This window comes from Lissotriton vulgaris, chromosome 3_1, assembly GCF_964263255.1.
Source record: "Lissotriton vulgaris chromosome 3_1, aLisVul1.2, whole genome shotgun sequence".
In the NCBI taxonomy this organism is placed as follows: domain Eukaryota; kingdom Metazoa; phylum Chordata; class Amphibia; order Caudata; family Salamandridae; genus Lissotriton; species Lissotriton vulgaris.
The window spans coordinates 27,213,048-27,789,763 of record NC_141689.1 but is presented as its reverse complement, the minus strand read 5'-3'; the positions used below and the strand labels follow the sequence as shown (position 1 = coordinate 27,789,763).

General features: G+C 44.9%; 1 protein-coding gene across 1 annotated transcript; it reads left to right on the top strand.

Annotated features, from left to right (window-relative positions):
- Positions 1 to 175,719: 175,719 nt before the first annotated feature.
- Positions 175,720 to 420,477, top strand: LOC147725852 (extracellular calcium-sensing receptor-like). The gene is made up of 3 exons (XM_086963375.1): positions 175,720 to 175,973; positions 358,827 to 359,118; positions 419,569 to 420,477. Exons 1-3 carry the CDS (start codon positions 175,720 to 175,722, stop codon positions 420,475 to 420,477), a joined length of 1,455 nt encoding a protein of 484 aa, XP_086819501.1.
- The last annotated feature ends 156,239 nt before the right edge of the window (positions 420,478 to 576,716 follow it).

Below are 576,716 nucleotides of genomic sequence, written 5' to 3'. Positions count from 1 at the left end.
CTAGCCGCTTTCAAACATGCCACCCGCAAACACCACCAACTAATCCGAACTGCCAAGAAATCAGCACTCAAAGACCTACTAGACAACAACGCTCGCAACAGCAAGGAACTTTTCAACATCATCAAAGAATTCACCAACCCCACCGCCAGCTCAAACGACATCACCCCCTCCCAAGTCCTCTGCAACTCCCTTGCCTCATTCTTCCATGACAAAATCGCCAACATTCATAACAGCTTTGACAACCAACCCGTAAACCAGTCCACCCCACTCACCTCCGAACCTGTACCTCCTCCAAACAACGTTGTCGAATGGAACCCAATCACCACAGAAGACACCATTCACCTGATGAACTCCATCCACTCGGGATCCCCTACAGACCCTTGCCCCCATCACAGCTTCAACAAAGCAAACTCCGTTATCGCACCCCATCTCCGAGACGTTATCAACTGCTCCTTCAACTCCGCCACATTCCCAGAAAGCTGGAAACACGCCGAACTCAGAGCCCTTCTGAAGAAACCTACAGCTGACCCATCCGAACTCAAAAACTTCCGCCCCATCTCGCTCCTCCCATTCCCTGCCAAAGTCATTGAGAAAGCCGTCAACAATCAACTCGCTGCCTTCCTCGAAACCAACAAATTACTCGACTCCTCACAGTCTGGCTTCCGAGCCAAACACAGCACCGAGACCACCCTCATCACAGCAACAGACGACATCCGAACTCTACTGGATAACGGGGACACAGTCGCCCTCATCCTCCTTGACCTTTCTGCAGCCTTCGACACAGTCTGCCATAGCACCCTGATACAATGCCTCAGAAACTTCAGAATTCAAGGAAAAGCATTGGACTGGATCATCTCGTTCCTCGCTGGAAGAACTCAGAGAGTCCGCCTCCCCCTTTCAAGTCAGAGGCCTCCGAAGTCACCTGCGGCGTCCCGCAAGGATCATCACTCAGCCCCACCCTCTTCAACGTCTACATGAGCCCCCTCGCAACCATCGCACGGAAACACAACCTCAACATCATCTCCTACGCTGATGACACTCAGCTGATCCTCTCACTCACCAAAGACCCAATCACCGCCAAAACCAACCTACATGAAGGGATGAAAGAAGTAGCCGAGTGGATGAAGCACAGCCGTCTGAAACTAAACTCAGACAAAACGGAAGTCCTCATCTTAGGTGCATCCCCTTCCGCCTGGGATGATTCTTGGTGGCCAACGGCCCTAGGAACAGCCCCCACACCGACAGACCACGTACGGAACCTGGGCATCATCCTGGACTCCTCACTCTCGATGACCAGACAAGTCAACGCCGTCTCATCATCATGCTTCAACATCCTGCGTATGCTCAAAAAAAGATTTTGCTGGATCCCCACCGAAACAAGAAAAACGGTCACCCACGCACTGATAACTAGCCGTCTGGACTACGGAAACACCCTTTACGCCGGTACCACCGCAAAACTGCAGAAAAAACTTCAACGCATCCAAAATGCTTCAGCCAGACTCATACTAGACATCCCTCGCAAAGACCACATCTCCGGTCACCTGAAAGACCTGCACTGGCTCCCTGTCAACAAAAGGATTACGTTCCGTCTCCTCACCCACGCACACAAAGCCCTCTACGAACTCGGACCGGAATGCCTCAACACGCGCCTTTCCTTCTACACCCCCACTCGCCAGCTGCGTTCGTCTAACCAAGCCCTTACCGCCGTCCCGCGCATCCACAAACCACCATGGGAGGAAGATCCTTCTCCTACTTAGCGGCCAAAACCTGGAACTCCCTCCCCACCCACCTCCGCCTCACTCAAAACCACCTAGCCTTCAGAAAACAGCTTAAAACCTGGTTATTCGATAAGTAACCCCCCCCCCCCCTTCCTCAAGCGCCTTGAGACCCTCTGGGTATGTAGTGCGCTATATAAATTCTGACTTGACTTGACTTGACTTATTTGCTGTGAAGCGCTCTTATACCCCCAGGTCCAGCTAGCGCTATACAAAACTTCAATAACCTCACAAGAATCCCTATCAGTCAGGAACCCGCCTCAACCACCAGCACGCCCACACTCAAATGTATTCTCCTAAATTGCAGATTGGCTGCCCGACATGCAGCAGATATAGCTGATCTCATCCTCACACATGAACCAGACTTGTTATTGCTTACTGAAACTTGGCTAAAAGAATCACCACTACATCGCGACCATGACAGCAATAGTTGACGAGGTAGCACCTCTACAACTAAAAAGAGTCTCTCTGAAAGACTCCAAACCCTGGTATAATGGTTTACTCAATGATGAGAGACGCTCCCTCAGAACTGCAGAACAGATCTGGAGGTCATCACAGTCTTCCAACCACCTTATGATCCTTAGATCAAAGAGAAATGCATATTTACGCAAGATCAAACGCACCAAAGCTTATTACTTTAGCCTCCAAATAGACCAGGCAAGAAACCGTCCAAAAAAACTCTTTGAGTTGATCAAATCTCAATCTAAGGAGGCACCTCAGTGCCCACAAGACTCTGAATGCTCGAAGCAAAATTGTGAAGAATTCTCCACCTTCTTCTCCCTCAAGACCAACACCATCAAGAAAGACCTCCTAAAGGACCTAACATTATACGCGAGAACGAATACACTAACTTCTCCTTCTCCAATGACCATGCCAGGTCAACCCCTATCAAAATATAATCCTAACAATAATGCAAGCTGGTCAGCTTTTTCCCCCCATCACTGACTTCATCAGCCCACATGCCCTCGCCTCCGAGAACTACATTCTACTGGGAGACCTCAACTTCCACCTGGAAAAGAAAAACGACAGCAACACCACCACCCTTCTGGACATCCTGGCCAATCTTGGTCTCAAACAACTTGTTGACACCCCCACCCATATAGCCGGACATACGCTCAACCCAATCTTCTCATCCAGCAAGTACATCTCCTTCGATCACACCACAGCTCTCCATTGGACGAACCACAGCTGCGTTCACTTCAGTTACAAAACTACCTCGACCCACAACCCCCCACAACCTTTTCCACGAAGAAACTGGAATAAAATCACCACCGACCAACTCCTCACATCGCTCAACCAAAACCCCCCCACCCTCTCATCGAACCCAAACGAAGCTGCCACCAAACTCAAACAATAGATTACTCACAGCGCTGACGAATTAGCACCTCTGAAAAACCACCAAACCAAATAGGGTAGTAAAAAGGCCCCTTGGTTCAACGACGACCTTAAAAAGTCCAAGAAACTTTGCCGTACTCTCGAGAAAACATGGAGAAAAAACCCAACCACTGACAACCTGGCCTCCTTCAAAGCATCCACCCGCAAATACCACCAATTAATCCGATCCACCAAGAAAGCAGCATTAAAGGATTGACTCGACAACAATGCCCCTAACAGCAAGGAACTTTTCAACATCGTAAAAGAATTTACCAACTCCACCGCAGCCTCAAACGACATTACACCCTCCCAAGACCTCTGCGATTCGCTATCCTCTTTCTTCTACAACAAAATCGCCGACATACATAACAGCTTTGAGAACATTTCCAAAGAACAGTCCACTCCACCCGCCTCCGAACCTAAACCGCCCCCTAGCAACCTGAGCACCTGGAACCCAATCCCCACTGATGACACCATCCGCCTAATGAACTCTGTTAAAAAGAGGTCCAGACACTGGATGAGGAGTAGTTTAAGTTTAATAGTGAAAACATCACCAACAGCTCTCCAAGACACAGCTCACTCCTCCAGGCTCCAAGGCTCCAGTGCTCATGGAATGACCAGGAGTAGAACCAAATGAACTTGTAAATGAATGTACCTATGTCATAACATAAGAGGAAAGAAACAAGCATATGTACATTACAACACATCCCCTTTACTAAAGAAAAAGGAGAAACAAGAAAGAACAAAAGTAAAAACAAAACTAATCATTGAAGCATGAAGAACACACCTGAAAAGGAAACAAGAAGTTACAGCAAACTAAACATAGTCTCTGAAACGAGTATGTGCTTGATGAGCTCTCTGAGGAAACCTTCTAAAAGGGACAACTCCATCAGCACCAGAAGGGGCGGAGGAAGAGGGAGAATCCACATGGGAAGAAGAAGAAGAAACCCCAGGGGAGAACTTACCAAGCCTAGACATGCTCCATTTACAGCCATTTTGCAAGGTAACAACATTGTTGTGGATCTTGGTAATCCTGAAAGGACCCATAAACTCAGAAGCACCTTTTTTTTAAAATCTTGGTTTTTTAACAAGGACCCAATCTCCCACACTCCACAACATAGGTTTGGTAGAATTCTTCAAATCATAACGCTCTCTGTATCTTTGTTGGTGAGAGAGAATCCTATCCCCCACACTTCCCCTATCCAAAGGAAGAAAAGATTTGAGAGGAAGCCAAGGGGGGTTCAATTTAGAAGAGGCTTGCCTACCTCGTAGTAGGAAAAATGGGGAAGACTTTGAAATGTAATTGATGGTGGTGCGATGTGCCCACCAAGTATCACACAAAACATCCTTAAGGGAACATTTCATTTCGATAGCTCTCTGCACACACCCTTTAACAACACGATTCATTCGTTCAGCAAGACCATTGGCTTGAGGCGCATAGAGTGCGGTTCTAAGATGGCATATACCATGGTCGTTTAAAAAAAACTCCATATCAGTGGAAATAAACTGAACACCATTATCTGTAATGATGCATTTGGGAATTCCTTCAGAAGCAAATTCATCACGTAAGAAATCAATAACCACCCTAGAAGTGACAGTGGCTACACACTTAGTGGAAACCCATTTTGACATATAGTCCACAAGAAGAATAACAAATCTTTCAGAATGAGTAAGTAGATCAAAAGGTCCCATGATGTCCAAACCCAGTTTGGACCAAGGTTGGTTAGGAACAGACACAGGAGAAAGAGGTGCCTTACTCACAACCTTGGACTTATCATTAGTGGCACACTGATAACAATCTTTAACCACTAGTTCGACATCACTGTCCATATTGGGCCACCAATTCCTTTCTCTAAGGCGAGCTTTGGTAAAACTCCTGCCCATGTGTCCATCATGGGCAAGATTGATGAGTTTTGAACGCATCACGGAAGGGGGGATCAGTCTCTCACCACGCATAACAATGTCATCAACAATGGTAAGTTCATGTTTAATTGACCAAAAAGGCAAAAGGTCACAACTGATGTCTCTGCTGTTAGCGGGCCAACCTTTAACCACAAAATCCTTGACCAAGGGTAAAACTAAGTCATTAGATTGAGCAAGAACCCAATCATCCAGAGAAGCAGCACTCTCGCAAACCCAAGACACCTTGACAGTACCTAAATCTAAATGTTCATCCAGATTCTGCAAGGGTAAACGTGAGAGACAATCAGCAATCTTATTTAGTGATCCAGGAACATATTGTACAATGAAGTTAAACTCTTCTAACCCCTCACTCCAACGTTTAAGTCTGGGAGTTAATCTTTCACTCTCCATACAAGAGAATACTTGGATTAAGGGTTTGTGGTCAGATTTCACAATAAAAGGAATGCCCCACAAATAAAACTTAAAGTGTTTGATAGCCCAAACCACAGCAAGAGCCTCTCTTTCTATACAAGAATAATGTTGTTCAGCCTTTTTTAGTGCCCTGGAGGCAAATGCCACAACTCTTTCACCACCATTGTCCACTTGAGAAAGAACTGCCCCCAATCCGGAAAGACATGCATCAGTTGAAAGGATGGTCTTTTTCTTAGTATCAAAGTGACCCAAGCTAGGTAACTGACTGATGGTCTTTTTTACAACCAGAAATGCACCATTGCAATCATCACTCCACTCAAAATGGACACCTTTTTTGAGAAGATTCCTAATAGGTTCAACAATAGAGGCAAAATTCTTAATGAATTTGGAATAAAACTCAGCGAGGCCAAGAAATGACCTGACTTGGTCCTTATCAGAAGGAGTGGGAGCCTCAGCAATACTTTTGGCTAATTCCAATTTGGGTTGTATATCTTCACCAGAAATTACATGACCAAGATAGGTAACGGAAGTTACACCTATCTTGCACTTAGCTTTGTTAACTGTTAGACCTTTGTCAGCCAACCTGAAAAAAACTGCTCTCAAAACCCTTTCATGTTCCATATTGTCTTTGCCAAAAACCAAAATGTCATCTTGGAAAAATATGACATTTGGGACATCACCTACAACCATTTTCATAATTCTCTGAAAGCAAGCAGCAGCGGATGCCAGCCCAAAAGGCATCCTAACAAAACGATAAGCTCCTAGAGGAGTAACAAAGGAGGTGAGATGCTTGGAATCCTCATGAAGTGGAACCTGTTGGTAAGCTGAGGACAAATCAAGAACAGAGAATATTTTAGCCCCTGCAAGCATTGTTATGGACTCAGGAATATTAGGTAGGGGTTGTTGGTCTACCCAAATACATTTATTTAAACCCCTAAGGTCCACACACATGCGAATGTTCTTCCCACCATCCTTGGGGGCCAAAACTACTGGGGCCAACCACTCTGAAGATTCAATTTCTTCAATGATATTCAACTCCATGAGTCTAGAAAGTTCTTGTTTGAGAGGAGCAAGCATCATGTTAGGAACTTTCCTAACTTTAAACACACATGGAACCGCATTCTTCTTTAAAACAATTCGGTGTTGAAAATCTTTCAATAAACCCAAACTGTCTGAAAAAACATGCGGAAATTCATCAAAGAAAATGTTGGAGATAGAGATTTGATCAATAAGCATGACTTGGTCAGTGGGTTTGAGAGCATTAGGATTAAGAATGATTCCCAAATCTCTCTGGTGTCTCCAGCCTAAAAGATTGTCACCTCTGTAGGCAACATACATTTTTCCCACAGTTTCACAACCTTTGAAATGGATTCTCATAACAGTATATCCAGATACCTCAATATGAGAACCATTATAACTAACAGCATTAATATCTGGTTTAAACAAGTCAAGTTTAGGAAAACTTTTGTTCCAATTCTCATTTCCAATTAGGGTAAAGGGAGAACCAGAGTCAGCTAAGACAACAAAATCTTCTCCACCAATAATTACATTACACTCAGGCATGCCAATGGGATCAGCGTCAATATTCCCATCACTTGTAACACTAGAAACAACAAATCTAGGAGAATCTGAGGAAGGCATGGAGCATTCAATAGAGTGTACTTTGGTGGAGGATTTACATACTCTGGCATAATGTCCTTTAATGCCACATTTGATACAAGTGGAAGATTTGGCATAGCAATTGGGAAAGGAAGAAGAATGATTAGGGCTGCCACATCTATAACACTTGATCTTACTACGATCAAAAACAGTATTTGGCTTGGTGTTTTGCATAACTTTACAAATAGTGTCTTCAGAGATTGTCGGTTGAGGGGAATTGAGAGGTTGAGCAACTTGAGGAATACTACTGGAGGCAGAAGAACCATCAGGAGAGATTTTGTGTTCTTTCATCTCCTTAGCCCAACCAGAAGTATTCTCAATACCCTCAACAATGGCTAAGGCTTCTCTGAGGGAGGGATTTTTAGACAAGAGTTTCTCTTGTACTCTGGGGTTATTTGTACACCTGACCAACTGGTCACGAATCAAGGAATCAGTGAGTTCTCCAAACTCGCAAGTACGAGCCAATGTCTTTAGAGAAGCAACATACAAACCAACCTTTTCTTTAGGCTCCTGTACTCTTGCAAAGAACTTATGACGCTCCAAATCCACATTAATTCTAGGACCAAAATAATCCTCTAACATTTTTAAAGACATGTGAAAAACATCTGAAGGAGAGTCACCAGAACCATCATTGATGGGTATTTCATCTATACTCTCATAAATATTACGACCCTCCACACCTAGATTGTGCAGTAATATTGCTTGTTTTCTTACAGCAGAAAATTTTTCACCGCCTATGGCTAAAAGATAAGAATCAAAAAGATTTTTCCATTGTTTCCAAGGGAGAATAGGTTCAACCTTTTCACACAGGAAGGCAGGGGGTTGGGTCATGGAAGAGGAAGAAGCCATAGTGTGGTGAAGCAAAACAGGAAAAGAAAATAAATAAACTGCAAATATAAGTGTGTGTGTACCACAGAAAATACACAGTCAAAAACCCAAAACAATAAAATCAAAACGTAAAACCTGAAAACGCTGATAAATGAGAAGTAAAAGTTGTTGTGGAAATAAAGTAGAGTCGAATTGTGTAGTCAGGTGAAAGTAGTCAGGAGAAAACGCTGATCGTCAGTGAAAGCGCTGATCGTAGGAGGAGATGACGATGCTTGGTTGCTAAGGAGAAAACGCTAATCGTAAGTGAAAGCGCTGATCGTAGGAGGAGATGCCGATGCTTGGTTGCTAAGTAACAAACAAAGCAAAGATGGCGGCACATATGCGCAATGACGTGGCGTCGTGGTGTTCAGACGTCGCGTTCAGACGTTGCGCAAAGGATGCCGGGATATCAGGGAAGGCAGAACTCGATGGCGGAGTTCTATGCCCAACGCGGCTCCACTGCGAATGTCAACACGGCTCCAGCACGTCGATGGCCGAACGAAGAGAGAGAGCGAGGGAGCTCTCGAGGGAATAGCCAGAGCGTGCACAACGGCAGGTAAGACCGTTGGAAGTCAGAGGTAAACAGGGTAATGAATTCAATAGAAAAACGAGCGCAAATTCAGTCTCAAATCCAGGAGTGTTGAATTTCAGCGCAATTTGAGTCCCAAATCCATAAGTGATGAATTTCAGCGCAATTTCAGTCTTAAATCCATAAGTGATGAATTTCAGCGCAATTTCAGTATCAAATCCCCAAATGTTGAATTAAAGAAGTCACAAATCCAAGCAGTTTTAAATCCAAAGAGTCCCAAATCCTGAGAGTTTTAAAGTCACAAAGTCTTAAATCCAGAAGAAGGCAGATAAAACCATAGATCCAAACTATTTTTTTTAAAAAAGACAAATCCAACGAAAATCCAAAAGTGGGTTCAGGGTTGAGTGGTGATGTGGCTTGTCCCTTCCAAGCTGCCAATCGTCGCCAGTGTTAAAAAGAGGTCCAGACACTGGATGAGGAGTAGTTTAAGTTTAATAGTGAAAACATCACCAACAGCTCTCCAAGACACAGCTCACTCCTCCAGGCTCCAAGGCTCCAGTGCTCATGGAATGACCAGGAGTAGAACCAAATGAACTTGTAAAGGAATGTACCTATGTCATAACATAAGAGGAAAGAAACAAGCACATGTACATTACAACAAACTCCATCCATTCAGGCTCGCCAACAGACCCCTGTCCTCACCATATCTTCAACAAAGCAGATTCCATTATCGCACCCCATCTCTGTGATGTCATCAGCTGCTCCTTCAACTCCGCTACCTTCCCAGATAGCTGGAAACACACCGAACTCAGCGCTCTCCTGAGGAAACCCACAGCAGAACCCTCGGAACTCAAGAACTACCGCCCCATTTCCCTCCTCCCATTCCCTGCCAAAGTCATTGAGAAAGCCGTCAATAGCCAGCTCGCCGCCTTCCTTGAATCCAACAACTCTCTCGGCCCATCACAATCCGGCTTCCGAGCCAAACACAGCACCGAAACCACCCTCATTGCAGCGACAGACGACATCCGATCGCTACTGGACAACGGAGAAACGGTTGCCCTCATCCTACTAGACCTATCCACCGCCTTTGACACAGTCTGTCATAGCACCCTCATACAACGCCTCAACGACATCGGAATACAAGGAAAAGCCTTGGACTGGATCATCTCATTCCTTGCCGGGAGAACCCAGAGAGTCCGACTCCCCCCATTCAAATCAGAGGCCACCGAAGTCATCTGCCGAGTACCAAAAGGATCGTCACTCAGTCCCACCCTCTTCAACGTTTACATGAGTCCTCTCGCTTCTATCGCGCGACAACACAACCTCAACATCATCTCCTACGCAGACGACACCCAGCTGATCCTCTCCCTCACCAAAGACCCCAATACCACCAAAACCAATCTTCATGAAGGCATGAAAGAAGTAGCCAAATGGATGAAAAACAGCCGCCTAAAACTTAACTCAGACAAAGCGGAAGTCCTCATCCTAGGGTCATCCCCCTCTGCCTGGGACGACTCATGGTGGCCATCGGCCCTGGGCACAGCACCCATACCCACAGACCACGCACGTAACCTGGGCATCATCCTAGACTCCCCCTCTCGATGACCAGACAAGTCAATGCCGTCTCATCCTCCTGCTTCAACGTACTTCGTATGCTCAAGAAAATCTTCCGTTGGATCCCCACCGAAACAAGAAAGACGGTCACCCACGCACTGGTCACTAGCTGACTGGACTATGGAAACACCCTCTACGCCGGAACCACAGCCAAATTACAGAAAAAACTCCAACGCATACAAAATGCATCAGCCAGACTCATACTAGACATCCCTCGCCAAGCTCACATTACCGGCCACCTGAAAGACCTCCACTGGCTTCCCGTCAACAAGAGAACAACGGTCCGTCTCCTCACCCACGCACACAAAGCCCTCTACAAAATAGGACCTGAATGCCTCAACACGCGACTGTCCTTCTACACACCCACCCGCCAACTAAGATCCTCCAATCAAGCTCTCGCCGCAGTTCCGCGCATTCACAAATCCACCATGGGAGGAAGATCCTTCTCCTACCTGGCGGCTAAGACCTGGAATTCTCTCCCCACCCACCTCCGCCTCACACAGAACCACATTTCATTCAGAAAGGAACTTAAAACCTGGCTATTCGACAAATAATACACCCCCTCCCCCAAGCGCCTTGAGACCCTCTGGGTGGGTAGTGCGCTATACAAATTCCTGAACTTGAACTTGAACCTACTCCGAAATGGCCTTATGCAAAATTATCAATGCTCTGAACCCAGCCAACCACTCCGCCGACCCACTTCCGGCAAACGCAGTCAAAGACCTCACCCCATTGCTTCTACCTCTCTGGTCAAAGATCATAAACAGTTCCCTCCAACAAGGATGCATCCCAGACACCCTCAAAATAGGCCAGGTCTCACCCATTCTAAAGAAGCCTATGGCAGACCCCACGGACCGAAGCAACTATCGCCCAATCTCCAATATCCCCACCCTAGCAAAGTTGCTGGAAAAATGTGTACATCTACAGCTAAGGAAACACATTGACCATTTTGACCTACTCAACCAACACCAATCAGGTTTCCGCGCTGGCATCGGCACAGAATCAGCCATGACACACATCATGGATGATGCGCTGCAAATACTTGACCAAAATGGATCATGCTTACTCATCCTACTTGACCTATCTTCAGCCTTTGATACAGTTAAACACGAGAACCTGTTAGACCTCCTGAAACACAGAATTGGCCTATCTGGGGCAGTGCTAAACTGGTTCACATCATTTCTCCAAAACCGGACACAACAATACAAAATCAAGAATGCCCTATCCAAGCCAGTCCCAGTGACCTTGGGGGTACGGGAAGGATCAGCATTTTCTCCAACACTGTTTAATCTCTTCTTGGAACCTCTAACGGAAATTCTACAAACCTGTAATGTCCAATATCACATGTATGCAGACGATACACAGCTAAACCTCAAAATACACTCATTAGAGGATGTCAAACTACTCAACACAGCTCTCAGTAACTTACAAATGTGGCTGGCAGAAAATTGTCTTAAATTGAATGCACTAAAAACTGAATTTCTTCTAATTGCCCCACCGGCCCAAATCCCGAAATTGCAAGACTGGATCAAACATATTACGGCGTTCAATGTACAACCGATCATTGTGGATTCAGCGAAGTCACTAGGAATAACTTTGGACAGTAACCTCAACATGCAAAAACATATCAGTATTGATACAAAGGGAGCAAACCTTCAGATAAACACATTGCGGAAACTAAAACCCTTCCTTCTACACAATGACTTTAACACAATGACTCTTTCATGCCATCTTTGGCCAAGCCACTAACAGGGTAAAGACACACGTGTTTACATTCTAAATGTGTTTACATCAAATATTCAGGGATAGTGAAGTTTGATTCCATTACCATAATACAGCAGCACCTCACTAACATTATTGCAAATAATCTTTGTGATCCTCTGCCATTTCTCATATCCGAGGTCCGGTTTTGATCTCAAAGAAACAGTTTTTGTGGATGTTGCTTGGTGTTGGAAAAACAAACATTTCTCTGCCAAATATCTGTACTGGACTCCAATACATCACCCACATTAAAAATACATTAAAGGAAAACGGTATGTAAAAAAATCTGTTAAGAATTATTCAAGGCATCAGAGCAAGAACCGTTTGCTCTATCAGGGGGCCACCTAAAAGGATTGGGTGCTGCACCAAGGCCCATTTTGCACCCGCCTTAAAAATTCTGTGTGCATGTGTGTATAAGCCAGGCAGTGCATTAGTCCTCTGAGGGTGATTGGCTTTGCAGGTATGCTAGCCAGCTCTGACATAAAAAACAATAGGTAAGCCATGCAATGTTATCAGCTGCACGCACCTTTGCAACATTTTTCTTTGCTCAAACCCTAAGACTTTGTTACCTCGCCTCGCAATCAGAACCATCCTAGCTGTGTGGATCTTTCTCAGGCATCACTGACCACGTTCTTCACACTGAACACGTCATTTGTGTTTTTTCACTTTCATTCTTTTCATCAAAGGTAGGGGTGGGCGGAAGTTGCGTAATCGCATTACGCAAATCTCCGCGAAATGATAAAAAATCCCAGCAAACACTCAGAAATTCCGCAAACACGCAGAATTGCTTGTTCACAATGCTTTTTTCCTGTTCCCAATCGCTGTTTGCATGCTTGGGGGGAAATATCTTGCAAACACGCATTTTGAGAACGTGAAGAAGCACAAAATTTCACGAAATTGCAGAACGCAGAATTTTGGGCAATTTTGCGTTCTCCGCGGAATGCGAAATTACCCAAATCCTGCAAATTCCGCAAGCTGAACGGAATTTACCACCCAGGCCTATTCAAAGGTGACCATTCACGACTTGCTGGTGTGAAAAAGTTTTGCTGTGGCAGCAAGTAACTAACACAGCACGACATATGTAAATATGCACAACTGCATTGCGGGTGGGGGTACAATGTGGTAGATAATCTATAGGTTATCCCTCACTCATTCCAGCCTGCTCACTGTGGTTGAATTGTGAGACTTCCCCTGGGCTTGGATCAAAATCTACTACTCGCATATCAACCTATAGATAACTGTTTTAGCTGATCACTAGTTCTTTCTACCAAAGAGACTCAAAGTTTGTTTATCATGCAGTCCTCTGACTTCAGATCACTAGAATAAAGCTCTTGCTTGGATTGTGACATTGGGCTCGGACCGCCTTGCAAAGTTGCCATCACACCCTGGGTGCCAAGGCTAGCTTTGCCTTCCTGAGGGCAAAAACAAGCAACACGATTTTCACATATTTTAGACATTTGTGAATTGTATTAATAATATTGCAGCATTGTGTTTCATTCCTACACAGCCATGTTCTTTCAAAGGACAATATTATTAATCCAGCTTTGTGCAATTAAGTTTTGCCTGTGGATTGTCATAGCAAGTCAAAAGCGTGGTTAGCTGAATATCTAAAAAGGCAACCTTGTTTAAAATTTAATAATGCTCATGTGAGCAACTTGTATCCTTTGTCGACTGCCATTCTTCTCTTCGAGCTGTAGAGGATCTGTCATAGTAATTGACAATTGTGTTTCAGTTGTACCCTGGGTGCTAACTACTGCAATATGTGACATGTTGTATGTATGTCGATATGCGGGGAAACAACCATAACACCACAACTTTTACAATGCACTACCATCACAATGCAACCATTACAACGCAGGTACCATTACAAGGCATGCCATTAAGACACATGCCATTACAATGCATGTGCTATTACTATGCATGCCATTACAAGGTAAGTATAGGTAAGTTTTTAATTTTAATAATATTAATTTATTTTAATTTCTTTTAATTTAATAAACTTAAATTTTTTTTTTTATATATTTTTAATTTTAATGTAACTTTTTTGTTTTATAAATTAGTATACTTATAATAATTATAACATTTTAATTACATTTAATATTTTATTTCATTATATTTTAATTTAATTTACTAAATATTAATTTAGAATAGTAATTTTAACCCCTACACTATCCAACACTTACCCTACTATTACACCCTCCTGGATTTAGACTAGTAATTTTAAGCCCTCCACTATCCAACACTTACCCTACTATTACACCCCCCTGGAGTTAGTATAGTAATTTTAACCCCTACACTATCCAACACTTACCCTACTATTACACCCCCCTGGAGTTAGAATAGTAAATTTAACCCCTACACTATCCAACACTTACCCTACTATTACACCCCCTGGAGTTAGAATAGTAATTTTAACCCCTACACTGTCCAACACTTACCCTACTATTACACCCCCAATAAAAATAAAAATAAAAAAATAATAAAAATTAATTAATAATAAAAATTAATAAAATTAATAAAAATTTATTAAAATAAAAGAATAAATAATTTTTGTAATTTAATTAAAATAAAATAATATTAATAAAATTGAATACTTACCTATACTTAGGTTGTAATGGCATGCATTGTAATAGCACCTGTGTTGTAATGGTTGCGTTGTGATGGCATGCGTTGTGAATGTATGCGTTGTAACATTATACATTACGATATGCAGAGTGTAGTATTTGTGGAGGGGCCATTCAACATGGCCCTCAAAAGGTAAACCCTTGAGTGGCTCATGCCACTACTCCCTCTCCCTCAACAATAATGATAAAGATCATTCCTCTCAGGGCCGTCTGCATGTGCTGTTTACGTAGTCCGTCGTTTCTTAATGATGTTGTTATAAAGAATGGTGCAGTGAAATCAAGACAGCAACGTCTTGAGTTTGGTTCCAGTTATTTCCTGTTGTGATGTTGCTCTCAAATAGGCTAACATTGTTTTTTGACAATAGGTGAAGTTGCACTGTGGTAATAAATGCATAATTTGACTTTGTCAGTGCATTCGTCTAAATAACGTGCTATTGGGCCCAATAAGTTTAATCAGCAAGGCATACAAATGTAACAAGATTCCATTCCATGGTATCTAAGATATTCCATCAGTTGGTGGAATAGAAGTAAACCTGCAGATTTGATTAGGAACATTTCAGAATCTACTTGGAGTAGCTTAATCTACTTGGAATAGGTCAATCTCGGGACCTTCCTCCTGCTTTGTGGGTTTGGATTGGTTCTAAGGCAATTCCTATTATCAACACACCTCTAGTGCTTGAAGATACTGCAACTCCTTGGTCACTACTATGTTCTAAGCCAGTGACTGTTCATAGATCTACAGATGTTAGCATGTGCTTTGCTAACGAGTATTGCACAGGCATCAGCTTGACAGGCCACTAAGCGACTGACACCAGCCCAGTCCAGCTGGTTTGTTGGAGGCACCAGTCAGTCATGTGACTGACACACACTGTCGCCCCACCCGGCCTTTCAGGTGATCAACTCGACAAGTGACTGACACTACCACAGCCATGCTAGTCGGCATGACATGTGATTTACTTTTCTCCAGGTCTACTAGCCTTCAGATTTTCTAGTTTAGCATTTACCTCTGAACCACAGCTCTACCTTCCTCAATGTACAGGTACCTACAAGAACCTGGGTCCCAATGGATGTCCACAGCACCCCAGCTTGCCACTGTTTTCAAGTAATACCACCCAAAGGCTCTTCATTGATGTCATAACTACACTTTCACAGTTGCGTTATTAACCTTCCTGCTTTCTCAGATTTGCTTGAAAATGCACCATTTTCTCACTATTTAAAAAACAAAAATTCCCTGGGTGAGAATCCCCCCCCCCCGGGAACATCCTTATAAAGGGCGTGCTTGCTCGCTCTTCACAGGACACTTATCCCGTCCTTTTACACCTCGCCATTTTTAAGTGTCACCATCCGACACTGGAACTGAATCACAATCACAGAGGAATAAATAAGAACAACCTTAAGCACATCACTTTATCAAAAATGGCCTCTCATGATAATAATAAAGTGCATGCTCCTCAACTACAGATCAGCAAATAAACACGCAGCAGAAATCTAAGACCTAATTCTCTCAATTAAGTTCAACATAGTTATCCTCACGGAAACGTGGTTAAACAACTCATCTCATCCTATCATAGATCTACTAGTCTCACCTAGTCACAAGATCATTTGACTAGACAGACCAGAGAAAACGGGTGGAGGAATAGCATGCATCTACCACAATACTCTTTCATTACACCAATTGGAAACAATAGCTGTACCAATTTTTGAATATCTTAACATCAATATCTCTTGCAACAGCAAATCCATTTGTAATTTACATGCCTTCTATCACCCTCCGGGCAATAACACTTCGTTCATCGAACAAATCATGTAACCCTTCACAATAAATGATAATCTTCAAGGACCCCAGATTTTCCTGGGTGATTTTAATTTGCACTGGAATGACCTAAACAAACCCTCAGTGAATTGCCTAAAATCGTTTCTTTTAAACCATGAGTTGTCCCAAATTTGCAACAGACCTACACACAAAAAGGGTGAGACTTTGGACCTTTTCATCTCTAAGTCATCACTATCTCCTTAGAGTTTATTACCCCATGTGATTGGGCAGACTATTATCGCATAACCTTCCTTATCAACTTAAAGGCGATCCCAAAAAATGGCCAATCACAGAAAATTAAACATTGGAAAAGGAATCTTCGTATAATAAACCACAATGAACTAACCACTCTATGCAATAACACCTTGATCCCACATACCAACATGGAGGATGTCAATGACCTCACAGACTACTACAATGCTTCTATACGGGAAGTCATGGACTCCATCGCACCCCTTCAACAGAAAAATATTTCCCCCAAAAAATAAAAGCCATGGTTCAACACAGAAAGACACAATTTAAGTACAGCATAAAGAGCATAGATATACTCTCCATCCATGCAATTGTTAAAGCGCTTAGGATCAATGAGGAACACATACAATAGAAGAATAAGACAAGTGAAAGCTAATTTTATCAGAACTCAGAAATAGGGCCAAAAAATGATTCAAAATAGTCAAACAGCAATCACGCATTACATCAAACCAGTTAGACTACGGATCCAGCACCCTGCCAAATTGCGAAGGACGGGGCACCTTCTTCAAGGATAAAACAACAAAGATAGAGAACGAACTTCAACTAGCAAAGGAACTACTTCCGGCCACCGCAGTCAGCTTTTCATACGCCTCCCAGTTTGTGGAAGGGAAGGAGCCGCCCTGGCCCCCTTCCAAAAACAATGCCACTTGGAACACCTTCTCCCCAATCAGCGAACAGGAAATGCACAATATTCTTTCTTCTTTAAACCCATCTAACCACTTCAGGCACCCTCTACCTCCCATCATATTCAAAGAAATCAAAACCTGTATTTTCCCACTATGGTCAAATACTTTGAACACAACATCAAAGCACTATCCCTGACTGCCTAAAAGTCGGTCAAGAAACACCCACCTTAAAAAGAACTATGGCAGACTGCTCTGTCCCTAACAACTTCCGGCCCATCTCCAATACCCCCACGCTGACTAAGCTCTTAGAAAAATGTGTACAGAACAACATCTCAATTCACATAGAAACCGTTCAACTACTCGATCAACCCCAATAAGGCTCCCGTCAAGATCACAGCACAAAATCTGCTCTTACTCATATTGCAGATGTCATACTAAAAATGCTGGATAATAACAAATCCTGCCTTCTAATAATGCTTGATTTATCTGTTGCCTTTGACACTGTCAAACACGACAACCTACTGAAACTACTGCAAAATAGGATGGGCTTATCAGGGGTCATGTTGCAATGGTTCTCTTCATTCCTCCAAAACAGATCCTTAGGAGTCAAAATTAATCAATCTCGCTCTGAGTCCTACCCGATAACTATTGGTGTTCCTCAAGGATCCTCTCTCACCTCCATTCTCTTTAACCTATTCCTGGAACCACTAGCAAACCTCCTAAAATCTTCTAACATCCACTACCATATGTACGCAGATGACACTCAGCTTTATCTCAAAATTGCCTCTCCAGAGCACATTATATCCCTCAATTCCATCCTACAAAATACACACCTCTAGCTCACAGTTAACCACCTCAAACTCAACGCTGATAAATTTGAATTTCTTCTCATCTCTCCTCCGAACTATAGCCCAATGATTGGTCTATGGTTGAAACAACCCTCAAATGCTCGCCCCACATCATAGACTCTGCCATATCCTTAGGTATTATATTAGACAAACACCTAAATATGCAGGATCACATTAGTACAGTCACCAAAGGAGCGGACTACCAACTGAGCATTCTGAGGAAACTTAAACCCTATTTCCCACAAGAAGACCTAAAACAAGCGGTCCAAGCCCTAGTTTTACCAGACTGATTTATGGTAATGTCACACTATGTGGCCTTTCTAGATACAAACTGGCCCCTCTCAGAGCCTCCCCCAACGCGGCAACCAGATATGTCCTCGGAACTAAAAGAAATGTGCACATCTCACCAACCCGAGGAACCTTAAACTGGCTACCATATGAAGCAAGAATCCAATTGAAAATTGCTTGCAGGACATACAAATGGTTATGCTTTAACACCACCAGTTACCTGGCCCAAAAGCTAGACCAATCAGGGGGCAGCAGATCCTCACAGAGTGCGCTCATCTTGCTTTTGAAACCCCAACAACCCACAAAAAGAAAACTAGCGCTAGAACATTGTCGGCTATCACACGCAAGATATGGAATTCTTTACCACCGGACCTTCGCCTAATTTCCTCTACCTCCGCCTTCAAAAAAGAAGCCAAATCTTATCTACTGACTAAGTTCTAACCCAAGTCAATATATCGGTGCCCTTGAAAAGGTATAGATACCAAACTCTTATGTAGAGTGTACTTCCTAGTACCGGCTTTATTCCAGTCCAATCCCTGTTATACAATTATCACTTTATGATATGTTCAGCTCTCACGCATATATTTGCCTGTTGACAAGACCAATTGTTAATCTTGTTTTCTTCATGTAAAGTGCTCTGATACCCACCAGGGTCATGTTTGCATTATATAAAACTTTATAAATAAATTAATTAAAATAAAATATGATTCAATGCTATCTTTCTAAGTGGGGGCTATTTTTTATTCATTGTTCTATTCCCTCGTTACACCTCCCCACCCATGGTATTTTTGCCACCTATGAACAAAGTGCAGTATGGTTCAATTTGTGACTGCAATGTTGGCTGTGAAATGTGTGTCTGCTTCAGATAATGCAGCATTTACAATGTTTTCAATGCATTGCAAACTGAAAACACAAGGGGGGTCATTAGGATGGTGACGGACTTTGTTTGCCTGCCATCCTATCGGGGAATGTGAACGCCTGCCATAAGGGCAGGGGTCCTGTGGGGGCAATTAGGATGCACCCGACAAAGTGGCGGGCGCATCCTGCATTCCTGTCATTGTGGCGGGTGGAGCACTCAGCACCGCCCGCCACAATGCCAGGAAGGCATGTTGTGCACTTGCATGCACAGCATGACAGGTACGGCGTGGTGCCTGCCATGTTGTGCATGGAAGTGTACCCCCCATGTATACCCCCCACCCCTCGGAGTCCCTGGGGGCCCGCAAAGGGCCCCGGCAAGCATTTACCGCATGCCTTTACGTGGCAGCAATGGCGCCATTGAAAGGCATGTTTCCACCCCCATGATAATATGACTGGCGGTGTCTGACAGACACCGCCACCATATTAAACTCTTTTCGGCCCGGTCAACAAGTTGACCGGGTGGAAAAGCGGCAGACGGTCTTTCAGTCCACCGCGGTCCCCCCGCCATAGTAATATACTGTGGCGGGGGGAAATGGATGGCGGGCGGGGTCGGATCACGGGTGGATCGCCACCGCCATGCGGGCAGGTGGTGATCCGCCTGTGATTCTAATGGGCCCCTAGGTGTGTTGTTTCACTTCGCCCACTCAGTTACTTCTTGGTAATTCACTCTTTTATTTTTCCATAAGTTCCTCTGCCCCAGCCTACCAAATTGGAAAATGCATTCTTGGCACGTGGCACATTTAATTCTTTATGAAGTAATTTAAAAACATGTTTCATGGTTTCCCATAATATCAGATTTATTTTAGATTTTGTTCAGATTTTTCCCTTCCGAATTATACAGTGACGGTAATGATTGCATGTCACATTTGGCATTTGGGATACACAGTGACAAATGTGCCAAATTAAATCAATATAGCCATTTTTGTTCCCTGTAATGCAGTCCATCAGATTAATTTCCTCCAACATCTACTTACACCATACAGGATAATATATTATTATGCTCATTTCATACGTGAGGCGCAGGACGTAGTATCTTATTAATTATTCATCTGCCTCTTTGGAGACAGGGTAGATAAACAAATACATTGGATGAAGAGCAGAGCCACTGGAATTAAACATTGATAATTGTCAACAAAAGCTGTAGACAGTAGAAAACTAGACAATGTCCTGGCTTGCAATAAGGATGACTTCATTACTTCATCATACAATTAGGTAACCGAGTGCACTGTTTTATCACATTTGTGTTGTCTTCAATTTTGGTTGATTTTAGCGTCCGTGCTGGGTCCGTGGTTCGCCCTTCTACCACGTGGAATAGGTAATCAACATGTAACATAGTTTAATATTAAAGAAAACTACTTCTACCTTATCAGACGCGAAGCATCTCTGAACCGCGAGCTTCTTTCTTCCCAAATGACACAAAACAAACAGGGAGCAGTTACCTAATTAAAGCCCCTATCAAATATGACAACTATAAACATACTAAATAAGTGACTAAACTATTTATTTCGTATTATACAATGATTTAAAAATTACTGTTGCATACTAATAAAATACTTAAAATTATATCAGTTTTTTAAATGTATTATCTCTTTTTTACATGATGTAAAATTATAATAATAAATAATATGAATTAATAATATGTGATATAAGTATGAAAATGTATATATAGCAAACAACAATTAATAAAACATTTCATTAATGTTATTTTTTGTTTAAAAAATATCGGAATTGTGAATAAAATAATATTAAATGTAATAATTATTAACATTCATATATAATAAATAATATTAATAATTACAATATATTACGTCTGTATAACAAAATTAAACAATGTTATTTTTATGTGAAATATATTTAGAAATATTTACAGTAAATACCTAACATATTTCTACCAGTTGTAATAATGTTAAAAATGAAAAACAATATTTAGCACTAATTATAAAAAATATACTAATGTACCAAATGTCCTTTACAAAATTGATATGCATCATGCTATATTTGTAACATATATACAATTATGAAATATATAGGGGTCGATTCCGATTCGGGAAACAAAACCGTCTGACGAATCGTATTCGTAGACATATGAGGGGTGGGTGGATATCACTCCCCGCACTGCCCAATACAATGGGGGTTGGTGGATATGACTCAATTCAATTCAAAATATCTTTATTCGATTGTTAGATGCAATCATAAAAGTACAGATAAAAATTTACAATATAAAAAAGATACATATATAAAAATACAGGAATTCATTAAGTTCATAGAAATCAAGCACAAAGGGGAAAAACAATTACAGTTATAAAGTGCAGTTATATTACCATACATTTCCTAATATTCATCACACTTTTTAAATACAAAATTGTTATTGCTACACATAAATGGTTGTCAAGGGTTTGTATATTGATCATCGCCGCACGACACCAACAGAGTCCTACTTCTCTTAAAGATGGCAATAAAACATTTTTCCTCATTACATCATACAATTTACAAAATAGGAAAACATGAATGGTACTCTAGGGTGAGATATTGTCACAAGGGCAAGGAGGTAGATCGTGCGTCCAATTATTAATCATAGGAAAGCTAACCAATCTGTAGAAGATGTCAAATCTAAAGCGCGAGAGTAAAAAGCGCTCATATTTATTAGTTACATATATTAAATAGGGCTGGATCTTAAAAGTTGCTAAAACCAGTTGATGCTGCTGAACAGAAGGTTTTAAGACCTCCGCTGCAGTCCTGTGAGAGTCCAAATGAGCTAGGCACTCCTTCTTCAAACCTTTCCGTGAGATTGCTGAAATATCCATAGGATTCCAAAAACATTCTTCTCTCCCAATATCTTTTAAGAAATTAAAAACATACTTCACTCATGGTATTTTTGTAGCACCCTCCAATTTTAAAATGTCTATCAGGACATCTCTGTTTAAACGTGTTGCTTCTTGTGTCCAGAGTCTGTGCCATAACAGCACTGGCTCTAGTTTAATAAGGTCTGTTATGTAGGAAAGACCTAGTTCTGAGTGATAATTAAAATTAGAGGAGCTTTTGGCGAGTGCCAGAATATATTTTAAAAAAGAATTTTCAGCAATCTGGATAGGCGTGGAGTTTGCAAAACCCCAGACCCCACTACCATAGGTAGCACCAGCTACGCATTTAGCTTTATAGATTTTGATTAATTCTGCAGGGGGTCTAGTCCCTAGTTTATTTGAAAAGATTTTAAGAGCAGCGGTCGATCGAAGAATCTCAAGCTTTTTAACAGAAACAGCTTGGGTCCACGTCTCGTTTTGGGCGAACAGTATCCCAAGGTAAGGAAAATGCTTGGCAACTTCGAGCTTCTGTCCTGCTAAAAAAATAGGCCTCTTAGGTTTACTTTGCCTACCACAATACATAGTGAAAGTCTTTGATGTATTGACTTTCAGGCCCAACTCATTCATAAAGCGGGAAAAGCTGTCAACCACCCGCTGTAAGCCCACTTGAGTACGTGACATAAGTTCAGCATCGTCAGCGTACATAAGTGCTGGTATTGGGCGGCCTCCTACAAATGGGAGATCCAAGCTATCTTTGCACAAGACTTCTTCCAATCCATTTATATACAAGTTAAAAAGGAAAGGGGCCAGGACACAGCCCTACCTGACCCCACTCCTGATTGGAATTTTGTCGGTGCGTTATCCATTTAGGCCAAAGCCAACGCGGGCTGAAGCGTTGCTATAAAAACGTTTGAGATAATAAATAATGTTAGATTCAACCCCAAGTTGTTCTAATATTACCCACAGTTTAGAATGGACCACACAATCAAAAGCGGCCGAGAGATCTACAAAGGCCAAAAACAAGTTACCCTGTTTTGCCCTCGTGTATTTCCAGACCAGCATTAACAAATTCAAACCTTGTTCTACTGTCCCCAGGCCGGAAGGAAAGCCATATTGAAGATCAGACAGAACAGAATTTTCCTCCGCCCACTCCAGGAGCCAGTCCAGGATGACTCTACCCGCTATCTTAGGGAAGGAATCCAGTAGGGAAATAGGCCTATAGCAGGCTGGATCCTGTCTATTTCCCTTCTTATAAATCGGAACTATGACTGATGCCACCCAAGTGGGCAGGAATTCAGCAACGCAGCTAGCGTTAAGCACCTGGACCAGGAGGCTTCTACTCAGAGCCTTTTTAACCTCCTTGAGAGTAAAATACAAGTTTCTACTAGGGGAAAAATCAGAGGTGGGGATCAAAGACCCCACTTGTTCCCCTCCTTCATATACTCTCGAGAAGTGTCTGACCCAGTCTGAGTCACATATTGCTATATCTATTTTTGGACTGCCATCTTCACTAAGACAGGGAGTTCTCACAATTTTCCAAAAGGTTGTGCTATCATTTATTATGGATGCTGAATGAAGAGCCTCCCAAGCTTCAGACCTCAAAGTGTTTTTCCTGTCTTTAATTGCTATTTTATAATCTTACCTAGGTCTGCGGATTGCCTCAGCAGATCAAGGTTTATTGTGCAGCACCTTTTTTAGGGCTGCATAGGCCCTAGTGCATCTGGAATCAAACCAGCCTCTCTCTTTCTTTCGGTTCTTAAACTGCCTGGTGAGGGAGTTTTTAATTTTGTTCGATATTACGGAAAAGGATGCAAGACGAATTTCAGGTGGTGAATCTATCTCTAGACACGTTGTTATTTCTAAAAGGCATTTATCAACCACTGTTTTAATTATCTCTGCCTCATTTATCATAGCCCATTTTAATGAATATCCATTAATGTTACCAATAGCTAAATTAGTGTCCAAGCTGTTACATTCTTTATCATTAATCAGCGTGGATACAGTAGGTAACAGGATAGTCACGCAAAGCGGAAAGTGGTCGCTCAAAACTATATCAGGAACACCAAAAGAATGGATTCTGTTCCCACACTTATTGGAGATAGTGATATAGTCTATGGTTGTGGAGCAACCTCTACCATTGAATGTTGGGGCTAGTGTAGGGGTAGAGATACACATTTCATTTGCAAACCCTAGGTCGAAATTAGCTAACACGATGTAAATTGTTCCCCTAAAACAGTATGTTTAAAATGGAAAAGTCCCTCACCATCATCCCGTGTTACACCACACCTTAGTTGTCCTTAGTTAATTTACACAAATTACAGTTGAAATCCCCCAACATGATTATCATCAATGTGTGCTTAAAACGTTTTTCCTGTACAAACAAGGCTTTAGTCAGTTTCCTTAAGACATGCGTAACATCATCACAGGGAATATTATTATACAGATTGACAATTACAATTGGGATATCACAAGCCAGGCCAAGTACCAAAATTTGAAAATAAATGTCTTTAACAGGTTCAGTAATTTTCTCGAGCTCTAATTTGTTAGACCAATAGACACTCAAGCCACCCCTAGGTCTTCCACAGGGAACAGCTACAGCTGAAGTATAAAAAGTTCTATAGCCATTCAAATGTACTGGTTTAAGGCTCCATGTTTCTTAAAAACAAAGCAAGTCTTGGGATTCAATGAAATCCCTCCAAATTGGGTTTTCAATTTTAGATCTAGTGCCAGCTATATTCCATGATGAAATTTTAAGCACCAATGGACTTATCAGGGGGATAGACGGGTCAGCAGGGGACATAGGGTGAGGTCGATGTTTGAAAAGGGGGCCAATTGGACACCCCCCCGCCCTATGTCCTCATCTGCTGTCAGAACACCCCCCCCCCCGAGCTCCACATCCTCACACATGGCTAAGACTACAGATGGGAATTTCTCCCCAATTGCAATTGCATGTTCACTTATACAGAAATCAGGATGAGAGACTTCATCTAAACCTGGTGCAATCGGGTTAATAGTGTCCGACTGCAGTCAGTCGATATTTTCCAGACCACTAAGAGTTTCATAGTAATTAAATGTTGGAATTCCATATCTTCTGACCCATGGTTCTTCTAAGTTCATGGGCGGGCAGCGGGGGCTGTGCGTCTAATTGGTCGAGGAGGGGAATGGAAGTAACCAAGGGGAAGAATGTTAACAGAGTGTGAATCATAAGTCAACATGGCCACTCTTTCAAACACTGTATTAACCAATTGAAGGGACCAAAATGATAGAACTACACAATCACCCCTCAGCATTTTTATCGATGTGCCTATACATGTTGCTCTTCTAGCCATTTTAAACTCTGAGAAAAGATGATTTTTAAGTCCAACCCTAGATGACAGGAAATAAAGGGATTTATTTCTCAGGGTTGACCAGTTTTCAACAGTATTAGGGGGGAGTGGGGATACATTTGCCAAAACTACAGTATATGGTGTTGCTTCTAGTGGGAGATTTAAGTTGAAGAGGTTCGGCATTACCCCTTCCTCAAATTGATCCTCTGATTGATCCTCTAATCTTCTGTTTTGTTGAGATGGTACATACTAGGACACATTCGGGGCTACCATGGGTGAGTCAACAGACCCATTGTTATTAGTTACAGTATCTCCTCTTAAGCCTTTGTGATTAGGTCGATCAGTAAGCTTTGGGTTAAGATGTTTGGATTTGGCTGGTGTTTTAGTTGGAGCTGGTGTTTTAACAGGTACCGCCACTTTGGCAGGAACTGGCACTTTAGCGGGGGCTAATGAGGTAGTTTTAGAGCATGTGGCACTAAAGTGAGGTAAGGACTTAACCTCACTTGGGGGCGGCTTCTTGTCAAGTTTTCCCTCGATGTTAGTTAGCCTTAATTCTATATTGTTGACTTTAAGAGTAATAGGTTCTAAAAAAGTCATGGAAAGAGTTTCCATTCTCTCCCAGAATGAATCGTCTTTTAAGTCCCTACTAGTAGTTGGTAGAGGGGCAGTTTATATCTGATCATTCTCCTCGCTCCCTCTACTCCCATTTACATTTTCCATAACTTTATTTGGTTTAGATTTAGTGTTCCTTTTACTAGTTTTGCTTGTTTTACTAGATTGTATTTCTCTAGCAGTATGTTTTTTCCTAGATCTAGCCTTCTGTCCTCTAGTTCTCACACAGGGGCTATCACTAATATTTAGAATAGGGATTGGACTTCCCAAAATGTCTTGTCCCTCTTTGCCTGAGACGTTCTCATTTAGAGGAGTGGGATCGCTGATCTGATTGCTGACAGATAGAGAGGGGGTCATGGATAACCTTGCAGTTAGGGGCAATAATTCAATTACATCCGTGGGAGCCCTAGGTGACCTCTCGTCTATTGGTGTGATACTACTTCTTCCAGGCAAAGCAACAAAAGAGGGGGCTAGTATGGAATCCTGGGAGTTAGTAGTTAGCATTGACATATTTGTATTAGCTAAGGGGGGAGGAAGCCAGGTGGCAGAGATAAGTGTCTTTCGGTGCTTTCAATAGCAGAGGCGACCACCCCGATCGTCTGCTGCAGCATTCTGTCTATTGCTGTCAGGGTAGATAATGGGGTATTAGCAACTACTCTTGTTTTCCCATTCAAATGAATGGGAGTATTTGTCCCCATATGTTTTAGCAATACACTTAAATATTTTGGAATGATAGCACAGTGGAATATTCACAATATTAACACACTAAAAATGCATGTAACAATGATTGCATCAAGAATATAAGAATAAGAATAATAAACTTATAGCTATGTAGTATATAAAAGGCAGCAAGGCAATATTTACAAGTACTCAGTCCGCAGGCTGGAACAAGGAAGAAGGGTAGACCAAGAGGGATGGCCTGGCCCAGCCCAGCCTCGGCCCACCCCGGACGGCCACAGACGGCCCGCCCTCTGCTACGCGGGACGAACGCTGGGTGTTTAAGTGCCTCCGGGCGCGGAAGTGCAGCTGGTGGGCGGGACAATCCCGCACGGTGCTCTGGGCGATGTAGTCCCCCTGCACTGCGGCCGCTTAGTTGGTAGGTCAAGGCAGCGGGGGGGACAGGCGAGCGGGGATGCGCTCACGGTGCAGGCACTAGGGTGAACTCCCAGCAGTGCCCAGACATGAGAGGGGTGGGTGGATATGACTCCCAGCAGTGCCCAGACACATGAGGGGTGGGTGGAAATCACTCCCAGCAGTGCCCAGACACAAGAGGGGTGGGTGGATATGACTCCCAGCAGTTCCCAGACATATGAGGGGTGGGTGAATATCACTCCCAGTAGTGCCCAGACACAAGAGAGGTGGGTGGATATGACTCCCAGCACTGCCCAGACATATGAGGGGTGGGTGGATATCACTCACCGCACTGCTCAATACAATGGGGGTTGGTGGATATGACTCCTAGCAGTGGGCAACAATATGGGAGTCGGTGCAAGGCTTAGGGCCAGAAGGATGCAATGGGGAGGACCAGAAGGCTACAAGAGGGAGGGAGAGAAGGCTTCAAGGGAAATGGTAGGAGGGTGTAAGGGGGATGGTGAAGAAGCTAAAACTTTGGCCACCCCCATCACCAATACTGTGTACACACAAGCCCACTTGTACTCATCACATAATGGCCCAGGTACACACCCATGCACCATGCTCAATGTACAGGGAGTGAGAAAGTACTGCCAACAGTACTGCCAACAGCACAAGTCCCTCCTGTGACCAGTGCAACACTAACATCAGGACAACAAGGTCAGATATCTTGCACAGGAGCTCACAACCATGGTCATGGCATGCTCCATGGGGGGGACAGCCACACCATGAGTGAGGCCCAGTTGCAACTCACACTCCAACTACCAGCACGGTCTGTCACACACACTCCTTATATAAACATAGCCAGCTGGGACAGGCAATGTAGTGCCCCACTGTCACAATCATCATGTAACACAACAAATACCGATCTGATAAAGCATTCAAGCAAAACATGCACAGGGCTGATTCACAAGTCACTTGCACTTATACCACGATGCCGTAGCTACACCTTACTGACACAGCAGACTACAAATATTAGTGCAATGGTGCTTGGTATTGACATATTGATGCACCTGGGAGATGTGCCACGTTCTAAAGCCCTGCGCCAGAAGGAGGTGTACTGGTCGTGGTGTGGTCATGGTGTGGTGGGTGGTGGCAGCCTGTCAATGCGCAGCAACACCTTCCAAAAGTGGCTGAGTGAAATCTTAAACATTTCACTCAGTCACTTTTATGCACATGCTGCCTCAAAACCCTGTGCATGCCTGAAGCAGACGTAAGGATTGACACAGCATTGTGAAGATAGGGCCACACAGAGCATTGCTGGATCTGCGTTGCACTAGCAACACAACTCCAGCAATGTGCCACTTTCATGGCACAGATGCGGGACGCCGCTGTACTGTTATCACACTATGGTGATCCACAGTATTAATGTGTTGCATCCATGCTGGCATAAAAGTGGAGCACAATGACTGCCAAATCCCTGCTGATATACCTGGCTGTGCTATTCATTGTAAATAGACCCTCACATTAAAATGAGTCCTGAACACAGATCAATCTGACACCACAAGTGAACTGTGAGAAAAATTCAAAGCATGTGTAACAGTGATAACGACAATGTATATGAAAATTTGATTTTGCATTAAGTGGCATTAACATCGTCTGTCTCTCACACCCACTGGGCAACGTGCGCAATCTACCCCCAACAAGGGGGGGAGATGGATCACAGTCCCAGGCTCCACAGGACCCTGATCCCACCAACAGCGACACCTCTCACCACTGCATGGATGACCCCGACCAACCTGGCACCTCTGCATCCCAAACCTGTGCAGCAGCTGGATCAGAGGCATCTGCGCCAACCACCACACCCATTCCTGCCACATCCCAGCACACAGCTTAGGGCCCTGCCCACAATCCACAACTGAGCCAGTCTGAAAATGAGGGACAAGGTTCGCTGGGCACCCAGGAGGTGGCAGACAACACCACCACTGACAACCCTCAGGGGTCCCGTCGACCGGATATACCCACAACAGCAGGCAAGGCTCGTGTGGGTAGGGGTGGTGGGAGTGGCACAAGGTGGAGGCGAGAACCTGACCAGGAAGTTGCAGGGCCGGGTATAACTGAACTCAGAAACATCATGGAGGAATACCGGCGGGACACCAGGGAGTTCAGCCAGGGAGTGGGGGCCCTCATCGATTTAAAAAACAAGCAGGCCGAGCAACACGCCAGTCAACGACAACACCAAGGACAGATGGAGGCAAGACTGGCTGAGCTCTTGGCGGTGCAGAGGGACATAAGCCATTCACTCTGTAGGATTGCTGACAACATGCAGCACCCTCCCTGTGTCACCAGGCCAGAAACATTGAGGCAAAGACTGCCAACAGGCACAGGGAGGGAGGAGGAGGTGTACTCATCCGACGGAGCGTCCCAGGCATCGTCAAGGGCTGCATATGGGGGTCCCCCAAGAAAGGTGTATGTCCAATCATCACATTTTTGTCTATGCCTTAGTAGTGGAAAGAGAGTATGTTGATTCTCACTGTGTTCTTCAGTACCCAAGTTATTAGCAGCCTCTATATGTCGTAGCGTTTCTTCGTGTGGAAAAACCGGTGTCTAGCTATACTTATTATAGCACGTACTACGACTTAATTTATCGTGAGAATACAAATCTAATATTCTCAATAGCCCTGATGAAGTCTGAGGTTGACACCTTAAAGGACGAAACCTGTGTTGGCTAGGATCAAGTTTGAACATTTCTTGAGATGAATAAATGATGGACATATGAAGATTTCTCTTCTTTTTGCATTGATTTAACAAGAACTCAGGATATATGTGTGTGATTGCCTAAAAAGTAGAGAACCTTTTCCCTGCTGTCTGGTTGATGGTGGATGACCATCACCTTATCCTTGGAGCTCCTGTGATACTATTGTTTGATAAAACTGATTGCTACTCAGCGCAACTTTCACCCAGTCATCTGGTCTCTAGAGGTTAGCATATGTGTTAATTCAGTTCCCCCACTGACCCCCTGCCCACAAAGCAATACAACATCCTTGCAAAGATTCACAATCAACATTTAAACGTCATTTGTAACCCTTACCTTAGATTGGTCTCTAACCGGGATGCGTCGAGACACACGTTCCTCCTGCACATCTTAAGTAAAGGCAACACAGATCCTGTATAACCTTCCAATCATACACCAAACTCTATTTATCAGTTCTGGCGAAGATTTCTGTGAAATTTTCCTGGCAGCAATTGATGCACTTTGTTGAAGATAATAGCCTCCTTCACGAATCACTATCCAGCTACCATCCCACCCATAGTACACAGTTGGCCCTCATAGAAATGGCAGACTCTATATGCTGGGAGGTCGACGGAGGTTCCAAGGCGGGGTTGGTGCTGTCAGACATGTCTACAGCATTTGACACCATAGACCATCCCATTCTTCAGAACCGCATGAAGACCATAGGTGTGTGGTCCTCAGTGCCTAACTATCTGACCGCACACATCAGGTCCGCACCTACACATGCTACTCCACTGTCAATCCACAGAAGTGGGGTATGCCGTCTGAAGTCTAAATGATATTATATTCTGAGGATCTTCAGCTTCTAATCACCTAAAATCCAGTTAGAGCAGCAATTTTTGACCATCTCCAAATTCGGTCCTCGGTGTTGTATGTCACTCTGGGGGTGTACCTCATAAAGCATTGCCAATCATACTCCTGGATTTTTGGTGTGATCTAGTATCCGTCTGTGATGGCAATGTAGAAGTAGTGTACGGGGCTTTTGTACAACCAGGTCACAGTAATGAAGGCGATGTGTGGTGCTGTTGTGTTGATGAGGTGACAGACTACAATGTGGGACTGGTGTAAGTAGCGTATGTGCAGTACGAGGCACATGACCTGCTTTTACAGACATGCACTATTATGTGTGTGTTGGACTTGGCCCTCTTGGCACGGTCATCCCTGAACTTTTTGCCTTCCTCCAATATTCTCTCTGACCTGTTTTTGTTGGTATAATGACTCTGGGCACTTTACCACTGCTGACCAGTGCTAAAGTGCATATGCTGCCCCTGTATAAAAAGTGCATATGTGATTGATTTTCATGATTGGCTTATTTGGTTTACTGTCCGACCCCAGCAAAGTGCACCAGGAGTGCCAGGAGTTGTACATACAAATGCTGCTAGTGGGCCTGCAGCACTTGTTGTGCCACCCACAGAAGCAGCCTTTTAAAATGTGTCAAAGGTCTGCCGTTGCAGAACCTGCGTGCAATCTGGTACTGTCATGCTGGCTGGGCAAGTGCACCCACTTGCCAGCCCCTGAACTTTCCCTTTACTTCATGTGAGTCGCCCCTAAGGTAGGCCCAAGGGCAGGGTGCATTGTAAGCATAAGGTAGGACAAGCCCTGATGTGTGTGGCATGTCCTAATAGAGAATTACAGCCATTTTCGTTTTTCACTATTGTAAGGCTACCTGTTCTCATAGGCCAGAATGGGCTGCTGGAATTATTTCACTCTTTAATCCCAGCAGGCTCAGGGAACATGGTAGAAAGTCAAGTTTAGTATGCCTGAACTCAGAATAATAAAATACTTATTTTAGTAAAGTTTATTTTAATATCCTGTGTTTGCAAATGCCACTATTAGAAAGTTAGCATTTGCTTGCCTGATCATTTCAGCCCGCCTCTGCTAGGATGTGTATCTGCTGTCTGGATTCTGTGAGTGACAAGGCTGGGGGATTCCTAGAGAATGTCTGGGCTACCAGGTGGTAAATAGAGGGATTACACCCAGGATAGGTGGGAGGAGGGCCCATGACTCTGAATAGGGCTGTGCTCTGCCACCACAATGCTGGCTCCAACTCCTGCGGAGCATCTAATGTCTCTGCCCTGCACCCTGAAAGAAACAGCAAGAGTCTCCAAAACAAAGTGCTCCAAAACTGGGCTTAACCAGGCTCAGGCCCCCTGACCTGCAAAGACAAAATAAACTGTGTTTAAAAGTAGGAGCCCTGCTCCTAAACATCAGAACCTGTTTTGACCATGAAGAACCTCTGCCCGACTAGAATGACCAAGAGAAGCTAAAGGAGGAAAGACTGTCCCTGACCTGGGGGACAGGCCTGCAGTTGGTGCCTTGCTGAAAGGAATGAGAGGAAAAGACCAGAAGGGACTTTGCAGAGTTTAACTATCTCCAAGGGCTTGATACTGAGCTAGCCCCCTGAAAAGAGTCCCATGACCAGTGGACTCTATCGTGCCTACCCTGCCAAGTTGCTGGGACTTGTCTGATCTCCTTGTGCCGCTGGAGCGCTGCCTGAAGTGTGCCTCGCTCGCCCCCCTTGCAGCCCGTGCAAAGCTGCTCCCGCCTCAAGCCACGCCGCTCTCCCCCTGAGCCGCGTCCGCTTCGCTGGGCTGCCCACACCCTGCCCCCTCCTCCTTTGAGCCGCACACCTTTGGGTCACCCCAGCTGCTGAAAAAGTCCGGAGTCCCCTTTGGGAGGCGAGAAAAATGTTGCACGCTTGTAGCATACCGGCCACCTCCCGCCCGCTTCGGCCTGCTGAGGAGATCACCCGCTTTGTCCAGCCGCAAGCCGAACGGAAGGTACAGTCCGTACCTCCGAGGCGAAGACCCGCGCCAAGAGAAGAGCCATCAATACTATCTGTACCCACCGCCCGTGCCGCCAAGTGCTTACCAACTCGCAGCGGGCCCACCTGTGGCTTCAACCCGTCCGATACAGTGCGTACCTAAAACCACATCGGACCGCCCGCATCCGCATCTGCGGTACAATCCCCTTCAGCGCGTACTGTAGAAGTACGCCTCATCCAGACGCCTCGCTCCTTGAACGCCTGCGCCCCGGATCGTCTGCCCCCTTCTCCGCAGTCCTGCTCAGTCACCTCGCCCCTATATCATATCTGATATCTGATGTTTGGGAACCATATTATCTAGAGGGAAAGGTCTCTTGAGCAGAGGCTATTCTATACTGACTGTGAGTGCGTGTATAAGCGGCTACGTGTCTGCATGAGATGCGAGGGGGCATGGGCCTACCATGGTAACAGAAGCCATGAATTACTTGCACGGAGACAGTGAGGCCGGGCCCTTTGCTCTGCAGCTGGAAGGATGTTTACTTGAACTAGTAGGCAGGAATGTGTATTTGGAGGAGCGGAGCAGATAATTCGAAGGTTGAATACAGTCTTGGCAGGCAGCAGGCTGAGCTAAGCGCCATGAGCCGCACAGGGAGTAAGGCAGAGGTCACGGGTACAGAGGCAGCCTAGGCCGAGGCATTCAGTGTGAGAAGGCAGGAAAAGGCTCGATGGCAGAATTCAGGGCCTACTTCGCCTGGGCTGAAAAACGTGTAAAGTACACCACAAAAAGACGTTGGTATGGCATACTTAGGAACGGAATATTCAACCCATTCAGGGTGGATCTGAAAGAGGACATGTTAACGTTGGACGCAAATGTATTTGCGTCTTCATAGCTGGCACAAAAGGGAAGTTACATGCACTTTAAGCTTGTACATGGAGACGGTGGGGTACACGTTAGGGAACATTTCTTGACCATAAAATTTATATTTCCTCAGAGGTCCCCTTCGAGCCGACTGCCCGAGAGCACCACAGACCTCGTTGCGGGCCCGCCCTCCTTGGGGCCGCCTCTGCACACCACGGACTCCCGCCCATTCCAGGTACGGTGCGACTCGGACCGCTGGGTCCGCTACGTTAAATTAACACTTGCAAGAGGTACGAACTGAACCAAAGAGGGGTCGCCACCTCGTGCCACCTCGTGCCACCTCGTGCGAAGTGCACCAGACCCCTAACTAAGCATTCCTAAGAAACTTCCACAAACTCTTGGTATCCCAGAATACTGTGGCCTCGTTTTTATATCGTTAATATGGTATTGTGATAACACTGCATAGAAACTTATTTTTATATAAAGTACACGTATTTTCCTAAATACAGCCTTGTATCCATTTGTGGTGAGTCTTTGATATTACTGTATGTGGTCATAAATGCTCAACTGACTTAGCGCCCTGAGGATTAGCCTTGTCTGATCGCGCCACACAACCTAAAGGGTGAGCAGGGGTTATTCTTAAGGAGTAGTTACCTAGCCCTGACTAGAGGAGAGGGTCCCTGTTTGCCACAAGTGCATACCTGTGCCAACCAGAGACCCCCAATTCTAATAGTGTGTTAGTGCGGTGTTGGCAGTATGAGTTGCACACACAGCCTGTGAAGCTATCATGTGTGTGCTTAGGGGTTGCTTAGGGGTGTCCTGATACCAGGTGGATGATTGTCCGGTGTTCACTGGTGTTCACTGTGTGGAGGGTGGCAGGAGCATGAGTCTGTTGTGTAACCTGTGTAATGGAATGACCACAGGGCCTTGCACTGTGCATGTTGCAGGCGCTGACGGTCCTGCCTTTGGTACGGAGGTGGTGCAACAGTGGAACTGACAAGCTGCCGCCTGCCTTAAGAATGGACGGATGGATAGAGGAGCATATTGGAGGCGTTTGTATGTTGCAGGGCACTCGTTGTTGCGGTGTTACTGGGGAGGCAGCATCAGGAATGTGTGAACACATGATGGCAGAAGGTGTGAGACACCATGCAAAACTAGCACACAAAGACAAGGATTTTTGAAAGGCACCATGTTACATGTGTATGGAAAGGAAGGAGTGTCTGGTTACTCATGGGTCACTCCAAGAAAATTGGAGAACAATCACCAAATATGACAGACACAGGATCAGGCACCAAAAGGCCAAGCGGGGCACAGGACAAACAGCGTCAACAGGTGTTGCCTGACCGTTGTGGGTATCAAGCTAAAACAATACATACACAAACATATACGTCAAGCACATTATAGACCATGACCTATTACAAACACCATGCATGTTGACCCAGTACACATAACCACATATGCACAATCATTGTAAAGTATGACATAGATGACACATGCAGACTGGCAAGAGATCTGTGGTGACAGTAATGAGGCACAATGTACAGTTGGGAAAACTTTTTCTACAGAAATGGATCAAGTTGTTTCTGAGGCCATGCTGCTTTAGCCAATGTACATGGCCAGTGGCATTGCTCTGAAGGAAATAACAGTCATGCAATGAGGTTACCTGTAATGCTTGTGAAACAATCTCCACACGACTGCCAGGGACTGTTGGTACATTTGATCCTCAGATTTTTGCGATGCTGAAAGGGGTCCATCTCCAGATAGCCCCTTGGTCTGAGTATACATAACAGACTCAAAAGGGTGATCAGGCGAAGGAAGGAGAGGGTGGGAACAGCAGGGAGGGAGATCTGAAAAAAAAAGGTAAAAAAGCATAACAATTCAACATTTCTTGTCACTGAATCACCTAATACCTCATGACCTATACTGTAACAGTTACACCTGTGTAGTTTAACCACAGCCACTGTATCTAAATTGGGATCACAGGTTTTGAAATGATACTAGATCTGAGGTTTGAACAGGGACACATAAAAGGTAGCAGAGTTTGTCACCTAAATGAAGGGGGTCTACCGCTCACCAGGCTGCGTCAATGCAAGTAGAACCATGCGCTCATCAAGTAAGTCACAGTGTATGAATGAGACTAAAAATACAGTGAATTGAATGTGTAGCAGTGCTACTCACACAAAGTCAAAAATACGTAGTTAACCCTGGGAATCAGTGAGGGTCATGAAGGTAAGTTACACATCACCCGCAAGAGCTGTAATTAGCTCATCCAACGAGGAAGGGAAAACTCGAAACACAAGGAAGCACAGCAATAGCCAGTCATTGGCTCTTCCAACTGTGCCTTACAATGCAACACATGACAAGCAGGTGTGAACAAACTCTACAGAAAGTAATGAGGAACAAAGCCACTAAACGACCCCTACCGTGACCAGGATATGCAGCACGGCACGAGATTCCTTGGATTAACGTCAACCGACGGGTGCAATGGAAGTGTTGACATTTGCCACAGCACTACGTTGGTACGTTATCAGTGCAACATTCCTGGCATCATGGGAATAGAAAGTTAACATCAACTTACCAAGAAGGCTTGCAAAGCAGTGTTCTCCACCGGCACTGATGTAGTGACGTGACAGTGACATTACATACTGGCACAAGTGGCAATGCATCCATACGAACAGACTCACTGGACAGTTGTCAGAACATGTGGGACATACACTGGCCCACACCTTCACAACATGTCATTAGGTAAACCAAACTGTACTGTGCCACAAGATTAATGTGATGAGCCAGACACATCCTGCTGCACACAGTGAGGCTGCAATTCCACACAGAGCCTGTGGTTGTGATGTCACACACAATGTCAACCAGTGACATCCGCAATGTGTCTGGCCCAAGGTTTACGCACATTGATGCATTCACCAGAGTCAACACTCAACAACAGATGACTGTCAAGAAGGGTGACTGTCCGGTCATGAGAATGTTGCAACATGCAATTTCATCCATGTTAATGAGACATGTATGTATGGTTCTAAAACATGCACATAAACAGTTCCCACACATTCCCAAACCATAGAATCCCAAAACAGCCTGTTTTGATATCGTACCCAAACGAACATTTCCACATGTCTGTGCATGGAACGCTGATTCAACAAATGTTGCAATCATCAGGATGAATAGCAGGAGTACTAAGATGACACAAACAGACAACAGGCAGGGCAACCTGGGAATTACAGGCACACAAGGGGACACATTCAAAAGGTTTCCATACAGACATGGTAATGTGAAAAAAACATCACAATGTAGTACACATGTACATTCCAAAATAACTCATTGCGCATAGGCATGTACCATGACATCATCACTTGTGTGACACATCACAACAAACATTAAAGTGACTTTGCATACAGTCAGCTGGACACAAAATATGCAACCCATGCCACTCTATGCCACAAGCTTGCACAATAATTCCCAGTGACTCACCATTAAGAGAAGAAGTTGCGTATGAGCTGACTCCGGATATCATCCTCCTCCTCATCACTTTCATCGTGGCCTAGCCCTTCTTCCTCAATGGGTGGATGTTCCAGCTCCTCAGGATCCAGGATGAGTGGCACGGCCTTCTCAACTGCCATGTTGTGCAGCATGCAGCAAACGATTAACCCCTTGCATGCTGATGACGGAGCAGTTCCGTCATCAGCTACGGGTGAGCTGTGCTGATGACGGAACCGTTCCGTCATGACTCCGCCCGCGCAAGGCGGAGTCAGCATGGGCGGGGAATTCCCGCCGCACGCAAGGGGTTATGATGTTACACACCTTGACCGGGGCATATGGGAGGGATCCGCCGGTCTTATCAAGCCACCGGAATCGGTTCTTCAGGAGTCCAAAAGTTAGCTCAATCACTCGCCTGGTCTGCCCGTGTGCATTATTGTACTGCTGGTCTGCAGCTGTTCTTGGGTTGCGGAGCAGTGTCATGAGCCACGGCATGTTGGGATATCCAGCGTCTCCTACAAATATACATCATGTAAATAACTGGGTAATGAAATGCCGTCAGTGCAAAAAAAAATTAGACATACAGGACAAATAGAATTTACCCACCAACAAAACATGCCCGATCATTGCGCAGCTGTAGCATCATCTGTGGTGCCCTGCTACGCCTCATGATGAATGCATCATGGCAGGATCCTGGAAAACGTGCAAAAACATGGGAAATCAGCATGTTAGCAAGACACACCACCAGGGCATTTATTGAGTAGTAATGTTTCCTGTTGCGGTAGGCCTGCTCCTGAGCCTGTGGTGGCCCCAAAGCCACATATGTTCCATCAATGGACCAAATGACATGTGGTATCCCTCGCAGGGAATATAATTCACCCTTTACATCTGTTAACTCTTCAGGAGTTGGAAATGTGATGAATTCATCAATGTGCTCTAACATGGCAAATAACACATCACGTAGGACACGGCTGAACATAGTTTGGGACATACCCCCCACATCAGCTATGGTAAATTGAAACGTACCTGTAGCAAACTAAATGTAGGGCTGCCATCACCTTTAGGTTTGGTGTCAGCGCAGTCGGATACATGTGTCCCGGTTGGAGATGTGGTTCCAGCCTGTCCGTAAACTTCTGAATCAAATCTCGAGTGAATCTGTAACGTCAGATGCAATCACGTTCCCTCCTGGTCTCCAAGTCTGGAAAAGGCCTTGGTAGAGGCGGTGCCCTGCAGGACATATTTGGGAAGAATGGAGAACAGCTGTCAGCCTACAATGATACCAATGTACATAGCACATGCAACACTGCTACTACACATCAAGTCACTATGGGGTCCGGCATAAGCAATACATTCAGGACATATATGCCAGCTTCCTGGCACTCCAATGAAAACCCAGATACAGCTGTTGTTTGTGAACTGAACATTACATGCACACAAAAGAGCTGCTGGGCTGGTCTGAGTGAGCAGAGCATGATATCACTGGGGTGAAACACGTCCCAGACCTGCATTAGAAGGTTGTCATGCCATACAGACAGCTGACTGCAATGCACAAACCCAGGTCACATGGTATATCTATTGGACATATCAGAAAACTTGCTAAGAAGGCGTGCATGTGACAACGCAACACCACAGCCAATGTCACGATGCACATGGGGATCAATGATGTATGATGCAATCAGACCCAAAAGCCATTGGTAATGTATGGTGTCCGTACATGTTAAACCATTTCAATCACAACACAGACCCATTATAGATGCACCAACAGCAGATGCATTTTACGGAACACAAACAGCAAACTCAATCTTTAACAAGGCACACACATTACATTGTCATATAGGGTCATGATGAGCGTCAAATTGTCAAGTGAGAAAGTGCCACGTCCTGGCATCATGAGACAGTGTTGATGTGCATGACAACATGTGCATGATGATACACATGGGATAAGTGAAAAGGTGATGTGTACCACATAGTGCCACATCACACATGACATGTGTCAACAGGTTATCACACATCGATTGTGCAACAAGATCAGATGCCCTGTGCTATATCAGTGCCTTGCACTCCTAGGGCCTGCTCATGTAAGTATGCAATGACAAGAATTTGATAGACATCCTTGTGTTAACCATACACCTACATCCCTGCCATGTGTGCGCCATGTATCACTATTTTGATGGTGCCATACGTGAGCGTGTGCAACGTTCCGTCCCCCTGCTTTGAATCCAGCGTGTGAAACGCACCGTGTAAAACACACCGTACCCCTGCATTCACATCAGTGTGTGAAATGCACTGTGTAAAACACACCATACACCTGCATTCACATCAGCGTGTAAAATGCACCATGTAAAACGCACCGTACCCCTGCATTCACATCAGCGTGTGAAATGCATCATGTAAAATGCACCATACCCCTGCATTCACATCAGCGTGTGAAACGCACCGTGTAAAACACAACTACCCCTGCATTCACATCAGCATGTGAAACGTACTGTGTAAAATGCACCTACCCCTGCATTCACATCAGCGTGTGAAACGCACCATGTAAAACGCACCGTACCCCTGCATTCACATCAGCGTGTGAAACGCACAGTGTAAAACACACCTACCCCTGCATTCACATCAGCCTGTGAAACGCACTGTGTAAAACGCACCGTACCCCTGCATTCACATCAGAGTGTGAAACGCACCGTGTAAAATGCACCGTACCCCTGCATTCACATCAGCGTGTGAAACGCACTGTAAAACGCACCGTACCCCTGCATTCACATCAGCATGTAAAACGCACCATGTAAAACGCATCGTACCCTGACATAACATGCATGTGTGTGCAGCGTTTCACAATTAACATGGTGCCATACGCGGGCGAACCATACCCCGAAATTACACGCGTGTGTGCGCATCATTTCACGATTAACATGGTGCTATTCGCGGGTGAACCATACCCCGACATTACGTGCGTGTGTGCGCATCCTTTCACGATTAACATGGTGCCATACGTGGGCGATCCGTACCCCAACATTACGTGCGTGTGTGCTCATCGTTTCACGATTAACATGGTGCCATACGCGGGCGAACCGTACCCTGAAATTACGTGCGTGTGTGCGCATCATTTCACGATTAACATGGTGCCATACACGAGCGAACCATACCCCAACATTGATGCGTGTGTGCGCCTCGTTTCACAATTAATAAGGTGGCATACGTGACATGAAAAGCACAATACATGTTGGTGGATCCCAAAAAATACATAGGGGACACCTAGGGGACGAGTAGTAGGGCCAGAATGCAGGCTGGTTGTCATGGATAATGAGATTTGAGTGTGTGCTACAGGTGTCCTGCAAAAGTCAGTTGGGCAAAACTATACAATGTTGCAAAATTGTTGTGGAGCTCAAGCTCAAATTTTGAACCATGCAAATGTGTGTCAGGGCCTTATGTTGAAATTGATTGGATGAAACGTAGAATGCTAAGTAATCTGGCCTATCACTCTGTACTCCTGAGACTGAAAGCCCCTGAGCAGCACTGATTTAAGGCTGCATGTGGCTGCGGGAGGGCACTTGCCTGCACAACATTGGAGTGGACCACACTGCTCCTGTCTCTGCATTCCCTGGACTCTGATTTTGCTTACCATGGAGAGGGCACCAGCAATCAGTGAGGAGGAGTACCAGGCCCTCCTGAATGCCATCCTACCACACTACAGCAAGCTGTATGGGAAACCAGGGGAGCAGGTGAGTGATGACTGCTCTAGCTTTGACTGTGCACCAGTTGTGTGAGTGTCACTACAGCCATTGTGTATTTGTGGAACAGACATGCAATGTGGTTTGGAGTGAGTGCCGGGTGTGTACATTGTGGTGTCTCCCATGCAGAGCATGATGTAGTTAAAGTATGTTCACTCCTCACTTGCATTATGCTAACTGTGATATTCAATGCATACTAAATGACACATTCTGCGGTGCCACACCTTGCAGGTTTTATTGCCATAATTTACTGAGGTGTAACAGTGTTCCCCCCAGTGAGCATCTGAATGTCCTTACTGATGTTTATGGCTTTTGGGGACCTGTGGTGATGTTGTACAAATGCTGTGTTTAAACTCATGGACATTGAAGAGTGTGAGTGTTCCTTGTCACCTGGGCGAGTATGTATATGATGTTTTGCACCACAGCTGCATGGCGTATGCAGCAGCTGTAGCCATCTGATGTGACAAGTATGCAGTGTTGTGTGCCTGACTTGCACAGTTAGCCCAACACCTGTGGCACCTCTTTGTCAAGTGTGAAATGTGCAAAGTTAGGGTTGTATACACTGTTGACACTGACAGGCGAGTGATATGTGCCAGGGTGTGTATGGGTGGTCTACTGAGGGTTTTTAGGTGTAGTGGGATATGTGACAGCATGTCACGTGCTGTCCCACACCCTGCAGTTGCATTTGTTGTACAGTGTGTGCCATGATAAGTGAGTGTGTTGCACCACTTATACCATCTGTTCCCTTTCAAAGGCATGTAGTACATTTGGGTTTGCCCACAGGCCAAAGTCTTGTCAGCATCCTATGCCATGTTCACATCATCAATGTATTGCAAGTGTGTGTCTCTGGGACATGGAGCAGGTGTAGTGATGTCGTTTCACTTTGTCTTCCTGACAGGTAACTTCCTATGAGAAGGGGGAGATCTGGTTGGACGTTGTCAGGGCTGTCAGGTCTGTGGGGGCCCTCACTGGTGGCTGAACAACATCAGGAAGAGGTGGCAGGACATACGGTGCTGTACCCGGTGTATCACCCGGGTCCAGCTGCAGCTGTCACCTCCACGCCGGAATGGTGGAAGCCGTCAACTCACCCCCCACATGTTCCGGGTCCTGGAAGTGGTCTTTCCAGACCTCCATAGGCAGTTGCAGGAGAGACAGCAGCAAGGAGGGGGTAGGTACATGCCTCTTTGTAGTGTTGTGTGTCACATGCTACTTGAGGTGCTCTGAAGCCTGAAAACACTCCCACGGTTGGGGGGTCTGGTCAGACAGACTATTTGTGCATTGTAGTTTCAATTCCCCATTTACAGCTGATGCTCTTTTCCATCCCTTCCCCTCCTCCACATGTGCCCTCTGGTTAGTGTTTTTTTCATTTTGCACATGTTCTTCTAGAGTGCAAGGTAATTCGACTGCACATTGATTAGCGCATCATGTGGGAGGGAGGTCTGTGACATGTGTTGGTACCTTGCCTGTGCCATGACCTGTGCACTGTGTTTGGCCTTCATATTTGTTTCCACTGATGATGAGTCTCAACATAGGAGTGTGAGGTTTAAAATACACACCCTAGCAACAGGCATGACCCATGTTGCGTACTCAGACATGATGTACATCATTTGCAAGATATGCATAGCGACAAGACGGTTAATCATGAGACAGTCAGCAATTTCTAGACCCATGGATCTGTGTGCCCACTACAGTCCCCTGCAACACCCTGGCCTCCTAATCATGTGTGTCATCCAACACTGTGCCCATTCTATGTGGGTTCAGCATTGGTCTGCCTCAGTGGCATTGGTCCCTGGCATAGTTTGTATTTATCATGTGTCAGCTACATGTGCACACTGGCCATGGATACAAGATTTGGCTTGTGCATACTCACACTGGGCAGTGCCTGTGTGCCTATTCACAAGAATCTGTTGCTGATTGTTTGTGACTAATGTGGATTGCCAGCCACACGAGGTGACCTTGGTTTACTTTTAAAAACGTTGCTGCACTGTTTTTGTTAGCCTGATTCAGAGTTTTCACTTCTTGATGCCTGGGTCAACAAAACCGCACCCCCCAAACAGTTACTTAAGAAGGTGAATTGGCTCTGGGTAGATAATAAGCGAATGACTAACCCCAACCATTGTAAATCTGTCGTCCAGTTCTTGCTAGTTAAGGAGTTACCTTATAGGGAACCCTATCTGGACCAAATTCATAACTCTGGAGACAGATCGCTGTATTTTAAGTTTAGGGTGGGTGTGCTCCCTTTAGGACTATTCACTTCCTCTTGGAACCCTCCGCATCAAACGCTCCCTTATTGCCCGTTTTGTGATACAAAGGTCGAATCTGTCGCCCATTTTTTGTTTGAGTGTGGAATTTATGCAGCGCCAAGATCGAAATGGCTGAAGCCCCTGTGTAAGACTTTGGGAACAAGGTCACATGTTGAAGCCCTACGCATATTGCGCTCAGATGCACGCCCGTTTTTTGCATGTTGCATGGCGAAATTCTTAGGTTGGGCTTGGCGCTTAAGAACTTCAAGGTTGTTGCTGCTCCAGTAAGTGTCCCTTGATAAAACTAAATTTCATGCTGGTGTATATATGGAAAAGGTTATTATTATCTGCACACTTGTTTTTAACGCTTTTATCCCTTGAATCTTAAAGCATTATACTGTATATTCTGTATTGTTTTTATTTGATGTTGTACTGCTTTTATGATACGTACTGTATCGAAATAAAGTTATTACTTACTTACTACTTACTATTTATCATGTGTCAGCTACATGTGCACACTGGCCATGGATACAAGATTTGGCTTGTGCATACTCACACTGGGCAGTGCCTGTGTGCCTATTCACAAGAATCTGTTGCTGATTGTTTGTGACTAATGTGGATTGCCAGCCACACGAGGTGACCTTGGTTTACTTTTAAAAACGTTGCTGCACTGTTTTTGTTAGCCTGATTCAGAGTTTTCACTTCTTGAGCTGTATTATTCAATTAACTGAGTGATGGGGGTGTTGTGCAGGAGAGGTGTGATGGGGCTTCCTGTTTGGCCTTGTCAGTTGTGAGCTGTGGATGTGATTTGTGAGGTAGAGTTTTCACCATGCACTTCCCCTGTGATGCTGGACAGTGCTGTCATTGGGGGCTTTACAGGCTATGTTGTTTGCTTACAGAGATGATTGTGCCTCAAAGGTTTTTGCAATATGTATGTAGTTGTGGTTCAACGCTGTTTTGTCTTAGTGTGCACACTACTGTGTTCACATTTTCCATGTGATTAAGGGTGTGTCCACAATGCAGCAATGATTTTGTTATTCACAATTGCTGGCACATTAGCTTAAGAATTGTCCTGATTTGGGACATGATGTGGGCCACTTCACATGACAGCCAGTGTGTGTTATGTGCTAGCAACTGTATGATCTGGTGATAGATGCCCCTGTGAGGAGTGACACATTTGAAGTGATCTCACATTGATGAATGTACTTTGGCACTCCCAACAGTTGTTGAGAGTTGTTTATGTTTGGAATGTGTTCATATGACAAATTGTATAGGTTACACTTGTGTGTCTGTATTATAGTTGTCTCACAAGGTAGTGCACACCAAACAACATTTGCAATGTTTTGGAATAAGCAGGCAGCTTTGGAAGGACTAAGGTAGAGCTCTCCCGCCTAGGGAGAGGACGCCCCTATGCACAACCAAGGGGGGACCAAACGGTCTAGTTCAATTCATCCGATATGTGCAATGAGAGTGTTCACAGCAAGATTGCTTTTATGTATCCGGTTTTAATAGGATATCACGTTTCTGATGTTGTTAATTGTATGATACATTTCAGAATAGATGATCCAACACAACATGCATAATTCCAGGTATGTTGAAAGTCACACAGCCCAATGCATTTCGGGCGGAGCCCGTCGTCAGGGGGTTACTCTATAAACAAAAAACAAAAATGACTCGCTATAATAGCGTGGTGGCAAAGCTACATGGTAATGACAATAAGTGAGACGAAAAATACGCGGTGCAAATAACGTAGTGAAAAATAAAGTGACAAGAATAGGGTATCTGCATTGTATTCTACATGCCAAGCAGCCTAAACTGAATACACCCTGTGAAGAGAGATGGAACTGTGCTCTCGTGAGATAAAAGACTGAAAGCTGACGTGATCGTTTAACAACAAAGCTACACCGGATCGGAAAGCCAAATGCGTATCCCCGTGAATGAACTGCCAAATGTTAAAAGCGCTCAAATGTAACTGCGCAAACCGGCAGAATATTGTACTTACTAGTGTGACATGATCACGTCAGCTTTCAGTCTTTTATCTCACGAGAGCACAGTTCCATCTCTCTTCACAGGGTGTATTCAGTTTAGGCTGCTTGGCATGTAGAATACAATGCAGATACCCTATTCTTGTCACTTTATTTTTCACTACGTTATTTGCACCGCGTATTTTTCGTCTCACTTATTGTCATTACCATGTAGCTTTGCCACCACGCTATTATAGCGAGTCATTTTTGTTTTTTGTTTATAGAGTAACCCCCTGACGACGGGCTCCGCCCGAAATGCATTGGGCTGTGTGACTTTCAACATACCTGGAATTATGCATGTTGTGTTGGATCATCTATTCTGAAATGTATCATACAATTAACAACATCAGAAACGTGATATCCTATTAAAACCGGATACATAAAAGCAATCTTGCTGTGAACACTCTCATTGCACATATCGGATGAATTGAACTAGACCGTTTGGTCCCCCCTTGGTTGTGCATAGGGGCGTCCTCTCCCTAGGCGGGAGAGCTCTACCTTAGTGCTTACCTTTCCAACACTGACTGGCCAGACAGTGTTTCCCCGTTGCACACCACAACCGCTGTAAGCAATCTTCATCTTGGATTACACTAGCTGTGCGAGATCCTATCATTTATACATTTCTCTTCGTCTGTCCACGGACCTCGGCACGCTTTCACGATGAACTTTGAATCGGTCTCTGGTATGACCGACCAAAAAGCTACCACGTTTGCTTATACCACAGATGACGCTGATAAAATTTATGGCATGATACAGGACGATATCACCGCCACTGGCAACACCAGGAGCGTAGAGAGCAACCTCCGCCAGTTACTCTATTTACTAAAAAAACAAAGCAATCAAAAACTCCATGCAAGTACCCTCATCCGGTACCATCGTGTCCAACGGATCCCTCGTGGCCTACGGGTCCCGCTAAAACCACTCCTGTGTAAGAACAATACCAAGTTTGTAGAACGTTGGTATTCCATTTTGAATAAATGCTCCCTTGATCTGATCTTATTGATCGTGGAAGAATTGTCCAAAACCTTAGATGAACTTACCCTAGAAATCACCAGCGTAAGGAAGGAACTAGACGATGCTCTGACCGAAGAAGACTTGAAGAAAATGTTGGAGGACATTAATACACAATTAGACAAACATGTACGTGAGACACAGGAGAGAAAATTGAGAAAGTTCAAGAGAGATACCATTGACTATAAACTCGGCGAGGTATACACCTGGGCTGAGGTGTATGCCCGCCGACGTACCAACAAACCCTACAATCCCTACTCTGCCAATGAAACTTCTTCCTCAGAAGATGATCAAAGAACACGTCTCCCAACGCAAAGATCTGACAATGATGTTCAAACTCCAAGCACCTCCACTGACCCTGCGGTTCCTTTTTTAGAACCAGGCACCAACCTACAAAAAGACCCCGGGGGGGAAAAACCCGCCGAGGAGCGAGAAAAAACTCCACCTCAAAAAAACAAGAAGCCGAAAGGAAGACGTTAACCATCGATGAAAATCTAGTTATCAATATCTCTTCAGTAACCATGTCTAACGAAGAAATCAATATACTACAAAAAGGCCAATCATTCGTTCCTACCACAGGTACCAACACCTTGGAACTGGAAGTGAGCACATTCAAATTGATTCGCAACATCCGATTAAAACACTACTTCCAAAACATCTGTCCTAACACCACTCAGGAAGAAGACATGCTCAGAGGCTTACGACCTCACAGTACCTTTTTGGCTCCCCAAAGCCATAAAATTATTGACGCCTTCGAAAACCTGGTTAAACAAGACATACTGAATCTTCCTTTTTTACAACCAGCCACACGAGGTAACCTTACACGCAAGGAGAAAAACATCTTACAAAAAATCGCGGACAATCCTAACATCATCTGCCACAACGCAGATAAAGGAGGTGCTCTTGTGATCATGGACACCTCCTTTTATGAACAAAAGGTCACTGAACACATTGGAGACACCAACACTTATGGCATACTTCCGGGGGATCCCACCCGTGAATACACCAACGACTTAACTACCATCATCAATCAAGCCTTCGACAACGGAACCATCAATGAAAGAACCAAACGGTATCTCACACCTATCAACCCCAAGCCTCCGACATTGTACATGTTACCCAAACTCCACAAACATCCCACTAATCCGCCTTTCCGACCAATCGTGTCGACGAGAACAAGCATCCATGAGAATGTAGGAAAACTTTTGGACAAATATTTTCAACCATTTGTCTCTACGTCAGCTTCCTTTGTAAAAGACACCACAGATTTTTTACTCAAACTGGAACCCATCATGAATCTTCTCAAAGAATCCGACCTCATCATGTGCACTGTGGACGTCAGCTCCCTATACACTTCAATCCCGCATGACGAAGGGATAGAAGCTGTTGAAAACACGTTGGCTCAATCCGACCTTGACCCGGATCTCAAAGTATTCTTGATGGAACTGACCTTATTCACACTTTATCACAGCTATTTTACCATCTTCGACAAATGGTTCCTACAGCTCAATGGCACGGCCATGGGTAATTCCGCAGCTCCTTGCTACGCTAACATCTTTATGCGAATATTCGAAGAGACCCACATCCTTAACAAACCCAATTGGCAAGAACATGGCCGGTTATATCTCCGGTACATCGATGACATTTTTCTTTTATGGACTGGCACTGTTGAAACTCTGATCACCTTCCTCAACACCTGGAACCAGGTTACACCTAGGATACAATTCACATGGGATTACAGCTCATCCTGCGTCCATTATTTGGACGTGAAGATAACAAGAGAACTGGGTGACTGGTCCACTTCCATCTTCAGAAAACCTACCGACAGAAACTCGACATTACACTACCAGAGCTTCCATCGCACAGGATTAAAAAACAATTTACCCTATGCCCAGATTCTGCGAGTTAAACGCATTGTTTCCAAACCTGAGGAAAGCAAAGTCCAAATCAAGACAGTCTTGGATAGGTTGAGAGCTCGGGGATATCCTACACCGATACTAGACTTGGCCTTACAGAGAAGTGAGAAATGCACCAGAGCCTCGTTGCTACTCCCTAAACAGAAGGTACCTTCTGACCGACTTGTGGTTGTATCCAAGCATTCTAAAGCATCTGCGCAATTTCAGAAAATCATCCGGAAACATTGGCCCATATTAACAATGGAAGCAGACTTTAAGGGCTTATTCGCAGAAACACCCATCTTTGCATTCACCAGGGGCAAGAACTTAAAAGAACTTTTGAACAACACCAATGTTTCCAAGTCCAACATCACATACTCTGGTCTAAAACCCTGTCACAATTGCAGCAATTGCAATAACTGTATCCCAGGAAACCTGATAAACCATCCCATGAAAGGCAATGCCATAAAACTCAGAGTCAACGCCACATGTAACAGCAAGAATGTTATATATGTCCTGAAATGCCCTTGTGGCAAATGCTATGTGGGGCACACGGAACGCAAGATCCGTACGAGGATCTTAGAACATAAGAGCAATATTCGCACGGGGAACCTAAAATCAACAGTAGCCACACATTTCTTGGAAAATAGACATTCAGTAGCCCAACTGAAATACCAGATTCTTGAACAAGTACCCATCACCTTGAATAACAAGAACTCACTTCTGAAAAAGGAAAATTTCTGGATCCGATATTTATCCACGATGGCCCCCTTGGGGCTCAATGACCGCATTGAATTTTTGTGCTATCTTTAATTGTATATTTGTCTTTTTCATGTATACATCATTATTCTTTATTTATTTCACATGTGTCACTTCCCCACACGCGTGTTCTTCATCTATTTTACACTTTTCTGGTTAGCTTGCCCGTTTTAAAATGGCGCCCACACTTTTTCCTTTCGGATCCCTTGTTTATGTTGCTCCACGCGAGTCCTTTCTCTCTGTTTACATGTTGGTTACTTGTACTGGGAACTTTGCACACTGTCTCGTCCACCCTTCGGAACTCCGCTGAGTCCGTTGACGCATGTCACACTAGTAAGTACGATATTCTGCCGGTTTGCGCAGTTACATTTGAGCGCTTTTAACATTTGGCAGTTCATTCACGGGGATACGCATTTGGCTTTCCGATCCGGTGTAGCTTTGTTGTTAAACGATCACGTCAGCTTTCAGTCTTTTATCTCACGAGAGCACAGTTCCATCTCTCTTCACAGGGTGTATTCAGTTTAGGCTGCTTGGCATGTAGAATACAATGCAGATACCCTATTCTTGTCACTTTATTTTTCACTACGTTATTTGCACCGCGTATTTTTCGTCTCACTTATTGTCATTACCATGTAGCTTTGCCACCACGCTATTATAGCGAGTCATTTTTGTTTTTTGTTTATAGAGTAACCCCCTGACGACGGGCTCCGCCCGAAATGCATTGGGCTGTGTGACTTTCAACATACCTGGAATTATGCATGTTGTGTTGGATCATCTATTCTGAAATGTATCATACAATTAACAACATCAGAAACGTGATATCCTATTAAAACCGGATACATAAAAGCAATCTTGCTGTGAACACTCTCATTGCACATATCGGATGAATTGAACTAGACCGTTTGGTCCCCCCTTGGTTGTGCATAGGGGCGTCCTCTCCCTAGGCGGGAGAGCTCTACCTTAGTGCTTACCTTTCCAACACTGACTGGCCAGACAGTGTTTCCCCGTTGCACACCACAACCGCTGTAAGCAATCTTCATCTTGGATTACACTAGCTGTGCGAGATCCTATCATTTATACATTTAGCTTTGGAAGGACGCCAGTTTTAGTGATTAATGGTGTGCCTTGATCTCCATAGACATGTCCCCACAGTGGTCTTGAGTGCTTGAAACTCCTTTGGTGTCAATTGTACAGACTAATGTGTGACAATCCATCTAGACCTCTGTTGGACCATGTATATGGTATATGGTCCACGCCATTTGTTTCTAACAGTGTATCATCTTTAAGTGTGCAAGCTGTTTCAATGAATGTGTCTATGTTGTTTGTGTGCATTTCCTTGTGAGAGATCTTTCATGCAGGCACATACGTGTTATGTTCACAAGATGGCTAATTTGCACATGCAATGCATGTTGAATGTGTGAAGTATGCTGAGTCCCAAGATGCCAAGAATGTGTGACATTAGTTTTCATCAAACAGTACTTCCTGGGCTCTGGGTGTGGTGTCACCTTGGGGAGTGAGGTGTGTTAGTTTGCCCTGAGGGGCAACACAACTGTTTATTTATTTGTGAACTTGAGGTGGCATAACTTCATTGTATAGATGAGCTCTCCTGTAAATAAACATAGGCTCCTCAGTGTGACTCTCACTCAAGTTGTGGCCTGGTCTATTTTATGTATCCTTGTGTCCAAGTGGCATTGTGTCTATACCAACTGTGCAGTACTAGTCTTAAATATGTGCTGAGTTATCTGTCTGTTACTCATGATGCATGCCATGATTTGCAGTGTGCCCAACTGACTTTGTGCTCATGTGTCAGATGTGTACAGGTGACTGATGCATTTTTGTTTTGTCTCCTTACCAACAGCACCATCAACCGACACAGGAGGAGACATGAGCACTGACCTGGAGGATGGACCCAGCCACAGTGCCACCAGGGCTGAGGAGTCGAAGGGAGCCAGTGGCATGGAGGGTGAGGGGAGTCAGGCAGCAGACCTTTGGAAGCCGGCGCTTCTTACCATGCGGATGGCTCAGCTTCTGACTCCCAGGAAGAGGGGGAATACACGGTGACAGCATATTCCATCACTGTGTCTGTCCCCACCTCCTCCAGACCCATCTCAACCCTCTCAGTTACTAGAGTCCCTTCTGTCCGTGCTTCTCCCCATATCTCCTTCGTCCTCGGCACCTCAGCTCCTGCCCCTGTCTCCCCTGCTGCCCTCAGTGCCAAGTCTGTGGACCTACCCCAGCAGATTCATGTTGGTCAGACATCAATGCTGACTGTCCTCCATGGCCACACTCGGATAATGACACAGTTGTTGTCATTCATGGAGGGCATGTCAGCTAACATGTCTGACCAATGTCGGATTCTATCGTCCATGAACTCCTCACTGACAACAGCTGTAGTCCTCCTGCAGCGGTCCGTCCGTCCCCCACTCCTTCAGACCCATCCACAACCCCCTCTCCCATACCTGTCCAAAGAACACACAGACACACAAGATCACGCACACCAACAGAGCCACCCAGCACACCAACACGGAAGTCTACTCACAGATCTCCTGGCACGCAATCTCAGGGGGATGCAGGCACACCCACAGGGAATGGGGTCAGATGGTAGGCACACAGCCACAAAGTCCGCCAGAGTCACAGCCCTCTACCTCTACTTCCATTGTGTCCCCAGGTGCAGGTGGTGGTCTGGCCGAACTGGCAAAAGTGTGCAGCGCTGAATATCTTTCTAGCTTTGGTGCTGCTCAAGCCACTCAGGAGGATTCCTCTCCCTCTGCACCCACAACACCTACCCTTCCTTCTACTGTCCCTGCGGTTCCGGTCACTGACCCAGATGATGCCCCCCATGGGTCCACAACCCTTTAACTCCATCATGTGCAGGGTTGACAACCTCCCCAACGTACCACCAAAAAATACATCATTGTGGAATGGCCATTGGCCTTCTTTGAGCCGGGACTCATTTCTGAAATCATTTTCCTTTTGGAGCTGAATAAAGCATTTTATTTTTCATTCTAAACTAGTGCATTGCAGGTATTGAAGTACTGAGTTTTTAAGAACCCAGCGGTGCCAGGGAACAACACCCAAAGACTTCGAGTCCTTCCTGTTTCAGACTACAGAAACACAGAGTCTTCTAGGTGAAGTCAAGGATCGTATTTATTGGCTGCAGCCAGTAACAGGTATCCTAGAAGTAGAACAGCATGTATGTTCTCAGGAGACTGCTCAAAGTTACAAAGCCAGTCTTCTTCTTTTATACAAAATAATATACTTCAGGCAAACATTCCTTATTTTACAGTTGACCATTCACATATTTTTGCTACAAAGAAAAAGCAGAGTCATGTTGACAAGCCCATATTTTAGTTCGTCCAGCCCACAATCAATTACCCGGCAAGGCCCAGTATTTTTATCAGATATCGACGGACCCCCAATAAAATCGGGCACCTCCTCCTCGTAAAGCGAGTCATAAAGCAAGAAACAGGGACAGGTGTGTGTAAGATTAGGCATAGTTTGTGTGCGAGGAAAGGTTTAAGATATGTTGTGCCTTGATACTAATCTCGCTTGGCCACTGGGAAAGGAACTGGCCGGACAGGTTTGGCTTCAGGCAGCGGAGTCAGCTTGCCCAGGTCACAGAGGAGGCAGCAAAGGTGTACGTGTCCTTCGGACTCGGTTTTGGCTTTAGTCATTTGGCTATGTGAGGGCAATCACAAAATGGATGCCGTTCACAAAATGGAACTCGAGGGTTCGGGACGGAAATGCTGATTTCAGGGTGATTTCGTCACTCGATCATGACGAAAATGCTTATGCGAAGTATTCAAATCATTACCGGTCTGCTGATACCAAAATCGTCATGATTCAACGATGTTTATGACACGGGTCCAGAATTTTCAGTATTACAGCCCCTCCTTTTGCCCTTACATAGGCAATAACCTATACTCATGCTAATCTGAGTCCAGGTCTATATTCATAAAGTCATTGAGATGTTGCTGTAGCATCATCCTATTACTTAGCTCGTTTCTTGATACAGGTTTCCTTACACACGATGTAGCACAGAGGCCACATATTGCAGGAGCACACTGTACACACAGACAGAACAGGAAAAGAATGGCCAAGATCATCCCAATGACTATCAGAATCTTCCATCCCCAGGCGGATACCAGATCCCAGAACCACCCCATCAGTGACCAGTCTCCTTTATCCACGTGGATAGATTCAGAGATTTTATGCAGGTTGGAGATGGCCTGGTATACTTTTTGAGCGTTATCTGGGATGAAAATGCAGCAACTTGATTGGATCACTTTACATACCCCACCTCGGTCTGCAAGTATGACGTCTAATGCGACCCTGTTCTGAAGTGTCATAAGGTGATCCGACTGGAGCTCAGCAGTCAAATTACTAAGGGCACCGGCTGTTTCAATTACAGTGGATTCAACCACCCTTGTCAACTGCCTTATGTTCCTGCTGTTCACCATAGGCCCCCAAAACAGCAGAAAACCCTTTATGAAATCTCCAAATTCTTGTCCGCAGTGTCGTCTTTACTCATGACACCTCTAACTAACCTTGTCTTATGGTAATCTGCAGCGGCCGTGTAAGTGGGAGGCAACAGGAATGAAACAAAACATGTGCCCGAGAAGTCAGGGGGCAACCATGTATAGGCTCTATCATTGCAGATGAAATAGGTGCCCTTAGCGGCTAGGAACGAAGGGGAAGTCTGGGATGCAAAAACATATGTTTCAGCGCAGACACTTCTCCCTAACTGAGCTTTGGGATTCTTGCCATTACCTTGCAGACATAGGTGACCCTGATGGGGTACAATCCAAATCGGGGAGGATCTCTTTGCTTGCTGGTTCTCACTCAAAGCAACTCTATATCCTGTTATGTTCCATCTAGTGTATGCTTGCAACTCATCTCCAGGAATGGTTCTATACGAGTCAATGTCTCTGCTCATATTTGTAATTCCCACTACCAATGCTTTGTTGCTCGAGTTACTTCTTGTGGAACGTGGAGGATATGGTTTGATGGCACATATGAACACTGTTTGAAACGCCCACAAAGAACCATTGTAGCTGAATGGTAAGACCAAGTATGGGATGCCCTTATCTGTCGAATGTGGCATAAGACCACACACCCAACAATTAGTTGTGTTTACTACCAGTTGGTGTTGGTGTAAAAGCTGAATGAATGAGTTATTGGCAAATTCTGATCTTCTAGCGGACTCGTATTCAGGCAGAGGGTGAAAAGAATGTGAGGAAACAGTAGAAGGAGGTATGGGCTGTGTAGTGGGTGCAAATGTCACTTGAAAAGTGAATAAAACATATCCTATTAAAAACGTCATTACACTAAGCAACATAAAAATACATAATATTAAAAATCGTGTTCTTGTCATCAATGTACACATTCTGGTTTTAAAGTTCAATGGTTTGGCAGGTCTCTCCATCTTGAAAAACTCCATCCTCTATAATTGCTGCCCGCGGCGGTAGGGTGTTCTATGCTAAGGAATGCTTCTGTCAGTCCAGGGCAACTCCCTTAGACCAACCAGAACCGTTGACCTAACGTCTTCGGCTGCACCCCAAAGACTTGGGCACCCGCGACCCTAGCAGCGGAACCCAGATGGCGGTTCGAAAAACAAAAATAAGCAAGTTTCTCAGATGAGAGAGCTGCACTTTCAAAAATAGAAGAAAATAATTTTATTTGTCCATAGTCATAGTTCTCGGCCTCAAATTATAACGGGTTCTTCCAGGTGCTGTCTGGTCTTGGAATAAGAGTTCAGGCTCTGTAGTGTTCAATCGAATTGACGGTGGCACAGCTTCTTGCAAAACATTATCGCTTTCCTGTTCAGAAGTTGTTCCTTTTAGACGTGCATCGCTAAAAGGCAGAAAACGAGGCACAGTCTCAGTCTCGGAGTCAGCGATCCCCTCCTGGGTCCACCGGTCGTATGCTAGAGGCAAAGGGACTCTCTTGCAATGTACGCCGTGAACCCAGTGCTTTTTCCCTTCCACCCGAACAGCTGATCTTGTTGAGAGAAGGACTAGATGAGGGCCGGTCCACCGGGGCTGATCATTCTTTGTTCGCTGGAAATTTTTAATCAGTACGTAGGATTCAGGATCGATCGGATGTCCTGGAGTTTCAGAGACCTGAGGCAGGGTGTCGTGGACCTGTTGGTGTAAAACACGCAATTTAGCCGTCAATTCGTACAAATAATCAAGCAGTACAGGGTGTTCTATCTCACTGAATTTGGGTGGCCTTGGCACTCCCCATATGTTGGCCGGACGGCCGAACACGATTTCATAGGGACTAAGTCCCACTCGAGAATGCGCAGTCATTCTCATTGATAGGAGTGCTAAAGGCAGAGCGTCAGGCCATTTAAGACCAGAGCTCGCTTGAATCTTGGCCAGTTTCAGTTTTAGTGTGCCGTTATAGCACTCTACTAGTCCAGCTGATTGGGGGTGATTTGCAGCGTGAAATTTTTGATGGATGCCTAGCCCTTCACATACTTTCTTCATCACTCGACCCACAAATTCACTCCCATTATCACTCCAAACCATTCTCGGCATTCCAAATCTGGGGAAGAATTCTTTGACAAGGGCTTTAGCTGTGGATAAGGCAGTATTGTCCTTTAAGGGATAAGCTTCTACCCATCTTTAAAAGGCACAAACAACAACGAGTACGTATGTCAGATTGTTGCACCTTTCCATGTGGATGAAATCTAGCTGCAAAACCTCGAACGGATACGTTGGAGGCGCGAAATGACCAGCTGGAGTTGGGGTACCCCTGCCAGGATTGTATTTCAGACACACCATGCAATTCTTGACCACATTCTCTGCACACTTAGGAATTCCCGCATTCTGCCATACTGGAGCTAACAACTTACAAATCCCTTTCACACTAATATGAGCCATTCCATGGGCCATTGTCACCACTGCAAGCACATACGCATCGGGTAACAACCATCGCTGATGTTCTGACAATTCGACCCAACAACCATTTGAGTCCAATTTACCCTTACTTTCTCTCCATTCATTCAACTCTTTCTCTGAAGCTTCAGCTTGAATGGACTTCACACTCTCAATCGTATCTTCACACATTCCAACGTCACCAATCCATCTCGCAGGGCCTGCAACATACAATCGACTCATCACATTCCTTGCAGTTTCTTTCGCGACTTCATCCGCAAACTCATTTCCGCGACCAACATCATCTGTAACCTTTTTGTGTGCACTGCATTTCACAATCGCAACTTGCAACGGCAAGGTCAGTGACTCAAGAAGCTCATTTACCAACTGACCATGCTGGATCTTAGCACCATGAGAAGTCAGGAAACCACGTTCACGCCACAAATGTCCAAACCTATGAGCAACACCAAAGGCATACTGACTGTCAGTGTACACATTCACTCGTTTTCCTTTCGCCAACACACACTCTCTTGTCAATGCAATCAGCTCTGCTGCTTGCGCTGAGTTATGTGGGATACGTGCAGTTTCGACAATCGTATGCAAAGTCGTAACAGCATATGCCGCAGTCGTATCACCATTCGGCAACTTGAAACACGAACCATCAACCCATAAAGTACCATCACATTCTGGAAGAGGGGTGTCCTTGAGATCTATCCTCCCTTTCGTTTCTTCCTCAGTTCTGAGAAAACATTCATGTGACTCTTCAACAGTCTCGACTGAAATCGGCAACAACGTGGCTGGATTCAATGTATTGCACCTCTTTATGTGCACATGACTCGCTAGGAGTGTCAACTCGTAACCTGACAACCGGGCACTAGTTAAATGCTGTGTCTTGGTTCTGTTTAACAAAGTGTCCACCGCATGTGGAACCATCACGATCAACATGTTATTCATCACTAACCCAGCAGACTGTTGAATAGAAACAGCTGCTGCCGCTGTGGCTCTCAAACAACTCGGCAACGCCTTAGCTACCGGATCTAAAGTCGACGAAAAATACGCGCATGGACGTTGCTTGTCCCCAAAAGACTGTGTCAGAACTGACAATGCACAACCTTCTTTCTCATGGACATACAATGTAAAGGGCTTACCGTAGTCGGGGATACCCAACACAGGAGCCGAACACAACGCATCACGCAATTCGGAAAAACTCTTTTGACACTCTTCAGACCATGGAATGGGATTCGGTGTATCTTTACAAGTTAATGCCACCAAAGGTTTGGCCAATAAGGAAAAATTCGGTATCCATTGCCTACAATATGATGCAATGCCCAAGAAAGCACGCACTTCTCTCTGTGTCCTTGGCACACTCAATTTTGCAATTGCCTGAATTGTTTCTGGGGTCAGTTTCCTCCCCTCCTTCGTTAAGAGATGACCTAAGTAGGTCACTTCTTGTCGACAATATTGCAACTTCGAGAGAGAGATTTTGTGATGCAAATCAGAAAAATGACGCAACAACGACAAGGTGGCTTCTTTACAAATCTCCTCAGTATTCGTGGCAACTAACAAATCATCGACGTACTGAATAAGGGTAGCGCCATCAGGTAAAACAATCGTATCAAGCTGTGTTTTCAAAGCCTGACTGTATATCGATGGACTTTCACAGTAGCTTTGAGGAGCGCGTTTGAAGCGGAAGCTTTGGCCTCCTAAAGTGAAGAGAACCCTGCTCTCCTCGGCAATCGGGATGCTGAAGAAAGTATTCTTCAAGTCAATCACCGAGAACCAAGTCGCTGAAGCTGGAATCATTGTCAATAGGGCAGTGATATCAGGGACAACTGGAAACTGTGGCACAACAATTTTATTCACCTCTCTAAGATCAATCACAAACCTGGAGTTTTTTGGACAAGGTTGAAGGCCAGATACTATGAAAAATATGTAATTTTAAGACCTTAGTTCCAACGGCAGCAATTAGATTGGAATTTGGCTTGATAAGCTCCTATACTCAAGGCTTATCCAGGGTTCTACGTTGGGGTTATCAGCTAAAACATAGTGACCCTGATTCACTAAGAGGTGTCTTATGCCATGAAATCTTTGAGGTTAATGCAGGTAACTACTCCTTTTACTGTGATTTCTCTTTGGCATTAAAAGTCTTCAGTATACAAGAAGAATCAGTGCTTACCCTTCCATCATTCGGATTCAAGTCTTTCCTAAAAACTCTGAGTGGCAGAATTAGTTTCGATAGAGACATTCAATCCTGTACCTCTAAAGAAAGATTAAAACTAATAATTAGGACAAACTCTCCGAGAATTTTACAAAAATATTTATTTTGGAACTTAGAACACAGCATTCGTTGCTTACTTATTTTAGGTCGCATGAATCTTCTGCCCTTAAATGACCTTACAGTAAACTGGTCTCAAAATCCGAATAATGGGAACATTTGTAATTTGTGTATGCTAAGCAATCAGACTCTGGACCATGTTTTGTTTGTATGCCCAGCATTGGCATTAAGCCGTTATCGTTGGCTCCGTCCGATGTTTTTACAAAACTCTGCTAAAAACGTAGCATCAGCTCGAGATTATCTCGTTTTTCCTAAAAACGAAGCAGTGTGCGTAAAATATTTAAAGGAATTCATGTATATATTTTAACCTTGTAATGATGTTTTCATAAGATTGTGTATAAAATGTAGCACCAACCCGAGATTATCAATTTTGGACAAAAAACGAAGCATGGGACTAAAACTTTTTAATTTCTCTTGCCTTTTTCATTCATTTCAATCTTTATTTCGATCGATTTAGATCATAAAAGAAATACAAGACAATTTTCATGCAAAATACAGAACAAAGTTAAAAGTGATTACAATAAGCCAGTTAAAAACAATTACTATATATTACAATTAAAAATCATCAATACAATTCATCTATCCCAAATCAACCTCATGTTTCATAAAACAGGAGCGGGTATGCCACATCGCAGTTAAAAATGTTGCTGCCGCAAACACAGTTGGGGGTGAAAGATCCGTCTTTAAAATTCTGTAGGCTGGTAGGTAATGGCTGAAGCCTTGATTTTTGAGAAGAGGAACAAGCCAGTATTTCCTAGATCTTTGGTAGGACTTGCAAAAAAATATAATATGCAATTCATCTTCCAAATGGTATGATCAAGATGGGCACTGTTCTCTAGTTGGTGACTGGGCCCAGCAATTTGTGAATGCCCTAGTGGGGAGTGTATTTACATGAATATGGGACCCCCTCTAAATGTACTTTCAAGGTCAGGGAAAGAGAGGAACACAATTATATCACAGAAGAATATTCCCTCATGACCTAAATATTTCTGAAAATTACAACTGTTATACTTTCAACAAAGGTCTACAACACAAGATGACAACATCTACTTTTTCACATTTGTGATTTTTATTTCTTTATAAAAAAAAATCTTTTCCTTATTTTTTGCAATATTTCTCTAAATTCATATTAATCATTTTACAAAAAAAGACATATAGTTCATCATTTACACAGTAAAATACAAATACCATACAGAGAAAAGAAACTAATACAATCTCACATTTCACCTCATGCATGCTCTCTCATACACTCTACATTCATTCTTTATTCTGTGTCTGAGGGGTCACAGGTTGTTGTGTGATCAATTTACGCAAGGTTGGCGCGTTTCGGTGGGATGAGACCATCTTCCTCAGGACCTTTAGCAGAACAGACGATCTTTCCCAAGAAAATTATACACTCTGTATGGATATCCTGGTAACAAATTTGAGACAGATCAGGACTTCAATTATGACTTTGTTTTATCAGCTTGTGTACGGAAGACCGTTCCCAAGTAACTTTTATCAGTTGACGATCTTTTCAGTTATATCGGAGTTGTTGTAAACTGCAAACCTTCCTTGTTATAATATGATGCATCTAAATTTCTTATAGGTTATAGGAGCAGTTCAGCAATAATCCTTAGATGTATCTCAAATGACTTCTCTCTTATCTCAATTTATCAGAGGCATCTCACTGATTTTTAATTTTACAGCTCAGTTTGTCGAAAGACGTAGACGCCACAACACCTCGGCTCGTAATCCCGTAGGCTAGTGGGGAGTGTGCCATAACGCCATTGCATAAATAGTTTTCTAGTAAGGACGACAGTGATGCCATCTAACACATGCTCCAGATGGTACAAATCTTTGGATTTGATGAACATCTCCGTCAGGGACCCCTCCTGTGTGCTCCCCGTTGCGGCCGATAGCTTCAGCTCATAAAAATCCCTCGCAAGGAATTTGCGTGGGATCCTACTACATGCATTACCTGGATCTAGCCAAAGTTCTGGTCTACCTAGGGTTTCACATGATTGTTTGATATACCTCAACCATGGGATTTGTCTTGATTTAGGTAGACGGAGAATCTCTTGGACCTCGGTCCTATAGTTCATAAGTTCAGGCGTGCTCCAGATGCGAAATAGGTCTGAGACCCAGATCGAGTCTCAACGGGAGGAGTGGGGTGCTTACTGGTAATGCCGACATCTGTCTGATAAATTTGTTTTCAGTAATCTGAAGGTTTTGGGCAGAAGTATGACCCCACAATTCCCCTCCATATAAAACTGCCCCTCTTGCCTGCATTTTATAAATTTCAAGAACGGCCCCAAAAGGTTTATAGGTCGACCTGCTTGCCATCCTGCATATGGCACCCATTAACTGGATCAGTTTCATGTTAGCCTTGGTCTTGTGTGTGTCCCATGTCATATCCTGATTAATAGTTACACCCAGGAATTCAAAGGTAAAAACCCTCTCCAGTCTTAATGGGCCTATGGTAGGGTTAGGACGTGTTGAGGGAGGGGGGTTGAGAATCATAAATTTAGTTTTTAAAGCATTGATCTCAAGCCCCCGCTCCACACTAAAAAAGCTGAAAACCCATCCAGAACCCTTTGTATTCCCATGGGGGACTTTGAGAGCAGGAGGGTGTCGTCTGCAAACATAATAGCAGGCACTCTTCTGCCGAACAACTTAGGAGCGTCAATATCGCCCATCCTGGTCAAATGGTCAATTACCCCGTTGACAAAGAGGCAGAACAAGGTTGGTGCGAGCACACAACCCTGTCTCACCCCCCTGTCAACGGGGAACCTTCCAGCAAGTGCCCCATTTCTTCCGCACCTGACATGTGCAAAGTTACCCTGATGTAATCTTATCAGAATAGCTAGGATATCACCCGGAATGCCCAACTCCGCCAATACGGTCCAGAGTCTATCTCTAGGTACTAAGTCGAAGGCGGCTCGCAAGTCCACGAATACCTTGTACAAGCTGCTGCCCTCGATTACCGTAGTCTTCCAAAACAGGAGATTCAGGCGGAAGATCTGGTCCATAGTAGAGACCCCTCTTCTGAATCCCGCCTGGTATGGACTGAGAATGGTGAATTCCTCTATCCAAATTTGGAGGCGATCTAATATCAGCCTACCAAATAATTTCTGGGGTACGTCTATGAGGCTGATGGGCCTGTAATTGGCTGGGAGCAGAGGCGACCCCTTTTTGAAATATGGGGACACTCTCTGCACCCAACCAAGTAAAGGGGACCTCCATACCCCCTAGGACAGCATTGAATATCAGGACCAAGTAGGGGGCCCATATGTCAGGCTCCTGCTTAAATAAGTCACCTGGCAGGCCATCCAATCCTGGCGCTTCGCCTGATGCCAATCCAGTGATTGCTACTCGTACTTCCTTCTCTGTGAAGGGATCCCCCTCCACTGGTACGTTATTAATGATAGGTGGACTATCAATGGTGGCATCATCGATGACCCTATAGAGGGACTGGAAGTGATCTTGCCAGGTCTTGGCTGAGATGTTAGGTTCAATTGCCGAGGCAATCTCCTCTGACCCCGTGTTAATGGTGCGCCACAATTTACGAGAGTTCTTGATAGCCAATAGCGTAGCGAGGTTTTCCCACTTTTCGTGTTCCCATTCGCTTTTGGCATGGGTGATCAGTAGCTTATAAACCCTTCTCCATTGCAGACCTATCTACACCTTCCTTAATTGATGTCAAGAGATCTGTTTTAGCCTGGTGGCAGACCTGGTTATACCAACTGGGGCGGTCATAACGACCACCCCTACTCTTTCCTATGGTGAAAAGAACTTCAGCCGCAGACTCAATAAGGTTCTCATGTGCCAGCCAAAGTTCCTTGTGAGTGTCCTGGGAGGTGGGGCGCTCCATTATAGAACAGACATTTTCAAGAGTGGGAATTAGCCGGGCATAGAGACCACAGACCTTCTCTGGATTAGAGGCTAGCTTCTCCCACCTCACTCGCCGTCTATTATTTGTCAGCGCCAGCCCTGGGACAACCTCGTCTAGCGCTGCCATTCTGTCCACTAGGCCCGGTATTGCATAATCCAACTCTAGCGCGTTATGGTCGCTAACTTCCCTAGGTATCACCTGGAAGTTAGTAATATGCGAACCATAGGGGGAGTTGTACCAAGATGTAGTCCAGTCTGGACTCCCTACCCTCTCTATGATATGTACATTTGGGAGGAATGTCTGAGGTTATGCGTCCATTACAAGCTCGCATACCATACTTCAGAGTTAGGGCAGTGATTTGGAGAGCTAGAGGAGTCCATGCTCTGGGGGGAGGAGCTGCGGAAGGAGGTACCAGCCACGCGGCATCCTCCTCCAGGGATAGTCCATCCAGAAGGCCTTGGAGAGGGTCAAAGTGACAGTTGAAATCACCTCCAACCAAGAACGGTATACCCTTGGGGATATCACTGAGAAAGACTGAGAGTTCCTAGATGGTGTGTGATTCTTGTGTGATGTTTACCGGCCTGGAGTAAACATTTACCACAACCAGTCTACTCGAATTTGGCCACTCCAACAAAACACCAAGGATATCCTCGGAAGCTGAGGGGAGGGGTGTAGCCTCACAGCCCAGGTCGACGGCCACCCAGGTTGTGAGGGCTCCTGAGGGACGACCCTTGCCCCCCCACTTTGCTGGAATCGAGAAATCCGCGAAGCCTGTTCGGGGTGCAGCCCCCCTAACCCACGTTTCCTGGAGCAAGCATATATCTTTGCCCTCAATAAACAAACTCCAATCCGGACAATTGAGTTTGTTCCCCAGACCAGCCACGTTCCAGGACAGTATCTTAAGTGAGGGTAATCTGGGGTTCAGGGAAAGAGCGCTGGATGCAACTATGTCCATTGGACTCAGCTGTGGTGTAACACTATATGCACGTTCCCATGGTTAAACTGTGGATTCATTAACATTTAATAGGGATCCTTCAGTGTTTGAATGGACCACTTTATTATTGTGTTGCTCCTCACAGTGGTCCTTCTCCAAGGGGTTAGCATGGCAGGGAGAGTGGGGACTGGTGTTTCTTTCTTTGCGACCCCTACTTGGGTCTCCCTCCTCCCGCCTCCTACCCTGGTTGTGTCAATCCACCATATCCAGACAGCTGTACCTATTAAATGTTGGAAAGAAATCAGGCTGCTGGAATCTGGGGCGGTAGGAGTCACCTCTATCTCTATCATCCCAACCTCTCCCGCTCATGGGAATGGTGTGCCAGCCCTCCTCCTCGCATGAATTAAACAGTGGTGGGTAAAAGTAGGATAGAGGTAGCGACTGGATGGTTGTCCCCTGATTAGAGTGCGACCAACTGCATATATGGGAGACAGACCTGGGATCCCTAAAATTAATTATAACACAGTCTCCATTGATTGATTTCCTTGTGTTACCCAACCATGGTACTCTCCTGACCATAAGGACCTCACTCGAAATTCCAAGGGGTAAAGGTCTGTTTGTGGTAAGCCAGTTGACGACCTTGTTTTTCAGAGTGAAGACAGATTCTTTAGAATCAGGCTTCAACTCTGGTACAGCGGCCAAAATGACTGTGTACGGGCTCGCCTCTGGTGGGAGGTTCATTGGCCTAGGTTTTTTGATGATTGCATGTGCTCCTTCCATACCAATGGTTTCCTTTTCTAGGCGGCTGGATCTCAAGTTGCAATCAGTCACCTGGGGGGTAGCAATGCGTAGTGTGGGGGGAGTGTTTGTAGCATACAGTCAGTCATCTGTGGTATCTTAGGAACTAGCCCAGCGTCCTTCGGTGGGGGCTTTGGTGTAACCTTCCTATTGCTAGACTCTGCCCCACCTTTGGCTATGTTATTATTAATTTTGGACATATCAGCAATCAGGGCAGTTGTTTTTTCTATCATCACTAGCCTGGTTTCAATTTTTAATAGTAGTGTTTCTAAAGGACTTAATAATGTCTTAAAAAGTGCTTCAATGTTGAAAAGGGTAAGGTCGCTAGCATCTATATTTACACTGAGGGATGGAATTGGCAAACTTGGCATCTGCGGAGATGGTGTGGCAGTGGGTAAGGACATAGGTTTATCTGGTAGAGTGGGTCCTTTTTTACTTGGTCCTAGTCTGCTACCCGCCACTGTACTGTTGTGCTTAGCGATTTTCGCCTTTTGCCCACCAGTATTTTGTGCCACTCTTTTCCTTTTTGGGATAGCACCTTCCCTATCCCCCTGCATAAGGCAGCCTGCACTCTCATTAATGTCATCCGCGTTAGCCATGGTGACAGTGGGAAGGGGGAGGGTCTGCTGCGCTTGGGTCTGGGGTAAGGGTAGAAAACTAAACTCATTGGGAGCACTAATATCATTTTCAATATTATACAAGGTAGAATTGATTGAGTTAGATAAGACTAGTGCCCCATCAACCGCGTTTTCCCCATTGTCTGAAGCAATGCGATCCAGTCTGTTTTCCGGACTCTTTACATGCGCTATGGGCCCCCATAGAAGATCTTCTAACCCATTCTATTTCTTTTAATATGCGCCTTTCAAGTATCGTTATTTCGTCGATCAAAAGAGACCCCGCTTTAGCAAAATAAGTGTCCAAAGTACCTTTTGCTGCTCCCGCGGGCAGCGTGCTCTTACTTCTAGTTTCTCTGGTTGCCTTTTTAGTACTCTTTTCAAACGGGTGGTTTTCCCCTCTGTAGTAGTCTTTAGTTTTATTAATTTGTATTTTGCACATTGATAGGCAGCTATTAACTGATATTTTCTCATAATTAGGGTTAGGTTGCTTTATGCTTCCCACTATGTTCTGTTGTTCATTCTAAAAACTTATATGCAGTGGGATTCAGGAGGTTTTTCTCTTGTGAGCTGGTTGCTACTGAATTGCTTTTTGCACAGGTCTGATTATGCCCATGTTTTATTCTGTCTCTAATTTTAAATTGTTTCTCTAGTTGAAGTGGAACTTTTGTTTTTTATTAAATGAACTGCCAGCTTATATAACGTCCAATACATCATCCTAGGAGTTATAATGTGGTAAATCTTAAGTACTGTAAGATCAGGTTTTCTGATTATATTGTTTGTTTTTTCTTATTGAAATTTAGCTAATCGAAGGCAGGCTCTTGATAATTTTTATGATTGTTTGTGATTATGCTTGTTATGTGTTTCTGTTTTATTTGTAATTCTATGAATGCATTTCATTTGGACCTCTTAGGAGTTCCAAATCTTTAATAAATATATTGAATTGAATTGAATCCTCAAGACCCCCCTCAAATGGATGAGAAACCTCTCCCAAGTACCCCTGGATATCCTGGAAGCTCAGATAAGCTCACTTCTCCCGGACAACGAAGCCCACCTCTCCACCAATGACTTCACTGACCGGTACAATTCCGAGCTTGTGACAAACTAGCTCCACTAAAGCTCAAAAGTAGCAGAGCCATTCCATCCAGAACATGGTTCAACGCTGACCTCATTGCAGAAAGGAGAAACTTAAGAGTTAAAGAAATACAGTAGAGAAACAACCCGACCGCCATCCTTTGTGACCAACTGAAAACAGCCCGTAGGAAGTACAAAAACCACATCAAAAACAAGAAATCCAGCTTCTTCCCCGAGGCACTGGACAAGGGCAAAAACAGGCCGAAGGAGCTCTAGAGCAATATCAGACAACAAACCTCCAAGCCATTATCCTCATCTGTACAGGCGTCCAAAGAACTATGTGACAACTTCGCCCACTTCTTCAACGACGCAAGAATCGAACAATCATTAGACATCAACGAATCACACCCCGAGAAGAGCAGCACAGCTGTACCTCATGCTCTCTCTCCTGGCTCTTCTCTCACCCCCTGGCTTAGCGTTCGCCCCGTTCAAGAAACTGAGATCATCTCGTTGATCTAGACCTCCAATCCATCAGCACATATCTCAGACCCCATTCCTCTTCTACTAATCAAGAAAATGAAACATGCCTTTGCACCTATATAGAGCAAAATCATAAATAGCTCCTTAAAAAATGGAGTGGTCCCTGACTGCCTTAAAATGGGGCAAGTCACCCCACTGTTGAAAAAACCCGGTCTAGACTTGACAGATATGAACAATTTCAGAATTTATTTCTAATTTCCCCTTGCTCTCTAAAACACTTGAACGCTGCATACTTCCTCAACTGACACAGCACCTGGACAATACCAACCTCCTGGACCCCCACCAGTCTGGCTTTAGAAAAGGCTGCAGCACAGAAACCGCAATGCTGAACATCATAGATGATATCCATGGATCACTAGACGCAGACAAATGCTGCCTCCTCATTCTCCTTGACCTCTCTACAGCATTTGATACGGTGGACCACAAACTCCTCATCAAGGCTCTTCAAGAAAGAGCTGGTCTCGGCGAGGTGGTTCTCAAGTGGTTCTCCTCCTTTGTACACAATCGCATGCAAAATTTAAAAATCAAGAACTTCACCTCCGAAACCCAGCAAGTCAACAAAGGCGTCCCCCAAGGATCGGTGCTCTCTCCACAGCTTTTTAACATCTATATGGAACCGCTCTCCAAGCTACTCAGAAAAGTTAACTTTCGCTTCCACCTCTATGCGGATGATACACAGATCTATCTGGAAGCTTCTTCTCTCAATGACATCCATAGACTAAATGATGTCCTGAAAGTTGTTCAAGAATTGCTGACAAACAATCACCTGAAGCTAAATCCAGACAAGACCGGGACATTCCTTATCTCGAACAAGGAGGACAACCCTCTAATCACTCATTGGCTAAAGGCAATCGATGCGCTCAAGTGGAATCTTACTCTAGCAGACTCTGTTAAAACTCTTGGCGTCACCTTAGACCCTAAACTAAACATTACGAAGCACATTAAGAACTCGTCCAAAAGTGCATTCTTTAACCTCAGACTTCTGAACAAAATCAAACCATACATTCCTAACAAGGATCTCAACCTGGCCACTCAATCTCTGGTACTGTCAAGACTGGACTATGGGAACGCAATCCTAACAGGTATTCCTAAATCGCACTTGGCACCGATCAAAACAACATTACATGCGGCAGCCAGAATGATCACCGGCATCAAAAAATCTGATCACATCTCCCTAGCACTTAAAGAACTCAAGTGGCTCCCAGTAGAAATGCGAAGTAACTTCAAAACGGCCTGCTTAACACACAAAGCCATGCAGCAATGTTGGTTTTTTTGTGAAAACTCAGATAAAGCAGAGCGCTCTGCCTAGTGTATACGTGAAGGGGTTTGGGTTTCTAAATGCTAAGTGACAGTGTGGTGCGTTCAGAGCGAGCGGAAAAGCCCTTAACTGCTCAATTATGGAAATCAAAAGACTTTCACAGATACTGAAAACAGCAATGCTCTCACACACAAAAACACAAGGTTTAAAACTGGTAGGCAAGTAATTATCAACACAAAATATATATAGCACAAAAAGGACAGATGCAGATTCTTGGATGTGTATCTCAAGGTGGGTTGTTTAATAGGTCCACAACCGGCCTTATCGGTCCACAACCAGCCGACACGTGTTTCGTCGTGTGGAAATTGGTCACAACGACTCTTCAGGGCTTGTGGCACAGCCTGCACGTAAGCAGGTCTGGAGGAATAAAGAACCAATGTAGACGCGTTTCACTATTTCCTGGATGGTATTCAATCTCGCGGAAAGTAAGTCAAGGTTAAGTAACCCCTAGAACAAGTGTATATGCCTCTGTCAAAGGTGAGCACGCCATGTTGCCGGCTCTTTAAGTATCACGCTTAATACATGTAGGTATTAGGCAGTTACCGGGAAACTTCGGAGGAGGGAGACCACGTATCTGAACGAAACGCCAAGACTGCGAGTTAATTCCTTTTTATATAACGATTGAAGTGGATCCCCTCCCGGTAACTGCCTAATACCTACACATATTAAGCGTGATACTTAAAGAGCCGGCAACACGGCGTGCTCACCTTTGAGAGAGGCATATACACTTGTTCTCTGGGTTACTTAACCTTGACTTACTTTCCGCGAGATTGAATACCATCCAGCAAATACTGAACCGCGTCTTTTGCTGGAAATTTATCTAGCAAGGACGTATGCAAATTCTCCCAATCTTTTGCCAACAAATGTACTTCCAGAGCCGCAGTATTCTCTACATACCTCTTCACTGTATCCATTATCTCTTTGATAATTGTTCCTCTCCATTTAAGTTTCCTTAAGTTATACACTTGCGACTAAGGATGCTGTACTCTCTTTTTGCTGTAGGTTTAGGTGTAATATTATTTCTTGAGGAAAGTGATCGCTCTTCGGCCGTGTTATAATGCGGAAATGATCGACCAAGTGTGCAAGATCCTTGCTGATTATTGTATAGTCTATGGTGGATTGTTTATTTCCACTAGAAAAGGTCATTCCTGCTGCTTCGTATTTCCGTTTAAAGTAACAAATCCCAGAGATGCCAGGTCATTCCATGTTTTTTGGGTTTTACTCTCGTTGCCATTGCCCCCTGTCAAATTACAATTGAAATCACCTGAGACAATCATCTCATAATGTTGATGTGTTACTTGTAAAATTTGTATTATGTTTATCATGTTTGACAGTTTTTTGATTTTCTTTTTCTTTTCGGGATGAATGTATATGTTTAAAACCAGTAACTTCCACCCAACTCCGTTTGAGGGATGTTTGCATTCTAGGTTTATGACTTGTATCCAGTTTTCTCTGCTATCCATTTCTTCTATTTTCCAATCATATTCATCTGTTATGTATATGGACAGACCCCCCCTTGGGGGTCCATACTTAGCAATTTTTTCTGCTATTAAATGAAATTCTTCATATCCTGCTATTTGTCTTGGTGTTACATTCCATGTTTCTTTTAGGATAATTATGTTAAATTTACCCAAAAAGGAGATGGTCTCTTGGCCTTGTTCCATTTCTTTAAATCCATGGACATTCCAGGAGCATATTCTTATTCTCTTCTACTTTTGCTTAAATTTCTTATTGTTTTGCTCCCTACTGTCTTTGGTATTTTCATCAGGATCGATGTAAGTTTAATGTGTGAGGTATCCAGGACCAATCTTGATTTCCCTCAGGCTGATGGTTCGACTGTCTGGGGTTTGTACTGTTTGAACATGGATCCCTACTTATTTGTTGGGTTGTGGTCGTGCTTCTTGCTGCCATTAAAAACAGAAGTTGTCTTTCCATTTGTGTTTATTAATTGATGTGCCACATTGTTTAATAACGGGTATGGGTATTTTATGCGCATTGGGTATGCTAGTGATATACCCCAAGCTTCAATGACTGCTCTTGTAGAGAAAATCAGCTCTGTTATCTCTTTTGATGCCCATGTGAGGATTTGGCTGCTTTTTTTATTGGAAAGGTGGAGGCCATCTACCGCTCCTTTCCCGGCTCTATAGGGTCTCCGGAGAAACAGATACCTGCTTCGAACACTACTCTATCTTTATCCCATCTCCCAGAGCTTTCAATGGAGGAATTTAACAAACTTGTAGTGAAAGTTAAATCAGGTTCTCCTATGGATCCTTTACGACCTGTTCAATTCAGAGAATCTGCTTCCTTTTGCCTCCCTCCTTTATGTGATCTTATTAATCTGTCTTTATCCTCAGGCTCCGGCTCGGGCACCTGGAAACAGGCCCAGGTGATACCCATCTTAAAAAAACCTGCCCTGGACCCACTGAAATTGGAGAATTATCGCCCCATCTCCCTTCTCCCGTAGGTAGCTAAACTGACCGAGGCCCATGTTAATACCATCTTATCTAATCATCTCCATTCTGCCAATATATTAGACCCTTCGCAGAATGGGTTTCGGCCCGGCCACAGTACAGAGACTGCGTTACTCTCAATGGCTGAACATCTACGAATGTTGGTAGATTCTGGTCATACTGCGTCACTGGTTCTTCTTGATCTCAGTTCCGCGTTCGACACGGTCTCCAACGATATTTTATTACAACGATTGGTTGAGGCAGGTGTCGACAACATGGCACTTGAATGGTTTCGATCTTTTCTATCTGGTTGTACCTTCAAGGTTGCCACTCCACCTTTTGAATCTAAACCTTATTTGATTGCTCAGGGAGTTCCGCAGGGATTGGCTCTTAGCCCCACTTTATTCAACCTCTATGTGCAGCCGCTGGCTGCTGTCGCCAAGCGTGGGAACCTGACTATGGTGTCCTACGCTGACGACACGCAGCTGGCGGTTGCAATAAGTGGGGCTTCCGATCTTGAGGCAGCTAAGTTCCGTGAGGGGCTTATCTCAGTGGCCCGTTGGATGACTGATAATTACTTTCAATTGAACGCCAAGAAAACCGAGGTGCTCATTGTTGGAAAACAGAGTCATCTATGGGGCGACAATTGGTGGCCTTCAGGGCTCGGTCCCACTCCCATCCCTGCTACTGAGGTTAAAAATCTAGGGGTTTGGTTCGACTCGAAACTCAGCTTTACCACCCATACTAAAAAAGTTGCTGCTATGTGTTTCGGGACCTTGCGTAAGCTCAGATCCATTTTTAAATTCTTTTAAGCTCCTACTAGACAGCTTATTGTACAAGCTATGATTCTGTCTAAGTTGGACTACGCCAGTTCTCTTTTGCTTGGAGCTAATCAGGCTGAACTCTCTAGACTTCAACGCGTTCAAAACGCTGCCGCCAGGGCTCTGGTAGGCTTACCAAGATTCTGCTCAGCCAAAAAAATTATTCACAAGCTTCACTTGCTTCCTGTTGCTCAGAGAATTAAGTTTAAGTCTCTCTGCCTTTCGTTCAAAATCCTGAAACACTCTTCCCCTCAGATTCTGGAGCATCTCATCCCTTCATATGTTCCATCACAGTCTTTAAGGTCCTCTGGACTCCACCTGGCTATAGTACCGCGTTTCAAGAGGTCTAGGATCGGCGGGCGCTCCTTCAGAGTGCTTGCTGCCAAGCTATGGAACTCCCTTCCTGTTCATATCCGTGCGATTGAAGGACTCTTGGCGTTCAGGAAGGCTGTTAAAACTTTCCTTTTTCCTTTAGATCCCTAGTGTTGTTGTGTTCTGGTTCCTGCTATTGCTTCTGTCCAGTTTTCTGTTCTGTCAGCGCCAGGACGCCCCTTTGCTGGGGCATCTGTGCGCTCTACAAATCCGGCTAACATAACATAACATAACATAACATAACATAACATAACATAACATAACATAACATAACATAACATAACATAGCATAACATAACATAACATGTTGTACTGCTTATTTCCAATTCTGTCTCTTTATTTATTTGGGCAAATTCTACCGCCAAAAGTTCTGCCAATGTTATTTCCCTTAATTTTGGAATCTCTCTAAATAATCGCATTATATTTCCCCTATTCAAAGTATCCATTTTTCCTTTTGTTGGATTTTCTGGCCAGAATATTAATTTACAGTCTTTCTCTGCTGCATCCATTTGTTTTTTCTGATTTAGATTTAATTCAATTCTGTTTTTTCCTTAGCGGATTCCCGTGGGTTATTTTGACTTATAAACTCTAGGATGGGCCTTTCTTTTAAGGGCGGCTTTGATGTTGTGGCTACATCGTCAATTTGCTCTGATTTCTCTTATGTTCTTTGACTTATGATTGACCTGGCGTTATCCTAGTATATATTTTCGAACGGTGCGTTACATGTCCTGCCTTTTTTATCCAAAGTAATTAGTAATTGGGTGTCGGTACTTATAAAACGTTCTGCTTGTGGTTCAAGACTTTTTTCCCTTTTAGACAGGTCTGATATCTTATCATGTGTTCTCCTTGTGGTTGGTTTTACATGGTCCAAATTTATTTATCCGTCTTCGATTCTTAATTCTGGTATATATTCCAGTAATCTTGTTCCTCTTTCGTGTTTTTCTATTACGCGCTTATTTTCTACTTCGTCCTCTGTATTATTTATATTGTTTATTGTTTTTACTCCTACATTCTGTCCTCCGTTTGATTTGTATTGGACAATTTCTGGTGACATCTGTTTGCTTTGCATGGAAGTGCTAGGAAACCCCGTACTATCTGATGTATTTATTTCTTCGTTTTTTGATTCTACTTTTACGGTGTCTTCTGCCCGATCTATAATGCTTTTGTTTCACTTTTGTGTAAATATATCATAAATTTGACTTCTTTCCTGCTTAGTTTTTTTGCTGGCGTTCTTCCTAGCTTTCTGCGCTCGTTTGCGTTGTCTTTTAGTTTTGATTCTCTAATACGCCTGGTGAGGATGAGGTTTTGCTTTTACTATGCCCTTTTCCATCATCATTTGTTTTGTTTGCTTCCAATATATTTATAACGACGTCAGGTTCAGTGACTGGCCTCATGTTTCTTTTGTATTTCTGTCCTTGTTTTTTCACCCTTGTTTTCTCGGGCCAATATTTCTTCTGTTGGTCTTGTCATTTTTGCCACTCATAGGATTTCGGTCAATATTTCCAGTAGGGACACCAGTTTACCTATTATTTTACCACATCCGCAACTTTGATCCAGCGTTTTGTTTTTAGTTTGGATATCTTTATTAATTCCTTTAGTAATTTGGGCTGAGATTTTATCCAATTTAGTGTTTATTCCTGCTATGTGTGTTGCGATTAAATTCATTAGATCTACCAGGACAACTAATTTATCCGATTGAAAGTTTAGAACATCAATTGCTTGCTGTAGACTTCTTATTAGCGATTCACTCAAAGTAGCGGGCTCTATGTTGTTCGGTTGCATAGAGATCCCTGATATAGAGCCAAATCCGCTTGCTGATGAAATTGTGATTGGTGATTATTTTTCCTTGTGGTTGACCTCTTATCTCCTTGTTGTGTTCTTCCCATCGGTTGGGACTGGGTGTGTGCTTAATGGGGGTTAAGACGGCTCCACCGGTAGATTGTAAATCCCCTCCACTTTGCTCCATCGGTCGCAGCTCAGGCAACACGGCGGATCTCTCGCGACCCCCCTGACGGCGGCTCCCGGCTCAGCTGCTCCTTGCTTGTTTCCTCGCTCCTCATTTGAGGCTCGCGGCTCGCGACTCTCACCTCTGCCGCCAACACTAACGCCGCTGCCGACACTGCCGCTGTCGGTGACTGTGTCCTCACATGGGAAGGAGGGCGAAATGTTAGACCGGCTGTGGACCGCAGCTCCCGGCTCTCAAAGGCACCCGACTCCCGGCTCTCGACGGCGGAGCAGCACGCTCCTCTTGTCAGGTTCCGCAAGTGCAGCGCGCCTACCGCACTAGGAGAACTACATTTCCCATGAGCCGGCGGGGTCCCGCAGGAAGCTTAACACGGGTCCCGACGCGCTTCCTGTTGCGCGTTATTCTGGATTCCTTGCTGCCTTCGGCATGAGAGAGGACGCTCTGCACGCCAGCCACATCTTGACTCCTGTGGGCTCTCACTCCCCGTGGGCTCGTGGGGAGATCTACCGCATCCTGTCCAGGCTAGTGACAGATTCAGCGCCCGCCCGCAGGTACTGTTGTTCCTTTTCCCCGGCCGCTTCCGCGGTCAGCTGTTCGTTTTCCTGTCTTCGAGGGGCTCGGAGACATGCTTCATTATCATTGGCAGAACTTTGCACTGTAATTACGGATTTGGTCATTTAGAGGTGGCGGAACACAGTGGCGGTCGAAACCACGTGTTACCGTACACTCGGCAATTTTCATGAAACTGTACTAGCGGGGCGCTGTAGTGAGGAAACTACGCGTCTCCGTTATATACTGCCTATCTCGGTGGAAACAAGGATCAGGGCGTGTAGTGAGGAAACTACAGATTTCCCCTGGTCTTATTTGTACTGGCTTCCAGTGGGTTTATTGTTGACAGAATTCAGTGGTGGTCGCAACTACGTTTTTATGTTTTGCATTTTCCATGTACACACTTTTGAGTTGTTATATAGAGAGCGGAGTGTTGTAGTTTTTGCTTCCTACACACTACCGTATCCTTATTTACTTTGTGGAGGATTATCTTTACTTTCAGTGGATACATTTGGACCCCCCTTGTACATTGAGTCCTCTGACATATTCTGTGGTATGTTGTGAGTGTTGGGTTAAGTGTCTCAGTACGGTGTGTGTGTGTATGTTAAAGCAGGACTGTGTTCATTTACCATATATCTATGTGTTCCTTAGGCCTTCCTCACAGATTATGGCAGAAGGATTGTAGATGTTTTCTAACCAAGGTCGGGTTTTCTTTCAGCCCAGGTACTTATTCATGTGCATGCTTTATTAGTGAGACTATATGAGAGTAGTACTTCATGCTAGTAAGCACTTGACTGAAATCTGTCTTGCCTTCTGTTACAGGCGTCCTTTCCCTGCTGACCCTACCTTTACCCATCCCACATTTTTTATTTTAGTTTGTTATTTTTCTCCCTTGCCTAATGGCTCGAACACCCTGTGTTTATACTTCAGGGTGTTGGTGACATTTGGCGGTGGAACCATTTTTGCACCGGCTGGATCCCGCGGAGTAAACCTGACAGAATAACGCGCCCACGAACGTTGCTCTGCCCGGTCCAGTTGTTGCAAAATGGCCACCATGGATGATGTTCTGCAGGCTTTGCTGTTAGTGCAGCAGGAGCTGGCCTCCTCTAAAGCAGAGGCAGCAGCACTCAGAGAAAAAGTAGATAAGCTATCTAGGAACCCCTTTTCTACATCGGTACCCCAGGTACAAGTAACGGTCCCCCCCCTATTCCTCTAGCTAGTCCAGAGAGGTATTCCGGGGATCCATCCAAGACTCAGGCGTTTATAACGCAAGTCATGTTGCACTTTTCTTGTAAGCCAGCCTCGTTCCCTAACAACCATTCTAGGGTGGCTTTTGCGATTTCGTTCCTGACAGGGGATGCAGCCAATTGGGCTGTACCTTTGGTACGGAATGACGACCCAATGCTCTCAGATTGGGCAACTTTTCGGACTGAATTCGAGAAGGTGTTTGATCGAAGGGCAACCACCTTCAGCGCAGATAGAGAACTCCTGGAACTAAGGCAGGGGCGGTCGGATTTAATAACGTATCTTACCAAATTCAACCGACTGGTGTCTGAAACTTCATGGCCGGAGGAAAAAAGGATGTCCTTATTCTACCAGGGTTTGAGGGATGGTCTTAAAGACGTCATTGCTCAGATAGATCCCCAACCAACCACTTGTGTAGACATGGTAAACTTGACTCTGAGATTGGATGGTAGAATGGCAGACAGAGGAGGGGATAGGAGACGATGGGACAGGGGGCCCCCCCGGTCGGAATGGAGTCCACGTAGGCCTTTGCCTTCTGCAGATGCACAATCTGAACCGATGGAAATCGGTGCAGTTCGGTCCCCACTAACCAGGGAAGAAAAAGAGAGTCGTCGCGTTGCAGGTCTTTGCCTGTACTGCGGCAAAAAGGGACATTATGTAAGGAACTGTCCTTCCAAATCCAGAAACACTGGGTCCTGGTCTCGTAATAAAAGTGTAGCCATAGCAGCGGGCAACGCTCTAGAAGAAGCTGGTGCTCAGGGAGATAGAGACCAGAAGGAACCTCAGCCCCGGAAGGTGCCATCGCTAACGGTGTTAACTCTACGTGAATCCGAATCTCACATACTGCTGCCCATGAGGCTGGAGTGTCAGTTGCAGGTATACAATGTCACGGTTATGATAGACTCGGGGGCCACAGGGAATTTCATTAATAGCGGGCTTGTGACCTCTTTGTCTATAGACAGGGTACCCAGAGACACCCCGGAGGAAGTATTGGCGGTTGATGGGAAACCACTAATTTCTGGCCTCATAACGGAACAAACAGAGAGGGTAACTCTTTCTGTTGCTGTAACTGACGGCAGGCATAGGGAAGAACTGGTGCTTAACATCATCGAAGCCCCTCAATACGAGATAATTCTCGGTATGCTTTGGCTTAGTCATCATAATCCCTCAATCGACTGGAAGGAGAAGTCAATACGTTTCTTGTCTGAGGAATGTAAAAATCATATGGAAGAGGGTGTCGGGTTCTCTCCGTCTGTTCTTCCTTTGGTGGTCGCAACAGCTGCTGAGAAAGATGTGTGTCTACCCCTGGAATATAGGGCTTACAGGGATGTCTTCAGTGAAAGTCAGGCTGAGAATCTCCCTCCTCATAGGCCATATGATTGTAGGATTGATCTAGTGGAGGGAGCCACCATACCATCCTGTAGGGTTTATGCATTGTCCGACCCTGAGACGACTCATCTGAAGGAGTACTTGGACCATTATGTGGATATCGGCTTCATACGCCCATCCAGGTCCCCTGCTGCCTCGCCCCTCTTTTTCATCAAAAAAGCCAACGGAGATTTAAGGGCATGTGTGGATTATCGTATGCTTAATAAAAACACCATCAGAAATCGATACCCACTGCCACTTATCTCTGTTTTGCTGGACCAAGTACGGTATGCCAAGGTTTTTACCAGATTGGACCTAAGGGGGGCGTATCACTTGGTCCGGGTTCGCGAGGGGGACGAATGGAAAACCGCCTTCAAAACGAGATACGGATTGTATGAATACACTGTGATGCCGTTCGGGCTGTGTAACGCCCCAGCGGCATTTCAATACTTTTTGAATGATGTTTTGAAGGATGTGGTGGATATCAGTGCTGTGGTATACATTGACGATATCCTGATTTACTCGGAAAACGTCAAGGACCATACACAACATGTAATTGAGGTACTCCAAAGATTGAGAGAAAACCATTTGTTCTGCAAGTTGAGCAAGTGCGAATTCAGTGTGGACAAGGTTGAGTTCTTAGGAGTCATGCTAAGTCACGAGGGACTGCAAATGTCCGATAGAAAGGTACAGGCGGTACAGGAGTGGTCTACCCCTACCTGTGTGAAGGACGTGCAAAGATTTTTAGGCTTCGCCAATTATTACCGCCGATTTATAGCGCGGTTCTCCCAAGTAGCAGTCCCCTTGACGAGATTGTTGCGTAAAGGTGTGCAGTTCGAGTGGTCACCCGAAGCCACAGCAGCATTCCAGTATCTAAAAGAGGCTTTCACAACGGCTCCCATCCTGGCACATCCTAGACCAGAACATCCGTACGTTGTTGAAGCGGATGCCTCCGACGAAGCTATAGGAGCCGTACTGTCTCAAAGGGACAAGGACACCGGTCAGCTCCACCCCGTGGCGTATCTGTCCAAAAAACTAAGCCCTCCTGAACAGAACTATACTATCTCCGAGAAGGAACTGCTAGCCATTAAACGAGCATTTCAGGAATGGAGGCAATACCTTTGGGGGGCCAGATCCCCTGTCACCGTATATACAGACCATCGCAACCTTCAGTACATGAAGACCGCAAAACACCTCACGCAAAGACAGATGAGGTGGATGCTCTTCTTTGCGGAATACGATTTCACCATTACCTTTAGACCAGGGACAGACAACCTGAAAGCCAATTCCCTATCCCGACGAGACCACCCGGAGGAGAAAGACAAAGGAGACGCTAAAGCGTCAATAGTCAGTCCCGAGAAGGTGATTTGCGTAATACAGGCCAATACCTTTTTGGACCTTGTCCGACAAGCCAAGACTCATGATGCCTGGGTCAGTTGGGCCACATGTGGGGGGAATCGCACTTTGGTGAAGGGGTTGCCTTTTCAAGACAACAGATTGTTTCTTCCCTCTTTAGCATTGCGAAAAAAGGCCTTTATGTGGTGTCATGAGTCCCCATTGGCAGGACATCAGGGGGTGCAAAAAACCATGCGGCTCATGAAACGGCATTTCTGGTGGGACTCAGTTAACACTGATGTCCCTGTATGGATTGGGCAATGTGAGACCTGCGCCAGGGCTAAAAACACAACCGGACAGAAAAAAGGGTTGTTGATGCCGTTACCTTCCCCTAGGAAACCTTGGCAGACAATAAGTCTGGATTTCGTCACAGGACTCCCTCTTGATCAGGGCAAATCGGCGGTGTTGGTGGTCGTTGACAGCCTCACTAAGTTAGGCCACTTTATACCATGTGTCAACTTGCCAACTGCGGGGCAGACGGCTCAATTGTTGCTAACCAATGTCATACGATTACACGGAGTTCCAGAGGTTATAGTGTCTGACAGGGGCCCCCAGTTCATTGCGAGGTTCTGGAAGGCGTGGTGTCAGGCATTGCACATACAGTCTTCCCTCTCGACCAGTTTCCATCCCCAGACGGACGGGCAAACAGAACGGTTAAACCAAACATTGAAAAAATATCTGCTGTGTTTTGCGGAGGAGGCCCAGGAGTCTTGGGTTTCCCTGTTATGGATGTCCGAAATGGCCTATAATAACGCTTGGCACTGTTCTGTGGGGATCTCACCTTTCCATGCTACCTATGGGTTTGATGCACGCATCCTTCCTGTGCACATCCCGGAGGAAGTGTCTCGACAGCCTACGGTCTTAGGACAAGTACGGAAGCTCCGTGTTCTGCACAAGAAGGTCAGGGAGCATCTGGAGAAGGCTAAAGCAGTGTACAAGAAATGGGAGGATAAACATCGTAGGGAGGGCCCCTCGTTCCAGGTTGGTGATAAGGTCTGGTTGTCGACTCGCAACATTCGGTTCAAGTTGCGTAGTGTGTTTCATCCACGATACATTGGGCCTTATACCATTGTGAAACGTATCAACCCTGTTGCTTTCAAATTGAAACTGCCTGGTACTTTGCATATTCATCCTGTGTTCCATTGTCACTTGTTAAAACCGGCTCATTCGGCAAGAAGGATGGCCACGCCTCCGGTGCTTGGAGATGCTGGGGCTGAATACGAGGTGCGGAGTATCAAGGACTCCAAACTGTGCAGAGGCGTCCTTTGGTATCTGGTGTCTTGGAAGGGCTACTCGGTGGAGGATGATTCCTGGGAGCCTGAGGGGAACATTCATGCACCGGCGGCTGTACGTACTTTCCATCGTAGATTCCCCCAGCGCCCTGGTCCTAGGAGGCGCTAGGGGAGGGGGGATGTACTGTCAGGTTCCGCAAGTGCAGCGCGCCTACCGCAATGGGAGAACTACATTTCCCATGAGCCGGCGGGGTCCCGCAGGAAGCTTAACACGGGTCCCGACGCGCTTCCTGTTGCGCGTTATTCTGGATTCCTTGCTGCCTTCGGCGTGAGAGCGGACGCTCTGCACGCCAGCCACATCTTGACTCCTATGGGCTCTCACTCCCCGTGGGCTCGTGGGGAGATCTACCGCATCCTGTCCAGGCTAGTGACAGATTCGGCGCCCGCCCGCAGGTACTGTTGTTCCTTTTCCCCGGCCGCTTCCGCGGTCAGCTGTTCGTTTTCCTGTCTTCGAGGGGCTCGGAGACATGCTTCATTATCATTGGCAGAACTTTGCACTGTAATTACGGATTTGGTCATTTAGAGGTGGCGGAACACAGTGGCGGTCGAAACCACGTGTTACCGTACACTCGGCAATTTTCATGAAACTGTACTAGCGGGGCGCTGTAGTGAGGAAACTACGCGTCTCCGTTATATACTGCATATCTCGGTGGAAACAAGGATCAGGGCGTGTAGTGAGGAAACTACAGATTTCCCCTGGTCTTATTTGTACTGGCTTCCAGTGGGTTTATTGTTGACAGAATTCAGTGGTGGTCGCAACTACGTTTTTCTGTTTTGCATTTTCCATGTACACACTTTTGAGTTGTTATATAGAGAGCGGAGTGTTGTAGTTTTTGCTTCCTACACACTACTGTATCCTTATTTACTTTGTGGTGGATTATCTTTACTTTCAGTGGATACATTTGGACCCCCCTTGTACATTGAGTCCTCTGACATATTCTGTGGTATGTTGTGAGTGTTGGGTTAAGTGTCTCAGTACGGTGTGTGTGTGTATGTTAAAGCAGGACTGTGTTCATTTACCATATATCTATGTGTTCCTTAGGCCTTCCTCACAGATTATGGCAGAAGGATTGTAGATGTTTTCTAACCAAGGTCGGGTTTTCTTTCAGCCCAGGTACTTATTCATGTGCATGCTTTATTAGTGAGACTATATGAGAGTAGTACTTCATGCTAGTAAGCACTTGACTGAAATCTGTCTTGTCTTCTGTTACAGGCGTCCTTTCCCTGCTGACCCTACCTTTACCCATCCCACATTTTTTATTTTAGTTTGTTATTTTTCTCCCTCGCCTAATGGCTCGAACACCCTGTGTTTATACTTCAGGGTGTTGGTGACATTTGGAGGTGGAACCATATTTGCACCGGCTGGATCCCGCGGAGTAAACCTGACACCTCTCTCCGCTTGCCTCGAACTCCTCTCCTCAAGCTCCTCAGGCTCCTCACAGCTTTCTCAACAGCACCACCACAACAAAATCCAACCTAATTTAGGTAGGTGCTGGACACTAAACTTAATTAATGTACTATGCCCACTCCAACCTGTATTTATTTGGGGTAGATGGTGGACACTGAAGTTAATTAATTTACTATTCACACTCCAGTCTGCACACTCCAGTCCTGCACTTTTCTTCTCAATCCACTCACCGCGCCAGGATACCCCGTGGTAACAGAGCGCGCTATAAAAGTTTTAATAAACATAAACATTTAATTGGGGTAGGTGCTGGATAATAGACTTAATTAATTAACTATTCCCACTCCAGTTAGTACTTAAATGGGGTAGGAGCTGGACACTAAACTTAATTATTCTACTTTTCCCATTCCAATCTATATTAAATTGAGGTAGGTGCTGGATACTCAACTTAATTAATTTACTATTCCAACTCCAATCTATATTTAATTAGGGTAGATGCTGGATAATAGACTTAATTATGTAATATTTAATTGGGGTAGGTGCTGGACACTTAAACTAACTTATTTTACTATTTCCACTCCAATCTATATTTATTTGGGGTATGGGCTGGACACTGACCTTAATTAATTTACTATTCCCATTCCAGCCTGTATTTATTTGGAGTAGGTGGTGGAGACTGAAGATGATTAATTTACTATTCCCACTCCGGTCTAGGTTTAATTGGGGTAGGTGCTAGACACTAATCTTAAATAATTTAATATTCCCACTACAATCAGTATTTATTGGGGTAGGTACTGGACACCTAACCTAATTTAATTAATGTACTATTCCCACTCCAGTCTATATTTAATTGGGGTAGGTGGTGGATACTGAACTTAATTAATTTACTATTAAAACTCCAATCTATATTTAATTAGGATAGGTGCTGGACACTAAACTTAATTAAATTACTATTCCCACTCCAGATTGTATTTATTTGGGTTAGTTGCTGGACACTGAAGGGCATTAATTTACGATTCCCACTCCAGTCTATAATTAATTGGGGTAGATGCTAGACACTGATCTTAAAAAATGTACTATTCCCACTCCAGTCAGTATTTAATTGGGGTGGGGTCTGGACACTAAACATAGTTCATTTAATATTCCCCCTCCAGTCAGTATTTAATTGGTGTAGGTGCTGGACACTCAACTTAAATAATTTACTAATCCCACTCCAGTCTTAATTTAATTAGGGTAGGTGCTGGACACTGAATGTATTCTACTATTCCCACTCCATTCTAAAATTAATTGGGATAGGTGGTGGAAACTAAACTTAATTAATTTACTAATCCCACACCAACCTGTATTTTTTGGGGGTAGATGGTGGACACTGAAGTTAATTAATTTACTATTCCCACTCCAGTCAATAGTTAATAGGGGTAGGTGCTGGACAATAAACATAATTAATTTACTATTCCCACTTAAGTCTATATTTAATTGGGGTTGGTGCTGGATACTGAATTTATTTCATTTATTATTCCTACTCCAATTTATATTTATTTGGGGTAGGTGCTGGACACTAAACTTAATTAATTTACTATTCCCACTCCAGCCTGTATTTTTTTGAGGTAGGTGGTGGACACTGAAGTTAATTAATTTACCATTCACACGCCAAACTGTATTTATTTGGGGTAGATGGTGGACACGGAAGTTAATTACTTTACTATTCCCTCTCCAGTCAATAGTTAATAGGAGTAGGTGCTGGACAATACACTTAATTAATGTACTATTCCCACTCCAGTCTATTTTTAATTGGGGTAGGTGCTGGATACTGAACTTAATTAATTTACTATTCCCTCTCTAGCCTGTATTTATTTGATGTAGGTGGAGGACACTGAAGTTAATCAATTTACTTTTCCCACTTCAGTATGTATATATTTGGGGTAGGAGCTGAGAACTAAACATAATGAATTTACTATTCCCACTATATTAACTATTTAATTAACAAATGTTCACACTAGTACATACATTTTATACCATGATATTTTTTATTGTTTTTAACATATTTTATATTTTTATGTTTTAATAAATTTTTTGCATTTATTTTTACATTTCCCTAGAGTTTATTAAAATTGAATATGTTTATACTATACAATAAATCAATGTTTTCAATGGTTTTAATTTATATATATAAACACCCTTATCTCCTATAAATCCAACAATCCACTCATAGGTTTTACTTAGAAATTTGAAAATAATTTACAAATATTGTTTACAATTCATACAAATCAAAAAAAAATATTTTTTAAAAACTACTCACCCTCTTGTCATGGCTGTGTGCAGGGCCACAGGTAAAGCAGCCATGGCGCAGCAGGCACATCTGCAGCAGTACACTAGCAGCTAAGGCAAGTAATAGTGGCAAACCACAGAGGACGCTGGAAAAAATGGAATTAATAAATGCTGGTATGACACCAAATATAGTTTGGAAAGAAGACACAAGGCCAGAGCCCACAAGTTTAAAAAAAATGTGCCAGGCCAGTAGTACAAGAGGCATTGAATATAGTATGAATTAAAGCACCGAAATGCTGTGGGAGGTCAGTATTAAGAAGGGCCTGTACCTCTGTTCTGGTATTGGCTATATTAAGGACAAATGTTTTACTTGCAGATGTGAAACTTCTTTTTGGGATAACAATGCTCTAATTCTGCTCATTTTTATCGAAGTCTACCTTCAAGGTCGGAATGGAAGGCCAGACCGAGTTATCGAGTCTCCCGTGTGGGGGTGGAAACAGTACATTTTTAAAGCAAACCACACGTTGTGAGCTGTCACCATATAAGCGATGCCAGCAAGCATACCACAGCAGTCCTCATTATTCAAAAGCAGATAACTACCGTTTGCAAGTAAAGTGAAAGTTGGTGCAATACTTGGCACTGGAATACCTTTCAGAACACATGCAAGATTCAGGGCCATGCACCTCTATATTTTTGCAAATCAGCGAATGACCTATGGTCGAATCGCATGATTCCCCAGTTAAATAAACTTCTTTATCATCCTGCAAGCATCTGTAAGCGAGTCGTAATGACCACACCTCATGAAGGAAAGCACTGCCCAAGGGTTCATAGCGGCCTAGGGGTTAATGCTTCATGCAGGAGCTAAATTTAAACAAAGGAAATGGTCAGGTTTTTACCCCATGAATGAGCCAGGCAGTAGCTTCAGTTTCGGCCACAGAAAAAGGCAAAGGTTCTAATGTTTCAATATGTAAAAGAGTGTATGTAGCATCTTTCATAGACATAAACCACTGTTTGTCTGTTAAATTAAAAGGCAAAATTAAAGATGTTGCATTCAAATAATCCCAAGGAACTTTCCCCATATTAAGAGTTTGTAACTTCCATGCAAACTACATTACTGAGCGCAACTGATTCTGTCAATGATGCAAAACAGAGACATCCTGTTGCACAATAACAACAGATGAAACAATACTGTCCAATGTGTAAATTCGGGCAGAAAGTGTGTTAATACTATTATCCACAACAGCAAAGACTTTTTCCAAATTAGCCTGGTCTATCGCTTCTAAACTGGAAGTGGCTCCCAGTAGAAATGCAAAGTAACTTCAAAACGGCCTGCTTAACACACAAAGCCATGCAGCAATGTGGGTTTTTTGTGAAAACTCAGATAAAGCAGAGCGCTCTGCCTAGTGTATACATCAAGGGTGTTCTAAATGCTAAGTGACAGTGTGGTGCGTTCAGAGCGAGCGGAAAAGCCCAAAGGTGAGCACGCCGTGTTGCCGGCTCTTTAAGTATCACGCTTAATACGTGTAGGTATTAGGCAGTTACCGGGAAACTTCGGAGGAGGGAGACCACGTATCTGAACGAAACGCCAAGACTGCGAGTTAATTCCTTTTTGACATAACGATTGAAGTGGATCCCCTCCCGGTAACTGCCTAATACCTACACGTATTAAGCGTGATACTTAAAGAGCCGGCAACACGGCATGCTCACCTTTGACAGAGGCATATACACTTGTTCTCTGGGTTACTTAACCTTGACTTACTTTCCGCGAGATTGAATACCATCCAGCAAATACTGAACCGCGTCTACATTGATTCTTTATTCCTCCAGACCTGCTTACGTGCAGGCTGTGCCACAACCTGAAAAGTCGTTGTGACCAATTTCCACACGACGAAACACGTGTCGGCTGGTTGTGGACCGATAAGGCCGGTTGTGGACCTATTAAACAACCCACCTTGAGATACACATCCAAGAATCTGCATCTGTCCTTTCTGTGCTATATATATTTTGTGTTGATAATTACTTGCCTACCAGTTTTAAAGCTTGTGTTTTTGTGTGCGAGAGCATTGCTGTTTTTAACACACAAAGCCCTCCATACCGGTAAACCTGATTACTTTGCAAAAAAACTCAAAAAAGCAGGACAAGCCAGGAATTTGAGAAGCTCTAACTCCCTCCTGCTCATCCTACCTAAAACTAGAAAGAAAAGAACAGCGAACTGCTCCTTCACGGGAAACGCCCCCAACATTTGGAAATCCATCCCCCCGCACATCAGAATCATACTGTCCTTTGCGGAATTCAAAAGTCAACTCAATACATTGTTCCTCATCCATTCCCTTGGATCTGGATAACACGGAACAGACAGCAACCCACCAACTATGCGCCTGCATTGAAACCAAAGAAGTTCTCTTGTAAAATTATGCAGCTCTTACTCTGACACTGGTTGACCGCTAATACCTTCACATATCATGCTTCTGTTGTTTATATGCTATTCTCATACTGTAAAGCGCTCTGCTACCTTTGGGTCTTGACAGCGCTATAGAAAACTTCTTAAATAAATAATTTTTTCTTCCGTCTCCAAGCTTTACTGTGGCCCATGTTTCACTGTATAAAGATGTTATTATGTCTATCAGTGTCTGGGGGAGTCCCCATGCTTCCAATTTCTTCCACAGACGATTGCGTGGCACTCTATCAAAAGCTGATTTCAGGTTGATGCAACATGCCAGTAATCCTGCCTTCTTCTTTTCTGCTTTTTCGATCAAGATCGTCAGTGCTGAGAGGTTTGTGATGGTGCCCATGCCTTGTCTGAAGCCTGTTTGAAATTTTGGGATTATTTTATTTTCCTCCTGTTAGTGGCGTAACATGTAAAAAGCAAAACGTTTTGCCTCTACATCAATGAGGGCAATCAGCCTGTAGTTCCCAGGTTCTGTTCTGCTACCGTTTTTGGAGATTGGATGAAAAAGATTTCCGCTCCAAGACCGTGGCATCTTGTTTTCACAAAACAATTGGTTATTAAGGGGTATGAGATAATTGGGCCAAAATTCGGGGTCTTGTTTGAAAAGGGCTTTGGCAGCCCATTTGGTCCTGCGGCGCCTTCGGCTTTCAGTTTTTCAATCAAAAATGTTGTGTATTTTACTGCTGTCAATGGTATTAGGTCTTCCGATTCCCTGCTGATTAGATCTTCTTTCAGGTCATCTTTTTTAAGAGCGATTGCCTCTCATTCCGGTTCTTTCCTTTTACTTCATCTATACTTGCTTCTTCCCACGTGTGTGGTCCTGTTTGGGTGTTGTACAGTTTGTCAATATATTGCAGCCAAGTTGTTTTGCTTACTCCTACATTCAGTTTAGTTCCTGTTCCCTTAGTTAGTTTGTTGATTAGGCCCCAAAATTCACTGCTGTTCGGTAATTTACTTGCCCACAGAAATTCTTCCCATAGTTTTTCTGTGTGTATCCTTTTTGCATCTCTACACTCTTCCTTGTATTCTTTTCTCATTTTTAGAATCTTGCTATTATCTCTTTCTATTCCCGTTCTATTTGCGACAGCATTTAGTCTGACATCCTTTGCGATGTTTCTTTTTTTTTGATCTCTCAGCTGTATGCTATACCATGGCTCCTTGTTGGCTCTATACGTACATTTGCCTACTGATTTTGCTGGAAATTTATCTAGCAAGGACGTATGCAAATTCTCCCAATCTTTTGCCAACAAATGTACTTCCAGAGTCCCAGTATTCTCTACATACCTCTTCACTGTATCCATTATCTCTTTGATAATTGTTCCTCTCCATTTAAGTTTCCTTAAGTTATACACTTGCGACTTAGGATGCTGTACTCTCTTTTTGCTGTAAGTTTAGGTGTAATACTATTTCTTGAGGAAAGTGATCGCTCTTCGGCCGTGTTATAATGCGGAAATGATCGACCAAGTGTGCAAGATCCTTGCTGATTATTGTATAGTCTATGGTGGATTGTTTATTTTCACTAGAAAAGGTCATTCCTGCTGCTTTGTATTTCCGTTTAAAGTAACAAATCCCAGAGATGCCAGGTCATTCCATGTTTTTTGGGTTTTACTCTTGTTGCCATTGCCCCCTGTCAAATTACAATTGAAATCACCTGAGACAATCATCTCATAATGTTGATGTGTTACTTGTAAAATTTGTATTATGTTTATCATGTTTTACAGTTTTTTTATTTTATTTTTCTTTTCGGGATGAATGTATATGTTTAAAACCAGTAACTTCCACCCAACTCCGTTTGAGGGATGTTTGCATTCTAGGTTTATGACTTGTATCCAGTTTTCTCCGATATCCATTTCCTCTATTTTCCAATCATGTTCATCTGTTATGTATATGGACAGACCCCCCCTTGGGGGTCCATACTTAGCAATTTTTTCTGTTATGTGGTAAATATAATTTACCTATGCTGAATTTCTATGCGGTAAAGTTCAATAAGAATAACTCAATCAAAAAATGAGAGGCAGAGTCCGTGGCATCTGAGTTTATAAGGGTTTTATTCCTTAAAAAGGAATTGGTTCGAACCAGGTATCATGTTCCATCACCACGAAGGTTCAGGAAGGGATAGACAATGCTTTATTAACAGAATACAATATATATAGTAAATGCATTTAATGGTGATGGATACAGAAGGCGTAACAGCTGAGAGAAAAGAGATAAGAACACATGTACGTAACAGAAGGTGTGCACGAGGGCGTACACGGAGGTGTGTGCTAGACAACGTCACATGAAAGTGTCACAGGTGGGTGGATCCATAGAGGAATCCTGCAGTGTCAGCAGAAATATATGGCAGAGATGCGCGCGCAGCAGCATGACGTGTGATTGACGTGGAACTGGAGGGTGAAGGGGACTTGACATTTAGCACCATACGTGGAGACAGAAGTCTGGCGTGTCAGAACAACCTAAACCCAAATCATATCTAATATCTTGTGTTTGAGGAACTGTATTATCTAGAAGGAAAGGTCTCTCGGGCAGAGGCTATTCTATACTGACTGCTAGTGCATGCATATGTGACTACGTGTCTACGTGTAATGCGAGGGGGCCATGGGCCTACCAATGGTAACAGGAGCAATGAATTACTTGCACGGAGACAGAAAGGCCTGGCCCTTTGCTCTGCAGCTGGGGAGATGTTTCCTAAATCACTAGACAGGAATGTATTTTCGAGGAGCGGAGCAGATAACTTAAAGGCAAAATACAGTCTTGGCAGGCAAGCAGGCCGAGCCGGGCACCGCTAGCCGCGCAGGGAGTAGGGTAAGGGTCATGGATGCAGATCCCGGTTGCAGCTTTCAGAGACAGAAGGCAGAAAGGGCTCGATGGCAGGAATCAGGGCCTAACTCGCCAGAGCCAGAAAAACGTGAAAGTGCACCATGTAAAGACGGTGGCACGGCATACTTAGGAACGGAATTATCGACCCATTCATGGTGGATCTGAAAGAGGACATGTTAACGTTGGACGCAAATATATTTGCGTCTTCATAGCGGGTTGTGGAGGGAACATACATGTACTTGAAGCACATACATGGAGCCGTTGGGGTCTACGTTAGGGGACACAATTGACCATAAAAATTCATATTACCTCATTCCCTCCTTGTCCCCTACGGACCCTTCATGATATATCGATCTTCATTAGTCTATCAATTTGTTCATATAACATCATTTGCTCTTCCTTCTTCTGGCGGGATTTTGAACGTGGACTTGAATGGGGAATACATGATGTGGCGCATAAGCCGCAAATCGCTGGCCCACATTGCAGACATAGGCAACAACTGAACACTATGAGAAGGGCTATTCCGAGGAAGGATAGGACTTTCCATCCCCAGGCTGATAACACGCTCCAGAACCAACCGGACCAAGTCCAGGTGCCTGGATTCTGGTGTATCTGACTTGCAATCTTGTGAAGACGGGTTATGGCTCTATATACTGATGGTGCATTTTCTGCCAGGATGACGTCAAGGACAAGACGATTTTGAAGAACAACAATCCGCATAGCAGACTGCTCCTCTGTTAAGTTGTTCATTCACTACTGCTTCGAGGGTTCTGGTTAATTTACGTATCAGTTTACTATTAAAGACAGCACCTAAATAGGGAAAGAAACCTTTATTGAAGTCTGTATACTGCTCCCATGCCGTTTCAGTGTAGTCGACAATCGGGAGATCTCTCTTGGGTCTAATGTGTATCATATAATCAGGAGGGGCTAGGAAAACAGGCGGCAGAAGGAATGCAATGTAACAAGTACCATCCCAATCTAGAGGTAAGCGTATATATGCTGTATGACCACAAATAAAATAGGAATGACGGGAAGCTTTGAATGTAGACTTGCCTTTATCACTGAATTTGATCACAGTAGTACATCTACTATGACCCAGGTGTACTGAACCATTCTTTCTGACACATAATTCACCTTTGACTGGTAATACTGACATTGCGGGCAAGACTGGTTCGGCTTCGGACTGGACATTCAGAATCATGAGGTTAAGTGTAAAGTTACCTAATCCATATACTTCGTTTTCTAGATCAGTCCCTGTCCTTTGGGGAAGACCCTCCTTGTCAGGGAAACATACTTTATGCAGAACTGTGTTCAGATTTCCCCATACCCAATTGCCCTGGTAAACTACGGAATCAGAATCTAAAGATTTCATTAAACTAAACCATGCACCACAGGAACCATTGTGTGTGAACGGATACGGAAAGAGGGGCAGAACTCCCTTGTACTTCTGATAGGGAGGGAGTCGGCCACATATCCAACAATTGGTAGCATTGCTGGTCTGATGGGAATGATGTAACATACTAATGAATGTATTGTTGCGCAGCGCAAGTCGGTAAGATAACTCGTGCGGGGGCAGTTCACTGAAAGTATGCTCGGCAGTGACATTTGAGGAAGAATGTGCACGTTTGAAAATAGGAAAGTACATGTGTAACAGTATACTTGCAGCAATAATCAAAAGACTCAGAAAAAACATAATCAACAATGTCACAATGCAGTGACTACGGAGAGATTTACAATATTCATGTTTCTTGATCTGTTTCTGTCTATCTCTCTCTCTATTGGGGTCTAGCGGGTACATGTCAGAAACTTGTCTAACCGATTCACCTAGGGGAGGACTTAAACAATTAAACTGTCTGACTTGCTAGACCTCAACTTCATGCGAAATTCCTGGGAAGGAGTTTTCTCTACCAGGGGAAGTTTAGTATCAGTCTCTGGAAGGGGGCAGGGCTGGGAGTCTAGTTTCGTAGGCAGTCCATAGTGTCTTTTCACGTGACTCGAGTGGAGCCAGCCCTTGCGGCCCTCCACCTTTACTGCTGTCCTTGTTGTTAATAACACGAGCTTCGGCGCCTGCCAACTGGGCTCCAGCGGACTCCTCCTGTCGAAATTCCGTACAAGGACCAGGTCACCAGGGACGATCTCGTGGGGCTTCACCTCGGTGTTGTCGGGAAAGGCTGCAGCTACCTGTGAACGACATGATTGTAGTGCAGACATCAAGGAGGCAAGGTAATCTGTCAGCATATTACAGTCAACATCTGTGATTTTACGGGGCAGAGGCGTCCCCCACATATTCGGTGGCCTACCAAAGACCACCTCATACGGGGATAGCCCTGTTCTTGAATGTGCTATCATTCTCATGTAAAAGAGTGCAACTGGTAAAGCTACTATCCAGTCAACGCCTTTCTCTCTACATATCTTGGCAAGGCGAATTTTCAGGGTCTGATTATGACGTTCCACGAGACCTGCTGCCTCGGGATGTCAGACACAGTGAAATTTCCATTGATAACCTAGCAGGAGTGATACCTGCTTCATAAGCTCGGACGAGAATGGCTGGCTATTATCTGAGTACACGATACGGGGCAAGCCATACCTGGGGAAGAATTCACGAACCAACTGCTTGGCAGTGGTCGGAGCAGTGTAATCTGGGACTGGATATGCTTCTGTCCAACGGGAGAGTGTACATACAACTACGAGGACATATTTGAATCCTCGACAACGTTCCATCTGGATATAATCCATCTGGAGGACTTCAAAAGGGTGATCGGGAGGATGAAATCCACCTTGCTCTACGGGAATGCTTTAACCTGGGTTGAACTGACGACAGATCATGCAAGTACGCACTTTCTGTTTGTCTGCTGCTCGTAAATGTTTATTGAACCAAAGATTTTGAATACTGTCTAACATGGCTTTTTCTCCTAAATGTGCAGGACTATGTACTGTGTTAATGATAACCTGAACCATAGAGTCGGGGAGAAACCATGTGGCTTTCCCCTTCGTCATCCATCCCTGTTCTGTCTGGATCCCTCCTAGTTCAATCCATTTCTTGATTTCGTCTGGTGTAGCATGTGTCTGTATGTCAATTACATCTAGGGCGGGATCCCTAACTGTCATGCAATGTGTCGGTGTCTGGACTATTGTCTTTGTCAGGTCAGTTGCGTGAGTCTGAGTCTGAGCTGTATGCTTGGCTGTTCGGTCTGCCAGGTCGTTACCCTGTGAAATGGTATCTGTGACTTTCGTATGTGCCTTGCACTTCATGATGGATATCGCTGTAGGCAAATGTATTGCGTCTAACAGAGCTTGAATGAGGGGACCGTGTTGGATCTTGGCTCCGTGAGAGGTCAAGAAACCTCTCTCTCGCCAGAGTACACCGAAGTCGTGTACGACTCCGAATGCATAACGGGAATCTGTGTATATGTTAACTCTCTTGTTCTTTGCTCGAATACAGGCTTGAGTCAGAGCGGTGAGCTCTGCTGCTTGGGCTGACAGAGTGTCAATACAATTTGTTTCTATGACTTCAGTTTCTGTCGTGACTGCATATGCGGCCACTAACTCTCCTGTACTTGTTCTCATACATGAACCATCCACATAAAGTGTCAGGTCTGGATCTGGTAATGCAGTGTCTGTCAAGTCTTGTCTGGGTTTCGTCGTAATGGTAATGACTTCAATACAATCATGTGCCAAAGGGTCTGTCTCACTTAATGGCAGAAGTGTAGCAGGGTTCAATGTATTGCAACGTCTGATTTCTATGTGTGGCTGAAACAATGTCAATTCATAACCTGTCAATCGTGCTATAGTCAAGTGCTGAGTCTGTGTTCGGTTTAAAAGGACTTCCACGGAATGTGGAACTTGTACTGTCAATTGGTGTCCTAACACTATGGAATCACTTTGTCTGATTGCTAGAGCTGTTGCTGCAGCTGATTTCAAGCACGCAGGCAGAGCCTGGGCTACTGGATCTAATGTACTAGAAAAATAAGCACACGGTTTGTGTGAACCTGCTTGATCCTGGGTAAGTACTGACAATGCAGTACCTTCACGTTCTGTGACAAAAAGTGTAAAAGGCTTACTGTAACATGGTGTCGCTAAAACAGGTGCTTGACATAAGGCTTTCTTTAAGTCGTCAAAAGCTTGTGTATGTTCCTGAGTCCAAGGGAGGACAGTCGAAGACGCTGCCTCCTGGGTTGTCAACTGTATGAGTGGTTTTGCTAGAAATGCATACTGAGGGATCCATTGTCTACAGTAAGAAGTGAGGCCTATAAAGGCTCGTACCTCCTTTTGTGTCTTGGGCTGTGACATGTTTATAATTAACTGGATACGGTCAGGCGTTAGCTGTCTCCCCCCTTTGGACAGCAAGTGCCCAAGGTAAACCACTTGCTGAACACAGAATTGCAGCTTCGAAGGAGACACCTTGTGTCCCTTGTCAGCCAAGAAATGCAAAACCGTCAGTGATGCTTGTTCACATTCTGGTTCACTTCGGGCGGTGATCAATAGATCATCGACATACTGCAGTAGGGCAGTGTTGTCAGGCATGTGAATACTGTCAAGTTGTCTTTTCAGTGCTTGGCTATAGATGCTGGGGCTTTCTGTGAATCCTTGAGGTGCGCATGCAAATTTGAAGCTTCGGCCATTTAAACAGAATCCGAAAAGATATTGGCTTTCCGGATCAATTGGGACACTAAAGAAGGCGTTCTTCAGATCAATTACAGTAAAGAACGTTGCCTCTGAATCAATAGCTGTCAATAATGAAGAGATGTCTGGAACCACAGGGTACTGTGGGACAATGCATTTGTTCAATTCTCGTAAATCGATCACTAATCGATAAACTGGAGGTGCATTTGGATCAGTACGTTTAAGAATTGGAATGATAGGGGAATTACATAGATTCGAATCGGTTTCTACAACCACTCATTGTGCAATGAGCTCGTCAATGATTTTCAGTAAAGCCACTACAGCATCTGGGGGTAACTTGTATTGTTGGATTCGTGGTAGTACTACTCCTGGCTTGAGTGTGACACGATATGGAGTGATGTGCATACAACCTACATCGGTGGGGCCTTGTGCCCATAAATGTGCAGGAACATTCTGTAATCTGGAATTAATATCTCTCAACACATAGTGACCCTTAAAGTCACGCAAAAACAATCTTACTCCTTCCGGAGAACAACAAATTACAGCTCCTAGAGCTTTCAGTGTTTTGATACCTAACAAGTTTTCTGGACATGATTTCGTGAGCAATAAATCTGTAGTGCGAGACAACGGACCAACTAAAAGGGGTACTGGTTTCGATACTTCATTTACAATAGGCTTTCCTGAAAATCCAAGGGAAACATTCTGTGAGCCTGAGAGGGGTGCCCCTGGAACCTCGTCGTGACTGATTGTTGTTCTGCTTGCCCCTGTGTCAATCAAAAACGTTCTATCTTTTCCTAATACTTGACTATGTACATAAGGACCCTCTTGATCTACAGGAACCTCAATAAGAGGCAAGCCAACCTCCCTCTCTAGGCTGTTTCATGTGTATCGCTGATAATCGGGATAATCAGTTTGTGCATACTGGTACATCTGCTGAGTTGCATGTTGTGTTGCGGCAATCGGTTGTGGCTGTGGTACCGCTACGGTCAGTACTGTATGTTGTGGAGCATGCATAGGCTGTACATTCTGTGGAACGTGTTGTTGGGCCTGATCCTGTCTAGGTTGACGTGGTCTTTCTTTAGTTTTACCTGTAGATATATTGTGTTTCAAGACTGCACAATCGTTTACGTAGTGACCTGGCTGTTTACAATAGTTGCATATCCCTTTAACAGGAGCTGCTGAATTATTGGACTGTGGCATACCCTTTTTCTGACCGTCAGCTGGAACTGACTGAGCAACTAGCATTTTCATTTTTGTGTCTTTCATACGTCTTTGTTCATGATCATGTTCATCTCTAATTCTGTTCTGGTGGTACTGTAACATTTGTAACATTTGTGAAGGCGTGTTTGCTTGCCATGTGCTCTCGACTTTCAGTACACGATTCTTAACTTGGGGTAGAGAATTCTCGACTAATTTAGATACAAAAAGGTGTGGGTATGACTCGCTACTTGCTTTCAGGCCACTATTAATAATAAAACATTTCTCAAATCGGGAATAAAAATCGCTAGTGTCTTCGTCGGGTTTCTGTTTGCAGGCTGAGATTGCATCCCAGTCCTCCTTTTTAGTTGCTAATAACCTTGGCAATACTTGTACTAACAATCCTGGTAATGCTTTAGTTTTGTCCCCAAGACCCAACCCTGGGGTTCTGCCATTTTCTTCTGTTTCTAATGCAGCCCAATCAATCTTTTTATCTCCCACCTCCCATTCTTTTTCTTTGAGTTTCTCATAAATACCGGCAGGCAATAAAACTTTTAATATTTTCATAATGTCGGGATAGGTATAATCACCCATGAGTAACATGTCTTTTATTTCACGGTGAAAACCTGCATGGTCTTTATCATGACTGGGCACTATTTTCTTCATTTCTAACAATTCCATTTTAGTTATGGGCGTGTATACATACACACGTGTAAGGGTGTTATCATCATTCCTGACTGGATGTACTTCTCGCAAGGGATTTTGTCTGTCTATGTAAAACATTTTTCTTTCTGGGGGTGGAGCTAAAACAAACTGTGGATTCAGGAAGGCACTATATTTGTGTCGATGTTCTAGAATTACTTTAATTAAATTGGTACCCAGGCCTCTCCATTTATTCATGAGTAACTCTATTAGTACATCAGGCAAGGGACCTGGATCAGAATGTTGGCTCTTATACAGAATAAGGAGGTGCTGTATCATGTATATACCAGCTAGTCGCTGTTCGTCTGGGGAAAGATTCAAAAATGTTTGTGCTACTGCGTCATCATTATATTTATCAGAATTGTCAGCCCATTGTACTGCTGACCTGGCTAATTCTTGTTCATCCATGGAATTGAGTACATGGTACCCCATTCGCTCTTGAAGTACTTTATCGGTAGCCTGAAATAGATGTTCAGGAGTCTTCAGATTTGACATAGCAGAGTGGAATGTTTTTGGTATTGGACAGAGGTAATGTTTCTGGTTTTCACACGTTTCTTGTTTACGAATGGGTCTGTCGAAGGGCCTATCAAAAGGATGTGGTCTAGGGAATTTCCCTCTGCCTACATATCCTATCATCTTTTTGTCTGACTGATGCGAAGTTTCTGCTAGATCCTCGGTATCATCCTCCTCCTGCGAGGAAGTCGGACCGTCTGATTCAAGATGTTCTTCAGGGGCTCGCCGGGCATGTATTTCTATTATTTCTTTACGGATCTTTCTAACCATAATATGTACACTGTTCTCCTTCTCATGTTTACCATCCGCGATATTCTGGCTCCATCTATGCAGTCTATCCATTTCACTTTGCGGAAAACCTGCCTGATCTTGTTCTCTTATTAAACAATTAACCATAAATCGCATTATTAAACCTTTGTTATCTACTTTCTGACGTGACATGGCTTCGGCAACACACTCCATTCCTTCTCCTGTTCTAATAAAATAATACAATTTGTCTAGATGTTCTGGCATTCCTGGTAGTAATATCAGATAATCTGTAACACGTCGCAAACGTAGGGACGCTAGCAACATGGGTCCTGTTGTACCGGGCACTGGGTCATATCTACAATCTGTAAGTTCTCTTCTAAGCTGTTCTGCCGGTGCACCCTTAGGTGTCCGAGCCTTTGCTAAATCTCTCATTGTCACTCGGTGTAACGGTGGGGGTGTTTGATAACCTCCGGTAGCACCTCCTGAAGCGGAGGCTTGACCATAACCTGGCTGTAGGGTCAGTACCTGCTGTAACTGAGTTGGGGCCTGAACCGCGCCAGGCCCAAAAGGATTATGCGGATTAATAGGGGGTGCAGGTAAGGGTGGAGGAAGCAGACCGGGAGGGGTTAGCTGTTGCGGACCTGGGGGCTGAAGATCAGGGGGCGGGTTACCGTCAGCAGGTGGCACACGGGCAGGCATACTAGCATATGCGGGAGCTACATCATCCAAGTAGGATGAAATAAAAATGTCTGCTGCGGTCTTGTGATGTAATTTAGTCGGAACCAATGGAGGGGGCAGATTTTTCGGTGTTTCCGGGGTCGCCTTAGGCAGGCCCTCGGCCAGGACTGGATACAATCCTGTCATAATTGCGTTACTCCGTCTATCGTGTTGTTCCATTCTAACTCGTTCCTCTTCTTCTAGTAGTTTTTTTTCTTTGGCTTTTTCAGAATCCTCTCTACTTTTCTCCGCTTTTCTGAGTGCTTTCTCTGTCCGTCTGTGTGATTCTTTACGCCATAGTTCAATGGCATCTTTCTGTGACTGTCTGGCTTTCTTTTTCCATAATGCTTCTTCTACTCTCATGATGCAATCGGCATCCCATGTCCCTGTAACGGGCCATCTCTGGTTCTCTGCTAAATCCTTGGTGTAATCCACCCACAAGTCGAGATATAATACAGCGTCTAAGCCGTGTTTGTGGTACATAAAATATCCGGGAGTGTCCCTGGGTGGGATGGGAACAGCTTCCTTGAGTATCCCTTTTCTAGTTCCTATCTGTTTCAGTTTAGAAAACAGCGGCATTTTGAGCCGTGATACTTGATACTTGATACTTACTCGGATTTGGACACAACTAATACAATAAACACAGTAATGAAAATCAAACAATCACTCATACCACGACATTAAAACACATTAAAACATTTCGGAAAACGAACAATAACTTGATAGCTGAATACTTGATATACTGCTAAACAGTACAGATACACTGCTAAACAGTGCAGACCGGGTCTCTGTACCCAAACCCGTCTTGACCGGACACAAATTAATGCACCCGTCTAGATGCGTCCCCAGCAACGGTACTCACCGGGAAGCACGGAACGGAAGGCCTCGGAAACTCGACACTGGACTGGACCGGACTGGACTCGGCTCGACTCGTGACGTAGGTACTTCGGAACTTCGGAACTGGTGGGCCTCTGAACACCTCGGACCTTGCTCTCTCGGCTGGGCTCTGGTCGGGATCCTCCGCACTCCTCACCGCCTCGTCTGGGTGTCGATCGCAGCCTCAGTCACCTCCGTTGGCCTGAGGGAGATACAGGAAATCCTGCGGGTACGCATAGTTGTCCGTCACGGCTGTGGCAGGGGACCAGGCCTGCAACGCACCGCCGGCGCGTAAGGTGGGGGAGGGGTCCCTATTCGGGCGCCAATTATGTGGTAAATATAATTTACCTATGCTGAATTTCTATGCGGTAAAGTTCAATAAGAATAACTCAATCAAAAAATGAGAGGCAGAGTCCGTGGCATCTGAGTTTATAAGGGTTTTATTCCTTAAAAAGGAATTGGTTCGAACCAGGTATCATGTTCCATCACCACGAAGGTTCAGGAAGGGATAGAAAATGCTTTATTAACAGAATACAATATATATAGTAAATGCATTTATTGGTGATGGATACAGAAGGCGTAACAGCTGAGAGAAAAGAGATAAGAACACATGTACGTAACAGAAGGTGTGCACGAGGGCGTACACGGAGGTGTGTGCTAGACAACGTCACATGAAAGTGTCACAGGTGGGTGGATCCATAGAGGAATCCTGCAGTGTCAGCAGAAATATATGGCAGAGATGCGCGCGCTGCAGCATGACGTGTGATTGACGTGGAACTGGAGGGTGAAGGGGACTTGACATTTAGCACCATACGTGGAGACAGAAGTCTGGCGTGTCAGAACAACCTTAACCCAAATCATATCTAATATCTTGTGTTTGAGGAACTGTATTATCTAGAAGGAAAGGTCTCTCGGGCAGAGGCTATTCTATACTGACTGCTAGTGCATGCATATGTGACTACGTGTCTACGTGTAATGCGAGGGGGCCATGGGCCTACCATGGTACCAGGAGCAATTAATTACTTGCACGGAGAGAGAAAGGCCGGGCCCTTTGCTCTGCAGCTGGGGAGATGTTTTCCTAAATCACTAGACAGGAATGTATTTTCGAGGAGCGGAGCAGATAACTTGAAGGCAAAATACAGTCTTGGAAGGCAAGCAGGCCGAGCCGGGCACCTCTAGCCGCGCAGGGAGTAGGGTAAGGGTCATGGATGCAGATCCAGGTTGCAGCTTTCAGAGACAGAAGGCAGAAAGGGCTCGATGGCAGGAATCAGGGCCTAACTCGCCAGAGCCAGAAAAACGTGAAAGTGCACCATGTAAAGACGGTGGCACGGCATACTTAGGAACGGAATTATCGACCCATTCATGGTGGATCTGAAAGAGGACATGTTAACGTTGGACGCAAATATATTTGCGTCTTCATAGCGGGTTGTGGAGGGAACATACATGAACTTGAAGCACGTACATGGAGCCGTTGGGGTCTACGTTAGGGGACACAATTGACCATAAAAATTCATATTACCTCAGTTATTACATGAAATTCTTCATATCCTGCTATGTGTCTTGGTGTTACTTTCCATGTTTCTTTTAGGATAATTATGTTAAATTTAACCAAAAAGGAGATGGTCTCTTGGTCTTGTTCCATTTCTTTAAATCCATGGACATTCCAGGTGCATATTCTTATTCTCTTCTACTTTTGCTTAAATTTCTTATTGTTTTGCTCCCTACTGTCTTTGGTATTTTCATCAGGATCGATGTAAGTTTAACGTGTGAGGTATCCAGGACCAATCTTGATTTCCCTCAGGCTGATGGTTCGACTGTCTGGGGTGTGTACTGTTTGAACATGGATCCCTAGTTATTTGTTGGGTTGTGGTCGTGCTTCTTGCTGCCATTAAAAACTGAAGTTGTCTTTCCATTTGTGTTTATTAATTGATGTGCCACATTGTTTAATAATGGGTATGGGTATTTTATGCGCATTGGGTATGCTAGTGTTATACCCCAAGCTTCAAAGACTGCTCTTGTAGAGAAAATCAGCGTGGTTATCTCTTTTGATGCCTATGTGCTTCGAAAACTACTTTATCTTTATCCCGTCTCCCAGAGCTTTCAATGGAGGAATTTAACAAACTTGTAGTGAAAGTTAAATCAGGTTCTCCTATGGATCCTTTACGACCTGTTCAATTCAGAGAATCTGCTTCCTTTTGCCACCCTCCTTTATGTGATCTTATTAATCTGTCTTTATCCTCAGGCTCCGGCTCGGGCACCTGGAAACAGGCCCAGGTGATTCCCATCTTAAAAAAAACCTGCCCTGGACCCACTGAAATTGGAGAATTATCGCCTCATCTCCCTTCTCCCGTGGGTAGCTAAACTGACCGAGGCCCATGTTAATACCATCTTATCTAATCATCTCCATTCCGCCAATATATTAGACCCTTCGCAGAATGGGTTTCGGCCCGGCCACAGTACCGAGACTGCGTTACTCTCAATGGCTGAACATCTACGAATGTTGGTAGATTCTGGTCTTACTGCGGCACTGGTTCTTCTTGATCTCAGTTCCGCGTTCGACACGTCTCCCACAATATTTTATTACAACAATTTGTTGAGGCAGGTTTCGACAACATGGCACTTGAATGGTTTCGATCTTTTCTATCTGGTTGTACCTTCAAGGTTGCCACTCCACCTTTTGAATCTAAACCTTATTTGATTGCCCAGGGAGTTCCGCAGGGATTGGCTCTTAGCCCCACTTTATTCAACCTCTATGTGCAGCCGCTGGCTGCTGTCGCCAAGCGTGGGAACCTGACTATGATGTCCTACGCTGACGACACGCAGCTGGCGGTTGCAATAAGTGGAGCTTCCGATCTTGAGGCAGCTAAGTTCCGTGAGGGGCTTATCTCAGTGGCCCGTTGGATGACTGATAATTACTTTCAATTGAACGCCAAGAAAACCGAGGTGCTCATTGTTGGAAAACAGAGTCATCTATGGGGCGACAATTGGTGGCCTTTAGGGCTCGGTCCCACTCCCATCCCTGCTACTGAGGTTAAAAATCTAGGGGTTTGGTTCGACTCGAAACTCAGCTTTACCACCCATACTAAAAAAGTTGCTGCTATGTGTTTTGGGGCCTTGCGTAAGCTCAGATCCATTTTTAAATTCTTTTATGCTCCTATTAGACAGCTTATTGTACAAGCTATGATTCTGTCTAAGTTAGACTACACCAGTTCTCTTTTGCTTGGAGCTAATCAGGCTGAACTCTCTAGACTTCAACGCGTTCAAAACGCTGCCGCCAGGGCTCTGGTAGGCTTACCAAGATTCTGCTCAGCCCAAAAAATTATTCACAAGCTTCACTCGCTTCCTGTTGCTCAGAGAATTAAGTTTAAGTCTCTCTGCCTTTTGTTCAAAATCCTGAAACACTCTTCCCCTCAGATTCTGCGTATCAAGAGGTCTTGGATCGGCGGGCGCTCCTTCAGAGTGCTTGCTGCCAAGCTATGGAACTCCCTTCCTGTTCATATCCGTGCGATTGACGGACTCTTGGCGTTCAGGAAGGCTGTTAAAACTTTCCTTTTTCCTTTAGATCCTTAGTGTTGTTGTGTTCTGGTTCCTGCTATTGCTTCTGTCCAGTTTTCTGTTCTGTCAGCGCCAGGACGCCCCTTTGCTGGGGCATCTGTGCGCTCTACAAATCCGGCTAACATAACATAACATAACATAACATAACATAACATAACATAACATAACAGAACATAACATAACATAACATAACATAACATAACATAACATAACATGTTGTACTGCTTACTTCCAATTCTGTCTCTTTATTTATTTGGGCAAATTCTACCGCCAAAAGTTCTGCCAATGGTATTTCCCTTAATTTTGGAATCTCTCTAAATAATCGCATTATATTTCCCCTATTCAAAGTATCCATTTTTCCTTTTGTTGGATATTCTGGCCAGAATATTAATTTACAGCCTTTCTCTGCTGCATAGATTTAATTCAATTCTGTTTTTTCCTCAATTGCTTGCTGTAGACTTTTTATTAGCGATTCACTCAAAGTAGCGGGCTCTATGTTGTTCGGTTGCATAGAGATCCCTGATATAGAGCCAAATCCGCTTGCTGATGAAATTGTGATTGGTGATTATTTTTCCTTGTGGTTGACCTCTTATCTCCTTGTTGTGTTCTTCCCATCGGTTGGGACTGGGTTTGTGCTTAATGGGGGTTAAGACGGCTCCACCGGTAGATTGTAAATCCCCTCCGCTTTGCTCCATCGGTCGCAGCTCAGGCAACACGGCAGATCTCTCGCGACCCCCCTGACGGCGGCTCCCGGCTCAGCTGCTCCTTGCTTGTTTCCTCGCTCCTAATTTGAGGCTTGCGGCTCGCGACTCTCACCTCTGCCGCCAACGCTGCCGCCGCTGCCGACACTGCCGCTGTCGGTGACTGTGTCCTCACATGGGAAGGAGGGCGAAATGTTAGACCGGCTGTATACCGCAGCTCCCAGTTCTCAGAGGCACCCGACTCCCGGCTCTCGACGGCGGAGCAGCACGCTCCTCTCTCCGCTTGCTTCGAACTCCTCTCCTCAAGCTCCTCAGGCTCCTCACAGCTTTCTCAACAGCACCACCACAACAAAATCCAACCTAATTTAGGTAGGTGCTGGACACTAAACTTGATTAATGTACTATGCCCACTCCAACCTGTATTTATTTGGGGTAGATGGTGGACACTGACGCTAATTAATTTACTATTCACACTCCAGTCTGCGTTTAATTGGGGTAGGTGCTGGATAATAGATTTAATTAATTAACTATTCCCACTCCAGTTTGTATTTAAATGGGGTAGGAGCTGGACACTAAACTTAATGATTCTACTTTTCCCATTCCAATCTATATTAAATTGAGGTAGGTGCTGGATACTGAACTTAATTAATTTACTATTCCAACTCCATCTATATTTAATTAGGGTAGATGCTGGATAATAGACTTAATTATGTAATATTCCCACTCCAGTCTATATTTAATTGGAGTAGGGGATGGCTAGTGAACCTAATTAATCTACTATTCCTACTCCATCTATTTTTAATTGGGGTAGGTGCTGGACACTTAACCTAACTTATTTTACTATTTCCACTACAATCTATATTTATTTGGGGTATGGGCTGGACACTGACCTTAATTAATTTACTATTCCCATTCCAGTCTGTATTTATTTGGAGTAGGTGGTGAAGACTGAAGATGATTAATTTAATATTCCCACTCCGGTCTAGGTTTAATTGGGGTAGGTGCTAGACACTAATCTTAAATAATTTACTATTCCCACTACAATCAGTATTTATTGGGGTAGGTACTGGACACCTAACCTAATTTAATTAATGTACTATTCCCACTCCAGTCTATATTTAATTGGGGTAGGTGGTGGATACTGAACTTAATTAATTTACTATTAAAACTCCAATCTATATTTAATTAGGATAGGTGCTGGACACTAAACTTAATTAAATTACTATTCCCACTCCAGATTGTATTTATTTGGGTTAGTTGCTGGACACTGAAGGGCATTAATTTACGATTCCCACTCCAGTCTATAATTAATTGGGGTAGATGCTAGACACTGATCTTAAAAAATTTACTATTCCCACCCCAGTCAGTATTTAATTGGGGTGGGGTCTGGACACTAAACATAGTTCATTTAATATTCCCCCTCCAGTCAGTATTTAATTGGTGTAGGTGCTGGACACTCAACTTAATTAATTTACTAATCCCACTCCAGTCTTAATTTAATTAGGGTAGGTGCTGGACACTAAATGTATTCTACTATTCCCACTCCATTCTAAAATTAATTGGGATAGGTGGTGGAAACTAAACTTAATTAATTTACTAATCCCACACCAACCTGTATTTTTTGGGGGTAGATGGTGGACACTGAAGTTAATTAATTTACTATTCCCACTCCAGTCTATAGTTAATAGGGGTAGGTGCTGGACAATAAACATAATTAATTTACTATTCAAACTCCAATCTATATTTAATTGGGGTAGGTGCTGCACACTCAACTTAATAAATTTACTATTCCCACTCCAGTCAACAGTCAATAGGGGTAGGTGCTGGATAATAGACTTAATTATTTATTATTTCCACTACAGTCTATATTTAATTGGAGTAGGTGATGGATAGTGAACCTAATTAATCTACTATTCCTACTCCATCTATATTTAATTGGGGTAGGTGCTGGACACTTAACCTAACGTATTTTACTACTTCCACACCAATTTATATTGATTTGGGGTACTATTCCCACTTCAGTATTAATTTAATTAGGGTAGGTGCTGGACAATAAACTTAATTAATCTACTTTTCCCATTCCAATCTATATTTATTTGGGGTAGGTGCTGGACACTGAAGGTCATTAATTTACTATTCCCACTCCAGTCTATATTTAATTGGGGTAGATGCTAGACACTGATCTTAAAAAAATGTACTATTGTAAACAACAGAAGCCTTGGAGACAGTATGCAGGGTAGAGTGAAGTCATGAAGCAGGGGTAAGAGAGGGAGCAGAGGTCTGTGTTTGCAAGAGTTGAGTATAGGTCGCCATCACCGTTGTTTTAAGGAGGAGGTATTTGGGAGCAAATGATGCAAGGCGATCAAAGGAGGAGTGAAGAGTTGATAAGGGGAGAAAGGAGGAGTTTGAAAACAGCTGTGATATCCAGATTAAACCTTTATGCCTCCAGGATTTCCAATAAAAGGGCTTGCCCTGAAATAAAAGGTGTACATTGTGCCAGATAGTGGAGGAGAGGAAATCGGCAAGTGTAGTAGGAGGAGGAGGGCTAGAGGATAAGAGGAGCTTGGTAGTGAATTTATGAATGGGAGTTGAAATCGTAGACGGTTTTCGGGAGAAAGAAATGTATTCAGCAAAGGAAAAAGGGGAGAGGAAAAGGCGCTCAACCTTAACCCACAAGGGACATGGAGAGGCAGGGTCTTGTAGCCAAAAGGAAGCTAAATACGTTAATCAACTTAATTAATTTACTATTCCCACTCCAGCCTGTATTTATTTGGAGTAGGTGGTGGACACTGAAGATAATTAATGTACTATTCCCACTCCAGTCTAGGTTCAATTTGGGTAGGTGCTAGACACTAATCTTGAATAATGTACTATTCCCACTCCAGTCAGTATTTATTGGGGTAGGTGCTGGACACTGAACTTAATTAATGTACTATTAAGGCCGTAGCTTCTCATATCTTGCCCCTACATTCTGGAATTCTCTTCCCTTTTCTCTCAAATCTGTCACATCACTCATCCTGTTCCGCAAGTCCCTTAAAACCTGGCTCTTTTCCCAATCTGGATAAACTCTAAATCTGCCTTTCTCAGTATCCCAATCAGCGCCAGGAAACCTACGGTGATAGTGCGCTTTACAAAAACCTCCTAACATAACATAACATAACATAACATATTCCCACTCCAGTATTAATTTAACTAGGGTAGGTGCTGGACACTAAATTTAATCTACTATTCCCACTCCAATCTATATTTAATTGGGATAGGTGGTGGAAACTAAACTTAATTAATTTACTATTCCCACTCCAGCCTGTATGTTTTTTTAGGTAGGTGGTGGACACTGAAGTTAATTAATTTACCATTCACACGCCAAACTGTATTTATTTGGGGTAGATGGTGGACACTGAAGTTAATTACTTTACTATACCCTCTCCATTCAATAGTTAATAGGAGTAGGTGCTGGACAATACACTTAATTAATGTACTATTCCCACTCCAGTCTATTTTTAATTGGGGTAGGTGCTGGATACTGAACTTAATTAATTTACTATTCCCTCTCTAGCCTGTATTTATTTGATGTAGGTGGAGGACACTGAAGTTAATCAATTTACTTTTCCCACTTCAGTATGTATATATTTGGGGTAAGAGCTGAGAACTAAACATAATGAATTTACTATTCCCACTATATTAACTATTTAATTAACAAATGTTCACACTAGTACATACATTTTATACCATGATATTTTTTATTGTTTTCAACATATTTTATATTTTTATGTTTTAATTAATTTTTTGCATTTATTTTTACATTTCCCTAGAGTTTATTAAAATTGAATATGTTTATACTATACAATAAATCAATGTTTTCAATGGTTTTAATTTATATATATAAACACCCTTATCTCCTATAAATCCAACAATCCACTCATAGGTTTTACTTAGAAATTTGAAAATAATTTGAAATTAATTTACAAATATTGTTTACAATTCATACAAATCAAAAAAAAATGTTTTTTAAAAACTACTCACCCTCTTGTCATGGCTGTGTGCAGGGCCACAGGTAAAACAGCCATGGTGCAGCAGGCACATCTGCAGCAGTACACTAGCAGCTAAGGCAAGTAATAGTGGCAAACCACAGAGGACGCTGGAAAAAATGGAATTAATAAATGCTGGTATGACACCAAAAATAGTTTGGAAAGAAGACACAAGGCCGGAGCCCACAAGTTTAAAAAAATGTGCCAGGCCAGTAGTACAAGAGGCATTGAATATAGTATGAATTAAAGCACCGAAATGCTGTGGGAGGTCAGTATTAAGAAGGGCCTGTACCTCTGATCCGGTATTGGCTATATTAAGGACAAATGTTTTACTTGCAGATGTGAAACTTCTTTTTGGGATAACAATGCTCTAATTCTGCTCATTTTTATCGAAGTCTACCTTCAAGGTCGGAATGGAAGGCCAGACCGAGTTATCGAGTCTCCCGTGTGGGGGTGAAAACAGTACATTTTTAAAGCAAACCACACGTTGTGAGCTGTCACCATATAAGCGATGCCAGCAAGCATACCACAGCAGTCCTCATTATTCAAAAGCAGATAACTACCGTTTGCAAGTAAAGTGAAAGTTGGTGCAATACTTGGCACTGGAATACCTTTCAGAACACATGCAAGATTCAGGGCCATGCACCTCTATATTTTTGCAAATCAGCGAATGACCTATGGTCGAATCGCATGATTCCCCAGTTAAATAAACTTCTTTATCATCCTGCAAGCATCTGTAAGCGAATCGTAATGACCACACCTCATGAAGGAAAGCACTGCCCAAGGGTTCATAGCGGCATAGGGGTTAATGCTTCATGCAGGAGCTAAATTTAAACAAAGGAAATGGTCAGGTTTTTACCCCATGAATGAGCCAGACAGCAGCTTCAGTTTCGGCCACAGAAAAAGGCAAAGGTTCTAATGTTTCAATATGTAACAGAGTGTATGTAGCATCTTTCATAGACATAAACCACTGTTTGTCTGTTAAATTAAAAGGCAAAATTAAAGATGTTGCGTTCAAATAATCCCAAGGAACTTTCCCCATATTAAGAGTTTGTAACTTCCATGCAAACTACATTACTGAGCGCAACTGATTCTGTCAATGATACAAAACAGATACATCCTGTTGCACAATAACAACAACAGATGAAACAATACTGTCCAATGTGTAAATTCGGGCAGAAAGTGTGTTAATACTATTATCCACAACAGCAAAGACTTTTTCCAAATTAGCCTGGTCTATCGCTTCTAAACTGGAAGTGGCTCCCAGTAGAAATGCGAAGTAACTTCAAAACGGCCTGCTTAACACACAAAGCCATGCAGCAATGTGGGTTTTTTGTGAAAACTCAGATAAAGCAGAGCGCTCTGCCTAGTGTATACATCAAGGGTGTTCTAAATGCTAAGTGACAGTGTGGTGCGTTCAGAGCGAGCGGAAAAGCCCAAAAGTGAGCACGCCGTGTTGCTGGCTCTTTAAGTATCACGCTTAATACGTGTAGGTATTAGGCAGTTACCGGGAAACTTCGGAGGAGGGAGACCACGTATCTGAACGAAACGCCAAGACTGCGAGTTAATTCCTTTTTGACATAACGATTGAAGTGGATCCCCTCCCGGTAACTGCCTAATACCTACACGTATTAAGCGTGATACTTAAAGAGCCGGCAACACGGCGTGCTCACCTTTGACAGAGGCATTTACACTTGTTCTCTGGGTTACTTAACCTTGACTTACTTTCCGCGAGATTGAATACCATCCAGCAAATACTGAAGCGCGTCTACATTGATTCTTTATTCCTCCAGACCTCCTTACGTGCAGGCTGTGCCACAAGCCCTGAAGAGTCGTTGTGACCAATTTCCACACGACGAAACACGTGTCGGCTGGTTGTGGACCGATAAGGCCGGTTGTGGACCTATTAAACAACCCACCTTGAGATACACATCCAAGAATCTGCATCTGTCCTTTCTGTGCTATATATATTTTGTGTTGATAATTACTTGCCTACCAGTTTTAAACCTTGTGTTTTTGTGTGCGAGAGCATTGCTGTTTTTAACACACAAAGCCCTCCATACCGGTAAACCCGATTACTTTGCACAAAAAAAAAAAAAGCAGGACAAGCCAGGAATTTGAGAAGCTCTAACTCCATCCTGCTCATCCTACCTAAAACTAGAAAGAAAAGAACAGCGAACTGCTCCTTCACGGGAAACGCCCCCAACATTTGGAAATCCATCCCCCCGCACATCAGAATCATACTGTCCTTTGCGGAATTCAAAAGTCAACTCAATACACTGTTCCTCATCCATTCCCTTGGATCTGGATAACACGGAACAGACAGCAACCCACCAACTATGCGCCTGCATTGAAACCAAAGAAGTTCTCTTGTAAAATTATGCAGCTCTTACTCTGACACTGGTTGACCGCTAATACCTTCACATATCATGCTTCTGTTGTTTTTATGCTATTCTCATACTGTAAAGTGCTCTGCTACCTTTGGGTCTTGACAGCGCTATAGAAAACCTCTTAAATAAATAATTTTTTCTTCCGTCTCCAAGCTTTACTGTGGCCCATGTTTCACTGTATAAAGATGTTATTGTGTCTATCAGTGTCTGGGGGAGTCCCCATGCTTCCAATTTCTTCCACAGACGATCGCGTGGCACTCTATCAAAAGCTGATTTCAGGTTGATGTAACATGCCAGTAATCCTGCCTTCTTCTTTTCTGCTTTTTCGATCAAGATCGTCAGTGCTGAGCGGTTTGTGATGGTGCCCATGCCTTGTCTGAAGCCTGTTTGAAATTTTGGGATTATTTTATTTTCCTCCTGTTAGTGGCGTAACATGTAAAAAGCAAAACGTTTTGCCTCTACATCAATGAGGGCAATCAGCCTGTAGTTCCCAGGTTCTGTTCTGCTACCGTTTTTGGAGATTGGATGAAAAAGATTTCTGCTCCAAGACCGTGGCATCTTGTTTTCACAAAACAATTGGTTATTAAGGGGTGTGAGATAATTGGCCCAAAATTCGGGGTCTTGTTTGAAAAGGGCTTTGGCAGCCCATTTGGTCCTGCGGCGCCTTCAGCTTTCAGTTTTTCAATCAAAAATGTTGTGTATTTTACTGCTGTCAATGGTATTAGGTCTTCCGATTCCCTGCTGATTAGATCTTCTTTCAGTTCATCTTTTTTAAGAGCGATTGCCTCTCATTCCGGTTCTTTTCTTTTTACTTCATCTATACTTGCTTCTTCCCACGTGTGTGACCCTGTTTCAGTGTTGTACAGTTTGTCAATATATTGCAGCCAAGTTGTTTCGCTTACTCCTACATTCAGTTTAGTTCCTGTTCCCTTAGTTAGTTTGTTGATTAGGCCCCAAAATTCACTGCTGTTCGGTAATTTACTTGCCCACAGAAATTCTTCCCATAGTTTTTCTGTGTGTATCCTTTTTGCATCTCTACACTCTTCCTTGTATTCTTTTCTCATTTTTAGAATCTTGCTATTATCTCTTTCTATTCTAGTTCTATTTGCGACAGCATTTAGTCTTGCATCCTTTGCGATGGTTCTTTTTTTGATCTCTCAGCTGTATGCTATACCATGGCTCCTTGTTGGCTCCATACGTACATTTGCCTACTGATTTTGCTGGAAATTTATCTAGCAAGGACGTATGCAAATTCTCCCAATCTTTTGCCAACAAATGTACTTCCAGAGTCCCAGTATTCTCTACATACCTCTTCACTGTATCCATTATCTCTTTTATAATTGTTCCTCTCCATTTAAGTTTCCTTAAGTTATACACTTGCGACTAAGGATGCTGTACTCTCTTTTTGCTGTAGGTTTAGGTGTAATACTATTTCTTGAGGAAAGTGATCGCTCTTCGGCCGTGTTATAATGCGGAAATGATCGACCAAGTGTGCAAGATCCTTGCTGATTATTGTATAGTCTATGGTGGATTGTTTATTTCCACTAGAAAAGGTCATTCCTGCTGCTTCGTATTTCCGTTTAAAGTAACAAATCCCAGAGATTCCAGGTCATTCCATGTTTTTTGGGTTTTGCTCTTGTTGCCATTGCCCCCTGTCAAATTACAATTGAAATCACATGAGACAATCATCTCATAATGTTGATGTGTTACTTGTAAAATTTGTATTATGTTTATCATGTTTGACAGTTTTTTTATTTTCTTTTTCTTTTCGGGATGAATGTATATGTTTAAAACCAGTAACTTCCACCCAACTCCGTTTGAGGGATGTTTGCATTCTAGGTTTATGACTTGTATCCAGTTTTCTCCGATATCCATTTCCTCTATTTTCCAATCATATTCATCTGTTATGTATATGGACAGACCCCCCCTTGGGGGTCCATACTTAGCAATTTTTTCTGTTATTACATGAAATTCTTCATATACTGCTATGTGTCTTGGTGTTACGTTAAATGTTTCTTTTAGGATAATTATGTTAAATTTACCCAAAAAGGAGATGGTCTCTTGGTCTTGTTCCATTTCTTTAATTCCATGGACATTCCAGGAGCATATTCTTATTCTCTTCTACTTTTGCTTAAATTTCTTATTGTTTTGCTCCCTACTGTCTTTGGTATTTTCATCAGGATCGATGTAAGTTTAACGTGTGAGGTATCCAGGACCAAACTTGATTTCCCTCAGGCTGATGGTTTGACTGTCTGGGGTTTGTACTGTTTGAACATGGATCCCTAGTTATTTGTTGGGTTGTGGTCGTGCTTCTTGCTGCCATTAAAAACTGAAGTTGTCTTTCCATTTGTGTTTATTAATTGATGTGCCACATTGTTTAATAACGGGTATGGGTATTTTATGCGCATTGGGTATGCTAGTGTTATACCCCAAGCTTCAAAGACTGCTCTTGTAGAGAAAATCAGCTTGGTTATCTCTTTTGATGCCCATGTGAGGATTTGGCTGCTTTTTTTATTGGAAAGGTGGAGGCCATCTACCGCTCCTTTCCCGGCTCTATAGGGTCTCCGGAGAAACAGATACCTGCTTTGAAAACTACTTTATCTTTATCCCATCTCCCAGAGCTTTCAATGGAGGAATTTAACAAACTTGTAGTGAAAGTTAACTCAGGTTCTCCTATGGATCCTTTACGACCTGTTCAATTCAGAAAATCTGCTTCCCTTTGCCTCCCTCGTTTATGTGATCTTATTAATCTGTCTTTATCCTCAGGCTCCGGCTCGGGCACCTGGAAACAGGCCCAGGTGATTCCCCTCTTAAAAAAACCTGCCCTGGACCCACTGAAATTGGAGAATTATCACCCCATCTCCCTTCTCCCGTGGGTAGCTAAACTGACCGATGCCCATGTTATTACCATCTTATCTAATCATCTCCATTCTGCCAATATATTAGACCCTTCGCAGAATGGGTTTCGGCCCGGCCACAGTACCGAGACTGCGTTACTCTCAATGGCTGAACATCTACGAATGTTGGTAGATTCTGGTCATACTGCGGCACAGGTTCTTCTTGATCTCAGTGCCGCGTTCGACACGGTCTCCCGCGATATTTTATTACAACGATTGGTTGAGGCAGGTGTCGACAACATGGCACTTGAATGGTTTCGATCTTTTCTATCTGGTTGTACCTTCAAGGTTGCCACTCCACCTTTTGAATCTAAACCTTATTCGATTGCCCAGGGAGTTCCGCAGGGATTGGCTCTTAGCCCCACTCTATTCAACCTCTATGTGCAGCCGCTGGCTGCTGTCGCCAAGCGTGGGAACCTGACTATGGTGTCCTACGCTGACGACACGCAGCTGGCCGTTGCAATAAGTGGGGCTTCCGATCTTGAGGCAGCTAAGTTCCGTGAGGGGCTTATCTCAGTGGCCCCTTGGATGACTGATAATTACTTTCAATTGAACGCCAAGAAAACCGAGGTGCTCATTGTTGGAAAACAGAGTCATCTATGGGGCGACAATTGGTGGCCTTCAGGGCTCGGTCCCACTCCCATCCCTGCTACTGAGGTTAAAAATCTAGGGGTTTGGTTCGACTCGAAACTCAGCTTTACCACCCATACTAAAAAAGTTGCTGCTATGTGTTTCGGGACCTTGCGTAAACTCAGATCCATTTTTAAATTCTTTGATGCTCCTACTAGACAGCTTATTGTACAAGCTATCATTCTGTCTAAGTTGGACTACGCCAGTTCTCTTTTGCTTGGAGCTAATCAGGCTGAACTCTCTAGACTTCAACGCGTTCAAAACGAAGCTGCCAGGGCTCCGGTAGGCTTACCAAGATTCTGCTCAGCCAAAAAAATTATTCACAAGCTCCACTCGCTTCCTGTTGCTCAGAGAATTAAGTTTAAGTCTCGCTGCCTTTCGTTCAAAATCCTGAAACACTCTTCCCCTCAGATTCTGGAGGTTTTCATCTCTTCATATGTTCCATCACAGTCTTTGAGAGGTCCTCTGGACTCCACCTGGCTATAGTACCGCATTTCAAGAGGTCTAGGATCGGCGGCCGCTCCTTCAGAGTGCTTGCTGCCAAGCTATGGAACTCCCTTCCTGTTCATATCCGTGCGATTGATGGACTCTTGGCGTTCAGGAAGGCTGATAAATCTTTCCTTTTTCCTTTAGATCCTTAATGTTGTTGTGTTCTGGTTCCTGCTATTGCTTCTGTCCAGTTTTCTGTTCTGTCAGCGCCAGGACGCCCCTTTGCTGGAGCATCTGTGCGCTCTACAAATCCGGCTAACATAACATAACATAACATAACATAACATAACATAACATAACATAACATAACATAACATAACATAACATAACATGTTGTACTGCTTACTTCCAATGCTGTCTCTTTATTCATTTGGGCAAATTCTACCGCCAAAAGTTCTGCCAATGTTATTTCCCTTAATTTTGGAATCTCTCTAAATAATCGCATTATATTTCCCCATTTCAAAGTATCCATTTTTCCTTTTGTTGGATATTCTGGCCAGAATATTAATTTACAGCCTTTCTCTGTTGCATCCATTTGTTTTTTCTGATTTAGATTTAATTCAATTCTGTTTTTTCCTTAGCGGATTCCCGGGGGTTATTTTGACTTATAAACTCTACGATGGGCCTTTCTTTTAAGGGAGGCTTTGATGTTGTGGCTACATCGTCAATCCGCTCTGATTTCTCTTTTGTTCTATGACTTACGATTGACCTGGCGTTATCCTTGTATATATTTTCGAACGGTGCGTTACATGTCCTGCCTTTTTTATCCAAAGTAATTAGTAATTGGGTGTTGATACTTATAAAACGTTCTGCTTGTGGTTCAAGACTTTTTTCCCCTTTTAGACAGGTCTGATATCTTATCATCTGTTCTCCTTGTGTTTGGTTTTAGATGGTCCAAATTTATTTATCCGTCTTGGATTCTTGATTCTGGTATATATTCCAGTAATCTTGTTCCTCTTTCGTGTTTTTCTATTACGCGCTTATTTTCTACTTCGTCCTCTGTATTATTTATATTGTTTATTGTTTTTACTCCTACATTCTGTCCTCCTTTTGATTTGTATTGGACAATTTCTGGTGACATCTGTTTGCTTTGCATGGAAGTGCTAGGAAACCCCGTACTATCTGATGTATTTCTTTCTTGGTTTTTTGATTCTACTTTTACGGTGTCTTCTGCCCGATCTATAATGCTTTTGTTTCACTTTTGTGTAAATATAGCATAAATTTGACTTTTTTCCTGCTTAGTTTTTTTGCTGGCGTTCTTCCTAGCTTTCCGCACTCGTTTGCGTTGTCTTTTAGTTTGATTCTCTAATGCGCCTGGTGAGGATGAGGTTTTGCTTTCACTATGCCCTTTTCCATCATCATTTGTTTTGTTTGCTTCCAATATATTTATAACGTTGTCAGGTTCAGTGACTAGCCTCATGTTTCTTTTGTATTTCTGTCCTTGTTTTTTCACTCTTGTTTTCTCGGGCCAATATTTCTTCTGTTGGTCTTGTCATTTGTGCCACTCATAGGATTTCGGTCAATATTTCCAGTAGGGACACCAGTTTACCTATTATTTTACCACATCCGCAACTTTGATCCAGCGTTTTGTTTTTTGTTTGGATATCTTTATTAATTCCTTTAGTAATTTGGGCTGAGATTTTATCCAATTTAGTGTTTATTCCTGCTATGTGCGTTGCGATTAAATTCATTAGATCTACCGGGACATCTAATTTATCCGATTGAAAGTTTAGAACATAATTTGCTTGCTGTAGACTTCTTATTAGCGATTCTCTCAAAGTAGCGGGCTCTATGTTGTTCGGTTGCATAGAGATCCCTGATATAGAGCCAAATCCGCTTGCTGATGAAATTGTGATTGGTGATTATTTTTCCTTGTGGTTGACCTCTTATCTCCTTGTTGTGTTCTTCCCATCGGTTGGGACTGGGTGTGTGCTTAATGGGGGTTGAGACGGCTCCACCGGTAGATTGTAAATCCCCTCCGCTTTGCTCCATCGGTCGCAGCCCAGGCAACACGGCGGATCTCTCGCGACCCCCCTGACGGCGGCTCCCGGCCCAGCTGCTCCTTGCTTGTTTCTTCGCTCCTCATTTGAGACTCGCGACTCCCGACTCGCGGCTCGCGGCTTGCGACTCTCATCTCTGCCGCCACCGCTGCCGCCGCTGCCGACACTGCCGCTGTCGGTGACTGTGTCCTCACATGGGAAGGGGGGCGAAATGTTAGACTGGCTGCGGCCCGCAGTTCCCGGCTCTCAGAGGCACCCGACTCCCGGCTCTCGACGGCGGAGCAGCACGCTCCTCTCTCCTCTTGCCTCGGACTCCTCTCCTCAAGCTCCTCAGGCTCCTCACAGCTTGCTCAACAGCGCCACCACAACAAAATCCTACCTAATTTAGGTTGGTGCTGGACAGTAAACTTAATTAATTTACTATGCCCACTCCAATCTGTATTTATTTGGGGTAGATGGTGGACACTGAAGTTAATTAATTTACTATTCACACTCCAGTCTGCATTTAATTGGGGTAGGTGCTTGATAATAGACTTAATTAATTAACTATTCCCAAACCAGTTAGTATTTAAATGGGGTAGGAGATGGACATTAAACTTAATTATTCTACTTTTCCCATTCCAATCTATATTAAATTGAGGTAGGTGCTGGATACTGAACTTAATTAATTTACTATTCCAACTCCAATCTATATTTAATTAGGGTAGGTGCTGGATAATAGACTTAATTATGTAATATTCCCACTCCAGTCTATATTTAATTGGAGTAGGGGATGGCTAGTGATCCTAATTAATCTACTATTCCTACTCCATCTATTTTTAATTGGGGTAGGTGCTGGACACTTAACCTAACTTATTTTACTATTTCCACTCCAATCTATATTTATTTGGGGTATGTGCTGGACACTGACCTTAATTAATTTATTATTCCCATTCCAGTAGTAGGTGGTGGACACTGAAGATAATAAATTTACTATTCCCACTCCGGTCTAGGTTTATTTGGGGTAGGTGCTAGACACTAATCTTAAATAATTTACTATTCCCACTCCAGTCAGTATTTATTGGGGTAGGTACTAGACACTGAACTTAATTTAAATAATGTACTATTCCCACTCCAGTCTATATTTAATTGGGGTAGGTGGTTGATACTGAACTTAATTAATTTACTATTAAAACTCCAATCCATATTTAATAAGGATAGGTGCTGGACACTAAACTTAATTAATTTACTATTCCCACTCCAGATTGTATTTATTTGGGTTAGATGCTGGACACTGGAGGTCATTGATTTACTATTCCCACTCCAGTCTATAATTAATTGGGGTAGATGCTAGACACTGATCTTAAAAAATGTACTATTCCCACTCCAGCCAGTATTTAATTGGGGTGGGGTCTGGACACTAAACATAGTTCATTTAATATTCCTCCTCCAGTCAGTATTTAATTGGTGTAGGTGCTGGACACTCAACTTAATTAATTTACTAATCCCACTCCAGTCTTAATTTAATTAGGGTAGGTGCTGGACAGTAAATGTATTCTACTATTCCCACTCCATTCTAAAATTAATTGGGATAGGTGGTGGAAACTAAACTTAATTAATTTACTAATCCCACACCAACCTGTATTTGTTTGGGGTAGATGGTGGACACTGAAGTTAATTAATTTACTATTCCCACTCCAGTCAATAGTTAATAGGGGTAGGTGCTGGAAAATAAACATAATGAATTTACTATTCAAACTCCAATCTATATTTAATTGGGGTAGGTGCTGGAAACTCAACTTAATACATTTACTATTCCCACTCCAGTCAACAGTCAATAGGGGTAGGTGCTGGATAATAGACTTAATTATTTATTATTTCCACTCCAGTCTATATTTAATTGGAGTAGGTGATGGATAGTGAACCTAATTAATCTACTATTCCTACTCCATCTATATTTAATTGGGGTAGGTGCTGGACACTTAACCTAACGTATTTTACTACTTCCACACCAATTTATATTGATTTGGGGTACTATTCCCACTCCAGTATTAATTTAATTAGGGTAGGTGCTGGACACTAAACTTAATCTACTTTTCCCATTCCAATCTATATTTATTTGGGGTAGGTGCTGGACACTGAAGGTCATTAATTTATTATTCCCACTCCAGTCTATAGTTAATTGGGGTAGATGCTAGACACTGATCTTAAAAAAATGTACTATTGTAAATAACAGAAGCCTTGGAGACAGTACGCAGGGTAGAGTGAAGTCATGAAGCAGGGGTAAGAGAGGGAGCAGAGGTCTGTGTTTGCAAGAGTTGAGTATAGGTCGCCATCACCGTTGTTTTAAGGAGGAGGTATTTGGGAGCAAATGATGCAAGTCGATCAAAGGAGGAGTGAAGAGTTGATAAGGGGAGAAAGGAGGAGTTTGAAAACAGCTGTGATATCCAGATTAAACCTTTATGCATCCAGGATTTCCAATAAAAGGGCTTGCCCTGAAATAAAAGGTGTACATTGTGCCAGATAGTGGAGGAGAGTAAATCGGCAATTGCAGTAGGAGGAGGAGGGCTAGAGGATTAGAGGAGCTTGGTAGTGAATTTATGAATGGGAGTTGAAATCGTAGATGGTTTTCGGGAGAAAGAAATGTATTCAGCAAAGGAAAAAGAGGAGAGGAAAAGGCGCTCAACCTTAACCCACAAGGGACAGGGAGAGGTAGGGTCTTGTAGCCAAAAGGAAGCTAAATACGTTAATCAACTTAATTATTTACTATTCCCACTCCAGCCTGTATTTATTTGGAGTAGGTGGTGGACACTGAAGATAATTAATGTACTATTCCCACTCCAGTCTAGGTTCAATTTGGGTAGGTGCTAGACACTAATCTTTAATATTGTACTATTACCACTCCAGTCAGCATTTATTGGGGTAGGTGCTGGACACTGAACTTAATTAATGTACTATTCCCACTCCAGTATTAATTTAATTAGGGTAGGTGCTGGACACTAAACTCAATTAATCTACTTTTCCCATCCTCAGACAGAGTAAAGACCTCCTTGCCTTCAGAAAGGCTTTTAAGACTCACCTTTTCATAAAGGCTTACCCGAAATAACTCTTCAGGCAGACTCACCTCTTGTTATGTTTTTTATCGTACCAGCGCCAAGAAGCCCTCGGGCGTACGCGCGCTCTATAAATTTTTATTAACATAACATAACATAACATTCCAATCTATATTTAATTGAGGCAGTTGCTGGATACTGAACTTAATTAATTTACTATTCCAACTCCAATCTATATTTAATTAGGGTAGGTGCTGGATAATAGTCTTAATTATTTAATATTCCTACTCCAGTCTATATTTAATTGGAGTAGGGGATGGCTAGTGAACCTAATTAATCTACTATTCCTACTCCATCCATTTTTAATTGGGGTAGGTGCTTGCCCCTTAACCTAACTTGTTTTACTATTTCCACTCCAATCTATATTTATTTGGGGTATGTGCTGGACACTAACCTTAATTAATTTACTATTCCCACTCCAGTCAGTATTTATTGGGGTAGGTTCTGGACAATGAACTTAATTAATGTACTATTCCCACTCCAGTCTTAATTTAATTAGGTTAGGTGCTGGACACTAAACTTAATTAATCTACTTTTCCCATTCCAATCTATATTTAATTGGGGTAGGCGCTGGATACTGAACTTAATTAATGTACTATTCCAATTCCAATCTATATTAAGTTAGGGTAGGTGCTGGACACTAAACTTAATTAATTTACTATTCCCACTCCAGATTGTATATATTTGGGTTAGTTGCTAGACACTGAAGGGCATTAATTTACTATTCCCACTCCAGTCTATATTGAATTGGGGTAGATGCTAGACACTGATCTTTAAAAAAGGTACTATTCCCACTCCAGTAAGCATTTAATTGGGGTGGGGTCTGGACACTAAACATAGTTAATTTAATATTTCCCCTCCAGTCAGTATTTGATTGGGGTAGGTGCTGGACACTGAACCTAATTAATTTACTAATCTTACTCCAGTCTTAATTTAACTAGGGTGGGTGCTGGACACTAAATGTAATCTACTTAATCTATTTAATCTACTGTTGTTGTAATTTTTAAAACCTGATTTAAACATGTGGGGGGTGGTACGACCTACCTGATCACTTCTGTTGGGTGAGGTGAGCCTTCCCTGCTCCGTTCCACCGCGGCTGCTGTGCCGTTTGTGTGGAGGGCGGGCGGCCATCTTCCTAGTAGTCCTGCACCCCGGCTGAACCCGTGGCAGTGGTCTAGCTGGGGGAGGGAGGTGCTTCTATAAAAACAACATGCCCTTTCAGACGCACAGCGGTCGTGCGTGGCGGGCGCGCCGTCTGCGCTCCGAAGTGTTGCCAAAGTCGAGCCCGTCTGCGCCCATCCGCGGCAGACTGCGGGCTAGGGCGACAACCCCTGCTCCTGATGGTAAGATCTACTGGGACAGGGAGCAGCTCCTCAGCCTACGTCCGGATACCTCCTATCCATGTAGGCACGGCATGTCTTGTGAGGATGTGGAATGTGCTCATTGTCGGTTTCGTTTCATCACCTTGTTGAAAGATATTGGGGAGCAAGCCACGCTAACATGCAGTCTTCTTAACGTGAGATCACTGCGTAAGCATAGACTCGACATATTCGAGCTGCTCACGGAGAGAAAGTTTGACCTATTGTTCCTCACGGAAACGTGGCTAGACCAGTTCTCCGACTCTGATAATATTGAGGCTATGCCTGAGAACTACTCCATGGTCAGGCAGGACAGGCCAGTGGGGAAGGGAGAGGGAATAGCGATGATTTTTAAGAAGACTCTGGGATGTTTATTGGAGTTCACCCCAGTCGCTGAGAGTGAGGCGGGAGCGTTCACCATACAAGTTAATGGGGGAATGACGATTAAAGGCTTTCTCATATATAGAGCCCCTGGGTCGTGTACTAAGTTCAGGGAGAGTCTGTTAGAGAGTGTAACAGAGGCAGCGCTACGCAGGGACAAATTCCTCCTACTGGGAGATTTGAATTTGCATCTGAATGGCCCAGAGGATAAAGGAGCGGAGGAGTTCTGCAGGGACATTCAAGCCCTTCAGCTTGAACTCAAGCTCTCAAGTCCCACGCATCGTCAAGGACATCTTTTGGACCCGGTCTTTGCTAAATGGGGAGGGGTTGAGGTCTTCACAGTCGAGCCGATCCCCTGGACTGACCACTTTTTGGTGGTATTCTCCATAAATAGCACCAAAGCCATAAAACATAGTCAGGCACCCCTGAATTATTTAAGGAGGAAGTGGGCAAAATTCTCCGTGGAGGATTTTAATGAAGCACTGACAAGGGAAGGCCAGCCAGGAGGTGAGGATATAGAATTGGCGTTTTTTTACTTGAATAGGCGCATTACAGAGGCGCTAGATCAGACCGCTCCACTTTGCCGAACATCCGCGTGCGGCCGCAAGGAAAGATCAGCCCCATGGTTTAGTGGAGAGCTACGGCGGACAAAGGCGGAATGTAAGCGAGCTGAAAGAGCATGGAGGGTGACTTATGACACTCAGGCCAGGGAACTGTTTATAGAAAAAAGGCGGCTTCATCATAGGCTGATTAAAAAGTCGAAGGCGGCCTTTTATGCAGGGCAAATTTTAGGGGCAAAAAATTTGGCTAAAGAGCTCTTCTGCAGTTACAAGTCTTTGACTACTATAGGCTCGTCTGCAGACCCAGAGAGTTGTTCGACGGAAACATGCGATCGCATCGCCGACTACTTCTCCACTAAAGTCGAGAAAATCTACTCGACTTTCCCTAACCCTCCCCCCACAGGGGTTGAGTTTGAGGTAATATCGGAGGGCACAGAGATTTCGGGGCTCCTCACAAGCTTTAGCACTCCCCCTCCTGAAGAGCTAGTCAGGGTATGTCTCTCAGGAAAATCTGGCTCCCCTTTGGACCCGGTGTCCCCTAAACGGTTGGGGGATAGCTTGGAAGTCCTGGAGCCCTATATAAGGCATGTCCTGGATACCTCCTTTAAGTCTGGCATGTTACCCAAGGGGTGGAAACAGGCAGTGGTGCTCCCTCTCCGGAAGAAATCTCACATTGGTTTTGAGGTGTTAGAAAATCTGAGGCCCATCTCACTCCTGCCTTTTCTGTCCAAAGTGGCTGAGAAGGTGGTAAACACCCAAATTATGGAACATGTGGAGGAGGTGGGATTGCTCCACGCCACGCAGTTCGGCTTTAGACCGCGCCACTCCACAGAGTCCGCCCTTCTTATGGCAACAGAACATCTGAGACAGGGTGTAGATGAGGGGCAAACTATGGCCTTGATCCTGCTAGACCTCAGCGCGGCGTTCGACACTGTAGCACATTCCACCTTGCTACAGTGTCTGAACAGAGGTGGCATCGCTAACACTGCGCTGAGGTGGATCCAGGCCTTCCTAACGGGAAGAAGCTTCCAAGTGAGGCAGGGCGACTGCTACTCCAAAGGGGTACTTTTGGGCCAGGGAGTGCCCCAGGGCTCGTCCCTGAGCCCGACCCTTTTTAATTTGTATGTAGCGCCTGTTGCCTCCATTGTGGAGAGTCATGGCCTCCAAATGGTATCCTATGCCGATGATACGCAACTGGTCATCTCCCTGTCGCATGCGCCCTGTCTTGCTGCAGATGGCTTCCAATCGTGCACGAAAGATCTTGCCGATTGGATGGCCATGAATTGTCGGCTTGGTGGCCATCCTGTTTAGGACCGACTCCCACCCCCTGTCAGGAGGCAAAAAACCTGGAGTATGGTTTGACGCGGGTCTTACTTTTGGGCCCCAGATCAACCGTGTGGTTGGCGTGTGTTTTGGGGTCCTGAAAAGGCTGAGGAAAGTCCTTGACCTACTGCAGTTGGAAGCTCGTCAAACCCTGGTACACGCATTGGTGACCGCAAGGCTGGACTATGCAAACCTGCTGTACCTGGGGGCACGGGGGAAAAGTGTTGGTCGCCTTCAAGTGCTGCAAAATGCGGCAGCACGTTTGATCCTCAGGCTGCCCAAAAGGGCGCCCTCGAAGGTGGCCCTGCAGAAGTTACATTGGCTCCCTGTGAAGAGCAGAGTCGAGTACAAGGCCCTTTGCACCTGTCATCGGATCCTGAATGGCAGGGCACCTCGACCACTGCAGAGATTGATTGAAGCCTACGAACCTGCCCGAGCGCTCAGATCTGCGGGTGGGGGACTGCTGAGGATCCCCAAGGTGAAGAAAGCTCGCATGGGAGGCAGATCCTTTAGGTATTTAACGGCATACTACTGGAACAAACTCCCTGTAGACCTACGCTTGGAACCAGTAGAAACGAGGTTTCGAGCTAAATTAAAAACCTACCTCTTTGTCAGATAATGGCCTGCCTGGCAGCTAAATTTCCCTGTTTTCCGCCTCTCTCATTGTCAGCGCGGGGATACGCCGGTGTGCGTAACTCAGCGCTCTATAAATGCCCCTATTATTATTATTATTAATATTATTACTATTCCCACTCCAATCTATATTTAATTGGGATAGGTGGTGGAAACTAAACTTAATTAATTTACTATTCCCACACCAACCTGTATTTATTTGGGGTAGATGGTGGACACTGAAGTTAATTAATTTACTATTCCCACTCCAGTCAATAGTTAATAGGGCTAGGTGCTGGACAATAAACGTAATTAATTTACTATTCCCACTTAAGTCTATATTTAATTGGGGTTGGTGCTGGATACTAAACTTAATTCATGTATTATTCCTACTCCAATTTATATTTATTTGGGGTGATGCTGGACACTAAACTTAATTAATTTACTATTCCCACTCCAGCCTGTATTTTTTTGAGGTAGGTGGTGGACACTGAAGTTAATTAATTTACCATTCACACGCCAAACTGTATTTATTTGGGGTAGATGGTGGACACTGAAGTTAATTAATTTACTATTCTCTCTCCAGTCAATAGTTAATAGGAGTAGGTGCTGGACAATACACTTAATTAATGTACTATTCCCACTCCAGTCTATTTTTAATTGGGGTAGGTGCTGGATACTGAACTTAATTATTTACTATTCCCACTCCAGCCTGTATTTATTTGATGTAGGTGGAGGACACTGAAGTTAATTAATTTACTTTTCCCACTTCAGTATGTATATAATTGGGGTAAGAGCTGAGAACTAAACATAATGAATTTACTATTCCCACTATATTAACTATTTAATTAACAAATGTTCACACTAATACATACATTTTATACCATGATATTTTTTATTGTTTTTAACATATTTTATATTTTTATGTTTTAATTAATTTTTTGCATTTATTTTTACTTTTCCCTAGAGTTTATTACAATTGAATATGTTTATACTATACAATAAATCAATGTTTTCAATTGTTTTAATTTATATATATAAACACCCTTATCTCCTATAAATCCAACAATCCACTTATAGGTTTTACTTAGAATTTTGAAAATAATTTGAAAATAATTTACAAATATTGTTTACAATTCATACAAATCAATTTTTTTTTTTTTTTAAAACTACTCACCCTCTTGTCATGACTGTGTGCAGGGCCACAGGTAAAGCAGCCATGGCGCAGCAGGCACATCTGCAGCAGTACACTAGCAGCTAAGGAAAGTAATAGTGGCAAACCACAGAGGACGCTGGAAAAAATGGAATGAATAAATGCTGGTATGACACCAAAAATAGTTTGGAAAGAAGACACAAGGCCAGAGCCCACAAGTTTAAAAAAATGTGCCAGGCCAGTAGTACAAGAGGCACTGAATATAGTATGAATTAAAGGACCGAAATGCTGTGGGAGGTCAGTATTAAGAAGGGCCTGTACCTCTGATCCGTTATTGGCTACATTAAGGACAAATGTTTTACTTGCAGATGTGAAACTTCTTTTTGGGATAACAATGCTCTAATTCTGCTAATTTTTATTGAAGTCTACCTTCAAGGTCGGAATGGAAGGCCAGACCGAGTTATTGAGTCTCCCGTGTGGGGGTGGAAACAGTACATTTTCACAGGGAGAGTAAATTACCGCCGCCACCGCCGAGAGTCACTTACGGGCAGAGAAAGCATCAGACGTTCCAGCCGCCACCGCCAAGAGTCACGAAGGCATCTCACTCCGCGCCGCCGCTCCGGGGGACTACAACACCCGGCAGGCCTCGCGGCGGCACGTGCAAGGTGACGACAGACGCGCCAGAGAGCGCCACCAGGCCCAATAAAGACAGGAGAATCCCGGCAGAGCGGGGGAGAGTAAATTACCGCCGCCTCCGCCGAGAGTCGCTTACGGGCAGAGAAAGCATCAGACGTTCTAGCCGCCACCGCCAAGAGTCACGAAGGCATCTGACTCCGCGCCGCCGCTCCGGGGGACTACAACACCCGGCAGGCCTCGCGGCGGCGCGTGCAAGGTGACGACAGACGCGCCAGAGAGCGCCACCAGGCCCAATAAAGACAGGAGAATCCCGGCAGAGCGGGGGAGAGTAAATTACCGCCGCCACCGCCGAGAGTCACTTACGGGCACAGAAAGCATCAGACGTTCCAGCCGCCACCGCCAAGAGTCACAAAGGCATCTGACTCCGCGCTGCCGCTCCGGGGGACTACAACACCCGCAGGCCTCGCGGCGGCGCGTGCAAGGTGACGACAGACGTGCCAGAGAGCGCCACCAGGCCCAATACAGACAGGAGAATCCCTGCATCGAAGCCCGGGCAAAGGGCGGGCCCTCTGTGGCCCTCAGGGGACCAAATGAGACGGGACGGGCCACCCCCCTAACGGGTCATTACCCCCAGGATCAAGGTGACTGTGATTTCTTTCCTTTTCCGCTTTATAACTGTCTAGTAACCAATATTTATATCATACTAACTACGGATAATTCTGTTAAAATGACAAAAGTAAGAAAGACTCCTGTGGCCACAAGATCATCCACTAGAAACAAGACCTTACCATCCACACCTTTGCCGACACTAACTGCTATTGACCTAATGTTACAAAAAACCATCAGTGTAGTTGCAGATGCTATCCAAAATACGGAGAGGCATCTCTCATTAACCCCGGATTTGTGTTTTCCTAACTTATCACAGCACACGACTGCAAATACCACCGCAATCAATAATACCATGGACTCCTCATTCAATCAGGAGGAATCTCTCCTAATGCAGTCTTTTACAGGGTTGCCAAGTGGTCAAAAAAGCAGCAAGAAAACTGTTCTACTGTCATCTCCTATAATTGTAAATAGTCTAGAACAAAGCCCGTTGCTTGTTTCCAATTTGGGGGAGATTGTTTGTTCTCCTCAACCCGGAATATCTACTCCAAACTCGCAAGGGGGTACTTGTGTTGAAAGCTCGCTAAATGTAAATGTAATAACTGTCGACAAAACACTATCCCCCAACAAGAGAAAGCGCCAACAAAAGAAACATGCAAAAACCAAATCAATAGTAAGGAAAATTTATAGACCATTAGGTCTTCATAAGCCGTCGGCTAGGGATGTTTGGTTAAATTTTAGGTTGGCTAAAGCATCCAATGCCACACAAAACCCTACCTCTATACCTGCTACTAAGAATACTAGTACACTAAATGATATACAGGCAGATCATACTAAGACTTACTCAGTGCAAACGTGCCAGACTGAAAAAGTTAGTGTAGTGGATAATATAACATCAACTGACCTGGAAGAACTGATTAAATCTTTATTGCAACCCTTGTGTGATAAAATCACTTGCATAGAGCAAACCTTTGTGAAACTTGAAAAACAACAAAGAAAGGACATCTCAAGTATTTTAAAGATCCTTTCCGTGCAAAAACCAAAGGAAAGCTCCATACCACTTAAAAGTAATCTTAAACAAACAAAGACTTTGAAGACACAACCCAATAATATTGCCCCAAGTAGCAGTTCTGTTTCGACACCTTCTTTATCCGTAAACACATCAGTGCAAAACACTATAACACCACTGACACAAGCCAATAACAACACAGATACAGCACAATCCCAGGTTTCCTCACCTGAGAGCCATACTCCCGACATTGATCAGAGTGAATGGGCCGCGGAAGGTACATCCCCTGAGCCTTGCGGTGGTCAAACTGAGCCACAAAGGCCAACAACTACACAAAACGTTGCTCCTGATACACGCCCTAAACAAATACTCACAACAATAAAACCAAAAAAAGCCATCCACATCCACCTTCCACCTGATTCTCATCGGCACACCATGGTAATGATTGGGGTACCACAACTTGAGACAGGTAAAACAGAAAGCTACGGAGAACTGAAAAACAAAGTAAGCCATTGGCTAACTGTCCACAGACCGATTCCCCCAAACATCAGTGGTAAAATAACAAATGTTAGAAGAGTGGATTGGGTGGGAAATAGATTTAAGTCCACCGAGGGCGATTGCGTTGTAGTTAACTTTAAAGATGGGCGCACGGCAAAGTTGATAACGGACTGGAAGGACAGCTCTATTAGCAGCCTGATCCGTACTATGGATCTGAGTTATTTTTACCCCCCGAATAACCATCCTCTAACATCAGTGCATTCTTTCTCCACTGCTGAGCATGCAAGAGTCCCAAATAACTTTAATCAATATTACAGTGGGATAACATCTAGATACCAAGGCCACTATATTGCAGGGGAACAGCGTCAGCAAAGAAGGAACATATCCTGGGAACCCAGAGAGGTTAGATATGAAGGTATCTTTCCAGAGAACTGGGAGGATGCTCAGGGGACGTATTATCATCAGGAACACCCCCAATTTATAGATCCAAAATCCTATTATAATGTACCTATCACTAACAGGTTTGATGCCTTTTATAATCAGAGTGATCTGGAGGGGGTTGACTGACTACAGGCTGGCCCATTCACATTAACACCTGACGATTTTGTAGAACCTAATCACGCACAAGGAGAGGCATACAACCAAGCCATAGTAGCCCCCGCTCTGATGACAAAGCTAGATAACCCCAGTAAGTCATTGCCAACCATGGACCTCCCATCCAACAACAACAAATCTTCTGTCTTGCCTGAGGCCCATAATCCCTCCTTGGCCAACTTAGAACCAGACGTGGCCAGCACTGTGAACCTGGGGGCTACACATACAGAGATACCTAACCCAATGATTGCCCCAATTATCAGAGAAACTCTTATAGAAACAGTACCTGGTGATTGTATGAGCTTAATCTCCTGGAACATAGCCGGCTTGGCCGATAAATTATGTGATCCCGCCTGGTTAATATTTATCAAAAAATACACAATTATATGTCTTCAGGAGACATGGATGGAGGATAAAAATGCCCATATTGAGGGTTTTCAAAGCTTTGTCATACCAGCTGCTGCATCAACTAGGGGCAGAGCAAAGGGGGGCTTGGCCATTTTCATTAATTTAGGTTTGTGTTGTAAAATAAGCATCTGTTATAATGCCAATCGGAACATTCAGATGCTTGAACTAAAGAGTGGCAAAAGTGTTATGACCCTGATTAATTTTTACAATGCTAATAACGGTAATGGTAATTGTAATATTGTGTCCTTAACAGAGATGTTGAGAAAAACTGCATGCACCGTGTCACGGAAGTTGTTGATTGTAGGTGATTTTAATGTACACCCATGTGGCAATCCAGGCTCCACCCCAATGGGTTCTTTCGGATGTAACAATGTAGAAGGTTTCCATTTCGCCCATACTAGGGGAGGCAAGAACTTAAATGATCTAGTGAATGAAAATAATTTAATTGTAGCCATGTCTATGGTTCCTGACACAAAAGTCTATGATGTTTCAACCTTTAAAGGACATGGGCAGGGATCCTTTATAGACCATATATTAGTTTCCATAGATCTTGCAATTTGGGTCTCGAATTTAACCATTCTTTTGAGTAGTCACAGTGATCACAATCCCCTAACTATCAGAATGGGTGGGACTTTATTTAAACAACGAATGCCCCGCAATGACCGGGAAACGTTGAGCTGCATAAATGGCAGACGCCGCATAAAATGGACAATGGTAAAGCAAGATACTTTATACACTAAAATAAATAATGCATGTGAGGAGGAACTGTTAGCTTGTACATCTTCCGACTCACCCCCTGAGAACACCCTGTCTGGGTTTGAGGCGATAGTTTCAAAAATTGGCCCTATGCTAACAGCACCAACTATAGGACAAAGCAAAAATAACTCTAAATGGTTTGACCATAATTGCTCAAAGGCAAGTAGAGATTTGAAGAATGCTTTAAAAATCAAACCCAGAGATTCTGATCAAATAAGAAATCTCCTCTCGATTTATATGAAGGCATTAACTGTTAGGAAAAAGGCAATCAAGGCCAATACCATAGAGTCCCTCCTTGACCCTTCAGTGTTGGGGAACAGTAGTAAGTTCTGGCAAATTAATATCAACAAACCTTTGTTTGATATTCCTAATGATATAGCCCTTGGTACTAACATCTCAGAGGAGGAGTGGGTGACCCACTTTAGTATAATCTTTAAGAGTAATGAGCAACGGGCAGAAAATGTCTTTTTAACCCCATCCGTAAATTTTTTATGCTTTTCAGTTAATGAGGTTGAAAGGGGTATCCAGGGACTAACTAGTAATAAGGCCCCGGGCCCGGATGGTTTACCACCGGACCTTTTCAAGTCTAGTATTTCCTTTTGGGCTCCCGTCCTCACTGCGGTAGTGAATGCAGCAGTGATCTCGGGGTGCCCAAATGCATGGGGGTTATCGACTATAGTCCCTGTTTTTAAAAAGGGCGACCGTAGTAGCCCATTATGTTACAGGCCGATATCTTTGATAAATTCAGTAGCTAAAGTGGTAGGTGGTATAATTTTAAATAGGCTATCTACATGGGCCAAAGAAAACAATATTTTATCACCTATACAATATGGATTCAGACCTGGTCATTCGACAATTACACAGTGTCTGAACCTGTACCTGATTTTAAGTAAATACACCCTGGCCAAACAAGGAACTGCCTATATGGCATTTATGGACTTGTCGTCCGCTTTCGACTGTGTGGACAGAGGCATACTATGGGCTACTCCGATAAAAATGGGCGTAGAGAGGAATCTTGTCAATTTCTTGGCCGATCTGCATTCGGATACAAGAGCCAATGTTCGTTACACCCAAGACCTTAAAGTAACGGGTGAATTTAGAATAAATCGGGGTGTACGACAGGGGTGCATCCTGGCTCCATTCCTCTTCAATCTGTACATCAATGAATTGGAGGAATCTCTTCTAAAGACTGAAGCAGACTACCCCTTTGTAGAGCCCAAAGGGGTTCCTGTGCTGCTTTATGCAGATGATGCTGTACTCATTTCTAGAACAGCAAATGGCCTTCAGAATCTACTAAATTCCTTCTTTAAGTTCATGGAGTCCCGTGGCCTAAGCATTAACAATTCTAAGTCCTACGTCATGAAAATAGGTCAGGGTACACGGAAAACTAACTCTTTCTGCATAAACGGGAAGAAAATCCCCACCACCAATACCTTTTCATACCTTGGAGTCCTCTTAGATTATAAATTATCTTGGGGTCCCGCAGTCACCAAAAAGAAGGGTGAGGCAACACGTGTTAATGCGGCCATTCTTGGCTTTGCGAAAAAAATTGGAAATTGCCCAACGGCCGCTTTGCTCAAACTATACCAGGCAAAAAGTGTTGCTGTTGCCTGCTATGGAAGCGAGCTTTGGGGCTACTGCAAGATAAAGGACCTAGAGGTCACAGAAAATAATGTTCTGAAAAAGATATTGAGGCTGCCAAGGGGCACTGGGAATTTTTCGGTACACGAGGAGTTGGGTGTCCCCTATTTAAGTGACAGAATAGCAGTGAACCCGGTACTGTGCTGGTTGAATTGATGGCTTAATACTGATATTCCTCTCACCCAAGCTTCATTAAAAGAAGCCTTAACACTTGATGGGAGGTTTAAAGTTCCGTGGTTGAAGTATATAAAGGACTGTCTGACGGCAATTGGCCGGCCTGATTTGTTTTTTGCTCCCAACTTGATCACAAAACCTGATGTTATCTTTGTAAAAAATGCTATGTTAACACTAAGATGCACAGACAGAGAAGATGTTGAGCTATAGAAGGACAGTGTTAGGAAACACCTACTTCTCAAAACCTGTCCACAAATGGAACCTTATTTGTCATGGCACATGACTGGCTATGAACGTTTTTTGTTAACAAGGTTCCGCTTTGACCTATTCCATCTCTTACTGGCGGTTCCAAGTGGGGCTCATCGGGGTGAAGTGTTGCCAGCTTGCGGCTGCGACGGGAAGTCTCCTCAAGATCTGGCACACTTTTTATTCATTTGCCCTTATTATACTTTACCACGGAAACTATATCTTAAACCGTGCCTCAAAAAACTGAACTTCGTACAAATCAAACCTGCACTTTACTATCTCCAATTGCTGAATTGTGATTGCACTTTATTTGTCTGTAACTTTTTTAAATCAGCCATCACCTTCAGGAAAAGTATGGATGGATAATTATGCTGCTAATGTTTTAGGCACTTTTTAATTTTTATAATGAAATTATTTATGTTTTTAATGTACATTTAATAATGCTTATGCTCATGGTGCCCGCTGCTCTCTCTTTTCTACCTTATACTGTGTATTGGATCCCTTACCTGTCAAATGAATTATCCGGACTGTTTTTAACTGTTTGTTGATGATATGTACTTTTATGATTGTAATGCTTACAATCGAATAAAGTTATTTGAATTGAAAATTGAATACAGCAAACCACACGTTGTGAGCTGTCACCATATAAGCGATGCCAGCAAGCATACCGCAGCAGTCCTCATTATTCAAAAGCAGATAACTACCGTTTGCAAGTAAAGTGAAAGTTGGGGCAATACTTGGCACTGGAATACCTTTCAGAACACATGCAAGATTTAGGGCCATGCACCTCTATATTTTTGCAAATCAGCGAATGACCTATGGTCGAATCGCATGATTCCCCAGTTAAATAAACTTCTTTATCATCCTGCAAGCATCTGTAAGCGAATCGTAATGACCACATCTCATGAAGGAAAGCACTGCCCAAGGGTTCATAGCGGCCTAGGGGTTAATGCTTCATGCAGGAGCTAAATTTAAACAAAGGAAATGGTCAGGTTTTTACCCCATGAATGAGCCAGACAGCAGCTTCAGTTTCGGCCACAGAAAAAGGCAAAGGTTCTAATGTTTCAATATGTAAAAGAGTGTATGTAGCATCTTTCATAGACATAAACCACTGTTTGTCTGTTAAATTAAAAGGCAAAATTAAAGATGTTGCGTTCAAATAATCCCAAGGAACTTTCCCCATATTAAGAGTTTGTAACATCCATGCAAACTACATTACTGAGCGCAACTGATTCTGTCAATGATACAAAACAGATACATCCTGTTGCACAATAACAACAACAGATGAAACAATACTGTCCAATGTGTAAATGCGGGCAGAAAGTGTGTTAATACTATTATCCACAACAGCAAAGACTTTTTCCAAATTAGCCTGGTCTATCGCCCCTAAACTGGAAGTAGCCTCAATTTGGGACAGCTTCCCTATTTTATTGTAGGTGGCATAAATAAATCGTTTTGATCTAGCACCCACAGGCCCCTTTATAATTCTGCCAAATCAATGTCACCCGATAATAACTACAAATGTTGTTTTACTGACAACAGTTTTGAGTGTTTTAACCAGTTTTAACTTCATTTTCCAACAGAGTAAGTGGTAACCGAATGGGAGTTAGAAAAACGTGGATCAGGCCTATCCTGTGCATAGCCAGGAGCCATGTCATGGAAACGGAGTTGGCAAGCATCTGAACTGGTCTGCCAAACCAACCAACCGGGGGGGGGGGGGTCTAACGCAGAAATATTAAAAGTGTAATTTTGAACCAGGGATTGCTGACCTATTAGTAGCACAAACTGTATTCCTGAAAGCAACTTTCTAAAAGTGGTATTTTCAAACTTGTGATTTAGAAGATGAATTTCATTACCAGAGCAAAGGCACCACATATGAACTGGCTACCTGCTCCTATTTGGAAATTACAGCTTATTAAATATATTACTGTAACTCCATTGGGTGAGGTAGGCTCTGCAGTAGTGAACATACCAATAAAGAGATTGTCACTTTAAGGACATGTTAATCTTAAGATTACATGTCCTACTTTTTAAATACACTGCACCCTGCTCTGTGGGCTGTTTAGGGTCTACCCTAAGGGTGGCTTGTATGTATTAAAAAAAAGGATTTGGGTCTGGCAAAAGGTTTATTTTGCCAGGTTGAACTGGCAGTTTAAAAACTGAACACATCGACTGCAATGTCAGACCTGAGACATGTTTGTTGGGCTGCTAAAGTCGGTTCTACATTCGGTGTTGCAAGTCCACTGGTATCATTGCATGCTTTGATTATGTATAGTATCACCTTACTAGGGATTTATAAGTAAATTAAATATGCCAATTGAGTAGGAGTCAATTTTATACTTCCTTATGGTGTGAATACATGCACTTAAGCACTGGTTAGCAGTGGTAAAGTTTGCAGAGTACTACGCCAGCACAAACTACATCAGCAAAAGAGAGGATGAATGCAACCTTAACAATGACAGGTCTAATACTATCATAAAAAATCTTACACTGGATTATGTCATAAATTCTCAATGTTAAGCCCCAATAAAGTGCAAATTGTCTTGCACACATTTTGATTGGAATACATGAGAGTTATTTTAACCATGTTTGCAGTGCCATATTAATACTGTTTAATAACATATTAACATTATATAACTAATAAAATAACCATTCATAAATGGTTAAACCATGGTTCCAAAATGTGCAACTGATATTATAAATCTGGAGCTATTCCATACCTGTTTGTATGGTTAAGGCGCTTCTAATATCATTGTTTACTGCATGCCGGACTTTACAGGCACTAATTGGTCTAATCTTGATGTAGTGATCAGAGCGTAGTGCGTGACAACCGTCTGCATGATTTGCTCAATATCATTGTGCACATTAGAACAGTGATTACAAAATGATGCTGTCATTCACTCTTTAGAAATGGGGTCTAAAGACTCTGGATTACCAAATAAGTATTTTATTATTTGAAATTGGTTAGTAAGCCATAGTATATCGGTCATACTCTAGCTATACAATCCTTGAGAATTAATCTTAAGAAACTTTCTTTAGGAGTTCAACAGATCTTAAGCAATACCTTCAATGGAGCCACTCTTATAACATACACCAATTATCTCATCTCAAACTCGGTATGACAAATTTACATAGCTGTATCCTCCGGGATCAACAATAGCCAATGAAAAGCTGTTTTCTGCCATGTGAAGGGTTTCGGGGTTGATATAACCCCAGACTACTGCTTCATAATCCCCGACCAGTATACATTTGCTCTTATGTATTTGTATTCATTCCCTAACTGGTTTATGGTGAAAATGTGAGGCAAATGAGAACTCTGCTTTGTTATTCCCTAAAATACTGGTATTTTAAATTAAGTAGTTGCTTCCAATGCTGCATGTTATCAGAAGAGATCTATAGATACAATTAAAATTCTTACCCTTAACAAATAGTATACCCCCACCACATGTGTCCTAGACTTGGTATTTTTTTGGTCCCCGACTATAATAAATGATTTAGAGAGATTTTCCTTTAGGTTTAAGTCGTGAATGAAAGATGTAAACAAGTCCAGCAAAATGTGCGTCTCTGCCAGAATACATGTCTAGCATGTCTTTAGAATGGCAGGTGCGTATTATATTTCATAATAGTTAAAATGCATTGCAATTAAAGCCCCTAAAAGGCATCACAATTATAATCACAGGATTAAGCATGTACAACCAGACAGCCTAGCAAGAATGTCCAGCAACAAAACCCCAATGTTCTCATCATTTCACATGTGATTTCCATTCACCAAAAGTAACACCATTCGTAAATGCACCACTTGTGCAATAACACCTTTCCATCTCTAGAGTATATCACCTCAGTTACAATCCTTGTTTGCACCGGCACACTTCATTGCAATCCTCAGCTACAGCTCCTGTCTGTAGAACAAAAGATCCTATATGAGGTAGGTTTGTAAACAAAGATGAACCCTTGAGGGGGGGTCTCCTTTGAGTCCTCCAGAGACTGAGGGTTGGGACTTTTGATTGGGGGTGTCTTCCAGTGGTGGCTGGTGACATTTGAAAGTGGTGAGGCATAACATTTGTGGGAGAGAGCACCCTGACGAGTGAGCACAGCAAGCGAGCATAAACCTTTAAAGGAGGGTTTGGGGGGGTTCTCCCCAGAGAAATTATGGGGAAAAAAGTTGGTAAATGGTGCATTTTCAAGCAAATTTGATAAGCATGAAGGTTAACATAGCAATTGTGAAAGTGCAGTTATTACATTAATAAAGGGATGTCATATAACATGGTAGCTAATTAGCTAAGCCTGTCTGCTAAATGACTGCCTCAGGAGTCGGTTGACGCGGCTTGTAGGTCAACGCCCCAGTGCCCTAATGGACTCACCGCTAGTGGTTTCTGCGCTGCTCCTGCAGCTTCCCCTGCACTTTTAGAACCAATTAGTGGTAACCACATCTTCTTGGAGCCTCTACACACTTAAAACTGGCAGGTTTTCATGCATGCCTTTCCAGGCCCTGCAAAGCATTATGGGGTGCTCATCTCCATCTCATACATATTAGATTAGCGGCTCTCCCGCTACTCTGGGGAGAGCTGCTAATCTAATATGCAAAGCATTATGGGGTGCTCATCTCCATCTCGTACATATTAGATTAGCGGCTCTCCCGCTGCTCTGGGGAGAGCTGCATACCTACGATGTCAGCCTTGTGTCGCATTAGCACTTCATCTGGGGCCTGGTTCTACCTGGACCCCTTCTGTGCAGCTGAGAAGGAGAACAGCCCAGGGAGCCCAACTCTGGCTACTCTTGCTCCCTGACAGGCCAGCAGCCTCACGTGCTGCTGTGGGAGCTGGAGCTGCCATTCTGGTCTACCTGCTCCTGCGGACAGACACAGAGGCTGCGGCTGGTCAGACGGGGCCTCAAAGGAGTGCAACAGCACTCCCCCCTCCTTCCTCTGGCTATGGGGAGTGCAGCAGCACCCCCTTGCTTGCAACAGACACCAGGGCCTGGAGTTGGGGGTCCCGGGCCCCAGAGAGGTCTTCTCAGGGAGCACAATATCGCTCACCGGCTTCCTCTTCTTCTGCCGGGGTGGTGAGAGCAATGCCGCTCCTCTCCTTTTCTCCGCAGTCACCGGGCACGGAGGATCTTAACCCCAGAGATCTTCACGAGGGGTGCAATGGTGCTCCCCGCCCTCCATTGTCATCGGGGCCAGGGTGAGCTCCAGGCACCGCCGTCCCCAACTTTACTCATGGGGGGTCCAGCCAACACCTGGGGCCCTGTCAGCACCTTTTCAGGGGGATACAATGATGCTCCCCAGCATCTCCATCTTCTAGCGGCAGCACCCAGGACCTGATGTACCTTGGTGGCACATCTAAGACTGGCAATAGACCCACACGCGATTTGTCACCGTTCAGCTCAGAGGTCAAATGTTGCCTCCCTTCTTGAGGGCATATATCGGCCCTCAGTTGGCCGATTTTCATCATCTTGGCCTCTTTCCACCATCTTTTCCAGCCCTCCTAGTCTCCAAGAGGGTGAACTCAGCAGGGAGCTCTCTTCATTGGTTCTCTGTGCCAGCCTTTCACCTGGGTCTCCTTATGGGCCTGCCTTCTCTTGCACAGAGGCCCAGGCTTCTCCTCACTGACCCTGGACACCCTCAAAGGCACAGTCTAGGGTCCTGGAGCAGTCAGGGGGTTCCTCCTTCCAATTGCCCATGCGTTAGACTGCAGCAACAGTCTTCATCAGGAAAACCACACCCAAGAGAGTTTTCCTCTTCCTGTGCAAAGACGTTTAATAGGATTTGGAGGGGGCTGGCAGCAAGGCACTTCTGCACTATACTCCAGTGACATATCAACTCTCTTCCCCTGCTACCTCCTTCCTGCACAGGCCTCTAGAATACTTCAAAATGGCATCGTCCAGTGGTTTAATGCCACATGGTCTCTGATAAGCCATCTTCCCCCTGGCCGCCTTTATCTCCCGGGCCCGGAGCAGTCCAGATGCCTGGCACCGGTGACAGCTGCTGATGGATAACCTGCAGCTTCACCCCCATCTCTCCCTCTGGGAGAGAAGACCTTCATCCTTGGAATGCTTGCTGTGAAGGGATAGGCCTCTGATGCTACAGCTTGAGGAAAAAGGTAATTAATACAGCCTGGCAGAGTCACACCCAGCCAGGCTCTGGTTATGAACTGAGTCAGAGGAATACGACATTTCTAGATGACCCATAAGCAGTGCAGATATGGCTTTGGATTCAGCAGAATACTTCTTTTTACACAAATTGGAGTGTACTTTGGTGCATGTCTGGAGTTTGCAGGCCATAGGGAAGTGAAACTATCCCATGTGGTCCCCATTTTTTATAGGAGAGTAATGGAGTGTTCCTACAGTGAAAACAGTAAAGCATACTGACTTTCCCTTACATGTGTCCCCCTACATGATAAACCCTCTTCCTTGTCACCACAAAACTCTGCATACTTCCTGCCACACCACACTATCTTTACCTGCTCCTGGGCTGCTCACAACAGGAATCTCCCCTGTGCAGCCATTACATGGATGCACATGCTTGTGCACATGTGTCTACATGTAACCAGTCAGGTGCCCCTTATTCTGGCTGCAGGGAGAGACCGGTGCAATCCATAGTGAGTCTGTTTTATCATGAATTCACTGTAGGTGAGTCCCATATTATGAGCCTCTCCCACAGTAAAAGCTCAAAAAGTAGGTGTTTAAAAAGCAAAAAATATGGGTGGCTTAGATGGTCAGAAACACCTTCTAACAGTAGAGCACGGCTAATTACCCGTGAGGGTATCCATGAATTGAGGTCTGCTGCATTAGGAGTTTCAATTGAACAGCCAGGTCTTGAGTTTATTCCTTAACTCTGAAAGAGAGGTTGAGGTCCTAAGGTGAAGTGGGAGATCGTTCCAGGACTTGGCAGCGAGGTAGGAGAAGGAGCGTCCTCCACTGTTGCTTTGGGGGTGTTACCTAGGGAGAGGGAGGTAGAGTGCAGGTGTCTAGAGGGTAGGTCGAAGTTCAATGCTTTTGCAGGTGTATGCTGGGCCCATGATCATGGATGGATTTCTAGACACCTTCTTTAACTGGAAGCCACTGGAGCTTCTTGAGGTGGGGATGATGTGGGTCCATTTGGGGAGATAGAGGGTGACTCTAGCAAAAACATTCTGAATGGTCTGCTTGCTGTCTTGCTCTTCAGGAGGTGATTGGCGATTCTGATGTAAAGTGCATTGCCATAGTCAAGCTGACTTGTTATCAGGGCTTGGGTTATGGTTTGTCTTGAGCTGATGGGGAGCCATTTGAAGATGAAGGGCACGCAAAGGGTGAAGAGGCAGGCAGATGAGAATGCATTATTGTTGTTCTCCATGGTGAGTTGGCTGTCAAGGATGAAGCCAAAGCTGCGAGCATAGTGTGTCAGTATGGGTGAGGATCTTAGCTCAAGGGTCTCCGGGAGCCGTTTCAAGTAGAGGTGTGGATGCCGAAGATCGAAACCTCGGTTTTTCAGGTATTGAGTTTCAGGCAGTTCTTTATTATCTAATCAGAGCTGCTCATCATGCATCTGTTTCTTGATAATGAGAGGATGAGCTTGGTGTCTTCTTCATTGGATATGATTTTCAGTCCATAAGTTCTTACAATGCTGGCCTAGGGGGGGCATATAGGTATTGAAGAGAGTAGCGCTAAGGGGTAAGACTTGCGTGATGTGGCAGATAATGCTCTTGGTGTCTGAGGTCAAAGGAGGCAGCATATACTCTGTATTTTTCAACTGAGAAAGCAAGTGATCCATTTGAGTGTGTATCCTTGGATTCCTATGTGATTAACCCTCTTTACAAGGGTGTGGTGGGATTTGGTGTTGAAAGCTCCAGAGAGTTCCAGTAGAATGAAGGCTGCTGTTTCTTCCTGGTGGACAAGGGTTGTGATGTCATCTGTGGCAGCAATCAGAGTGGTCTGAGTGTTGCGGGTGGTGAGGAATCTGGTATGCGAGGTGTTCATCAGGTTGTTGTTCTCCAGGTACTCGATGAGTTGGAGGTTGATGGCTGTTTCCAAGACTGTGGTGGGAAAACGGGAGCAGAGTAATGGGGAGGTAGTTCTAGAGTTTTTTGGGGTTCGCAAATGGTTTATTGAATGGGAGCACAACCTCTGCGTGCTTCTATTCTTTGGAGAAGGTGGCTATGGTGATGGATGCATTTAGTATGGAGGTTGCTGCAGATCTCCTTGCTTCTGAGATCACAATAGTGGTAGAAGCAGAAGTCTGTGGGTGATCCAGAGTCGACGGAGCTCATGATAACTGAGGTGTCTTCTGTGCTGAGCATGTCCCAGGAGATAACTAGCTGGTCAGGGTTTGTGTCTGTGGGAGTAAAGAGGATGTGGAAGTTGGTGGGTTGGTGGTTAAATTTTTTGTAGATGGCAGAGATCTTGTCCCGGAGTTGTAAAGTTCCTGGGAGGGGTTGTTGGTGTTTTCAGTGGCCGAGGGGTTGGAAAAGTCTCTGACGATGCTGAAGGGCACTTTGCTGCAGTCGAAACTGGCTTTAATTTTCTGGCTGGATTACTATTTTCATGTCTTTTAAGAGTTAGCGGTATTGGTAGACTTGAAGGGAATCAATTCTGGTGTGCCATTTCCTTTCAGTTGCTCATTGAGGTTTTCAGTTCTGTGGTGTACTAGCTGGCGTGCGTTGTGGTGTTCTTGGAACAGGAGGGATTGCTGGGGTGACTCTGTGACTCAGTTGGCAATACAGGACAAGAGTTTCCTGACCGCCTGATCGAAGTTGACTGTGGTGTGAGGGTGGGAGGAGTTAAGGCCGTCGGTCTATTGGTTTTCTGGTACCTTGCTCCAGCTGTGGTGTGTGTGCTGGGTGGCTTAGTGGTGGTGCTGGGGGGGTTCTGAAATGGTGAGGTGGATTATGGTATGATCGGGCTAGGTGAGCTTGGTGACATGACTGTACTTGATTCTGGCACTGGCCATGAAGATGGGGTCCAGCATGTTTCTGGCTATGTGAGTAAGGTTGGTAATGAGTTATGTGAGGCTGATGTTTCTCATACTTTCCAGAAGGATGGTGGTCTTAGTGTCATTGAGGTCATTGAGGTGGACATTGAGGTAGCTGAGGAAGATGTAGTAATGGTGTTGCAGAAACTTGGGTGTGGACCTAGTGGCCTGTAGATGAGGCTGCCTCTGCTGGTGGTTCTGCCATTGGTATTGTGGAAATCAGGTAACCTTCTTAGGAGTCCCACTGATACTTTTAAACCAACAAAGAAGAAATTGGCACAGAAGCTGAAATATAAAAGAGCATCTTTATTAACCTCAAATGAGTGAGACTACGTCACACAGAAGCCTTAGCAACTGAATGAGGCAGTCTAAGGAGTACAGAAAACTGGGGCTTTATATATGCTTAGGGTTACATGGTAAGCATAAATGCAAGGGGCGTCCTGGCTCATGTAAGCATGCAAAATGACTACGTTGGGCATACAAGATCTATCTGCTCAACAAAGTGGGAGGAGAGTTACTTCTCCATACAGCAGCAAAAATAGCCTGACAGTTATACTAGAGAAGCAGGTCCATTCTACTAGCTAGGCCCTTCTGGGCATGTGCGAAAGTGGAAGATGCTGAATATAGTTTGTCTCTAGGCAGATTACAAGGGCAGTTAACAGAAAGGTAGGACAGAGCACATGGCGAGAACATGGCAAACAAAATGGCTGCCAGAAATGCAAAACGGCTTACTCAAAGCGGATAAGATAACTTCTAAATGCAGGATGGCTTCAGCTAAATGCGATCCCATTGCTGTCAATTTACGACAGAAAACTGTTTTAGCATTAGCTGAAGACATTCCGATGATCCAGTAGGAAAATAGAAAATATTTGCACATTAATTTTTCATAAATTTATCAATATCCTAATTTATTGCTGGGTTGGAATTTTCCATTCTAAACATTTCATTAAGCGGGTATAAACAGGAATACAAAGAGAACAAAGCATCAGATCATAATTAACATTCAGATAGCAGGAGAAAGTAATGACCACTATTACAAATAGAATTATCATGTTTCCTAGTCCTAAACAAAAGCAAATCCTAAAATCATCTAGTAAACTTTTTTAGAGCTCCTATGCATTTCACGGACTATTCATTTTAATTTTGAGAATAGCCAACAGCACATATCTAATAAAAACATTCCAATTGACTGTTACATTTTCCTTTTATGAGGGCTAGATCATCAATCATATCTGGGACTAGGAGGACTACATAGGGCCATAAGAATTAGGACGAAGAGCTGCAAAGGGATGCTCCTCTTTAAAAAGGGATGACTGAAGGGAATAACCGTGGGCGCAAAATCAGTTCGTTCGTGGAATTTGCGTATTTTTAGCAATTTCGCGGTCCGTGAATGCCACAAACTTGCCCAAAAATCTGCAAATTCGCAAGCTGGCTGATTTTTTTGCTTGGTCGCACTTGAAAAATACAATATTGCGCGTGCAGCGTTGACTTACCGTGATTCTGTGTTCGCCGAGTTGTCTTTCTCACGGTTTGCGTGTGCTGTGCCATTTTGAATCTTACTGCGTGATCGCGTGAGAGTTTTTCGACCGCGATGACATCATTGCGGGCCACCATCTTGCACAGCCAGAGTTTGACAACGCGAGTACGTCGTAAGGGCCCGCGATCATGCATCCCGATCACGCATCGCGGGAGTAAACAATTGTGAACACGTAGATGCGGCATGCAGCTGACTTCCGGAGGGAGATTTGAACAGCTCGCTTTCCCGAACTTGTAAAAATTGCAATTCTGCACAAGAAATCCACCGCAGGCAGCATAAACCTTCTGAAAATTAGGATTTTTATCAGAATACCTCCTCAGATTGACATTTGGCTGCACTTTTTTGTGCAAGGAGTCCATTTGTGGGCCGGGTGGGAGCAAGGAAGTGTCCAAGAGTCTCTAAATTCCTGTTCCTGTCCAGCAGGCTCCGCCCAGTGCTTTGTCCGTGTCCTGGTCACTTTTGATTTGGATCTGGAGCTGGAAGGATTACTTTTTGGGGCTGCTGCTGGATATTTGTAATTGAGGACTTTTGGGACTTTGGAGTTTGGATGACTTTTGGATTTGAGATTTTACAAGTAAGTTGGTGTTGTTTGTTTGGGGCATTGCAGTTGCTGCTACTACAATTTTAAAACTTTTTCACAACTTTAAAAAATATATATTGTGGGTAGCCACAGTATCCAGTAGGCCCAGGGTTAGTCGTGGGTGCATGATACAACTGTTTCAGTGAGGTTTTTTTTAACTTAAATCTCATTTATGTCATGGAATTTTAGCTCACAGCTATATGTGGATTTTTTTAAAATGTTGGCCAGTAGGCCCAGGGCTAGTGAGTGGTGAATGGGCCAAGTCTTTCTGTGGGGTGTCTTGAATTTAAACATAATTGTGGGCATGGGTGGCATTGGATTGTGGTGATTTGTGTGTGTTTTCGGCTTTTTGGGTGCTGTTGGGGCATGGCCATGTGGGTGGGGGCCATTTCGAGACCTGGTCCAGGCAGGGCCTGGCCATGTGGTGGGGGTCAAGGGGCCATTTTGAAGCCAGGCAGTTTGCTCAGGCCTGCACCCAGTTTGCCTTGCTTACATCCATTGTGCCAAGGGATAGTGAGTGGTGCATGTACCAAGTCTTTCTGTGGGGTGTCTTGAATTTCAACATCATTCAGGGCATGGATGGCATTGGATTGTGGTGATTTTTGTGTGTTTTCGACTTTTTGGGTGCTGTTGGGGCATGGCCATGTGGGTGGGGGCCATTTCGAGACCTGGTCCAGGCAGGGCCTGGCCATGTGGTGGGGGTCAAGGGGCCATTTTGAAGCCAGGCAGTGTGCTCAGGCCTGCACCCAGTTTGCCTTGCTTTCATCCATTATGCCCAGGGGTACTCAGTGGTCCATGGACCAAGTCTTTCTGCGGGGTGTCTTGAATTTTAACATCATTGAGGGCATGGATGGCATTGGATTGTGGTGATTTGTGTGTTTTTCGACTTTGTGGGTGCTGTTGGGGCCTGACCATGTGGGTGGGGGCCATTTTGAGGCCTGGTCCAGGCAGGGCCATGCCATGTGGTGGAGTTCAAGGGGCCATTTTGAAGCCAGGCAGTGTGCTCAGGCCTGCACCCAGTTTGCCTTTCTTTCATCCATTATGCCCAGGGGTTCTCAGTGGTGCATGGACCAAGTCTCTCTGTGGGGTGTCTTGATTTAAACATCATTGAGGGAATGGATGGCATTGGATTGTGGTTATTTGTGTCTGTTTTTTGACTTTGTTGGTGATGTTGGGGCCTGACCATGTGGGGGGGGGGCATTTTGAGGCCTGCTCCACGCAGGGCCGGGCCATGTGGTGGGGGTCAAGGGGTCATTTTGAAACCAGGCAGTTTGCTCAGGCCTACACCCAGTTTGCCTTGATTTCATACATTATGCCAAGGGATAGTGAGTGGTGCATGTACCAAGTCTTTCTGTGGGGTGTCTTGAATTTTAACATCATTGAGGGCATGGATGGCATTGGATTGTGGTGATTTTAAGTGTGTTTTTCGACTTTTTTGGGTGGTGTTGGGGCCTGGCCATGTGGGTGCGGGCCATTTTGAGGCTTGGTCCAGGCAGGGCCTGGCCATGTGGGTGGGGGTCAAGGGGCCATTTTGAAGCCAGGCAGTGTGCTCAGGCCTGCACCCAGTTTGCCTGCCTTGCTTTCATCTATTATGCCCAGGGGTACTCAGTGGTCCTTGGACCAAGTCTTTCTGTGGGGTGTTTTGAATTTAAACATCATTGAGGGCATGGATGGCATTGGATTGTGGTGATTTTTGTATGTTTTTCGACTTTTTGAGGTGTTTAACTGATGTTACTCTGGCTTCCTTTGCTTTTAGGTGCACAAGAGAACCACCAGTGCCAGGAAGAAGTCCTGCAGCGGTGTGTGCAGCACAACCTCACATGATGTCACGTGTGGCCACAAGCAACTCTACAACTCGTGCAACTGCAGCCTGCTGTTCTGACATCTGAAGAAGATGGGCCCAAAGAAAGGTGTCTGTAGCGCCTCTATGAAAAAAGTTGCCAGTGCCACTGCCAGTAAGAAGGAGCAGAAGAAGCAAGTGGCACCACCTATCAAGGAGACTGGTGTGCCCACAAACACCTTTTTTTGAAAAAATAAAATAAAATACGCCTGCAGCAACAGCGGTGTCCTCCAGGGACCAAGCTGGGAGCAGCACCTCCACTTCATTGGGCTCAGTGCCACCATGCCGAATTAGGTCCAAGCCCATGAGTGTTGCAGAGGCATCCACTTTAATTGTTCAATCACCATTGACCAGTGATGTTGGCTCCTCGCAAGAAAGTAGAATCCAATCTACGCCGGGTGTAACTCAGCTGACAAGTGTTCAACAACCACAGCCGCAACGACAACCACAGGTGCAACTAGTACAAGCGCAAGTACATGGGAAAGAAGAGGCGCAAGTACATGCGCAAGGAGAGGTGCAAGTACATGCGCAAGGAGAGGCGCAAGTAGTGGCACAAGTAGAGTCGCAAGTAGAGGCGCAAGTAGAGGTGCAAGGAGAGGCGCAAGGAGAGGCACATCAAGAGGCGCATCGAGAGGCGCAACTAGAGGCGCATGGAGCGTCACAAATGTCCACAATGCTTGTTCCTCCAGAAGTAGGGGCACATCAGGAAATCGAGATTGAAGCAGAGGTATCATCCGAGGACCCATTGTCTACTACAAGTTCTTCTTCAAGCCTCTTTCCTTCTGATGATCTTGATGTTGATTGGAACCCACCAATGCAGTCTGGGAGAGAGGCACACCAGGAGCCGACAAAGGTAGCTAAGTCTAAAAGGAAGGTTCCCACAAGGCTTTCAATTATGGGTGATGATGACGACGAACAATAAGTGATGTATTCTGCTGCTGATGGACAGTCTGATGATGACCCAGTCATCACAGATGTCACTCCAGCCCCAGCGGGCATGCAGCAGACAGACATTTTTACCCTATCCCGAATTGCTGCTGAGCGGGATGTGGGCGGCGTGGCACTGGTACCATCACCAACGCAGTTAACTACTACACCAACACGACCTACAGCTTCCATATTTTCTCACCAGAAGGGCCGGCAGGGACCTCCATCCAGCTCGACCTCCATTACTTCAAGTAGTGGTGCTGTAAGTGCACAACAGAGTCAAATTCAGCCACGCCCATCCTCCACTTCATCTGGCATTGAAAGTAGCACCTCCACCACCAGCAGACATCTCCAGTCCCCAGTTTGGGACTTCTTTAGTGTTAGCAAAAAGGAAAAAAAACATGGTTGTTAGTTTGATTTATAAAAGTGTAGTTAGTCGGGGTAAGCTTGGTACCAACTATGGTACCGGAGGCCAGAGAGGTCATCTCCAAAAACATCACACAATCATTTGGGAGTCACACCTAAGGAAGATCCGGGAATATTAAAGTACAACAAATCCAAATGTATCCATTCATATTGCATCTGATGATGACGAGGGGCTGATCGTGCAGGGGGGAAGTGAAGAAGCGACAGACATTTTTTCTGGTACACCCAGTACCCCTGGCAGCAGCACTGCAGTGATAGCGCCCACACCCTCTACCCCAGCAACAAACTAAGAGTCTGGGAGAGACACCAATGCGAACAAGTACATCAATGAGCCTAACTGGTTTGAAGAAGTCTGTATCATCATCATCACGTAAAACGGTCCTGACCACCATTAGAAGCATGTTTTGGTCGGAGGCGCCATTTGAACGCAACCACCCAACAACACGTCTGTATAACGCTAAGCTGGCTAAAATGCTAGCGCTAGACCTTCTCCCTTTTTCTTTTGTGGAAGTGGTGAGTTTTCTAGAATTTGTGGCAACAGTCTGCCCTAAATGGAAGGTTCCTAGCCGGTCCTATTTTGCCAGAGTTGCTGTTCCAGCACTACATCAAGATGTGCTGGAGGTGATTGGCGCAGCTATTCAGAAGAGTGCTGTTCACACTATCCACTTGACAACAGACATGTGGACCTGTTGCCAACCCCTTGATTACATGTACATCACTGCACACTGGGTCTCTGCACACTGGGACAAGTTAAAAGCAGGTGTTGACACGGACACAGTTTTTCAAGCTACTCGGAAACATGCAACAGAAGCCATGTTTCCCATGGAGAAATCTCATACTGCACCTAACCATTTGGAGGAGTTTGACAGGAAGGTCTATGAATGGCTGCATCCAAGAAATCGCATGATTAGTTATGTTTCCATGGATAATGGCAGTAATATAGTTAAGGCCATGCAGCAAGGTGGTTATTTCAGAGTGCCGTGTTTGGCGCACAGTTTTAACAGTGTTGTGCAAGATTTTTTGAAAAAAGAAATCACAGTCAGCAAGTTACTGAACACCTGCCGAAGAATCTGCACACATTTCAGCCATTCTTTTGAGGCCCGAAAGAAGCTGAGAGGCAGGCAACATGACATAGACTGCCAGTCAAAGGACTCATCCAGGAGGTGGCAACACGTTGGAACTCAACCTTCTACATGCTTGAGCGTCTGTCTAAGCAGTGGGGGGTGTAGGAGAGTAGGGTCTGCAATCCTATGATCACCCAGATTTTTTGCTTTTGTTTCACTGGTTTACGACTTTCTCGGGCTGTGGGCCTGCCAATCAGACCCACAGCCTAGCTGTACTCTCGCTAAATTGATGTGTGTACCTTAGGTGCATTACCCAATTGGAACTGGGCCACCTTGTCAGACCCTGTAACTCAGGGCATCGGTGTACCCAGGGCCTACCAGGGGCTTAAGCAGGTATTATGCCACCCCTGGATGGCCATCTAAATCTGACACAACTGGCTGCGCGACAGCTGGGGCAACATGGCGTACTCGCCCGATTGCTTTAGGTATAGTATCCCTATATCTAACCCTGAAGTGGACACCCGAGTTCCTATCAGTCACTCCTATGGCAGGCCTTGACAATCCTGAAGGCAGAGTGCGTGGAATCGTGTGATTTGGGCTCTGGCACGAGCCGAGCCCGGTTGCAGCTTGCGGAACCAAGACCCAATGGCTGTTCCATGATAACGCGTACCATATCGGTAACTTCAGTATCGCGTTATCAAGAAATGTCGAGTAAGGTGTCATACGGATCGGGATGCTGACCCCTCACCAATGCTGGCGACGAGGTTAGCATTCCACCCTTCTAGAGGGACACGACATGTACGTAACTATGAACCCCGGTTAAAGTTAACTGAAGCCTCAGATCCACAAAATGGATGCTGCCACCACAGACACGAGTCTGACCTCCTGCTGGTGGGAGTCCTTCCAGTAGGGAGAGCTTGGACAAAGGGTTTCCTGTCCGGGGCGGTGTTCGCACCATCCCAGACAGGGTTTTGTGTATCCTGGGTAGGCAGGGCTTTACAAGAAGGTGACTGCGGAGTGGCCCCCCGGTGCTCACTACGCATCTGCCGGTTAGAACCAGTTCCAGGGGCACGCAGCCCCTGACCTGGGGAAAGTCCGGCAGGGGAGAGGGGTGTAACTACCCCCCTTCCTGGTCCCACCCCTAGGGCAGGACCTAGTCATGTACCCACCCCTTTCTTTAGGATAAAGGCCGGAGCGTGGACCCTTCCAAATTAGATCATCTTTGAATCAAGAATACTTTCTACGAAAGGACTTCGAGACTCTTCTTAAGATTTCTCCCTTGTGGCTAAGGAGTAGTCACCCTACGTCTGCAGGCACCATCTAAGAACTCTGCGGTTTGCTGCAAGTCCTGCCTCAGGAATCCGACTGCCCAGCTCGACGAGAACCGGCTTCCCTGGCACCTCTGACCTCTACCCACATCGTCAGCTCATCTGAGATCTGTGGGTGCGACGAGACCTCGAGGGACCGGCCATCATCAAAACCTGCACGCTTTCTTAACCAGCACAACCACCGAAGGAATCCTCTGGTGAGTGCTCTGGGGTCCGAGAAGCCCCGACCCTGAGCAGCTCCAGCACCGAAGTGCAGCCTCCCAGCATCTCCATGATCTGCGTGGGGCCCTTCTGCTTCGCTGTTCAGCCCGTTTTCCGATCACTAGCCGCTGCCTTGTGACTCTTTGACGACGAACGACAACCAGCATTGCTGGTCTGGTTGCTCCAGACTGGCCTTTGCTCCCTTCTGCGAAAGGAGCACCCCGGACCCTCCTGGTCCGATAAAGACACCATTTTAGGCCCACCACGTGGCCCTGAAATTTGCCAAGGCTTGTTGCCCCAATCCTGGGCCCAGCGACGCCGACAGCATCAACCTTCATGGGACAGCTCGCACCTCCATCCTGGTCGCCGACAACGCCTCCTGGTCCGTGAGACTGCAGAGCCTAGCGTCACCCACCTCACCTGGTCGAGGTGACGATCATCCGGTGCCCTCCTGGTACCCTCTGACTACTGGCTAGTAGTACGAACTTGGTCCCCTCTGCTTTCAGGTATCATCGATCTCTGATCCAGGATTGGATCTCTATGAACTATTCACCACTGGTCGCCGGCCAGCAACTCCTTTTCTTCCGGCTCCCGGCTCGTCAGCGAAGACCCCCGACGCCTGTAAGACTTGTACAGCCGCAGCCCTCGTGGCTAGGTAACTTCGGCATTTCGGTGCCTGCATACCCTCCTTACTTAAGGGTCCCGAGTCCCTCGCTTCCGACTTGCCTTATCAGGCCCACCCGAGACCACTAAACTTTCTGTGCCCTCGGGCACTTGTATTGATTGTGCACTTGAAGTATTTTCCTAAGAGTTTTGTTCTGTGCTTAGTACCCTGTCCTCATAAAGAGTCCAGGGCTGTTGTGATTCTAATAAATACACTGTTTATTTTCATAACACTTGTGTGGTGTCCTTTCACTTGGTGTTCAAGGGGTATGTGATGGTATAACAGCTGGCTTAACACGCCCTCCAGAGTTTAGCCCGAAGACTGCTCGTATCCACGCTACTAGGATAGCTGGTCTAAGGTTGACTTACAACCAATCACCATAAGGGTCGTTTGGACCGATGCATAGTGGTCGCTAGAATAGTGAACACTGCATATCGGGCCAACTTCTCACATTGGTGAGCAGCGGTTGGGATTTGAGCTTGCTGTTGTTTTACCACGCGTATCCTAAGAATATCTTGTGAAAGATCGCATATGTACTTCAGGTACATATAACTTAGCTTAGAATACTCTGAGTTCTACTGAACCAGCTGTTGTAGCTCCTCAAGGCCCAGCACACCTTGGCTACAACTCTTAGCAAGGGATCAGTAGGTAAACATATAGTGTAGGTAGGTGCATCACTTACACCACACTAGAAGCAGCATGTCAGACAAAGGAGGAAACTCTGAGTCTCCCCTTGTGTCAGTCGACCCTCCACAGGTCACATCCAGATATGCTGCACTTAGCTTCCAAGAGATGCGACAACTCTGTACATCTCGGAAGTTAAAACAGGGTTCCAACCCTACAACTCCGTTTCTGATTGGTCTCTTGGAGACTTATGATGCTAGGAGGGCGGGTAACACCGACCCTTCTCATCCAGAAGAGAGTATGCCCCCCCTCGAGGGAACCGCAGGTGACCCTGACCTTATCCATCTCTCCGCAGAAGGTGAAGAGGAGGATGAGGAGCCAGAGACATCTGAGGACGAGGCAGACAAAGGTCCAGTCATAGTTAGTCAGCTAACGCAGGACAACTTAAGCCAGCACGAGAATGGTACTAGGAGACCCCTGGGGCCCCTCTCAGGCCAGCTTAACATTGGGAGTGGACGAGTTAGGTCTTTGTCGAGAGGCTCTAACAGATCTGCTCGAACCAATGGCTCTCGAGGCTCTGCTCAAAGAGGGATGACATCCCCTCAGAGGAGAGTGTATGAAGCTAAGGAGCGGGAAGTCAATCTGCGTATCGAAAGGGAAGAACTTGCCCTAGCCAAAGAAAGACTCGCCTTCGCTAGGGAGCAAGAATTGAGTGGGACCCTTCCCACTGGTGTCAGCATTCCCCCACAGGAAAACAGGAGTTTAGACACTAGGCACCTGAGTAAGATAGTGCCCCCCTTTAAGCAAGGGGACGACATCCACAAATGGATTACTGCTATGGAGCGGGCCTGCACTGTACAGTGCGTCCCCCAGAGTCAGTGGGCAGCTATCTTGTGGCTCTCCTTTGAAGGTAAAGGTAGAGATAAACTCCTCACTACTAGAGTCGAGGATTCTAACAATTACCAGGTCCTGAAGAACACACTGATAGATGGGTTCGGCCCAACCACTGAGCAGTACAGGTTGCTGTTCAGGGATACCCAGAAAACTCAGTCTCAGGACTGGTCTGATTTCGTTGATTGTGCCACTAAGGTTTTGGAGGGCTGGTTGCTGGGCAGTAAGGTTACTGATTACACAGGATTGTATAATTTGATCATGCGAGAACAGATTTTAAACAATTGTCAGAACCAGCCAGTTGTTGCATCAGCACCTTGTCGACTCGGATCTGACCTCTCCCCAAGAATTGGGAAAGAAGGCAGACAGATGGGTCAGAACAAGGGTTAAGCAAAACCAGGGCCAGAACCAGGGTGGTCAGAAGAAAGCAGACCAGAAGGGTAAAGATTCGAAAGGGGAGCAAAATGACCAGAAGTCTTCGACAGGTCCCCAACAACCCAAAGAGGGGGGGGTCAGGCTTCCCAGAAAAAGAAGAATCAAGAAGGCCAATCGAAAAGGTGGTGTCAATACTGTAAGAGTAAAACTCACTGGTTTAGTGAGTGCCCCAAGAAAGGAGGGCAGACTCCTGCTACTGCAGCCCCTAAGGCACCTGTGCCCCCTAGTACAGCCAGCAGTAGTATGCGCCTCCCTAGGGACTAGTTGGGTTAACCTTGGGTTCTGAGGGGTGTGACAACCTAGTTGGTACACTCACTCAGGCTGTCCTTGTCTGTACAGGGGATGTGGATATGTCCCCTGACGTCAGTCCCAATACCTTGGGCAAATACCGACAGACACCTTTAATTAATGGAAGAATGGCTCAGGCCTGTAGGGACACTTGTGCCAGTGTCACCATGGTGACGCCTAACTTTGTGGACCCTGGACAGATCATGCCATGTACAGATTTCCTGGTGACCAATGCCAGCAACGTCACTACCAGTCATAGTATGGCGATTGTTGCTTTCTCCTGGGGAGGGGTAAATGGCCAGAAAAAGGTTGTTGTTAGTTCAGACCTCCCAGTGGATTGTTTGTTGGGCAATGATTTGGAGTCATCGCAATGGTCAGAAGTGGAGCACCGGACTCACATGGAAATGTTAGGCTTGCCAGCCCATGTGCTTGCTGTGACTAGGTCACAGGTCAGAAGATGCCCCACTGAACAGGTGCTGGATCCTGGAACAACGGACCAGACACCTCCCAAGAAGAAGAGCAGTCGGGTAAAGGCCTCGCCTTCCCCCTTGCCCAGGTCGAGGATCAAGTCTCAGAGGAGGCTGACCTCCAGGAATTGCGGGAAACTGAACCTAAAGAACTCGAACTTGATCAAGTTGAGTTTCTGGGCTCAGGGGGACCCACACGAGAAGACCTGGGGAAGGACCAGTTAGACTGCCCTTCCCTTGAACCCCTCAGACAGCAGGCTGCTGCTGAGGCTGCTGGGAACGCCACAGGTACCCACAAGGTATACTGGGAGGATGGACTCCTGTACACTGAGGCAATCGACCCCAAGCCTGGCATGATCAGGAGGCTGGTTATCCCCTTGTCTCAGCGTGGTTTCCTTCTTACCTTGGCCCACAAGATTCCCTTAGCAGGACACCTAGGCCAGACGAAGACGTGGGACAGGCTTGTCTCGCACTTTCACTGGCCTCACATGAACGAAGATACCAAGGAGTTTTGTCGCTCCTGTGTCACTTGCCAAGCCAGTGGTAAGTCAGGTGGCACTACAAAGGCCCCCCTTATACCAATGCTTGTGGTGGGGGTGCCCTTTGAACGTGTGGGGATTGACATTGTCGGTCCAATGGAACCCCCAACAGCTTCAGGGCACAAGTTTATACTGGTGGTAGTGGATCATTCCACCAGGTATCCTGAAGCTATTCCCCTTAGGTCCACTACGGCCCCTGTGGTGGCAAGGGCCCTAGTTGGAGTATTCTCCAGGGTGGGCTTTCCTAAGGAGGTCGTCTCTCACAGAGGTGCAAACTTCATGTCGAGCTACTTGACTGCTATGTGGAAGGAATGTGGTGTTAACTACAAGTTCACTACACCCTATCATCCACAATGCAATGGGCTTGTTGAGCGGTTCAACAGGACCCTGAAAGGAATGATTTATGGACTACCTGAAAAGCTCCGGCGTAGATGGGACGTCCTGATTCCCTGCCTTTTGTGCGCTTATAGAGAAGTCCCACAGAAGGGGGTTGGCTACAGCCCTTTTGAACTTTTGTACGGGCATCCTGTAAGAGGACCCCTGTGTTTGGTGAAGGAAGGATGGGAGAGACCTCTCAAAAAGCCTGCAACCAGCATAGTGGACTATGTGCTTGGCCTCCGCTCCCGGATGGCTGAATACATGGAGAAGGCGTCTGAAAACCTTAAGGCTAGCCAAGAACTCCAAAAAGCTTGGCATGACCAAAAGGCTGTCTTGACTGTTTATCAGCCCGGACAAAAGGTGTGGGTGTTGGAGCCAGTGGCCCCAGCAGCACTCAAGGACAAATGGTCCGGGCCCTACACCATCCTGGAGAAGAAGGGAGAGGTCACCTACCTGGTGGACCTTGGAACTCCCCGGAGCCCCCACAGGGTGCTCCATGTCAACAGGCTCAAGGCATATGTCGACAGGAAGGACATGAGTTTGCTCATGGCCATAGATGAGGGACAGGAGGAAGAGAGTGACCCTCTCCCCGACCTGCTCACTCAGAATCCTGACAATGGATCGGTAGATGGTGTTGTCTTTTGTGGCAGCCTCTCCGAACATCAACAGGAGGATTGTAAACAGGTTCTTCAATCCTTCCGGCATATGTTCTCTCTAACACCTAGTCAGACCAATTGGTGTACCCATGAGGTTGACACTGGTGACAGCTTGCCCGTCAAGAGTAAAATCTACAGGCAGCCCGATCACGTTAGAGACTGCATCAAGACTGAAGTGCAGAAAATGTTGGAGTTGGGAGTCATTGAACCCTCGGATAGCCCATGGGCTAGTCCCGTAGTTCTAGTGACGAAACCTCACACCCCGGGCGGTAAGAAAGAGATGAGGTTCTGCGTAGACTACAGGGGTCTCAATGCAGTCACTAAGACTGATGCCCACCCAATACCAAGGGCAGACGAGCTTATAGATAGATTGGCTTCGGCCAACTACTTAAGTACGTTTGACCTGACAGCTGGGTATTGGCAAATCAGGTTAGCTGAGGACGCCAAGCCTAAGACCGCATTTTCTACCCCTGGTGGACATTATCAATTTGTGGTAATGCCCTTTGGTTTGAAAAATGCACCTGCCACCTTCCAACTGTTGGTGAATCACGTTCTCACTGGGCTGGATGACTTCTGTGCGGCGTATCTTGACGATATTGCTGTCTTTAGCTCCACCTGGGAGGATCACCTGGTCCACCTGGGGAAAGTGTTAGAGGCTCTACAAGCAGCAGGTCTCACTATCAAGGCTACCAAGTGCCAGATGGGGCAGACACAGGTTGTATACTTGGGCCACCTTGTCGGTGGAGGCCAAGTTCAACCACTGGAGAGCAAAATACAGTCAATGAGGGACTGGGCTCCTCCAACCACCCAGACTCAGGTTCGAGCTTTCTTGGGCCTGACTGGTTACTACCAAAAGTTTGTCAGAAATTACGGATCGATTGTGACTCCGCTCAATGAACTGACAAGTAAGAAAATGCCAAAAAAGGTTCAGTGGACAGCGAGCTGTCAAAAAGCATTCGATGACCTAAAACAGGCCATGTGCACGGCACCTATCCTCAAGAGTCCAGACTACTCCAAACCATTCATTGTCCAAACAGATGCTTCTGAGTTGGGTGTGGGAGCTGTTCTATCTCAACTGAATTTTGATGATAATGACCAGCCCATTGCTTTTATAAGCAGACGGCTGACCCCCAGAGAGAAAAATTGGTCAGCTATAGAGAGGGAGGCCTTCGCTGTGGTGTGGGCCCTGAAGAAACTGAGGCCATACTTGTTTGGCACTCATTTCAAGATTCAGACCGACCACAAGCCCCTCCTATGGCTAAATCAGATGAAGGGTGAAAACCCCAAACTGCTTAGGTGGTCCATTTCCCTACAGGGGATGGACTTCACAGTGGAGCATAGACCTGGCACTGATCATGGCAATGCAGATGGGCTCTCCAGGTATTTCCACTTAGAACAAACAAGAAGACTCACCTAGTCAAGGTTAGTTTATTGTCCCAACGTTTGGGGGGGGGGGGGGGGTCATGTAGGAGAGTAGGGTCTGCAATCCTATGATCACCCAGATTTTTTGCTTTTGTTTCACTGGTTTACGACTTTCTCGGGCTGTGGGCCTGCCAATCAGACCCACAGCCTAGCTGTTCTCTCGCTAAATTGATGTGTGTACCTTAGGAGCATTACCCAATTGGAACTGGGCCACCTTGTCAGACCCTGTAACTCAGGGCATCGGTGTACCCAAGGCCTACCAGGGGCTGAAGCAGGTATTATGCCACCCCTGGATGGCCATCTAAATCTGACACAACTGGCTGCGCGACAGCTGGGGCAGCGTGGGGTACTCGCCCGATTGCTTTAGGTATAGTATCCCTATATTTAACCCTGAAGTGGACACCCGAGTTCCTATCAGTCACTCCTATGGCAGGCCTTAACAATCCTGAAGGCAGAGTGCGTGGAATCGTGTGAATTGGGCTCTGGCACGAGCCGAGCCCGGTTGCAGCTTGCGGAACCCAGACCCAATGGCTGTTCCATGATAACGCGTACCATATCGGTAACTTCGGTATCGCGTTATCAAGACATGTCGAGTAAGGTGTCATACGAATCGGGATGCTGACCCCTCACCAATGCTGGCGACGAGGTTAGCATTCCACCCTTCTAGAGGGACACGACATGTACGTAACTGTGAACCCCGGTTAAAGTTAACTGAAGCCTCAGCTCCACAAAATGGATGCTGCCACCACAGACACGAGTCTGACCTCCTGCTGCTGGGAGTCCTTCCAGTAGGGAGAGCTTGGACAAAGGGTTTCCTGTCCGGGGCGGTGTTCGCACCATCCCAGACAGGGTTTTGTGTATCCTTGGTAGGCAGGGCTTTACAAGAAGGTGACTGCGGAGTGGCCCCCCGGTGCTCACTACGCATCTGCCGGTTAGAACCAGTTCCAGGGGCGCGCAGCCCCTGACCTGGGGAAAGTCCGGCAGGGGAGAGGGATGTAACTACCCCCCTTCCTTGTCCCACCCCTAGGGCAGGACCTAGTCATGTACCCACCCCTTTCTTTAGGATAAAGGCCGGAGCGGGGACCCTTCCAAATTAGATCATCTTTGAATCAAGAATACTTTCTACGAAAGGACTTCGAGACTCTTCTTAAGATTTCTCCCTTGTGGCTAAGGAGTAGTCACCCTGCGTCCGCAGGCACCATCTAAAAACTCTGCGGTTTGCTGCAAGTCCTTCCTCAGGAATCCGACTGCCCAGCTTGACGAGAACCGGCTTCCCTGGCACCTCTGACCTCTACCCACATCGTCAGCTCAGCTGGGATCTGTGGGTGCGACGAGACCTTCGAGGGACCGGCCATCATCAAAACCTGCACGCTTTCTTAACCAGCACAACCACCGAAGGAATCCTCTGGTGAGTGCTCTGGGGTCCGAGAAGCCCCGACCCTGAGCAGCTCCAGCACCGAAGTGCAGCCTCCCAGCATCTCCACGATCTGCGTGGGGCCCTTCTGCTTCGCTGTTCAGCCCGTTGTCTGATCACTAGCCGCTGGCTTGTGACTCTTTGACGACGAACGACAACCAACGTTGCTGGTCTGGTTGCTCCAGACTGGCCTTTGCTCCCTTCTGCGAAAGGAGCACCCCGGACCCTCCTGGTCCACTCAAGATGCCATTTTAGGCCCACCACGTGGCCCTGAAATTTGCCAAGGCTTGTTGCCCCAATCCTGGGCCCAGCGACGCCGACAGCATCAACCTTCATGGGACAGCTCGCACCTCCATCCTGGTTGCCGACAACGCCTCCTGGTCCGTGAGACTGCAGAGCCTAGCGTCGCCCACCTCACCTGGTCGAGGTGACGATCATCCGGTGCCCTCCTGGTACCCTCTGACTACTGGCTAGTAGTACGAACTTGGTCCCCTCTGCTTTCAGGTATCATCGATCTCTGATCCAGGATTGGATCTCTACGAACTATTCACCACTGGTCACCGGCCAGCAACTCCTTTTCTTCCGGCTCCCGGCTCGTCAGCGAAGACCCCCGACGCCTGTAAGACTTGTACAGCCGCAGCCCTCGTGGCTTCCGATTTGCCTTATCGGGTCCGCCCGAGACCACTAAACTTTCCGTGCCCTCGGGCACTTGTATTGATTGTGCACTTGAAGTATTTTCCTAAGAGTTTTGTTCTGTGCTTAGTACCCTGTCCTCATAAAGAGTCCAGGGCTGTTGTGATTCTAATAAATACACTGTTTATTTTCATAACACTTGTGTGGTGTCCTTTCACTTGGTGTTCAAGGGGTATGTGATTGTATAACAGCTGGCTTAACACGCCCTCTAGAGTTTAGCCCGAAGACTGCTCGTATCCACGCTACTAGGATAGCTGGTCTAAGGTTGACTTACAACCAATCACCATAAGGGTCGTTTGGACCGATGCATAGTGGTCGCTAGAATAGTGAACACTGCATATCGGGCCAACTTCTCACAAGGGGTATTCAATGAGTATGTCTTTGCACTGGGTTCTACTATGAAAGACATGAGGCTAGAGTTGAAGGAATGGAAGCTAGTTGCAAGCCAAACAGACATGCTTCGTCCTTTTGAGGTCTTCAAGCCTGACATCAGCAGGGAGGACTGTTCTCTGGGCAAAGTTATACCATTGTTGAGCATGCTAGAGCACCAACTGAAGGTGGTGCCTTCAACGTTCCGAGATGATGCTGAAAAGCAAGACGCATATCAGTTGGCGGAGAGGTTATTAAGACGCCTAGTTGACAATGAAAGGCTTAACAAAATACATACAGAACAATATTACATTTGTGCCACTATTCTGGATCCAAGGTACAAAAAGGCCGTGGCCAGCAAAGCATTTATTCCTTTTAATGAAGCAGATGTTTCAAAGTATTAACACTGGCTAGCTCTGTCAGCCACTCAGTTCAAAAAAGAGCGGCAGAAAATTGAAGGAGGCGGCAGAAGTACTACTCAATCAGTAATCCATCCGGCGTCAAGTCCCACTTCTGAATCTGTGGCCGAAGGGAGTCACTTTCCCTCACAGCCATTAACGACACTAGCAACTGTATAATCATCCTCACCTGCACCAGGCCCAGCCATAATATTGTCGGAAGTGGATTGGCTAACTCATCAAGGGTGTGCTCGTTCCAGTGATTCAAAGGCCACAGATGGTACGCAAAGTGGAGCAACCCTGGAGAACCTTGAGTCGATGGTGCAGGCCTATCTGGATGACCCAACAGAGGTCTTTGTTAATCAGAACCCATTGCTGTATTCGAATGGGAAAAGGCCTCTATTGCGACTGATCACCAACCTGGCTTTAAATTATTTGTATTGCCCACTCGCAAGCCTGTCTTCTGAACGTGTTTTCAGTGTTGCTGGAGCCATTGTAACTTAAAAAAAGACTCGACTCTTGCCCAAAAATGTAGAGAGGTTAACACTGATCAAGATGAATCAGCACTTCATACCACCCGATTACAAAATACGTGAATGCACGCAGGAAGAAGAGGACACCGACTTAGGTGACAGAAGTTCTTCTCTGTTAGCTGACCTACTCCCGTCTCAATTCACTTTCAGAAGAAGATGCGGACAAAAAGTGGAACAGGTAATGAATAATGAGAAGAAGATGGCATGCAGTGGACAGCAATGGTGGTCTGGCTCTGATGAAAGCAATTGCTGTTTGTTTGTTGTGCATTAAATGAATCATATGTCTTCTGTTAATATTTAATCTTTTACACACTAAATGTAACTCAAGTCTACTCTGCTATTTTTTTACCTTGTTTAATTCAAATTGTACTTCAACTGCAGGGGCCACTACATTGCATTTTCCAATATGCAAAATGTCCTTGGACTTACTGTTTGCCAATATACCATGATGATTGATTAAATATTAAATCTTTTTTCTTGACAGTCACTCACTGGGATGGATGGATCATCAGCGTTGGTTTACGGAAGAACTATGGCCAATTCGTGAGTGGCAAACAGGTAATCCAGTCTACAACAACTACTACAGCAGAACTACATGTCTGTCTAGTTGTGGTCTGGAGTTGTCGAGGCAGTGTAGTGTTGTTATGCCAGGCATAGTCCAGACATCATTTCATGTAAAATTTGGGCTATGTGGCTTGCTTCATACAGTTAGATATGCTTTTTCTGTCTGTGACAAAGAGCCTAGGTATGCTACATCAAGTTGCTTCACTCAAAGGTGCCTGCCTTGACCGTCTGCATGGCCCTGCCGCATGGGCCAAAAATCCGTTCCGCTCGCGAAATTTGTGCATTTTCGGCGGCAAATTCGCAATCCGCGAACCACGCAAAATTGCCGAAAAAATTCGCAAATTCAAGGCCATGCATGCGGCAGGGCCATGCAGAAGGTCAAGGCAGGCACCACTGAGTGAAGCAACCTGATGTAGCATACCTAGGCTCTTTGACACAGACAGACAAAGCATATCTAGGTTAAAGGGCTGTTTTGGGGGTTCAGTGCGGTTTACTAGGGTTTTCTGGGTTTAATTTGGTATGGTTCCCGGAGTCTAGGGCTCAGGGCCCGATGCAGGCTCGTTCATAATGATGTTGGCAAGGTTTTATGGGGGTGTGGCATTTTTTTGTCCAGAATTGGCCGATTTTTGGACTTTTTTGGTGCTTTTTGCAGGCGCATGTGTTTGGATGAAAAGTCGTAAACCTTCCAGTGGATCGTGAGAGTTGGGAATGTCTAGTTTTGATTGTAAAGTGGTTTGAAGAAAATCCATGGTGGAAAAGGGGTGTTTTGGGCCTACTTTCAGAGTGCGTTTTGGCACGATTTTAACTTAGGCCTCTTTGGGGATAGCAGTATTGCATGTTTTTGGGGGCCTGTTTTGGGGTGTTCTAGATTTTTGGGGGTGGGTTGAGGGGACTGGGAGCACTGATGGGAAGGTCTAATTTTGATTGCAATTGGTTTGAAGAAAATCCATGGTGGAAAAGGGGTGTTTTGGGCCTACTTTCAGAGTGCGTTTTGGCACGATTTTAACTTAGGCCTCTTTGGGGATAGCAGTATTGTATGTTTTTTGGGGGCTGTTTGTGGGTGTTCTAAATTTTTGGGAGTGGGTTGAGTGGTCTGGGAGCCCTACTGGGAAGGTCTAATTTTGATTGCAAGTGGTTTGAAGAAAACCATGTTGGAAAAGGGGGGGTTGGGCCTAGTTGCATAGAGCGTTTTGGCACGATTTTAACTTAGGCCTCTATGGGGATAGCAGTATTGCACGTTTTTGGGGGGCTGTTTTGGGGTGTTCTAGATTTTTGGGGGTGGGTTGAGGGGTCTGGGAGCACTGCTCAGAAGGTCTAATTTTGATTGCAATTGGTTTGAAGAAAATCCATGGTGGAAAAGGGGTGTTTTTTAGCAGTATTGCATGTTTTTGGGGGGGCTGTATGGGGTGTTCTCAATTTTTGGGAGTGGGTTGAGGGGCCTGGGAGCACTGCTGGGAAGGTCTAATTTTGATTACAAGTGATTTGAAGAAAATCCATGGTGAAATGGGGGGTTTGGGCCTAGTTGCATAGAGCGTTTTGGCACGATTTTAACTTAGGCCTCTTTGGGGATAGCAGTATTGCATGTTTTTGGGAGGGTAATGTGTGGTGTTCTAGATTTGTGGGAGTGAGTTGAGGGGTCTGGGAGCACTGCTGGCAAGGTCTAATTTTGATTGCAATTGGTTTGAAGAAAATCCATGGTGGTGGTGGAAAATGGGGGTTTGGGCCTAGTTGCAGAGAGCATTTTGGCACGATTTTAACTTAGGCCTCTTTGGGGATAGCAGTATTGCATGTTTTTGGGAGGGTAATGTGTGGTGTTCTAGATTTGTGGGAGTAAGTTGAGGGGTCTGGGAGCACTGCTGGGAAGGTCTAATTTTGATTGCAATTGGTTTGAAGAAAATCCATGGTGGTGGTGGAAAAGGGGGGTTTGGGCCTAGTTGCAGAGAGCATTTTGGCACGATTTTAACTCAGGCCTCTTTGGGGATAGCAGTATTGCATGTTTTTGGGAGGGTAATGTGTGGTGTTCTAGATTTGTGGGAGTGAGTTGAGGGGTCTGGGAGCACTGCTGGGAAGGTCTAATTTTGATTGCAATTGGTTTGAAGAAAATCCATGGTGGAAAAGGGGTGTTTTGGGCCTACTTTCTGAGTGCGTTTTGGCACGATTTTAGCTTAGGCCTCTTTGTAGATAGCAGCATTACATATTTTTGGGGGGCTGTGTGGGGGTGTTCTAGATTTGTTGGGGTGGGTTGTGGGGTCTGGGAGCACTGCTGGGAAGGTCTCATTTTGATTGCAAGTGGTTTGAAGAAAATCCATGGTGGAAAAGGGGTGTTTTTTAGCAGTATTACATGTTTTTTGGGGGCTGTTTGGGGGTGTTCTTGATTTTTGGGAGTGGGTTGAGGGGTCTGGGAGCACTGCTGGAAAGGTCTAATTTCGTTTGCAAGTGGTTTGATGAAAATCCATGGTGGAAAAGGGGGGTTTGGACCTAGTTGCATGGAGCGTTTTGGCATGATTTTAACTTAGTCCTCTTTGGGATAGCAGTATTGCATGTTTTTGGGAGGGTAATGTGGGGTGTTCAAGATTTGTGTGAGTGGGTTGAGGGGTCTGGAAGCACTGCTGGGAAGGTCTAATTATGATTGCAAGTGGTTTGAAGAAAACCTATGGTGGAAAAGGGGGATTTCGGGCCTGCTTTCAGAGTGCGTTTTGGCACGATTTTAACTTAGGCCTCTTTGGGAATAGCAGTATTGCATGTTTTTGGGGGGTTGTTTGCGGGTGTTCTAGATTTTTGGGAGTGGGTTGAGGGGTCTGGGAGCACTGCTGGGAAGGTCTAATTTTGATTGCAAGTGGGTTGAGGAAAATCCTTGGTGGAAAAGGGGGATTTGGGCCTAGTTGCGGAGAGAGTTTTGGCACGATTTTAACTTGGGCCTCTTTGAGGATAGCAGTATTGCATGTTTTTGGGAGTGTAATGTGGGGTGTTCTAGATTTGTGTGAGTGGGTTGAGGGGTCTGGGAGCACTGCTGGGAAGGTCTAATTTTGTGTCCAAACAGCAGTTTGGTCATAGGTTGAGGGGAACGGTGATTTGGCCCTGTTTCTAAGGTGCATTTCGGCCCATAGGCTAACATTGCCGGTAATGCGTTATTGCAGATGTCACTGCAGACAACTCTTCTGGCACTTTACGCAGCTGTAGTGTAGGAAAAGCACTATACATTTACCCAACGAGGTAGCACTTACTGGATTAGCCAGTAGAAAGTACTCCAGTAATAGTTACGCAAATCGCAAAAAAATCAGCGAGTTTCCGGGAAAATCTGCAAATTTGCGTTTTTATTGCGATTTCCCAAAAATGTGCGGACCGCAGATCCGCACAATTCCCCCATACTTTCTAATTACTATCATTGAAAAGGAGACTCAGAGTACGCACTTTCGAAATTATGCTTGTATGTAATACTGTCACCTCTGAAACTGAAAGTGTTATTTTTGCACTAAGCAGCGTACCTTATATTTTTTTCTCCTTGGTGTTTTAATATCACTTCCTGTTTTTCCATCAGCAATTACAAACCGGCTTTTACCCTGTCCGATTGGAAAAACGATTAACTCAGGCTTAGCTTTAGCGATCCGCAATTCCGCATCCCCCAGGCAGGCAGTTGACAGTGTGTCTGGTCACCAAGATTGATTGACGGAGCGTCAGATGGAATGAAGGAGTACCGCGAATAGGAGGAATGGCTGGATGCACGCAACTTCTCAAATTCAACAGGACAACTACAACATACAGTTACAGTATCCTCTTCACTTCTCCTTATCTTTTAAATAATGTAATTGTTGTGAACTTCTATGAGTGTGACTCTGTGCATTTGTTTGCTCTCTGCTCTAAATTCATCTCTCCAGCCATTGTATGCATTTTTGTTTGCTATTTTTAAAACTTAGTGTTGTTTATTCAATCAATCAATTCAATCAATTCAAAAATCTTTATTCGAATTACAGGAATTCATAAAAGCACATATATTAATACACAATTTATTAAACCTTTTGCAACAATAAAACTAGAAGTTTACAATCAAGCAAAAATATTATTTTAGGCATTTTCCATCATCTTACGTGCATGTACAGCATTTTTTTTAAAAAGTGCAAATGCGACAGATTATTTTCTCGTTATTGAGTGTTAGCAGCAACTGATAGGATTGGTCCAAAGTAATAGGTCTATATTTTTTTTAAAGTGGAATTAATAGCCAGGAAGTGCAGATCATTTTGGTTGCTTTGCCCACTACAGGGCAGCTAATTTTGTCTGCACTTGGCTGGTGACCCAGGGGGAAAATTTAGCAGATACCTAATGGAACCAGCCCTTAGTCGAAACAAGAGACTTCTTTCCCAATTTGTTAATGGTAACGTTAGAAACAATGCAAGAGGATATCTGGGTGCCTCTATACTCAGGTACCTAACAACTGTAGTTTTCCCCAATTCAATCCTATGTCTTCTCGATGAATAAAGTGTTTATAGTGCTTCCTTTAATTCAAGTTTCTTCACTGTACTAACGTTGCTTGGGTTAATGAAGATATTATCCATGCCTATTTCGCTCAAGTTGGTATACACATACGAAAGCCATGAGATCTTCATCCCCCTGTCACAGCTTAGACAATCAGTTATTATCTCTCCTGTCAAAGTCGCCAAGTGATTCCTCCAAACTGAGTGCCAAAATAGCACTGGTCGGGCACTAACAAAGTCCGAGACAAATTGTAAATTTAATTCATTGTGTGCCATAAAATTAGATGTAGAAATTGGCACACCTATTAATTTCCTGAAAACCGATTTTCTTTTTGCTGGATAATGGTACTGTTTGTTTATCTTCATTTGTTGTTTGTTCATGCTGTGTTTTTTTTTCCTCTCTCCACAAAACTTTCCCAAAAAACCCCATTCCCATCCGATTTTCAGACCCTAACCCTCTTCCCCCGGGCTGTGTGGTTTTCATTGAGGTGTGACTAAATGACAGCAATAATTCCACACACTTACTGGGGAGGATAAGGTCAGAGCAACAGAAAATCGATTTCAAGGCTGGTGAAGGAATCCGAGGATATATTCTTACTCAGCTTGACACAGACCCATGACTATTTGCAAATCAAATCTGATTTTCATGGGCGCCATCAACTGGATTGATCATGAAGAACATCCTCCTCCTACACGTGGCGAATGATTACGCTGCTGTGTCCTTCACCTTCAATACTATTTCTTGTAGTAGCCAAAGCCAAACTCCACGCAACTAGTAGTTATACTTTGAATACTTTAGCATTTGTAAGGCTCAATTATGGCACTGTTCTTGTGTACTGTGCTATCTATCGTACTGTTCTAATGCTCTGCTCCGCTCAGGCCACTCAAGGTTTCTTTTTCATTTTTTTCATATGCTGCTAATGCCACTGTGTACTACCACTACTACCACCACAACAATGCCATTTCATCAGCCTAAGATTGCCAACCTAATTGCCATTTGCCATGCAGCCAGCCCTGTGCCTAGCCCTATTCTAAAACACGAATCACAAGTAAGATAAGCGTTTGGGGGAGGAAGAATAATGGAGTAGGAGGAGAGAGGAGAGACTGACGGTAGTACTAGTAAAGTAGTAGGACAATTGAATTCACTAACTCTGTGAGTGGCACTTACTTTTGTAAACATTTGGGCGATTACTTAGACAATTTGAATCAAGCAGCCAGTTAAGTTTCAGGAAAACAAACGTACAGTTCCCCACCCCTCGCCTCCCCCGCAAAACAGTAAAAATGAGTCTGCTATGTTTAAGTTGAAAGTAGATAATTATTTTTATCCCTATCAAAAATAAACTATCCCGCAAGACCCGACCCACCCCCCCTCCCTCTCCCCAATGAATGTCCGTGAAATAAAAAAGTCCCCAAAGTCCAAAAAACCCAACTCCCAATTCCCACACCCCCAAAAGCCTTTAAAAAAGGGGCAAGAGACAGTCTCTCCTGCTTTACTTTTTTTTGGCCAGGTGTTCCCGTTGCTCCATGCGTAGGGTTTTGACTCTCTCCATCTCCTGCTCAAGGTTGGACACCCTTAGGGTTAGGCAGTGAATGCGTGCCTTGCACCTGCTGTGGGGGGCAGCTGATTTTTTGGCTGCTTGGCGGTGGCGGGTGGCTGCCGTACCACGGCTCTGTACCGCTGGAGGGTTGCACTGCCTGGCTGACCCAGGGTGCACATTGGAGGATGCAGCTGTTGTGGTGAATGTTGTGGACTGAGACTGCGTGTCCTCCTCCTCCTGGGCCACCAGCCGCCGATATTCTGCGACAATCGCCTCCAGCTTCCTTTGCCGGGCCCGTCTAGCCAGCTCTTTCCGTGTTGGTTTGGAAGGAGCATCTAAATGAAGAAAGAAAAACATACTGTAACCAATGCTCTTTAAGATTAACACAAAATAATGCAGAAGAAAGTTGTGTCACAGTAGCACTAGCAACTTGCAAGCACATTACATAACATTTGTGGCCTGTATCTATCTAACCTCCCACTTCGTCGGCTTCTGCACTAACATTAGTGGGAGTTTCAGGAATCAATTCTACTTGCACTATATCGACTCACTACATTAGACAGTACACCAGTCTTCTCCTTCTTCTTCTTCTCTCTTGTTTATCGAAATTGGTACGTAAACTTCTGTAAGCCGGCATAATGCCATTGCAGTCAACTTGCACCCGAGAAAAACAGACGCAAGCCATGATGACACAGACTTGTCTTACTGTACCACTCTAGTACATGTAGGTGGTGAAGCTCCTACTTTTTTATTACAGGTTGCACTGGCCATACTCTGTTACAAGGGCTACTGCTTAAATAATTTAAATTTCACCCTGCAGTGCCAATGACTACTAGAAAAGGAAAATGAAGATGATAAATAATATGATTTCAATCCCTTCACAGGATATTTGCTTACATATGGGATGCTTTGTTTTTTATTGAGTGAACACTGATAGGCCACACATGAATTACAGTCGAAATAAAATTATTGACAGAGGTAGTGAGTGGCCCCCGTTATGGCAGGATATATGCTGTGCTTGCAAACTACTGTTACTAGTCATGGTAGTATTCAGAAAAATTACAACTTCTTTTCCTCGCCTTTGCTACACTGGAAGAGATGTGCGGGTGCGGTTTTAAATGCTCTTCAAAGTAACACCTATTTCATCCAGTGACCGCCTACTCTGTGTACATACACCTATGCTATCTATGAGTAAGATAGTACCATGATCCAGGCATCCATCCATTCAAAGTAAATGTCAATCATTCTTCTTAATGTCTTAACTGAACAAACCTTAGTTTTTCTCACGGAAAAACAACTTTTTTATTTTATTTTGGAAACCGCCCGCCATGCATCCGTGCTTGACGTGCCAAAGGATATATTGCGCACACATACACTTTTTGTTACACCAACCCAGGCAGTCCTCTTCCCTTTCTTCTTCCACCCATCCTTGCTTCAGCCCATCCTTGCATGGCCTTCAAACGGCCATGCATCATATTCCCAGCCACCTCGGGCAGCGTTCAAAAACACGTATGATTCTTTGCCAGTCATTACTTTTAACTCACTCGTCCTTCCTTACACCCTTCTTTCCCTTTTCGTTCATCCCATCCATCAAGTTCATCTCTGATCTGACTTGGCTTCTCGATTAAACTTTTCACAGCTGAGTTGAGGTCAAATTTAGAGTAGGCCATTGGTTACTCGTCAACTCCCGCCGCTAATGCTATTGCTCATGTGAAGTCAAGGGTGAATGTCATCTACCTGGTTGACAAACACTTACTTCTAAATTTGTAAGTCTTCTTAACAGTAAAGTGTACTTGTACTGTACAACATATACACCCGTGCAGAGAGCACACTCTGCAGTCTGCAATCTAAATAAGGAATATAATAGCTTACCACTGCCAGCCACTACCCTGGCATCCCCAACAGCAGTTCTGGATGGCTGTTCCACCGCCTCCGCCCCAGGAGTGCCCACCTCCGCACTGGCCCCGGCACTGGCCCCGGCAATGGTGGATGGCTGTGCTGATGTTCCGCCTTGAAAATACATTTCATATTCTTAGATGCCATATACACCACTCCCTATTTTATCTAGGAATGAAAAAATGTTATTGGTACTACATAAACAAATTTAAACATTTGTGACTCTCTAGTCTCTAAACTACAAATTTCCATTTTTTTATTTATGCTTAGCCGTAACATGTCTTGCTACACTTTTTGGCACAACTGATGAATGCTTGCTTTTTAACATGCACCATTTTTCTCAAAACAGACAGAAGCTTCCCTTCTAAGAACAAGAGCAAGATCAGATCATCATCACTTGGAGTCATCAACGATTCATCCCCAAAAAGAAGACTTGAAGTTCCAACCAGGTGAGGGCTCTCCCACAATTAATGTGTGAAATCAGCCACTTTTCAGTTTTGAATCCTTCACCGTTTATCTTACATGATGAAGCTGATTTTAAGAAATGTTTTTACTTTAAAAAAAGCTTTAAAACCTACATAGACTTTGTGGTTTTTGGTCATGAGTGAATGAGCCAAAGGGTTTGCAATTTGCAAGCATGAGTCCGTGGTTCAGAGAGGTCGGGACTCTGACTCCATAGTCTTATGTCCTGGGTTGTATAATCACTGGGGATCAATCATCGCTGCATTCCGGAGCTAAATATTGACTCTGACACACTAGCTAGTCAGTAAGGAGATTCGGGGTTAAACTTCTGTTATGACTGAGGAATGTGAAAAGTCTAACTGCGCCTATTTTAATTCATAACCAATGTCCTATTTCTTGTCCATAGTTCTGTTCGTGCAGAATAGTCCCTGCAACAGTAGTAGTATGGATTGTCCTCCTATCCAATCAATAAGTAAACTAGTATCTTATTCTTGGTGGGCATTGACATTTTATTGTTGGGAATTGTCAAAGCATAAACATTTAGAAGACTTCAATAGACATTAGGACAACCAGAGGACAATACTCAGTGTACAGAGATATTGCTGAATAGAATAGGAGTTTTGTCTAACACCTTTTGCCAACTGTGCAAGCTTAGTTAGCTACACAGACAGACTAATAATAGTCTAGTAGTAACACAGGGAGTCATACTAGAGGCAGGAAAAGAATTTAGAAACAGTCTACAAGAAGATCAAAGACGATTTAGGAAAAAATAGAATGAGGAACATTTAGAGAAAATACAGATGCTGTAAAAGATATGGAAGTATACTTAATAATATTAACAGGAAAACTTACTGGGGCAAGCAGAGGAGCCCTCGCCGGACCGATCCTGGCCTTCCTGGTGTTATCCCTGCTCCTCCGGCGCCGCTACCTCCTCCTGTGTCCCCTTGACCCTGGGGGAAGCTGATGTACAACATGAAAGAAAGACACAAACAGGGATGATTGTTCATCAAACATTAAAAAAAACATAACAATAACTAATGATTTTGGGGAAATAGACAACAATGGCACTAAATATATTGACCTATCTGATGCGGTCTACTAGGAGATGGCTGGATTTGTCGACAGTGTGTTACTCACTAAACCAAATACAAAAAGGTTCTACTAGGACTGGCAGGCAGCACTCCGCAGCACGCGAAGTGACAGACACAGTCTGTCATGATCACCACCACTGTTTCTTCTTAGTGGCAGGAGTACAAAGGAAGGACTGGACTTGAGTCCCTAATGTCTAGCATTACGCAGTTCTGTAAAGTACACTGATATATAATCATCACCCAGGACAAATGAACACAAAATTGAAAACAAGTAAGCATAGTCAAGTCAAGTCAAGTCAAAGAATTTATATAGCGCGCTACATACCCAGAGGGTCTCAAGGCGCTTGAGGAGGGGTGGGGAATTACTTGTCAAATATCCACGTTTTAAGTTGCTTTCTGAATGCTAGGTGGTTCTGAGTAAGGCGAAGGTAAGTGGGAAGTCAGTTCCAGGTTTTAGCTGCCAGGTAGGAGAAGGATCTACCTCCCATGGTGGTTTTGTTGATGCGAGGTACAGTGGCAAGGGCTTGGTTGGATGATCGTAGCTGGCGGGGGGGGGGGGAGTAGAAGGACAGTCGTGTGTTGAGGCATTCCGGTCCGATTTCGTAGAGTGCTTTGTGTGCGTGGGTTAGGAGCCGGAAAGTGATTTTCTTATTGACGGGAAGCCAGTAGAGGTTTTTCAGGTGACCAGAGATATGTTCTTTACGCGGGATGTCTAATATGAGCCTGGCTGAGGCGTTTTGGATTCGTTGGAGTTTTTTCTGGAGTTTAGCGGTAGTACCGGCGTAGAGGGTGTTTCCATAGTCCAGTCGGCTCGTGACCAGGGCGTGGGTGACCGTTTTCCTAGTTTCGGTGGGGATCCAACGAAATGTTTTTTTGAGCATGCGAAGGATGTTGAAGCAGGATGAAGAGACGGCGTTGACTTGTCTGTTCATCGAAAGTGAGGAATCCAGGATGACGCCCAAGTTCCGTGCATGGTCTGTCGGGATGGGTGCTTTTCCAAGGGCTTCTGGCCACCAAGAGTCGTCCCATGCAGAGGGGGAGGTACCTAAGATAAGGACTTCTGTTTTATCTGAGTTCTGTTTCAGACGGCTGTGTTTCATCCATTCGGCTACTTCTTTCATTCCTTCGTGTAGGTTAGTTTTGGCGGTGCTGGGGTCATTGGTGAGTGATAGGATCAGTTGAGTGTCATCCGTGTAGGAGATGATGTTGAGGTTGTGTTGGCGTGCGATGGCCGTGAGGGGGCTCATGTATACGTTGAAAAGGGTGGGGCTGAGTGAAGATCCTTGTGGCACGCCGCAGATGACTTCAGTGGCCTCTGACTTGAATGGTGGAAGGCGGACTCTCTGGGTTCTTCCGGTGAGGAACGAGGTGATCCATTCTAGTGCTTTTCCTTGGATTCCAATGTTTCTGAGGCGCTGTAGAAGGGTGCTGTGACAGACTGTGTCGAAGGCTGCGGAGAGGTCGAGGAGGATGAGGGCGACTGTGTCTCCATTGTCCAGTAGAGTTCGAATGTCGTCTGTTGCTGCGATGAGGGCGGTCTCCGTGCTGTGTTTTGCTCGGAAGCCGGACTGTGAGGAGTCGAGGGAATTGTTGGCTTCGAGGAAGGCGGCGAGCTGGTTGTTGACAGCTTTCTCGATGACTTTGGCCGGGAATGGAAGGAGCGAGATGGGACGGTAGTTTTTGAGTTCGGTGGGGTCCGCTGTGGGTTTTTTCAGAAGGGCGCTGAGTTCAGCGTGTTTCCAGCTTTCCGGGAAGGTGGCGGAGTTGAGGGAGCAGTTGATGACGTCTCGGAGGTGCGGTGCTATGATGGAGTCTGCTTTGTTGAAGATGTGGTGAGGGCATGGGTCTGTGGGGGATCCTGAGTGGATGGAGTTCATCAGGCGGATGGTGTCCTCAGTGGAGATTGGGTTCCAGTCATTAAGGATGTTCAAGGGTGGTGAAGGTCCAGCAGATGGTTGGGTGGGTTGGTCTCCGGGTTGGTTGTCGAAGCTGTTGTGGATGTCTGCAATTTTGTTGTGGAAGAATGAGGCTAGGGAGTCGCAGAGGGCTTGAGAGGGGGTGATGTCGTTGGAGTTGGCCGTGGGATTGGTGAATTCCTTGACGATGTTGAAAAGTTCCTTGCTGTTGTGGGCGTTGCTATCTAGTCGGTCCATAAAGGCGGTTTTCTTGGCCTTTCGGATCAGTTGGTGGTGTATGCGGGTGGCGTTTTTGAAGGCGTCCTTGGTGCTGGTGGTTGGGTCTTTTTTCCAGGCCTTCTCTAGAGAGCGGCAGAGTTTCTTGGATTTCTTAAGATCACCGTTGAACCAGGAGGCCTTCTTGCTGCCAAGTTTGATTTGTCGTTTTTTCAGTGGTGCTAGGATGTCGGCGCTGTTGGATAGCCATAGGGTGAGGTTGGTGGCGGCTTGGTCGGGGTTTGAGGATTGGGCTGGGGGGTTTAGAAGAAGCCAGTGAGCAGGCGAGCACCTGCAATCACAGAAGCTTTTGAAATATACTTTACCTGCAATGTAATGGGAAGCATTCTTGCTCTTCGGAAAAAACAAACATTTGCAATATGATAACATAGAGCAGGAGAAAAAAGAGTAGTGATTAAATAGCTACTACTACTCACCAAGCCCAGGGATCTGGACGCCTAGCAGGTCGTGTTCCCTGTCCAGGACGTCGGACCACCTTTGCTTCGCCTGGCTGTAGGTGCGCCGGACCCCAGACTCACAATACATGGCCCAGCACACCTTCCCACATAGCTGGCAACACTCCCGGAGCCCGTACCCTCACCAAACCTGCCGCCTGCCGCAATGGTTTTTGGGAGGTGGCGCAGAACGGAGAAAAACAGTGGGGCCACCTCCACCGCACTGAAAATCTCCTGAGCTATTACTGCTTCCCCCCTTAAGCGCCCGCATGGGAGTCGGGTATGGGGTGCAGGACCCTTCCCCTTGCTCTTCACAGCTCCCTTTGTCATGGTCCTGGACAGTTGGAAAAAAAATAGGAAAGAATAGGGAACAAGTAAAGAAGAGAAAAAAGTTTAAATAAGTAGCTTTAAAGTAACTAAAAGTAGAAAAAAACACAAAATATAGATGTAGAAAAAGAGAGGGATGACAGTAGGAAGTCTGGAACAGGTTTCACTTCTGTCAACACTATCAACCCCTGTGTGTAGCAACTGGCCATAAACAAAGTTATAGGAGGTACATAGCACTTTTGAGGAGGTAACAAAATATGAATACCCAAACCAAAATGTCAAAGGAAACTTTTCTCTGGGAGCCGTGCCATGCTTCTAAATATAGAAATGACTTTTAACTCTTCCGAGCTGTTCTATTCTGTGTGCAAAGTATTCCAGGCAGCTTTCCCTATTCAAGGTCAGGCTGAAAACAGAAAGCTGACCCATTCCCCTGTTTGTCAGTTTAATTACATCTGCTGGATTTTTATACATATTTTCAATTGTAAGCAGTGTGCAATATACTTTTGCAGCAATATAAAGGAGAGCTATTTGTTGTATACCTAAATGTATGCATTTACTGAAGCCAAAGGCACTTTAAAAGCTACACTAAATGAAAAAAATGCTGTTTAAATAGTGCTTTTTACTAAATTTCATCTTTGATATTTGGGGCACTTAAAATTAAATATCCTATAATTGTTTTGCATAATATTCATTAGCAGAATGTTCTTTAGATAACCCAGAAATGAAAAATTAGAAATATAGTTTACTTACCCTTTAAAAATGAGTTTTTTACGCCTGCACAGAGTGATATTTCATATGCAAATGTCCTCATTATGCGGTCAACACAACTTAAATTTAATTTTAATGCTAGGAGGTCACTGTATGAGTATTAAGCGTTATAAATATTAAAGAACGAATTTAAAAGCACTTATTTTTTTAATAAAACCAATAATTTTGCTAATTCCACATAGGAAAAGCAAGCTTCATCCCTTGCCTATCATATTTAGACGCATTCATTCACAAGCCTAAGCACAGAAGCCTAACTTGAAACTTGACAAATTTTTGTGCCACTTTTTTTAAAGGGCAATTATTTAATATCAGAACCAAGAAAATGCTTATAAGAAAAGCTTTAAGAAAGGAAATCCTCACTTGAAATGTTTTCCTGTTATACAAAATAATGAACCTGATTTTTGTAACGTTTTAAAAACAGCAGTCTAAAATGAAGGGTTTCACTGACAAAATCCTGGCTGAGTGAACATTCCTGTATCTCCGTGGCCTACAATCAAAACAACAGCTGCTGCTTAAGCTTTTTTTAGTGTTGAATTGGAAGCACGGTGACTGTCTATTTAAAACTGAGGCCTTTCAATGCCTGTTCTATAATATGCGTTTTAATTCAGCAAAAATGTACTTCAGAAGAAGTGTTTGCCTGTTAATATCTAATACAATGTATCCAAGGAAAATGCTTAATAATTGTTTATTTATTACAAAACACACAATATTGTTTTTGAGGCCTTTTTATTCCTATTGAATGTGAATTCTAATTTTATCTTTTAAGTATTGGCAGTTTGTACATGTGCATAATTGCATACTCTATACATTAAATAGTAACATATAAATATGTTAGCATATCATATAGTTCATTTCTGGATGTTAATTTAATTTGTATTTAATATTAATTAATTGACATTTTGCATACCAGAATGAAGACAACAAGAAAAACCACAAACACACGCATTGAGCTGATTTCAGACATATACAGAAGGGGTCTTACTCAGGACACATAATACAGCGCGCTTAATAGCCATTATTTAATAAATAGCGCAATTTCTATTTACTTACAGAAGTTGCAATGTAAAATCACAAACCACATAGACATGTAAACACACATTTAACCCACTGATCAACACTTAGGACAGAAACAAAAAAACAGCCCACAGACTGTACTTAAACCAAACCATTTGTAAATACTAGTGGTAAGTCATATTTACAAGAAGCGCTTCTCAATAATATTCCAAAAGACTGCAAAAAAAAACCACACCCAACAAACTGTTTTATTTCCAAGAAGCCAAAATACAATCACTTCACTAGCTTTGGCTGGCAGAACACCCAAAAAAATTGCTCTGCATATCTCCATTCATAAAATTGCGCAGAACAAAGGATCCTTGTTTATATTATGTCCATATTTTAATTCCCTGGGGAGACAGCATCACCAAGGAAGAAATATGTTTTATACCTAAACCTACCTAGCTATTCCCTCAAGGGAGCCAGCTAATTTAATTCAGATCTCACTATGGTACCTCCATAAAGCAACACATTCTTCGATGTGTGCTTGAAACACGCATGCCAAAAATATTGCAGAATATGCAAATAGTATACCCAAAGTAGTGCTTAAAGTGCTCTTCGTACGTTGCACCGTTCAAACAAAATCAGACAGAGAAAAATCTCCTCTTTACCTGCCTACACAAATTGCAATTCGCATATCTAACCCATACAAATCTAAAGTTGGCTAACACAAATTCCAAAATTCCAAAGCCACAGTAAGCGTTACTAAACTACCTTGCCAATCCAAGGCATCAAAAGCAACAGCAAGAGCCACAGAACGACTCTTACCAAACAAATGGTTGTCCACATTCTAACTGCCAAGTTCTGAATGACCTAACGGTCGTTTTCTTTTTTAATACTCACGCCAAAAAGGTTCTCAGTCAGGTGTGACATCATGTGGAGGATCAAAATCGGGAAGACCAGAAATATACCGGGCTGCAGAGACAGAGAATCCCCAGAATCTCAGGTCACAGAGGACCTCCTTAGTAGAATCCTGTCTTGACCTCCTCAGTAGATTTCTATGTTCTGACAAGATCACTCCCTCAGATAGCCACTTCTCTAAAGAGGTCCAGTTGGAACGCCATTTTGTTGAAATCAATTAACCTTCTTAGGGGTCCCACTGATCCTTTTAAACCAACAAAGAAGAAGCTGAAATATAAAAGAGCATCTTTATTAACCTCAAATGAGTGAGACTACATCACACAGAAGCCTTAGCAACTGAATGAGGCAGTCTAAGGAGTACAGAAAACTGGGGCTTTATATATGCTTAGGGTTGCATAGTAAGCATAAATGCAAAGGGCAGTCCCGGCTCATGTAAGCATGCAAAATGACTAAGTTGGGCATACAAGATCTACTTGCTCAACAAAGTGGGAGGAGAGTTACTTCTCCATACAGCAGCAAAAATAGCCTGACAGTAATACTAGAGAAGCAGGTGCATTCTACTAGCTAGGCCCTTGTGGGCATGTGCAAAGTGGAAGATGCTGAATATAGTATGTCTCTGTGCAGATTACAAGAGCAGTTAACAGAAAGGTAAGACAGAGCACATGGCAAAAAAAATGGCTACCAAAAATACAAAATGGCTTTCACAAAGCGGATAAGATAACTTCTACATACAGGATGGCTTCAGCTACATGCTAACCCATTGCTGCCAATTTACAACAGTATGGCATTAGAAGTTGAGGTGTTTATTGGTTGTAGTGAGGTTGTCAGTGGTGGTGGTAGAGGGGATGGTTTCCTTGTAGATGATGGTCACACTGACTCTGTGCTTGTTGGAGCAGTCACAGTGTACTGCCTTGTAGCTACTTTAGGTAACTGAGTAATGCCAGGAGCTGAGGTTTGGCTGCGCCAGGTCTCAGTGATATAGTCAACATCGGGGTGAGGGAAGTGATGGTGTCCTAGATCTTGGTAGATTGCTTACAGAGCCACCATGCGATGAGAAGGAGGCCTTGAGTGGCCCTTGGTCATGAAATGTTGGCACTGTGGGCATGTTGGTGGTAGTTAGATGTGTGCGGGTGCTCTGGTGTTGCAGAAGAAGAGGCAGTGCGGGCAGGTGAAAGGTCAAAATATGGCGCGGAGAGAGGTGTTACAGCAGTTGTTGTGATAGAAACTGGGGCATGGGCCAGTCGCTGACCGGCGCACATGTGATTGCTATGGTTGGCCTCCATTTAATAGGTCCTAGATGGAGGGAGGTGCACAGGGAGATCAGAGCAACAAACAATAGGTGTGAAAGGATTAGCAGCAGGAAAAACAAGGAACAGATACAAGTGACTAATAAGAACAGTAGCAGCAGCAGGAGATGACAATATACTAATACAGCAGTACAAAGGCTAAAGCAGTGAAAAAAAGGCTGCAGATTCTAATAAGCAATACAAAAGCTTAAGTTGAGAGATAGCTGTATTTACTAATACAGCAATACAGTGACTAACACTGTGAACAAAAGCTGTGGTATAAGGCGGTGAAAAAAGGCAACAGAAACTGTGATTGCTGGGCTAATATATCCAGACCCGTAGGGGCACAAGTAACAGAATTGGGAGACCTGCAGAACAAGTAGCAGTGGGGAGAGGAAATGAGAGGCTAAAGCAGTAAAAAAAGACAGCGGAAACAGCAATTGCCGGGCTAATGATAAACACAGAGCAGAGCAGCAGGGGCAAGAGTGGCAGAGTCAGGAGACCTAAAGAATGAGAAGCAGTGGGGGGGGGGTGAGTTCAGTGGCCTTCTCAATGCGGTCACCCTGCGGCCTCCATTAAGTAGGTCTTGGGAGGAGGGAAGGGCTCAGGGAGGTGGGAATGATACATCTGAAATGCAATCTTTTTGACATTACTCCACAATCCTGCCTCTAATACATGCACCCTTTCTCCATGGCACAAAGGTGCCTGCATTGTCGCTAGGCTGCAGATTCTGTACCATGCTGGTAGAGGAGAGGAATGAGCTATATCATGAAATGCAGCTAAACACGGCAAGTTGTTTTGCTGCATTGTGTTTTATGAAATCTTTTTAAACCTGTTTGGGACTGAGTCCCTGGTTCAAACTAACCACAGACATCTCCAGAGGCTATTTCTAAGTTACAGGAGAGAAGCTCCTCAACTTTCTTTAGAGGTTTTTAGAAAGTGTCTCTTTTCACCAAAATTTGTTGTGGACTGATGCTGCTTGTTCTTTTAGTGTGTGTGCTTAGACAATGCTAACCTGGTTCCAGTACATTTGCTCTGACCTATAGAACCTTTATAAATTGCCCTATTCCTCATTGACATATTTAACTGAGCTGTAAGGCTATGGTATATGGTATTCTTAAAGGCACGCATTAAATGGAAAGTTAAAAGTCACCCATAGACAAAAGCACTGGGGAAGGGACTTCTTACCACCTGAGCCTTACTTTTGGGTAGGCTCAAAGGCTGTGCATAGGGGGAGAAGGGTTTCATCATCTTGGAGTTATTGAGTGAATATCACTGTGAAATTGTTTGCATTAGGTCACAGAGGAACTGCTGCAAACTGCTGGAAAGGTAAGCAGGGTTACCCTTGGTAACTTTTCTCTACTGGTTTAGGGCATGACCAGGTGTTACCCACACCCATAAGCTAGTACTAGGCATAAATGTGGCATCCCATAACACTGCTGGATGTTACCTGTGGTTTAGGACCTAGGAGGATAGCTATGCCTCCTCTAACTTTTACTGAGTGGAGAACAAAGAAGTGGACTTTAGGCGAGTTGGCTAACCTCTGGTATAAGCCACAGGGCCACAACATGCTGCAAGAGGAATTTCCTGAGGTGCTCAGCTGAACCTTATTAACTTTGTCCTTGCCTTGACTGTGCTGTTGGCCTGGGCTGGAGTGAATATTTACCAACAAATGCTTTTCCTGAGGTCTTGGGACATTTGGTAGTGTCTAAAGGGACTCCTCTTAGCATCCCTGTAAGGACTTCCAGAGGACCTCCTTTCCATGTTGATATGCACCATGCACATTACGCCTTTCTTCGCTATGGGCATGGCAACCCCAATGGTTGATTTCATGTTTAAATGACTGAATTATTTAAATGAATTGTGATGAGGTAAGGCAGGAAGTGAGTTGTGACAAATATAATTTAGCAAACGTGCATGTAGACTGTGATTAATGTAGGTAATTGCGATAGAGAATAGGGGTATCAGAGTATAGAGAGGGTTACTTTGTATATATATATTTGTAATGGTTGTGCCTGTCAGTGTGTTAATGTTTAAAAACATAAAACCTGATTCAACAAAGGTTAATTTGCACTTTAGTGTAAGTTTATGATTGTTTGCTATTCAAAAAGAGTATCTTTATGACAGCAGAACGTCTGCACATAATAGATAGCACAGTCTTATCTTTTTTATGTGCAGAGACTTGGAAGTAGTAAAGATGCTACTCGTAAAATATATTTATAAGTAGCAAACAATCGTAAACTTACACTAAAGTGTAAGTTGCCCTTCATGTATCAGGCCCATAGTCCTTCCATAAATTGGTGATGATGGTTGTACAGTTCCACAATTTCTTTTTTACCCATATGCTCTTTTTTGCAAACCTCAGAGATGTAAACCTTAAGATACAAACATGTTTTTACTCAGTATCCCCTTCAGAATGGAATATTAAAATGGAATAGTCGGCTGTGCTCTTATTCCATCTGGTGCTCTGACATGCAGTCTATCTATAGGTTGAAGTAGAAGTCTGTAATCCTGATGCAATGTTTCATCACATGGAGCTGGTCTTGTCTATAAGAAGAGGGCATGACCTGCCCCATGTGCAGTCTTTCCTGCTGCCCCATTTCACAGACTCTTAGGTGTTGTTTCTGCTGCATGAAGGGAGATGTGTCCAAGAGCAGAAGTGCTGATGCTGTGAAGCCGGACTCGAGGTATGCCAGCAGTGCTCAGCCTGTGTGATTTACTTGTGCTTGTTTACTTGGGCTTGTGTTAGTGATAAGAAGAACTCTGCTTCCATTAGAAGGAAATGAAGAATGTTTTAAAATAGTTTAAATCACGAGGATTCTCATGTTTTATCTGCTGCTGTATTATTCGTGAAACTCACTATGAGACAGAGGCCATGGTCATGATGCCAGAGTTTACTTTTTAGTTCAGGTTTTGAAATGAAGTGCACGTTGACGTGTGACCCTCGGCACATGGTCATCTGAGGGATTAATGGAGCGGGTTGAAAAGAAATATAAGCTCCCTAAATCGGTCAAAATACACACATAGGCTTCAGCAGACCCATCAGAAATTGATGGTGGGGTGAGAAGAGATGGGCTTACTGAGGAATGTAATATTAATTAATTCAAATACACTTACACAATGAATACTTGTTCTTTACTTTTTTCTGTGAGTTTTGTTATTTGCACTGTGTAATATCATGTGTTCTGTATGTATTGGTTTAATTACAGTATTGTTGTGGGTGCTTTCAAGTAAATACACATACATATTTTAATGTTTGCATTTGCTTTTTTTGTTTTGATGTATAAAGAATATATATATATAGAAAGAATTATAGTATATATATTTTTGTATTTTTGATAAATAAACTTTAAGAATCATTGGTCTGGTCTAGGACAATATGTTTTTCATGGACAAAATGAAAAGTATTATAAGAAATTGTTTTGGAGAGGTTTTTTGTTTCTTTTTAACCTTATGAGAAGACATGGGGCCTTGGGCAAGTGTGAGGACAGAGAGAGGCTCACAGAGGGGGGAGGTAAAGAGAGGCTGCACTCACTCGATCCACAGGACAGCCTGGGTCACTCACACGGATCTTGCTGAGTGTCTACTTGTGTTTTACTTCACCATTGGAAGCTGCCCTTAGAACTGTGCAAAGGTTGAGCGACCATCAATATAGGGGGCTTCAGAGAATGTATGTAGGAACAAGGAAAAGTAAGATAGTACAAAGCGATGAGACAAGTTTCCGAGGCACGACCCGGATGATTCTGTGAGTAACAAGTTTTTCACCAGACAGAGTCCAGGACAAGGGTTATTCTTCTAGCGCCTCGAGGCTCTTATCATCAGAGGTACAGCTTGGCTGAAGCCAGAGACAGACAGCTGCACTGTGACCCTTCAGAATCACTGTGTGAGAGTAGGAGCCGTCTCTATGTGATGCTGTATTTTTGTTCATTGAAGGGATCTTGGTGTTTCAGTTTTCAGGGTGAAGCAGAAGAAGAAGGCATCGAGGTACCATCAGAGGTCACAGATCCACGTCAGAGGTCACAGATCCACGTCAGAGGTCACAGATCCACGCACTCTGCAGGTGCATCAGTCTGCTTCTGCTGGGACATCATTCACACCCTTCCCTTCACCACTAGCAGCAATGCAAGTCCCGGATGTGAGCTGCTTTACAAGTCTTCTGTGGCGGAGTTTCCTGCTGCTGTCACTGGTGCCTCAGTGCTCACTGTGGGAGGCGGTGAAGCAAAGATCCGGCTGCGCCCTGAACGGCACTCTTCAGGATAGATACTACAAGGACGGGGACTTCATGCTCGGAGGGATTGTACATGTGTTCATGCGTGATTTCCTAATGGACGAGGCGGATTACACAACGTTCAAGGAACCATGGATGTGTGGACAGTAAGTTTTTATTATTATTATTATTATTATTATCATTATTATTAACAAATTTTGTACCGCGCACGGTTACCCAGGGGCATCCCAGCGCTTATAGAGACCTAGAGCAGGCTGCCTATACAGAACGGAAAAGAGCTAAAAATTATTCTGGAAATAGATACGTTTTCAGATGTTTCCGGAACCTGAGAAAATTTGGTTCAGAGCGTAGTGAGAGTGGGAGGGAGTTCCAGGCGCGGGCTGTATGGATAGAAAAACTCCTGCCACCTGAACGGGCTCTCCTGATTCTCTTTTTTAACCATCACAAAACAAGCCATAATCTGATTCTCTTCCACATTGTACATACATTCATCAGAAGGCCACTCAGCCTTCCCCTTAGACATCAGATTGAGCTCCGTGAGGTGTCTGAGGCTATTAAAGAAAGTCCTGTTGGGTCGACCCATGCCCAGATAAGGTCCCTATAGACTCTATAAGGAAGACATTGAACCCTGGACCCCTTTAATCACCAATGCTCTAAATGCAAGTGTAGACTGACTGCTGCAGCCTAAACCCTTCCATCACACCTGCCAATCAACCCTTCTGAGAGGCAGGGAGCCCTGCTTTTAAACCACTAGGGGGTCTCAGGGAACATGAACAATAGTCCAGAATGGTGGGCTGGTCAGTAATCTCCCCAATCTTCATGATTCACCAACCTTCACTCGTTTAAAAAAATGTCTCAAGCCCAGAACAAAAAGTTAGACCCATCAGATCTCCATTCAGTCAACACAATCTTGATCTGATAAAGAAGGAGTTAAAATATGTTTAAAAGCAGTTTTATTGTCTTTTCCAAATTACTGCACTATGCTGGTGTGATGTGTGCTCTGGCTTTCTTAAGTGGATAAATAATGCCGCCCACAGAACAGACTATTTTATTATACAAAATCACTGTTAGACCATTGAATACTTGGGAGTGTAAGCGAGAGTGTTAGGGGCCAGTACATGGGCCCGCCTTTTCCTACTGTGGGATTCTTACTTCATCCAAGCTTAAAAAAGTATAAGTACTTAGTTGTCACATAATTTTTTTGTTTCAATTTGTTCATTATTTTATGCATAGCAAAAAAAAAACAAATGCAAGCATCATACTACTTTGCACCTCAAGCATTTATCAAACTACCCAACCTCCCATGCAAAACAGTCAAGGGCCAACCAGTGAGCAAACTGTTTCCTAATGCTCTTAGTAAACTAAGCTATCACCCATGTGTGCGATCCGTAAGACGAGTCTGGACCTACTCGCTCTATCGTACTCTCCCTGCTGTGTCTGGAAAGTGAACACTCCAACAGTGACACCTTGTCAAATCCCCTTAAGTGGTCCCCGAGCACCAACAGCCAAAATGTTCTCAAATTTCTGCTGAGAACCCTACCCTTTGTAGACCACCCTTTTTATCAGCTTACAATGTGCCATGAATGCCTTCCAGTCTTAATACTGGGGAATCCTGCCAACCCATTTTTGGGCAATATCTTGTTTTGCCACCATGCATCCTAAAGTAATCAGAATCCTCTGGAATCATGACAGATCTGATGGAGCGCACATGCCCAGCAACTCCAATCGAGGCTGCAGTTTCAGAGATATCCCCTGGGCCTACCCTATTGAAGCCTCCACCCCCTCCCAGAAGACACTTATTTGAGGCAGCTCCATAGTATATACAATCATGTGCCCACCATTCCGCAACCCCCGAAGATTGTCACAGATTTTTGCTGCTCACATTAACAAGTCAGAGAACTGTTTCTTCCACATAAGATTTTGCACTTCATGGAGTCTGGAGATTTGTCTGGAAGCGCAGGTAACCTCACCAGGTTCCATGTAAGAGGAACTAGAGAGATATGAAAGCAGCAGCTGAACAAATGCACTGTATACCCACAATGTTTAGCAGGTAAAGGAGCTGAACATGAACAACCAAACTATTGCTCCACAGTCCATAATATCTGGCAAAGGTATAAAAGATAAGAGTGATGGAGTGTGGTGAGGCTGATGCTCTCATTGCTTGAGAGGTGCTGAAAGATAGTTATTTAGTGCCATGCCCCAATAGTATGTGTGATATCTTTAGATGACTCATCATAAACATATTTCAAAGTAATGAAGCAATATGTCAGTTTATCATAATATAGGTAGTGTTCAGACCAGCGACGTATGAAGATATGAAGAAATGTGATTGAGGTGCATCAAGCTTTCACTAATTAATTGATTTTGTTTGCTTAGTTGTTAAGAAAAAAGACAATTCTCACATTATTTCAAGAAAAATATCATATAGTAAATATTATTTTAATACAAAATCCCAATACACATGTATGCATTGATTTTGGTGTTCAAATAGGGGCTCTGCAATATGTAAATGTCCAGTATTTGTAAAGCGCAACAATTACCTGAAGGTGTCAAGGCACTGGGGGCCGTCGGGAAGATTAAGCAAGCTATTGCCCAGAGTCACATGGTGCTGGGGTGATCTTCTGCCGGCACCAGGGATCCAACCATGAGCCCCCGGGTTCCAGAGTCAGTCGCCCTGGCCACTGCGCCACACCTCTTCAGGTGAGAGATTTCCTGGCAGGTGTGATTTCTTTTTTATAAACCACACCTATCAAAGCATATCTCTGTGGAAAGGGTACGTGTCATTGGCCAGTTTCCTTGTCTGTGAAAAGATGCAGCTTTGTTAGTGGGCTGAAATTATGGGGACAAACACATTATTTGATGGTTGAAGCAACAAAAGCGTCACCTTAGCGTGAAAGTTCTTTCTATAAATATTCCTTTAAGGTTTCATGTTGACCTATTATGAATTGTATTTCATGGTACTGTGGGGATCAAGAAGGATATATGAGGGACATTGGATGTCACAGATGAAGCTCTATCAACATTCTCACATCCTTTTGCAATCGACTCTGAATGCATTATTTATTTATTTCAAACACAATGTTATTGATTTTAAATAACAAAAAACAAAACAGTAAGCTGCCAGACATAGTATATCAGAGACAGGCAAAGATCTATGCACTGTGGTAGAATGCATCAACACGTGACCAGGACATAGCACATCAGCAACAGACAAAGATCTATACATAGTAGCACAGAGTACAGAAAGCAAAAGAGGTACACATCTTTTAAAGTCAAGCAGCTCAAATGCATAACATATTACTAACAAACAACAATAAACAACACCCCCACCTTTAGATACCCCTTACCAAACTGTTCTTTTCAGAGGTCTATAATATCCCTGTCAAGCTGAGATCTACACTGTAGTTTCAAATCCCACCCAAAGCCCCCCGCAATATCAAATACCTCCACCCTCTGAATCCTCCGGCAAAAGCTGGGAGCTGTCAGAAGTATCCGAGGCAACATCCAGAGACCAAAGATTATCTCGTAGTTGTTAACAGGCTCCAGCCACATCAATTGTTGCCCGCACTCTTTTCAATTCATGAAACAATACAGCACTCTTAATCTCTACCCATTTAACCAGCTCATCTCACTTTTTAAGAAGCTGTGGTCCCAAAGATCATCTATTGTGTAATATCATTAACACACCTCCTCCCAGTAACCCACAATAGAGGGGCAGGACGATGCCATATGGAACATTTCTACTCCAAGCTCCCTACATATTGTACATGCTGCAGCAGCAGCCGCATAGAACCAATTGATCCTACCAAGAGTAAGATAAGCACTATGCAAAAAAAGTACAAATGTATCAATTTAAATCTGCCTTCATAAGAGATAGTGGGCATGTGTGCTTCTTCTAATCAGTATCAGTAATCTCTGGCTCTAAATCCATCTCCTATTTAACTTTTAAATCTGTAAGACTAAATAGCATGTTAGCACATATGGATTGATTTAGTGATGTGACTGCTTTTACACAACCCTTCATTGTACAAAGCAGTTGACAGACTTTATATGTTGCTAGTCCAAAGTCTCAAATTTCCCAATGTTAACTAATCATGACTACCATTGCCCAGTGCAACAAAAATTGTCCACCCGGTAATCCAAAACCCTCCACCAAGTCTTCAAATACACGCACCTCTCTGTCCTGATACATATTTCCTATCTGATTTATCCCATAAGAAGTCTAGCCTACAATTCCCCAAAGCGCCTTCGCAGGCCACCATCTTCAAGCGTCTTAATGGCAAATCTTTTGAGTAGGGTTCAGGGATGCAAGTTCACTGTAGACAATGTTGCCAGCAATGCTGTATGACGAGGAGCTCCTGAGAAGCAGCATGTAGTCGCCACTGGGGTACCAAGAGAACCAGCAATCAGTCCCTCAAGTCAGGAGTGTGAACTGATAACACATGTTTCTGGATGGAAACTAAAATGAATCCACTGACTGAACTTTTGAAGCTGTGCCACCAAGTAATATGCCTCAAAATCTGGAACTTGCAACCCATCCTCCACTACTGGCTGCAACTGAGCAAGTGACACCCTACGTCTACCAGTTCATAATAAGTCCATTTCCATGTTCTTCTTTTCCCGCTGCTTGCTCCGCTTGTTTGTTCTCTCTCTCTAGACCTTTGAGGCTCTGACAGCGCCGGGACACTCCTTTAGAGTAGCCGTGCGCTATAGAAGCACCCCAATTAACATAACATAACATAACAGTTCCCCTGATCAGCTCCAATTCATAGCACTCCAACTGCTGATTCAACATTTCCACCCATTAAATATGGATGGTTATGATATATGTTAACTTCCAAATATTTCAGACATGTAGGGATCCAGGAAATTCTGAGTTAGTTCTGGGGAGGAGAGGTATCCACACAGAGACAGAGCGTAAAACAATGGGATTCCTGCCAGTTAATGTGAAGGTGTGAGAAAGCACTAAAGCACTCCAACAAATTAGTTGCAATGGGTATGTCCACTCCAACTTTTCAGACAAATAACAGAATATCAACAGCTGCATAATGAGATTCCCCACAAATCTCTAACCTACAATAAAATCCCCCTGCACAAGCACTGCAGGCCAAAAGATCCATTGCAATGGGAAATCATAAGACACTCCTGTCTAGTTCCACATCCCACCTCCTATGGATCAGATATAGTCAACACATTGAGACCTATGCAGAGAAGTCTGATCCAGTGAATACAGTCAATAAACCCCGGTCCCAAACTCATATGACCCCTTACTCGATATGGGAAGTCCCAACTCAGACTGACAAAGGCCTTCTCTTTATCTATCGCCATAACAGCTGCTGTTCGATTATCCAAGACATCTTCATGGATAAGTGAAAGGAGTCCACGGATATTTAGTACAGTATTATGTACAGAAATACATTTGGTTTGATCTATGTGTACTAAAGTAGGCATGTGGGGTAGGAGATGGGTCACTAGAATTTGACTTAAATTCTTATAATCCATATTAAGTATGATCAATTTTGACAGCATGTGAGGGCGACCTGGTTTCAATAATGAGATGACCAGAGCTTCATGTGTAGTTACAGGAAGATGGCAAGATTTTCGAGCTGCAGAGTAAAGTTCTACTAATTTCTGTGCCAAAGTGTTCTTATATGTGGCAAAGAACTCCACAGTTAGGCCATCAGCTGCATCTGCAGTCTGCATCTTTCTGTAGGAGAATCCGTAAGTGTCCCCGTGTCAAAAAGTCAGAGGTCTGAGGTAGTATCTTTATTAATGGGGAACAGTGTGATGCATAACATTCCCAGAATATAGTACAGATGGTAGTCTGACTACATAAAGATTCGCCAGTGTCTGATTCTAGCTCTAAAATCATAGACCTCCTATTTTTTAGTTTAATGAGCCGCGCTAATAAGATATCTGCTTTTTCTCACTCTGCATGTGCATGAGTCAGATAATTCCTCTTGTCAAAACAATGCAGTCTCTCAACTTGGGCTGCCAATAATTCCTTTGTCTCAAATAATGGGCGCTTAAGGGTTGGATTTCCGGGTCTCCATTGTTCAATTTCTTGCAGGGCCCTTACTTGTTTTTTTACATCACATACTAGTGTATGCTGTACCCCAACCACTTCTGCAATCAGACAACCTCTAATCACAGTTTTAAATGCTTCCCACTCAAATGGGATGAAGAAGATCCTGCGTTTTCTGCATAATACAGACTTATGGCCTTTTCAATGTTTGTTTGGAAGACTGGGTCACCTAATGCCTCAATCCATAATAACCAGTCAGGGATGCAAGGGAACTCACATTCCCAATTTAAAGAGAGTAACAAGGGGGCATATTATCAAGGGGGTTTATCTCCGCTTTTTTGGCTTTAAAAGCCAAGAAAGCGTAGATAAAATTATCTCCCTATTATCTAGCTGTCGCTAACACCAGTTAGCGACAGCTAGTAGGAGATAGCGGCCATCTTGGGTCCCGCTTTGCATGTCAGTGATATTTATCACTAATGGCATGCAAAGTGGGCGTGCCAAGATGTTAGCGACTGGAAACAGTCGCTAACATCGCTATCTCCTATTACCAACTTTTGGAGATATTTGTGCTAAGCGCGAATATCTCCAAAAGCTAACACCTGCCCCTGAGCAGTTCTTAGCCATATTATCCAATGGTAGGTGGATAACATGGCTAAGAGCATTAGTTCGGTAATGCATGAATATCGCTGACTTTTCAGCAATATTTATGCATTTCGGCCAATTTTTATCGCTTAGGAGATATACTTTGATAATAGCAAGGTTCCTAAGCGATAAAAATCGCCGCAGATCGGCGATAAAAATATCGCCGCTAAACCAACATAGCGATAATTATCGCTAGTTGTTGGTAATATGCCCCCAGGTTTTTTGATCTGAAGCTGTTCACACATATTCTAGCCTGTGAACCATTCCAGGAACAGTCTGGGTACATAAAAAGGTGTCAAGTTGAAGATGGAGCTCATGCATGCCTTAGTAGATTTGTCTTGGGCCACAGGGTGAAGTTGCCTCAAAGAATCTTCCAGTTCCCACTTTTGTTACCAACTAGAGAGGATAGATGCCAACTGGGCTATTGGGGAATCTCCAAGGGCTGAGTGACAACGATCAAGTGCAGGGTCTGCAAAACAGTTAGAATTCCCATCCAATAATATCGCCCGAGGCAGGTAAGGTGCCAAAAACCTAGAAAGCTCCTCAAAAAACCCACCCTGTTATATATTAGGAGCATGGATTCCAGCTGTTCATAAGTTATGCCCAGCCAACCTCCTAGTAAAAAACATGTACGTACCTTCTGGGTCTACGATCTCAGTGGTTTTGTGGAAGCGCGCCCTCTGCAAAGGCTGAATAAGTTGTAGCATTCCCCTGACCCCGCCACCTCTTATGGAGAGCCAATCCCTCAGTCCTAGTAAGGTGGGTTTCCTGCAATAGGGCTATATGTTTTCCCCACCTCATAAGATAGGAGTACACTTCATACCTCTTAGGCTTGTAATTGAGACCCCGGATGTTCATTGAGTCAAAGTCATACTTCACAGTGGACGCCATGTGGTGGTACCAAAGGGAGGGATCATTCCAGCTCACATGACATGGGCACTTTTTTGTCAACACTATCCAAGAGCATCAGGCAAGAGTAACACTAGAAAAAACCCAATACAAAAATAATAAACCCAACTATCCATCCCCAGGACCAGATGCAAATGACTTCCCATCCAAACCAGTCCGAATCAGTCCAACCTACATACATGCATTACAAACACAACTACTACAAAGGGGCACATGTCGAGGCACTTCCGAGCTCTACAGCACTCCATCTGCAGAAGACAAACAGGTTATTTACCTTAAAATAGGACCCGGCATTCAGAATACTCTTCTCATGCCAGAACCCTGCAGGACAGTGGTGCCAGTATTGCATTATTCTTGTCAACGTACCATCCACTCACATGAATAGACAAACCAAATTGGTTCTCTCAGAATATTTCATCACTTGTGCCTGGGGTAATATTTAGCAAAGACTCAGTAGATCCCAGAGATGAGACTGATGTTTGATCAGAGTCCAAGTCATGTTATGCTCCTGCGCCATCATCACATGTTGGTGCAGAGCCCTCTTACTCAAGGCAGCCACCAGCTCTGCACCCTACCTGTGTTCACACGCACTTCTGACTGTGATGGAACAGCCCTTTGGCTTCTGTTTCAGAGGTGGTCTCTAGCTTTGCCATCTATTCTTCAGTGGAAGGTCTTTTTTTCCATTGCTGGAGGCAATCTATCCATTTCCATAGGGACTGCTGCAACAAGAAGAAGTGCACCTCTTCTCCTAAGGTCATGCCTAGCAGACAAAGGCGTTTCAAGCAATAGATAAAAGAGATCCTTTGCTTCTGAACGTCTTGTGTGAAGTCGGGGAAGAACATGATCCTGTGATTCTCACGCATAATGTCTCCAAGGAGTCTGGCCTGACTCAGGATGTGATCTTAGTCACGATAGTGCAACAGTTTTCCCATGACTGGACGGGGTGCCACTCGAATGCATGATTGATTCTATATAAGCTGGCCTGTTACAATTGAACCTGCAATATGACTTCTGTGTCCATCTCTACTATTCCATACAAATAATACCACATAAATTCAAGGATTACAAAAATTATCCCCAAATGATACATTTGAGCACTGTGTTTAGAAGCCAGGCCAAGATTTAATTTCTCCACAGCCACACAAATATCAAAATATCCTCATGTTGATAGCCGACAACTTTCTGTGGAGAAGTGTGGCTCACTGGTTAGAGCAGGCAGACCCTGAAGCAGAGGTCAGACCCGGGACCAGGGTTCAATTCCCGACGCGGCAGGGTCTTGAGCTCAAATGTCCATGGACTCGATAATTCTCGCTTCGGTGCCTGACCTAATCATGGGTTCACACTCTGCAACTCTGGGCATTAAGCTTGCTTAATCTCCACAACGCCCCCCTGCAGCGGGATGCCTGGCTTCCACCTTGGGGATGCCCTGTAGGGGCTATCTCACAGGGAAGAGCCAGGACGGGTTCCCAAGGCAAGCGCGGAGATACCCTTTCGGGGGTCGAATCTGGTGCTATATAAGAACATAATAATAATAATTATAATAATAAAAAAAGACCTGGGCAACAAATGCACCATGGCAAGTGGGTGTGGACAAGGCATGCTACTGGTGGATATTGAGGGTGGGGTAAAATGTTTGTGGGAAAAAAGTACAATGCATGACAATTAGCCAAAGGCACTGTTGGCAGTTACTGAACCAGCAGATTTTAGGGACAAGTCTGTGGCAGGTAATCAGCCTTCATTTTTTGTTGTGTCTCAGGAGCTGGACTACAAGAGCTGGTTACTGCAGAAGGCAGTCACTCATGTCCACTTGTTCTTCTTGGCAATCTTTAGCAAGATAAATAATAATGTATTTCAATGTTTTCTTTGCCCTACATACCTATCTAGAAATACGCTGCTAAGGTGCATGGGATGAAGGCTAGCTCACTATAACATTTGAGATTACTTTGATTGTTGGAATAATGCTGAATTGCCGTGTGTGACATCTGTCATAAACATTTCTTCTCTAAACCATAAACAGCCAGTGATGCAACCTCTTCCATATTGTACAGCTGGCAGTGAAAATGGTGGCCAAACTCCCTCTGGTCTGGACCGTGCACCTGACCTGCCATGCTGGAAGAAAATGTTTAAAAATAAAGACCAAATTGGAATAAAAAAAGATCGAGTGAAAGATGGAGATTAAAAAACTTCAGAACAGCAGTTGGCGCAAGAAAAGAAAAAAGTCAGAAAACCTAAAAAACAATCCCATGTGATCAGGCACCCAAACACAATCTCATCTACATGTTGTGGTATGACTTTACTTCTCAGTGTGACATTTTACAGTTTTTGTCTTTGGAAACATTTGCTCTACATCAAGGACAACCAATATTGCATAGCAATTTATAAAATTCTTGTAAACAACAACACTGTTACTGTTACTTTAATTTATAGGTGGTATTTTTGTCAAGGTGGTGGTCAGATTCTTGTTGACCTGCTTAGCCTATGTGCATTTCTTATTACTATTGAGGTGGCTTCCAGAAGGGTTTTTCTAGAGCAGAGAGATAATGTAATGTATGTAAAAGTGCATCATGTGGGGGGCCACTGCGAGCGGAGAGAGGATGCAATGTATGTGAGAGGGTGGCATGTGTGGACATACATCTGGGCGGGTGAGAGCCATGGTTCTGGTCCTCCACTAAGCCTTTCAGAAGCTGCATATAACCTGGTGTGAGTATCCTTCATACAACTCTTCTCATCCTGCAATGTTCAGTGTGCTTGGCACCCCCATGGCATTAACTAGAATATATGACAATACTTCACAAACTAAAACAACGCATACTTTTACAGCGTTGCTTTTAGGACGCAAGTACCATAAAACGCATTTTTCTACAACGCATACCATTACTTTGCATTTGCTTTTAAACGCATAGAAAATGACTTTACAACGGATCCCAATTCGCCGCCTACTTTTACAACGCATTTATTTTTAAATAACTGCCCAACACTACGCTAATTTCTACATCCATATACACTACCCTACATAACACATACTCCACAACACTACCCAAAAACACTACTATACACTACACAACACAACACTACAGTAAACACTAACACACTACACCCTACATGACCCTCCCCTTTCCCATTCCAGTCCCTACTCTCAAACACTGCCTTACACGACCCCCTGACACTACCCTAAACCCTAAAACACTACCCCTAACACTACCCTACCCCCAGTCTATACCCTACACTGAAACACCTCTCTGCACGACCCCCGACACTAACCTAAATCCTAAAACACTTTCCCCTATTCTACACAAACACCAAAACACTACTCTAAACCCTAAAACACTACTCCCAGCACGACCCTAGCGCTACCCCCAGTCCATCCCCTACACTGAAACACTACCCTTCACAACCCCCTAACACTACCCTAAACCCTAAAACACTACCTTACACTACACAAACACCACAACACTACTCTAACCTCTAAAATACTGACATCTGAACAAACCTCCCCATCCCCCACTGCTGTCCCTACACACAAACACTACCCTGCACGACCCACAACCAGTGGTAGAAGTGGGCAGGAAAGGAAGGGTATGGCATGCCCCTACTTCCAAAAATTGTTCCATTCCATACCCCTACTTCTTACTTTCAAAAAAGCATTCCGGGTCGGCAAGAATAGTCCTACTTAAAAACAATACCTTTTATTCAAATTCCAGGGGCTGCTGTGCACTTCTCTGTTGAACTCCAGAGGCTGCAGCAGCCCCTCCCTGAGCTCACACAGACCGAGGGCAGGCCCATTGTCATTCAGATTGAGGCAGATTATCGCCTTTCGAATGACAATGCGCCGTCCTCTGCCTTTAGCATATCAAGTGCCAGTGAGATTGGAGTTGTTGATTACAAAGAAGCTTTCCCCAGACAGACTACTGTGGGGAATTTGACACCTTGTGTGATTTGTTAATGTTGTACACTGAGTGAACTGGGCAGGAGCAGTGACTGGACAGAAGTGGCGACAGGAAAGGAGATGTACTAGGGCAGGAGAGGTGACCGGGCAGGAGAAGTAATAGGCAGGAGAAGTGACTGGGCAGGAGAGTTGTCGTGTCAGGAGCAGTGACAAGACAGGAGAGGTGACAGGAAAGGAGAGGTGACGGGGCAGGAGAAGTGATGGGGCAGGAGAGGTGAAGGGGCAGGTGCGGTGATTAGGCATGGGCAGGAACTGTAACCGGCAGGAGCAGTGAACAGATAGGGGCAGTGAACAGATAAGAGCAGTGAATGGGGCAGGAAAAGTGATGGGACAGGAGAAGTGATGGGGCTGAAGCGGTGATCGGGCAGGAGTGCTGACCGGACAGGAGCAGTGAACGGGCAGGAGCAGTGAACGGGCAGGAGCGGTGACGGGGCAGGAAAAGTGACGGGGAAGGAAATGTGACGGGCAGGAAAAGTGACAGGCCAGGAGCAGTGATGGGGCAGGAGAGGCAACAGGAAAGGAGAGGTGACTGGGCAGGAGAGGTAACTGGGCAGGAGAGGTGACCGGGCAGGAGAAGTGATGGGCAGGAGAAGTGACAGGGCGGGAAAAGTGATGGGCAGGAGTAGTGATGGGTCAGGAGAAGTGACAGGGCAGGAGAGGTGACGGGACACAAGAGATGATGGGGCAGGAGAGGTGATGGGGCAGGGGCAGTAAACAGGACAGGAGCAGTAACGGGGCAGGAGCGGTGAACGGGGCAGGAGCAGTGAACGTGGCAGGAGCTGTGGCAGGGCAGGAGCAGTGACAGGGCAGGAGAAGTGATGGGGCAGGAGAGGCAACAGGGCAGGAGAGGTGACGTTGAAGGAGAGGCAACAGGGAAGGAGAGGTGACCGGGCACAAGAAGTGACAGGCAGGTGACATGACAGGTAGGTGATGTGATGTGATGGGCAGGAGAGGTGATGGGGCAGGATAGGTGACGGGGCAGGAGAGGTGACGGGCAGGAGAAGTGATGGGGCAGGAGAAGTGACGGGGCAGGAGAGGTGATGGGACAGGAGCAGTGAAAGGACAGGAGCGGTGAGTGGGGCAGGAGCAGTGACTGGGCAGGAGTAGTGACGGGGCAGGAGAAGTGAAGGGGCAGGAGAGACGACAGGGCAGGAGAGGTGACGAAGGAGGAGAGGCAACAGGGTAGGAGAGGTGATCGGGCACAAGAAGTGACGGGCAGGTGACATGACAGGCAGGTGATGTGATGGGCAGGAGAGGTGACGGGGCAGGAGAGGTAACAGGGCAGGAGAACTAACAAAGCAGTAGAAGTAATGGGGCATGAGCAGTGATTAGGCATGAGCAGGAGTGGTAACCGGGCAGGAGCAGTGAACGGGGCGGGAGCAGTGAATGGGGCAGATGCAGTGAACAGGGCAGAAGTGATGGTGCAGGAAAAGTGACAGGACACGAGAAGTGACGGGACAGGAAAGTGACAGGATAGGAGAAGTGACGGGAGAGGAAAGTGATGGGACTGGAGAAGTGACGGGACAGGAGAATTAACTGGGAAGGAGATGTGACGGGGAAGAATAGATGACGGGGAAGGAGAGGCAACAGGGCAGGAGAGGTGACCAGGCAGGAGAAGTGACCGGGCAGGAGAACTAATTGGCAGGAGAAGTGACCAAGCAGAAGAAGTGACGGACAGGAGACGTGACAGGCAGGTGACATGATCAGCAGGTGACGTGACAGGGCAGGGCAGGAGCGGTGAACAGAGCAGGAGCGGTGAACAGAGCAGGAGCAGTGAACAGGGCAGGAGTGGTGAACAGGGCAGAAGAAGTGACTGGCAGGAGAAGTGACGGGCCAGGAGAAGTGATGGGCCTGGAGAAGGGCGGAGGCAGGGGAATTGACGGAGCAGGAGTGTTGATCGAGCATGAGCAAGAGTACTGACTGGACAGGAGCAGTGAAAGGGCAGGAGCAGGCTTTTCCCAGGGCGACTGGAGGGGTAGGGGGCCAGTTTAGTTTGTGGGGACCGGTTTTGGACAAGTGCAGGAGTTTTGAAACACTGCAAAGTTCTTTGTATATTTAGCAGGTTTCGGTCAACAATACAAGGGCCAGGATAACTTTGGTGATCAAGTGGAGAGGTGTGGCTCACTGGTTAGAGGCGGCAGACCCGAGTGCAGAGAACGGCCCGGGACCAGGGTTCGATTCCCGACGCGGCAGGGTCTTGGACCAGGATCAGCGGACTGATAATTCTCGCATCGGTGCCTACTCTGACCAGGGATCACACTCGGCAACTCTGGGCATTAGCTTGCCTCATCTCCACAACGGCCCCACACAAACGCCGGGGATGCCTGGTTTCACCTTGGAGACCCCCAGGAGGGACTATCTCACAGGGAAAGCCAGGACGGGTTCCCCAGCGGTCTATAGCGCTACGAGGCCTCCGGGTAGCAGTGCGCTTTACAAGACACAACAATTTACAATTTACCTGCTGGAGAGAGATGGGAGCATGTTTTGTCTAGTGGCTGTTTTACTCATCTAAGGTAGTGCAGAGGGGTAATATGTCTGCTGCAAAGAACATTGCATTCTGTCCACCAGTTGTTCTTTTTGCTATATTAGGATTGAGCAGCTAGCTGGCTGACATGAATATGAAGGAGCCTTTGTGGGTTTCCGTGAGACTAGATTCTCCCGAAGAGTCCCTTTCTCTTCTGAGCCCTGCTTAACACATGTGTACGGGTGGAGCCGTGAATTCATGGCCTCAGACAAAACATAATCTTGGATTTCTGAACAATGAGAGTAAAAGCATTAAGGCAGAGCTTTCAAACTCTATGTCGCGGCACGGTACTGTGTCGCCTGCAAATGGTGGGTGTTTCGCGGAATGACGCGGTACTGTGCAGTTCGGATGCCAGACGTACACGCATAGAGGAGAGGGAGACTCTTAGGCGAGCGATTGCGCGCACAGCACATGCGCAGTTCAGTCCGCTGAGCCATTCCTGGCAGGAGTGTTATCCCAGGGACGAGGAGGAAATGGCGGGCCCGGAGAACAATCAGGTGGCCGACAGGCTCCGCTGTCTGTAAGCCCCCTGCGCCATGCGCATTGAGCCTCCGGCTGGCCTGACTGACCTGCTGCACACTTCCTTCTGACACAGTGTGTAGTACTTAAGCTGCAGGTTGGCGGCCACGGGCACAAAATTCACGCCAACTTCAATGGCCTAGGGGTCCATACAGTCAAACGGCAAGGAAGATGAGGACGCCGACTGAGTCTACAAGCAAGGATGCACCGGGCCCGGTGTGCTGGTTGCGAGCGACCCCTTGCTCCCCTGCAGCATCTCAGAGCCTTGTTGACACATCCGGCTCTGCCTGCACGCCTCTGTGTGCCTCTAATTAATCCTGCAAGACTGCCCCTCATCAGAATCTACCTCTCCTGCCCATCTCTCTGTCTCACCCCTGCCTATACATTTTATGCTAGTATTCTTTTTCTTATCCTCAACCTTTGAACTTACACTGTGGGGGAAGGGCCGTACCTGACTAGGGCTTGCATTTGCATGCTTTAATTTTACAATATCTAATTACAAAGGCAGTTCCCTGAACCCCATGGTCCCACCTCCACATGGTTAAGTAATCATACGCAAGCAGAAAAGGAAATAATATTAATAATATTAATAGTGTTCAATATCCTCTATATATCCAATATCCTCTATATGCACATAGGAAACAGGGTTATACATGCTATTTTATTAATATAGAGCATATAAGGCAGAATACAATATGGAACTGCAAGAGCGAGTATACAAAAGTGGTAATACACCCAAAGATCAATGTAGGAAAGCCTGGAGCTGCACAAAACAGCGGTAAAGGAAGTTATATGAATGGGCCTACAAACATGGCGAGGGAAGGGAAATCATGGACTGAGGGATGGATGCCATGGGACTAAAGTGCACTCTGGGAAGGCGGGTTTAAGGGCTGTACATGTAGGCACGAGGATATAGATCTCAATGGGGGTCAGAACAACAATTTTACAAGGGCTATAGTCTGCCTGCATATTAGAGAGCACAATGTTGTGTAGGATCGGAGGGGGTTAAAAAAATGGTCCATGGCAGTACAGATGTGTACACAAGAACATCATTTAGTAAGGGCAAAAAGCCTATATAACAGTTGGGTAAGTAAACGTACGGGGAGAAGACGAATGGCTAGATGCGGCAAAGTTTAAGGGTGCGCGCTGCCTCCATTAGAAGAACTAGGCCTATAGGAGGAGGTCAGTATGCCAGCTGGTGCCGGTCAGGACAGCGCCCTCATCCCTCCCATACTCACCCTCCTCCTTCGGGGTCGTGACAGGGGGCGTGGTGCCGGTCTGATGTCTCAGCGGGGGAGGGGACTCCGGGGGAGGCGTGCAGGCGGAGCCGGAAATAATAAGACCTAGATCTCTGACTCCCCCACCCCTCCTGTCACTGCCACTGTCAGTCCCTGTCCCCTGTCAGTCACATGCCTGACCCCCTCATGTCCGTCAGCCTCCTCCTGTTAGTCCCTCCTGCCTTTAAAATCCCTCATTCCTTCCTGGGCCATCCCTGATTCCTTCCCTTTGGTCAGTGCTCCTGCCTAGCAGCCTCCTAATGTCATTCCCTTCCGTCTGCCGAATCCCTGACCCCCTCTGCTGTCAGTATTCCTGCCTGACAGACTGACCCCATCATTGCCTGATAGGATCTGCTTCCCTTTAATCAAGTCATGACAGACATACTTCCTTCCGTCCCCTGCTCTCTTTCTAAGAGGGGCTTGTGCTCTGTGGTTTTCCAAAATCAAACAATAATGGGTATAGTTGACTATACAGAATTTAAATGGTATCTGCCCCACCTGCACCTGTGAAAGCAATGCTTGGTTATATATTTGCAGTTCTGATTAGGGCTGAACAAACGTGTAACACACACATACATTTAAATGACATTTCTCTGCTACTTTGTGCATATAATGACCTTTGTTTGCATCTCTAAGATAGTTTCCAGCAACTGCTGTAGATTTTCCAAAAAGAAAGAACAGTGCTGACACTAGATTTCAAAGATCATAGAATAGCATTATATAGGTCAGGAGCAGTCAGCCTGCTTTGCTGTTAAGAAAATGTTTCAGATCAACGTATCTTAAGCTACTCGTATTCAGCAAGGCAGCAGGTGGACTTTGTGCATGGTTGAAAGGGTTGGCAGTGCGTGCACCTGCATTTTTTGTGCCGTAAATCACTGGGGCATGTGTCAATGTGTGCATGATTATATTCTTGTTTCAGGTACAAACCTAACCTTGGTTTCTTTTTGCACCTCTAGGATGTCAGCAGAACAAGTAGACAGTTTTGCCAGTCACTGTTTTTGTTAGAACAGATTCACAATGGCTTTATTAACCTTCCTGCTTTCTCAAATGTGCTAAAAAATGCGCCTTTTGCCCACTCTTTTTGTAAATTTTCACGGGGTAGAGCCCCCCGAACTTTCACGGGGGAGAGCCCCCCAAACTCCCCAAAGGCGGTTGGGGTGGGGGGTACCGTGTCACGAAGTTATGCATGTCTAAAAAGTGTGTCACCAACATGAAAAGTTTGGAAAGCTGTGCATTAAGGTAACATGTTGTTCCTGCTTATATTTCACATGCTTTACATAAACCTATGTTCCCTATGAGTGCTTGCTTTTTCCTGAATTAAACCTCAAATGAAAATGTTTATCCATTGTTTTAATTAAATAACGTTATAAGCTGTAACTGGTCAGTGAAATGCTAAACGTACTACAAATTGGTATTTTCTGCTATTTTTAGCCACGCCCACTGATTCAATCTTCGGTTATTCCCGCCCCCTGATTCTCCACCCACAGTTCCCCTACTTTTTTTTCCCACTTCGACCACTGCCCACAGCACCAACCTAAACCCCAAAACACTACTCCTCAAACACCAACCATTTAAAAATACACAGCCCCTCTTACCTCTCTCCTCTGTACACGTCCCTTGTCCTCTGCTGCAAGCGTTGTCAATCGAAAAGGCCCCTAACCAGTGCACAGGAGCTTGCAGATCCGCCCCGGGCACCATCGCCTTTCCCCTACTTGCTCCTGCTACGCCGCTTTGACTTCCGTCATCGCTGCCTCCTCATGTGCTCTGCCATCTTGGCGCCAGGTCCTCACTTGCAGCCATACAGGCTATACAACACATGCGTTATAACAGGGCATGCGAAGTATGAACATGCGTAGTAAAGGCTACGCGTTGTTACAGCGCATGCGAAGTATTAACATGCATAGTAAAGGCTACGCGTTGTTACAGCGCATGCGAAGTATTAACATGCGTAGTACAGGCTACGCGTTGTTGCAGGGCATGCGAAGTATGAACATGCGTAGTAAAGGCTACGCGTTGCTGCAGGGCATGCGAAGTATGAACATGCGTAGTAAAGGCTACACGTTGTTACAGCGCATGCGAAGTATTAACATGTGTAGTAAAGGCTACGCGTTGTTACAGCGCATGCATAGTTACACTTGCGTTGTAATGGTATGTGAACTAAAAGTTGCGTACTAATGCCTGTTTTCCCCTCCCCGGGGCTGTCATCATTGATCCCCCTTCTGTGGATTTGTACCATCGCCTTCCCTGGACTGTAAGCTCACACTGTCTGAATCCTGGCACTGTGGTGGCCCTCTCTTAATGCATTTGGGCTTTGTTTCTTCATCGCTTGCCTGGCAGCAGGCACTGTGAGGTAAGCACACATCTCCACAGCAGCTGTGGTTAACCCACCGGGAAAACATTCATCTGGAGCTAACTGCACACCTAGAGAGGAGAGTTCCCCTGCCAGGCACCTCCTGGTGCCGGCAGTGTGGGCCGTGAAGGCTGCACGCCAGGCCTGGTGCCAGGGAAGCGGCTTTCAGTGGCAGACAAACCCTGTCGGGCACGGGGTCGGCCACCGACTCACTTGAGACAACACGGCGAGGATTTTTGCAAAGCGCTTTTGGACACATGGTATGTTAGGCGCTTGGAATGCAGTGATTGTGAGATCTCTCTCAAGCGCTACAGGTGACATAAAGTATTGAGCGGCTTCATAAATGAAGTGCTTTGGAATATCGCATGCATGCAACGCGTGTAATGCGCTCCAAGGTACTGTGTATTGAGGGTGCAAGTAAAGTGTTCTGGGGTGCAATGTACTGGGATACAATGTTAACAAGAGTTTCCTAAATATGCTGTGGCGTTCGGCACAGGAGGCTTGTGATGTGACGAGTGGTGCTGTGTGTCTGACAGGCTTGTAACCTGCAGTGAGGTCAAGATGTATAAGGGACATGGCGCGTGCTCTGGTTGTATAATAGGCGAGAGGGTGAAAAGTGCAGAAGAATGCAGTATGTACGAGTGGCTTTGAAAGTGCTCAGGGGCACAGAGTGTGTGTGTCTTGTAAAGTGCTTGGTGGTACACTGCATGGGGGCTTGTAAGGTGCTTGGTGGTACTGTTTGGGGCGTTGTAAAGTTCTTATGAGATTAATGTTTTGGAATGTAAAGTACCCTGGTCTATTTTGCCTCATAGCTTGTTTGGTTAGTTCAATGAGGTCTAGTGTGCATGGGATGGTGGGTGGATTTCATATGGTGCACAGGTGGGGAGGGGGGATTTGTGACATACTCTGCCATACAACCTGTCCGCTGTGCTGCCTTGACAGTAGAGGCCCGTCTGCGGGGGCCCTTTGTATTAGGGTCAAGAGAGGGACTCCCCAGAGGGGGTGGGGCTCTGTGGAGATTGAGACCCTCATCTTGCGTGTACTTTGCAGGTGGAGCACCGCCTCTGCCTTGTGTGGGATGCCCGCAGGGCTATTGGTGTGGGGGGGTACATTTACAGACCAGGGGATTGGGGTGCACGTGGACAGGGCCGGTGGGGGGGAGCCCAGACCTTGGTGAGTTTTCTGGGCGCGGTCCCCCTTTGTTGTCTCCGGCCAGGTGATGGCTTTTCACACTTGCTGACAATGTCTTTTATTGACCTAGGCTCCCGCTTACACATCCTCCGTGTGTTAATTATCACCCAGAGGGTCCCACAACCACAGGGGGTCCCGGCCACCCCCTGGGGCAGGAGACAGGCTGCACCTGCAAAAGGCGCCCCTCGCAGGCTGCCCCACAGTCCTACCAGCCATCCCACTTACTATCTGGCCTCCACACACAACCTAGCATACATTACGCCTCCCCATCCCCTACCCATCTGGCATCTTCCTGAAGCTGCTAATGTCTTCGATTGGGGGGGTTCGGTGGTCTCTGTGTGTACAAGACACAGTACAGCCTGGCACTGTTGCAAAAAGGCTCACTAGATATATCGAAGTCTCTCACTGCAGAGACAAGCAATACTCGGTGCCACTGGAATTATGCACTTGTGTGCATGGTACTTTTTGCATAATTATTAATGTGCTGCTTAATCTGCAGATTTTAACTTAAAACAAAATGTTTCTATCTCAAACGGTTCAAAAGTTAATAAAAGCGTAATGACGTGTTGCAGAGCAGTGGGAGGCCCTTTGTAAAAATGGGGTAACCCAAAACGGTTCTTGGACCTGGGTAGTCAATATTATTAGAAAAAACAGTGGTCCAAACCGGAATTGATCATTGGCTCAATATAAATCATGTACTCACAGTTGTTCATTTTTCATAATTGGATGAGTGTTTGAATTAATCTACTCTATAGACCTAATCAGTGAAATTTGTACAACAAAAAGCAACTACCTGAAAAAACTTGATTTATTCCAAAAAGGAGTTTTTAATAAATTACTCCATCACAGCAAAAAATAAGTATATACATTTATACATCTTCGAGAACAAACGGTAAAAAGGGGAGCAATCTGCTTCTAAAAAGGGGGTGCCAGAAAAAGAAAGAAAAAGTGATTTGAAGAAAAAAGGGGGTGTAAGCCTCAACAGAAAAGTGACATAAGATTCGGGTAAATTGAAAAACAAAGCTGCAGAAAATTCAGCTGATTATGCAATAAGGCCACTGATTGCTTGTTACACTCTTATCATTTATACAGTCTCAACTGGCATGTATAATGAATGTAAATGGTGGTCCTATTTGTTTAGGAAAAGAGGCGTCGACGTTTCGACCCGTCTTGGGGTACAGGGGTAACTGTGAACCTCGACCTGCGGGTCTTCCTCAGGACGTATGTGACACAACCTTCATACCGTAGTTTTCAAGCTGTGGACCCAAAATTTCCTTTTTAATTGGATGATCACAGTCCTCCTACACCTGGATGGACGTTAAAGGTATTTGACCACAGTCCAACACCAAATTCGTGGTCATAGGCGTCCCACACAAGTTATCAAGTGGTAACACCAGAGGCAGTAGACACAGCTCACAACAAGGCACTGTCCATTACTTTGATTTTCTCATATGGACATCACTTATTGGGGTATTGGTTAAGGAGATATGCTGCTCAATTCCAGACGTCGAAAAATGCTTATCGTGTCTTGCGCGGGCGAACCTCACTGGGATGTATTCTCGTGTTAACGCTTTCCAACCGACACCCGAAGGCGCGGGGTATGCGTCTGCTACCGGCGAAATCACAGTGTCCGATGCAATCGGAATTGAACAGCATATCTCCTTAACCAATACCCCAATAAGTGATGACCATATGAGAAAATCAAAGTAATGGACGGTGCCTTGTTGTGAGCTGTGTCTACTGCCTCTGGTGTTACCACTTGATAACTTCTGTGGGACGCCTATGACCACGAATTTGGTGTAGGAGGACTGTGATCATCCAATTAAAAAGGAAATTTTGGGTCCACAGCTTGAAAACTACGGTATGAAGGTTGTGTCACATACGTCCTGAGGAAGACCCGCAGGTCGAGGTTCACAGTTACCCCTGTACCCCAAGACGGGTCGAAACGTCGACGTTTCTTTTCATAAACAAATAGGACCACCATTTACATTCATTATACATGCCAGTTGAGACTGTATAAATGATAAGAGTGTAACAAGCAATCAGTGGCCTTATTGCATAATCAGCTGAATTTTCTGCAGCTTTGTTTTTCAATTTACCCGAATCTTATGTCACTTTTCTGTTGAGGCTTACACCCCCTTTTTTCTTCAAATCACTTTTTCTTTCTTTTTCTGGCACCCCCTTTTAGAAGCAGATTGCTCCCCTTTTTACCGTTTGTTCTCGAAGATGTATAAATGTATATACTTATTTTTTGCTGTGATGGAGTAATTTATTAAAAACTCCTTTTTGGAATAAATCAAGTTTTTTCAGGTAGTTGCTTTTTGTTGTACAAATTTCACTGATTAGGTCTATAGAGTAGATTAATTCAAACACTCATCCAATTATGAAAAATGAACAACTGTGAGTACATGATTTATTGAGCTAATGATCAATTCCGGTTTGGACCACTGTTTTTTCTAATAATAAAGCCGTGCAGTGGGAGGCCCTTTGCATGGATTGGCTGATCAGTGGTCACCTTTCTGTGGGTAATTGCTGTATTTGGGAGATGAACTGGTAGTAATGAGGTGAAACCTTTACCCAGATAGAATTAGGAAATGTAAAATTAACACTGTGGTGAAGTAATGCTATCCCAATTGTGCTGCATTGAGCCGCACAATAACCATTTCTTGCGCATAATTTAGACAACCCTGCCACATAATTTGGTTATCCTTTGCCACATAATTCCAGAAGCCCTTCCTATACTAGACACAGGACAGTTTCTGCACTTCAGGTATATAGTAAATTATAGACAGTAGAGCACATGTTGTAATAGTCACTGCATAGGTGTGTTATATTTATTTATTATAAAGTGCACAGTCATGCGCTAGGGTACACTAGTTTTTCCCTCCAAATGTCTCCTTTGCTCTGTGCTAAGACCTGTATGTTAAGCAGTGCACCCCGCGACCATTTTGTGCTAACAAGTCAGTGAAACCAGCTCCCCACTCCCCCCCTGCTATAATCTGTTTAAACTGTGTTTTTTAAGGACTGTGCACTTCGTTTTTTGGCCAGGAGAGGGAGTAACGTGTTATACAAATAGTGTGTTTAGAGGACAAGTTTGTTAGGCCCTTACCAGCAGAAGTTCAAAGTGCGGGTTGAACCTATCTGTCGCCTAGTAGATATATGAATAGAGGAACAGCTTCCAACGCCCTGGCCAGCAAACCTTGTCTGACGTAGCTGGAACCTTAAATAGTCAGATATTTTTTGGTATATGTGTAAACTGATTGGTGGTTCTTCTGGACCTAGTGAGACGTTTGAGCAGAGCCACTGGAATTATGTGACTGTTTGGCTGCACCGACTTTAGCAAATTATACATTTTCTGCATTAGCCACATAATTCATCATCTGCACCCTAATGCCTTTTTTCTAGCTGAAACAGGTCAAACGTTACCAAAAATGCAGCGACGAGTGTTACAGCATGGTGGAAGGACCTTTGAAAAGCAAGAATGGTCATGCGTTACTTATTGCTAAATGCGGGTGTATCATTGGTACTAATGGTTCCCTCTGTGCCTCTGTTTCCTCTTTTTGCATATCTGTTGCTTTTTTATGCACGTTTCTTTCTTTTTCTGCACTTCTCTTGACCTCATTCTGCAAATCTCATGTACTTTCTGCACCTCTCTTCCCTCTTTCTGCACGTCTGTTGCCTCTTTCTGCATATCATTTGCTTCTTTCTGCACCCCAGTTGTCTCTTTCTGCACTCGTCTTCTCTCTTTCTGTAACTTTCCTGCCTGTTTTTCCATCTCACTTGCTTCTTTCTGAACTTTCTTCCTTCTTTCTACACATCTGTTGCTTCTTTCAACAGTTATCTTGTCTCTTTTTGCACCTCTGTTGGCTCTTTCTGCACCTCACTTGTTCCTTTCTACACTTCTCTTGCCTCTTTCTGCACCCCTGATGTTTCATTCTGCACTTTCTATGCTTCTTTCTTCACATGTCTTGCTGCTTTCTGCACCCCTGTTGTCTCTTTATGTTCCTCTTTTGCCTCTTTCTGTACTTTTCTTGCCTTTTTCTGCGCCTCTCTTCCTTCTTTTTGCATCTCTGTTACCTCGTTCTGCACTTCATGTACTTCTTTTTGCACACCTTTTATCTCTTTCTGTACCTTTCCTGCCTGAATTTGCACGTCACTTGCCTCTTTCTGCAATTTTCTTGCTTCTTTCTACACCTCTGTTGCGTCTTTCACCCATTCTCTTGCCTCTTTGTGCACTTCTGTTGCTTGTTCTTGCACCTCTGTTGGCTCTTTCTGCACCTCACTTGCTCCTTCCTTCACTTTTCTTACCTCTTTCTGCACCATGGTTATGTCATTCTGCAATTTCCATGCTTTTTCTGCACCGCTGTTGTATCTTTATCTACCAATTTAGACTCTTCCTACACTTTTCTTACCATTTTCTACACCTTTCTAATAATAATAATAATACTGATTCTTGTATAGCGCGAACAGCTACCTCGCGAGGAGGTGTCCCGGCGCTGAAAAGAAACCGCAGCAGCAGAGAGGGATGCAGGGAGAGGTACTAGGCTTTCTGTCCAAAGAGCCAAGTCTTTAGAAGTTTCCTAAAGATGGCTTCTGATGGGGCAGATTGGATGGCAGGGGGGAGGGAGTTCCAAAGCTTCGCAGTGCCTACTGAGAAAGATCTACCTCCGAGTCTCGCTCTTCTCGCTCGAGGTACAGCCAGTAGGGTCTGCGAGTTTGATCTCAGGTGTCTCTCTTGATGGTAGCGGGGGAGTCGGAGTTTCAGATAATTGGGACAAGTCCCTTTTTGTGCTCTGTAAGCTAGGGTGAGCGCCTTGAATTTTACTCTGCTTGTCACTGGAAGCCAGTGCAGCTCGTGAAGATGCGGAGAGATATGATGTTTAAAAGGCACGTGTTTTATCAATCTCGCAGCCGCATTCTGCACGCTCTGCAGGCGTTGTGTCAGATATTTTATGAGGCCAAGATAGAGGCCGTTCGAATAATCCAGTCTGGATGTGACTGTAGCATGGACCACCGATTTACGACAGTCAGTTGGTAGAAGAGAGAGAAATTTTCGGAGGTTGCAGAGTTTATAGTGGCAGCTAGAGGTGACTTGTTGTATGTGAGAGGAGAAGGAAAGCGTCTCGTCCCACCATACACCCAGATTTTTTGCCTTGGTGCCAGGGGTGGGAGCAGGACCCATTTCGGTGGGCCACCAGAGGTCAGAAGAGGGTGGAGTACTTTTCCCAAAGAATAGTACCTCGGTTTTGCTAGCATTCAATTTTAGCTTGTTAGTGTTCATCCATCTGGCTACGTCACTAAGACAGCCTTTTATTTTGCTGAACGCTGCTTCTGACACCTCAATGTATGGGAAGACTAGTTGCGTATCATCCGCATACGAAATCGCCTTGACCCCCCCATTTGGCGATTAAGGTAAAAAGTGGGGCCAGATAAACATTGAAAAGTAGCGGGCTGAGGGCGGACCCTTGCGGGACACCACACCACAGCCGTTTGGGTTCAGAGGAAAAAGCGCCCAGAGCTACTTTCTGAGAGCGTTTTTTTTTCATGTCGGTTGCATCTTTCTGAACCTCATGTGCTTTTTTCTGCACACCTGTTGTCTCTTTTTGCACTTGTCTTCCCTTTTTCTATACCTTTCCTGCCTGTTTTTGCATCTCACTTGCCTCTTTCTGCACTTTTCTTGCTTCTTTCCTCACCTCTGTTGCCTCTTTTAGCAATTCTCTTGCCTGTTTCTGTACCTCTCTTGCCTCTTTTTGTACCTCTTTTGAGTATTTCAGTACCTCACTTGCTCCTTTATACACTTCTCTTGCCTCTTTCTGTACCCCGTTGCTTCATACTGCACTTTCCATCCTTCTTTCTGCACCTGTCTTGCTTCTTTCTGCACCCCATTATCTCTTTATGTTATGCTATGTTTACGTCTCTTTTATAGCGCCCGGCTACCCCGAGGGGCGTCCCGGCGCTTTGGCAAAGAGAGATGCGGAAAAGAAACATAACACAGCAGCTCACGAAGGACCGGCCAGGAGAAATCATGCTGAAAAGAGTCAAGTTTTCAGCTCCTTTCTGCAAGCAAGGAGACTGTTCAACTTTCTTAAGGAAACAGGTAGCTCATTCCAGCAACGCAAGACCAAGTATCGGAAGGAACGCCCTCCGATCCGGGCAAGTTTAATCCGGGGGACGACAGCTTTGGCCAACGTGGCCGACCGAAGCGTTCTCCTCGGGAAATAAAAAGCCAGACGCTTCTCCGTATACTTTGGACCAATTGAATGGAGGGCCTTGAAAGCTAGAGTCAACACTTTAAAGGTGATTCTTTTGGCAATGGGCAGCCAATGCAGTCTCCTTAGAAGTTCCGAGGCCTTCGCCCTGCGTGGGAGACCAAAAATGGCTCTTGCGGCCGAATTCTGCACAATCTGCAATCGGACCAGCAAGTATTTAGGCAGCCCGATATACAGGGCATTCGCGTAGTCTAAACGCGAGCCGATCAGAGACTGCACAATGATTTTTTTGTGCTGCAAAGACAGCAAAGGAAGAAACTTCCAAAGCATTTTCAAAATGCCAAAGCATTTCCCAGATAGACCGATGATTTGGGGTCCAAAAGAAAGGCTGTCGTCGCATTGCACCCCAAGGTTTTTGGCCTTCACAGAGGCCGCATCGGGCGGAAACATGTCCTGGGGCCACCAGGTCTTCATATTGGGGTCCGGCAGACAGCCAAAAAAAACAGCTCCGACTTGTCGGAGTTGCATTTCAGACTGTACCGCCTAAACCAATTGAAGACCGCACCCAGGCATTCCCTGATCAAGCCACCGTCAAAAGCCTCACCCTTTTTAAATGTAAAAAGGAGCTGGGTGTCATCAGCGTAAGATATGATCCGGGTACCAAAGGACTCCGCTACCGCCGCCAGAGGGGCCATATAGATATTAAAAAGGATGGGGCTCAGGATAGACCCCTGAGGAACCCCCACCTCGAGCGGCGGCATTTCCGCGGAGAACGGCGGTGCCCAGACCACTTGCCGACGGCCCGTCAGAAAGGATTTAAACCAGTTCCACACCGTCCCACGAAAGCGGATCTCCCAGAGACTAGAAAGGAGACCGGCATGGGGGACGGTGTCAAAAGCCGCCGACAGGTCCAGCATAACCAGAATTGCCTTCCCCCCAGATTGAGCGTCTCCCTGATGGCATCGGTGATCTCGAGCAGGCTGTCTCCGTGCTGTAATTAGCACGGAAGCCCGATTGAGAGTCATGTAAGATGTTATTGCTCTCTATATAGGTGGAAATAGAGAGCTGTACATGTTTCTCGATCACCTTTGCCAGAGCAGGGAGAAGGGAGATTGGCCTGTAGTTAGCATGGACAAGAGGATCCAGAGTGTACCTCTTTTGCCTCTTTCTGCACTTTCTTGCCTTTTTCTGCACCTCTCTTACTTCTTTTTGCACGTCTGTTGCCTCTCCCTGTACCTCATTTACTTATTTCTGCACTCCTGTTGTCTCTTTATGCACTTGTTCCCTCTTTCTGTACCTTTCCTCCCTGTTTTTGCATCTCACTTGCCTCTTTCTGCCTTTTTCTCGCTTGTCTCTGCACCTCTGTTGCTTCTTTTCGCAATTTTCTTGCCTCTTTGTGCACTTCTCTTATCTGTTTCTGCACCTCTCTTGCCTCTTTTTCCAGCTCTCTTGGCTCTTTCTGTACCTCACTTGCTCCTTTCTAAACATATCCTGCCTCTTTCTGCAAATCTGTTGCTTCTTTCTGCACTTTCCATGGTTCATTCTACACCTATCTTGCTTCTTTCTACACCCCTGCTGTCTCTTTATGTACATATTTTACCTCTTTCTGCACTTTTTTTGCCTTTTCCTGCACCTCTCTTCCCTCTTTATGCACGTCTGTTGGCTCTTTCTGCACCTCATTAGCTTGTTTCTGCAACCCTGTTGTCTCTTTCTGTACTTGTCTTACCTCTTTCTGTAACTTTCCTGCCTGGTATTGCTCCTCACTTGCCACTTTCTGCACTTTTCTTGTTTCTTTCTACACCTCTGTTTCTTTAAGCAATACTCTTGCCTCTTTGTGCACTTCCCTTTCCTGTTTCTGCACAATCTCTAACCTCTTTCTGCACCACTGTTGCTTCATTCCCACTCTTTCCATGCTTCTTTCTGCACCTGTCTTGCTACTTTCTGCACCCATGTTGTCTCTTTATGTACCTCCTTTGCCTCTTTCTGCACTTTGCTTGCCTTTTTCTGCACCTCTCTTCACTCTTTCTGCACGTCTGTTGCCTCTTTATGACCTTAATTGCCTTCTTTGTGCACCCCTGTTCCTTCTTTGTGCACCCCTGTTGTCTCTTTCAACACTCGTCTTCCCTCTTTCTGTACCTTTCCTGCCTGTTTTTGCATCTCACTTGCCTCTTTCTACACTTTTCTTGCTTCTTTCTACACCTCTGTTGCTTCTTTCAGCAATCCTCTTACCTCTGTGCACTTCTCTTGCCTGTTCCTGCACTTCTCTTGCCTCTTTCTTCATCCCTGTTGCTTCGTTCTGGCTCTTTCCATGCTTCTTTCTGCACCTGTCTTTCTCTTTTTGCACCTCTGTTGTCTCTTTATGTACCTCTTTTGCCTCTTTCTGTACTTTTCTTGCCTTTTTCTACACTTCTTCAATCTTTCTTCACGTCTGTTGCCTCTTTCTGAACCTCATTTGCTTCTTTGTGCCCCCCGTTGTCTCTTTCAGTACTCGTCTTTCTTTATTGTGTACTTTTCCTGCCTGTTTCTGCATCTCACTTGCCTCTTTATGCACTTTTCTTGCATCTTTCGACACCTCTGTTGCTAATTTCAGCAATTCTCTTGTCTCTTTGTGCACTTCTCTTCCCTGTTTGGAACCTCACTTGCCTCTTTTTGCACCTCTGTTGTCTCTTTCTTCACCTCACTTGCTCCTGTCTACACTTCTCTTGCATCTTTCTGTAAACCTGTTGCTTCATTCTGTCCTTTCCATGCTTTTGTCTGCACCTATCCTGCTTCTTTCTGCACCCCTGTTGTCTCTTTATGAATCTCTTTTGCCTCTTTCTGCACTGTTCATGGCTTACTCTGCACCCTTCTTCCCTTTTTCTGTAAGTCTGATGCCTTTTCTGCACCTTGTTTGCTTCTTTCTGCAACACTGTTGTCTCTTGTTGCACTCGTCTTCCGTCTTTCAGTAGGTTTCCTGCCTGCATTTGCATCTCACTTGCCTCTTTCTACACTTTTACTGCTTATTTCTACACCTCTGTTGCTTCTTTCAGCAATTCTCTTGCCTCTTTGTGCACTTCTCTTGCCTATTTCTGTACCTCTCTTGCCTCATTTTGCACCTCTGTTGGATCTTTCTGCACCTCACTTGCTCCTTCCTGCACTTCTCTTACCTCTTTCTGCACCCCAGTTGCTTCATTCTGCAATTTCCATGCTTCATTCTGCACCTGCCTTGCTTCTTTCTGCAGCCCTGTTGTCTCTTTATGTACCTCTTTTGCCTCTTTCTGCACTTTTCTTGCATTTTTCTGCACCTCTCTTCTCTCTTTTTTCATGTCTGTTGCCTTTTTTGCATCTCACTTGCCTCTTTCTGCACTTTTCTTGCTTCTTTCTACACCTCTGTTGCTTCTTTCAGCAATTCTCTTGCCTGTTTCTGCACCTCTCTTGCCTCTTTTTGTACCTCCTTTGACTCTTTCTGTATCTCACTTGCTCCTTTATACACTTCTCTTGCCGCTTTCTGTAACCCTGTTGCTTCATTCTGCACTTTCCATGCTTCTTTCTGCACCTGTCTTGCTTCTTTTCTGCACCCCTATTGTCTCTTTATATTCTGTTATGTTATTCGGAATTTGTCAATCGCATGGGCACCCAGAGGTTTCATGGCGCTAATGTTGAGGAGAGATGACAAACAGTGACCTAACCGGACGCTTGCTTGAATAACCAGGTCTTCAGTGCGCCCCTGAATTCCATGAGATTAGTGCATCTCCGGAGTGACAAGGGGAAAGAGTTCCAGACCTTTGGAGCCAAATGAGCGGATCGACAACCGCCAAGACGTTTCCTTTTAAAGGAGGGCAGGGTGAGGAGGGACAGGTGGGCGGAGCGAAATTTCGGGTCGGCTCATGTTTGGTTAAAAGGTTATTATTAAACTTAGGGCGTTTTCCGTGGAGAGCCTTGAAGGCCAGGCAGCCTACCTTGAATGTTACCCGTTGGGCTATGGGTAGCCAGTAAAAGGAGGTCAGTAGTAGTTTCGCCGAACTCCTACCATTGCTTTTGAAGATTAGTCTGGCCGCCTGATTTTGCACAATTTGCAGGCGTTTAGTCAGTACCAGGGGAAGGCCTAAATAGATGGAATTAGAAAAATCTAATCGGGAAAGGACTAAGGCGATCACCACCTGAATGAGCGCAGGGTGCGTGAGTAAGTGAGCAATTTTCTTAATCTTACGTAGCTGGAGGAAGCTGGACAAGATCACCGCTCCCACCTGGCTTTTTAGAGAGTGATCGGAGTTGATGGTGATCCCGAGGCTTTTCACCGAGAGAGAGGGAGACGGAGGAGATCCCATTGATGACGGCCAGAATTGAGGGCCCCAGCTGATTGAACTTTTACCCCGGAGTACCAGCTCGGTCTTTCCGGGGTTGAGTTTTAAGTGGTTCAGCTCCATCCACCCTTGAATGTGCAGCATGGTAGCCTGAAATTCCTCGACGGAGTCAGTTGAATCTAGTGGGAAAATTAGCTGCAGGTCGTCCACATAGTTGTAGATTGTAACCCTCCTGTTTTTTAAAGAGTGTAATAGGGGTTTGAGGTACAGATTAAACAGGAGGGGGGACAATGATGAGCCTTACGGGACGCCGCAGGTGGTGGGCAATTTGGGCGCTGTAAAGTTCCCGAGCTTGACTGCCTGGGATTGGTCGCTCAGGAAGGACTTCACCCAGCAGAGGGCCGTGCCTCGTAGGCCAGCTTGTTCGACACGGTGTAATAAAATGGTGTGGTACACCGTGTCGAACGCTGCTGACAGGTCCAGGAGCACCAAGGCCTGATGTATGCCCCTATCGGCATTAGACCTCATTGTGTCCAGGACAGCGAGGATCACTGCCTCGGTAGAGTGCGCCTGGCGAAAGCCGGCTTGGTTTGGCTCCAGGTAGTCAGATGTTTCTATGAAGTTAGAGATACAGCTGGCCACATGGGCTTCTAGGATCTTTGTACCAAAAGGGAGGAGGGATATGGGCCGATAGTTCGACAGATTTGATGGATCGGCACCTGGATTTTTAATTAATGGGACCAACGTATCGTTTCTAAACGAGTTGGGAACTATTCCCTGCGATAGGGACTCATTCAAGAGAGGGAGTATGCCTAGCGGGAGTACTGAATAAACTTCCTTTAGTACATGCGGGAGGCAGGGGTCATTGGGAGACCCGGACTTCACACGGTTCATCAATTCTGCTAGCCTAGATTGGTCTATCGGAGGGATGGCCTCGAATTCTGACGGGTTTCTGCAGATATCCTCTCTATCCGCCATGGTAGGACTGATCAAAATGCTTTCTTTTATGATGGCAATCTTGTCCTTGAAAAAATTATTAAGCTGATTGCACAGCTTTTGAGTGGGGGGTTGAGAGGGGGAGGTTCTGGCATCATTACAAAGGTCATTCACAACCTAAAGATTTCCCTGGATTTATTTTGGGCGTTTGAAATTTTATCGGAAAAGAAAGCTGCCTTAGCAGATAGGATGGCATTCTTATAATTCCTGCGGGCCGTTGTGTATGATGTTCTGTCTTCCTCAGAGTACCCGTGTCTCCATTTTCTCTCCAATTGACGCAATTGTAATTTTTGTTTTTTTAGCTCTGCTGTGAACCACCTGTGGGCGTCCATGCGGCGAGCAAGTGAGAACTTGCTGAGTGGAGCATGCTCGTTGCCGGCCGCCAAGAGCCAGTCAGTGTGATCTTTTTCCATGAGGTTAAATTCTGGGGAGGGTGCTGGAATAGCATTAGCTAAGGTGGACAGAAAATCTTGGTTGTTTAATGAGCTCCATTTCCTTACTGCCCCCCCAGCGGTGGCAGGGGCCTTTGTATGGCCATGAAGAATATAGGAGAATTGTAGTAAATGGTGATCAGACCATATGCAAGGCGTTGTCGATGGGGTGGACAATGGGATATTGTATGACCAGATTTGGTCCAGAATATGTCCCTTTTCGTGGGTGAGGGTCAGGACTAATTGAAAAAAGTTTATATGGGAGAGGAGCTCGAAGAGTTCCGTGGCCTGAGGTCCTGCTTCCTGGTCCTTGTACCAGTAATTTAAGTCCCCAATCAGCATTACCTTGCCATAATTGACCGCTAAGCTGGCCATTTGCTCGGACAGAGAGACCGGGAATGTGGGCATAGTTTTCGGTGGACGATAGATTAATACCAATACCATAGTTCCCTTGTCTGTGTCGATTTAATTACAAGGTTTTCGTATCAGGTAGATCCAAGGAGGGTAATGTGGTAAACTTATGATCTTTATGGATGATGGCGACGACGCCCCCCCCCCAAGCTTTCCTGATGCTCTGTTCACAGATAATATGTAGTAGTCTGCCGGGAGAGCTGCAAGGACATCCGGTAGAGAGTCCTCGGTGAGCCAGGTGTAGGAGAGTAGGGTCTGCAATCCTATGATCACCCCAGATTTTTGCTTTTTGCTTCACTGATTTACGACTTCCCTGGCTGTGGGCCTGCTAATCAGACCCACAGCCTAGCTGTTCTCTCACTAAATTGACACGTGTACCTTAGGTGCATATACCAATTGGTACTGGGCCACCTTATCAGACCCTGTAACTCAGGGCATAGGTGTACCCAGGGCCTACCAGGGGCTGCAGCATGTATTATGCCACCCCTGGCTGGCCATTTAAATCTGACACAACTGGCTGCATGACAGCTGGGGCAAGGTGGTGAAATCACCCTTTGCTTTAGATATAGTATTCCTATATCTAACCCTAAAATGGACACATGTATTCCTATCAGTCACTCCTATGGCAGGCCTTATCAATCCTGAAGGCAGGGTGCTTGGAATTATGTGAGATGGTGCTCTGGCATGAGCTGAGCCCATTTGCAGCTTGCGGAACCAAGTCCTTATAGCTGTTCCATGATAACGCGTACCATATACTCTTAAGTGCATTATAATCCTCGCGGTTATTTGCCAACTTTGGTATCGCTTTATCAAAACATGTCGAGTAAGGTGTCATACGAATTGGACTACTAACCCCTCACCAATTCTGGCGACGGGGTTAGCATTCCACCCTTCTAGAGGGACACGACATGGATGTAGCTGTGAACCCCGTTTAAAGTTAACTCAAGCCTCAGCATCACAAAATGGATGCTGCCACCACAGACACAAGTCTGACCTCCTGCTGCTGGGAGTCCTTCCAGCGAGGGAGGCTTGGACAAAGGGTTTCCTGTCAGGGGCGGTGCTAGCACCATCCCAGACAGGGTTTTGTGTATCCCAGGTAGGCAGGGCTTTAGAGGAAGGTGAATGCAAGTGGCACCCCAGTGCTCACTGTGCATATTCCAGTTTGAACCAGTTCCAGGGGCACACCAGCCCCTGAGCTGGGGAAAGTCCAGCAGGGGAGAGGGGTTTAACCACCCCCTTCATAGTCCCACCCATGGGCAGGACCTAGTCGCGTGCCAGCCCCTTTCCGTAGTATAAAGATAGGAGCGGGCCCCCTTCCCAAATTAGATAATTCTGAATCTTGACTACTTTCCACGAAAGAACTCTTGAGCTACTTCTGAAGACTCTCCCTTGTGGCTAAGGAGTAGCCACCCTGCACCCGCAGGCACCATCCAAGCATCGCGGTTTGCTGTAAGTCTCTCCTCCGGATCAAGACTGCCCAGCTCAATGAGACCCGGCTTCCCTGGCACCTCTGACCTCTACCTACATCATCAGCCCAGCTGAGATTCGTGGGTGCGACGAGACCTCGAGGGACCGGCCATCTTCAAGACTGCTCGACGCTTGCCCAGCACGACCGCCGAGGGATCCTCGAGTGAGTGCTTTGGGGTTTGAGAAGCCCCGACCCTGAGCAGCTCCAGCACCGAAGTCCAGCCCCCCAGCATCCACAAGATCTGCGTGGGGCCCCTCTGTTCTTTGCTGCTTACCGCGTTGTCCAGGTCACTTGCCCGTTGGCTAGTGGCCCTTCTGACGACGAACCACAATGACAACACCACTGGTCTGGTTGCTCCAGACCGGCCCTTGCTCCCCTCCAACAGAGGAGCACCCCGGACCCTCCTGGTCCACTCCAGACGCCATTTTGAGTCCACCGCGTGGGCTTGCATTTGCCAAGAGTTGTTGCCCCAATCCTGGGTCCAGTGACGTCGACAGCAGATACCTTCGTGGGACAGCTCGCACCTCCATCCTGGTCGCCGACAACGCCACCTGGTCCGAGAGACTAAGGGGCCCAGCGTCGCCCACTCACCTGGTCGAGGTGACTTCGTCCGGTGCCATCCTGGTGCCCACCTGATCACTGGCTAGTGATCCAGAACTTGGTCCCCTCTGCTTACAGGTATCCTTCTTCACCGATCCAGGCTTGGATCACATCGAACTTCATCACTGGTCGCCTGCCAGCAACTTCTTCTTTCAGGCTCCATAGACTGCAACGAGGATTCCCGACGTCTTTTCAGACCTATGCATCCGCAGCCCCTGGGCTAGGTAACCTGAGCATTTCGGTGCTCCAGCATAGCTTAACTATCTAAGTGTCCAGATCCTTTTTCGTTTCAGCTCTACCTAGTTGCATTCGTCCGCTAACACTAACTTTACGAAATCTAGCATCCATAGACTTTGTTCCGCATCCCGGGTGAGAGTGCACACTCTGCACCCGATCACCCTAGGCCTCCTGCTAGTAATCTGAAGGTTCAGTAGTACAGTCCTAGCGATCCCAAAGCCTCTGAGATTAGTTACTTACCTGCTAGTATTTTGAATTCCACTTTTGTAGTATATGGTTTTTCGTGCCCCTCGGGCATTTGCGTAAATTGTGCAACTTAAAGTATTTTTGTAAGAGTTTTGTTATGTGCTTAGCACCCTGTCCTAATAAAGAGTCCAGGGTTGTTGTGTTCTAAATAAATATCTGTTTATTTTCATAACAACATGTGTGGTGTCCTTTCACTTGGTGTTCAAGGGGTATATGTGATGGTATAACAGCTGGCTTAACACGCCCTCTAGAGTTTAGTCTAAAGCCTGCTCTTGTCCATACTACTAGGATAGCTGGTCTATAAGGTTGACTTACAACCAATCATCAATAAGGGTCGTTTGGTATGATACACAGTGATCACTAGAATAGTCAGCACTATATATCAGGCCAACTTCTCACATTGGTGAGCAGCGGTTGGGATTTGAGCTTGCTGTTGTTTTACCACACGTATCCTAAGAATATCATTTGAAAGATCACATAAGTACCAAGGTACATATAACTTAGCTTAGAATACTCTGAGTTCTACTGAACCAGCTGTTGTAGTTCAACAGGGCCTAGCACACCCTGACTACAACTCTTAGCAAGGGATCAGTAGGCAAACAAATAGTGTAGGTAGGTGCATCACTTACACCACACTAGAAGCATGTCTAACCACGGAGAGTCTTCAGAGACCCCTCTTGTGGTTGTGGACCCTCCACAGGTCCCTTCCAGATATGCAGCTCTTAGCTTCCAGGAGATGAGACAATTGTGTACCTCCAGGAAGCTAAACCAGGGTTCTAACCCTACCATCCCATTCCTGATTGGTCTCTTAGAGACTTATGATGCCAGGAGGGCTTCTAACACAGGCCCTTCAAATCCAGATGGGAGCATGCCCCCCTTAGAGGGAACCATTGGGGACCCTGACCTCAACGCCATCAGAACAGAGAGTGATGAGGAGGAAGAGGATCAGGAGTTGTTAGGGGATGAGGCAGACAAGGGTCAGGTAGAAGTCAGTAGACGCACTAGGACCAACTTAAGCAGGCATGAGAATGGAACTAGGGGACCCCTAGGACCACTCTCAGGTGGGCCTAACATTGGGAATGGACGAGTTAAGTCTCTATCCAGAGGCTCTAACAGATCCATTCGAACCAATGGCTCTCAGGCCTCTTCTCACAGAGGGATGACATCCCCTCAGAGGCGAGAGAATGAAGCCAAGATGAGGGAAGTCAATCTGAGGATTGAAAGGGAAGAACTTGCCCTGGCCAAAGAGAGACTTGCCTTTGCTAAAGAGCAGAAATTGAGTGGGGCAGACCTCACTGGTGGCAGCATTTTACCTAGAGAAAAGGACAGGAGTTTAGACACTAGAAACCTGAGTAAGATAGTGCCCCCCTTTAAACAAGGGGATGACATCCACAAATGGATGACTGCTTTGGAGAGGGCCTGCACTGTCCAGTGCGTCCCCCCAAGTCAGTGGGCAGCTATACTGTGGCTCTCCTTTGAAGGCAAAGGTAGAGATAAGCTCCTCACTACTAGAGCTGAGGATGCTAACAATTGTTAAGTCCTGAAAAATACACTGATTGATGGGTTTGGCTTAACAACTGAGCAGTACAGGTTGCTGTTCAGGGACACCCAGAAAATTCAGTCTCAGGATTGCTCTGACTTTGTGGATTGTGCCACTAAGGCTTTGGAAGGCTGGTTGCTGGGCAGTAAGGTTACTGATTATACAGGGTTGTACAATCTGATCATGAGAGAGCAGATTTTAAATAACTGTCAGAACCAGTTGTTGCATCAGCACCTTGTTGACTCAGATCTGACCTCTCCCCTAGAATTGGGAAAGAAGGCAGACAGATGGGTCAGAACAAGGGTCAAGCAGAACCAGGCTCAGAACCAGGGTGGTCAGAAGAAAGCAGACCAAAAGGGTAATAATAAGAATGAGCAAAATGACCAGAAGTCTTCGACAGGCCCCCAACAAACCAAAGAGGGTGGGGGTCAAGCTTCACAGCAGAAAAAGAAGACTCAAGAAGACCAGTCAAAAAGGTGGTGCCAATACTGTAAAAGTAAAACTCACTGGTTTAGTGAGTGCACCAAGAAAGGAGGGCAATCTCCTACCACTGCAGCCCCTAAGGCACCTGCACCCCCTAGTACAGTCAGCAGTGGTAGTGCACCTCCCAAGGGATTAGTTGGGTTAACCTTGGGATCTGAGGGGTATGACAACTTAGTTGGCACACTCACTCAGGCTGTCCTTGTCTGTACAGGGGATGTGGATATCTCCCCTGATGTCAGTCCCAATACTTTGGGCAAATACAGGCAGACACCTTTTATAAATGGAAACATGGCTCAGGCCTACAGGGACACTTGTGCCAGTGTCACAATGGTGACACCTAACTTTGTGGATCCTGGACAGATCACGCTAGGACCAGAGTACCTAGTGACCAATGCCAGCAATGTCACTACCCACCATAGTATGGCAATTGTTGATTTCTCCTGGGGAGGGGTAAGTGGCCAAAAGAAAGTTGTGGTTAGTTCAGACCTCCCAGTTGAATGTTTGTTGGGCAATGATTTGGAGACATCCCTGTGGTCAGAAGTGGAGCAGAGGACTCACATGGAAATGTTAGGCTTGCCAGCACATGTGCTTGCTGTGACTAGGTCACAGGCCAGAAGATGCCCCACTGAACAGGTGCTGGATCCTGGAACAATGGACCATACACCTTCCAAGAAGAAGAGCAGTAGGGTTAAGGCATTGCCTTCCCCCTTGCCCCAGGTTGTGGATCAAGTCTCAGAGGAGGCTGACCTCAAAGAACTGAGTGAAACTGAGCCTAAAGAACTTGAACCTGATCAGGTTGAGTTTCTGGGTTCAGGGGGACCCTCCAGAGAAGACCTGGGGAAGGCACAGTTAGACTGCCCTTCCCTTGAGCCCCTCAGACAGCAGGCTGCTGCTGAGGCTGCAGGGAATGCCACAGGTGTGAGGAAATAGAAATTTTTAGGTAGTCAGTGTGTCCCCTACTCGCACCCTGTCCATGCACCCATGCCCCATGTATGTCATGTAATTCCCTTCCCGTGTCTGCCATGATAATGCCTCTGCATTTCCGTCTAAGGTTAGCATGTCAGTTAGTGGGCCCTCCATGTATAAAGTACCGATTCCGCATTAAGGCCTACGTTTCCAATGCATTTATATGGTGCACTTTTAAAGATCGCAAGGCACACGTTTCTTCACGTTTTTCTGGCTCAGTCGAGCCAGGCCCTGAATTGAGGCTCCGAGCCTCTTCTGTCTCAGAAAGCTGCAGTTTAGGTATGCATCCCTGACCTCTACCTTACTTCCTGCCCAGCCGAGCGGTGCCCGGCTCGGCCTGGCCTGCCTGCCAAGACGGTATTTTGCCTACAGTTATCTGTTCAGCCTCCGCAAAAACACATTCCAGTCTAGTGAAATAGGTAAACATATTCCCGGCTGCAGAGCAAAGGGCCCTGCCTTCCTGTCTCCTTGCAAGTGATTTACTGAACCCGTTACCATGGTAGGCCCATGGCCCCCGTACATTGCATGAAGATCCATATGCACGCACCAGCATTTCAGTGATGAACGGCCTCTGCCCGAGAGACCTTTTACTTCAGACAATACATCCTCCAAACACAAGATACCAGATATGCTATAGGTGCAGGTCGTTCTGACATCCCAGACACCAGACTCCTCTACTAGTGCTAAAGTCAAGCCCCCAGCTCTCCCCAGTTACACGTCAATACCACGTCATGCCAAGTTGCGCACGCATATATGGTAAAGGTTTCTGCTGACCCTGCAAACTTTTCTCTAAGCATCCACCCACTTATGACACTTCTGTGACTCATCTAGTGCACGCCTACGTGTACGCCTTTTTACATGCCTTCTTTTACGCCCATGTGTTCTTATCTCTCTCTTTTCACTTGTTACGCCTACTGTATTCATTGCAATTGTACAGTTTTACTATATATAATGTGTGATGTTAATAAAACGTTGAATATCCCTTCCTGAACCTTAGTGGTGATGGAACCCGATGTCCAGTGACTCGAGACACTTAATTAAAGCCCGTATGACTCAGATACCATGGACTCTGCCTATCATTTATTATTGAGCTATCCTTATTGTCATTTAATGTATAGAAAAATAGTCCCAGTAATTTTATTTACCACATAATCTGGCGCCCGATAGGGACCCCTCCCCTTCCCCATGCGCCAGCGATGTAACGCAGGCCCCTGACCCCTTCTACAGCCGTGACGGACTCCTGTGCACACCCGCAGGTGTTCCTGCTAACTCCCTCAGGCCCACGGAGGAGACGGAGACTGCGACCAGGCATCCAGACGAGGCGGTGAGGAATGCGGAGAGTCCCGACCAGAGCCCAAGCCGAGAGAGCAAGGTCCGAGGTATCCGGAGGCCCACCTGTTCCGAGGCGCATGCGTAGCAGTAGTAGCAGTCCGAAGCCGTAGCAGTCCAGTCCAGTATCGAGTTTCCGAGGCCTTCAGTTTTGCTTCCCGGTGAGTACCGTTGTTGGGAACGCATATAGACGGGTTCATTTATTTGTGCCCGGTCCAGACGGGTCTGGGTACACAGACCCGGTCCAGACGTGTCCATCTAGGTGGATACGGTATGACGTGTCTCTTTATGGGACCGGTATGTCTGTACTGTTTTAGCAGTGCATCCAGTAATCCAGTATTCTAGTGTTGTATTTCGAGATTATCAGAATTGTGTTATTCTATGTATTAGGTAATCACTGTTCGCAATGTTTTGATGTCGTGGTATGAATGACTGTTTGCAATTGTTTTCGTGTTTAATGTGTTATTGTTCAGGTCAGTTCAAATATGCCGCTGTTTTCGAAATTACGTCAGATAGGAACCAGGAAAGGGATACTCGAAGAGGCAGTTCCCGTCCTGCCTAGGGATACTCCCAGACATTTTATGTACCATAAACATGGCTTAGATGCCATACTGTACTTAGACTTATGGGTTGACTACACCAAAGATCTGGAAGAGAAATATAGATGGCCTGTCTCAGGGACATGGGATGCTGATTGCATCATGAGAGTAGAAGAAGCACTGTGGAAAAAGAAAGCCAGACAATCCCAGAAAGATGCCATAGAATTGTGGCGTAAAGAAGCGCATAGAAGAACAGAGAAAGAAATTAGAAAAGCAGAAAGAAGTAGGGAATCATCAGAGAAAGCCCAAGAAAAGGAACTACTAGAAGAAGGTGAACGAGTCAGAGCAGAACAATTAGACCGACAAAGAAATGCACTTATTAAAGGCATGTATCCCCTTCTCGCCGAGGGCCTACCCAAGGCGACCCCGGAAGTACCCAGTAATTTGCCGCCCCCACTGGTTCCAACTAAACTCCAGCATAAACAGACTGCACGGACATATTCCTTTCCTCCTATTTAGATGACGCTGCTCCAGAGTATGTAAACGTACGTGTACCACCTACTAATCCTCCTCCTCAGCCCCCTGTTAATAATACGTCTTCCCCCATCGTTCCTCCTGTTACCAACCCCCCTCCCAATCCTTTTCACACAGCACCTGTAGTTCAGGATCAACCTACCATACCAGTGACAACGTTACCAGTAGCTACGTTACCAGTAGCTACACTATCAGCGACAGCACAGCCAGTAATGGTCGACGCAGGTCTAGGCGACCACAATTTAGGAGCAGCGGGAGGACCCCCTCTCACCCCGCCTCAAGTAAAAGGAACGTCACTAAGAGAACTAGCATTGCAGCGCACACCAAAAGCAACTACATACGCAGCCCTTAGACAGTACCTTACTGATTGCATATATGATCCAGTACCAGGCGAAGATCAAATGCTTGTATATTCATTACGTGTACGACGTGTTACAAACTACTTGACTATTCTACCAGACATGAAGGAACGTTTAGACAACATATATCACTTTATTAGAACGGAGGAGAGACCAGAAAGCATTCACGAGGCCATGGCACACAGGAAAGTAGAGATCCAACATATGATCTTACAGTTTTTGATAAATTGTTTGATAAGGGAACAAGACCAGCCAGGTAAAAATAGAGACGAGATGAAAGTCCTGACAAAATGGAGTGACAACATAGCTGATGGTAAACATAGTAAACAGAGTTGTATAGAAGCCATGTACAGAAAGATTCGTAAAGAAATCCTTGACATACACGAGAGGGAAAGAGCAGAGAGAGAAGCCGAGAAAGGGGAGGATGAAGTCTCAGAAGACGAGGATATAGAAACTGAGAACCCGGATAAAATGAATTACGTAGGTAGGGCGAGACCCTTCGATAGACCTATACGCCCAGAATGTAAGAAACGTTTTCTTTCTCCCGTACCAGAACAATGTTCTCTTGAACATCTATTCCAAGCCACTGATAAAGTACTGAAACAACGAATAGGTTATAGTGAACTTAGTACCATGCATGAACAGGAACTAGCCCGATCAGCAGTACAATGGGCTGGCAATACTAGCGTATATAAAGATGACGTAGTAGCGCAAACATTTTTGAGTCTTCCTCCGGAAGAACAGCGATTAGCTGGTATGTACATGATTCAACATCTCATTACATTGTACGAAAGTCAGCATTCTGATCCAGATCCCCTATATAATATATTGGAAGAGTTAATCCTAGGTAGATGGAGAGGCCTGGGTACCGATTTAATTAATGTCATTCTAGAACAGCGACACAAATACAGGACCTTCCTGACTCCACATTTTGTTCCTGTTTCACACCAAGAAAGGAAAACATTTTACATAGACAGACAGAATCCCTTACGAGAGGTTCATCCAGTTAGAGATAATGGAGGTACACTTCATCGAGTATTCGTTTACACACCCTTGACGAAAATGGAATTATTGGAAATGAAAAAATTAGTGCCCTGTCATGACAAAGATCCAGCAGCGTTCCACCGTGAATTAAAAGACATGCTTCGCATGGGAGAGTATACATATGCTGATATACTTAAAATGTTAAAAGTCCTGCTGCCTGCAGGTATTTACGAAAAACTTAAAGAAAAAGAATGGGAAGTGGGAGAGAAAAAGATTAGTTGGACAGAATTAGAAGACGAGGAAAACATACGAACCCCTGGTACTGGCCTCGGGGCTAAAGCTAAAGCATTACCAGAATTATTAGTACAGGTCTTGCCGAGGCTATTGACAACTAAAAAGGAAGATTGGGATGCTATTTCAGCATGCAAACAGAAACAAGATAAAGACACTAGCGATTTCTATTCTAGATTTGAAAAATGTTTTATTATTAATAGCGGCCTAAAAACAAGTAGTGAATTGTATCCACATCTGTTTGTGACCAAATTAGTAGAGAATTCTTTACCACAGGTTAAAAATAGAGTACAAAATGTTGAGAGTACCTGGCAAGCTAATACCCCTTCCCAAATGTTACAAATGTTACAGTATCATCAGAACCGAATTAGAGAGGAGCAGGAACACGAAAAGAGACGCATGAAAGACACAAAAATGAAAGTATTAGTTGCCCAAACTGTTCCGGCAGCTGATGGTTAGAAAAAAGGCGCGCCACCTGTAAAAGGGACGTGCAACTATTGTAAACAGCCAGGTCACTATATAAATGAATGTACCGTCCTGAAACACAATATAGCTACAGGCAAGACGAAAGAAAGACCGCGTCCTCCTAGACAGGAACATGTTCCGCAGAACACGCAACCTCCTCATAACGCCCAACAGACAGTAGCCGTACCCCAGCCCATAGCTGCCACACAACATGTTACACAGCAAATGTACCAGTATGCTCAGTCAGATTACCCAGATTATCAACAGTATTCATGAAACATCCTAGAGAGGGAGGTTGGCTTGCCCCTTATCGAGGTTCCTGTAGATCAAGAGGGTCCCTATGTACATAGTCAGGTATTAGGGAAAGACAGAAAATTCTTGATTGACACAGGGGCGAGCAGAACTACCATCAGTCATGACGAGGTTCCAGGGGCACCCCTCTCAGGCTCACGAAATATTTCCCTGGGATTTTCAGGAAAGCCTATTGTTAACGAAGTGTCAAAGCCAGTTTCCCTAGAAGTTGGTCCATTGTCCCGTACTACAGACTTGTTACTTACGAAATCATGTCCAGAAAACTTGCTTGGTATCAAAACGTTGAAAGAACTAGGAGCAGTAATATGTTGTTCTCCGGAAGGAGTGAGATTGTTTTTGTGTGATTTTAAAGGACATTATGTGTTGAGAGATTTTGATCCACGATTACAGAATGTACCCCAGCATTTATGGGCGCAAGGTCCGACTGATGTAGGTTGCATGCACATTACACCGTACCGTGTTACTCTCAAACAAGGAGTTGTACTGCCCCGAATCCGACAATACAAGTTACCACCTGAGGCTGTAGCAGCCTTACTGAAAATTATTGACGACCTGATTGCACAAGGAGTGGCTGTAGAAACTGACTCCAATGTATGTAATTCTCCAATCATTCCGATTCTTAAACGAACTGATCTGAATGCACCACCGGTCTACAGACTGGTGATTGACCTTCGAGAATTAAACAAATGCATAATACCCCAGTACCCAGTGGTTCCAGACATGTCTTCCTTATTGACTGCCATTGATTCCGAAGCTGCGTTCTTCACTGTAATTGATCTCAAGAACGCCTTCTTTAGTGTCCCCATTCATCCGGAAAGCCAGTATCTTTTCGGATTCTGTTTAAATGGCCGAAGCTTCAAATTTGCACGTGCTCCTCAAGGGTTCACAGAAAGCCCTAGTATTTATAGTCAAGCTCTGAAACGACAACTAGACAGTATTCACATGCCTACTGACACTGCCCTACTCCAGTATGTTGACAATCTATTGATTACAGCACGGACAGAACGTGACTGCGAACGTGCATCACTGACAGTCTTGTATTTCTTGGCCGAAAAGGGGCATAAAGTGTCCCCTTCGAAGCTGCAATTCTGTGCCCAGCAAGTGGTATACCTTGGGCACTTGCTGTCCAAGAGGGGTAGACAGTTGACACCAGACAGCATCCAGTTAATTGCACGTCTTCCACAGCCCAAGACACAAAAGGAAGTACAGGCCTTCATTGGCCTCACTTCTTACTGCAGACAATGGATTCCTCAGTACGCATATCTAGCCAAACCACTCATACAGTTGACAACACAGGAGGCAGCGACTTCGACTGTCCTCCCTTGGACTCAGGAACATACACTTGCTTTTGACGAATTGAAGAAAGCCCTATGTCAAGCACCTGTTTTAGCATCACCATGTTACAGCAAACCTTTTACACTTGTTGTCACTGAACGCAATGGCACAGCATTATCTGTTCTCACACAAGATCAAGTAGGAAAACACAAGCCTTGTGCTTATTTTTCTAGTACATTGGATCCAGTAGCCCAGGCTTTTCCTGCGTGCCTAAAGTCAGGTGCAGCCACAGCTCTAGCTATCAGACAAAGCGACTCCATAGTGTTAGGACATCCCCTGACAGTACAAGTTCTACACTCCGTGGAAGTTCTCTTAAACAGGACACAGACACAACACCTGACCATAGCACGATTGACAGGGTATGAACTGACATTGTTCCAGCCACACATAGAGATCAGACGTTGCAACATTTTAAACCCTGCCACATTGTTACCCTCGAGCACAACTGACCCTACACCACATGACTGTGTGGAAGTCATTAACACAATGACAAAACCGAGACAAGACTTGACAGACATTGCATTGCCCGACCCAGACCTGACACTTTATGTGGATGGTTCATGTATGAGAACGAGCACAGGAGAGTTAGTGGCCGAATATGCAGTGATCACTGAAACTGAAGTCATAGAAACACATCGTATTGACACCTTGTCTGCCCAAGCAGCAGAGCTCATCGCTCTGACCCAAGCCTGCATACGAGCCAAGAACCTGAAAGTAAACATATACACAGATTCACAGTATGCATTCGGAGTCGTTCACGACTTCGGTGTCCTCTGGCAAGAGAGAGGTTTTTTGACTTCTCATGGAGCCAAGATACAGCATGGTCCCCTCATTCAAGCTCTGTTAGATGCAATACACTTGCCTACAGCCATTGCCATCATGAAGTGCAAAGCACATACGAAAGTTACTGACACTATTTCCCAGGGTAACGACTTGGCAGACCGAACAGCCAAGCTTACAGCTCAGACTCATACAGACATTCCAGCTGACACGACAAAGACTGAAGTAACTCCACTGACGAATTGCATGACAGTCAGGGATCCCACACAAGATGTACTCGACATACAGACACATGCCACTCCGGACGAAATCAAGAAATGGACTGAACAAGGAGGGGTCCAGACAGATCAGGGATGGATGACAAAGGGGAAAGCCACATGGTTTCTCCCCGACTCTATGGTTCAAGTTATCATTAATACAGCACATAGTCCAGCACACTTAGGAGATAAAGCCATGTTAGACAGCATACAGAACATTTGGTCCAACAAACATTTACGTGCAGCAGCAAAACAGAAAGTACGTACCTGTATGATCTGTTGTCAGTTCAATCCAGGCAAAGGCATTCCCGTGGAACAAGGTGGATTTCATCCTCCTGACCACCCTTTTGAAGTCCTCCAGATGGATTATATCCAGATGGACCGATGTCGAGGATTCAAGTATGTCCTCGTAGTTGTATGTGCCCTATCCAGATGGACAGAAGCGTACCCAGTCCCAGATTACACTGCCGTGACCACTGCCAAACAGTTGGTCCGTGAATTCTTTCCGCGATACGGCTTGCCCCGTGTCGTGTACTCAGATAATGGACAGCCATTCTCCTCTGAACTCATGAAACAGGTATCTCTCCTGTTAGGGTACCAGTGGAAGTTCCATTGCGTACGACATCCAGAGGTAGCTGGCTGCGTATAGCGACACAATCAGACACTGAAAACAAGACTAGCAAAGATTTGTGCAGAAAAAAGAGGAGATTGGATGGTAGCCTTGCCGGTTGCCCTCTTCTATATGCGTATGGTAGCCCATTCCAGAACCGGACTATCTCCTTATGAGGTTGTCTTCGGTAGACCCCCGAATATTTGGGGTACACCTATGCCTAGGAAAATAACCGACGTTGACAGTAATATGCTGACAGATTACCTGGCTTCCTTTATGTCTGCACTACTCTCTTGTCGTTCGCAGGTTGCTGCCGCCTTTCCAGACAATACCCAGGTTAAAGACCACTCCATCGTCCCTGGTGATATTGTGTGTGTGAGAAATTTCGACGATCAAGCCCCCTGGAGCCGCGTTGGAAGACACCGAAACTTGTTTTGCTAACAACGAGGACAGCAATAAAGGTGGAAGGACGTAAGGGCTGGATACATGCCCATCACGTCAAACGCTTCCACGGACTTAACTCAGATTCCAAAGACTGTTTCCCGAAGGTTTCTGAGAACTTTTCTGATAATGACACTAAACTCCCTCGGTTAGAGAAAACTCCGCAGCAGGAGTATAAAGCCAAACTACGGTCTAGTAAGTCAGGCAGTGTTTAATTGTTTAAGTCCCCCTCGGGTGAAGCGGTTAGACAGATTCCTGACATGTATGAGATAGACCCAAATAGTCAGAGAGATAGGCGAAATGAAAAGAGAGACAAATATTGCAAAAACCTACGTAGCAGATGTGTTATCACTTTGATTGTTATGTTTTTTCTGAGTATATCGATTATATGTATGAGCTTGACACTACATGTTTTCTTTCCTCCTCTTGGTTCACATGTACATTCCTCATTAAATGACACTGTAGAGCACACTTTCAGTGACCTGCCACCACACGAATTATCCTATCGACTTGCACTGCGCAACAACACTTTTATCCGTATGTTACACCATTCTCATCAGACCAGCAATGTCACGAATTGTTGGGTATGTGGCCGACTCCCACCTTACCAGAAAATGAAGGGAGCCTGCCCCTCTTTCCTTATCCGTTTTCGCACAATGGTTCGTGCGGGCATGGTTTACTTTAATGTCCTCATTAGACAGTAAGTCCGCAATTTCCCAGGGCAATTGGATATGGGGGAACCTGAATACAGTTATGAACAAAGTATGTTTCCCAGACAAAGACGGTCTTCCCCAAAGGACAGGAACCGATCTAGAAAATGAAGTGTATGGATTAGGAAATTTTACCCTTAACCTCATGATTCTGAACGTTCAGTCCGAGACTAATTAGGACTTACCGTTTATAACAGTTTTACCAGTGAAAGGTGAATTATGCGTTAGAAAGAATGGTTCAGTACATCTAGGACACAGTGATTGTAATACTGTGGTCGAATACAGCGATAAAGGAAAGTCTACTTTCAAAGCTTCCCGCCATTCTTATTTTATTTGTGGTCAGACAGCCTATGTACGTCTGCCCTTAGATTGGGGTGGAACATGTTATATTGCGTTCCTACTGCCACCCGTTTTTCTAGCCCCATCCAATTACCACCGAGATTCCCATCTCGTGCATGTAAGACATAAGAGGGAGATCGAGTCCCCAATTGTCGATCAGACTGAGACAGCGTGGGAGCAATATACAGATTTCAATAAAGGATTCTTTTTCTTTGTAGGTCCCGTCCAAAACAGTAAACTAATACGCAAATTAACCAGAACGTTGGAAGCAGTAGTGAACGAAACTACATCTGCCTTAGGTAACCTGACAGAAGAGCAGTCTGCTATGAGACTTGTTGTTCTTCAAAACCGCCTTGTCCTTGACGTCATCCTGGCCGATAGGGGCGGGGCTTGTAGAGTGATCGGATCCAGTTGTTGTGTGTTTATTCCAAATAACGCACCATCAGTTTATTCAGCAATAACAAGGCTCCATAAAATAGCTCACCAGATACACCAGAATCCTGGCACCTGGACTTGGTCCTGTTGGCTCTGGAGTGTGATATCAGCCTGGGGATGGAAAGTACTGTCATTCCTAGGAATAATACTGCTCATATTATTTAGTTGTTGTCTCTGTCTGCAATGTGGGCCAGCGATTTGCGGCTTGTGCACCACTACTTGCATTCCCCATCCACGTTCACGTTCCCGTGCCCGAATGAAAAAAGATGAGCAAATGATAATATATGAACAAATAAATGGTCTCATGAAAATAGATATATCCTAAGGGCGCAGTAGGGGCCAAGGAGGGAATGAGGAAATAGAAATTTTTAGGTAGTCAGTGTGTCCCCCACTCGCACCCTGTCCATGCACCCGTGCCCCATGTATGTCATGTAATTCCCTTCCCGTGTCTGCCATGATAATGCCTCTGCATTTCCGTCTAAGGTTAGCATGTCAGTTAGTAGGCCCTCCATGTATAAAGTACCGATTCCTCATTAAGGCCTACGTTCCCAATGCATTTACATGGTGCACTTTTAAAGATCGCAAGGCACACGTTTCTTCACGTTTTTCTGGCTCAGTCGAGCCAGGCCCTGAATTGAGGCTCCGAGCCTCTTCTGTCTCAGAAAGCTGCAGTTTAGGTATGCATCCCTGACCTCTACCTTACTTCCTGCCCAGCCGAGCGGTGCCCGGCTCGGCCTGGCCTGCCTGCCAAGACGGTATTTTGCCTACAGTTATCTGTTCTGCCTCCGCAAAAACACATTCCAGTCTAGTGAAATAGGTAAACATATTCCCGGCTGCAGAGCAAAGGGCCCTGCCTTCCTGTCTCCTTGCAAGTGATTTACTGAACCCGTTACCATGGTAGGCCCATGGCCCCCGTACATTGCATGAAGATCCATATGCACGCACCAGCATTTCAGTGATGAACGGCCTCTGCCCGAGAGACCTTTTACTTCAGACAATACATCCTCCAAACACAAGATACCAGATATGCTATAGGTGCAGGTCGTTCTGACATCCCAGACACCAGACTCCTCTACTAGTGCTAAAGTCAAGCCCCCAGCTCTCCCCAGTTACACGTCAATACCACGTCATGCTCAGTTGCGTGCGCATATATGGTAAAGGTTTCTGCTGACCCTGCAAACTTTTCTCTAAGCATCCACCCACTTATGACACTTCTGTGACTCATCTAGTGCACGCCTACGTGTACGCCTTTTTACACGCCTTCTTTTACGCCCATGTGTTCTTATCTCTCTCTTTTCACTTGTTACGCCTACTGTATTCATTGCAATTGTACAGTTTTACTATATATAATGTGTGATGTTAATAAAACGTTGAATATCCCTTCCTGAACCTTAGTGGTGATGGAATCCGATGTCCAGTGACTCGAGCCACTTAATTAAAGCCCGTATGACTCAGATACCACAGACTCTGCCTCTCATTTATTATTGAGCTATCCTTATTGTCATTTAATGTATAGAAAAATAGTCCCGGTAATTTTATTTACCACAGGTGCCAACAGGGTATACTGGGATGATGGACTCCTATACTCTGAGGCAAGAGACCCCAAGCCTGGTGCAACCAGGAGGCTGGTTATCCCCTTGTCTCAGAGAGGTTTCCTTCTTACCTTGGCCCATGAGATTCCCCTTGCAGGACACTTAGGACAGAATAAGACTTGGGACAGACTTGTCTCACACTTTCACTGGCCTCACATGAATGAAGATACCAAGGAGTTTTGTCGCTCCTGTGTCACTTGCCAAGCCAGTGGTAAGTCAGGTGGCACAACAAAGGCCCCCCTTATACCAATGCCTGTGGTGGGGGTACCCTTTGAAAGAGTGGGGATTGACATTGTTGGTCCAATGGAACCCCAGACAGCATCAGGGCACAAGTTTATACTGGTGGTGGTGGACCATGCCACCAGGTATCCTGAAGCTATTCCCCTTAGGACCACTACAGCACCTGTTGTGGCAAGAGCCCTAGTTGGAGTGTTCTCCAGAGTGGGCTTCCCTAAGGAGGTTGTCCCTGATAGAGGTGCAAACTTCATGTCAGGATATCTGACTGCTATTTGGAAGGAATGTGGTGTCAACTACAAGTTCACCACACCCTATCATCCACAGTGCAATGGGCTTGTTGAAAGGTTCAACAGGACCCAAAAAGGGATGATTCATGGACTACCTGAAAAGCTCAGGCGTAGATGGGATGTCCTGATACCCTGCCTTTTGTTTGCTTACAGAGAGGTCCCACAGAAGGGGGTTGGCTACAACCCTTTTGAACTTCTGTATGGGCATCCTGTAATAGGACCCCTGTGTTTGGTGAAGGAAGGATGGGAGAGACCTCTCAGAAAGCCTGCAACCAACATAGTGGACTATGTACTTGGTCTCCGCTCAAGGATGGCTGAGTATATGGAAAAGGCTTCTAAAAATCTTGAGGCAAGCCAAGAACTCCAAAAAGCTTGGCATGACCAAAAGGCTGTCCTGACTGTGTACAAGCCTGGACAGAAGGTGTGGGTGCTGGAGCCAGTGGCCCCAGCAGCACTCAAAGACAAATGGTCTGGGCCCCACACAATCATTAAGCAAAAGGGAGAGGTCACCTACCTGGTGGACCTTGGAACTCCCAGGAGCCCCCTCGGGTGCTCCATGTGAATAGGCTCAAGGCATATGTCGACAGGAAGGACATGAGCTTGCTCATGGCCACAGATGAGGGACAGGAGGAGGAGAGTGACCCTCTCCCAGACCTGCTCACTCAGAATCCTGATGATGGGTCAGTAGATGGTGTTGTCTTTTGTGGCAGCCTCTCTGAACATCAGCAAAAGGATTGCAAACAAGTTCTTCAATCCTTTAGACATATGTTCTCTCTGACACCCAGTCAAACCAATTGGTGTACCCATGAGGTTGACACTGGTGACAGTCTGCCAGTCAAGAGTAAAATCTACAGACAGCCAGATCATGTCAGAGACTGCATCAAAATAGAAGTGCAGAAAATGTTGGAGCTGGGAGTCATTGAGCCCTCAGATAGCCCTTGGGCTAGTCCAGTAGTTCTAGTGCCAAAGCCTCACACCCAGGGTGGTAAGAAAGAGATGAGGTTTTGCGTAGACTACAGAGGCCTCATCATATGAAGATTAACATTACTAAAAGTAAAGTCATGTGTATAGCTCGTACGAAGAGGTGCCGCTCTGTTGGTTTTGGTTGTTCTATAGGGGGCCATAAACTTGAGGTGGTAAAGTCCTAGACTTTTTTTTTCAAAACCAATTTTATTGAGCAGAAGAGTATCAAGAATGTGGTATCTTCACCTACCAAGATCCCCACAACAGTATCAATGCACAGTGATATACTCGTTAATCCATGAATCAAATGATGAAGCTCAGCTTTAAAGACTTCCTAACTGCCCACCCCAACCCCAACTACTCCCCCACCCCTACCCAACACCCCCCCCACCACACATGTACATAGGCAACATAAAGACGGTACACATAAAAGAATCAGGTACGATGCAACCAGGGCTTTGCCATTCGGGCCAGGAATGTCACTGCGATCAAATGTCCTCCTCCTGTTCCGCCGGGGGTTCCAAGGACAGGCCGCGGTAGTCGGCCCACCGCTTCCAGATTTTGAAATGTTTGCGCGGGCAACCTCGCGCCTCAAAGACTGGCTTCTCAAGGCCCATGAAGTAGTCTAGCCCAGCCTTCCATGCAGACAGGGGGGGAGCCCTTACAGATTTCCAAGCCCGAGCCAGGTCACGCTTGGCCACGACCAGGCCCAGGAGCAACAGGTGGCGCTTATAGACGTTACCCCCTACCCCTTCCATAACGTGCAGCAGGCCTAATCGGTGGGTACGAGGAAGATCCCATCCCAGGACCTCAGCCAGGCAACTCCATACTCCCCTCCAGAAGCCAGCCAGGCGACCACACGACCACACTGTATGCAGCAAAGAGCCAGGCACCTCCCCACAACGCAGGCACTCCGAGGACGCAATCAAACCAGCCTTCCACAGGCGTTCACGTGTGTAGTAGGCATGATGCAAGTATTTGAATTGTATCAGGCAGAGCCGAACCGCAACAGCGGTGCCACGTGGGGACTCCAGTGCCTCCCTCCAATCATCCTCGTCCAGGGCGCCCACATCCACCTCCCACGCTTCCCGAAGGGAGCTGAGAGTGGAGGAGCAGTGTGTAACAAGGGACTGATAGATCCTAGAAACCTTCTTATCTCCCAGGTCACCCATAAACACTTTCGCCTCAATGGGGCTGAACTCGGGCAGGGAGTCGAGGCCGGCGATACTCAGGGCCAGGGCATGCCTCAGCTGGAGGTAACGGAAGAACTGGGAGTGAGACATCTGGAACTCCGCACGGAGGTCCTCAAAGGACTTGAGGGCGGTGCCCGACATGACCTGGCCCAGTTGTGTAATTCCAATAGCCTCCCAGCCCTCAAACCCGGCCAAAGCCGCCAATTCCGGGAGCATGCCATTGTGCCACAGCGGCGTTTCGGCTGTCAGTTTGCCCCACCAACCCATACGGCGCAGAGACTGCCGCCACACGGCAAAGACCACTTTAGTGACCGACGGCAACCCACGGCGTATACGAGCTGAGTAAAGAATGGTGTGAAGTGTGCGATCTCCCATCAGGTGTCTCTCTAGGGCATAGGCCGGATCACTCCTGTCTCCATACCACCAGTCATTGAGGACAAGGAGGTGCGACGCCTGATAGTAGGAGAGAAGGTCGGACGTGGCCAAGCCCCCACAGTACGTGGACAGAAAGCACGTTCTCAGGGCCACCCTGGCAGCTCCGCCATCCCACAGGAAGCGGCCCAGCACAGAGTTCACCTGCCGGAACCACTCCATGCCAATAGGGTGTGGGAAGCTCTGGAGTTGGTACAGCAGCCTCGGCAGCGCCACCATCTTAAAGATGGCCGACCTCCCATAGATTGTAAGGGGCATCCTGGACCATGTTTTGACATCGGTTTGGACTCGGTCCCATACCGGTAAGACACTGCGTGTCCAGGCCACTGCCCGTGAAGTCGAGAGGAAGACGCCCAGATATTTCAGGCCGTCCGTCGCCACGCGCAAGTCGGCGGCCCAAGGATCGGCAACCACTCCGCCACGTAGAACCCACAGGGTTGATTTAGACAAGTTAAGATGAAGCCCCGAGACCTCGCCAAACCCACGCATGATCTCCAAGACTCGGGGACCCGAGCGCCGCAAATCAGTAAGGAACAGGAGGACGTCGTCAGCATAGAGTGCAATCCCATCAGTTAGATGGTCATTCCAGACAAAGCCACGGAGATGGGCATCCATTCGGACCCGCGCCGCCAGGGGCTCCATGGCCAGGGCAAACAAGTAGGGGGAGAGTGGACAACCCTGTCGGGTACCACGGCCGATCCGGAAGCGCCCAGAGACCGCACCGGCGACACGGACCGAGGCTGTGACATTGGTGTACAGGAGGCGAATGTAGGACAGGAAGACCGGCCCTATATTGAGGCGGGCCAGCAAGGCGAACAAATATGCCCAACTCACCGAGTCGAAGGCCCGGTCCATGTCCGCAAGAAGGAGTGCGGCCTGTTCATCCATGTCACCCATAGCGTCGATCGCTGCCTGTGCCCGTCGGATATTATGTCGGGTAGCCCTGCGCGGCATGAACCCGGCCTGATCAGGGTGGACCAGGTCGGCAATGTGGGGCAGCAATCGGTTCGCAAGGGCTTTCGCCAGAACCTTGGCCTCTATGTTGAGGAGAGAGATCGGCCTGTAGGAGTCGTGCCGATCCGGCGCCCTGCCCGGCTTCAAAAAGACCACAATCTCGGCGTGGCGCCAGTCAGGTGGCAGCTCGCCCCGAGACCTCGCCGCCTCCAGAGCGGTGCGGAAATGGGGTCCCAGTTGAACGTGGAACTTCTTGTAGAATTCGGCAGGATAACCGCTCGGGCCGGGCACCTTCCCGGTGTTCAGCTGGCCAAGGGCCTCACCAAGTTCTTCGGAGGTGAGCGGGGCCTCCAGGGCCGCTCTAGTCTCATCCGGGACTGCCCGTGGGAGTAGGTCATCCAAATATGAGGCTATGTCGCTCTCCACCACTGGGTCTCGGGGAGCATATTGTGCCGCGTAATAGCGGGCAAAGCTCGCCGCCAGTAAATCCGGGTCGGACATGACCGACCCGTCATCCGCCGCAAGGCCGGGCAGTTCTAGGGGTTGTAAGGTCGCCTGGCAAAGCCTATGTAACATGGTGCAGGACTTGTCGCCCCACTGGTACACCCTGCTACGCGTGGCGAGCCACGCCTGTCGGGCCTCCTCGTATAGAACCGAGGCATACGTCTGCTGGGCCTGCAGGAGCCGTCGCACGACACCCTCGTCGCCCCCGAGTCGGCTACGTTGCTCCAGGGCCTCCACCCGGGCCGCGGCGGTCACAATGGCCTCCCGATGCTCCCGCCGAGCGGCCGCACACCAAGCTATATCGATGCCCCGTATCGTAGGCTTCAGCGCTTCCCACACAACAATGGCATCGACACCCCCCACCAGGTTCTCGCGCCAAAAATGGTCGATCGCTTGGCGTATATGCGTCACGTATTCCGGCCGCTGTAGCTGCCAGGCGGACATGCGCCATCGAAATGGCTGCCGTTTAGAGGGGAGGGTCACGGTGGCCAGGACAGGGGAATGATCCGAGAGGCCCCTGGGGAGTATCGCTGCGTCCCTGACACGGCTCAGACAGGCACCCGGTACAAACAAATAGTCAAGCCTAGAGAAGGACCCATGCACCGCCGATACATACGTGTAGGCCCGCTCCGCGGGGTGGAAATGCCGCCACACATCAATCCAGCCCAGACTACGCACTGTCGCACACAACCGGGTGGGAGCAGCCGCGGGAGGGGGATCAGGCACCACATGCACCCGTCGCCGGCGGTCCAGGCTCACATCCATGACTTCATTCCAGTCACCCCCCACCATGGTCAGGACCTCGGGGATTTCATCCCACAGCGCAAACAACCGCTCAGACAATGCCCACTGCAGGGGGGGAGGGGCGTAAACACTTCCAAAAACCACCGGCTCGGAGCCCAGCAGGCCTTGAATAAAGACAAATCTACCCTGAGGATCAATCCACTGTTTCTCATGAACATAGGCCACCCTACGATGTACCAATATGGCCACCCCCCGTGAACCCCTCGCAAAGCCAGCATGGTAAACCTGTTGATAGCCGAACCTCTGAAGGCTGAGGGCCTTGGAGCCCAGCATATGAGTCTCCTGGAGCATAAGGACATCCACCATCTCCCTCTTCCCCCATCGCAGCACAGCCCCACGCTTGATCTTGTCCAGGATACCCCGCACATTCCATGTCACCACCCGCAGGGTTTTCGAAGGAGACATAAGCGCAGTATCAGCCATTGTCGATACACAGTCCAAAACCTGGCCCTCCCTCCCACCCTGACGCCACCCGCAAACCGACAAAAATCAAAGCCTCAGACATGTGTGGACCCCCCCCCCCCCAACCCACAAACACAGCGCTCCCCTCCCGACCCCGAACCCCCCCAACAAGTACAACTCCAACACCCCCCCCACGCCCCACACCCACCACCCCAATACCTCAGAAAACATTGAAGTATCTGTCGCGGCATGGAGAGACCCGGGTCCCAAACAGAGGACCCAGGACCCACCATACCAATGGATCCCAACAACCCCGCAATGACACACACACCCCCCCCCACAACACTCACATCTGTGAGGGTCTGAGGCCCACAAGTGGTACCCCCCAAGCCCCACTGCATCCCCATGACAGCAACTGAAGTCTTCACAAGGGAATTAACCGGCACATCAAGGACAGTATGAAACAGTCTCACCGGCCAAAGCAGGGCAGTTCAGGATGGAACATACAAAGTGCGTGCGGATCCAGCAAAGTTCAGCTGCCTGCGTCGGAGTGCTCCGAGTCCCGGGCATCACCCGGCCGCGTCGCGCTGGCAGAGGCTGATCTCTTCTTGGAGCGGGACCTCCGATGGCGGCCCTTCCTGTTCGGGCGATCTGTGCGCTCCGGCGACGAACCCTGGGACCTGCCTGGATCCAGCCCCGGCTGGGCATGGGGCCTGAGCCGCACCGATTCATCTGTCCAGCGGAACACCTCCTCCGGCGAATCGAAGAAATGGGTCCGAGACTGATATATGACTCGCAGGCGAGCTGGATACAGGAGCGAGTATTGAATCTTGAGGCCCCTAAGTTTAGCCTTAGCGTCCATGAAGGATTGCCGCTGTTGCTGAACCATCTTCGTGTAGTCCGGGAAAATCATGATGGTGTGATTCTCAAAGGCGAGGGAGCCCTTGTTCCTTGCCTCCCGGAGGATAACATCACGGTCATGGTAGTTCAGCAGCCGAGCGATAACAGGCCGTGGGCGCTCGCCTTCCGGTGGTCGCTGGGTCAGAGCCCTGTGTGCCCTCTCGACCACGAAGCACGTAGACAGTGCCCCTTCGGGGAGCCAGCTCTCCAACCACCCGGTCAGGAACCGCTCCATGTTGTCCTTCTCGCATCGTTCAGGAAAACCGATGAAGCGGAGGTTTTTGCGCCGCGCGCGCCCTTCTGCATCTTCCACCCGGACCGCCAGCGTCTTCTGAACGCTCTCCACCTCCGCCAGTCGCTTCTTGAGGCCACTAATGTCCGCTTCGGTCTCCGTTATACGGGTCTCGGCCCCAGCAATCCGCTCCACAGCGTTGCGGAGGTCTTGGCGCAGGAGCGTGACATCCGCCCCTACCGCCCCAATCTTGGCATCGAGCGTGTCTCGGGACTGGGTGATGGCCGCCAGTAGAGCTGCATTGTCCGGCCCAGGGCCACCGCTGCCACCGGCCGCCCCGGCGCCACCACTCGGCCCAGTGAATTTGTCGATAGGGCCATGTTTAGGCGGGCCACCTCCCCTGTCCCTGGTCATGGCACACGCCAGGCAGGGCAGACACCACCTCCGTGTCTTCGGACACTGTCACAAGGCTCTAGCGGAACGGCCCAGATGAGGCCCCAGAGAGAAAGGCGGGCCGGCCACAGTAATCGGGCGTCTCGAAAATCGAGGTCCCGGCGTCACCCGGGCGGGACAGGCCGCACCCGCGCTCGTCCCCACGGGCAGCTGTCCAAAGTACCTATTGAAGAAGCTGCGGGTCTGTGATCTGTGGACCGCCGCAGCAATGGGCTAGGCCAGGATGAGCAGATCCAATGCCACTGCCGTCTGCCGGGTCGTCACCGGCCGCCTCGGGGCTCAGGGACCTCCGCCTCCAGGTTGTCGCGGGGCCACACCTCGCCGTCTCCGCACGCCGGCCACACAGGGAAAGAACTGATGGGTAGGATCCGTTGGCACCGTCTCGCTCCTTCAGGCAAGTGCAGTCAATGAGACGAGCCAAGGCCGGCGCGGCGGATGCCACCCGCACACGCTAGATCGCTACCACCGCCAGGCGTCGCGAAACTCGAGGACCCCGGCCTCCGGCCGGCCACCAGGCCGCACTTCGTCGCCGCCTCCCTCCGATCACAGGAAGGGTAGAAATGCAGGATCGGCACACCAAAATAGGCAGGAGACCCCACCCGATCAAAAGCAAACACTGGGTACCAGTAGCGGGCTCGGGGGTCAGGATAAATGATCGGATTAAGTCCGGGCCGGCGGGAGCTCTACAAGGCTGCGACCGCCATCTTCGCCCGCCAAGCCACGCCCCCCAAGTCCTGGACTTTTTTGGGGAAAATTATTATGGCTAACTTGAGTGAGAAACTCCACATCGAGCATTGTACACGCAAAGCTATTGCCCATGGCAAAGGTTTAAACTCCCTATACCATGCAACGGGGGAACGGCACTTTCCGATTTTATTGGAAGTGTACAGATCTAAAATCCCCGCAACAATATTGTATGGTATTGAACTTATAGATGTGAAAAAGTGGGACTTTTGCCATAAGATAGAGGGTAAACTACTAAGATCTCTCTCTTCCCTAAACACCGCGTGCCCTTTAGCTGCCTGTAGGCTTGATTTCGGCCTCAGGAGTAGTTGGGTACAAGGACTATCGGCCCTTGTTAGATGGGTGGCCCGCCTTGCAAGAGCTGAGGTAGGGACAATGAGAGCTATCCTCAAAAATGAATTATTGGGTAATTTTAATGAGTTTTCTCAACTTGTGCGTAATTTTAGAAAAGCTGTAATCCTCTTAAAATTAGATGAAACTGCTTTGTTTTTGTATTCTTCTTCACAGTTAAAATTTGTTTTAAAAGCAGCTTCATGGGACTTGTGTTTCCAGACGGATAAAAAAGTAATTTGTGGAAAAAGGAAGGTAGATCATCTCCTTGATTCCTATCTGTGGAAACTCCCTCAACCCTATGTGAGATGGAACCTACCACATGGTATCCGCAGATTTTGGTTTCTTTTACGTTATGATTTATTACCGTTAAACTGACTGTTATCTAAATGGTATGGCTCCTCTCCCCTGTGTAATTTTTGTAAAGTAAATATCCAGGACTGTATGCATGTGTTGCTGATTTGCCCTGCGCTTCGTAAATTGCGATCTAGATGGTTAAAAGTTATCTGTCTGGATCTTGGCATTGTCACTTTGAACGATTTCCTGTTTGCACTTTATTGCCCTCCCAATGAAATGTTCTGCTTCCATACTTTTAACTTTTTTAAAGGATTTTTAGCTATTTATTAATATGTCTCTGGAGATGTACCTTGACCGTCCGATTTCTGTAGTTTTTTTCTATATGTCAGTCCCGTATTTACCTTAGGATGTTGTAAGGATATATTTTTTCTTTCTTTCTTATGCTGCTTTTTGGAGTAATGTAATTGTTGCGTTGTAATTGTTGTGTGTTAAATTCTGTATATTTTATGAGGGCCTCTTTTGAGAGCCAAAACATAATAAATAAAATTGAAATACAGAGGCCTCAATGCAGTCACTAAGACTGATGCCCACCCAATACCAAGGGCAGATGAACTTATTGGCTTCTGCCAACTACTTAAGTACATTTGACCTGACAGCTGGGTATTGGCAAATCAGGTTAGCTGAGGAAGCCAAGCCCAAGACAGCATTTTCTACCCCTGGTGGGCATTATCAATTTGTGGTAATGCCCTTTGGTTTGAAAAATGCACCTGCCACCTTCCAAAGGCTGGTGAATCAAGTTCTCACTGGGCTGGATGACTTCTGTGCAGCATATCTTGATGATATAGCTGTCTTTAGTTCCACCTGGGAGGATCACATGGTCCACCTGAGGAAAGTGTTAGAGGCACTGCAAGCAGCAGGTCTCACTATCAAGGCCACAAAGTGCCAGATAGGGCAGACACAGGTTGTATACCTGGGCCACCTTGTAGGTGGAGGCCAGGTTCAGCCACCGGAGAGCAAGATACAGTCCATCAAGGACTGGGCTCCTCCAACCACCCAGACTCAGGTTCGAGCTTTCTTGGGCCTGACTGGTTATTACAGGAAATTTGTCAGAAATTATGGATCAATTGTGACTCCACTTAATGAACTGACAAGTAAAAAGATGCCAAAGAAAGTTCAGTGGACAGCAGGCTGTCAAAAAGCATTCGATGACCTAAAGCAGGCCATGTGCACAGCACCTATCCTAAAGAGTCCAGACTACTCCAAACCATTCATTGTCCAAACAGATGCTTCTGAGTTGGCTGTGGGAGCTGTTCTATCTCAGCTGAATTTTGATGGTCATGACCAGCCCAATGCCTTTATAAGCAGAAGGCTGACCCCCAGAGAGAAAAATTGGTCAGCTATTGAGAGGGAGGCCTTTGCTGTGGTTTGGGCCCTGAAGAAACTGAGGCCATACTTGTTTGGCACTCATTTCAAGATTCAGACCGACCATAAGCCCCTCTTGTGGCTAAATCAGATGAAGGGTGAAAACCTCAAACTGCTTAGGTGGTCCATTTCCCTACAGGGGATGGATTTTACAGTGGAGCATAGACCTGGCACTGATCATGGCAATGCAGATGGGCTCTCCAGGTATTTCCACTTAAAGCAAGAAGACTCACCTGGTCAAGGTTAGTTTATTGTCCCAAAGTTTGGGGGGGGGTCATGTAGGAGAGTAGGGTCTGCAATCCTATGATCACCCCAGATTTTTGCTTTTTGCTTCACTGGTTTACGACTTCCCTGGCTGTGGGTCTGCTAATCAGACCCACAGCCTAGCTGTTCTCTCACTAAATTGACACGTGTATATACCAAATGGTACTGGGCCACCTTATCAGACCCTGTAACTCAGGGCATAGGTGTACCCAGGGCCTACCAGGGGCTGCAGCATGTATTATGCCACCCCTGGCTGGCCATCTAAATCTGACACAACTGGCTGCACGACAGCTGGGGCAAGGTGGTGTAATCACCCTTTGCTTTAGATATAGTATTCCTATATCTAACCCTAAAATGGACACATGAATTCCTATCAGTCACTCCTATGGCAGGCCTTATCAATCCTGAAGGCAGAGTGCTTGGAATTATGTGAGATGGTGCTCTGGCATGAGCTGAGCCCGTTTGCAGCTTGCGGAACCAAGTCCTTATAGCTGTTCCATGATAACGCGTACCATATACTCTTAAGTGCATTATAATCCTCGCGGTTATTTGCCAACTTTGGTATCGCTTTATCAAAACATGTAGAGTAAGGTGTCATACGAATTGGAATACTAACCCCTTACCAATTTTGGCGACGAGGTTAGCATTCCACCCTTCTAGAGGGACACGACATGGATGTAACTGTGAACCCCGGTTAAAGTTAACTCAAGCCTCAGCATCACAAAATGGATGCTGCCACCACAGACACAAGTCTGACCTCCTGCTGCTTGGAGTCCTTCCAGCGAGGGAGGCTTGGACAAAGGGTTTCCTGTCAGGGGCGGTGCTAGCACCATCCCAGAGAGGGAATTGTGTATCCTAGGTAGGCAGTGCTTTAGAGGAAGGTGACTGCAAGTGGCACCCCGGTGCTCACTGTGCATATGCCATTTTGAACCAGTTCCAGGGGCACACCAGCCCCTGAGCTGGGGAAAGTCCGGCAGGGGATAGGGGTGTAACCACCCCCTTCCTGGTCCCACCCATGGGCAGGACCTAGTCGCGTGCCAGCCCCTTTCCTTAGTATAAAGATAGGAGCGGGCCCCCTTCCCAAATTAGATAATTCTGAATCTTGACTACTTTCCACGAAAGAACTCTTGAACTACTTCTGAAGACTCTCCCTTGTGGCTAAGGAGTAGCCACCCTGCACCCGCAGGCACCATCCAAGCATCGCGGTTTGCTGTAAGTCTCTCCTCCGGATCAAGACTGCCCAGCTCGATGAGACCCGGCTTCCCTGGCTCCTCTGACCTCTACCTACATCATCAGCCCAGCTGAGATTCGTGGGTGCAACGAGACCTCGAGGGACCGGCCATCTTCAAGACTGCACGGCGCTTGCCCAGCACGACTGCCGAGGGATCCTCCAGTGAGTGCTTTGGGGTTTGAGAAGCCCCGACCCTGAGCAGCTCCAGCACCGAAGTCCAGCCCCCCAGCATCCACGAGATCTGCGTGGGGCCCTTGTGCTCTTTGCTGCTCACTGCGTTGTCCAGGTCACTTGCCCGTTGGCTAGTGGCCCTTCTGACGATGAACCACGATGACAACACCGCTGGTCTCCAGACCGGCCCTTGCTCCCCTCCAACAGAGGAGCACCCCGGACCCTCCTGGTCCACTCCAGACGCCATTTTGAGTCCACCGCGTGGGCTTGCATTTGCCAAGAGTTGGTGCCCCAATCCTGGGTCCAGCGACGTCGACAGCAGATACCTTCGTGGGACAGCTCGCACCTCCATCCTAGTCGCCGACAACACCTCCTGGTCCGAGAGACTGCAGAGCCCAGCGTCGCCCACTCACCTGGTCGAGGTGACTTCGTCCGGTGCCATCCTGGTGCCCACCTGATCACTGGCTAGTGATCCAGAACTTGGTCCCCTCTGCTTACAGGTATCCTTCTTCACTGATCCAGGCTTGGATCACATCGAACTTCATCACTGGTCGCCTGCCAGCAACTTCGTCTTTCAGGCTCCATAGACTTCAACGAGGATTCCCGACGTCTTTTCAGACCTATGCATCCGCAGCTCCTGGGCTAGGTAACCTGAGCATTTCGGTGCTCCAGCATAGCTTAACTATCTAAGTGTCCAGATCCTTTTTCGTTTCAGCTCTACCTAGTCGGATTCGTCCGATAACACTAACTTTACGAAATCTAGCATCCATAGACTTTGTTCCGCATCCCGCGTGAGAGTGCACACTCTGCACCCGATCCCCCTAGGCCTCCTGCTAGTAATCTGAAGGTTCAGTAGTACAGTCCTAGCGATCCCAAAGCCTCTGAGATTAGTTACTTACCTGCTAGTTTTTCGCATTCCACTTTTGTAGTATATGGTTTTTCGTGCCCCTCGGGCATTTGCGTAAATTGTGCAACTTAAAGTATTTTCGTAAGAGGTTTGTTATCTGCTTAGCACCCTGTCCTCATAAAGAGTCCAGGGTTGTTGTGTTCTAAATAAATATCTGTTTATTTTCATAACAACGTGTGTGGTGTCCTTTCACATTTTTTTTTTTAGTGTATCTTATATAGCGCACGGCTACCCCAACAGGGTGTCCCGGCGCTTGCATTGGGAACCCGTCCTGGCTTTTTCCCTGTGAGATAATCCGTACTGGGCATCCCCAAGGTGAAAGCCAGGCATCCCGCCGCGTGGGGCTGTAGTGGAGATTAAGCAAGCTATTGCCCAGAGTTGCAGAGTGTGAACCCGTGATTCGAGTAGGCACCGAAGTTAGAATTATCGAGTCCGTGGACACTTGGGCTCAGACCCTGCTGCGTCGGGAATTGAACCCTGGTCCCCGGTCTGACCTCAGCTTCCGGGTATGCCTCCTCTAACCATTGAGCCACACTTCTCCACTTCTTTTTCACTTGGTGTTCAAGGGGTATATGTGATGGTATAACAGCTGGCTTAAAACGCCCTCTAGAGTTTAGCCTAAAGACTGCTCTTGTCCATGCTACTAGGATAGCTGGTCTATAAGGTTGACTTACAACCAATCATCAATATGGGTCGTTTGGTATGATACACAGTGATCACTAGAATAGTGAGCACTATATATCAGGCCAACTTCTCACACCAGGTTTCAGAGATAAGAAGCTTGTCCGGTCTCTCAGAATTGAGCAGTAAGAATTGCGTGATTCTGCAATTTCCATGCTTCTTTCTGCACCTGTCTTGCTTCTTTCTGCACACCTGTTGTCTCTGTTTGCACTCGTCTTCCCTCTTTCTGTACTTTTCCTGCCTATTTTTTTATCTCACTTGCCACTTTCTGTACTTCTCTTGCTTCTTCTACACTTCTGTTGCTTCTTTCAGTAGTTCTGTTGCCTCTTTGTGTACCTCACTTGCCTCTTTCTTCACCCCTGTTGCATCATTCTGCACTTTCCATGCTTCTTTCTGCACCTGTCTTGATTATTTCTGCACCCCTGTTGTCTCTTTATGTACCTCTCTTGCCTCTTTCTGCACTTTTCTTGCCGTTTTCTGCATCTTTCTTCCCTTTTTACACATCTGTTACCTCTTTTTGCATCTTATGAGGTTCTTTTTGCACCCCTTTTGTCTCTTTCTGCACTTGTATTCCCTCTTTCTATACCTTTCCTGCCTGTTTTTGCATCTCACTTGCCACTTTCTGCACTTTTCTTGCTTCTTTCTGAAACTCTGTTGCGTCTTTCAGAAATTCTCTCGCCTCTTTGTGCACCTCTCTTGCCTGTTCTTGCACCTCTGTTGGCTGTTTCTTCACCCCACTTGCTCCTTCCTAAACTTCTCTGACCTCTTTCTGCACCCCGGTTGCTTAATTCTGCAATTTCCATGCTTCTTTCTGCACCTGTCTTGCTTCTTTCTGCACCCCTGTTGTCTCTTTATGTACCTCTTTTGATACTTCCTGTACTTTTTCTTACCATTTTCTACACCTCTATTCCCTCTTTTTTTCACGTCAGTTGCATCTTTCTGAACCTCATGTGCTTCTTTCTGCACACCTGTTGTCTCTTTTTGCACTAGTCTTCCCTCTTTCTGTACTTCTCCTGCCTGTATTTTAATCTCACTTACCTCTTTTTGCACTTTTCTTACTTCTTTCTACACTTCTAATTCTTCTTTCAGCAATTCTTTTGCCTGTTTCTGCACTTATCTTGCCTCTTTCTTCACCCCTGATGCATCATTCTGCACTTTCCATGGTTCTTTCTGCACCTGTCTTGCTTTTTTCTGCACCCCTGTTGTCTCTTTATGTACCTCTTTTGATACTTCCTGTACTTTTCTTACCATTTTCTACACCTCTATTCCCTCTTTTTTTCACGTCAGTTGCATCTTTCTGAACCTCATGTGCTTCTTTCTGCACACCTGTTGTCTCTTTTTGCACTAGTCTTCCCTCTTTCTGTACTTTTCCTACCTGTATTTTAATCTCACTTACCTCTTTTTGTACTTTTCTTACTTCTTTCTACACATCTAATTCTTCTTTCAGCAATTCTTTTGCCTGTTTCTGCACTTATCTTGCCTCTTTCTTCACCCCTGTTGCATCATTCTGTACTTTTCATGCTTCTTTCTGCACCTGTCTTGCTTCTTTCTGCACCCCTGTTGTCTCTTTATGTAGCACTTTTGCCTCTTTCTGCTCTTTTCTTGCCTTTTTCTGCATCTCTCTTCCCTCTTTTTACACATCTGTTACCTCTTTCTGAATCTCATGAGGTTCTTTTTGCACCCCTGTTGTCTCTTTCTGCACTTGTATTCCCTCTTTCTGTACCTTTCCTGCCTGTTTTTGCATCTCACTTGCCACTTTCTGCACTTCTCTTGCTTCTTTCTGCAACTCTGTTGCGTCTTTCAGCAATTCTCTTCCCGCTTTGGGCACCTCTCTTGCCTGTTCTTGCACCTCTGTTGGCTCGGTCTGCACCCCACTTGCTCCTTCCTAAACTTCTCTTACCTCTTTCTACACCCCTGTTGCATCATTCTGCAGTTTCCATGCTTCTTTCCGCACCAGTCTTGCTTCTTTCTGCACCCTGTTGTCTCTTTATGTACCTCTTTTCCCTCGTTCTGTACTTTTCTTGCCTTTTTCTGCACCTCCTTCCCTCTGGTTGCACATCTGTTGCCTCTTTCTGCACCTCATGTGCTTCTTTCTGCACCCCTGTTGTCTCTTTCTGTACTCGTCTTCTCTCTTTCTATGACTTTCCTGCCTGTTTTTGCATCTCATATGCGTCTTTCTTCACTTTTTTTGCTTCTTTCTACACCTCCCTTTCATCAATGCTCTTACCTGTTTCTGCACCTCTATCGCCTGTTTTGCACCTATTTTGTGCCTTTCTGTACATCACATGCTCTTTTCTACACTTCTCTTGCCTCTTTCTGTACCCCTGTTCCTTCATTCTGCACTTTCCATACTTCTTTCTGCACCTGTCCTGCTTCTTTCTGTACCCCGTTTGTCTCTTTATGTACCTCTTTTGCCTCTTTCTGCACTGTTCTTGCCTTTTTATGCACCCCTCTTCCCTCTTTTTGAACCTCTGTTACCTCTTTCTGCACCTCATGTGGTTCTTTTTGCACCCCTGTTGTTTCTTTCTGCACTTGTCTTCCCTCTTCTTCTATACCTTTCCTGCCTGTTTTTGTATCGTTCTAGCCTCTTTCTGCACTTTTCGTGCTTCTTTCTATACCTATGTTGCTTCTTTCAGCAATTCTCTTGCCTCTTTGTGCACTTCCTTTGCCTGTTTCTGCACTTCTCTTGCTTCTTTCTCCACCCCTCTTGCTTCATTCTGTACTTTCCATGCTTCGTTCTGCACCTGTCTTGCTTCTTTCTGCACCACTGCTGTCTCTTTATATACCACTATTGCCTATTTCTGCACTTTTCTTGCGTTTTTCTGCATCTTTCTTCCCTCTTTCTGCACATCTGTTGCCTCTATCTGCTCCACATTTACTATTTTCTGCACCCCTGTTATTTTTTTCTGCAATCATCTTCCCTCTTTCTGTACCTTTTCAGCCTGTTCTTGCATCTCATGTGCCTCTTTTTGGACCTTTCTTGCTTCTTTCTACACCACTGTTGCTTTTTTCAGCATTACTCTTGCCCCTTTGTGCTCTTCTATTGCCTGTTTCTGCACCTCGCTTGCATCTTTTTGCAACTCAGTTAGGTCTTTCTGGGACAGGTGGTTTTTCTTCAGTGGTCGTTGGCTTTACCTTTTTGTTACTTAGACTTTTTCTTGTTTCATTTAAGTCCTGTAAAACAGCCAAACGATCTTTGATATCAAAGGTTTTTTGTTTCACCACTGAAGTCTGACAATCCAAATCCCGGATGATCATTCTAGTACCAAATAAAAGTTTGTATGGACTGATACCTCCTAGAGAATTTCTTGGCATGTTATTAAGACTACGTTGTACAATTATTAGATGTTTGACCCCCCCGTCACCCGAACCTAATACCCTCGCTGTTATAGATTGCTTTATGTCACGGTTTTTTCTCTCCACTACCGCATTTCCCTCGGAATGGAATGGACTAGAATACCGCAATGCAATGCCCATGCTGGCCATGGCCTCCTTGTAAGCCCGAGAGCTAAACGCAGGACCCTGGTCAGAATGTAGCATGCCAATTGCTTATTGTTATTGTTATTTCGGTTTCTATAGTGCCAATTCACCGGCAGGTCTCAAGGCGCTCATGACCAGAGAACAAAACAACACTTAAATAGATCAAAAAGACAGTACCGTGTGCAGATTAGTATGAGTCCAAAACTTCCCTAAATAAAAATGTTTTTAATGATTTCCTAAAACGTAGTAAATTACCTTCTTTCCGGAGGGCCTCGGGTAGTCTGTTCCAGAGTTGAGTAACCAAGGCTGAGAAGGATCTCCCGCGCTTCGTTGTTAGTTTAAACCTTGGGCAGACCAACAACTGAGCATCAGATGACCTCAAAGTTCGTTCTGGTTTATAAATCTTCAGACGTTCCTTAATATAGGCAGGTGCTTGCCCATAGATTGCCTTGTGAGCCGTACAAAGGCTTTTAAACTCAGCCCTTTGTCTAATAGGGAGCCAATGTAGGTTCTGAAGCAAAGGAGAAGCATGGGATCTCCTTGGGAGTCTGAAGATGAGTCATGCAGCGTCATTCAGAACAATCTCCAATCTGCTGGTCAGATTTTTAGGTAGACCCAAATAGAGAGCATTCCCGTAGTCCAGCCTCAAGATAATTTTGGCCGAAACTACGGTACGAAGCATGGATGTAGAGAGTAGGGGGACTAATTTGCGCAATTGTCTAATCAGACCAGTACAGGTCCCTACAACCGAAGAGATCTGGCTGGTCATTGACAATTCGCTGTCAATTTTAATTCCAAGGCTTTTCACCTTGTCACAAGGTATTGGGGTGGGACCCAGTTCTTAAGGCCAGTATAGGTCACTCCATGGCGAACTTGTGGTCGAAACCACTAGCACCTCAGTCTTTTCAGGATTAATTTTCAGTAGATTTGCCGCCATCCAGCTGACTACAAATCTAAGAATATCCTGAGCATACTTCTGTGCAGAGACAGTATTGTCTATGCTAAGTAGCAGCTGGGTGTCGTCAGCATAGTTAAAAACATGGCATCCCATGTTTACCAGGGAGTTGATCAGTGGTTGTATATAAAGATTGAACAATACTGGGGACAGTGCTGAGCCCTGTGGGACTCCGCACATCAAGTTACCCACCTCCGATAGACAATCCCCCAACTGAATTTGCTGCGTCCTCCATGATAGGAAGGATTGAAGCCATTGAAAGGCCTTATCCCGGATACCAAACTTAGCCAACCTGTCCAGGAGTAGGGTGTGGCTGACAGTGTCGAGCGCCGCTGAAAGATCTAAAAGTATCAGGGCGCTCGGTTTTTTACTGTCAGCCATCCCCCTAAGCTCATCCAGCACCGAGAGCATCACCAACTCGGTGCTATGGTGTGCACGAATTCCCGCCTGACGCTCCTGGAAAAGGTGGTGAGACTCCAGGAACAAGGCCAGTGACTTCAGCACATGTTGTTCCAGGACTTTGGACAGGAACAGCAGTTGGGAAATAGGCCTATAGTTTTTCAAGATGGTTGAATCAGCTCCTGGCTTCTTTAGCAATGGCTTCACTCGAGCTTCCTTAAAACTGGCTGGTACCGTCCCTGTTTCCAATGATTTATTCAAGAGGGAGGTAATCTGATCTTCTAGAATAGGGCGTGCCAAACAAAAGACACTAGGGGCACATGGATCTGCCGGGGAACCGGATTTGGTTTTGCTCATGAGTTGTTCAAGACTCATCGAATCTAGTGACGGGAATTGTGAAATAGTAACTTCCGAGGAAGTCTGAGCATCCTGGAATATATTAGATCCGGATACCATGTTCTGCCTAATGTCAGAGAGGATAGTATCTACCTTCTCCAAGAAATAGTATTGAAACATGTTACAACTAATTGTTGTTTCAGTATTTTCAGGTTTTTTGCTCAACTCATTTAATATTTTAAAAGTTTCTTTTTGGACATTTTCAGCTTGATTTATCCGGGTTTCATAGTAATTAGCTTTAGTAGCCAGAATAAGCCTTTTATAGACATTGAGCAATTTTTTATATTGAGTTCGATCCCCTTCATCTTTAGATTTCCGCCAGCTTCTTTCAGCTTGACGGAGTTTCTTTTTTTTGTTCTCTTAAAGGCGATGTAAACCATGGTGCCCCCTTTCCTGCTTTTTTTTATCGGTTGTATCTTCTCTGGTGCAATCTGGTCAATCGCTTTCTTCATGCTACACACTATGTCTCTGTAGTCTTGGTCTAAATTGTCATTAAAAGCCTTTGGTTTAACCAATTCGGAGAGATTGTCCGTTAAAGTTTGTGAATCAACTTTCCTCCATTGACGGACTTTTTTCATTATAGGGGGGGTTGTGTCAGCTTTTTATCAATAGGGATGTTGCAATAGATCAGATAATGGTCAGACCATATGCAGGGTGAAATCTCCAGAAGAGTCACCTTCGGATCTAAAGCCCAAATAAGGTCAAGAATGTGTCCCTTTATATGGGTGGGGGCCTCTACCAGCTGCTTAAAGCCTAATGAGGACATAGTTATGTCTAAACATCGGGCTCCTGGTTCCTTATGGGCCTTATCCTAATGTAGATTGAAGTCTCCGGTTACCACTACTTTTTTATATCTTGAACAGATATCCGATATCATGGACGTAAATAGATCATTAAAAGCTGGAGTAGAGTTTGGTGGACGGTAAACTGAAAGAATCACCGTGCACTGATTGTCCAACATAATTTTTACTCCAAGAATATCCGCCAAGTCCACTGTTTCTGCTAGTATCTTTACTACTGTAAAGGATTTTTTATACAGAATTGCAACACCCCCTCCTCGAGCATTGTATGCACGATTGTGCCATACTATGTCGTAGTCATTCGGGAGGGCCGCTATGATATCTGGTAGAGAATTATCCCCGAGCCAGGTCTCAGTGAGGGTCAGGACATCAATATCCTCATCTTGAAGCAAGGAGAATATCTCCAAACTATGTTTCTGTAGAGACCTTGTATTCAAGGAGGTCAATTTTAGAGAGCCTAAGTGTGGTTTAGGTGAAACAATAGGGGATTTGACTATAGACATTTCCACTAATGTCATCAATATGGCTGAATCTAGAGAATGACCATCCCTATCAAGTTGAAGTAGCTCAGATGAGGTATATACATGCCTCTGGACAAGAGTCCTGGCCCCTGCGCCTGTCCGAGCGCGGACGGGCGCAGACGGGCTGGACTCTGGCGTGACTCCGGTGTGCTCACGCTGCGCGCGAACGCTGCGCATCAGCATGGCCGTCTTAAATAGCTGCCACTGTGCAGCTAGCGCGCAAACAAAGATGGCGCCGCCATGCGTCCCGTTTTTCCCCCAATATGTCTGCCGCCGGTGAAGAAAGGGATGCAGGGACCCGCTAAAACAAGGTGTATTTTCCTCAAATTACAGTGCAAGTAGTTGGGTTTAGCAACGTTTTAAAAACAGGGGAGAATTAACATAGGATAACTAAAATACTAAACAGGTACTTTAAAAATCGTATTTGCCCACCAGCACTAAAGCGCGATCTACATGAGCGCTGCTCGAGTAATTAGGTCTCCTACCTGGTCAAGAATTGCTTACTGGTTTGCCCACCCTAAATAGCTGCCGCTGTGCAGCTAGCGCGCAAACAAAGATGGCGCCGCCAGGCGTCCCGTTTTTCCCCCAATATGTCTGCCGCCGGTGAAGAAAGGGATGCAGGGACCCGCTAAAACACGGTGTATTTTCCTCAAATTACAGTGCAAGTAGTTGGGTTTAGCAACGTTTTAAAAACAGGGTAGAATTAACATAGGATAACTAAAATACTAAACAGGTACTTTAAAAATCGTATTTGCCCACCAGCACTAAAGCGCGATCTACATGAGCGCTGATTGAGTTATTAGGTCTCCTACCTGGTCAAGAATTGCTTACTGGTTTGCCCGCCCTAAATAGCTGCCGCTGCGCAGCTAGCGCGCAAACAAAGATGGCGCCGCCAGGCGTCCCGTTTTTCCCCCAATATGTCTGCCGCCGGTGAAGAAAGGGATGCAGGGACCCGCTAAAACGCGGTGTATTTTCCTCAAATTACAGTGCAAGTAGTTGGGTTTAGCAACGTTTTAAAAACAGGGGAGAATTAACATAGGATAACTAAAATACTAAACAGGTACTTTAAAAATCGTATTTGCCCACCAGCACTAAAGCGCGATCTACATGAGCACTGCTCGAGTTATTAGGTCTCCTACCTGGTCAAGAATTGCTTACTGGTTTGCCCACCCTAAATAGCTGCAGCTGTGCAGCTAGCGCGCAAACAAAGATGGCGCCGCCAGGCGTCCCGCTTTTTCCCCCAATATGTCTGCCGCCGGTGAAGAAAGGGATGCAGGGACCCGCTAAAACGCGGTGTATTTTCCTCAAATTACAGTGCAAGTAGTTGGGTTTAGCAACGTTTTAAAAACAGGGGAGAATTAACATAGGATAACTAAAATACTAAACAGGTACTTTAAAAATCGTATTTGCCCACCAGCACTAAAGCGCGATCTACATGAGCGCTACTCGAGTTATTAGTTCTCCTACCTGGTCAATGTGTTGATAAAGACTCGCAAATCTTTTATAACAGTTCTGGCGTCAGCCGAGCGCTGGGGCCACATCCAAATGAATCTTGTCTTAATAATTATGGGATTGCATTCTTCCATCTGGATGTCTGCATATAGATAGCCTGATGCTGTCTAATAGAGGTGTCTGGTCCGGTTCACAACTGCGATCTCTGTTGCAGTCCTGACAATTCATTGAAAAGTTATAACTTTGCACGCTCATCACCGGCCACCAGTTTTTTTATTGTAATTCTATTAGAGATTTCAGGATCTCTTGGTGCCTCAGACCCAATCCCATATGTGCTTCTTGATTCTAGAAGACCCTCCGGTTCGTGTTTGGAATTACTCTATTCCCCACTCCAGGGGTTTGAGCAAACGGAACGGAGTTCCCATGAATTATGTATGTATTGCCGAGTGGATAGTTTAGAGGTAACGCCGCATAATTGCCTTCCATTGAGGCTTCTACTGCTAGTAGCGTTTCACCGTCTATTTGTTTTTTAGAACGCTTTATTGTGGCTACGGAAGTCGGTTGACCAGCTGTCGCTGTGGCTCTGTCAGCCAATGAATTCCCTGCAACGTGAACGCCATCACGTTGAAGACTCTGCGTATGTATCACGTGAGTCTTTTGTAGTTCTTTCTGCAAAAGAACTATTTGTTCCCATAGTTTTTTATGCTTTATTGTGACACCTGTCTCATCATTGTAACCGTTTTTTAACCAGGTCTGCAAAGAATTATTGTAAGACCGGACACTATTAATGTCAGGAATTCGCGATCGGCATTTTCAAGCGCCATCTTTAAAGATCATTGAGCTGTACAGTTTCTGAGTGATTCAGTTTTAGTGACCACCGGTCTGAATTCACCTAAGCGGCAGTGACCTTTAACAATCGCGCACGCAGCATTGTAAATTTGTTTTTCAACAAAATAGTGTTGTGCAAATCTGTCCGTGTAGATTACTCAAGTGTACTGTTCGAGAGGCAGAATTTCGATTGACATAGGGCATTCATGTTCGTATTCCAGATTTTCTAGTTTTTTCATTTACGGATCAAAAGGGTCATTCACGTCTTCTGTAGCAAGAGAATTTTCCCATTGTATCTATTTTGGTTCTAGAGCTATAGCATTAGGAATGCCTGTTCTTGTGACTGCCTCAAGGGCTGATACTGCTGTTAAAACAGATATCCTTTTCCCTTGGGCTAGGGCTCTTTCTTTTGCTACAGCAGTTTGAACCGCAGTTAGAATTTTTTCAGTAGAACTGAATTTCATTTCAGCCTGTGTGTACAAGTGTAATTTGTAAGCTATTTGTACCGTTTCTCCCTCATCTGAGGTCAGGTATGTGAATCCGCATCTTCCTGGTAAGACTCGGATTACAAGGTTGCGTTCGTTTGCGCGTGTTTGCCATTTTGTTTTAGTTAACATTTCTGTCTGTAATGATCTAAAAATTTCTCTTTGTTTTTGAGTCCAATTATTTGGTTTAAAATCAGGTTTTATTAGTTCGGAGAGAGGTTTAACCCTCTCTGCATAATTAGAATGTATGTTCTTCCGAAATTCAGGAAATCTAGAATTGATTGTAAGTTTTTCAGCGTTTTTGGAGCTTGGAGTACTGCACACTTCTCCAAGAAGTTGTCTGCTAGGCTTTTGCCTTCACTTGATACTTCATATCCTAAAAATAGGACAGTTAGATGGGCAATTCGTGATTTTTTAAAATTAAATTTGTACCCTTCAGATGCGAACCCAATTATTATGGTGTTCACTATTTTCAAGTGAGTCTCCAGGTCATCGTCTGTAAGATAATGCCTCATCATCATATATTTGTAGTAACTCTGTTACCCTGGCTGAAAAGAATCCTGGGCTGTTCTTGAATCCCTGTGGGAGACGACAAAATTGTTTTGGGTCCCCATGCTGGAGAAAGCGGTCAAATATCTGCTTTCAGGTGCTATGTTTTGACAGAAGAAACCATTTGAAATATCTAATGTTGTTTTATATTTCTTGCGCATGATGTTATTCATTAGTGCTGCACTGTGTGAGTTTTTTACTGCAAAGGTTTTACAGCAGGAGTTTAGGTGTCTGTAGTCCAAAACTAGACGATATGAATCGTCTGGCTTGGAGACAGGAAACAAAGGATTGTTCATTTGTGAGGTGCATGTTTCAATCACCCCCTGATATTCAAGTTGATCTAAGATTTCTCTTACTTGTTTTTTAGCTTCTTGCTTAACAGGATACTGCCTCTGTGCAGTAGGTTGATTTTTTAGCTGGATTTTATGGTGAGGAGAATCCTCATCCCATCCTACATGATTCTTATATATATGGACCACTGCCCATTTTCTTGCAAATGTGTATTTTTTATGAATTGGAATGTGATTTGAGAAGGCAGGCATAATCATTTCTTCGCCAAGTGGGCACTCCCTGACAAACTCTGGTGGCCAGTCTTTCTCTGCTAGAAGGATATCATAACCTTTAGAAAGATTCTCCCAGAAGGGACCTCTTCTTTTCCTAGTTTTATCTCCCTCTATATGTAATGTTATTTCATATAGTTTATGGGGCACGCTAACTCGGGTGTCTGCAGTTTCCACTTGAATGTATTCATTTGTGTCCACTGTCTCCAGAAGATTCATCAGGATCTTGCGAGCTATGGTCAACTCTGCTGCGCTGTCTCCCATTGTCTGGGCCCACGCTCCATTTTTCAGTTCTGTCCTCAGAATTCTAGGCATGTTTTACTTTAATACTGGCTACCTTCTTTCTGGGAAATTGGAATTTTTTACTTTGATGATCAGGTTCCTTGTCTTTGGACTTGACGTGCTCTTCTTTATGTTCTGACCGTTCTGTTCTTTCCGATTTCTGTGAGGAAGTCTGAAAAGATCGAGAGGGACGTGTATCAATATCTTGATATCTGTCAGGTTTTCTCAAATTGTCCCTATTTCTAAGGTTGTATCATTTTTCAGAGGGCTCCCGTTGTGGAGACTTGCCCCCCCTCTTCTGGAGATCTATTTCTTCATTGGGGAGACCTTCCTCTGGTCTGAAACAGTTTTTCTCTGTGAGAGGTTTGTTTATTACCCTCCCACTTCTTCTTTTGAGAATTGAGATTATTTTTAATGAAAGTTTTTTCAGGATTTTCAATTAGTGTATTTAGTCGGTAGGTTGTACCGTCAACTGTTAATTGAATTAAATCTCTATATGCTTTTGTTTTTTCAGTGTCGGGATGTGGTGTGTAGCTAGCTAGAACCGGCCATGTGGGTCCTGGTCTACCTAGTGGACCAAGCCTGGTAATGTGATTTTGATGTTTTAGGGCACCATTAAACCAGAGCAGGTGCTCTTGGTATGTTAGTGGAATTTCAACTTCCTCGAAAGGAGAGTATTCCTCTCGAGATTCCGCTATTTTGTAGTAGTGGAACTCATGTATTACAGCACGTGCTGCTGGAAAGTTTATCCAGGAATAGAATACCTCTGTCTGCCGATATTCATGTGCCTCTACCACAAATACGACTGTACCACCTGTTGATGATACTCCATTCTCTATAAGTTTTATAGTTATTGTTTTTATTATATTGACCGGGATGAATATTGCATCTGGGTCGTTATCTTCATTAAACCCTGTAACGTCTTCACCCAGTTAATTCGCATTTACTGCAGCTCCACCGGTTTCGTTGTTGTCGCCGTGATTTGACATTTTTTAATGAAAGTTTTGCAGAGCAAGTTTTGAGGAAACAAAGATTAGGTGCACAATATTTTGGAACACTGTATCATTCAACGTTGACTAAACCAAACACTAACACATAGGAATCTCTTCCTTCTAAGTTCTGGCGGATATTAACCTTTCACCCACTCCAGACGTCTATTGGAGTTTTTACTGGAAAAAGAGGTCTGTGTGAAAAGCACGACTGAGTTACTCTAGTATCTTGTGTTAGATTATCGCCTTACCAAACGTTTGGCGCTATGTAGTGTAGTTCCTATATTCCCAATAGGCTCTGCGCATTGGAATAACATAAGCGGCATTTTAGACATAGGACTGAGGTCGACTAGGTCTCTACTGAATATGTAAGACTTAATTAGGCATGCCAGCTAGCTCAGAGGTCACTATAAACTTTCTCGAATGAACAGGGAGGAGTTAACTTCCCTGATTAGACAAGAAGGGATTAGTTTCTGACAACTGCATAAACATGACAACTTTGCTCCATCCAGAATAAGGAGTACATCTCCAGAGTTTTGTGAAAACAATAGATAGTTATTACACTCAGTCAATAGTGCATGCTTAGTTTCACCAGAGTGCAGAGAAATAGAGAGACAGGCGATTTCAAAAAAAGTTGTTATTTATTGAGCAGTCTTCTTTCTCATGCAAGAGAAATGAATTGCCACAATTGCAATACTTATCATAAAGTAAAGTGCGTACAGTAAAAGGAGTATTATGAAATAATACTGTAAAAGCATTGATATGGTTTCTGAGCTATATGATACTTAAAACAGATCAAATATATACAATTACATACAATGATAAAAGTTGACTAAACGTACTCAACTGGTGCTTCTAAAATACGCCTACCACAGTGTACCTAACCTAAGCCTAGTACGTGGGAAGGAGTAAGGGAGTTGCAGTTTAAGTTAAGTTAGTTTTTGCCAAGAATCTGAATCAAGGATTCTCTAAGGGTCTAATCAGTTCCGTTCCTTGGTTTTAGAATGAAGGAGGTCTTGTATCTCGTTCTCAGGACTCAATCTCCCAGTGACCCGCAAGGGTGACTGGAAACACTGGAGCTGGATTTTCTCGGCAGGAGAAAAGACAGCGTCTTTCTCAGTGCGTCAAATGGGAGGGACGGCTTCCTTCGGCACTCGCATCAGCTGGGCTTTGGGTAAGTAGATAGACGCTCTGCTCCAAACCACCGTGTGTTGCTTAAGGCAAATGCTGGTATATTTATACCTGGAAGGTGCCGAGTTTGACGTAAGGTTGGACATAAGACGTCACTAAGAACTGTCACTAAGAACTAGCAGTTCTTTCAGGACTCGCAGGAGTTCTGGGACAAATCAAAACAAAAGCAGGGGGAATTCCCGGGCTGCTGGAGGTTTGGTTTGTTTAAAGAACGCGTTGTACTTTCTAGGAGTCTTAAGGAAGTAGCCTTGCCGTATTTGGACTGCATTGGCTATTACTAAATATGGATATGATTCTTATGCCTTTATAATTATATGATTTGTTATAACCACATAAGGGCATTAATCGGTAATATTTAATTAGGGTCCTAGATACGTTCACAACAGTATCCATAACTATTTATGGAACCAGTCATTCACACAAACAGACTCTGACAAAGTCATACTTTCACCTATACAGCCACTCACATGCCCATGTATATGCATATAGCCTCTCAATACAGCCACTCACCTATACAATCATTCACACACATGCTCACTCACCCATACACCCATTAATATGTACTCTCTAGTACAACTACTCATATACCGTGTCATGCAACCGAACTCCCACTCAAAGAGTCAGTCACTTACCCATATGGCTCATTTATATGCCCAGTCACTCATCATTCAATCACTCACACACCAATTCACCCTTCCACAGAGCCACTTACATGCCCATTTACTCACCAATACAGCCTCTTTCACCCACTCACACACTGATCCATACAGTTATCTATACGCCCACTTATTTCCTCATAGACTCACTCACATATCCATTAAGTTAGTCACACCCCGGTAACACACATACACCCACTAACACAGCCACTCACTGACTCACGTGTATTTATTTATTAACTGTGCAATTAATTAAAATCATTACAGTAAAAACACTTAAAAAGAGAAAAGGTAAAAGAATAGACACAGTAACTCACTGACTCGTACAGCATCTACTCTTACACTTAGTCACTCAGTCATGCATGTATGCACACACTCTGACACCTACTGATACATCCACAAATTCACCACTCATTCATGCAGGTACACACGTATTCACTTGTAATTCAGTCATGCAAGTACTTAAACAACCACTCATTAATTCATAGAAACAGTCAAAATCAATATACCTATGCATAGAACTATTCATACACACTCCTACTCGCATATTATCCCAAACTCACAGTCAGTCAGTCACTTATGCAAGAATTTTTAAACCCTATCACACATCCATAGAACCACTTACACATACACAGAATCACAAATACAGTTACTCACATACACAATTACATACACACTAACTCACACAGCAAAACATATAACAAAACATATATACACTGTTAAAACATACTTTTAACATGTAATTTTTCTTTCTTTAACCAGAATCGATGGTTTTAGAAAAACCTTTTTTTAACAATTTTACAAAATGTAATACAAGTTTTTCTTCAAAAATAAAACAATAGGAACCAAAAAAAACCTGTACTTTAACATGCAAAACACAAAGTAAAAATGGTGACAGTTAAGACAGTCTTGCACTTTGTACGGAACAGTACAGACTTTGCAAAATCAGGCAAAGTCAAAGGCATGTTGAGAACTTGTCCTTCTTGTATCGATGTTCCAGCCACACCTTGCCCCCCTTCCAACTCCTTCATTATTTTCCTTTTTCTCTGGAAAGCTGAGTGCTGTGCATTGTGTTTGTATATCGATGATGTACCGGAAGAGTATTTTCGGTCTGTTGACATGTCACTTTGTTTTCTAACACACTATGCAATTGACTTTCTGGGCCTGTACTATTTTCTGGCCCTCTGTAATGCTAAAAAAACTCACGGGCCACACTTTACTTTTTCTTCTTGGTAGGGTTTTCATCCCGCTCCTGCATATCCTCTTTTTCCTCATGTTGGAAGTCTCTTGAAGCTGTCATGGTGATTTGAAGAAAGCATAAAAAATACCAGAAACACTCCAAGAAGGATGCTAACTCAATACACTATTGATAGCTGCACACAAACATAGAAGAAAAGGAGTAGGACCTGTCTTTCTTGATGAGAGAAGGCTGTGTAAACTATCAAATCTTTATTTTTGAGTCATATGGGATGCATAACCCCTAAGTGGCCAGTCGCGCTTGGAACTCGATTCCGTAAAGTATATTAAATGCTTATATATACACAATTATTGAATATATTTTTACTATCACTATACTACTGTCTTTAAAACCAGAGTAAAAAAATCTTTACATATACATGTTATAATGTTAAAACAAAGCATAAGTTGTGCCCTTAAGCAAATGCCCAGCAGAAAACCTTCCAAGAGGCCTATGGGTGGGGTGTTTCTACTCCGCCCCCTTTTCTTTTTTTACCTTTTTTGTGGGACTCATTTCAACCGAGTCCCAAGAAGGCTGCCAACCCTTCCTGTTTTGCTGTAATTTGGTTTAGCAATTTAGGCTATAGCCATGTAAAAAAAAAAAAATCCCCTTTGACAAAACATGGGGAAAACACATTTTTGGGCTCCCCTTTTTTTCTTGGCCCCCACTTGATGGATCATTCTGAAACTTACAAAACAGCAGCTAAACTAAGAAGGGGATGTTTTCTGAAAATGACATGAAGATTTGTCAAATGACACCAAAGTTATTGCCAAAACAAAAATGCTATACATATGGAAACCTTGGTCCTAATTACATACTGTTGACATTATTTTTGTCAGTAAATTATTAAAAAAACATATTATGTTAATACAATAAATTGTATTGCAAATGATAGTTGAAGGAGGTGATATGCTCAACATTATTAATTATGGATCCATGTAAATGGAGAAGTGGAATGGAATGGAATGGAAATCGATTTATTAAGCGCGATTGCTGCCCGGGGGCGTCCAAGCGCTAAGGGTAAGAATCAGAGGGACAATGACGTGACACATTAAAGCTCGGAGGCTTGGGAGAATAATAAAGTCTTCAGCTTTTTGCGGAATGACAGCAGGTCCGAGTTGGATCAGAGTGAGAGGGGGAGGGTGTTCCAAAGAAGTAGACTGTTGATAGTCACTTGTTGCGATATATGGAGTATAAGTGATGATATTGGTAGGGAATTGTTTCTCTGTTGATGATAGCAGTTTAAAACTTGCACTAGTTGGGAGTAAAAAAGGAAACAAAAGAAAACAATGCAACTAAAGTAATGAAGAAAAATTATTAAAACTGTGGAAATTCTATAACATTTCAAATTAAAAATGAGCTGGTGTGGTGAATGTATTAGTAGTATATATATATAAGAAAACAAGAAAAAATAAACATAGAAGAAAGAGGAAAAAAAAAATAGGAGTAAGTCTGTTTTCACTATCGATATGATGAGAACGTTTTAAAAATTTTGGATGGTTTATCACAAATCACGTGATGAAGGAATCACTGACAGAATATCGACGACAGAAATATCGAGGTAAAAAATATTGAAGGCGAAATATCGATGTCCACAATATCGAAGTCCTACCTACATTATATCAGAAAAAAACATATCACTGTCAAAAATATTGTTGTTAAAAATATAATTTTTTTAAATGTTAAACAAATAATGTAAAATAATAAAATAATACATATAATTAAAAGAACCATGTTTAAAAATATTTATAAATGTTTAAAAATATAACTAATACATATACTATTAAAATAAATTAACAATATACACATAAAATATAATTTATATATATTTACTTAATAATATTTATAAATAATTATTGTAATAACATTTTATAAATTATAAATATATATATACACATACAATAATAATATAAATAAAATATTAAAATGTACATAAATTTAAAATGTATTTTTTAAAAAAAAAGATACAGTACATTAACTAAAACAGTACATATTGGATAGTGTAAGGTTTAAAATTACTATTCCCACTCCAGAGAGTGCAACAGTAGGAAAAGTGTTATATAGTGTAGGGGTAGAAATTATAATTCCAACTCCAGAGAGTGCAACAGTAGGGAAAGTGTTGGATAGCATAAGGGTAAAAAATACTATTCCCACTCCAGAGAGTGCAACAGTAGGGAAAGTGTTGGATAGCATAGGGGTGAAAATTACTATTCAAACTCCAGAGAGTGTAACTGTAGGCAAAGTGTTGGATAGCAGAGGGTTGCATTTAACATGCTTATCATTTTCTTAATTAAATAACCAATCAATCATTATTTTACAATAACATATTTATGAATACCAATAAATCAAATTAATAATTACTTTATTAAAATTAATTTACTCACCACACTATTCCCCTAAAAACCAATAACCCTTTCCTAAAATAAATTAACACAATTAATATAATAATCACTTAATCAATTAATACCTATTAATTATCAATTAATAATTAATTAACAATAAATTAAATATCAATACCAATAAATAAAACGTATGATTTACTTTATTATAATTAAATTACTTCCCACACTATTCCCCTATTAACTCACAACCCACTCCTAAAATAAATTAATACACTTAATATTCTTATAAATTAATCAATTAATAACAATTATTTCCCAATTAATATTTAATTATCAATACATTAATTGTCAATACAAATAAATAAAAATAAATTACTTCTCACCCTAATCCCCTATAAACCCACAACCCGCTCCCACAAAAAGTGTACATTATTAAAATTATCAGTTAATCAATTAATATTTTTTTAACAATGTATAATTAATTAATAATACATTAATTACCAATACTAATACATAACAATTATTAATTAATGTATTCAAATCAATAACTTCCCACCCTATCCTCCTATAAACCCCCACCCTGTTCCTAAATTAAACTAACACAATTAATATAATTTTCAATTACTTCAGTCATTAAAATTAATTACCAATGAATAATTAATTTTCAATACATTATTTATCAATACCACAAAATAAAAATTAAATATTACTTTACTATAATTAAATTACTTCCCACCCTATTCCCATATAAACCCACAAACCCACAAAACACGGAAATTACTTTAGAAAGCAATCGGTAACTTCTAAAAATGTAATACATAGTTTTAAAAACAAAATACAATACTTAACAAACAATATAGAACACATACATATAAAATACATACTAAAATACATAACACTAATATAAACATCGATATTATTTGCAACAATATTTTTGAAAACAATATTATTGACTTCCATATTAACAAAAACAATATTTCTTACCTTCAGGTCGATATTCTGGTCCCCGATATTATTGATGTCGATATTCTGCCCCTTCGAAATTTCCAACTCGATTTTTCTGTAGGTCGAAATTTAAAAATCGATATTTAGACTGTGCACGATGATGAAGACCCAATGATGTCAAAACATGTTGTTGTATATCATCCTCTGTTCTGAATTGAGTAACTTTTGTGGAAAAAGCTTGTCCTTTCCGGCTCAATAGAGATGGAGGAGTGTTAATTGATGCTGAACAGCCACGCCCACTGACTGAGCCCCAGCCCAACTGGAAGGGCGTTCACAGCGTCTCATGTCTTGGGATTATTCATTTTGATGAACGCTACCCAGGTGCCCAATGAAAGAAACTGCTGGAGACAGAAAGCACGAAAAGTGAGCGGACCTCACCAGATACTGTGTTATGAGTTGCACTGCAACATTGTAGCAGCCAGGGCTTGTGTAGGCGACTGCTGCCTATCGAGCATGTGAAACAATAATAAAATCATTTGGGATCCAAAAATAGTGGATGTCCACTTGAATGATCTAGAAGCCTAGGTCAAATTAATTATTAAGCCGTGTGACAGTAATGCAGCCATGTATACTGGTCCTAATGAAGTAATGAATATGTGCATTATAAACAAAATGGGAATATTTTGGAGAAACTTTGGAAGAAAAAAGTAAATCGATGGTGGGAGGCCAACTCGCTACAGAAATATCTGGATGTAGTGTGTGTCCCACGCAGAATACAGATTTACATTATTAAGACTTTGGCTAACCCCACACCACAATTGGAAAATTAACCAGCATAGAAACAGAATCATGCTCACAAACCATGTTAAGGATGTTGATAAACATGTGTTGGACGTACATAAAGAATTGACTGAACAGATTGCGAAATTAATCAGTTGCATTTAAACTGAATCAGACGAGGAGTGGATGACACATACCTTAAAGGTGGTTGATGATTTATGAAAAATATGTCATCCAAAGAAAAGAAAGGAAATTACAACAACATGAAAACAATTACGCTACCAACCGAATTCTAACATTGGCACGGAAATTTGACCAAGTAAGAAACCAATTGGCGGAGAATAAGGCATCGCAAGTGATGGACAAAAGATCTGAATCAACTACTGATCTAAGCACAAGAATCGAATCGAGTAATGATACCACAACAGCAACACAAGATAATTTTGCTTTTTCTAAGAAGGTCAGACTCCTACAAATAAACAATGAACAGTTCTGCTTGAGTGGGCTAAGAGGAAAAGGAAATAAAACAAGCCTAACAATGGAGGAAACAAAGGAGAGAGCAGTGGAAGCACCATAGGAAAGAAGTAGGGTGGAAAGAAGTAACAATGATGATGCAAAACATTCAGACACATCAACTTAAAGTAATTAACCTTTCCAAAGACATTTTGACTAAGGCCGAAGAACTACTAATGGATTTAGTTAAATTACTCGCAAATTGAAATTGTGTAAAGTACATCCTATAAGACGTGTGCAGGCACAGAAGATCAGTGTATCAGTGGCACAACAATCTAATTTGCTTATGGAGGACATTGAGACTCTAAATGTTATGTATGAACTAAGTAGTACTTCATCAGAGGTGCCTAGTGGTGAAGAATTCGATGTATTTGACCCCTCAGTAATGATTGATGTACTGATTTTGGGATACAAACTGATTTAATTGCAGAAACCAGGTTCTGACCCCGTCCAAATCAATATCACAACTCCCTCTAGGTAATATTGATGTGTTTTGTGATCTGGTATCAAATCATTGTTTGAGAATATGCAAGATGGGAAGAAAGTGGGAGGCACATTTGTCACTGCAAAAACCTTCGGATAAATGTGGAAATGTGGTGTTGATGTCTAGGGCTAATTTTGTGAAGGAGGCCTATAGACAGCTAAGTAATGAGACTTGGTATATAAGGATTAACATATTGTATTACATAGATTTACAACAAAGACATACAGAACATCTCTATGAATGGCATAACGGTCAATTGTTATATTGGGATTTTTGAAAAATAAGACACCACTAATTCCAATCCTTAACCTATTACTTAAGGTATATAGGCGCAATATTGATCCGCCTGGATGGCCGATTGTTTTGTCATGGGGAAGTCTGTTTGACAAAACATATGTATACGTAGATCACTTATTATTCCCAAATGTACAAACCTCAACATCACATGTGAAAGATATAAAGGATTTTATAACTATAATTCAGAATTTACATTAGGGGGATAAATACATAGTAGTTTGGAGATCCTGTATATGAGCAAAAGGCATTCCAATGGCCTAGACTCATGCAAACATTGTTTCTGGGCCAGGTGAATATATCTATTATCAGACACAAATGCTTATAGAGGTGATTTACGCATGTTTAACAGAGAATGCATTTCTTTTTAAGACAAGTATTTTAAACAACTGCAGGGCACAGACATGGGCCTCTGCTTTATCCCCAGCTATGCCACTTTGTTGGTAGGCTGGTGGGAGGAGCAGGTGCTTTGGGGGAAAACATCAGAATAATGGACAGACAAAGTGCTTGTTTGACTTATATAGATGTCGCTTTGTGCATCAACAATGGAACTGACAATAAGTGGAAACTGTTTGGGAAGGCATAAACTGGGGCCACTTTAAATCTGTGGTTTACTATCTAATGGAGAAGGGAAAGTCTAGATATCCTAGATTTAAAAATTATAGTAAAATATCAAGTTTTATTTACAGGATTCTTTCCTTCCTTCCAGCAACCACCCAGTTAGATGCAAATAGAGCCTTCCATACAATGAGTATTTATGTGCTAAACCTAATTGCAGCAGTGATAAGGGATATGTGAACGAGAAGAGAGATATGTCAGAATTCTTCAGAGCTAGGAGTTACCCTAGGAAAGCCCGCATGAGTCAATGACCACGCTAAGGTGAGCAGAGAAGAAGCTTTTTATGGCCTGAATCTTGATAAAGGAGCATTAGAGGGAGGACCCCTTAGATCTATCACCAAGTTCACTAATAAATCTGGTTAACTGAAAAATATCCTGAAGAACAGATGTGATTTATTATTGTCTGATCCTGTCCTACAAAAGAGAGTGAGTAAATATCCTTCAGTTACCTTTCAGCGAAATACAAGTTTGAGAGATATGCTGGTGGATCTAATACCAAAGAAGGAAGTTGACCACATAAGCTAAGGGTTTCAAAAGATGTGGGCGGTGATATTACTGTAGGTTTAACACAAATATGAGGGAAACTGTTTTGGCACACAACCAGAAGAAGTGTGTGATACCGAAACTGATCACATGTAAAACAATGAATACATGGTACACAATATTATTTGCCCTTTTGTGAAGTGGTATTTTGGGTCCACCATTTTCCTAGCATAAAAACATATTATTGAGCATTGGTGTGCTATTATTAACAATGATGTGACTTACAGCACTAAAAAACATTTAAATGCACAACATGGAGGTGATTGGAAGAAGAACAGTTTATTTGGCCTGAACATGGTACCTAAACGCCTGAGGGTGGAAGATGGAAAAATACAGTTGAGGAGAATGGAGTTGAGAATGATTCTCAAAGCTAGTTCTATTTTCCCAGAAGCAATGCTATTATTGAGGAATTACATGTACATTTTGTAGAACCAGTCTTTTTTTTTTTTTTTTGTATCCTCATCTGCCCGACACACGTCCCTTAGATGCGAGAGGAACCAACCAATCAATCATCTCACTGCCTCTAGGAGCAGAACCCTGAAGATTGAGCCGCTTCACAATTTAGCAGAGAGTTTTATGAATTGATAGGAATAACCGTGCATCTTATGACGATGTCTCAAAGCAACGTAGTGCCAAAGATATTCAGTATATATTTGTCGGAATCTGGGCATGCCACCATACTGAACTTGAGTGGATGGGCTTAATCATCGGATATTGGGGAAAAAAAAAAAAAAAACCCCAAAAAGGACCTCATTTCCACTCTGTCAAAAGTTTACAAAATGCGAGATTCTGAGCTCTACATGATCTTCTCAGATCTACTTTTGAGGTTTCATATAGTGAGTTTAACCATCCTGAGTGGGTGGGAGGGGTGGTGTCCACCCAGTTCATACATATCTGCCGTCTTGCCAGCAGGATGGCGTAAAACAGTAAGGATCGTGCTGCCCCAGTTATGTTCTGGACTACCCCAAGGATGACAAGAGATAAAGAAAAGGGGATATCGATTTGAATAATCGAGTCCAAAGTAGCTTTAATCTCTGTCCAGAAAGTTGCTAATTGGGGGCATTCCCAGAACATATGAGTGTCTGATGCTGAGGGGAGTTTGCATTTGTTACAACATTTCCCCTCATGAAATTTGGACAAACGTAGGGGAGTGAGATAAGCCCGATGTAAAGTGAACAAATGGTTTCGTCTAAGCCATGCGGGTTTAACCAATGTATATAAGAGGGTGAAAGATTCTGTCCAACTGTCCTCCTCTATTGCCGCAATTTCACTCCCCCAAAGCTGTTTTGGAAGGTGGAACTCCCCATCTATCTCCTCAAGTATAGACCAATACCAACAAGCCACCTCTTTGCCTCCTGTCTGTTTTCTGATTAGCTGTTGTTCTAAAGGACTAATTCTCCCGATATTAGAGTCTTTCCTGTTCAATTCTCTGGCCCAACTGCTAATTTGTATATATTTTAATCTTGACAGTGTCAACCCTTCTCTTTCCCTAAGGGCTTCCCACGGTATCAGGGTGCCTCCACCGAGTAGGTCCCCCCATCTAGCGATCCCAGCTGTCAAAAGAGGAGTGGCCAGAGAGTCCTGTAGACATGGTGGAAGCCCGGGAGAGTCCCAAATTGGTGCATAGTTTGAGTAATACGCCAACCCCACTCTGCGCTTAATTTGTGCCCAAGTCTTCAATTGTGTTAATAGAATCTTTAACCTCACCTTCTTGAAAAACGTTTGTTCTCCGAACTTGAAAAGAAACCCATCCAATGGAAGGTTTGCCCCTACCAACATTGCTTTAAATAACTTCCCATTAGAGGTAGCGTCTGGTGTCTTCAGAAGCATTCTCGAATGGGAAAGCTGAAACGCCCAGGAATAGTACTGAATATCTGGGAGGGCCAGACCACCTTTTTCCCTCCTCCTCCTCAATTTTTTCCAAGCCAACCTTGTCGCTTTGAACCCCCATATGAAAGAGTTTATTTCTTGTTGACACTTAAGAAGTTGTTTAGAGTCAAAAGCGATGGGAATTGCATTAAAGATAAAGGTCAATTTAGGGAGGACGGACATCTTTACAATATTAACCCTCCCATAAATTGATAGTCTTAGACCAACCCAGGATCTTAAAAGGGCCCTACACTCTTTGGCAACCAAGTCTAAGTTTGATTTTGCTAGATCGTCAATATCTTGTGTGATTTTAACTCAAAGATAACGTATTGCGTGTGTTGAGGGCGTCACCCCCACACTCGGATTGGCAATATTCCATGTCATCAACTCGGTCTTATCGGCGTTAATGTCGTAGCCTGAAATACCTCCAAATTCTTTGGCTTTTTCGACCACTACGGGGAAAGCATTTGCAGGGTTGCTGGTGTATATTACAATGTCATTGGCATATAGGCCAACTTTCCTTTCCCATCCACCGAATTTAAATGAGGAAATTCTTGGGTCGTCCCTAAACGATTGTGCAAGTGGCTCAATGAATATATTAAACAATAAAGGGGACAGGGGGCAGCCCTGTCTTGTACCCCTAGTGATCTGGAAGGGCTGAGTACACACACCATTCACCATGATACTAGCACTGGGGTTTTGATATAAGAGTCCTATTGATCTTCGAAAATATGGACCAAATGCAAATTTCTTCATAGTTTCAGCTAGGTAGATCCAATTTACCCGGTCAAACGCTTTAGTTGCGTCAAGGGTCATAATGGCCAAAGGAAGGGAAAAAGTAGAGGCAATGTCCACTGTCCCGATCAAATCATATGTAAGGTCCGAAAGTTGTCTACCCTTAATAAAACCCTTTTGGTCAGTATGAATAATCGACCCAACCTCGCGTCCAAGTCTGTTTGCCAGCACAGCTGCAGAGATCTTGTAATCACTGTTTAAAAGTGAAATTGGCCTATATGAACCGCATTTGGCTGGATCTTTCCCGGGTTTTGGAATCAAGACAATAGTCGCCTCCCCCCAAGATTTCGGAGGAGCCACACCATTTATTAGGATGTCATTAAAAAGTCTTGTCAGTACCGAAACTATTTCCGGGGCTATAACCCGTAATAATTCACCAGGGAGGCCATCCGGGCCTGTTGCCTTTCCTCTCTTCACCTTTTTAATGCATTCCTTCACTTCTTCTTCTGAGATAGGCCTATCAAGACGCTCGCTTTGTTCGGAACTAAGAGTGGGAAGGGTAATCTTCTCCAACCATCTAAGATTTGAAATGGGGTCCTCCAAAATTTCTTCCTTGTATATTTTTTGAAAAAACTCCAAAAATGCTTCCCCAATATCTTTAACAGATGTTCTTTCACTTACCTCTCCATCTACCATGATATGTTTTATATATTTTTTTGCCTGGTCCGATTTAATTTTCCACGCTAAGACCTTACCTGCAGACTCACCATATTCAAAGTTGGAGATTTTACTTGCTTCCCATTTTAGGGCGACCCTTTCTTGAAGAATGTTATCTAGCTTTTCTTTTAACCCCTTACATTGTTCTTGCTCCATTTTGGTTCCGATTCCAGTGCCAATATGTTGGTCCAATAATGCAATGTCCCTTTCAATGCTAATGATCTTAGCTTTGTAGATTTTCCCTCGATGAGATGCCCTATTGGTTATGTAACCTCTCATATAAGCTTTGAAGGCTTCCCATACTGTGTTTAGCTGGGTGGAATTAATGTTTATATCCATGAAAAGTTTTGTTTCATGGATGAGAAGGTCTGTTTCTTCTTCTTCTAGAAGAATAGTGCGGTCAAATGAATACAAGGACTGAGAGATTTGCTGAGCCGATTGCAAACAAAAAACAATGGCGGAATGGTCCGATAAGTGTGAAGGTAAATACGTTACATCCTTAAGGTGGTCTCTAAGTGTGTAACTAAAGAGGGCGTAATCAATCCTTGATTTGTGATTATATTTATAGTTGTGGTATGATACCCCGAGTGCCCTACCAGCTCTCTCCCTCCATGGATCTGCCAATCCGAGTGTCGACATAACATCCCCCAACACCTGCCTGGATTTTTTAAAGGTTAATGCCCTTGAATTAGGGGATTTATCCAGCTTTGGATTGAGTACCAGGTTAAAATCTCCCATCCAAATTATCGGACCCTGTGTTAATAATAACTTGGTCTGGATTTTAATCAAATATGAAGGGTCATCCTGATTAGGGCCATAATAACCTACCAAATTGTATATACTATCATCTAAACTGACCCTAGCGTATAGCCATCTACCACTTAAATCTTCTTCAAATGCAAGAATCTGGGCTTTGATTTGCTTTTTGAAGATGATTAGTATACCACGAATATTCGCATTATGATTAGTGCAAATATAACTGTCAACCCATCTGATTTTACTCAGGATTTCCTTCACTTCATGTTGGAGAAGATGTGTTTCCTGGATGACTATGACCTGCGCCGGTGAGTCCCTCAGATATTGCAATATTCTATATCTCCTACTCTTAACACGCAGGCCATTGACATTCCAGGACAGAAATTTAATTACCATCAGCCAGTGTCCGGACCCCTCCCCCTACTCCAGCTCCCTAAAGGATTGTATCTCCCAGTGAGAGTTGAGTGAAGTATGCATAAAAGTATACTCGATTGAACTAATATGTTTGAGACTGTGCCTGAACAGTGAGGATGTTTTATAGTTTTACCCCTTCTCCCCTCCCACCCCACCCTGGAAACCCCCCCCTTAATTAATCTGGCTATTGCCGCCAGAATTGCCTCTCTGTGGAGTTCCATATGCCCTGATCATTTACATAGTTAAATATATCCCGGCATGCCTTAATTGCTTCTAGGGGAAGACCATCATAATTATGTAAACTAAAGTAATAGAGATACTTGAGTTTAGGATTTTAGTTAAGTTTAGGTGTTAGATGCACACCATCACACATAACGGGAGTATTGTTCTGATGCAATTTTCCTTTTTTAACTAATATATTTATATATATACATATATTTTTTTTAATTTCAAATATACCTATATATCTCTTTCTTTTGAAAACGTTTTTTTTTTCTTTTATATATTTTCTTTTTTTTTTTTTTTTAAAGTCTTTATCTTTCCCGTTTTTTTTTTTCCCCCGCTTTTCATCCCTTTGGTTTTTTTTTTTTTTTTTTTTTACCTTTTCCCCTCTTCCTTCCCCTATTCTCAACCTTCTATCCCCTATACCCTGTACCCTTCACCCTTCACCTCTATTCTTATCTACATGTCTACATCTACATATTTTAACTCAGTGACTCCATGCCGTGTCTATATTAACCTAAGAACTATCCCTAGATGTTACCCTGTTGATGATCATAAATGGATGTCAAGAGTTCGTCTGCCTCCAATGGAGAATGGATGTTGTGCATTTTATTGTTATACATTACCCGCAAAAAAGCGGGGAACCTCATTTGGACAGTCGCTCCGAGAGCCCTAAACTTCTCCATCTTCTGGCCTAACTCCCATTGTCTGTCGAGAGTAGATTTAGATAAATCAGATCTGACCACGTATGAGAAGTCTAAAGCTTTTAAAGCAGTAGCCTTTAGAGCTAAGTTTAGAATCTTCTCTTTTACGGAGTAAGTCAGAAAATTAACTAGAATTTTCCTAGGTTTAGACCTTCCCTGTTTTAAACGGAAGGGATCTCTATGAGCTCGCTGAATGTCTTTTTCTAGCTCCTCAATGGATTCCTCCAAGTTTAGGGACTCTTTAAGCAAGGAAGCTACAAATTTTTTCATATCACTCCCCTCTTTTCCTTCCGGAACTTTTAGGATTCTAATGTTGTTTCTCCTTGAGTAGTTCTCCAAAGATTCCACTCTCTCTTTTGTTGCGTTCCCGTCTCGCCTTAGGTAATAAATCTTTTCATTGGCAGAATCTAATTTAGCTTTTAGTTCAGCAACTGTGCTCTCGAGAGTATCTGTCCTGTCAGATAGAAGATCTACTCTCTTATCCAAAGCATCAAACGCTGCTTTAATCTCCAGCTGGTTACGCTTAGATTCAGCGAACCCAGTTTTAATTTCGTGCAATAAATCCTCCAGAGAAATCTTCTCCCTCAACTCCGAGGTCTCGCCTGCCTTGTCCTTGTCCTTATCCTTATCCTGAGCGGCAAGAAGTCCAGCTTCTACTGGGATATTATGAACAGCAGCTGAGTCTACCACCTCCACCTCCACCGGGACTGAATCTTGAGTTTCGGCTGTATCGCCCATCTTACTTTTGTCCTCTAGTGGTCCACTGGGGATTTCTAGAACTTGAGGTAACACTTTAAAGTAAGATCTAAGTGAGGGAGTAAGCTTCGCTACACTCCCTTTAGATTTTTTAGATCTTATTTTAGCTCCACTTATTGAGTCTTTAGGTCCTTTTGGCCCAACCAACTGAGGGATACTGGCTGCAGTCGCTGTAGTAGCAGTGGCAGAAGCAGAATTTGCGGTGTAAATTCCGGAAAACACAAATACTGGAGGACCCTGAATGCTCTTTTTAGGTCCGGATTCAGGTTCTACGGCCACGTCCTTGGTTCCCTCCTTAGATCCCTTCTTAGTATCACCCGGACTGAGACCCAACTTAGAAAGGGTATCAATAAGGGTATTATCCTTAGCAGCCCCTCTGTCTAGAGACCAATCCCCTTCACCAACCTTGCCCGCTATAGTGTCCACACATCCCTTCCCAAACTCCTTACTAGATGGCAATGCCTGGACGAAGAATTTCCCAACACCTTCCTCCTCCGATTCTACTCCTGACCTTGTCTTTGTCTTTGTCTTTGTCTTTGGTTTATTGCGATTAATCCCCCGGGTTTTACCCAGGCTGAGGGTGTCTGATTGGGCTCCTTTAATTGAGCTAGGGCACTTTAATAGTGAGGCAAGGCTGCTGAGATCACCTCTAGCAGCCGCTCTGCGGCTCCTCCGCAGCTCCACGGCTGCCTCTGCCCACCGGGAAAGTGTAGCAAGAGGCGGGATCTTGCCTCCACACATCCACACTGCAGTGAACTAGTGATTTTTTTTTTTTTTTACTTTTTCTTCCTTTAGATTGAGATAAAGCAGATACTGCCACTGTCTGCTCTGTTGTTTTATCTCCTTTTTTATTTCCTTTTAGCTTCCTTTACTATTTATTCCTTTTTATTCTTTTTATTCTTTTTCTTCCGTGAAGTAAGGTAAAATGAAGTAAAAAAAAAAAATCAGGAAGCCAGATGAATTGCAGTGAGCCCCCTGTGCCTCATGAGTCTGTAACTGCTTCGTGTGACAATCGTGCTGCTCGCTAACTTCATTCAGGGTGGAGCCTGCCTTAGCTCCTGTCCCAGGCAGCCTCGGGCGTCAGACGCCGAACACTAGCAGCCTGCAGCCTGCGGCAATGTAGGAGAGGAAGCAGCAGGTAAGCCCCAGTAACCTTCCCCCGGCAGTCCGGTGTCGACAATAGAGTGGGAGACCTCACACGAAGCTCCCCCGCTGCTCCGCTGCGCCGCGCTGCTCTGCTCCAGCCTCGTTTCCTATCACGTAGGTGTCTCAGGTGCAAGCGAGGGTGCGAGCGTCAGCAACCTGGAAAATTACCGATTAGCATCGGCGAGGAGACGGTGAAGAGACGAAGTAAACGAAGTCCGTCATTTCGGGGGGGGAAGTCAGTTGCTCTGATCACGCAAGACACGCGCTCGAAATACACGCCGAACTCACCGCGTTTTCCACAGGGCTAACTGGAACTCCACTACAGAGACGCGACCTGCCCTAACCGGCGGCCGCCATGTTTTCCGATTGTTACCTACCTGTAGAACCAGTCTTATTGAAAAGTGTAAAGGTGCAAAGCATCACTTCTACTGATTCTATGGGATATTGAGTTGTGGGATATTTTAATAGTTTTTAATGGTGTAGTATCAAATAGTATAACAACTAAAAAAATAAGAACATGACATGTGATTACGTTTTTTCTGTAGAATATGGCTTTTACCCTGTAAGAAATTGATATACATCAAGGAAGTGAAAAGAGGATATACACTGGTTAATAGTATGATAATTCCTTCTTTGGCCGAAAGAGCAGTAAATCATGAAAAAAACTGTATGTTAAAACAACAAATTGTATTGCACTTGATAAATGAAGAGAAGATATGATAAAAAAAAATTGTTGAGACATAATTGGGCCATGTAACTTCAGATCTAGATGATTGATAACCATAGGTTGAGCTATATGGAGTACAAGTCATAATAGTGGTAGGAAATTGCTTCTCTGTTGATGATTGCAATAGTAGAACTTGCACTAGTTGGGTGTAAACATTAAACAGTGAAAGGGAAGCAAAAACTTTAAAAAATAAAACTAAAGAAATTAAGAAAAATGATAATCTGTTATCTTAAAATTAAAATTGAAAATGAGCTGGTGTGTGGAATGCATTAGCTGTTTTTTTACATAAACATGCTCTCTTTTTTAATTATGGTGTTGGTCATGGATTAATTTATTGGAAAAAACCAATTGCAATGGGCCTAGCAGACCAGCAATGTTCTGCTACTGTATTTTTTCTTTTTTTTTGCAGATTTTATATAGCGCAAACTTGACCTGAAGGTATTGGAGCGCTTTACATGAGCACCTGCTACATTACACATTCAGGCAGGTTGAGATTAAGTGAATTGCCCAGAATCACAGGATATGGACGCAACCCCGAGGCTCGAACCTTGGTTTTCAGCACCAAAGTCGGCAATCTAGCCGACAGACCACATCCTCTCACCATGACTGTTTATGAACAAATGTAACCATTTTCTAGCTTCTGGGGGGCTATTTCACTGCCAGCCCCTGTCTTTCCACCCTGGGTGCTTCTGTCCCTGCTGCAACAGACATCAGCATGGGAGGCAGGACCAGCGTGCTTATAGCAATGTGTCTCCCCCTATGGCACGGGATGCCCTCCTGGCCTCATTGGACTGTGCTCCTTTGGGCACAAGTAGGTGGACATTTTTTATATTTGGCCTTACTCAGAATCTTTGATATACCTTATCACTACTCATGATTGGGCTGGAGGAAGTTAGGTCCTGTTTAATAAAAGAGTGTATTTCTGTGGCTAGGTACAGCTGCAGAAAATTGTACCCAAGGTGTGCATTCAAAACACCTCAGCCCGACTGATCCTTAACGTCCCCTGCCAGCCACATCACCTCTCACCTAAGAGACCTGCACTGGCTTCCCATCAACAAGAGGATCACCGGCAAACTCCTCACCCACGCACACAAAACACTCCACAACACCGGACAAGCCTACCTAACTGATAGACTCAACTTCTACACCCCTGCCCGCCAGCTCCGCTCTGGCAGGCTCGCCCTGCCACTGTCCCGCGCATCCAACGAATGACCTCCAGGTTTTGGCGACAGATCCTTCTCCTTCCTCGCCGCCAAAACCTGGAACACCCTCCCCACCAATCTACGGCAGAACCAAGACCTGCTCACATTTAGAAGGCTCGTCAAGATCTGGCTCTTCGAACAGTTGCAGCACCCCCCTACAGCACCTTGAGACCCTCACTGGTAAGTAGCGTGGTTTACAAGTTCATTGATTCATTGATTGATTGATTGACTGACAATTTTGAGGAAGTGTAATCTATATTGTCAAATGGGAAGAAACTTTTCAGTAAAGGGACAAAAAAGATAACCACTTGTTATGAGAAGCAGGACAAAGCACACTGTCCTTTACAAGAAACATCATTATCCACTGTCCCCCAGTAGAGGCAGGGTCACAGGTCCTAATTCCTGCACCTCCTAGGAACCAAGGAGTGGAAGATTCTCCTCCAACCCAGGTCCCTACGTCTGGCACACCAACCCTTAGCAAAGATGAGAACATTCATGGTGGGCAAATAGATACACACCATTAACCATTTTAGAAGACCATGTTGGTCCTAAACTAAAAAGTGTGGTTCAAAAATGCAACTTAGAAATTAGCAGTAGTAAAGACAAAGCTGTACAAACCCAGAGAGCAGCAGACACTGAATACACCACAGATATGTTGCAAAAACGGACTCATTTGATCAAGGAGGTACTAGCTCTAGAAAAACCTAAACACAGGAGATCGGTAGTGGTGCTTCCAAAATGGAAAAAACTGCACTTGCACAGAATATTTTAAATAGACAATAGTACTGGATTAGTAATAAAATCTTACATTTTTTAAGACGGAGTGCTACATAGACCACTGTCACTCACTACCAAGAGAGACAACTGCCAATCAAAGATTGACACTTATATGGCTACAAAAGAGGGGTCAAGGAGAGCACATTCCTAAAGCACATGTAAGCATAGATGACTAATAAATCATACTGTAATTGAGCAACAATCAAACATTAAATATCCTGTAGTATTCACATACTGTAATTGAGCAACAATCAAACAATAAATATCCTGTAGTATTCACATTCGTACAGGACAAAAGAGCAAAAAAGTTCATATTTTCATTTTCTTTATTTGATCATAAAAGTAGAGTTGACAAGAAACAACCGACACGTGTTTCGGCAGTACTTTTGTTCTGTACCAAGTATATATGTGACATTACATAGATGTATAAATAACAATATGATAAAACAACATTAGCATGCCTAAAACCAGAAAAAGAAGAAAATGTAATAGGAAAATTAATTAAAACCAGAAAATGAAGTTTAGAATATAGTCAGAGAGAAAAATGGGGCGTAAAAGTTCCAATATCAAGTTCATAGATGAGAAAACACCCAAGTGTGATTTCTTAAAAAGTGACAAACATCAAGAGATAGACTCTCACCACAATATGCAATCCATTAAGTGCAAAAAAGCAAGTGTGTGTAGAGAAGATTCCAGTGAACAGAGTGCCCAGACCATTAGAACGAAACTTATCTGAAGGACTGTGCAGTATATACTTGCCCAGTAAGTTAACCATTACCAGGCGGGATAATTTATGTGCAAAAAGTGTAGTTGGCAGACTGACCTATATAGGCGAAAACTGTCAAGGTGCATCCAACCTCGTTATGTATAAGATGGAATATAAAGTAGGATTCAAAGATCTTGTAATGAAAGATGAATGATATAATGAAATTGAAAAATTTTCTATAAAAAATGAAAACACAGACTACAAAAATTATATAAAACATCTAATGGTGAATGCGCAAAAAGCGTTCAAGTTACTCTATGATAATGAAACTTGAAAACATGCACATCAAAAGGGTGGGAAAAAGAACACAATTTGAGTAAGAGACGTGTAGTATGATCAAGCCATCCCTTACTTCTGCATGATATTTGTAAAAGTAACAATAAAAATAAAAAAGGCAAGGTGTGCTCACCATAACAATAAGAATTAAAGACGAGCGAGAAAATAAGGAAATCCAAGGTCATTGAAATCCACTGAGTTAGCTTGGATAAATTATCTGTAAGTCAAGACCAGTGTGCCCTGTCACACTATAAATAAACAATAATGCATGATTAGGGAAATTAATAAAGTGAAATAGTCTAAAGCATGCCGTAGCTATCATTTAGATTGTGTAGTTAAAACATTGGTTTAGCGTAAAAGATAATATTACATCTTCACCAGCGATACCGTATTGAGGCCAAGACATAGGACAAGCTACCTTCTCAGCATATATTCCGGTGGATCAGAGTCCAACCACATATATGACAATATTCTTGAGAAAAATGCAGGCATAAAATACAATGTAAACCGTAAGGCTTGGTACTAATAATAAGTGCCGTATGTCCGTTCCATGAATGGGATCCCTGCTGCCTTAACGGATGGTTATATAAGTAGGGAGAAAAGACTTGGTCAAAATAGGAGGATTATGCTCACCGTTATAAAACACGAAGGACAATGTAAAGTTGAGGCCTGAAATAAGATAAGCATCCAAAATAAGAGGAGCCTCACTCAAATAGGTGTCAAACATACGAGAGAGTAACAAAAATAGAGTCATTACATACCCTATAGAAAAATTGTAAGTAGCACAATTATTCTTGGTTAAAGATCCGTTGTCCGGATGGTGAAAAAAAGTAGTAAGCCACGTCGCGAAAGAATCAGCGAACTGTGGATAATATAAAGTGACGAAGTTAGAATCAAGTTTATAAAGGGCCGGAAAAACAATAAAATCGGGTCGAGTAAACTGCCAGCTTACCTGCAGTACTGCCCCGAGGAGGTCTAGAGGCTGAAAGAAAATTTAGAACGACCAATATTAGCCACAGATATGTGGCACGAGCAAAAAGGCTACTGGTGCAAAAGCCCTGTTGAGGAAGCAAGGATGGGCTTACCGGTGAAGTAGCACGTGGCTCCACATAGTAACGAAACCGAGGAAACAGTGTTGCACTCCGAAGACAGCGTTATGATACCAAAATGAGCACGACTAAAACCTGCTCCCAGAATACAGAACTCATATTAATAGAAAGCGGACTGTTCCAAACGAGTACACGAAATTGAAAAAACCCAAAGGAGATTCTATCTCTTGATATTTTTCACTTTTTAAGAAATCAGACTCAGGTGTTTTCTCATCTATGAACTTGATATCGGAACTTCTACGCCCCTTTTTTCTCACTGATTATATTCTAAACTTCATTTTCTGGTTTTAATTAATTGTTCTTTTTAATTTTCTTCTATTTCCGGTTTTAGGCCTGCTAATGTTATTTTATCATATTGTTATTTATACATCTATGTAATGTCACATATATACTTCTTGTTTCGTCTCACAGCCTTAAGAAAGTCATGGTACTGATTAATAGTACTGACGAAACACGTGTCGGCTGTTTCTTGTCACCTCTACTTTTATGATGGATCATCAAATAAAGAAAATGAACATATTAACTTTTTTGCTCTTTTGCCCTGTCCGAATGTGAATAGGATATTTATAGTTTGATTTGTTGCTCAATTACAGTATGACTTATGAGTCATTTATGCTTACATGTGCTTTAGGAATGTGCTCTCCTTGACCCTCCTTTTGTAGCTCTAGAAAAACCTAGTTTGATATTTCACACTACAGAAAAGTATTCATAACAATGATATTTGTAGAACTGTTATGGATTTCACTGCTGGGAAACCATCATTATGGCAAGTTCACAGCCCTCAAGATGATTAGTTACAAAAACAATCCTAATTAGCTCCTTTTTAGATCCTGCACCTAGAAAGCACCACCTGCAGCATGGATTTAATTAGGTGGTGTTTATAACACATTTGTTTTTACGAATTTCATTGTTTTCTTCGACTGAGAAAACAACCTGGTATGTACTTTAAAATTTTCTTCTGCATTCTGATTGTGCCAGCGGCTGTATTTTATTGATGTGCTCTGATAGCACCTGCGGCAGTAAATTTTCACTCGTCTGACAAATTTTCCCGACTCTTTATTACTAATTCTACTGCATGACGAAGGAAATTGTCATTCATTTCTCATTTTGACATTTCCGATTTCCGATTTTCGTTTCCTCGATATATTCTTTAATTTTTAAAACATATGTGAAGCCTAATGCCACTTTGTTTACTTTCAAAAGCAAGACTCTCAGCCTAGACTCTCAGCCTACCGGTTCCTGGAAGAGTTTGTGAATTATATGAGGGCTATTGATGGTGAGAGGATGGGTTCAGAAAGAAAAAAGAGTATTTTGCTTCATTGTCTTCGTTCTGAAGGACAAGAAATCTTTAGATCTTTACCTCAAATAACCTCTAGCAATGAGGCGGGTGGAGACAATTTAAATCCCTATACTGAAGCGCTTCCAAGACTTGAAAAAAGATTTAAACCTAACTTAAGCATTGCGCTTAAACGTGTTAAATTCTATACCAGAAAGCAGAAGGAAGATGAATCTTTTGAGGATTTTTTGACTTCACTAAGATCCTTGAGTTTACACTGCAAATTTGGCAATATTGCGGATGAAATGATACAAGATCAAATCATTGTTCATACTAAATGCAAAAAAACTCAAGATAAGCTTTGGGTTATGGGTGATCCCAATATAGCTGAAACCATTGCTATAGCTAAGGCGCAGGAACAATCTGATGTATGGATGAACACGGTAAAAGGCCATACAGAAAAGAAACACATTAATGAAGAAGTGTGTGTAGTAAAACACAAACAAGGAACTAAACAAGAATCTTCTTTCAATAAGACAAAACAATTCTCTTCTCAAAGGAAAAATGATTTTTTCAACCAAAGTTTTCAAGGAATGTGTTTTAGATGTGGTAATAAATTTCACATTGCTTCTTTTCCAGGTTGTCCGGCTTTAAAAAGGGAATGTAATAATTGCAAAAGAATTGGACATTTCAGCAATATGTGCAGGGATAGACGTCCTTAAAACACAAAATAAGGGAGCTGTATCCATTATTTCTGAGGAAACTGTAGGCAATTGTAGGAGCATTGATTCTATTGGTGAATCTAGCAATGAATCTGGTTTTGTAGTGTCTATTGTTAATGTTCAATCAAATTTTCAGCGTAATTCACCAAAGTGTATTTTTTCTATTTATGAAATTGAAGTATATCTTATGGTTGATTCAGGTTCTCAATGGACCATAATTACTCAGGAGTATTTCGAAAGTACCATTGGCCATTCAAATAAGTTAGGCAAAATATATGAATCTGATGTTTCAGCTGTTAATTTTTCTGGTACAAAGATTGAAATGGCGGGGTTTTACAAAGTTGAAATTCAGTTTAAAAACAGGAAAGCTGATATTCAGCTGTACATTTCGATTAAAGGGATAAATGTGTTGGGTTGGTTTGACCAATGGAAGCTAGGTATGTTATTAAACCCCAGGGCGAAAGAACCGGTATCTCTGTGTGATGACAGTCTGATGAATACCATCTCTGTAGTTGAACTAGGCAATAACCCCATTGTAGATAATAAAGAATGTAAACTGATCAAACACTTTGATACAGTTTTCTGTGAAAAACTGGGGAAACTCAAAACCTTTTCGCACAGTATTGTTTTAAAAAGGGATCATACACCTGTCATTCAAAAACTTAGAGGAGTTCCCATAAATATAAGAGATGAATTAAAGACCATGTTAGATGATTTACTGAGGGAGGGAATTATAGAACCTATAGAATCATCAGAGTGGGTTTCGCCGATAGTTTTGGTAAGAAAACCGGATCAAAAATTAAGGTTGTGTGTTAACCTGAGAGCGCTGAACTCCAACATTGTAAGTAAATGAGTTAGTGTCAATTTTTGATGGTGCAAAAATGTTCTCTACATTAGAATTAAGATCTGCCTACCACCAGATTGAATTAACGGACGAATCTAGGAAACTTACGGCATTTATAACACCTCAGGGTCTTTTTCAATATATACGTATGCCTTTCGGACTAGCGTCTGCTGCATCTGTATTTCAAAGGGTAATGTTTCATATATTCAGAGATGTAGATACATATGTAAAATGTTTTCAAGACGATATTTTGGTGTTTTCAAAAAATTATAGCGAACATGAACATCATTTACAAGAAGTATGCAAGAGATTACAGTTTAATGGTCTAACTGTGAAAGCACATAAATGCAAACTTTTTCAAGAGTCAGTAGAGTATTTGGGACATACCTTATCAGGTAAAGGCGTATTTCCAAAAAAATCTAATGTGGAGGCTATCACCAATGCTCCGATTCCAGAAAATAAGGATCAATTGTTATCTTTTGCTGGTATGTGCGAATACTACAGCAAGTTTGTAAAAAACTTTGCTAATAAGATGGAACCTTTGAGAAGATTGTTGAGACAGGGAGTTGAATTTTGTTGGTCAGAGGTACAACAACAGGCATTTGATGAAGTCAAAGGAGACATTGTCAAAGCTCCAAATTTAAAACCTTTTAGGATTAACAAAGAATGTATCATCACAGTTGATGCCAGCCTATATGGCTTAGGTGGAGTACTATCTCAAAGGGAAGGCAATGAGGAATGGAATGTAGCATTTGCGTCGAGAACATTGAATGAGTGTGAGTGTAAATATTCCATGATAGAAAAAGAGTTATTAGCATGTGTGTGGGCCATTGAGCATTTTAGACTTTATGTTTGGGGATCTAAATTTACCCTAAGAACAGATCACAAACCTTTGGTCAATATTTTATCTGTGGGAGGAGGGTGGAATTCCACAGCCAGAATCGCGAGACTAACCTCCAGGTTGCAAGAATATAATTTTGTCACAACATATGTACCTGGAAAAAAGAATGTTACGGCAGATTGTTTGTCACGTTTACCATGCAAGGTGGAGGTAGTCAATATGGTTAAGAAGTGTGATTTTGTTTTATCTATTCAGGATGTGTTACAAGGGAAATTCAAGAGTATTTCTGAATCTGATTGGCAGGAGTGTGTTGAAAAGGATTCAAGGTGGGCGGATTTGTTGAATTACATTCAGAATGGTTGGCCTGACAAAAAAACGTATCAGATCAGATTTGATTCCTTTTCACAATGTTGTGGATGAGTTGGATTTGGATTGTGGTTTCATTTTTAAATCTGGCAAATGTATACCGCCAGAGGGCATGCAGGACATTATTTTGCAAATTGCGCTTGATACTCATCCTGGTATTTCGTCCATGAAATGGTTGGTTCGTTCTGTGTTTTGGTGGCCAGGCATTGACAGATTTGTTGATAGAACTGTAAGGGAGTGTCAAGAAAGAATGCTAAAAGTGTATACTCCACCACTTAAAATAGTTGAATGGCCTTCTGTACCATGGCAGAAAATTGCTTTTGACATATCCGGACCTTTCAACATTTTACCTGAGTCTTCACGTTATGCGTTAGTAATAGTGGATTATCATTCTAAGTGGCCTGAGGTGAAGTTTGTTCCTATGGCTCCCACTGAAAATGTCATTATTTTTTTTAAAGAAGTGTTTACTAGAGAGGGATGTCCTGCTGTTTTGGTCTCTGACAATGGTGTTCAGTTGACATCTACTGAAATGGCCAATTTTCTTAAGAGTTGTAACATAATTCACAGGTTTACTTCATTATATGAACCACATGAGAACGGCTAAGTTGAAAGGTTTAATCGTGTTTTGAAGAATTTTGTGGTGGAATCAGTCAAATCTGGAGCATATTGGGTAAGTTCTTTGAGAGAGAGATTATGGACTTATCGCATCACACCTCACACTGTCACTGAGGTAAGTCCCTTCAAGTTGTTCAAACGTCGTGATCCAGCATCTAGAATTCTACCATGGTGGTTGAAGGAGAAATGCAATCAGTTGTCGCTAGATAAGGTTAATATAGAGGATCTTACCAGACGTGTGGAGAGTAAGGAATTTAGAACTAAGGAGTGGTATGATAGGAAATGGAACACTAAGTCTCAAGAATTTCAAGTGGGAGAGTGGGTGAGAATCCTTAGACCAGGGTTGCTATCCAAAGGTTCTAATACATTTGGTGATCCCATTCAAATCAAGAAAGTATTCTCCAACAGTGTTATGACACAAGATGGTAAATTTTGGAATTTTAAGAAATTAGCAAAATGTACTGTCAGGCATGATGAGAGAAACCCATCTGATAAGTCAACTGTTTTGGTCGGAAATGATTCCATTGCTCATAGAGTGAAAGATTTCAAGCGTGTAATTAATATGCCTAAAAGATATGTTAATTGACTTTATAAGTTAAGACTTTATTTTCCATGTATTTAGTTATGGCATTTTTATTTTCTTGTTTCCTTTCATTTTGTAATAAGGGATATGTGTTACATTCCTGTTTATTACTGTGCCTTTAAGTGTTACACTGTAGTCGCATGCCAGTGCATGAGACAAGCTTATCTTTAAATAAGTTCTATATTCTAGAGCTGTTTGCCTTAGATTTATGACTGTTGGAACTCATTACAGCTTGGACTGAGGCACTGGAAGTTGTTATTTGTGCTGCTACCAAATAAACTTAACTTAATCTACTTTAACCTCTCTGCATTATTACTACACGTACCCCATGTATGATGGGTGTACGAGCCGTACCCCATGTACGATGGGTGTACAAGCCGTTCCCCATGTATGATGGGTGTACCCATAGTACATTGGTACGGCTCGTACACCCATCGTACACGGGGTGTATGGACCGTACGGTGTGTATGTGTTTGTGTGCTTTTCCGTACGACTCGACCTTACCTGACGTGGACCGTACGAATTGCGTCCTCATACCCTGGTCCGGATCGTACTCGTCGGGTCGTACGGCATGTGTACGAGTCATAGGGCATGTGTACGAGTCGTACAGTTCACAGTTTCAGCCTTGCAATACATACGGATCACGACGATTCGGACGGATTCATGGAATACGGATCGTACTACGCGACTCGGACGGACGGGTACGATTCGTACTGTCGCAGGGATTCCATTCTCGTACAGAACTGTGCATAGAGACTTGGAACCTCAGTGAATTAGGGTTACCAAAACTCACCTTAGTACCCAAAATCCCCTACCAGACTAGCTACAGTGTCTCATTGGTTATCACAGACTCCCATTGCTTAGACAAACCAGAACATGGACTTAGTACACCTCAGGTAACATGGAACACATGAACACTTTTTCGTTATACAATAATTTCAATCCAGAACCAGGAGTAAAAGAGGACACGTGCATATTTGAAATGTTTATTCATTAATGCAGTGTTCTTAAATGCAGTATCTTAGCTAATACAAGCAAACATGTTATAAGAAACAAAGTAATCAGCATAGTCACTAGTCCATAGAATACGAATGGTGAAAGCATGGTAAAATGCTAAAACGAATATGGTTCTATAATACCTAATTCTCACCCTCCCTTGCTAGTATATTATATTATATCTAAGAAGGTCTCTTTGGGTTTTTAGCAGGGCGTGCCCATACCTCAGATCTTAGTGGTAAGGGATCACATCATCTTCCACCAGCTCTCTGCATGCGAAGCACCATCAAGTGCGTGTCTATTAAGCATGGGCGAATTTTGCGAATCTGGCGCTCGCAAATTTGTGTATTTGCGTATTCGCAATCCGCAAAATCCGCGAACTCTCGCGAATTTGCAGATTTTTTTTTGTGTTCGCAAGGGTTTCTGCCAGTTCGTGAGGGTTTTGTACCAGTTCGCAATTGCGACTTTATTTGTCGGCTCGCAACGGCCGCGACTATGTTGTTTCTACGTCTGGTTCATCATCACAGGTTCACAGCACCCTCTGTTTCACCACTGCCACCCTCTGGTACACCCATGCCACCCTCTGGTACATCACTGCCACCCTCTGGTTAGTTTATCACTGTAGATTATGGGGGTGAAAAAAAGCAAGCACACCTGCCCTGCTTCAACTGACATGAATTAATTTGGGGTTGATTAATGTGTCACTGAATTTAAACTGTCTGGCACCTGCTTCCTTATCTGTAATTTACTTTCTGTTGCAGTGCAATTTTTTTTCACAGGACCTTTGTGGCCTACTTGTAGCTATTCTATGAGCCTGCTGTGAGGGTCAGAGCAGGGTCATAGAATAGTTGCAAGTAGGCAACTGAACTCTGGAGGGGCCCCTCAGAAAGCACTACAGGGAATGGTTACTAATGATGAGTTTGAACTTTTGCACCTGCTGAGTGCTTTCAGTTTTGCAAATCTCGTTTTTCTGCAATTTTGCGGGATTCGTGGGGCGCGAATTTGCGCGAGATCAAATTTGGAAGCCGCAAATTCGTGCAAATATGCGAATTTTTTTTTTGCGGCGTGTTAGCTCGCAAGGTTTTGTGCGTTTTAGTGAGCTGCTTGTAGCACAACGGCGCAAAGTTACCCTCACGGTCGTTCACGGGCGCGGCGATCTTGTTTGCATAACGTATTTCCGTTTCTGGGCGCGATGTGTAAACTCGCAAAGTGTGCGGCTCGCTAGTACAATTTCGCGTGTGATCGCGAGGAAAATCTTGCGCGAACTTACCCACGCGGTCGTGAACGGGCACGGCCATCTTGTTTCTCATTCATTGCTATGGTTCTGGGAATGCTTTCTGTATCCTCTCTGAATCTCTGCCATCCTTTGCTTGTTTGAAGTTTTTTTTGGATCTATTTTACTTATTATCAATCCCTCTATTTTTCTAGCTCTATATTTTTGTGTTTTCTGCTACTTTTGGTTAATTTTAAACTACTTTTTTAAACTCTTTTCTTTTCTTCTTCCCTATTCTATTTCCTCTTTATTATTTAGCTTCCTTTCTGCCCAGACCATGGTAAAGGGAGCCGGGAAGCATTCTGAGAAGGGGAAGGGTCCCGCACCCTGTGCCCGGCTCCTGTGCGGGCGTTTGAGGGCGGAGAAGGTCACAGCCCGGGAGATCTTCAGCGCGGAGGAGGTGGCCACACTAGTTTTTTATGTTGAGCGCCGCCTCCCCAGGATCATCATGGCAGGCGGCAAGATCGCTAGCTGGTACGGGATCCAGGAGCGCCAGAAGCGGTGGGAGAAGGTGTGCCGGGCCATGTACCAACACTCTCGGGTCCGGCGCACCTACAACCAGGCCACCCACCGTTGGTCGGATCTCCTGGACCAGGAACGCGATCTGCTCGACCTGCTCGGCCTTGAGATCCCCTGGCTTGGTGAGTAGTAGTAGCTATTTCTTTACTACTCTGTTTTCTCCTGCTCTGTGTGTTATTGTATTGCAAATTTTTGTTTTTTACGAAGAGCAATAATGCTGCTGATTACATTGTAGGTAAATTATAATTCAAAATCTTCTGTGCATTTCAGGTGCACTGCTCTCCTTCTCAGTAGCGTTGCTACTGTGCTTATTTGTTTTCGATTTTGTGTTCATTTCATTGGCCTATGAAATTATGTATGAGTGTAGTTTAAAGAACTGCGTAATGCTAAACACTAAGGGTCAGATTTTTAATTACCGGCGCATCCCTGCAAAGTAGCAGGGATGCGCCAGTAATTGTGCACCACGCCACCACCACCCATGGTGTGCCATATTTACAATGCCGCGCACCATGGCCCCAAAACGTCACCGAAGCATTACGCATCTGTGCCGTAAAGGCGGCGCATTGCTGGAGTTGCGTTGCAACGATGGCGCAGCTCCAGCAATGCTCTGCCCTATCTCACCAATGCTGCGTCAAGCCGTACGTCTGCTTCAAGCAGGCGCAGGGTGTGAGTCACGCATCATTGTCCTCAAAGTGACTGATTGAAATCTTGTAGATTTCCCTCAGCCTCTTTTAGGATGTGTTCCTGCGCAGGAATGCCCTCCCTTGCACCGGAACGCCCCCTGATGACGCAGGGCTTTACAACGTGATGCATCTCCCATATGCGTCACGTCGTTAATATACGCCGCACCATGGCGCCTCTTTTGTTCTGCCGCTGCGTCACAAAAGTCACGCAACAAAAGAGCAAAAGAGCCGCAAGGGGCTTCTAAATCAGCCCCTACAGACTCAAGTCCAGTCCTTCCTTTGTACACCTGGCAATAAGAAGAAATAATGGTGGTGGATTGATAGTTTGAGTATTTTAATGACTGGTTAATGTAGTAGGAAACTTTTTAGTGTTGTTGCTGATCTGCAATCTCGATGGACTTTGTCTGTCACTGCGTGCTGCGGACTGCTGCCTGCCAGTCCTAGGCGAATCTTTTTAGTAGTTTGTTTAGTGAGTTACATAACTTTCCAAGTCGCAAATCTAGCAATACTAATATCGTAGTAGACCGTATTAGACATGGCTCATGAGGGTCACCCGGGCATGTCCAGTATGAAAAGAAGAATAAGGAGTGAATTTTGGTGGCCTGGTGTCGGCAAGTTAATTGAGAAAAAGGTAAGATTTTGTGTTGAATGTTGTGTGAGTGATAAATCACAAAAACCTGTTAAATATCAACATGATTCTATCTCGAGACCATCAAAACCATGGGAATGCGTTTCTATAGACATTGCTGGTCCGATGTCTTTAGGTCATAGTCCAGTCTATGCCATTGTTTTGATAGACCAGTTCTCCAGTTGGCCTGAAGTGAAATTTGTTCCCCATGTATCTTCTAGGGTAGTTATCGATTTCCTCAATTCAATTTTTGAAAAAGAAGGTTTCCCTACTTCCATCCTTTCTGATAATGGCACACAGTTCACCTCTGCGGAGATGAAGTCCTTTTGTTGCAACCATGGCATTTTGCACAAACGCTCTTCTGTCTATTATCCTCAAGGCAACGACATGGTAGAGAGATGGATTAGGGTGCTCAAAGAAGGTCTGCAACTTGCTGTGTGCAACGGTGAGAATTGCTACGATGCCGTTAGGAAACTCTTGTGGAGTTATAGGAATACTCCAAAGTCCAATGGTGATTTGTCCCCTTTTGAAAAAATGCGGGGGAGGAAGGGTGTGTGTAACTTAAGCCAGCCCTGGATGTGGGATCTTGTCGATGGTAAATTTATTAGACGCAATGCTCCTGTGGTGTCTGCTAATTCCAACAATCCATGCAAGGTTGGAGATTGGGTATGTGTGAGAAAGTCTGTTTTTTTTAGATCTGGTGTATCACATTTCTCTGACCCGTTGTTAGTTGTTAGAGTGGGTAGGCAAGTTGTGGAGTGGTGTGGCTCACTGGTTAGAGGCAGCAGACCCGAGAGCAGAGAACGGCCCGGGGCCAGGGTTCGATTCCCGACGCGGCAGGGTCTTAGACCAGGATCAGCGGACTCGATAATTCTCGCATCGGTGCCTACTCCAACCAGAGATCACACTCGGCAACTCTGGGCATTAGCTTGCCTCATCTCCACAACGGCCCCTCAGAAAAGCCGGGGATGCCTGGTATCACCTTGGAGACTCCCAGGAGGGACTATCTCACAGGGAAAGCCAGGACGGGTTCCCCAGCGGTCTATAGCGCTACGAGGCCTGCGGTGCGGGTAGCAGTGCGCTTTACAAGACACACACAATTACAATTGTGGAATTGTCAGACGGCAATGTTTGGAGCCTCTCCAAGGTTGTCAAAGTTCCGTCTCTCCTTAGTGGTTCCTTTTCTCCTAACCAGTCAGGGACCTCTTTTACTTCTTCCAATTCATGTCACCTTCCTGTTACCTCTCATCCACATCTGCCAGTTCCCTTTCCCTCCCACAATATGTGTATTCCCCGTCTGAGGAAACCTCCTGTTTGGCTCAAAGACTACAATGTTGGTAAATGATGTTCTTTCATCAAACTGTTATGTAATTTCATTCATTGTTTTGCTTGTATGAATTTTATGTTATTGTAATTTCTTTTCTTTTCTAGAAAGGAGGATGTGTTGTATCCTCGTGCTTACTCATGCTTGTTCTCGTGCTCGCCTCGCCGCATGCACTGGAATCTGGAATCCTATGTCTAGGCATTCCTGGCATTCTGGCGCAGCGGTTGGCGTGGGCTCTACTTCTCCCTATCTCGGCTATCTAAATAAATTATCCTTTATCACCATACTGCGTGCAGAGTTCTTCCTCATTACCAGGATACTTCACATGTTCCTCCAGACATCCTAATATGGCTGGAGGTGTCTGATAGACACCGCCAGCCATGTTAGTGCTTTTCCGCCGCAGACTGGAGGCGACTGCAGCGGAAAAGCTGCGGACTGAAAAGCGATTCCCCAGCCATCCTAATCTGGTGGGGGTCTTTTTCAGTCCGCTGCGGATTTCCCGCATCCTCCGGGCCGGCGGTGGATTCCGCCGGCCCGTTGGATGCGGGAAATCCACAATCCTAATCTGCCCCATAGTTTGAATGGATGGATGCCTGGATCATGGTACTATCTGACTCTTAGATAGCATATGTGTGTCTAGAGAGAGTAGACGGTCACTGGATGAACTAAGTGTTACTTTGAAGAGCATGTAACACCGCACCCGCACGTCTGTCCCAGTGTAGGAAAGGCAAGGAAAAGAAGTTGTAATTTTGTCCGAATACTACCATGAATAGTAGCAGTAGTTTGTATTGCAAGCCCAGCATATATCCGGCTATTACGATGGCCACTCACTACCTCTGTTAATATGTTTAGTAGAACTCGGTCATTCATGTGTGGATGTATCACGGTTCGCTCAATAAAAAGCAAAGCACCTAAAGTCATCCCATATGTAAGCGAATACATACCATGTGCAGTGATAGATAATCAGATTATTTATCTTCTTCATTTTCCTTTTCTAGTATTCATTGGCACTGTAGGGTGAAAGTTAAATTAATTAAGCAGTAGCCCTTGTAACAGAGTATTCTCAGTGCCACCCATAATATAAAAGTAAGAGCATCACCACCTGCATGTGCTGGACTGGTACAGTAACGCAAGTCTGTCTCACTCATCATGGCAGGCATCTGTTTTTCTCGGGTGGAAGTTGACTGCGCTGGCATTATGACGGCTTCCAGAAGTTAACGTACCAATTTTGCTAAACAAGAGAGAAGAAGAAGAATAAGACTGGTGTACTGTCATAGTCGACTCTAATGGAGTGAGTCCATAGTGCTCGTAGAATTGATTCCTTAAACTCCCACTAATCTTAGAGCAAGGGTGAAGAAGTGGGAGGTTAATAGATACTGGCCACAATAGTTATGTACTGCACTTGCAAGTTGCTAGTTCTACTGTGACACAACTTTCTACTGAATCATTTTGTGTTAATCTTAAAGAGCATTGGTTACATACTATGTCTTTCTTTCTTCATATAGATGCTCCTTCCAAACCAACCTGGAAGGAGCTGGCTATACGGGCCCGGCAACAAAGGCTGGAGGCCACTGTCGCTGAATATCGGTGGCTGGTGGCCCAGGAGGAGGGGGACATGCAGTCTACAACAACATCTACCGGCACAGCTGCATCCTCCTCCACGCTCCTTGGGTCACCCAGTCAGCGCAGAAGGTCTCCAGCGGTACGGAGCCGGGGTACCGCTGCCGCAGCCACCCACCACCGCCAAGCAGCAAAGAAATCAGCTGCCCCCCACAGCAGTTTCAAAAAACGGATGCACCACCTTTCCCTGAGGGTTTCCTACCTCGAGCAGGAGCTGCTCAAAACGAAAACCCTGCTCGAGACCCTCTGCAAGGAGCAATCCAACGTGGCCCGGAAAGTCAACCGCTGCAGCCAGCAGTAGGAGGAGAGACTGTCCCTTGCCCCTTTTTTAAAGACTTCTGGGGGGTGGAAATTGGAAGTTGGGTTTTTTCACTTTTTTGGACTTTTCACAGACATTCGTTGGGGTTAGGGAGTGGGGGTGGGTTGGGTCTTGTGGGAGATTATTTTTGTCAGGGATATAAATATACTTTAAACTTTATCTTAGCATACGTGTTTTTTTTTACTGCTTTTGAGGCTGGTGGGTGGGGGTATAACAGTAACTTTGTTTTCGTGAAACTGAAGTGGCATCTTGATTCAAGTTGTGTAATTAATTGCCCAAATGTTTTCCAAACTAAGTGCCTCTCACAGACTAAGTGAATTCAATAGTCCTAGGACTTTACTAGTACTAGCGTCAGTCTCTCGTCTCTCCTAATACTCCATTATACTTCCTCCCCCCAAACGCTTATCTTACCTGTAATTTGTGTTTGGAAATAGGGCTAGGCACAGGGCTGGCTGCACGGCACATGGCGATTAAGGTTGGCAATCCTGGGCGGCTGAAATGTCATCATTGCGTTGGTACTAGTGGTGTTACACAGTGACAGTTGCAGTATCTGAAAAAAATAAAATGAAACCTTGTTTGTCTTTACCGTAGCATTAGAACGGTACGAAAGAGAATATAGCAGGTGACAGTACACTAGAACAGTGCCACAATGTAGCCTAACAAATGGTAAAGTATTGAAAGTATAAATAGTACTTGATCAAAACAGTATCTCTCTGAGCTCAACAAAATTAATGATTAGGTTTACAATTCACCCATCCAGTACAATGTCCAATAATATTTAGTGCAGAGATGATATCTTCCTTGTCAAGTAAAGTCTTTGATAAATGAAAATTTCAAAATTCCAATATTCAGTCTCCTTTATTGATTTTTCTTCACTCCAAATCACAGTTGTGTCAATAGATTTTCAGCTGAAAATCTTGACAAGGAAGATTGGAAAGGGGCGACCATTCGGTCCCCCCGAACGTATGGCGGAGTACCACGATCCCCCCGGGAAGCCATCTTGGGCGGGAGGCGAGTCTCGGCTGGTATGCCCGAAGCGGCGTAGCCGGGGCGCGCTCTTTTCCCGCCCTGGAGTGGGCTGGCCTAGACACTGACGCGGCCGGCCACGCCCTTTGGGGCAGGCAGGGGCGGGTTTACGCCCGCCCTGAAGACGGATAAAAGGAGCAACAAGCCAAGAAAGCATCCTCTTGTTCCTGTGCTCTAAAGCTGCACCTCCTCGCTGCACGTGAGCTCGAGACGGAACGAAGAGCCAATTTTGAACGTGGTAATCTTTCTTTTTGTCTTACAGATACTCTGTCGGAGAATGCCTAAGAAAGTCGGAAAGCGAATGACTACCGACCAGATGCTGCGTGTACTCATGAAAGAAGTGACCGATCTGAAGAAGCGGATGGCGGATAGAGACGGGGAAGGGGGACCGAAACGACCTTTGGCAGGAGCTGCTCCGGGAGGAAAAGGCAAGAGGCCCAGAAGGGGAGCAGCTGGGGGGGACATCCCGGTTCCCTATACCCCACTCGAAGAGCCAACTCCGGTGCCGGCAGAGGGGAATCCGATTCCCGGGGGGGATATGCCGCCCGAGCTGGCAGCACAATTGGCAGCGTGGTTGGGGAAAGAAAGCGAGGGCGCCACGGCTGACGACGCACGAGTGTTGATGAAGCAACTGCGTGAAACGAGGGAGGCGGCGAAGGCATCATCGCCAGTTATCACGCCGGCTGCGGCAGTGGAAAAACCACCAGGAACAGGTCCAGCCGCAGATACTGCTTCAGGTTCAGGTAAGCGGCCATTGCCGATTGCGAGGGATGAGTCTGCACCTTCACGAAGGGAAAAGTTGGGTCAACATGTCCCTCTGGCTATTAAGGAGAAGATATGGGCAAATGAGTATGTAAACATCTTCTTGTTGCTTACCGATCATTATGAGATGGAGCATGTTAAGAGCCAAAAGGAGCTCATGCATCCGAGTGTTTGGCGCGCAAAGATGGCCGCCTTTAAAGTTGATGAAAACATTGGCACTTGGGGGAACGTAGACCCGAGTTGCTGTCCAAATTGCCGATATACCAGACACGGATCATGGAATATTCCGTATCATATGGGGGCAATCAGTGGTTCTGTTACGATAATATTTTTAGAAAAGCAAAGGAACACGATAAAAACTTAACTTGGGATTGTTACGATTCTGTTTCATGGTCAAAAATGGAGAGTACTGGTATGTTAAAAGTACCATTAGTAGGGAGTAGCGGGGGTGAATCCTCCCGCCAATATGTCGGGACCCCCTTTCAATCAAGTACAGGTAACGAATACAACTCGAGGCCGAACGGCAACACAGGTAAAAGGGGGATTTGTTGGAACTTCAACAGAGGTAAATGTACGAGGCCCCAGGGGTCATGTAAATTCCGTCACGAATGTGGAGGGTGTGGGCAGCCATCCCATCCGGAGTCCATGTGCAGAGCCAAAACGGGTGATAACGGGGGGAGAGGAGGCGCCTAACAGGTCTAAAATAGTCCGAGGGGCGCCTTTACCTACTCCGGTTGATACCATGGCAATGATTCCTTGGCTCAGCGAATACCCGGATCACGCCTCCGCTGGGGTGTTGCGGAACGGGTTTTCATATGGTTTCCGCATCCCAGTGGGGGAGTTTCAGGGTGTAGGACAATGTAAAAATCAAATATCGGTCTTGCAACATACGACCGTGGTACAGGAAAAGATTGTGAAAGAGGTTACTCGAGGTCGAGTCGCCGGTCCATTTGATGAGCCACCGTGTGCTAACTTTGTTTGTTCTCCTTTGGGGGTGGTCCCTAAGAAGGACCCGGGTGAGTTTCGACTGATACATAATTTATCAGCCCCACGTGGTCGGTCCGTAAATGATGCAATAGACCCGGATGTGTGTTCGGTGCGGTACGCATCTTTCGATGAGGCCGTGGCCATGTTGAATCGCCTAGGGCCCGGGGCGCTGATGGCAAAGTCAGATATTGAGTCAGCGTTCCGGTTGCTCCCGGTATACCCAGACGATCAGCGTCTCCTTGGTTTCATGTTTCAGGGTCAGTATTACATGGATAGATGTATGCCAATGGGTTGCTCTATTTCTTGTGCATATTTTGAACAGTTCAGTTGTTTTCTGCAATGGTTTTCACAAAGAAGACGGGTTTACAGCATGTCATGCATTATCTCGATGATTTTTTGTTTCTGGGGGCGGCCGGGGGTCCGGAATGCGGACAGGCTTTGAATGAATTTTGTACTTTAATGAAGCATTTCGGTGTGCCATTGGCACCAGGTAAGACTGTGGGTCCCTCGACTTGCCTCGAGTTCCTGGGGATCGAACTCGACTCTGTGGAAGGTTGTTTTAGATTACCTAAAGAGAAGGTGATAAGATTCAGGGCTGCCCTGGAAGCTTGTATTAGCGAGTCCAAGGTCAGGCTGCATCAGTTGCAACAATTGGTGGGTCAGCTGAATTTTGCCCTGAGAGTCATGCCGATGGCCCGCCCCTTTTCCCGCTCGATCGCTCAAGCCATGGTCGGCCTGAAGGAGGGTCATCATCGCACACGGTTATCGGCGGAGGTTCGTCAGGACATGCGCATTTGGTTGGCATTCCTGGCGGATTTCAATGGTCGAATTGTCTGGAACAAACCGGCGGTGTCCTCCGAGGAGCTGGGGTTGTGGACAGATTCGGCAGGGAGCACTGGTTTTGGTGCCATATTCGGCACACGATTGACGGCTCAAAAATGGCCGTTATGGTGGCATGAGTGTGGACTGACAAGTAACATTGCCTTTTTGGAACTTTTTCCCATTCTTGTGGCCCTGAAAACTTGGCCCGAAGGGTTCAGAGATCACTCTGTGGTGTTTTGGTCAGATAACATGACCGTGGTTGAGTGTATCAACAGCCAGGCAGCACGATGCAAATGGATTCTGAGATTGCTCAAAGAAATTGTGTTATTGTGTATGCAGTTGAACGTACTATTCAAAGCAAGACATGTGCCAGGGGTAATGAATAAAGCGGCTGATGCGCTTTCTCGTTTTCGTATGCAGGCCTTCTGGGGTTTTCTGCCCTCAGCGGACCCGGTGGCGGCACCCTTCCCCGAAGCTCTCTGGTCTCTCGGTGCCCCGAACTACAGAACCTCGTGGGAGAGAGTTTAGCACCCAGGACGAGGAAGGCATACCAAGGGGCGTTCCGATCCTACTGGGCCTTTGTGGGAGATGCTAGGAGGGAGCTGTGGGGCCAGGAAGAACTAGTAGTGGATTTTCTGCTGTCCTTACATCAGGCAGGCAAATCAGTGGCTACGGCCCAGAGGCATCGGGCCGCCATTTCCTTTATGGCAAGGGCTCATGGGATCCAGGACCCGACTGCGTCTTTCATTGTGCAAAAAGCGCTACGTGGGTGGCAACGCCTTGAGGGTCGCAGAGTAGATGAAAGGCGCCCAATAGGTCTGGATAGGTTGGCTTTGTTGTTATCTGTACTTCCTGCAACGTGTTCATCCCAGTATGAAGCAGTGTTATTCCGAGCCGCTTTTGTGCTAGCATTCCATGGGGCTATGCGGGTAAGCGAACTAGTGGCAAGGAACAAGCAGGATACCATGGGGGGACTGTGCCGAGAGCACGTTCAGGTCAGGGGGGAGACAATGACTGTCTCATTTGTCAGGTCCAAGACCGATCAGGGTTCGATGGGGGACTGCATAATGATACAAAGGATTCCCGGGTCGTCCATGTGCCCGGTGGGTTGCGTTGAGGAATATTTAGCGCAAAGGGTGGCATCATGGGGGGGGACCTTGTTGAGACACGCTGACGCCACCCCACTGACGAGGTTTCAGTTTCAGCGGGTGCTTGCGATGTCGATTTCTGCCGCGGGCATGAACCCCGGCGAGTTTGGGACCCATTCCTTTTGGATAGGTGCTGCTACCGAGGCTACAGCCAGGGGTCTGAATGTCGATCAAGTAAAACGTGTGGGGCGTTGGTCCTCGAATTGTTATAAAAGGTATGTGCGGTTGCACATGTTGTGAAGCTGTAATGATGTACTCACGCTTCTTGTTTTTGTTTGGTTTCAGTTACGCAAGCCTACGAGGCGGGGCGGACTGTGCAGTCGACCCAACACCGGGCCAGCGGTCAGACATCACCAGCTGCGAAAAAGGAGGTGTGGGTCGTGGGCCACTCATACGTGAGGCGTGCCGCGGACGTATTCAAAGCAGGTGACATGATTCACGTGGCTGGGGAATACGGGTACAGTGTGTCCTTCTACGGAAAGGGCGGGCTCTGTATTGACCAGTTTCGATCATTTTTCGAGGGTTTGTTAGGGCGGACAAGGTCACCGCCGTCTGTAGTCATAGTACATCTTGGGGGCAATGATTTGGTGACCACTGGTAGACGACTTCTTCTTGAGGCAATGCTTTCCACGGTAAGTTGGTTAGCAAGAAGAGTTCCAGGGTGCACAATTGCATGGTCCCATATGATCCCACGGAAAGTGTGGCGGGGGGCTCTTTCGGTCTCTGCTCTGAATCATTCAGTAAGGAAAATTAATAATAAAGTGAGTAGATTGTTCTGTTCAAGTACACTGCATTCTATTTCGCATGGTTGTATTAAAGGGGACAGTATGTATTTGGGGGATGGTGTTCATTTGTCTCGGATGGGGAACGAGTTGCTCATAGGAGACCTGATAGCTTGGTTAAAAACTTTATTACATGACCTTTAGGCAGGAGTGTTGTGGGGGGTCCGGATAGCCGGTCAACTATCCGGCCTGTGGCGGTAAGGTCATGATCGGTGAGCAGTAATTGGAAGATCCCTATGGGTGGGCGTCACCCATTACGGATGGGAGCGCTCAAGGGAGGTGGCCATTGGCCCCTCAACGGGGAGGCGGTCCCTTCTAAGGATGGGCCGCCGAAAGAAAAGGAAAGGCGGTCAAGGCCCCTTCCTGGGTAGGAGGGGCTACAGCCCCCTCCTGGGGAATTTCCCGGGGCCAGGACATCTGCGACGGCAGATGTGGTAAGTTGTGTGGGGTTTGGGAGGGGGTCTACGCTACCTTCTAGATACCTCACACGAGTCCTCGGACGACCTTTAAATGGCGTCGAGTTTATTGGGGCCCCCGTCAAGTCAAGGGAAATTGGTAAATGCACTTGAGGTACACCTCTGTGCGGTCGCCCCTCATAAGTGAGGGGGATATGTCTGGTTTAGGGATCTAGACACCGGTTACGACCTTGCCGTTGGCCCTTAAACGTTAGGATGTACAATTTCAAGTTAAATGTTTTGTAGGATGTTAGTTCGGCTAGGAGAACCTTTGTATTAGAGAATATGTTAAGGTTAGCCAAACATCGCAATGTGGAAATGAAATTGTACATTAATATGAAACTGTTATTTTAATGTTTTAATTTTGTTTCATATTTTAATAAATACGGCCGGGAGGGTCACTCCCTCCCGTCTTCCAAAAGTTCAGAACCGTTTCCGGTGTCCCATCCTTGGGGATTGTGTTGAGAGGGGGTGGCGGGTATCTCAGCCATATGGAAAGGGGCGACCATTCGGTCCCCCCGAACGTATGGCAGAGTACCACGATCCCCCGGGAAGCCATCTTGGGCGGGAGGCGAGTCTCGGCTGGTATGCCCGAAGCGGCGTAGCCGGGGCGCGCTCTTTTCCCGCCCTGGAGTGGGCTGGCCTAGACACTGACGCGGCCGGCCACGCCCTTTGGGGCAGGCAGGGGCGGGTTTACGCCCGCCCTGAAGACGGATAAAAGGAGCAACAAGCCAAGAAAGCATCCTCTTGTTCCTGTGCTCTAAAGCTGCACCTCCTCGCTGCACGTGAGCTCGAGACGGAACGAAGAGCCAATTTTGACCCACCCACCAGCCCCTGAGGACAGCAAGTGGTTTTGAATAAAGTTTGATGTGGTAACGCTAATTTTTTGCAGGTGGTGATGATTGTCGTGATAACTTTGAATATGCCATAAAGAATGGTCAAATTGTAGTTTGTTTTGCAAATAAAGTAATGATGCAATAGTATTGATCAGTAATCATGCCTTTTAATAAGTTGTAATTGTTACTGTCTTTTAGTAATTTAGTTTTAGTAATTTAGTTAGAATTGTCGTATTTATTTTGGTCGGGCGGTAAGGTCATGATCGGTGAGCAGTAATTGGAAGATCCCTATGGGTGGGCGTCACCCATTACGGATGGGAGCGCTCAAGGGAGGTGGCCATTGGCCCCTCAACGGGGAGGCGGTCCCTTCTAAGGATGGGCCGCCGAAAGAAAAGGAAAGGCGGTCAAGGCCCCTTCCTGGGTAGGAGGGGCTACAGCCCCCTCCTGGGGAATTTCCCGGGGCCAGGACATCTGCGACTGCAGATGTGGTAAGTTGTGTGGGGTTTGGGAGGGGGTCTACGCTACCTTCTAGATACCTCACACGAGTCCTCGGACGACCTTTAAATGGCGTCGAGTTTATTGGGGCCCCGTCAAGTCAAGGGAAATTGGTAAATGCACTCGAGGTACACCTCTATGCGGTCGCCCCTCACAAGTGAGGGGGATATGTCTGGTTTAGGGATCTTGACACCGGTTACGACCTTGCCGTTGGCCCTTAAACGTTAGGATGTACAATTTCAAGTTAAATGTTTTGTAGGATGTTAGTTCGGCTAGGAGAACCTTTGTATTAGAGAATATGTTAAGGTTAGCCAAACATCGCAATGTGGAAATGAAATTGTACATTAATATGAAACTGTTATTTTAATGTTTTAATTTTGTTTCATATGTTAATAAATACGGCCGGGAGGGTCACTCCCTCCCGTCTTCCAAAAGTTCAGAACCGTTTCCGGTGTCCCATCCTTGGGGATTGTGTTGAGAGGGGGTGGCGGGTATCTCAGCCATAATCATCTCTGCACTAAATATTATTGGACATTGTACTGGATGGGTGAATTGTAAACCTAATCATTAATTTTGTTGAGCTCAGAGAGATACTGTTTTGATTGCGTAACTCCCTGGAGATCCGGGGTTTCTAGGGTCACTGTGGGTAACCAGTACCTTTCTCTCTTGGAGTTCACATTTTTGATTTGTTGGAGTTGTTAATTATTCTTATACTTAGAGCTGTGCGCCTGACCTTTGACTTGGTTGCCAAACCATTTAGCTTTATAAATAGTACTTGCGTTGAATTTCTTTGACATTGGCTACTACTACAAGAAATAGTACCGAAGGTGAAGGACACAGCAGCGTAATAATTTGCCACATCTAGGAGGAGGATGTTCTAATCTTGATGACCTATCAAGTTGATGGCGCACATGAAAATCTGCTTTCATTTGCCAATAGTGACTGAGTGTCAAGCTGAGTAAGAATAGAATATATATTCTCGGATTCCTTCACCAGCCTGTTGCTATGACCTTATCCTCCCCAGCAAGTGTGTGGAATTATTGCTGTCATTTAGTCACACAAAAAATGGATGGGATTGGATTTTTATTTTTGGGTAAGTTTTGTTGAGAGAAGAAATAAAAAGCACAGCATGGACAAACAATAATTGAAGATAAAGAAATCTTTGGGTACAAAGCTAACCATAAATCTTATAAGTGACATAAAGGAAGTGCATGCACTACTGCATGCATTAAATTAGGGTTAAAATATAGCAGAAGTAAAACCTATAGAATGGCTGTAGGGATGAATTAAGAAGCAGAGATCCAAGAAATGCAGAGTCACACTCATAGAAGTTCACAGCAATAACATTACTTTAAAGATAATTAGAACAGAACGGATACTGTATCTGTATGTTGTTGTAGTTGTCCTGTTGAATTTGGTAAGTTGCATGCATCAAACCATTCCTCCTATTAGAGGGACTCCTCCATTCCAGCTGACGCTCCGTCCATCAATGTTGGTGACCAGATACACCCTGTCCACTGCCTGCCTGATGCTGAATTGCGGCTCGCTAATGTGAAGCCTGACTTCATCCTTTTTTTCCCATTGCACAGACTGAAACCCGGCCTGTAATTATTGATGGAAAAACAGGAAGTGATATTAGAACACCACTGACAAATAAATATAAGGTATGTACGCTGTGTAGTGCAAAAAGTCACACTTTGAGTTTCCTAATAGACAGTACAATATTTTTGAAAGTGCGTACTCTGTCTGAGTCTCCTTTTGAAGGATAAATAAGTATGGGCAAATTAATTGAGCGGATCTTTCCCCTCATGCTATGTGTACTGTAAACTGTGTTTTAGAACAAAATTAGACCTTCCCAGCAGTGCTCCCACCCAGACCCTTACTAAAGCCAGTTGCAAAAATGTAGAAGACCCCCAATCAGATCTCAAAAAACGAGGCCTAGTAGAAAACTGGTGACAAAACGTACTTTGAAAGTAAAAGTAGGCCCAAATCCCCTTACCCACCGTGGATTCTATTCGAACCACTTGCAAGCAAGCAAAAGTATCTATACCCTGCATCGCTCCAAGACTCGCAAACCCCCCCACAAACAGCCCCCCGCCCAAACACATGCAATACAAATACTGCTAACCCTAACGAGCCCTAAGTTAAGAATAGTGGCACACACTTTCTTTAACTATGCCAAATCCCCCCTTTCCCACCATGGATTTTCTTCAAATCACTTGCAACCAAAATTACACATTCCCACAAGTGCTGTAAGACCCCAGAACTCAGTTGCAAAAATCTAGAACACCCCGAAACACATACAATCCTGACGCTAGTGCTAACCCCAACGAACCCTAAGTTACAAAAAGTGCCAAAAGGCTTTTCCTCATGGATTGGGTCCAAACCAGTTTTATCCGGTATTAGATCTTCCCAGCAATGCCCCAAGACCCGCCAACCCACCCGCAAAAAAGCACAACACCCCCAAACAGCCAAAAAGCAAAAATGGGAAATCTCATACTTACAATATAATAATAATAATAATCTTTATTTAGATATAAAACATATCTTTAAAAGAATTTACAGATTCACAGCCTGACCCAATATTAGAATAAAACCTTCTAGGAGTAACAACACAAGTGTAGATATAAAGGCACGATCCATTAACAAACAATATAAAAACAGGGATTTTATCTCATAGTGTATATTAAAATCACAAAAATTGAAACAAGGCGCCAGATTGCATTGGATATAACCAAATTATGTCTAACGTTGCTGAGAATAATGCCAGTTAATACTGTTTTCGGTGAGAAAAGAAAGATTGAGCACTTTAGCATGGTCTCCTTAAGTTGAAGATGTGATATGCTCGCTGGATAAATTTTATAAATTTTATGTTTAGCACTGTGTTTTCCGGGTTCAGAGCTGCCATGATGGCTTGCCTGCAGGACCGAACCCCCAGCCTATTCCATTCTAATTTTAATCCGGACCTGCGTTCTGTGTTAAGGGCTGGGCAAAGGCAACTTACATGCAACATGGTTTCCGCCGTTTCCCCACACCCTCTACAAGAGAGATCTTCCGATGTCGCCATGATGGTAAGTCCTGCAAGAAACGCCAGTCACCCAGTCTGATGGCAATAAAGCCGCGTTTCAGGTATAATGGATATGTGCTGGCCAGATAGCAGGCTGGGACTGGGTGTCTGTAGGAATTTATAGTGACCCAGGCATGGCATACTTACAATATTTTTCGGCCTTCTGTCCATACGCGCTGTGCAGCTAGGCCATAACTCCCGTTTTCCACCATGGATTTCCTGAAAAGCAAATGCAATCAAAATTAGACTGTGCCAGCAGTGCTCCCAGACCCCGAAACCCACCCACAAACACCTGGAACCCCCCCAAAGAGCACCTCAAAGACAAGCAAGTCAGCAAAAACGCAAAAAAGAATTCGCCTCTGATTTGGTCCAAACCAGTTTTATCCGGTATTAGACCTTCCCAGCAATGGCCACAGAGCCGTCAACCCAGGGGAAAACAAGTAGAAGACCCCCAAACAGCCAAAAAGCAAAAGTACAAAAATGGGGGCTTAGTCATTTCCAGGGCAATTTCCAAAATCACTCCGCGCGCGCTCTGCAGCTAGGACCTAACTCCCCTCTGCCACCATGGATTTGCTTCAAACTTTTTGCAATCAAAAGTATCCATACCCAGCAGTGCTCCCAGACCCTGAAACCCACCCACAAACACCAGGAAGCCCCCCAAACAGGCCCCCGAAAACGCTAAATTGAGCGAAATTTCAGAAAAAGCAAAAAATATTTCCTCATGGATTTGGTCCAAACCAGTTTTATCCTGTGTTAGACTTTCCCAGCAGTGCCCCAAGACCCGCCAACCCACCCGCAAAAAAGCACAACACCCCCAAACAGCCAAAAAGCAAAAATGGGAAATCTCATACTTACAATATTTTTCGGCCTTCTGTCCAAACGCGCTGCGCAGCTAGGCCATAATTCCTGTTTTCCACCATGGATTTCCTGAAAAGCAAATGCAATCAAAATTAGACTGTGCCAGCAGTGCTCTCAGACCCCGAAACCCACCCACAAACACCAGGAAGCCCCCCAAACAGGCCCCAGAAAACATGATAGTGAGCAAAAAGGCAAAAACGTTTTCAAGTCTGATTTTGTCCAAACCAGGTTTGTCCGGTATTAGACCTTCCCAGCAATGACCCAAAACCCGCCAACTCACCCTCAAAGAATTAGAACACCCCCACAAGTGCAGAGTCTTTCTTCATTGGGAGCAATCCATCCCTCTGCTTTGAGGGAAATAGGAGTCTGGAGGAGGAGGATAGAGGAGCATATTCTTGTGAACTTGTAAACCTGAGGAATGTAGACTGCGGCACCTTCAAATCAATAAGCAAATAAGTGAAGACAGTTCTGCTGATGGGCTTGTTTTTGTGATTAAGTGATTAAAGTTTTTATTTATATTAACTGTGCAAAACAAAGAAAGACAGACACACAGGAATAAAAGTGAATAAGGATGAAAAAGAAAGTTATTGAGTCATTGGCTCATTTTCAGGGCTCGTTGTCAGGGAAAAGGAGAACGTCCTCATACTCTGCGAATTCAGGTGGGAGTAGGTCACCTAACAGAGAAGAAATTCCCTCATCTAAGTAGCTGTCCTCCTCGATCTCTTCTTCCTGCGTGTATTCTCGTACTTTGTAATCTGGTGGTATGAGGTGTTGATTCATCTTGATCATTGTTAACCTCTCCACATTTTTTGGCGAGAGGCGGGTCCTTTTGCAAGTTACAATGCAACCAGCAGCACTGAAAACACGTTCAGAAGGCACGCTTGCGAGTGGGCAAGACAAGTAGTTTATAGCCAGGTTGAAGATCGTTGGCCACAATTCTTTTTTCCCATGCCAATACGCCAATGGGTCATCATGAACATAGACCTCTGTTGAGTCATTCAGATAGTCCAGCACCATCGACTCAAGGTTCTCCACGGTTCCTCCACTTTGCTTACTTTTTGCTGGGTCCTTTAGAGAAGCAAACCCAAGCTGAGTTAGCCAATCCTCTTCTTCACCCAATGTTGTGTCTGGTGCAGATGATCCGGTTGCCGGTGTCTTTAACGGCTGAGAGGTCACTTCTGCCACAGCCACAGGTGCAGAAGTGGATTCTTTTGACTGGGGATGGCCTGCTGATGCTGATGTACTGCCTTTTCCTTCAATTTTCTGCCGTTCTCTTTCAAACCTCATGGCTGGCACAGCTAGCCAATGTTTGTACTTTTCAACATCTGCATCATCAAAAGCAAAGAATGCTCTGCCTGCCAGTGCCTTTTTGTAGCGTGGATCCAGAATAGTAGCACAAATGTAATGCTGTTCTGAGTGGATCATTCGAAGACGTTCATCGCCAAGTAGGCGCTGTAATATTTCTCTGCAAAAACAAAAGTTTCTTGCTTTTCTTCATCTTTTTGAAACAAAGAAGATACCGCCTTTAGTTGGTGCTCCAGCATGCGCAACAATGGGATAGATTTTCCCACATTACAGTCCTCCCTGCTGACTGCACGCGTGAAGACCTCAAAAGGACGAAGCATGTCTGTCAGGCTTTTAACTAGCTTCCATTGCGCCACATCTAGCCTCAGGTCCTTCTGAGCTGTACCCAGTGTTAAGAAATACTGATCGAGTACCGTAAACTGCTCATACAGAGGCTCAAGCATGTAGAAGGTTGAGTTCCAACGTGTTGGCACATCCTGGATGAGTGCTTTCACTGGTATTCGACGTTCATGTAGCAGGCACCTCAGATGCTTCCGGGTCTTAAAAGAATGGCTGAAATGGTTGCCCATTCTTAGGCAGGTGGTCACTAACTCACACACTGGACTTTCTTCACTCAAGAATTTTTTAACAACCAGGTTTATACAGTGCGCCAAACACGGCACTCTGAAATATTTACCCAGCTCCATGGCCTTAACTACATTGGCGCCATTATCCGTGGAAACATAACCAATCGTGCTTTTTTTAATGGACAGCCATTGAAAGACCTTTGTGTTAAACTCCTTCAAAATGTTTTCCCCTGTATGACTTTTCTCCATGCCAAACATGGCTATTGTTGCATGTTTCCGAGCAGATTTAAAAACGTTGTCCGGGTCAACACCTGCGTTTAGCTTTGCTTTAACCCCTGAAAAAGAGACCCAGTGTGCAGTGATGCACATGTAATCACTGCCTGCGCCACTGGTCCTCATGTCTGTTGTCAGATGTATAGTGTGAACAGCACTCTTCTGCAAAGCTGCCCCAATCACCTCCAGCACATCTTCATGTAGTGCTGGAACCGCAACTCTGGCAAAATAGAACCGGCTAGGAACCTTCCATTTGGGGCTGAGCGTTGCCACTAATTCTGGAAAACCAACCCCTTCCACAAAAGAAAAAGGGAGAAGGTCCAGAACTAGCAATTTAGCCAGCTTAGTGTTATACAGACGCGCCAGTGGGTGGTTGCGTTCAAATGGCGCTTCTGAAAACAAATGATTCTAATGTTGGCCTGGACCATTTTACGGGATGATGATGATGACTTCTTCGACCCAGTTACGCTCGGTGATGATGAACTTTTTAGCATTGGTGTCTCACTCTCTCCCACACTCTTAGTGAGGCTCACAGGGGGTGTGCTGCTGACAGGGGTACTGGGTGTAAGTGAAGTGTTTGACACTTCTTCCTCCTCGTCATCATCAGATGAAACATCAATGTTTACAGTTTGTTGACTTCCAATTCGGGCTTCCTTGATCTCCTCTAGGTGCGCAAACCATTGGACAGTGTGTTGTCTCTCAAGATTACCTCTGTGGCCTCCGGTACCATAGTTGGTACCTAACTTACCACGACTAACTGCAAGCTTACAAATGCTACAAATGGCTATGTTTTCCTTTTTAGGCAAACACTAAAGAAGTCCCAAACTGCGGACTTGAAATGTCTGTGGGGGCCGGAGGAGGCGAAACTGGTGGTGGTCATGCTGCTAATGCCAGATGAAGTGGAAGATGTGTGTTGCCGAACTTTACTACTTTGTGCACTTGCACTACCACTAATTGAGGTCAAGGTGGATGGAGGTCCCTTCTGGCGAGAAACAAATATGGAAGCGGTAGGTGGTGTACTAGTTAACTCCAATGATGCTGGTGTTCCCATTGCCTCCTCGTCGACAACATCATCACGCTCAGCAGCTTTTTGGGCTAGGGTCAAAATGTCTGTTTGCTGCATGCCCGCTGAGGCTGTAGTGACGTGTATGATGACTGCGTCGTCGTCATGAGAGTCTTCATCAGCAGGAGTATACGCCACTTCTTGTTGAGCGTCATCAGACTCCATAACTTTGAGACTTTCGGGGACCTTCCTTTTACGCTTAGCTAACTTTGTCAGATCGTGGTGTGCCTCACTCTCAGACGGCAGTGGTGGTTCCCAAGTTTGATCTATATCATCAGAAGGAGGTGGGCTTGAAGAAGATGTAGACACCATCCTTGATCTTTTCCTTGCTAGGGATGTGGAAGACAATGAATGATCAGGAGTGGCTTCCTCAAATGATACCTCGGCTTGAATGTCGATTTCCTGATTTGCCCCTACTTCGGGAGGAACAACTATTGTGTGCACTTGTGCCCCTCCATGCACCTCTGCTTGCGCATCTCCTTGCGCTGCCTCTACTTCCACATGTACTTGGGCTTGTACTGGCACATGTGGTTGTTGTTGTGGCTGTGGTTGTTCAACACTCGTCAGATGAGTTACAACAACCTGTGTTAATTGAGGGACATTGCTGCTACTTTCTTGCGATGAGCCAACATCACTGGTTGATGGTGATTGAAGAAGTTGACTGTCTGCCTCTGCAGCACTCAAGGGCTTGGACTTTAATTGGCGTGGTGGTGGTGGCACTGAGCCCAATGGAGCGGGGGTACTGCTCCCAGCATGGTCCTCAAAAGATCCCGCTGCTGCAGGCGAACTTTTTTTATATTCCCAAAAAATGTGGCGGGCGGCACACCAGTCTCCTTGGTAACTTGCTTCTTCTGCTCATTACTGGCAACTTTCTTGCTAGAGGAGCTACGGGGAACTTTTTTTGGGGCCATCTTCTTCTGAGGTCAGAACAGCAGGCCACAGTTGCACGAGTTGCAGAGTTGTCTGTGGCCAGACGTGACGTCGCGTGCCGTTATGCGGCACACACAAACCGCTGCAGGACTTCTTCCTGGCACTGGTGGTTCTCTTGAGTCTTGTGCACCTAAAAGCAATGGAAGACAGAGGAACATCAGTTCAGTTATACACCCCAAAAAGTCGAAAACCACAGAAAAATCAGCACAATCCCATGCAATCCATGCCCTCCATGATGTTTAAATTCAAGACACCCCACAGAAAGACTAGGCCCATGCACCACTCACTACCCCTGGGCATAATGTACGAAAGCTAGGCAAAATGGGTACAGGCCTAAGAACACTGCCCGCATTCAAAATGGCCCCTTGCCTCCCAGCACATGGCCAGGGCCTGCCTGTACCAGCACTCAAAATGGCCCCCACCCATATGGCCAGTCCCCATGAACACCCCAAAAAATCGAAAACCACAGAAAAATCAGCACAATCCCATGCCATCCATGCCCTCCATGATGTTTATATTCAAGACACCCCACAGAAAGACTAGGCCCATGCACCACTCAATACCCCTGGGCATAATGGATGAAAGCTACGCAAAATGGGTGCAGGCCTGAGAACACTTCCTGCATTCAAAATGGCCCCTTGCCTCTAAGCACATGGCCAGAGCCTGCCAGTACCAGCACTCAAAATGGCCCCCACCCACATGGCCAGTCCCCATGAACACCCCAAAAAATCGAAAACCACAGAATAATCAGCACAATCCCATGCCATCCATGCCCTCCATGATGTTTACATTAAAGAGACCCCACAGAAAGACTCAGTCCATGCACCACTGGGTACCCCTGGGCAAAAGGCCCCAACAGCAGCCCAAAAAATCGAAAACCACAGAAAAATCAGCACAATCCCATGCCATCCATTCCCTCCATGATGTTTAAATTCAAGACACCCCACAGAAAGACTAGGCCCATGCACCACTCACTACCCCTGGGCATAATGGATGAAAGCTAGGCAAAATGGGTGCAGGCCTGAGAACACTGCCTGCATTCAAAATGGCCCCTTGCCTCCCAGCACATGGCCAGGGCCTGCCTGTACCAGCACTCAAAATGGCCCCCACCCACATGGCCAGTCCCCATGAACACCCCAAAAAATCGAAAAACACACAAAAATCAGCACAATCCCATGCCATCCATGCCCTCCATGATGTTTACATTAAAGAGACAGTTTTGGGTTTATTCATCAATGTTTTCCACCATGGATTTCCTGAAAAGCAAATGCAATCAAAACTAGACTGTGCCAGCAGTGCTCCCAGACCCCAAAACCCACCCACAAACACCCGGAACCTCTCCAAAGAGCACCTCAAAGACAAGCAAGTCAGCAAAAACGCAAAAGAAAATTTGCCTCCGATTTGGTCCAAACCACTTTTATCCAGTATTAGAGCTACCCAGCAATGGCCCCAGAGCCGTCAACCCAGGCGAAAACTAGTAGAAGACCCCCAAACAGCCAAAAAGCAAAAGTACAAAAATGGGGACTTAGTCATTTTCATGGCAATTTCCAAAATCACTACGCGCGCGCTCTGCAGCTAGGCCCTAACTCCCCTCTGCCACCATGGATTTGCTTCAAACCTCTTGCAATCAAAAGTATCCATACCCAGCAGTGCTCCCAGACCCTGAAACCCACCACAAACACCAGGAAGCCCCCCAAACAGGCCCCCGAAAACATGATAGTGAGCAAAAAGTCAAAAACATTTTCAAGTCTGATTTGGTCACAACCAGTTTTATCTGGTATTAGACCTTCCCAGCAATGCTCCAAGACCCGCCAACTCACCCGCAAAGAAGTGGAACACCCCCACAAGTGCAGACTCGTTCTTCATTGGGCATAATCCAGCACTCTGCTTTGAGGGAAATAGGAATCTGGAGGAGGAGGATAGAGGAGCATGTTCTTGTGAACTTGTGAACCTGAGGAATGCAGACTGCGGCACCTTCAAATCAATAAGCAAATAAGTGAAGACAGTTCTGCTGATGGGATTGTTTTTGTGATTAGGTGATTGAAGTTTTAATTATATTAACTGTGCAAAACAAAGAAAGACAGACACACAGGAATAAAAGTGAATAAGGACGAAAAAGAAAGGTATTGATTCATTGGCTCAATTTCAGGGCTCGGTGTCAGGGAATAAGAATAAGAGTTCGTCCTCATACTCTGCGAATTCAGGCAGGAGTAGGTCAGTGTCACCTAACAGAGAAGAAATTCCCTCATCTAAGTTGCTGTACTCCTCGTCTTTATCCGGCATGTGTTCTCGTACTTTGTAATCTGGTGGTATGAGGTGCTGATTCATCTTGATCATTGTTAACCTCTCCACATTTTTGGGAGAGAGGCGGGTCCGTTTGCAAGTTACAATGCCACCAGCAGCACTGAAAACACGTTCAGAATACATGCTTGAAAGTGGGCAAGAAAAGTAGTTTATAGCCAGGTTGGAGATCTGTGCCCACAATTCTTTTTTCCCATGCCAATACACCAATGGGTCAGCATTAACATAGACCTCTGTTGAGTCATTCAGATAGTCCTTCACCATCGACTCAAGGTTCTACAAGGTTCCTCCACTTTGCTTACTTTTTGCTGGGACCTTTTGAGAACCAAACCCAAGCTGAGTTAGCCAATCCTCTTCTTCACCCAATGTTACTGTTGTGTCTGGTGCAGATGATCCGGTTGCCGGTGTCTTTAACGGCTGAGAGGTCACTTCTACTACAGCCACAGGTGCAGAAGTGGATTCTTTTAACTGGGGATGGCCTGCTGATGCTGATGTTCTGCCTTTTCCTTAAATTTTCTGCCATTCTATTTCAAACCTCATGGCTGACAAGGCTAGCCAACGTTTGTACTTTGTAACATCTTCATCATCAAAAGGAAAGAATGCTCTGCCTGCCAGCGCCTTTTTGTAGCGTGGATCCAGAATAGTAGCACAAATGTAATGCTGTTCTGAGTGGATCATTTTAAGACGTTCATCGCCAAGTAGGCGCTCTAATAATTTCTCCGCCAAAACAAAAGCGTCTTTCGTTTCTTTATCTTTTTGAAGCATAGAAGACACCGCCTTCAGTTGGTGCTTCAGCATGCGCAACAATGGGATAGCTTTTCCCAAATTACAGTCCCCCCTGCTGAGTGCACGCGTGAAGACCTCATAAGGACGAAGCATGTCTGTCAGGCTTTTAACTAGCTTCCATTGCGCCGCATCTAGCCTCAGGTCCTTCTGAGCTGTACCCAGTGTTAAGAAAAAGTGATTGAGTACCGTATACTGCTCATACAGACGCTCAAGCATGTAGAAGGTTGAGTTCCAACGTGTTGGCACCTCCTGGATGAGTGCTTTCATTGGCATTCGACGTTCATGAATTTTTTAACAACCAGGTTTATACAGTGCGCCAAACACTGCACTCTGAAATATTGACCCAGATCCATGGCCCTAACTACATTGGCGCCATTATCTGTGGAAACATAACCAATCTGGGGTTTTTCTGGGGACAGCCAGTGAAAGACCTTTGTGTTAAACTCATTCAAAATGTTTTCTGCTGAATGACGTTTCTCCAAGCCAAACATGGATAGTGTTGCATGTTTCCGAGCAGCTTTAAAAACTTGGTCCGGGTCAACACCTGCGTTTAGCTTTGCTTTAACCCCTGAAAAAGAGACCCAGTATGCAGTGATGCACATGTAATCAGTGCCTGTGCCACTGGTCCACATGTCTGTTGTCAGATGTATAGTGTGAACAGCACTCTTCTGCAAAGCTGCCCCAGTCACCTCCAGCACATCTTCATGTAGTGCTTGAACCGCAACTCTGGCAAAATAGAACCGGCTAGGAACCTTCCATTTAGGGCTGAGCACTGCCACTAATTCTAGAAAACCAACCCCTTCTACAAAAGAAAAAGGGAGAAGGTCCATAGCTAGCATTTTAGCCAGCTTAGTGTTATACAGACGCGTCAGTGGGTGGTTGCAATCATATGGCGCTTCTGAAAACAAGATGTTTCTAATGTTGGCCTGGACCATGATTTTACGGTATGATGATGATGACTTCTTCGACCCAGTTACGCTCGCTGATGAACTTTTTCGCATTGGTGTCTCACTCTCTCCCACACTCTTAGTGCGGCTCACAGGGGGTGTGCTGCTGACAGGGGTACTGGGTGTAAGTGAAGTGTTTGACACTTCTTCCTCCTCATCATCATCAGATGAAACATCAACGTTTTCTTGACTTGCAATTCGGGCTACCTTGATATCCTTTAGGTGTGCACACTATTGGACAGTGTGCTGTCTCTTAAGATGACCTCTCTGGCCTCCGGTACCATAGTTGGTACCAAACTTACCACGACTAACTGCAAGCTTACAAACGCTTCAAATGGCTATGTTTTCCTTTTTTAGGCAAACACTAAAGAAGTCCCAAACTGCGGACTTGAAATGTCTGTGGGGGCCGGAGGAGGCGATACTGGTGGTGGTCATGCTGCTAATGCCAGATGAAGTGGAGGATGTGTATTGCCGAACTTTACTACGTTGTGCACTTTCACCACCACTAATTGAGGTCGAGGTGGATGGAGGTCCCTTCTGGCGAGGAAGAAATATGGAAGCGGTAGGTGTTGGTGTACTAGTTAACTCCAATGAATTTGGTGTTTCCATTGCCTCCTCGTCAACAACATCATCACGCTCAGCAGCTTTTCAGGCTAGGGTCAAAATGTCTGTTTGCTGCATGCCCTCTGGGGCTGCAGTGACCTTTATGATGACTGCGTCGTCGTCGTGAGAGTCTTCATCAGCAGGAGTAGTATACGCCACTTCTTCTTCAGCACCACACTCCATAAGTATGAGAGTTTCGGGGATCTTCCTTTTACGCTTAGCTACCTTTGTCAGATCCTGGTGTGCCTCACTCTCAGACGGCAGTGGTGGTGGTTCCCAAGTTAGATCCGTGTCATCAGAAGGAGGTGGGCTTGATGAAGATGTAGACACCACCCTTGATCTTTTCCTTGCTAGGGATGTGGAAGACAATGAATGATCATCAGGAGAAGTGGCTTCCTCAAATGATACCTCGGCTTGATTGTCGATTTCCTGATGTGCCCCTACTTCGGGAGGAACAACTATTGTGGGCACTTGTGCCCCTCCATGCACCTCTGCTTTAGCATCTCCTTGCACTGCCTCTCCTTCCACATGTACTTGGGCTTGTACTTGCACATGTGGTTGTTGTTGCGGCTGTGGATGATCAACACTCGTCAGATGAGTTACAACAACCTGTGTTGATTGAGGGACATTGCTGCTACTTTCTTGCGATGAGCCAACATCACTGGTCGATGGTGATTGAACAACTAGACTAAGTGCCTCTGCAGCACTCAAGGGCTTGGACTTAAGTTGGCGTGGTGGTGGTGGCACTGAGCCAAATGGAGCAGGGGTGCTGCTCCCAGCTTGGTCCCCAGCAGATCCCGCTGCTGCTGCAGGCGTACTTTTTTTTTACTCCCAAAAAATGTGGCGGGAGGCACACCAGTCTCCTTGGTAACTTGCTTCTTCTGCTCTTTACTGGCAACTTTCTTGCTAGAGGAGCTACGGGGAACTTTTTTTGGGGCCATCTTCTTCAGAGGACAGAACAGCAGGCCGCAGTTGCACGAGTTGCAGAGTTGCAGAGTTGTCTGTGGCCAGACGTGACATCGCGTGACGTTATGCTGCACACACACACCGCTGCAAGACTTCTTCCTGGCACTGGTGGTTCTCTTGAGTCTTGTGCACCTAAAAGCAATGGAAGACAGAGGAACATCAGTTCAGTTATACACCCCTAGAACTCAAAAACCACATAAAAATCAGCACAATCCCATGCCATCCAAGCCCTCCATGATGTTTAAATTCAAGACACCCCACAGAAAGACTAGGCCCATGCACCACTCACTACCCCTGGGCATAATGGTTGAAAGCTAGGCAAAATGGGTGCAGGCCTGAGAACACTGCCTGCATTCAAAATGCCCCCTTGCCTGCCAGCACATGGACAGGGCCTGCCTGTACCAGCACTCAAAATGGCCCCCACCCACATGGCCTGTCCCCATGAACACCCCATAAAATGGAAAAACACAGAAAATTCAGCACAATCCCATACCATCCATGCCCTCCATGATGTTTAAATTCAAGACACCCCATAGAAAGACTAGGCCCATGCACCACTAATTACCCCTGGTCAAAAGGCCGCAACAACAGCCCAAAAAATCGAAAAACACAGAGAAATCCGCACAATCCCTTGCCATCCATGCCCTCCATGATGTTTAAATTCAAGACACCCCACAGAAAGACTAGGCCTATGCACCACTCACTACCCCTGGTTACAAGGCCCCAACAACAGCCCAAAAATCGAAAAACACAGAAAAATCAGCACAATCCCATGCCATCCATGCCCTCCATGATGTTTAAATTCAAGACACCCCACAGAAAGACTAGGCCCACGCCCCACTCACTACCCCTGGTCAAAAGGCCCCAACAACAGCCCAAAAATCGAAAAACACAGAAAAATCAGCACAACCCCATGCCATCCATGCCCTCCATGATGTTTAAATTCAAGACACCCCAGAGAAAGACTAGGCCCATGCACCACTCACTACCCCTGGGCATAATGTATGAAAGCTAGGCAAAATGGGTGCAGGCCTGAGAACACTGCCTGCATTCAAAATGGCCCCTTGCCTCCCAGCACATGCCCAGGGCCTGCCTGTACCAGCACTCAAAATGGCCCCAACCCACATTGCCTGTCCCCATGAACACCCCAAAAGATCGAAAAACACAGAAAAATCAGCACAATCCCATGCCATCCATACCCTCCATGATGTTTAAATTCAAGACACCCCACAGAAAGACTAGGCCATGCACCACTCACTACCCCTGGTCAAAAGGCCCCAACAACAGCCCAAAAATCGAAAAACACAGAAAAATCAGCACAATCCCATGCCATCCATGCCCTCCATGATGTTTAAATTCAAGACACCCCACAGAAAGACTAGGCCCATGCACCACTCACTACCCCTGGTCAAAAGGTCCCAACAACAGCCCAAAAATCGAAAAACACAGACAAATCAGCACAATCCCATGCCATCCATGCCCTCCATGATGTTTAAATTCAAGACACCCCACAGAAAGACTAGGCCCATGCACCACTCACTACCCCTGGGCATAATGTATGAAAGCTAGGCAAAATGGGTGCGGGCCTGAGAACACTGCCTGTATTCAAAATGGCCCCTTGCCTCCCAGCACATGCCCAGGGCCTGCCGGTACCAGCAATATTGTATCACCAAGCAAAAAAAATCTGCCGCGTGCGAATTTGAAGATTTTCGGCAAATTCGCGAGAGTTCGCGGATTGCGAATTTACCGAAAATCCGCAAAATCCGCGAGCGGAACGGATTTTACGCCCATGCTTACTCCCAGCACATGGCCAGGTCCTGCCTGTACCAGCACTCAAAATGGCCCCCACCCACATGGCCAGTCCCCATGAACACCCCAAAAAATCGAAAACACACAAAAATCAGCACAATCCCATGCCATCCATGCCCTCCATGATGTTTACATTAAAGAGACCCCACAGAAAGCCTCAGTCCATGCACCACTCGGTACCCCTGGGCTTAAGGCCCCAAAAGCAGCCCAACAAATCGAAAACCACAGACAAATCTGCACAATCCCATGCCATCCATGCCCTCCATGATGTTTACATTAAAGAGACCCCACAGAAAGCCTCAGTCCATGCACCACTGGGTACCCCTGGGCTAAAGGCCCCAACAGCAGCCATAAAAAACGAAAACCACAGAAAAATCAGCGCAATCCCATGCCATCCATGCCCTCCATGATGTTTAAATTCAAGACACCCCATAGAAAGACTAGGCCCATGCACCACTCACTACCCCTGGGCATAATGTATGAAAGCTAGGCAAAATGGGTGCAGGCCTGAGAACACTGCCTGCATTCAAAATGGCCCCTTGCCTCCCGGCACATGCCCAGGGCCTGCCGGTACCAGCACTCAAAATGGGCCCCACCCACATGGCATGTCCCCATGAACACCCCAAAAAATCGAAAAACACAGAAAAATCAGCACAATCCCATGCCATCGATGCCCTCCATAATATTTAAATACAAGACACCCCACAGAAAGACTAGGCCCATGCACCACTCACTACCCCTGGTCACAAGGCCCTAACAACAGCCCAAAAATCGAAAAACACAGAAAAATCAGCACAATCCCATGCCATCCATGCCCTCCATGATATTTAAAATCAAGACACACCAGAGAAAAACTAGGCCCATGCACCACTCACTACCCCTGGGCATAATGTATGAAAGCTAGGCAAAATGGGTGCAGGCCTGAGAACACTGCCTGCATTCAAAATGGGCCCTTGCCTCCCAGCACATGCCCAGGGCCTGCCGGTACCAGCACTCAAAATGGCCCCCACCCGCATGGCATGTCCCCATGAACACCCGAGAAAATAGAAAAAAACAGAAAAATCAGCACAATCCCATGCCATCCATGCCCTCCATGATGTTTAAATTCAATACACCCCACAGAAAGACTAGGCCCATGCACCACTCACTACCCCTGGTCAAAAGGCCCCAACAACAGCCCAAAAAATCGAAAAACACAGAAAAATCAGCACAATCCAATGCCATCCATGCCCTCCATGTTGTTTAAATTCAAGACACCCCACAGAAAGACTAGGCCCATGCACCACTCACTACCCCTGGTCAAAAAGCCCCAACAACAGCCCAAAAATCGAAAATTTCAAAATTGTAGTTGCAGCAACTGTAATGCCCCAAACAAACTTACTTGTGAAATTTCTAATCCAAAAGTGATCCAAAGAAAGTCAAAAAGGCCTCAAATCCAAATATCCAGCAGCATCCACAAAAAGTAATCCTTCCAGGTCAAGATTCAAATGAAAGTGACCAGCACATGAAGAAAGCACTGGGAGGAGCCTGCTGGACAGGAACAGGAAGTTGGAGACTGTGGGGAACTTCCTTATTCCCACCCCCCCCAAAATGGACTCCTTGCAAAAAAAAGTGCAAGCAAATGTCAACCTGAGTAGTTATTCTGATAAAAATCATCATTTTCAGAAGGTTTATGCTGCTTGCTGGTGGATTTCTTGTGCAGAATTGCAAATTCTGTAATTTCGCGAGTGCGAGATTGTTGCTGCCCGCCGCATCTACGTGTTCGCAATTGCGAACAACCCCCGATACGTGATCACGGCGTACTCGCGTTGACAAACTCTCGCTGTGCAAGGTGGCAAGCCGCTATGATGTAATCGCGGTCGCCAAACTCCCGCGGGACCCCGCAGCAAGATCCAAAATGGCGCAGCCACTCGCAAAATATCGAGAAAAACAACTCGGCAAACGCTGAATGACAGTAAGTGAACGCCGCACACAGCAATATTGTATCACCAAGCAAAAAAATCTGCCGCGTGTGAATTTGCGGATTTTCGGCAAATTCGCGAGAGTTCGTGGATTGCGAATTTACCGAAAATCCGTGAAATCCGCTAGCGGAACGGATTTTACGCCCATGTTTAGTGTGTATGCTCTGTGCAAAGCCATATAAAACACACCTAAAGCCTGAATTTGGCTGCAGCTGCATGTATGTTATGTCTAGGAACGTGAGAATATCAGACCTCACAACAACCACTGTGTGAGATATCCTTGAAGGTTTCCGCACTCACTGTACAGACGCATTTTTCACACCTTCAGTCCGATGGGTGTGAGAATTGCTTGTGGGCTAAAAGTTAAAACTATGGGGGCGCCAAAATGATGGACAATGGGCCTCCCACAGTTTCTGTGAATGGGTCTCCATTCAATTGAAGGGAGGCCCGGGGAGGGGGGCCCCTCCATTTCAATACCAATGATACCTTTCTTTGAAATGGATCGCCAGGAAACTGACAGGACACATCACCAGTGCGTGGCCCCATGCTGGTGGGCGGAGTGCGAGGCCCTGGGCAGCTGCCCACGATGCCCATGCCTAGCGCCGGCCCTGGAGGCAGCAACATGGCAAATTCTAGCTTGGTTGTGCCCATCTGCGAATGGACCTCACCCAGTGGGAGGACCTCTGGCCCTCCATCTATTCGCTGCTACCCTTCCTAGGATCTCCTAGCCCTGGCCCCAGGACACAGAAGGAACAGCTGCTGCACGTTCTCCCTGCAATCAGCCACAGGACCCTTCAACTACCCTAATATTTGCTTCTCCTGCAACATAGGACCACCAGCTCACATTATATCCAGCATTGTTTCTACACAGAAGGCCACAAAATCCCCAGAATCACTCCAATGCATCCTACGAAAACACTCCATGGGAATCTGGTACTCCATCACCACCCTATTCCCAAACATTGCCTTCATCACTGAAACTTTGCTCAACTCTTTCTTGAACCTTGACATTGCCACCTCAACACCCAACGGCTACAAGATGATACACCGAGACCGCACCAACAAACACACCAGGGGCATCAGCACAGACTTCAAGGAAACCATTAGATGCACCGTCACCAATGAAGACTTCATGCCTCTCATGGAACACCTCAACTTCCACTTATAGACATATGTCAAGACTAGGATAAGAGGCACCCTCAAATACACAGCCCTGGGCCCATGACTGGCATTCCGTGAAGTCATCTCTAACCTCATCACCCCCCAACTATCGAATCCTACCACTACTTTCAATTCAGCTGCCTTAACTTCCACATCAATGACCCCTACAACGCAAATTCCACCACTCTCCTAGATAAACTAAACAACATTGGCCTTACCCAACTGGTTACCATAGTCATGCACAAGGCTGGGCAAACACTCAACTCTATCTTCACCTCCAGTTACAGAATCAAATTCAGCCACATCACAGAACTCACCTGGACCCAACACACAATTGTTCATTTCACCATCTCTGACACGGTGAACACTGGCCCCCAACATCACCTAACCTGAAGCTTCATCAGACCTTGACCAGGCCTTCCTAAACTTCTCTGCATAGATCACCAAATGTGCTGAGAAAGGCTACCTGCTGAAAACTCGCAAAAGCAATCAAATCCTCAAAAAAGCCATCTGGTTGCCAAGTCACCTACTCGAGAAATGATGGAGTGCCACAAAGTACCCCTCTAACAAAGCTGCTCACAAAACAGCCCTCAGCAACTACACCCTGTGCATTGAGGAAGCCAAGAAAGCAGCCCTCATAGCCTGCATCAATACAGTAGCCGGCTGTTCACTACTCACTTGCTCTCCTGGGATCACGATCCAAGCACTAGAGAAGGGGCACTGCTGTCGAGGTTGCGGCCCCGCTCCTCGGCTGCCGCTGGGACCACATCCGCCCATCCCCGCCCACACCGCCGCGGGACTGCGAGGCTGTGTAACAGCTGAAGACTCTTCCCGCAGCGGCACCGCCCTCAAGGCTGGATGGTAGATAAGGCTCTTTCTTGACGCGCAGCGGGACGCGCACGGGACTAAGCTCGGGTCGAAGACCGGGCAAAGAGCGGGCCCGTTTAAGCCCGTTCAAGACCGGGTAAGACTGGACTGGGCCACCCTATTGACATTTTACCCTTCCTTCTTCTACGTGATATATTACTGTCACCTTTGCTGTCCTGTACTACACCTATAATCTGTGCTCATCCCATTTGCTAATATGTTACCTAGAACTACCAGAAGCAGCAAACCTTCTCATGCTGCCCAGGTAATAGGCCCAATAGACTAATTTATTGCAAAAGCAAACAACGCCATAAACCAAGGCGTCCTCCTGTTAGAAAGGAGGGTCTCCCAAGACTTAGCTGCAGCTAAGCGTTCCTCCTTGGGACTATTGGCAGCAGCTAAAACTCCACTACGCAATTTAGACCCTGGCGTACTTCAAGAGACCCATATGGTCCCGGGCACTGTAGATTTATCAGTGTCCATCGATCTTTCAGCGACGCAATTATCACATCCTCCTACATCTCACTCATCTTTATCCATCGAGAGAACCCCGACTCTTTTCATTAATCCAACTGAGGAGGATTTTCCTTCTCCCAATACTAGGGGTCAGAGGGAAGGAGCTATACCGAAAAAAAGGAAGGGGAAAAAAGGGAAAAAGAAATCACCTCAAAATAATTCTGAGATTCGGCAGGGTTCCCCGACACAATCCATTGCTCAAACCCCTATTCCAGATCAAAGTACAATTCAACCATTGTTACCTCAACAACAGATCACTGCTACAACGTCAGATATTATAAATCTTTCATCTGACATATTTATCCCTATCTCTAGTGGTAATGTGGGTAGTGGGCGGGACCTTTCCACTCACGATTCTCATATATTGGTTTCATTAGAGGCCTTAATCAAACTACATATGAAACCAATTGAGTTATCGTTGTCAAAAATTGAAAAAACATTAGAATCACTAAGATCTGATTTAAAAAATAAAGAAAAGTTCAATCCCTACCCCCTCCCTTTCTGTGGCCCAAACACATAATCCGAAAGCTAAAAATGTAGGGGCAACAATACCCCATCAAACACCTCAGGCTCAAAAATCGGTGACGACCACAGCGGTAGTCCACCAAAAACCATCAAGCACAAGTGTGCAGCAAACGTTAACTACTACCGCTGCAAAAAAGAGCCTTGCTACATCTTCTCTTCCAGCTCCGCCCTTGCCACCGGTCCCCCCCAGCACTCTACCTACTGTATCGAATCCTGCAAAAACACCAGTAACTAAAAATGCAGCCTATAACACCAGACGAAATGGTGCCCGCCCTGCTCATCTCCCCCCAGAAGCAACCCCATTTGTCATTATTATGACCGGGGTTCCAGTGTTGCACTTTAATTCAGAGGAACCAGGTTGGTCCTTAAAAAATAAAGTGCTTCACTGGCTATCAACCAACAGGCCTCTTCCTCCTTACGCCAACAACAGAGTTACCTCAGTTCGTAGAGTCCCTTGGGTAGGGAAGGAGCCAAAAACAATCTCAGGAGACTGTGTAATAATAAACTTTGAAGATCCCCAAACGGTTGAATATATTTCTTCTTGGGGTTCCCAAATATCCCTAGAAGGAATAAGCACAAAAAGACTATCCTTTTTCTATCCTCCAGCCAAATCCCAAGCTCCAGGCCCAGAGTGGAACTGGACCCAGGTAGGAAGCTGGAATAGAAAACCGGACTGGTCAAACTGGATGGGTCAAGGAGGCAGAGACACCACGCCATTTCCTGACTGGAGGGGTGTTCCTACATATAACAGGTTTGACTGTCTAGAGATGGTGGACTGACCACCATCGGCCAATCATCTGGATAGTGGGAATTCCCCTTCTTTTGGTTTACCAACACCTATGTCACCAAAGATCCTTCCATCTCCGATCCCACCACCCAAAGTAATGTTAACTCCATCTATTGCAGTCACAACGGGCGCAGTAGATGTACGCTCTCAACAATGTGCTGATACTCAGCCCTGTCCTTCTAACACATATAACTGCTTAGGTGATATTCTGCCCTGTCCTCCTAACGCTGACAACCGTATATCCTTTCATACTCTGCCTCAATTAGGAGGTCCAGCACTTAATACTGATACTTCGTCGACCCTGCTAGTATCTATATTATTCTGGAATGTAGCAGGTCTTCGATCGAAGATTCTACTTAAATCATGGCTGGAATTTGTATCTACCCACCAGATAATTTGCTTGCAAGAGACCTGGACAATTGACCCCCTACACATTCAAGGTTATAAAACATATTATTCCCCAGCGTGTCCAACCACTCACGGCAGACCTATGGGAGGTCTAGCAGTATACATCTCCAATATTTTGCCAGTAAGGAAAATCTCCATCCTTTATACCACTCCGAATTATCAAATAATAGTGGTTATTTTTAAAAATGGTACGTCATATTGTTTCATTAATTTTTATAATAATCTATCCTCAGTAGAATGTGCGAAAACTGTGTCTGCAATTTCCCTGTCTGTAAATGAACAACGCTCTAAGCAATCAACATCTGCGTGTATTGTAATATGGGGAGGGGATTTCAATGTTCCATTGTGTGCTAATTACAAAAAAACTAACTGTGGCCTTCTAGATGAAAATGATTGCCCACTGACACACTTTACTCACTCCCTCGTAGGCGACTCTTTTAATGACAGCTTAACGTCCTTAGAACTGATGTATGCTAACAAACTCGCAGACCCCCCCTGTAGAATTTAAACCTACTTTCCATGGTAGGGGATGTTCTAGCACTATAGATTTTATATTGTGTTCTTACTCCTTAAAGGGTATACTTCTTCAGTTTAGTACAGGTTCAGAAATTTCAGGCGATCACTTCCCTAACAGTATTGTTCTTAAGTTAACCTCGAATGACTCCTATCCTACTAGGAAGAGCCTATTGACCCAGAAATCATTGACCATGGATAGAACCAATGGTTTCTCTGTGAAATGGTCAAGGATTGACCCATTAACAATAACAAATAAGGTAATATCCAAGGCACTCCCATGGATAAATACCTGTCTGGCGGAGGACTCTCCCCCTGAGCAAATTATATCCAGCTTCAGGGAGATCCTACAAACTATCCAGGCAGAATTACATCGTAATCATAAAGTAGGTAACCAGTCTGCACCAAGATGGTTTAACTCGGCATGTAGAAAAGTGCTAACCGCCTTAAAAAAGGCATTACACAATCCAACCAGAGATAAGAACAAAGTAGCTAAGCTAAGATCTGAGTATAAACAGGCCCAAATCAACTGCAAAAAGGACCATAAGAATAAACTGTGGGCTCAATTACATGAGAGCTGTCATAGTAAGGACAGCTCCCAGTTTTGGCAGGTAGTCAAATCCCCTTTCCTGGTTGAGGCAAATTTACATCAGCATTTGGACGTGGCTGTGACCGCAGATGAGTGGGTGACCCACTTTTCAAAGATCTTTAGTGACACACGCTCGGTCTGTGTCGCACGGGCCGATCCAATAACTGTTTCATCCAAAAAAGAGTTATATCCTATAGATCTCCACTTTACTCTAGGTGAGGTCATAAGTGCTTTATCCTCCTCAAAAACCGGAAAGGCTCCTGGCCCTGATCGATATATTTGTCAGCAATATTGACCTATAGTCCCCAATTGTCACCCAGGTGATGGCGGCAGTTTTAAATATCGGCCTTCTGGACTCTTGGTCCTCCTCTATACTTCTCCCTATTTTCAAAAAGGGCGAAAGAAACAACCCTGCCTGCTACAGGCCCATCTCCCTCCTGGATTCATTGGGGAAGGTCGCGGGTCGCCTAATTCTGGAACGTCACCAGGATTGGGCGACAGAGAAGAACATCATCACGGACCTCCAGCATGGATTCCGGGAGGGACTGGGTACTGTGGAACAGGCCTTAAATTTAACCCTTTTAATAGGAAAGTAGGTGGGAGCTAAACGGTGTAATCTATTCTTGGTCTACGTCGACCTCAGTGCGGTGTTTGATTGTGTGATCCACGCCAAGTTGTGGTTCATTTTGGAGGAGTTGGGTGTTGATCCTCCACTCATCAAGTTTCTGCGTGAGCTTTATTCTGACGCTTCGGCTTGCGTAAGATACGGGATGGGTGGAGAATTAACATCCCCTTTTCCTATAACGCGAGGAGTCAGACAGGGCTGCGTCCTGGCTCCCTTCCTGTTTACCTTATACACTAATGGTCTCGAAGCAGCCATGTTAGAAGGGAGCCAGGATCTACCTACCATTAACCATAGCCCTATTCCAGCACTACTTTATGCTGACGACTCCGTCATTTCTGCCAGAACCCTAGTACAGCTCCAAAAACAGTTGGACAAATATTGTAATTTCATGCTTTCACTAGGGCTAAAAGTGAACAAAAGTAAGACTTTCATCATGTATACGGGGCCTAAGGCAAAAAATTCCAAACATCTTGTTATAGAGCAAACTAGGCTGGAAGGAGTCAGGGAATACCCCTACTTAGGTATTTTAATTGATGACCACCTAACCTGGAAAAGGGCGACGGTTAGCAGAAAACTGCTTTACCAGAGAGCGACTTCCGCCCTTGTCTCATTTTCCAGAAAATTGGGCAAACCAACTCCATCTGTGTTGCTTAAAATTTATCTAGCAAAATGCCACAGTATCGCAACATATGAAGCAGGTGTATGGGGCTACGTAAATACTGAAGATTTGCAAAAAATTCAAAATGGCTTTGCAAAATATCTACTGGCACCCCCACTGAGCGCTCCCATATATGGTTGCCATATCGTGCTTGGTATTGACTACCTCGCAGACACCATTAAATGTCAACCAATACTCCTATGGCACCGTATCTGGACTAAGCAACAATGCCATTTAACACGTGCCCTGATCTCAGAGTGTTTAGAATTGACATCTTGGAAAAGAATTTCATGGTTAAACTATGTCGCCAATTTCCTGAAGGACCTGAACCTTATTCATTACTTTACTGAGCCATCCTCTATATCTGAGATAAGCAGAAAAGCTTTGAAACACCAATGTCTCAATCATTTAAGAGAATTGCGTCTCTCTGGCGAAGTAGCCAAACAATCAAACGTTCAAGTATTGATGATCCAAGTGTCCCCAGGTATTCAGCCCTACCTCACATTTTATATAGCGAACCATGAAAAATACCTACTAACCAGGTTCCGTTTTAATTTGTTTTTTCATTTGGTCACCTTTCCAACAGTGTTAAATTGGTCTCATGACTTAGTAAAATGTCCTTGTGATCAGGTCTCCCCTCAAACGACTATTCATGTTGTGCTGTTTTGTCGTTATTATGATCAATCGTGTAAACGTTGGATTACCCCATTGCTGCGCCAGATGGGGTTGCGGACCTGTCGCCCGGCACTTTTAGCACTGCAACAAATAGAAACACAATATGTGGCAAAGAATGTAGCGATGTTTCTGAAATCATGTCTAACAGTCCGTAAAGCTATAGGAACAACGTCTAACTGAACTTTTGATTAACTGTATTAACTTTGTACATGAACTTAAAAGAATAATCTTTTTTTTAACTTGTAATGTAATAACGTGATTTTATGACGATGTATATAACTTTTATGATGTACTTTTTATGATTATCAAAACGATCAATCGAATAAAATATTTTGAAACTGAAACAATACAGTAGCCAAACTCATGAAAACACTTTTCAAATTAGTCAAGGAATTCCACAGTTTCAGAGAACATCATCCAACCGCCCCAAGAACTGTGAAGCACCCTATCTGATTACTTCCCCAGCAAGATTGCCACCATCTAGCACATCTTCGACCTTAAATGTAATGCTCTCCACCTCAACAGCCTTTACCAACCAGGGCACAGCAGCCGAATGATCACGATCTGGTCTCTGCTCACCACTCAGACCACCACAGCCATCAACCCACACATCCACTCTGGGGCACCCACAAACCCTTTCCCCTTTTGTCTATGCAACCATGGAACCAACCCAATAGGCAAGGATCTCAGGAGCATCATCAACACCTCCATCGCCACAGTAGCTTTCAAGGACAGGTGGAAACACACAGAGGTCAGACCACTTCTAGAGTAACCCTCCACCAACACCAGTGATATAACAATAATTTTACTGATCTCCCTGCTCCCTTCCCAGGCCAGAGTACTTGAGAAAGCCATCAATCAACAACTGACCAATACCTGAAACACAACCACCTATTTGACACCTCCCAATCAGGATTCTCTGCCAACCAAAACTCTAGGATTATGCTGATATTTACCACAGGACTCTCCTCGACTAGTGAGAGATTGTGGCCCTGATCCTTCTCGACCTCTCTGCTGCGTTCGACACCAATTTTCACAACGCTCTCATCGACAAACTCTTCAACATCGCCATAGAGCAAAATGCCAACAAGTGGATCAGCTTGTTCCTTACAGAAAGAACACACAGAGCAATCGGCTCCCTCCCTTCACTACCAAACCCAATGACATCATATGTGGCATACCCTAAGGATCATCCCTCAGGCCCACCTTGTTCAACACCTACATTAACCTGCCAAGCAGATGTTCACACTGACAACATTCAACTAATTCTCTGACTCACAGAGGGCCCCACCATCTCCAAAACCAACTTATGTGATACCATGATCAATTTAAAGAACTGGATGAGAGACAACTGTCTTAAACTCAACTCTGATAATAGAGAAGTACTGATCTTCATGAAAAGCACTTCCATTTGAGACCAGCTGGTGGCCAGCAGAAATCATACCAATACCCACACCAACAGAGCATGCATGCAACCTAGGCATCATCCTCGACAGCTAACTGTCCATGAAATGGCAGGTCAAAAACAGTCACCTCTTCCAGCTTCCACACCCTTTGCATACTCCGCAGAATCTTCACATGGACCCCAGTAAACACCAGAAAGACCATCACTCAGGGTGTCGTCACCAGCCTCCTCGAATATGCAACATTCTCTATGCTGGAATCTCCACTCAGCTCCTAAAAAAACACCAAATCATACAGATAATACATACAGATTACCGCAGCCAGAGTCATTCTGGACCTCCCCAAATGAACCCATATCACTCCTCCATCTGAGAGACCTCCCCTGGCTCCCCAGCCAGTAGTTGCCAGTTCAAGATACTCAAACATGCCTACAAAGCTCTACTCGATTGAGGACCGTCCTACAGCAACCATTACCTGAGCATCCATCTAACTGCAAGACACATGTGCTCATCCTTACTGGCCTGTTTGCATACCCCCTGCAGATACTGCAGCTGCAGCAGGGGCTGCTCCTTCTGCTACATCACTGCCAACATATGGAATAACCTTGCCCTCCTCCTCCATTGCAGACTTCAGAAAGATACTCAAGACCTGTCTTTTTGACTGAGACATGACACCCTCTGCGCCCAGATGCCCCTAAGGATCAGAATGCTGCATTATGCAAATGCTAATTGATTGATTGGCCACATCATGTGCCAGAGCCAACACATTTACATTGGCAGTACTATAAAGCCATTGAAGGAACGTAAACAAGAGCAAATTAGGGCAATTAAATACAACTTCCTGAATTATCCTTTGGCCTAACATTAGAATTCAGTACACTTAGGATCTGAAATGATCACTATAAGATTCTAAGGTGTTGCTTACATGGACTGTAATCGTAAAGGTGGAGACCATGGCTCTGAGGAGAATAGAGACCAAATGGAACCTTGACCCCACCAGGTAGGTCACTCCCCCTCCGCACAGCACCACCTGTACCTCCCTGCCCCAGCTTCCCCTGCTGAGGAAGTTCAAGGCCCTCCGTCACCCGCAGGCTATCTCCTGCGCCTCATCCCTGGTGGCCAGTGGTAGGCCGTATGTAGGTTTGTACATCCTCCGCTTTATTGCTTTTATTGTATAGCCTGTATTTTCATTGTTGTGTCTGTGACTGCTGTTGTCTGTCTTTCCTCGCTGCCTGTACATGGTCTGTGCTCCTTTGTCTTTCCTCTGTTTCCCTCGCTGTCCCCGTGCTCTCTCTGCCCAGACTTTCCTTCTGTACCAATCGCTGCCCCAGTGTCTTTACCCAGTTTTCTCTTCTGTTCCCCTCGCTGCCCACGTGCCTCTCTGCCCATTCAGCCTTCTGTTCTTAGCTGCCCCTGTATTTCTGTATTCTGTATTTTGCCTCTGTGCCACTCGTTTTTCTGGTATTTCTGTGCCCTTTTTGCCTTCTGTGCCACTCATTTTTTCCCTCGTTTTTGTGTCCCTTTTGCCTTCTGTTCCACTCATTTTTTGTGCCCTTCTGCCCTCTGTTCCACTTGTTTTTTGTGACCTTCCGCCTTCTGTGCCACTCGCTTTTTCCTCATTTTTGTGCCCCTTTTGCCTTCTGTTCCACTTATATTTTGTTCCCTTGTGCTTTCTGTGTCACTCGTTTTTCGCTAGTTTTTGTGCCCCTTTTGCCTTCTATTCCACTTGTTTTTTGTGCCATCCTGCCCTCTGTGCCACTTGTTTTTCCGTCTTTTTGTGCCCCTTTTGCCTTCTGTTCCACTCATTTTTTGTGCCCTTCTGCCCTCTGTGCCACTCATTTTTTGCTCATTTCTGTGCCCTTTTTCCTTCTGTTCCACTCATTTTTTGTGCCCTTTTGCCTTCTGTGCCACTCATTTTACCCTCGATTTTGTGCCCCTTTTCCTTCTCTTACCCTCGTTGTGACTCACCGCCCTCGCCGCTGCGTCCCATGTGGCCCCGCCCCCCCCGACTGCCCACTGCCCATTCGCTGCCCCTCCCTCCTGCCTCCCAGCTGCTCCTCCCTCCCACTTCCCCATATATGCCAGCCGCTGCTCGCCTAAGGTGAGCCGTCTGCGCCCGGCCATGCATGGACAGCGCCCAGCGCCTGAACCCCTGGCCCCCGCACCTGCCACGCCAACTGCGCCACTACGACGCCAGCACTCTGCACGCTCTCAACTTCGGACGGAGACACACAATTGTGCTTCAAGGCTGCCCTGAAATGCACACATGGCCCCTTAACCTGCCGGAACTGCAGCTACACCAGCCTCAGAGCGGACGAACCACCCACCAAGAAAGACCCCAACCACCTCCGATGCATACTACTGAACACCTGCTCCGCATGCAAGTATGCCGTTGAGCTCTGGGACCTGCTCGACACAACATCCCCGGATGTCGCCTTCCTGACAGAGACCTGGTTTAACAACTCCTCCGCACCCAACATCGCCATAGCCATCCCAGACGGCTACAAGATTACCCACAGAGACCGCACCAACGGAGTCGGAGAAGGAATCGCCATCGTCCACAAGAACAGCATCACAGTTTCTACTAGCACCGATAACGCGCTCAGCACCGCGGAACATATGCATTTCCAGATCTACACAGACCCTAATTCCACCCTCAGAGGCACCCGCACCTACCGTCCCCAGTTCAGCGACTCCATCGCCGACATTATCAGCATGCACACCCTGACCTCCACCGACTACATCCTCCTCAGAGACGCCAGCAAGAGTGCCAGCTCGTTCACCCCAGAACTCCTAGCCTCCAAGAAAGCCTGACGGAAACTAGAGAAGAAATGGCACAGTGAACAAACTCGACAACAACGCGCACAATAGCAAGGAGCTGTTCAACATCGTGAAGGAACTCTCCAACCCCAGCTCGAAGACATGGAACACCCTCCCACTGAGCCTAGGACAGACCCAAGAACTGCTGACCTTAAGGAGGATACTCAAGACCTGGCTGTTCAATCAGTAGCGCCCCCGCCCCCCTGCACATTGAGACCCTCCCGGGTATGTAGTGCGATTGATGGATAATCAGGCTCCGAGCTGTTGTCAGAGGTCTCAACATTGACAGGGAACTTTGTCTGTTTCTCACAGAATAATAACCTAACAGGATAGGGCTACTTACACTTGACAGACCCTGCAAGCCTCAAGAACATAGTTAAGTATGATAAAAACTGTTTGAATATTATATAATATTGTTTTTGCCACTTGTCCTTGATATTGCTGTGTTTATATTACCTTCTCTTCATGACTGACTGGCTCATCAATCTATGGAGCCTTATGGCTTAACCTTTTTAACATTACTGAAAGATTGTTACTTATTGAAAGTCTTTACATATACAATACAAAATGTGCAAATGTGTCTTTTAACAATCCTGATATTGCATTGTACGGAATGCACTGTTATATGCTACACTACCGATTGATTCACACACGCCCTGTGTTGTACAATTTGAAGTGCCTATTTGTACGTCTTTGAATGTATTTCAACAGGAACACACATCGATTATGGCTCACTGCAATGTAATCAATTTAGACTTTTCTTGGGAGACAAAAAGAAAGACATATGAGACGATTTTTGTCTATATTCATGAAGTACTCAAAAACTATGAGTATATCGGAGGCGTGCACTCAACACATATGATCTCTTGGGACAATATATACCTATATGTATAGCAGACTGCCATCTAATATATTCAATTTCTTTCTGGATCACAAAAAAGCCATATGATACATTTCATTATATTTATTTCAAGTGCTTTGGTACCCACTAGTATGTTTGTTATGTGCATTCAGTATATCTGATCCTTTGGGACAATATTTCGCTTTTTCAAACTAAAGTCTTTGTTCTTGCCTTTGCCTCTAGCATACATTTTATGTGACAACTTTGTTCATTATCAAATGCCAGACATTGTTACATACATCAGGTTTTTCAACATTTTTGAGTTCTGTATTTGGACCAGAATTCTCTCTATATATTTTTGGTAACTAAGATGTAAACTGTAATCATGTTTTATACTATGACCTACCAACCTGTGTCAGCCTGAGCACGTAACCTTGCTATGTTGCCTGATGTGGAATGCACAGGTTAGAGAATGTATTTGTTTGAAGCTTAGTCAGTTACTCAAGGAAGCTGCTGACTATGACAAAGAGGACCTCACCACCTTCGACCCCTACACCCTCCAACAGCTCATGAAAGGCCTTGGTAAACCCATCTCCACCAGGGCAGCCCAGCTGCCTTGAGGAATCCCCACAGCCTGCACAGACCACACAACAGAAAGCACCCAGCACCATGGCTGCCTCACAGGAGTGCCACAAACAACGCATAGCCTTCCAACTCTGTGTTTTGGGGTGCCAGGAGAAGATGACTGAACAGGTGTGGGTGTGGTTCAACCTCATGGCATCCAAATTACATGCCATATGTGGGTGTCTAAGTCCCATCAGGGACCACTCACACTCCCTAACAGATATGCACAGTCCACTCCATGCTCTCCAACGATCCATGGCTGACATAGCTGGAGTCTTGACTCTGAGACAAGAACAACTGTCTAGTCAGAGTGGCTCCAGTGATGGTAGCCAAGAGTTGGGACACAATTGCAGAGGATCATGGAGAACATGAAGCGGATGCAGGAGGAAAGAACGGCTGACATGGATGCACACCGGCGAGAGGTACCTGGGTACTTCCATGCCATGCAGACCCTCATCATGTCATTGCTGCCACATGTCCTAGCACGGATGAATGCTGCTGCTGCCACTCCATCCACATCTTTGACCCCTGAAGTGACAGTGCCACACAGTGCAGCAGACATTCCACCTCTGGCCCCTGATGTGTCACTGTCAAACAGTGCTGGAGACAGAACACCACCACCCACATGTGAGGCACATGAAACAGCAGAGGACACAGATGTGTATGAATCTGCCTTACTGGTAAGAAGGAAGCAGTAGCATTCATCTCTACCATATGGCCTGTTTCTGCTTGGTTCTGCCCTCTGCATCATCACCTTCTACCGTCCCCCAATACACTCGGAAAGAAACACTCACCTTGGACCTCGAGATGGACTGCCATATTCTGCTTGGTTACCAATGACACAGCAATCATACTGCGGACTGAACTCTTCCTCTTCCGATGAACTTGTCATTCCCAAAAGTACTCTGGCTGGCCCTCCATGGGTCAACACATGTAAAGTGGGGTTTGCATAGCCCTGTACTGCTCCAGCCACAACACTCCACTGAATGTGCAATAATCATTCAAATTCACACAGATGTGTGATGTCCATGACCAAGTGTGGAAGTATGGATGAATGTAGGGTCAGTGATGCCCCCGCACATCCATGTTGCTTATGTTGTGGGACTTGAGTAACAGGGTGCAACATTACCGATTGCGGTTCGGGTGGCACCAATGCTACAACAGAGACACACGCTTTATTTACTTCCTTGTCCAGCCCAGGACGGAACCACGCCCAGAGCCCCGGGGTCATTGTTGACACCCCTACGCTGGACTGGATTCGCCAGACCAGCCCACTATGTTTACGCTTACACGGGGGGGGTGACAGCGCTACATGTCCCAGGTCTTCCCTGTAGTGATCTACTGATCACAGTTCTAATTGTCAGCATGCCACAGCCACTCCCTGAGGGCTGTTTACACCCACACCACACCCATCCAGCACAGGATTCACGGGGCGTGTGACCCTGCAATAAAAAGGGCCGAGCGCACATGCTCAAGGCCATTTCTACTGTCTATCTGAGTGTGTCTCTGTGGTTATGATTTATGCATGAGGGCCTAAGGACCTACCACATCTCATTCCCCACTGACGTAGTTGACATGATGGCGTCCGCACCACGATACACAATCATAAAGTTCCCTTGACTTGAGGTGCAGAGAGTTGGTGGCAGTCGAGGCACTTTGGCTGGCATGGGCCTCCCGCCACGAGATGGTGACTTGCGGTGCACAGAGTTGATGGCAATCAAGGCACTTTGGGCAACATGGGCCTCCCGCCACGTAGCGATGACTTGAGGTGCACAGAGTTGGTGGCATCCAAGGCACTTTAGGTGTGCAGCCTGCGATGTCCATTATCACCCCCTTTTGTACCGTTTTTGGCCGCCATAAGTGTGGCAGGGTATGCTCAGACGTGAGTCCCTTGCTCACATTGCCACTGGATTCATGCAAGTCGGGCTGAAGACGGCTGGAATGCCAGAAACCAGTCCTCAGAAGCTTGTTTCCGGTCCAGGGAAGACATGGCTTGGCAGTTCGGGCTGGACTGTTCCCATGAGGCACAGGGTCAGACTGATTTGCATATAGCTAAGTCTGAACTGGGGTGGCAGAGTGGGCTAAAGAACGGTGATGGATTAAACCCAGATATTTTGACTGGGTGTGAGTGTTTGATTGATTCAGATGCTCCGTCCATTACCACCCCCTTTTGTACCGCTTTTGGCCACCATAAGTGTGGCAGGGTATGCTCAGACGTCAGTCCCTTGCTCACTTTGCCACTGGATTCAAGTAAGCCGGGCTGAAGACGGCTGGAATGCCATAAACCGGTCCTCGGAAGCTTGTTTCCGGTCCAGGGAAGACATGGCTTGGCAGTTCGGGCTGGACTGTTCCCATGAGGCACAGGGTCAGACTGATGCATACAGCCATGTCTGAACTGGGGTGGCAGAGTGGGCTAAAGAACGGTGATGGATTAAACCCAGATCTTTTGACTGGGTGTGAGTGTTTGATTTATTCAGATGCTCCGCCCATTACCACCCCCTTTTGTACCGCTTTTGGCCGCCATAAGTGTGGCAGGGTATGCTCAGACGTGAGTCCCTTGCTCACTTTGCCACTGGATTCAAAAAAGCCGGGCTGAAGACGGCTGGAATGCCAGAAACTGGTCCTCGGGAGCTTGTTTCCGGTCAAGGGAAGACATGGCTTGGCAGTTCGGGCTGGACTGTTCCCATGAGGCACAGGGTCAGACTGATTTGCATATAGCCATGTCTGAAAAGGGGTGGCAGAGTGGGCTAAAGAACAGTGATGGATTAAACCCAGATCTTTTGACTGGGTGTGAGTGTTTGAGTTTGCACTGGCACGTGATGGGCCCTCTTGGAGACACGCCGGTGGCAGCAGGTGAGCATTGAAGCCTGGGTGCACAGGGTAGGGCAGTCAATGCCGGTCTGGGGACCAGTGCTGGGGTGCTTGCAGAAGATGTAGGAAACATGCACACTGCCTGGGGAGTTTGTGACAACATTGGTGTACAGGCCCCAGTGGTCCAGTTTTGCCTGCACATTGTTGAAATGTGTGTGGTTTCTATTGTGGTGATTGTGCGCAGTGTCGGCAGGGGGCACACGTAGTATATGTGTGCAATCAATTGCCACAACATGTACGGGAAGTCTGCTGTGTTGTAGTTCCCTTGCTTGGTCTCCAGCTGTTCCTGCGCAGTGTGGGTGAAGTGAAGGTGCAGGGGTATCAAGCCAATACGAACTGTGATGCTTACAGGTATGATAAATCCTGCCTAATGAGACTGTAACAGAAGTTTGTGTGGTTGCAACCTACCTTTTCTTTGCAATGAAGGTTACGGCCACATGAACTTCTGTTACGGTCTTTTTGTGCAGGATTGAGCATTCCAGTTTGTCCAAGTGCAATACACTGTACCAGATTTTGTTTGTGACCATATGGATGCTTGACCATTTCCACCATTTCTCCAAAAGGTTTCTGAATACAGACTCTTGGAATATGGAATTGCATTTTTGGATTTCCCGTACAATATGCAGTTAATTGGATCCACAAGTTGCCCAATGAAGTTCTCCGTTGGGAATGGAACTTGTTGGCTGAAGTTTTTGTGTTGTTAATTTATGTTTTTGTAATAAAGTACTGTTTTTCCACTACTATTGACTACTGGACTTCATGACCTGGCACACACCCATTTCAGAATCCACAATTTTGGATCTTGAGAACAGAGGTGCCAGGCAATGGCTGGGGTTGGGGTTGGTTGCACAGGAACACTATGAATTGGGACTTTGTTTGGTGCAGATACAGGGGCCCACCGTTGCTTTTGTGGACATGCATCCAAGACATGTGTGAGAAAGTTTTATAGGGCTGGCTCTGAGACTCTTCCGTCCCTGGCAGTTGTTGGTTGGAAGGTACCAGAGACCAACAGGTGCTGCACTGCCAGAAGCTTTGTCTGCGGAGGGATATTAGTTGTCCGCTGTGTTGGTACCGTCAGCCTGTGGGCAATGTTCATCAGGATGAGGAGGATGGTTTTCTTTATGAGCATGTAGTGGGCAATGACATCCTCTGATGTTTAGTTTCTGAGGTTGGTGCATTTTCAGAATGTCCGCTGTCTTGTTCTGTGCTGCCTCGTGGTAGTCCGGGGGGTCCTGAGGGTGGTGGTGGTGGGAGTTGTGGCCCTCTTGGGTCTCCATGCTTCATGATCATGTGCTCAATGGCATCTGTTGATATTCAGATGTGGCTCTGGGCTGGGCTCCCTTTCATACTGCCGGTAGTCATCCTGATAAACCAAAAGAAGGCAAGTGTTAAATCCCTGCTGTTGACAAGCCTTATCGCCTATTTTTGGATCGCATCGCAGATCTGGCTGGTTGTTAGGAATATCGAGAAGTGGTGTTTTTGTGTCTTTTTGCATGGGGATGTCTATTTTGTAGATCATTAGTGTTAATTGTCGCTCTTATCCGTGGCAGTGTTTTTTTGCAGAAGCTTTCCCTGGAAAAACTGGCGATCTCGGCAGTTTGCACCAGCTTGAGAATGGGTCAATAATTCTCTCTCCACTTTTGCTGTGCAAAAGTGCCATTAACTCAGTGATAAGTCATTGAAAATATGCCCCTAAGTATGATGCCTCGGTTAGGTTCCTGCAACAGCTGCAATGCGTCAATTCTGCTCCTGCAGCAGAGGATGCATCGGTTCCACTAGGTCTATTTCCAAAAATGCAGGACTGAGGTGGTACCACTTGACAGATTCACAAGCACATTAGCCAAAAGGTGAGAAGAGGAGGGTTATGAGTCTCTTGCGTTCCTAAAACGTAGGCAACATGAGCTAAGCCATTACACCCTTGTTATCACTCGGATATGGGCGGGCTATTGGCCACTTCTCAGCAGATCTTTTCAATCACTTAAAGTAGATTACTGATATAAGTTAACAAACAATACAGAATACTCCAACACATGTATCAATTGTCATTGAGAATGGAAGTAAGGAAATCAACTTACCACTTGATGCAGCAGCCACTTGTTCTTGTTCCCCATTCCTCCCCTTGGGCCTCATGGTTTCCAGTCAGGCTCTAGAAAAGGCACAATGAAGAAAATATTAAATGTTAAAGTAAACACAGAAAGTGAGCTGGGGTAACTAAGAAAGTACTAAAATAGATACCAAGAAGAAGTTAGCAAAACTTGATAAAACATTTGGAAGAAAAGGAAACAATAGCAGGCAATGATGTCTATGAAAAACAAGATTAATTATTTTTGAATCATTAAGAGTGAATAATATACAAGAAGAATTATGAGAACCAGAAGCAGATGTTCCTTCTGATTTGCTGGCTGTGGTTTATGCTTGACTACCCTGACTGGCCGATTGTTTATTGTTACCCTTTCTATAACTGCCATGTTTAAATATTTCTCATAGAACAAATTGGTCTGCCTTTTATATAGTAACAGCTATTCACATTAAAAATCCAGAGACATTTACTGAAAAAACATTTTTTCTAAGTAACAAAGCCACTGACATTTACTAGGTATGTTAAGTTACTATAACCCATGCCCTAAAGTAACTATAACCCATGCCCTCACAATTCATTGCTAATACCTCACATATTACAGCCACAGTCTTTACCCTACACTTTGGCTCACACCCTTCCCCCAAACTACATCAGTCCCCAGGATCCCATGCACCATGGCCTTCTTTTTCAAAAGGGTTGGTGCACACATGGCCCCCTTGCCTGATACTTAAAGAGGACCCTGGGAGAACATATCCTAAAAAGGGGAGGTGGCACATGGCCACTCTTTCTGAGTCTCAAGGAGGCCACAGACACCGTATGCCTGGGGCAAAATAAAATAAAAAGGGGGAAAGAGCCCATACAGCCCCACTCCCTGAGCCTTTTAAGGCCCAGATGCCATTTTCTGAAAATTGAAGGGGGCTACAGAGCACCCTTCCAGAGCATCTGAAGGCCCCAGGGATCCATATCCTATGGCCAATACTTCATAGGAAGGCAAGGTAGGGAATCAAAGGCCTACTAGCCCTAGGTCTCTGCTCATGATCCTGCAGGCAAGGCAACTGTGACCCAAGAGTAAACTCCATAGGACACAGTTAAAGGAGCTAGGCCCAGGTGCTCTATGTGGCTTGGGTGGGGGAATGTCCTCCCTCCTCTTTCCAGTAAGTCTAGGTCCCCAAGGTTTGATCCTCAGGTCCAAAAATAGCTTGGGAGGGGTTCAGTTGGGCCAATTAGAGCACTTTCTCCTACAGGAGTCTGACTCCCACAGGAGCGAGATGGCTCAAAAGGGAAAAAAAGCTCCCTGGGACAATCATAATGCTCTATTTTTTAAATTGGGATGGAGGTGCTCCCGCTAAAGCCCTTTGAACCCAATTGTCCAGATTTACAAATGATTTTGTTCACTAATATCTCAAAAACTAATGAATAGATTTACATCAAATCACAAAAAAACATGCTTTCAGAATCAAGATCTGGCTTCCTAGGAAATTTGCTGTAATACCAGTTAGCAGGTTTTGCACTACCACTGTTCAAAAAAGTCAATGGAAAGTAAATAGGGATTTGGGGCCAGATGTAGGTGGCCCAATACCGGTCGGTAACGGCAAAAATTCGGTAATTTCGGCCATTACTGACCGGTATTGGGCATTCGGGATGCAGGGGACCAAAAAGTAGCAGAATCGGTAAAGATACCGAATCGGTAAAGTTTCCGAATCGGTAACGTTACCGAATCGGTAAATTTACCGAATCGGTAAATGTACAGAATCGGTAAAGTTACCGAATCGGAAACTTTACCAATTCGGTATATTTACCGAATCGGTAAAGTTACCGAATCGGTAAATTTACCGGTTCAGTAAATAAGAAATGGTAAAAATGAATATCGAGATGTAGGTCCCCTTTTAAATACCGAATTTGCATGAAATTCGGTATTTAAGAGTCGGTATTTACCATGGATTGAAATCAGGTGGTAACTAGGTGCAGGCTATAAAAAAGTCCCCAAAATGTACCACTCACACCAGAATGGCAGCGTTCTATGTCATTGCGAGGAGGCTACGGCTCCAGGCAGAAGGACGGAGGGTCTGGAGGAGGGAGGAGCAGGTGTATAGGCAGAGGATCACACTATTCCAGCTCACTGAACCTGAGATCCTACAGAGGTACAGGCTGGCCCCACAAACAATCCTGGACCTCATCAGGGACCTACACCCACTTTTGGACCATCCTAACCAAGGGCGCACGCCATCCCACCCCATGTGCAGGTGCTGTGCAGCCTTCACCTGCTTGCATCTGGAAGCTACCAGAGTGTGGTTGCTGCGGTAGGTGGGGTGTCCCAGAGCTGTTTGTCCCGCTTCTTTCAAAAATTCCTTGGTGCCATGTTGCAGAGAATGCAGCACTACATTAGCTTCCCTGCAACGCATACAGAACTACTAAGGACAAAGACAGACTTCTATACCAATATGCCCACCTGCTGCCACAGAGTACATTTATCTGAACCGTAAATCCACCCACACCATAAATGTACAGGTGACCTGTGATGCTAAATACTTGATCAATGACATAGTAGCCAAATTCCCAGGGAGTACCCACGACTCCTACATCTTCCAAAACAGTGGGATCTACGCACACCTGACTGCGGGGGAATTCGGCGAAGGGTTCTTGCTAGGTGAGACACTGTGTCAAAATCACTTGAGTCGTATTTGAGGTGGATGTGTGTGAGCATGTGATTAATGTTAATTTCTTCTTATTAATAGGGGACAGTGCATATGCCCTCCGGTCCTTCATCCTCACACCCTACCTCAACCCAACAACACCAAGTCAGAGGAGATACAACAGGGCACACAAAACAACTAGAAACATTGTGGAGCGCACCTTTGGCATGTGGAAGAGCAGGTTTCGTTGCCTCCGTAAAAGTGGAGGGGCCCGCCAGTACACACCAATCACCTGCTGCAAAATGATTGCATCCTGTGCAATGCTGCACAACCTGGCAGTCAAGAAGGGCACAGACGTGGAAATCTCAGATTATGAGGACCATGATGACGAGGAAGCAGTGCCTGAACCACACACATCGGGAGGAGCAACATCAACTGATGGCAGACACAGACGGAAGGAGGTCACTCGCAACTATTTTTAAGTAAGTAAGGAGACAAAGACAGGCGTAGTATGCTACAACACTAGTTTAATTTTGTAATGACGTTGGTTTTTAAAGCAGAAAAGTGCAACAAAAAGCATTTAACTGCAATGCTTTCAGTTCTGGTCAACTTCACCATGAACTGTGAAAGTTATTTCCTTGCTCGCTTCCCAGTAACACTAGTAGGTTGTTCAACCTGCTCACTGTCTTGCTGGCCTGTGGCCTCAGCATGGCGCCTGCTCCTCCTAGTTTCAGGTACAAGGGTGCTTCCAATGCTGCTCCTGCTCATGCTCTTCTCACTTACAGGCACATCCAGAGTAGCTGTGTGTGTGCAGTTTGTGCATTCAACAGTGCCTCAAGAGCACTGGTCATCCTGCCCATGCCCCTAGTGACCTCATTTGTGTTTTGTGTCATGGCCTCCTGCATGTTGTTGCTTCTCCTGCATAACAGGAATGTGGCAGTGGCCAGGCCGTTGATGGCTGTACTTTGGACCTGTGCACGATGCCTATCCTTGTGCCTTGCAGCAAAATCATTGTCTAGTTTGGTGCATAGTAGCTGCACCGTGTTGTTGATTCCCCGCATCCCTGCTGCCATCTCCTTGTTGACCTGTACCATCTCACTGATGCCCTTTCCTATCTCTCCATTGTTACTATTCAGGGAGCTCAGCTGTCGTTGGAATGCTGGATGGCTCTTCCCTGCATCTTTTGTATCTGCACAATGCTTCCCTCCAAACCAAGGAACACACTTGGACCCTCAACTGGTGCATCTGCTGGCCTTTCTTGCACTCTGCGGCGTCTTGCAGTACTATGGCCCATCCCTGCACTGGAGTTTGTTGTGCCAGAGCTCACTGCTACAGGCAAGTTCTGTTTTTCCGTCACCCTCCATGTCAGCTGCTATGGATTCCAAATCGGGGAGTGGAGCCACGACATGCCTCCTGCCTGGTTCTGTTGGGGGTATCACATCATGCTGTGATGCTGGCATTTATGGTGATTACATCAGGAGAGGGGACTGAGATCTGCTAGGGGACACCAGCAACTCTTGGGCCATTTCTGTGTCTTGGGCAGGTGCATGGATACTTGATGCAGCTTTGTCCTGTGGTACGTTGGGGGTACTTTGTCCTGCATCCTGACTCTCCTCCCTCTCAGGTGGTGTCTCTTCAGCCTCCTGCGAACGCCTGCGAGACGTTTCACCTGTGGACATATGAGCGTACATTAGCTAAGCGCTACTGTCTCACAGTCACTACAATTAAATAATTATCACATTGGCCATGTTCTGGATGCAGTCATTACATGAACTAGTTGGTTGGTCTGCTGTATGACATGTCCTTACATTTCCTGGCTACATATTGCATCATGCATTAGCCCTGTATAGTGCTAGCAGTACTGGACTTGGGTTCACTTGCCCACTAAGGGTACAGGTAAGGATGATGGTCTGGCCGAGCTGTCTACTTCTCCCAGTCCGCAGACGCTGTCTGGTTCTATGGTTGAGGCCACCATCCTCTCCAGGTCAGTCAGGGGGGGTGTTGGGTTTTTGCCACTGCCTGTCTTTGATGCCTGCTTGTGCTGGTCTGCCATTTTCTTTTTGGTTTGGCTCCTCAGGTCATAAAAACGTTTTTTAAGGTCCTCTGTGTCCCTGGTGGTCACCCCAATGGCATTTACTTTCTCCATGATGTCCAGCCAGATTTTTCTTTTGGCTGATTCAGCCACAGTGAGGGACTGCCTGCCAAACAATTTGTGGTGCACCTTCACCACCTCCTCCACAAGGACCTGCAGCTCCATGCTGCTGAATTTCAGTTTCCTCCTCCTCTCATGCGGCTCTTTTTCTTGGCTGCTTGACATTTTTCACTTTTAAAATTGCACAAAACCCTTTCTGATGCTCCTGCACTCTGCTAAGCTCCAACTGCCTTTCCAGAAGCTTCTAATTAGTCGTAGCTGCCTGTGTAGCCACTTCCTGGAAGGGAGGGGGAGGGTGGTAGCACCTGATTGGCTGCCTACTTGAGTTTCACTTTTGTTTGCTTTCCGATTCGGTATTTACCGAATCGGTATTTACCGATTCGGTATTTACCGAATCGGTATTCCCTTTTCCTTCCTATGGGCCAAAAGGCCCATAGGTATGGTATCCCATGCTGTGGATACACTTTTGAATAAGACCAAGACATAGCCCCTCACCAGTCTGACTGGTTATGAGTTAACTTTGCCAAACATATCACAATTAAAAGATGTTCTACTCCGAATCCAGCCACGTTACTACCCCTCCCTTCTGAGAATGATGCAGTTGATACACATGATTGCATCTTCCAGACAGAAGAAGACACGAAAGCATGGGTAGACTTGACTGATGTTCCCTTATCTGATCCACAAAGGGAACTATATGTAGTTGGCTCATGTTTTAAATTGACATATTATAACATGTGCACAGATTTGGATGCAGTGCGCACGGTTCACAAACATAAAATAAAACAAATTTGTTCACTAATACCAAAACACTTTGCGATTATTTCTACATTTGAATACTTATTTTTATTCTGTCAGTATTCATTGGTATTTCAAATATATTATGACAATAAATACCACATATGCATTTAAAACTCAGTGAGTCAATTTAAAGAGTCATTTGGTGACATTATATAACATCAAAGAAACATCAACTTATTACATAATGTACAGTTTTGTAATCATGTTCAATTTCATGTTGATGCATTTTGGGATGTCTGTGTCTATTCCTCAGGGGCATTTCTAAAACCCAAAAGAAAATTGGCCATATTTAACTACAGAAATACATGCAAATGCTCAATTGTCCAAACTATGGTGCTAATATTAGAGGTCTAATATGACCCCTAATGAGTCATGCCAAAATATGATTCATGCTGCTGTAGATCAATATAACATGATAAGAACCTGTGAAAAATGAAATGGTATTAATAGTACGCATGCTGTATGTTGAGCATGCATTGATGGTGAAATTTTGTCTATATTTATTTTAATACACTCAGTGTGTAAAACAGTGTGAATGGGTACTTTTTAATGAATCCATCCTACCTTAGAGGTTCCCACTGTATGTGGAATCATGTAAAGTTAATTACGTAACTTATCAGAAATTTCAAAAGTGAATCAATTTATTTCAAAAGCAGTGCCCTGCTAGTGATATCAATCAAAATATACATGCTCTTACCTCTGTTCGCCAATTGTACTGTCGGCTGGTCCAGCATTATTCACTTTAGGTTCTTGTAAGGCATCAGTAATAATAATCGCTTTATTGCATGATCAATTAAAATCTTTGCAAACAAGTAAAACATGTATTCAAGAAAACAACTTCATTAAATAATGCTAAAAGAAATTGCAAATGTACAGTGCTTCCATAAAATTGCGTGGGAATAAAAACTAAAGTGCAAGACGGCCAGTGCACGGGGACAGATGAGGCGGAGTACAACAATTGGCAGAGTGCTAGTCTATGGGGATTCTACCAGTACCTGAGTGTAGTTCATCAAAACGCATGCTCTCCTGGGTCATTACGCCCATGAAGAAATATATATGTACATTTTTAGGTCAATGAGCTAGCAGCCGGCCCTGGATGGCTACAGGAAAGCGTAGGGACCATGACAGTAGATAGAATTGCCAGACACAGTCCTAATGGTCGATGTAGTCATACTCATCTCATAAACTGATTAGCGTGTCCTGGAGACCAGTGTGTTAAGATCCTTCCAGGCGTAACTTTGCATTTGCTTCACTCATAAACCGGACAAGGCTGTAAAGCATCAGTAGACAACTAGAGATCGCATTTTTGCTATATATCCCAGATGGTAATAAATTCAATCATGGGGGCCGTCACCGCAGGCACTTTTGAGAGCAATTTCTACCACTATCCTTTGTCGCTGTCTACATCACAGCAGCATCTTCTTCACTCAGTGCACAACACAAGACCCCGTGCAGAATGCCAGAGACCCGCGATTTAGGGGCATAATCTCCTGGGTATGGGTAAGTCTTAAGCGGAGTTTCTATGCTGTATCCTGCCCTGTTATACACAGTGCTAGCATTGGTTATTACACCATAGGCTCTGCTTGATTTTGGCAACTTAGGACATTCTTTGTCCTGACACACCGCATTACCACTTGACATACCGGTTAGTGAGTATACAAGCTGATACTACGCTTACGGAGATTATCATCAGGATTGTGTTTGTCAGGCGTGGCAAGGAATTTTGAGGTGTTTATCCAGCACTTTGCATTGACTGATTGGTGAGGGATAGGTATTTTCTGTTACTCCAGATTTTCTGATTTCAGATCTTGTTTTCACAGGGACTCGTATTTAATTGTTAAACTTTGGCTAACATTTGAATCTTACTACAGAGGTAAGATCATGTGTATTTGGATTGATTGCACTGGCATGGGCAATGTTTTTGAAAGAAATTAATTCACTTTTGAAATTTCTGATAGGTTCCGTAATTAGCTTTACAAGATTCATACGTACAGTGGGACTCACTAAGGTAGGATGGGTTCATTAAAAATCAACTGTTCACACTGTTTTAGACACTGGGTGTATTAAAATAGTGTTAGACAAACGTTCAACATCATTGCATGATCAACATATAGCATGAATACAAGTAACAACATTACATTTCCCACAGGTTCTTAAATGGTATATTGATCTACAGCAGCATGAATCATATTTTGACATAACACATTAGGGGTCCTAGTAGACCTCTATTATTAGCACAATAGTTTGGGCAATTGAGTATTTCCATGTATTTCTGTTGTTATATATTGCCAATTTTCTTTTGGGTTTCAGAAATTCCCCTGAGGAAGGTCATGAAATTGAACATGGTTACAAAATCGTACATTATGTAATAAGTTGATGTTTCTTTAATGGTATATTATGTCACCAAATGATGTTCTGTAGCGCAGAAGCCTGCGCGATATTTATCAGGCAGCACTAAGCCAATTGTTTTTGGCCCAATGCTGCCTGATAAATATCAGTCCCTTCAAGCAGTGTTCTGCCTTAAAGGGTTGTGCAATGAGTGTTGCTGGGGGCGTTCCCAGCAACATCCATGGCCTTTTGGCACAGCCCCAGATTTACGAGAAATCGTGAATCTGAGGCAGTGCCAAAAGCTTAAAAGGGAGGCGCAACGGGGAGAAATATCTTTATTTCTCCTTGTTTTTCCTTTTTCTATGTGTGCTGCATTCTGCCCTTTTCTTTTACCATAGGGAAGGGCAGCAGGAAGGCCTGCTGTGCTTCCCTATGTCAACACTTCATAAATGAGGCCCTGAGTGTTAAATGCATATGTGGTATTTATTGTCATAATATATTAGAAATACCAAAGAATACTGACTGAATAAAAATAAGTATTTAAATGGAGAAGTAATCGCAAAGTGTTTTGGTATAAGTGAAAAAGTTTGTTTTATTTTATGTTTGTGAACAGTGCGCCCCGCATCCAAGTCTGTGTACATGTTATAATAGTGAGTTTTGCATGCGCGTGTCTACAGGACATGCAGTGGTTCAGCAACATTAAGAGAAATAATAGAATCTATTGGTTAAAACGCACAGGAGGAAAATCAGAAGTGCACCTCCACAATCCATAAAACGGCATCTTGTTTTAAATTACCAGATGGTACTACAACCTCTGCATATGCTGTTACCTCGCTGATTGATGGAGCAAGAATTCACACGTAAAGGGACTTGTTCGTATCAGCCCTCTCGAAATTAACTAACTAACATATTTTGTTATGTTATGTTAATTTGCATTTGTAAAGCGCCTATCACCCAGAGGTCTCTAAGCGCTGTACGAATACCGCTGAGTAACCCGTCCTGGCCTGTTCCTGTGAGGTGCCCACTCCTGGGCACCCCAAGGTGAAGCCAGTCATCCTAGCGTTGTTTGGGGCGGTTGGAGATTAAGCAAGCTATTGCCCAGAGTTGCAGAGTGGGACCCTTGATTAGAGTAGGCACCGAGGCGAGAATTATCGGGTCAGAGGACATTGAGCCCAAGACCCTGCCGTAATGGGAATTGAAGACTGGTCCTGGGCCAGACATCTGCATCGGGGTCTGCCGCTCTATCGAGTGAGCCACACTTCTTCTGTATTAATAATTGCACCACATAACATTTATAGTAGCCAGGGGAAGCTTTTCAATGTGCTTTTACTAACCGTATTCCACTTGCATTAAAGTGGCTGCTGCTACGCAAGATTTCTTACTGCGCATGCATCTGTCATACCCATGTAACATGACGTATTTCTCAGCTTGGAAGGATACTTTTGCTTCTACGCACTAGAACTAAAATGCCTGTTTTGTGTCATAGCGTGCATGAAGCTTGCATTGCTAAATAGTTAAAATAAAGTAATGGGAATAGAGTAGAGATAAGTGGTATACAGAGCATTAATTTATTCTGTATTCTAAAAACTGTTTCTCTTCTATTTTTGCATGTATCGCATTTGGGCCTGAAATGTTCTTCTGAATTCCATCTTTGGAGAAACTGCGCCTGTGCAGAAAACTCAAATATCCTGATTCACTGTCATTGAACTCGTGCCAGATCTTGGCTTGCTAGAAGATGCGCCTGGGAGTATGAACTTTCAACCCTACAAGAGGAAGCTGAACTGTACTGATTTGAATACATTGTTATTGATATGGTTACATTCACTGCCGGGTGGAATAAAAGTGCATGGGAAAATAAATTGATGGGCGGGAACGCTAATTTCAATATTCAGAAGAAAAGTTTTGTTTTGGTATGGTATGAAGACCTCTCCTCGTCTTTTTGTCCAATCAAAATTTGGGGATCCTTACACTTGTAACATTGGGAGGTGGTACACTGCCCTGGAAAATAGTATAGCTAGAGTAGGCTTAGATAGAAAAATTGTCCAACGTGTCCGAATATCTGACCTGTGACTGACCAAACGCACTCAATAGGTGATCGAGAACAGAGGTGCTGGTGCAGCACTCTGTCAGAAGATATTGGGAGCAGAGGTGCTGGTGGAGCACTCTGTCAGAAGATATTGGGAGCAGAGGTGCTGGTGGAGCACTTTGTCAGAAAATTTTATAACCCATTCAGGGTTTGGGAGAAGAATCAATAAACCAATTTGGTTTTCTAAGGGGGAACATTTTTCCTAATCCAGTCAAGGTCAAACTGTCATCCGCAGAGAGGGAGAAAGGTGTGACACAGGCGTTGCACTTAGCTGAGGGTACCTGGTTCAGTCTTCAGCCATGGTAATTTGTCTATCACCTGTCCTGATCTACACCTGTGCTGTCTACTGACACCTGACCCAATCGGGAGGCTTGTTCTTATTCCAGCCCGTGGCCAGGGTTGGTCATCATACTATTCTAGGTAACTATAAATCCATGTGGGTTCGTCGTTATATATTTTCCCTTTTCTACCCTTCCTATGTTTCGAATGCATATAACAGCTCTTATCAAAGTATTGACATTTTCGCCTTAATCATTGTTTTCTTAATTGATCCAGGTATTACTAGAATGTTATGGTTTCTGACATTTGAACATTTTTCATAGATAAAAGGTTAGAAATTTCACAAGTGTGTGGTCATTTATATAGGAAATTTTATTTTACTACCTATTATTCTAACTCCTTTGATCCCTTAGGTCTTAAGGTACCGGAGACAAGGATTGGTAAGTCACTGGTATAGGACCTTATAGGTAAATTTATAAACTTGGTGGAGCATTTGGGGGTAACTTGTTCAAGTGTGAGTGTTAAAAGTTTATGGGCCCAGGTGAGTATGGTAAAACAAGCAGGTTAATCCCCCTCTGCTCTATCACTGCATACAGTAGTTCAGACATCACAAGTTTTCTATCAGTCAGCCCAAGCTGCTGAGCCTGATGCCCTAATCCAAGCTTGGGAATTAAGTGAGGGACTGGTTATCAATATTTATACTGACAGCCAGTAAGTCTTTAGAGTCGCCCATAAATTTGGGCGACTCTGGGCTGAGAGAGGGTTTCTAGCTTCCAATGGCACCAAAATCTAGCATGGGAACCTCATATTGAGGCTTTTGTCTGCTTTGATCCTCCCCAAGAAGTTGGATATAGTGAAGTATAGTGCCCATCAAAAGGTCACTGATGATATAGTTTGGGAAAACGCTTTTGCAGATCAGACTGATAAGGAAATAGCTTGAACCAAATTGAAAAGAATGTTTGTATTAGGTCCTGCTAGGTGGGTGCCTGAATTCACTATGTTTTAGACACACGTGAGAACGTGAAGGAGATACAGAGTGAAGCTACAGTAGAGGAGTTGGCAGTGGGGCAAGAAAAAACAGCACAATTGAATGAGGAGGGATGTTGGATTGACAAGTCAGGGAAGCAAAGATGGATGTTGAACAGATGCATATGTACTCCCTGCATTTAAGATGGCTCATGGCCCAGCCCATATTAGTCTAAAGGGTATTTGCAAATTGTTAGACCCTGTATGGCAGAATGATAACATTTCAAAAATGTCTGCACATCTAGTGAAGTACTGTATAGAATGCATGATTCATAACCCTTACACGTCCTGGTAAGTCCTTCAAATGAACTATATCAAATTAGAAAGGTGCAATAATTTGAAGTATATTCTGGCAGTGGTCTGTGCATTCTGTAAATGAGTTGAGGCTTATTCCACTAAATATGATACAGCCATTAGGACTGCAAAGATACTCTTAAAGGAGTTCTTTCTTCGTTTAGACTTCTCTTGTTTGATTTGGAGTGATAACGGAAATCTTTCAATGCTAAGGAAATTCAGGTAATTTGTGATGGTCCGCACATAAAGCAAACGTTTCATGCTGCTAATCACCTGCAGTCAGCAGATTTGGTCAAGAAGTACAATGGTACTCTCAAACTGAAAATGGCAAAGATTCAGGAGACAACAGGTTTACTGTTGTATATATGATGTACAATTGAGCGTTGCTTTCACAAGCACTTTCATTCTCGTGCTCGTGGAAGTCATGCTCCATGTTCGCTTTTGTTTTAATATTAAATGCATTCTCGCGCTCCTTGTGTTATGTTTTAATTGTGGGGGTTCTGGTGGGTGGTTATGGAACAGCAGTTCATTATGATGTACTGTACCATGAACTTATGAAGACTGTTTCCTTCTCATCGTTATTTTTATATGAGTGGATGATTTTGACTTTCCCACATTGGAGACGATTGGGGATGAACCTTGCATGCTTGCTTCACAAGGAAATTAGTGAGGAAGTTAAGAATTTTTTTATTTTTTATTATTCCTATACGCATTGGATTCCAGCACAGTATTTTGGGAAATACGCATTGAGTATATTTTAAACCCCAATTGATTCCTGTATGACTTAATTGAAATATTTAACGTAGCGTTATCATTAAATTTGCTTCACCAACGCTGAAGGTTGAGTTAATGCTCTCAGCACATGTCTGTTTTTAACTCGCGTCGACGGATCAGTCACAGTTGTGTGTGGAACTCATAGTTTTGTACGTAGCGTTATATATATATATTTTTTAAACTAATGCCGAAGGCTCAGCTAGTTCCTCTTTACTGTCTGTTCCCAGCACCTATTGCATTAAGCTTGCGCAGAAGGATTATTTGAAATTGGATGTCAACTCAAGGTCGTATGCAGACTCGTGAATTAACAAACAGTGGATTTCAATGTATGTTTGCTGGACAAAATTCGGAAGGAAATACCTTTTTTTTAAAAAAATACCTGTGTTTTTTTTCTTTACATCAGGCAGCATCTTTTGAGTTCTCCTCGAAGGCGCACAACAAAAGGATAGAATTTTCAGGCAGCATCTTTTGAGTTCTCCTGGTGCACACACAACGAAGGAATAGACTTCCGCAAAGGAAGTTTCATCATCTGGAGTTTTTTTTACCATTTGATCACCAGAGAAAGAATGACTCTGGATTACAGTGTCAACAGAAAAAACAGGTGGGGTGGCTCTAGGGTCAAGTTTGGTACCTAATGCATGTTGGTGTGGCCACCCAAGAAGAGATTTTCCAGATCTAGCAACATACACTTTGCTAAAAGTTTCACGGTCAGAGAATTTAAGAGTGGCAGAGAAAAAACCTACTAAATCAATTTTGTGCTCCGTATATCCCCCAGGAGATACATCAGGTTGAGTGAGAGATCTATTTTGCCAATTTTTATGATAAACTTTAGATTAGATCATGGGTACTCACAAACTTTCTCTCGGGGGCCAAATTTACAGTATGGTTTGTGTCCGAGGGCCGCACCGGTTGGGCGGGATACCATGCACAAGAATCAACAAAACATTTTAGGTCAATTCCATCAACATTGATGGCACATGAGGGAAACTTTGAAATTGCATCATCGCTACAAACATTAATGACAGTATTAATTTCATTTTAGTCATTGTCACATGAGATATCTTCATCATCTATATATTGTATGTAATTGACTTTCCTAGAATTGGTTTTACTTTCCCACAGTTACAGTGGCCAGATGCCCTGCCATTGGCACTTTTGTCCACAAGAACTATAGCACATTCTAGGACAGGATTGTCACTGTATGATGTCATATTTGGACGCCCGGCAAATGCCTGGGGCATCCCATGTCCCCGATGGTTTTCTGATATTGATTACCCCTTGTTAATTAATTGCCTCTGCCTCTTAACTGAAAGTTTGCATTCTATTCACCAACAGGTTGGTGAGTCCCTGCCAGCTATCCCAGAAGGATCCGGACACAATATTCAGCCCGGCGACTATATCCTAGAACGGAATTTTCTACAGAAGAAGACTCTGAAACTGCGCTGGAAGTTGCCCCTGCTGTTACCCTATGATCAATGGGTTAGGGGGTAGCTGATCAGGAGTGTGAACAGATTCCTTGTTTTGTTCCATTCAGCGACTTACAAGGTCGCAAAGTGAAAAGGAGAATGATGACATCCTACACAAACTGTCCCACCAGAGATGAGAGCTATTCAGGAACTCCTCTTCACTGACCCTTATTTGCCTAGAGTCACCAGGTAAAATTTGCATCCTTGGCTAGGGAATAGTGCACCAAAGGTAAAGTCAGATTAGTTAGGTATGGACTGTGTAAGTTAGGGTGTACTTTGCTACAGTACCAACGGAATTAGAATAGGGTGATGTGAGATTTGTGTACTGTTTGAACATTGGACAGGATAGATTAAGCGTATCCCCTTGGGGAAGCTTTATCCTGATCAGCGTGGGACTCAGCAAGAGTTTAGGACTGAGCAAGCTCCACCACCGGTGCCCAAGAGCGCCAACATTGTATGAACAATAGGAGCCTATACCAGTGAGGCTCTGACAGACACTGCAAATTTATATATTCCTTCGGCTGGCAATTTCCCCCCCTGCTTGATTAGTTACTATGCACCCCTTTGGCAGGATGGTTGCTGACGAAGAGCAGCCAGTAATTTCCCTTGTTCTTGTACGAACATCTTGGTCTACAAAGCAAAAAGTACTCTTTATTGTTCTTGTGTTGTTGTTTTTGTTGATCTTCGGAGTTGTGTCTTGGCTCTTGGAATGTGATCAGAATGCACCATCATGTACTAGATGCAAATTTGTTTCTCAAGTTCATTCAAAAGGGGCAGTACCGAGGAATGTATTTCTAGGCACACATACAAGATTATTTGGGGGAGGTACAGCTTGGTATCCTACCAAATCTGTTACAACTTTATGGACTGCCTACCCATTGTCATTGGTCAATTATACATATACCCACCCAGCCTACATTTTAGAGGTAAGGGGTGAGTTTGGACTGGGGCATTCTGATTTTTGTCTATATTATAGGAGGCCAAGAGGAAAGGCATACCCGGGTTGTGACAATAATATATATTGTGATAATTAGTATACAAGAGAGCAGAACATTACTTTGATAGGATGGCATTACCAAGATCTGACAGTTACTTGAAAAGCTGAATATTATCTAAGCATGGGCGAATTTTGCGAATTCCCGGTCCACGAATTTGCGGATTTGCGAATTTGTGATCCGCAAAATTCGCGAATTTGCGGATTTTTGTTTTTTTTGCGTGTTCGTGGGGTTTTTTGTGTGTTTGCGGGGATTTTTGCGTCTTCGCGAGCCGCTTGCATAGCGAAGTTACCCATGCAGTCGTTTATGGGAGAGGGACAGATAGATAGATAGATAGATAGATAGATAGATAGATAGATAGATAGATAGATAGATAGATAGATAGATAGATAGATAGAAAGAGAGGGAAAGAGAGAGGGAGAGAGAGAACGAGAGAAAGAAAGAGAGGCCGGATCTCTGAAGGGCCAGATTCCTGAGTTGCCCCTACAGAACATACAGCTTTTTATTTTTAGCAAAATGCATATGAAAATTGTGCTGTAAAGGTCTCTTTTAGTTTAACCCCTCCTGACAACTCAAAATGGGTATATTTGCCATCCTCTCCCTTCTTCCTGTTTTTTATATTTGTAAGTGCTTCCTGATGAGGTTTAATTCCTTGGACAGGTGCCTCGTTGCCTACTTGTAATTATTCTCTGACCCTGCTTCAAGGGTCGGAGCAGGGTCAGAGAATAGTTGCAAGTAGGCAACGAGGCGCCAGGAAGCAATAAGCAGCATGTGTCCAAGTTGAAGTTAATTTGTTTGTAACCCTTTTGTAAAAGGTTACAAAGAAATTAGGTTCAACTTTTGCACCTGCTGCTGTAACCCTTGCTTGGCTGAAAATTCGTCCCCGCTGATTCGCGGATTTTACCGCGATTTCGCGAGATTCGCGGATCGCGAAATCGCGGAAAATCCGCAAATTCGCCAGCGAAACAGATTTTACGCCCACCCTTAATATTATCCCGCTTGTTGTTCAATAGTAAACAGCACTGATACATTTCTGTATGTCAATTGTTACAGGTTGATATTGTTCAAAAATATAATGTCTTTAGTAAAAAGGAAGGCTCCAACCACAGTAGGATTGAACAATAGATATGCCCCGTAGATTATCAAGGACCACTTTGTGCACACCAGGGTTTTTATTTTCTGTCAAAGAGTACTTATTCAACTGTTCATAATGGAACAAATGATGTTGCTTTAAGAATGGTGCCCCCTTTAAGTGTGCCTTGTAAATATAGTAAACCAAACTTACAGTGGATTAAAAGGACGTTGACATTTGAATTCTGTGATGGAGTGACAGATTTGGATATGTTCTCTCTTTTACTATGACCTTTGATGTTACTGCCATGGCTAGAGGTGAAAGGGTTAGAGAATATTTTGGATGTAAGTTACAGATACTGTCGAATTCCACAGTGGCAGCCCTGCATGACCTCACCACCCAATTGGAAAGCAAGCAAATGTATTCTGAGTAAACCAGACATGCAGTTGACTTCATGCTCGCTAAGAGTGGTGGTGTGTGACGTAGTAGGAGAGCAGTGTGTAGTCAGGATAACTAATATGGAATACAAATATTACACATTCTAGACATCCTAGAAAATGTAAAAAACCCTAATTACCACCTTGGTGTTTTCCAAGCTTGATTACGGAAATGCCCTCTTTCTCAACACTTATAAATATATCCTGAACAAGCTCCAATCTGTTCAAAATATGGCAGCCAGAATCCTTCTCAACATTCCAAGGCGCCAGTCCATCTCGGCAGCCATACGCCATCTTCATTGGCTAAGCGTGGAGAGCAGGATCAAATTTAAGGCCTTATGTATTGCCTATAAGGCCATTCATCATACTGGCCCGAAGTTTTTAAGAGAGGCATTTCAGCTATACACCCCTATAAGGAACCTAAGATCAGCAGCTAGCTGTCTACTATCTGTTCCCCGAACAAGAACCGCCACCTGGGGAGACAGACGATTCTTGGTAGCAACTCCCAGACTGTGGAACTCTCTCCCTTCACATATCAAAACTGCCCCCACTCTCATTTGTTTTCGTAGGGCATTGAAGACTTGGCTCTTTAACCAATAAGTTTGTGTGCTGATTACTGTATCCTTAAGCATCATACTGCGCCTAGACACCCTTGGGTATTAGCTGCACATTAAAAATTCCATAAATAAATAAATAAATAAATAAAAGGAATGGAGAGTGGCGATTGGAGTTGGTCATTTTTCAATGGGTTAGATCCTTGAAAAAGAATATCAGTTCATGGTTCTAATGCAAACATAATGCTCCAGAGAGAGCTTGATGAACTTATGCAGATAGGCTGCCCCCCGGATGCTGAAAATAGGCAATGCTCCTAAATATATTTATGATTTGCTGAATTATACTTTTTCTTATTATTGGACCAAAATGGCTTAGCTTATGCTAAAGGAGGATCTGTTCGAATAAAAATTATCTGTTTTATATTGTTTTACATAAGTTAGCATTTGCTGCTCCATTTTGAGAAACAGGCGTCACTTTGTATCATATTCAAAACTAATTCTTCACAATTTCTGAAAAATGACCTTCTCTAGGGGTTTTTTCTTCAGAACATTAGGGGCATATTAGCCAGGGCCATATCGACGCTTTAGCTGCACTTTTTGACGCTAAAGCAGCAATTTTTTTATCGCCCTATTAGGCGATAGCAACCGGTTTGGGGCCCGCTTTGCATGTTAGCGATATTTATCGCTAATGACATGCAAAGTGGGCCTATTGCCTATTAGCACAGCAGGCATAGCGATAAAAAAATTTGCGCTAAGCACGATTATCGCTATAATCTAACGCCTGCTAAAAACATGACTTACCTGTTTATCCAATGGGAGGTGGATTTTCAGGTTAAGTCCCCACTGGCGTTAATGTGTGAATATCGCTGGATTTCCAGCAATATTCAAGCATTTCGCCACTATCGCTGGAATTTTAGCACAATGGAGAACAATGTTGCTAATAGCATGTTTTCTCCGCTAAAATATCCAGCGATAGGCGGCGATAAAACAAATGCGCCAAGCGCATTAAGCGATAAATATCGCTATTTCTTGCTAATATGCCTCTTAGTTTTGCCACACTATTGAATGCACTGTTGTTAGTTAGCACATACTTTTCTTCTGAGATGCACGCTTTCTCCCACTTGTCTAGTGGCGGGCACAGGCAGAGTAACCTTGAAAGATAGATGATGTGTGCCCAGCCTCAAGAATCAAAGCTTACTCCTTTGTAATTTACTGTCCAGCTGCGTCTCTCTGGAAAATTCCATGGTGGGTGTGTTTCCATTCACTCTCATATGTACATAATGCATTGTTATGCTTGTTGATGGCAGCCCCCCTCTGCAGCACTCCTTAGCGGCTGGGTAGATTGGGCTCTGTTCTGAGTGTACTCTGAATTGACAGTTATTGGTTTGTGTTTTGTATTTTCTGCCCAACTCTTCATTTTAGTGGAAGGCTTAGAGGTGGTGATTAGTGACCCTAATGACCTGATTTGGGCACTTTCCTTCACCTGACCACACTATATTGTTAGTCCACCGAAAACCAGCAATATTTAGCAATCACTTCACCAGATAGCCCCACACTTTTATTGCACATCATTCACCACCACCTTTTCACATAATTATTCTTTGCAAATGTTAACCCTGTCCACTGCATGCATACCTCACATCAACTAATGCACTAATACACCAATATATAAATGTTTTCCCAAATCATCACGGCACCCAAAAAGCCTAAATTCAGTAAGAGTGAGTTGACAGTCATGGTGAACAAGATTATTAAGTAGAATCTCAACTTTTTGGAGCTAAAGCCTAGCATGCCGCTCACTCTGGGAAAGTTGAAATGTGGTATGGATATTCAACAGAGTAAATGCTGTTGGGCACAGCCTGCATGCACAGAACAACATCAGGAAGAGATGGAACGACCTCTGGAAGATGCAAAATACAATGAGCATTAACAGGAGACCTGGAGAACTGGAGGTTGCCCTCCTAGCGGGTCGTTGAAACTCATGCCCTGGGAGGAGAAGGTCTTGTCCATCAAGCTAATGGCTTGGCTGGAATAGAGGGTGGAGTGGACTCAGGAAAGTTACACTTCAAAAAACGAACACAATATCACAATGCCCTTTATGTTTGCACCTCTGCACTTGCTATAATCTTGCACATCCATTTTAATAACATGCGTCAAAGAAGGCAACAAGGATGTCCATTTCTATGTCGATATCAGTACTAATTCATATGACACCAGGTAATAAACAAATACTTCACTGTAAAAGTTTAGCGATGCAGTTTGAAAATGCAGCATTATCCAAAAGAATTCTGTAGCACCCATGACATGTGCAAACATGGAAATGCATCGTCTGTCAAAAAGGATTGCTGTCATCAGCTATGGTATATGTACCATTTGTCAAATGTTGCAAAAATATCATTCCAAAGAGTACAACTGTTATGGAGTCGAGGCAATTCAGCTATAAATAACATGCCACACCCATTACCCCACTACTAACCTCCCTGCAATCCTCCTACTGAGCCAGATGAACAAGCAGCGTAACAAATCCTAGGTCCCGAGAATGTCACCATGAAATGTACTGAACTACCATGAGGCCTAGTCAATACAACTACAATTAACATGCCACATCCCTTACCACACCACTAACCTGTCTGTAATCCCACTACAGAACCATGCATCTCAATAAGCATTGCAGCGTAACAAATCCGAGGTCCTGGGAATGTCACAATGAAATGACTACAATTACAATGAGGCCCAGTCACTACTACTACAAATAGCATGCCACACCTCTTACACCCAAGACAACCTGTCAGCCATTGAACTACTAAAACACTCAAATCATGAAATAAGTCAGAAACAACCAACAATTTTCAATAACCAAACTTCCCATCTGTTTGATTGATGGTTGCAGACCACATCCATCCTAAAGGTATGAGGTTGTCCGTCACTAGCAAACTGCTGATTAGCATCAAAATCTGTATGCAGTAAAAGACGCACAGGACAACAACAAAAAAAAAACAATGCAAGGCTATGCCTGGATCATAACCCCTTTAGAGAAGTAAATAACCAATCAATGTAGCCAAGATGAGAGTTGCTCTAACTTCAACAACAATGCCACATTTAATTGATCCATATACATCAGATGACTATGCTTTGTGTGTAGCTCAGTGCCAAAGATCACACCGCTAGGCCTAAACCAAAAGAAACAGTAAACCACACATCCCATGAGTTTAGCAAATATAACACATAGACTGGTCAATTCAAAACTATTGCATATATGTAATGAAGTAAACACTCAGGTTTTCTTACCAAAGAAGGGCTAACCCAGAGTAAGACATACAAAACATTTATATAATTATCAGAAATCTAACATTGATTGTGTCTCATGTCGAAACAAGGGAATCCAGCACCGTGGCAGAGCAGAGGCCTGCAACATAACTGAGTCACTCAACAGCCCACTAAGAAAATGAAGAACCGGCCAGCAGTGAAGACCTTTCTGGCAAATCTGAGCAGCCGCAGGAGAGGACAATAGTTGGGCTCACTGGGAAGCCACTTTCCACCACAGCTGAGGCATCACCAATATCAGATGGCCCCACAACCAGTTCACCTGGCACAGGTATTACCATCCACTGCTCCCCTGTCCATGCTTTACTGATGGCCCTCACCACCCCTGTCACTATGGAGCCAAGACTCAGTGGGACGGTGCAGCCTGTGTCTATGGCAAGGGGCCATGGGGTTCGCAGTTTTATGCAAGTAATGTGGCCACCCAAAGGGAGGCCACAGCATTAGAAAACCGCCAGGCTGCCCTCATACAAGTCCTGGGTCTGTTGAGCCAGGTAGTATTGGAAGTCCAGGAAATAAAAGATGTGCAGAAATTATCATTCCATGAGGTTGTCAGGATCTAAGAAGAGGTGGACAGCATTAACACGTTGGTTTTGACCCTAAGCACAAAGATGGCTAGTGTCCATCAAGAAGTGTCTGCGTTTTACACTGAGGTGGCTGGCCTCTAGATTAAGGTGGCCTCCTTGGTGTTGCAGAAGATTAACACTACCCTCTGCATACCTTTTCCATATAGCATAACCCCTTCCTGACGTCCTAGTGCGTCTCAATCATTTATATCCATAGAAGCCACATGGAGGGAGGCCCTAGGAGGGGTTTCCAGAAGTGCAAGCATCCTTGCCTCTGTAGCTTGAGATTCCTCCTCTCCAAGGAAGAGGGACCTTACATGTCTGTCTTCAGGAGGGAAGGGTGGCAAGACAAAAGACATCTCCAGAACGCCACCTTCCCCAGGTGTTGTTCTGTGTGTGCCACACATCCACTTTGTTGACTGTTACTGACCCTTTTTCGCTATCTCCGGTAAGCAGTGTGTTGGACATTGGACTCCAGAGAGAATGGACTCTCTTCTAATGCTGTCACCCACCATGACTGATGTTATAAGTTGCCCTTCATTATTGGTTTTACTTGTAAATAAACACTGATGTCACCAAATATTTGTCTCCTGTTGTCAATGCCACTACTGACATTGTAGCCAAGTGAACATGTTTACTTTTCCATGTTGCAAATTATGTGTACCTGAAGAATGGATATGTTGCCTGTGGAACGTAGGTGTAATACTTGCATACTACCAGGTCACTGCACACACATATATCAGCACCAAAGTGTCTTCTCAGGAAATAGTTGCTGGCATCAGGTGAAATGACAAAAATAAATTTCTCAGGCATGTGTGTGAAACAACTAAATACCACATTGAAAAAACACAGCAACAGCTACATCCAGGTCATGTTCAATGAGTAAACTGACAATTTGAAGGCAGGATCACATTATTTTGGAACAACACTATTATTTTTAGGGTCACATGAGAGGAAATGTATAGTTTAAGTACTAATGCACACCGAGGAATAAGCTCAAAGGAAGCCAGGTACCTGCATCCAATTGCTGGACAACCTCTCTGGTTGTTGGCTTTGTGTAATTCACATTCCATGGAACACATTTCCAGAAATTGCCCATGTCCGCTCCGTGCCCGATGAACAGCAACAAAGACCTAATGAAGACACAACTTCAAAATATCCAAATGAAGATGACATGGTGAAGATATCTAAAACAGACAAACACAGTGAGATTAGATGTGCACAGATACACATGAATTAAACAGCATTTAGTACACCAACAATATCTTAACAATCTAAAGGATACCTATGCATCAATGTATGGTTTATCTACATGCACCTTTCTCAATATTTTCCAATTACAAATATCTCAGACTGACTACAATATCAGCCTCGAAATAACATGTCAACAGTGGACCGATTGTATGGACGTCACTGGTCACAACATCATGGCCATTAGGAGAAGTAGGTCCTGATGACATCCTGATGCAGTTCAACTCTTTCATCACCCCTACTATCAGCATCTTCATTCAGCATTTCCATGTCCCCACCTAGTAGGTCTGCAATCCATACATCCTCTGTCATTTATGGTATGTTCTGTCGCAGGGCAATGTTGTGGAGGATGCAACAGGCCACGGTGATCTGACACACCTTCCTGGGTGAGTAGAAGACGGCTATCCCAGTCTTATCCAGGCATTGGAATCTGACATTTAGGAGCCCAAATGCCAATTCCACAGGTTTTTGTGTCCTGCATCAATGCTCTAGACTTAATTTTTAATGCATCTTCACTACAATCACCTATGACTTCTATAAACATCCCTGTGAATGTGTCAATGTCAACTTCCTGTCTCTGAGAAAACTTCTCAATCATCATTTGCTTTGCCTAACTATTTTACGAATCTTTGAACACTGCATGTGTGGCCTCAAAATGACTGTACAGATGTCAATCTATTTTACAGCTGCGAGGTGACATGACTATCTGGAAGTCAACAAAGGATGCTGGCTTTGACATGCTATGCAAGAAACATTGTCACTGAACATGAACAATCATTTCTGGTATTTGGGACCATGAGATACTTCTGCTAACCCTGTGTGAACCCTGCATGCTGGAACCTTGCGAGGAATGTTTAGGAATTGTCCATGTGGGGTGTCCAGTTTGTGAGTAAATTGTGTAATTACATTCTCACCCAGCAGGTCAATGTTTGTTTCAACAAGTGAATGCAATATTTGCATTACACACATACTTTCCATATATATGTAGATCATGGACTGCATTATAGCTTTATGTTAATGTCCTAATTTGCATGTATCTTGTAGCAGGGTTTCCGTTCTCCCACAGAACTGTGCACAGAGATCTAGAACCTGGGTGAGTTAGGGTGACCCAAAACTCACCTTTGTTTCAGAAATCCCCTTACCAAGCTTAGACTTAGACAATCCAGAACATGAACTTAGAATACCTCAGGTATCGTGGAACACATGAACACTCTTTCGTTATATAATCATTACAAACCGAAACTGGGAGGCAGAGAACACACGTGCAAGTTTGAAATGTTTATTTTTCAATGAAACATTCTCAAACGCAGTATCTTATATAATATCAACATACATATTATAAAAATCAGAGTTAGCAGCATAGTCACTAATCCATAATAAGCAAAAGGTGATAGCATGTTATGATGCAAAGATCTATAGAATTCTGTATCACCTATATTTTGCGCACCCTAATTAGCATATTATATTATATCTAAGAAGGTCTCATCTGGGTTCTTAGCAGGGCGGACCCATACCTCTAATTCTCAGTAGGAGGAGATCACATCAACCGCTACCAGCTCTCAGCATGCGAAGCATCAAGTGTGTTGATTAATTCCCTGTAACTGTATCTTAAACCCGCATAGAGCCCAATATTGGCAGCCACATTATTTGTGTTATGACTAACGTGGTGCGAGGATCAGGCCTTCAGCAACCTTGTGTTAGGTTATTCTTAGAGTGTGCAGTTCTCAGTGTGCAGACAGTTGTACCAAGTGTACCAAGCACGACTGATACCAGTGCAATAACATATTATTCTCAAATAAATCACATCTTTCGTCTAGGTTAAAAGCTACAATAACAATTAGGTGTCGTGTGCAAACCGAAGCAGAAATAAAATATGGCGTTTAAACATTTAATAAGCACATGCTAACTTAACACAATATATAGAAACGTAGTAACCATATGACACCCCCCCAATGATCCGAGGACCGTTAAAAACGAAAAAATATAAGCCAATACTCTATGAGAGGCAAGACATGAAAGCAGAGTTCAATGATATTGAGCCAAGCTAAATGTATGCAAATGTATGTAAAATTCAAAAACAAAATTTATGTATGAATGCCTATAGTGGCCACACAAAATATAAAAAGTCGAACTTAAGGCCTACTCTCTGTTAATAGGCCTAGAACAAATGAAAAAATCGAATGTTCGTATTGAAAAAAGGCACCATTCAGAATTGCTAAAAAGTCACGTGCCATAATGATGGAAGTCTTCAAAGTCACTCATGGTTGAATGAATATGCAAAATATGTAGCTACAGCTTCCAACATGAAATTACTGTCATCATCCAAAAACAGTTCAGCCATCCAATTAAGCAATGGGAAAGAACATACGTGCTCCTCCAACACCGATTCCTCTAGCAACATCGGAGGACAACTCAGTGGAATCTCGAGAACGCTCTGTGCCAGAAAGTCATGCGCCGCTGCGAATATGTCCCACTGACCCATTAGTCCATGCATCGCTGCCACAGCCATAACCCTTTCGCCAGAACAGACCAGCTCGTGAGCCACTACGGGGTTCATCAGCTGATCAAAGTTGACGTCAGGAGAAGTCGGTAAACAGAGACACAAATCAATGGCCCAGTCGAAATCACAGCTCAGGCAATGAAACACGGGCTGGACACATGTGAAATAGGAAAATCTGAAGGATAATCCAAAAGCCGTGCTTAAAGTCGCAAGCGGCAGGGAGCCATAGTAATCAAGCATCCGGTTGCGAAAGTGCATCAGTAGGGGCTGAGCGTTTCCTTGCGCAGGATGGGCATCCATGTTTTATAAAGTAAAATATCACCAGAACGCCTGCAGCCAAAGCCAGCAAAACAGGAAATCCGCCAAACAGGCTAGCGAATATAGAATGAAAGAACGCAGGGATAATACCAAATACTTTTTCAAATGTAGTCACGAGACCTCTGCTAACCATTTTAAAAAAATGAGCCAGGCTCGTTGTGGAGAAGGCATTGAAGATTTGATGAACCAGCTCGCAGAAATGAAACGGCAAATCAGTACTTAAAAGTGCCTGTACTTCTGTGCGTGTGTTTGCTATGTGAAGGACATAAGTTTCGCGGGCAGAGCTCAGGGCCACCTGCTTTTGAGACAATAGGGCTCTTATACGGCCTAAACCATTGAACTCAGCTTTCAAGGTTGGTATTCTTGGCCAAATTAAAACATCTGAATTTCCATGCATGGGTGGATATAACACATTCTTGCAGCAAACCACCCTTTCTGACACGGTAACCACATATGCGATACCGGCCTCTAACCCACAACAAAATTCGTTATTCAAAAGTAAATAACTACCGTTGGACAACAAAGTGAACGTGGGAACTATTGCAGGAACTGGTGTCCCTTTCAAAACACAGGCCAAATTAGGTTTGTCCTGATTACAAGAACCATGCAACTGGATGTGTCTGCATATTAGTGAGCGGTCAGGTGACTGTGTACATTCTTCACCATTCAAATTCACTTCATTTCCCTCTTTTAGGCATCTATAAGTGTATGGTAAAGACCATGTCTCATGGAGAAAAGCAATGCCTAATGGTTCATATCGCCCAATGGCTATATATTTCATACAATTTGTAAATTTATACAAAGCAAAAAGTAAGGTAATAATACCATGGATAAGCCATGTAGCAGCAGTCACCTCAGCCACAGAAAAAGGCAAGGATTCTAATTTTTCAATGTGTAACATAGAAAATGTCGCATCTCTCATTGATAGCATGCGCTGTTTTTCAGTCAGATTAAATGGGGCAAATAGTGATGAGACGTTCATAAAATTCCAAGGCACTCGACCAGACTTAAGAGTCTGTAGTGTCCAAGCAAACTGCATCACAGAACGTAATTGATTCTGACCATGATATAACACGGACACTTCATCATGTACAATGTCAACAACAGAAGACACAATATTGTTTAACGTGTAAATTCGGGAAGAAAGCCCTTTGGACATGGGCTTTTGTGTCATTTTAAAATAGAATGACTCGGGATTTGATTGATTAAAGTCTGTAAAATAGGAGTATTTTTTCAGAAACGTATTGGAGCTGCCACCGAATGGAGCAGGGCAGTGTTCCCATTGTGTATAATTTACAGCAACCCTCCTGGAATTTGTTTTATGTAAAAAATGATTACCATAGTGTTGAAAACAAAACAAATCGCCATAATTAATAGAGTCTGTATACAGATCCTCAGCATCCAAGGCAGCATAATACTTTAAATCAGAGAATAATGCTTCTACGGCCTGAATATCCCAATCATCAGAACGTATATTTTGCTTAATTACATCTCCCATGTTTACTCTAAGCACATTTGGAACATTAATCACTTCAGTGGGCCCATGTATCTGAAACCTAACCGCATCCCACACAATCCCATCAAGGACGGGCCAAGCAGTAATGTTAACTGTATTTAAGTTTCGTTTCAGTCTGTGCGCTGAATGTGAAGAGGAAAGAGGGGCCAATGTTCCATTAATCCATTAAGGTACCAAATTCCTGTTCTTTCTTTAACGTAGTGACCATCAATCAGACGGAAAAAATAAAACACAACACCAATTGACATAAAAAGATAAAATGAAAATAGGATCAACTGAAATGTATGTCCAAGGGGGAATTAAAAAATGTTTTTTAAACAACGTGGCATATCTTGCAATGTTTGAGGGTTTCTTTGAAGGTTCCGAATCAGAGTCAAAAGAGAATCTGGACTGGTTGGCTAAACGGGTCTGCAAATCAGGCATCGATAAATCAGCAGGATAAGTGTAGTTCAGCTCATCAATGCTAGTAACAGGAATAGCATTTAATAAAGGACTGGATATGGCAGGCATCTCGAGGGACACCTCCTGTTCTGCGCCAGATGGTATTGCTAGTACAGAGTGCCTCACCATGGAAGGACAGGATACAGCCGGTGTCATGCTATGAAGAATCGGCCACCCTGTGTGTCTTGACATTGTCAATAGAAATAAATCTGTTTTCCTTACGACCAGGAAGTGGTGGTAAAATGACTGTTCTTGTGCCCTTCACTCCAAGAACTCGAACCGGTGCTCGATATGAGGGACCAAACTCTTTTTTGTTATCGATCTTCTCTCGAACCAGTTCTCCAACTTGGGGCAGCCAGCCAACTACCGGGATCTGCAGCGCATCATCCGATGTGGAGGGCAAATGTTCCTTTGCAAGACTGTCTCTGGTCTTTTGTAGATTCTGTAAAACATTGCAATGTTCATCTACATCAAAGGCCGTGGCCTGGGCCTTGTAGTCCAGCCCATCGAGGTCAGGTACATACATCTTGATACCAAAGAGCATTTCGTATGGGGTCCGCCCACCCAGAGACCTTCTAGGGAGATTATTAAGCGCACGCTGCACGCCTATGAGGTGGGCTAACCAGTTTCTGCCAGTGCCTATAACTCGAGCTGTCAAAGATTGCTTTAAGTCGCGGTTCATTCGTTCAACTACACTGTTACCCTCGGGTCTGTAGGGACTCGAAAACTTGACTTGGACCCCCATCGAAACCATAGCATCCTTATATGCCTTAGAGGCAAAAGCCGGACCCTGATCGGAATGGAAGGTACCACAGGCAAAGATTCCCACAAAGACTCGCAAATCCTTAATGACAGTACGTGAATCAGCGCTCCGATGTGGCCATACCCACACAAAGCGTGTGCATGAATCTACTGCTACTAAGATGTGCTTGTATGCAGTATCAGAAGAAAATGGACCGCAGTGATCCAAATAAACGCATCCAAGTGGTTTATTCGAGATGTACAACTGCATCTGAGGCGGACGCGCCGCAGTTGAAGGCTTAATCTGCTGGCAAATGTCACATTGAAGGACATAATCGCGCGTCTGTTTATACAGTCCCCGCCACCAGAACCTCTGTTGTAGCTGAGTTACAGTGGCTGAGACGCCCGCATGCACAGACGCCACACCTTCATGAGCCGCTGCAATCAAAACAGCCCTGCGATCCCAGTTGGGAACTAGACGTTCGCCAACTTCAGGGATTTTCACATAAGGAACCTTATCGGGACTTAAGTGGTTTGTGTATTTAGAAGGGAACCCCGCAGGATATTTACTTCCCTTCTCTGTTGCAGCAACTGCTGCCAAGATGTCATCATCTATTTTGCTTTTGGACCTCGTGACTGCTGCAAGTAAGTATTTTGATACCGCTGACTTCGCTGCTTCATCAGCAAGCTAATTGCCAACAGCGTGGACCCCCACGCGCTGATGACCGAGAGTATGAATCAGAAACACGAGTGGCAGCTTCTCTTTAAGTTCCGCCACTCGGACCCAGATCATTTTATGTTTTATTGTGCTACCTTTGGAATCACGAAATTCATTCTGAATCCAAAAGAACAGGTTTTCATTGTAAGACTGGACACAGTAGTAAGAGTCACTTACGATCAAAGCCGTCACACTAGGATCTGCGTACTCCAATGCAAGCATTAGAGCACGAAGCTCTGCTAATTGTGCGGTGCAGTCCCCAAGTGTCTGCGTGTGCACGACACTGGACTTGAACTCATCGTTCACCATGGCACCGGCCACAATGGCGCAAGCGGAAACGTAGGCATGTTTAGAGCCATGCGCAACCTGCGCCGAACCATCAGTGTAAATGATGCAATGGAAATACTCCAACGGCCGCATTGCTAATGGAGCAGGATGAACAAATCCATACTGTAAATACTCCTGCGACCGTAAAGTGGCGTCAAAAATAAACGTGACATCTTGTGACGTCAAGGATGCAGCCCATTGAATCCACCGAGAGTGCAAAGCTTTGGAATTAGGTACACTGGCCTTCGTAACTGCCTCTAAGGCAGGACACGGGGTAACAACCAACATGCGCTTCCCTTGTGACAGGGCACGTTCCTTAAGAATCGCCATCTGCACAGCCGTTAAAACTTTCTCCACAGTTTCTCCATGTTTGTATATGAATTCATTTCTGTGTCACAATTATTTGGATTCTTAGAACATAATCAATTTATTGTTTAATTCACTTTAATATCAATTATATAAAAATTGAGAAAAAAAGATAAAAAGAACAAAAAAACTGTTTAATAAATAAATAAACATATTGACTAACATAAGCATTTTCTGTTTATCACATTATGTTAGAGTGCCTGTTCTATACATGTCTATTTCTAAGACATTTTAGGGTATTTACTTAGGAACACAGTTGTTCAAAATAATCGATTTCTAGCTATAACTTTCTTTCACTGACTCAGGTGGGAGAAGCTCCAGATCAAAAGATTAAAAGAGTAACTTTCAACCAGATCTCTTTTCGTATGGAATATCGGGCCATCTATTAAGAAGTATAAAGGGCCAGTTCAAAGTTGGTCCAATATTATTGTTCCTTTAAAAAGACTGATTAGAGGTATCAGTCATGAATGATTAATATAAAAACCGGAACACATCTCGGTCTCAAGTATCGCACAAATAGCCGGTCTCAATGTTTCTTGTCAAGTTGGCAGCAGGATCACTTTTTCGTGGCTTTTAATTCTGATGAAATCTGTGTAACCTGGAGTCTTCCCTCGATCGTGATTCATATGTAACTCATATTTAGGCTTAGCCAATGTCTTTCACTCGTAAGTTGCCCTCTCCCACTGATGTATGTTGGATTTGTGTTAGGTGAGCTGCTATGTCATGTTTGTGTATCCATATATGAAGGCCGTCAATTTTTCATTCCTTTGTGTGTTTCTCCATAGAGATGTATCCAATGAGCAGTGTGCATCTTGCAACTACTTCCTTTAGATGCTTTCTAAATGGTGTGTGTGGGACTTGCTTTCTGAAATTCCACGTGGCCATTGCACACACATGTGTGATACTTTGGTATTCTATTAGTTGTCCCTGAGTACCGTCAGTTCATGTGACCACTGTAATTCTTGTTTCTCATCCATGTGCTAGGTATTCTGTGTTCCACAGTCCCAGAGTTTCATGTTTCCTACAATGGTGTGAAGGGTATTGTGAAGTCCTTGTTCAGATTATGCTCTCTATCCATTTTTGAGACTGCTTGCATGTGATGCCATTGAGTGGCCTTGCCTTTTGATGTGTGAGTTGCCTACAGATGTGAATGACAAAAATGTGTATAAGACTTTTAGGACTGTCAATAATGAGGTATTTTTTGTCTATCGATGGATGGAGGATGTGTACAATGTGATTTTCTGATGATTAGTGAGGCATCTTGTTGAGTGTTTGGATAGCAGGGCATCATGGCATTTTTAGTCTTCTCAATGGGACTGGTGAGGAAGAGAGGTGTTGTTGATGAGTCATGAGGTGTTCTGTCTGTGTGCTGTATCTGGTGGAATTGATGTATACAAATTGATGCAGATATTACTTTCAGTTTTATTACAATTCTGTCACATGTTCAGTCATATACATTATTGCTTGTGTTGCACAGACAAATAGTACAAAGAGGGGACCCTGCATGTTTAATTGGTAATTGTGTTTCTTTTATTTAACAATCAAAGTCCCTGTATACCTGATTTGCACTTATATATTCCACTTCCTTTGCCTGAGCTACAGCATTGCTTCATTTAACTGTGGTAACAATGAGACGTTGTATTTGTGTGACTCACTGTTGTCACAACGGGTTCTGTTTTGGAGGTGGTCAATCAGGTAGAGCAGCAGCACGATGGTAGGATGGCCTAAATGACATCATAGAACTTTTTGAGGTGAGTTTTGCCCTTACTTCCCTCCCTTTCTACCACATCCTTGTGGAGGTTGGCCCGCCTCACTTCTGCCAGCTGAAATTCAACTGGTGATAGGCTGGGAGCTTTGAGTAGTGGTCCGCGCCTCCCAGAGCCAGATTTCGCAGAACCGTAACCACTGCGTCTTGTGGGCAGTGGCACTGCCAACGGAGCAGCAATGACGCTCATATTGGCATAGTTTGCAACTCATATTAGGGTGGGTGGGACAACTGTGCTCAACGCCATTGCAACAACACAGCTGGCCCAGCTGTCCACAGATCACCAAACACGTAATCAGGCCCTATATGTTGAATTCTATCATAACCCCTTCCATGCTGGGCCGTTTCCGCCGCTGTGCGGTAAACAAAAGAACAGGGCGGGGCCGTGAAGAACCCCAGCCGTCATCAGCACACGAGCGCCGCAGAGCGTGACGGCTGGGGTTCGTCACCAGCATGGAAGGGGTTAACATGTGACTTGAACATTCCCTAGAAATGTATAGTTATGCCTTCAACAACCTGAATCTGTCCATGTCTAGGAGCCACGTAGCAAGCTCTTGGAGATTTTGGTTTTGTGTCATGTAAGAGTGAGCCAGATGAAGGACCGTGTTCCCTTGATGACCTCTACTATGATGGAGATTAACACTGATGCTGTTAGCTAGAAATATCAAACATCAAACAAGCACCTCTCCCAAGGGCCCCCAAATCACCACATTATCACACAACCTAATGAAAAGTCCCTCCCTAATTCAAAGACATATTCAGGCAACCAGGCAAATGACTGAAATCCAAATGTGCATAGCCCCTCATGTGTATAACAAATTCAGTATATTTAGTTACATTGAAATGCAAAGCCCTGTACTTTGTTCTAGTTGTTTTTGATGAGGTGGGGAATGTGGGCAGGTCTCCCTTTGCAGAATAGCAAGCTGTAGTTTTCCATGATCAGTCAGTCAGTTTGCGCCTTCAACCTATGTCCTCATGGAGGAGAATAATAAGTTAAAGCCCCGCTTGCTATCTCTCTTTACATCATGACAGCTAGAGTTTTATCAGCAACAAAAGATAAAATGTCATGAACACATTCACAATATCACTTCTTGGGCATACATCACATATAAAGTCTCAGCACTGGGGACTTATGCTATCAGGAAGAAGAGGTTTATCAAGTCTCTTTATAGTATTATAACCCATTTGGAAAGTACAATCCACCCAGTGATAATGATACATTCACATAGTATAACATCAATGCTCTTAGCACCTGCAGCTTCACATTTGTGTATCTTTAGGCCACATTCCATTACCATCATGTATTTTTAAATGCACTTTTTATGTGGATTCATGGTAGAGGTAGGTACTCATTTATCACAACACATTGTAGGGGAACACTAATAATTTGTCAGCCCACTCCTCTTACAACACATTTCAAATTGGCGTCAACTGGTAGTATTAATATCATTGTTCTAACTTCTAAAATGTGAATCATGGGCCAAACTTGCTGTTTATCTTTCAGTGTATCCTTCCGCCATCTTCGGCACCTGCTGGCTCTAATCTATGCCACAGAAGAGATCAACAGAAACCCTAATCTCTTAGGAAACTTCACACTGGGTTATCATATGTATGATTCTTGCACCAGTGTGATGAAAGCACTTCAAGCCACATTAAACATATTGTCAAAGAGGGACTATCCAGCCCCAAACTACAGCTGCCAGAGTAATGGCACACTGGTTGGCTTTATTGGAGACCTGTCATCTACAACATCCTTCTCAATGGCTGAGCTTCTAGGAATCTACAGGTATCCTCAGGTAGGAAACTTGTGTTTGATGAGCGAACATCCCAAAGATGTGTGTGTTTAGAAAACTCTTGAAAATGGAAGTCTGGTTCAATGTAAACATGTGAAATAAGGAAAGTAAACAAAGGAAAGGTAAAAAATGTTGATGTAATAAGTCGGCTTAAATTAGACTTAGGTTGCTTGTTTTGTTGTCTGTCAGTTTAGGTTGGACTCTTCCTACTGGAGTAGGAATGAGTTTGTTTTGAATGTGACGGATCTCTGTCTAGATTGGCATAGTCAGTGAAAAACAATGATCCCACCCTGCTCAGTCACAGTTGGCCTCCTTTTTATGCCCATGTTGCTCTCTCCTCCACTTTTCCCAACTGACTCTATTGCTGTAACTTGGTGTCTCCTTCCCTTGCCTTTCTTGCTGTAACCTCACCCCACAGACTACTGCCTGACACTGTTACCATCAGCTTATCTCATTCTTAAAGAACTGCACCGACATTGGCAAAGTCCTCCTGGAATTTTACTAGGTCTATTTTTAAGATGGGCAATATGATGCATGTAAAGACAACATGACAGGCATGTTAGAACAGTGTAGCATAAGTATAAAACATGCCTGTTTCAGCATTCCAGAATGGACTCTACCTTTCATTTAGATATAATATAACTTCCTTTTTATTTGAAAGACTTTATTAGTCTTATAACAAAAAAGAAATGAACAAAATGTTGCTTGAGACATTAGTCCAGAGTGCATGTGGGATCAGCAGGTAGAGTGTACTGTACATTAGTATTAATAAACATGGCACCTTATGGGAAATGATGAAAAAACAAAGCAAACAAATATGGTCTTGATTCACATTAGGTCCTGAACCCCAAGCCTTAGCAAAATATAATATAACATATCACTTGACACAATCAACTAAAAAGAAATCATAAGAACTTTCCAATGAAGGCATGACATTTTGGGGGAAATAATTGACCAATATCTATCTGGGAAAGTTGCAAATAGGTGGTAAGAAGTTTGAGTAGTTGAACAATGACTAGTACTTTTGTTGTAGATTGTTTCAATATGGAGGTCACGCAGGTTTAGTGTGGGCAAAATAGTCAACCAGTGTTTCCCAAACAGGTCTAGACTGAGGTTTCCAGAGGGAGTTTAGGAGGGAAATGTTGTCGACCCCTCTCAAATAAAATATCTAATATAACCAGGACTTGAAACTAGGAGCTCCAGGGTTTTTTCCAAATAGCTAGAACAGAGTTACAGGTCACGGTCATTAAAATATCTACCAGGAGCCTATCACTGGGTGATTTGAGATGTGGGTTAGGAATCCTTGAATGAGTGCAGTGCAGTCAAACTTTAGCTGAATGCTCAGTAGGGACCAAATTAAATCAGATACGTGTTTCTAAAAATGGGAAATGGAGTTGCATTGGAATCAGAGGTGTGGAAGATCTTCAGTGGATTTATTGCAGTTCCAGAATATTGGGTACCCTCTCAGGGCTGAGAGGAACTCACAAGGGGAGTTGAGGTAATAGACATTTTCAGGTAGCTAATGTGTCCCCCACTCGCACCCCATCCATACGCACGTGTCCCATGTATGTCATGTAATTCCTTTCCCGTGCATGCTAGAAAGACGCATATGCATTTGCGTCCAATGTTAACATGTCAGTTATACAGTTCCCCAAGAAAATCACGTTAATTAGGCTTCTAGGCCTATGGTGCCAACGTCTTTACATGGTACACTTTTGAATAAAGCACACGTTTTCTCCATGTTTCCTGGCCCAGTCGAGCCAGGCCCTTAACGAGACTTCAAGTTCTTTTCTGCATCTGAAAACTACAGTTTAGGTATGCATCCCTGACCTCTACCTTACATCCTGCTCAGACGAGCGGTGCCCGGCTCGGCCTGCTTGCCTGCATAGACGATATTTTGCCTACAGTTATCTGCTCAGCCTCCGCGAAAACACATTCCAGTCTAGTGAAATAGGTAAACATATTCCCGGCTGCAGAGCAAAGGGCCCTGCCTTCCTGTCTCCATGCAAGTAATTTACTGCTCCCGTTACCATGGTAGGCCCATGGCCCCCGCACTTTACATGAAGATTCATATACAAGCACTAGCATTCAGTGATGAACGGCCTCTGCCCGAGAGACCTTTTACTTCAGACACTACATCCTCCAAACATAAGATACCAGATATGTTATAGGTGCAGGTCGTTCTGACATCCCAGACATTAGTCTCCTCTACTAGTGCTAAAGTCAAAGCGCATACAGGCCAAAGGTTTCTGCTGACCCTGCAAACTTTTTCTAAGCATCCACCCACCTTGTGACGTTTCATGTGACGTTTCTCTGACATGCCAAGTGTACGCCCAAGTGTACGCCTTCTTACACGCCTCCTGTTACGCACATATGTTCTTATCTCTCTCTTTTCACCTGTTACGCCTACTGTATTCGATTCAATTATACTGTTTTACTATATATAATGTGTGATGTTAATAAAATGTTGAATGTCCCTTCCTGAACCTTAGTGGTGATGGAACTCGATGTCCCATGCCTCGAGGCATTTCATTAAAGCCCGTATGACTCAGATTCCACGGACTCTGCCTCTCATTTGATTGAGCTATCCTTATTGTCATTTAATGTACAGAAAAATAGTCCGGTAATTTTATTTACCACATAATCTGGTGCCCCAACAGGGACTCCCCCCCTTCCCCACTCGCCGGCGATGTACCGCAGGCCTTGACCCCTTCTACAGCTGTGACGGATCCAGTGCACACCTGCAGGTTTTCCTGCTATCTCCCTCAGGCCCACGGAGGAGAAAGAGACTGTGACCCGGCATCCAGACGAGGCGGTGAGGAATGCGGAGGATCCCGACCAGAGCCCCAAGCCGAGAGAGCAAGGTCCGAGGTATCCAGAGGCCCACCTGTTCCGAAGCGCATGCGTAGGAGAAATCGTAGCCTGACGCAGTCCAGTCCAGTCCAGTTTCCGAGGCCTTCAGTTTCTGCTTCCCGGTGAGTACCGTTATGGGGAACGCATCTAGACTGGTTAATTAATTTGTGCCCGGTCAAGACAGGTCTGGGTACACAGACCTGGTCCAGACGTGTTCACTTAGGTGAATACGGTATGACGTGTCTCTTCATGGGACCGGTATGTCTGTACTGTTTTAGCAGTGCATCAAGTAATTCAGTATTCTAGATCTCGAGAATTCTTCAGTATTGTGTTTTATGTACTAGGCAATATATGTTCGAAAAATGTTTTAATGTGTTTTCATGTCGTGGTATAAATGATTGTTTGCTGTGTTTATTGTGTTCACGTTCAATTCAGTCTCAATATGCCACTGTTCTCGAAATTATGTCAGATAGGAACCAGGAAAGGGATACTCGAAGAAGCAGTTCCTGTCCCGCCTAGGGACACTCCCGGACATTTTATGTACCATAAGCATGGCTTAGATGCCATACTGTACCTAGATTTGTGGGTGGATTATTCTAAGGATCTGGAAGAGAAGTATAGATGGCCTGTCTCAGGGACATGGGATGCTGATTGCATCATGAGAGTAGAAGAAGCATTATGGAAAAAGAAAGCCAGACAATCCCAGAAAGATGCCATAGAATTATGGCGTAAAGAAGCGCATAGAAGAACAGAGAAAGAAATCAGGAAAGCAGAGAGAAGTAGAGAAGAATCCGAAAAAGCTAGAGAAAAAGAGTTACTAGAAGAAGGAGAACGAGTCAGAATAGAACAACAAGACAGACAAAGAAATGCCCTTATTACAGGTCTGTATCCTGTTCTCGCCGAGGGCCTGCCCAAGGAGACCCCGGAAGTAGTCCGTAACTTGCCACCACCATTAGTCCCGACTAAACTCCGTCATAAACAGACCGCAGCAGACATTTTCCTTTCTTCCTATTTAGATGATGTAGCTCTAGCATATACTAATGTACACGTACCACCTGCTAATAATATACATCAGCCTGTTCAGTCTGTTCAAGCCAGGACACCCCCATGTCTCCAAGACTCGCTTCCCGCACCTATTGTCACTTCCCCTACTGCTACTGTTACTGTTCCACCTGTTATTGGTCCTGCAAATCCTTTTTTGACAGATGCAACCCAGAGTCCGCCTCTGTTACGTATACCTACTCTACCCGCTATGACACCAGTAGTTACAACACAGCCAATTCATGTCTTCGCTTCCGCTTCAGGAGGTGCAACAGGAGGTCTCCCTGTCACCCCGCCTCAAGTAAAACGACTGACGCTTAGAGAGTTAGCATTGCAACGTACACCCAGAGCAGCGACATTCGCAACCCTTCAACAGTACATTACAGATTGCAGATATGATCCAGTACCAGGCGAAGACGACATGATGCTATTCTCACTACGTTTACGACGAGTCACAAACTATTTGACTATTCTACCACATATGGAAGAACATCTAGATAACATATACCATTTCATTAGAACAGGGGAGGGACCAGAATGCATTCACGAAGCCATGGCACACAATAAGGTTGAGACACAGAAAATGATTCTACAGTTTTTGATAAATTGTTTGATAAGGGAGCGAGATCGGCCAGGTACAAGCAAAGAAGAAATGGATATCTTGATTAATTGGAGTAACAATATAGCTGATGGTAAACATAAAACACAAGGTTGTAAAGAATCCATGTACAGAAAAATCCGTAAAGAGATTGTACTAATACACGAAAGGGAAGCCGAGAAAGAGGAGAATGAAACCACAGAAGAGGACGAGATAGATGATACAGAAGAAAACAGAGATATGATAGCGTACGTAGGTAGAGCAAGACCTTTTGACAGACCTATTCGCCTAGAAAGCAAGAAACGTTTTCTTTCTCCCATACCAGAAGAAAGTTCTCTTGAGCATATATTCCAAGCCACTGATAAAGTACTGAAACAAAGAATAGGTTACAGTGAACTTAGTACCATGAATGAACAAGAACAAGCACGGTCCGCAGTACAATGGGCTGATAATAACAGCGTATATAAAGATGATTCAGTAGCGCAAACATTTTTGAATCTTTCCCCAACCGAACAGCGCTTAGCTGGTATGTATATGATCCAGCATCTCATTATACTATATGGGAGTCAGCATTCTGATCCAGGTCCCCTATATAATATTTTGGAAGAATTACTCCTGAAAAGATGGAGAGGCCTAGGTACCGATTTAATTAATGTCATTCTAGAACAACAACACAAATACAGAACTTTCCTGACTCCACATTTCGTTCCTGTTCCACCCCCAGTAAGGAAAACATTTTACATTGACAGACAGAATCCCTTACAAGAAGTTCATCTCGTCCAGACCCCAGGGGGTGCACTTCAACGAGTATTCGTATACACACCTTTAAGCAAAATGGAATTATTGGAAATGAAGAAAATAGTGCCCTGTCATGATAAAGATCCAGCAGGGTTTCACCGTGAATTAAAAGACATGCTACTCATGGGGGATTATACATATCCCGATATTCTTAAAATGTTAAAAGTACTGTTGCCAGCCGGTATTTACGAAAAACTTAAAGAAAAAGAATGGGAGGTGGGAGATAAAAAGATCATCTGGACTGAATTAGAAAACAAAGAAAATACACGAATCCCAGGTACTGGTCTTGGGGACAAAACTAAAGCTTTACCAGGATTATTAGTACAGGTTCTGCCGAGGTTATTGGCAATTAAAAAGGAAGACTGGGATGCAATCTCAGCCTGCAAACAGAAACAAGACGAAGAGACTAGTGATTTTTATTCCAGATTCGAGAAATGTTTTATTATTAATAGTGGCCTGAAAACAAGTAGTGAATCATATCCACATCTTTTTGTGACCAAACTAGTCGAGAATTCCTTACCCCAAGTTAAAAATAGAGTACTGAAAGTCAAGAGTACATGGCAAGCAAATACCCCTCAAATGTTACAAATGTTACAGTACCACCAGAACCGAATTAGAGAGGAACATGATCATGAACAGAGGCGTATGAAAGATACGAAAATGAAAGTATTAGTAGCTCAGTCTGTTCCAGTGGACGGTCAGAAAAAGGGTACAGCACCGCCAGGTCATTCTGCAGCTCCCGTTAAAGGGAATTGCAACTATTGTAAACAGCCAGGTCACTATATAAACGAATGTACTGTTCTGAAATATAATATTGCTACCGGCAGGACGAAAGAAAGACCGCGTCCTCCTAGACAAGAACATGTTCCACAGCATATTCCACAGAATACGCAACCACCAAAGCAAGCACAACAGACAGCAGCTGTACCCCAACCCCAACCCATTGCTGCCACGCAGCATGTCACGCAACAAATGTACCAGTATGCACAGTCAGATTACCCCGATTATCAGCAGTACTCATGAAACAGCCTAGAGAGGGAGGTTGGCTTGCCTCTTATTGAGGTTCCTGTAGATCAAGAGGGTCCCTATGTACATAGTCAGGTATTAGGGAAAGACAGAAAATTTTTGATTGACACAGGGGCGAGCAGAACTACCATCAGTCATGACGAGGTTCCAGGGGCACCCCTCTCAGGCTCACAGAATGTTTCCCTGGGTTTTTCAGGAAAGCCTATTGTTAATGAAGTGTCAAAGCCAGTTTCCCTAGAAGTTGGTCCATTGTCCCGTACTACAGACTTGTTACTTACGAAAGCATGTCCTGAAAATCTGCTTGGTATTAAAACGTTGAAAGCTCTAGGAGCAGTAATATGTTGTTCTCCGGAAGGAGTGAGATTGTTCTTACGTGATTTTAAAGGTCATTATGTGTTGAGAGATTTTGATCCAAGATTGCAAAATGTACCAGCGCATTTATGGGCACTAGGTCCAACTGATTTAGGTTGAATGCACATTACACCTTATCGTGTTACACTCAAGCAAGGAGTTGTACTACCCCGAATCCGAAAATACAAATTACCCCCCGAGGCTGTAGCAGCCTTACTGAAAATTATTGACGAACTGATTGCCCAAGGAGTAGTTATAGAAACGGACTCCAATGTATGTAATTCTCCAATCATTCCGATCCTTAAACAATCTGACCCAAATGCACCACCAGTCTACAGATTGGTGACCGATCTTCGAGAATTAAATAAATGCATCATTCCTCAGTACCCAGTAGTGCCAGACATATCTTCCTTATTGACGGCTATTGATTCCGATGCAGCGTTCTTTACTGTAATCGACCTCAAGAACGCTTTCTTTAGTGTGCCCATTCATCCAGAAAGCCAGTATCTCTTCGGATTCTCTTTAAATGGCCGAAGCTTCAAATTTGCACGTGCTCCTCAAGGGTTCACGGAAAGTCCCAGTATTTACAGTCAAGCCCTGAAGAGACAACTAGACAGTATTCACATGCCTGCTGACACTGCTCCGCTCCAATATGTCAATGACCTGTTAATTACTGCAAGGACCAAAAGTGACTGCGAGCGTGCGTCACTGACTGTCTTGTATTTCTTGGCCGAAAAGGGGCATAAAGTGTCCCCTTCGAAGCTACAATTCTGTGCCCAGCAAGTGGTATACCTTGGGCACTTGCTGTCCAAGTGGGGGAGACAGTTGACACCAGACCACATTCAGTTAATTGCACATCTGCCACAACCCAAGACACAAAAGGAGGTACGGGCCTTTATTGGCCTCACCTCGTACTGCAGACAATGGATCCCTCAGTACGCATATCTAGCCAAACCACTCATACAATTGACAACACAGGAGGCAGCGACTTCGACTGTCCTCCCTTGGACTCAGGAACACACACAAGCTTTTGACGAATTAAAGAAATCCCTATGTCAAGCACCTGTTTTAGCGACACCATGTTACAACAAACCTTTTACACTTTTTGTTACTGAACGCGATGGCACAGCATTATCTGTGCTCACACAAGATCAAGCAGGAAAACACAAGCCTTGTGCTTATTTTTCTAGTACATTGGATCCAGTGGCCCAGGCTTTGCCTGCGTGCCTCAAATCAGTTGCAGCAACAGCTCTAGCAATCAGACAAAGCAATTCAATAGTGTTAGGACATCCTCTGACAGTCCATGTTCCACACTCCGTGGAAGTTCTTTTGAACCGAACCCAGACTCAACACTTGACCATAGCAAGACTGACAGGATATGAATTGACACTGTTTCAGCCACACATAGAGATCAGACGCTGCAACACCTTAAACCCTGCCACATTGTTACCCTCGAGTACAATTGACCCGACACCACATGACTGTGTAGAAGTCATCAATACTGTAACGAAGCCCAGACAAGATTTGACAGACATTGCATTACCTGACCCAGACCTGACACTTTACGTGGATGGTTCATGTATGAGAACAAGCACAGAAGAGTTAGTGGCCGCATATGCAGTGACAACTGAAACTGAAGTCTTAGAAACACATCGTATTGACACGTTGTCTGCCCAAGCAGCAGAGCTCATTGCTCTGACCCAAGCCTGCATCCGAGCCAAGAACCTGAAAGTAAACATATATACAGATTCACAGTATGCATTCGGACTTCGGTATCCTCTGGCAAGAAAGAGGTTTTTCAACTTCTCATGGCGCCAAGATACAGCATGGTCCCCTTATTCAAGCTCTGTTAGAAGCAATACACTTACCTGCATCCATTGCTATCATGAAGTGCAAGGCACATACGAAAGTCACTGATACCATTTCCCAGGGTAACGACCTGGCAGATCGAACAGCTAAACTCACAGCTCAGACTCAGACAGACATACCGACAGATCCGACAAAGACTGAAGTACCAACACAGACACATTGTATGACAGTGAAGGATCCCACTCTAGATGTACTCAACATACAGACACATGCCACTCCAGACGAAATCAAGAAATGGACTGAACAAGGAGGGATCCAAACAGATCAGGGATGGATGATGAAGGGAAGAGCCACATGGTTCCTCCCCGACTCTATGGTTCAAGTGATCATTAACACAGCACATAGTCCTGCACACTTAGGAGAAAAAGCCATGTTAGACAGCATTCAGAATCTATGGTTCAACAAGCATTTACGAGCAGCAGCAAAACAGAAAGTGCGTACCTGCATGATCTGTTGTCAGTTCAATCCAGGCAAAGGCATCCCCGTGGAACAAGGTGGATTCCATCCTCCTGACCATCCTTTTGAAGTCCTCCAGATGGATTATATCCAGATGGACAGATGTCGAGGATTCAAATATGTCCTCGTAGTTGTATGTGCCCTTTCCAGATGGACAGAAGCATATCCAGTCCCAGATTACACTGCCGCGACCACTGCCAAGCAGTTGGTTCGTGAATTGTTCCCGCGATACGGTTTGCCCTGTGTCGTGTACTCAGATAATGGACAGCCATTCTCGTCCGAGCTTATGAAACAGGTATCACTCCTGTTAGGTTACCAGTGGAAATTTCACTGTGTACGACACCCCGAAGCAGCTGGTTTGGTCGAGCGACACAACCAGACTCTGAAAACACGATTAGCCAAGATTTGTGCAGAAAAGGTGTAGATTGGATAGTAAAACTAGAAATAGAAAAAAATCCCTTCAATGGCCATATACTTCAATTATGTGCATGCATCAATACATATCAAAGACTAGTGACAGAAGGAAGGTAATACTAAACAGAAATCATTCAAAAAATTGTATTTATTATTTCTCTTTTTTGTAAATATAAATTCATATAAAAATCGTTATAAATCAAGCAATTCTATAGAAAACACATCAATTAATTATACAAATTCATGAAAGACATAATAGAATCATAAAAATAAGCAACAAATAAATATATATACCCCATGGTGCCAGACATACAACCAACTTACTCTCGTGCTACCAAGCATACTACAATCAAACCTCATACATTGATGAAAAAAGGAACTGGTAAACAATTAGCCAGATCACACAGCTAAAATTGTTCAAGGGCTACGGGAAAGGAATAACGGCCCTTGTAGCAGGTCTACGCGCGTTTCGGTGGTTCAAGCCACCTTCATCAGGACCTTGTTCACCATTTAGTGCAGAACCCGGGGATCAGACAGGACAAAAAACCTAAAAAGGAGAATAAATCTGTCACTAAGACATCCACAAGTTAAGTTTAATAAAAAAGCATAAGACATTCACTATTGCAGTTAAACTATGGGGGCTCATCAACGCGGCTCAAGTAGGCACCTATACTATGTTAGTTAAAGGGATATGATTAAACTGACTTCATAGCACAGCGGTCACATGAAGGACCAGATCAATTGAACAGCATCTACAAAGGAATCAAGGGAGGCTGTAAATAGACATGTAATGGCGACTTGCTGAAACTCTTGCATGTCCCAGATTAAATAGGGCTTACCAATAGCGTCGTTCATAATGGGAGCAAAAAAGGCATGTGAGACTCAGGACTTCATCCGTATTGATGGCTACAAGGAGAATGTAAACGCCATGATGTCATAATTTATGCACAAATACCAAGAATTACATAACGTATGTATGCTTCCTATTGACACCCATCCTTATTTCACACTGACAGTGACCTACCAAGGTGGTCGCAGTGTGTCCTTGTTCAGTGGAACTTCACGCAATTCATCTATGTGTCGTATTAAAAAGAAGATCTCAAGTTGATTGGGGCTGACGGCGAAGGGACTAAGTACTGTTACTTCCTAATCTGTGCAAAGAAGGAAAAATAACACAAGAGTCCAATAAGGACTGACACATTCCACTTCATATGCATGTCCAAGATAGCAACGAACAATAAAGCCAAAAAAAAGGGGGGGAAGAGTGTAGGCTTACTTATATGCACAGTAGAAATACAGTCCATTGGTAAGCTGCTTTATTGTATACCAGCGACTCTAAAAAGGAAGAGAGAACGTTACACGCTGTTAGGGTTTATGCAGGGTCTGGCAAGAAATAATGCGCGTTGTTAGTTGGATCGGCGACCTATCTTGAAAGCGTGCAAGCGTCCATATCTAAGTGGAAGATGATAGATACGGACTATTAATGTTGCCAGATACATTGGTGTGGGTAAACCACTGGCAACACGGGAATCAGTATCACGTAAACTCATAAGCCTCTACTGTTTCTCGGGCTGGCAAAAGCGCACATTGCTGCCTAATCCTAAATGGCTGACAATACAGAAACAGTCCAATGATCATGGATTAACAACGAGAGCGCCGAAAACTCAGAACTGCCCTGTCCTAGCGCTAAAGCCGGAGGTACCTCCAGCATAACTCCGTGACTCAAACGCCTACCTTAAGGTCCGTGGTAACGCGCCGTAATCCTTCTCCGTCACTGCGCCCCTTGGTGAGAAGACGCTTCAGACCCGCCATGATTTATACACCTTCAAGGCGTTCCAATCCCGCGGGAAGTGAACGTCAGATAGCAGAGGTCTCCAAATGTCAACACAAACGTAGGACTTCGGAAAAACGTGCATCTTGATAGTATCGAACTAGGAGAATAATTTCTGATGCAGGCGTGGAAAAATAAATAATCCCGCTGAACCCAGAAGCTGTGGTTAAGGTCAAGTTTTAATGCGTATACAGCTTGCAATTTCCATGCTTAAATGTAGCGTAACCAAAGGAGGAAGTGTACAATTTAAAGCAATTGCAATAAAGTACAACTTCAAAAATTCAGGATGTATCAAATAGTTACGTCACTGGAATTGTCTATGCTAGTACTCCCACAATTCAGGGCTTAAGTTCCTCCCCTCTGTCCCTTGGTCACATTCGCTCTTTGAGGGGGTCCCATTGTACATGTTACGTAGATTGGATAGTAGCCCGGCCAGTTGCCCTCTTCTATATGCGCATGGTAGCTCATTCCAGAACCGGACTATCTCCCTATGAGGTAGTCTTTGGCCGACCTCCCAATATGTGGGGTACGCCTATGCCTCGTAAGATTACCGATGTTGATAGTAATATGCTGACAGATTACCTAGCTTCCTTGATGTCTGCACTACAATCTTGTCGTTCACAGGTTGCGGCTGCCTTCCCGGACAACACCCAAGTAAAACCGCATGAAATCGTTCCAGGAGAATACGTCTACATTCGAAATTTCGACAGATCAAGCCCTCTGGAACCCAGATGGAAGCAGCCAAAGCTGGTGTTGATGACCACTAGGACCGCAGTAAAGCTAGAAGGTCGCAAGGGGTGGCTACACTCCAGTCATATAAAACGAGTTCACGGACTGTGTCCAGAGACTGCAATTAAGGACTGCCCCCTTTTAGACACTGACTCTAAACTTCCCCTGCTAGAAAAAACTCCCCAACAGGAGTACCGAGCAAAGTTGAGGTCTAGTAAGTCAGACAGCGTTTAATTGTTTAAGTCCCCCTCAGGTGAAGCGGTTAGACAGGTTTCTGACATGTATAAGATAGACCTAGGGTAGGCATGAGCGGATTTTGCGGATTGGCAATCCGCGAATTTGCGGATTTGCGAACTCGCAATCCGCAAAATCCGCGAATTCCCGCGAATTTGCGGATTTTTTTTTTTTTTGTGTTCGCCCGTGTTTCTGCCAGTTCGCGAGGGTTTTTACAATTTCGCAATTTGCGAACTTACCTGTCGGGTCGCAAGTTTTGCGAACTTGTTGTTTCTACGTGTCCAACCTGTTTGGGACACTCTTCTTCATCACTGCCACTCTCTGTCACCACTGCCACTCTCTGACTACTCATGCCACCCTCTGGCCCACCCATGCCACCCTCTGTTTCATCACCACACCCTCTGGTTGTCCAGTGTACATTATTTTCGGCAAAGCAAAGCACACCTTCCCTGCCTCAAGTGACCTGAATTAATTTGGGGCTGATTAATGTGTCACAGAATATTTTTTTAGCTGGCACCTGCTTCCTTAGTGCGCCCTGATTAGTGATCTTTTGCACTTGCTAAGTGCTTTCATTGTTGCAAAATTAGTTACAACACCTGCCCTGCCCCAACTGACAATAATGAATTAGGGGCTGATTAATGGATTTTAACTTCCAGCCTGGCTCCTGCTTGTCTCCCTTAGCTGTAATTCATGACCTTTGTGGCATATGTGTAACTATTCTGAGGTTCAGAGCAGGGTCACATAATAGTTTCAACTGGCAACTGAACTCTGGAGGGGCCCCTCAGGAAGCACTACAGGAAATGGCTACTAATGATGTGCCTGAACTTTTGAACCTGGTAAGTAGTTACTTTCAGTTTTGCTTAGATCATATTTCTGCAATTTCGCACTTATTCGCGGGGCGCGAACTCACGCGAACAGTGCGAGCAGTGCGAGCAAAATCCGCTGCTCGCGGATTTGCGGATTTTGCAGGAAATTCGCAAATCTCGCGGATTGCGGATTTCCCGAAAATCCGCAAAATCCGCGAGCGGAACGGATTTTCCGCCCATGCCTAGATAGACCCAAGTAGTCAGAGAGATAGGCGAATCGAAAAGAGAGACAAATATTGCAAGAACTTGCATAGTCGATGCATCATAACGTTAATTTTCATGTTTATTCTGAGCATTTCGATAATATGTGTAAGCTTCCTGTTACATGATTTCTTTCCTCCTTTCAATTCACATGTACATACTTCCTCTAATGCCTCTGTAGAACACACTTTCAGCGACCTGCCCCCTCATGAGCTGTCCTATCGATTAGCAATGCGCAACAATACCTTCATTCGTATGTTACACCATACTCACCAGACCAGCAATGCCACAAATTGCTGGGTATGTGGCTGACTCCCACCTTATCAGAAATACAAGGGAGCTCTGCCCCTCTTTCCCTACCCGTTTACACATAATGGTTCATGTGGAGCATGGTTTGCTTTAATGTCTTCCTTAGACAGTAAGTCCAAAGTTTCCCAAGGCAATTGGATATGGGGTAACCTGAATACAGTCATGAATAAAGCATGTTTCCCAGACGCAGACGGTCTTCCCCAGAGGAGAGGGACTGATCTAGAAAATGAAGTGTATGAATTAGGTAACTTTTCCCTCAATCTCATGATCCTAAACGTCCAGTCCGAGACTAATTCGAACTTGCCGTTTATAACAGTTTTACCAGTGAAAGGTGAATTATGCGTTAGAAAGAATGGTTCAGTACATCTAGGACACAGTGATTGTAATACTGTGGTCAAATTCAGCGATAAAGGAAAGTATACTTTCAAAGCCTCTCGCCATTCTTATTTTATTTGTGGTCAGAAGGCTTATGTACATCTGTCCCTTGATTGGGATGGGACGTGTTATATTGCATTCCTGTTACCACCTGTTTTTCTAGCCCCGCCTGATTATCATCGAAATTCACGCCTTGTACATGTAAGACATAGAAGGGAGATCAAGTCCCCAATTGTCGATCAGACTGAGACAACGTGGGAACAATATACAGATTTCAATAAAGGATTCTTTTTCTTTGTAGGTCCTGTCCAAAACAGTAAATTGATACGCAAATTAACTAGAACATTGGAAGCGGTGGTGAACGAAACTACTTCTGCTTTAGGTAACCTGACCGAAGAACAATCTTCTATGAGACTTGTTGTTCTTCAAAATCGCCTTGTCCTTGACGTCATCCTGGCCGATAGGGGCGGGGCTTGTAGAGTGATCGGATCCAGTTGTTGCGTTTTTATTCCTAATAACGCGCCATCCGTGTATAAGGCCATAACAAGGCTTCACGAAATTGCTCACCTGATACACCAGAATCCAGGCACCTGGACTTGGTCCGGTTGGCTCTGGAGTGTGATGTCCGCCTGGGGATGGAAATTGCTATCATTCCTAGGGATAATACTACTTATTCTATTCAGTTGTTGTCTCTGTCTGCAATGTGGGCCAGCGATTTGCGGCTTGTGCGCCACAGCTTGTATTCCCCGTCCAAGTTCACATTCCCATTCCCGAATAAAGAAAGAAGAGCAAATGATGTTATATGAACAGATAGATGGTCTCATGAATATAGACATATCCTAAAGGGTGAAGTAGGGGCCAAGGAGGGAATGAGGTAATAGAAATTTTCAGGTAGCTAATGTGTCCCCCACTCGCACCCCATCCATACACACGTGTCCCATGTATGTCATGTAATTCCTTTCCCGTGCATGCTAGAAAGACGCATATGCATTTGCGTCCAACGTTAACATGTCAGTTATACAGTTCCCCAAGAAAATCACGTTAATTAGGCTTCTAGGCCTATGGTGCCAACGTCTTTACATGGTACACTTTTGAATAAAGCACACATTTTCTCCATGTTTCCTGGCCCAGTCGAGCCAAGCCCTTAACAAGACTTCAAGTTCTTTTCTGCCTCTGAAAACTACAGTTTAGGTATGCATCCCTGACCTCTACCTTACATCCTGCTCAGACGAGCTATGCCCGGCTCGGCCTGCTTGCCTGCCAAGACGATATTTTGCCTACAGTTATCTGCTCAGCCTCCGCGAAAACACATTCCAGTCTAGTGAAATAGGTAAACATATTCCCGGCTGCAGAGCAAAGGGCCCTGTCTTCCTGTCTCCATGCAAGTAATTTACTGCTCCCGTTACCATGGTAGGCCCATGGCCCCCGCACTTTACATGAAGATTCATATACACGCACTAGCATTCAGTGATGAACGGCCTCTGCCCGAGAGACCTTTTACTTCAGACACTACATCCTCCAAACATAAGATACCAGATATGTTATAGGTGCAGGTCGTTCTGACATCCCAGACATTAGTCTCCTCTACTAGTGCTGAAGTCAAAGTTCTCCCCAGTTACACGTCATGCTCAGTTGCGCGCGCATACAGGCCAAAGGTTTCTGCTGACCCTGCAAACTTTTTCTAAGCATCCACCCACTTTGTGACGTTTCATGTGACGTTTCTCTGACATGCCAAGTGCACGCCCAAGTGTACGCCTTCTTACACGCCTCCTGTTACGCACATATGTTCTTATCTCTCTCTTTTCACCTGTTACGCCTACTGTATTCAATTCAACTATACTGTTTTACTATATATAATGTGTGATGTTAATAAAATGTTGAATGTCCCTTCCTGAACCTTAGTGGTGATGGAACTCGATGTCCCATGCCTCGAGGCATTTCATTAAAGCCCGTATGACTCAGATTCCACGGACTCTTCCTCTCATTTGATTGAGCTATCCTTATTGTCATTTAATGTATTGAAAAATAGTCCGGTAATTTTATTTACCACAGAGTGCAACTTCCTGTGTTGTAACACTGTTTCACATAAAGTACTCCCCTAGATATTTAACCGACAGAACCGGTTGATTATAAGGAATGGATCCTGAACTGACACTGATGGAATATCCCTATATGAAGCTGCGGGTAATTCGACATCGGCATGTGGGGCAGGAGGCACGTCCTTTTGTTTTATATTCCCTCGCACACCCTAATGGTGTCATGCTTCGTCATCGGGACACCCTGGTGCCTAGATATCAGGGTGGGCTCAACTATATTTCAGGGAGCTCTTACAAATATATTTTGGCCGGGTAGGATAAAGATTTAAAATCCACTGTCAGATCCCAGTTTCCCTTTGTTTTCGGATATGGCAGGGACATTAAAAATAGTAGAAGTTGGGTTGTATGGGATATTATGGTCCTAAGACCCTATTGCTAAACCAGAACATGACTTGGACGCGTGCAGAGCTATCAATGAGCCTAGAATCCCAGACATGAATCCTTACAGCCTACATGAGAAATGAGATACAAACAGTAGGCTCAAGCTCAGTGACATTTTATAATTGAAGAAAATTATATTATAGATTAAGACGCAATGGATAACAAGTAATTTCTTAACAATAACATGATATGTATTATAATATAATATAATATAATATAATATAATATAATATAATATAATATAATATAATATAATATAATACAAAATAATATAATATGATATGATCTAATATATTATAATACAATACAATACAATACAATACAATATTATATAATATAGGGCTAGATGTAGGTAATTTGGATTTACCGATTCATAAATACCGAATTTTACCAATTCGGTATTTATGAATCGATAAATCCAATGCAGGTAAAAATTCGGTAATTATGTCAATGTCAATTACCGATTCGGTAATTGACATTCATTCCTATGGGTCTACAGGTCCATAGGAATCAATGGCAAATACCGAATTGGTAAATACCGATTCGGTAAATGCCAAATCCTACCGATTCGGTATTTTTTACCGAATTTTTACCTGCATTGGATTTACCGATTCATAAATACCGAATCGGTAAAATTCGGTATTTATGAATCGGTAAATCCAAATTACCTACATCTAGCCCTGAGGGCATGTATGTGTGCCACATGGCACAGGTGTAAATGCACATATTTGCATTTGCATAGGAATTTGTTATTTACCACCAATTATTAATTTGTGGTAAATAATGAATCCTGAAAGCACTGTACATATCAGAATGTAGATTCAGTAATTTTATCGATTTGGTAAATTACAGATTCGGTAAAATTACAGAATCTGTATTTTCTTATGCCCCTACATCTCAGTATTTAAATACAGGTCGGTAACGGCTGAAAATCAGTAATTTTGGCCGTTACCGACCGGTATTTGGATACCTACATTGGGCCCTTAATGTAATAGAATATAATAAAATTGAATGGAATATATAATATAATATAATACCATAAAACACAATCCAATACAATACCGTACAATACACTGCAATGTAATATAATGTAATATAATATAATAGAAAACTGATGACTATTTGACAATTGTGAAATATTAAAAATAACAGAGGAAAAGGAATGCTGAAAGGATAAAAAATGGAATGAGAGAATTTCACATTTGTCAGTGTTCATAACCTGAAATCGCAATAAAATAGTTTACTTCATTTAAAAAGTCAGCAAGGAAGAGGATCGTTAAGATATAAACAACAAAATGTCCTCCACATACACAGCTAATTTAATCTGTCTCTTTCCATATTAAAAACTCCTGATATCCCAGTCGTGCCGAAGCCTAAGGAGGATAGGTTCTAAAACCAAAATAAAAAGCAGAGGTTAAAGCAGATAGCCTTGCCTGACCTTCTGTGTAATAAAAAGAGTTTTGATGAAAGACCCTTAACAAGCATATTAGGCATCAGAGATGAGTATGGAGACAAACTAAAATAAGAAAATAGGGGCCCAAACCAAACATTCAAGAGCATTGAAAATGAAGGACCAACTCATATGGTCAAAAGCTTTCATAGCTTTTAGAGATTGCTGCTAAGGAATGTTTATATTTATGTGGTCTGCTCATTATATTAAGAAAAAGTCTTGTGGTGTCAATCAGGTCCCTGTTTGTTCTCCCCCAATCACTCATTGAGAAGAGTGGATCAACCTGAAGAGCAATGGGTTTTCCAAAAGTTTTGTAATCTAGATTAAGTAAATAGATACGTCTCTTATTTTTTCAAAATTTGGGATTTTCACCCTCCTTAGTGATAAGGTAAATCAACACTTCTTGGAATTCTCTCTTTGTTGATTTATTATAAATAAAAAATTCAAATAACTTGAAAAATGTTTAGGTAATGTGATTTTTGAAAATGAAGATCAAAATCAAATGGTAATCCATCAGTAACTTGAATGTTCCCTTTCTTGATTACTTTCATAGACATAACTTCATGAACAGTATTCTCCTCTTTCTAAAGGATAGAAGTCAATAGAAGAGTTGTGCTCTTTATAAATAGAAGATAGATAATGTGAAAATAATTGAGGAGAAGAGAGCGCATCTTTAGTATCTAAAATAGAATAATGGGATTTAAATTCCTCCAAGATTTCAGCATTTCCAGCTATAGGGTTATTCACTTCCTTTAAAATGAAGTCCAGATTAATGTGCTTTTTCTGAATCTCAACATAATTGGTTAAGAGTTGACCAGCCTTATTTTTTTGGCTGTAAAATTTGGCACCAGACTTAAGTAAATAAGCGGTTGCATCTTCCATAGAAATCTCATTAAAATGGCATTTAGAATTAGGAGGCCAATTAGCATGTGGGTCGTTAAGCCTCTGACTGCTCGTCAGAGATTTACCTTCCAACATCTTTTGTATAAACTCTGACCGCTGTATTACAAAAAAAGCTGTCAGAGTTTAAACTGGCTTGTCAATCTGACTGGCTTCCGAACAATCAATAAATCAATCATGTAATTTGTAAAGCGCACTACTCACCCGTGAGGGTCTTGAGGCGCTGGGGTGGGGAATGCTTCTACTGCTCGAAAAGCCAGGTCTTGAGGAGTTTTCTGAAGGTCAGCAGGCCATGGGTCTGCCGTAGGTGGATGGGGAGGGTGTTCCAGGTCTTGGCGGCGAGGTGAGAGAATGATCTGCCACCTGAGGTTGCTCTTCGTAAGCGGGGGACAGTACCGAGGGCGAGGGCGGCGGATTAGAGCTGGCAGGTGGGGGTGTAAAAGCTGAGGCGTCTGTTGAGGTACATGTGTCCGGTGTCATGGAGTGCCTTGTGTGCGTGGGTGAGGAGCTTGAAGGTTATCCTCTTATTGACCGGGAGCCAGTGCAGGTCTCTCAGGTGGGGTGTGATGTGGCTGCTGCAAGGAATGTCGAGGATCAGGCGTGCAGAGGCGTTCTGGATGCGTTGGACCCGTCTCAGGAGTTTGGCTGAGGCTCCTGCGTAGAGGGCGTTTCCATTGTCCAACCTGCTGCTGTGGGTGACTTTTCTTCTCATTTCAGTGGGGATCCACTTGTAGATCCTACGGTGCATGCAGAGGGTGTTGAAGCAGGGGGAGGAGACGGCGTTGACCTGTTTAGTCATGGAGAGGGTGGAGTCGAGGATGACCCCTAGGTTGCATGCATGGTCGTCGGGTGTTGGAGTGGATCCCAGTGCGATCGGCCACCAGGAGTCATCCCAGGCCGAAGGGTTGGATCCGAGGGTTAGGACCTCCATCTTGTCATAGTTCCGCTTCAGTCGGCTGTTCCTCATCCATTCAGCAACAGCCTTCTTTCCTTAGTGAAGGTTGGTTTTGGCAGTGTGGGGGTCCTTGGTGAGGGAGAGTATCAGCTGGGTGTCATTGGCGTAGGAAAGGATGTTGAGGTCCTGCCGGCGGGCGAATTGGGTGAACGGTGCCATGTAGATGTTAAACTGGGTTGGGCTGAGGGATGAGCCCTGGGGTACGCCGCAGATGATCTTGGTTGCTTCGGAGCAGAAGGGGGGAAGGCGGACGCTCTGTGTTCTGGCAGAGAGGGAGGAATTGGTCCAGTCCACGGCCTTCTCTGGGATCCCAGCGTTGTGGAGGTGTGTTCGTAGTGTGTGGTGACAGACCATGTCGAAGGCTGCTGACAGGTCCAGGAGGATGAAGGCCGCCGTTACTCCGTTGTCCAGCAGGGACTTGATGTCATCGGTGGCGGTGATGATGGCAGCCTCGGTGCTGTGGTTGCTGCTGAACCCGGACTGGGAAGGGCATCAGAATGTAGTTCTCCTCGAGGTAGCAGGTCAGTTGTTCGTTGACGGTCTTGACGATGACCTTTGCCGGGAACAGGAGCAGGGAGATAGGCCGGAAGTTCTTGAGGTCCTTGGGGTCCGCCTTGTGATTCTTGAGTAAGGTGTTGATCTCAGCGTGCTTCCAGCTCTCTGGGAAGGTTGCTGTCTCGAAGGAGGTGTTGATGAGTTTCCCGAGATGGGATGCGATGGATGTGCTTGCTTTGTTGAAGATGTGGTGTGGGCATGGATCTGACAGAGATCCGGAGTGGATTGTGTTCATGATCTTGATGGTGTACTCGTCGTTGATGTTGGTCCAGTAGAGCAGGCAGTTGGTGCGGATGTTTGTCGTGGGGGTGGAGGTCTCAATGCTTGTCGGGGCAGTCGTGGCATTGAAACTGTCGTGGAGGTCTGTGATCTTGCGGTGGAAGAAGGTGGCCAGCGAGTCGCACAAGTCTTGCGAGGGAGGGATGTCATTGTTGTGTGAGCTGGTGTTGGAGAGTTCCTTCACGATGTTGAAGAGCTCTTTGCTGTTGTGCGTGTTGTTGTCTAGGCGGTCTTTAAAGGAGGCCTTTTTGGTGGATCTGATGAGGTGATGGTGTCTGCAGGTGGCATTCTTGGGGGCGGCGTTGCTGTCCGGTGTTCGTTCACAGAGAAAGATCTTCTCCAGCTTTTGGCAGGTTTGCTTGGAGGCCCAGAGGTCTTCAGTGAGCCAGCTGGCTTTCTTGTTTGTGTGATTGTTGGAGGGTTTCTTGATCAGGGAGAGGGTGTTGGCGCAGTCGTTGATCCACTTTCTGAGGTTGCAGGCGGTGGTGTCGGGCCGGTATGGTCAGCAGGTGGGCCCTGGGCGAGGGTGGTGGTTAGCTGGTCTTCTGTGACTTTGCTCCAGCAGCGGTGCAGCATCTGTTCTGTGCGGTGGTGCGTGGTGGGTTTCTTGAAGGTGAAGTGGAAGCAGCGGTGGTCGGTCCAGTGGAGTTTGGTGGCATGGTTGAAGGAGACGTGGGGGCTTGCGGAGAAGATGGGGTCAAGTGTGTGAATGGCAGAGTGGGTGGGTGTTGTGACGAGTTGTCTGAGTCCGAGGTTGGCTAGGTTGTCGATGAGGGTGGTGGAGTTGGTGTCGTTATTGTTCTCGAGCTGGCAGTGCAGGTCCCCGAGGAGGGTGTAGTTCATGGAGGCGAGGGCGTGCGTGCTGAAGAAGTCGGCGATGGATTTGCTGAACTGTGGTCGGGGTCCGGGCGGTCTGTCGATGAGGGTTCCTCTGAGGGTGGTGTTGGGGTCGGTGTGGATCTCGAAGTGCAGGTGTTCGGCAGTGCTGAGGATGTCATCTGTGTTGGTCGAGACTCTGAGGGTGTTCCTGTGGACGATGGTGATTCCTCCTCCCGCTATGTTGGTGCGGTCCTTGCGGGTGATCTTGAAGCCTTCCGGGACGGCTATGGCTATGTCGGGTGCCGCGGCGGGGTTCAGCCAGGTCTCCTTCAGGAATACGACGTCTGGGGAGGTTGAGTCGAGTAGGTCCCAAAGTTCAACGAAATGTTTTTGGGCGGAGCGGGTGTTGAGAAGGATGCATCTGAGGTGGTTGGGTTCTATCCTGGTCGGCAGCATGGTGGGGCAGATGCTTGTGAAGCTCTATGGGTGCGCTTCGGGGCAGCCAGGAAGCAGGTGTGTGATCGTCCGGTGTTGAGTGTGTGGAGTGTTCTGGCATCGTAGCGGTGTAAGGCGTTGTGGCGTTCTTGGTGTCCAGGGGTCCTGGCGCTGGGCGCGGTCCAGGCATGGATGGGCAAAGACGGGCTTGCCTTAGGTGCACCAGCGGCACCGCAGCGGCGCGCCCGCTGAGCACAGCCGCATAGCGGCTTCCATATGAGGGGATGTGGGAGGGAGGAGCAGCTGGGAGGTGGGAGTGGGGCGGCGAATACAATTGCAGGTGGGCGGGCCGCAGGGAAGCAGCAGTGGGAAAAACGGGCAGGGCCGCAGGAGAACTGGGCACAGGAAGGAAAAACAAGTTTAGGCAAGAAAGCAAGTTTGGCACATGGGAATAAAAACAAGTCTGGGCAAGAAAGCAAGTACAGGCACAGGGGGATAAAAACAAGTCTGGGCAAGAAAGCAAGTACAGGCATAGGTGAATAAAAACAAGTCTGGGCAGGAAAGCAAGTTATGCAAAGGGAAAAATACAAGATTAGGCAAAAACAATGCAGGCAGAGCCGTGCAGCTGCATGGGGAGTGACCTGCCTGTGAGCAGGGTCATAGGTTGCTCCTTTCACCGCTGCGCGGCTTCCAGATGAGGGGATGTGGGAGGGAGGAGCAGCTGGGAGGCAGGAGCAGGGCGGCGATTGGGGTTGCAGGTGGGCCGGCCGCAGGGATGCAGTGGCAAGAAAAATGGACGGGACCACAGGAGAACTAGGCACAGGAATGAAAAGCAAGTTTAGGCAAGAAAACAAGTACAGGCACAGAGGAATAAAAATAAGTCTGGGCAAGAATGCAAGTTAGGCACAGGGGAATAAAAACAAGTCTGGTCAAGAAAGCAAGTATAGGCACAGGGGAATAAAAGCAAGTCTGGGCTCAAGAAGCCCGGCAGTCAGTCTGAAACTGATCATAATCCCTAACGAACAGCGTTTTCGCCAATGGGATTATGATGTTGGTTTCTGTCAAGCAATGTTGGACATTTTGATACGGAAAGCCTGTTGGAAAGTAACTTTGGGGACCCCAAGCAGGTCCCTCTACTGTCTGTGTCCTACAGGTGTTGGCAAGGTGGGCACCTGGGTGCAGGGATTTACAGTACCTCTCATTTCTCTATGGGAGCTTGTACTGCATCCTGTTTCTGACCGACACGAAAGCTCCCATAGGGAAATGGGAGTTTGCGACCACGCCATGTTTAGTTGCATCGTAATTGCGGTTTCAGGCCACGACCAGAGTTCGGTCGATTTTGAAACTGCAGAGATCCTAATACTCCCTTAAGTAACTTATTGAAGTATACTATAAATGTTCTAAATGTTTGATTTTTTTTTAAGTTCATTAAACTTCAGTATTAAGTTTAGTAAACTTGAGATACTCAGACAAAATATCGAAACCAAAATAGTGTCCAACCAAAATATAATCTGCAAGAATTTCATTATCAAGAATATCGATTTAAGGTAAGAAATGTCGATTTTGAAAACATAGATGTCATTTATATCATGTACACAAATATAGGTGTTAATAACATCACTTTTTAATTAATGTAATATATTTTAGTACATTTTTTAAATTTATAGGCTGCACATTTTTGTAATTAATATTGTTTAATTTTTACATAGTTGTTTCATTTTTAGTAGTTATTCAATCTCATTTAATAAAATGTTGTGATTTTTACTACAGTCAAGGGTTGTTGATTTATAGGGGTACAGGAGTGTCAGCAAAAACTAAATTATTACACCCTGCTGGAGATTAGTGGCTTAAATTGGCAAAGATTAGAGTCTCTGAAGCCCACACAACACAGGGTTTGGGGCACAACAAGACATGCCCCCGGTGCTGCTAAATGCCCATAGACCCCAAAGAGATCCACCATATAAGCAATTAGAATTGGCTGAAACCCTGGTGGCCTAGTGCTGTGCCCAACTATCACTGCAACAAAGGAGATATTGCTGGAGCGTACTCATAAAGTGTGCTTGTCTACCTGCTTTACCCCCACAGAGGAGGCACTCTCCCACTGGACCCCGAGCCCTAGGTCCACCTTCAGCCAAGATCTCCTTAAAATCTTTCAACCATATATTGATAGACCCAATATGACTATCCTCGGGGACTTCAACTTCCATCTGGAAAACTCAAACTCCTCTGATACCGTCCATTTGCTAGACTCCTTAGCCTCCTGTGGACTGCTTCAGGGCGTAGGGAGTGCCACCCACTCAGCCGGACATACCCTGGATGGGGTCTTCACCAATTACTCTAGACTAGAAATAGGCTCTCCCTTCCCCCTGTCCTGGTCGGATCATCTGGCCGTCCCCCTTGAATTCACACCTCTCCACCAGGCTTTACCCGAGGTGGATCACAATAAGTGGGAATCGAGGAGGAACTTCCGAGGGATGAATAATGATACTCCTGCCCCTCTGTTGTATAATCTTAAGCCCCACCTTGGGAGGTACGCCGAAGCAGCTGCTACTGTCTTGTCAAACACCTTTGCAAGCGCCGTGGATATCCTTGCGCCGGTCAAACAATACTATTCTGCCAGGAAACAGCCCTCTGCCCCCTGGTTCTCAGACTCTCTTAGATTGCTCAGACAGGGGTGCAGGAAACAAGAAAGACAGTGGAGATCACATTACGACCCTATTGAGAAAGATAAACATAAATCTTTGCTTAAGGGATATAAATCTGCGGTGTTGGCAGAAAAGAAAGCGTAAGAAAGTGTGGACTCCCTGTCCCTCCTCCAGTCACCCGATCCCATAGTAGCAACTCAAGAACTGTGTGATCAGATTTCTACCTTTTTCCACACCAAGATCATGGACATCTACACAGCTCTGGAAGCCCTCAATATTGACCAAGAGGTCCCCCCTCCCACCGGTCACTCACCTCCAGGAAGTACAGGCCCATACATCCGGCAATATCCTCTCCAAGTTCCCCCTTCTCACTCTGGATCAACTCAATGTGCTCCTGGACAAGCTTAAATCCGGATCCCCTCTGGATCCCTGCCCTTTGAGAATCATCAAGGAATGTAGGGACGTAATGCTGCCCCCTTTGTTGGAGGTTATGAATCTGGCTATTTGCGAAGGTTTCTACCCCTCATCCTGGAAAATGGCCATAGTCAAGCCCCTTCTAAAGAAGGCGACCTTAGATCCGGGGATTTTGAAGAACTTCCGCCCTATTTCCCTTCTCCCTGCCCCCGCTAAGATGCTTGAGGCCCACCTCAACTGCCATCTGAGTATCTTCCTGGATAGTTCCAGTTTTCTTGATCCCTCCCAGCATGGTTTTCGGAGGGCGCATAGTACCGAGTCGGCCCTCACAGTGGTCGTCAATAACATCCGCACTAAGGTCGACAGTGGCCAGACCACCTTGCTGGTACTGCTCGACCTAACTGCCGCATTTGACACCCTGTCCCCCTCCATTCTGGCTACCCGCCTCAGTGAGCTGGGGGTCGATGGACCTGTGCTCAGCCTCTTGACATCTTTCCTCGATCAGCGGGTGCAAAGGGTCAAACTTGGCGACTTCCTCTCCCCCGTCAAGCCTGTGCAGTGTGGGGTCCCCCAGGGCTCATCCTTGAGCCCCACGCTCTTTAACATCTACGTGACCCCACTCGCCAGGCTTGTGAGGTCGTTTGGGCTGGAAGTTCTTTCCTATGTTGACAATACTCAGATCATGGTCTCCCTTTCACAGTCAGTCGATGCTACAGCCCAATACTTTAGGAACTGTATGGAGGCTGTCGCAGGCTGGATGGTTAGGAATCTCCTCAAGCTGAATGGGGAGAAATCTGAGGTTCTTATCTTCGGAAGTAGGCAGGATATCTGGTCATTGGAATGGTGGCTGTTGGACTTGGCCCTTAAGGCAGGTTCACCCCTAATCTTTTTTACTTTTAATCTGTGATATGTGTGGATGATTTCTGGTCTGTGCGCACTTTTTCCCTGTGTCCCAGAGTAAAGTGCGTGCATGTAGTTAGGCTGGCCTGCTCTCCCATAGGAATGCATGGGGAATGTCTGTGTCCCTAGTAGTTCCTGATGCGTGGGGAGTGCATGCTCGAATTTGGTATGTGCGAGCTCGGGAGAATGAATGCTTCGCAGCGGTGTATGTGGCATGTGTGTGTCATGTGTAGAAATGCCACTTCTAGGACTTGGCATATTAATGTAAAATATGCCTGCCGTGTGATTGGCTGGAGCTGGCTGGTGAGCCTGGTTCCAGGAAGGCTGGATGGGTCTGCCCGGGAGTGAGTGTGAGATTAGCATGTTGATGGCTTGGGAGGAGTGCACCTGGACTTTCCCCACACAATGCTGGCTCCACCCCCTGTAGTGCGACTGATGTCCCTAGCCCTGCCAGTGAATAGAGAGGGTGATTGAGGTAAACCGAGTACTTTCAAACCAGCTGCAACTGGTTTCTCCCCCACCCTGCACCCACAGACAAAGGAATTTACTGTATAAGAAGGGGCTGTGTCCCCATACAATTTGTTCTCTTCCAGGACCCTGCCAGAGGGGGCTGTTGCTGCTGCTGGGGCCAGGAGGACCGCCACTTGGACTGTCTCCCTGCCTGGAGACCCAGTGTGCTGGCTCTGGCCCTGCCTTGCCCCCCTGCCTGCCTCCAGACTCTGCTGGAGCTTCAGTTTGTGCTAGGGGAGCGCTCTCCCTTGTCCCCAGCGCTGGGAGCGCTTTGTGTCTGCCTCTTAGCGCTGTGAGCGCTTTTCCCTGCCTGAGAGCGCTTTATTTTGATTATAGCGCAGGACTTTGCCTTGAGAGCGCTTGGGAGCGCTCCGATTGCCGAGCCGGTGCCCACCCGGCATTGGACCAGATTTGCCGATTTTCAGGCCGAGCGACTGCCACCTCGCTTTATATTTTTATTTAAAGGCCGGTGCCTACCCGGCATTGCCCCGTGGTGTTTCCTATTTACAAGCCGGTGTCCACCCGGCATTGCCCAGTGATCACCGCTGCAGCCCAGGAGCATTGCAAACTGTTGCCGGGCCGCTGCCTAGTGCGACCCGGAAGTCCCGCCTCCTGACCCCCAGGGCCGCGCTGCCATTGGCAGCCCCAGCGGAAGTCAGGCGGAGTGCAGCGAGACAAGGCCAGGCGGGAGACGAAGGAAGCAGCCTGACGCGTCTCGCCGAGGCTCCCGAGTGAAGAGGAGCCCCGCCCGCGTCCCCCGGTGAGCCGTCCTGCCAACAGGACAGCCGGTGAGTGCAGAGTGGGGCCCGGTGTGGAGAATAGGGGAGGAGGGCGTCGGGGAACATTGCCGGTGCCTGCCCCTCCCCTCCAGTGTGTAGAGCCGACCAAGGCTCTTGCGGGCATTTGCAGTGATCCTGAGTCCCCCGTGAGGGACTCCAACGAGAGGGGCATTTTATTAGTGAGAGCCGGTTGAGGCTCAGGGGTACATTCATTTTAGAGCCCGAAAGGCTCCCGCCCTACCTGTATTTACGAGCCCCAAAGCTCAGGGGCATATCTTTAATTTCGAGCCCACGAGGCTCCAAGCCCCCCCATTGTTCATTGAGCCCTGAGAGAGGCTCTGGTGCCATTTCATTTGTTTAGAGCGCTGAAGCTCTTAAGTGCATATGTGTTCTTGAGCCCACGAGGCTCCAACGTTTGCCCAGCTGTGTTTTACAACTGTCCAGCACTTAGTGGACAGTTGCTACGTTTAGGCTTGTGGTTTGTGCTGCCTGCGCAGACCCCCTGACATTGAGACTCAGGGCATTCAGCCCCTTGCGTGGCCAGTTGGCTTGAGGGACAAGTTCTAGTGTTGTGCTACATGCACCCTGCGCATTGTAAGTTACTTGGTGATATGATTCTTTCGCAAATGTTCTAACCTGCACCTCTGAATGTGTTTAATGCCTCATGTGCAATTGTTGATGTCCCATTACCTTTGCTAAAAGTGACCTGCTTAGGTATTTTATGTTTATCCCCTTTGCTTAATACGACCTGCTTAGAGGATTGTTGATGTCCCATTACCTTTGCTAAAAGTGACCTGCTTAGGTATTTTATGTTTATCTCCTTTGCTAAATGTGACCTGCTTAGGTGATTGTTTAGGTTTTCCTTCCCTTTACTAAGAATGACCTGCTTAGGTGAGAGTTTTCCTTCTTTAGGTCCTGATGATAAGGTCCTTGTTCCTTGCGTGATTTTCCTACAGTGTTTAGGATTGCGCAGGAGGTATTTACTCTTTACCAGTGATTACCGGTTGTGTGCTACATGTACTATTTTGGTGCTAGTCATTATATGCTTATGTGCTAAGTGTATACCTACAAGTATTATTTCTAACAAGTGCCTACTCCTGACAGTGGTCCATGTGGCCCTGTCCTGTACATAATCCCTTGTAAATTCTGCCTGTGCCTTTGGCATATTGTAAAGTTTGTGTGTTATCTAATGTGTTTTTACTATAATACAAAGGCTGTTTTTTATATAACCTTGTGTGGAGTTTCCTTTGTGGTGGGCCTTGGGTGTTGTTGCTGGGGTGCGTGCGCAAATACTTAACTCATACCGCCTCCAAGTTTAGCCTTGCTGCTCGCGCCACGTTACCTAGAGGGTGAGCAGGGGTTATCTTGGCGTGTAACTCCCTTGCCCTGACTTAGGAGTGGTGGTCTCTGACTGACTTTGGCGTGAGCCCTGGCCAGCCAGGGATCCCGTTTCTAACAGTGGCCCTCTGCTCTCAGTGCCTGCCCCATGCCCACATCATCGGCCTGCAACCTGGGTGTTATCCTGGACACGACCCTTTCTTTTGACAAACAAGTGAACAGGAGGGTGTCAACCTGCTGCGGAGCCTTAAGGATCTTGAGAAAGATCACCCACTATCTTTCTTTCGAAGCCCGGAAACTAATGGCGGTGGCTCCTATATCATCCAGGCTGGACTACTGCAATGCGCTGTATCTAGGCTCTAATAAAGGTTTGATCCAGCGCTTGCGGGTAGTGCAGAACGCAGCCGCCCGGTTGGTTACAGATGCCCCTAAGTTTTCCTAGGGCTCCTCCATTAGGAAGGATCTGCATTGGCTCCCCATGCAGGCCAAGATCAACTTTAAGGTCCTTTGTCTCACGCACTGTGCATTGCATGGAACGGGACCTGAAGACTTCCAGTCCCTTGTGTCTTACTATGCTCCTGGGAGGACTCTACGCTCCACCAATAAAAAAATGCTTGCCATCCCCCAAGTCTCTAAGGTCAGATGGGGAGGAAGGGCTTTCTGCTCCCTTGCACTCAAATTGTGGAATTCGCTTCCAGATGACCTCAAGGGACTTCCCTCTCTTGCGCTCCTTCGCAAAGCTCTTAAGACCTGGCTCTTCCTGAAAGCGTATGTATAGCCTATCCACTCTTCCCTCAGCACAAACTTCTGCACCATCTTCTAGCACCTTGATGCCTTTTGGGCTTAGTTGCGCTATATAAATCCCCAATTCATTCATTCATTCATTTACTGGGCTGAGATACTCAGAATCACTGAGGAGGAGACATTGCAACTTACGTTAAGCTGCCTGGCACCATGGCGTAGCAATGGCAGACTAATTGCACCCTCCATACTGAATCACCCCCGATCGCTAGACGAAGTGGACCATTATAATGCCTGGAGGCTGTGTTGCTAATCTTTTTCTATGGGCAAAATGACTAGAAAGAAGGACCTGAATGTGAGAGCCCCGGCCCTGCCTAGGGGCACTGATACTGAATCTACAATGATAGGGGCTGATGCAAGGACCACCTGGGGGCCCTATTTTACAAGATATACTGTAATCAATCACCGCTTGCAGAGAAGCATTAGAAACAAAGATTGAAATACTGGGAGCAGAGTTGGGCTTCCTGACACATGATGACTGAAGCTTAGCAGAAGAGTGACCACAGCGGTAATGACATTGCCACTGATCTTGGGGCAGAGCGAAGTGGGGGACCCAGACAGGATGCTCCCGATTGATTCCAACCTCTCTATTTTAGATTTGCATGGGTTCACCCACAAGTCTTTGTATTAGATGTGTAAGTTTGGATGGGGAGGAGCTCACCTGCTTGTCTTGGGGACTGTGAGCTGGGTTGGTTATTATTTAAATGTTGGGGTGGGTTGCATGTGTCATGCACCATGAATGATTTCTTGTATGATCAGTGGGTGGATGATTGGTAATACTGCTGTGAATAGGACAGGGAGGACAAGCATCTCACTACGCTCATCTGCGATTTCTGTGTCTTTGACATGTAAAATACTATCCTCGAATGTAAGGGGAATGCACACAATGACTAAGACATACAAGTCTTTCCATATCTTACCAGACAGGGGTCCAGATAGCACTGCTGCAGGAAACACATCTGAAATGGCAAAGAACCGTAGATGGCGAGGTCAGACCTATTGTACCTTCTACTCAGCATTTGGGAGAGGGGCAATTGTATAGGTGCGACTGGAAGTCCTTTGCCAATATACAGGTGACCTTATTGACATGGAGGTTGCCATGTGGTGATCAGTGGCCACCCAGATGGAAGGGACATTGCCATGGTCAGCGTATATGCCCCAAAAGTGGATCAAGGGGAGGTTTAGCGGAGCAATCAAGAAAATTAGCCTCAAACCTAGTGGGCTCCATTATTATGAGAGGGGATTATAATTGTGTGGCAAAACCCATTCTTGACTGATCCCATCCCCTGCTGGGGGACCCTCCAGTTACTAGAGTAGGCCATCTATTCTCCAACTGGCAGTGAGAATGGGGACTTGTTAACTCTTGGCAACTGTACCACCCCCGCAAGAGCAGGACTACTCTTTCTTCTCACCCCTTCATTACCTTCATGTGATCCTGGATGCATTTCTCTGCACCCTAGTTGTCCATGAATTAGTATACAATAATAATAATAATAATAATAATAATAATAAAGGGGCTTGTAAAGCGCCTGGTGACGCCATCCCGGCGTGTCCCCGCGCTGTGGAAAAGAGAGTCAAGGCCAGGAGAGGGAGTTAGAGGGAAAACAGATGGGTTTTCAGAAGTTTTCTGAATAAGGTCTCTGAGTCCGCTAATCTGATATTTATGGGGAGGGAGTTCCATTCCTTAGCAGCCACTACACGAAAGGAACAGCCTCCCATTCTGGCTTTCCTGGTGCGGGGTATTTTAAGCAGTCCAGTTCCCCCAGATCGAAGAGTTCTGTTTGGCTCGTAGGGGATAGCCAGATCAGTCATGTAGGAGGGAGCCTTATGAGAGATGATCCTGTAGCACATAAGAAGTGCCTTAAAAAGGACTCTCTTTTTTATTGGAAGCCAGTGCAGAGTTGCCAGGGCTGGTTTGGAGGCTGCTCTTTTAGGAAGTCTAAGGACTAGGCGTGCTGCCGTATTTTGGAGTACTTGGAGTCTCCTGATGTTTTTTTGTGTTGTTCCGAGCAGAAGCACATTTCCATAGTCAATCCTCGAGGTCACCAGGGCTTGGGTCATAGTGCGCCTGGCTTCAAGAGGGAGGAGGTCTAAGGTACGGTTCAAGGTCTTCATCACCCCGAAGCATTTCCCAACCACTTTGTGCACATGGCTGTCATAGGAGAGCCTGGGATCAACCCAGATCCCTAGGTTCTTGGCTGCTTTACAGGGAGTGGGTGACGGTCCCAGGCAAGATGGCCACCACTCCTTGGTCCAGCTAGTATCTTTGCCTCCAATTACCAGAACCTCCGTTTTTGAACCGTTTAACTTCAGACAGTGCTGGGTCATCCAGCCTGCCAGAGTCTGCATGCAGGTTTTAAAATTATCTGCGGCAATAGAGGGGGCTTGGGACAGGGAGATGAGAAGTTGGGTATCGTCGGCATATGAAACTAATTCAATGCCGAACGATTGAACCACTTCAGCCAAGGGGGCCATGTACAGGTTGAACAGGGTAGGGCTCAGGGCCGAGCCCTGAGGTACCCCCTGTTCTAAGGCTATGCTATCAGAGAGGTACGTGCCTCTCTGAACCTGGAAGCAACGGTTGGTAAGGAAGGCTTTAAGCCAGCCTAGTGCTTCCTGGGTGACCCTGGCTTTGTTCAGACACTGCAGCAAGATGGAGTGAGCCACAGTGTCGAACGCGGCACTAAGGTCAAGCATAATCAGTGCCATAGTCTGGCCTTCATCAGCGCCTGCCCGTAAGGTTTCAGTCGCTCTCAGAAGGGCGGTTTCAGTGGAGTATCCTGCCCTAAACCCTGATTGGGAGCTGTGGAAGGCATTATTTGACTCAAGATGGGCCATGAGTTGGCGATTAGCTATTTTTTCGGCCACCTCTGCCAAATAGGGTAACAGCGAGATGGGCCGCAGGTTTTCAAGGATATCCTGACTTATGTTGGGTTTTTTCTTTATTGGAAGAACAATGGCTTTCTTCCACTCCGCAGGGAGGGTAGCCGTAGAAAAGGAGAGTTGGAGGATGTATCTAAAATGTTGTTCTAAGACTTTAAGGCTAGCTGCTAGTATCTTAGGAGGGGCAGGATCCCGAGGGGAGCCTGATTTAATGGTTTTACAGATACTATTGAGAATGGTCGTGGGAGGGACAGAGAAGCAGTTTAGACATGTCTTAGTGTGAGTAATCTCCAAGTTCTCTGTGAAGTCGGATCCCAAAGGCACATCATTAGCAAAATTAGCATAGATGTTGGTGATTTTGCTGGCAAAGTATTTAGCAATATTATTGCATGTTTCAACCGAGTCATTCTGAGCACTGCTCTCATTAGTAACCACCGAGATTTCTTTGAAGATTTTAAAAAGCTCCTTAAAGGAGTTTTCAGCCTCTCCAATGCGGGTTTTGTAATGAAGTGCTTTAGCGGCACGGATGAGTTTGAAGTAGCTCGCGTGCGCTTTTTTATAGTGGTCTTTAGCTATGGGGCAAAATTTGATGCGCCACTCACGTTCCAGTTTCTTGCAAGCAGATTTTACAACCTGAAGATCTGAAGTGAACCACGGGGAGGGTTTCCTTCTCTTCTTATTAATTACTGACCTACGAATTGGAGCAGTCTTATCTAGGGCAGTTAGTACACAATTCTTAAGGCAGGTGTAGGCAGTCTCACAATCAGACCCTCCAGGAGGACCTGCCGCTTCAAGATTGTCAATGAAAGTGTCTAAATTAAAATTTTTCCATTTTCGACATTGGTAAATCTGCGTGCTATCATTCCTAGTTGCAGATTTGGACACCCATATTTGTAGGGGAATAACAAAGTGGTCAGACCAGGGAACGGGTATAGGGGGAAGAGCTTCAACTCCATTCCAGTTACCAAAGACAGGGTCAAGCAAGTGACCATGTCTGTGCGTAGGGTCCTGGTTTTTTAGAGCTAGCTGCAGAGAGAAAAGTTCTGCTTTTATATAGGAGGCATCCTTGTCTTGGGCATCATCAAAATGAATATTCATGTCGCCAAGCACCAGGAGTCTGGATTTCCTCAAGGCAAGATGTGCTGTCGCCTCTATTAGGCTAGCTGTAAAGTCAAACAGTCTGCCAGGGGGTCTGTATATTAGGATACCTGATAGGGAGTGTTGGGGCCCCAGTGTGATCGTGAATGAAGCAGCTTCGCTATGGTCAATTGTCAAGGGGGATAGGGAGCATTCCAGAGGGGCTCTAACAGCGATAGCTATTCCTCCACCCCTACCATCTGGCCTATCGAGTCTAGAGAGTGAGTAGCCAGGAGGCAACGCCTCTATGATATCTGGATCAGAATTTTCGCCTAGCCAGGTTTCAGTTAGTAGGAGAATATCGAGTGCTTCATCCTCGAGAAGGTTATACACTTGAAAGCAGTGTTTACTGAGAGATCTACAATTAAGCAATGCAGCTTTTATCAGGTTGTGAGAGGGGTATTTTACGGAGCCAATGTCAGGAGCAAAAGAGCACACAGAGCAGCTTTGTAGAGATAGTGCGTTCATAGAGTGCAAACATGGCAAAGTTGTTGCAGGGCGGAAGTTCAACAGAGTGTGTCTATCATACCTTATATGAGGGGGCATAGGTTGATCAGGGTGTGTGGCCCCGCGCCCCATCCGGCCGCGGACGGGCGCAGACGGGCTGGACTTTGGCTCGACTTCGGCGCGCTTCCCGCGCGCCCGCTGCACGCGTCCGCTGCGCGGTCGCGGTCCTACACACATTTATAGACGAGGTAGGGGCAACTAGAGCGCTGACCTTTCGTCCTGAGCCCGGAAGTGTTGGGCTCCTCCTCCACCCTCCGCAACAAACGCCCAACAAGGACGCGGCGGACCGGGGCGGGAGTTCTGCAAGTGAATCCCAAACTGTGAGTTACATTAGCCTACAAGGTGAGGTAGCAGTTTTAAAAAGTGCACAGTCAATTATACACCAAAATACACGGAGATAAAATTAGCGGTGACTAAGTTATTAAAAAGCGTAATTTGCTCAGCACTTGCAGTGCATGTCTAGAGACGCACAGCGCTAGCAGATAGGGTCCGCCACTGCCACCGGCGAGACTCTTTTCCACCACGCGCGTGTGCTCAAACAGGAATTATATTAACTCTCTCATACAGCGCAACTAGAGCGCTGACCTTTCGTCCTGAGCCCGGAAGTGTTGGGCTCCTCCTCCACCCTCCGCAACAAACGCCCAACAAGGACGCGGCGGACCGGGGCGGGAGTTCTGCAAGTAAATCCCAAACTGTGAGTTACATTAGCCTACAAGGTGAGGTAGCAGTTTTAAAAAGTGCACAGTCAATTATACACCAAAATACACGGAGATAAAATTAGCGGTGACTAAGTTATTAAAAAGCGTAATTTGCTCAGCACTTGCAGTGCATGTCTAGAGACGCACAGCGCTAGCAGATAGGGTCCGCCACTGCCACCGGCGAGACTCTTTTCCACTCTTTATACACTGTTTAATATTTTTCTTTGAGAGTAAAGATTCTCCCAAATAATAGTAGACTCAGAGATACTCTGAAGCTGCATTTTTCGGATCAGAAAATCATATATTTGCATGTACTTGTACCTCATAGTGTCAGTAACATTATATAGTGTTTTAAGAGTCTCAAAGCTCAGCAGCCCCTGTTGATCTCCAAGTGTTTTTATTCCATGCGCCCGCCATATACTAGCGGTTCCATCGTTAAATATCCCTGGTGAGCCTGGATTACCCCATAAAATTAGATTAGGGTGAAAGAAGGTCAGATTGCAAAAAGCCTGTAATTACGCCAAATTTTTACCAGATCTCTTGCGGTCTTAAACCGTACTCTTTTAAAGTAGTTAGGGTCGTTGATCCTCCATAGAAAAAACGTAGCATCCTTATCAAACATAAAAGTTAAAAAGTAAGGTCGGTTGTCTGATCCTTCCGAATTAATTAAGTATCTTATGCGTCCAACAAAAGCAGCCCAAAAGTATAGTTTAAAATCTGGAAAGTTCAACCCTCCTGTTTCTATTGTCCCTTTTAAAAGAGTCATAGATCTGCGGACTTTATGATATTCCCATATAAAGCTACTAAGGATACCATCTAAGTTTCTTAAGAATCAGTTTCCCAAAACCAAAGGAATAGAGCGGAATAAGTAAAGAAATTCTGGTAGTATTATCATACGTATCAAATTGATTCTGCCTATGATATTTAGGGGTAGTTTATGCCATTTTGTTAGGAGAACTTTAGTAGTTTTAACGAATTCCTCATAATTTATTTTCATTATGTTCTTAACTTGAGCAGTGATCCTAACCCCTAGATAAGTGGCCGCTTGACATAGTCCGATGATGGCCCTTCCCGGTGTGTAGTTACTAATTATATGGGTTTTGTTTATATTTAATTTATATCCGGATACCTCCCAGAATCTGGTTGCTTCTGCCTTGATACTTTGCATAGCATTTACAATATCAGTAAATAGCGATATCGTCGGCGTAAGCTGTAATTTTTAATGTATGCAGACCAAATTTAAAAGGAATGATATCAGATTGAAGTTGTAGTGCTTGGAGAAATGGCTCTATAGATAATGCAAATAAAAGGGGTGACAAGGGACACCCATGGCGGGTCCCACGAGTAATACAAAAAGTAGCTGACGTCAAACCAGCATAATTGATTGTGGCTTTAGGTTTATCATAAAGAGACTGTGTCCAATTCACAAATTTACCCCCAAAGCCAAACCCAACCATAACTAGCCACAAGTACTCCCACCCCACTCGGTCAAATGCCTTTTCTGCATCTAACATGATCATACCGAGTGGGGTGGTTTCCTTTTCCGCTATATCAAAGGCAGTTACTGCCATAGTAATGTGTGCTGTAGTATCCCTGCCCATGACAAACCCATGTTTATGTGGGCTGACTATTTTGGGTATAAAAGGTGCCAGTCGAATGGCCAGCACCTTTGCAAAAATTTTAGCGTCTGCATTAATTAACGAAATAGGGCAATATGAGCCACAATCGTCGGGTGGTTTCCCTTTTTTTACGAAAAAAAACAATTTTACCCTATTCCAAGAGTCCGGGGCTTACCTACTATCCCCTATGAAGTTAATAACTTGAAAAAAGAGTGGTATAAGTTCTTCAGCACACAGCTTATATATTTCTACAGGGATAGACGCCTTCCCAGATGGCAAAGAGAAAATTGCTTGTCTAATCTCCAATTGACTAATTTGAGTAGAAAGTGAGTCCATCGCAAGGGAGTTAGGTCTGACGAGAAAATGATCCAGATAGTTCTTGATAAATGTTGCTGTGGGAAAGATCTCAGGAGTATATCATTTTTTATAGAATAATACAAATTCTTCTAATATTTGTGATGGTTGGTCAATTATAGTATTGTTGATGCCCTTCAAATTTTTAATCAAGGTGTTAGCTTTCTCTTCAGCTATTTTAAAAGCTAATAGTTTCCCGACTTTATCTCCACTTTCATATTGTGTGACCTGATTTGTATGCAATTTTATACTGCTTTTTTCCTAAAAGGTGGTTTTAATGGCTGACTTCAGCTGTTCCAGACGCAATTCTAATTCAGTTGTATTAATGGTCTGTTGACGAAGGGCATCTGCCAATAGTAACTCTACTGATAAAATGTCATTTACCAAAGCTATATCTTTCTTACGGTTTTCTGAGTTCTGATGAAAAAGAAATTGCTGAGTAAATCCACGTTTGCTTGCTTTATAAGAGTCCCATACCATAAGACATGTCGTAGAATCAAGATTAAACTTAATGAAATCAGCAATGTGCACCTTTAGTTGTTAAATAAATAATGTATTAGTAAGTAAATGCCTAGGGAAGGAGAAGTGTCGAGGTACTGTGTGTTTCTGTTCAGTATCAAATGAAAGTAATATTGGATTATGATCAGAGTTAATTCTAGGACAAAGTTAGAAGCCCAAACCATGTCAATGCGGGAACAGAGTCGGTGAGGAGCCGAATAATATGTATAACCAGGCTCAGTAGGATAGGCGTGACGCCAAACGTCTTTTAGATTATGTAGACGCCCTAGCTCAAGAATGGCGGCCCGAGTTCTCCACATTCGTTGAAAAGAATTACCCCTTGTAGTGTCAATCTGATATTTCATTATGCAATTAGAATCTCCCATGATAAACAATTCTCCTGACCATTGTAGCAGTTCCATATTTAGTTGATCGAATACATGCGCCTCATCAAAATTTGATCAGTAGACAACACAAAATACCAGTTTACTCTTTTTCAAAAGTTAATTGAACTATGGCCCACCTCCCATTCTTATCACAGGCAGTTTTGTTAATTTCTATTCAAAGCCGTTTATCCTTGAGGATGGCAACCCCCCTTATTGAAGCATTAAACCTGGAGCAGGTTAGCACCTCTAAGCCCAATTGACTCAAGATCTTTTTATCTTTATAGGCTACATTTTTTTCCGATAGAAATACGAAATTAGGTTTATACAGGGCTAATTCTTCTCGTACCAGACTCCTTTTCTTTTTACTATTTAAGCCTGCAACATTCCAAACTAAGCATTTTACTCGAGACATTTAACTAAAAAAGAAAACCTCAAATACATCCTGTCATTATTTATAGTTAAAACAAGTAGTACATTTATCTCCAATTTTTTAGGTATTTTTCCTCCTGTGCTATTTTTTCCAAACAAACCCCCCTCCAAACATTCCGGACCCCCCACCCCTCCTACCCCTTCCTTCCTCCAGAGAGAGGGTACCCCTCCCAAATATACTAACCCAACTGCCGCTGTACTGGCAGCAAAAGTGACGGAGTTGCGGCCCGAGGGTCTAGCTATGTATTATTACCAACTCCAGACCATGTATCATGCCTAACTGTATCTTTTATCACAATACAGTAATAGATTCAAATTCAGCTGCTGATTCACTTGATTAATATCCACAATCCGATCACACTCAGCCAAAACGTGATTTAGCTCAGTCTTATTCTAATTAATGATCAGCAGCTATTTCATTGTCTATTTTCCGATTTCCATTGGTCCATTATTTGCTCTACCTCCCTTTCTTCCACAAAGTAAAATGAACGTCCATTCTTTAGAACCTTTAACTTAGCTGGTTCTTGCAAAAAAGCTTGTCCTCCCAACTCCTTGATGGGGTCAATGTATTGTCGTAATTTCCATCCACGATCTATTGTGAGTTTACTTAGATCCGATCTTACAAAGAACATAACTGAATCACTAGTGACTGGGGTATTTGGTCTTGCTTTTAATGAAACTGCTTGGCGAAGAAGAAAATTACCAACATAAATCAAAATAGGGCGCGGGTACTGATTGTTTTTGTTTCTTTGAATCAGAGGGAGTCGATAGGCACGTTGTATCTGTGAGTCCCAGTCCCAATCTGATAACTCAGGGAAAGCTTTCTGAAACAGGTGAACAATGTATGCTCTTGGATCCGCTCCTTCGGCCCCTTCCGCAATGCCAAGTACACGTAGATTTTGTCTTCGTTGTCGATTTTCTAAATCTTTGAGTTTAACTTGCATTTGACAGATCTGAGCCTCATGCTTATTCGCTACTATTTCAGAGCGGGTTGTTTTTTCTTCTGTTAAGACGATCCTTTGTTGTAGCTCTTCCAGTTCCTGAGATATAACCCATAGTTTCTGAGACATTTCATGTAGCGTTGATTGAGTCTTACTACTATCCTCCCGCATCTGCTGGTAGTGAAATTGTGCTTCATGTTTCTGCTCATTAAGCAGTTGCAGGATCAATTGAAATGATGAGGAAACCTCCCCATGGAAATTACAATCGATAGGTACTTCATTTCGAGAAGTATTTAAGGGGGGTATATCATTAATATGGTCTGCCCCAGGTAAGCCATAGCTGGTGGTTGTAACTGAAGCTGCCTCATGTATTCCGGATCCTCCAGATACCAAAATTGGGGTGGGAATCACCCCTACTGTTAACACTTTAGAGGTAGAAAGAGGAGAAGACAGAGGGCCCATTGATTCCGCAGTAGCAATCATACTATCAGATCCCTTAGAGGTAGAGAGAGGAGAAGACAGAGGGCCCATTGATTCTGCAGTAGCAATCACACTATCAGTTCCTTTCACCAGAACCGCCACAGAAGTTGTCTCATCGACGGGGCTGTTTGTCTCCCATGATATAGCAAGCAAAAAACAGGGGGGGATTTCCTTTCTGTATAGTTAACTTCAGATTTGTGACCAAAAGGACTACACACTAATGTACCTTTTTAGTGTTTATGGAGTACAACCTACTATGACTTTTTAGTGTGCTCCCAGCCTGGCATGCCTGTATGTTGGTAAATTTGAGCAGCGCCACATCTACAATGAAATAAGTCCTTTCTATGAAAATATCAAAAATTGGTCTAGATTCATATACAATATTTTCTTTATATGGGAAGGCAGTGAAGAGGATCTCAATAGCTTCCTCAAGTGGCTGAACTGTGGAGATCAGAATCTGAGGTTCACATCATCTAAAAGCCAATGGGAAGTCGATTTTTTAGATATAAAAATTTTAGAGAAAGAAGGTGTATTGAATGTTGAACTATATGTCAAGCCCTCAGATAGAAACACCCTCCTCCACCACACGAGCAATTACCCCAAATGCCAAAAAGACGGAATACCCTTCAGTCAATTTCTGCGTATCAGACGCAACTGTAGTGACAGACAAACATTCGAAAAACATGCAGATACCCTTAAGACAAAGCTGGTACTGAGAGGCTACCCTAAGCGGTTAATAAAGGAAGCTTACAAACGTGCCAAATACTTCAATAGAGATTGCCTTTTTGACACCAAATAGCCAAACAATCAAAAAACGAAATAGTGATGGTATCAGATTTTAACGGCTTTAGTAATAAGGTTAAAAACCTCATTAATAAAAATTGGTCTTTACTGAATAAAACAGGAGAAGAGCCCATACAGAAACCAATGTATGCATATAGAAGAAATAAAACTATTAGGAACCAGCTAGTGCAGACTTTCAGAGAACCTAAAACATCTGGTCTCAGAAATGTAATTAACAACAACCCCATTCGAGGCAATCTCCCATGTGGCACGTGCTCACATTGTAACAACATTGTGAAAACAGATAAACTAGAAATAAATGGCATAACACATTGGATGAATGACCACGTTAATTGCCGTACCACCAATGTGGTGTATCTCCTGATCTGTCCCTGCAAAAAATGCTATGTAGGTAGGGAAACAGGGCGAGAAATGCGTCAGAGGCTAACTGAACATCGCTCCGCAATAAAAAATCAGAGGAAGGGTGCACCATTGGTTGAGCATTGGGTTGCAGAAAAACATGATGTCAATGACATCAAATGGTTCATTCTGGAAAAGATTAAAATATCAATCCGAGGAGGAGATATAAATAAAAAGCGCAAACTTAGAGAGCAATTCTATATGTCAAAATTTAGAACCTACTACTCAGGACTGAACTGCAGAGAGGAGTGGGATAGAATAATCAAGTAACTGGTTATACTCTGTAGTGAAGCACGTTTTTAATATAAAAAATTATTTCCTTAAAAAATTTCCTTATGGAAAAGTTTCTGTCTATGCAATGATGAGCATAAATATGCAGAATTACATATACCAGACCGACACATAGGTTTGAATCACAGAATATCTTAAACAAATACTTATAACATAAGGTAAACCTTATTTGAATAAAATTCGTGCCCCAAAAAGAAGAGCAGGAAAAACAGAGTATGTGTAATAGAAGCGCAAGATGTCATTGTTAGAAATGTTAAAATGAACTCTGAACACATGATCACTATGATATGGAAATGATCCTTTTTAGGTCTCGCTAGACCTATTGCTATGAAGAAGGCTTTCAAGGGACGTTGACTGGTGCACGAGTGCCGATTGCACATCGTGGACGCGGACGCCTAGCCCCGCCCCCCTCCCCAGCCGTGCACATCTCCTATCTCAGTCAGCCATGCCTCTCTCAGTTCTCAGTCACGCGCGCACACACAGGCACACACACACGCTCACACACACACCCCCGTGCACACCCCCCCCCCCCCACCTACTCACACACACACGCATCCACCCACTCGAAGTGGCCATCTCCTGTCTCGCTAGCCTGATGCACCCAAACACAGTGTTTACATGTCCCCCTACTCACCGGGCTGACTCTGGACTCCCCCGCTGCTCTCCAGGCCTGTCTTTCCTCCCAGGTGTGCAGGGTCAGTGGCTCATGCTCGGCAACATCGGGGCTATCCAGACGAGTTTCCTAGCCGTCCGAAGATGTGCACGCTCACAGCAGCGCGTGACTGAGTGTGCGCCCGTACAGCTGAGGTGCACGCATGCGCTGCCGCAGAGACCAGGGCAGGTGCACGAGAAGAGCAGACTACAAACCCAGCTTGCTCTGCGATATCCACCAATGGGAGGCCGGATGACGTGTGTGGCTCTGGGCGCATGCGCGCAACTGGAAACACCTCTCGTCACAGCGTGCGCAGACCGGGTGACACCAAAATGCACAATAATGGGACCCCCGCCTCTCCCGTGGACCAGCCTGCACCGGAGAGCCTCGCGCCCGGAGCCCAGGCTGGGACAGCATGGCATCCATAGAGCACTTTGACACGGTGATCACCAACGTGACGGCCACTAAGATCGGGATCACAGTGTCCTGCAGGTAAGACCCCCGTCCGTGCAGCTGATCCTCACACGCACCCCCTGACACACCCAGCAGCGGACCCCACACACACGCACCCCCATCAATTCCCCCTGAGATATAAACTGCCCAGCGCCCTCGCACACAGCCCCCGGCCGTCGTCTGCTCGTCTCAGCCATGTTTACTTTCGTCATTAGAGCTGGGCTTAAAATCCAGTGATGTGTTAGTTAGCTTAAAACAGTCCCAGGGAGTCCTTTAAAACATTCAAAGGAGCATCCTGTTCACAGCGGAGAAAAAACCCAATGGAGCGAGGACCCTCCGGCGTCGAGGTAGTAGTGACTTCATAAATGACGCAGTTACATCAACGTTTATTGATAGTCAATTAGGACTTAATGTTGGTGTTTTAAGGTGAGTTGTTTTTGTCCCTCACTGCTTTTTAAGACTTTTTCAGCACTTGTTTCTTTCCAATCTTCCACCAATTTAACGAATTCACAAACTGCAGATCCCCTCTGCAAGACATGAGGCTCGGAAAGAAAAGGTGTAAAGCTCCCAGAAGCCCTGTATCTTGTTGGACTTGCTCGGGAGGCGTCACTATGTCACTTAGCTTCGCATCGACCCGGGGGAGCCGGTTCCCATAGTGCAAGAGATGGTGCACGTGCTGCTCTATTTTGATTAGACTGTATGTGGTAGTCTGGTCGGTAGCGCAATGACTGCTGAGGGGCTGGTGGTGGCCAGGTGGTTTCCGACAGCAATGGCGCAGTAATGAATATTAATGACTTAGGTGGAGCAAAAATTGCAGCAGCTCCTCAGGGCAGTCACTTGAAGACAGTAAGGCAGCACAGCGGGTTAGTGTATCTGCTGCATACATATGTTTGTAACATAGGGCCTGTTTATGTACGAGGGCGTTATTTATCACCACTCATACATAAGGATACCACGGGGTGTAGGTGCGATAAATAACAGCTATCACGAGTTCATGGGGACTAACATGGATGTTGGTGTTTAACGCACCAAACGTCACATGATATGGTAAATACCACATGTTTTTCCCTGTTAAATTTTGGCAGGTTTCACTAATTTTTGGATGTTTAAATGCCTTCAAGCTCGTAATTCCAACCCGTGCGTAAACACAGTCTCTACTGACATCGAATCATCTGGCAACCTTGGCATAGTTTATGGGTTTCGTGATTAAGTCCCAGTAGGAATGACTTTGCATTTCATCTTTGTGAGAATGATGAATTGAGTGCAGCGAGCTGAATAGTAACATCATCTATTAATTAACAGTGTTAGTCACACAACTGTAACATGTGGTGATACGTAAAATACTGTATTAATATTGTTCAAGTCTAAAAGCTGTTTTATACAACTTTTCTTTAGAGCACGGAAAAGATGACGCAGCTCTCAGATACAGCATGCCTGTCCTCCGTGGCTCCACCCCCAGCTGCTCCTATTTCCAGTCAGTAAATACCTGTTGTGGTGTTATTCTGCATGACGCAGGCCTTCCTACTGACGCCTCACTCATCCCAAGCAGAGCTTGCGCTGGGTTATATATGACTTGGCGCCAACACTTCACTCAGCTGCCAGCTGGGTCACAACGGTGATTGCTGTTATTCCCCGTTCAGGTCATTTGTGTGTTGTGCAAATAGCCTTGCACTAATTCACTGAAGTATGACGTCACCGCTAGCAGCAGGTTTTCTCTGGGGAATGTCCTTAATCATGCTCTTTAAACCCACAGTGTGCTGTACTTTCCATTTCTGTCAGCCACACACACAAGGCTGCGCTTCACGGATAGTGGAATATTTCACAACACTTAGTGAGTAGAAGGCACTGCTCACAAGTGAGTCTCCAAACACTGAGAAAAGGAGCAGATTGCCAGGTTTCCTTCTGCTGTACCATGTGGTCTGGGAGAATACACGTGGAGTCATTGCAGTACAAGGAGTCACACTCAAACTTCACTCGTATTTCTGATAATCAGACACTGTCAATTTTTCCAAGAACTCAGAATAATGTGTCTGTATTGCAAGCATAAAATACACCTGTGAGAAAAGCCCTGAAAGGAACGTAAAACAAATCTACAACAAGCATTGGAAAAAGATCAGATCTCAGCAAGCAAAAAATATTATTTTTTTGCAAAAATATGTAATATACGAAATCAATAAACATAAAAAGAAAGGAGTGGTGCAGTAGCCGAGGCACACCAGCCCTGTTACAGAAGAGAACTCTTTTTCAGGTGGCGGTGCACATGAGCTCAGATTAAAATCCTGTCACTCACATTGCAAGATGGCCAATGGGAGAAGTGGGCTGACCAATTGCCCCATGCTGTGGGGGGTGGAAACCACACATGAATGGCACTTGAACATATCAATTGCTGATGAGGACTGACTAGACCATTTTTTTTATCCTGTATTGTTCAGAAAAATGGTGGTGAGACAGCTAAAGTTGTCTCTAGCCCAAAAACACAACTAGTGTTGGGTTGATAAACACGGTCATCTGTTGGATGCTCAAACCACCACTTCCTCGTCATTCTTCGTTTTGTGAGTACTGAATATTCATGACACGTACTGGTGCCGCAAAATCTTTTAGTTTGAAAGTGTAAATATAAATACAATGGTTGCACTGCTGATGGCTTGTGGGACCAATAATACGGTTGAAATTAATTGGATTGAATGCAAATCAAGGGTAGTCTGTAATTTAAAGTCAGTTTGTGTTATGTCAACTGACATAACGACTTTCTAAAAATAAGAAATACATTCCTATGTGTGCATTGCTCTCTACCTCAGGCGTATTATGTCCCCATCTCTGTTGTTGGTTCATTTTCCACCTTTAGTCCCCTCGGGTACCATTTTTGCCACCTGTCCATTCTCCTTCTAGTCCTTCTCTCCCATACTCTCTTCCAGTGCGGGCCTTCTTCAGATGCTGGCAGGGAACTAAGAGAACATGCCGGTGGGGGGAGATCGTGGCCTTCCTGCTGGCCCTGTCGGGCTGGGTGCTGGTCTGCTCCATGCTGCCCACCGACTACTGGAAGTGTGTGACTCTGTGTGTGTGTGTGTGTGTGTGTGTGTGTGTGTGGCTCTGCATGTGGCTCTGTAGGTATGTATGTGTGTGGGACTCTGTGTGGGTCTAGAGATTAAGCTATTGGCATTGTAAATGGCAGTGCCATTTATTTATCTATTTTCAAAACCAACTCAAATAAAAAATGTGTCATTTACAATGCCAATACCTCTAACTTTTTCAAAGGCGAGACCATTGCATTGTAAATGCTTGGTTGGCGAGTGCTGAACCAGCCTGGGGAGGGCGTCTGAGCAAGTTAAATATACATATTGGGCTCTTTAAATAACACGAAATATCCAGAATTCTGTTGTTAATATTTTCAGTTAATTTAGCCCCGTGTACGGGAGCTGAGGCAGATAGGGTAGAAACGTGCGGATTAAAATCGAGAGTTTATGAGCACTCCGTATGATACGATAGTGCATTGGTTAGCGCTGTATGCAGATAATAATAAATGTGTTTGCCACGTTGGGTACCTACTTTTTATTATATTTGAGAGGTTAGCGCCTGGATCCCCCATCCCTCCACCCACCCCCCCCCCCCCCTCCCCCCCCACACACACACATTACCTTGAATGCGGACCGTTTACACCATGTTCATTGCGCGCGGGTGTGTATTGATAGGGTGACAGAGGCAGTCAGTCCTATTACGTGTACTCCTGTGACAGCTTTTCAGTACTGCTGCGCTGCACTCCTCCCCCTACATGTCTCTTCTTGACTCAGCACTGCTTGATTCTGGGCTCGTCACTTTATGCGCCAAGCTGGGGTTCTTAAAGCTCATCCCCACTCACACGTGATGTGGAAATCTGCTCCTACTTCATGCCCATGCAGACAGCTCCCACAGAAAGTAATCCCCTGAAGTGATCTTTTTTAAAGCTGCAGGTTTCCAAATCATTCCCAGGAATGACGTGAAATGATATTGTTTTATAAAGCGCACTAAAACCCAAGGTACCAGAGCGCTATTGAGAGACAGACTAATCTACAGAGTCAAACCAACCAAGAAGTAAGGGAACTGTAGTGAGAAAACCAAGTTTCCAAATGCGTTTTAAGGGAGTCTGCTTCAGAATTGTGAGTGGGCTCTGCCTTTCATCCTTCTGAAGTAGATAAAGCAAGCAGCATGCATCAGAGCCACACCTCCCTCATTTACTGATCTGATTGGTCCCAAACCAGGTTTCTTTCGCTTTGCCAACACCCGCCACAATGTTTGGAGCAGGTCTTCGAACCGCATGTACAGAAGACCTCTCTCCCATCCGTCCAGTACATAACAGATGGTACATAATATTTCATCTCCCTTCAGCATCCTCACACACCCTCTCATACCCTCACCCATTCTCTCACACACCCTCACTCACCCTCACACCCCCAAACCCTCACACCCCCTCACCCTTACTCTCACACCCCCTCACCCTTACTCTCACACCCCCTCACCCTTACTCTCACACCCCCTCACCCTTACTCTCCCACCCACTCACCCTTACCCTCACTCACCCTCACTCACCCTCACTCACCCTCACTCACCCTTACCCACACCCCCTCACACACCCCCTCACACTCATTCACCCTCATTCACCCTCTCACACGCCCTCGCATCTCCTCACCCTCCCATCCCCTCCCCTCACCCTCCCATCCCCTCCCCTCACATCCTCTCACCCTCCCATCCTCTCACCCTCCCATCCTCTCACCGTCCCATCCTCTCACCCTCCCATCCTCTCACCCTCCCATCCCCTCACCCCCTCACCCTCTCACACACCCTCCCACACACCCTCACCCTCTCACACACCCTCTCACACACCCTTTCACCCTCACACACCCTTTCACCCTCACACACCCTTTCACCCTCACACACCCTTTCACCCTCACACACCCTTTCACCCTCACACACCCTTTCACCCTCACACACCCTTTCACCCTCCCACACCTTTTCACCCTCACACACCCTTTCACCCCCTCACCCACCCTCACCCTCGCACATCCTCTCACCCTCGCACATCCTCTCACCCTCGCACATCCTCTCACCCTCGCACATCCTCTCACCCTCGCACATCCTCTCACCCTTGCACATCCTCTCACCCTTGCACATCCTCTTACCCTCACACATCCTCTCACCCTCACACATCCTCTCACCCTCACACATCCTCTCACCCTCACACATCCTCTCACCCTCACACATCCTCTCACCCTCACACATCCTCTCACCCTCACACCCCCTCACCCTCACACCCCCTCACCCTCACACCCCCTCACCCTCACACCCCTCACCCTCACACACCCCCTCACCCCTTCACCACTCCACCGCCCTCACTCACACACCCTCACCCTCACCACTCTACCGCCCTCACTCTACCGCCCTCACTCTACCGCCCTCACTCTACCGCCCTCACTCACCCTACCACCCTCACTCACCCTACCGCCTTCACTCACCCTACCGCCTTCACTCACCCTACCGCCCTCACTCACTCTACCGTCCTCACTCTCTCTACCGCCCTCACTCTCTCTACCGCCCTCACTCTCTCTTCCGCCCTCACTCTCTCTTCCGCCCTCACTCTCTCTTCCGCCCTCACTCTCTCTTCCGCCCTCACTCTCTCTACCGCCCTCACTCTCTCTACCGCCCTCACTCTCTCTACCGCCCTCACTCTCTCTACCGCCCTCACTCTCTCTACCGCCCTCACTCTCTCTACTGCCCTCACTCCCTCTACCGCCCTCACTCTATCCATCGCCCTCCCTCTCTTCCACCCACCTCCTTCTCTAAATCCCTGTTCTCTTCTCCTGTGCTGATCTGTTGTTCTCTTCCACCCGCCTCCTTCTTTAACTCCCTGTTCTCTTCTGATGATCTGCTGCTCTCTTTCACCTCGCCTCCTTCTCTAACTCCCTGTTCTCTTCTCCTGTGCCGATCTGCTGTTCTCTTCCACCCTGCCTCCTTCCTTAACTCCCTATTCTCTTCTCCTATGCTGATCTGCTGCTCTCAACCACCCGCCTCCTTCTTTAACTCCCTGTTCTCTTCTGATGATCTGCTGCTCTCTTCCACCTCGCCTCCTTCTCTAACTCCCTGTTCTCTTCTCCTGTGCCGATCTGCTGTTCTCTTCCACCCTGCCTCCTTCTTTAACTCCCTATTCTCTTCTCCTATGCTGATCTGCTGCTCTCAACCACCCGCCTCCTTCTTTAACTCCCTGTTAACTTCTGCAGATCTTCTGCTCTCTTCCACCTCACCTCCTTCTCTAACTCCCTGTTCTATTCTATTCTCCTATGCTGATCTGCTGCTCTCTTCCACCCGCTTCCTTCTTTAACTCCCTGTTCTATTCTCCTGTGCTGATTTGTTGCTCTCTTCCGCCCAACCACCTTCTTTAACTCCCTGTTCTCTTCTCCTGTGCTGATCTGCTCCTCTCTTCCACCGCCTCCTTCTTTAACTCCCTGTTCTCTTCTCCTGTGCTGATCTGCTGCTCTCTTCCACATACATCCTTCTGTAACCGCACACACATACATACATACAACCACGCACACACACACACATACAACCACACCATACACAATCTCACACACAACCACACACACAACCACACACACACACAACCACACACACAACCCACACACAAACATCACCCCACACACAAACACACATCACCCCACACATCACCCCGCACATCACCCCGCACATCACCCCGCACATCACCCCGCACATCACCCCGCCACACACACTCAGCCACACACACTCAGCCACACACACTCAGCCACACACACTCAGCCACACACACACTCAGCCACACACACACTCAGCCACACACACACTCAGCCACACACACACTCAGCCACACACACACTCAGCCACACACACACTCAGCCACACACACACTCAGCCACACACACACTCAGCCACACACACTCAGCCACACACATCTATCTATCGCCCTCACGCTATCTATCTATCGCCCTCACGCTATCTATCTATCGCCCTCACGCTATCTATCTATCGCCCTCACACTATCTATCTATCGCCCTCACACTATCTATCTATCGCCCTCACACTATCTATCTTTCGCCCTCACTATCTATCGCACCACCACAGCATCACTCAGGGGCACCACAACATCGCTATGCGCTACCACAACATCACTGAACGCCACAGCATCACTCGTCGCCACCACAACATCACTCAGCGCCACCACAGTATCAATCTGTGCTACCATTCAACAACAACTGGTTCAAATATGTTCTCTCAATGTTTCAAGCTTTATTACAAATGCCACAAAAAAGATGTTAATATTTCACTCCTGTTCTTGGATTTTCGTCACAATAAAATACACTGAACATAATCTTCACAAAAGTTATTTACAAAAGCTTAAGCTATTGCCATTATAAATTACAATAACTTTTATTTAAGCATTATTATTTTAAAAAATTAAGCCATTGTTATTTGTAATATCAATACATCTAAGTCACGTAAATACAAAACATGTTGCATTACAAATGCTATAGGTGTCACATTTGCAAAAGATAAAAGTTTTGGCATTGTAAATGACAAAGCTATTAATTTCGCTATTTTCAAAACCAACACATAAATAAAAAAACTTGTCTTTACAAGACCAATAGCTCAAACTTTCCTAATGCGAGACCTATTGCATTGCAAATGCTTGTTATGATTGTTATGATAGTCAATGTATACCACTGCAACATATTATGACAAGGAAGGGAATAGCATATATATGAAAAAAAAAATTTAGGGAACTAAACGTAGTCTCTCCATGGTATCTATACAACTGCAACTCGTGTTGTTATGATCATGACAAATAACTGTGATTCTTGTTGATGTTATGTTTTATAATACAACTCTGTATAAATGACTGTCAAAGCAACCGGTGTGCGCTTAGAAAATGTGTATATTGTGTGAATAAAATGACACCGCCTACAATGTTGCAATGTTAACACGGGAATTGTAAAATAACTGGGATAATCGGCAGTTTTTAAAAATGTTACTGGCGCCGTAAATTCCAGGAGTATAAGCTAAAACATAAGGTAAACAAACATATGCCTCCAGTATTATAGATGGTACCGGTAGAGAACCAATTTGTATGTATCGATCAACGACACTCTGTAGTTCATTTGATTGAATGGAACTACAAATATGGAGGTCTGTTTGGAACCAGGAGATCGTATGAGCACTAATACATGCGTCATAATGTGCCCCACATCTGCAGTTCCAAAATGACACTAACGTCGTAAAACTCTGGGAACATAGATTAAAACATTAGGTAAACAAAAAGACGCATCCAATATCATAGACATTATCGGTAGTGTACTAATTCGTGGGCATAGATTAACGACACTCTGTAGTTCATCTGATAGAATGAAACTACAAATATGGCGAATCTTTTTGGAATCGGGAGAAAGTAAGAGCTCTAATACAAGCGCTACAATGTGACCTACATTAGATTGTGCATTAAGACTAATATTAACTTGGCATAAATTAATGGGCAACCTCACAGAAAAACGATATTGCGCCCCATACTACAATGGTGGATATTACAATCGCTAGGTAACACTGTGAATACGACGGTGAAGGTACTCAAAAATACCAACATTAGTACGTACTCGACAAAAGTCAAAAGTTGGAAGAGTGGTTTCGAATACTCAAAACTAAAAGCAGATGATAAAGGCTTAATTATCGTATACCAATACTATTATAAAGATACCCAAAGAACTACAAATATGGCTGACAATGTGGCTTGTCCACATAATAACCGAATCAGCAGTAATTAATCAATTAAGAAAAATCAGTGCACCTATAAATATTTGAAACGCACGCCACTCACTCGTTCGAGCAAGGGGAGAGAGGACGTGTCGACCGCCACGGATTACAAATAATGCGGTAAGGAGCCATAGCGGGTAGCGTGTTTTTGTTTTGCATGTGCCTAGCGATGCATATAGAAGTAGGGAGATAAGGGTTGCGTTCTATGGTAGTTATACCACTAAGAATTTTAAACCCTGAAAGACTGTGTACCCTTGCAGCCAGTAAGCAATTTTAAAGTAAGAACAAGACTAGGTTTGAATGAATGGTACTCTAATCTAAACTATGAAAGAAAGCTGAACCATGAACATAACGAGGTGTTTTGCCATAAACGTAAGACATAAACTCGGGTCTATCTAACAGAACCCGCATCCGTGCATTATTAAGATTTACCGCGGAGGAGGCTTGTAAGAACACAGCTGTTTTTGATTGAATAGTATCGAAACAAATTGCCTTAATAGGTATGGTACTGTGAATATCTATTTCATATGGCCAACCTTGATGGACAGATACAATAACTTAGATAATAACAGGATATGCATAGTATAAAAATATATAAACTGAATCTGGTGCTATATAATCTCTAACACCAGGTATTGATACATACTGATACTCAAACTTCTGTTTTGGAGACAGTGCTTAAAGAGAATAGTCATAAACCGTATTCCCTCGATGGGACAATACCTCCGCCAAGAGAAAAAGTAATAACCTTGGAGGATTGCCTTACACAAAAGGTATGTAGGAACCAATTGTGCATGACTTTCAAAAAACACTGTTTAAGCTATAAGTGGAAATCTTCTCTTCATGCTTGAAGAGATACAAACACAATTTCAAATGATTTTTTTGCAGACTGGGTTAAAGCAAATACAACCCTACATTATCCAGTGCTGATCAGAAGGTGTGCAATTGATAAAGACACTTATAAGTTCGTCTTCCCCTTTTTTAAGTCAGTACAACAGGTGAGATAAAAGAGTTGTCGCTTAATCGAATTTGATCATAAAGGTATTGATCACGGCTTCTCTCTATATATTTTTTAGAATGTCAAATTAGAAATACATTCTAACCAGAGGACCTATAGACACCCTGTCCTCTAGGGTGTGGAACCCCATACGAGGCTCCACAAGATACCGCTAGCAAGTAAGATAATACTCCTTTGCTAACATTGCGACACGTGGTAACTCTGCATACTTCTCTGTACTGTATCTTGTATTCACCAAAAAATATATGATTTTAATTGTATGCATTTGTTTTTAGATTGAAGAAAATTTGGTTTTTAAATTAGTCTGTCCTGAGGAAGGTGTTACAAACTCTGTAAAGCACCGAAACACGTCGACTAAGGACTCACTATGGCATCTTTTTTATAAATGTTTTGTTAAAAATGTTTTCAATGTATGTATTGTTTTGCATGAAATGTTTTTAAACTATAATAAGCGTATTCAAAATTGTACACAATAGATATATGTATAACTAATGAAATGTTTTTAAGTAACCAAATGCAACAAATGGATCTATATGCTTTTTTATAAATAAAATTTGTGAAACAAAAGATATTGTAGGTTTTTGTGCAGATCAAATAACCTGTGTCAGTCTACAACACAAAAAAGTCATAGTAGGTTGTACTCCATAAACACTAAAAAGGTACATTAGTGTGTAGTCCTTTTGGTCACAAATCTGAAGTTAACTATACAGAAAGGAAACCCCCCCCTGTTTTTTGCTTGCTTCATACCCAGTCCATTCTGTAATTCTGGGAAACTCTCTTCTTTGAAAGTCCCCTGATATAGCAACTGCACCGGAGAGACAGTCTTCAGAAAGCTTTAATGTCAAAGATTTAGCCTGCACCCATTTCCTTATAGGGCTGCTCTCAGCTATTGCTTTTGATGTAATGGTTTTAGAGTTGCTTATAACTTTCTTCGTTTTGTTCTTAATTTTACCTCTTCCTTTCCTTATGCCGCTGAGAAATTCCTTAGCTGAGCAAGGAGGTGTGCTGTTACCGAGTTCAGGGAAATCGATATAATCCTCATCCGTTTCAGTTTCAGTCTCTTCCAAGTGTCCAATCAGATGCTCAATCTGGAGCTCAGACGGTATAAATTGTTTAATCTCAGCTATTCTCTCTGCTTCCTGTTTCTCTGCCTCCTTCATTATCTCCTCTCCTACAGTTAACAGCTGCTCTACCGGCCTTATTATCTCTTCTCCATCATCTGTCTCTTTATCGCCAGAGCCTTCTAGCATCACTGCCGTTGATATAGAAGCCGACATGGGTGGAGCAGAATTGGCATTGGTGTTAGCGTTGCCGTTAATGATATTGTCAGCAGGAGTCTCTGGTTGAGCCTGTGACTGACTCTGTGCAGAGCCTTTCAGTGATATTGTATTTGTTCCATTCAAGGTATTGATAGCACTCTCTAAGACAGAAACTGACACAGTAGTTATAGCTTTATTCTCCCCCTTTGCTTGATTTGTTAAAATTGTGCCCTGCGTCCCTAGAGTAGTATTCGATGTCGTTATAGAATCAGTGGGAAGTACCTTTAATACCTTTAGTGTATTCTTATCAGATACCGCAATGGGCTGAACAGAAGTCGGTGAAGTTTGTAAAGTTTGTGAGGTTGGTAGGCAGATAATATTTTTCTAGGAACATATCTGATCATTACCCCATCTTACTACAACTGAGATGGGGAAGACTTTTACCCTGTATTCCCATGTGTAGACTAAAACTAGAAACACTGGTGGACCCCGTATTCTGGGAATTAGTGGGACATAGTATTACACAATACTTTGAGGACAACTCTGGAATGGCATCTTCCCCTTAGGCAGAGTGGGATACCTTTAAAGTGATGCGTGGGGGTGTATAGCTAAATCAGTGGAAGTGAGGTGGACTTTACTGACTGATGCATTAGCTTCAGAAGCAGCATTGATGGCCCTTGAACAACACAGACTCAGTACTATTAGAGGGTTAGGAGAGGGTCACAGAGCATGTTGAAGCACTTGGATACTTTGATTACAAAGCTGATATGACCAGTACTCGTGCAGAAATAGATTGAACTGGAATGTTATTGTCCTGGCTTGTAGACCCCGCGAAGCAGGGATTAGTAATTGTTAAGCTAGAAACAGAACAGGGAATCAGACTACTTAGGCAAACGGACATCAATCAAGAATTCTATATGTACTATTCTGACCTCTACATGAGTGCTGATACAGGGAACAATTAAGATATTAATATTTTTCTTGCATCCTTAAAGTTCCTGACCATATCACCTAAAGAGATTAAAAAGTTAGGAGGGATTACTCTGCAGGAGAATCAGGCATCTATAAGGGATATGGACAGAGGAAAAACAACAGGGACAGATGGGCTTGCGGTGGAGCTATATGCTGCGGTGTGTTACCGCTACAACGCATCTTTTACAACGTAATGCTGTTACAACGCAGCTATTACATCGCAAATACCATTACAATGCATGCCATTACAACGCATGGCATTACATAGCAGATGCTATTACAACGCATACCATTACATCGTAAGTATTGGTAAGTATTTATTTTTTTTTTTTTTTATTTAATATTTTATAATTGATTCAATTATTATTAATTATTTAAAAATATTTATTTCGTTTTTAAATATTATAAATTAAATATATTAATTTAAGTATTTTTTAAAATAAGTATGAGTATAGGAGTATATGTTTTGGGGTACTGATGTATATGTTTTGGGGTGTTTGGGTATTTTTAGGTTTTAGGGCAGTGTTTGGGTTTTGGGGTACAGGGGTGTTTTTAGGTTTTAGGGCAGTGTTTGGGTTTTGGGGTACAGGGGTGTTTTTAGGTTTTAGGGCAGTGTTTGGGTTTTGGGGTACAGGGGTGTTTTTAGGTTTTAGGGCAGGGTTTGGGTTTTGGGGTACAGGGGTGTTTTTAGGTTTTAGGGCAGGGTTTGGGTTTTGGGGTACAGGGGTGTTTTTAGGTTTTAGGGCAGTGTTTGGGTTTTGGGGTACAGGGGTGTTTTTAGGTTTTAGGGCAGTGTTTGGGTTTTGGGGTACAGGGGTGTTTTTAGGTTTTAGGGCAGGGTTTGGGTTTTGGGGTACAGGGGTGTTTTTAGGTTTTAGGGCAGGGTTTGGGTTTTGGGGTACAGGGGTGTTTTTAGGTTTTAGGGCAGGGTTTGGGTTTTGGGGTACAGGGGTGTTTTTAGGTTTTAGGGCAGGGTTTGGGTTTTGGGGTACAGGGGTGTTTTTAGGTTTTAGGGCAGTGTTTGGGTTTTGGGGTACAGGGGTGTTTTTAGGTTTTAGGGCAGGGTTTGGGTTTTGGGGTACAGGGGTGTTTTTAGGTTTTAGGGCAGGGTTTGGGTTTTGGGGTACAGGGGTGTTTTTAGGTTTTAGGGCAGGGTTTGGGTTTTGGGGTACAGGGGTGTTTTTAGGTTTTAGGGCAGGGTTTGGGTTTTGGGGTACAGGGGTGTTTTTAGGTTTTAGGGCTGGGTTTGTTTTTTGGGGTACAGGGGTTTTACGACTTTATATAAATTAAATTAATTAAATTAATTTTATTTAATTTAATTAAAATAATAACTATATTTACAATTATTAATTTAATTGTATTAATAAACGATTATAATTAAATTATATTATTTAAAAATGTTTAATTCATTAAATTCTTTTATTTTATTAAATATAATTTTATTATGTATTATTTATAACTTAATTAAATTATAATTATATTTATTGTAATTAATTACATTATATTATTTTCTATTTATAAATTTTTTATATATCATTAATTATATTATTTTAAATATATTAAATTAATATCAATTTTAATATTAATTAAATTACTATAATTAAATTAATTACTGTTTTAAAAATGTTATATTATTTTTATTATTTTAAATTAATTTAATTAACTTTATTACATTTTTTTTAAAAAAGATATACTTACCTATACTTACGATGTAATGCCATGCGTTGTAAAAGTATCTGCTATGTAATGCCATGCGTTGTAATGGCATGCATTGTAATGGTATTTGCGATGTAAAAATCGCGTTGTAACGGAACGCGTTGTAATACATCGCGTTGTACTGACACCAATCCTATGCTGCATATGTGGATGATTTGGCTCCCAATTTAGTGGACCTGATTGATGCAGTCAGGGATATGGTAATACTATTAAATTCCACCTGTGAAACCCTGATAGTACCACTTTTGAAACCAGGGAAACCGGTGCATGACAAGAGGGCATATCGGCCATTGTCAATGTTAAATGTTGATTATAAAATCCTACACGGATTCTTGCCACTAGACTCCTCCCCTACATGCCTAGGCTTATATACCCGACCAGGGGGGGGGTCATCCATGGCTGCAAGACCTCTGACCTCCTTTGTCAGTGTCACTGCTCTCCCTTGCGCAGCTCCACCATTAAAGCTCTGACCTTTAATGGTAGGTGTTTGAGGCCTTCCTCCCCCCGCAGGCTGCTACCTGTGCCTCACCCCTGGTGTTCTAGTGGAAGAGCACCCTACTCCTCTGCTAGTCTGTTCTGTCCTGTTGTTCTTGCTTCTTCTCTGTCTAACAGTGGGCCTGATGTGTCTGCAATGCTTCCTACTAATTATTTCATCTTCCAGGAGGTTGGGAAATTAAGAATGGGACTGGCGTTGCTATCATTCACAAAAGTTCTATTGATTGCAATTGTGTTGACATCGGGCAGGATCCTTTTAGGATCTGATAACATCTTATGTTTTGAATTCTGTTAATTTCACTATTCTGGGCGTCCTTAATCTTCACCTAGATGAATCTACGTGCACCAATAGTGCAGCGTTCCTCGCTGATCTTGAAGAACTGAATATCCATCTTTGTAATTCAGGCCCTACCTATGCTGCCGGCCACTTGCTTCATCACATTTTTTCTACTTTGTTGGATTTGGTCTGCCCCTGCTCTCCCTTTGTGCTTTTCTGATCCCCTTCTTAGTGTCATATCTGCTTAAGATCGCAGCTTGCACCGTGGCAGTTATGGATCGAACTATATTCAAAGTTAGACAGTGGGCTTAACTCAATGTTGGTGCCTTAAACAATTCTAAAGATGATTCTAGACCATCTATACCAAAGCCTGCTATCTCCGACTTTAGTTCTTTTTAACAATGGATTTCTCATGAAATTTGACATCTGCCTCCCTCTTTCCTATAAATGTGCCCCCTGGTTTACAGAGAAACTTAAGATTGAGAAATCAAAGTGGAAACATTTGGAAAGGCAATGGAGGAAATACTATAAGCCAGATGATAAGATAGCCTGTAAAATTAGTTTGTTTCTTCTAAAATCTCTCAACCTCAGCATTGTCATAAAACATTTTTTAAGGTGGTCAAAGAACGATCAGACTACCCCTTGTGCCCTAACTGCTGTGCAGTGCAAGAGTCTTGCTTGCTTCTTTGTGGAGAAAGTCGAGAAAATGTATTCTACTTTACCTTATGACAAACAGCTTGCCTCTCTACTGACTTCAGATACTAAGTGTACTACTGTTACTACAGTAGTATCTGGGTTTGAGAATAATGTTAAACCTAACTTTAGGGTGGAAGCATGGCCTCTTTTACAACACTGGGGCAGATTTACAAGCCCCCTGCGCCACCAGTATGTCACATTTTGTGACGTGCAGTTGGCTCATTTTCCTGCTCCCTATTTACATGGACAGGAAAAGCCACCATGCGTGAGTTTTCCTGTTCTTCAAAATAAGGCCCCTTTACATGTAGCACTTTGCATGAAAGGGGAGTTCCATGGGTGTTGCAGTGGGTGTTCCCACGAAACACCCATGGAACAAGACACATTTCCAGATTTGCGAGTAATCGTAAAATCTGGAAATGCGTGTGAATGCTACTCCACACCAGGGGAGGTGTACAAAGGCGTAATGAGGAGAAATGTTTTCATTTCTCCTCATTTTTTTTTCCTGTTTCTAGGCGTGCTGCATTCTGCTGTAATTATGGCCTGGGACCCAAGGTAACCAGGACTCTAGTGCGCACTACAACAAATACACATAGAAAGAGGAAATCACCTCCAATTATTGTTTTTGTTCAGGAATGGTTCCCTTCCTGCACATAAACTATCATTGAAACGATGCTGTTTTTCAACTTCTAAGTGTGCTAATGCAGCACACTTAGAACTTAGAAAACGGCATTTCACTGTTACCGCGAGGACGTGCCAACGGACTACAGAACTTGTGCAATTCAGTTGCTTCTGGACTGCCCCTGTTGTGGCTTCCAATGGGAATCATTTTGTGGCAGTGAAACAACTGTTCCTGCGCACCAATTTATTATCACTCTCGCCAGCTATCACGTGCAGATGAGGTTTTTAAACCACGGGTTGGTTGCCCCTTAATCCCAACATCTCCATCCGGCAGAAGACTTGCAGGCCAAGGCTCAACCTCCCTATGTGCCACAAGCTGAGTTGAAACGTTGACACGGTCTGTCACAGCACCCTCATAAAACACCTCAGCAATGTCGGGATACAAGAAAAAGCATTAGACTGGATCATCTCGTTCCTCACCGGAAGAACCCAGAGAGTCCGCCTCCCCCCCTTCAGATCAGAGGCCACCGAAGTCATCTGCGGCGTACCACAAGGATCATCGCTCAGCCCCACCCTCTTCAACGTCTACATGAGCCCCCTCGCAGCCATCGCACGCAAACACAACCTCAACATCATCTCCTACGCTGACGACACACAGCTGATCCTCACCCTCACAAAAGACCCAAACACCGCCAAAACCAACCTACACGAAGGGATGAAAGACGTAGCCAAATGGATGAAGAACAGCTGCTTAAAACTAAATTCAGATAAGACAGAAGTCCTCATCCTAGGATCATCCCCTTCTTCCTGGGATGACTCATGGTGGCCACCGGCCCTGGGCACCGCACCCAAACCAACGGACCATGCTCGCAACCTAGGATTCATTCTAGACTCCTCCCTATCGATGACCAGACAAATCAACGCCGTCTCATGATCATGCTTTACATCCTACGTATACTCAAAAAGATCTTCCACTGGATCCCTACAGAAACAAGAAAGACGGTCACCCATGCACTTGTCACAAGCCGACTGTACTACGGAAACACCCTCTACGCCGGAACCACAGCCAAATTACAGAAAAAACTCCAACGCATTCAGAACGCCTCCGCCCGACTCATCCTAGACAAACCCCACCACAATCACATATCCGATCACCTGAGAGACCTCCACTGGCTCCCCGTCAACAAGAGAATAACGTTCCGTCTCCTCACCCACGCACACAAAGCCCTCTACGACCTAGGACCCAAATACCTCAACACGCGCCTGACCTTCTACACCCCCACCCGCCAACTGCGGTCGTCCAATCAAGCCCTCGCCACAATTCCACGCATCCGGAGATCCACCATGGGAGGAAGATCTTTCTCCTAACTAGCGGCCAAAACATGGAATTCTCTCCCCACCCACCTCCGCCTTACACAGAACCACCTATCCTTCAGAAAACAACTCAAAACTTGGATATTTGATACATAACGTACCCCCATCCCTCAAGCGCCTTGAGACCCTCTGGGTAAGTAGTGCGCTATACAAATTCTAACTTGACTTGACTTGACTTAAAGAAAATCCGTGATTGTGAAGAATTGATGTAAATAGACCATGTCAAATACTGTTGGGCCAGGATACTAAGATTGATACATTGAATCAATCCAACATTGAACTTTCCCAATTTTCATTTATCTACACTCTGGGATTATCTTCCCTCCCACCCACCAACCTGTGAACATCTTCTTTCCTTTGCACGTTCCCTTTGGAGCAACCTTTTTAAACGTTTTTGCAAAAATGTATGAATTAGAATAAATTAATTTTGTTTCATAACTAATTCAGTTGCTGCACATCCTATTTTCTTAATGTGGAAGTAATGTTTCTCTCCAAGAGCGTGGAATTTACTTAAACTCGGAAGACAGGAAACTGTAATTAATTTTACTTAAAGGATTGATTGGTTTGAGGATCACTGTTTTTCTATATTGAACTGTACCCAGGTCCATAAACTCCTATTGGGTTAACCCCTGCCCTGTAATGGTCCCTTCCCTGCTCAGCCAGTGTGCGATGTCATAGAAAGTTGATGAGTGGACTGAAGACGAGACATAGAGAGAGTAGGCTAAGCAGAGAGGATGCTGCTCCTGGTGGGGTATTCTACTAAGTAACCTGTAACCTTGTCAATAAACCTATGACCAGTTATCCTACGAGATATGGATACCTGACTCCAAATTACTAAGGCAGAATCTTCAATTAAAATGCAATCCAGGATACAGTGAGTGCCCAAGCAGCTTTGCGTTGCCCTTTTCCATCATAACGATGCTTAAGAACTATGAGCAGCAATGCATTCCCATTAAAACTCCAGCGATTAAGACAATAAGAACCCTACACTAAGCCGTTTGCTGTGCTCTCCTTAGAAGGTAAGATGTGTTGCTATTGAGGACAATAAAACAAACTTCATACATTACCTGTGTTACCTTGTTTATCGCTCTACAAGTAGTAGAGACAGAAAAATATAAATCACTCCTGGGAAACGTCTGGCCTTCCTGATGCATCAATCATATGCCATTTTTTTCCTAAAACAGGATTGCCAATATAACTGCTTATACAAACTCTTTGCAAATTATCAGAGGTGAAACAGGTTCTTTACCTAAAATACCTTGATAGAAAATGTGTTAATCAGAATCAGTTTTTTGTTGAATATTGAATATTTAAAAAAAAAATCTTTTTTGGTCTTCCATTATCTTATCTTCATTCAAATCAGTAACATTTTGGTATATATTTCCTCTCATAATTACCAAATTTTCTGTTGAAATGTTGCCTGTCTCTGACAACCTATATAAGAGTTTTCGCTAGTTGTCTCAATCTTTTGTTCTCATTCACAGATTAGTTTTGGAGCTATGGACCCCATTTTTAGTAACAAATTGAGATTCCCATCCTTTTACCGGACTGTTCCCAATGAATTCTCTCCACTGGAAGGTATTTCTCACTTGTTAAAACGTTTTTCCTGGAGCTGGGTTGGGATTGTTGTTCCAGAGAATGACATCGGAGTGAGAGCTATGCAAGAACTTAGGAAGTTGATCACTGAGAGTGGAGGATGTGTGGAGTTCTCTTATTTGTTTCCTGTTGCATTTACTCTTAGGAATCACGCAAGACAGGGGTGGATTACAAGGGCTATCAAGAGATGTACCGCTCAGGTCATCATTCTGTATGGCACCGGCACAGATATGGTACTCTTTTACTGGGCTGCTATTTATTACCATGTGCCTCCGAAGGTTTGGATTGTGTCAGGAGAAGTCCATATTGAGGAATTATTTGATGTACCAGATGCCTGGAAAACATTTAATAAAATCATAGCATTTTCAATCAAGAAAGGGGAAATCATTGGATTTAAGGATTTTCTTCATGGTGTCAGGCCTGGCATATTTCCAGAGGATTCTGTCGTGGACGTCCTATTTGAAGGGTTTTTTGAATGTTTGTCAGCTGGAAGAGGCAATAACAGAGGGCACAATTATCCTTTGTGTTCGGGAAATGAAAGTCTGCAAAGTGTTTATTTGCCCAGCTATGATGTTGTGAACTTTAGACATACATTCAGTGTCTACACAGCTGTCTATGCTCTTGCACATGCTTTACATGAGATGCTTGAATCACCCTCCAAGGAAGGAACAGCAGGTGCTGCTGGGAGCTTCCATCAGGACTTCAAGCCCTGGAAGGTAAGGGATCTTGCAAACACCTGCAATGCCAAATGTGGCTCTTTCCATAATAACACTGAAACCCTGGCCATCACATTTTAACAGTAGCTTTATGTGTTTAATTTAGTATAGGAATTAAATATATCCGTTGAGGGTTTGCTGCATCGAGTAAAGCGTTCTTCAGATGTTCTGCAGTAGGAACAGGAAAATGCTGGCAAATCAAAACTCAACTGATATGGGCTATACCTGACAGGATATTTTATATTATCCTCAGTAGAATCACTTTAGAAAACTACAAAGTTTATAATTCACCTACATGGATTTTCACTAGGGCCGGGTATAACTGACATAATTCTCCATAGCGTAATAACTCACAATTGTAGTAATTTTGCGTAATTACATGAGAAGCGTAATCCAGAACTCAGAACTATTTTCTTGGACCAAAACACACCCTTGTGTCCAAACTGGGCCTGAGGATGCATTTCGCGCTATAAAAATAGCACTAAACGGAACAGACAACGAACAGCCGAAGCCAGCACATGCCTTGCTCTCTTTTAGATGAAATGAAATACCAGCATTTGTAAAGTGCACAGCTACCTCTGGAGAGGTGTCTCGCTGCTGGGGGCTGCCAGGAAGATAAAGCAAGCTTTTGCCAAGAGTCACATGGTGGAAATGGTAAACCCCGTGGTCCGGAGTCAGCCACCCTAGCCGCTACGCCACACCGCTTCCTCATTGTCCCTGCGCTCCTCTATTATTGCCACAAATTACTGTAAATTTATCGAGCTGGAGTAATCGTGTAATTTCAGTAATTTCAAAATTCAAGAGCAATGAGTGAAATTACTCAAGTCCAGCATATTTCTAGTGATGCCCAAGCGCAATGTTCACCCTTGGCATAGAGTATATGTGGGTACAGGTACAATGATGGGATGGCCATACCCTAAAATTAATAACAATTTGAAAAATTTATTATTATTAAGATTAAGATTATTATTATGATTATTATTAGGAGTAGTATTAGTAGTATTAGTAGTAGTATTATTATTATCAGTATTATTATTATTATTATTATTATTATTATTATTATTGTTAATATTGTTGTTGTTGTTGTTGTTGGTATTTATATATTTGCATTAAGGTGTATTATCACCATATTTATTTTTGTGCCATAATAATGTAACATATTGTTATACACATGTGTAGAATATATCATCATACAGCTCGATGAGTCCATGCTCTAAAGTTAAGAGATCAAGGAAACCAATGGGATCATAAATAACCACAAATGTAAAAAGCCTCAGCAGCCTATAGGGTATTTAACAGTAGAACTGGTATACATTTAATGTTAACCTAGCCTTACAGTTACTAGCACCCAGAAGCAATTTTCACTGTAGGGACACTGACTGACCCATGGAAAAACCCTTAGAAGCAATTTTAAATATCATTTCATGACTGTTTTTAAATATTGTTAACAACCCAGTCCAGTGGCAAAGTCTTATTTACATTAATTAATGAGATAAACTAACTTTTAGAAAGGTGCATTTCTCTTTTCTGAAAGTCCTGAAGGCTAGTATACATAAGCCTTCCAGCTGTCACTCAACTGGCGACTTCCCTGTATAAGGTGCAGAGCCAAAGGCCTGGGTGTGGGGAGGTGTTTTTGCTCCTTTAGCAGGATGCACATTTTGGCTGTGCACACAAACTTAATTTACTTCAAAGGGGCCTCCCTTGAAACAAGCAAACTTCAGAGAACACCTGGACAGGCCCATCATTTGGCCTCCTAGTTAGGCAGTCACCAAGCCCAGTGGGTTAAAGCTGCGCCCAGAACTGGTTTGGAGTAGGGTGTACTCATTTCTCAGGCCACACTGCTGAGTGGGCACACATGCACTGCACAAATTGAGAAGGGTTCCCACATTTAGGAATTTAGGATTTTAGATGTGAGGCTAACTGTGGGATTGGTTGTAGTATGGCAAACAGAAACTGCTGCAAATGTTTTGTCACTGCTGGTGCCCGAACTGACTGCAGTATCAAAAGTTGCTTTGAGTGATTCAGATGCACAACAGCTTGAGTGTGATTGGAACTTTGGCGGGAGTGTTGGTGGGTTGTTGTGCTCTCTTTACAAACTTACACAGCCCACTGGTACAAACTCCTGGGCTCACATTCTTCTTCCTGGATTCCACTGTTGGGTGACTTTATCCCTCAACCAGTAGTGTGCAAGGATGTGCATTTGCAGAGTGGTGGACAAAGAGATGAGGACCGCCGGCGAGCTCTCAGCGAGTGTGCGGTGTGGAACTTACAGGAGGTGACAGGAGGGGTTCTTGGCCCCCAACGACCCTCAGCGTCCAAGAGGACTTCATCCCCTAAACATTAGTGTGCCAGGAGGAGCATTTTCAGAGTGGTGGAGAAAGGGAACATGGCCTCCCACCACCTCTCTGTAATCCCACTGTTTGAGATGTATTGGAGGCAACAGGAGGGCTTGTTGGCCACTAGGGGCCCTTGACCTCTAAGGGCACTTCATCCCCCATCTTGAAGTGCCCCAGAAGTTGTGTTTGCAGAGTGGTGGAAAAAGGGGACAGGCCTTCAATGACCTCTCAGAAATCAGACATACTGGAGGTAACAGGAGTGGTAATAGCCCCCATGGACCCTCAGAACAGAAAGGGACTTAATCCACCTCTCAGTAGTACACCAGGAGGTGCATTTTCAGAGTGGTGGAGAAAAGGGGGAGTCTCTGGCATCTTGCTAGGAACATCTCTTTTTTCCTTATTTGTTGCTTTAATAAGGGAAGGAGGCCACACGGCCCCCACCTGGGCTGATTACAGCTCCAGGATCCTATTCCCCAGGGCCAAACCTTTAACCACATTGCTGCTAGCCCTATTTTTCTCCTGTGCTGGGGTCCAATATGAATGGGTGTGGTCATGACGAGCTCAGCTCGTCATGAGCACACGAGCACCGTGCCTCATGAGGAGCTGAGCTCGTCATGAGCACGGAAGGGGTTAACAAAAAATATTTTCAAAAGGTCAAAGGGAGCCCCAGGTAAATTTCGCCATGATGGACCGCACTGGAGGCCTGAATGCCCCAGTGGTTACTGTGGGCTCCCTTCCTCCTGCTAAAGCCAGCACTGTTTTGACACACAGGCAACTGCTAAACATGCAGCTCCCTGTGTGTCAAAGCAATTGTCCTTCGTTTTCTTGCCTGCATGTCTTTGGGTGGGGAAACAGATGACACCTCAGCTCTCAGCAAGCAGGGACATAGATGCTTCTTGCTGACAGCAGTGTTTTCTCTAGTTTGGATGGAGCTGTCAAAGCTCCTGCCAAGTCAGAACAAACTGCTATGTGGGCAGCCCAGAGCATAGCAGGAGTTGATCCGGGGGGGGGGGGGGTTGGTCCCCAGGGCTTTTTTTGGCTCCAGGTGGGCCACCCTGCGGCCCTCCTCCTTTGTTTGATTTTCCCCCAGAGAGGTGATGGTACCAGAGGCTGTTGGGGTGTCTATGCAACACCCCCACATTCAGTGCTCAAAATCCCAGGGAGGTGGCAGTCCACTAAGACCTCCGGACCTAATTTTAAGAAAGCCCTGGGGAGGTGCCATTCCCTGGGACTAAGGGGGGTCAATGCAGCCACCAATATTAAATATTATAAAGCCCCAGACAGATGGTGGTACCAAGGGCTGTAGGGGGGCTGGACTGGCCACCCGCATTGTTCTCTTTGTTTTCCCGAGGGCCGTGGTGGCGTGGGGCTTTTCAGAATGCGAGGAGGAAGGCCACATGAAACTGCCCTTCTTTATTATAATAAACCTGCATGCTTTCATGAAGCCACACAGAGCTTCTGGAAAATGATGCAAATTTGAGGCAAAATTTAATTTAAAAAAATGCTTTGAACCCCCAGTTAGGTCCCTGTGGGACCCCCCACCATATCTGGGAGGTCAGGATATTCCTAGCCAGCCTCCTTTTATTTTTTTGTTATACATTTATGGGATTCAACTTGGAGCAGAATCACAAGATGGCTGCCAACACTTCCTGGTTAAAGTATTAGTAGGCAATCAAATTTTAGCACAGGACTGTGGATTCATGACTTCACTGAAGAGATCGATGTCTCCAGATATCTATATTTATTAACCTTAATATTTCAAAAACTACTGAAAGTATTTACCCCAAATCACAACAAAAAGCATATTTTCTGGACCAACATCACCAAATTTTGCAGAAAGGAAGCTCCTGGTGCAGAAAGTAAGCGTGAGCGCAAAATCTGTTCCGCTCGCGGATTTTGCGGATTTTTGGTAAATCCGCAATCCGCGAACTCCCGCGAATTTACCGAAAATCCGCAAATCCACGAGCGGCAGATTCGGGGGGGCAAAAGTTCAAGCCTTCAAGCTTGAACTTGTTGTTGTAACTATTTTAGAATGGCGCCGGCAAGCTGCCAGCGCCATCCTAAAATAGTTACAGCCCAGGATGATGGATGGACAGCTCACTCAAGGGACCCCTGCGCCCTCCGGGGCGATTGCATGGTAACACACACATGGTCGCTGGAACTAGTTGATGCTCAAATTCAGTGACTCATTCATCAGCCCAGAAACAATTGCGAGCGTCGTCAAGGCTGGGCAGGTGTGCCTTCTTCCCAAATCTACCATCGAAAATCAGCTGTGATGCTGGATAGAGGCCATTGTATCCTTGACTTTCACGAGCGCAATCCTTGTGCTGTTCCTGTGACCAGGAGCTTCTTTCTCTTCATCTGCTGCTCTGATCGGTCTCTGACCATTTATGCATACAAGAGGCACTTGAACTCGCATAGAACACCCCCCCATTTAACAAATCCGCAAAATCCGCGAATCCGCAAATTCGCGGATTTTGCGGACCCGCGAATCCGCAAATCCGCAAATTCGCGGATTGTGGATCCGCAAAATCCGCCCATGCTTGGCAGAAAGCATCCTCTTAGTTAAATGGTGTAAATCAACTCAGTAATCGCAAAGAAATGTAAAGATTACTCAGATATGCCTGAGATCTGATTGTCTGCCGACATTTCAGACCTGGAGGAAGTGTTGGCAGCCATCTTTTCGCTCAGTTGAACCAAGTCTCAAGAAAAAACATAAGAGTAAAGAAAAGGGGGCAGGGTAGAAACACCCTGACCCCCTGGGCCTATTTGGAGGGACAAGGCTCCAAAGAGCGGGACTCTGGAAGCCCGGAGTGTGTCAGAGAGCCCAGGGAAGGGGCAGCATACAAGACCAAGGACGGCGGCTGGTACTGGTGTGGAGGACGAGGTAGGCTGAGAGAGGTGTTGAGTATAGGGGGCAGGAGGTCTTGGTTAGTACTCCCTCTGCCTTTAGACGGTTCACACGTGTTATCATGGGAGCTTAGCTCAAAGTATAACATTGGTTACAGGTATCTATATAGAGTAAGGGGAATAGTGGTTGACGGGTTAGTGCCCTGTCTGCTTAACGCTAATTTATCATCTACCAACCCTTCAAGGTAAGACCAAGACATAATCCCCAAGGCCTATGAAGAGCAGGTAACCCAACCTGATCTGTCAAACTTCTTGGAGCTGAGAATGTACCTGAGCAGCAACTAGCCATATGGGCGGTAAGCGGTACATACCCTGTCTGCTAATAAATTCCTCAGAGAGAGGTGTTTTGCCTGTCAGTTTGGGACTCTTGTAACTTATAAGACTGCCCATTTGGGGGGCCAGTGGCAACTCGTCACTTTCATTCTCTTTGGTCGAAAGAAAGTTCGTAAAGAAAGTGAAAGCACGCTGAGAGCCATGCCTTGTCAGCAAACACGTGCACATCTTTTGTCCGGGCGCGTGAAGGAGCTGAATCAAAAGCACGGTGGGAGAGTAGACACAATGCACGTGCACATGGCCTGTCCATGTGCGCACATGGTTTGTCTCCCTTCCAAACCCAAGTCGACAACAATAGTCTTGGCAAGGTGATGCAGCTTATGTGCTGCATACTCTAGGTGAGACTTAAAAAGGGGGAGGAAGAAACACTGATGCTTCGCTGAGAGCCTTGCTGTACTAATGGATGAGGTAAAAACACGCGTTGTTATCTTTCCCCACATACAGGTTTGGTACATTGAAGTTACAGCGACACATTCCAGGGCAGCTCCATACAGATACTGACTGAGTCTGCATTTTCTTGTAGAGGAAGAAACGCTTGAATTTCCTGTTGAAGACATGCCAAATTGTGCTTTTAAAGTGCATCACATAGCCATGCTTTTTAATTAAAAGGCCTGTTTTTAATTGTGCACAAAATCGAGAGGCAGGGGGAGCAGCTGTGAAACCAGAGAGCCTTCCTATGCCTATTTACAGAGTCAGAGCTCAGAACACTGAAAAGATCATAAAATGCAAGCAGCTCTGTTGCTGATCAGAAAACGAACAAAAAATGAGTCCCCCAAAAGAGCATGTACACAATAAGTCATAAGTCATAAAATCTTTATTTCGATCACTTTAGATCATAAAAAACATTTACAAATAAAAACATACAACCCAGCCATTTGGGGGTGGCAAACATGATTAGATATAAGATATATAAAAACATGCATTGTTCTCTTAAAAAATACTAGAATTCATATTGGTTAAAAAAGAGCATAAAAGTAATTTCCAATGAGGGTCCGTGCTACTAACTAATTTAAAACCTAAGGTAGTATAAACATTAATAAGCAAAATTATTTGAGATGAGAAAATGGCAAATATTTACAAATTCATGCAGCAATGTGTATTAGGTCGAGATATATATAAAAGGGAAATATAGAGATCACCAGTATGTTACAGAGAGCAACCCAGCATCTATGCAACTGGGTGCTGGCAACAAAATATTAACCTGTCCATTCCTATATATGTTATCTTCCTATGCTACCGTTGTTGTTGATGGGCTTATACATTTTTGACATTTTTTCACAAATTAGCCACATCCAACGTAGAAATTTGGCAACTGCTATTACACACGGTACTTCAGTATTGGTTAATAAGATTGTCATAGCAATAGCGCTACTCCTAACACCCATATTTCTACATAGTGGCTGCAACAATTTTTTACGTCATGCTCGATATGCTGGGCAGACAAATAAAATATAAGGACACATTTCCTCACCGTTTAAACACAGCTGGCTGCAAAGGGGTACTTGATGGTAAGCCAATTACATTTCGCACAAATTTTTTCTGAACCAAGGCTAGTGGCCTCCGATCTTCGAAACCCCATAGCTCTGCGCCATAGGTTACAGAGGTGATAACCTTAGTATTGTAAATCTGGAGTAGTGGATAAATTAGTTGGGTCAATGACAACTTGTGTTCCTTCAACAATGCACCAGTGAGGTGACTGTGCTTTACGGCCATGGTCTCTATCTGGGGCTTCCAACTAAGTTTATTCCCTATTGTGATCCCCAGATGATTAAAAACATCTGTTTGATCTTGGTATACTCTGTTTAACAACACCCTTTCTTTGATGGCCCAGTGCTTGTGGAGGATCATAAACTTGGTTTTACTAGCACTTACCTCCAGCCCACGTTCACTACAAAATCCCTCAAACCTATTTAAGGCCCTACGCAAACCACTCTGCGTTTTAGAAATAATGAGAGTATCGTCTGCGAACATAGGTATAGGTGTTCTTGCAAAGGATGGTGCATCAGTCAGGAACATAGAGAAATAAGCTACAACTCCATTAATAAACAATGGAAACAATGTTGGCACCAAGACACACCCCTGCCGAACCCCTTTAGATAAGGGGAATTGGTTGGTCACATTGCCCTGGGTACTCCAACGTACTTGTGCGTTCTTTGTGTACAGGTGTATCACAACAGATAGTAATTCTGCAGGCATAACTAGATCCTTACAAACCCTCCAGAGTTTATTTCGAGACACCAAATCAAAAGCTGATGTTAGATATTTTACCACCAACCAACACAAAAACACGCCAAAATATAAAACGAACCTAAAAACCTGATCTACAGTGCTTACATTAGTTCAAAATCCTGCCTGAAATGGAGACAATATATCCTTATCTTCAATCCAGTCTAATATTCTATTGAGTACCATTCTTCCTATCATTTTTTGGATGGCATCTATGAGATTGATTGGTCGATAATTGCCTGGGCAGGAACGATCGCCTTTTTTATATATCGGTAAAATCTTGGCACCATTCCAGGACGTGGGAATCGGTGCACTACTAGAAATTGTGTTTGATAGTATAATTATTTACTCTAGCCAGAGTACCCTATCATTTTGAAACAGGTCGCCCGGTACACCATCAGGGCCAGGAGCTCTACCACTGGCAACCAAACTAAGCGCTGTTTCTACTTCTCCCCTAATTGCACAGATCGGTACATTGTAGACATCCTCGTTCTCACCCTCTGCTCCTAGGCCAAATTGTGACAGACCCGCATCTATTTTGCTACATGGTTGTGGGGCACGGGTGCTTGTCCCCCTCTCCCCCATTTTTACTGCTTGGTGCATTACTGATTTATACTTCTTCTGGGCACGCTTAACTAGACCACAATTGTTGTGTTTAATAGCAACTGCCAATGATCTATGTGCTGCCCTACAGTTCTTATTATACCAGTCAGCATATTTGCTTTTCTGTTTATACATGCCTCTATCTGGTTTTAGGAAAAAAGATCTAATATTTCAAAATAGTTCTTCATGCAGAACCGCAATTCTATTGTTTAGCTCAGGCTTTGTGGTAATATCTTGTAGCTCTCCCAGTGGTTTTGAAACTGTAGTCCTTATACCTGTGAGTGCTTGCTCATTACTCACTTTCTTGTCCCATGTTAGCCTTCTCATGTTATTGCATAACTGAACCTCTCTAGTTGAACATAGCTGGACAGGGATTGTTGGTTGGGCTATACCCATGGTTTCTATCTTCAGTGAAAGGGGATTATGGTAACTTTCAGCTCTCTCTAGAATCTCCATATCATTAATTAAGTACCAATATTCCAGATTGATACGTATATAGTCGATTCTGCTTGAGCTTACACCATTATTACATTTGTTGACTCCTTGTTTGTCAGAGGGTGAGCGACCATTTACAGCTCTAAGCCCCCTCTCCAAACTAAATGCGTTCATTTGAAGAGCTGACTCCGTCCATCATTTTATTGGGGGCAGCTCTAGGATGCACAATAACATGGTTTCCTCCTCGGTCAATTTAAAATCTTCATTATCAAGGGGCTCAAAGGTAGTATTAAAATCCCCTGCAATAATTAGATTTGGGACACTAGTCAATCCCCCACATAGTCCGCTAAGATGTCAACTGTGCTAGACTGTCTACCGCTACTAAGACCCCGAGCATAAACATTAACAACAATGATGCGTGTGTTGGAATTAGACTTTAGACAGATGGCCATAATATCTGGGCTGTCCATCGAGGTCGTACACATACTAAAGGGCAAATTCTGCTTGACAAATATATGGTTAGACTCCCTGATGGTCTGCCCTTTTGCCCTTGCATTTCTGGTTTATAAAAGTTTAGTATCCTAACCAATGTATTTATTTGGTAGACCACGTCTCCTGAAATACACGAATCTCATTCTTCTCAATTAGTTCCTGCCAGTCCCTTGACTCTATCTAAGACTGAAGCCCTGCAATATTCCAGCACATATAGGATAATAGTGCAGGTGTAGTTGGTTTTGTCATTTCTTTAGCACCAGTCTGCTCACAGAGTTGATCATTCCTTTCTTCCTTGTTCGATTTTACAATATGGGGCACCACTATCGCGGTATTACTCTTGGGAGTAGGGTGTTCAGGGAGAATTAGTCAACCACACTGGTCTCAGCCGCTAAGGGGAGCAAACCTATTCTCTATTGTTACTCCCATGTATCCAAAATTACCCAAGGGCCAAACCTTTAACCACATTGCTGCTAGCCCTATTTTTCTCCTGTGCTGGGGTCCAATATGAATGGGTGTGGTCATGACGAGCTCAGCTCGTCATGAGCACACGAGCACCGTGCCTCATGAGGAGCTGAGCTCGTCATGAGCACGGAAGGGGTTAACAAAAAATATTTTCAAAAGGTCAAAGGGAGCCCCAGGTAAATTTCGCCATGATGGACCGCACTGGAGGCCTGAATGCCCCAGTGGTTACTGTGGGCTCCCTTCCTCCTGCTAAAGCCAGCACTGTTTTGACACACAGGCAACTGCTAAACATGCAGCTCCCTGTGTGTCAAAGCAATTGTCCTTCGTTTTCTTGCCTGCATGTCTTTGGGTGGGGAAACAGATGACACCTCAGCTCTCAGCAAGCAGGGACATAGATGCTTCTTGCTGACAGCAGTGTTTTCTCTAGTTTGGATGGAGCTGTCAAAGCTCCTGCCAAGTCAGAACAAACTGCTATGTGGGCAGCCCAGAGCATAGCAGGAGTTGATCCTGGGGGGGGGGGGTTGGTCCCCAGGGCTTTTTTTGGCTCCAGGTGGGCCACCCTGCGGCCCTCCTCCTTTCTTTGATTTTCCCCCAGAGAGGTGATGGTACCAGAGGCTGTTGGGGTGTCTATGCAACACCCTCACATTCAGTGCTCAAAACCCCAGGGAGGTGGCAGTCCACTAAGACCTCCGGACCTAATTTTAAGAAAGCCCTGGGGAGGTGCCATTCCCTGGGACTAAGGGGGGTCAATGCAGCCACCAATATTAAATATTATAAAGCCCCAGACAGATGGTGGTACCAAGGGCTGTAGGGGGGCTGGACTGGCCACCCGCATTGTTCTCTTTGTTTTCCCGAGGGCCGTGGTGGCGTGGGGCTTTTCAGAATGCGAGGAGGAAGGACACATGAAACTGCCCTTCTTTATTATAATAAACCTGCATGCTTTCATGAAGCCACACAGAGCTTCTGGAAAATGGTGCAAATTTGAGGCAAAATTTAATTTAAAAAATGCTTTGAACCCCCAGTTAGGTCCCTGTGGGACCCCCCACCATATCTGGGAGGTCAGAATATTCCTAGCCAGCCTCCTTTTATTTTTTTGTTATACATTTATGGGATTCAACTTGGAGCAGAATCACAAGATGGCTACCAACACTTCCTGGTTAAAGTATTAGTAGGCAATCAAATTTTAGCACAGGACTGTGGATTCATGACTTCACTGAAGGGATCGATGTCTCCAGATATCTATATTTATTAACCTTAATATTTCTAAAACTACTGAAAGTATTTACCCCAAATCACAACAAAAGCATATTTTCTGGACCAACATCACCAAATTTTGCAGAAAGGAAGCTCCTGGTGCAGAAAGTAAGCGTGAGCGCAAAATCTGTTCCGCTCGCGGATTTTGCGGATTTTCGGTAAATCCGCAATCCGCGAACTCCCGCGAATTTACCGAAAATCCGCAAATCCGCGAGCGGCAGATTCGGGGGGCAAAAGTTCAAGCCTTCAAGCTTGAACTTGTTGTTGTAACTATTTTAGAATGGCGCCGGCAAGCTGCCAGCGCCATCCTAAAATAGTTACAGCCCAGGATGATGGATGGACAGCTCACTCAAGGGACCCCTGCGCCCTCCGGGGCGATTGCATAGTAACACACACATGGTCACTGGAACTAGTTGAAGCTCAAATTCAGTGACTCATTCATCAGCCCAAAAACAATTGCGAGGGTCGTCGAGGCTGGGCGGGTGTGCCTTCTTCCCAAATCTACCATCGAAAATCAGCTGTGATGCTGGATAGAGGCCATTGTATCCTTGACTTTCACGAGCGCAATCCTCGTGCTGTTCCTGTGACCAGGAGCTTCTTCCTCTTCATCTGCTGCTCTGATCGGTCTCTGACCATTTATGCATACAAGAGGCACTTGAACTCTCAGAGAACACCCCCCATTTAACAAATCCGCAAAATCCGCGAATCCGCAAATTCGCGGATTTTGCGGACCCGCAAATCCGCAAATCCGCAAATTCGTGGATTGTGGATCCGCAAAATCCGCCCATGCTTGGCAGAAAGCATCCTCTTAGTTAAATGGTGTAAATCAACTCAGTAATCGCAAAGAAATGTAAAGATTACTCAGATATGCCTGAGATCTGATTGTCTGCCGACATTTCAAACCTGGAGGAAGTGTTGGCAGCCATCTTTTCGCTCAGTTGAACCAAGTCTCAAGAAAAAACATAAGAGTAAAGAAAAGGGGGCAGGGTAGAAACACCCTGACCCCCTGGGCCTATTTGGAGGGACAGGGCTCCAAAGAGCGGGACTCTGGAAGCCCGGAGTGTGTCAGAGAGCCCAGGGAAGGGGCAGCATACAAGACCAAGGACGGCGGCTGGTACTGGTGTGGAGGACGAGGTAGGCTGAGAGAGGTGTTGAGTATAGGGGGCAGGAGGTCTTGGTTAGTACTCCCTCTGCCTTTAGACGGTTCACACGTGTTATCATGGGAGCTTAGCTCAAAGTATAACATTGGTTACAGGTATCTATATAGAGTAAGGGGAATAGTGGTTGACGGTGTAGTGGCCTGTCTGTCTTAACGCTAATTTATCAAGACCAAGACATAATCCCCAAGGCCTATGAAGAGCAGGTAACCCATCCTGATCTGTCAAACTTCTTGGAGCTGAGAATGTACCTTAGCAGCAACTAGCCATATGGGCGGTAAGCGGTACATACCCTGCCTGCTAATAAATTCCTCAGAGAGAGGTGTTTTGCCTGTCAGTTTGGGACTCTTGTAACTTATAAGACTGCCCATTTGGGGGGCCAGTGGCAACTCGTCACTTTCATTCTCTTTGGTCGAAAGAAAGTTCGTAAAGAAAGTGAAAGCACGCTGAGAGCCATGCCTTGTCAGCAAACACGTGCACATCTTTTGTCCGGGCGCGTGAAGGAGCTGAATCAAAAGCACGGTGGGAGAGTAGACACAATGCACGTGCACATGGCCTGTCCATGCGCGCACATGGTTTGTCTCCCTTCCAAACCCAAGTCGACAACAATAGTCTTGGCAAGGTGATGCAGCTTATGTGCTGCATACTCTAGGTGAGACTTAAAAAGGGGGAGGAAGAAACACTGATGCTTCGCTGAGAGCCTTGCTGTACTAATGGATGAGGTAAAAACACGCGTTGTTATCTTTCCCCACATACAGGTTTGGTACATTGTAGTTACAGCGACACATTCCAGGGCAGCTCCATACAGATACTGACTGAGTCTGCATTTTCGTGTAGAGGAAGAAACGCTTGAATTTCCTGTTGAAAACATGCCAAATTGTGCTTTTAAAGTGCATCACATAGCCATGCTTTTTAATTAAAAGGCCTGTTTTTAATTGTGCACAAAATCGAAAGGCAGGGGGAGCAGCTGTGAAACCAGAGAGCCTTCCTATGCCTATTTACAGAGTCAGAGCTCAGAACACTTAAAAGATCATAAAATGCAAGCAGCTCTGTTGCTGATCAGAAAACGAACAAAAAATGAGTCCCCCAAAAGAGCATGTACACAATAAGTCATAAGTCATAAAATCTTTATTTCAATCACTTAAGATCATAAAAAACATTTACAAATAAAAACATACAACCCAGCCATTTGGGGGTGGCAAACATGATTAGATATAAGATATATAAAAACATGCATTGTTCTCTTAAAAAATACTAGAATTCATATTGGTTAAAAAAGAGCATAAAAGTAATTTCCAATGAGGGTCTGTGCTACTAACTAATTTAAAACCTAAGGTAGTATAAACATTAATAAGCAAAATTATTTGAGATGAGAAAATGGCAAATATTTACAAATTCGAGCAGCAATGTGTATTAGGTCGAGATATATATAAAAGTGAAATACAGAGATCACCAGTATGTTACAGAGAGCAACCCAGCATCTATGCAACTGAGTGCTGGCAACAAAATATTAACCTGTCCATTCCTATATAATTTATCTTCCTATGCTACCGTTGTTGTTGATGGGCGTATACATTTTTGACATTTTTTCACAAATTAGCCACATCCAACGTAGAAATTTGGCAACTGCTATTACACACGGTACTTCAGTATTGGTTAATAAGATTCTCATAGCAATAGCGCCACTCCTAACACCCATATTTCTACATAGTGGCTGCAACAATTTTTTACGTCATGCTCGATACGCTGGGCAAACAAATAAAATATAAGGACACGTTTCCTCACCGTTTAAACACAGCTGGCTGCAAAGGGGTACTTGATGGTAAGCCAATTACATTTCGCACAAATTTTTTCTGAACCAAGGCTAGTGGCCTCCGATCTTGGAAACCCCATAGCTCTGCGCCATAGGTTACAGAGGTGATAACCTTAGTATTGTAAATCTGGAGTAGTGGATAAATTAGTTGGGTCAATGACAACTTGTGTTCCTTCAACAATGCACCAGTGAGGTCACCGTGCTTTAAGGCCATGGTCTCTATCTGGGGCTTCCAACTAAGTTTATTCCCTATTGTGATCCCCAGATAATTAAAAACATCTGTTTGATCTTGGTATACTCTGTTTAACAACACCCTTTCTTTGATGGCCCAGTGCTTGTGGAGGATCATAAACTTGGTTTTACTAGCATTTACCTCCAGCCCACGTTCACTACAAAATCCCTCAAAACTATTTAAGGCCCTCTGCAAACCACTCTGCGTTTTAGAAATAATGACAGTATCGTCTGCGAACATAGGTATAGGTGTTCTTGCAAAGGATGGTGCATCAGTCAGGAACATAGAGAAATAAGCTACAACTCCATTAATAAACAATGGAAACAATGTTGGCACCAAGACACACCCCTGACGAACCCCTTTAGATAAGGGGAATTGGTTGGTCACATTGCCCTGGGTACTCCAACGTACTTGTGCGTTCTTTGTGTACAGGTGTATCACAACAGATAGTAATTCTGCAGGCATAACTAGATCCTTACAAACCCCCCAGAGTTTATTTCGAGACACCAAATCAAAAGCTGATGTTAGATATTTTACCACCAACCAACACAAAAACACGCCAAAATATAAAACGAACCTAAAAACCTGATCTACAGTGCTTACATTAGTTCAAAATCCTGCCTGAAATGGAGACAATATATCCTTATCTTCAATCCAGTCTAATATTCTATTGAGTACCATTCTTCCTATCATTTTTTGGATGGCATCTATGAGATTGATTGGTCGATAATTGCCTGGGCAGGAACGATCACCTTTTTTATATATCGGTAAAATCTTGGCACCATTCCAGGACGTGGGAATCGGTGCACTACTAGAAATTGTGTTTGATAGTATAATTATTTACTCTAGCCAGAGTACCCTATCATTTTGAAACAGGTCGCCCGGTACACCATCAGGGCCAGGAGCTCTACCACTGGCAACCAAACTAAGCGCTGTTTCTACTTCTCCCCTAATGGCACAGATCGGTACATTGTAGACATCCTCGTTCTCACCCTCTGCTCCTAGGCCAAATTGTGACAGACCCGCATCTATTTTGCTACATGGTTGTGGGGCACAGGTGCTTGTCCCCCTCTCCCCCATTTTACCTGTTGCCAAAAGGACTGTTGGTTCCTCACTTTTCTTGCCTCATGAAGGTCTGCCCATTTCTGCTCATCTCAGTCCTTTATTGCTTGGTGCATTACTGATTTATACTTTTTCTGGGCACGCTTAACTAGACCACAATTGTTTTGTTTAATAGCAACTGCCAATGATCTATGTGCTGCCCTACAGTTCTTATTATACCAGTCAGCATATTTGCTTTTCTGTTTATACATGCCTCTATCTGGTTTTAGGAAAAAAGATCTAATATTTCAAAATAGTTCTTCATGCAGAACCGCAATTCTATTGTTTAGCTCAGGCTTTGTGGTAATATCTTGTAGCTCTCCCAGTGGTTTTGAAACTGTAGTCCTTATACCTGTGAGTGCTTGCTCATTACTCACTTTCTTGTCCCATGTTAGCCTTCTCATGTTATTGCATAACTGAACCTCTCTAGTTGAACATAGCTGGACGGGGATTGTTGGTTGGGCTATACCCATGGTTTCTATCTTCAGTGAAAGGGGATTATGGTAACTTTCAGCTCTCTCTAGAATCTCCATATCATTAATTAAGTACCAATATTCCAGATTGATACGTATATAGTCGATTCTGCTTGAGCTTACACCATTATTAAATTTGTTGGCTCCTTGTTTGTCAGAGGGTGAGCGACCATTTACAGCTCTAAGCCCCCTCTCCAAACTAAATGCGTTCATTTGAAGAGCTGACTCCGTCCATCATTTTATTGGGGGCAGCTCTAGGATGCACAATAACATGGTTTCCTCCTCGGTCAATTTAAAATCTTCATTATCAAGGGGCTCAAAGGTAGTATTAAAATCCCCTGCAATAATTAGATTTGGGACACTAGTCAATCCCCCACATAGTCCGCTAAGATGTCAACTGTGCTAGACTGTCTACCGCTAATAAGACCCCGAGCATAAACATTAACAACAATGATGCGTGTGTTGGAATTAGACTTTAGACAGATGGCCATAATATCTGGGCTGTCCATCGAGGTCGTACACATACTAAAGGGCAAATTCTGCTTGACCCATATGGTTAGACTCCCTGATGGTCTGCCCTTTTGCCCTTGCATTTCTGGTTTATAAAAGTTTAGTATCCTAACCAATGTATTTATTTGGTAGACCACGTCTCCTGAAATACACAAATCTCATTCTTCTCAATTAGTTCCTGCCAGTCCCTTGACTCTATCTAAGACTGAAGCCCTGCAATATTCCAGCACATATAGGATAATAGTGCAGGTGTAGTTGGTTTTGTCATTTCTTTAGCACCAGTCTGCTCACAGAGTTGATCATTCCTTTCTTCCTTGTTCGATTTTACAATATGGGGCACCACTATCGCGGTATTACTCTTGGGAGTAGGGTGTTCAGGGAGAATTAGTCAATCACACTGGTCTAAGCCGCTAAGGGGAGCAAACCTATTCTCTATTGTTACTCCCATGTATCCAAAATTACCCAATGTGTCATGCTTTGCGGCACTACCCCTCGCGTGTGCACCCATTCCTCCAACTTCGGAATTCAATACATATGGTGGTTTAAAAGAGAATGTATAAGGTAGTGCTCTAACTTGGGTGCTATCCTCTGTAGTCCAGCCAAGGTGATCTACAAGAAATATTTGTATAAAGCGGTTATTAAAGTTTAAGACCACACCAGCGTTTTTTGACCTGGTCCCAGCCACTCAACTCTTCTAGCCATTATAAGTTGACTAGCGAGCGAGTCCCTATGAATATCTTCTGTATTTATTTGATAGGTCAGCCTATGCAAAGACTTATTCAGCAATTGGGCAGTTGATTCTGTCTGATCCTCTCTCAATGGAGGGACATTTCCTAATATCAATACAAGGGGGGATGTTGCCTCAGGGAGGATTAATGGATGATACGCATCGGGGGTCAACTTAAAACTCCCCCACTATGCGTAGCATCGGTCCTCCTCTGCCCCACCAGTGGTGGTAGTCCAGTACTTGAACCCTCTCCTGTTGTATTAGCTGTCGGCTTTGTCCGTGAATTTGATTTTACGTTAACGTCCCACCCTGTTTCCCCTTGTTTACTACACCTGCAACACAATTATATGCACCTGGACTAGAACCAGCTATTATGGGTTGTTCCCTCGAGGGAACACTTATCGCAGATTTCACTAGGGTATCAGAATCTTCAGCTACTACAGGGTCTACACGATCACAACAACATTTCCTAGTATTTGAAGGTAATCTATGTAACCTTTCAATATGTGACAATTTCTCCTCAATTGACAATAATTTGCTTAGTAAGGGGTTTATTAGTACTGTAACTAGCGTCTCAAGCTTTTTCCATTGTTCGGAGTCACAATCAGGGACCAGTGGAGTATATATGCACTTGTTAGGCATAGGCTGCAATGTTGGGCCTTGTGCCGCATCCTCAGCCACTAAATCAGAGGTTTGCGGTTTGATGGGTTGATGCTTCTGTTAACACTTTTTCAAGGCACCTCCTCTACTCTTTTTGGCCAACGGTTCGTTGTTAGCTACTATAGTCTGCCTTGTCAAACCCTCCCATGTGTTTTTTTTGGATCTGGTTGAGACCACATTAACTCCCTGTTCGGGAATTGTTGATGATGGCACAATGTGAGCAATAGCTGCTGCGGGCTATAGAGACATAACAATCGGCAGTGGCACTTCTGGTGCAGTTACAGGAGTAGCACTAATAGATTCTCCTATATTAGCAGAGTCACAGCCTGTCAACAATGGTATCTGCTCTCCCATAACCCCAGCCGTGATCGGTCTCCCAGGATCAGTATCCAAATGTTTGTCAGTTACTCTAGGGGGTACAGCGGATTTGGCCAAGCTTAAACGACCCATTGAAGAGCGCTTCTGCGTAGCAAAAGTTTCCAGGGAGAGTCTCTTTTGGGTCAGCTGGATTTCATGGTTCAAAACTGACTTGGCCCTAGTTAAAAATGCATGTAGCGTTCCCACGATGCCCACCCCTGATGATGCATATGTCTCCGTCCTTTTAACCATACTTTCCCTGAGTATTAAACAACTGTTGCTACACCAGGGTAATAAACACAATTACAGTTTCTATTCAATTGTTATTTGTGTAGATACCGTAATTGTCACGGTACCCTGATAATAAAAACCAAGAGCCAGGACCGAGCCCAGCCCAGCCTCATCCGGGCTCGGACTGGCTCAGATGGGCCCGCCATTGGTCCAGGCTTCGTCCGTGAGCAGCCCGCGTGCGTCCCGTGCCGCGGTGGTCGAGACTGTGCTTTTTAGCGCGTTGGGCAAGTCTCCTCCCTCGCAGCTGCAGGCAATTGACGGAATTGTACCATCGAACACTGAGTCCCACCAGGGTATGTAGTCCAGTAAGGTGGGTTCCACTGGTAGAAGACTGCCGGAGAATGTCGCCGTCAACAGGTAGGGGAAGTGGTTCCAAAGAGCTCCGTGGCAAAGAGCATAATCCCCTGTCAGAAACTGAGGCTAGTGTGCAAGTGCGTCCCCAATCAAAGCGTAATTATTCAGTACTTCGTCCCTGCTGCCAGGCAGGAATAAAAAATAATAAGATGGAACAAAGGTTCAGGACTGACCACTAGCAAGCAAGGATTTTTAAAGGACATTAAAGCAAACAAATGGATGGTAGGGGGAAGTCTTTAACAACACAAGAGAAGTTACAATAGGTCTCGAATACTCAACGTAATAAAAAAGAAACTTTTCTGTTTAATTTTTTAATGGCAGGCAGTGGTCCCTGGGACATTTGACTGCCCTTAAAAAAATGTTTTTAGAGTCACTCATAACAGGGGAAGGGGGTCCCCTGAGGACCCCTTTCAGTTTGTGAGTGATTTACCACCCTTCACAGAAGGGTGGAAAATTGTGACTATTTTGCGACCGCTGTTTGCCGTCGCAACACAGTCATACATAGCTTTTGGAGATCGAAATTAGTAAGAGAACGCCCTTTTCGAATAGTGAGTCGCAAAACACTATTTTGTGAGTAGCAATTTTTTGCAAGTCGCAAAATAGTGTTAGTACATGGCCCTGGAGAGTTTTGCATGTGCAAACGGGTCGTACATCTGGCGTTACTTTCTGTCTTTTCAAGTATTATAGTGAACTTTTGTGATCCAATGTCTTTACTTTCAATATCCTGTTTTTCTTTAAAAAAATGCATTCAATATAGTAAACCAAATGTATTATGAGTTACATGTTTGTTAAAAACTATTGGTTGAGATATTTAGGGAAATTCATTACGACTTTGAAACGTGGATTTGAGAAAAACTCAACCAGAGTGTACAGGTAACGCCTTTAATGTTTTTTTTTCTGTTAGTGAGTTTCTTTTTCTTTCAAATGTGCAATGTTATGCTGATGGTTTGTAGCATTGCTAAGGCACATGCAATTGTTTTTTTGCAGAAGAAACTGATGGCAGCATGGTGTTTGTAGCCAAATGTGCTCCTTCCATTATCACATAATTGGCAGCACCGTCCTAGTATTCCCTGTGTTTTCCTTCTTGTTGTTGACAGCGCAGTGTTGTCGATGTAAAGTTATGGGTAGGCCAGGCAAAATTTCAATTACGTCTGAGTAATCAGAGTGATTCCCGTAATTCAGCATTATTCTTTGATGCAGAATTGCCAATAATAACGAGATTATGCCCACTTTCATAATTAAGAGTATTTTTGGGGGGAAATCCTACAACAAGAGCACCTTTACATACACAAGTAGGGACTGCTGATTATCTTCTGTTGGATTTAGTGCTACTTCTTAGTGCAAAATGCATTCTCACGTAATTTTTAGATGCAAGGGAGGGTTTTGGTGCAAATAAAAAAGCATCAAATACAGAATTACTCTCCTTCATGAGTTGCATAGCATTCACAAAGACAATGCATCCTACATTTCTATTTGTTAATGTCGCTGCTGGGGTTTGATATTTAAAATTTCATATGGAATGCAGGTTGTTGCTTTATTCATTATGTGGTCCATATTTTAGGTCCACATGGCAGGCCTTGGCCACTGAGCATCAGTCACAGAGGCTAAGGCTAAGGTTGTTCCCTCTCTGGTCCCATCCTGCTACATCTTTGTAAAATGTACCCAAGTCTAACCCCGCCAGCAGTGATAGCAATGCAGTTCGGGCTGGATATTTGCTACTAAGGCAGGGTCAAGACTGATTATAATGTGGCCGGGTTCAAACTGAGGTCGTATGGTGGACAAAAAAATTATGAGTTGGAATGCTGCTACCCTGAGCAATTGCCGGGGATTAGACAATTTGCAAAAATTCCTGAGTTTACCTTTTGAGTGTTTGAAGTACCACCCAAAGTGGCACAGGTATGCCCAGATGTGGGATCCATGCTCACTGTGACCAAACTACACCTGGCAGAAGTGCTCCGATCAGGGTGAAACCAGTCTTGGGTTGCTTGTGCTCCAGTTCAGTGTGGATCTGGCTTGAAAGTTCGGACAGGAATGTTTCTATTGGAGCAGGGTCAAAACTGATTTGCATATGGCTGGATCAAAACAGGGGTGGCATGGTGGTCAAAAGAACGATGGGTTGTAATGCTACCCAAGCAATTACCAGTCATTAGACAAACTGGAAGTATATCCCATCACCTTCTGTGTGTTTGAAGCAATGGTAAAGAACCACAGGTGTCTCTGGGTGGTTAGTATGGGCATACAGCACACTCTTTCAGTATAAACATGTACTTTATAACCAATATAAAGCAGGAAGATAATCTGCTGGTGTGAGGCATAGACATCTATGTTTGCTGATATCCTGTGTCTTAACTCTTTCTATTTTGTAGACTAGATTATATTATGTTGATGTGTATTGAACACTAATCACTTGAGAGAGTATCCAGGTTCTATTAAGCAAGATGCACAGTGTAGGTGAAGAACAACCTCTTAGGTGTTAAATAGTCTCTGTAATTGTATTTTGGCACATACTCTCATGATGTCTTTAGGGCAGAAGCATGCCACAGAGACCTTTCCCTTTGTAGGGCCTGACTTACATGATGTGCTTTTTAGTACATGTTGTAGTCCTACAAAACACACTGCAGGTTTTACCTACACCTATGCATGTGTAGTGTCCCAACTGCGTAGTTACCACACAAGTAAGTATAGTTTTTAGTAGGAAATGTGGAACAGACACAGAAGAGTCAGTGGAAAAAGGGGCTCTTACTCCTAAACAGGAAAGGGTTATGGAAGAGAAAAAGGGGTTTAGGGACAGTCAGACTGGACTTTAGGGAGAAACTTTGTTGTATCCTAACTGACATAGCTGAGTTGTATTTTATGAGTTCCTTTATTAAGATCATGTTGCAGGATGGCATTCAGGTACAATTATTAGGTTTCCATGTAAATCTACCCTTCAGCCGGGTCGGTAGTCCTTATACTACAGCCCACCAGGAGCAGCCTGCCAGCTGCTCAGCCTATCTTCCAACTGTAACCACACATCCACACAGGCACCAAAACATTCAAAGCATCACAGTCACACCAACATTCCACTCTCAACACTCACACTGGCTGAGCAGCTGGGAAATAGCTAAACTGGGATACATATGATTAAATAGGCAGGATATAAATAGGCTGTCCAGAATTCGGTTAAAACCGACTTTACCCGACAGTACGCTACCGGATGAATATCAGCTGACCCGGTTCTAACTGAGTCTCACTGATTTTCTTCGTTGTTACAGCACTTGGCCACTTGATGTAGCCTAAGCATTATTAACTGTGGTGCCCAGCGCGGATGTGTCAGGGGAAATCAGTGCTTCTGGGACGGTCGAGCACATGGAGAGCTGTGTTGTGAATGGTCCAAGGGCCAGAGCAACACCAGGCCCCCTGCCAGGCTCACGTGGGGGGAGAGGAGCTGTTGTGCTCTGCTGTCCTAGTGTGGATGGCCGCATCCAAGTACTTCACAGGTCTTTAAAAAGACCATTTACTTAACAAGGCTTTGATGTTAACAAAGGAGTGGGCGACAGGGGTGGGCACCCGGTGATGTGTTAGAAGAGGCAGTGGCATGCCCACTGCAGTGATCTCTATGCACCAACGTGAGAAACTGAGTTCAGAGTAGTGCTTTGAAGCCTTATAAACTTCTCTATAACACTTAACTAAATACAAGTTCTGAACACGTACGGTCAGAGGTATGCCTTGGTATGCTTGGTATCAACTTTCTAATGTTGGTTTGTTTTGTTTTACCTGGATGTGTGTGGACGCGTCACCCTGGTGTGTACATAGATGTAGTACATACTCCCCATTAGGTGTCCTACCCTCCTGGTGCATGCGGTGCCCTGCTCTCAAAGAGTGGGTTGGCAGGACAAGTAACCTCCCCACAGGGCTTTGCCGACAGACTGCTGGCTGCTCACTTTGAGAACTCCTTGCCTCGGGGTGCTACAGTTCTGCAGATGCTTCCATGTCTAGGAGTGGGGCCTGCTGCTGCTCCTTGCCTCTCCCCGTTGGGTGAAGACTTGGCTGATGGATAGTGAAATGTGGGTTCTGTCTCCTCTCAGCAAGAGCCCTCAAAGGCCTCAGAGCACCCCACTCTTCCTGCTCCCCTCTGCAGGCCCCATGTTTCCTCTCAGCAGGTACTTTTTATCACGCACATTACTGGGGGTGCTGGGGGCTGCTCTCGCTCTTCACTATTTATTTATTTACAAGTTTTTTATAGCACTGGCCAGACCCGAGTGTATTGGAGCGCTTTACAACAGAAATTAAGCTGTAATCACATAAGGAAGGCATAGTTCCACATAAATGTTCAGAGAACCCAGTGGGCTGCACGTCATTGAGGAGAGGAAGTCCTGAGATAGCCTCGATGAGCACACATTGACCAGGGCTCAGCCTCATTCCGGGAGGAGGTAATGAGGGGGGATCGGGAGGAAGGACGAGGTAGGGTGAGGTTGAGCATTGTCACAGGGCTGTAGGATGCCTGAGGAGTGGGGGTAGAGGTGGAGCATTATCACTGGCTATTGATTATAGGAGGAGGTAGATAGTATTGGAGCACTATCCACGGGCTGTGGAGAGCAAGTTTATGCATTTCAGCGGCGGCTCTTGGTTCCGGAAGGCACAGTTGAGATAGAGGACTTTTAGGAGTCTTTTGATTGTTATAAAGGAAGTGATCGTCCTGATATCGGCTGGGATGGAATTCCAGATTTTTGGGGCATTTCCCGCAAAAGACTGTGCAGCAGTTTTTTGTTTGCGTGTTTTCATGGGGATGAGTAGCATGGTGTTGGAACTCCTGAGGTTTCTTGTCTGGCCGGCTTTCTTGACTTTAGAGGCCAGGTATTCTGGTTTCCCTGTGTACACTGCTTTGTGTATCAGGCAGGCAGTCCGAAAGCTGTCCCTCATTTCGACTGGGAGCCATTTTAGTTCTCTGAGTGCAGGTGAGAGGTGGTCATATTTCTTAACTCCGGACAACATTCCGGCAGCTGCATTGAGATTTGTTTTGAGGGGGGCTAGGTGGGATTGAGCTGTACCAGTGAGGATTGTGTTACCGTTGTTGAGTCTGGATAGCACCAGTGACTGGGGAGGCTTGTTTGAGGTCTTTGGGAGGGATGAAGGGCGTGATTTTGTTGAGGAACTTCAGATTGAGGAAGGGACTCTTCGCAGAGATCTTAATGTGATTGTTCATGTTCAGTTTCGGGTCAAGAGTGATTCCTAGAGATTTTACCGATTTAGCCAGAGTTAGATTATCGTTGAGGGCATCTATTGCTTTTTGCCACCTTACTATTTGGGGGTTGTCTTCTTTGTTGGAGATGAGAAGGAATTCCGTTTTGTCTGGATTGCGTTTAAGGTGGTTGGTTGATAGCCAATTTTTAATTTCTCTAAGGGTGTTGTTAAGTCAAGGAGACGCTAGACTTGGGTGGTAGAGCTATGCTGGTCATGCTTGACTTGTCGGCGGCCTTCGACACCGTCCCCCACGAAGATCTGCTTGTCAGACTGCATGAGATCGGTCTGAGGGGGACGGTGCTCAGCTGGTTTACATCTTTTTTTGGCTGACCGCCGACAGACGGTCTGGGCCTCCTCTAGCTCGGCCGAGATGCCGCCATTGGGAGTCGGAGTTCCACAGGGCTCTGTACTGAGCCCGACTCTCTTTAATATCTTTATGACCCCTCTGGCGGCTCTGGCCGAGTCCTACGGGGCCCAGATCGTATTCTACGCAGATGACACCCAGCTGCTCTTTACCTGCCGGAAAGGAGAGGATCTTGAAGGAGAGAGTGTCCGTGAGTGCCTTGGGGCTGTGTTCAAATGACTCCAACGAAAGAGCCTCAAGTGCAACTCAGATAAATCGGAGGTGCTCTTCTTCGGTTGTCAATCCGATCCGGACTGGCAGGTATGGTGGCCTGCCGACATGTCTCCTCCGGGGCGGTCGTCTCAGGTAGCTAAGAATCTGGGGGTTAAAATTGACAGCGGTCTGACTCTAAGATCTCAGATCCTTACCCTCACCGGCACCTGCTTTGGGCTTCTCCGCATGCTTCGTAGGTTTTTTCCGTTGCTCTCTGAGGACCACAGGAGGATTACGGTACAGGCCCTGATCGGGTCAAGACTGGACTATTCCAACGTCCTATATCTTGGCCTGCCCGAATATCTCCTGCAACGGATGCAGGTGGTCCAGAACGCTGCAGCACGTGCCATTTTTGGCCTGCATAGGCGAGTCAAAGTCTCTGGCCTTTTGCAGTCGCTCCATTGGCTGCCTATCCGACAGCGGATAGTTTTTAAAGCTCTAACCCTTGCTCACAAGGCCTTTTACGCCACGGGGGCAAAATACCTTCAGAAGAGGCTAGCTTCCTATCGTCCTACTCGATCTTTGAGGTCAGAGTCGAAGTTCCTTGCCATTGTTCCACGTGTGAGGAGGGCCCGTATTGGAGGTCGTTCATTTATGCTCCGGGCCCATCAGCTTTGGAACACTCTGCCCCTGTCGTTACGCAGCACCTCAAATCTGCTGGCTTTTAGGAAGGGCCTGAAAACCTGGCTTTTTGCATCCTAGTCTCTTTTCGTGTTCTGTTGACCCTGCTTTCTTTAATCTGTTGTGTTGTGTTTGTCTTCCTAGGTTGTCAATAAAGCGCCGGGACACTCTTCTGAGTAGCCGAGCGCTATAAAAGACACAATATAACATAACATAACATAACATAATATAACAAGTCTTAGAATGTCATTAATGGAGGAGGTTTCTAAGTAGATCTGGGTGTCATCTGCGTATAAATGGAAGGGAATGTTGGCTTTGTTGAGTAGGGTGGGGAGGGGTTCCATGTATATGTTGGATAGTTGAGGGGAGAGCAAAGAACATTGGGGGACACCTCTGCTGACAGGGTGTAGGTCGGACATAACGGATTTGATTTTTCCCTTTGTGAACGGTTGTGTAAGAAGGAGGAGTAACATTATAGGACCATCCCCTCTGCACCTACTCTGTCTTGGGGAGCCGTGGTGAGTAGATTGTGGTCAATTATGTCAAAGGCTGCTGATAGGTCCAGGAGGATGAGTAGGTAGCTTTGGTCGGTGTCTAGGGATTTGTGGATGTCATCCATGATGTTAAGGATCGCTGTTTCGGTGCTGCAGCCTTTTCTGAAGCCCGACTGGTGGGGATCTAGCCGGTTGATATTGTCCATGTGTTGGGTCAGTTGATGGAGAACCCAGTTTTCAGGGATTTTGGATAGAAAGAGGAGATTGGAGACAGGTCTAAAGTTGTTCAGACCGTTGGGGTTTAGGCCAGGCTTTTTCAATAGAGGTGTGACTTTTCCCACTTTGAAGCAGTCTGGTATGACCCCGGTTTTCAAGGAGCAGTTTATGATTTTGCACCAGACTGGGGCGAGGGAGTGCTTCAGTTTTTTGGTCAATTGGTGGGGAACAGGATCGAGAACGTGGGATGAGGGCGTGGAGGTAGAGATCAGTTTGAGAATCTCATCTTCAAGTATGGGATCAAAGGAATTCCAGCATTCCGTGGGGAGCTTATGTGTGTTGGATTCAATTGTAGCAGTTGAGTTTTTGCAGGAGGGATTAAGGTTGATGTCTAGTGATAACTCAATCTTGGTGACTTTTTCATTGAAGAAGATGACATATTTGTCGCACAGGTCTTTGGAGGCCTGGTTTGGGGTTGCTATGGTCTTGGAAGTTTGTTGCCTGATGATGTTAAAGAGTTCCTTGGGTCTGTTTTTCGCATTGTCGAGAGCGGTGCAGAAGAAGGTGTTTTTTTTAATGATGATGTGCTTTTTGTATTTCCTCTGGGCTGATTTGAGTTGATCGTGAAGGCTCATAGAGGGGTTGTTCCTCCATAGACGCTCTGTGACTCTAAGTTGCCTCCTTTCAGCGTTAATGTCCGTGTTGAACCAGGATCTGGAAGAAATGCTCTTGTTTTTTTGTTGTTTCAGAGGGCTAGTTGGTCTAGGGTGGAAGTCATAGTAGTGTTGCAGTGGGATGTGAGATCTGTTGCGGAAAGACCATCTGAGGAGATGGACAGGTGCGTGTTTATCTTTTCTTCTAGGTCGTCCATGTTGATCTGAGTTAGGTTTCTCGTCTATGTGGTCGGGTCTTGAATGTGGGGTTGGTACATGATCGGTTGCGTGATGTGGAACAGGATTAGGTGGTGGTCTGACCAGTCCACCGGTAAGATATGATTTAGTGTGATTGAGTCGTGTTGGTGGATGATGGCATCCAGGATTGCTCCTTTGTTATGGGTTTCTCCTGAGCAATGCTGTGTGAGGTTGTTGCTGTGCAATAGGTCATTAAGGTTTTGAATTAGCCGGCTGCTTGTTATGTTCAAGTGTAGGTTCAGGTCACCTAGAATTAGGTTATCGGTGTCTCTGAGTGAGCAGTGAGCAACCAGGTCTGAGAGGTGCTCCGTGAAAGTGGTGCTGTTGCCTGGGAGATGGCAGTGGCAGTGTAGTGTCTTGTTGTCGCTTGAGGAAATGTTGGCGGTTAGAAATTCAAGGGTGTCATGGTTGAAGGTATCTATTTCTGAAACTTATATGTTGTTGTTGTGGTAGGGGGTTTTCTTTTTTAGGTTTCTTGCTTAGGGGGGCCAAGCAGATGTGGGTGAGGTAGTAAGGGGGTCTATGGAGTTTCCATGTGGCTTGGTCTCTTCTGAGTCCAGAGATCATCTGGATTGTGGAATGAGGGATGCCCGTAGAGAAAATGTCGTACGAGGAGGCTAGTTCTGCAGCTTCGTCCAAAGACATAGCCTCTGTGGTTCTATTGGGTCTCATATTGTGGCTTGAGAGGGGGGACCGGGTCCAGCTTGGTCGTGTGGTCTTGCCGGGCCTTTGGTGTGGGGGGTTGTTTGCGACGGGAGTACAGGTGTGGTTTTTAGGTGAATTACAAAGTGAAGCAAGGTTGGTTAGGATTTCATTAAAACCCTGTATTATAGTAGCTAGCCGGCTTTTGAGCAGGGAAAGACGTTTTCCGGTCTCTTCCATGGTTGGGGGAGGGTGGGTTCTGAGCGGGGTCCTCACTGAGGGGGAAGACCTGGCGCAGTTGTGTTATCGTCTCGTGGTTGTTGTGTTGTCTGTGAGGGCTTTCTGATGGGAGGTGGGGTGCGGAGGGTCATGTTGTGTCATCTGGGTACTTTTGCGGGTGGTTGTAGGATGGTGTGGGGGGCTTTCAGATGGGAGGTTGAGTGCGGAGGGTCCTGTTGCGTCATCTGGTTACTTTTGCAGGAGGGTATTGGGTGGTGGTTGGAGGTCGTTGCCTGTGTATTGTGTTTGATCTGTGTTCTTTGGGGGAGGTTATGTGTGGGGGGCTGATTGTGGGGATGATTCGACAAAGGAGGGGGAGCCATTTTCTTGGTGCCAGTGGTGTGGATGGTGTCTCATGGAGGGGGGTGGGAATTTATGATATAGGGTGCAGGAATGGTGTGTGTGCTCGGTTGGGGGGTCTGGTTGTCCAGGAGGAAGGGGTGGGTTGAGAGGGGGATAAGTGAGTGAGAGGCGGCAGTCCGAAGTGGGGGAAGAATGAGTTAAATGCCTCAAGGTTGTCATTGTTAGCTTGTATCAGGACTGTGCCATTGGAGTAGATGTTCACAGAGGTGTTCCCTCTCCGCGTCATGCAGTTGGGGATAGAGAATGATAGTTTGCAACTGTGGGGAGTATTGGTAGTCTTGGTAATGTGGAGATGAGAGCGGAGGACAGAATTCCACTTATCGGGATTTTCAGTGTGAAAAATTAAATCCATTTTTATTTGGCATTTGGAAGAGTAGTGATTGATGTCAGCAAATAGTGATTCTGGATATTGTCTGATCAGTTTGTGTTTGAGGTTTTTTTTCACTTTGGGTGAGAGGTTGGGGAAAATTATCGAGAAGAAGTTCGGGCCATGCGGTTTTAAATAAATTGGTGTGGTGGGGTTGGCGTGGGTTGGCATGATAGAAGGCATTCTGTCTGACTAGGAGGAGGGGCTGGTTCTTTAGGGGCTAGGAGTGTTGTAGTGGTGGATGTGACTGGTAGAGAGGTCAAGTCGCATTTTTGTTGGGGATGGTTGGATAGCTGTCCTCACATGTTCGGTCCCAGAGGCAGGATGGTAGATCTTTTGGGGTGGTAGTCGGGTGGTCAGGTAGAGTGAGTCTGGGGGTAGGAAGGTGCGGCATGGCAGTGGCGTGGCAGGCCGATGATACTATCTGTAAGCCTTTATGATGTCAGAATTTACTTTGCAGCCATCTTTGGGTCAGGCCCTGTGTGCATTAGGGTTGAGGAGGTTGCAGTCTGTGAGGTGCAAGGGCCTTCTTAGCTTATCTTGTTGGGACCAATCAGTGTATGGTGTCTGGGGAGCATTAATGGTAGAGGGGACTCACCAGTGCAGCTTGATTATCGGCTAGGCATCCTGCTTCTGTGTGGCCATTTTGGAGTCAGCCTTACTTTCGAGATCTCCCTGGTTTTGCGGGACCAGTCCGCAGCTCTTGGCTGAAACTCCTGACACTAGCCAATTGGATGAGGATGCCTTCTGGCTGGGAGGCCCCCTTTCTACTGAAGCGAGTATGTGCTTCCACAGAGCAGGTTTTTATGAGGGAGGAGGGGGACGCATTTGTTAGGTCTATTGTAGGGCCCAGTGGGAGCTCAATTGCATAATTGTCCATCTAAGCAGGCTATTATTCAGTTTAAGCCCCCATCAGAGCCCTGTAGGATTGGTTAGGGGGGTGGTTGGGTGAGGTGCGCTCTGCTTTTAGATAAGACTAGGAGGTTATTGTAAGAGCACACAACTTATTGGACTTAAATTACTCCTTCCTCAGCTCACCTTTGTGGTACTCCCTTGGGTTGCATTTTATCGAGCCTGGTCCCCATTTCAAATGTCTGTCCCATTGGGTCTATTCAACATGCTCACCAGGCAAGCAGCTCATCCTGTGGCCTGCGGATCAAACTGATCTCCAACTGGGCTAGAATGGTGTGAGGATTACAGATCTGTGCACCATACACACTAGGCCAGCATTTCACCCTTTGGTGTGAGGATTACAGATCTGTGCAACATGCACACTCGGCCAGCATTTCAACCTTTGGTGTGAGGATTAAACAGATTTTGCATACTAGGCCAGCATTTCACCCTTTGGGGTGAGGATTAAACAGATTTGTGCAACATGCACACTAGGCCAGCATTTCACTCTTTGGTGAGAGCATTAAACAGATCTGTGCAACATGTACCCTGGGACCCTATGTTAACCTGTCGCTCGCAGTTTACACCCCTCTCCACACTGTGCACACTTGCCCAACATTCACCCTTTGGTGTGAGGGTGAAACAGATTTTGCATACTAGGCCAGCATTTCATTCCTTGGTGTGAGGATTAAAAATATTTGTGCAACATGCACACTAGGTCAGCATTTCACCCTTTGGTGTGAGGGTTAAACAGATTTGTGCAACATGGCACCCTGGGACAGTATTTCAATCTGTGGCTTGCAGGTTCCACCGCTCTCCACACCGTGCACACTTGGCCAACATGTATCCTGTTTAGTCTGCAGTTTACAGATCTTTGTACCATGCACATACTGCGCCAGTCTTTCAACCTTCGGCTTCAGGTTGAAAAATTCGGTGCTATTCGCACACTGGGGAAACTTTAATGGTTACGGCGAGTTTAAAGTTCAGGAATAATTTTATAAAACTGTTATTCCGAGGAAAAAGTCTTAGCAAAGCCCAACTTTTGATAGTGAACCACTTACAGGAAAAACACATGAGCTAAATTTGTCCGCTCCTCAAACCATATATTTTTGGAGGGTACACAGCTTTTCTCTCTGGTGTACCAGAGGGCCACGCTGATGCCTGCAGGGGGGTAGGCTGGGGCAGTGGGGCTGTAAGGTGGGTGTAAGGGAATCAAAGCATGTACATCTAATTTCTGAATTGAATTGCACAATCTGGAACCATAAATCCTTGGGGCCATTCCTGCTTTCCCCCAGTTGAACACTGCCCGAGGACTGCATGTGGAACTCCTAACTGTTACATGCGGGACCCTGGTCTACAGCTACGCTGGGTTGCTTTTTATTAGATTCAGCTCTAACATTAAAAAATATTGATTATATAAGTAAGCATTTGTTTGAAGGTTAATTGACGTTTAAGAAAGGAATTGGCACCACTCAACTTTAGGAATATCCAAATTTTTACAGCCATCTTGCAGCAACAGTTTAAAAATGGTCTCTTCAAAACTAAAGTGTATTTCAGAACCGTTTCACTTTAGTACATCTGATTATATCAGTGCACTGAAGTCTTGTTAGGTATTGCATATGGAGAAAAAATAAAGTGCAGCAACAAAGCCCCAAATACTTTTTATTTGTTTTTGTAGAGGAAGTCTTTTTCTTAACCCCATTTTTTTGACTTGCATATGCCCCTTCGGCCACACTGCAATTTCATCATAGCATTTAAAAGAATTCTCTACGTATATTTATTGACAAACGCTGAGTGACAATTCACACTTTCATTTAAAACAAGCATTTTCAATGTAATAGGTCTCGCATTTATGCGAGTTTGAGCTGTTGACATTGCAAATAACAATGCCTTTTATTTTTGTTTTCGTTTTTGAAACATGAATAAAAGCTTTGTTATTTACAACGCCAATAGCTTAAACTCTCATAAATGCGAGACCTATAGCATTGCAAATGCTTGTTAAGTCTGAGCTGCAGAATCAAAGGACAATGGAAAGTATTTCATGACTGTATTACGTTCTGAAATGTAGAGCAGTATACAATTTCTGAAGAAAATGGAAAAAGCAATATTAAGAGCGAAGCGATCCATAAACACCAGTAAAACACTGTTTCAGTTGATTTTTTTGGCATGAACATGAGTAACCACTGAAAAGCACTGTTTATTTAAGATATGGAAATCACTGGAAAACAATGAAAAAACACCACCAAAATGTAACAAAAATAGAAACTGAAAACAGGAAAGCCGATACTACAATTTCCATCATCGTTTGGAGAGACTCCAATGTGTAAAAGAGACTTGGGAATTTTCTCTGAGGACTGTGACATGAACATATCCTGGCACATGAGCAATGTGGAGAATTGGTTTAGCACTAAGCGTAAATGGCTGTGACTAGAATACCTGCTCATCTCGTTTATTGGTGATTCTATGTTAAGCCAATTGGTTGCTCAAAGAGGTTATTGTAGTTGCTAATTTGTCGTCTCTTCTTTTAGGGTTGTCCAGACCTTGACACACTGCATCACCAGAAGGGGTACTTCATCACTCCTCTCATATACCCATCAGAACCAGAAGACACTGAGCTGCTGGTTCTTTCATCTCTCTTCCCATATCGCCCTTACCCTCTTGGGACACCTGCCAGGACTCCCTGACCCAGTGGTGGGAGTGCTGAGAGGTGTTTCAGGAGGTATGGGTACCTTACATTGCCCATGCAGAATACCTGACATTCAGGTGAGTGGGTGCAACACATTTAGGAGTCAATTTATTACGTAATGGTTGTATAATACATGGAAGCCACTATTGATTCAAGGAATACAGTGCCAGAAATAATGAAGTTGGCATTAAGATGTTGAGAAAAAGTGACTTACCAATTTCCCACAAGATGTTTAGTTGAGTTATCTAATTAGTGCACCTCATGCTCATGTAAATGTTTAATTAGAGTAGCAGAGGTGATAATTGAAATGTTTTACATTGCATCCATGTTAGGTCAAATGAAAGCAATTGGAAAGTAACATCAACTCTGTTGATAGATAAATGTCTTACCCACCTTTTCCCCAGACTGTTACATGAAGAATGTGTTACGCTAAAGGGGATCACCTAATTGCCAATACACAGACTACTCTGTTTCCTCCATGTTTCTTGTTTTTTTGTAAATTAGTTCTATTGATTTTGACAAAGTAACATAATTAATATCTGCATAAGGAAGTTATCCAACATTGACATTGTAAAATTACAATATTTTGACTGGCATAAGCGGGATGACAGGGAAAACTCACTTACTAAACCAGTAAGTCCACCTTGTTAGCCCTGCTGCACCGTACTGCGGCATAGTACATTTATAAACAGTCGAATAGGTCAGGAGAACCAATGGGAAATCCACCATTGTTACACAGAGCAATTTCTCCATTAGATCGTATATGAATAACAAAATAAAATAAGCTGAACAAGAGGCACTCATATTCCATATAGGTACCCTATATAGACACAGGTAACATTGCAACCTTTCACCTATATCCTCCCTACATTACATAAATAACGGTTCCTATGGACTGATCTTTTACCTAGATCCAACACTGCATTCAGAACGCAGGTTTTTCCCTTGTTCGAATCTCATACATTATGCATGAGGCTTCTTGGAAGCACAGCAGGACTGACATATCCGGGAGAAAATCTCTGTATAAATGTAATGCCCAATGTCATCCTTTAGGCCGACACAGTAACCCAGCAAGGTAGGACCCCTGGGGAGACCTATTGGTATATGTACATCATGTCTTGCTTAGAAAGATAGAGAGGACTGAGACATCCCGGCTGACACACTGACCAGAGGTGGTGAGATTCCTACATGCAGACGCTCCAGCTTGCAGTGTTCTAACATCGCTCAGTTAATGGGGTTGACTCGATCCTAGAGGGATTCGTGGCATAAAACCCACACAGATGTTAGGTACATTTAGTTACATTTAGTTACATCAAGTGAGGGAGGCATCGTAGGAGTACGCAACTTTTATCATGTGTTTTATATACTTGTAAGTATTCATGATTGTTACAAAATGGTAGAGCTATACCATCCATTTACTTTCTTAGTGCTTCTAATCATATATCTCTGCTACTATCTAATGGTTGTTGCAGCTCATCTATTCTACACTAGGATGACAACTGTTCAAAACATTCTTTTTGAAAATGCCCAGCCTGTTTATTCTGTGTATCTCTGAGACAAACTAAGTGAGCATGAGTGACTGAGTGTAAGGTAGTATATTGTTATTACGATCCCTGTTGCCATGTTCTGTGGTTGCCAATAACTATTCTCTCCCTGATAAGAGGAGATTGCAGTGGCACTGTGAGCTAGCTGATACAGATAGGCTAACGTATCCAATGAGGGTGCACAGAATCAGTATGCCACCAATCCCACAGTTCATGTTATCGAAATGCACAGATCTTCTATAGGGTATATAAGAACTACACAACAGAACTAAAGAAAAAAGACAACAAAAGGAAATATAGATCTCTATGTGTAGATACAGGCCGGACTGTGCCTGTCGGTGTGGTATATCATTGGGTAGCATACATGTAGCTGATTGGGTGTGGTGGTCCATGATAAGTGTAACATGAAGGGGGGAGTGGTGGCGGGAGAGATGGGCAAAGAGCAAGGAGAAGGGTGTGTGGGGCCAAGACACAAAACAGTTGAGGGTGTATTTATGTATGGGTTGAAGTGAGTCCCATGAAACCGAAGAGGCCAAGTTCCCATTCTGGTGAACGGGTCTAGAGGGAGGGTGTGTTGTGGAGAGTTTGGTCACAATCACTGTTAGGTAGGAGTTAGCTGTGGGGGCGCTGTTGCTCGCCCTGCGGTTGCCAAATAGTTTGTGTGTTCCAACCCTAGTGCCCTGCAGAGATCAAGCATTCATGAGTGTGTGTTAGGACTCAGCGCCGACTTCCATGTACTGGCTATTTTACGTTTGTCAATGTCAGTTACTTGCAGGGTACTTTCACTAAAGATGGCTGTTACACTTACTAAGCTGACAGTGTAACCACTACTCAGCGCTGTGAAATTAGTAATTGCGCTAGGAAAAAGACTGATTCTGTGCTTTTGAAACTGTTGTGCTACCATGTTTACACTTTTAGATATCGCATTACTTTAACTGTAATTCTCTGCTCACCTGTATCAGCATACTAGCATTTCTTCTGGGTCATACGCCGGCATCTCGATCCACCACGGGGTTTCCCTTAATGATGTGGACGGTGCTGGCACCTCTGATCTTCCTTCCAAGCAGCTAGAGTTGGTAGGGGCAGAGCCGCTGGTTAGCCCTCTAGCTCTCCCGGCGCTATATAATTGGCATGCATTTCCTCATGCCCAGCGGAAGCATGCAGCGGGCGCACTGCCGGCATGCCGAAGGTGAGCCCTTCTCGCCCGTATGCTGCCGGCCGGGGCTAGGGGCCAGCAACTATGCCCATTTTATCTCCTTTACGGCAACCGAGTTGAGACACCTAAAAGATAATTGGCCTAATAGTTCATGTACCAAGGCCCATTTGCACTCTACAGGGATCCTCAACTCCAGGAACTCCGTTCTTGGACACTCTGCCTTACCGTCTGAACAGAGCTCTCCCACCAGTTCTGATGACTCACCTGAATCTGCCGCATGAAAAATGACCCTGATAATTAGCTACTTAAATACCAGCTCATTGGTTAAAAACAACTTGAAATATTCCATCTACTTGACTCCGACAAACCAGACATACTTCTTTTCTCAGAAACATGGCTCAACACCGAGTCTGTACCCGACATCCTTGCAGCAGTGCCCACTGGCTACAACATTCTCCAGGCCAACAGGCCTTTGGGGAAGCCTGGAGGGGTGGTTGCAGCCATCATTCACCATACCCTCATTTGATAGTCTCATTTTAAAATTTGAATCACCCCAATCCCATTTTATCTGTTCTCTCTTTTATCGACCCCCCACCACATGCTCTGTCTCTCCCAACTAGTTATTAACAGTGCTAATAATTACTGTCATTGGAGACTTTAACTAATGGACATCTGATGCAAAGGAGAGCACCAACTCATTAGAATTTACGGATCTCCTATCCGGAATGAACTGCACTCAGCATGTACATGTCACCACCCATAGTAAGGGACATATCTTGGACCACGTTTGGACCTCCAACCTGGAAAAACCTCAACCTTTTGTCTCCCCATGCCCATGGTCAGACCATCATATTATCACTTTTTCCATGGACTGTATCCCCTCACAAAACCTCCACTTACGGGCAACCACATGGCTAGAAACTGGAATCGGACCAACATCGGTGATTTCTGTACCTTAGTGAAAGCCTCATCCCCTAGTGAACAGGTTCCCTATGTAATCAGGTAACAAGCATTAAGCATTGGCTTCAATCAGCCAGCAACATCATCACCCCTTTTAAGAGAGCCAAAGATAAACTCCCCCATGATATTCAGCACTGGTTCTCTGACGAGCTGAAAATAAAGAAACTACCACTCAGGCATGCCGAACGTAATTGAACACAAGATTATGCCCCAGGAAAAAAAGCCACCTAAATCACCTTTCTAAAAGACTATTAGAGTTCCATTCTCCAGACTAAGAAAATTTTTCTCCTTGAAAATGACGAACTCAGCTACTAGGACCAAAGATATCTTTTCCATAGTCGATGAACTATCACAAACGGACAGAGTGATAGCTAAACCTATCCCTTCCCAAACATTATGTGATGCCCTAAATTCGTATTTCATGGAGAAAATCGTCACCATCAAAAGCAGCATTCCCCCTCCTACACCTTCAACAATTTTTGCTACTTCATTTAAAAATGTCCAGGTGTTGGATCAAATACCCCAGATCTCTAGGGAGGAGTTTCTTGCCCTTCTAAAAAAAGTTGGATCAGGTTCCCCCACAGATTACTGCCCCCCACACATTTTATGAGAAGCCTTTTTAACCTGCCCCGATCCCCCACTTGGGCACCTCAACAACACTCTTAGATAAGGTACTGTCCGTGACACCTTTAAACTCTCCAAAATTGTTCCCATCCTGAAGAAACCCAACCTTGACCCCTCGATGCTGCGCAACTTTCTCCCTAACTCGCTACTCCCTTACCTTAGTACAATTCTAGAAAAACATGTCACTAACTGCCTCAGCTCTTTTATCGAACACTCACAGTCCCTTGACCCCCAGCAAGCATGATTTAGACCATGAGTATCCTACTTCTAACATGTTCTCCTGCTCAAAATCTGGTGGATCTTATCAAGGTTCCCAACTGAAAGGAATTGTTTGAGAACCCCACAGAGACTCCTTCTTGAGATGCTTCAAGCATTAGATGGATACTAACATTAATATCTAAGAATGTAATAGTGCTTCTTGTCAGTTGATTTGTCATTCCACTGATTTGACTGGGATTTGTAACTATGAGTGATGTTTTTTCTACCTTCCACTCACAACTTTAATAGTAATGGGCTGAAATGATTACCTTGCTATTTGCTGCTCATATTTAGGCTTGGCACAGCTTACCAATTTCATGCCATCCTCCATTTGCCTATCAATCAAAGCTTCCTCAGTTACTGCTACCTTCACCCTATTTTTACAGATATTACATTGGCCCTTTAATATTGGGTAACCGTCATCTGATGTTACAGCATCACTTGAAGATGCTATTGGTTTCTTCAATTTGTTACATGTCTTTCTTAATCTTTTTATTAACCCTTTTTGCAAATTAGAGTTAGCAGGTGAAATTTGGCAATGCAGAGCTCTGCAGGATGATGTCTGTTCGAGGGAAAATGGGTAATTCTGAACTCTGAGTACACATGTTTGCACGACGCACCTTAGTGTATGCACAACGCAAACCATAAAATGAGATTTCTCAAGCCACGCAAGGCCACTATGTGTGACCCTGGGTGGCTTGATAAATAAGGCGTAATGTAACACTGTGCAAATTGCTGCATTGCTTTACTCTACTTGGAAAGGCTTTCCATGGGTGATTCATGGGTTTACCCCCACAGCTCCCATGTATTTGGGATTATTCCCATATTTACCATAAATGGTGGACCTGGGAATGTTTCAAAAAGATATTCCTTTTCAGGAGAGGCACAAAGAGAAGAAATATCTTAATTTCTCCTCATTACTTCCTCTTTTTATGTATGCTGAATTTTGCAGCGCACATAGATGGGTTAATATGCCTCTGAGGATTGTTTTGGATGTGTAATTCGAGAACCTGTAGACAGGACCGAGCCAAAAGGGCCTCAGGGTCTGATTTAAATCTTGGCAGTCTAACCACCGTTCTTCTGAGGCGGCAATGCTGAGTACTGTGCCAAGCTACGGCATCCCACCCTCCTTATTTAGATGTTGCGGCTGAAGCCAGGTTTCACCTCAGCGGGGTCTTCTCCGCCGACTGAGATTACTCTTCACTATCATTTTCAAGTCAAATAACAGAGTAACATGTCCCCCACTTAATTACATTTTTACATTTTACTATACTAATTAACCACTACTCCTTCATGGGTTCTGGAGTAGTGTGCTACTCGCTGTAAAAGCACGTCAACACCTCATCAGAGGTAGCAAGTGCTATTTCAATACAGACCGATATACCTCGTCTACCGCTTAACTATCCTTCTCAATCCTAATAACTGACAATCATATCCACCACTCAAATTACTTTCATATTTCACTATATCAATTCAAAACCAATACTGTAAGGGTCTCAGAGTAGCATACTACTTGCCAAAAAAGTGCTTCAACACCCCATCAGGGGCTATATAAATGCAAAATGTTTTTCCCTGTTATATCCCTCCACTATCGTACTCAATCCAAATAACTGTCTAATTCACCACTAATACTTTATGGGTTCAGAAGTAGTGTGCTACTAACCAAACAATGCTTTAACATCCCAACAAGTGTAGCAAGTGCCATATAAATGCAAACCTTCTCCCTCTTCTATTCCTCCACTATCCTTCTCAATCCAATTAATTAACATATCCACTACTAAAATAACTTTCCAATTTTAAATTTCACTATAGTAATTCACCACCAATCCTTTGTGGGTTCTGTAGTAGCATGCTACTTGCCAAAAAATCACTTTTACACCTAGTCAGGAGTAGTAAGCGCTATATAAATGCAATTTCAATACAATACTCCGCCGATGTCTGCCTGTTGGTATCTGTTGAGTTTATTTAGATGTTATTGATGGGCTGGAGGTGTTCTGGCCGCAGAGTACGGAAGAAGTGACATTTTGCTGCTGTAAAGGTAAGTACTATGTGTTAATAATGAAATACACAGATATATGTTGTGTATATGTCATAATGTATATGTAGCTCATGTATACAGTATATTCTGTTGCATGTTAACTGTAACAAAGTGAAAGTAACTATTACCATGGACTACATAAGAGAAGTAAGGGTGAAGCCTACCTTCGTTTCCTGTGGCAACAGGGTTGCTGAGAATCGTGGTTAGGGCTGGCAGCAGAGGAGTGACCTGGACAATGGCACCTGACACAGATTCCAAAGTGCGACCCCAAAAAAGGTAAGCTTTCACCTATTTTCCTACCTTTCTGCTGACTTGCCCATGGCAGTGACCCCACAAGGAAAACTTAAAGGAAAGGCAGATTGTAACCTGGACAGCGGGAAGCTTAGCAGGACTCCCTCTAAAACCCACCTCTGGCTCTCCTACTGATATCGTGGGAGCTGGAGTCTCGGCTGAGTTGGAGGGACCTTGGCAGTCTTTTAGTCAAATCCCTCCAACATCTGAATTGGGTGGGCTACCACCAAGACAGCAGGTGGGAAGACCGCTGAAAAAGCAATGTCGGTACCCATTTGTCCAAGATCTAAATTAGTCACTAAGTATGCCCTTTCACTGATTGAGTCAACTCTAGATATGTTCTGAATCAAATTTAAACAAGGTATTTATTTACCGTATGCCACCAAAAACTGTGATTTTTGCAGGGCTACACTGAAAGAAGGTTGTTGCTGGCTATTACAATCACAGGTAGGAGCTTCTTAGGCAAAAGTGAAAACAGGATTTTTCAGCTTATACTTTAAAGACAACTTAAGTGTTGTTATAGGAGGTGAGAGATAGGAAAACAACAACATACATTTACAGGATCATCTTGGATTTGCTCATTTGATGGATTATCCTCTGATGTAAAACAAGCTTCAGAAGTTTTCTGTCAAGATGTAGTGACCTGGGCTCACTGCGATACTGAATGCAAATCATTGGTTAACAATGGATGGAAAAAGTAAGGTTGTCAAAATGGTTTTATCGTATTATGTTGGTTTTCCTGGATATTTGAAATAATAAACAATAAAGGGCTGGGAATTTTCACATTCAGAGCTGATACCAGAAGTCAAGCTGCAGGGCTTGAGACCGAAGAACCAGTTAAAGTTTAATAAATTGTTGTAGAACTAATGGTAGATTTTGAAAACTCTGGCTCCGGCTGTTGAGCACCAAAAAAGGGACCAAACCTCATATTATGATCAAGTCTGGTTATCAGGAGGATTCTAAATAATATAGTAAATTTGAAATTAACTTTGAGCATTGACTGAGATTATACAAAACTTGAAGAAGTTATAAATGTGGAATAAAATAGGTATTAAGTTTATTGGGATTCATTTTGAGCACAGTTAGTTTAAGCTCGGTGTGGAGCTTTGAGGGGGTGTGCAGATCAGACCTGGACTTAGCCAGGTCATCTCTGCTTTCCCCTTGCTCTACCCTCTAAAAATTGCTGCCCGACACTTGTAGATGGCACACGAAAGCCCAACATGTTCTACACCTTTGCATTTTTTCGATTTAGTATCATTTGAATAGGGATAGTAGTTTTATAGCTGGTATAAAAAAATAATGTTCTCAATGTTGGGCCAAGTGCAGTGGAGCTCACAGGAGACACACAGGCCGTATCTGGACCTAGCTAGACTGCCTTTGCTTCCTCCGGCTCTGCCCTTGGCAGCAGTCCCTAAAAACTGCTTCCACGCCACTTATGCCTCACATGCTCCTCACCTCAAAGTTAGCCATTAGCAGTGTTCACAGATTTCTAAGATGTTTAGTACAAAACATCTTGTATTAATAAATTCTCGCTGATGCCAGTATCAAATGTATTAATAAATTCACCCAGCAGGCCCTTTTAGCGGGTCCCCATAAACCTCCCTGTCTAGTTTTAACCAGCCTTCCATTTTCAGAAAGGTTTCTGGACCCCTGGGTAGAGAGCTATAGCTCTCTGTATCCAGAAAGAAAGCCTTATCTGGGTGGAGGTGGTCACACCTCCCTCTGCTGAACCTACCTCGGCAGAAACAGGATCTTCAAAGGACATGCCACCTTTGAATCCTCCCTCCAGCCCTCTGCTGTTATAAGCCAATGGTAACCACCCCCCAGTGCATGCTCCACTCTTGGCAGGAGGATTGGCAGGAAAGTTAAATAGAGTAATAGGTTGGTCTACCTTCACCCTGTACTACTCATCATGTTAAACAGGCTCAGTAAACCCAACTTTTCACTATCCGCCATCTTGAGTATGGAGATAGTAGTCTATTAGTACTATAGTCAGGGTATACATACTTCTCCCATGGGAGAGACAATAAAGAGGGTGTATGCACACTACAGGTAGGCCGCCCATTGGCCTCCCCTAAATGTAGTATTTAGGTGGACTCAAAAAACCTGACTTCATATTTAATGGATGGAAGAAGACCACTTCTGTTCATGAAGTGAGACATGAAGCAGCATAAACTGACACAAATGCCTGCTGGTGATAAGGACTCAACCATTGCAACCTGCTGTCTCTCCTGAAATCTGCAACACCTCCAAGAACCCACAGAGCCCTCCAGCCTTCTGTAAATTGCTAAAGAGCTCCCTTTGGGCTAGAGGCTCTAGTCCCTGGTGTCTGCTGCTAAAGAAACGGCTATTGTTGAGGGCAGGCACACTCCATGACGATGCAACTCAACACTGAAAGAAAAGTTGCAGCCTCCCAGGCCTGTTGGTTTCCAAGTCTGGTGGAACAAACCGCTGCATGCCTCAATCAACTCGAGGAATTCTCTCAAGACAACAAACAACACTGGAAACAGCCCTGTTCCTGAGAACCCGTCCCCTCCAGCCTGTGGTGTAAACCATGTAAGGCAGAAACATTGGCATGACCACCTCCTCTCTAATGGTCTGCTCAGTGGCAGCAGTAATTTGTGCAAGGTACAAGTATTCAGAGACTTTAGGGTTTGAATCTGGTAATCAGAGTGGGACATTTCTTTTTAACTTTTGACCAGAGATTTAAACATGAATTATGTAGCAAGGCTATTTGCTCTCTATGGTCTGATTCACAAAGGTAAACGTGTACTTTAATCTAATTTAAACAATTTTAATATTCATAAAGTATGTTCCTAATTTTATGGCTGCAGAGTCTCTACACTCAGAGCGACGTCTCTGCACTCGGGACAGAGACTTTGTACTCAGGATGGAGAGTCCGCACTCAGGGCTGGGAGCCGCTCTCAGGGTGGAGGACTCCACATGGCACAGAAAGTGAGAACTAAACATGACAGACCAACTACTAATCACATACACTTTATATTAATTAATTACACCTGGAAATAATTACAGTTAAACCACATGAAAAATGGCTACAACCAGGCCTCGGTTTCTTCAAACCTTATCTTACTACCTGGCTGTTCACTGTCCATTGTTCTTGTTCAATGCTGTCTGTGATGAGGAAAGAAATCATTTTTCAGAAGAGGAGAATGAGTAGTTTAATTTGTGGTGGATAACTACGAAAAATCCATGGGCTATGCCTGTATTTTCTTAGTTCCACAAAGAAGGCAGCCTTATGGCAGCAGGTGGCTGAAGGAGTGAAAGATTTTGGAAAAGATGTCAGGACTGTGTGATAACAAGAAAAGTGGCAGGATGAGATGGGTGAAGGAGAAGTTCACTAGTATAGAGGTGGCTAGAGCTCTTCCTGGTGGAAAAATTGGATTGTGTCTCCTCCTCACCTCACTCAAGAAGGACGTTCTCTCTACTTTGCCCCACCGCCCGCTACTTGTTTGTTACAGATGACTGTTATGTGTTGTCAGGCAAGACATTTGGTTTCAACATCCACACTACACTTAAAAAAGTGTTTTATTTGTAGCATGTGTGACTATGGAAGCTAGTTCCTGTTGGTTATTTACCTTATTGTGAATTATACTCTAATGTTTATTTTTTCTCTCTATTACACTAAAAGTCCCAGACATTTTTGCAGTGTAAAAAGAGTTTATTAGTCATCATGTGTGAAATTTGTCAGTGTTCTATCTATCTGTCACTTGGTTTATTACGTATTACTTGATTTATTACACACATATTCATTACTTGGCTTTCAATAACAGAGTTCTTAGTGCATATGTTACTAGTATATATGTGTTTGGCATGTTAAATAGTCTATTTAGTTAAAAATGCACTCATATTATTATCTGTCCTGTGAAGTTGGACAGCCCCATCTCAGCAAGTAAAGGCTTCTGCTCCTCACAATCATATCACAACTTGTCAGGAACCACACAGCTGGAAGATGGTAAACACTGGTAAGTTTGTTTACCTACTACTTAGCGCATTACTATTCTTCGGATATAATGTTGACATATTAACAGTACGTGTTTTGTTACACATCACTGTTGTCAACAAGCTCACTACGCAAGATATTCTAAACATGTTCCCCAATGTGAGCTTATGACCTAAATTTTCAATTATAATGTATATTCTTTCTTCAAATGAAGTAATTTTGTGTTTACTAAAGAGGGATTGCTCAGATTTTTCAGAGTGTCTTCTATCAACACTTATACTTAGTTTAACACTTACACTTGCGATAAGAGACTTATTCATAGAGGTCTGCAAACGCCTCAACAGCATTGACTCCAAAATAATTACGCAGTGGAGCAACCTTCACTGAATTGGACATCACCTTGACAGCCACGATAAGTAAAGGACCAATAGAAAGGTGGCAGTGGTTTTTTGAAAGCACAGCCAGCACCCTCATTGTGTTTGCACAGTTAGTAGCAATAAATGTATTTACAGCGTGCTCAATGTAAATATCATGCCATCCACAATATTATTCAATGCGAGATAGTAAATACCACGCATATATCATGCACAAAAATCAAATAGCAGAGCATTGCACGTCGAAGAGTTCAGACTGACTAGCTTGACTAGCTTGCAGTCAGCAAAAGGTTTTATTTTCCAAGACTCAAGCAGTCCATATGTCACAGTCTTGATCACTAGTAGATCTTGTTAACAAGTTGTTGACACGTAGAATATACAGCCAAAACAGCCGACACGTGTTTCGGCGGTTGATGCAAATTTTTCAAGGTTGTTAACAGAGAAATCGTACACCAATCAACTATAAATATTATTGACAGGGAGAACAACTGCTGATCGTATTAGTATTGTGTCGCACATAAGTTACTTCAAAAAATCAGGCAGGTCGTGAATGAAAGAAAGAAACAGGAAGAGAGTGTAAGATTTGCGTGATGACTTAGTAATGACTAAGTTGAAATGTAACACCACGTTGACGAGCACCATTATTGTGTCAAGTTGAAATTGGAATTAAAATTAAAAACCTCATTAGAAAAAACAAGTCTATGTTCCCAAGGATGTTAAAGGTTGAGCTCCCTCCAGGAAGTAAGTACATGTGCAAAGAAACATGAGGTTTAATTTCATTAAGTGAGCAAGTGCTGATGTGATTAGATAGAAAGGGGGGGAACAGTGAGGAAAACAAGCAAATATTCACCTCTAACTTAATAGTCAATTATCTGTAGTAATTTCAAATTGTCCGCATAGTTGGGGTCCAAAGAAGTAAAGCATAACTGGAAAGACAACTCCTTCTTTTCTATAGTCATGGAAGTAGAAATTGAGCAGCAAGTCACCAGAAAAAGGGGGTAAGTATCATAAGCGCTAGATCAAATACCAGAGCATATCCAACTTATAACGCATCACATAAATGCCGTTAACAAACAGTAACAAATAGGCATCAGTCTTCCCACATAGATGATGACAGATATCTAGCACCCAGGAGTTAGCTGTAAATGTACTTAACACCAAATATCCTGTGCCGTACAATATATAAAAAGTGTTTAAAAGAGCCTAATTAACCATGTAATTCTAATGATAGACCATCTACTCCATCTTTTCCACAGTCATTGAAGTAGAAATAAGAGGTTGCTCACTGTCATATTTGTCCACGTATTAACGTTGTATGATGATTTTACTGTTTTAAAAACCATGCCTTGTAATTCTGTACTACATTGCAAATCTCATTGTGACTATGTTATCTGTCGTCTTTGGGTCTGTTGTGACAATTTAATTGAATGGGGTCAGCATTGTGTTACAAATGTAGGACATTGCTTGTACTAAGAATCCCTGTGTTCTTGTTCCATATCTCCCCAATGGGTTACAGTGTGTCCCTGTGATCGCTTTTAATTTTTTTATGTATACTCGGTCTTTGAATGTGGGGCAAACATATGCTGATGGAAGACAAACTCTCACTCTCTTCTGTCCTTTCTCTTAACTCATTCTATGCAGGTGGCTATCCAGCTGTTTCCCATTTCTCTGGGGCATCTAGTGCTCCATCTCTGGGTACTGTACACATATACGGGGCCACTCTCGGATTTGATTGCAGTCTGCATATGTAGTGAGCTAGGCGTCGACTGTCAGGGTTCCGTGCACCTTTGTTTGACATTCCTGTTTGTTTGGACTCTTCTTGGACCCGACGGGAGCGACGGGTAATATATAGATGATGACTTTGAAATATTTGGGCGATAGTCCTACTGTCCTGATCTTATGGGCAAGCCTGTTAGTTCACTTTTAGACTGATGGACAATGGCTTAGTGCCTTTCGCAAGTTACATTCTTTTGAAAATATTAAAAACGACCAAAATCCAGTCGGTGACGCGATATGCGAGCATGCGTCGGGACGCTAAATATGTATGATTGACACACTGTGGCGTTGTAAGAAAAGTGCCAGCAGATGCTGCTGCCCGAGCTTTACTTACAGGCGGGGAGTGATACGCGTCGGGTGAGTGCATTTTTAATTCTAAATCTACAGACGAGGAAGACGAGATGTGCTTCAGTTGTGGGGTCTGAGAGTGTGTTATATTTTGTGTTGATTTACCACCCTTGAAAATATTCTCAATTTGCTATTCTCAAGTAGCGAATCGCAAATTGAGAATAACTTCACATTCATTCCTATGGGCCTCCTGGCCCATAAAAATGAATGGGAAAGTATTCCTTAACCACATCACTGCTACAGCAATTCCCCTGCTGTGCTGAAGAACATTGACTCCCATTGTTCATGACGAGCTCAGCTCGTCATAAGCACAGCTCCACTGTGCCTCATGATGAGCTGAGCTCGTCATTAGCATCGATGTGGTTAATTGTGATTCGCAATTTGCAAATCGCAATTAAGGAATACTAAGAAATCACAAAAAAAGCAATTTTGTACATACATCCCTTTGCGATTCTCAAATAGCGATTTCTAAAAAATCGCAATTTGGGAATCGCGAATCAGGTTGTTGATACGTATGGCCCTTAGGGTTCAAGATTTGGCATTTTCTTTTCCACTGCCTTCATGAATTTCACAAAACTGCAGTTCAACTGTGGGTCCTAAGATGCAAAGCAGGCGAGAACTGCTTTCCTTCGTGAACGTATCCCTCGTTGTTTAAAGTGATGTTTCAGCAGATGTTTTCGTTCATCCAACAATTTGTCACAGTAGCATAACAAGTGCAGCATATCCTCTGGCACTAAGACACATAACCGGCAAAGGGAGCCTGCTTTGTCTTTTAGCCAGTGTGGGAAATGTCGGATGCAGGGTAGTGATCCAGCGCTCTGATTGAAAAACTGTCTCATAAGCACTACCTATCTTCTCAATACTTACCAATAATCATGAAACACGTATAAAGGCCCATAATACCAATGAGACAATTTTTGAGCAACTGAATCATTTACATTATTATATACAACTGCAGTTTATCTTTCTTTACCATGGTTTAAAACATTTATTATTTATTAATCATACCACTAAGGCGATTGGATCAACTGATGGAAACTAGACCATGAATAAGCAAGACCAGCTTGTTTCTTCAAATCTAATTTTATTAACTTAATTTTTTCCATAAAGAAAAAGCATTTACGTTTTAGAATCTTTATTTTATAAGCAATTAAAAAAACAGCATTTAAATAAGGAAATGAATTAAAACTGACATTTTCAAAGCAAGCTCAGAATAAACAAAGTATTAGCTGAATAAGAGTTTCCATTCCCTAAATCTATTTCCCTGTCTATTTCTCACTTCACCTAAAAAGGAAAACTCATTTAAAGTCTGCTGTCCTTACATGCGCCAAAGGTCCAACAGCATGTCACGTCATTCAGGAATCGGAAAGTAAGAGTTTTTTCCCTGCTCATAGTGTCAGATTTTTTACCTTTCTCTCTAGCTAAAGGTTCTACATTTTACATTATTTTAAGAAAATCCGAGCTTTTCATTGGCTGTCCTGTGTCAGTCCATGATAAAATGCATTGGGTCATCTCCAATTCTTGACCAAGTCCAGGATTCAAATAAGCCCTATTGTCTTTCATTTCCACATCTTTCAGCTTCCTCAAGAAAGTTACTTTTTCCTCGACTTTCGAACATTTACTTCCTAGCCTTGGCAGACACTTTAAGTTCCTGTCATTGAGCCTTTTCTCCATGAGCCCGTTCAAACACGACCAAAGAACTGCTTTTTCAATTAACAATGACATTGCAGTAAAAATCTTCACAGCTACGCATGTGCAAAGACTTCACTCTGGACAAGCTTTTGCGTCTGCAGCTCTGTCAGCCATGTTTTCCGAACCACCTTTAGGCCTCACTTTGGAAACTGTTATTAAACAAACACAAGACATCAATTAATTAAAGAATTGAGACCCATTCTGTTACCTGCCCCCTTTACTAAATAATCCTGTTAATTATGTTACCTAGTAAAAAGCACAGTCAAGCAACATTATAAATACTGACAAAGACAATAGACAAGGTTAGTTTATTATTTTTTTTTGCCTTTGCAACATAAAGCACATTAGTTTATCCCGCGTGTATTTATGAATGTATTCTTAAACTAAGTTGATTAGTAATTTCACCACAAGCTTATTAATTTTATTACTGTTAAGGGAGATTAACTTCACAAGTTTGAACAAAATCTTGCTCTTCACCATGCTCCATCAGTAGCAAGCCCAACCTGTACCATTTTAGAAGTTTTAGCGTAACCCAATCCAAAGTACCTCTGTGCTGCTTGTGTTGAATGAAAGTTCAGATTTATCCAGCCCCGTGATCTTTTTGTGGGGGCAGCCTTATCTTCAACCCACAAAATATGTTTGATTGTTTTCTTGACCAAGTGCTTGAGCGTTGAATGGTTTGTGGGGGTATCTCAGAGCTGCTTTAAGCCCGTATTTGCCAGGCTACTTTTAAGATACTTGGCAGCTGGTGAGGAATGGTGTTGCTCTAGCTCCGTCCATAAATACTCATTTAGAGTTCCTTGTTTTGATTTTCCGTCTTTATCCCAGATAGTTATGATGCCCCCTGTCTTGCCAGGAGCTGTTTTTGGACACCGAACTCTAGCCTAATTTGTGCTGGGGAGGTTCGTTTGGGCAGGCTAAAAATAATTCTGTATGCAGCTCTAATTGTATTATCAAGGGTCTTTGCGTCTCTGCCTCTCTGTACTTCACTCCCATAGGTAATTATTGGCAGGAGTTTAGCTCAAATTACTTGTACCAGAGGTAGAAGGGAGGCCCCAGAAAGTGTGCTGTTTAGTTTTTTTAAAGAGATTGACAGAGCAAGACCTTTATCTCTTTTAAAAAAAAAAAATATTTTTATTGAGATGGATCTGAATATCAAAACAAATTTATAGATATCAGCTGGATAAAACAGGATAAAATCAGACATTACTATTAATATATACATCTTATACATCTTCCAGATCTTAACAGTGAGCCAATACATGACAACTGAACAGCTTCATGACAAGATGTTATATTCCAAATGATGTAGGAGAATCATTCCTGATCAGCTCTAGGACTGCTTAATGTATTCGTCTCATTTCTCTCCAATTACTGAGAGGAGCCCATATCTTTTTACCATATTCTTTCCTTCTTTTTCCTTTAAAGCTATATAGGCATTCCTCTATATTATGAGTCCCCAGCAGCCTAGTTAGCCACATCTGAAAAGTGGGAGCTGCCGGATCTTTCCAGGCCGCCGCAATTAAGATTCTAAAAACAGCCACAGACAGAAAAATAAAAGCTTCAGCTTCTTGTTCAATTATAAGGTTTTCATCCCTACCGATCAAAACTGTAGTAGGGGATAGAGAAATTTGATGCTCTAGCAGCCCCGATAAAAACGTTTCCATTTCTGTTAAAACTGGCGTAAGATTCTGACAAGAATAAAACATATGCAATAAATCCGCCGGGCCTTGATTGCACCTTGGACACCTATCGTTGTCTCTTTTACCCCATTGGAACAGCTTAGCAGGTGTATAGTACAGGTTAAAGACCATCTTGTAATGCTGCGCTTTTAAATTAGTTGCTCTTAGTACTTTCTTGTTCAGTGCAAGAACATAATCTAAATCTATATCTGGATCCCCAATTCTTTGAGCCAAGGCAGATTCTATTTGTCCAATGTCATCTCCCAAGCCCTGTAGAAGATAACTATAACCCATTTTGATCTTCTTGCCACGATTCATAACATACTTCAGAATAGGATTTAACTCCTGAATTAATACCCTCGGTCTAAGTGACTTCACTGTTTGCTCTAATTGTTTATATAAAAACCAGTGGCTAATAGGAATACCAAATTTTTGTTGCAACAAGTCAAACTCTAATAGTTCATCCTTACACATGACATCCCCCAGACATCTGATACCCAACATCTTCCATGTACTACTATTTCTATTCTGTCCGAGATGGGAGAAAGGACTTGAACTCCAAAGGTCTATTGTACCATTAATCTGCGGGATCTTAAGAAATTTCAATATTGCCTTCCATGCACCCCACGCACTTAACATCACTTTGCTTTTGCTCCTTTTAAAATACAGGATATTGATTTCTCGTGTTAAGAGCCCCAAAGCGCTTTCTCCAACTAGTAATTCATATATTGTGGGGATTCTGTAAGAGCCAGGTGGCATCTCTAGATCATCATATTTCAGTAGATAATTCATTTGCAAAATTAAACAGACCCAGTGGTATAACCTCAGATTAGGTGCAGATAACACTCCTCCCTCCAATGGTGCAGAAAGTCGGGCTAATGATCTCCGGATCTTTCCATATTGCCACACAAATTTTGAAAACACAGCTTCCATTTTTCTCATCAAGCCCTCTTCCACAAGTAGCGGTATGGCACAGAATAAGTACAATAATTTCGGAAACATAGACATTTTCAATACATTCACCCTTCTGATCAAAGAAAGGTGTAAAACATCTATTCTTCTCAATTCTTTCTCTATTGAGGTAAGCAGGGGCAAGTAATTTTCCTGTACAATTTTCCCCACATTTGCATTGATTCTCACCCCAAGATAAACCGCAGAATCCACATACCTTTGGTCCCTTTTATGAATATTTTTTGTACCGATTATTATTGTTTTTTCCGTATTGAGCTTATACCCAGAGCGCAATCCAAACTCATGGGCCAAATGGCTTAATTCCAGTATTGCCGTATGTGGATTAGTGGTAACAATTGCCAAATCATCCGCATACGCCAATAATTTGGTACTGTGTCCATTAGTTATAACAGGGGATATTTTATCAGAGGCAAGAATTTTCCTAATTAAAGGGTCAATATATAGCGAAAAGAGTATCGGGGAACAGGGGCATCCTTGGCGGGTTCCTCTTCTAATCACCACCTCTTCCGACTGCTGGCCCATTGAAGTAATTCTGGCTACAGGATCCATATACATAGCTTTGATAGCTTTCCTACATTTCTCTCCAAAGCCCCTTCTGGCCAAGACATCCCACATAAAATCCCAGACCACACGGTCAAAAGCCTTTTCGGCATCTAAAAGGATCATGGCCATGTCTCCCCCCGTAGCAGCCATTGCATCAAATAGCGAGATTGCCCGTGCCGTGTGTTCCGTGGTATCTCTCCCTGGGACAAACCCATGCTGCCAGGGTGAGACAAGTTGACCAATAATCCTTCCTAATCTTTTAGCCCATACTTTGGAATAGAGTTTGGCATCCGCGTTTATCAGCGAAATCGGCCGATATGAGCCTGGATTCTCCTCGGGTTTTCCCTTCTTATGGAATATCACGATGTTGGTTTGTTTCCATGTATCAGGGATCTTCCCAGAGCAAACTATTCCATTAAATAGGTCTTCGAGCAGAGGAAGAATTTCCACTCCCAGAACCCTATAAACTTCTATTGGTAAACCATCTGGGCCTGCAGCTTTGCCTGCTGCTAATTCATGCAGTGCGATCTTTATCTCCTCTGCTGTTATATCTAAGTCCAATTGCTCCTTATCCTCCTCCTCCAACCTTGGGCAAGGTGGTTCGTGATCTTGCGAGGGTGGTAACACCCTTGACTCCTGATCATACAGTTTCTGATAACATTTCTGGAATACATCCAGTATTGCTTTAGGGTCAGTATATTCTACGTCATTATACTTGATCTTGCCAATTTTATTTTTATTTGTTTCTTGCCTAATATGCAGAGCTAATGCTCTTCCAGCTTGTTCTCCAGTCTCATAACGCCTCGCTCTATGTGTTTGATAGGCACAGATCTCCTTCTGTGTGATTACTTTTAAGATCTCGCTCTTAGTCAGAGCCATTGTTCTAGCAGTTTCCCTACTATCCTTGCCTGAGACTATTTCCTCTATATGACATTTCTCAACCTCTGCTAAGTCTGAAATGAGTTTTTCCACTTTGCTTTTATCCTCTTTCCTTAGTTTGGCTGCACAACTAATCGTCTCCCCCCTTAATGAAGCCTTAAAGGATTCCCAAACTCCGTTTCTGGATGCGCTATATCTATTGAGCTCAAAAAATTCTTTCGCCCACTGTTTAATATGTTTTAGGAACCTTTCATCATTTAAAATTTTCCTTTCAAAGGTCCATCTTGTTATTTTCCTCTGCACATTATGGACCTTATACGTCAATATCAAAGGGTTGTGGTCCGAGACTATTCTTGGTAATTTAGCGATTTTAACCTTGCAGATTTCACCCATTGAAACAAAAAAATAATCCAATTTAGAATATTTCTGTGCCGGATGTGAAAAATATGTAAACCCTGTATCCCCGGGCACTTTTTCTCCCCATACATCCACCAAGCCATGAGACTGTATTAATGAGCCAAGAGCTCTATTTACCTTACGTTTGCGACCTGTGTATCTGCTTCCCTGTTGCCAATCAGCAGAAATATTCATGTCCCCACACACTATCATAGTGGTGGCCCAATTAGCCAATTCTTCTTCCAGTTTATCATAGACCATTGGCTCGTCTTCATTTGGGCCATAGATCACGCACAGTGTAAATCCCAAATTCAGTTCCACTAGGACCCATCTACCAGAACCATCCGTTTTACTGCGTTTCACCCCCTCCAGATTACGTTTTGCTAAAATAGCCACACCTCTGATCATAGATGATTGCGATGAACATCCTACCAAAGTATACCCATACATATCCAGCAACTTCCTTTTAGCCCAGGGTATATGGGTTTCCTGAATACAGAGAATGTCTATATTATTTGATTTAACCACGTGGCTCAATCTTTGCCGTTTCTTCCAGTCATTTAGACCCCCTAAATTAATAGTACATATCCTAATGTCTGACATTCTTTACACGTTTATGTTCCCTACATTGTCTATTATCCATGAATCTAGCACTAACCAAAATCATACTCATTTCCATCTCATAGTTTTTCTTTTTTTGAACCCCCCTTTGCCCCCCTCAAGCCCCACCCCCTCCCCTTGTTCCCTCTCCCTCCCCTTGCCCAGCTCACAGCCGGAGCTCTCCCACTCCCCCCCCTTTTTTAGAGGCGCTCAGACCAATGGTCTGTGCACGTGATGGTTCGCAGCCCTAATTGAGGAGATTTGAACCTATACCCATTTTTAGTTCCTATGACCCGCCACCATATCCAATACACAACAACCCACACTGTGTTCCTGCTTTATACTTTGCCTAGGCTTGTCAGGGCATCCCTTTCATCTAAATACAGCCTATATAATACTCACATTTATTCTTACCGGACAAAATACCGAACATTTACTAAACATTTCTAGACATTTCTAGGCATTTCTAGACACCCTGCGACATCAAAAATTCTTTAGCCTTCACTTCGGAGGAAAAATATAATGTTCTTCCGTCTTTGATTATTTTCAGCTGAGCAGGATTTATAAAGTATGCCTGCATACCCTTGTCCTGAAACGGTTTAATCATCTGCCGTAATCTCCAGCGTCTCTCCACCGTGACATGACAAAAGTCAGGACGAACAAAGAAAGAATAACCATCAACATTCTTTTTTTTGTCTGGTCTCGCCCTCTCTGAGATTGCTTGCCTCAAATTGAAGTTACCCAGAAAGATTAAAATTGCCCTGGGCTTGTCTCCCTCTTTCGCATTCTTGTGGATTTTAGCAGGGATACGGTGTGCCCTCTGAACCTCCCTAGACCAATCCCAATCTTTCAAATCGGTAAAAGCATGTTCGAATAATTTGACCACGAATGCTTTCATGTCTGTATCCTCTGACCCTTCAGGAATTCCCAGAATGTGCAGATTGTTCTGACGCGATCTGTTCTCCAAAGCCTCCAATTTCCACTGTATATCAGTTAACTGCTCTGCTTGTAGATCTGCCTTGCTAGACGCCGCAGACGCCTCGGCTTCAGTTGAAACAACTCGCTCTTCCAAGTTATTAACCCGTTCACCCAGGTTCACACACACCTTAGTCAGCTTCCTTACCACCCCTTGCATTTTTCTGACTGCCGCCTGAGATTTGCGACTTTCCTGTCGGGCTTCTTCCCTGTGTGCTAGTTTTTTTAAAGAGATTGACAGAGCAAGACCTTTAACTCTTATGCTAGTTTTCTGTACAGTAAACTGTCCGCTGTTGTCAATCTTTACTCCTAGATATTTATACACTGACGCATCATCAATTTGTGCATTGTTCCAGTACCACAACGTCAATTTTTTCTTGTTTTTGCTAATAGTCATTGTCTGTGTTTTCTACAAGTTTATGGTCAGTTCATTTGCTTCAGAATAGCCATGTGTAGTATTCACAAGATGTTGAAGCCCTAACTTTGTGTGGATTATTAGGACTATATCGTCTGCATAGAGAAGACATGGCAGTTGGAGCCCTCCCAAATTGGGGGCATGAGAGTTGCAGCTGTTTAGGATTGGTATAAGATCTGCTAAAAACAGTTTAAATAGTTTGGGAGCCGAAACGCAGCCCTGTTTGAGACCTTTGTTGGTTGGTATCTTACACTCTCTTCCTGTTTCTTTCTTTCATTCACGTCCTGAATGATTTTTTGAAGTCACTTATTTGGGACACAATACTAATAGGATCAGCAGTTCTACCTGTCAGTAATAATCATAGTCGATTGGTGTACGATTTCTTTGTTAACAGCCTTGAAAAAGTTGCATCAAGCACCGAAACACGTGTCAGCTGTTTTGGCTGTATTTTCTACGTATCAACAAAATATCTACAGGTGATAAACATTGTGACATATGGACTGCTTGAGGTCTGGAAAATAAAACCTTTAACTGACTGCAAACTAGTCAGTCTGAACTCTTACACGTGCAGTGCTCTGCTATTTGATTTTAGCCACGATAAGTACTTTGCCCAACTTGAACAACGAATTTTCGATTCAGAGGATGAGGCAGTCTGGGTTAGACAAGTGCGGATGAGACACTGCGCCGCTCTGTACACACAGCACAAGACCGAACAGTATCCCACCCTATTGACTTCGGGGAGACACAACAAAGAAAAAGCCAACAAAAAACCCCAGAGCCTCATATCAGGCTCTGAAAATGGTCCTGGATGTATGGTAACCTCCCATTCTCCCCTTTTGCGACCTGTAGTGCGAAAGGGGGCAGAAGGAGATACAGCAACTGGTAGGTGCCCCCATACAGTGGTATACAAAGACTGATGTACAATGGCTTAGTGCCTTTCGCAAGTTACATTCTTTTGAAAATATTAATAAAACTACCAAAATCCAAAGTGGCGGTGACGCGATATGCGAGCATGCGTAGGGACGCTAACTATGTATGATTGACACACTGTGGCGTTGTAAGGAAAGTGCCAGCAAATGCTGCTGCTGAGCTTTACTTACAGGCGGGGAGTGATACGCGTCGGGTGATTGCATTTTTAATTCTAAATCTACCCAGTCCCGTAATATTTACAGACGAGGAAGACGAGATGTGCTTCCGTTGTGGGGTCTGAGCGTGTGTTACATTTTGTGTTGATTTATAGATTTTGGAGGGAGATTATCGGGTCCTGAACTCTTGTTTTTTTAATATTTTTCTAGGTAAGTTTTTGATACTAATTGGCATTGTTTTACTGAGCAGTGCGACTGTATAGATCGGACCATAGGAAATTTAACTGAATATGGCATGCCCGATATGCTAGGATCCATGATTATATGGTTGATCATTACAATTACATGGTTAAATTAGACTCATCAACTTCAAGTTGGTGGTAATTTGCTACATCCTTAAAAAATGCACTTTTTTGCATTTTTCTAAGTGCAATGTGAAGCACATACATGCCCTTAGGGCATGCATGAGTGCCACAATGTTAATTTCAGGGGTGCAACAGGGTGTCCTTTAGACACCCCTTCACCCTTGAAAATATTCTCAATTTGCGATTCTCAAATTGCGAATCGCAAATTGAGAATAACTTCCCATTCATTCCTATGGGCCTCCTGGCCCATAGAAATGAATGGGAACGTATTCCTTAACCACATCGCTGCTACAGCAATTCCCCTGCTGTGCTGAAGAACATTGACTCCCATTGTTCATGACGAGCTCAGCTCGTCATAAGCACAGCTCAACTGTGCCTCATGACGAGCTGAGCTCGTCATTAGCATCGATGTGGTTAATTGCGATTCGCAATTTGCAAATCGCAATTAAGGAATACTAAGAAATCACAAAAAAATTGCAATTTTGTACATACATCCCTTTGCGATTCTCAAATAGCGATTTCTAAAAAATTGCTATTTGGGAATCGCGAATCAGGTTGTTGATATATATGGCCATTAGGGTTCAAGATTTGGCATTTTCTTTTCCACTGCCTTCATGAATTTCACAAAACTGTAGTTCAACTGTGGGTCCTAAGATGCAAAGCAGATGAGAACTGCTTTCCTTCGTGAACGTATCCCTCGTTGTTTAAAGTGATGTTTCAGCAGATGTTTTCGTTCATCCAACAATTTGTCACAGGAGCATAACAAGTGCAGCATATCCTCTGGCACTAAGACACATAACCGGCAAAGGGAGCCTGCTTTGTCTTTTAGCCAGTGTGAGAAATGTCGGATGCAGGGTAGTGATCCAGCGCTCTGATTGAAAAACTGTCTCATAAACACTACCTATCTTCTCAATACTTACCAATAATCATGAAACACATATAAAGGCCCATAATACCAATGAGACAATTTTTGAGCAACTGAATCATTTACATTATTATATACAACTGCAGTTTCTCTTTCTTTACCGTGGTTTAAAACATTTATTATTTATTAATCATACCACTAAGGCGATTGGATCAACTGATGGAAACTAAACCATGAATAAGCAAGACCAGCTTGTCTCTTCCAATCTAATTTTATTAACTTAATTTTTTCATAAAGAAAAAGCATTTACATTTTAGAATCTTTATTTTATAAGCAATTAAAAAAGCAGCATTTAAATAAGGTAATTAATTAAAACTGACATTTTCAAAGCAAGCTCAGAATAAACAAAGTATTAGCAGAATAACAGGTTCCATTCCCTAAATCTATTTCCCTGTCTATTTCTCACTTCACCTAAAAAGGAAAAATCATTTAAAGTCTGCTGTCCTTACATGCGCCAAAGGTCCATCAGCATGTCACGTCAATCAGGAATCGGAAAGTAAGAGTTTTTTCCCTGCTTATAGTGTCAGATTTTATACCTTTCTCTCTAGCTAAACGTTCTATATTTTACATCCTTTTAAACAAATCTGAGCTTTTCATTGGCTGTCCTGTGTCAGTCCATGATAAAATGCATTAGGTCATCTCCGATTCTTGACCAAGTCCAGGCTTCAAATAAGCCCTATTGTCTTTCATTCCCACATCTTTCAGCTTCTTAAGAAAGTTACTTTTTCCTCGACTTTCGAACATTTACTTCCTAGGCTTGGCAGACACTTTAAGTTCCTGTCCTTGAGCCTTTTCTCCATGAGCCCGTTCAAACACGACCAAACAACTGCTTTTTCAATTAACGATGACATTGCAGTAAAAATCTTCACATCTACGCATGTGCAAAGACTTCACTCTGGACAAGCTTTTGCGTCTTCTGCTCAGTCAGCCATGTTTTCTGAACCACCTTTAGGCCTCACTTTGGAAACTATTATTAAACAAACACAAGACATCAATTAATTAAAGAAATGAGACCCATTCTGTTACCTGCCCCCTTTACTAAATAATCCAGTTAATTATGTTACCTAGTAAAAAGCACAGTCAAGCAACATTATAAATACTGACAAAGACAATAGACAAGGTTAGTTTATTATTATTTTTTTTAGCGTTTGCAACATAAAGCACATTAGTTTATCCTGCGTGTATTGATGAATGTATTCTTAAACTAAGTTGATTAGTAATTTCACCACAAGCATATTAATTTTATTACTGTTGTGGGAGATTAACTTCACAAGTTTGAACAAAATCTTGTTCTTCACCTTGCTTCATCAGTAGCAAGCCCAACCTGTACCATTTTAGAAGTTTTAGCGTAACCCAATCCAAAGTACCTCTGTGCTGCTTGTGTTGAATAAAAGTTCAGGTTTATCCAGCCCCGTGATCTTTTTGTGGGGGCTGCCCTATCTTCAACCCACGAAATATGTTTGATTGTTTTCTTGACCAAGTGTTTGAGCGTTGAATGGTTTGTGGGGGTATCTCAGAGCTGCTTTAAGCCCGTATTTGCCAGGCTACTTTTAAGATACTTGGCAGCTGGTGAGGAATGGTGTTGCTCTAGCTCCGTCCATAGATACTCATTTAGATTTCGTTGTTTTGATTTTCGTACTTTATCCCAGATAGTTATGATGCTCCCTGTCTTGCCAGGAGCTGTTTTTGGACACCGAACTCTAGCCTGATTTGTGCTGGGGAGGTTCGTTTGGGCAGGCTAAAAATAATTCTGTATGCAGCTCTAATTGTATTATCGAGGGTCTTTGCGTCGCTGCCTCTCTGTACTTCACTACCATAGGTAATTATTGGCAGGAGTTTAGCTCAAATTACTTGTACCAGAGGTAGAAGGGAGGGCCCAGAAAGTGTGCTGTTTAGTTTTTTTAACGAGATTGACAGAGCAAGACCGTTACCTCTGATGCTCGTTTTCTGTACAGTAAACTGTCTGCTGTTGTCAATCTTTACTCCTAGATATTTGTACACTGACGCATCATCAATTTGTAGCTTGTTCCAGTACCAGGACATACATTTTTTCTTGTTTTTGCTAATAGTCATTGTCTGTGTTTTCTACAAGTTTATGGTCAGTTCATTTGCTTCAGAATAGCCATGTGTAGTATTCACAAGATGTTGAAGCCCTACCTTTGTGTGGATTATTAGGACTATATTGTCCGCATAGAGAAAACATGGCAGTTGGGGCCCTCCCAAATTGGGGGCATGAGAGTTGCAGCTGTTTAGGATTGGTATAAGATCTGCTAAAAACAGTTTAAATAGTTTGGGAGCCGAAACGCAGCCCTGTTTGAGACCTTTGTTGGTTGGTATCTTAAACTCTCTTCCTGTTTCTTTCTTTCATTCACGTCCTGCATGATTTTTTGAAGTCACTTATTTGGGACACAATACAAATAGGATCAGCAGTTCTACCTGTTAGTAATAATCATGGTCAATTGGTGTACGATTTGTTTGTTAACAGCCTTGAAAAAGTTGCATCAAGCACCGAAACACGTGTCAGCTGTTTTGGCTGTATTTTCTACGTATCAACAAAATATCTACAGGTGATAAACATTGTGACATATGGACTGCTTGAGGTTTGGAAAATAAAACCTTTAACTGACTGCAAACTAGTCAGTCTGAACTCTTACACGTGCAGTGCTCTGCTATTTGATTTTAGCCACGATAAGTACTTTGCCCAACTTGAACAACAAATTTTCTATTCAAAGGATGAGGCAGGCTGGGTTAGACAAGCGCGGATGAGACACTGCGCCGCTCTGTCTACACAGCACAAGACCGAACAGTATCCCACCCTATTGACTTCGGGGAGACACAACAAAGAAAAAGCCAACAAAAAACCCCAGAGCCTCATATCAGGCTCTGAAAACGGTCCTGGATGTATGGTAACCTCCCATTCTCCCCTTTTGCGACCTGTAGTGCGAAAGGGGGCAGAAGGAGATACAGCAACTGGTAGGTGCCCCCATACAGTGGTATACAAAGACGATACAGCAAACCCTCTCGAAGAGCGGTGGTGGAACCTGACAAGGGCAGACTCCAGACACCACTGTAAGGAGCATCTCACCACCGACGCAGCGGAGAACCCGTGAGAGACCTACCAGCACCAGACACAGAATGCCCTTGTGACGCAGCCGCCCTGTCAGAAATAAAAGCTCCATAATGGAAAGGAACCTCCCGGTTCACAACTACTAGCCAGAAATACATTCGGAACATGGGACGGACACAACATTGTGGTGGTTATCCGTAATAACGAGACCTACGTTGAACACCCTCAGCTAAAGGGAGCTGCGAGACGAAGCCCCCCAGCATTGGTCGCCAACGGGCGGTGGGGACAACTCACGCCTCAGAACAACAGAAGATAACACCCCAGACACCTGTAGCAACTAGATCATGAGAGGAACCCACTGGGGAAGACTTCAAGTCCAGAAAACTAGACCAAGTCCTTGCTGCCATAGAGCACTCCAGAGTGACGATGGAAAACAAGTTCGACACCCTGGCCTCTGATCTTAACATTCTTTGAGACGACCAATGAAAAATTAACTGACAAAGTGAATCAGAATGAGAAGACAATGCAGACAATGGAACCGCAAGTGCAGCAACACCACCACGCTAGCAACATTCGAGTTATGAATCTGCCGGAGGGGGCGGAAGGGGCCGACAAGATCAAATTCATCACATTTTGGATGGTAACATTCACACCTGCCAAGAATCTACTTCTCAAGTGAACAAGCTCACTGAGTCCCAGCACGAGGACCCAAGCCAGGCCTGCCACCTCGGCCACTCCTGATGAAACTACTACAATATGAAAACAGGGACACTATTCTCCGAGCAGCTGGAGAACACGGTTGGTTACAAGTAGAGGACAAACATGTGATGCTATTCCCAGACTATTCCCAACAGAGGTCCACTTTCCAGGTGATAAAATGCACCCTGTGCCAAAAGAACATACAATACGCTCTTCTATTCTACACCTGGATAGAATAACACAAGAATGCTGCAAACACACAAAACGGACAAATGGCAAGACGGTCGGGAAAACAGTTCCGAAGAGTCACCCTGACGCAACTCAGTGCGCGGTCCAACCCGACTGGGACCAGCTACCCTGACCTAACACAAATCATTGCTGGATGCAGGAAAGGGGTTGCAAGCGGTGGCTCCCCTGGACCCCACGGGGGGGATCGGATGTGGATGGGGACCCACCACCTGTTCAGTTCCAAAGAAGAGGGAAGCGACGCACCCGCTTCCCGAGAGGACTCCATGATACCTCCAATATTGACTCCCCGGACGGCTGACACATTGATATAATAGTCTGTTGAGAGTTCAGAACACACAGCGAGAACGATACGGCCAAAGGCGGGGCCGTGCACTGGCACAGGTCCTTCCACTCACTGAGATGTAGATCGGTGGCGGTCGGGACTCCCCGCAGTGATCACAATGAACAGAGTCACCCCAACTTCATGAAAATAACTAAGAGCAGATGCGATGCAAGAGGGCACATCCCTGAAGTTTCTTATGACTGTGTGGCTGTGCCAGCAAAAGCCGGGGCGATGAACAGCCACTACCCCACAACAGCAAACTAAAGTCTATGAATGCAAACCAATTTGGACGTATTGCCTCGAGCAGTAGGTCCCCTACATTGGGAATGTTCCCCAGAGTTGCAGTTTTTCCCTCTTTATAACCTTAATTTCCCAGACATCCTCGGGCGGGCGGGGAGAGAAGAGAATGGACAATACAGACTTTTCAGAGAGGGTAAGTGGTGGGGGCTGATGGAGTGGGTCGGGTGCAGGGGATAGACACCTAGTGAAAATAACACGGACCGTACAGGTGACACATGACACATAAAACACCAAACACAGATTTAAAATTTGTTACACTGAACGTCAATGGCATGCACACAGCTAATAAACGCTACTTGGTCTACGCCTATATTAAGAGGCAACAGGCCCAGGTGGCCCTCCTATAAGAGACACATCTGACAGCGCAGGAAGTAGACCGCCTTCATAAAAAATGGCGGGGCAGAGTCTGTGCCACAGCGTACTCTGCCTTCGCAAGAGGTACACTTATATGGATCTGGCCAGGGGTGCCATTTAAGGAACAAACTCGACTAATAGACAGAGAAGGGTGATATGTACTCATGACAGGCCTATTGGAGGGTCCATCGATCCTTGTAGGATGTGTGTACTCCTCCAATGTGGAGCAGGACTAATACTGGGTTAAACTTACCAGTGTATTGGCCCACCACACAGAGATACCATGGCTCCTGGGGGGAGACTAAAATGGGGTTCTAAATTTGCACCTGGATAGGTCACATCCCCCTCCTATACACTCACCAGCACACAACCACCGCTGCCTATATGGGAAGAATAGTATCAGATCATGACCCACACATAGTGATCCTTAGATGGAGACCACCCTACCCCCCAGTTCTGACATGGAAACAACCCCAGGAATGCCTCACCGATCAAGTATTCCACCAAAATCACGGGGAATATATCCGGGAACACTTTCTACAGAATGCTGGCTCAGCCTCCTCTCGAGCAGAAGAGTGGGACGCATATAAGTTTAGCACCAGGGGACAGTGCATCCAGCAGGTGGTGGGGGTACGACAAACGCTAGAACAGGCACTAAACGGTGTGGAGAAAACACCGACAGATCTGTCTCAGAGCATGGATCAGGGGAGAGCCACACTTGCACAGCTCTCAGCGGCAAATCTCTCACATGCGGAGGTGATGAGAGACCTGTGCAAATACAACTTCTGTGCGTATGCCACCAGGGCACACAGGGAGGGCAATAGAACAGGAGCATTACTAGCCTCTGTAGTCAAACAGGATACAATGTCACATCCCATCACAGAGCTCACAGACAAACATGGGCATCTCAAACACTCCCAACTTGACATCTTGCACATATTCCATGACTATTAGGCAGAAGTGTACTGCGACCCGACACCGATGACGTTGTGTGAGCTGGCACAATTCCTGGGTCCATCGCTCATGCCCACAGTCTCCCCGGCATATAAAAAACACTTAAACGGCAAAATCACATCCTCCTACATAAAGCATGCCATCGGATTGTTGTGAAAGTAAAAAAGCACTAGGTATGGACGGATTCCCACTAGAGTACTACAACAAGTTTGTGGCCAAGATAGTTCCCCACCTGGGGTCCACATATGAAGACGCCCTAACCAGGGATATACTGCCAGAATCATTCCACATATCAATGGTGGTAACATTCCCGAAACCGCATAGAGACCCCACACTCCGGGCGTCTTATAGGCCGATTACACTCCTGAACGCAAACTGCAAGATTTTGGGGAAGTTTCTGGCCAATTGCTATAGTCAAATTCTTCCGGCCTTGGTGCCTCAAGACCAATGCGGCTTTGTGTCTCGACACAACTCCTCACATAGTATACTTAGACTGTTCCATATACAAGACAGAGTAAAAGACAGATTCCCACAAGCGGCTTGCTTGATCCTCGATCTCGAAACGGCGTTCAATACTCTGACCTGGCCGCATCTCTTCGCAGTCCTTCAGAAAATCAATATCGACCCCATACTAATGGTGTATACAAAAGTCTTATACGGGGGCTTCACCTCAAGGGTGAGAGTCAAAGTTATTTCAGCCCCATTCCCGGTGGAGAGGGGAACCAGACAGGGGTGTCCCCTCTCCCCCTCCTATTCGCACTGGCAGTGGAACCCCTGGCCATCGGTTAAGATGAGAGGGGGAAAGGTGGGGTATCCTGATTGCGGACACACTGCACTGTATATCATTATTCGCAGATGATCTGCTGATTTATGTTCGGGACGTAGCGGGAGATCTCACCTTGATATGGATAGCCCTACAGCAATTCGGAGAAACTTCAGGTCTCCTAGTCAACTGGGGAAAATCAACAATTTACCCACTCAGACCTCACCTGGCACCACAAGACATACAGATAGGCACACAGATATTGAAATGGAGCGAAGCAGCCCCCAGACTCCTAGGAGTGGTACTATATCATTCCCTGGAGGACCTTTACAAAGGTAATCATCACAGAGCGCTAGCAGGCCTATGCTCAGCGGTGGGCTTCTGGAAGACACTACCCCAGGCACCCATCGGACGGGTGGCCATAGCCAAAATGATAATGGTTCCCGGAATGCTGTATTACTTCAGAAATCTTCCAGTGATCCCACCTTGTTCCTTCTCCCGAGACCTGGACACGCTCCTCACAACTCTGATGGGGTATGGTCGGCACAGAATAGCACTGCGGACATTATATCTGCCTACCACATACAGAGGTCTAGAAGCCCAGTCCTTTGAATCCTACTTTCTCGCCACCCAACTTCAGTGGTTGTCTCACTGGACGGCCGAGAAACACTTTGGTGAAACGATTACTGAGACTAGTAGGCTGCCCTTCACGCCATCAGAAGAATGCTCACACCCGATACAGGTCACCATAGCTCGCAAATGCAGGATGTGAATACACAGAATGTTGAAAGGGTGACCGCTATACTCCCCACTACTACCTTTGGTGGGCTACACCCGTAAGGAAGCATATTACACTGTGGGAGCCCTTCAGGTGTGGACCGACCACGGTGATACAGAAGAAGAAGCTCTGTTCCACGCGGGGCAGCTGAAAACATATGAGCATCTAGTCGAATGGTACGACCTCCCACAGGGACAATTTTTAACACATAGGCAACTCTTAGATAGCGGTCGCACATATTGGGACTTACGAGATGGGGAACCCCCAACAAACCCAGTGCTGCACACAATACTACAGATCGGGGCACGCAGACTGCTAGTGACATGGCACTACAAGGTAATTCAGGAATTAACTAATGTTTCCCTGGACAGACTGCGATAGTCATGGGAGAACGACGTGGGAATACCTTAAAAAGGTTTCTAGAAACGCTTCAAAAACATACAGTTTAATGTCCTGCACCGTGCTTATCTCACACCAGGTAAACTGCACCGGTACTACCCAGACACAAAATTCAAATGCCCCTGATGTCAGACACTTGAAGCGAACTTCAAGCACATGTTCTGGGATTGCCCATCCTTGCAACAATACTGGAACAAAATACACCACACACTCCAAACAATATTACACCTGCTACACATCGCCACATGTGAGATGTGCGCCTTAGGAATCTACAGGAGAAAAAAGTCAGAAAAACTACAGTGGCGATTTGCATCCTAGCTATCCTCCTGGCCAAAAAAACATAGCCATGCACTGGAGAGCCCCTACAGGACCCCCGGAAGCAGCTTGGATAGGAGCAGTGAACAAGTTGGGGGTAGCGGAGGGAGAGACCTTGAGGGAGGAAGAAGTAAAAGGCACACTCAAACACCCAATTTCTATGTAATGGGCGCAATTATTAATACAAATTAAACAAGAGACAACATCAGAGGAAGCGCCTGCACTGACACAACCCCTGCCCTGTGACTCCACCCGGCACCCCAGTCCACAAGCCCTGCCCTTGAGTGAGTGACACCGCCAGTGAGAGGATAGAATAGGACAAGTAGTCAGCGCTACTGAGACTATCATCTGCCCGTGCTACGGATTCACCTTTCTCCCCCGGGATACACACAGCCCCACCCCTCAGGCTGGTAACTGGCCCACACGCCACCTGCTACAGCCAATTGCCCCCACCCACCCATCGCACTCCACCTCCCCTCCCTTTTTCTTTTAAGGAGATGTTTCCTACCACGGTTTCCAGTTCAGTTCCAGTCGGCGGTTTGGAATCCGACTTATTTACATAATGTTAATGATTACACACATAGCAAAGGGTAATGTACACTGACAGAGAGGAGACACCTATGCTAGTCGTCATCATCATACAGCCCAAGGGACCAGACACAACCAGGCACAGCTTCATGCAGCAAGACAGCCCCGGGACAAATTCATGAGAGATGATGTACAACCATACTCGGAGTAATGGAACCTAAATGTTAATATTGAATTATAATTGTAATCAATGTATTACAACTACATATGTGATGATTGACCTGTGATCTGTCTAATGTCTCACATGGGAATCTAAAAGGTAAAACCCTAATAAAAAAGATTTAACCCCTTAAGTGCTGCTGACGGCCAATGGTCGTCAGCAGCACTACCTCCCCAGTGCTGCGCACGACCATTGAACGTCCATTCAGCACTAGTTCTAATGGACAGCGCAGCACTGGGGAGGAATGTGTAATAGCAGCTATGAGGTTAAACAAAAAAAACTTCGTTCATGCACCATTCACCCTGAACAGAGAAAATTCACACTATTGTCCCTGTAATCATACACTGCTCCTACACCTCCTAACTTTTTATTATCACTAGAGGTGAAACCTTATGCATTTACCAATGTGTGTTCTTCATCCAGTGACATTAGTATATATACTTCCTCCTATAATATATCAATTATTCATTTTAGAAAATCACTAGTATCCCTGTATACAATGGTAGGTTTAGTGTAATTTTTTAGGCAGTATTCTATATATTTTGAAGTATTCTCAAAAGTACCATCAATAGCTGTAATGATCACATGACCAGCCAAGTTGCTAACATTCTTATAAGCATTTTGAAAAAATCATAAAACAGCATGTATGCATAATACTTATGTAGAAACAAATACTCCTCCTGGCTCAATTGTCCCATAATAAACCATTGTGCTTATACCATATGATATTTCATTTTAGCCTCATTCACAATCAGGGGCGGCTGGTGACATTTGAAAGTGGTGAGGCGTAAAATGATCGGCATACTGCACTGTTGCGAGCAAGCACAGCAAGGGAGCCCAAACCACCATAAGGGGTGTTCAGGACGGTTCTCCCCCCGAGAACATTGTGAGAAAAGAGAAGAAAAATTGTGCATTTTCAAGCAAATTTGAGAAAGCGGGAAGGTTAATAAAGCAATTGTGAAAGTGCAGTTATTACATTAATAGATGTCCTAACATAGGTAGCTGCTTATTCATTATAACCACAGAGCTTCACACATTCCGTCCTATTATGCTGCTGAATTCAGACTATAAGACTTTTGACGTAAATATATAATTTACCGACTTAATTTCTATGCAGGTAGGCATTTAATCAATAATAACTCAAATCGGAAAGAAAGAAACAGAGTCCGTGGTGTTAGAGTTCTTAGGGGTTTTATTCCTTAAAAAAGGAATGGTCAAGACCTGGATATCATGTTCTTCCCACCGCAGGGGTGGAAGAAGGGATAGAGCACATTTTATTGACAATACATAGCTTATATACTTAATTTACACCATAGAAACCAATATAGGAGGCGTAACAGCTGGGAGAAGACAAGATAACAGCATCCACGTGTTACTAGTACGTAATCAGGAGGCGTGGACTAGGCGTGGACTAGGCGTGAACTAGAGGTGTGTGCTAGAAACGTCACAGGTAGGTGTCACAAGGGGGTGGCACTAAACAGAAATGTTGCAATGTCAGCAGAAATCGGAAGCTTGGATGCGCGCGCAGCTGCATGACGTGTGATTGACGTGAAACTGGAGGGTGCAGGGGCTTGACATTTACACTGACGGAAAGAGACAGAAGTCTGGCATGTCAGATCAACTTGTACTTCTATCATATCTGATATCTGATGTTTGGGAACCATATTATCTGAACGGAAAAAGTCTCTGGGGCAGAAGCTATTCTATACTGACTATGAATGCGTGTATAAGCGCCTGAGTGTCTGTATGAGAAGCGTGGGGGCATGGGCCTTCCAGGGGAGCATGGTAACAGAGGCTATGAATTACTTGCATGGAGACAGGCCGGCCCTTTGGCTCTGCAGCTGGGGAATGTTTACTTGAACTAGTAGGCAGGAATGTATTTTCGAGGAGCGGAACAGATAATTCGAAGGTTGTAGTCAGTCTTGGCAGGCAGCAGGCTGAGCTAAGCGCGGTGGGCCGCGCTGGGAGTAAGTCAGAGTTCACGGGTACAGAGGCAGCCTGGGCTGAGGACTTCAGAGTCAGAAGCCAATAAAAAGGCTCGATGGCAGAAATTCAGGGCCTACTTTGCCAGAGCTGGAGAAACGTGTAAAGTACACTACAAAAAGACGTTGGCATAGCATACTTAGGAACGGACTATTCAACCCATTCAGGGTGGGTCTGAAAGAGAACATGTTAACGTTGGACGCAAATGTATTTGCGTCTTCGTAGCTGGCTCAGGAGGGAAGTTACATGCACTTTAAGCTGGTACATGGAGTCGGTGGGGTACACGCTAGGGAACACAACTTGACCATAAAATTTATATTTCCTCATTCCCTCCTTGTTCCCTACGGACCCTTCATGATATATCGATCCTCATAAATCGATCAGTCTGTTCTTGTAACATCATTTGCTCATCTTTCTTCCTTTGACGTTGTGAGAGGAAACTGGAATGTTCAATGCATGATGTGGCACACAGTCCACAAATCGCTGGCCCACACTGTAGGCACAGGCAGCAACTGAATACTAGGACTAGGCCAATGCCTAGGAAGGATAGGATCTTCCATCCCCAAGCTGTTAACGCTGTCCAGAACCAACCGGACCAAGTCCAGGTGCCTGGATTCTGATGTATCAAACCTGCAATTTTATGAAGACGTGTAATAGCTTTGTATACAGATGGCGCGTTTTCTGGGATGAAAACACAGCAACTTGACCCGATGACCTTACAGGCTCCACCTCTATCTGCCAAGATGACGTCAATAACAAGGCGATTCTGAAGAACAACAACCCGCATAGCGGATTGCTCTTCGGTTAGGTTACCTAAGGCGGAGGCAGTTTCATTCACTATTGCTTCAAGTGTTCTAGTTAATCTGCGTATTAATTTACTATTTTGGACGGGGCCTGTAAAGAAAAAGAATCCTTTATTGAAATCTGTGTATTGCTCCCATGCCGTTTCTGTGTAGTCGACAATCGGGAGATCTCTTCGGAGTCTACTCTTTACTAGATTTGTATTTCTGTGATAATCGGGAGGGGCTAGAAAAACAGGTGGCAGAAGGAATGCAATATAACAGGTACCATCCCAATCTGGAGGTAAGCGAATGTATGCGGTATGACCACAAACAAAATAGGAATGACGTGTAGCTCTAAAGGACGATTTACCTTGATCACTGAACTCGACCACAGTAGTACATTTGCTATGACCTAAGTGTACTGAACCTTTCTTACTGACACATAATTCACCAGTGACTGGTAATACTGACATAGCGGGGAGAACTGGTGCAGCTTCGGATTCAACAGTAAGAATCATAAGGTTAATTGTGTAATTACCTAATCCATATACTTCATTTTCTAGATCAGTTCCTGTTCTGGTGGGAAGTCCCTTCTTGTCAGGGTAACAGACATTGAGCAGAACTGAGTTCAAGTTTCCCCAAACCCAGCTCCCCTTGAAAACAGCAATATCAGGATTTAAAGAATTAATTATTTTAAACCATGCACCACAGGAGCCATTGTGAGTGAACGGGTACGGAAAGAGGGGCAGAGCTCCCTTGTATTTCTGGTAGGGAGGGAGTCGGCCACATATCCAGCAGTTGGTAGCATTGTTAGCCTGATGGGAGTGGTGTAACATACTAATGAATGTATTGTTGCGCAGCGCAAGCCTATAAGAGAGTTCATGTGGAGGTAACTCGCTAAAAGAATGTTCAGCAGAAATATTGTAAGCAGATTGTTCACGCTTTAAAATAGGACAGTAGATAGGAAGTAATATACTGGAAACAATGATTAGAATACTTAGAAAAAACATTATTAACAATGTCACTATAAAGTGACTACGCAGTGATTTACAGTATGTACGTTTCTTGAATTGTCTCTCTCTCTCTCTATCTCGATCTAGGGGATACATGTCAGAAACTATTTAACCGATTCACCTAGGGGAGGACTTAAACAATTAAACTGTCTGACTTGCTAGATCGGAGCTTTGATCTGTACTCCTCTTGGGGAGTTTTCTCTCGTTCGGAAACTTTAATGTCACTGGGCTTGATACAGTCTTTGGAAGGGGTGGACGAGCCTGGGTCGGATTTCAGTTTATTGCGTAGTTTAACATGGCTCGTGTGGATCCACCCCTTTCGGCCCTCCACTTTCACCGCTGTCCTCGTAGTAAGTAGAACGGTCTTCGGCTCTTTCCAGCGGGGCTCCAGCGGACTTTTCCTGTCAAAGTTCCTTATGAGAATCAGGTCGCCTGGACGGACATCATGCGGCTTTACATCAGTGTTGTCGGGAAAAGCTGCGGCAACCTGTGAACGACATGATTGGAGTGCAGACATCAAGGAGGCAAGGTAATCTGTCAACATATTACAATCGACATCAGTAATTTTCTTAGGAATGGGCGTCCCCCACATATTCGGTGGTCTACCAAAGATCACTTCGTACGGGGATAGTCCTGATCTCGAATGGGCGACCATTCTCATATAGAACAGTGCCACTGGCAGGGCGACTATCCAGTCGACCCCTTTCTCTTAACATATTTTAGCAAGGCGTGTCTTTAGTGTCTGATTATGCCTCTCTACAAGGCCTGCGGCTTCGGGATGTCGGACACAATGGAATTTCCATTGATATCCTAGCAGCAAGGAAACTTGCTTCATTAATTCGGACGAGAATGGCTGTCCGTTATCTGAGTACACGACACGAGGCAAGCCGTATCGTGGGAAGAATTCACGAACCAGCTGCCTGGCAGTGGTCGGAGCAGTGTAATCTGGGACTGGATATGCTTCGGTCCAACGGGAAAGTGCACAAACAACTACGAGGACATATTTGAATCCTCGACAGCGGTCCATCTGGATATAATCCATCTGGAGGACTTCAAAAGGGTGATCGGGAGGATGAAATCCACCTTGCTCTACAGGGACGCTTTTACCTGGATTGAACTGACAACAGATCATGCAAGTACGCACTTTCTGTTTTGCTGCTGCTCGTAAGTGTTTATTGCTCCAAAGATTTTGTAAACTGTCTAACATCGCTTTTTCTCCTAGATGTGCTGGACTATGTGCTGTATTGATCATGACTTGAACCATAGAATCAGGGAGAAACCATGTAGATTTTCCCTTCGTCATCCAACCTTGATCTGTCTGGATCCCTCCTAGTTCAGTCCATTTCTTTATTTCATCTGGGGTAGCATGTGCCTGAATATCGATCACATCTAGTGTGGGATCCCTGACTGTCATACAATTTGTCGGTCCTATTGTCTTTGTCACATCAGTTGTCTGAGTGTGAGTCAGTGCTGTATGTTTTGCTGTCTGGTCTGCCAGGTCGTTACCCTGGGAAACAGAATCTGTAACTTTAGTATGTGCTTTGCACTTCATGACGGATATTCCTGAAGGCAGATGTATTGCTTCTAACAGTGCTTGAATGAGGGGACCGTGTTGGATCTTGGCACCATGAGAGGTCAAGAAACCTCGTTCTTGCCATAACATTCCGAAGTCGTGTACAACTCCGAAGGCATAACGGGAATCTGTGTATATGTTAACATTTCTGTTCTTGGCTATGATACAGGCTCGGGTCAGAGCCATGAGCTCTGCCGCTTGAGCAGACAGTGTGTCAATACGATGTGTTTCTTTTACTTCGGTTTCAGTGGTCACTGCATATGCAGCCATTAATTCTCCTGTACTTGTTCTCATACATGAACCATCCACATAAAGTGTCAGGTCTGGATTTATCAGTGGAACATCTGTTAAGTCTCGTCGGGGCTTTGTTACTGCATTAATGATCTCTATACAATCATGCGGGGCTGGATCTGTCATAATTGAAGGTAACAGTGTTGCGGGGTTCAGAATGCTGCAGCGTCTGATTTCGATGTGTGGCTGGAATAGCGTTAATTCGTAACCTGTCAGTCGTGCTATAGTCAAGTGCTGAGTCTGGGTTCTGTTTAAAAGAACCTCTACAGAATGTGGAACTTGTACTGTTAACTGATGTCCTAAAACAATTGAATCGCTCTGTCTTATTGCTAGTGCTGTTGCTGCTACTGACTTTAAGCACGCAGGGAGTGCCTGGGCTACTGAATCCAATGTACTTGAAAAATAAGCGCAAGGCTTATGTGAACCTGCTTGGTCTTGAGTGAGGACAGACAATGCTGTACCATCACGTTCTGTAACAAAAAGTGTAAACGGTTTGCTGTAACATGGTGTCGCTAAAACTGGTGCTTGACATAATGCTTTCTTTAATTCCTCAAAGGCTTGTGTGTGTTCCTGAGTCCAAGGGAGGACAGTCGAAGTCGCTGCCTCCTGCGTCGTTAACTGGATGAGTGGTTTAGCTAGAAATGCATATTGAGGAATCCATTGTCTGCAGTACGAGGTGAGGCCTATGAAGGCCCGCACTTCCTTTTGTGTCTGTGGTCGTGGCATATTTACTATTAACTGAATGCGATCGGGAGTGAGCTGTCTCCCCACTTTGGACAGCAAGTGACCCAAGTACACAACTTGCTGAACACAGAATTGTAGCTTCGAAGGAGACACCTTGTGTCCCTTGTCGGCCAGAAAATGTAAAACTGTCAGTGATGCTTGTTCACATTCGGGCTCACTTCGTGCGGTGATCAGTAGATCATCGACGTATTGCAGTAAAGCGGTGTTAACTGGCATTTGAATACAATCTAGTTGTCTTTTCAGTGCTTGACTATAGATGCTGGGGCTTTCTGTGAATCCTTGAGGTGCGCGGGAAAATTTGAAACTTCGTCCATTTAAACTGAATCCGAAGAGATATTGGCTCTCTGGATCAATAGGTACACTAAAGAAGGCGTTCTTGAGATCAATTACAGTAAAGAACGTTGCTTCAGAATCAATAGCAGTCAATAGGGAAGAGATATCGGGGACCACAGGGTACTGTGGTACAATGCATTTATTCAGCTCTCGCAGATCAATCACCAGCCGATATACTGGCGGTGCATTGGGATCAGTACGTTTAAGAATCGGAATGATGGGTGAATTACAGATATTGGAGTCGGTCTCTACGACCACTCCCTGGGCAATGAGCTCTTCAATGATTTCCAGTAAAGCCACTACAGCATCGGGTGGTAACTTGTATTGTCTGATTCGCGGTAAAACAACTCCTGTCTTGAGTGTAACACGGTATGGTGTGATATGCATACAACCTACATCAGTTGGGCCTTTTGCCCACAAGTAATCTGGTACATTTTTCAATCTGACGTCAATTTCCCTGAAAACATAATGACCCTTGAAATCCCGCAAGAAAGAGTCTAACTCCCTCCGGGGAACAGCAAATTATGGCTCCTAGAGCCTTCAACGTTTTTATTCCTAACAGATTTTCTGGACATGATTTCGTAAGTAACAAGTCTGTAACTCGTGATAATGGACCCACAGCCAGGGGAACTGGTTCTGATACCTCATTTACAATGGGCTGTCCTGAAAAACCAAGGGAAACATTCTGTGAGCCTGAGAGGGGTGCCCCTGGGACTTCGCTGTGGCTTATTGTCGTGCGGCTTGCCCCTGTGTCAATTAAGAACTTTCTGTCTTTTCCCAATACTTGACTGTGTACATAAGGACCTTCTTGATCTACAGGAATTTCAATAAGAGGCAAGCCAAATTCCCTCTCTAGGCTGTTTCATGCGTATCGTTGGTAATCGGGGTAAGCAGATTGGGCATACTGGTACATCTGTTGGGAAACTTGTTGAGTCGCGGCAACGGGCTGTGGCTGTGATACTGCTACTGTCTGTGCTGTATGAGATGAAGCATGCATAGGCTGCGAATTCTGCATGGGCTGTACATTCTGTGAAGTCTGTTGCTGGGCCTGATCTTGTCTTGGTGGATGCGGTCTCTCTTTAGTTTTACCTGTCGCTATGTTATGTTTCAGAACTGGACATTCATGTACGTAGTGACCTGGCTGCTTGCAATAGTTGCATGTCCCTTTAACGGGAGCTGTGGCGTGACCTGTCTGGGTCGTACCCTTTCTGTGGCCGTCGGTTGGGACCGACTGGGCTACTAACATTTTCATTTTCGTGTCTTTCATACGTTTCTGTTCCTGATCCTGTTCTTCTCTAATTCTGTTCTGATGGTACTGTAACATTTGTAACATCTGTGATGGCGTATTTGCTTGCCATGTACTCTCAACCTTGTATACACGGTTTTTAACTGCTAACAGGGAATTTTCGACTAACTTTGATACAAAAAGATGCGGGTACGACTCGCTACTTGGTTTAAGACCACTATTAATAATAAAACATTTCTCGAATCTTGAATAGAAGTCACTAGTATCTTCATCGGGTTTCTGTTTACATGCTGAGATTGCATCCCAGTCTTCCTTTCTTGTTGCCAGCAATCTTGGCAGAACCTGTACTATCAAACCTGGTAATGCTTTAGTTTTCTCCCCAAGGCCTACCCCTGGGACACATTTGTTCTCTTCGTCTTCTATTTCTGCCCATACAATCTTTTTCTCTCCCACCTCCCATTCCTTTTCCTTTAGTTTCTCGTAGATGCCCGTGGGCAGCAGTACCTTTAACATTTTTGTGATATCTTCGTACGTGTAATCCCCCATCAGTAACATGTCTTTAAGTTCTCTGTGAAAACCTGCAGGGTCTTTATCATGGCAAGGTACTAGTTTCTTCATTTCTAACAGTTCTAACTTAGTCAGTGGCGTGTGTACATACACGCGTTTCAGGGTACGATCTTCACCCATAACTGGATGTACCTCTCGTAAGGGGTTCTGACTTTCAATGCCACTCAGGCGTTCCATATGATACATTTTTCTTTCTGGGGGCGGGGCGGGAACATATTCGGAGCTTACAAAAGTGCTATATCTGTGTCGTTGTTCTAGAATTATTTGTATTAACTTGGTACTTAGACCTCTCCATCTATCCATGAGTAGTGCTTCTAATATTTCGGGTAAGGGACCTGGATCAGAATGTTGGTTTCTGTACTTCGTGAGGAGGTGCTGAATCATGTATACACCTGCTAATTTCTGCTCGTCTGGGGAGAGGTTCAGAAATGTCTGCGCTATGGTGTCATCATTATATATGTCTGGATTTTCGGTCCATAATATGGCTGACCGGGCTAGTTCTTGTTCATCCATAGAATTGAGTACGTGGTACCCCATTCTCTCTCGGAGTCTTTTATCAGTTTCCTGGAACTGATGTTCAGAAGAATTCGGGTTTGTTAAGGCAGAGAGAAAAACTCTCTTGTTTTCCGGACGGATACCTTTCCTAAGGTAAGTTCCCTTACCTACATACGCTATAGTATCTGTAGTCTTTTCTGGTTCTTCAAGTTCCTCTTCCTCCTCGGAGGAAGCCTTTTCTTTCTCTTTTTGGTGTATTTCTATCACTGCTTTTCTAATTTTCTTGTACATACTGGCTATGCAAGTCCCCTTGTCGTGTTTTCCTTCAGATATATTTTGACCCCACTTGTTTAGTGCATCTAATTCACTCTGATCTGTCCCAGGCCTGTCTCGTTCTCTTATTAGGCAATTTATGAAAAAACGTAGTATCTGTGCTTGAACGTCAACTTTCTGACGCTCCATGGCATCCTTAATACTGTCAGGGTCTTTCCCAGTCTGAACAAACTCATATATTCTATCTAGGCGCTCCTTCATTCCTGCATAGCACAGCAGGAAATCAGTAGCAGATCTTAACCGTAGTGATGCCATCATCATTATATCGTCTTTGCCTGGTACTGGATCATATCTGCAAACTGAAAGGTTTTCTTTGAATATGTCAAGGCGGGGTGACTTGAACGTAAAAGGATTCCGCAAATCCCCGAGCTGTAACCTGCGTGTTAATGGCGGGGTGTGAAGACCCCCGGTCGCACCCCCTGAGGCGGAAGCTTGAACATTATCTCTCTGTGGAGTCTGTACCTGAACTTGAATTTGTCTTTTAGTAGGATCAGGTAGAAGTGGTTTCGGTAAATCAACTTTAGGTACGGGAAGTGGTGGAGGTGGTGGAACAAGAGGATTCTGTTGTGGTACTGGCGGAATATGATCTTGGGGCGGGTTACCCCCCCCGTCCCTGTCGTTAGGCAGGGCGTGGACAGGCAGATTGGTGTAAGCGGGTGCTACATCCTCTAGATAGGAATTCAGGAATATGTCTTTAGTGGTCCTATGAGTTACTTTAGTTGGAACCAATGGTGGCGGCAGATTTTTCGGTATTTCTGAAATGGCCTCAGGCGAACCCTCGGCCGCGAGATACATACCGTTTACGAGGTTATTTCGTGCGCGGTCTACTTGCTCTGATTTTACTCGGATCCCCTCGGTAACTAACTCGTTTTCTTGGGCCTTGTCTGATTCTTTAAGTCTGTCTTCTCTACGTAGTGCTTTTTCAGCACGCTTATGTGATTCCTTACGCCAAAACTCTATGGCGTCTTTCTGAGATTGTCTGGCTTTCTTTTTCCATAGTGCTTCCTCTACCTTCATGATGCACTCGGCATCCCATGTTCCGGTAACAGGCCATCTGTGTCTTTCGTCTAGATGCTTAGTATAGTCGGCCCATAAATCTAGATACAATATGGCATCTAAGCCATGCTTATGGTACATAAAATTTCCTGGAGTGTCCCTAGGGGGGATAGGAATTGCTTCCTCTAGTATCCCTTTCCTAGTTCCTATTTGCTTTAATTTGTCGAAAAACGGCATCTTGTTTACTTAATACTGAGTGCTCAACCCTAACTACTTAATACTGAATACAGCTAGTTATACAAGAACACAATAATGCACATTTAAAAACGGTCACATTCATACCACGACATTGATCACATGAAAGACATTTTGAAACATATATCACTACCCCCTATACTGGATGTACTGCTAAACAGTACAGATACACTGCTAAAACAGTGCAGAATCTTGGAAATAACGGATGTACTGCTAAACAGCACAGATACACTGTCTAAAAACAGTGCAGACCGGACTTGTATACCCAAACCCGTCTAGATACGTCCCAGCAATGGTACTCACCGGGAAGCACGGAAACAGAAGGCCTCGGAAAACTCGACTGGACTGGACTTGGCTCGACACTTCGGAAAACTTCGGAAAACTTCGGAAAACTGGTGGGCCTCTTGACACCTCGGACCTTGCTTCTTTCGGCTAGGCTCTGGTCGGGATCCTCCGCACTCCTCACCGCCTCGTCTGGGTACTGATCGCAGTCTTCGTCACCTCCGTGGGCCAGAGGGAGATGCAGGAAATCCTGCCGGTACGCGTAGTTTCCTTCTAACTGATGGCAGGGGACAGAGCTTGCAACGCACCAACCGGCGCGTGAGGTGGGGGAGGGGTACCTGTTCGGGCGCCAAAATGACGTAAATATATAATTTACCGACTTAATTTCTATGCAGGTAGGCATTTAATCAATAATAACTCAAATCGGAAAGAAAGAAACAGAGTCCGTGGTGTTAGAGTTCTTAGGGGTTTTATTCCTTAAAAAAGGAATGGTCAAGACCTGGATATCATGTTCTTCCCACCGCAGGGGTGGAAGAAGGGATAGAGCACATTTTATTGACAATATATAGCTTATATACTTAATTTACACCATAGAAACCAATATAGGAGGCGTAACAGCTGGGAGAAGACAAGATAACAGCATCCACGTGTTACTAGTACGTAATCAGGAGGCGTGGACTAGGCGTGGACTAGGCGTGAACTAGAGGTGTGTGCTAGAAACGTCACAGGTAGGTGTCACAAGGGGGTGGCACTAAACAGAAATGTTGCAATGTCAGCAGAAATCGGAAGCTTGGATGCGCGCGCAGCTGCATGACGTGTGATTGACGTGAAACTGGAGGGTGCAGGGGCTTGACATTTACACTGACGGAAAGAGACAGAAGTCTGGCATGTCAGATCAACTTGTACTTCTATCATATCTGATATCTGATGTTTGGGAACCATATTATCTGAACGGAAAAAGTCTCTGGGGCAGAAGCTATTCTATACTGACTATGAATGCGTGTATAAGCGCCTGAGTGTCTGTATGAGAAGCGTGGGGGCATGGGCCTTCCAGGGGAGCATGGTAACAGAGGCTATGAATTACTTGCATGGAGACAGGCCGGCCCTTTGGCTCTGCAGCTGGGGAATGTTTACTTGAACTAGTAGGCAGGAATGTATTTTCGAGGAGCGGAACAGATAATTCGAAGGTTGTAGTCAGTCTTGGCAGGCAGCAGGCTGAGCTAAGCGCGGTGGGCCGCGCTGGGAGTAAGTCAGAGTTCACGGGTACAGAGGCAGCCTGGGCTGAGGACTTCAGAGTCAGAAGCCAGAAAAAAGGCTCGATGGCAGAAATTCAGGGCCTACTTTGCCAGAGCTGGAGAAACGTGTAAAGTACACTACAAAAAGACGTTGGCATAGCATACTTAGGAACGGACTATTCAACCCATTCAGGGTGGGTCTGAAAGAGAACATGTTAACGTTGGACGCAAATGTATTTGCGTCTTCGTAGCTGGCTCAGGAGGGAAGTTACATGCACTTTAAGCTGGTACATAGAGTCGGTGGGGTACACGCTAGGGAACACAACTTGACCATAAAATTTATATTTCCTCATTTTCATGAAAATCTCAGCTCTAAGAGTAGCAGAAGTTGCACTGCAGTTGGGAAACAGCCCTTACAAAGCAGTGGGAACCACACATTACCTATACCATGTTTCCATTACAACGCATTTGACTTTACCATGCATGTCTTTACACACAGTTTATAGTGTTTAGGTGCTACATAATGTACTTAATATGCCATTTGAGCAGTAAAATCTATTTAGTCCACATGTAGAACAAACACTAGAAAACTTTTAAAAACATGGATTACAATGCATTTCTGAGTACCTCACTCACAGATGTTTTTTATTTAACAAACAAGTATCAGTAATCAACTTTGTTTACTTTTTGTAAATGAAATCAGCACGTCTCTCTTTAACCCCTTCCATGCTGATGACGAACGCCAGCGGTCATACACTGCGGTGATCGTGTGCTGATGACGGCTGGGGTTCGTCACGGCCCGCCCCTGTTCGTGTTGTTTACAGCACACCAGGGGAATCGCGGCCGCAAGGAAAGGGTTAAGAGTAGCAAACTTGTCATTATTTTTAATGTTGAAGTCCAGGATTTTTTGGACTAGCTTGCTCTCTACAGAGAGCATCGCCGAAGCATTGAGTCTTTCCTCTAGCATTGTGTTCCTGAGGAATGTCTTAATGTGCTTTATGGCTGGAAAACATTTCTCAGATTTGGATGTTGTCATTGGAGTGGTAATGACAATTTTTAGTAAAGTCACTGTCTCTGTGACTTTTCCATATTTAGTTTATGTATTAAAGCCAGCAAAGTCAAGGCACTTGTGAGCTTCCGGTACACAGGCATTGCGTACAGTACAGTCAACTCAGTTCTCAGCTGCTCTTTTTTGAGCATAGGATATGCTTGCACAGCCTCATTCAGAGCACGCTCCCGGAAGTATTCATCATATTTTGCAATCTTTTTACTTTGCAATAATGTGGCACTCACCAAATGTTTAGTGAATGAAAAACGTTGTTGTGCCTGCACAATTACAATGTCACATATTTCCTTTGCAATTCTAACCAGAGTGGTGATGTTTTTCCTGCGGTTTGCAAAAATAGAATGCTCTGGCAGTTTGCTATCTAAATTGTCAACCTCATCTCTCACTTTCCTTATGCTTCGTACAAACTTAGTGGTACTTTCTTGTACTTTGACAGTATCTACCTCTCTTCCTTGTAACTGATTGTATAACACGCCGACAGCAAATTATTTCATGAAATAAAAACAGTAAGAACTGAAACTCTCTGTCTTGTAGTGTTCTACCAAAGCCACGGGCTTCATTCTGACTTGAGTAATCAAACGGATTATTGGCTTCTATGGTGACAAAACATTTCTCAAGGTCCTCCCTATGTTCAAAGATTAGGTTGAATGTACGGATGTTAAAGTTCCAACGAGTTGATCATCCCCTTGGAATGCTTTTGTCCACAATCTCATGAAGGGCTTCTGTTCTTTTGGGGAAACGTGAGAAGAATGCTGCCATGCCTCCTATATCCTGAAAGAAAATTTGTGTCTTGTGATCTTTGATACCGCCTGTTGCATAAAAAGATTGAGTTGGTGGACGTAACATTGCACATAATGAGCATTGGGTACACATCTCAAATTCTTTTCTGTACTCCACTAAGGCTTCAACTCATTACGGACGCACCATCATAGCTTTGTGCGATAAGTTTTTGTTTTTTAAGTAGCTCCGGAAAAATTAAGTTCAGTTGACACAGTATAACTGCAGTAATGGTTGCTGCACTAGAGTCTCTTAAATGTGTGAAACCATAGAACCACTTCACAACATCTCTGTCATTGTCAAGGTACCAAAACACTAATACAGACTGTGTTTTGGTGGCCACATCAGTGGTGTCATCAGCCTGAATAGCCACAAAGTCTGTGTTTTGCAACTCTTGCACAATATGGCTTCTTATAATTTCGAGCATACACTCAAGGAGTTCATTTTGTATTGTTTTAGAGGTGCCCTTAAAGACTGTAGCACTTGCTAAATGTGTTTCCAAATCTGTGTCTATGCTTGCTATTAAATCCACTAGGCCTCTGAAGATCCCTGGTTTTGAGGAACTTTCTGATCCATCATGGCCTCGCAATGCCAGTTCGAAAGCACCACAGAAACAAATGCAATAAATTATTTTGGATAGAATTTGTCTATTCCTATCAACGGCTTCATTGTGTTTCTGTATGGTTTTGTGGTTTGCATCATTTATCTGCTGCTCAATTGGTGTGTCTTCCCCCGACATTCCCAGTCTCGTCAGGTTTTCCATAAGCTTTCTTGTGTATGCATGCTTCTTTTTTTTTTCCGACAAATGCTTCAAGTCAGTGATTCCTTGATGTGTCCAAGAAAAGTCACCACCAAACAGCAAGCATGGGAAACAGAACAGAGAATTTCTTATAGGGCAACCTGTAAGTCAATCAGCTTTTGTGTACCAGGCATTTGAGAATGTACATTTTGAAATTGTTCCTCTGTCCTGGAAAGTTTTCTGTAGGTTTATGTCAGGCTGATGAGGTCCTAATTGCTTTAAATGTAGTTTTTCTTTAAGTGGCCGTGCCTGGATTGACCTTGTAATCAGCTCTTGTACTGCATTCATGATGCTGTTGCTGGCCTTACCAATATATATATTAAAGAAACCTGTCAATAATCAAAGTAAAATGTATAAGGTGCAGTGCAATAATATCAAATTTCAGTATAAATACATATATCTTGTGCAGTATCATAACACATCTCCAGCAGCTCCTCTTTGCGCAAAGTGACTGCTAAAGATACAGCCTTACTGCCTCCTGCCTGTCTCTGCCATAGTGGTTGCTGGAGGGACTGAAACAGACACTGCTTGAGGGCCTTGAGAGTGACCACATACAGAGCCCTAACTCCCATGTAAAACACATAGCATCAATTTCCTTACCTTTAACACTGGTGTTTGCTGGGTCATAGCCGGGGTGAAAGAGTAGCAAAGGAGGTTGAGGGCCTCTTGTTGTTCGCCGAAAAATTGCCCCAAAATGTGGTAATGTTTCAGGTTGTCAGGCTTTACCAGGTGCTGAAAATGAAAAGATAACAATTTATTTTTGAAACACTAGGGTAATGAAACATAGACCGTGGGAGAAAAACATAACGCTCCAATTCTTTTCTTGCAGTTTACATGCAGCTCTTAGATGACAGTTACTAGCTCACTGTTGTATGTTAGGATTGTAACTTACAAACTGCAAGTAACAAAAGGCTCTCTCTGACAAAAGCAGTGACTCACTTCCCTATTTACATCATATGCATTTTTGTGATCTGCATCAGGTACAAGTTCTTTGCAGCAGGCACATTAACCTTCTGCGCTGCCGCCTGCTACTATTTCAATACTGGGACCACAAACATAGGCGAGCTCTGCCAGTCTGCCAACGCACCTCCATATATAGGCCAACAACTGATTTTTCTATTTCTTGTTTTATATAGCGCGAGCTAGACCCGAGACATCAGGTATCAAAGCGCTTTACATGAGCACCAGTACCGTTACAGATGGACACATTGATTTTTGTTAGGCACAAGGAGATTAAATGATTTGCCCAGAATCACAGGATGTTAAGCGTTGTTGCCGAGACTTGAAACCGGTTCCCCAGCTTAGCGGTCAACTGCTCTGGCTGTAAGACTACATCCTCTCCCTCATTGTCAAACTCCAGGTGATTGCTTCCTCCTTTATGTAAGAATCTAAAAAAGATATAAGGCCACAGTCAGATTCAAAATAATTATACTGCAATTCGAGGTAGTGCCTCTGTTCACCTGAAGGAAATATTTAGGACTATGCGTAGATGATCCCCAATAAATAGGTATCCAAAGCCATCACATATTAGGCTGTCTCGATTGTCCAACAAACCAAAAGGTGGTGCATCTCAATAATACTTCTCCAATTAGCAAAACACATGGTAGTTACAGAGAAGGCACTTAGAAAAGTACATGTGGTTTGGGACAATTAGGGCAGTACCGACATATTGAAGATCGATCTCCTATTGATGGCAAAAATAAGCAAAGAAATACATCACTCAGCCCAACTGGTTTGTGCACTCCACTGAAAAAGTTTGTTACTTTGTGGGAACATATTATATATACCGTATTCTTCATGGCTAAATCTTGTTAAACATCTAATATGAAAAGGCGGCAGAATCTAAAGTCTATAAAGCTCAGAGACTGACTGAACTATGAAAAAGGCTTGATGGGGGGGCTAAGTTAGTGTACCCAATATTCCAAGCATCCGGAAAGAAAGGCATATTGTTGAATGTGTTGTGACATGATTTGTAATCTTAGGTCCTAGAGTCAGAAGGCTAAGAAAAGTAGGTCTTTTATCGAAAAATGTTTTAGGTCTTTTTTTATTTATGGTCAAAGTACTGAAGTATGTTACTATCAAACTAGATGTTGTTTCAGGTGGAGTAAAATGGAAAGGAAAAGATAGAAAGAGAAAGATAATGAGAGAACCAAACCAACCTGTTTTTCACTAATGGCCTAAAAATCAGATGTAACTGAAGGGAGAAACTGCGTACAGCAGACATTTGAATGCTCAAATCTAAGCTTCTTCCTTTCAACCCCTATTCTCCGGCTATCCTGGATGGACTCCTCGCTTAGGTGGTTTTGAATTTTGAATCTTCCAGAGCTCACTCCCATTAATATTTCAAAGACTAGGATTGCTCAACAACATACCGTCACATTTACACATACCCAGCTGGTTCTGGGTATCCACAAGGACAGCCTCACTGTGTTCCAGAGAGCTATGCTTGAGGTCAGTACCTGGATGGCCTCGAATTGTCTTAGGCTCAACTCGGACAAGACCGAGGTTATGACCTTCGGAAAACTCTCCCCTGAATGGTCCTCTAGTTGGTGGCCGGAAAAGCTCGGCCATCCACCTGTCCCAGTGGAAAAAGCCAGAAATCTGGGAGTCATTTTTGACAGCAAGCTGGCTTTTGACCTCCACACTAACAAGGTCGTGTCGTCTTCATTCTTTATTTTGAAAAAAATTAAGAAGCTGCTGCCTTATCTCCCTCCCTCAGCTGGGAAGACTCTGGTCTCTACCTTAGTCTTCTCCAAAATAGATTATGGAAACGCTCTCTTTCTTCACACCCAGAAGCGTGTCATAACAAAGCTGCAATCCATCCAGAATGCGGCTGCCAGGATCCTCCTAAACATCCCTCGCCGCAAATCCACCACTCTTGGCATTCGTCAGCTCCACTGGCTGAGAGTTGAGAGCCGCATTAAATTCAAGGCCCTCTGCATTGCATATAAGGCAGTACATGACATAGGACCCAGGTTCCTGACTGAAGCTTTTCAGCTGTATACTCCCAGAAGGCAATTAAGATCGGCCAACACCAGTCTCCTCCCTGTACCACGTACAAGAACGGCCACCTGGGGTGATAGACGCTTCCTTGTGGCTACCCCAAAACTTTGGAATCTTTTGCCACTTGCCATCAAAATTGCCCCGAACCTGATGAGCTTCCGCAGGCTCTTAAAAACATGGTTGTTTAACCAGTAAGAGGATGACTGACCCCAGTAGCTCCACACGCCGAGACACCCCAGGGTATTTGTTGTGCTATAAAAATTACGTGAATAAATAAATAAATAAATAAATACACACTGGCACCCACAAGGCTTGAATACAACTACCTCAGATAATGATTCCAGTACCTCTGAAATGCCAGGCAGGGGGAATCAGAGGACCACCTAATGCTCAATAGCTATCCACACAACGCGGAAGCTGCCCACCATGCACTGCTACTTGCTCTTGTGTGCAAATGCATGGGCAGGGTGTAACCACTGGCATTTCTGTGATTTAAGGGCAGTCACACAAAATGTGTTCATTCAGGTGCATCACAGGTTTTGAAGCTTCTGTCAATACTTACTATACTGGATATGAAGAAGTACTGTGATTTTCAAATCAATTTCTAAACCATATTCTAGGCATGAGCAATCGCTGTTCTTCACCATCACATTTCTTTTCAGAAATATGCCACTAGTTACATTTTTTAGCAAGTAGAAATGTCATTTTTGCTGCTATGTAAAATCCTTAAAATGTACTTTAAAAAAATGCAGAAAAAAAATTTGTTTTACAACCATTCAATCAACATGCTAGTACATATTAGGGATATGATTACCATTAATGCCTAAATAAACCTTAGAATAAAGCTTAAAACCCTTTACAGGGTAATTTTCCCCAACATTTACATTATCAGGAACGTGAAAACCACCATTTCCACAGACCGACCAGTGGAAAAACAACATTTCTGCCAGTTGGTTGCCTCAATATTGATGCAAACTCAGAACAGGAAGGGATGAAAAATGCTGGCATATTTGGAGTTATGACAACACCCCAGCTTATAAGAAACAGCTGTAATTAAATTGTTCCACAAATTTTGCTGCATGTATGTGACCTACGTGTTTGTTATAAATGAAAAATTGCACGTTCTCCAGGTAATTCATTTTGAGCTAGATAGTACGCCTGAAACCGGTGATTCATCTAGGAGCAGTTTCTGAGAAAACGAGGTACAAAAATGAGGAAACGAAATACGTATCTGTAATCACTCCCTCTAACGCTATGTGGATAGTATAAATACTGCCTTTAATTAGAGATTTAGAAAACAATCCCACAGCACAATCATTTAAAACTGCTCCTTCAAATTCTTTATTTGTTTTCAAAGTTGACTTCATTTCAGAAAAGCCACATTCCACACACTGAAGGCATTTATTGATTAAAAACATACCTTGCTTAAATCATCCAATAAACGTAGAATTGCTTAAATAATGCATTAAATGTAACATAAAATGTACATTATTTCTTGAACTATGTTGAACTAAAATGTTTGTATTTCACAGGCCTCGTACTGAGCACTTCCCGCTCACGGTATCTCCATCTCGGGGCCAAATACGTAGTATAATCTCAACAGGGACCCATGTGACCCGAGAGAAATTCGAATTGTCTCTCTAATGGGTGAAGAAACCATCAGACATCGCGAAGGCTCAGATTTGCACGAGTAAAGCATGCCAGCTCTGTGTGTTGATGCACTGGCCATCGACATTGTGTGTGCATCTGCCTGCCTAACCCTCAGTAGTAATTAATGGCAGAAGCTCCAATCAGTACTAAATAAGTGCCACAAGACATGGAAGGGGCAAGCTCGACAAGAAAGTGGACTCTGGCATGACAAATATTAAATATATTGCACATTCGCTTAAGGCTGAAAAGCGAAAGAGATTATTTTAGTCCTCAGCTTCACATACTCTTTATAAAAAGGTACCACCACTACCGAGTGTTAGACCTGGCATCTTTGGCGTGGTTTCCCCCTATCTTTTTACCTCTACCTCCTGTATTTTTGATGCTGTGCTGGATTTCGTTTTGCTGGTTTAGATGCTTTGGACACTCTGCCACTGCTGATCAGTGCCAGAGTGTAAGTGCTCCCTATGTAAATTGTTATCATGATTGGATATACATGATTGGCATATTTGTATCACCACGAAGTCCCTAGTAAAGTGCACTGGGTGTGCCAGGGCTGGTGATGACAAATTCTACTAGTGGGCCTGCAGCACTGATTGTGCCACCCACATGAGTAGCTATATAATGGTGTCTTTGGCCTGCCACTGCAGTGCCTGTGTGCAGTCTAGGAACTGCTGTGTCCTCCTGGTCAGTGTCCCCACTGATCAGGCCTAACACTTCCCTTTTTGTGCACATTAGTCACCCCTATGGAAGGCCCAAGGTACCCCCCTGGGCAGGGTGCAGTGTATGTGAAAGGTAGAGCATGTAATGGTGCAGGTGACTTGCTCTGGTAGTGAAAGGCAGCCATTTTCGATTTTCACTATTGTAAAGCTATCTTGCTCCTCAGGTTAACATGGGGGATGCTAGCTACAGTGGCTACCAGCATTTCTTACCATAGGAACAAGATAGGACATACGAGTCTAGTATCCCTGAACTCAGAATTTAATAGCACATATTTTAGGAAAGGTGGTTTTTAAATCCTGTGCTTGAGAACAGCACTTTTAGAAAGTTGCTGTTCTCTTGTCTGACCCTTCTGTGTGCCTTGGCCTGTTTGTGTATTGACTGTCTGGTTTGAGAGTGACAGGAGCTGGGGATTCCACAGGAGGTTGGCTGAGTCAGGCCTAGGCTGAATGACTGCATTTGCAACCTGAGTGGCGGGAGGAGTTAGCACCTGGGCCTGAATAGGGCTGTGCCTGCCTGCCACAATGCTGGCTCCACCTCCAGCTGGGCGGCTGACGACCCTGCCCCTCACTCTGAAAGGAAAGGAGAAGCCAGGAAAACAAAGTGCTCAGGATCCACCCAGAACTGGTTCAGACCGGGCTCAGGGCCCACATGCACAAAGAGAACAAAGACTTTAAGGGGTATAAGTACAGGACCCCGGACAACAGAAAATTAGATCATCCTGGAATCAAGAAGGAACCTCTGCCAAGGAAAAAAGCCTAATCTGAAGAAGGAAGACTGTCCTGCTGTTGCTCTGCTGGACTGACCTGCTGTTGCTTTGCTGCCAAGGAGAGGGGAAGGACTTTGCTTTGTGCTGGGTCCGCTGTCTTGAAGGAATCTCCAAGGGCCTGAGAAGAGCTGGCTCCCTGTTCTGAAGTCCCAGGAACAAAAGGACTTCACCCCCAACTTCCCTGGAGTCTGCTGAGAGAGTTCTGTCCTTCCTAGAGTGTTTGATCCAGTTGCGGGGCCTCTGGAAGTTGTACCTGTGCTGGGAAGCTTGAAACTAAGCTTGAGAGACTTTTTGCAATGGAAACGTTATCGCATTGCTCGCTGCAGAGCGCATCCCCGACAGTGCGAGAAGTTTCCTGCCGCTACGAAGGTCGAGATCATCACAGAGCCTGTGGCCTCTATCAGAGCTGTCGCATCCTTCGTTTGCGGGACGCATCCGATCGGTGCGGGAAGCCTAACATCGCTGCGAGTGTCGTCGCAGAGCCTGTCGTCGCTGGGTGAGATCTCCGCACTGCTTGCTCGCGGACCGCATCACGTCGCTGCGAGTGTCGTTGAGGAAGCCATCGCATCGAGGAACTGTGAGAGAGAAGGTCACAGCTGGTTCGCGCATCGTCGCCCCAGATATCGTCGCAACTCCAGAGATCGCCGCATCGTGCCTTTGTGAGAACAAACTTCCTACGGAACCTATGCACCGGAATCCATACAAGTGGCCTTCCTCCCCATATAGACCGGATTCGTCGCAACACTCTCGCTACTGCAGCGGGGCTGTCACATCACCTCCCCAGGGTCTCAGGAGCAATGCATCGCTTGTTTTCCACCGCACCAGCTTCTGATTTTGGAACTTTGTCGCAACTAAAGGTACTGTGTCTGAAACGTGACACAACTGTGAACTTTTCACGCAACTGTGGAACTTTTTATTACAACCTTAAGAACCTTTTGAAACCCTATTCTTGAAATGTGTATGTTGGATTTTTGTTGTTTTTGTCTTGTGTAGTTTAGATTAAATACCTTTATTTTTCTAAACTGTTGTGGAGTCAGTTTGTGGTGTTTTCACTGTTTTACTGTGAGTGTTGGTACAAATACTTTACGCATTGCCTTCTGATTAGCCTTGACTGCTCGTGCCAAGCTACCTAGAGGGTGAGCAGGGGTTATCTCAGAGGGTTTCCTCCTTACCCTGACTAGAATCAAGGGTCCCTATTTGGACAGTGGTACCAACCTCTGCCAACTAGAGACCCCCAGTTCTAACATTGTTGGTCAGCGGTGGGATTTGAACTTGTATTTGTACTAGACCCACAGTGATTGGTGTACATCACTAGTGAGGGCAGACCACTACGCCACCGCATACTGCTGGTTTTTGATTTTTGATTCGATTTTTGAGTAACTCTTCAAAGCATCATGTCTGCGAAAGGAAAGGCACTCTTTGAGGGGGCAGAAGTAGAATTGGAGTTTGCCATTGGAGATTTGTATTCATACAAAGTTGAGCAACTTAGGAAATTCTGCCTTGAGTTTGAGTGCCCCATAAAGAGCACCTACAGAAAGGAGGAGCTGCAGAGAATCTTGAAGGCCCATTGGGAGGCATAAGAGGGAAATGATGATGTGGATGCAGAGAATGATTTTCAAGTCACAGATCTGCCAGTGGGCAGAGTAGATTCAGGAGCTGGCAGCAACCCTTCCGGTAGGGGCCTCACCCCAGAAGAGTTACAAGAAAATCAGAGAGTAAGAGAATATGACTTGGGAGTCATGAAAATGAAAATGAAGCAATTGGAAATGGATAAAGAGAGAGAAAAGGTGGCGGAGGAGAGCAAAAGTGCCCGCTCCTTGGAGGAAAAGAAATTCCTTTTGGCTCATGAGTTGAGCATGAGAGAACTGGATCTTAAAGCCAAGGAGGTGGATGCCAGTTCAAATGGTGGCAACAAGGGGTGGTGAGGGACAGAGTCTCTGAATTAAGCAGAAAGCTCTCACCCAGTCAAGAGATCAGGGCTAGATCCAACACCGTTTTTTAGCTCACTGCACCATCCCAGTTTCAGAACCTGGCTGTATGCAAATTAGTCTGTTCCTGTCCCAGTGCATGATGGGAACAGGGCAAACCAAACTACAAAAGCCAATTCTTACACTGGGAAGGAAACAAACTCCCGGGGACCGGTTTCTGGCATTACAGCCGTCTTCGGCCCGGTTTGCTTGAATCCTGATGGTGCAATGAGCAAGGGTCCCCGGTAGCTTGTCTCCTTTCTGGTGAAGAATTGGCTTGGTAGTTTAGTCTGCCCTGTTCCCATGATGCACTGGGCCAGGGACAGACTGATTTGCATATAGCCAGGTTCTGAGCTGGGATGGGGCAGTGAGATAAATAACGGTGATGGATCAAGCCCTGATCTTTGGACTGGGTAAGAGTGGTCTGTTTAACTCAGACACTCTGTTCATCACCACCCCCTTTTTGTAAATCGTTTTTGGCCACTATAGGTGTGGCAGGGTATACTCAGACATGAGTCCCTTTCTCACTGCTCCATCAGGATTCAAGCAAGCCGGGCCGAAGAAGGCTGAAATGCCAGAAACCGGTCCCCGGTAGCTTGTCTCCTTTCTGGTGAAGAATTGGCTTGGTAGTTTAGTCTGCCCTGTTCCCATGATGCACTGGGCCGGGGACAGACTGATTTGCATATAGCCAGGTTCTGAGCTGGGATGGGGCAGTGAGATAAATAACGGTGATGGATCAAGCCCTGATCTTTGGACTGGGTAAGAGTGGTCTGTTTAACTCAGACACTCTGTTCATCACCACCCCCTTTTTGTAAATCGTTTTTGGCCACTATAGGTGTGGCAGGGTATACTCAGACATGAGTCCCTTTCTCACTGCTCCATCAGGATTCAAGCAAGCCGGGCCGAAGAAGGCTGAAATGCCAGAAACCGGTCCCCGGTAGCTTGTCTCCTTTCTGGTTAAGAATTGGCTTGGTAGTTTAGTCTGCCCTGTTCCCATGATGCACTGGGCCAGGGACAGACTGATTTGCATATAGCCAGGTTCTGAGCTGGGATGGGGCAGTGAGATAAATAACGGTGATGGATCAAGCCCTGATCTTTGGACTGGGTAAGAGGGGTCTGTTTAACTCAGATACTCTGTTCATCACCACCCCCTTTTTGTAAATCGTTTTTGGCCACTATAGGTGTGGCAGGGTATACTCAGACATGAGTCCCTTTCTCACTGCTCCATCAGGATTCAAGCAAGCCTGGCCGAAGAAGGCTGAAATGCCAGAAACCGGTCCCCGGTAGCTTGTCTCCTTTCTGGTGAAGAATTGGCTTGGTAGTTTAGTCTGCCCTGTTCCTATGATGCACTGGGCCAGGGACAGACTGATTTGCATATAGCCAGGTTCTGAGCTGGGATGGGGCAGTGAGATAAATAACGGTGATGGATCAAGCCCTGATCTTTGGACTGGGTAAGAGTGGTCTGTTTAACTCAGACACTCTGTTCATCACCACCCCCTTTTTGTAAATAGTTCAAATGGTGGCAGCGCACAGCCAGTGCATCGGGGTAAAGTATATATTCCCAAGGATCTGGTACAGAATTATAATAGGAGTGAGGATATTTATGCATGGTTTATGTCCTTTGAGATTGCTTTGAGAATGAATGGTGTGACTGAAGAGCATTGGGGGGCGGGCCTGTGGAAACATTTTGAGGCTTCTGGGAGGAGTGCTCTAGAGCCCTTAGAGATGGCAGGTGCCATGACCTAACCCAATATGAAGGAGGCCTTATGTCTCAGGTATGGCCTTACTCCAGAGCAGTATAGACTGTAGTTTAGAAACTCTAAGAAGAGAGAGTCTGAGACTTGGATGGAGTGTGTGAATTTGTACTCGCGTGCACTGGAAGGGTGGATGAAGGGCAGTAAAGTAACTGATTTTAAGGGGTTGTTGCATTTAATCAGTTGGGAGCACTTGAGTAGTCTTTGTGTTCCAGAACTGCGCCAGCATCTTTTAGACAGCAAGCTAAGAGACCCCATTGAGCTTGCTAAGGAGGCGGACCGCTGGACCAGTACCAGGGTCCACAGAGGAATTGTGGGTACCACAGCCAAAAGGTGGGCAGGGTCCCCAGCAGAAGAGTGGGGGGACAAGGAGTTCTCACTAGGGCCCAAAAATAGTTCCCAGGGAAAGGAATCCCAACCCCCCAGACCTAGACAGCCATGGCCCCCGAAGGGAAAGCGGGACAATAGAGATAACAGAAACAACTGGGGTCCACCTACCTGCTATCACTGCAACGAGGTGGGCCACATTGCCCCCAACTGTCGCAAAAAGAACACAGCACCCACTGGTGCTCAAGCCCCAGGGTTAGCGAGTATAGCTTTGGGCGGGGATTTGATTTCCAGTGGGGAAAAGGGCTTAGCAGTTATGTCCCTTGTCTATCTAGGAGACCAAGAGATGGTCCAGGAAACCTTACTGCCCCTGAACACTAGGAAATATGGGCAGAAGGTGACCATTAATGGGAGAGAGGTAGAGGCTCTGAGAGACACCAGCGCCAGCGTGACATCCGTGAGGTGTCAGTGGGTGTCTGAAGAGCAAATCATCCCTGATGTACTCCTCCCTGTAGTGGCAGCTGACAGCTCAGTGCGCCTCTGCAAGTTGGCGCGTGTTCCCTTTGAACGGGGGGGAGTCTCTGGTCTTTTGGAAGTTGTTGTCAGTGATGTCTTGCCTGTAGACTGTCTGCTAGGTAACGACCTGGAGAGTTCTCCATGGAAGGATGTAGAACACAGAACTCACTTGGAGATGTTGGGGTTGCCTGCGTGGATCTGTGTGGCCATGCGTGCTATGGCAGCCAGTAAGGGTGACTCAGCAGAGCTGGAGCCTGAAACAGTGGCCCAGAGACCTGCCAGGAGAGGAAGAGGCAGGGGGCACGGGAAACTCACCCCAGCAGTTCCCACAGTCCAGGAAGGAGCAGAACCTGAGGGGGATGCCCTGGAACTTACAGGGGAACAGGTGGCCGAACTGGGGGACCTCCCCGAGCTGACCCATTGGCAGCAGGAAGGTGGTCCCTTAAGGGAGGAATTCTGCCAGGCGCAGAAGGAATGCCCTTCCCTCATTGGTCTGTGGCAACAGGCTGCAGATCAGGCAGCAGGTGGAGCAGCCAGAGATCACTTTATCTACTGGGAAGATGACTTATTATATAGTGAGCCTAAGTTTGCTGAGCCCGGTGCAGCCCGTGTGCTAGTGGTAGCCGAGTGCTTCAGAAACTTCCTAATGGGTCTGGCTCATGACGTGCTCCTCGCAGGACATCTGGGGCAAAACAAGACCCTAAACAGGCTTGTCACCCACTTCCACTGGCCCCAGATGAAGAAGCATGTTGGTTCCTTTTGTAGGTCTTGCCAAACCTGTCAAGCCAGTGGCAATACTGGAATGAAGTTGAAGGCATCCCTCCAATCTTCCCAGTGGTGAGCACCCCTTTCGAGCGGGTTGTCATAGACATTGTAGGGCCCCTGGACCCCAAGACAGCCTTAGGCAACAGGTTCATCCTGGTCTTGGTGGACCATGCCACCGGGTACCCAGAAGCTGTCCCTCTCAGGACAATCACAGCCCCCATGGTGGGCCGTACATTGATGGGGATCTTTTCCCGTGTGGGGTTCCCCAGAGAGGTGGTTTCCGACCGGGGTACCAACTTCATCTCTAGGTACATGAAGTCTCTGTGGGAGGAGTGTGGGGTAACTTATAAGTTCACCACTCCTTACCACCCTCAAGAAAATTGGTTGGTTGAAAGGTTCAACCGGAACCTAAAAGGTATGATTATGGGCCTAGCGGAGCCCATGAGACGGAAGTGGGACGTCTTGTTACCTTGCCTATTGTTTGCCTACAGGGAGGTGCCTCAGAAGTCCTTAGGGTTCAGTCCCTTTGAGCTCCTGTATGGCCACCCTGTTAGAGGACCTCTCACACTGGTGAAGGAGGGGTGGGAGAAATCCGTGGGAAAACTCCCCAGGATGTAGTAAGTAGTAGTAAGTAATTCTTTATTTAGATATAAAACATATCTTTAAAAGATTGCACAAATCGCATTATGTACAGTTTTATAAATAAAAAATGATAAAAGAATAAAATGTAACCGTAAGCATGCTAGTTAAAACATTTCAATTCATAGATTGGCCCACCCGGGCATTGCATGTTCTGTTAAAGTGCATGATCGTTCTTGGCAATCGGCAATACAGTCTCAGCAATGTCCATTTTATCTAGGGTGCGATAAGCGTGCTGAATGAATTTGGACAAGTTTATGTTTAAGACAGTATTATCTGGAGAAAAAACAGCGATGATAGCATGCCTACAGGTCCGAATTCCCAGCCTGTTCCATTCTGGCTTAAGCAGACACCTGCGTTGGAGATTGAATAAGGGACAGATGCAGAGCACATGCAAGATTGTTTCTGTTGCTGACCCGCATCCTCTGCATGTTGTTTCTTCCTTCTTACGGCGCCAGGTGGGTAAGTTTTGAAGAAAGTGCCAATCTCCCATTCTTAGGGCTATCAAGCAGCGCTTTAGATAAAGTGAAAATGCCGTAGAGAGGTAGGCTGCAGGGGTCAATCGATTGTAGGAATTAACTACCGCCCAGGAGTGACTACGTTTCGTAACAAGAGCTTTGTCTAACACCAGAGATTTCAGTCTTACACATTTTTTGATTATATTTTTAAAAACAGTCTGACTGGGGTTAAGAGCCCAAAGATCAGTAACTGACATTTGATGGGTGTAATCGTTCAGAAGGCGCCCGAATGTTCCCCCTGGATTAGTCTCGTTAATTTCTTTCCAGATTAGGGACTCTAGTGCACCTGCTTCGGCCTGTCTTAGTTTATGACACAGCGTAAGGTAAGTACCCACATTAGAAGCTTCATAGTTGGTTAATCCCAACTCTAATCTAATCTGGGCCGGGGAAGCAGTGCTCGGTAAATGAAGTACCTTTCTATAGATTTTGGTTGTGAGTTTGTTTAGGGCAGTATTCATTTTACCTTTAAAGTTCTCTATGCCATAAGAAAGGGTTGGCCCAATTTTTGCTCTAAGAACTTCTAGTAGAGGGGCAAGGGTTGGACCTGAGAGTTTCTTCGATAGCTTGGCCAAGGATACCACTAGGGCCGTAGTTTTAGCTATGATCACACTACTTTGCTTTGAAAAACTGCCCCTTGCGTCCAAATGGACGCCTAAGTATTTGTATGATTGGCCAATCGAAAGACTTGTTTTGTTAATTGACCAACCACCACCGCTGTAGTGTTTCTTACCAAAAGGGATTATCAGGGTTTTCTCCATGTTAATTTCTTATTGATTACCAGTCGTATATTGCGATAGTGCAACAAGGAGCCTTTTTAACCCTACTCTAGTGAGGCTAAACAGGGCCAGGTCGTCGGCATATAAAAGATTACTTATTGCTGCGCCTCCTATTTTGGGTGAATGACTATTTACCTTGTCTAGAATACTTGACAGGTCAGATATGAATAGGTTAAAGAGAAGAGGGGCCAGCACGCATCCCTGCTTGACACCGCGTGAGGTCATAATTTTTTTCGCGAGAGGTGCGAGCCGGACCCTAACTTCACTCGAACCCATGTGTCAGAGTAAAGCTGAATAATTGGGTTCAGTATGTTGTTTGGAATACCCCACTGTGTCAGTTTTTTCCAGAGAGCCGCCCTAGGCACTCTGTCAAACGCTGCTTTAAAATCGACAAAGCAGCAGAAGACCATCCTGTTTGTTGATAAAGCTTTGTCGATTATAGTGGAAATTGCCAGTAAATTTGTTGTAGTTCCTGAATTGGCAACAAACCCTGTCTGGTTCAGGGGGATCAGATCGTGGTCCTTTGCCCATTGCCTTAGATCCTCCAGAATGAGACCAGCAAAATGTTTTGCCTCTATGTCCAGTAGGGCGATTAGTCTATAATTGTTAGGCATAGCACGTGATCCAGATTTATGAATGGGATGAATTATTGCACCCCGCCATGAGTCCGGGATTGTCCGTGTTCTCAGGGTGTAGTTAAAGAGATTTACTAACACCATAGACCAGAAGGGAATGTCCGATTTGAATAGCCTTTGTGGTAGGCCATTCGGGCCTGGTGCTCCATCTTGCCTCCCTTTTGTCACAGCTTTGGCAACTCGCTCCTCGTTTAGTGCATATGCAGGGGAAAGTCCCCGGATTGTATCCAGGGGGATATTTTGTGATGCATCTTCCGCAATCCCGCAGCCCCTGAGTGATCTGATGCAATCCTGGTTGTCTTGTGCCTGAAAGTGATCTGTAAGAAATGTTGCCCATTCTGCTTCCTGTATATTTGCAGATCCAGAGTTTGTTAGGGGCAGGTTGGTGCGGTTAACAAGGGACCAGAATTTCCTTGAGTTTTTTTGCTTGCTTTCCCACACCAATTTTACCCAGTATTGATTTTCCTGAGCCTGTTTCTCTTGAGAGACTGCCCTCCTAAATGCTTTTTGGGCGTGGTGATATGTGGCGAGGAAGGCGCTGTTCCCCGGGAATTTTAAAGCCAACCTCAATGCGAAGTTCCTTGCTCTCTTTAATGAATTTAAGACAGCGGAGGTTGAGGCCCCTACTGGAGGTGGGCTGTTTGCTCTCCGCGCAGTTGCAGGGTATGAATTGATCAGATGAAGGCACAGCTGCGACCATTTCCATATCGGGTTGACATCTTTATCAGGACTACCTGTCATGAAGTCCTTGCTTGCTTTTAAAACACTCAGACTGTTGGATTCATTCCATTTGAGGCGCTTAAGGTTTTCGGTGTGAATTCCCTCGTAAGTTATGGGAGCCACTTTATGTAATTCCGGGTTTGTGGTGAAGGAGATGACTTGGGGCCTGTGGTCGCTTTCAGACCATGGGTGGATGCAAAAACAGTTCAACTTAAACAGTAGTTCTGAGTTGCAGATAGTAAAGTCTAAGTAAGACTCTTTTTTTCCATTCGACCAGGTCCAGTTTGGGGGTGAGTCACTTGCTGTCCTTCCATTCACTACCAAGTATTCTGCGTTATAGAATCTCATCACGGAGAGTTCACCTAGTATGTTTGGTGCTTGCTTCGAAGGTTTGGATTGAGTCAGCGCCTCAAAGATGTTAGTCAGGTCTGGCCCTTCCATATCTGCTGCATTCCCCTGAAATAGATTTGTATTGAAATCTCCCGTGATGATGCGGTCTGAGTTGGGATATTCAGTAGCGATGTCATTCATGATTTCACACAGTCGGACCAGGTGGTCTTTTTTTGTACGGGTGCTGGGATTAATGTACACATTGACGAGGAGAATTGGACGCTGCATCCCCCAGGGGTTGAGTTTGACCCCAAGTAACCAGTCTTCTTTGAGGTGAAATTGATTAAGAGCACCTCTTAGGTTATTTGAGATGTATATGGACAAACCGCCTTTGGGGTGGCCAAATCGGTTGTCCCTGAGAGCTGGTTTCCAAAACTCGATGTATCCTTCTATGGGACGGCCCTCTGTCGCCCAAGTTTCCTGTAGGGCGATTGCTGTGTGTTTGCACAGGAAAGCCATAGTATCTTCGTTTGAAGTTTTTTGATGAAGTCCACTGATATTCCATGAGCACAGTGAGAATGGAGGCCGTCCCTGCTTGGTGTTTCTTTTGTGCCGTGTGTCTGCCGCTGAGAGAGGTTTTCTAGAGGGAATGTGTGTTTCTACAGGTGTTTCCCCCGCTGGCGGTCAATTTGAACATTTTGATGACAGAGTTGCCGGCAGCCACCCCCAGCTGTAGTTAGGTTACTCGTTGGCCCCGGCTTTTTCAGGCCCTTTTGGTTTGATGTCGGCCCCTATAGCATTTTTTAAGACCGAGTAGGGTCTCACGCATCCTGTTTTTTTGGATGTTAACAGGAGGCTGTTTGAAGTCGGCCTTGTTAACAGGGAGGTGGGGTACCCGGGGGTGGAGTAAGGGTACACTCTAATTCCCCAGTTCCGCAGCCTCGACTTCTGTTCAAGAAAAGCTCCTACCCAGCTACTCGATGAAAAAGTCACCACAGTGACCTCAGATGGTTGATTACCTCAAGGGGAGAGGAATTCGATTGATTCAATGTTGTTCGAGGCCAGTCCAGCTAGACCTGGAATTCCTTCTGCTAGTTTTAACAGGTTGGATCTATTAAGAATGTCGTGCCGCCCTTTAGATTTATATTCGGGGGCCAATAGAATCTGATGGCACGGTGGATCGTTATTGTTTGACTCCGGAACACTTGCGGGTATGGTGTTGGAGTTTTCGAGTGTCCTGTCTGGTTTGATTTCGTATAGCTGTGGTGACAGTCGTTGCGGAGCCCTCGTCGGGTGTAAACTATGACTGGACGCAACTTTAGAGTCATTGCAGATGGTTTTAGAATAATTGATTCTTGACATTGCGTTTTCTTTTCCCGGGGAAATGAGAGCCATCAGTGGTCTGGAAGTTTCTAGTGTCATCTTGGGCCCAGTTGCACTTGCCGTGTCTGTGCTCTCTTTGATGGTGTCTGTGTGGGCCCTGCCCTCAGTTGTCTCTGGGGCCATTGTTTGAATACTTAGGACCTTCGGACTGCTCACAGATTCTTGGGTACGTTTTTCCGGGGAGACTCCCTTGGCGATAATTCTTTGCTCTGCGGCATCGTTTTTGACAGGGAGTTTTTTGTATTCGACTTTTTTGAAGATAGGGAAGAGTTCCTGGTGGGCCATGTTGAGGTTAGCCTTAAGTTTATTTCTGGCTTTGCGCTGGCGTTTACGCTCTCTTTTACTACGTGGTAGAACTGGCCCCGGGAAGGCCGCCGTTGTTGAGTCACTTTGAGAAGTGGGGCTGTTTGTTTGCACAGGCTCAGGATGATCATGCCTGGTAGTGGGTCCGATTGATGACAAGGGGGGGCCGTTTTCTGCCGTCTGGCTTGATTTTGCTTGGGCACTCTGAGTGTGACCGTTCAGCTTCATTTGCCCAGTGGTCGTCCCTATATTTGGAGCCTCACCTTCTTTTGAGTTTGTGTTCTGCTTGGCAGGAAACTCAGTGGGTTTTATATGTTCTTGCTGTGCGGGGGTGGCGGTTTGGTAAACACGTTTCCTCCTCTCAACAACTTTACTTCCCTTATAACTGTGGTTAGACATTCTGGGAGCAGAGAGAGAGAATCTATGATTGGGGAGCAACAGCAGGTGGTTTCGGCAAGCTTCGTGGAGGCTTGCGCTTGTAAGATTAAGGAATTGAGTTTATCTAATTTACTATCAATCCCAGAGGTAAATAGTGCTAGGGTGTTTAGCAGGTCGACCTGTACCTCCAGTTTTATCGAATGGTAATTGAGTGCATTACCTGTTTGCTGCAGGGTTTGTAAAAGTTGTGGCCAAGCTCCGGTCCCGGTGTTTTCTTCAATATTTTGTTTCTCTTTTGGGATCGGGCTGGACCTGGGTGAACTTTCAGACGCCTTGAAGAAAAGAGACAGGTCCGTTATAAACTGATCGTTCTGAGCAGGCAATGCTGGCTGGCTTTGCGATGTATCCTTTGTGTGTCCAGATGGTGAAAATATCATGCACTGGGGGCTCAAAGCTAGTGGTAATGTTGTGGAAATTATTGTTTGTGGGGTTGAAGATTGTTGACTGCTATTGGAGTGCTCGGGGTTGTCTTGCCCGTGGATTTGTGCCGTCGTTATTTGGTGAGGAGGGGCCACAAGAGGCATGGCCATGGACGCTGCGTTAGTTACAGTAGGTTTAGACGGCTTTACTTGGACGTCTGATGGGCACATAGTCGTCTCCAGCTGGGTTTGTTGCGCTTGACAGGGCCAGCGGTCCTCTGCTGGAGACACTGGAAACTTGTCCGATAGAAGGAGGTCAAGTTGAATGTTTTTGCTGTTTTTGTCATTACTGGTGGACCCAAAAATATAAACCTCTGATGGCTCGATTACCCTCGCAGTTTCAGGTGCCCAATGTTGCGCCAAGGCCAGGTTAGGCGACCCAGGTTGCACCAAGTTAATCGAGCCTGGTTGCGCCAGGGGAGTAATGTTCGTTGCCTCCAAAGACTGCGCTCTTGGTTGAGGCGGTTCCGCGGACTTAGATGACGTTTTTTTTAAAGAAGTCCCGTATGCTTAGCGGTTTTTGTGTTGTTAAAATGTGGCTGGTGTTGGCCAAGACCTCTGCGATGTCTGGTTCTATAGCTTTATTTCTTTTGGCGCTGTATACTTCCTCACTTTTCCTGATCTCATTGTTTCCCGAGGGCCCAGGCTTGGGCTTAGGCTCTTTAGGCTCTTCAGGTTGCTCTCAGTCCAACACCAGGGGTACTTTGATGCAGCTTGGTTACAGCAGCAAAATATCGAGCTGGGAGCAGCTGGCTTCTAAGTCTGTGTGCAAGTTAAGCGTTGAGCGACTGAATTAGTATATGGCACCCCCCTGCTCGGGAGCCGGTCAGGACCCGGGCGACACTGGATGGAGAGCAGGGGGAGCTGCCCCAGAGCTAGTGAGCACCGTAACCCGCTGAGCGGCGAGCAGCGAGTAGGGGATAGCCGGAGGCGGTAAGCGCTAAAAGGCTGGGGCACCCACGAAAGCAGGGGGGCACCGCGGGCGGGGGGTGCAGGAACAGAGCCGGAAGGGAGCCGGAGGGGAGAACTCAAGGAGAACACGAGAACACAAGACTCTGAGGCTCTAAGTGCATTGAGCACAGATGCTAAGCAGACTCCAGGCAAGCATTGCGTCAGGAGGGGGGGGGGGTAAGGGGGACCAGAGAAGAGCCGCTGGTAACGGAGCGAGCGAGCGAGAGATATGACCTCGATTGCCCTCTCGATTACCCCTATCAGCCCCTGTCAGCCCCTGTCGACCTCCGTTCCCCACTCGCATGCGCCGAGTACTGCCGAATGCTGCCTTACCGTGAGTCACACCGGTCTCTCGGTCTCTCGCTCGGTCGTCCTCCCCCGAGGGCTCGCCCTGCTGTATCCGCGTTGAGCTGACAGCTCCACGCTCTCAGAGCCGCCCCGCACGCCAAGCACCCGCCACCGGCATCGTCTCCGCACACCTGCACTGCCACGCCTACCCAGCGAGCCACGAGAATCACGCTGGTGGGACGCGGCCAATAACCGTCAGTCTGTGCAAACGATCTCAGTCTGTGCAAACTGTGTAGCTGCTTGTCGCTCCGACCTCAACGTGTTATGATTTGGTAATCCGAAGCACAGGGATCCTGAGAGACATGCCTCTGGGGCACGGCAGTGTTCAGCTATGTGCTGGCTATTCGCAACCAGAAAGAACGCTTCAGGAAGCTCGCTCAGGAGCACCTGGAAGCTAGCCAGGAAGAAATAAAAAGATGGTACGACCAGAATACCACTCTGGTCGAATTTCAACCTGGGAGAAAGTGTGGGTCATGGCGCCAGTGGAGCCTTGTGTGCTCCAAGACAAGTGGACTGGGCCATATGAGGTGGTGGAAAGGAAAAGTGAGGTAAACTACCTGGCTAACCTGAGGACCCCCAGGCAACTCCTGAGAGTCTTGCATGTGAACCGCCTCAAACCACACTTTGAGAGGTCTGAAGTGACAATGCTCCTGGCTACAGATGCAGGAGGGGAGGAGGATAGTGATCCTCTCCCTGACCTCCTGGCAGCTAAGGAGCAAGACGGGTCAGTGGATGGTATGGTCCTCTCACCCACCCTGACCCCAGAACAGCAAAGAGACTTTCACCAAGTGTTGGGTCAGTTCTCTTCTCTGTTCTCCCTGACCCCAAGTGTCACCAATTGGTGCGTCCATGATGTGGACACTGGAGATAGTCTGCCTGTGAAACAGAAATTTTACAGGGTAGCTGACAAGGTCAGGGCCAGCATCAAGGAAGAGGTTTCCAAGATGTTGGCGCTATGGGTGATTGAGCCCTCAAGCAGCCCCTGGGCTAGCCCAGTGGTCTTGGTACCGAAAGGTGCTATGCATGGTGCCACTCCAGAACTCCGGTTTTGTGTGGACTACTGTGGGCTCAATGCGGTCACGAAGACTGACGCACACCCTATCCCCATAGCTGATGAGCTTGTGGATGGGTTGGGATCTGCCCAGTACCTCAGTACCTTTGATTTGACCTCTGGTTACTGGCAGATTGCCTTAACTGATGGGGCCAAAGAGAGGTCTGTATACTCAATGGCAGAGGGGCACTTCCAGTTCCGAGTCATTCTCTTTGGGTTGAAGAATGCCCATGCCACCTTCCAGAGACTGGTTAACCAGGTACTGACCAGGCTCGAGGAATTCAGCGCCGCATACCTGGATGACATTGCAGTGTTCAGCTCCACGTGGGAGGAACACTTGCAACACCTCTGTGAAGTGTTGAAGGCTCTGCAAAGGGCAGGACTCACTATCAAGGCCATCAAGTGCCAGATAGAGCAGGGATCTGTGGTGCATTTGGAACACCAGGTGAGGAGCGGCCCGGTGGCGCTCCTACAGGCAAAGATTGATACCATTTTGGCTTGGGAGCCCCCCAAAACCCAGACAGAGGTGAGAGCCTTTTTAGGACTCACCGGGTATTACAGACAATTTGTCAAGGGACATGGCACCATTGTCGCCCCCTTGAGAGAACTCACTTCTAGGAAGTTGCCCAAGAGAGTGGACTGGACTGAAGTCTGCCAGACTGCTTTTGAAACCCTGAAAATTGCCATTTGCACAGCACCGGTGCTCAAGGCACCTGATTTTTCCAGTGAGTTCATAGTGCAGACAGACGCTTCAGAGCATGGTGTGGGAGCAGTACTCTCAAAAGTCACTGAGGAGAATGGAGACCAGCCCGTAGCTTTCATTAGTAGGAGGCTACTCCCCAGGGAACGGAGGTGGAGTGCGATTGAAAGGGAAGCTTTTGCTGTGGTCTGGGCTCGGAAGAAGTTGAGGCGCTACCTGTTTGGGACTCACTTCCATGTTCAGACCGACCACAGGCCCCTCAGATGGTTAATGCAAATGAGGGGTGAGAACCCAAAACGATTGAGGTGGTCCATCTCCCTACAGGGAATGGACTTTATGGTGGAACACCACCCTGGTACAGAGCACGCCAACGCTGATGGTCTTTCCAGGTTTTTCCGCCTTAGTGAAGAGAACCCCCAAGTGGGTGGGTAGTTCTCCCCACTTTCAGCTGGAGGGGACAAGTGTTAGACTTGGCATCTTTGGCGTGGTTTCCCCCTATCTTTTTACCTCTACTTCCTGTATTTTTGATGCTGTGCTGGATTTCGTTTTGCTGGTTTAGATGCTTTGGACACTCTGCCACTGCTGATCAGTGCCAGAGTGTAAGTGTTCCCTATGTAAATTGTTATCATGATTGGATATACATGATTGGCATATTTGTATCACCATGACGTCCCTCGTAAAGTGCACTGGGTGTGCCAGGGCTGGTGATGACAAATGCTACTAGTGGGCCTGCAGCACGGATTGTGCCACCCACATGAGTAGCTCTAAAATGGTGTCTCTAGCCTGCCACTGCATTGCCTGTGTGCAGTCTATGAACTGCTATGTCCTCCTGGTCAGTGTCCCCACTGATCAGGCCTAACCCTTCCCTTTTTGTGCACGTTAGTCACCCCTATGGAAGGCCCAAGGTACCCCCCTGGGCAGGGTGCAGTGTATGTGAAAGGTAGAGCATGTACTGGTGCAGGTGACATGCTCTGGTAGTGAAAGGCAGCCATTTTCGTTTTTCACTATTGTAAGGCTATCTTGCTCCATAGGTTAACATGGGGGATGCTGGCTACAGTGGCTACCAGCATTTCTTCCCATAGGAACAAGATAGGACATACGAGTCTAGTATCCCTGAACTCATAATTTAATAACACATCTTTTAGGAAAGGTGATTTTTAAATCCTGTGTTTGAGAACAGCACTTTTAGAAAGTTGCTGTTCTCTTGTCTGACCCTTCTGTGTGCCTTGGCCGGTTTGTGTGTTGACTGTCTGGTTTGAGAGAGACAGGAGCTGGGGATTCCCCAGGTGTTTGGCTGAGTCAGCCCTAGGCTGAATGACTGCATTTGCAACTTGAGTGGTGGGAGGAGTTAGCACCTGGGCCTGAATAGGGCTGTGCCTGCCTGCCTCAATGCTGGCTCCACCTCCTGCTGGGCGGCTGATGACCCTGCCCCTCACTCTGAAAGGAAAGGAGAAGCCAGGAAAACAAAGTACTCAAGAAACACCCAGAACTGGTTCAGACCGGGCTCAGGGCCCACATGCACAAAGAGAACAAAGACTTTAAGGGGTATAAGTACAGGACCCCTGACAACAGAAAATTAGATCATCCTGGAATCAAGAAGGAACCTCTGCCAAGGAGAAAGCTGAATCTGAAGAATGAAGACTGTCCTGCTGTTGCACTGCTGGACTGACCTTTTGCTTTGCTGCCAAGGAGAGGGGAAGGACTTTGCTTCACCCCCAACTTCCCTGAACTCTGCTGAGAGAGTTCTGTCCTTCCTAGAGTGCTTGATCCAGTTGTGGGGCCTCTGAAAGTTGTACCTGTGCTGGGAAGCTTGAAACTAAGCTTGAGAGACTTTTTCCTATTGAAATGTTATTGCATCGCTTGCTGCAGAGCGCATCCCCGACATGCGAGAAGTTTCCCGCCGCTACGAAGGTCGAGATAGCGCCTGTTGTCGCTGTCAGAGCCGTCACATCCTTCGTTTGCGGGACGCACCCGATCGGTGCGGGAAGCCTAACATCGCTGCGAGTGTCGTCGCAGAGCCTGTTGTCGCTGGATGAGATCTCCGCACTGCTTGCTTGAGGCCCGCTTTACGTCGCTGCGAGAGGCGTCGCAGAAGCCATCGCATTGAGGAGCTGCGAGAGAGAAGGTCACTGCTGGTTCGCGCATCTTCGCCCCGGAGATCGTCGCGATTCCAGAGACCGCCGAATCGTGCCTTTGCGAGAACAAACTGCCTACGGAACCTACGCACCGGAATCCATACAAGTGGCCTTCCTCCCCATACAGACCGGATTTGTCGCAACACACCCGCTGCTGCAGCGAGGCTGTCGCATCGCCTCCCCAGGGTCTCAGGAGCAATGCATCGCTTGTTTTCCACCGCACCAGCTTCTGCTTTTGGAACTTTGTCGCAACTAAAGGTACTGTGTCTGAAACGGGACGCAACTGTGAACTTTTCACGCAACTGTGGAACTTTTTATTACAACCTTAAGAACTCTTTTGAAACCATATTCTTAAACTGTGTATGTTGGATTTTTGTTATTTTTGTCTTGGGTAGTTTAGATTAAATACCTTTATTTTTCTAAACTGTTGTGGAGTCAGTTTGTGGTGTTTTCACTGTGTTACTGTGAGTGTTTGTACAAATACTTTCCGCATTGCCTTCTGATTAGCCTTGACTGCTCGTGCCAAGCTCATCTCCCACCCCTCCCGCTTTACATACGACGCCTCCACCCTCTTAGCACTTAACCCCGGCCAACTCCCTAACTGCGCCCAAGCAGCACCAGGACACACCCATGGACCCTTCTCCTGCCACTCCTGCAAATTCACCTGCATCAAGACCCATACCAAACCCTCTAACACCAAACAGAGATCCAATACCAACCACCTTAAATGCATCCTTCTCAACACCCGCTCGGTTCACAAACACGCCATCGACCTTTGGAATCTACTCAACACCATTTCTCCGGACATCGCCTTCCTAACAGAAACCTGGATGAATGCCTCTTCAGCTCCAGACATCGCCATAGCCATCCCGGACGGCTACAAGATCATCCGTAAGGACCGCACCATCCAAACAGGAGGAGGCATCGCCATCGTCCACAAGAACACCATCCGCGTCTCAACCAGCTCAGAAGACAACCTCGCTATCGCCGAACACCTTCACTTCCAGATCCACACCGACCCCAAGACCACACTTAGAGGCACCCTCCTCTACAGGCCACCAGGACCCCGCACTAGATTCAGCGAATACATCACTGACTTCATCACCCCACACGCCCTCCCCTCGGAAGAATACATTCTGGGAGACCTCAATTTCCATCTGGAAAAGAGCAACGATAGTAACACTATCACCCTTCTGGACAACCTCGCCAATCTCGGACTCAAACAACTTGTTAACACCCCCACACACTATGCAGGACACACACTCGACCCTATCTTCACTTCCAGCAAGCATATCTCCTTCACGCACACCACACCCCTCCACTGGACAGACCACAGTTGCATCCACTTCATTTACAATAAGACCACGATCCACAACCACCCTCAACCAACTCTGCGAAGAAATTGGAACAAAATTACCATCGACCAGATCTCCACATCGCTTCTTCAAAAACCCCCGGCCTACTCAATGAACCCTAACCAAGCCGCCATCAACCTTGCACAATAGTTAACCCAAACCGCCGACAAACTAGCTCCCTTGAAAAAACATCAAACCAAACAAGGCAGCAAGAACGCCCCCTTGTTCAACGATGACCTTAAGAAATCCAAGAAGCTCTGTCGTTCTCTTGAGAAAACTTGGAAAAAAGACCCAAACCCTATCACCCAATCCGCCTTCAAAAATGCCACCCTCAAACACCACCAACTAATCCGGACAGCCAAGAAATCAGCACTCAAAGACCGACTAGACAACGCCCACAACAGCAAGGAACTTTTCAACATCATCAAAGAATTCACCAACCCCACCGCCAGCTCCAACGACATCACCCCCTCTCAAGTCCTCTGTGACTCCCTTGCCTCATTCTTCCATGACATAATCGCCGACATTCATAACAGCTTTGACAACCAACCCGTAAACCAGTCAACCTCACTTACCTCCGAACCTGTAACTCCCCCGAATAACCTTTTCGACTGGAACCCAATCACCACAGAAGACACCATTCACCTAATGAACTCCATCCACTCAGGATCCCCTACGGACCCATGCCCCCATCACATCTTCAACAAAGCAAACTCCATTATCGCACCCCATCTCAGAGACATCATTAACTGCTCCCTCAACTCCGCCACATTCCCAGAATGCTGGAAACACGCCGAACTCAGCGCCCTTCTGAAGAAGCCCACAGCTGACCCCACCGAACTCAAAAATTACCGCCCCATCTCGCTCCTCCCATTCCCTACCAAAGCCATTGAGAAATCCATCAACAATCAGCTCGCCGCCTTCCTCGAAACCAACAAATCACTCGACTCCTCACAGTCTGGCTTCCGAGCCAAACACAGCACCGAGACCGCCCTCATCGCAGCAACAGACGACATTCGAACACTACTGGACAATGGAGACACAGTCGCCCTCATCCTCCTTGACCTCTCTGCAGCCTTCGTCACCGTCTGCCATAGCACCCTGATACAACGCCTCAGAAACATTGGAATTCAAGGAAAAGCATTAGACTGGATCATCTCGTTCCTCGCTGGAAGAACTCAAAGAGTCCGCCTCCCCCCTTTTAAGTCAGAGGCCACCAAAGTCATCTGCGGCGTCCCGCAAGGATCATCACTCAGCCCCACCCTCTTCAACATCTACATGAGCCCCCTCGCAACCATTGCACGTCAACACAACCTCAACATCATCTCCTACGCTGATGACACTCAGCTGATCCTCTCACTCACCAAAGACCCAATCTCCGCCAAAACCAACCTACATGAAGGGATGAAAGAAGTAGCCGAGTGGATGAAGCAAAGCCGTCTAAAATTGAACTCAGACAAAACGGAAGTCCTTAACTTTGGCGCACCCCCTTCCGCCTGGGATGACTCTTGGTGGCCAACGGCCCTAGGAAAAGCCCCCATACCGACGGACCACGCACGGAACCTGGGCATCATCCTGGACTCCTCACTCTCGATGACCAGACAAGTCAACGCCGTCTCATCATCATGCTTCAACATCCTACGCATGCTCAAAAAAACATTTCGCTGGATCCCCATCGAAACAAGAAAAACGGTCACCCACCCTTTACGCCGGTACCACCGCAAAACTGCAGAAAAAACTCCAACGCATCCAAAATGCTTCAGCCAGACTCATACTAGACACCCCCGCACAGACCACATTTCTGCTCACCTGAAAGACCTTCACTGGCTCCCCGTCAACAAGAAGAGAACGTTCCGTCTCCTCACCCACGCACACAAAGCCCTATACGAACTTGGACCTGATTGTCTCAACACGCGCCTTTCCTTCTACACCCCCACCCACCAGCTGCGTTCGTCCAACCAAGCCCTCGCCGCTTTGCCGCGCATCCACAAAGCCACCATGGGGGGAAGATCCTTCTCTTACCTAGTGGCCAAAACCTGGAATTCCCTTCCCACCCACCTCCGCCTTACTCAAAACCACCTAGCCTTCAGAAAACAGCTTAAAACCTGGATATTCGATAGGTAAACGTCCCCCCCCCCTTCCTCTAGCGCCTTGAGACCCTCTGGGTATGTAGTGCGCTATTTAAATTTTTTGACTTGACTTGACAGCCAGCAGCGTGCGCATCTCGAAATGGCCAATCACTGCATGGCTTCACATGAAGTCACACAGTGATTGGCCTTATAAAGTGCGGCTGAGGCAGTGTGCCTCCACCCACGCGCGGCATCCAATAATTGATTGCCTGCCCTTCTGCGTGGTGGACCAGCCAATCCTGGCACTGAATGTAGCGCAGGATTGGCTAGGGGGGCACACTGGCTACTCGCCCTTTGCAACCCCCGGGGCTGCTGCCCGGCTGCTGTAAGAAGCAGCACTTCCTTGGTCCCTCTATAAGGGGGACTTCAGTGAAAGGTAGTGTACACGCATGCTCAGGCTAGTTAGAGCCTAAAAATTCACATGTGCAGTACTGCTCCAGCTGAGTGTGGACTGTCACTCAAGCTGCAGCAGCCCAGCCCAGCCCCAACCCCTGAACACTCCGGATTGAGTCAGGTGTGTCCCTGATTCCCGTCCAGTCGCGCTGTGGCGCTTATAACATTCTTTAGGATTGCAAATGCCAAAAATATTTTTTGTGTGCTTCACGATGGTGCTTTTCATGTGGCTTAGTGGGGCTACACCCCTATGCCCCAATGGACGCACCACACCTGTTCACAATCTGGCTGTTTGTCTTAGCATAACACGTTTCATAACTTAACCGTTTATATCCCACCGCCATACACATTTGTAGGGACCATAAGACTATGTAACTGCATATTTCAGAGCATCTTCTTACATGGTCAGTTTAATTTTTTAGTTTGTGCAATAGATCTTTGCATTTCCTCTGCGTACATTGAATGCCCCTCCTATTTTGACTTGTTTGAGTATGCAACTTCTTGATGTCTTGTACCACTATGACTGAACAGACATCATTGGTATCTCCTTGCATTACAGGACAAAATGTGGAGCGTAAATTAAAATCTTTGGAAGTTAAATGTAGACATCTAATTGCATATATATCTAGAGACATATTTATTAACGAGTTGCATCTCACTTGTGTGTCGCAATGGGGAACAAGAACAATGTAACTCTCAAGTAAGATTTATCAAGCACTGCGTGGCTTGATACATCTAGAGTAATCTAAGCTATCGTACTTCCCTTAAAGAAAAAACCCAATGTTAGCCAGGACACCCTAGAAAACCTTCGACCCATCTCCCTGCTACCATACCTAGCTAAAGTTGCTGAAAAAATAGCCAACACTCAACTCATGGCTCATCTCGAGTCCCACAATGCTCTGCACAGCTCGCAATCGGGTTTTAGGTCGGGCTACTCTACAGAAACAGCTCTCTTGAGAGCGACCGAAACCCTACGGGAAGGAGCAGATGAGGGTCACACCATGGCACTCATTATGCTGGACCTCAGTGCCGCATTTGACACTGTAGCACACTCCATCTTGCTACAGTGTCTAAACAAAGCAGGGGTCACCAAGGAGGCACTGGGGTGGCTGAAAGCCTTTCTAACCAACCGTGGCTTTCAGGTTCAGAGAGGCACTTTCCTCTCTGACAGCATAGCCTTAGAACAGGGGGTACCTCAGGGCTCTGCCCTAAGTCCCACCCTGTTCAACCTCTATATGGCCCCGCTAGCAGAGGTGGTCCAATCGTACGGCGTAGAGCTTGTCTCCTACGCCGACGATACTCAACTGCTGATCTCCCTGTCCCAAGCTCCCTCCTTAGCTGCTGACAACTTTAAAACCTGTATGAACGACCTTGCAGATTGAATGACCCAACACTGCCTCAAACTTAATGGCTCTAAAACTGAGGTGTTAGTAATAGGAGGAAAGGACACTAGCTGGACCAAAGACTGGTGGCCATCCTGTCTTGGACCACTACCCTCCCCTTGCAGTGAAGCTAAGAACCTAGGTATCTGGGTGGATCCCAAACTTTCGTTCGACAACCACGTAAATAAAGTGGTAGGGGAATGTTTTGGGGTCATGAAAACTCTCAACCGCACCCTGGACCTCCTTCCTTTGGAGGCCAGGCGTACCATGACCCAAGCCCTAGTAACCTCTCGAATGGACTATGGCAACGTGCTTCTTCTAGGAACCTCGGATAAAAACATCAGGAGACTGCAGGTGCTCCAAAACTCAGCAGCACGTCTAGTTCTTAGACTACCTAGAAGAGCTGCCTCTAAACCTAGCCTAGCGACCCTGCACTGGTTGCCTATTAGGAAAAGAATTCTATTCAAAGCACTTCTCATGTGCTATAGAATCATCTCTCACAAAGCCCCGTCCTACTTGTCTGACCTAGCCGTGCCATATGAGCCCAACAGAACCCTTCGATGTTTTGGAACAGGCCTTCTCAGGATCCCCCGTAAAAAAAAATCTAGAATGGGAGGTTGCTCCTTTCGTGCGTTGGCAGCCAACAAATGGAACACCCTTTCCCACCAACATTAGGCTAGCGAACAATGAATCCACCTTCAGAAAGCTCTTAAAGACTTACCTGTTTGCCCTTTAGCTCCTCTCCTTCCACCTGCACTTTGGCTCTTCTCCACAGCGCGGGTACACGCCGGGAGGCATCACCAGGCGCTTTACAAGCCCCTTTATTATTATTATTATTATTATTATTGTGACGCAGTTCAAATCACTGCGTTGTGTTACTCTGCCCTAAGACGGTGTTCCTTAGGTGGAGCTTGAGCTTCCCAAGCATCCACCCATGGATTTTGGTGCATTCCTAGATTTACCATTACCATTACCGCAGACCAGGGAATGCATCAAAATGCTGCGCCTTCCCAGGTGAGGCGTAACACGGAGGAATATCTTTACTTCTCTTTCTTGCTTTTTCTTTCGATGTGTGCTGCATTCTGAGGAAAATGCCTTGAAGGATCGGTTTTGTGCAAGAAGGTGTAACCTTCCTGCACAAAAACAATTTTGCTTGCAAAGCAGGAACACTTGCACCACTTTGATAAACAACATGTTTGATGACATCATATAATAATTGTGACACTTTATATGGTTTGTGGGCCTATTGGCAAACACGGTAGGTGCACTCAAGGTTTGCCTTATTTAGCAAGGAGTACTCGTTCAACCCCAAACTTTGTAAACTCTGCTCCATCTAACAGCTAAACTGCACAGGCTCACTTGACTTCAAGCAGAGCAATACACTACCAAATTATTGTTATGCCGGAACTGTAGTTGGCTTGAACAAAGTGCAAATATTCATAATGGGTTCTGTCCCTCTTAACGTCTTTTAATTCATACAAAAACAGTAAATAGGAGCTTTAAAGATGTGAAATATTAATGTGTCCGAATTTATCTCATTCATTAATGCTATCAAACTCCCACTCACATCAATTTCATTTTATCCTATTTTTAGGTAAATAAATTCCTACAGAAGATACATTTCAAGACACCCGCAGGAGCTGAGTTTGGTTTGGATGACAATGGGGAGGTGCCTGCTCTCTATGATGTTTTGATTTGGGATATCACTCCTAATGGAACCGTCTCAAGCGCCCAAGTTGGAAGTTTTGATTCCTCAGCTCCACCAGGGCGTCAGCTTTCCGTCAACGAGAGCACCCTCATCTGGTATTTAACCGGGTCTCCAATTGGACATGTGATTGCAAGTCTGCCTCAGGTATCCCTTCTGAGCTACGTCCTGTGTACACTTGACTACAGTGAGTTTGCTTGAATTGCTGTATCTTCAGTTGTTGTAATTAATTACAAAGGAAGAATAACTTATGAAGAGTTTCTTTTTGTTACACAATTATTTAAAGTATAAATCTTTGCATAATCTCTGAAGTCTGTGATTCCATTTGCATCCACAGACTCTTAGGGCATAGGAATAAATGGAAATAATGAATGACCATGTTTGCGTGTGTGCCTTGCTCAATGATGTACATCACCACAATATTTCCATGGATGTTAAATTGCTGAAGTATTCATTTAAAATTAACACAACATTTTTTTCCCTATTTATTTTCTCCTCAGGCAAAATATTTCCCCTTTTCCACTTCCATTTCCATTTCCATTTTAGGAAATTGGGTTTCTGTTGCAGTGCCCCCCACACACACCTTTTGCCAGACTACTTATGCACTTGTCCTTGGTGGGACCTGGGTCCCTGCCAATCAGGTTCCCAGGGGCTGTGTTCTTTCCCCAAAACTAACCCAATTGGCATCCCTAGACACAGGTCGACCCCTGGTAAATGGTACCTCATGTACCCAGGGCGCTGTGACCAGGGAATACCTCTAAGGGCTGCAGCACTTGTTGTGCCACCCTTAGAGGTCCTGTACCTTTACAAAGAAACACACACACTGCCTTTGCTGGCTGTGTGTTTTGCTGCAGAACCAAAGTGAAGAATCAACGTGGCTCACATCTGTGTGCCAAGCCTACAACTCACTGCCCTGGCAAAGGTCAGTCACCTCTCTAGCTGGGTGTACTATGCCAGTGGTGAGAGTAAAAGTGCATGTGCAGTGCTGCCATTAAGAGTATATGGTGCTGGGAGTCTGTCATTAGGAATTCCACAGCACCATAATGTCTACATTGAAAACTTCTCAGCATATTAAACCCACACTGATGCCAGTGTGGAATTGAATGACACATGCCCCCTGAAAACTAACCTACCACTAGTGTCCAGGCTGAGTGGCTGCTTTCACCTGTCACCACCAGACACGTTTCTGGACCACTGCTGCTTTCTGGGGCCTGGAACAATGCACATCCTGGGACGAGGTGCCAAGCCTCTTCCCCCAGGATGGGCAGGTATCACGAAGGGGAAGCTTCAAAGGCTTGCAGCCTTTTTTGAGCTTCCTCAGGCCACTGCTTCATTCAGCAACTGGTCACCACTGGTTCTGACCCCCACTTTAGGTGGAATATTGGTGGGAAAAACATGTTAGGAAGAGGCTGTGCCTACCTCTGCCAACTCCACACCTCAGGTGAGGGAGGCGAGGTGAAGCAACACTCTCAATCCATGCCATCTTTAAGATAGGGGACTCAGCCAACCAGGGACAGGCTCATGCCTCCCTCCCACTAGAGGGTGGCATAATAGGTGGTGTACCCACCCCAGGAAAGGGACCCATTGGTCCCTGCCGTTTATCTACATGTAACACCTCTAAATCCAGTATTTAGGGGCAAAGCTGAACCTTCCTTCCTCAAACAAAAACCTGCAACAAGAAAAGAAGAAGGACCGAACAGCTGTGCCAAAGCTAACAAGAGGTAGACGCCCACTGACTTGACCTCAGCCTGTTTCCACCTCGAACACTGCTCCTGCGAAATCCTGCTGTGTTCTGAAGCCAACAACCTCGAAGGACCTGCCTGCCTTCAAGCACAAAACTTTGTCTACTGTGAACACCCGATTTGTTCACTTGCAACCTCTAAATCCACCCCACTCTGCACCCGCCATCCATGGACTGAGCTTGAGTGGGCAACCAACAGGAGTAGGTCACCCCAGCGATCCGGACCTGATATCTGGTGACCCCTGACCTGCCTCAAGCCTCCAGCCGAAGCCTAAAGTCTAAATCCAGAAGGCACGCCTACCCGCGACTTGTAAGAAGATCCGACTCCCAAAGGCACCCTGTATTCAACATCTCACACCATTGTGTTCCCAAACCAATGGTGCCTAACCAACACCTAACTTCCCAACTTACCTGTCAAAGTGGTGGTGGCACCCAGAAGACCTTCATCTCCCTGCCTGCAGTGCTTTTGCAAACCGGAGGTTCTCCATTGAAACCAACAGGGCGTCCAATGTTGAAACAGCACCCTGCACCCGACACACTAGTGCTGCTGGGGGTGCACCTTTGGTGCTACTTCATTTCCCCATTTGCCCTGAGCTAAAGTCCAGGAGCTCTGCTCCCATAGCCGAGTGGCCTGCTAGCCAGCAGCCACCAACCGGAGGCCCCCTATTCCCCATTGGATAACATTGGGCTTCAGCACTCTGCACCAGGCCACCCTAGTGCCACTGAGGGTGGAACAAGAGTGCATCCTCGACCCTGGGGGACCCCTGAGTCTATCCCCAGAACCTCAAATCCCACTACCAAATATTTACCTCAAAACCGATAACACTATTTTTCTCCGTAGGATAACATTGACTGTTTTTGTGCGAAAAGTTTCTAGGGGTGGAGTTTGAGAAACTAAAGAAAGTCTTTAAAATCATATAATCTAACAAAAACAATTTTACTTACATGTTTTCAGGAAATTTCCCAGACCAGTATGTAGGTGTACTACTCTTTGGAAGTCTAGTAATGTCAAAAGTTACTTACCTGCCATTTTAATGAAAAGTCTATTCAAGTCCATGTACTGCATTTACTAAGTATTGCAATTCTCTGCATCCATACTTTTAGATATAGGGGTCTCTAGTTGGCAATGGTATTCTCCTTTGTCCAAATAGGGACCCTTATTTCTAAGTCAGGATAAGGGGATTGCACTCCTTAGTAACGCCTGTTCACCCCCTTGGTAGCTTGGCACAAGCTTATCTCAGAAGCAGTGTGTTAAGCATTTGTGAATATACACAGTAGTACAGTGAAAATACCACAGATGAACACAACACAGGTTTTATAAAAATAAGTTTTCTTTATATACACCTAACACACGACCACAAATGACAAAAATCTACAATACTATAGTTAAAGATGACTTAAAGATGATAAACGTTGCTTAGTTCAAGTTGATGATAAATGCAACAAAGTACCTGGATGTGTAACGCAAAGTGAACAAAAGGCTCACAAAAGGGGAGATGCATCGGTTCTGTGATCCAGGGGAAAGGATGCATCATGCCTCAATGCTTGCGCAGAGTAGGGGATGCGTTGTTATCCATACAGGGTGCAGAGGTGATACGTAGATTCTCGGCCATCGGGCCCGTTGCGGTGCGCAAGATGGTGCCTTGATGCGATGATCCGGTTGCGATTTGAGAAGATGGTGCCCTTGATGCAGGGATGTGATTATGATGCGTAGACACCCTGGTAGCCTTGCAACGACTCTGTACTTTGGAGCTACGACAGGCCCTGCAACACGCTTCTCCTGTGATGCGATGGCGACTATCTCGATGGTGTCACGCTTCTCCAGTGATGCGACAGCAGGCAGCTTCGATGAACACACGCTTCCAGGGAGATGCAGCGAAGGCACGCTTCTCCGGCGATACGATGAATTCAGCTGCGCCAATGACACGATTCCTCTTGGTGTGTCGCGCTTCCAGCTCTCAGCGACACACAAATGTCTGGAGTCACAAATTCCCAGCAAGAATATTCAGAGGGGAGATGGAGATTAAGTCTGTTGTCCCTGAGAGTTCAGCAGGAGGCAAGCACAGTTTAAGCCCTTGGAGAATATTCTGTAAATTATGAAAGTCCTTAAAAAGTTCCTTCTCCTTTCCTTGGCAATGAAGCAACCACTGCAGGCCAGCCCAGCAAACAGCATACTGACAGAGGGGAAGTAAAACTCCTGCAGCTTCCTTGGTTCTTCTCCTTGGCAAAAGGTTTCTTGTTCCAGAAGTGTTTTAAAATTCTTGGGACTAGGTCCCAATATTTATACCCTAAAATCCTTTGTTCTCTGAAGGCAGAGTGACCTCTGCCTAGTCCAAACCAGTTCCTGAGCACTAAGTTTACATGAATCCTTCCTTCCTTTCACTGTGCAGGGCAGATACATCAGACACCCTGCAGGAGGTGGAGCCAGCACAGGGGAGGGAAGGCACAGCTCTGGAGCACTCTGTTGACATGATTCCTTGTCTCCTTTCACAGTGCAGGGCAGAGACATCAGACAAGCCACAGGAGGTGGAGACAGCATTGTAAAGGGAAGGCCCAGCCCTATTCAGGTCCCAGGTGCAACTCCTCCCTCCCATCTAGATGTAGATCTCTCTATTCACCACCAGGCTGCCCCAACCTGGCTCCTGGAATCCCCCAGCCCTGTCACACACAAGCCCAGACAAGGAATACACAATCTAGCAGAGGCAGGTCTGGACAGTTAGGCAAGAAAATACCTACTTTCTAAAAGTAGCATTTTCAAACACAGAATATTAAAACCAACTTTACTAAAAGATGTATTTTATCATTCTGAGTTAAGGCATATTATATTTGAATTGCTACCATGTTCTCTGACTCAGTTAGGATTATAAGAATATAATAATTGAACTGCCCATTATAGCCTAAGGACAATAGGTAGCCTTGCAATAGTGAAAAATGACAATGGCTGTAATTCACTATTAGGACATGCTACACACATCAGAGTATGTCCTACCTTATACTTACAATGCACTCTGCCCTTAGGCCTACCACAGCGGTGTCTAATATGAAGCAAAGGGAAGGTCTAGGGACTGGCAAGTGGGTGTACTTGCCAATTCGACATGGCAGTACTAGACTGCACACAGGCCTTGCAATGGCAGGCCTGAGGCACACTTTACAAGCTGCTTCTGTGGGTGGCACAACCAGTGCTGCAAGCCCACCAGCAGCATTTGATTTACAAGCCCTGTGCACACATGCCTATAGTTGACCCTAAGGCTCCGGTCAACTATAGGCCTATTTCCTTATTGCCTGCTTTGACGAAAATCTTGGAGAAGCATGTTCACACGGTGCTCTCCGGTTTTCTAGAAACGCACGAGATTCTGCATGCCACCCAATCCGGCTTCCGCCCGAATCTCAGTACAGAGACTGCGCTCTTAGAGGTCTCAGAAACCATTAAAGGGGTTCTGGACTCTGGGGGCAAAGCCATGCTGGTGATGTTGGACTTGTCGGCGGCTTTCGACACCGTCCCCCATGATGACCTTCTCGCAAGACTCTATGAGATTGGCCTACGGGGGACGGTGTTCAGCTGGTTTTCATCCTTTTTAGCTGGCCGCCGGCAAACGGTCTGGGCCTCCCCAGATTCCGCCATGATGCCACCTTTGGGAGTCGGGGTCCCACAGGGCTCCATACTGAGCCCGACCCTTTTTAACATCTTCATGACCCCTTTGGCGGCACTGGCGGAGTCGTTCGGGGCCCAGATAGTGTCCTACGCCGACGATACCCAGCTCATCTTCTCTTGTAAGAGGGGAGGAGACTTTGATGGAGAGAGTATCCGGGATTGCCTTGGGGCTGTTTTTAAATGGTTCCAGCTAAACAGCCTCAAGTGCAATTCCGATAAGTCCGAGGTACTCTTCTTCGGGTGTGTGACGGAGCCAGACTGGCGAGCTTGGTGGCCCAGTCACATGTTTCCCCCGTCTTGTTCTTCCGAGATTGCCAAGAATCTGGGGGTCAAGATGGACAAGGGTCTGACGTTAAGATCCCAGATCCTTGGTGTGACGGGCACCTGCTTCGGCCTCCTTAAGATGCTGCAGAGGTTTCTACCTCTTCTGTCTGAGGAACATAGGAAGCTGACTGTGCAGGCTCTGATCGCTTCCAGGTTAGACTATTCCAAGGCTCTTTACCTGGGCCTGCCAGAGTACCTGCTGCAGCGGCTCCAAGTTGTGCAGAACGCGGCCGCGAGGGCCATCTTTGGCCTTAACAGGCGAGCCAGTGCTGCGGGCTTGCTGCAGACTTTACATTGGCTGCCCATCCGTAAACGGATTGTTTTTAAGGCATTACCTTTGGCCTATAAAGCTCTCCATGCGGTGGGAGCAAAATACCTCCAAAGGAGAATTGCATTTTACCACCCCGCTCGCTCTCTCAGGTCAGAATCCCTGTTCCTGGCGGCTGTGCCACGAGTGAAGAGAGCCCGCATTGGAGGTCGCTCCTTTGGACTGCTGGCGCCGCAGTTGTGGAACACCTTGCCGCTAGCACTCCGGGGAGCTACCAGTCTACTTGCATTTAGAAAAGGCCTTAAGACCTGGTTGTTCACCCTTTAGATTGTTCTGCTCTCTTCTTGGTTTTCTTCTGTATCTCCCCTTGTTTTTTTTATTTCAGTTGTTGTGTTATGTTGCTGTAGGTCTCTTTATTCAAAAGCGCCGGAACACTCTTTTTGAGTAGCTGTGCGCTATACAAATACGAATATAACATAACATAACATAACATAACATGGTGCACTGTACTAGGGGCTGACAGGTAAATCAAATAACCCAATCATGGAATAACCAATTAGTACATCAATTTAACATAGGGCGCACTTGCACTGTGGCACTGAATAGCAGTGGCACAGTGCCAAAAGCATATAACCAGCAAAAACATATCAAAACAGAGGAGGCAATCTGTCAAAATGGAAAGGAGGCTGACACTAATGATGCCATGCCTTTAGTACTGTAAAGTTCTTATTTCTTACCTGTGCCAGGCTTGCTTGGTACTAGAAAATAAAGTAACTAAAAGAATATTTTTATACAAAAAAGAATTTGGTCTGAAGTTCAGTCTTTTAGTGTGTGAATTCATTTGCTGATGGAGTGTGTACAAAAAATGCTTAACACTGTCCTCTGATACTGCTTTACTGCTCGGCCACACTACCACAAATAGAGAGTAAGGTTCTATCTAACTTTACCTCTGCCTATCTTTTGGGTTTTCACTGGCCTCTGTGCATACTATACCTCACTTTGGCATATTATATACAGAGCCAGCTTCCTAGATTAGTGGATCAGCAGTGGGATACACAACTATGCATTTGTTGGACTACTTGATTACCACCTGATCACACAATAGAACTCTTAAATTGTTTTTAGAATTCTGATTTTTCAAATTGGTATTTTTTGCAAAATTACTAAAAGTCTTGTTAGGGCCTTGGTTAAGTCCCTTTAGAATTTTAGAAAATAAAAAGTCACTGTAACTAGGGTAAAGGTTAGATTTTGAAGTTGAAGAGTTGTTAAGCACGCGTTGACCAGGCGGTTTCTTGGCGCTGAGGGAAGTGTAAAAGGAGAACTGCTCACTCAGCAAAGGCTTGTGAAAACAGCCAGGGCTTCAGCTGTTTGCGGAACTCCACAGTATGGGCTGTTGTTCTGATAGTAAGAGGTAAAGAATTCAAAAAGGAAAGGGCCAGATAAGAGAAGCTCAGGCCACCATGTTTCTTCCTTTTGAAGCGAGGGATATGCATGAGGTTTTTGGTGGGGGATCGATGGTCACGAGTTGGGACATATTACTTGAGTTTAGCAGATACAAATACAGGGGCAGAACCGGCTAGGGCCTTAAAGATCAGGCAGCCCAGTTTAAACAGAGAACGTTCAGTGAGGGATAGCCAGTGAAGGGATTTTAGAAGAGGGGTAGTGTGATGATATTTGTGAAGTTTGTAAAATAACATTGCCCCTTGGTTTTGGATAAGTTGGAGTCGGCGAAGCTCGTAGGCGGGTATACCGACATACAGAGCATTCGCGTAATCCAAACGCGAAATAACCATGGCTAGCAAGATTAGTTTAAGCGCCTCGATGAAAAAAAACGGGAACTTTTGCATATGATGCGCAAGTTAAGAAAACATGAGGTCACCACAACGCTAACTTGGTGATGCATAGAAAGGTCGCTGCTGACCATGATACCTAGGCTTTTCAAAGTTTTGGAGGGAGAGGGGGAAGATCCAAGGAAAGGGGGCCAGAAGATGGAAGACCCGGGACTGGGTGCGCCACCAGTGAGTACCAGCTCGATCTTTTCTGGGTTGAGCTTAAGATGGTTCAAGCTCATCCAGTCACTGATAAAAGTCATGATAGATTGAAAATTTAGGATGGAAGAAGGAGAGGAAGAAATATTAATCATAAGCTGGAGATCATCGGCATAGTTAAATACTGTGATGTCCAGTTTGTGAAGGGCCAAGATAAGAGCGCGGAAGTAAAGATTGAAAAGGAGGGGTGAAAGAGAAGAACCCTGGGGCACACCACAAGTGACGGAACAGGCAGTGGCAGAAAAACCAGCTAACTCAACGGCCTGCTGACGGTTCTGCAAGAATGAGGAGAGCCAAGCTAGAGAGGATCCCTGATCCATCCATCCATATATGACAGAAGTTCCCGCGCGCAGCGTTCACGCGCAGTGACCGCGCCCAATCCGCGCCGAAGGTGCGCCAAAGGTAAGCCCGTCTACGCCCGTCCGCGCCTGGACCGCGCCCAGCGCCAGACCCCCTGCCCCTCGCGCTCCCCAGCCCTCCCGCATTACCTACGATGCCGCCACCCTCCTAGCCCTTAACCCCGGTCGCGCCCCCAACTGCGTCCAAGCCACTCCTGGACACACTCATGGACCTTTCTCTTGCCACTCCTGCAAATTCATCGGCACCGACAACATCCCCGCTACGACCACACCACAGATTCCCGACCCCAATCACCTACAATGCATCCTTCTCAACACCCGATCAGTCCACAGACACGCCATTGACCTATGGAATCTACTAGACACCATCTCTCCAGACGTCGCCTTCCTAACAGAAACATGGATGAATGCTTCCTCCGCCCCAGACATCACCATTGCCATCCCTGAAGATTATAAGATCACATGCAAGGACCGTACCGGCCACACAGGAGGAGGAATCGCTATCGTCCATAAAAAATCAATCCGCATCTCAACCAGCTCTGACGTCAACCTCGCCAACTCTGAACACCTTCACTTCCAGATCCACATCGACCCCAAGACCACACTCAGAGGCACCCTCCTCTACAGACCACCAGGACCCCGCGCAAAATTCAGTGAAGACATCACGGACTTCATCACTCCACACGCGCTCCCCTCCAAAGATTACATCCTTCTGGGAGACCTCAACTTTCACCTTGAAAAGAACAACGACCGCAACACCACCACCCTCTTGGACAACCTCGCCAACCTCGGACTTAAACAACTGGTCACTTCCCCCACCCACATCGCAGGTCACACACTCGACCCCATCTTCACCTCCAGCAATCATGTCTCCTTCAGCCATACTACGGATCTCCTCTGGACTGACCACAGCTGCGTTCACTTCACCTACAACAAGCCGAAACCCATCAAACACCTCCAACCAACTCTGCAAAGAAACTGGAACAAAATCACCATCGACCAGATCTCCTCATCGCTCCTTCTAAACACCCCAGCCCACTCTTCTAACCCAGACCAAGCCGCCGCCAACTTCACCCTATGGTTATCCAACACCGCCGACACCTTAGCACCACTGAAAAAACGTCAAAGCAAACCTGGCAGCAAGAAGGCCTCATGGTTCAACGATGATCTTAAGAAGTCCAAGAAACTCTGCCGCTCCCTTGAAAAGGCCTGGAAAAAAGACCCAACCACCAGCACCAAGGACGACTTCAAAAACGCCACCCGCATACACCACCAACTAATCCGAAAGGCCAAGAAAACAGCATTCAAGGATCGACTAGACAACAACGCCCACAACAGCAAGGAACTTTTCAACATCGTCAAGGAATTTACCAATCCCTCGGCCAACTCCAACGACATCACCCCCTCTCAAGCCCTCTGCGACTCCCTAGCCTCATTCTTCCACAACAAAATTGCAGACATCCACAACAGCTTCGACAACCAACCCGGAGACCAACCCACCCAACCATATGATGAACATTCTCCCCCCTTGAACACCCTTAACGACTGGAACCCAATCTCCACTGAGGACACCATCCGCCTGATGAACTCCATCCACTCAGGATCCCCCACAGACCCATGTCCTCACCACATCTTCAACAAAGCAGACTCCGTCATAGCACCGCACCTCCAAGACGTCATCAACTGCTCCTTCAACTCCGCCACCTTCCCGGAAAGCTGGAAACACGCTGAACTCACCTTCTGAAAAAACCCACAGCGGACCCCACTGAACTCAAAAATTACCGCCCCATATCACTCCTTCCTTTCCCGGCCAAAGTCATCGAGAAAGCTGTCAACAACCAGCTCGCCGCTTTCCTCGAAGCCAACAAATCCCTCGACTCCTCACAATCTGGCTTCCGAGCAAAACACAGCACTGAGACCGCCCTCATCGCAGCAACAGACGACATTCGAACTCTACTGGACAATGGAGACACAGTCGCCCTCATCCTCCTCGACCTCTCCGCAGCCTTCGACACAGTCTGCCACAGCACCCTTTTACAACGCCTCAGAAACATCGGAATACAAGGAAAAGCACTTGAATGGATCACCTCGTTCCTCACCGGAAGAACCCAGAGAGTCCGCCTTCCACCATTCAAGTCCGAGGCCTCTGAAGTCATCTGTGGCGTACCACAAGGATCCTCACTCAGTCCCACCCTCTTCAACGTATACATGAGCCCCCTCGCGGCCATCGCACGCCAACACAACCTCAACATCATCTCTTACGCGGATGACACTCAACTGATCCTTTCTCTCACCAATGACCCCAACACCGCCAAAACTAACCTACACGAAGGAATGAAAGAAGTTGCCGAATGGATGAAACACAGCCGTCTGAAACTGATTTCAGATAAAACTGAAGTCCTCATCTTAGGTACATCCCCCTCTGCATGGGACGACTCTTGGTGGCCGGAAGCCCTCGGAAAAGCACCCATCCCGACAGACCACGCACGGAACATAGGCGTCATCCTGGATTCTTCACTCTCAATGAACAGACAAGTCAACGCCGTATCCTCTTCCTGCTTCAACATTCTTCGCATGCTCAGAAAAACATTTCGCTGGATCCCCTCCGAAACAAGGAAAACAGTCACCCACGCTCTGGTCACGAGCCGACTGGACTACGGAAACACCCTCTACGCAGGTACTACCGCAAAACTCCAGAAGAAACTACAACGAATCCAAAACGCCTCAGCCAGGCTCATATTAGACATCCCACGCAACGAACACATCTCTGGTCACCTTAAAGACCTCCACTGGCTACCCATCAATAAGAGGATCACTTTCCGACTGCTAACCCACGCACACAAATCACTCTACGACATCGGACCAGAATGCCTCAACTCACGACTGTCCTTCTACACCCCCTCCCGCCAACTACGTTCTTCCAGCCAAGCCCTCGCCACTGTACCTCGCATCAACAAGACAACCATGGGAGGCAGATCCTTCTCATACCTGGCTGCTAAAACATGGAACTCACTCCCCACACACCTTCGCCTTACCCAGAACCACCTAGCATTCAGAAAGCAACTTAAAACGTGGATATTTGACAAGTAATCCTCTTCCCCTCCCTAAGCGCCTTGAGACCCTCTGGGTATGTAGTGCGCTATATAAATTCTTTGACTTGACTTGACTTGACTGCAGTCTTGACAAGGTCGACAAAAATAGCGTGCTTGACTGTGTCAAATGCAGCCTAGAGATCCAGGAGAACCAAGGCCTGAGAAGAGATAGCATTGGAGCCGCATCTAGGTTCGTCAAGAACAGTGAGGATAACAGACTCCGTTGAGTGCGCAGGACGGAAGCACGCTTGATGGCGGTCCTGAAAATTCGAAGTCTCAACAAAATAACTTAAACAGGATGTAACATGGCTCTCTAAAAGCTTCCCCAGGAAGGGAAGCAGAGAGATATGGGAGAAATTACTGGGAAAGGAAGGGTCGGCCCCTGTCTTCTACAGGATGGGCATAACTTTAGTAATGTCTCAAAACAAGAACCCAGCTGTTAGTGAAAATAACCATAATGACATAGAGGACAGGGTTGAGGAGATTGGCCTCACCCTTTAGCTTCACTTGTCTTTCAAGGAGGTAAGGTCCCTCCGCAAACTTAAAAACATAGCCATGGGTCCCCATCCCACCAAACAAAAGCTCCAGGAGCTGTTGGCTGGGTATTGCAAGGACCACCCATCAAAAATGTTGAAGACCAATCCGATCAGGAAGTAGAGGAAGGGGATTACATGTTAGATCAACCCCATCCACTTCCTAGGGAGTAAAGGGTTCAAGTACCCCTGACTCCAATAATCAACCTCTCAGTACCTAGATACCACACAGCCGTTTCAGGCACTTCTGTGGACATTGAGGACAGCCTTAATGAGAAGGACATCCTGCTTGTCAGGCTGACCGAAAGATTAGACTTAGAGACCAGACTCCTGGCTCTAGAAAAAGAAAGAGCAGCGATGGTTCTTGGACCCATCAATGGGGTCAGCAATTTAATAAATAAGGATAAAGAACAGTCTTATGATCCTAAAATCCCTAAAGGGATCATCCCTAAATGTAAAGAGAGGGATGATATCACAAACTGGTTCAAAGCCTTTGAGGGGGCTTGTGAAGCCAGGAGAGTGAAGAAAACTCACTTGGGGGCACTCCTTTGGGAACTGTTCTCTGGTAAGTGCAGAGACTGACTTCTGACCCTTAGTGGGGCAGATTCTAGGTCCTATGACCTCATGAATAGAACTCTGATTGAGGGGTTTGGACTCATAACTGAGAAGTATAGAACTAGATTCAGGGGGGCTCAGAAAACCCAGAGTCAGCCTTGGGTGGAAATTGTAGACTACTCAGTTAAGACAGTAGATGGCTTGTTGACTGGAAACAAAGTTCAAAATTATGATAGTCTTTAGCAGCTCATCACCACCCCACACACAGAGCAGGACAGACCCTCTACCCCATCGTTGCAGGAGGGACGAACATCCACTTCAACCACACCACACAGCCCCTATGAACTGATCTCCACTGTGTACACTTTACCTTCCACACAACCTATGCATCCAAACCCGCTCCTCGCCTACCTCGAAGGAACTGGAGCTAGATCACAGAGAAACTACTGAACTTCACCCTCCTCCTAGACCCCCATGCGCCACTACTGACGCCAATTCCACAGCCAAAGAACTGCACCGCTGGATCTGCCGCAGCACAGATAAGCTCACACCACTCCACCACCCGCCAAGCAACGCCCCCTGAAGGCCGCATGGCTTACCACCGAACTCCAAGAAGCCTGGGGCCCCTGCAGACGCCTTGAGAAAACCTGGTGAAACCAGAAAACCATGGAAGACCTAAACCACAGGATCAGCCTGAAAGACTACCACCAGCGTATAAGAGACACCAAGCATGCCTTCTTCAAGAACAAAATAGACTCCATCACTACAAACGCCAAAGAATTTTTCAACGTCATCCAGTAATTCACCAAACCCCCAGCAAAACTGCGGACGTCACGCCTTCACAGGAATTCTGCGACAAGCTCAGCTCATATTTCTATATGAAAATCTAGACCCTCTACAACAACTTCAGTGAACAGATGCCTGACACCACCCCACACTGCTGACAACGAGCCTACCATCACAACCTGGAAACCCGCCACCATTGAACTCACAAAGGCAACCATGAAGACCACTCACTCAGGAGCCCCCATGGACCCCTGCTCACCACACTTTCACCAAAGAGCCACCATCGCACCCCAATTAGGATGGACCATTAACACCTACTTACAATCTGGCATCTTCCCAGATGACTGGAAACGGGCTGAGATCAAACCCTTCTCAAGAAGCCCACAGCCGACCAGTCTGACCTGGAAAACCACCTTTGCTGCCAAAGTCACTGAGAGACTAGTAAACGCTCAACTGACCACCTTCATCAAAGAGAACTTCATCTTAGACCCCTCCCAGTCCAAATTCTACAGCAACCACCCACAGCACAGAGACTGCTCCCTCGCTGTCACTGATTACATCTGCATGCTACTCGACCAGGGCCACACTGCAGCCCTCATCCGACTATACCTCTCAGAAGCCCTCAACACTATCTCATATCGCACTCTTGCAGACAGACTACACAACGCTAGGGTATGAGAAACAGCCCAGAGCTGGATATAATCTTTTTCCTCCGGCAGAACCCAGAGGATCAGACTCCCTCCCTTCCTCTCCGAACCCACAAAGATCAACTGCGAAGTGCCCCAAGGATCATCGCTCAGCCCCACGCTTTTCAACGTCTACATGGCCTCCCTTGCCGCCATCGTCAGACAACATGGGCTTAGCATAGTGTCATAAGTGGACGACACCCAGCTCATCCTCTCCCTCACAAAGGACCCCTAAAACACCAGACTCTGCTTCCCATATGGAATGAAGGACATCGCAGACTGGATGAAAAATAGCTGGCTGAAGATCAACTCGGAAAAGACTGAGGTCCTCATCCTGGGACTCTCCACCCCTGCCTGGGACAACACCTGGTGGCCCACCGTCCTTAGGAGCCCACCCACTCCCACAGACCACACACGGAACCTCTTCATCATACTCGACTCATCCCTCAACATGACCTGCCAAATCAACTCTGTCGCCCCCACCAGCTTCAACTGCCTTTGCATCCTCTGCAAGACCTTCAAGTGGATACCCCCCGATTGCAGAAAGACCAGCATACACACAATCATAACCAGCAGACTGGACTACGGCAACTCCCTCTACGCTAGAATCATCAGAACTCTGCTACACAAGCTCCAAGCCATACAGAACACCGCAGCCAGACTCGTCCTTGGGACCCCGCAACATGACCCAACACCTATGAGACATCTACTGGCTCCCCCTCAAGAAGAGAGTAACCTTCAAACTCCTCACCCATGCCCACAATGCCCTACACTACATCGGTCCCAAATACCTCAATGGGAGAACCTCCTTCCATGTACCCAAAAGGAACCTCCACTCTGCCGACCTTGCCCTAGCAGAGTCCCCCCTGCATCCGCAGAAACAGAGCTGATGGAAAAGCCTTCTCCTATGTCACTGCCAAAGCCTGGAACAAGCTCCTGGTTAACATTGGATGCTTCCCGACCCTGCACACCTTCAGGAAGAACCTCAAGACATGCCTCTTTCAATTAACTGGAGCTGCCCCCACCCTCCCCCAGCGCCTTGAGACACTCGCTTCTCTATTTCTCTGCACCTCTGTTGAAACAAAGCATGCCCAATTGACTGAGTAAAATATATATCTATTGTTTCCACAACGTTTATTCTTGGGGAAACAAAGTTGTCATGTTTATGTGGTTGTCAGAAACTAATCCCTTCTTGTGTATTCGAGAAAGTTTCTAGTGACCTCTGAGCTGGCTGACACTCACTATTAAGTTTAGTATATTGGACCTAGTAGACCAAAATCCTACGTCAAATCTATAGTATATTATTCCCATGCGCAGAGCCTATTGGGAATATAGGAACTACACTACAGGGTGAGTAGCGTGCTTTACAAAATCCTGTTTGATTGATTATAATTAGTTTATGAAAGTTAGCATATTAAGATATAGCAAAGATAAAATCAGTATCTGGTAGACCTATGTACAATTTCTTCCCAAGAATTGGAAAAGAAGGTGGACCATTGGGTCAAGACAAGGGTAATTAGGATGTCCAATGGCGGTGATTAAAAGAAAGGTGTTCCAAAACCTCCCCAAAGGAAAGACAGTGAGCCTCTAAAAGATTAAAGTCAGGAGTCCCAGGTAGCCCACCAAAAACCTGACCAGGAGGGAGGGCCAAAAGACACCTCACAAACTAAAACAGGGTACCAAGGTAATAATTGGGATCCCAACAGGGTATGGAGTCACAACTGCCAAAAAGGCAGGACACCACACCAAGGACCCTAGCTGTCCTAAATAAATTAAAGCCCCTACGGTAACTCCAGGGGTTGCCAGTGTAGCTTTAGAGGGTGATACCTCAGATGAGGAAGGCCTCATAGCCTTCAAATTGAATATGGGCCCAAAAGGTGAGTTGGAGATTCCAGTGGGGAGTAGGTACTTCCATCACCCACTGGTGAATGGAACTTCAGCCCTTACCCTGAGAGATACCTGTGCCAGTCACACTGTGGAGCATGACTTGTTGATTCTCTCAAACCAGTATGTCCCAGGGGAAGCAAAAAGAGTAAGAACGGCTCCAGGGGGTTTGACTGTTAGGCCTATGGCTGTAGGCGCTTCTAGAAATAGCTTGGTCCCATAGATGGAAAAAGGTAGTAGTCGGTAAAGACCTCCCCCTTGATTGTCTCCTTGGGATTGACCACTTAGAGGTTGATCTAAGCCAAAGACAGGTACTGGTCCTATGCCAGACGTCACCCAAGAAATGTGGCGGGGGTGTTCAACCTGCAGTTAGTGCAGCTAAGCCCCAAAAGATACAGGAAAAACATTGTAGGAAAGGTGGGAAACTGTTAGCCACAGTTCCACAGTTCCAGTGGGCCAGGGAGATTCTTTCCCAGTAAGGGAGAACTCTAAAACGGGCACTGGTCAACAAAAAGCCCTGACTAATCAGGCAACTGTTCAGTTTGAGTTGGTGGCTCATCAGCTGGCAGAACTGAGGGTGAAAGAAGTGTGTTAACTACCAAGTGTAGTGACCCCTACCCTAAAACAGCTGACAGGCTACCAGAACCCAAAGAAACATGTAAGGTAGACACTTCACATACCAGTGTAGGGCCAACTGTGTGGTTCTGGACAGTGACAGATGTCAGTAGCCTCTGCCGGGTGTTAGACTTCATGGCAGCACTGTCCCTGGCATGGTGGCCTACCCCCCTGCCAAATAGCAAGTTAGGCCCCCTGACCTTATTGGTCATGGTAGGGTTGCTCAAGCTGTGGATTTTATTTATTCATTTATTTAGTTATTTATTTATTTATTTATTGAAAAGATTTATATAGCGCGAACAAGACCCGTGGGTATCAGAGCGCTTTACATAGAGGTAAGATACGTAAATTAATAATATGAAGTCCATTAAACAGCATATAAGGTCTGAGGTAGATAATTATAGGGCTTTAGTGAATGCATAAATAACTACCTTCCAATCGAGAGGTTATCTATTACATTATATCGTACTATAAAGCATGAGATATTAACATAGTCATTTTCGTCGTACATAAGAGGTAGTAGGTTATATGGTTTCAGGAAGAGATAATGGTATAAGTTCACTTTAACAGGAGGTAGCAGTAGGTGTTCAGATTAATCACAAGAGGTGTCATCAGTTTTGCCTCATTGTTTCTCTTTCATCTAATTCACGTCGAACATTCTCTTTCGAGGACGTAAGTGTTTAGTTTGAGTACAGGAGTGTATCACATAGCGTTCCATGAAATTCTCTATGTAAGGTATTTACTCATTAAGAAGTTCTTCGCTTCCCGCTTAAATGTTGAGGTGTTCGGAGTCTTCCTAATGCTAGGGGGGAGTGAGTTCCAGATTCTGGGGGCTGCTCCGGAGAACGCTCTGTCATAGGTTTTTTTCTTTCTGAAGATGGCTGGTCTCAGCACCAACTCCTTGGCACTCCTGGCCGGTCTGTTTCCTCCTGACAGCTCAATTTTCTTGGATAGGTATCCAGGAGTATTGTGGTGAAGTGCTCTATGGGTGATACATGCGATCTTTAGTTGAATCCTGGCCTCATAGGGTAGCCAGTTTAGAGCTTTCAAGTGCGGGGATATGTGGTCAAACTTCCTTGATCCAGAGATGAGTCTCGCCGCAGCGTTGAGGCAAGCTTTTAGTGGCGCTGTGGATGTTTTTGGTAAACCCGCTAAGGTAGTGCAACCATATTCAATTCTCGAGATGACTAAGGATTGGGTTGCCAGTTTCAGATCAGATTCAGAGAAAAATGGTTTCAGTTTTCTTAGGTAGTTCAGGTGGAAGCGGGCGCTTTTAGCCATTGAATTAATGTGAGCTTTCATGTCAAGGTTCTCATCTAAAGTAATTCCCAGTGACTTGGCTGAGTTGACGAGCGTCGGGGTGCAGTTGAGCGCTGTCACCAACTTGGTCCACTCTTTTATTTCCGTAACGCTCCTTGGTGGAGAAACTAGTAAGAACTCCGTTTTCTGAGCATTTAGCTTCAAGTGGTAAGTGGTTAACCATTCCATTGTCATTTTTAGCGTTTCATTCATACGCTCAATGTCTTTAAGGGAAGATATCTTTATATATATCTGCGTGTCAACCGCATACATATGGTAGGATATCTTTGAGTTGCTGAGAATTGCTGTAAGAGGTTCTACATACAGGTTGAACAAATCAGGGGATAATGTTGATCCTTGTGGGACTCCAATCGAGTTGGGGCAAGGTGGTGATATTGATTGGTTGACCAGGAAACGTTGTGTTCTGTTTCGTAGGAACGAGTCGAACCATTTCAGCACATTTCCGGACAGTCTCATTCTGTCCTTTAGCCTGGCCAGTAAAGCTTTGTGGTTAACTGTGTCGAATGCAGATCACAGGTCTAGGAGAATTAGTAGGCATGCTTGATTTCGATCAAGCGCCTGTAGTGCGTCATCCACAATATGGAGGATCGCTGTTTCCGTGCTATGCCCTGATCTGAATCCTGATTGGCATTCATCTAGTAGTGAGAATTTAGAGATGTGTTGGCTCAGTTGGCCCTGCACGCATTTCTCAATTAATTTGGCCAATAGATGGATGTTGGTCACTGTCTGTGGATAAGCTGGGCTTTACCCTAGCTAAGTTAGAATTTGCAGAGGTGGGCACCTCTGAACCCAAACTAAGATAGAGTAAAATTCTACGAAAAGAGCATTGGGAATTAGGTCATAAAACTGTTGAGGTAGGCCAGCAACCCAGAGGGACTGCTTGGACAGAAAGATGTAAGGCAGAGTAGGCCCTGCAACTTTCAAACCACTTCAACCACTCTTCCTCACCTGAAAGACTCGGAAGACTCTCCCAGCTTTGGCTGAGTCTCCTGGCCTTTGGGCTGGAGGGAGGCTATTGTAGGAAAGTGGGTTTCTGTTGCAGTAACCCCCCCTACTTTTTGCCAGACTAATGATGCACTTAGACTTGATGTGCTCTGGGTCCCTGCCAATCAGGTTCCCAGGGCCTGCGTTATTTCCCCAAAACTAACCCAATTAGCATTTCTAGCCACAGGTCATCCCCTGATAAATGCTACCACAGGTACCGAGGGTACTGTGACCAGGGATGACCTCTAAGAGCGTCAGCACTTATTGTGCCACACGTAGAGGCCCCGTCCCTTTACACACATACACTGCCTTTGCAGGATGAGTGTTTTGGTGAAGAACCAAAGTGAAGAGTCAACACATCTCTGTGCACCATGCCTACAACCCACTGCTTTGACATAGGTCAGTCACCCCTCTACCTGGGTGCACTATAACAGTGGTGAGGGTAAAGGTGCATGGGCCCTGTACCCCTACAGTGTTTCATTACATTCTTAAACATTGCAAGTGCAGTGCTACCATTAAGAGTATATAGTACTGGGAGTTTGTCATTACGAACTCCACAGCACCATAATGGTTACACAAAAAACTGAGAAGTTGGGTATCAATTTTCTCAGAACATTAAACCCACACTGATGCCAGTGTAGGTTTTATTGACAAATGCACACAGAGGGCATCTTAGAGATGCCCCCTGAAAACTAACCTTACACTAGTGTCCACACTGAGTGGTTGCTTTCTGCTGCCACCACCAGACATGTTTCCGGACCCCTGGGTCGAGAGTCTGCTGCTCTCCGGGGACTGAAACAATGAATATCCTTGGACAACGTGCCAAGCCTCCTCCCCAGGATGGGCAGGGTTCACTAAGGGGAAGCTTCAAAGGCTTACCACCTTTGTGAGTATCCCCAGGCCACTGCTGCTTTCAGCAACTGGTCCCCACTGGTTCTGAACCCTATTTTTGGTGGGAAAACCAGTGGGAAAAACAAGTGAAGAAGAGAGGTGTGCCCACCACTGCCAACTCCACCCCTCAGGTGGGGGAGGTGAGGTGAAGCACTACTCTCAGTCCATGCCATCTTGAAGATGCTGGGACTCAGCCAACCAGGGACAGGCTCATGCCTCCCTCCCACTGGAGGGTGGCATAGTTGGAGGTGTACTCACCCCAGGAAAAGGACCCATTGGTCAATGCCTTTTACCTACCTGTAATGCCCATAAATCTAGTATTTAGGGGCACCCCTGAACCTTGCTTCCTCAGAAAAGAACCTGCAACAAGAAAAGAAGAAGGACCAAACAGCTGTGCCAAATCAAACAAGAGGAAGACACCCACTGACTTGGCCCAAGCCCAACCGGCCTGTCTCCACCTCAAACCTGCTCCAGTGTAATCCCAGAGTGTCCTGCATCCAGCAACCTCAAAAACCCTGGAGGACCTGCCTGTCTTCAAGCATAAAGACGTTGTCCCCTGTGAACAGTGAATTTGATCACCTGCAACCTCTGGCTCTGCCCCACTCTGCATCTACTGCCCACGGCCTTGAGTCGGAAAACACCAGGAGGAGGTCACCACGGTGATCCTGACCCGAGTTCCAGCTACCCCTGACCTGCCTCAAGCCTCCAGCTGACGCCAAAAGGCACCCCTGCACCCGACACCCCATGCCCTTGTGTGCCCAAACCAACTGTGTCTAACCCAACCCCTAACTTACATCTCGAAGTACACACTCTGGGTCACACCCAAAATACGTTTATCTCCCTGCCTGCAGTGCTTTTGCAAACCAGAGGTTCTCCATTGAAACCAACAGGGCGTCTGATGTCGAAACAGCACCCTGCACTTGGCTGCCCTAGTGCCCCTGAGGGTGCACCTTTGGTGCTACTTTGTTTCTCCATTTGCCCTAAGCTAGAGCCCAGGAGCTTTGCTCCCACAGCCGAGTGGCCTGCTAGCCAACAGCCACCAACTGGAGATGCCCTATATACCATTGGATAATATTGGGCCTCAGCCCTCTGCATTTGGCCATCCTAGTGCCGCTGAGGGTGAAACAAGAGTGCATCCTCGACCCTGGGGGAGCCCTGAGTCTACCCCAGAACCTCAACTCCCACTACCAAATTCTTACCTCAAAACCAATAACACTATTTTCCTCTATATGATTACATTGACTGTTTTTATGTGAAAAGATTTTGAGTGGAATTTGAGAAACTAACGAAATTCTTTAAATTCTTTAAAATTGCATAATCTAATTTACTAACTTACTTACCAGCTATTTTACTAAAAAGCCTATTCAAGTCTGTTTACTGCATTTAGCAAGTGTTGCATTTCTCTGATCCCACCCAGTTCCATGTCAGAGGCAGGGCGGCTACATTGTGGGTGATGGTGCTGATACCCTGGGGCCTCATTTATGAAAAGTGACGCATCGCTGCGTGAAAACAGCGATGCGTCACTTTTCACTGCGCACTCCTTGCGAAACCAATGATGCGTCATATTTAATGTATGACGCATCATGTCGCAAGGACTTACAGATACGTCAGTATTTCTGACGCATCTGTAAGCGCAAAAGTGACGCATTGCTGGAGTGTGTCACAAAAGTGACGCATCTCCAGCAATGCGTCCTTTCACATGGGGAAAGCCCCATGTGAAAGGGCTTGCGTCAGTCTTACGCCTGCTGTGAGGCAGGCGCAAGATTTAGACGCAACCGCATCCTAAAAGTGACGCAGTGAAATCTCATAGATTTCACTGCATCACTATTACGAGGCTTTTTGCGGGGGAACGCCCCCTCTGCATACATTATACCTGACGCAGGTATAATGTGGCGCAGGGGTTTAAAAAGTGACGCATCTACCTAGATGCGTCACTTTTTAAATATGGCGCAACAAGGCGCATGTTTTACGCCGCAGATGCGTCACAAAAAGTGACGCATCCGCAGCGCAAAACTGACGCAAGGCCTCATAAATGAGGCCCCAGGTGTGCAGCACAGTGTGATCTTTGGTGAGGAAGAGGCATCAGAATTGTTTTGTTTGTGCAGCACCACCTCACCTCCATGCTAGCAGCTGACCTGGTAGTGGATACCCCCTATGGGAGCATCAGCGGTCCTGGGAAAGGGTACACCGGTACGTGCAGTGCATCAGCCAGGTTAGGTACACAATCCAGCAGCTTACACACGGCTGGTGGAATTTCTGTACTGGGACAGGACCTACTTAACCTACTAAGTGTCAATATTACAGGGCTTGTGAGTATTAACCCCTTCCATGCACATGTCGGCCGGGAGCTGTCATGCGCAAGAGTGCTCGTGTACGCACAACACATCCCGGCAGTCACAACACATAGCCCTGGAAGTCCCTCTGATGCAGGCACCAGAGGGAGTTCTATTTCTCCCCTGTAGCCTCATGAGCTAGGGAAGAGCTTCCTCAGCTCTCGAGGCCACACCCCCTGCCCTGAACGCCGTGCTGACGTCATTTCACTGATACCAAAACTGAAATGAGCCTTTAGGCTCATTTCAGTTTCACTTTCTATGTGATCAGGGGGTTATCTCAGCCCCCTGAGCATGTAGAAAGACAGGAGAGGTATAATTGGAAAGGGGAGCCCCCAATATGCCCGGGGGGGCAGAAAGCCCTCTAGATACACAGGATGTTTGCTTAGATTTTAATTAGAAGTGGGGCTGCCCAATATGGGCATGCAAATGCCCCGCTACAAACCTACAGCCTTTTGCCCCCCCGGGGGGCAGATCACAACAGTAACCACCAATCTGCCCCTCTGGGCAAAAGCCCACTAGACACCAGTTTTTCCCCCGATGAATTTAGGAGGGGGGTTGCTCAAGATGGCCATGCCAATGCCCCCACCCCTATCACCACCAATTCCAGTCTTTCTGCCCTTCGGGGGGACAGAAAGCACCCTAGAAGTCAAGGATTCTTTTTTTAATAGGCCCAGGGTGGGGGCTGCCCCGGGCCTATAAAAATACTTTCTCTCTCTCAGGAGGCAAATGGGGGCAACAGCCCCTGATCTGCGCCCCAGGGGGGCAGGATCCCTTTAAGTGCCAGGGACTTTTTTTTACATAGGTAGGGGTGTGAGCTTCCCAGAATGAGCATGTCAATGACCATGAGCATGTCAATGACCCACCCAAATAAAAAATGCTACAGTCTTTCTGCACCCCCTGTGAGGCCTACCGACTAAAGTGAGGTACAATTTTTCTCAGAAGACTTTGGGGAACGGGGGGTGGGTTGCACTTTGTTGATCCACGCCGATTCTAGAACTTTTCACCACAGAAATGTGAGGAAAATGTGTTTTTTTTATACTTTTTTAGGTTTGCAAGGGATTTTGGGTAACAGAACCTGGTGAGAGTCAGTCAAGTCACCCCATCCTGGATTCCCCTGGGTTGTTAGTATTAAAAAAAGTATAGGTTTGCTAGGTTTCTCTAGGTGCCGGTAGAGTTAGGGTTAAAAAACTACAGCTAGGCACTTTGCTAAAAAAGGGTAATTTTTCACAGTGAAAATGTGGTGTGTCCACATTGCGTTTACCGCCGTTTCTTGTCGTGGGCTCTGGGCCCATCCACACAAGTGAGGTACCATTTTTCTCGGAAGACTAAGGGGAACGCAGATTCCAGAACCTGGGGTCCAACTATCCCACCAGGTACCTCCAGAAAGTACCACAGAACTATATTGCAGAAATGTGTAAAAAGGTGCATGGCCTTGGACCACCTCTCTGCAAGGCAGCTCCGTGGTACTTACTGGAGGTACCTGGTGGGCTAGTTGGCCCACAGGGACCCTCAGAATTCAAGGGGACTTAATCCCCCAACTTAAATCCTGCTAGGGGGCACGTTTCCACAGTGGTAGAGGGAGGGGGCCGGCCTGTTATAAGAAGTTAGCAATCCTTCAAACCTGCAGTGTGGGACTTACTGGTGGTAATAAAAGGGGTAGGTAGCCCCCAAGGGTGACGTTGGGGGCTAAGTACTCTTCATGTTATCCCCAGTAAATCCCACACAGAGGGATTGCTAAGAGGTGTTTGAAGGCCACGCTCACCTTTCTCCACCACTCTGCAAACACAACTGCTATGTTATAGTTTGAAATTAGTGTTTAAAAAAACCATTTAAATTTACTGAAAAAACCATAGGTTTCAGGCACGTTATAGTTAGAAATTAGCATTTAAAAAAACTTAGAAATCGACTGAAAAACCTCAGGTTTCGGAGGCGGTATAGTTAGTTGGACATTTTACTTGTACAAAAACAGGGAAATGTGGCCGTTATAGTTAGTTCAGCTCTATAACTCGTGCCCCTGCAATGCACTGCTCTGGACATCACATATTACATCAATCATGACATGGTCAGTGACTCGCTCCCCACGCTCCCTGGCTCCTGGCTCCTGGTATCGTAGCGCTATCACGCTAAGTAAGTACTGCCCCCTTCCTCCCTCAAGCACCTTGAGACCCTCTGGGTGAGTAGTGCGCTATACAAATTTCTGAACTTGAACTATCCCTGATGACATCACTGATTACATCATCCAGTGTGTGTTTCTTTAAAGTTAAAATATTTTTTTTCAGTGAATATATATGTACAGAAGAAGATCCTTGTCTTGAGTTATTGTTGCTTTCACCACATCCGCCCCAGCAAGTATGTGATCAATTATTTGTATAAATGTAATTTAGTCACACCTCAATATAACACACAGCCTGGGGGAAGAGGGTTAGGGATTGATGAATGGTTGGGAAGGGGTATTTTCAGGGAAAGGTTTGACAAAGATGAACACTACACATTGACAACACACAATCTTGGTAGACAACCATCATGAACCTTTTAAGGGAGAAAAAGAAAAATGCATACATGATGATGACTTGATTATGATGAGTAGTACTAGACTAGTAGTACAGGGCAGCAGTATATTACTAATTATTATTATTTTTATGCAGTTGCTCTGCCTGTCTGCCCACAGAGAGACTCAAATTACATGCATTTTATGTTCTGTTGTACTGGGCTTCCATTTAAAGCTAGCAAAGAAAATTAAAAAAATATCTGTAGGAGTCAAATATATAAGCAAAAATAATAAACATAAACACACACAGTTGTAATGACTGAATAGAAAAAAAGAATCAAATGAAAAGATGATACTATAACTATGTTATGGTCAAATTAGGGGTTGCATCTCAACACAGCATGCCTCTTGGTCCTTCCTTAGGGAAGAGGTGTGGTGCCGCGGCCAGGGCGACTGACTCCGGAATATGGGGATCATGGTTCGATCCCCGGCACTGGCGGCAGATTAGCCCAGCACCATGTGACTCTGGGCAATAGCTTGCTTAATCTTCCCGACGGCCCCCAGTGCCTAGAGACCCTAACGGGTGATTGTGCGCTTTACAAATGTGGATATTATTCCTTTCATGGACACTCTGTCCATCAATCTTGGGTGGTTCTGCCAGCCTGGTGTATGCTGATTGGTAAGGTAAGTTTCCTTTCCTAGTATAGGACAGGGTAAAGACTGGCCTGTGTAGATGGAAAAACAAAATGGATATTGAGAAATCAAGGAGAAAAGTACATTTAACTGCATACAGCACTGAGCACACATACACAGCAACATAGCATTTTCCAAATTAAGTAGCTAAATCAATGCACCTCTGTCAGTCATACCATTACACTCACCTCCACCACTAAACAGACATTGGTCTGGTGTGGTTTTTGTTGACTTGTTTACTTTTTAGACCTCTTCATGAAATGCCCAGAGTTTTTCCATCAATCATCTCCGATTCTATGGACTGACTGCAAGTGTGGTATGGTCATCATGGTGTCCAACTCTGTTGTGTACTGAGTGAGTCCAGAATCAAAACTGCAATGGATCAGCCTGCAGTGGACAATTTTGTTATTGAACAACAAGAAAGGAAACATAGACTTGAATCCCTTTTTTGTGCAGATTAAATACTAGTCGACATCATGCACAACAACAATACCAAACACCAATCATTCTGAGTCAGCGTTCAATGCTTGCCATCATTTACCTGTTCTTACATGACAGTCTCTCTAGGCTTGGAAAGGAGGATAGCTATAGTCAGGTTCTTTGGAGGAACTCAACGAGGCAGTCACATATTTCTTGTACTATTCTCCATCCAATGTCTAGCTTGAGAGAAGTGGATTAAGGGCGAGTCAGGAGATGACTGGAGCAAGACTCGGACTGCTGACTGCACACAGTTGCAACTCCAATCTGGCAATAAAAGAGTAAGATGATAATGATGGATTTGTTGTGATTCAAATCAGAAATACAGAGACACATGCAAATATTAAAAGTAAAAATGCAAGAAAGAAAGTAACAAGTTGAAAGCCTAGTTGTTGTCAGGAAAGTAGAGCTTGTCATCAAACTCTTGTGGTGCACCCAGAAGTAGGTCATCTAACACACTACTTCCATGACCTAAGTCGCAGTTATCATCTTCGTGCTGATTCATTTTTATCATGGTTAACCTCTCCACATTTTGGGTTGAGAGACTGGTCCTTCTCAACTGTCAGAAAGGCATCATCAGCACTGAAAACATGCTCAGAAGAGACAATTGCGACAGGGAAAGCCAGATAGTTTATCTCCTGCCTGTTGTGCACCGCCCATTGGTACCTTTAAGCATACCAATAAAGCAATGGGTTTTGATTAATGTAAACCTCTGTTGGGTCATCCAGATAGGCCTGGACCATCCAGTCAATGCTCAGGGGTGCTAAGCTTTGCTCTGCCTCTTTTGCCTCAGCACTCAACCTAATAGGCCATTGCTGTGAAACCATTCATGTGTCGATTTTGGTTGGGCTGATGCTCCTCTTCTTGTTGTTGTTGATGTTGTTCTTGGTGTTGTTGGTGGTTTTGGCTGCTGTTAGCCAACCGCACTGCCATCACGCCCTGAAGTTGAACTTGACACCACCTGCCCTGCAGTACCTGTTGTGGCCTGGAATGGCTGGTCTCTAATTACCAGGCATTCTGTTTCTAAGCAAACTTGATTCCACAGATATCCAAGTTTTTTACGCTGCAACATCCCCTTCTGAAAAAGGAATCAATGTGTTTGGTAATGGTTTGTATGGTGGATCCAGAATTGTGTCTCAAATGCAATGGTTGGATGACACAATGCTTCTTTGCACCCTTGTATTTTCAGATAAGTGAAGGATTAAGATATCCACCAACTCATATGATTATTTTTTCTTCCACACCTGCTTACATTGCAGACACCCATTCAGCTGTTCCTGTAGCATGTGCAACAATGGGATAGCTTTGTCCAAAGAACGGTCCTCCTTGCTGACTTCACATGTGAAGAGCTCGAAAGGAAGAAGCATCTCTGTCAGGCATTTAACTAGGCCCCATTGGTCCATCTCAATGATCATGCCTTTCACAGTAGCATCCCCTCATTGCATGACATATTCAGTGATTGGGCTGTACTGCTCAAACAGATGTTCAAGCATGTAATAAGTTGAATTCCAGCGTGTGGGCACCTCCTGCATGGGTGCTTTAACTGGCACTCTATGCTCATGTAAAATGATCCTCAGCAGCTTCCGGGCTTTAAAAGAATGGCTGAAATGTGTGCAAATTCTTCTGTAGGTTGTCAGCAAGTTGCTGACCCGGTCTCTTTTCAGAAAGTCTTGAACTGCAGTGCACCTAACAGAAGACCCTGAAATCGCCACCTTTGGACATGACCTTAATTATATTACTGATATAGTCCATGGCAATACAACCAGTATTGAGCCCTCTTGGGAGGAGCCATTCAAAGCCCTTGCTGTCAAAGTCTTTCAAAATGTTTGCAGCAGTATGAGATTTCTCCATGGTGAACATGGCTAGAGTTGCATGTTTTCGAGTTGCATTAACACTTTCAGCAAAATCAACAATACATACTGCTGATATCTTTTTTCTAGCCCCAAAAAAGAGATCCAGTGTGCAGTGATGCACATGTAATTAGTGGCTTGGCAACTGGTCCACATGTCTGTTGTCAGATGGATAGTGTGAACAGCACTCGTGTCCAAGCAATTCCAGCACGTCATGATGTAGTTCTAGAATAGCAACTCTGGCGAAATAGGACTGGCTGGGAACCTTCCATTTTGGGCAGATGGCTGTCACAAATTCAAGAAAACCCACCCCTTCACAAAGGAAAAAGGGAGGAGGTCCAGTGCTAACATTTTAGCCAGCCCCGCATTGTACAAACATGCCGTTGGGTGGTTGCGTTTGTACTGCCCCTCTGATCGAAACATGCTGAGAATGGTAGCCTGGATTTTTTTCATTTCTGGTGCCGCTGATGCAGGTGACTTTTTGACACCAAATGTTGTAAGGTTCAATGCATGTTTTTTCATTGCGGTTCTCTCTTGCCTGGGAACCCTTGGTGTCTCTGCCTGATTCTTACTGTTGTGCCACTGCAATGTTCCTGAAGAAGATGTGCACTGCTGGGGACATGGCTACATTGTGTACCAGGGAAAATTTCTCCCTCTTGTTCACCTTCCACCGTGATGGAATCTTCTACTTCTTCATCCCACACTGGATCAAGTGATGTTTTTTCAGATGGGGTGTTTTGCCTCTGGTACCATAGTTTGTACCGAGCTTACCCTGACTAACACCTTGTCCACCTCCTTCCTGCTAACTGAAAAGAAGTCCCAAACTGGGGAGGACAACTTTCTGGAGCTGCTGGTGCCACTTGCAATGCCGGTCGAACTGGTAGGTGGGCGTGAAGTTTGACTCACTGAGGTGATTGTGGTGAAAGTAAGTGACTGACAGCAAAATATGGAAGCTGGAGGTGGTGTTGGTAGTATGATATGTGTTGGTGGTATCCGTGCCACATCCCTCACAGCAATTTCGGATGGGGTAGTGTCGGTCTCCTCTGGGGCGGGACACATTTCATGTTGACTGGCTCATCATCATCCTCTACATCTATCCCCATAACTCTAAGGCTTTATGGAACCTTCCTTTTCCCTAACCTTGTCTCGTGGCAAGTCTCACTCTCAGACTGAGGTGAGATCCAAGTGGCATCTAGATCATCAGAAGGGGACTTGCAGAAGAAATTGATTGACTGACCCTCCATTTCCTTGGTGGGGATCTGGAAGACGATGGATCTTCTGAAAGAGTGGATTGCTCTTCTTCCTCTGCATGAACCTCGATCTCCTGAACTGCCCCTACTTCGAAGGGAACAAGTACTATTTGGGACGGTTGTGGCTGTTGTTGCACACTAATCTCAGTTCCCTGCATTAATTGGGTCCTACATTGATATAACAATAAGTCAATTTCAACATCACTGCTCATCGGCGTTGTTGTGATTAGACAGGCTGCCTCTGCAACAGATATAGGCTTGTGCCTAGGTTGGTGGGGTAGGTCCACTGATGTGGGGGTGCCGCTCCCTACTTGCTTCCAGGACGCTGCTGCTACAGGTGCAATTTTTGGTTTCCCCCAAAAAATCTTGGGCGACATACTAGTCTTGGTACGTGGCAGTGTCTTCTTCTCACTGGCAACTTTCTTGGTACTGGAAGACCTAGTACCTTTCTTTGGGGCCATCTTCTTGAGATGTCAGCACCAAACTGTGGCACAAGTTCAAGAGATGTCTTTGGCCACACGTCACATGTCGTTGTGCGCAGCAAGACTTCTGTCTGCCAGTACAATGGGTAAAGACACATCCTCCTCTTTTGTGCACCTAAAAACAAAGCAGCAAGAAGAACATCAGTGAAACATGGTATTCATTGTTCTGGTTGAATTACTACTAGTACAAACAAGCAAATATAATATATAACTTTGTGTGTGGTCACACTTTTTAATATTATTAAACATATTTCCTCAGTTATTAAAAAAACATAACTACACAGTGTAGACATTTGTGAGACTTTGACAAAAACAACGGCTTTCGTGGCTGGTGTAATAGTGTTCAGTACACTGAGGAAGGATAGGAAAAAGGAAGAACCACAAAATACAATTGTAACAGATCTAGTTTGTAATTGTTCATCACGTGGCATTCAGTATTCAGGGAGCTACAGCTGACAATGGATGGAAGCATTAAAGCCAAGAGGAAGAAAGGAATGAGAATGACATGCAGACCCAATGCAGAATCACACTTGCTGCCTTCAGAAAATATGGCCACCAGCCAACCAGCCAGGCTGCAACAACAACAGAGTGAAGACAGACAATTCAGGCCTATGGCAAGAGCACACTGGTTGCCTTCTCTAAATGGCCAGGTTACCACAATAAGAAGCAATAAGCCAAGAGGAACAAAGGAAAAAAGACATGCAGGCCTATGGAAAAAGCAAGCACACTAACTTCCACCACCACAAACCATGGAGCAAGGTTTCATAAAAGAGACTTGCTCGGATTGTCTCAAATACCGTGTAATATTGTAAACAACATGTTCATAAATACTAATTGCATTACACATTTTACATTGAATCTAGAGGAAACTTGCCTATGTGTTTTACTAATAAGTAACCCAAGTGTCTAAAAATGGCTGCCGAAAACGTGGGAAATTTCTGTGCATGCGTCTACTGCATCTACATAGTATGACCTCTATCGCTTGGGTGAGAAAAACTTTGCAGCTGCGCAATAGCTATTAAAATGGCTGCTTAAAACGAATGTTAATGCACATGCTATGCTTAAACGAAATCTTGCTTGTGTTATTAAACTACTAATGCTAAAGTTAAAATAAATTAAAGAGATATGAGTAGGAATACGTACTATACAGTGCATTCATTTATTTTCAGATTCTAACTTGTTTCTCTCTAACTTTATTATTAGTTTGTATTTGGGCCTTGAGAGTGATTGGAATCCCTATCCCACCTGATTTATGCGCAAGCGCACCAAAACCTGTCCGGATCCATGATGTGTTATTTGAAACTCAGCTAGGGTCGCTCTAGCAGAGCAGCACTTGGGAACCTCAAATGCAGGTGGGAATAAAGCTTTGGAAAGTAAAAGTATGGTGTGATGACCTCTCCCCATCTCCTTGTCCAATAAGAAGTAGGGGTTTTCACAAATATTGAAACATTGGGGTGGTACATACACTTATAATAGTATAATTAAGGTAGGCTTAGTCAGTTAGATGTCAAACTTGTCACCAACCTGTCACAGACCCATTGCTGATGCAGATGACGATGGATGCTACGGAGGTCAGAGATGCTGTTCGAGCACTCTGATAGAAGCATCGAGATAGAAGAGACGGAGAGAGGGAAGAATTGGAGATATTGCTGAGGAAGAATCTGTCCATCCAGGAGGGGGAAAAATCGAAGAGAGTAGTACCAGAGAGGGGTGCGACGCTAGTGTTTCACTTAGAAGAGGTCACCTATCCTGTCTTGAATCCTGTACTGAACTGTCAGCTCCTGACTACTTGGGAGATCCCTTTCCAGCTCCTTGGCCAGGTTTTGGTCCTCACACCATTCTATGTAAATTTTATTCAGTGTAGTATGTCCTGTACTGTTCTCTGTTTCCACTCTTTCCAGGTACCATCATCTTGAGATTTAACTAAGTCATTGTGTCTTACTCTTGATCATTTCCTTAAAGAAATTGGAGTATGACACTGATATCTGACTCACAAAAACCACAGGAGACGCTTCGTTTGGTGACAGCAGTGGGAGCATTGAGGTGGACTTCTATACCTAGGAGGACGCGATCGAGGAACTCGACCCGCAGATCCACATCCCCTCCCTTCCCTGTGCCAGGACCTACATCAGCCTCTTGCGCCTCCCGCTCTGAGTGAGACGCTTTGTTTGGTGGTGGCAGTGGGCGCATTGAGGTGGACTTTAACACCCAGTAGGACGTGGGGGAGGAAGCTGGGATGCGCGCGGGCGTGCGCCAGGCTAAGCCCAGGCAAAGGGCGGGCCGTCTGTGGCCGTCAGGACAGACAGGGACAGGGCAGGGCTCGGTCCTTTGGCAGTTTGCAACGAATTAAAATACCGTGAGGACTGGTAGGAACTCAGACTAAACGGATTTAATGGTGGTGGTTCCTCTTCACATGGAAAGAGCTATCTGGCCTATTTATTAAAGTTGTTGTTTAGTTAATACTAATTATTTGATTTCTCCGTTTCTAAATCTGACTATTTAGTGACCATTTACTGTGGATTCCTTTGGAAAGAAATAACCCTGATGGAGATACTAAAGAGTATGGTGGGTACTCTGGACGCTTTCCAGATAAGAGCAGAATCTCTTCTCAACCATGAGATCCAACTAACTGAGCGTAGACTCTCACTTGATCCGATACAGTTTCTATTGACCAGGGAGTAGGAATCCACTAGTTCCCTATTAGCAAAGAAAACCATTTCCCTAATACCCTCTTCCCCTTCAGTGAATCCCCAACCTCAATCTCCTAATATTCAGGATGAGGAGCTTGACACCCCTATTTTAAGAGGAAAAGGGCCACAAACTCTGGAACAAACCAAAAAAAGGAAAGGGCGAATATTGGGAACGAAACAGAAGGGAGGCAAGCAGGGTAAAGTGGGAAAGAAAACAGATTGCACTGGTTCTAGCTCACTGGGAACAGCTTCATTACAAACCCAAACAGACAAAGTTCTAAGTTATTCCGAAGCTCAGTCAGGTTCCCCCATTAACAACTTTAAAGCATTCATGAAAGATCTGGGGGACCATATGGAAGGTCTCATAAAAAATATTCTCGAAGTAAAACTCAGAGAAATGACTTCACAGCTGACCTCTGTCCTGGATAAAAGATTTGTCTGTATCGAAAATAAGCTAGAACAATTGAAAGATGATGTTGATTCACTTAGAGCTCGACTGGAAATTCCCAAGATGACACCTATTAGTACGAACACTCCCCCACTACAAAGGGGTTATTGTAATCAACCCAGACAAGAGCTCCAGCCTGGCTTATCGAAGGTGCCGCCTTTAGAGACCCCAACCTCGTAAATGAGGAGCGCATGTTAAAGGTTACTGCTAGGGTGGCGAAATCAAGGGCAGAAAAATACCAACTTTAATTCCACCAATAGTACTGCTCAACCTGATACGGATAACTTAAATCTGCCACCTGCATCTTGTCCCTATGTTTTCGTTCTAACGGGGGTTCCACCTCTAAAACAGGGACAGACATAATCCTGGTTCTCCCTCCGTAATACAGCGGTGGATTGGCTGGTGAAATATCATCATTAGTGAATGAAACAAAGGCCCCCTGAGTAACAAAGAATACATCATTCCTAGATCAGGGTAAAATCATGTGTGTAAATATATATCTAGACAATTATAGTCGGTTGTATCAAGAAAAAGATTAAAGGCTTAAGATCATTCTCAAAAGTATAGTACTACAATTTTCTTGATAATATATCAATTCCTAAAAATTTATTAAAAAACAATAATTTAGTTTGAGTTTGAGTTTAAAATTACTTGTAGAGCACACGTATACCAGCGGTTTCTTGGCGCTAAATCTAACAGGATCCGGGGCTAAAAGACTGGGAGAGCTGAAGGAGTATTGTTCAAAAGACTTCGTGAACAAATAGGTCTTAAGGAGTTTACGGAATTGTGAGTACAAAGTGATGGTACGAAGTTCAAGGGGAAGGGAGTTCCAGAGGGTCGGGGCAAGGGTGGCAAATTTTGAGCCTCCCCACTTCTTTCTCCGGAAGCGTGGGATGGTGAGGAGGGATTGGGAGGACGAGCGTAGTTCCCTGGTGGGAACGTATGGAACGATCTCGGAAGAGATGAACGCCGGTGCCAGGCCAAGTCGGGCAAGGAAGGTGATGGAGGGGAGCTTGAATTGGACCCTGGCTTGCACGGGGAGCCAGTGTAAAGATTTCAGAAGAGAGGTAGAGTGGTGAAACTTTGGAAGTTTGAAGGCCAGGCGGGCCGCCTGGTTTTGTATCTGCTGTAGGCGCCGCAAGCTATATGCAGGGATGCCGGCATATAGGGCATTGCCGTAATCCAGGCGGGACACCACCATGGCCAGGATAATAAGCTTGAGAGCAGAGAAAGTGAAGAAGCGAGACACTCTGCGTATAGTGCGCAGTGAAAGGAAAGAAGAAGATACCACAGAGCTAACCTGGGAGTGAAGGGTGAGTTGAGAATTAAGTTTTATGCCTAGGGTTTTGACAGAGGAGGAGGGTGCAGGAGAGGGGCCAAGAGAGGGAGGCCAGAAGAGAGAGGACCAGGGGCTGGATGAACCACCCGTCAACACCAGCTCGGTCTTGTCGGGGTTAAGTTTGAGGTGATTGTGGTTTATCCAATCCCTGATATGGAGCATGACAGATTGAAAGTTTAGAACAGATGAGGGGGAAGAGGATAGATTGAAAACAAGCTGGAGGTCATCCGCATAATTAAATACGGCGACCTCCATCTGTTGGAGTGAAAAAATCAGAGGGGCGACATACAGATTAAACAGGAGGGGTGAAAGGGAAGAGCCTTGGGGAACCCCGCACTGAACTTTCCGGACGTCCGCCGTGAAGTCGCCCAGGCGGACGGCCTGGGTGCGGTCGCTCAGGAAGGAGGATAGCCAGACCAGGGCGGTCCCCCCGATCCCCGCCGCCTTGACACAGGATAGCAAGATGGTGTGATCTACCGTATCAAAGGCGGCTGAGAGATCGAGGAGCACAAGGGCCTGGTGTTGATTGGTATCCATACCCTCCCTGAGGTTGTCCAGGACCGAGATGACAACGGACTCCGCAGAGTGTGCGGGGCGGAAGCCGGCCTGGCGGGGGGCAAGGGCTCCATGCATCTCCACAAAGGAGCTCAGAGCGCAGGTGACATGGCGCTCGAGCACCTTGGCCAGAAATGGCAGGAGGGAGATGGGGCGGAAATTGGCAGGGACAGAGGGATCTGCCCCGGATTTTTTCAGAATGGGCACAATAACCGCGGACTTCAAGGGGTTAGGAACTACGCCTTGAGCAAGAGAGCTATTGAGGAGGTGAAGGGGGGGTCTGGGCAGGTAACAAAGATATGGCGGAGAATGTGGGCCGGACAGGGGTCAAGCGGAGAACCAGACTTGACCAGAGGCACTAAGGAGGTCAGACATTCCCTGGTGATGGGGGTAGGGTGGTGAGTACGCCCTTGGGGGGGGACATTGGGGGTCAACAAAGGAGGGAGAAGGGGGAGGGATGTTGGCCTTGATGGTAGCAATTTTATGAATAAAGTAGTTGTTGAGGGAGAGGCAGAGTTCTTCGGACGGGGCGGGCTTAAGGGTTGTTCTGTCCGAGAACGACAGGTTGTGGACGATTGTGAATATCTCCTTAGACTGGTTTTCCGCGGCTAAGATTTTGGAGGAGAAATATGATGTTTAGCCTCCAAGATGTCTTTTTTATACTGGGTAAGGATGTTGGTATACTCCAGTTTTAAAGTGGGGCAATAGTTTCTCCTCCATGCCCGCTCCGCACGGCGTACTTTTAGTTTGGTGGCCTTAAGCTCTTCGTTGAACCACCGGTTGGCGTCCTTCTCACGTTTGGAGGTGATGCGCTTGAGCGGGGCAACGGAGTCGCGGCCAGAGGAGAGCCATTGGTCTATGGCATCCACCTGGGAGAGAGTGGAAAGGCCTTGCAGGGAAGGGAGGGAGGAGGTAAGAAGGGAGGAGAGACTTTCCGGGTTAACTCGACCCCGCGACCGAACCCAGGTGTTTTTGGGGTGGGGGGGCTTGGCTGGGGGGTGGATAGGAAGGGAGAATGAAATCAGGTGGTGGTCAGACCATGAGCAAGGCGAAATGGAGAGAGATTCCACAGGGCAGTTCAGGGACCAGATCTGGTCGAGCGTATGACCTTTGATGTGGGTGGGGGAGTGAACGTAGGATGTGAAGTTGAGGGATTGGAGGGTTTCGGAGAATTCCTTAGAGGACAAACATTCAGCGGGGTCGGAGGGCCAGAAATTGAAGTCGCCAAGAAGCAGAATGGAGGAGTTATTGACTGTAATAGTGGCCAAGACTTCCAAGAAGTCAGGGAGAAACTGTAGAGGGGTTTGAGGAGGACGGTAGGTGAGAAAGCAGGTCAGGGGGGGAGAGGTGGAGATGGTACGAATCACCAGAAATTCGGTGGTCGCAATGTCAGGCAGGGATAGACTTTGAAAGGGTAGATCGGCACGTGCGATGACCGCCACGCCACCCCCGGCTCTGCCAGAAGGGCGGTCCGCCCTGAGGGCATAGTAAGTGGCCGGTAAGGTGGATAGTAGGGCAGGGAGGGAGTCGTCGCAGAACCAGGTCTCCATTAGTAAAAGAAGATCTGGGGCATGAAGATCCAGCAGGACCGAGAGTTCATGGGCATGGGCGACAGCGGACCGGGTGTTAAGATAAAAAGCCGTAAGGGCTTTAGGGGTTGACGAAGGAACGATGCTACAAGGCGAGAGAGAGGGGCGAACTGTAGGAGGGGGGAAGAGAGGGGGGGCGGTGGGGGGGAGACCAAGGGAGGAAATGCGAGAACAAATGGAGGCCGTAATGGGCCAGGGTCCCTGGAGGCTGCGCAGTTGGGCCGGGGTATAGGTGATAAGCGGGGCAGAGTGACGTGCCCCTAGTCCCGGCCAGTCACGGACGGGCGCAGACAGGCTTGCCTTAGGCGCGCCTTCGGCGCGCAATCGTCGCGCCCGCTGCGCTCGTCCGCTGCGCTTCCTACCAAGACACATGATTTATGTTGGGTGGTCAGGGCGTTGGAGGGGGTGTGGTCAACAGAGGGGGCATGTCTTGTGGCGCACCTCACCCTCGAGAATGGCGACCAGGATGAAGAAAGTCGTTGCAGCGTGAGCCCGCTGTTTAAGGAGATGCCAGAGAGTGCAAGTAAGTCAGGTGGATTTTAAAAGCACAATATCACAACAAATTTTAAAAATGCAAGTTTTCGCGCTCCCGGCTTTCCGCCTCAGGAGTCCTTCGTTAGTGTCGCGCCATAGGCTCTGCGCGCACTATTTATACAAATGGTGAGGGGGCGTGGCCAACAGAGGGGGCGTGTCTCGTGGCGCGCCTCGCCCTCGAGAATGGCGACCAGGATGAAGAAAGTTGTTGCAGCGTGAGCCCGCTGTTTAAGGAGATGCCAGAGAGTGCAAGTAAGTCAGGTGGATTTTAAAAGCACAATATCACAACAAATTTTAAAAATGCAAGTTTTCGCGCTCCCGGCTTTCCGCCTCAGGAGTCCTTTAAAACAAAAGATTAAAAATGACCCTACTAAAGGCATACAATACAATTATAACAAAAATTCAGAACAGGAATAAATGAGTAAAAGGTACAGAATAAAATATGTGGCACAAAAATATCTATTCTCGACGCGCGTTTCGGCGACCAGCGCCTTCTTCAGGAAGAGCCACAAGGTAACCTAAATGATAAACAACATATAAACTACGTTAAAAAATATAAATTGATTAAACAATTAAATTACATGTAAAAACATTCAATAAAGGACATTGAATACAGAGAATTAATCAGAAGCCTATTAATTTGACAAGTTTAGCTCGTGAATGAACATGAGCGAAAAAATTCAATTTAAGATTTCTGTGCTCATTTAACATAGGGTTAGGTCAGGGCATCCCCTTTTAAGAAATCATGATAACCACCCCAGGAAGGATTATGATTATCTCTTTCAAGATCTATAGATGTCTTATAACATAGGGGGACAACATCTTTTTATTATAATATGTGTATATAACATCACTTACTCTCTTATTTTTAATATAAGAACTTGATATTTTCTAAAATCCTGGATGATAGGAAAGTGGATAGTACTGGTAGTTCCTTGTAGCTATAAAGGGTCAGAATTCAAATTCTGTTAATAAAGGAAGAGGTTATATTACAAAGTGTATATCTTATATTACGCACATTTCATTCAATACTTGGCCACTTGGCTCTATACTACACTAAGTAATTAAATAATAATGTTCAGGTCTAGTAATCTAGAGAACAAGAGAGACTAGTTCAAATATAACTAGATAGTTTGAATTCTAGTTGACTGTGGTAAAAAAAATATAATAACTGCACCTACAAAATGATAGTTACCAAATATGTAAAAATCCAATGATATCATCATAAGGAAGAATCAAATTTATTCATACATGTATCCAAAAGAAAAAGCGAAACCTGTAACAAATGACAGAAAAGATGAGAGAGAAAATATAAGAACATCTCTCTCTAATCTAACTAGTCTCTCTTTAACCAAATCACATATCACCATCCTTAAGAAAAATAATGTAATTTGTCATTTGTTACAGGTTTCGCTTTTTCTAAACTTTTGAGAATGATCTTTAGCCTTTAATCTTTTTCTTGATACAAGCGACTGTAATTACCTAGATATATATTTACATACATGAAATATAAGCATTGTAATTCTCAGAACATTAATCAAATTCTGATGGAACGAAGAGTAGGGTGGGTGGGCCCCTCCTTAAAATCCATTCAGGGCGATTGCATTGTCATAAACTTTAAAACACCTAGAATGGTTTGCTTTCTTCTAAATTATAAGGAAAATTCACCCACAATTCCAACAGCAATTTTGTCCCTTCCTCTCGGTTTTTTATATAAGCCAGTTTTCAAGCCCACTTCTAAAACGAATGGGTCTATATTAACTTCTAATAGATTTGAGCTCCTGTCAGTTTTAGAGGAAGTTGACTGACAACCAACTTGTGCTCTGGGATCTTCTCCTCTTATAGCTGAGGGAGATAGTAGCGACGGACAAGCGACTATAGTTTGTAATCCATCTCAGGAAGCAGAGCACTTGGAATACCCTCTGACCCCTTCAACTAACCCCATCATGGTCCTACTCGAACATGTTCAAGAATCTCCTGTAGCCAATAACGACATTAAGTTATCTCAACAAATTATTTTAAAAATAAATGACTCACACCTAGCCTTGGTTTCCTTAACAAATAGCAGACCTCTAAAGGAAAGAAGATGCTTGAATACAGCCCCCAGCTCGAAACTAACCATCTCAGAGAGGCCCCCCTTAGTGTTAAATTTTGGAATATTGCTGGGCTTCGATCTAAGTTCAATCAAGAAGGATGGCTAACGTCTGTACGGACCCACGATATCCTGTGTCTACAGGAGACGTGGGCAACACAACCAATCCATCTAAATGGTTGCAAAACATTCTTCTGACCGGCAATTACATCAGCATCAGGGCGTGCGAAAGGTGGGCTAGTGGTGTACATCTCAAACCTAAACCAGGTGAGAGAAACGATCACCTTAAAAATAAGGAGAACTTCCAGATAATCTCAATAGCTATAGATACATCAGCCCTTATTGTGCTAGTCAATTTATATAATAACGTGCAGCAAATAAAGTTGGTAGAGACGCTGAAGGAAATTAGTAATTTCCTTCTAGACTTTATTGACAACCACCACGGGAAGAATTCCATCATTGTGTGGTTTGGTGATTTTAATTTATCTCTCTGTGAAAGAAATAACAATATTACATGTGGCCTTTTAGACGAGCAGGAAAATAATATCACTCATTTTCCCCACTCTTCCATCGGGGCGTACATGAACGAGACGATTCCACTCCTCCAACTGACCTTTGTAAATGAACTGTTATCTACCATTGTTCACTTAAGGCCAACTTATAATGGCAAAAGAGCCTCCAGCTGTATTGATTTTACCGTTATGGCAACTAGGGCTTCACACCTCATAACAAACTTTATAACTCATGATTGCGTATTTAGCGATCATTTCCGATCTCTGTCACCTTTTCCACGTAACTGGCACGAGGTACAATAAAGCCGACGACCCTGTATCAGGATGAAAGCCTTACCATGAACAGATTAAATGGTTATTATATAAAATGGGCCTACTCAGATCCTGAAGTAATAACTGAAGAGGTTGTCAGAACCTCCATGCCCGCAATAAGCGCATGTTTGGCGGGGTGTTCAACCCCTCAGGAGATCTTAGACAATTTTAAGGAAGTAATTAAATCTGTGAATGAAGCCTTAATTATTATCTTAAAGGAAAAAGAAAAAATAGGAGTGGCTGGTTTAATTGCTAGTTTAATTCATCTTGCACAAAAGCCTCCTCTGACCTTAAAGCCGCTCTCCAAAAAAACAATAGAGATAGGACAGAGATAATCCAACTTAGGAAAACATATAATAAAACTCTACGACAAAGAAAGATAGAACTAAAAGTGGAACTATGGGTAGCCTAACACAACAGTTGTAAAATTAATAAAAGCAGAGCGTTCTGGGAAGTCATAAATACCACATTCCTCTCTGGCCCAAGGGAGAGCAGTAAAACAGAAGTCACTATTAATGAATCTGATTGGCTAGCCCATTTCTCGCAGATATTTGGACTAACAGAGGTTTCCACCCAAACCCACTGTACTCATGCGAATAGGAGTAGTGGCCTAAGCCCTTCTTTTAAGTCACTGGCCCTGGATTTTACTCTGGCCGAAGTCGAGCATGCCCTAAAACCCATCAGAGGAGGAAAGGCCCCGGGCCTCGATGGGGTACCCGTGGACCTATATCAATTCAAAATCGACCTATGGGCCCCACTATTACTCAGGGTACTAGATGCCACGGGAAAAGCTGGCCTCTTGGACTCCTTGTCAGAATCCTTCTTGGTTCCGGTTTTTAAAAGGGGTGATCTCAATAGTCCAACATGCTATCACCCTATTTCATTACTGGACTCGTTGGGAAAGGTGGTGTGCCATATTCTGTTAGAACGCCTACAGTACTGGACGGAAGATAATAACATCATATCAGACCTCCTGTACGATTCAGGGAAGGCCTTGGTACCATCGAGCAGGTCCTCAATTTGGCGTTACTGAGGAGTAAATACATGGATGGGAAGGGTGGAAGATTCCACATGGCCGACGTAGATCTTACTGCAGCGTTCGACTGTGTAGGTCATGCAAAACTCTGGGACAAATTGACAGCAATGGGGGTTGAGCCTCTGTTGGTTACTATCTCCGTGAAATCTATTCAAATGTAACTGCGAGAGTCAGATATGGTCTGAGGGGTCAACTATCGGCGCCCTTTAGTGTGGAGCGGGGAGTAAGACAGGGTTGTGTCCTGGCCCTCTTCCTATTTACTCTTTATACAAACGGCCTGGAATCAGCTGTGTTGGAGGGGAGCCAGGACTTACCCCTTGCCCAGAATCATCCAATCCCCACTCTCCTATATGCAGATGATGCAGTGATTATTGCTTGCACTCCCCTTGAACTACAGCGCTCCGTAAATCAATACAATGTTTTCATGTCGAATTTAAATTTAAAAATCAACATTAAAAAAACCTTTATTATGACCTCTGGTCGGAAACTAAGAAATGGAAATGACATCTATATAAGCAACTCTAGGGTGGACCACACTCCCACCTATCCTTACCTAGGAGTTCTAATAAATGAAAAGGGTACCTGGAAAAGTGCAATTGAGGTTAGAAAATTGCAGTTTTTAAAATCTACAATGGCTCTAGTAACTTTCACCCAGAGGTTGGGAAAACACCCCCCGGAAGAGATGTTACACATTTACCAGGCCAAATGCGTTAGCACAGCCATTTATGGGGCAGGGGTTTGGGGATGTCCAGACTAAATCTATACAAAAAGTAGAAAATAGCTTTTTAGGATTCCTCCTTGCAGTTCCACAAAGCACGTCCACATTTAGCTGCCATTTAGAAATGGGCGTGTCCTATATTTCTGGCATCATAGGGATACAACCAGTTCTGTTATGGCATTGTCTCAGGACGTCCAATAAGTTAACGCTTACTCAATCAGTCATGACAGATTGTGTTGACAGATTGTGTTATCTAGAACATGCTAAAAAGATTCAGTGGTTACAATATGTTAGAAAGTTCTTATCTGATTTGGGTCCGGAGAATTATTATCATAACCCCCACGAATTGGTCCAGATTTCAAGGAAGATGTTAAAAAATCAATGTCTAATGCATCTAGCTGGCCTTCGCTTGATAGCTGAAGTAAATAAAACCTCTGTTCAGCATTCTCTGTCAATCCAAACAACAGTGACGATCCAGCCATATTTAACTTGGAAGCTATCCAGCGTTGACAGATTTCTACTGACTCGATTCAGACTAAACATCTTTCATCGATTTGTCACTTTTCCAACGACTAATGATTGGTCAAAGCTGTTAAGCCACTGTCCTTGTGACGGAACTTCCCCTCAATCGCTCCTACACGTAACCCTTTTCTGTAGATTTTACACCGAACCTAGAAAGCAGTGGCTCCTACCAATTTTAAAAAGTTTGGGCCGACGTCAATGATTCTTGGAATCAGATCTTCTAGCCATAAATATAGCTAGGTTCCTAAAATTCTGTATTCGACACAGAACTAATTTGTAAAATGAGCTCTGACGCACCTTAAACTACTGTTTTTGGTTTTTAACTGAAAAACACTGAATGTAAATTTGAATATGTAAATAATTTACTGTGATGCTTTTAATAATATTTTAATGTAATTTATTTTTTTCTGGAAAATGCAACGTTTTTAAAGATGTTTATACTTTTATGGTTTTTTTTCACTAATAAATCCGAATAAAGTAAATATTGAATGAATTGGCAAACATTTTAACCAAACTGCCCTCCAAGTAAACCTCACATATAGGATAATTTTGTTGATTGGCTGTATTGTCTTACTTTGCAATATTATCTTTTTAACTTGAGATTTTTCTTCTGGTAAAACAGACAAATTCCTGAAGCTTTTCTTGGGGATGCTTTGACACCCTCTTTCCAAATTACCTCTTTTGTTACATTTCCTATAAACAACAGTTTTTTGATTGGCAATTAGGGTTATTGGATAAATGGTTGCTACTTTCACAGCAAAAAAAATGTGAGCTTATAATGTTCAGTATCGCAATATTGAGACGGTCACTTGTCATTCTTTATTTTGCATACAGCAAGTTTAGATTCCAAATCCATCACTTCTGATAACTGTTCATTAGGGCTTGGGGATCTAATTGCTTTCAAACAGATGGCGGTGTGCTCTATAGACTTAGCAATCTCAATGGCTTCTAGAATATTGGGATGCTTTTGTAACAGTTTCTCTTGAATTGTATTATTATTAGTGATTGACACCAGTTGATCTCTTATAAGAGAACTATTCAATTCCTGAAATTTACACAACTTGCTTAATCCTTTGAGCACCGCCACATAAGTGGATACGGTTTCTTGTTTGCCTTGAACTCTGCTGAAAAACTGTTGCTGTTCATGGACAATGTTATCCTTATCACCATAGTGATTCCGTATCTTTAAAAGAGTAGACTTGTAAGCATCCTGCTCATCCTTATCACTGTCACTATCACCAGAAACAGACTATGGCTCATGTAATGACTCGAATAACTTCCTGCCTTGTGGACACAAACTGTGGAGTAACATGTGTTCTTTCTTATTGAGCTAAATTTCTCTCCTCCTATTGCAATTCATTAAGATTCAGAAATGTTTTCCCATTCCTTCCATGGAATATTAGGTTCACCAAATTCATTAAGAAATGGTTGAGACATACTAGCTGCTAGAACAGAAAATTCTCCCAAACACTTACTATACTTTATGCAACATGTCTGTAACATTCAGAGAGCCATCAATCAGAGAGGTAGTTTCTGTAATTTATTCATCTAGAGTCCACAAATATATTCATAATGTATTGAAATGAAATGAAATGAAAATGATTTTTATAGAGCGCACATAGTTGCCCTGAGGCGTCCAAGCGCTAAGACTAAGAGTGTTAACTAGGGAGTCGTAGAACTGGGGAAGGCTTTACTTATTAAATAGGAATGTTTTTAGTTGTTACCGAAAAGATGTCAATTCTGGATTGGACCTTAGATGAAGAGGGAGAGTATTCCATAGCTTAGCAACATTGAGGGAGAAGGAACGACCTCCTGCTCTTGTTCTTCTGACCTTGGGCACTACAGCCAAAAAAGCATTGGCTGATCGTAGTTGTCTTCTGGGGTGATACGGGGTGATTAGAGGGATATTTATTGCTGGACCGGTCTCCCAGAAAGCCTGATGGGCAATGCATAGGGACTTAAAACTAATTCTGTCCTTAACAGGAAGCCAGTGCAGTTTTTTTAGGCCAGGTTTAGCAGACATCCTGCGTGGGATTTGCAGTAGAGTGCGAGAAGCGCAATTTTGAATTATCTGCAGTTTCCGCAGAGTAAAATCAGGAGCTCCTAGGTAGAGGGCATTACCAAAATCCAAACGTGATTGGATCAAGCACTGTATCATCATTTGTCTGGCTATAAAGAGTAGTAGGGGAAGAATTTTCCTAAGGGTACTGAGTAGGCCAAAGCAGGTAGCAGGTAGCATAGTTGCCTGGTGGTCAAATGTCAGGGGCTTATCAAGCCAGATACCCAGACTCTTGATAGCGTTCTTAGGTGTGGATGGCTGGCCTAGATTGGAAGGCCAAATGGAACTGATTGATGCTGGAGCTGTACTACCCAGTAGCATGAGCTCTATCTTGTCCCCATTAAGTTTGAGACAAGACAGCGTCATCCAGCTTTTTACCTTCTCCAGGCAGCCTACCAGGTCCACCTTGGCTGAATAGTCATTTTCCTGTGCCAGAGAGACCACCAGCTGAGTATCGTCTGCATAGGTAATGATCTTAATACCATACGGTCAGACGATCTCTGCCAGCGGTCTCATACAGACGTTAAATAACGTCGGGCTCAGGGAGGAGCCCTGTGGGACTCCACAGCCAAGGGGTTTGCTGGAAGAAATACTGTTTCCTTCATATACCTGGAAGGTTCTACCACTGAGTAATGACTTAAACAATTCCAGCGCCCTGCCTGATATTCAAATATCATAGAGACGCTGCAGTAAGATTTTATGATTTACAGTGTCAAAGGCAGCGCTTACATCGAGGAGGAAGACTGCCACTGATCCTCCTCGGTCCAAGATTTTTCTGGTTTCCTCCATGACTGCCAACAAGGCAGTCTTTGTTCCATGTTTGGGGCGAAAACCCATCTGCGACCGGGCAAGCATCTGATTACTCTCAAGTACGTTTGTTATGAGGCCATTTATATACTTCTCTACAATTTTGCTGGCCCACGGGAGCAGGGAGATGGGGCAGTAGTTGCTTAGGTTGTTAGTATCCATATTGGGTTTCTTTTCAAGTGCCCGTACCATAGCCTGTTTCCACGCAGGTGGTACCGTGCTAGTCGCAATTGAGGCATTAAGTACTTCTAGCAGGGTGGGAAGAATGGTCCGAGTAACGGTGAGCAATATGCGTGGGGGGGCAGGGTCACTAGGGGATCCCGAACTCACTTGCGTCATTAGAGAAGGAAGTGATTCTGATTTTAATAGGGGAAACTCACCTAACGAAGGTGATTGACTATCTTAAGAAATAATTTGAGATAGTGGGTTTGGAACAATTTATTGACAATCCCATGGACATGCCTCAACAAGCTAAAACTATCATAAAAAGTGCTTACAAGTCTCCAAGATACTTGCTCCCTATTTTAAAACCTTACATCATTGTTCTCACTCAGAAGGTATAGGTGTTTACTGTCTTCGGATCAACTGGATACCTGCTGTGAAGTTTTAAACTTCATAAAATGATCACTTGCAATCAGAAAGAGAAATGGGTGAGGGGGGACTGGCATGTAAATGTAATGAATTGTTCTTATGGACCCAAATTAATGAGGGGGGTTTTAATGCCTTTGTATAAAATTATTTTTCATTTTAATGTTTTCTTAGATGTTTTATGATGTGAATATGTATTTTGTGCTACTATGATTGTTATAAAAGTGAATAAAGCCTATTTTATTGATTAATTGATTGCCATTGCCAAGTTTTCCCCTGGTTAAGGGTCTCAGTCCTTCTCTCCTCTGTTAAGGCTTTGTCAGCCCCTAGACTTTTCTCTCTTCAGTAGCCATTTGTACCAGCTGCAGCCTCTCAGCCTGTCTGTCCTGTAACTTCTCAGGAGACAGGGTTTGGGAGGAGACACTGCTTCCTGCATTGGATCCAGCAGTGACCCCCCCCCCTTCAGTGTGATCCACTCTCTGCTCTGGAGCCTTTGCCAAGTAATTTTTCATCTCCTCTCTCTCATTCTCAGGGGAACTACCCTCTTGGGGCTCTGGTTTGAGATCCTCCAGGTAGTGTGAAGCCTCTGCATCTCTAGTCTTGGAGCTGCAAAGGGGTCTCCTACTCAGATACTTCCCCTAAGTCATCAGCCTCCCCAGAGTCATCACCTACCTGGTCATCTGCTTCCTTTATCCTGTATGCTTCCTCATATGCATAAGAGGACTACTTCTTCACAGGCACCCCTCTCTCCTTGCAGAAATAATTCAACTCTCTCATATCGCAGTATGCGATGCAGCTGCGATCTATGAACATTGTGGCAAGGTGTCACTGGTGCAACAACTAGAGCCCATGGTGTATGAAGTTGAAGAAGGAGTCACAGTCAGAAAAAATTCCAATTGAGAGAAAAAGGAGAATAACAAACTTGCCATGATCTTTGATATGGGATAGTAGGGTACACCAAGTTACTGTATGGCACGGCACAAACACGTCCTGTCCTCACCGCTCATCAACATTGTTTAAAAGGGTTTGAAATTTGGTTTCTGGTTGACGCGGGTAAGGATAGAAAAAATGCACATCCAATACACGTCTTGACTGGCCATGGCATATTTCGTTTGTATGTTGTATGCTGCATAAGAAAAATATGCATTGACTGTCCTCTACATGGCAAAGGTGTATACTGTGTAGGACAGACATGTTTTGCTTACCACATGCATGACATTAAGAAATGCTGCGCTCAGGGAGAGTGTGAAATTAAGATCACTTTCTCTGTGTTCTTGGTGCTTGTGTATTGACTAGAATTGGAGAGTAAATTGGCTATTGTAGGTTGTGCCATTTGTTCTGGTACTGAGGTGTGGCATTTGATATTGTGATATGTGTGTAATTTGTGTTCCAAAGGTGTATTGTCTTTTAAAGTTGTTCTTTGTCGGTCTGTTTTTGGTAGTTTGGGGGTAATATTTAGAGGGGTGTTAGTTTCTATATTGTGTGTGTCTGTAACATGTCTGGTAAGGGGAGAAAGAGGAACTTTGAAGAGAGGGAGGTAGGGGGCATCAGTATGGCTCATTGTCCACTACCACCCGCAGATGTTTGGGGCATGATGGAGAGTCAACCAAGGTTATGGCTACAAAGAGCACTGTATTTGTTGGGAGCTGGTACGAAAATACTTGCTCCAGGTTACAAGGGTAGTACATACCATCTACGAAACTTAAAATCGATGGGCTGATTTACTCGACCCTCCTGGGGCCAGAGATCGCTGGGCTAGTTGGTATGTACAGACTTTCGGACTTCATGACTTTACAGTACAGAGAATAGTAACTG

Bases quoted from the DNA above. Each gene is read 5' to 3' on its own strand.
- LOC147725852 (XM_086963375.1), top strand. From the start codon at position 175,720: ATGCAAGTCCCGGATGTGAGCTGCTTTACAAGTCTTCTGTGGCGGAGT. The intron at 175,974-358,826 runs GTAAGTTTTTAT...TTTATCTTTCAG, and splicing joins GAACCATGGATGTGTGGACA to TGTATCCTTCCGCCATCTTC. The intron at 359,119-419,568 runs GTAGGAAACTTG...TCTCATTCACAG, and splicing joins GAATCTACAGGTATCCTCAG to ATTAGTTTTGGAGCTATGGA.